The following is a 467,436-nucleotide window of genomic DNA, read 5'->3' as shown; positions in this document are numbered from 1 at the left end:
GTATTTTTATTACTTAAGTAATATATGTTCATAACTGCATAACCAGAACCAAAAGATACCTTAATGGTCAGGTGTGCTGTTGGGCAATTCACTTGTCCTTGTGCCTCTGTGTCACAGGCTTAGGAAAACAACACTTTGATGGAGTACGTGATTTGGTCAAGATAATGAATTATCAGGGAAAAAAAAGATATCCATGATTTGTAAACAGCTGCTCTCCTCTCAGCTCAGACTAGTTTCCATATGCTTTTTCTTTTTGTTTTATTTTTAATTACTCATTTGTAACGTTGTCCTAATCTTTCCTAGCTTTTAACTATTTGAAACTCTTTAATAGTTTCTTTTGAGTTTGTTAGCTCTTCTCCCTGTAGCCCTGAAGAGTCACTGTATTCTGTATGAATGCAGGGCATGATACTACTAACTTAGGAGGCTTTTGTAAATAAAGTTTACATTAACTACAAAAAAAAATAATAATCCATGATACCATCATCCAGAGATAACCTGGGAAACATTTCTAATAAATGCATACTCAAATTTTCATAGCATATAATGTGTATTTTTAAAATGCAGATATGCAATACACGTTTATAATCTTTTATACTCAAACAATAGGGAGAACCTAAGACGGTGGCTAGGAGAGACAGGGAAAAAAAATACCTCTGTGAAAAATACTAGATAGAGGCCAGAAAGTGACCCAGAACACCAGTTCCAGTGATGCACCAGCTAGACAAGTTCTGCTAAAGCCACAGGGACCGTGTACTTGGTGAAATCGGGAGTCTGCATTCTGAAATAAGTGAGTGAGCCTGCTGAATGACTGGCAGCCATGATGCAGTGTGGGGAAACCATGGGTTGGCATTTGGAGGTGGACTAGTCCTTTCTTAAAAAAAAACCCAGAAGTGGCTGCAGATAAAGAAGCAAGAACCACACAGCGAAGTACAGCAGGAAAGGGCTGTGCGAACGCCTCAATATCTGGCATGGAAGATAGCCTTTCGCGCACCCACTGCTAGTTGTCTCAGAGCGAGGAGGGCAGAGGTGAGCCAAAAGGGGAAAAAAGCCATGCCCCTTGCAGCTACCTTCCCAGTGGGAATGCTCCTGCCCGGTGCCGGAGCCACAGCCCAGAGCCGTACCAAGGGACCCAGTGTGACAGGAAGTGTTTCTGGTAACACCGCGCACACACCACAGTATCAGGTGTAGACAATAGACTTTCACACACCCACAGCTAATTGTCCCAGAGCTGGGAAGGTGGAGCTGTGCAAAAAGGGGGAAATTAACACACCCCAGTCAGTCATCTTTACAGCAGGCTGGGAACGCCCCTGCACAGCCCGGCAGCCCAGGGCTTCCCTTGAAGGACAGCGCACACTTGTGACGTAGCACAGCCTTCCCTCAGCAGAGGCCCTAGAAGGACATGGCTGGGAAGAGGAACCCCCCTGGAAATCCCAGGGACCCTATGCCAATACCAAGGACTTGTGGGTCAGCGGCAGAGACAATCTGTGGTGAGACTGAGATGAAGATTTAGACTCTTGCAACAGCCTTAAATCTCCAGGAACACCTGGGAGGTTTGATTATTAAAGCTGCCCTGCCTCCCTAACCACCCAGACACACGCCCCACATTCAGGGCAGACAGCACCAACAACACACACAAACTTGGTACACCAATTGGACCCCAGAAGAACCAGACCCACACACACCACAAAAACAAAGTTGGGGACAACTGACTTGAGGGGAATAGGTGACTTATGGATGCCATCTGCTAGTCAGTTAGAGAAAGTGTATGCCACCAAGCTGTAGATCTGACAAATTAGAGACTCATCCTTGAATAATCCTACATATCCTAAAAGAACCCTATCAAGTAAAGGAAATGCAAGAGCCCAAAACAACAGAAAATTTTAAAGCATATGAAAAAAACAGACAATAAGTATAACCCAAACCCAAACACCCAAATCAAAAGATCAGAGGAAACACAGTACTTGGAGCAATTAATCAAAGAACTAAAGACAAACAATAAGACCATGGCACAGGACATGAAGAAGAGCATGGCACAGGATATAAGAGACATGAAGAAGACCCTAGAAGAGCATAAAGAAGAAATTGCAAGAGTAAATTAAAAAAAGATGATCTTATGGAAATAAAAGAAACTGTTGACCAAATTAAAAAGATTCTGGATACTCATAGTACAAGACTAGAGGAAGCTGAACAATGAATCTGCAACCTTGAGAATCACAGAATGGAAAATGAAAGAACAAAAGAAAGAATGGGGGAAAAAATCAAAATGGATCTCAGGGATATGATAGATAAAATAAAATGTCCAAATATAAGACTCATTGGTGTCCCAGAAGGGGAAGAGAAGGGTAAAGGTCTAGAAAGAGTATTCAAAGAAATTGTTGGGGAAAACTTCCCAAGCCTTCTACCCAATATAAATACACAAAGCATAAATGTCCAGTGAACTCCAAATAGAATAAATCCAAATAAACCCACTCCAAGACACCTTCTGATGAGAATTTCAAATACTGAAGAGAAGGAGCAAGTTCTGAAAGCAGCAAGAGAAAAGCAACTCACCACATGCAAAGGAAACAACATAAGACTAAGAAGTGACTACTCAGCGGCCACCATGGAGGCGAGAAGGCAGTGGCATGACATATTTAAAATCCTGAGAGAGAAAAATTTCCAACCAAGAATACTTTATCCAGCAAAGCTCTCCTTCAAATTTGAGGGAGAGCCTAAATTTTTCACAGACAAACAAATGCTGAGAGATTTTGCTAATAAAAGACCTGCCCTACTTCAGATACTAAAGGAAGCCCTACCTACAGAGAAACAAAGAAAGGAAAGAGAGATATAGAGAAATTTAACATATATAGAACATTACGTCCCAAATCACCAGGATACACATTCTTTTCTAGTGATCATGGAACTTTCTCCAAAATAGTCCATAGGCTGGGACATAAAACAAGCCTCAATAAATTAAAAAAAAAATTGAAACTATTCAAAGCACATTCTCTGACCACAATGGAATACAAATAGAAGTCAATAACCATCAGAGACTTAGAAAATTCACAAACACCTGGAGGTTAAAAATGAGGGGGAGATGAAAACACTCCCAGATAATCAAAAGCTGAGGGACTTCATCAACAGTATATCAGTGCTATAAGAAATGCTAAAGGGAATTGTGCAGGCTGAAAGGAAGGGACACTAAACAATTGACTGAAACCACAAGAATAAATAAAGATTTCCAGTAAAGATCACATGGTAAATATAAATACCAATACTACTGCATTTTTGATTTGTAACTCCACTATTTACTTCCAACAGGATCTAAAATACATAAAGTGTAATGACAAATCAGTGGTTTTGGACTCAGTGTAAAATATGCAATTTTTGACAACAACTACATAAAGGTGGGGGAATGGAGGAGTATAGGAACATAGTTTATGTGTCCTATTGAAGTTAAGTTGGTATCAAAGAAAACAAGATTGTTATAGACTTAAGATGTTAAATTTAAGCTCCACAGTAAACACAAAGAAAGTATCAGAGAATATGATCATAGAGATGAAAAGTAGAGTATGGGTTACAAGAAGTGGGGGAAGGGGCAATGGGGAGTTAATAAGAAATGAGTGTAGGGTTTCTGTTTGGGGTGAAGGGAAATTTCTAGTAATGGATAGTGGGAAGGTGGTGGCATTGCAACATTGTGAATGTGATTAATCCCACTAAATGGAATGCTTGGGAGGGGTTGGAATGGGAAGATTTATGCTGTATATATGTTTCCACAATTGAAAAAAAAGACAGTCTAAATAGATAATGACAATTAAATGCCATAGATGATCCTGGATGAGATCTAAGAATAGAGGAGAAAAGGCTCAAAAGGATACAATTGGGACATAAGAAAAAAATGAAATATAGAATGTAAGCTTTATATCAATGTTAAATTTCTTGAACTTCTTAACTACACTTAATGTGATTACATAAATGAATATTCTTGCTCATAGGAAATGTATACGTGAATTATATTATTTGGTCAAGGATGTGTGCAACTTGCTCTCATATGTTCAGAAGATGGAGCAACAGATGATGGATGATAGGGAGGGAGGGATGGAAAGAAAGAAATGGTAAAGTGACAAAATGTTAAAGTTGGTAGATTGGGGTATCGGTGGAGGGGGTTGGGGTAGGCTGGAGTTCTATGTATGGAGTTTGTATTATTTTTGCAACTGTACTGTAAGTTTGAATTTATTTCAAAATAAAAATTTAAAAAAATATGTATATATATACATACACATTCTGGATGCCAATAAATACAGCTCTTCAAAATTGTTGTTAATGGAAACATAAATATATCTATCATAACTTACTCACCTACCCCTCTAGTACTGGACTTTATACGGTGCTTCATTAAAGAGCCTACAGCCAAATCCTTGCCAACATCCTTAACTATTAGGATTGATTTCAAAAAGTAGACTCATAAGTCAAAGAATATACACATTGTCTTACTGTATTAATCAAGATAATGCAAGGTTGGCAAAGAGATTGATATATAGATCAATGGAACAGAAAAGAAAATCCAGAAATAGAGCTACAAAAATATGTACCACTGATTTTTTACAGGCTGCAAAATCAACTCAAAGGACAACCTTTTCAACAAATAATGCTGGAGCCATAGGCAAAAAAAAAAAAAAAAAGAACCACCACCTCACACCTTCTACAAAAAACTAACTAAAAATGGATTATTCACTTAAATATAAAATATAAAACCAGAAAAGTTTTAAAGGAAAACAGGAGGAATTTTTCAAGAGCCCAAGGCCATCCTCACATGCACAACAGAAGGGTCTCTGCAGCTCTTTCCAGAGCCTGTAGACTGGAGTCAATGAAGGGCTGTTTTCTTTTAGTCATTGGAGTCCATCCTTGGGCTGACACTTCCCTGGGTGGGCACGGTTCTCTCTGACCCAAAGAGGCCATTCAGTTCAGTCTCCCTGGTTCCCAGAGCCTCAGCCCCAGCTTGCCAGAGGTAGCTCAATGCGAAGTAGCAGCAGAAGTGCTGGGGACAGGCCAGGTCCACTCCTGAGCACTTTGTGCACACAGGGCTGGGTCATTTCCCTTTGCCCCTCCATGTCCACTCTCCTCTTCACTGCAGCCCTGGGAGCTGGACTTGAATGGACCTCGTCAGTGGGCTCCTTACCCTCTCACTGCCAGTTGACCTTGGCCAGTGGGAGGCACGGACCTGAGAGGGAGAAGTAACAGAAGAATAAACCTGGGGTGTTTCTTCCCCTGGCATCCTCTCTGCAGGGTCAGTGTGTGTTGGCTGTGCCCCCCACTCCCCCACTGAAGACTACGGCCATTGTCAGGGGCCTCTCTACACAGACACTTGCCCACATTCCCAAAGGTTATCCTTCACTGGCCTCTCAAAAGCATGGGGTGATGGCAATTTCCCACTGCTGCTGATCCCGAGGCCCTGCAGAATTTTTTGTCGATTGCACCTAACCAACTCACGTTTTCAATAGTCTCTTTATTAAACTCTCTGCAAAGTTCTTATTTAGTGTCACATGATTCTGCTTGGGACACGATAGGTAAATAAATTGGTGTCAAAATATGTTCAAAGGGCATTCTGAGATGGGGTTGCTCCACATTTCAGGAGGGCAGATGTCTTCATTTGTTAGGGCTGTTATGACAAGTATCACATGTGTTGCCTCAATGGGAATTTATTGCCTCATGATTTTGAAGGCTAAAAGTCCAAGAGCAAGGTCTCTGCAAGCCATGCCTTCTCCTTGAAGTCTGTAGCATTCTGGTGCTGGCTTGCCACAATCCTGGGGGTTCCTTGGCTTATATCTCTGCCTCCCTCACATGGCTTCTACTTCCCTTGCTCAGTCCTCTGTGTGTCTGTCTACATTTCTTCTTGTTATTAAGCCTCTAGTCATACAAATTAAGGCCTACTCTGATTCAGCTTAGCTCATCTAAACAGGATCTTCAAAGATCCTACTCACAAATCAGACCATATTTTAATTAATATCATCTTCAATGGTCCTGTTTACAGACAGGTTTACAGCCACAGGAACCTGGAGTACAACTTGAACATGTCTTTTGTGGGGGACATGATTCAACCCCCAACAGCTAGTATAACCTTCTTTCCAGAGGAAAATGGAATCTGTGGCAAGTGGTGGCACCACAACTGCCATAATTGTGAGATTGGGTACAGGTGAAGGGCAAGGCATCCGGCAACCAACAGTCTGTGGCACTTACTATGGCAGCAATAGTGATTACGCTTGGGGGTTACTGGCTTGGTTCTGATGACCCCAGATAGCATAGGGGAAGAAGACATTGAAGGCCCTGAAGTCAACTCAGGATTCCAGTGAAAAATCAGAAAGTTTCAATGGCTGCTTTGCCATTGCCTCCTGTTGTTGCAAGAGTCAATGCAGCTGACACTAACAGAGGCTGCCTAATGGGAGCTGGACTTAATGGTGGCTGAACAATGGGCCCCCAAAGATGTCCACATCCTAATCCCAAGAATCTGTCAATGGTACCACCTTGCATGGCAAAGGGTTCTTTGCAGACATAATCAAATTAGGGATTTTAGAGAAAGAGAGTATCTTGGATTGGGGCAGGAGTAGGGTGTCAGGGAAATGTAATCAGGAGGACCAGAGTTGCAGAGAGAAGCAAAGGGAAAAAAGGCTAAGCAATTTGGGATCATGAGCAAAGGAAGACAAGTGGCCTCTAGAAGCTGGAAAAGGCAAGGAAACTCCTCTGGAGTCTCCAGGAGAAATGCAGTCTCAGTGACACTGATTTTAGCCCAGTGAAACTGATTTCAGATTTCTGACCTCCAGAACGGGAAGATAATAAATTCATGTTGTTTTAGCCACTAATTTTAGGGTAATTTGTTAACAGCAACAGGATGCTAGCTGTATTAGTTAGGGTTCTCTAGGGAAACAGAACTAACAAGAGATATTTGTAGATATAAGATTTTATAAAAGTGTCTCACACAACTGTGGGGATGCACAAGTCCAAATTCCATAGGGCAGGCAGTGAACTGGCAACAACGATGAAAGTGTTTGATGAACTCCCCAGGAGAGGCTGGCTAGCTGAAGAAGAAGTGAAGGTTCTCTCTCTTTCTCCCTTAAAAGTCTCCAACTTACTGGATTAAATCCAGCTGACTGAGTTCTCTCATTGTGGAAGAAATGCCTTTCATTGATGTGATCAGTCACAGCTGCAGCCAACTGACTGATGATTTAATAAACCAGCCTTCTGGTTTATTAACCAGCCACAAATGTCCTTGCAGTAACGGTTAGGCCAGTGCTTGCTTGACCAGACACCTCGGCACCATCACCTGGCCAAGTTGACACATGAATCCAACCACCACACTAACACAGTGACGTACAATCAGTGAACTTGAAGTGCCAGGACTTCTCTGGCATACTATAGAGGAAGGAGTTCAAAGGCCTATAGATTGGGAATGTAGAAAACTCTCTCGAATAGCCTGTCACCATGATTTAGCCTTTATTTGATCCATCTAACCTTGAAAAATGAAATGTGGAATGCAGCATTCCATTACAAAAGGGAAATAGTGTACGCAAGAGCCGGCCCAAGTCTGTACAGAAGGCACAATAAAGTACATGAGCAGGAGGCTCAGATTGCCCCAGACTGCTTCACCACCTCTCCTCAAATTCCCACTGATGGCTTCATAGGGTGGTCCCTATTGCCAGTTACAGAGGAGAAAGATCCAGCCTGGCTTATGGATGGAACTTCATTATCTGCCATTACCAGCCCCATTTGCATGGTAATGGGAAATCCTACCAGTGAGGATTTGAGTGGTACATCTTGTTGTCCGCTTCACACCTGAGGTACAGACCTACACTGACTAGGAGGTTATACTAATGGTTAGCCAGATGACTAAGGAATTTGAAAGGGCAATATTGGAAGATTAGCATTTTAGTTTCCTTGACTGCTCAGGCATGTATGCAATGAGTTGGCTTAAACAATGGGAACTTACTGGCTCACGATTTTGAGGCTAGGAAAAGTGCAAATCAAGGAGTCATCAAGACAACACTTTTTTCCCCAAAGGCTGACAGTCTGAGGCTGGCTACCAGAGATCCTTGTCTTGGCTTTTCGGTCACACGGCAATGACATGGCGGCCTCTCCTGGTCTCTAGCTTGTCTTCCAGGCTCTACTGACTTTCAGCTTCTGGCTTCTCCCTTTCTGGCTTTCTCTCTGTGTGTCTGAATTTCATTTTGCTTATAAAGGACTCCAGTTAATGGGATTAAGGCCCATCCTGATTGAGGTAGGCCACACCTTAACTGAAGTGACCTCATCAAAAGGTCCTACTTACCATGGGTTCACTCTCACAGGAATAAATTAAGTTTAAGAACATGTGTGTTTTGGGGGGGTGGGGGAAACATAATTCCAAACCATTACAATTGGCAACAAAAAGATCTTGGGTTTATGGTGATGCCCACTTGGAATGGGCACAGAATATAAAGATATTCACGCCCCACATAATTTTCCACTGAAGAGTAGGTAAGGCTCTCTATGACCAGCTGGACAAGGTGGCCCATCAAGGGGATGTCAATCGGCCTCTTTCCACAGCCACCTTGTGCTCAACAGGAGGACCTTGTACACAATGGCCATGGCAACAAGAGGAGGCTACTTGAGCACTAACAACACGAACCTCCCCACCATCTGCCAAGAGCAGAGGCCAATGCTGAGCTCCTGATGTGGAGGCATTCCCTGCAGAACCAGTTGGCCATATGCTTGCAGGTGGATCGTGCTGGATTCCTTCCCTAGTGTAGAGTGTAGCGATATGTTGTCACAGATGCAGACACATGTACAGGTAGATTTGCCTGCCCCGCCCCACCCGGAGTGCTTCTTCAGCACCACTATTTGTGGACTTAGGGGACACCTTATCCATTACCATGGTATCCCTCACAACAGGAGACAAATCTTACAGCAAAGAAAGAGGAACAATGGACTCACACCCATGGAAGTCACTAGTCTTGCCAATGAACCATCACCCAGAAGCAATTGAATGATTAGAAAGGTGAGATGTCCTGTATTTGAGAAACCAATGAGGAAAAAAGAAAAATATTTCAAACAGCTCTTCTTTTGCAGGCTTTGACTGACACCTCATGGAAAGTTAACTTCTTGCCAACGATTTCACAGACATTGTTTGTATCATCCCCGGAGCAACAGAAGAAAATGAAACCTTTACGTGGCAGCCTAATGGGTGGAGACTTTTTGTGGTTGATGATTTATCTCAGATGATTTCACTGTTTCTGCATCAACACTGGGAACAGCCACAAGCTGTGCTTCTCCAACTACAGACTGATGGTGACATTGCCACACCTTTCCAATACAAAATTATTCACATGGTAACTCCATGTTTTATTTGAAGCAAATTTCAGGTACATTTCCTGAGAGTAGCCATTATTTCCTATGCACACAATTTTACACAGCACATTTGAGGGATGAAAATTCCAACAGAATCAGCAGAGGGGGCTGTGCAGCAGAGGCAGAGGTGGAGAGCCCCCCACCCAGCCACTTCTGCAGGGGAAGGAACTGACTGGAGACCCTTCCCTGCTACATGGGAAGCGGGGAGGGCGTGGGGGTGGCAGGGAAAGAGTTTGCATGGCAGGTTTGGGTTCCTGAGGTCCCATGTTTAGGCTGTTGAGAGTAGGATTTGTAGGAGTATCATGCAGGGCTCCTTCTTCCTTAGCTGGGCCACTACTCTTTGACTGACCAAGCCATTTAGAGAGGAGTGAGAGGCCAGTGGGCCAGACTCAAGGGCCAGTGCACAGCTGGGGCTGACTCAGGAGGGGATGGGCAGGTGTGTTTGGGGGCCTTCACTCAAAGACTTGAAAGGAGGACTTGAGCTTGAAAAAGCTCTCCTCTCTGCCCATGAGCCTCTGGTTTTAGGAGGCAGATTTCTCAGATCATCACTGAAGCCAGTGATAGAAGCCCTGGAACCAAAGGAGTGGTTTCCTAGGAGTGAAGGACAAGTCCTTGGAAAGTTTTGAAATGTGGCACCATCACATTTGTAGAGTGTCATGGAAGAGAAGGTTGTCTGGGACTTAGACAAAAAAGAAAACCTTATCAAGGTCTCAAGTCTCTAAATGTGACAAGTCAAATGTTTGAAAACTGAACTGTGTGGAAACAGAGTCGGAAGGAACCATATGTTAAATTTCTGAACCCTCCTAAAGAGGAGGGAGGAAGAAACCTCAGCTTATTTGTAAAAACTGGGAATGCTACAAATTGAATGTATAGATTCAGTAGCCACATAAGGCAGGGACTTAATATGGGTTGGATTCTCCAGAGGGCAGTTTCTCAGAAATGGAGTTTTAGGTACAGAGTGTTTACTAGGGAGTACTTAGGATCAACCCCTGGGGAAGGGACAGAAAAGAAGCAGGACTGGAGAACTCTGGAGCTACAACCATCTGCTGAGGCACCTTGAGTGTTGGACCTGGGGCAGCCCATCTCTTTATTCATTTCAATACTTATTGTGGACACTTACATCATTTGAGACCTGAAGCTCCTCTCACCCCTATACCCCCAAGATGGTATGATGGGATTGGGGTACAGGCTAAGAGGGGGCAAAAAGCCCCATCTACATCACTACTGGTTCTCAAAGTTATACTTCTATTTTTCTAACCACATAATGTGATAATCACGTCCAGCGCAAGCACACAAGTATGGCTGATGGAGGTCTGACTTGCTAAACTCAGAAGTTAAAAGACAGAGGCATAGCAAGGGCAAGGGGCACCTTGTGTCAATTGTGCCCTCTCTCTCCTTACATGCTATCTCTTTGCAGCTCTCCCCAGTCCATCCCGGCACTTGAGGACAAGGAGCCCTCTGCCCCCTTCGCTGTGCCCCTGAAGAAAGCAAGCACATCTCTACCAACCTGTTTGCTTTTCTTTCAAGTGGTAAATATTACTAATAACTGGTTCAATGCTATCTAGTTCTCTACTTCTGGGGACACACAGGACTATGCTTCCCTGACTCCTTGAAGTTAAGCACATCCAAATACCTGTTCTGGTCAATGAAATAGGAGCAGGAGTGGCAGATGCCATGCCCCCACGGAGGCCTCTGAGTGCCAGAGGATGACTCTCCAAGCTCTCTTTCCCTGCCACATGACTGGGGAAGCTTGGGTTGATATGCAGGGGCCAGAAGATCACAGTAGCCAAGAGGGGAGTGTACTGGATTGAATCTGTTATGTACCCCAGAAAAGATCATGTTCTTGTAATCCATTCTTGTGAGGACAGATCTATTGTGGGTGGGACCTTTTGGTTAGGCTACTTCAATTGAGATGTGACCCAGCTCATCCAAGGCGAGTCTTAATCCTTTCTGTGGTCCTTTGTGAAGAGAATAAAAGACAGTAAAATCCCAGAGAGCAGAGAGAGAAATGCCCAGTGGCATTTGGAGACAGCCATGAAAACCAGAACCAGGAGAGAAGAACAGCAGATGTTGCCACGTGCCTTCCCATGTGACAGAGGAATCCTGGATGATGGCAGCCTTCCCTCAGCAAGTTTTCTTCCTCTTGATGCCTTAATTTGGGCATTTTTGTGGCCTGTAAATTTGTAAGCTAATAAACCTCCTTCGTAAAAGCCAACTTATTTCTGGTATATTGCATTCCGGCAGCTTTAGCAAACTGAAACAGGGAAAAAAGACACCCTGAAGACTCAGTCTGGAATTCCGGTGGATTTTAAGTGAGCAAGAAATAAACCTTCATTCTTTTAAGCCACAATTGTGGGGATGTTTGTTATCGCCACGTGACTAGGTCTCTACTGACTAATACATCACCAGATAGTTGTGCCCCCGACCATACCATCCCAACCCCTTCCATGCTAGAAAAGAATTAGTAAGGGCTCTTTGATTCTTGTTAGCCAATTTATGGAGGATCAAGTCATTTCCATCAAAGGCAGTTAATTCAGATAGAGGCTACAACCACAGAAGCAAGTGCTTCTGGCCTGTACAGGACTTGTCAGTGCGCTTCCCAGCATCCCCAAAGTTAGTCTCATCTCTTCCTTATGGTCTGAGACTTTCAAGGGGGAAAATGCTGCACTTGAAAAATCTCCCCCTTGAAGCTGCCCACAAGCTTCTCCCAGGAGGCTCCCACAGGGAGATCAAAACTATCTGGAGCTCCCAAATCCTGGCACCCCCTCCATAAGCTAATACAATTTAGAAACTTGAGTCATATCCCTTCTCCCACAGCAAGAAGGTAAACTGGCATCTCCCCTTTGCTCAGGATATAACTTATCTTTGAAAAGGCCTAGTCTTAAACATTCACTTTTATTGGTCACCTATTATCAGAAAAGGCTCAGCTTTAAACATCCACACACATGCTTACAACAGCATGGTGAATGTCGGTAGGCTTTAACTGCAATACAGATACAAGTCCTCCAAAAATCAAAATAAACAACCCTTCAAGTCTCCTACCTCAGGACCCATCTTCTCCCCAGGAGAGGAAGCATGGCAAAGGCCTCATTTCACTTTCCAGTTCTAGCTGTTTCCTCTATGTCATTAAATGATAACCTTCCACTTTTATTTTTTAATTATCAATTTCAGAAACCCAACAGTGTAACTTAACTCCCACCATGAAGAAATCAAAAGCCCTTTCTCCTTTACTCTTCCACCATCACAGTTTACTTTATTATTATTTCAGTCTATTGCCAATGGATTTTTTTTTAATTTTGTAGCATTTCTTTCAAGAATTACAACATTATTCTGCTCAATAGTCAAAGTTACAACAGTTATTAACACTCAAGTCTATGTTTAGCCAAATCCAATGTTAACTGATAATCTTTTCTTACCAGGTTTTACATTTTTTATCTCCTAATTTTGATCCAACTTTATGGATTATGTCTGCAGGTAGATTTTTCAAGAAAGGTTTCTGAGTGCAATAATTCCTGAATTTTTATATAGTTAAGAATTTTCTTCCTATTGCTTTTACACTCGAATGGTGTCTCATATGGGTAAAAAGTTCTTGGGTCACATTCTATTTCTTTCACATCTCCATTAATATCCATCCATATGTTCTTGACAAGTAAAAAAGTATTGCTGATTTTTTTTTTTTTTTCATATAGAAGATATGCTTTTTCTACCTGGATCCTTCTGATTTAAAAAAAAAAAAAAAAAGTAATCCTTAAGGTTGATCTGCTTCATCAAGCTATATCTTGGTCTTGATTGTTCTCTACTGATTTTCCTGGTAGAGTAAGCCCTTCAGATGCCCAGATTAAAGTCTTCCTCTATTTCAGACAAATTTTCTTCTATCACTTTTTAAAAGTATCTATTTTTCTTTTCTTTTTTTCTTTTCAGGAACATAACTTACTTTCCACATAGATCCTTTTGTTCTCTTTTCACTTTATATCAGTTCTTTTCCATTGTGATTCTCTGTGATTTCCTCAACCCTCTTCTCTACATTCCTGAATCTGTTGTCAGCAGTAATAATCTACTGTTCCTAGATTATTTCTATTCATTTCTATTCTGCTACCCACTCTTTCCTCAGGTCTTGCAATTTACTTATATCTTTCTGTTATCTCATTAGCTCCATTTTGAACTCGGGCATTCTGTTTTGACCTCTTGTTTCTAGAGTACAAAATTTTTGCCTAAAAATGCATTGTTTCCTAAAATTATTATGCTTCCAAAGTGTATTCTTCATCAGCCTTTACATGATATATACCTCTCCTCCTCCACGTCCTCCCCTTCTCATTCTTCTTTCATAGTGAACTTGTGCTTTATGCTGGCTATTGTCTCATTTTGAGCAGAGGAAGACAAGTCGAGTTCTACCCAAGCCTCTTCTCACTCTTGCTGCTGGGCTCCTCTGTCCAGTAGTGCATATAACCTAAAAGTCTCAGGAGCTCATCTATGGGCACCAAACAAGCTCCCACAACATTAGTCACTGAAATCGTGTCCTCCCAGCCCCCAGTGGAGCAGCCAGAGGGCAGGGGAAGAGCCCAGAAGAGAAATTCAACAGCCAAGAGGTCCACTATGTATGGGCATCCCGAAAGAGGAAGGTCTCCAGGCTGGGTGCCTGGGATCACATAGCAGGTGCACAGGTGCCTGGCCTTGGGGAGGATTTAAGGATTTAAGTCATAAGGCTGAGGTGGTGTTTGCTACCTTGTTTATTATAGTGAAATTGGGTACATTCTGAATGGCCATTAGAGAGGATTAGTTAAATAAATCATGGTACAACCAAACAGTGGAATAACATAGATAACTTAGTCCTATATACAGTGCTATTTGAAATGTGTTAATGATACATAAGTAAAAAACATTTTACATATCATAATGTAGACACTTCTATTTGTTGTATGTCTACATATCTGTATCTATCGACATAAATACATACACATATATATATATGTCAAGATGTACTTATATAGGCATAGTAAAATGTTGAAGCAATCTTAACAAAATGATGTGTCAGGCATGAGGCTAGAGGGGAACTGCGGATTTTTACTTTCCCTGTATTGTTTTAAATTCCCTACACTGGACATATATTATCAGAAAAGAACCACCAGGACATTTCCCTTTTAAAAAGAAAGTAAGGAAAAGATGGTTCTGGTGGCAGAGAAGGACATATCAGAGACGGGAGACAGAGGCAGAGCAGGGCAGAGCAGATTTATCATGGGGCCAGCAAGCCCCAGCCCAGAGTCCCCAGCTGCACAGCCCCTATTGAGGCTGGGCACACACAGTCCTAAGCATCCCTAAAATTGGCCAACCAGAGTCAGGATCTGTGTCCCTTTCCCCTCCTTCTTCCTCTTTGTCACACTTCCCTCTGGCTGGGTGGAGGTGGAGTAGCTGAGAGCAGTTTTGCCATCCAGACAAGAAGCCAAGTGGGAATATATATTGGGCTCAGTGGGACAGTTTATGCAGTTTAAGTCATTTCTGCATATAGTAACTACAGTTACTAACAGCTGAGCCTGTGTAGAGATGGCTTACAGGAAGATGCTGCCTTCCACTAAAGTAGTTACTCAATGTCAACAATTCAACAAGTGTTTAAGATAAATCCCTGCAGAAGACACCCTGAAATTTCCAGAAACCTTATACCACAAATGTGAAAGGCAATTGATAGAGGCTTTCCAACATCTGAAAACAGGCTTAAAAATTTACCTGAATTTACCAATGATTTGTGGAGCTGAATAAACTTTTCTAAAATGTCAGTCATAAAAAATTTCCATCAACTTTACTAGAGGAAAGACTAAATTTTCTATTCTGTCTAGAGAAAATGTTACCAGATTAATCTCGCATGAAGAAGCAGAGTATGCAACCAGATACGTAGGAAAAAAAAATCGGATGTCAGGCAATTATTACTAAAGATACTGCTTTTGTGGCATTTGTCACCTTTAACCGTGCAACGTGTTGGGATTTGCTTTCTCATGCTAAATGAATATTCACTTTCCCGCCTCCTTTTAAATTCGTAATTTGGTGTCGTCTTTCTTCAGGCCCTTCCCACCTCCAGCCGCGCCAGGACCCCAGGCGGGGGCAGGACGGAGTCGACCTGGGGCGGGGGGGGGGGTCGTGGCCGACGGAGGGCCGGGGCCACGGCCGAGCAAGTCGCCAAACATCTCCGAGCCGCAGTTCTCTCGCGTGTCCCCCGGGAGAAAGGATACGTAATTCCCGGGATCCTCGCGCGGGGCTGACCATTAAGACGCCTGGAAGCGGCGGGAAGAGCGACCGAGGCCTCCTCCCGACACCCCTCGCGCGCCCCGGGGCGGGGGCGGGGCCTGGAAACCCGACTGCGGATTGGCTGGGAGAAAGTGGCGTAAACCAGTTTGAAAGGCCCAATCATCTCCCCGCGTCACGGCGCCAGCCAATAGAAAGCCCGAAGGGCGGCTGGGGCGGGAGTGGCTTCTTAGAGCCGCGGGGTCGAAGGGACGCTGGCCTTGGATCTGCGTTGGAGTCGCGGTGGCACCGGCGCGCACCATGGAGGCTGAGGCTCGCGAGGAGGCCGTTCTGGTGGCGAAGCTCCGGGACAGCCGCCGCCGCTTCCAGAGGCGCATGCAGCAGCTCATAGAGAAGGTGCGGCCCGCCGCGGGGAAGGGTGGGGCCCGCGCGGGGTGGGGGGAGTCGGGGCTAAGGTCCGGGTTGTGGGGGGGGTGGGAGGGAGCCGGGGTCGGGGGGCGCCTCGCGACCCCGGGACCTTGACCCCGCGCCCCTTCCTCCCCCGCAGTACAACCGACCCTTCGAGGATGCCCCGCTGGTGCAGATGGCCACGCTGACCTACGAGACACCCCAGGGTACGAGTCTCTCCCTCTTGGAGAGGTGCTGTATAGATTCTGAAATGCCTTCCGGGCCTTCTCGTGAAAGCAAACCGTGTTCACCTAACTTATAGGAGCTAAAGCAAGTAAATGAAGTATTTGCAACAGAATTCCTGAGGATACCTGGCTTCCTCTCGGTTAAGAATGCCGCTGCCTGGGCTGGCGTGCCTGCCCATCCCGCACCCACTAGGCATGTCCGCTTGGGCCAGTTGCCGGGTCTGGCTCTGTCTCAGTGCCTTTATCTGTAAACTGGGAAGAATGATGACAATTACATGAACCCAGTGTGGTGGTGTAAGTTGTGATTCACAATGCTTGTGAATCTCTTAGAACAGTACCTGGTAGTAGTAAACTGTCAATCCACTGTTACTTGTCCTGTTTGACTTGGAGCATTAACTATAGTCATTGAGGTTCTACTACTTGAGGCTTAATGTGAATATAGGGGAAGCAGCCCTTCTGTTTAATGGTTAGTGTTGCAAACTGGTGCAAATCAGTTGGGTCACCTGCTGAGCACAGATTCTTCTTGGTAAATAGCTGAAGAAAGTTCACAGTGGCTGGGGTCAGTTCCTCCCATACAGCCTTACATCGCACTCACTGCCAATTATAATGAAAGCAAATCGCAGCTCAGATTCTGCTGGGCATTAAACAGACAAGCAAAAAAACAGTTCTTCATTCCTGTTTTTTAAATTAAATGAATCTTAGCCCTCTGCCCTTTTGGCTGATCCCACCACACCTTGCATGAGGTTTACGTGAGGCAGAGACAGGTGTTTTTTCTTTTCCAGTCTGCGTCAGGCCATCAGAAATCCAACCACCCAGAGGCAGGACCCGGTGGTGTAGGAATCAGTCATGTAGTGCCGCTCCCAAGTGAGCAGACAACAGGCTGGGCTGTGTACTGGCCAGGAGGAGCCATCTCTGCAGTGCTTTGGCCTTTCCACAGATCTCAAGGACCACCGATTTCACCAGTGAAAGCTCATTTCGGATTCCAATTTGAGCAGTTGAAGCACCTGAACATCTTGAGAGTGGTGCTTCTCCCACTTCAGCATGGAAAAGGTCACCCAGATTGCTTTTTAAAACAGACTCCTGGGCCTCACTGCTGATCCAGAAGAGAGCCCAGGAATCTTAAGCTCCTGGAGTTCCTCGACCTCATGTGGAGAGGTGCTCAATCAGGGGAGGGGCCTTTCTGATTAAACGCTGGCTGACCACCTTATAGTGAATTCCTGGTAAAGGCAACACCATAGGGTCTAGATTGAACCCCACCAATTACACTGAGGACAGCAGGGAGGTAATCACCATACCCATGTAGTGACAGTTTACCATGTGCTTGACACTGTTAAGGGTTTCATGGTTTTGATTGTCAGTGACCCCATGAGGTAGTCTTAGAATCCTTGCCATTTAACAGCAGAGGATACAGGAGAGAGAGGTGAAGTAACTTGTCCCATGTCACTTAGCCAAAGTGGCAAAGCTTCAGTTTGACCCAGAGCCTGTGTGGTCAAGCATCACTGTTCTGGAAAGGCCAGACACTGGAGCAGCGGTCGGGCACAGAGTCACACTGTCCATGTTCACCACCTGGCTCTGCCAGGTAGTAGGTGACCTGGGCCCTATGTGCTTCTCCCTACCTCCATGTCTCCATCATGAACAGGGTATGTGCCTATCACACAGGTCCTTAGGAGTACTAAACAAGTTAGATCTGTTGCTGTCTTGAACTGAATATTAAACAGGGTCTGCCTGGAAAGTGCTTAGAACAGAGTCTGCCACCCAGGAAGCACCGTGCAACCTCTGCTGTAGCGTTATCACTAGCAGCCACCTCCAGCTCTCAACCCAATGATCCCTTCTTAGCTTACATTTCCCTGGGAGCAAATAGAGGTTAAGGTGAGATGAATTATTTGGCCCAGGTTATGCAGGAGCTGGGTTCACCCTGTGCTTAACGCATGCTCTCTGCACTCGTGTGGATTGTCTCAGAACGTGCTTGCTCCGTGGTGGGGTACAGTGATTGCCCTCAAAAGTCCTTCACCTGTCTCTACATAGTATATAGGTTGTCCTCGATATATGTGGATTTGAGGACAGCACCTGGCATGTGTATGTTCCTTGTTTCCATTTAATTTGGGTTGATGTAATTTGATGAGCTGGTGTCTGTCCAGTAGAAGAGGTTTTCCTTAATGACAAATGTTCATCTAATCTTGATTTAAAAAACAAAACAAAACAAAAAACCTTCAGCCACAGAGGATGAACAGGAATATATTAGAAATCTGGCTTGGTTTTAATTGTCTGTCTTTTGCCTGTCCTCTGGTTTTCTTTGAATGCAGGTTTAATAGGAATTCAGCCTTCAGGATGACTAATTCAGGATGGTAATTTCTATTTCTTTTCTTAAGGATTGAGAATTTGGGGTGGAGGATGGATAAAGGAAATGGACACAGCACAAATCCAGGTATTAAATGTCAAGTTTTATTGCCAAAATGCCTTGCTGTGGAGGAGCGCTGGTGTGTCTGGTGGTGGGTGGACTGAGCCTCCCAGTCGGTTTCCTGTTTTTCTCACCTTAAAAACACCTTGCTGCTTGTTTTCAAGGATTTGCTGAAGAGCATTTCTTCTGTTGCTTGTGAAGTGGTTTTAAATCCCTTTTGGCAACTTCTGTTTCCCCTGCCCTGAGCCACAGGGCTCCCTCACAGCTGGATTAATTGGTGTACACTTGTAAAGGCTGAGAGTTCCTGCTGGATAACCCTCTCACCATCCCACGTTTCAGCCACAGCTGAAAAGACCAAATGGAAATCTAGGAAAGAAAAATACCTTTCAGAGGTCCTGAAAGGGAGAAGAAGACAGATTAGGGAGAAGGTTCAGTGTACAGGATCACACCTTTTTTCCTTCTACGTCTGCCTTTCAGAAGACCTAGATTTTTTTTTCCTTACCCTAATTTATCCAACCACATTATGGATGTGAGCTCTTATTTTAATGGGATATGCTGGTACAGTTTATATTCCTTCTGTGAGTCTTTGGGGATGGTTAGTAACTTTGCAAGGATGTGTAGTGCTCTGTGAATCACTGCTTCTCAGACATCACACGCTCACCCGTCCGCAGGTCAGGAGCCTGGACCCAAGAATAAAAACACCAGGGCTCAGGTTACGGAACAGTTATAATCACACACATAATACGTTTTGTCATAGAAATGTTAGAAATACAGATAACTACTTAAAATTATCCTGACTTCTGTCACACAGAGGTTGTCACTAGTGATATTTCAGTGTAATGTGATTCTGTTTCTAATACACATATTTATAAATACATGCATTTGGTTACCGTTTTTTCCACTTAATATATCATGCACACTTCATCTGCTGTGTTATTCAACCACCATTTTCCCTAACTGCTTTCCTGTTGATGGGCATGGAACTATTTGATGCCTTCCTTTATTATAAATCAAGGGTCAGAAAGCTATTTATGTAAAGGTCCAGTTAGTAAATATTTTAGACTTTGTGGGCTCTACCTTCTCTGTCACAACTGTTCAACTCTACCATTTCAGGGGAACACAGCCAGAGACCACGCATAAATGAATGGGCGTGGCTGCGCGCCAGTAAAACTTTATTTACAGAGCCCTTGGAGAAACATCCTGTTCTTATCTCTTCTAGTATCGCTGTCAACCCCTTTCCAGTTAATGCCAAGACATGGGATTAAATCAAAGGAAATGCACTCTTTAATTTATGTGACGTAATAGTGATGCCCACTAATAGACCACATATGGATGGTCCTGGTGGGAAAATGTTTCTAGAGATTTATTTAAGGTTTTTGTTTAAAGTATGGATAGACCCCTACCTGGGGTCTAAAAACTTTCAAGACCAATTCTTGGGACCAGGAAACTGGGCATAGACTTAGATTATGGTTTGGATATCTATAGTCTCACCGAAATTATCGTTGCTGACTGCTCACATCTACCTTCACCTGTTCCCAAACCAATCCCAATGCTACCTCTGTTGCTTGCTGCCCTTGAGGCTGGGGGAGGCGAGAAGAACATGGTGGGTTAGGGGTGCCTACACTCATTTGGTCAGAACAGTTGTTGGGTTCTCTGTATAAGTTGCTGAGAATTGGCTGTTTCATCGTCATTGGCTTAATGTCACACGTTCAGCATGTGCCCTGTTCCGTAAACTCAGCGAAGCCCCACCTGTCTTGTCGTAGGTGATCCAGCCCCACCTTATGTGAGTTTCTCAAGGTGAAGGTGGTGCTGCTCCAGAGGCAGGAGTCAGCTCCCAGCTGGTGCTCATGGGGCGGCCAGGAATTGCCCAGGCATGGAACCCTGAGAGGTGAAGACTCGGGGCCATCCCTGGAGACAGCGGCACCACATTCTCACTCTCCCACTTAATGGCAAGGGTGAAATTGTTCCTAAAATATTGTAGCCAACCTGAGAACCCATTAAGTGGTGTTCACTGGGCTGACAGTGAAGCCTCTGGTGTGGCAGAAGCATGGCCTCCTCGAGGCTGTGGCCTGCTGACCACCCTGCCCTGGGAGCTGCTCGTCAGCCTGGGCTCCGCTGCCTCTCGCAGGTGGGGTCACACTTTCTGTGCTGAAGGACCACGAAGGGGTCATAGGCGTCATGACCCCACAGTGAACGCTGCATCGTTAAGATCAGTATCTCAGAAAGTTCCGGGGAGCCTTGGAGAGTTTCTGGATGCTACTGGATGAGGTAGTGACAATTGTCTTTTCTGGCTTTTTGCCTGCCACGGTCCTTGCTGGACCACAACCAGGCAGCGTGAGGCGCTGAGAGGGCAGAGGCTCTGCCGCCTGAGCCTTTACTTCTTGCCCTGCTCCCTCCCTGAGAAAGCTGTTCCCCGTCCATGGGAACCTCAGCCACCTGATAGGAGCTATTTGGGGCCTTTCAGGACGGTATGTATGAGAAGAGAAGCCTTGTGGAACCTTCCGTTCTCATATGTGAATGAAAGTACTGTAGGTTTATTACTGTACAGTGGCTTTGAAATGTGGTATTAACTGAAAACAAGCGTGTCTTCATTTCTTCATTTTGAGGAATCCCTCGTGGAGCCAGTCGATAGGATGGATGGACCCCTGCAAGCTACAGGTAAAGGTCAGTGAGTGCCCCTCGCACGGTGCAGGGATCCTGGGAGAGTGTGTGTGTCCAAGCACGAGAAGCTGCCTATAAAGTGAGGTCAAAGGGACTGACCACACCCAGGTCTCTGTTACCGCATTGTAACATTTTCATTCTTTAAAAAAGTGCACTTTTTTAAGCTCCCTGGAAAATAGAGAACCATGTCCTGCTCACAGTTGCATGTGTGCTGCTTCACACGTAAATATGTGGTACTCAGATATTTCTTGAATAAAGAACCACCCCCTCCCCTTTAAATTTTGGTTAAAAAAAATTGTCAAGAAATTAATAGGACTTAAGGATTTCCCTTTGAGGTTGGTGGTGTGAACCACCAGCATCTACAGAAAGGCTGCACCTCTGCTGTCCTCCCTTTTCCCCTCCTCACGCTCAGGGAGGGCTCCTTTCCCTCCCCTCAGCTCAGTTTGGTTGCAGACCCCTTCATGCTTGGCGTTTTCAGGAATCAGTCCATCTCCTTTCTTCTATCTTCAGCTCTCCCTCTACCCTGGCTATACCCCGTCAACATTTCAACATGCCCAGGTTTCCCTATGGTGCGTAAAACATAGTTTAAGAACCTCTCTCTCTCCCACAGTCCTTTGTAGCTGCCTCCCTTTGTTCAGCCCCCTCCCTGCAACCAAATTGCCCAAAAGTCACTGGGTGTTTACTGTCTCCAGTCTTATCCCTTGTGTGCTTCTTAGCCAGTTCCGTCTGGCTTTGACCCCCTCTCCCAAGCGCAGCCTTTGGTGAACATCCCCCAGACCCTGTTGCTGAACCCAGCTGGCTTTCTTGGGTTGTTATTCCTTCGTTGCCCATCCGTTTAGCATTTGAAACTTCTTGATGCTCTGGTCTTTGCCTCGGACACAGTTTGCCCTTGGAATTCTCCTTCTCCCTCGCTCTGGTGAGACTCTTCCCTGCAGCCCAGGCCTCCTCTGGGTGTTTTACTGCCCAGCCAGCCTCTCTGCTTGAATACTGCATGTCTGTACCCAGCACATCTAAACAAACCTGCTCTTGATCTCGTTCCCTCCTGCATTAGAGGGTGTGTCTGCAGTGTAAGCCGCAAGTCCACAGTCCTCATGGTCTCAGCACCTCCTCCATCCCTTATATCCAAGACATCACTGTCCTGTTGGCTTTGGTGTCTCTTAAATGCTCTGAAGTGCAACCCGACCTCCACAGCCACCCCTGCTGTCTCCATCAGGTTCCCCTCATCCCATTTCATGCATCACTGCCAGAGCAGCGTGAAACACATACATTTCCTCACATCGCGTGCCTTCCCATTGCTCTTTGGATAAAAGGACAGAGCCTGAAATGCAGCCTACAGGCCTGTGTGATGCCCACTGTCTCTTCACTGCCCCAGGAAGCCTCTCCTGGCCCGACCGGAATTGACCTCCACTGTTACCCAGGCTCTGGATGCTGGGTTCTTGTAGCAATTAAACAGTGGTTTTGTAATTCGTCCCAAGCACCCGTCTCTGCTGCTAGACACTGGCCTTTCTGCAGCTTCCGTCCACTTCTTTGCCTAGCCCCTTCCCTGGCACCTTGCCTGCACCAGGTGTCAGTAATATTTGTTGAGTCAGTAAAGGGAAAACTGATGATTTTCAAAGAATTACAAAGAAGAAAACCTAAAGATGTTTCCATTGAGGGGGGGTGACTGAAATGATGATGTTTACTCGGAGATGTTTATTCACCAATGTGTCCAGATTTTCACTCCATAAATCCTTAGTTCCAGGAATTTCCCAGAATGCTTGAAATAATTGGAAATACTTATTCTAGAGCTGCAAGTAAGGCTGTTTAAATTGAAAAATAAAATGTGAACTTCAGTTCTTCAGTCACGCTAGCCACACTTCAGGTGTTCAGAAGCCATATTTGGCTATTGGCTACCACATGACAGCAAATAGAGAACTTTGATTATCACAGAAAGTTCTCTTGGACAGTGCTGGGCTAGAGTGTCTCAACTTGGAGGATGAGAGATCATTGAAAGAGCTAGAGGTGTCGTAAAATCTGTTTTTCCTTATCTCTCCTAGCATCTTCCTGCTCTTACAGGTTCTCTGGGTTGTAATAATCCCTAACAGCGATTAGTGGTCTGTGTCCTTATTAAAGGGTAGCATGTTTGAAGCAAAGGAGATTTTTATTGGCAATATACTCAACTGATCTGAAAGCTATTCTTGAGAGAAAAATGCAAGTGTTCTTTAAAATTCCAATTGGGATTTCCTTTTTTGCTTTTAGATTTGCAAAGCAGTGATGTTGATGCAACTTTAGACCTGGAAGATCCGGTGGCTGGGGCCATAAAGGTAAGAACTGCCTTCGTCATGGCTGGGTGGAGGCAGGGCTTGGGGGTTCGGGTGCCCATCCTCACCTTGCACCCTCCTTGAAGTCCTCTTCTGAGACTTGCTTTTTGCTCTGCCACCTTTCAGATCTTTGCCCCCATCTCCTTTTACAAATCCATTAAGGTGGTAAGACACTTCGGTAGCGCTTGGCTGGTATCACTACCGCAGTTCAAGCCTACGTAACGAACCTACGTAAATGTTGAAATATTTTCACGCTGACAGAACAGTCACAAAGTTGTGTGGTCAGCAGAAGGCCATTTGCCTTGATTGAGCGTGCAGTATTAAAAGTTACAGTCTAACCTAGGCTTTTCCTCATGGAAACAATGTCCTTAAGACGGGTTCTGTTTCTGGTCAGTCTTGAAAGCCCATTTAGTCACTAGGTCCCATAATTGGTCAGCAGTTGGCAAATTAAACTGTAAGTGCAACTTAAGCGTCTTCCCCAAACTTCCCCAACGGCCCCAGAAACCACTTGCCTCCTTGATGGGGATGGGTTTCACCTTCACTCCCCATTGGGACAGACGAAAACACACAAAACTTCATCCACTGGATCATTTCACCCAGCTCCTCTGGCAGATGCTAGAAGATCTCATGTGTGGCTTTCCTCCAAAACTGCTCTTTCTGCACAGACACTTGTACATGCACCCATGTGTGACTCTGCACATCCTTTTAGTGTCTAAATGGAATAAAAGGTAGTGATCCTAAGGAAGGGAAGAGACTACTTTCTGAAGTGTTATGCAGGGCTTGGCAGTGAAGGCAAAGTAAGTGACTCTAATAGTAAAGAATCGAGGTGTTGACCTTCCCCAACAATGTGCATTTGTGGAACCTCCATGTGCTGTCCCGAATCCCTGACTCAGCCCCACTCAGTTCCAGTGACTGGAAGTTGAGACACTATTTCCAACGTATGGCAGGTGAGGGATAGGAAAGAGACCATTCCTGGCTTCCTAAGTTGGAACACTGTATTTATTTTCTTATAAACATGCTGGTTGGGATTACGCTATTAATTGATTCCTGAACTCAGCTAAGACGATTCAGATTGTTTTAAATTTTTTTTCAGTCCTTGCAGTGTCACCACAAACTTCTCCAGGCTTGTATTATTTGTCTTTTACTTTCTTTTGGATTGTAACCACAGGTAAGTTCCCTAAAGTCATATTGCTGGTCCAGCAGCTGTCAGTGAAAGAGTGACTTTTGAGTGACTTCATTTAAAGATCTGTACGTTAATGCACAGTGCTGCCACATTGTTCCAGAACTGAAGAGATCAGTTGTGTCCATAGCTCTTAAGGCTATTGACTGCTTTCTTTCGGTCAGCCTGCAGTGCCCCAGAGCCCTTCAAGAAGTGAAATAAGAAGGAAATACCTGGCCCAGGTGGATGTGCTGCGAGGAGATGGGAGTTATCTAGAGGTGAGCTGCTTCTCAGTAGCCTTTGTGTATAATTAAGTCTTGAACTAGAGGCTTAAAGCATGTTAAGTAATTCTTTCCAAACTGCTTTATTCAGAGGCCCACAGACTTGGCACTTCTGGATAAACTCCCAGCTGCCCCCAGCACAGTCAGGGGGAGCTCAGAAGGCAGGAGCCATAGTGGGTACACTCCCCTTGCCCGCTGCATCCGGGGCAGCTCACAGAAGTCTGCAGGGCCAGATGTGGGACCTTGGGTGGTGGGAATTTTATGCTACATGATTAGGGAAGAGATAGCTACCCTCTCCTGGGATGGCATGGCTGGGCTCAGCACCAAGAGGCGGTGTGCCTCCTCGGCGCCACGGTTGCATCGTGTGACACGTGATGGCGACTGTGGCAAAGCCGCATAGGCCCCTCTCCCAGTTTCCTGAAGCTTTGCCTGGAAAACAAAGAAACTAAACCATGAGGTTTCACCTAAGGATGCCAGCTCGTTATTTTTCCAGGTCCTGTCAATATCTTTTCAAAACATAAAGGATATTTTAATACCAAATAACTAGGCTGCAGAATAAAGGACAGTTCATCTCAAGAAAAGCAGCAAAAGGACATCTGTATTTCCTTAATGTGCTACTAACCAGTGTAGCCCATGTCTGCAAATCACTGGATTCTTGGATATACTATAGATACTTTTGTCTTTTACCCTGAAACATTCCTCTTGTTTGCTCTGTTGGTCAGAGGAAGACACTGGAATTAGGAGTGGTTCTGTCTCAATGACAGTTTTTCCTTGCCCACCATCTCCTGGCCCCTTGGTGTTGTTGCTCTCAGAGTAACGTTGGGCAAAGAAAAACAAGCAGACTCACAAGGGCATTACTGGCAGAAGTGTGATGATTGGGTCAGAGGTCAGCCCACAGGCCACATGGACAGAGTTCCTGGGTCTCCCTAAGACACATTTTGCCCCATTGCTGCTTGAAGCCCAAACCCGCCACTGCCACTGCAGATGGACACTTGCCACAGCTGCTGTGCAGCGGCAGCCTGGGCTGTGAGATGAAAGCAGTTCCTTCCACCATCCTGTGTGGAGCATCACAGTGTGCGGGGAAAAACCAGCTTAGTGGGCCCCAGAGTCTCAGATCGGGCAGCTGCCTTATATTCCCTGGCTTTGGTTTCAGTGCACGGAAAACAGAAGTGGGGAGGACACCCATTTGACCCTGAGCCCTTCCCTGGCCTCGCCTGCTGAGCCTGCCCTAGGTGAGTGTGACACAGAAGCTGCCTGAACTGTGTCCCTTTTGCCTGTGGGGGCAGCTGCCGCCCCTGGTACAGCACTGCTCACACCACGCACGCCACCATTCACCAGGCATGCTGTCGATCGCTTCACTTCCTCCCCTGATGCCCTATTTGCATCTCCCTCTCCTGATGGTCACAGCATCGATAGTGTGTTCTCATTTGGTCACTTGTACAGTTCAGAACTGCAGCACCGTTTCCCAGCAGCTGTTTTTATCCTTAGACAATATCCCATTAAGGGTACACGTTCAGAGTATTGAGTTCAAAGTTATTTGGATTCTTTTTGCCCTGTCTGTTATCAATTTGATATATAATTAGATTCATTTGTTTCTGTTTATATTTGATTCTAGGATTTTTTTTCCCCATCTTTATTGATTTCATTTTATTGTACAAACATGAAACATTTAACATGGTGCAAAATCAAAGCTGTATAAAGAGGTGGGCATATTCCGAAGTCTTCCCCACCCATCCCTGTAAAGAAACAATTTCATTATTTTCTGTCTTCAAATTTTTTTACAAGTTAGCAGCCTCTAAACAAACACATCAAGGAAGGAAGGCTCCTTTTGGGAAGGGAGGGGGGAAGGTAGAAATTTAATTTTGATGACTAAAACAAAATCTCTGAGAAGAGGCTATTCCCAAATACTTAGGGAATCTTTTGGTTTTGTTTTGTTTTTTTATTGTTTTATAAAACCATTATGATCATTATCCAGTCGTAAGCCCTACGATCTATGCATATGGACGGTTTTGGAGCAGCAGTACCCCTTGACTTTGTGTGTTTTCCTAGCAGGATACCCTGGTTATGTCTCTGAAAAGGGTCTCAGTCGCCCAGTTGAATCAGCTTCGTCTCTCAGAGAGCCTGAGCCTTCCCATCCTTGTTCGGGAGACCTGGCAGTGGTGCCTAGAAACGACAGTCTCTGGTCACCAGGGACCAGTGGCAGCAGCTTCTTGAGCAGCCAGTCCTTGGAGGCTGAGGACCTGTGCGATGTGACAGTCAGTGACCTGTACACAGGCATGCTGCACTCCATGAGCCGGCTGTTGAGTGCAAAGCCGTCGTGCACAATCTCCACCAAAACTTCCATCGTCCAGACCTGGAACTCCAGGTGGAGGCACAAGTGGAAGAGCAGAATGCACAAGACATATTGCAGAGGCAGCAGACAGTCTCAGAGGAGCTCTCAGAAGAGAGGTTTGCCCTGTGCTGAGCCTGCAAAGGAGGTAAAAATACTGAGAGATGCCGGGAACTTACTAAATGCTTCTTCCCCTCAGACAGGCGTAGAAGTAGAGAAAGCACTTCTTGAAGTAAACAAACTGCAGATCCCTAAATCAGATCCAAGTTGGAAGGTGCTTAGAGTGATACCGCAAAAATACTCTTCATCGACTTACTTAGACTTTAGCACAAGGCATCATGATGATCAAGAAAATAGATTGATGACATTGAAATGGTTGATTTCTCCAGTAAAAATTGTTTCCAAACCAAGCACACACCACGGCCACAGAGGGAATCGTTATAGGGAAATTGAAATCAAATTTGATAAACTTCATCAGGAATGTTGCCTAAATCCTGGGAAACAGCCTTCCCTGCCTTACCTCCCCGGCTCCTGGGCCGTGGACATGTACGGGGGTGGATCTGGGGACTCAGAAACCCACAGGCTGAGTATAACTTTCCCAAAAAGGATAAATAAATCTTTAGAAAACCTGGGGAAAAGATCTCTTGGAGGGGATGGGTTCCTACCGAAGAGTAGCTCCAGTTCTCCCCTTTCCAAGACCGATGCAGCCCAGAGCCCCAGCCACCTTGACCTGACGCCTGACAGTCTGTTTCAAGGCAGCAATCCTGGAATATTCAGACAGTTGCTATCACCCAGCAAAACTTTTTCAAATCCAGGGATACAACGCCTAGGCCACGGAAGGAATCGTTACGATGAAATTAAAGAAAATTTTGACAAGCTTCATCAAAAGTACTGTCGGAAATCACCTCAGCAGACGGAGTCTTCATTTACTGGGCAGTTTCTAAATAAAGCAAATGCAGAAATTCAGTGTAAAAAAGGCAACTTCTTAGGAAAATTCAATCTCGAGCTTTGCCTCCAGGGGCCTCCAAAGTTATCACCACTGCATTGGAGCATAAGAAGTCCATTGGGCCCAACTCCAGCTGAGGTTCTTCCATTCACGTGCGTTGCTCCGGCGGGCAGCAGGGACCGCCAGTCGCCTGCAAAGAGACGCAGGTTGTCAGACCCTCTGGTGTGCAGACGGGGGGCCAGTTCCTGGAACCCCTCCGGTGCCGTGGGCGGAGCCATCCCGAGACCAGGGCAGGAGGAGGGTTGCCCTTCACGGCTGGACTGGGAAGAGAAGAAGGTGCGTTTCTGTTTTATTTCAGTGGCTGCTGTGTGAGTGTTATTTTTTTGTTAGCAAGTTCCGTGTCATTTATACATCTGATGAATCCCAACAGGATTTTTATGTGTTAATTTTCCAAGCTTTCACCCAAATTCGTTTCCTTCCTCTGAAATTAGCATTTATATCAGCAGCCCTTTCATGTGTAAGATGCTTTATGGTAGAGTTGAAAACATTCTTCCATGCAGGAAAAGTTACACCCCATTCCCAACTGTGATGCTTTTAGGGAACACACTTAGCATGCTCTATCCATCTTTGTACAACTGGGTTATTTCCAACCTCTTCATCTTACACAAAGAAAATAGCTCTTGTTAGGCAGCAAAACGGGTCTGAAAATAACAGCTCTTCCTCCTGGACACACCGTGGTAGGGACAGCAGAGCTGGCCTGCCCTGCCAGAGGAGCCGTGCATGTTGCTTGTGCTCCGCTGATGATCTTGAATGCTCTCGGCACTGAAGGCCATACCCTTAAACTGAGGTGTTCATCTGTGTGTGCCATTTTATTTCTCCAGACAGGATGGAGAGGTGGTGAGACAAGTAAATGTGAGTTGTTACCTTTTTGCATAGATGTTCCAACATAGCATTTCAGCGTAATCAACAAGCCAGTATTCAGCCAGTGCAGCTGTTTTAACAATGCATATCCTTCATCTGTTGGCTGATAAAATTTGATTGTGAGTTGAGCCTTTCGCTAGTTTCTTTTGAATTTTGTACATTGTAGTTTGGCCATGTGAGGCCTGTGCCTTCTTATGCCACCAATCACAGACTTCATTTAGACAGACCCGTCTGGCATAAATGTCCCATTTCCTTATTGTACCACCACCACCTGTTTGTCTGTGACCCTGTCACAGGGGAAGGTGGATTTCCCTTCCCCTTTGCTCAGTGCCTGTACCTTTATCATGCCTCAGTGCCATGGCTGCCCCTTCCCCATGCTTCGCCCACTGGCTCCTCCCCAGCTTTCAGGCCAACAGGGAAAACATTTCAAAAAGCCTGACAATGCCCTGCCTAGAAATGGGACTCGGTGCTCTGAAAACCAGGAGAGCTCAGGGTGCAGGGGCCCACACTGGCCCTGTTTGTCCACATTCCTGTCTCCATTCCCTTCCCACTGCTCAGAAGGACACTGCTATGGACAGGAGCCTCTACCTGCTGGACCTGGGGCTCCATGCCTGGTGGTGTGCATCTAACAGCAGAAGCCTTTCCCTGGTGTCCGGGTCTCCAGCCGTCTGCCCTCCCTCCTCAGTGGCCACGCACTTTCCCCCTTGGGCACTGGACAACTGGCAGGGTAGCTTTTCAGCTTTGTTCATGTCAGTCTCTGGGGACTGACACCTTGTGGGGACGGCTTTGAGAGTGAGCTGGTCCATTCTGTTTCTCCTGAAAGGTCTCACCTCTCAGGAGAGCCTCGGTTCCCAGTGAAAGGGGCGGCTCACCAAAAGACAAGAGGCTTCTCCCGACTCCTGCCACACCTGAACCCCTTGGTCCCGCTGTCCCTGCTGGTCCAAACCTAAACTTCTTTTCTCAAACAGCCCTCTCCCAGCCTGTCCCTTCTACTGCCATCCACTCCCGCAGACTCTTTTCTGTGTTGTCTACCCCCCGCCCCAGCTCCCCTGTATTTGTTCCCCTTCCCCAGCCTCCTGGCCTCTGGCTGCTCTGGCCCTGTGGCCCTGGAGCACAGCGCCCACCCCAGCCTCCCTCCCAGCCCAGTTCCCGCCATCCCCGCCCTCTTCAGACCAGCGAAGCCACCTCAGGTCTCCTTCCCTGTCGCTTCTGTTACCTGCTCAGCCTAAAGGGCTTTCTCCTCTTAGCTCAGCACATAGAGGGGTCTCAGGTTACAGTGACTGTCCCTCAGGTCCTCAAGGTTGTGTGTCCTGAGCAGTGTCACGGCGCCTGGGGGGCAGGACTGTGGGGAGAGCTCAGCCGCTGCGGAGCTTAGCAAGTCCTGTGGCCACCACAGGGGGCCTTCGTGATTGTGTCTAAACTGTGATAGAAAGGTCTTTAACTGTACTGCATGTTTTTGTTCTTTCCTTGTATAAATTGTAAGTTTCAAGTTCCCACAGTCAGGGCCCGGGTTGGAGAGCTGCGCACTTAGCCACCAGGCTGCGCTGCTGGCCTGGGAGTTGACCGATCTTTTTTCTCTCTTAATTCTCAGGCTGTTGATTTAGTGTGGCGGCATTCCTACTGCAGGCACACTAATGTTTGAGCATGCAGTAAAGTAAATATAAACCAGGCTTTGGGTGGCTGGTATTGGGAGTTCTAGAGGAGTTTTAATGAAATCATTTTCTTTGCCTTATTTTCTAGAGGAAAGAAGAAGCCCTTTTTCAGGATGGAAAAGAAAATGATTTCGTGTTAGAATATTTCAAAGCCAAACATCTATAATCAGGTTATTTTAGAGCATTGTCCCTCTTCCCCTTTGCTCTCTACTTTTTAATTCTCCAGAAAAATGTGAGAACTTGGTTGATTTATCTGTGCTTCAGAGAAAATTTCAGTGAAATTGGTTCCATCAGAGCTGACTCTGAATCCTTGGGTTGAGTCTAGAAGTTATTTGAAGAAAGTGGCTCAGTTAAAATTTTAATATTATCCTTTTTAGGCCTATTTCTCTTGTTTTGAAAATTTAAACATGACCAAAGAATTCTCCCTTCCATTTCCTATTTTGTTAGAGAACATTATTTGCTTATGAAACCTAAGTTTAAGGCCTATATATGAAGATCCTTGAAGAATCTTAGTCTTTTTCATTCAAACTGTGGGGACCTGGTGTTTTCTGTATTAAGAGATAAAAACCAAAACATAATATAATTTTCCATAAAAAGAATTTCCTAACATGTGTGTGTTCTCAGATAAAACGTGTGTGGGCTGTCCCGTGACAGTCCCACACTGCAGGGCCTGTGTGGCACCCCCTGGTTTTTACTGGAGGTATTTGTAATAGGAAATCTGTGACTTTTTATTTTTAAAGGAAATATTTCAGATATTGAGACAACAGTGACAAAGCCCAGGTGCCAGTCATCTAGAGCAAATAGTTAATATTTTCCCGTATTTGTTGTGTATCTTTTATTTTCTTCTGTCCTTGTTTTGGGAAGAGGGATTGGAATAAGAGGTTAGAGATGAGATTACCTTGCATGTATCTCCTTCGTGTTCCCTTCCCAGAGTCAACTGGTTGCCTCCCGGATGTCAGCGTTTCCTTCCCCCCAGGTCTGTACTCTGGGCCCCCCTTACCTGTGACTCAGCGGGGATGGCACACACTGCTTGAAACCGAAAAGCTGGCTCGGGCTCAACCACGGGCACAGTGGCCCCGCAGTTCCTCTAGAACTTGCCCTCGTGCCTGCAGCCTCCTCGGAAGACAGCCCATCCTGCCCTTTCATCAGGAGAACTTTCATCCTTGCCCCACTCAGCTGGTGCGGGCCTTGCCACTTCCTCGTGCCCAGCAGACCTGCCCTGAATTCTCACTGGCCAGGCCAGGAGAAGATGGAGCACTGAGCACTCAATTTTCCATCCTCCCGTGGAGGAAGGTGAGATAGAAGGATGTTGGGATAGGTGTCGTTCAATTTACAGAATCTGCCAATAAAGGACCCTAAACTACTTAGGGTGTGGTCTTTAACTCCCACGTAAATAATGTGGTGCTATGTGTTCTGCAACTTTGTTTCACAAGCATTGTTTGCATTTGGGATTCTCTGTAGACAGTTCACCCTATTGGCCTAATTCCCGTGTTTTGCAATTGTAGTGGAGCTACTTGGAGCACACCCGTGATCCTTGTACACGTTGTGTAAGTGAACCTAGGTGCACACCAGAGGCCAGGGGTGAATTGTTGGACGTTATGGCCAAATTGCTTTCCCAAATGCCTATTCATTTGCACTTCCTCCGGCAATGTAAGAGTTACCATTTCCCGACATTGCTGCTGGCAGGGGGCCGTTGCCCTCTGAGGACTGAGTCGGTGGGTGTGGTGGGTGTGAAACGAGTTGGGCTGCAGTTTGCTCTCTACGGATGACGCGAGGGTGAGCATCACTTCCTGCGTGCGCTGGCCTCTCAAGGGGCCTCCTCAAACAGCCATTGGTTGTTCTTTGCCTGTTTCTTATTGAGCTGGGGATATCCTGGCATCAGTCCAACTTATGAATCCAGCCTTACATAAATTGAAAACAATTCTCCCATCTAGATGATTGGTCATTTAACTTGATGGTATTTTAGTGTTCAGAAGTTACATTTTAGTAATATGGTCAGATCTCCCCTCCCATCAGAATCAGAAATCTCAATTTTTTTTTTTTTTAATTTTTGCTTTTCAAGTTTAGGTCTCTGAACCCTCTGGAAATGTTTTGCATGAGCATGACAGAAAGCAGAGGCCTAATTTTACCAAGGTATAGCTCTTTTCCCATTATGTTTATTGAACGGCACATCCATTCCTGGCTGCATCAGTGGTGGTCAAGCATTTTTATCAGCAAGACTCTTCATCGCTTGGAAGAAAATATAACTTCATTATCTGTTTCATGGTGCCACAAAACTATGTGAAAACCCTTGTTCAGAGAAGCTTTAACATGGGATTGTTTGACTGGACTGCTCAGCAAATTTGGAATGTGGGAAATTCGGAATGTGGGAAAAATTTAGAAGTCCCATATTTAGGAAATCTTTCCCCGCCCCTCCTCACTTCCCCGCTACATGTTTCCTGGACATGGGACTGATCTCTCCTTTTGACCCAGATTTTGTCCCAGGCCTCGCTGGGTTCCCAGCACAGCCGTACAAACGTGGGTTTTGTAAATTAGGGCCTCTGTGGTGAGGGTGGGTTTGGCATAAATATCACCTCTTCTGTGAGACCTGGATTATCTCCCAGCAAAGGGATACTCCTGCTCTGCTGCTATGGCCCATCCGCTCTGGCTGCAACCCTCCTCCTGCCCAAGGTGCCCCAGGATTGGTTGGGTGTGAGCCTGCCTTCCCTTTGGGGTGAGGGCCCGGGGGGAGAAATGGCCCACAGCTCAGCCTTCCCTCTTGGCACAGGGCCTGGCAGTGGAACCCCCCTGCCCCCACCACGCATGTGAAACTGAGCTGCATGTGATTGGGGCTGTCTGGTGTGTGCTCACTTTGGGGAAAAGCAAGAATGAAGTAGCCCTGTATGGGGGTGGGAAGCTTCCCCTTTGCCCCTGGCTGGCACTGGGATGTTGTCACCTTACAGTGGAGTCGCAACTCCAGATGGCAGTGAGATTTAGTGTACGGAAGGAAAGAAGTATACGGTATTGTTTTAGAACAATGCTTTTCTTATAAACTACATTAAAAAATGGTTTGCATTGCTCCGGTAGGATTTGGCACTCTCAGAGGGCAGTTTATGCTTTACTTTTGGACCTTCTAGGAAGTTCCTTCAGGTGAAGCCAAAAGTGAGTGCTGACTACAGTTATCCAAGACTTTGAGAGTCTCCAGGGCTGCTCTCCGGACCCCAGGATCTGAGTCCAGCTGTAGCTCCTGGAGAGCTGAGGGAGCACAAAAAGGAAAGGATCAGGACCCTCCGAGGGTCGAGGCCACACACCTTCAACCCTGTCCCGTGTGTGCTGATTAAGGCCGGGGAAGGCCTGGCATTCGGGAAGGAGCTCACATGTGGCATGGCCTTGTAATCTGCTGGATTTGAAATCAGGAGTGTGAGGGAGCGATCCTCATGTGCGCATCAGAGCTCTGGGAGCTTGTGTTTACTGCTCACAGGGACGGGAAGGGCACCCAGGGCACCTAGTTGCCATGTGCATCTGCTGAAGGCATCAGGGTGGAGGCATTTCCCAAATATTCATGGATCGGGGGAGACATGGAAGCCACAGGGAAGGAAATGGACTCCACCCCATCCACTAGTTGCCTTCCTGGAGAGCCCTCCACAGGGTTCACCACCCTCTGCGTCGTCCTTGCCTCCTCCTCTGTCCCCCACCACGACACAGGGTCAGCTGGCACTTCCCTTGGAGCAGTTTCGCTAAGCTTAGACACACCAAGGGGAGTCTGAGGTGTGGACTTGAAATATAGTCGAATGTCCACTACTTACAGTTCCGTAATGCCGGCAGGTCCAGCTGCTTCAGGTAACATGCCGACATCTGCTTCATGATAATCCCTAAAGGGGCAGCCAGAGAAAGGCTCACCCTGCAAGCCAGATGTGCGGGCAGCCGTTCCTGGTCCCTCCCTGCGGAAGACCTGGCTTCACCTCAGAGAGACCCGCTGGGCCACAGCCGGCAGGGAGAAGCCCGGCTCACAAGCAGGGTGGTGTGAGCTCTGGAGGCAGAAGGCAAATCTGAACGCTCCTCCCTACCTGCCCCCAGGCCACCTCCCCACTCCAGGTCCTGGCTCCCTCGTTGGAGTAAATGACTCAGGTTTGGCCTGAATCGGGAGAAGGCTGGCCACTCACCTGCCAAGTTGCAGGCGGCAATTCGAATCCTTGACAAGTTACTTCTCACATAGGTGATTGTTTCTAGCAAGAAGTCTTGGAGAACAGCAGGCTTTTTCTGAGTCTGCAAAAAGTAAATGACCCTCTCAACCTTGGAGATGAGATCCTGGAAATTACCGTTCTTTAGCTTTCCCATCTGTCTTAACGCAGCTGTCCCGGAAGTCAAGCAGCCTAGCCCAGCCACGGGGTCCAGAGAGGGCAAGTGCCTGTCCCAGCGTCACACAGCACATTAGCAGCTGGGCCACTGGAGGACCTATCGGCCCCTTTTACATTCCCATCTGGTCACAGAGGGGAGATTTCATTTGTCCAGACCCGCAGTGCCCAATACAGCTGCCACTGGCCATGTGTGGCTCTTGGGCACCTGAAATGTGGCTGGGTTTTGAAGGTAGTGCCCTCCAGAAATGTGTGAATGTCACATTATTAATTCTATATATTGATTACACATTGAGATGATATGTTTTTGGATATATTAGGTTAAATAAAATGTGAAAGTTTCACCTGTTTTCACCTGATGTTGCTACTAGACAACTTAAAAATGGATGTGTGGTGTGGAAGGCACTGACACGTCATGTCTGAACAGCCACAGGTTAGCAGTCTGCACCCTGGTGTTCCCGAGCCCAGGCCCCCGCGGCCACACGGCTTCCTCACCAGGATGGAGCACATGGTGTTCTGGAAAGCCGTCATCTCCTCGGCGCTGGCTGCACTCCGCGCACAGGAGCCCTCGAGGGCCTTCCAGCCCCAGAAGTGCAGACACTGAAACATGGTGGCCGTGCATGCCTGGGAGGGACGGAACAGCAAGAGGGGACCCTGGAGGAGCCTCACGTGCCCAGGAGGCCCACGGTGCCCACATGTGGGGTTACAACCCTGCCCGGGGCCTGCCCTCGGGAGCCTGGGGTCTAGGGCCGGCCCCACCTCTTCCCTATCCTCTGTGCCCACCCTGTACCCTGCAGTCCCTGGGCTCCCTGGCAGCCAGGCCACGGGAGGCAGCGAGTGGGTGGGGGCTACTCACGGCCTAGGAGTGGGAGCAACATACACTGTGACCGCCCCCGCACTCCCCGTACCCTCTGCAGCCCCTTTGTCAGGCCTCCCAAGCACCCTTGCTGAGGAGGCCCATCTGTTCCTTCCCAGAAACTCCACTTCACAGGATCATTTGGAGAGAACGAGTGAACGCTGAACTGCTGACAGGGTGGTGAGGATACCACAGAGTGAGGAAGAGGGACCCCTCAGAGAAATGCTTCATGCTCGGGGTCTCTGTCCACGAGGGCCCCGGGTAGTGCCCGTCCCTGTGAGGGCCCCTCAGATGCCCCCCGTGATGAGCCTTTAGCCTCATGGCCATGGCAGCAAGGGGACTTGTCTGGTGGCCCAGAATTGGGAACTAACGCCCAAGTTGAAAATGGGCCACATATACCCCTCCTTTGGAACCAGAAGCATCCCCAGCGCTTACTAGGAGGAGGCAGAACGGTCCCTAATCTCAGCCGCCTCCCCACAAGTCACGAGTTACGTTCCAGCCGGCGGAGGAGGGAGGTGAAGGTCAGTGGCCTTGTAGAGAGCGGGGTGCTGGGGCTGAGAGGTTCCCTCACACACACCTGCCCCCCAGCCAGCTAGTGTCAGCCCAAGAAGGAGGTGCGGGGCTCTCCCTTCCCACCCCAAAGTCACGAGCTGGGGCTTGGAGAGGGGGAGAAATGGTGGGGTCTCGGCCAAACCAGGCACCCCGTGGCCACTCTTAGCAGCCCCTAGCCCAAGCCTTCCTTGCAGGGGGAGATGACAAGCAGGTTTTAAACCGGACTGAGTCATAACACCCAAAGTGACCTGCAAGTTACCACATCTGAGAGCACAGGAGACGGGTGTGGGGCAGAGGCCTTCCACAGGCTGTGGCTGAAGGAGAAGCCACGGGCCCTGTATCTGCCCCCACACACTCTGCCTAAGGAGCTGCTTTGCGGGCCGGCCCTCTCCCTCTGGAATGGCCTGTCCCAGCCTGAGGTGACGGCGTGGGCAGGAAAAGCCCACAGCTAGTTGAGCGGCAAACCCAAAAAGTGTTTTCCTTTCGGGATGGCAGGCCCCGGACTTGGGGACACAAAGAAAAGTGGGTGTCTTACTGCGGCTGCATCAGAACAGGGGTCCTCGCAGTGCAGCAGGAGGGGGACCCAGGCTTTCCTCACTTCCACTTTGAAGAAATGCTTCTTTGCTATCCAGACCACCTTCGCCAGCTTCCCGAAGAGGACGAAGGCTTTTGAACGCAGCAGCTCGCTCTCCTGCGGCCAGGATGAACGAACGAGGCCTGAAATCCAGGAAGCCAGAAGCCCAAGCAAGCCCTGGTCTCCTCGTGGGCCATTTTAAACGCCTCCGCCCCGGTGGCGCCTCCTGAACCGTTCGACCCGTCACCCTCAAGGGGATGGGTGGGACCCAGGCACCGGGACCCTCTTCCCTGGCTGCCGGCTTATGCCAGGTCTGAACCCAGACCCCTGCCTGGCAGAAAGGTGCGGCACCCTGGGGGGGGGGGGGTCACCAAGCACTCCTGGGCTGCAAGGAGGGAAAGGGTCCCAGGAGCACTCAGCTTCCCAGCTAGTGATTCTCTGCAACTTAGAACAAGACTTTATTTATTTACAAGATCCCGTCAGCCAGTCAATATGTCAGTCCCAAGAGGGACCCATGGCTTTCTGCCCCAGAAAACTTCCTTTCTTTCGGGGACAACAAGTGCTCCCTCACTCTTAGGGCAAACGTTCGAAGAGGCTCTGGACTGTACTCACATTGTCGAAGAAAGCCCTGCACCGCTCGGAGATGGGGTTGAAGGAGGACCCCACGTCGCCTTCTCGGAGCTCCGCCAGGATTTTGGTCAGGGCCGCCATGCCCTCGGAGACGACGCTGGTGCTCGTGGACTCCCTGAGGGAGCACAGGCATCTCTCCAGCAAGAGCTTCCGATACCGCTTCACCTGGAGGGGCCGAGCGAGCCTTCAGCCCACCCTGGACTTCAGTGGGCACGGCCCCTCCACGCCATCCAGCTCCCCCGGGCCCTGCAGCTGCCGCGACCCACCCCGCTCAGCAGGAGGGCGTGCCCGGGCTCGGCGCGGCACCTGCTTTGGGGCGCCGAGGGCCATGTTGCCCAGGGCCCGCAGGGACAGCACCCTCACGGCCTCGGCCTCGTGGTCCACGCCCTTGTCCAGCATCAACACCGCTGGCTTCAGCAGCTTCTCCTGGTACAGAATCGGGTTGCTCATCAACTGGAAAGGAGAACTTTCTAGAATTATCCCCAGTGGAAGCCCACCTCTCGGCAACGGGGTGGGACATGGATTCAACCAAGGCAGAGAATGGACTCTGTGTGAGCAGGAAGAGAGGGCTCTGAGCACAGGCCAGCACCCAACCTCCTGGGGCCAACCCTTGGCTCCCCCACCCACCTAGCAAGTCTCTTAACCTCTCAGTGCCTCAGTTTCTTCAACTGTAAAATGGGGATTTAGTAAGTAAATATGTGAAACATGCTAGATGAGTGCAACCGACATCGAAACACTCATTCATTCATCATTCATTACTTCAGTTAACAGAACTGAGCAGCTACTGTATGCAAGAGCCTTGCAGAACCGCAAAAGAAGCACGGCTTTCATTTATCTGGAATGCAGAGAATCGCCATTGGCCTAACTCCCACAATGCAGGGACCTCAGGCCAAGGCGGGCCCGCCTGTCATGTGTGTTGAATTATGGCCCCAGTTTAGATGTGTTCTTGGTCTTGAGCCATATCCCTGTGGGTGTGAGCCCACTGTACAGGACCTTTTCAAGATGTTCTTTTTTAGCTAAGCGTGGCCCACTGAATCAGCGTGGGTCTTCATCCTATTACTGGGGCCTTATAAAGAGTCATGTGGAGGAGCCAGAAGCAGGAAGTCAGAGGGAACCCAGAGGAGAAAGGAGAGGACTTCACCAGGTGACCGGACAGCCAAGAAACCCAAGGATTGCCGACCAACCCCGAGAAGCAGCAGGGCCTCCAGCCTCTGAAACCCTGAGCCAATGATTCCTGTTGTTAAGCCAACCCATTGTGTGGCATTTCTCTTAGCAGCCTGGAAACTAAGACCTAAAGAAAGCTAAACACCAAATTGGTGACTCCAGGGACAGGAGGAAAGAAAGAAGCATGTCCACTGAGTGTCTCCTCTCATCCGGTTCCTTAAACCCCACTAGGTACCGTTGCCCTCACCTCCCAAGTGCTTTCTCTGCTCCTGCCTTGCTCTCCCCCCAGCCCTCCACCGTCACCAACACCAGCTTCCTGCAGCACTGCCATTCATCTACACGTTTACTGAGCATCTATTTAGGGCCAGGCCTAGCAGTGAACAAAACTGATCACATCCTATTTTAAACACCCTTCAGGATAAAGTCCCAGCTGCTTAGTGTGCATTTAAAGATTATTTATAATCTGGCCCTGTCTACTTCAGAAACATTTCAGTAACTTCTTCCTTAAAAGCTGAAACTAAAATTTGTTACAAGTAACACTTAGGTGACATTCAGTGAGTGTGTACCACATGGACAGGCTGTGGGTGCCACCCTTGATGGACATCATCTCTTGTAATCCACACGGAGATCCGACAGAGAAGATGCTGCTACCCTGGGGTTAGCGGGTGCAGGTGCTGAAGCACAGGGAGTTACTAACTTGTCCACAGCTGCCTGGCTGCTGAGCAGAAGAGCTGGGGTATCTCCCCCCACCCCGCTCAGGCCCCCTAGTTCCAACCCCCGGTTCTTGGCCTCTGCTGTACTGCGCTCAACCACTCAACAGAGCTGCCAATCCAGACACATCAAAGGAGACGCGTCCCTGGGCGAGGCAACAGGGAGCCTCTGCTCCCAGCCAGTGCTGAGGGTCTACCCCACAGGCCTGTCACTGGTCTAGCCTGAGAGAGCTCGTGAAGCGTCCCAGGAGGGTGGGCGCCATGCCAGGGCGAGCAGAGAATGGCCCGCTGCTTGTCTCAGTGCAGCCTCCGAGCCGAGGACTGTTCTCGTGTTTCTAAATGGTTGGGAGGAGAATCTAAAGAAGAATCATATTTTGTGCCACATGAAAAGGGTTTGAGATGTAAACATGAGTGTCTGTCACTGAGGTTTCCCTGGACATGGGTACGGCCATCGGTTTACAAATTGTCTGTGGCTGCTGTGACAGAGACCCTGGGGCCAGCAAAATCGAAAATATTTACTCTCTGGCCCGCTTCAGGACACGTTTGCTGACCCCTGCCCCAGGCCGCTGTTTGGGTCCCTTGGCGTGCTGACAGCCTGCAGCCAATAAACATCTCCTAAGAGTTTCCCAGCCAGACCCCTAAGGATCCATAAGGCTACAGCTGCACAAAAGGGAGGTGGGCCCCAGGCGCCCTGACACCCCCCTGGCCTTCCTGCCCGGCAAAGCCCCCATCAACTGCTCAGACCCTTCCAGGCAAGGCCGTCCCCTGCGCCTCGCTCCCAGATAGTCTGGGGGGGCTCCTGTGGGTGTTGGGGGCACTGACCACAGCACACGTGGTTCCTGCTGGATGCAGAGCACAGGCTGTGTCTCAGCAGCATCCCACACCACAGCACCCAGCCATTAATTACCCATGGGATGAATGAATGAAAGAGTGAATGAGTGAATGGACCAAGGAGGAAAGCTCGCCTGCCCCCCTGACTCAGATGCCATCCCTGAAGAGCCTGAGGGTGGCCTCCACCTCCCCCACCCCAGCCCACCCACCACTCGCCACCAAGGCCTCACTTCCACGCAGACAGCCGTGCTGCTGATGCGGCAGCTGAGGATGTCGGAGGCCATGCCGCGGAGCACCAGCTCGGACAGCCGCTGCCTGGAGCCTTCCACGCTCTGCACACACAGCCTGGAGCGGAGAGACGCAGCCGGGTGGCAGAGGCTTCTGGGGGCTGGTTGGGGTTGTCCCAGAAGTCCCTACTTCCCGTCTCCCTTTTACTAAAGGGGACTAGAGTGAGGGCTGCTTGGGAGCGAGCAGAACCAGGAAACGACTCCCTGTCCCAGCCCTGCTCGAGGCCCTTGTGTGGCCGTAGGAGGTGCCCTCCTCCGCCTGGCCTCACGTCCCCTGGTCTGGAGCCAGAAGGGATTGGAGTAAAAGGCCCCCATTGTTCCGCACGCCGCTGCCAGGCCCGCACCTGAACATGGGTCAGTTGGCAATTCCCCCTGAAATGGGACATTCAGCTATGACCTAGACCGTGCCCTTTGCAGGAGGGCCCCTCAGGAAGTGCCACCCCCACCATGGGAGGCGCAGGGACCACCCACCTGGCAAGCAGGCCCACTCCTTCCAGGAAGGTCGAGCTGTTCTCCAAGAGGCCCCACACGCCCTGCTCCTGCAGAGCGCGCACCAGGCCCTCGCTGCTGACCCTCTGGAACAACAGCTGCATGGACTTGATCGTGATCCTGGGAAGAAGGTGGGGCCAGGTGACGCGGCCGGGCCGGGGGTGCAGATGCTGCTCTCGGGGGGTGGGGGTGCAGGTGGATGCCGCCGCACCGTGCTCCGGGCCTCTCTTCTCTTATCTGAGAAATGGTGCCACTGTGCCTGCTGGGCCCAGTTCAAGGGGCTAAGGGGGTGATCAGGTGAGTGGATCTGCAAAGTCTAAAAACCATGGCATGCTAGAAACATGGCGTGAGTAGGACCACTTCCAGATGCTCATACAAGGAAGGGGCCCCTCTCAGAGTCTAGTGGTTTTTGAGCAGCCAATGGGGGCAGGTCCAGCCCAGGCTGCCCACCAGCACCTGTGCCCCCTCCTGCCACCCACCCACCCTCAAGAGCACCTTTGCAGGTTTATCTCCTCGGGCAGGGTCCCTGTATGAACGAGTCTCCACGTCTTCAGGACAGGGGATGAGGCCTCGGGCCCGTGGCTGCCGCTGAGCTGCAGGAGGAGGGTGTAGATGAGGTCTGGGAAGAGGTCCGGGAGCTTGTCATCCTTGTCCATGGTCTCGATGAGAAGGCGGATGGTGCACAGGGTCTGCAGAGAGAAGGAAGAGCCGGCTGTTGGGGCTCCCAGCCCACCACCCAGAGGAGCCCCAGGGCCCCCGCCCCAAGACTCACCATCAGAGGGTCCACCGCGGCCAGGCGCCAGATGTCCGCCTTGGAGGTGGCATTGACCCTGGGGGTGAACCGTGCCTGCAGCCGGCCCATCAGGCCATGGAGCATCGCCCGGGCGAAGGGCAGGTTCTCGGCCACAGCCAGCCACACCTCGGTCAGGTGGCTAACAAAAACATGGCGGACGGACCGTGGGCCCCTGGCCTGGTGCCCCAGCAGGCCAGAGCCCTTTTGACCTCTCGGCGGCCCCGTGAGCAGGGGCCAAACCACAAGGCTGGATGTCAGGGAGGTGGGGTGTCCCCCCAAGGGCTGCACAATGAGAGCCCAGGTCCTGACTCTATACTCGGCCCCCTTGTTCATGCCCTCTGGCCCAGCTCTGCCCCCAGCCCCCAGTACTTCAGGGACAACCACGGCCCCCTCAGAAAGCCCGGCAGTCCCCACCACACTTGGGGCTTGATGACCCTATAGATACATCCAACATTAGTGCCTGGCAGTAAGGCCTGGTTGAGGCAGCTTGCTTATATCACTTAATCCTCCCAATTAATCTTTGAGGAAGATATTTTTATCTCTGTTTTCTAAAGAAGAGGAAACGAAGGCTTGCCCTTTGAAATGACCTCCCATATTCCCACATCCAAGCCCATTCTGAATGGGAATCGGGATGGTAAGGGCCCAGGATGGTGATCTAATGTGCCCCATGTATTGAGAGGAGGCAACCGAAAGTGTCAAGCCTAACAGGATTAAGCTGAGCAGGTGGGGAGGTGAGTTTGGGGGGCTGAGGGTGCCAGGGGTTCTAGTGGTAGGAATCAAATGGGGAGGTGGGCATAATATGCTTGCTTGGGCCAAGTGTAAAGATGCCACAGGGTTATAAGGAAATAAGAAAGCGGGGACCCCTGTCCTCCAACCACAAGCACTACGTGAGCCTGGAAGAGGGCCCTGGGCTCCAGGCAAGAGCACAGCCCAGCAGACACCAAGATCCTGGCCTTGTGAGACCCCGAGCAGAGGAGCCAGCTCAGCCAGGCCCACACTCCTGACCCACAGAGACGGCACAATGATAAATAGGTGCTGCTTTAAACCACTAGGTTTGTGTGATTTGTTACACTGCATAAGTAACTTTTCCAGATTGGGGGGGACTGAGTGAAAGCCAGTGTGGCACAGCCTCAAGGACGCTAGCCCAGGTGGGGCAGCAGTGGCAGGACCACCCGGCACGGGTCTCTGCAGAGCTGTGCCGAGAGCAACTGACCCTCACTGAGTCAAATACTCTGCACTGCTATCCCACTTGGACCTGCTGCAGAGCTGCCTTTCCAGAAAGCAGCTACACTGCGGCAGCTCCATCATGGGGACGTGCCTGCATTTTGTGCCACTCAGACCTGGGGCTCTTCATCTGAGGCCCGTGTCTGGAGACTTTTCTCTGCTCACAGCATCTTAACATGACCTCAGCATCCTCTCTCTCCACTATCAGCCACAAGACTTCTCACTGCTCCTCGGTCTCGGCTGCCCTGGGGGATGACTGCCCACCCGTCTAGGCTCTTGCCCAGGTGAGTTCTGGGGACCAACTCAAACACACTCCCCCAATTGGAGGAGCTCCTGCCCAGCTGCCTGTGTGATGCTGTGACAGATAACCAGAAGCTGGGCACTGTTTGTGGGTAATGCCCTGAAAGAGGGAAGGGATTCTCAGCTTTACTTGAGGCTGCCTAGTGGGCTTTGGGTTTTACCGTTTTGTCAGTTGGGGACTTGGACAAGTTATTTCCCCGCTGAGGGTAATGTTTTGAGAGGAACGGGACAGACTGGCTTCTCCCAGGGAGTGCTGGGCCTGGGAAGCCACATCCCGTGTAAACAAGGGGGTGGCGTGTCCTGGCGAAACCTGAACTCAGAGGGCGTCAGGAGCTCTGGTCTCCAAGTGGAAAGGAAGGGCTGCCGTGGGGAGAGGCACTGGGCTCCAGGGACCCCCCCCAGAGGGGACAACCAGGACAGTTTGAGGCACTGTGGCATCCAGATTTCAGTGTGCTACAAGGAGCTGGGGAAGTCGGGGCTCCGGGTCAGTCTCACTGGAGGCCGAGGGCCTCCGACAGGGGACGGGTTGATGGGGTTGCGACTCTCCTGGGCCAGACGAGGCCCCCTTCAAGGGCCCAATCTTGTGGAATGTGTCCGTGGGGACACCCACCTCTCCATGGGCAGGGGCTGCCTCAGCAGCACCGTGAGCACCGTCTCCTGGTGGTGATGTGCCAGCAGGAGGATGCCCTCGATGAGAAGGCGCCGCACCTCCAGGTTAGCCACCACCTGCAGGTGGGTCAGGACGGCACCCAGGATCTCCGCCACCTGGAGAGGGGGCAGGGGTCACCAGAGGCCAGCCTGGGCACCATCGGCCGCCTGACCACCCCACTGCACACAGCCCTCCTCGGGGACTCCTGGTCCCCCAGACACTGGGGCACCCTCTCTAACTGACCCTCTGGTCTCTTCCTGGAACAAACTCATTTTATTTGTTTTCGGGTGGAAGTGGGGCCCTCTGGGACACAGAACTGTGTGTCTGTGGTCCACTGACCACTGCCCCACCTGGTTACCTTACGAGCTTCCTTCTTGTTCTAGAACTCTACCTCCTTCTCCGCTCTCCGCCCGCAGAGGTCTGGGGGCCTCCACGGCAAGTGCAGGTGGGCCCGTCTGGTCTGGGGCCCCGAGCCTCCCCCACTGTCACCGCAGCTCTGCTACCTTGTCCTCCAGCTCCTTGACCCGCATCCGGAGGAAGGTGCTTATCCAGGTGACGGAGGCCTTGTCATGCTGGAGGTCCACGGCCCCGATGTTCTCACAGAGCTTCTGGATGAGAGAGACCACCTCGTCGCAGTTGAACTCCATGCAAGCTGCCTAGGATGGGAGCAGGCCCATCCTGGGTCAGCAAACCAAGTCCCAAGCCCATCCCGAGCCTGAGGGACACACCCTTCCCCTCCTCTTCAGCCCCAATGCTCCAGGCCATCCTCCCTCCCTCTAAGCACCGCCTCAGGGCCCCGGCCACCTCCCTGGGCCCCCTGCCTGGCCTCAGGCTCTCTAAATCCCCCACTGCTCAGGACACCACTCCTCTACGTGAAAGCCTCCCCAGGGGTCCCCCTGCGGGGTTCATGGCTCCTTAGCCTGATGGCTCAAGGCCTCCAGGTGTGACGCCCACCCACTCATCACCGGCCCCTCCACTCCAACCCCACCGGGGAAGCTTCTCCCCAAGCCTTCCCTGCACCCCACGCCCTCCTGCCCCATCCTGCCAGGTCACCACCCCCTTGCTCCCTGAGGGAGAGAAAGTTCCCAGGACGGCAAAGCTCCCATTGTGTGCCCACAGGCAGAGCGGCCCTTAAATGGCATCTTGGTGGCCTTGAGTCGAACCCAAGGCCTCAGAGGCAGCACCCGGTGGGGAAGACAGGAGGGGCGGCCCTGCACCAGCCAGCCCGCCAGCCCGCGTCACCTTGGCGATGCTGGACGTCGCACAGAAAACGTTCTCCAGGTCCGAGCCCCCCAGGTCCTCCTTGCACCTCGCAAATGCCTTCTCCTTGGAGGCGCCCCAGGGGGAGCAGGTCTGGCTGGCTGTTGGGAGTAAGATTGCAGTCATGAGCAGCAAGGACAGAGGGTGTGGCCATGCGTGGCGGCCCCCCAGCCCGGCGGTCACAGAGCCCTGGCCCCTCTCATGGACCCTCCTGCCTGGCTCTCGGCACCGTGTCCGCACACAGCTCGAACGCCTGCCCTGCTGATGTGCCCCCTGTCGCCAAGCCAGAGACCAGCTCCAAGCGGTCCTCTGAAGGTCATCACAGGCTAGAGCCGGTTCTGGGGTGTCCGTGGGAACTGTGTGCTGACCTCATGCCAGTGGGGACCCCTCAGTGCCCAGCACATCCCCACCAACGAGGAGGCCCTGTCATCCCTCCCTGGCCCAGGGGCCCCCACTCTCGCTCTCTGCCGGTCACCCTGGTTTGTCTGCACACCTGCCTGCAGCATCCGGGGTGTCACGGCCCCTCCCCCCAGGCCTGGGTGTCCCACCGCTCCATACCGTGCAGATCGAGCAGGCTGGAGAGGACCTCGATGGCGGCTATGCGGGTTCTTCTGTGGGGGTCACAGGTGCACGGGACAATGAGGCCGACCAGAGAACCAAACTGCCCCAGCTTCAGGGGGATCTGAGGGCACAGGACACTGCCAAGCTCACATCCCCTGTCCTCTCAACACGCCCAGTGCCTCCCGCGGGCTACAGAGGGTCTGCGAGAGAGGGCGAACCCTGCTCTGGAAACACCTCCTTCTGGACGGGACCCTGATAGCAGATCCCGGGACTCCTTGGCCCGGTCAGGCCTGTGCCCACACCTCGGGTGTCGGGCCCCGTTTCCACCTCCAACGTGCCTTGTTCCTCGACTGAGCTGCAGCTCCACATCTCAGTTTCCTGCTCACGGGCCAGCGACCTTGGCAAGGTACATACCTGCTCCGTCCCTCATTTCCTCACCCATAAAGTAGAGATAATCATGGCACCTCCTCTTTCAGGGAATGTTCAGGTAATTGAATCAGATAACCCAGTGGTGGCCCCTGTACGGTGTCTGGCCTTAAAGTCACTTAGATTTGGAACTGGCCCCTGCCTCATTTCGTTGGTACTCTAGGACTGGGGTCCTGCCCCACTGTAGTGGGGTGAGTGTTGACTCCCCAAAATTCATGAATGTGACCTCATTTGGAAATAGGGTCTTTGAGGGTGTAATGAGTTAACATGAGATCATACTGGATTAGGGTGACACTAAATCCAATGCCTGGTGTCCTTATAGAAGAGACAACACAGGGACACAGACATGCAGAGAGAAGAAGGCACCATGGGAAGACGGAGGCAGAGGCTGGAGGGATGTGTGCCAGGGAGAGATGCTCTCCCAGAGCCATCAGAGGGAGCACAGCCTTCCAGCACCCTGATTCCAGCCTTCCAGCCTTCCAGCCTCCGGAACCGGGAGACAATAGATCTCTGTTGCTTTAAGCCCCCCATTTTGTGGTTGTTGGTTATGGCAGCCCCAGGAAACTAATACACCCACCTGTTTTCAGCTACCCCAAAGCCTGACACCTGCCCTGCACCTCTCAGCCCCATGACACGGATCTTCCCCCCACCAACAGCTGTCCCTGAGGACAAGGCCGTCAGAGTACAGAGCCAGCAGGTGTAGGGAAGGAGGCATCATTAAGCTGTGCCAAACTACTAATCAATAAACACATTCTGTGGCTTCCCAGATTTTCCTGTGTTCATGCTGTCAAGCTTTATATATTTTATAGTTTTGTAGTGATTTATTTTCTCATTCTGAGTAAATATTCACTTTCCTAATCAATGTTGCCTTCCAGATTGTGTGCCCTTTTCCTTAAAGAGGACCCTTTCCACTCTGTGGCTCAGGTTGCACAGATCAGGAACCCACACCTGGGAACCTGCCAAGCCAAGGTCCCTCTCGCTTCCTCCCCACCCCAAGCCTGGAGCTGGCTCATCTCAGGGTCTCCTTTGCCACCCCAAAAGAGGCAGCCTCTTCCCCAGGGACACCTCGTGGGGCAGAACTTGATTTAAACAATGTTCTCTCTTCTTGCCAATGGAGATAGAAATTTCCCCATGCAGCAGGGTGCCCCCAGACTCACACAGACGCCAACACTTTGGACGTAGACTTGCATGAGATGAAGATGGAGGTTCATGGCCTTCTCCCGCTCCCATTCTTTCTCTGACAAGATCCACTTTTCCAGGAGCTGTGTGTAGAGCCCAAGACACAGGAAGGGACATTAAAACCCTGGTACCAGCCCTTCCCTGGCCAGCCTTTGCCCACCTCATCCCTCCCACTCAGAGTCTGACTTTCAATGCTTCCGTATAGTTCTAGACTCTTCTGGTTTCTTCCCAGGACCCACCCACTAAGGGAGACAAAGCTGCGGCAGAGAATGTCCCCGGCATCTTCACCAAGAGGCAATTGGTTGTTGTGTGGGCTTTGCTCCAAATGTAGGCCTACACAGCACAAAGGGCCGGGAGCCCAGTTGGCCCTGCTCTCCAGATCAGTCCAGAGCAAGGAATACTACTGAGGATAAAGAGGTCTGTGTCATCGGGATAGAGGGTCCATTCGTCAAGAAGACACACCACCACTAAATTTCTATGCACCTAATAACAGAGCTTATAATGCACAAAGCAAAAGTGAATAGAACCGAAAGGAGAAATGAACAAATCCACAATTATAGTCAGAGATTTCAACACCTCTCTCTCAAAAATTGATACAACAAGAAGACAGCAGATCATTAAAGGATATAGAAAACATGAACACTGCCAACCAGCTTGATCTAATTGACATTTAGAAACACTCGACTCAACAGCAGCAGAATACTTTTCGAGTGCACATGGGACATTTACCAAGATAGACCATCTCTGGACAACAAAATAAATCTCAATAAATATAAAAGGATTTGAATTCTACTAAGTATGTTCTCAGACCACAAACTTACATCAGAAACTAAAACCAGAAAGATCTCTGGGAAGTCCACAGTATTTGGAAACTTCTAAATGACCCATAGGTCAAGGAAGAAATTAAAAGAGAAATTTAAATATATTTTGAACTGAAGTGAAATAAAATTACAACATAACATACAAAAACTTATGGGGTGCAGCAAAAAAAAAAAAATGTTGGTAGGCTTACACTACTTGATTTCAAGACTTATAATATTACAGTCATAAAGACAGTGTGTCATTGGTATAAAGATAAATACCTCAATGGAGCAGAAAAAAACCAAAGCACACCTGGTAAATTAATCTTGGACAAAGGTGCAAAAGTGCTTCAGTGGAGAAAGGATGGTCTTTTCAACAAATGATGCTGGAATAATTGGACATTCACGTGAAAAAATGAACTTTGATCGATATTTCACATCACATACAAAAATTATCTCAAAATATATCATAAATATATATTTATGTAAAAAATATATATTTATGTAAAACCTGAAACTACGAAACTTCTAGAAGACATAGGAGAAAATCTTTTTGACATTGGCTTAGGTGAAGATTTCTTAGATATGAAACCAAAAGCATGCTCCATAAAAAGAAAAAAAATAAACATCATCAAAATAAAAAACTTCTGCCCTTCAAAAGACACTGTTAAACCAATGCAAAGACAAGGCACAGACTGGGAGAAAATATTTGCAAATCACATATCTGATAAAGGACTTACATCCAGAATATTTAAAATCTCTAAAAGCTCAGTAAGAAAGCAAACAACCCAATTAAGAAAAAAATAATAACTGGCTAGTACTCTTCAAAACTGCCAAGATTATGAAAGATAAAAAAAAAAAAAGGACCTGAGGAACTATCCCAGATTAAAGAAGATAAAAGACACGTGAAAACTAAATGCAATGTATAATCCAGATTGGATCATGGATCAGGGGAAATAGCTATAAAGGACATTATTGAGACAATTTGTGAAATTTGACTCTGGGCCATGGATTAGAAAATACTGTTGTATCTGTGTTATATTTCCTGATTTGATCATTGTACCATTATTATACAAGAGAATGCCCTTGTTCTTGGTGCCTGCAGCTAACTCTGAATGGTTCAAAAAATGGAAGTGCATGGAGAGAGGGAGGGTAGGGAGAAAGGGAGGGAAAGCAAGAGAAAACAAATGTAGCAAAATATTAAAAGTTGGTGAATCTGGAGGCGGGGCAAGATGGCAGACTGGTGAGCTGTATGTTTTAGTTACTCCTCCAGGAAAGTAGGTAAAAAGCCAGGAACTGCGTGGACTGGACACCACAGAGCAATCTGTCTTTGGGCATACTTCATACAACACTCATGAAAACGTGGAACTGCTGAGATCAGCGAAATCTGTAAGTTTTTGCGGCCAGGGGACCCGCGCCCCACCCTGCCAGGCTCAGTCCCGGGGGAGGAGGGGCTGTCAGCTCCAGGAAGGAGAAGGGAGAATTGCAGTGGCTGCTCTTACCGGAAACTCATTCTACTGATTCAAACTCCAACCATAGATAGACTGAGGCCAGACACCAGAGACTCTGAGAGCAGCCAGCCCAGCAGAGAGGAGACAGGCATAGAAAAAAAACAACACGAAAAACTCCAAAATAAAAGCAGAGGATTTTTGGAGTTCTGGTGAACACAGAAAGGGGAAGGGCGGAGATCAGGCCTTGAGGCGCATATGCAAATCCCGAAGCAAGGCTGATCTCTCTGCCCTGGGCACTTTTCCTTAATGGCCCTGGTTGCTTTGTCTATTAGCATTTCAATAACCCATTAGATCTCTGAGGAGGGCCGTTTTTTTTTTTTTTGTTTTTTTTTAAATCCTTTTTGCTTTTTCTAAAACAATTACTCTAAGAAGCTCAATACAGAAAGCTTCAAAGAATTGAAATTTGGGCACGTCAAGTCAAGAGCAGAACTAAGAGAGCTCTGAGACAAAAGGCAATAATCCAGTGGCTGAGAAAATTCACTAAACAACACAACTTCCCAAGAAAAGGGGGGTGTCCGCTCACAGGCACCATCCTGGTGGACAGGAAACACTCCTGCCCATCGCCAGCCCCATAGCCCAGAGCTGCCCCAGACAACCCAGTGTGACGGAAGTGCTTCAAATAACAGGCACACACCACAAAACTGGGCGTGGACATTAGCCTTCCCTGCAACCTCAGCTGAATGTCCCAGAGCTGGGAAGGGGGAGCAGTGTGAATTAACAGAGCCCCATTCAGCCATCATTTGAGCAGACTGGGAGCCTCCCAACACAGCCCAGCAGCCCAGAACTGCCCTGGGGGGACGGCACTCACCTGCGACATAGCACAGTCATCCCTCAACAGAGGACCCGGGGTGCACAGCCTGGAAGAGGGGCCCACTTGCAAGTCTCAGGAGCCATACGCCAATACCAAAGACTTGTGGGTCAGAGGCAGAGACAAACTGTGGCAGGACTGAACTGAAGGATTAGACTATTGCAGTAGCTTTAAAACTCTAGGATCATCAGGGAGATTTGATTGTTAGGGCCACCCCCCCTCCCCGACTGCCCAGAAACACGCCCCACATACAGGGCAGGCAACACCAACTACACACACAAGCTTGGGACACCAATTGGGCCCCACAAGACTCACTCCCCCACTCACCAAAAAGGCTAAGCAGGGGAGATCTGGCTTGTGGAGAACAGGTGGCTCGTGGACGCCACCTACTGGTTAGTTAGAGAAAGTGTACTCCACGAAGCTGTAGATCTGATAAATTAGAGATAAGGACTTCAACTGGGCTACAAACCCTAAAAGAACCCTATCAAGGTCAGCAAATGCCACGAGGCCAAAAACAACAGAAAATTATAAAGCATATGAAAAAACCAGACGATATGGATAACCCAAGCCCAAGGACCCAAATCAAAAGACCAGAAGAGACACACCTAGAGCAGCTACTCAAAGAACTAAAGATGAACAATGAGACCCTAGTACGGGATATGAAGGAAATCAAGAAGACCCTAGAAGAGCATAAAGAAGACATTGCAAGACTAAATAAAAAAATGGATGATCTTATGGAAATTAAAGAAACTGTTGACCAAATTAAAAAGATTCTGGACACTCATAGTACAAGACTAGAGGAAGTTGAACAACGAATCAGTGACCTGGAAGATGACAGAATGGAAAATGAAAACATAAAAGAAAGAATGGGGAAAAAAATTGAAAAACTCGAAATGGACCTCAGGGATATGATAGATAATATGAAACGTCCGAATATAAGACTCATTGGTGTCCCAGAAGGGGAAGAAAAGGGTAAAGGTCTAGGAAGAGTATTCAAAGAAATTGTTGGGGAAAACTTCCCAAATCTTCTAAACAACATAAATACACAAATCATAAATGCTCAGCGAACTCCAAATAGAATAAATCCAAAAAAACCCACTCCGAGACATATACTGATCACACTGTCAAACATAGAAGAGAAGGAGCAAGTTCTGAAAGCAGCAAGAGAAAAGCAATTCACCACATACAAAGGAAACAGCATAAGACTAAGTAGTGACTACTCAGCAGCCACCATGGAGGCGAGAAGGCAGTGGCACGATATATTTAAAATTCTGAGTGAGAGGAATTTCCAGCCAAGAATACTTTATCCAGCAAAGCTCTCCTTCAAATTTGAGGGAGAGCTTAAATTTTTCACAGACAAAGAAATGCTGAGAGAATTTGCTAACAAGAGACCTGCCCTACTGGAGATACTAAAGGGAGCCCTACAGACAGAGAAACAAAGACAGGACAGAGAGACTTGGAGAAAGGTTCAGTACTAAAGAGATTCGGTATGGGTACAATAAAGGATATTAATAGAGAGAGGGAAAAATATGGCAAACATAATCCAAAGGATAAGATGGCCGATTCAAGAAATGCCTTCACGGTTTTAACGTTGAATGTAAATGGATTAAACTCCCCAATTAAAAGATATAGATTCGCAGAATGGATCAAAAAAAATGAACCATCAATATGTTGCATACAAGAGACTCATCTTAGACACAGGGACACAAAGAAACTGAAAGTGAAAGGATGGAAAAAAATATTTCATGCAAGCTACAGCCAAAAGAAAGCAGGTGTAGCAATATTAATCTCAGATAAAATAGACTTCAAATGCAGGGATGTTTTGAGAGACAAAGAAGGCCACTACATACTAATAAAAGGGGAAATTCAGCAAGAAGAAATAACAATCGTAAATGTCTATGCACCCAATCAAGGTGCCACAAAATACATGAGAGAAACATTGGCAAAACTAAAGGAAGCAATTGATGTTTCCACAATAATTGTGGGAGACTTCAACACATCACTCTCTCCTATAGATAGATCAACCAGACAGAAGACCAATAAGGAAATTGAAAACCTAAACAATCTGATAAATGAATTAGATTTAACAGACATCTACAGGACATTACATCCCAAATCACCAGGATACACATACTTTTCTAGTGCTCACGGAACTTTCTCCAGAATAGATCATATGCTGGGACATAAAACAAGCCTCAATAAATTTAAAAAGATTGAAATTATTCAAAGCACATTCTCTGACCACAATGGAATACAATTAGAAGTCAATAACCATCAGAGACTTAGAAAATTCACAAATACCTGGAGGTTAAACAACACACTCCTAAACAATCAGTGGGTTAAAGAAGAAATAGCAAGAGAAATTGCTAAATATATAGAGACGAATGAAAATGAGAACACAACATACCAAAACCTATGGGATGCAGCAAAAGCAGTGCTAAGGGGGAAATTTATAGCACTAAACGCATATATTAAAAAGGAAGAAAGAGCCAAAATCAAAGAACTAATGGATCAACTGAAGAAGCTAGAAAATGAACAGCAAACCAATCCTAAACCAAGTACAAGAATAGAAATAACAAGGATTAAAGCAGAAATAAATGACATAGAGAACAAAAAAACAATAGAAAGGATAAATATCACCAAAAGTTGGTTCTTTGAGAAGATCAACAAGATTGACAAGCCCCTAGCTAGACTGACAAAATCAAAAAGAGAGAAGACCCATATAAACAAAATAATGAATGAAAAAGGTGACATAACTGCAGATCCTGAAGAAATTAAAAAAATTATAAGAGGATATTATGAACAACTGTATGGCAACAAACTGGATAATGTAGAAGAAATGGACAATTTCCTGGAAACATATGAACAACCTAGACTGACCAGAGAAGAAATAGAAGACCTCAACCAACCCATCACAAGCAAAGAGATCCAATCAGTCATCAAAAATCTTCCCACAAATAAATGCCCAGGGCCAGATGGCTTCACAGGGGAATTCTACCAAACTTTCCAGAAAGAACTGACACCAATCTTACTCAAACTCTTTCAAAACATTGAAAAAAATGGAACACTACCTAATTCATTTTATGAAGCTAACATCAATCTAATACCAAAACCAGGCAAAGATGCTACAAAAAAGGAAAACTACCGGCCAATCTCCCTAATGAATATAGATGCAAAAATCCTCAACAAAATACTTGCAAATCGAATCCAAAGACACATTAAAAAAATCATACACCATGACCAAGTGGGGTTCATTCCAGGCATGCAAGGATGGTTCAACATAAGAAAAACAATCAATGTATTACAACACATTAAAAACTCGAAAGGGAAAAATCAATTGATCATCTCAATAGATGCTGAAAAAGCATTTGACAAAATCCAACATCCCTTTTTGATAAAAACACTTCAAAAGGTAGGAATTGAAGGAAACTTCCTCAACATGATAAAGAGCATATATGAAAAACCCACAGCCAGCATAGTACTCAATGGTGAGAGACTGAAAGCCTTCCCTCTAAGATCAGGAACAAGACAAGGATGCCCGCTGTCACCACTGTTATTCAACATTGTGCTGGAAGTGCTAGCCAGGGCAATCCGGCAAGACAAAGAAATAAAAGACATCCAAATTGGAAAAGAAGAAGTAAAACTGTCATTGTTTGCAGATGATATGATCTTATATCTAGAAAACCCTGAGAAATCAACGATACACCTACTAGAGCTAATAAACAAATTTAGCAAAGTAGCGGGATACAAGATTAATGCACATAAGTCAGTAATGTTTCTATATGCTAGAAATGAACAAACTGAAGAGACACTCAAGAAAAAGATACCATTTTCAATAGCAACTAAAAAAATCAAGTACCTAGGAATCAACTTAACCAAAGATGTAAAAGACCTATACAAAGAAAACTACATAACTCTACTAAAAGAAATAGAAGGGGACCTTAAAAGATGGAAAAATATTCCATGTTCATGGATAGGAAGGCTAAATGTCATTAAGATGTCAATTCTACCCAAACTCATCTACAGATTCAATGCAATCCCAATCAAAATTCCAACAACCTACTTTGCAGACTTGGAAAAGCTAGTTATCAAATTTATTTGGAAAGGGAAGATGCCTCGAATTGCTAAAGACACTTTAAAAAAGAAAAACGAAGTGGGAGGACTTACACTCCCTGACTTTGAAGCTTATTATAAAGCCACAGTTGCCAAAACAGCATGGTACTGGCACAAAGATAGACATATAGATCAATGGAATCGAATTGAGAATTCAGAGATAGACCCTCAGATCTATGGCCGACTGATCTTTGATAAGGCCCCCAAAGTCACCGAACTGAGCCATAATGGTCTTTTCAACAAATGGGGCTGGGAGAGTTGGATATCCATATCCAAAAGAATGAAAGAGGACCCCTACCTCACCCCCTACACAAAAATTAACTCAAAATGGACCAAAGATCTCAATATAAAAGAAAGTACCATTAAACTCCTAGAAGATAATGTAGGAAAACATCTTCAAGACCTTGTATTAGGAGGCCACTTCCTAGACTTTACACCCAAAGCACAAGCAACAAAAGAGAAAATAGATAAATGGGAACTCCTCAAGCTTAGAAGTTTCTGCACCTCAAAGGAATTTCTCAAAAAGGTAAAGAGGCAGCCAACTCAATGGGAAAAAATTTTTGGAAACCATGTATCTGACAAAAGACTGATATCTTGCATATACAAAGAAATCCTACAACTCAATGACAATAGTACAGACAGCCCAATTATAAAATGGGCAAAAGATATGAAAAGACAGTTCTCTGAAGAGGAAATACAAATGGCCAAGAAACACATGAAAAAATGTTCAGCTTCACTAGCTATTAGAGAGATGCAAATTAAGACCACAATGAGATACCATCTAACACCGGTTAGAATGGCTGCCATTAAACAAACAGGAAACTACAAATGCTGGAGGGGATGTGGAGAAATTGGAACTCTTATTCATTGTTGGTGGGACTGTATAATGGTTCAGCCACTCTGGAAGTCAGTCTGGCAGTTCCTTAGAAAACTAGAGATAGAGCTACCATTCGATCCAGCGATTGCACTTCTCGGGATATACCCGGAAGATCGGAAAGCAGTGACACGAACAGATATCTGCACGCCAATGTTCATAGCAGCATTATTCACAATTGCCAAGAGATGGAAACAACCCAAATGTCCATCAACAGATGAGTGGATAAATAAAATGTGGTATATACACACGATGGAATACTACGCGGCAGTAAGAAGGAATGATCTGGTGAAACATATGACAACATGGATGAACCTTGAAGACATAATGCTGAGCGAAATAAGCCAGGCACAAAAAGAGAAATATTATATGCTACCACTAATGTGAACTTTGAAAAATGTAAAACAAATGGTTTATAATGTAGAATGTAGGGGAACTAGCAGTAGAGAGCAATTAAGGAAGGGGGAACAATAATCCAAGAAGAACAGATAAGCTATTTAACGTTCTGGGGATGCCCAGAAATGACTATGGTCTGTTAATTTCTGATGGATGTAGTAGGAACAAGTTCACTGAAATGTTGCTATAGTATGTAACTTTCTTGGGGTAAAGTAGGAACATGTTGGAAGTTAAGCAGTTATCTTAGGTTAGTTGTCTTTTTCTTACTCCCTTGCTATGGTCTCTTTGAAATGTTCTTTTATTGTATGTTTGTTTTCTTTTTAACTTTTTTTTTCATACAGTTGATTTGAAAAAAGAAGGGAAAGTTAAAAAAAAAAAAAAAAAGAAAAAAGACAAACAAGGAAAAAAAAAAAAAAAAAAAAAAACGATGTAGTGCCCCCTTGAGGAGCCTGTGGAGAATGCAGGGGTATTCGCCTACCCCACCTCCATGGTTGCTAACATGACCACAGACATAGGGGACTGGTGGTTTGATGGGTTGAGCCCTCTACCATAAGTTTTACCCTTGGGAAGACGGTTGCTGCAAAGGAGAGGCTAGGCCTCCCTGTATTTGTGCCTAAGAGTCTCCTCCTGAATGCCTCTTTGTTGCTCAGATGTGGCCCTCTCTCTCTGGCTAAGCCAACTTGAAAGGTGAAATCACTGCCCTCCCCCCTACGTGGGATCAGACACCCAGGGAAGTGAATCTCCCTGGCAACGTGGAATATGACTCCCGGGGAGGAATGTAGACCCGGCATCGTGGGATGGAGAACATCTTCTTGACCAAAAGGGGGATGTGAAAGGAAATGAAATAAGCTTCAGTGGCAGAGAGATTCCAAAACGAGCCGAGAGATCACTCTGGTGGGCACTCTTACGCACACTTTAGACAACCTTTTTTTAGGTTCTAAAGAATTGGGGTAGCTGGTGGTGGATACCTGAAACTATTAAACTACAACCCAGAACCCATGAATCTCGAAGACAGTTGTATAAAAATGTAGCTTATGAGGGGTGACAGTGGGATTGGGAATGCCATAAGGACCAAACTCCACTTTGTCTAGTTTATGGATGGATGTGTAGAAAAGTAGGGGAAGCAAACAAACAGACAAAGGTACCTAGTGTTCTTTTTTACTTCAATTGCTCTTTTTCACTCTAATTATTAGTCTTGTTATTTTTGTGTGTGTGCTAATGAAGGTGTCAGGGATTGATTTAGGTGATGAATGTACAACTATGTAATGGTACTGTAAACAATCGAAAGTACAATTTGTTTTGTATGACTGCGTGGTATGTGAATATATCTCAATAAAATGATGATTAAAAAAAAAAAAAAAAAAAAAAAAAAAAGTTGGTGAATCTGAGTGAAGGGTAAACAGGAGTTCTTTGTACTCTTTGTGTAACTTGTCAGTAAATTTGAAATTTTATCAAAATACAAAGTCACCACAAAAAAATTTTGTAAAGCACATCCTTCTGTTTCCCACACAGAGTCTGGCCCTCGGACCAGGTTCCTGGGTGTGGAGCCATCCCTGGTCCTCTTCAAGGCAACTCACGTGCACCATCTCCTGCAGCCCCTTGGGGTCCAGCTGCCTCTGCATGAGCCCCTCCATCAGCTGCGCCAGGGTGTTCAGAGCATTTGCATACAGGACCTACAGCCAAGAGACGGGCAGCAGTGACGGGGTGCACGTCCACCCACCCGGACTCTGCGGTGATCACACCAGGGTCGAGAAGTGTGAGATGCTCCAATGATAGCCCACTAACTTCTGCCCAGAGCTGAGTCCTTCACACCCACCTTCTCACATGAACTACAAGACCACCTTTTCAGAGGAACCATTTTACAAAGAAGGAAACTGAACTCCTAGAGTCCATTTCTCCTCACCCCTTATCCAGTTCTGGGACCTTGAGGTAGAGATGGCTAGTTGTTCACACAAGATTTTTCTGCCTGTTCCATAGTGTTGTTGTGAAGCAGCCATCTTGTCAGGGACTACATTTCCCAGCACCCCTTGCATCTAGGTGGGGTCATGTGACTGGGTTCTGGCCAATGGAAGGTGGGCAAAAGGGCTCATAAATCCTCCTTGCTCTTTCTCTCCTCCAGTCTCCAGGCTGGATATCAACACCCGCAATGGCTTTAGGAGCCATGCACTGAGGATGGTGGAGCCTCTGTCAGCCTGGGTTCCGAAATAACTGCATGAGACAGCTCACTCCCTTTGTCAACTAGACCTTAGTTGAGTGAGAAATAAACTTTTACTTTGTTAAACCACTGAGATTTCAGGGTTATTTGTTAGAGCAGCTAACATTGCCTTACACTTACTAAGAGAACCCCCTTTGCTCATTGGTGATTCAGTCAGATGAACTCTGCACGGCCCACTCTAGAAAACTTCCAGGTCCTGACTCAGAAAATGAGGTGGCCCAAAGGGATCTACCTTAATGGACTCGTTGGCCTCTCCTGGAGGCTGAAGAGAAATTACAGAATGTATACTGATATCCATCAGCTCACTGTTTTCCTCCATGGAATAGAAAGGTTTTAGTTTGCTGGGGAAAGAAGCGGGGGGAGAGGAGTGATTGGTGGAGTGTTGAGCTCCTGCTGCCCTGTAGCCCAGAAGGAGGGAGAGACCAGCTTCCTCTACATTCAGATCCAGCCTCCAGCATCCCAGGGACTCTGATTAAGGGGGAGACCCAGAAGTCTATGGCCACTTCTCCTACTTGCATTGCATTACTTTGCTTCAAGCCTATTTGTAAGCACTGCTTGATTAGCTAAGCCCAGCCCACCTTGAAAGATGCCACCTCCAGTGGTGCTTTTCAGTGCCTCTGCTGTGATTTGTTGCTCAAAACATCCCCTCATTGACCAAGGAAAACAACCAGCCTTTCAGGAAGCAGACCCCCATCTTCTTGGCTAGACCATTATCCCAGGGAGTTGCAGTCCAAGACCTCTTCTACAGAGGTGGGGGAGGGCAAAGTTGGTGCACTCTCTTGAAGAGGCTTTGTCCCCACCCTGAGAAGACTCCTGGAGCACAGGCAGGGCCCAGCTCACCTCAGGTGAGAGAGGGTGTCCATCGCCATTGTTCGCACGGGAGATACCAGGTGGTCTGTTGGTTCCGCCTTGATGATCCCCTGCCCAACACAAGCAGGGCAGTGAACTCTCCAGCTGCCCACATGTCCCAGGCAAAGAAAGGAGAGGTGGCCTTTGGCTGACAGTGACCATGATGGGGGCAGGAGCTGACATTAAAGTGCTCCAACATCACTCAACTCTTTTGTTCTTTTTATGATCATTTGGCCTTTGATACCCAGGGGGTGCAAGCAGCCAAATAGGGTGGAAAGAGTGGGGCTCGAGATGGGCCAGGGCTTCACACCTGAGGCCCCTGTAAAATGGGGACCCAGTGGCCTATTCCACAGGGTTCAGTGAAGCTTGTGTGAAACTATGCGATGAGCTCCTGGCCCAGAGTTGATTTCCTTCTCGGCACCTCCTGCTCCCCACACAGCCCACCCCTCTCAGGGACTGTTTCTAATGCAGCTCGAGCAGTTTCCAGAGGGGCTGAGGCATTGGCAGTGACGTGGCATGGAGTGGGGGTCTTTGGAAGAGGACTTTAGCTACCCCCACAAATTCCATCAGCCCCTGTCACCAGTTCTTGCCTTGGAGAAGTTGATATTCTCTAAATTTTACCAAAGTTCTACATGAACTGTAGCCATAACTCCTACCTCCAGGAGACTGCTGCCCCTCGGTCCCTCCCGAGGAGAAACACTGGAGCGAGCTCTGGGCTGGCCTGGTGGACCTTGGCCTACCACCCCTGACCCAGCCGCCTCGAGGCAGCACAAGCCCAAGAGGGCTGGGCTCCTTGGCCTCGGTTTCCAAACCGTTCTCCGGCTGTGAAACCCTTTACCAGATACAAATATGGTGCTCAGAACTCCTACAGTTAGATCAGAGTATAACTGGGACAGGAAGGGGCTTCAGAGACCCCTGCAGCCCCTCACTCATGGGCTCCCTCAGGAACACCGATGGCCTCTGAGCCGGTGAGCAGGACGTCAGACCCTGGCAGGTGAGGAAGCCCGCCCGGCTTACCATGACAATGCCGGTGAGGGTCGTCTTTTGGGCAAATTGAAAGTTCTCCAGGCCCTGGACCCTGCTTAAGGCGGAGGTGACCTGCCCAATGCTCTTCATGAAGGCCATCTTCAGGCAGACGTCCTGCACCCAGGCCCAACAGTGGGGGAGGGAAATGAGAGCAGGTGGTGAGGGAGGCCTGCAGAGCCCGGCTCCTTTCCCCGCTCGGAAGATGGGCTCCAAGTTCCGGTCCCCAAACACTCCTACAAAGCGGGGATGCGGGCCAGACACCGGGCAAGGCCCTGGTGGAGGACACCCCTTCCCGGCCTCCCCGACCTCCCCCGGCCTGGGCCCAAGGGGCAGCCGTGTGGCTCCCTGAGCACCTTCGGTGACCAGGAACAGGAGCTCTGAGCCCCAGGGGCCACCAGAGAGGCAGAACAGCTTATTAAAAATGAAATAAAATTTGCTTTGTTCTCTGTATCTTCTCCTCCTCTCCATTCCAACCAAGCAGCCAGCCCCTTTGCATCTCTTTGAGAGCAACCCCACTTCCAGTCCCTCATGAAAGTTCTGGGCTCAGGGAGGACCAGAGGCCAGGGCCGAGGGACAGGGAGACACCCCCAGGCTGATAAGAGGCGGGGCTCATCCTTGGACTTCTGGGGACCCCTGCTCACCCAGCCCAGCACTCCGGAGAGGGCTGCCCATCCCTCTGCACTGAGGGCCCTGCCACCCCCTGCATTTCACCAAAGCAGCGGAGAACCACAGGGGCCTGGGCGGTGGGTTTCCCAAGCAGTGGGTGTTGCGTAAGACCCCCAGATGCTTCCCAATGGGATGGGGGTGCCTGACAATGACGGAGGCTGGGGGGCCTCCCTGCACGCTGGAGGTGGTCCGTGGTGTCCTGGGGTTACCTGGCAGCTGCTGGAGTAGTGGTGAATGATCTTAGAAGTGATGGGGCTGTCCACGTGGGGAGGGAGCATCTGGGGGTGGCAGTAGGAGGCCACGCAGCTGTACATCACCATGAGGGCACTCTTCACAGCCTCCCGCCTCCAGGGATGGTCCTTCTGCCAGGCCAACGAGATGGGGGAGAAGCACCGGGGAGGGGGTGTCTGCTCAGCTCACCCCCCGCCACCCTGGGAGGAGCAGGGGTGGCCCTAGCTGCCCTCTGGACAGTCTTTGGTCAACACCTTTGAAGGAGCTGTCCATCAGCCCAAGGTGCTCCAAATGACTGCTTTCTGGGTGCCAGAAATGCTCACTCGTTTGTTCATTCATTCATTCCACACGTCTTTATTGAGCATCTACTACACACCAGGCACTGGGCCTACAGTCTGAACAAGACAGACCCAGGCCCCTTCCTGGAGTCTAGTGATGGACACCGAGACCCCCCCATCAGCCTTGAGTGGATGGTTGCTGTTGAGCCCCCTGGACAGAGGCTGCCTTCTGCTCCTCCGTACCTTCACCTGCAGCCACCTGTTAGGGGCCAGGTGCTCTCACCACACAGGGGATCCCGTGGGGCAGATGACCAGAGCCCTGCTCTCCTGGCACCCACACCCTCTAGACAATCCTGAGTGGGAGGCAATGTTGGAGGTGCCAAGCCCACCCTGGATGGGGTACAGGGGTGCCCAGGTCTCAGGTCCTGCTTTCCGGAGAAGCAGGGCCAGAAGTGGGACAGTCTCCATTCTCTCCATCCAAACCATCAGCCCCCAGAGTAAGGATTGGAGGTCAAGGCCAAAGCCTGAGGCACCAGTGACTCCAGAGGGCTTCCCACTGGGGGTGCAGCCTGTTGGACCATCCCCTGTGGCAGGGAGGTGCATCCTCCAGGGGCGGCCCATGGCCCCAATCCTGGCACCCCCCTTGACTAGCTGCGGGCCTGTGTACAAGGTCCAGTCTTCCCCTCTGTACAACGGTAGGCTTTATACACCTCCATTCCTACCCCTCTGATGGAGGCAGCAGTGCTCCTAACACGTGGGAGGCACTGCTGGGTGTCCCCTGAGCAGCGGCTTAGCTCTGAGGGTCTGACTCATGGGTCTGGGTGGGGCCTGGGATTCTGCCTTCCCAGCCAGTGCCCAGAGATGCCCACTCAGCTGGGCTGTGGAGCTTTCTGTGGGTCACGTGGGGCTAGGACTGCCTTGCAGTATCCGGCCTGGAAAGCCCACCTGTTTTCTTTAGGTTACCCCACAGCAAAACCCACTGCACTTTGCCAGGGCAGGCCTCTGGACCTCGGGGGGCTGGGTGACTGGAAACTTGGAGGGGGAGTTTCTTACTGAGATCTAGTAAGAGCTTTAGTTTGCTCTGAGGACATTGCGATAGGAGCCCCCTCCACCCCTACCCCCAGACCTGCCTGTGGAGCGAGGGGGGCCTCACCCGCCAAGCACCCATCTGCCAGGACTGCTCTGACTCCTGGATCCTCTCCTCGAAGTCGTGGAGCACGTTCAGTACCGTCTTCACCTGGCCCCGGGCACACAGGCCGAAGCACAAAATCACACCCTGCAACAGACCCAGCCAAGAGGGTGAGGGCCTTGCACCTAAGGAGCACCTGCTCACCCACAGGCACACACACCCACACACATACACACGTGCACATGCACACACATACACACATGAACACACGTGCCCACGTGCACACATACATATGCATCTGCAAACATGCATGCATTCGCATGCACACGTGCACACACACACAAGCACAGCCCACGGGTGTGCACACACATGCACACACACACAGGCCCATGTCCCCTGAGGATCTGCCCTCACCTCCCGGTCAAAGTCGTTGCTGTAGTCTGTCTTGTAGAGCAGCTCCAGCAGCAACACCTCCACCTTGTCGGCCTCCAGGCCCATGGCCAAGGTGAAGCCCAAGGCCCGGTACAGAAAGCCCTGGAGAGGCACAGGGAAAGAGGGAGCCTCAGGCCTCCCCACTCCTGCCCTCCAGGGGTTTTGCAGCTATGGGGAGTTCGCTGCATATTCCTCCAGAAGTTGTTTCTTTCTTTAATTGCACAGATATCTTTGCATTTGGTTTATTCTTTAAAATAAATGTCAGGTTACTCTGGGGTTTGGACGAGAGCATTACCCATTTTAATATTGGGGCCTATTTCCTCTCCTAAATATCTTGACCCAATTTATACTCCCACCCACAAATCAAAGGGCACCTATTTCCCCACCTAGTCCCCAGGAGGGGGTATTGCCAGTGCGAGGTGGGACATTCTCATTTTAATTTGCATCTCTTAAATTATCAGCCATGTTGATCATCTTTTCATATTTTCACAATTCAGTTTAGTTCTTCAAATTTCTGGCTATGTTCTCTCCCCATTTTCTATTGAGTTATTTCTCCTTTTATTTGTATGCATTTTTGTTTATTCAGAAAAATTACAAGAACAAATACATATTATCTCATTTAATCCTCACAGCAACTCTACAAATAAATGCTATTATTGTATTTAGAGATGAGAGAACTAAGGCATAAGGAGGTGACACACCCAGGAAATGTAGCCAGGATTTAAAATGGAAGCACATGTTCTTAACCATCACTTATCAGAAGCCTCAACTAGTAGATCCTTCTCAGTGATATGTTTTCCCCAACATCTCCATTTCCCTTTTGACTTCATTCATGGTGATTTTGTTTTGTCACTCAGAAAATTTTAGTATTTATATCATAAAGTTTATTTCCCTTTGCTTTTCTTGTCTTTCCTGTTTCTTTTTATGCCATGAAATTCTACTCCAAATTAATATAAAAATATTGAATATATTCTTCAAGTTGTTTCATGGTTTTATGTTGTCACTTACATCTTTGAACAGGAATTTATTTTGATGTCTCTCTCATTGACGTCTAATTGTTTAAAGTTAAATTTCCTATTATTTGTCAGGTTGAGTACTTTTCCTTATGAGTATTAGTCATTGTGTTTCTTCTTCTATTAATTGTCCAAATTTTTGCCTATTGTTTTATTTCTCTGTTTGTCTTTTTCTTATTGATTTGGAGACATTCTTTATATATTGTAGATCATTAGGACTTTCTGCAATGATGGGCATGTTCTATATTTGTGCTATCTGATATGGTAGTCACTAGGCACATGTGACTATCTAAACTTAAGTTAATTAAAATTAAATAAAATTTAAAATTTGGTCCCCTGGTCTTACTAAGCACATTTCAGGTGCTCAATAGCCACATGTCATCAGTAGTTACTCTATTGGACATTGTGGTTCTAAGTAACAATGCTTGGTCTGTGATATATACATATAGACATCAAATATTTCCTCCAAGATGATCATTTGTGTACTTTGTTAATGGGATCTTGACTCGTAGAGAAGTTTTAACATATTTATTTCATCAGATATCAATCTTTTACTTACTGGCTACTGAATTCTATGTCTTGTGTGGGAGAGACTACTAGCTATCCCCCTGTTTACATCTGCCCCTTGTTTTTAGTTTTCCAGCTGCTGAAACAAACACCAGTCGGTTGGCTTAACATCAGGAATCTATCAGCTCAGGATTTCAGAGGCTAGAAGGTTTGCTTCCTCCCGGGCTCTGTATCTGGTGGCTGGCCAGCAATCTCTGGGGATCCTTGGTTTTTCCATCACGGGTGATACACATGGAGATGTCTTCCCCTTTCTTCTCCATGTTCCATTGACTTCTGGCTTCCGGCTGCTCCCCATGGCTTCTGTCTTCATCTGACAATCACTCTGCTCATAAAGGACTCCAGTAATCCAGATTAAAGCCCAACATGATTCAGGTGGGCTGCACCTTAATAGAAGTAACATCTAGAAGAGATCTTATTTACAATGGGCCCACACCCATCAGAATGCAGACCGAGACCAAGACCACATCCAAACTGGGGTACACAATTCAATCCACTACACTCCTTCTTCCATTTAAAACAGAAATTTGGCAATGTATATGGCCACTCAGCAAGAGACTGCATTTTTCAACTTTTCATGTAAGTCAATTGTTATGAAGTTCTTGCCAGTGGGGGATGGATGAGGGGATGTGTCAAGACTCTGGGTCTTTCCCTTCAGATCAGGGCACATAACTTCCTCTCTCATTCCTCTCCCTTCAGGTAGAACATATACTTGGTAGCAATGACATGCTTTCAACCGTGTAGACAAGGGCAGTGTCATGAAGAGCAAAGCCCTCACCCTCACTCAGCCTCCAAGAACGGAGCTGACTGCTTGCTTTGGACAGTCTGCCTTCCTCTGGATTATTACATGAGTGATGAACATTTATGTATCTTGAGACACTGTATTTGAGGGTCTCTTTATCCCAGCACCTTAGTCTATATGCTATTATACTTAAGATTTCCTCCATTAAAATTTATTTAAAAGTTATAAAAATATTCAACTATATTTTCATCTAATACTTCTACACTCTTGGTTTTGATGCTTACTTCTTAATGCACTTGAAATGCATAGCCCATCATCCTGCATGAGTGACTGTTAATCATCTTTCTCCATCAATTTGAAATATAACCATCACCATCTACTAAATTACCATATTTACATGATTTTATTCATAGATTCTGTTCTGTTCACTGATCTATTTCATATTCCAGTCTGACACCACACTCTTTGTTACTACAGCTCCTTACTATGTTTTGAAATCTGGGAGAACAAATCCTTCCTTAATGTGCTTTTTTAAAACTATATTCTTAGCTATTCTCTTACAATTTCTCATCCAGGCAAATCTGTAAATAATCCTGCCAAATTCTATAACAAGTGGTTTGGGGATTTTGACTGGGAGTAAATTGGACTATAGATTAATGTGGAGAAAATTGACATCTTTACAACATTGAGCTGTTCTGTCCAAGAACAAGAGACTGTGTCTATTTTTTCAGGCTCTCTTTTCATTTCCTTTCCCCTCCACCTCATAATTTTGTGTTCTTCACATCAGTTCCACATATTTCATCTACTCAATATTTCATTTGATTACGTATGTTACATTGTATTGCTACTGTGAATGGGTTTTTTTTTCATTATATTTTATTTCTTGTTTTATATATAGGAAGGATAATGATTTTGGAATATTGATTTTGGAAATACTGGCTCTTTCTACTGCGATTTGGAGTCTGAAGGCCACTGGCAGCCAGCGTGGCCCCTCCTAGAGGGCAACATTCCAAGAGATGAGATTGGGATGGTCCCGATGAAGTTCCTTAAGCCCCTGTATCCAATTGCACCTTTTCAAGTTATCTGAGCCAATAAAATCCTGTATGTATTTATTTTGCTTAAGATAGGTGAGATTTTGTAATATGGTTGAATTGTATGCATTTGCTTATTAAATATTATTTACAACTTTCTTTCAAGTGGGCATCTGGCAATAAACTGACATGTGATAAGATATTATACCTGCAAATCTATGCTTTTAGCTATGGAAAATATCTGTACAATATACCTTGCTATTTATTATTTTACATATTCAACTACAAAAGGTATATATGTACAAGCACAATTTTTAGTTGACACCTGTGAAAATCTTTCCTTCAACATCTTTATTTGGTTGTAACTCACATACGCTAAAATTTACCCATTTAGAGTGAACAATTCTATGGTTTTAGTATATTCAGAGTTGTGCAGCCATCATCACAGTCTAACTTTAGAACATTTTTATCACCTATAAAGAAACCCTGTACCCACATGCAGTCATTGCCCACCCCTACCTCATCTCCCAACACACACGGCCCCCCTGGGCACCACTAATTGTGGACATTTCATATAAAAGGAATCACACAATATGTGGTCTTTTGTGACTGACTGCTTCTTTCACTTAGCATAATGCTTTTAAGGCTCATCCATGTGGTAGCACATATCACATTACTTCATTCCTTTTAATGGCTGAATAATATTCCACTGAATGGATATACCACATTTTATCCAATCATTAGGATAAACAACAGCATTTGGATTGTTTCCCTCTTTTGGCTACTATGATTAATGCTGCTATGAACATAAGTTTTCATTTCTTGTTGGATCATATAGTAACTCTATATTTAACATTTTGAGTAACTGCCAAACCGTTTTCCAAAGCTGCACCATTTTACATTCCTGCTACCAATGGATGAGGGTTCCAAATTCTTCACACTCTAGCCAACACTCGTATTATCTGTCTTTTTAATTTCATTATATTATAGCCATCCTAATGTGTTTGAAGTGGTATCTCATTGTGGTTTTGATTTGCATTTCCCTAATGGCTAATGATGTTTAGCATTTTTCTTTTACCTATTTGCCATTTTTGAGTCTTCTTGGAAGAAATGTCTATTATAATCTTTTGCCCATTTTTAAATCAGGGTTGTCTGTTTATTATTGAGTTGTAAGGGTTCTTTATATGTATGAATATAAATCTCTATTGGATAGATGATTTGCAAATATTTTCTCCCATTCTGTGCATTGTCTTTTCACTTTCTTGATGGTACTATTTGCAGCACAAAAGTTTTTAATTTTTGTGTAGTCCAATTTATCTATGTTTAGTTCTGTCACTTGTGCTTTTGGTGTCATAGCTAAAAAAAAAGCGTCACCAAAGCCTATGGGTTTTTTTCTGAGAGTTTTATAGTTTCAGCTCTTACATTTAGGTCTATGATCCATTTTGAGTTGATTTTTGCATATGGTATAAGGAAGGGGTCCAACCTCATTCTTTTGCAGGTAGATATCCAGTTGTCCCAGCACCATTTGTTGAAAAGCCCATGTTCTTTCCTTCACTGAACTGCCTTGGAACTATTTTTGAAAATCAATTGACCATAAATGTGAGGGTTTATTTATGGACTCTCAGTTTGATTCCACTGGTCTATGTCTTTCTATCCTAATGCCAGTACCACACTGTCTTGTTTACTGCTGTGTAATAAGTCTTGAAAATCAAAAGTGTGAGACCTCCAATTTTGTTCTTCTTTTTCAAGATTTCTTGGACTATCCTGGATCCCTTGAATTTCCATATGAATTTTAGGATTTGTCTGACAATTTTTGCAAAAGAGGCAGCTGGATTTTGATAGGGATGGTGTTGGGTCCATAAATCATTTTGAAGATTTAACTATATTAAACTTAACTATATTAAGTCTTTCAATCCATGAACATGGGATGTCTCTCTATATATTTATATTTTCTATAATGTCTTTCAACAACGTTTTATAATTTGAAAAAAACTTTTTATGAGCAAGTATACACATGTGATCATGAACCAATATCTGGACAAGTCAGGAGCAAGCAACTCTATGCAGTGATCTGTCTGGGGAGGGGGCAGGGCGTGCAGCACTGTCTGGTAGGAAGAAAGCTGCTCTAGAATTTGGGAGAACAGCTGGGGAATCCCAGCCTGCCCACTTTGTACCTGGGGGAAAATATTTTTTTTCCCTGAAAGGACTTATCATCTTCACTGTTGAGCTAGAACCCACACCCGCTTTAGCCTTCTGTGGTTCAATGTCATCCTCTCACTTCACACTATTCACCAAAACCAGCTCAGATACCCCAGTCCTGGCCTGCTGGACTCTGACTCTGCTCTGGGATCTCTCAGGTAGGGGCAGGATTGGAAGAAGGGGGAAGCTGGTGACTGGAGGGAGATCCCCAGATTCAGTGGAGCAGGGTTCTTGAAGGAAAACAAAACAAAAATCTCAAAACCTTTGGTCTAAACAGCCCACCTCTCCTCCTGAACCCTGGAGACAAGCCAGAGACCCAGTGGGTCTCAAACACAGCACAATCCTCCCTACTCCACCCTTCCCAGGGGCCCCCACCTTGTCAGAACTCCCCTATGGCTGTGGGGACATACCTTCTCCAGAGAGGGACTGTCAAAGCTCTCAATCTGGTTGTTCAGCTCTTTGCTCAGGCACAGGCTCCAATTGGACCCCCGGGTCTTCTTGAGGGAGTTTCTCAGAAACTGGAGAGGCAGCAAATGTCAGTGGGCAGTGCCAAGGGCCCTAGCCCTGTTCTCATGGGTCTGGGAATGTGGTACGGCCCTAGTTGGTGATTTGCCCTCTCTGGCTCCCCTTCCCCAAACTCTAGATAATTAGATTCATAAAACTCAGATCCAGAGCTAACTCTCTGTGGGTCTGAGAGCCTGGGAAATGGCTGCGTCTTTGGGGGCGGCTGGGGGGGGGTCACCCCTCTGCCACTTTCTCCCACACTTGGTTCTAGGGATGGAAGACCCTCTCACTTCTCCCTGCTGACATACAGCTATGGGCATGCTTGGTGCTCCCTGAGTCTTCTCCAGACAGGAGAACATGACCTTCAGGGGCTCCTAAATGCCTCACATGCCAACCCACCCAATGAGTTCCCACCTGTTCCCCATCTTTCTTCTCAACCCCAGCCTCAGCAGGTGGGATCACTTCTTTACCCGAATCAGCTTGTCCTCCCAGGCCTTCTGATTCCAAGTAAACTCAGTGTGTTCTGCAGAAAGAAGCATGACTTGTGCTGCTTTCTTGTGCTGCCCCTCTCTGAGCCCATCTCCTTAACCTGGCATTCAAAGCTCTCCATTGGATGGGCCTAGTTTATACTGTATTCCCTCCCTACCTTTCCAGTCTGCTTGGCCAATTCCCAGAACCCAAATAGGTTCTGTGAGTGTATCCCTGAGCCTCAACATCTGTTCACATGCATAGAGTAGGAGTTATTCTGGCTGTGCACCCCAGGGTTCCTCACCTTCCAGATACTGGACCAGCAGTGGGATCTCCACCTCCCACATGTCGGCCATGGAGGGTGCGATGCTCTGGCTCAGTGTCCTCAGGAGATTGAGCATGGCTATCCCACGGCCCTCTCCCTTGTAAGGGGATGACATCAGCACCTGGGATGGCACCAAGGCTCAAGTGGGGCCCTGCCCCAGGCTGGGCAGCCATGGGCACCTGGCTCCCTGTCTTGAAGCCTCATTGTTCTCCCTTGCAAAGGGAGGAGTTGGACAACATGGGCGGTTTTCAAACAGAACTCCAATGGTCTCTGGGGACAGAAAGCCGCCCCTGCAGAGGATGCTACCTGGAGCAAAGAGGGATGAGGGGCAAAACTTTGGGCTTCCCACCAATCTCAAGGACTAGAGTCCAAGGTCAAGGTAAGTGTCAGACCATGCTGAGCCTCTGGAGGTGTCCAGGGATGCTTTATGGCTGCTCGGAAGTCTGGGGACAGGTCCTTGCCAGGTCCTTGGCTGACCCTGGGTGTGTTCCCCCTGCTGAATCTCCCCAAGAGTGCAGGTTGGAACCTGGAAAGCTCTATCCTAGAGATAGAACAACCGTGCTCCTTTTGCCTGGCTCCTTCCTCCCTCTGGAAGCTCTGGGGAATTAGTTGCTCCAGGGAAAGGCACAACAGGACAAGCCCATGACCAGGAAGGGAACTTCCCAGTCTGGGCCACTCACCAGGAGCCGGGCCAGCAGCTTCTGCGGTGCAGGCAAGTCCACTGAGGAAATGAGGAGGTGCAATCATGGCTCAGTTGCCCCACCATACCAGGATGGTCCCCATGGCTCTGAGGGAGCTTTACCCTGAAAGGCACTTCCCCACCATGATCCCACTGCCCAGCAGAATGGAGAATGAGTCTGTACAGGGTATTCTCTGTGATGAATACCATTATACTTGACTTTGGTTGACGGTTTGGTGGTGGACCCACAACCTGCCTTGACAATGTTTTGTTTCCCACTATGAACCTTGGCCTCTGTTGAGCCAACAGTAGCTTGACACCCCTCCCCCATCCCTCCTGTCTCCCTTGAGGACTTTGGGAGTCAACAAGCCCCTGAAAAGCAAACACTATGTCTTGAGGCATGGGCAGAGAAGCCATGCCTGCCAGAAGTTGCAGGGGCGTGGGTGCAGCATGCAAGGACTCAGCCTTGGAGGTGGGGCCAAGGAGGAGTAAGAAAGATCCAGGGTAAGGCCTGGCTGGATGGCTGGGGTCAAATTTGGAGAGTAAGCTCAGTCCTTTGCCATTCCTTGGTCCTAGGGGGCTTCCTAAATTGCCACTGTCACCAGCCACATCCATCCAAGAGGTACCCCAGGGCCATGAGAGTAGCCCCCTTGAACCAGTAGTGAGGGGCAGGGGGATAGCAGTATCACCCAGTAGGTGGGCCTGATGTTAACAGGGCTCAATTCAGGTGTACTATAGGGGAGGTGGATGGGAGGCCTGTGGTCCCTCTGTAGTCTTAGTGGGAGTTCTATGGTCTTGGTGGGAGGTCTGTGGTCTTGGTTGGAGGTCTGTGGTCTTGGATGGGAAGTTGTGGTCCCTCTGTGGTCTTGGTGGGAGGTGTGTGGTCTTGGTGAGAGGTCTGTGGTTCCTCTGTAGTCTTGGATGGGAGGTGTGTGGTCTTGGATGGGAAGTCTGTGGTCCCTCTGTGGTCTTAGTGGGAGTTCTGTGGTCTTGGTGGGAGGTCTGTGGTCTTGGTGGGAGGTCTGTGGTCTTGGATGGGAAGTTGTGGTCCCTCTGTGGTCTTAGTGGGAGTTCTGTGGTCTTGGATGGGAGGTGTGTGGTCTTGGTGAGAGGTCTGTGGTTCCTCTGTAGTCTTGGATGGGACGTGTGTGGTCTTGGATGGGAAGTCTGTGGTCCCTCTGTGGTCTTAGTGGGAGTTCTGTGGTCTTGAATGGGAGGTGTGTGGTCTTGGATGGGAGGTGTGTGGTCTTGGATGGAGGTCTGTGGTCCCTCTGTGGTCCTGGAAGGGGGGCCTGTGGTCTTGGATGGGAGCCTGTGGTCCTGGATGGGAGTTCCTTGGTCTTGGTGGGAGGACTATGGTCCCTTTGTGGTCTTGCTGGGGAGTCCATGGTCACTTTAGCTGGCTCAGAGGTCATGCCTAGACAGAGGCTGAGCCAAGACCCCTACCTGGTGGCATGTGGGCTGGGGATATGGGCTGGGGGTTTAGGGACACAAGAGCTGAGCTACCAGGAGGAAGTTTGCAGGATGTTAGCACCTCCTTAGATATGACAACTGTGTTCCTTTTCTCCAGCTTTGAGACTCAGGGATGCTTTCTAGAGAAGGGGAAGGGGAGATGGGCGTGAGGGGGGCAGGGAACACCCCGAGGGATGGAGAGTGCCCACAAGCTGGTGCAGAGGAACTGCCCACCATGTCTGCTCTTGCCAGTCAGGCTGGGCCCCCCATCATTGCCGTGGAGCTGGCGCTCTGCCAGGTTGGTCAGGCTGATGCAGATGGGGGTCAAGGCCTCCATGTAGTCTGTCTCCATGATGTAGCACAGGAGTCTCACCCAAAACTCCTGCGATGGAAATAAGGGGAGGGCCTGTGATTAGCTGGGGCATCCATGGCTGCCCAAAAGAGCTGTCAGGCCCTACCCAGTGTCTGCCCCACTCCCACTTCCCCTGAGCTGTCCTTGACCCAATGGTAGCCTTAGCATGAACTGGCCCTACTGTCAACCCCAGTCTTTGTCAAGAGTATCTAAGTAGCACTGACCCTGATATGTCAGGAGACAGCTTCTGCTAGTTCCTGTCATGTCTAGTTTGTACTCTGCCCAACCCCTCTGCCCTACCACCCTCATACCAACCCCACACTCATTGGGTCCTCCTTGTCCAGGGTCCTTTCTTAGACTCCAAGTCTTCTCCAGGTGCACAAAGGGCTGCTGACCTAGCCATGCTTGCTGATGAGTTTGGAGCAGTGTCTCTAGCCCTTCACTTTCAGAGCAAGTCATCTCACTCACCCTACCACTCCCTGGACTCCCAATGGCTCTCCTTGGATGATCACTTCACCACTGAACACCCCCAGCTAATCCAGTCCCCCTCCTCCTCACCCCCATGCTTAGGAGTTTGGGATGAATCTCACGTGCTACCAACCAACAAGTGTACTCACTTGACCCATCCCAGCCCCCAGGACTAGAATCTCCCAGCTTCTGAGTCCAAACAGGGGGGCATCAGGATGAATTGGGAAGAGCGTTTTAATCCTGGCTACACCATTTACCGACCAGGAGGCCTTTAGAAAATTAATGAGACCATCTGAGCCTTAGTCTCTTCATCTATAAAATCAGGAAAACAATAAGAGAACCTATCTAATTGGTTTGTTGGGAGATTCCACATGGTGCACAGCTAATACAGTATCTGCTATATGCAGGTGCTCAATGGACTGTAGCTATTATTATTCTCATTTCTGAGCATCGGCCTATGGCCTCACTTAATGGACAGTTATTCCCTTCTTGACGCTATTTTTGTAAATTTTTCCTATCTTATTGCTATGTCCCATTTTATTACAATTAAAAGTTGAAACACTTGTTTCCCCTATAGCCTTGGGGTTGTATTATTTCTGAAGCCCCCGATGTATGCCTTCTTGGCCTTTACACAGTAGGAACTCATTGAATGTTTCTGGAATTAAACACCTAAAATCATTTCTTTACACCGGCCCTCACCTGCCTGGACTGAAGGTGCTTTAAGGTAATGGACACACTTCAGGCAATAAGTCAATGGATACTTATTGTGGCCTGCTGAGTGTCAGGCACTGCTCTAGCATCTAGGGATGCAGAGATGAAGAATAAGTTCCCATCAAGGGGGCTCTGGAACTGGGTCTTGAAAGACAAGAGCTCAGGAAATTGGAAGAGGAAGTACCCAAGCATTCCAGGCAGTGGGAATGGGAGAAGCCACAGCCTGGAGGTCTGGGCATGCACACACCCTCCCAGAGCAAGGGGCAATGCAGACACGAGCAATGCCCATCGGTTCCTGGTGGGACAGGGGGCGAGGGGCTCACTCACGTTGGTCATCCCACTGACAGAGGAGGTGATGATTCTCACGGTGTCCATGGTGACTTTGTGGACCATCTTCTCCTCCAAGTCCCTCTGATAAAAGCTATCCCGGCGATTTGTCTGGAAGACAGAACCAAGGGGCTGCTGCCTGTGGGCTGGCAGGGCTGGCCACGGTCTTGGGTATGGTCTCCTCACCCCCTTGGTGCTCAGAGCTCTGCATGTCTCTGTTGTGTATTTCCCAGGTTCCTGCCGGTGTGACTGCACACACCTTTACCTGCAGGTTTGCTGGGACTGTGCGCATGCGTCAAGAGTGTGCACCCACATAGGCTCAAGCACAGGTGCACTGAGTGGGGTTCCTTCCTCGAGGCTTTTGGAAACCACTTTCAAAGTCCAACCACTCCGTGCTGTGGGCCACTCACCAGTTTGTAGGTGGATAAAGTCAGCTGCACAGACACATACTTGAGGCCCCAGCCTTTGATCCTGTCCTGGTAGCCAGAAAGAGCCAACTGGCCGATGATGCGGAGAATGGCCATTCTCACCTGGGGACAGGGCAGCGGGCAATGCTGGAGGCCAGGAGTTTCAGCAGCCTACCCCCCATCCTGTAACACAGGGCAGCTAGGAACTGGGGGTACTCTGGGCTGGAAGGGGTCTCAGGGAACCTATCCACCCCCTGGCTCATCCAGGGAGCCCCACTCTGCAGCATCCCACCCTGGAACCGCATTTGAGCCCTTCAGAGACACGGAGCTCCCTCCCCTCTGCAGTGGGCAGCTCTGGTGGGGACCCCCCTGCCTCATAGCCTGGGCTGCCTGGGGCTTGCTGTGTGAGACTTACTACGTGGGGGCGAAGGAGAACAAGCCCATTCTCTCTTCCCTTGCAAGCACTCCTTGCTCTGAAGGCCACGCTGCCTGAATCTCCAGGCCAAATTCCCTGCTCCCTCAGCTTTTTCCTTAAACGCTGTGCAGACCCTCTCCCTCCTGGGCCACCCCCTCCCCAGACAAGCTGTGGCTCCAGCTGGGTGTGGCCACAGTGGAGCTGTGACTACGGTTCTGAGCCTCTTATTTGGGGAGGGGTCTGGATCCCTCAGTGGTTTTTTCAGATAAAGTAAAGAGCTCACAAAAGCCCTCAGCAGCCGAGCAGCCCTTCCTGAAGCTCGATCTGCTTAGCCTCCCCTGGTCCAAAGCGGGGCCTGAGACACCTGACTCGAAAACTCGAGATCCCGGGTGGGAGTGAGGGTCTCAAGAGTGGGAATCACAGCTTTTCAGTGGCCTCCCCCTCCTCTGCCCCCCACTCAGCACTTGAGGGGACACTGGCTTTTCTCTCCAAGGTGTTGGCTCTGGGAGGCCAGCCGGGGCCTTGGCCTGCAGAGAAGCTGCCCTGGCAGGCCCGAGCATCCCTGAGCTCTGCCCCTCCCCGCCTCTGCCCTGGCACCTTAGACCGGGAATCGGACAGCATGTTCTTGACCACCCTGATGGCCAGGTAGATGGCCTTGATGTTCATTCTGGGCTCTGAAAGAGGAAAGCCGACTACAGTCTTGCCCGGCCCTGGGGAGACTGCCCAGGAGCAGCGTGCCACCCAGGACAGCGGGCCCGAGCCGGCCTCAGCCACCGCCTTCTGCAGGGCAATGTCCCGACAGCCCCCCACACCCTGGGGCCCTTCCCTCAGGAGCCCCACAACCAGGCTCTCCCTCGGCACCTCCCGCTCCTCACGGCACCCACAGCTCCCGCAGCTCCCTCCTCACTGGCCCACAGGCCTCTGCTCTGTGTGTGTCTTATCTGAAGAGGCTGTTTTCTCCTTTGGGGGTGGCGGGGTCTCCGCCCAGGAGACTGCAAAGCACAGCTGTGAAGAGCAGGGGCTCTGGTGCCAGGCTGCCTGGTTCAAATCCTGGCCCCACCACATCCCAGCTGTGTGACCCAGGGTGAATTACCCAACCTCTCTGTGCCTCAGTTTCCTCCACTGTAAGGTGTGAGTAATACTACTACTCCCTCGTAAAGCTGTTGTGAATATTAAATGAGCTAACATGAGGGCTAGTCGTAGACCTGGTGACTGCTGCTGCAGTAAAGGAGGAGGAAGACAAAGGAAGGCGGGAAAGAGCCAGGAGAAGGTGCTGGAGAGGGGAGGACGAATTAGAGATAAGTGCTCAGGTGGACACTGTGCTGGGCGCTAGGCGTTGCCAGCAGTCAATTCTGGGTTAGGAATCGGGAAATGAGAGGAAGCAGGGGCAGGTTGTCAGGCAGTAAGGGAATATGTTATAGTCCAGGGTTTTTATCACCAAAAGGGGAATTTTTTTCTGATTGTAAAACTCGGATACATTCATTGCAAAATTAAAATAAAAGATAATCACTATTAATATTTTAGGTGTGTCCTTCTTAACCTGTTTATGCATTTAAATATGTAGATTTCTTTCATATAACTGAGGCCATGATACATACTCTGTTCCATACCATGTTGCTACACTTAATGCAGAGAAGGCAACTTTTCCAGGAAAACATGTAGATCGACTACACCCTTTTTAACAGTCACAGAATATTCCATTAGCAGATATATTAGCATTTATTCTGGAAACTCCCCATAGAAAAACATTTAGGTTGTTTCTATTGTTTGCTCTTATGCACAATGTTATAATGAACTTTCAGGCAATTATCCAATGATTTCCTACGGACAATTGACCAAAAGTTGGATTGCGGAGCCCAAGTGTTGTCCCTAGTCAACAGAGCACCCAGCAGTGTTTCTCAGTTTACGCGCCCATCGAGGATGTACAAGAGGCTGGTTTTCTGTTCTCCTAGCCTGCGGTCAGCAAGGCACAGCCTGCAGACTAAATCCAGTCGGAAGCCTACTTTTGTAAAAACAGTTTTCTTGGACTATGGCACATCCATTTATTTATGTGTTATCTATGGCTCGTTTGCTCTACAATGGCAGAGTTGAATAATTGTGACAAAGACTTTATGACATGCAGAGGCAAATATGTTTTCCCATCTGGTCTTTTTCAGAAAAACGTTTGCCATTCCTTGCCCTAGGCTAACTCTGGCCATTATCTTTACCATCTCTGTCCATTGGATGGGTAGAAAGGATCTCACTGTTGCTTAAATGTGCATTTCCTTGGGTGGGGATTAATGCCAGTTAATGTACAGTTGCTCGGTCTGTGCACTGAACAAAGGCCTCTGCTGAAGGCTGAGTGAGGGCTGTCCAGCTCTTCACACTCTTCACTGTCAGGTACCTGCAGGGCTTCGTGTTGCCCAAAGGAGGCCCTTGCTCAAATCCACACAAAGGTATGAATTGTATGACCTGGTGCCTTGGCCAGGGGCGATGCTTCTCCTCTGATATCGAGCTAGTTTAGCATTTGGGCTTACATTCAGGATTTGCACTAAGGTTAGATCTTGGGACAATGGGATTTTAGGGTTCTGCCTACACATTATAGTTAAACCTTTGATTCAGTGGGGGAGTTATTACTAGGACTCAAGTTTAGAGTTCGAAAGTCAGACACCGATGGAAGCTGGGGCTTAAGGAGAGGGTTGGCGTTGGGGTGGGGTCGCGGTGCTGGTGAGGCCCCAGGGTAGAAAATGTGACGCAACCAAGGACCTTTGCCTCCCTTGGCCCTCCCAGGACAGAGGCCCAGCCAGGGATGAAACGCGCCTCCCCCGTGGTCCCCACCCCTACCTTCCCCGCGGCACTCACCTTCTGCACCCACCACGGCCCTAATCAGGCTCAAGGTGCCCACGCGGACGGCCTCCTTGCTTGTCTCCATCTGGCTGAAGAAGAACTTCATCAGCTCCCTGGGGTAGGAGCGGGCTGCAGGGTGGAAGGGCCGCTTCAGTCACCGAGCCTAGAGCGAGCCCGAGCAGGCAGCCTGGGACCCAGTGCCCAGAGGGGGCCGGGACTCCCCGGAGGCACACGGCAGGGGGTCCCCGGCCGCCGGCGCCTCACCCAGGGCTATGAAGCAGTGCACGATCTCCATCAGGTTCTGGCCACTGTACTGCTGCTGGGCCGGGGCCTTGGCACACACCTGGGGGGTTGGGAGGACGGGATGGGGGTGAGCTCACAGCAGGACAGGGGTGCACGGGCGGAACCGGCAGCCCAGCTTGGCCATGCCACCTCACGCTGTCCGCTGCCCGCTGCCCACCCTGAGAAGGCCAGTGCCCAGCCGAGCTTGCTGGCCTCACCTGGACGTGCAGTTCCGTGAAAATGGTGTGCAGCTGCATTTGGGGGATGGGGGTGCTGGTGGTGACTGACGCTTCCAGGAGCTGCCTCAACACCTGCAGCAGATGGGCACATGCTGGTGGGCGACCTCCCCCCAGCTCAGGGTCAAAGGCTAGACCCTCGCCACTCAGCAGGGTCTGTCAAGCCAATCATAGACGCAGACTCTCTGTCCCACCCTTGTCCTGCTGGATCGGACTCTGCATTTTAACAAGCCCTGGGTGATTCCTGGGCACAGGGAAACCACTGAGCGTGGCCCCCGAGGTCTTTCCCAGCTTTCTCTCCCACTCACCGGGATGGATCCCGTTCTTGAGCCACAACGATCTACAGATCACTCCCTAAACGGGACGCGTTCCTTCCTGCTCCCTGCTCTCAGGCTGAGAGCCAGGCCTTGTTTGTCAGATGCGTGAGCCCTTTGCCATGAACCTTGGCTCGCGTCACGCGTGTTACAGGCCACGACCTCACGTGGAAGGGCAGTGTTCACTTCCCCCAAAACCCACGTGGGGCACAGGCCTTGGGTCTGCCGACACGGTGGCACCGTATCACTAACGCCCCCACCCTCCACCCGAGGACGCCCGCCCCGGACACTCGGGACTCCCACGTCCCCTGCGCCTCCACCTGCGTGACGAAGAGGGCCTCCAGGCTGCCCTGGTACTCCGCCAGCAGCAGGGGGATGTAGTCGTAGACCTGCTCCCGCATGTCGTCGCTGGGCAGGAGGAGGCTCAGCATGGGCCGCAGGGACTTGATGACCCCCAGCTTGACCTGCCACGGGAAACGGGGCCTGTGGATGCGTCCTCCCGGGGACCCCCCAGCAGGGCCCGTGGAACACAAGGCCACATGGCACAAGGGGACCTGGAAGGAGAGTCGGGGCGGCCCCCTGGGGTCCCAGCTCTGCCCCTCCCCAGCCAGGCGACCTTGGGCAAGTGCTCGACCTCCTACATCATGGGTTCGTGGGAAGAGCTCACGTAGGTTGACGCCACTCTCGGAAGCTTCATGGAACCCCCTGGTAGCTCCCCGCATCCACGCGCCTTCAGCCAAATGGCACCCCGAGGCTCGCCACCCCACGCAGCTCGGCACCCACTAGTTCCCGCGCTCTGCCTCTGCGGTCCCCCACTCCCCCGTCTCTCTGGGGTCCGTTTCCTCAGATAGTGGGGATGAGGTGGGACCTCATGGTGTCTCCATTTCCTCCCCCATCCCAGGCTGGACAGCGGGGACCCCACGGGCGCACCTCACCTCGGGGCTGTTGTTCCTCAGCCACACGGTCACAAAGTAGCGGTACATGGGGAACAGCTTCACGGCAAACTGCTCCTCGGTCATCACGGGGTACACGCTGTCCTCCAAATGCTTCAGGTAAAACTGCACCGCCTCGCAGAAGGTCTCCATGGCTGCTGGCCCGGCGGGGGAGGCGGCCGGGCCACGGGGCAGGGAAACAGGACGCAAACTTACCAGCCCACCTCCTCCCGGCTCCCTAACTGGCTGTCCCTGAGCTGGTGGCCCCAACAGGGCTACAAAAATCCCCTCTGTGTGCAGCCACCTCAGGGTCCCTGCTGCTGCTTCTGCATATGTGGGAGGGTGGGAACCCTCCCCCCAGAACACACCCCACAGCGTCCAGGCACGCAGGGGTTGGGGCCCCCCTGTTCAGGGGCCTGAGATGCAAACCTTTACCCTCTTCCCAGGGGGTTACAATGCAGAAGGCAACAAACACACTTTGTCCTATGTGGCAGGGCTTAAATTTAGCCCAAAGAAACATTAAGTGAAAACAGGGGCAAGCTGAGCAGCTTTAAATGCCATCGAAGACCTGCCCAAGTCAAGCCCACCACGGAGGCATTTTTCCCTGGTGCCCCCTCCTGTGGCTCCCCTTCACCCGTCTCTGGTCTGCTCGTGACATGGGTAACTACAGGGTCCCGGCCCCCTCCCCTCTAAGTTCCGGTCTTCCAAAGCCACTCGGCCTCTGGGCCACCAGCCTCCCCCGTGGGCCACTCAGAGGCTGCGGGAAGCAGGAGGTGGAGCAAATGTGCTAGGACTCGAGTGGAGAATTCAGACTGAATTGGAAGGTGTTTGAGAGAGTGAAGACGCCTGCATGACGCGCCTCCTGTCCAGCAGCCCCTCCGCTGCCTCTTACCCCATCTCCCCTCCAGGGCCCTGCGTCGGGCCAGAGCCGCAGGCCCAGGCGGGACACGCACCCCCACAGATCACCTGCCGCATCTTGTCCTCGGTGGCGAGCCTCAGCATCGTCAGGATGGTGGCCAGGGTGATGCCCATGTAGGGGATAAACTCGAACACTGCGGGGGACCCGGGGTCAGCAAGGATGGGGGTCCCTGACAAGCCCTCTGCCCTAACTGGGGAGAGTCAGTGAAAGAGCAGAAAGGGTGAGCCAGAAATGGGCGAAGGGGAAAGGAAGAGAGGAGGAAGAGGGGTGGGCGAAGAGGTAGGGACAGAGGAGAAGGAATGGAAGGAGCAAGAGGAAGGAGAGCGAGGCCAAGCAAGGGATGGGGGCAGCTCTGGGGAAGAGAGAGGGCACGGCCAGGTGTGGGAACAAAGAGGAGCGCCTCAGATGAGCACAGGGCCCCTCCTGTCTCCAGGGACGTGTGCCTGGCTCCTTTCAAGTCCCCGAAGGTTCTTGGATGGAGGTGGGGGGCAGCCAGTGAGAGGGGGACACCAAGCAAAAGCAACAGGCAAGCAGAAGGACAGCAGAGACAGAAGAAAGAAAAGGAGCGTTGAGATGGACGCACTGAGAGCCCTCCAAGCTGGCCCCTCGTCCAGTTGCGCCCCCAGCCCCCCACCCCCGGGGCTGTGCTTCCCTCTCTAGTCAGTCTGTCCCCCGCTCCCGGGTCTTCACCACAGGCAGGCCTGGCCCCTCCCTCGCCCCCGCCCGCCCTCGGCAGCCATCCCCTTTCTGCCTCCCCTCCTCCCATCCCTCCTGTCCAGGCTCCATCCCCAGCACGCGGGGAGCCCCTTCTCTGCCAAGGGCCTCCTCTAGCCTCCTCTTACTGGGCAGAACTGGGTGCAGCTGCCACTCACTCCCTTCCAAACCCCTCTCCTCTCAGGCACCTGGACGCCACCACCCTCAGCGTCCCCCTGGCTCTCTGACGATTCCTCCGGAGCCTTCTCGAATTGGAGCTCCCTGGGGCTGCCCCGGCCCCCTTCTCTTCTCTTCTCTTCTCTCTCTGCTCTCGCACCCTGGGTCGATGGCTTTGACTGCTCTGGGCCTACACTCCGAGGTCACTGATATGGATGCCGGGACCAGGCTGCCCTCTGAACCCTGCACCCACAAACCAACCGGAGACTGGACCTCCCATGGGATAGCTCACAGGTAATGCGAACTGAAGACGTACACAACCAAATTCTTCAAGTCCCCAAACCCCCTCCCAGTGTTTCCTGTCTCAGAAAACGAACAAACCACACACCCAGCTGTTCAAACCCAAAACCTGGGAGGCATTCTTCACTCGCTGTTCCTCCGCCTCCCATGTGTAACTCATCAGCACAATCTGCTAACTTGAGCTCCACCTGCACCTCATGTCTCCCATCTGTCCTCCTTCCACAGAGCAGCCAGAACGGACTTCCCGGAACCTGAATCTCATCAGGTGTCTCTGAAGCTTCAACTCCTTCAACACAATCCTACTGTCCTCAAAAAACCCCAGAGACTCTTTACTGAGGTCACTAGGCTCGGCCTAACCCTCCAACCTCATTTAAGCTGATTTCTTCCTCACTCTCTAACTCCAGCCACAGTGACCTCAGTTCTTCAGAGAAACCAAACCCACTCCTGCCTCAGAGCCTTTGCACAGCCGTTCTCTCGGTGCGGAGCGAGCACCATCCCGTTCTTCACACAGATCCTTCTTCAGGTCTCAGCTGCAATATCGCTACCTCCCAAGCACTCTACAGAGATGGGGTCCCCTCCCCTATCTTGATCTCAAAGAGCCACCTAGCTATTTCCTTCACGCGCGTCATCTCACATTGTAGTCATCTATTGACTTGTCTTAGGTTTCTTATGAGAGCAGGGACCGTGCGTGTTCTGTTCATTCCTGCAGCCCAGCACCCACCACGGAGTAGGAGCCCAGTGCCTATTTGTGGAATGAAAGAGAGGGAGGGAGGAATCGAGAGGAAATGGGAGCAGAGAGGGAGAGGAGGAGACAAGAGGAGAATGGAGGCAGAAGTGGGGAGAGAGAGTGGGACAGAGGGAGGGAAAGACAGAGGGAGGGAGGGAGATTTGGAAAAGGAGATGGAATCACAGAGAAATGAAGGGCAAGAATTAGAGGCAGAAGCACAGACAGAATCTTAGCAGCTGAGAGAGTCAAAGAGACATTTGGAGATGAAAAGAAGGTAAGAAAAGAAAAAGATGGAAACAGGGGCAGAGACCAAGGGGGGTGCTGGGTCGGCCGGATGGGACCAAAGACCCCTACCATTGCCGTTGGCCAGCTTGGCCAAGGTGATGATGACAAATTCATCGGTGAGGTTGAGGGGCTTGAGGTGGTGCTGCAGTTCATACATGACCAAGCTGAAGTGGTTTCGGGACAGAGCCACCAGGGTGTCACTGGCCACCTCTGCCATCATGTAGCCCTCCACCTGCAGGGGGACAGGAGAGGGGCACATGGTGCCACCATTGGCTGTGGACCTTCACCAAAACCCTCTGACCCCACCCCTGCTCAACCCCCGCTTGGCTACCCTGGACTCAGCCTAATCTTGCCCCGTGAGGTAACTGGAGAGGGCCTTGAGCATCCCCAGCCACGCCCAGCAATGGCCCAGCTCCTGGGCTGGGAGGCGAGGGCCCCAATAGAGCCCAGGGCTCTGCTACCTCCGAGATCTCCCTCATCTCCTTGGAGGCGATGGCAACCAGCCTCTGGACACACTGCTCCTCCAGCTCTCCTTCCTGCTGGATGATCTCCTGGAGGATGTTGTAAATGTTGACTTTGCGCTGGGTGGAAATCTGGGAAACAAGCATGATGGATGGAAAGATCCCCTGTGCACTGGGACCTGGGGATGCGCCCAACCCTGCTGCCAGGACCCCAGGCCCAGTTCAACACAAGTTCACCATCTTCTCCCTCCCACCAGATCCTTCTCCTGTTTACCCTGTCTTGGCGAAAATGACCACCATCCACAAAACCACCCAAATCTCAGATCCAAGGTCCTCCATCTCCAAGGCCTTCTCCGTCCCTCCTCCCATCCCACTCAGCCAACTAACTGGTCCTGTCCACATGGGCTTGCAAATCAGTTCCCCTCCCATTTTCAGTCTGACATAGGCTGCAAGGCACTCATCAAATGGTCACCACACAAGGACTTCTACAAATAAGGCACTGGTCATCTTGAAAGGCCAAGAAGGCAGGTTCACCCTGCCCTGGGCCCTACTAAGGCACATTTGTGGCCAGACAGTTTGCCTCTTTCTCTACTTTGCTTCCCACCTACCATTAGTGCCTTTGAAAATGACCTGTTTTAGGATGTGATTGGACAACTCACTTGTGCAACCAAGGCCATCCCTGGAGACTCATTTTTGAGAACAAGTCTCGTTTAATCAGCCATGACAAGCCATCTGTAAGGAGTGAGGGGTGCCTTTATATGTGGGAAGAGGGTGGAAGGGAGAAGAAAGGCCGATTCTTGGTGGGCCAGCAACCTTCACGAATTTGAGGACCTCAAGAGAGAGGACTTCACCCAGATCTATAGGATCTATGGGTGAAATCTGGTAGAGGGGCTGTTTTTGGCCTTGGTTTCTCAGTCTTTGGACAGCAAATAATAGAAGTTTTTAAAAATGCAATCAGAGATTCCTCATGAAAACTTCTGGACACAAGTTAATTGTGTGGCCTTCATAGCCTTTCAATACTGCAGGCTCAAGGTGGGCATTTCTCAACCTTTTTTGCATTATTGCCCCTTAAGGAGACTTTTCAGACTTCTTTTTTCCCCTAATTACTTCTGCCCATGAAATTTTAATACCACAGATACACTATGTATCTGGGTTTTTTGAGATCAACACACACATACACAGATAGATTCTTTATATGTTAAAAAGCAGGAATTTTTTCATCCCCCAAGAAGTGGTTTTCACCCTTTGAGGGCAACAATGGCCCCACTGAGAACGTGTGCTCTCAATTTCCAGAACAAACGCGAGGAGGCCTATATGCTTAATTAACACACTCCCATAAAGAGCCAGGCCAGTTATAAGACCAGCCTTTTTTTGTAATCAAGATTATGTTTGGAGAATATTTATGGTCACAAGAGAGAAATTGTCAAAGGCTTGGAAACTGGCGACTGCAACTCCCAGTGTCTATCTTGCCAGTGCAGGGCTTGGTGTGAGCAGATCCTCTGGGGATTATCTGCTTCTATAAGGGTGGGCATCTTGGGGTGTCTTTGATTGACCAGGCAATCTTACAGCTCTGTAGAGACAGAAGTTAACTTGTAGACCATGGGTAATGATGCAGATGTTTCCTGTGCATAGAATGAAAATCAGTCCTGTTTACAGCAATGTAAATGAGTTTTGTCTGGTAAAGAATATTAATCTCTATAAGTGAAATTCTCATTTGAACAGATTTTAAAAACTTCCTCATTCCCTCATTAACTAATGAGCAAAATAAAATCATTAACACATGTTAATTAAAAAATTTATCTACTTGTCTATTGCTCGTTTGCTGCCACTGACCACCGATGAAGGCCTGTCATGGAAACTTCTTGCATATGGTCCCTGACTCTAGCAAACATGCCCTGTGGCTGCCATGCATCTTTTTATAAAATAAAGCTTTCTATAAATAAGCTCCTCCACTGCAGAACTGCTTTGCTACCCCCAAAGACCAAGGGCTAGCTGTAAACCCAGCGGTCCTCAAAGTTACACCAGCATCAGCTTCACCTGGGAACTTGTGAGCGATGCTGATTCTCAGGCCCCACCCTGGACCACTGAATCAGAAATTCCCAGGATGGGGCCCAGCAAAGTGTTTTAACAAGTCTTCCAGGTGATTCTGATGCACAGTAAGATGAGGAGAACTGGCACAAATGCCACCTGTCACACCAGGCCTGTGCTACCTCGGGGACATTTTCCATCACTCCCTTCCTCATCCTCTACCCCAGCCCCTCCATGCAACTGACCAGTTTCTGCTCCAGCTGAGCACCCTGCCTGGACACACACTGAGCAACCTCTCTGGTGTGTCTTTGCCCACCAAGCCCCCTGCTTAGCTCTTGCTCAACATCTTCATAAACTCAGCCCGTGGGCCCTCGGACGATGGCTCCCAACCCGCTATGACAGGAGACAGGAGCTTTCAGAACCAGGGAAGCCCCGGGCTCCACCCCCACTAAAGATTCTAATTTAATCTGTCCTCAAGGGATGAGAACCTCACGGTCTTGTCCATCTCTGTAGCCCAGCAGTGGACAGACACACTGACAGCTGAAGGTGGCTGGGATGGCAGCTGGGCTGGCAGCTGGGGTGGGTGTCTCTACCTTTGGCACCTGCAAGCAGCAAATGAGAGCGTTCGTCACTACAGAGGGCTCAGCGCTGCCCTTCTCTGTGATGATCACCGAGGCCAGGGTTTTGCGCATGTCAAGGCCTGCCCTGGCAACGTCTGTCTTTGCCGACTCACTGTCCATGATGTTCAGGAGGTTCGTTACTTGCTGGAAAGTACCTGAAATCAAGATGCCACCAGGTGCAGTGCTGAGATGACTGTTCTGGGAGATGTTCCTTGTGCCCCTGGCTTGCCATACCCTTGCAGAGCCCTACCTACACCTGCAACTAAGAGCTTCCACATCCGTGGCTGTGCAAGGCTCTTCTTCTCCTCTGCACAGATGGGGAAACTGAGGCTCAGGCTGGGACCTCAGTTAGTGGCTGAGAGGGAGCCAGGATGCAGGAATGTGGGGCTTCCTTACCTCTGTCATCTGGTTCTAGGGGCTCCAGTTCCTCTGTTTCCTCTGCCACATCCTCGTTTGAGCCTGTTACTCCTTCTGCCATTTCTTTCTCAAGCTCTTTTGGAATAAACAAGATCTGTAAAATATGTGGTGTGGCCACATCCTAAGGTGACCCCCAGTGATTCCCTCCTTTGTGTAATCCCCTGCCCTTGAGTGTCCTGCTAAATCATGGAGAATGGCACAGGCGATGGATGTCACCGCCAAGATCATGTTGCGTGATGTAAGACTCCCTCAGCAGACTAGAGAGAGATTCTCCTGCTGGCCTCAGCAAAGTCATCAGCTCTGATTAAACTGCCCATGGAGTGGGCCCCATGGCAGGGAGCTGTGGGCGGTCTCTTGGAGCCGAGGGACTCAGTCCTACAACCATGAGGAAGTGAATTCTGCTAACTACTACGTGCACTTGGAAAAGGACCCCAAGCTCCAGAAAGGAATCAGCTGACACTCTGCGGCCTTGGGAGACCCCAAGCAGGGAACCCAGCTACGCCAAGTCCAGACTCCCGACCCACCGAAACTATGAGAGAATAAGTGGGGCTGTTTTAAGCCCCTAATCTGTGGTAATTTGTTAGGCAGTAATAGTTAACTAATACACTTGGTTAAGGAGAGCCCTCAATTGCCCCTTTCTAGAAATGGAAAGTTAATGACTAATGAGAAATCCACCTCAGCAACCCTGACCGCCCCTTTCAAGGTATCCTGTCAAATCAGCAGCTCCTTAAGGGTTGACCAACATGAACACAGACGTCAAGATGGGAGATTAAAAGCCCCCAGTGCTTCCTCCCCTTGCCCAGTTCCTCCTATCCTCAAGGTCCTCCCCTTTCCTCCTGGGAATCCTTCAAAGAGCTATTCCCGGGCCTAAATGCTGACCTTTTCTGCGAATCCTCTTCTGAGTGGAACAAAAAAATACTGCAACAAAAAACTCCGTCCTCAACCTAATAATACACATCAAGGGTCATGTGGACAAAGGCAGGGACAGCTGTCAACAAAGTGAAACCGTCAAGCTCCTCAGTCATCACCCTGAAGAGGAGTGAGTCTCCCGACAGGGTGAGGGGCTCTTTAGCATCACTGCCGTTAGGTCCCAGAGCCTTGGAACTCTGAGCTCCAACTGCCTCCTCGAGTCTCTGTCAAGCCAGGTCTTCAGAGTATGCATGGGGCTGGCATGAAAATGCCACATTACTTTGCCATTAAAATTTCCATTTCCCACACACCTGTGATGATGTGCAGTGGCCTGTTTGGGAAAGGTGGGTGGTGGGCATGGTGGGGTCTCCTGGGGATATAGTCATGTGAGCCCAGGATGGGGTGGGAGGTGGCCAGGTCAGTTGGGTAGGAGTGGGGAGGATGTCAGGGAGGCCCTGGGAGAAGACCCCTCCTCCCAAGGAGTGTTGACTTGCAGGATGGGGACGTGGGTCTCCGCCAGCTGAATACTTAGGAGATAAAAAAAACCTCAAAGACAGGCAGAAGGGCAGGGAGCCTGCCTCCCTGAACTGAAAGTGAGACCCAAAGGATTTCTGTGTTACTGTGGCTGTGAGAGACAGCGAAGATCAATAGTTCAGAAAATGGAATATTAGCCTTTGGGAACATTTCTGTCCATTGAAAGGCAACAGAACAAGACCCAGGGTCAAAAAAGAAAAAAAGACCCAGAACCATCTAGGTCCAAGACTCCTTGGTTAAAACTCTCCTTCAAACTTCCCTCTCCCTGCCAAGTGGGAGGAGTTCCTCAGCCTTGTTTGGATGCTGCTAATACCAGGGAGCTCAGTACCTTTGGTAGTAGCCCATTTCTACTTCATTGAATCCAGGAAGTTGGAAAATGAGCCTCCTCTACATATGAAAACTTCTTCCTTATAAAATACAAGACTCCATGTTATGCCCTTTGGAGCCACATTGGACAATCTGGAACAAAGCCTGTTATTACATACCCTTCTTTCACAGCCACTCTCCTTACTTCCCCCACTCCCCACTGGGCCTTCTTGTCTCTTTTAAAGATTATGCAAGTGACAAGGTTGCAATTTTATTCCACAGTCCCTGACTCTGCCTACTGTGTGTGGCTGGCTAAGCGTGGTACTCCATGTGGCGGTGGACACAGAGGTGGATAAAATACACCTTTGTTGTCTGAAGGTCTTCAGATGCAACACACAAAAGATCATAGACTTAGAACCAGAGATTAATGTATCAGTTAGCAATTACTGTGTAACAGATCATCCCAAATTATGGTGACTTAAAATAACCACATATTATTGTTCACGAATCTATGGGTCAGACAGGTAGTTCTGCTGATCTGGGCCATGTCTGGTTAAGCTTGACTAGACTCACTCTTGCATCTGCAGTCAGCTGGTGGGGTGGCTGAGGGCTAGCTGCTCTAGGAGGGTCTCACACACATGTCCGGCTATTGGCTAGCCATTGGTTGAAGTGGGTAGGGTGACTGGAGCACGTGTTTGTCATCATGCAGCAGGGCTAGCCCAGACTTGTTCTCATAGCATCTGGGCAGGGTTCCATGAAAGCAAGCAAAAACATGAAGGTCTCTTGGAACTGGTACCCATCACCTCTGCCACAGTCCATCAGCCCAGGCAGGTCACGAGGCCAGCGCTGACTCGAGGAGTGGGGAAATAGATTCCACATCTTGATGGGAAGAGCTGCAAGGTCACACTGTGAAGGACGTGGAGACTGGGAGGGTGGGGTCAGGGGCTATTTGTTGATTACACCCCCAGTGTATGTGCAAGCCATGGCAATAAGCGAGACGCCTTGAGACAGGGTGTCTAGAGAGGACAGGTGGACAGTGAGATCGAGGGGAATGAAGAGGATTCTGTGTGGTGTTCCAAAATTAAAATACTTCTGTTTTTTTTTCTGATCATAGCAATAATATTTGACTCACAAGCAATCCATTTGTAAAACCATCACCCTTAAAGACACACACTCTACTGAGCTTCCCACCTCTGCTTCTACGGGAGTTAACTGAAAAAAATTTTTTAAATAAAAATTTTAAAAATTTTAAAGAAAACTTACTGTATTTGTAGAAACCAGTGTGCTTAAAAGCAGGACAGGGCCAAAGCAAAAAGTGGGCAAGGTGGAAAGAGTGTATGGGAGCCGACCGGGGCAGCCTGTATGTAGTAGACACATTTTGGGGTATCTGCCCAGCTCCCAGTGCTCCCTCCATCTCTGAACCATGGGGTCACAGTTATGGGTTTCCGGTGGCCATGTTTTTTGCTCTGTCATGCATCCCTTAACATTCTTCATTGGCCAAAGACTGGGCACTTAATCCAACTGGGCCAATCAGGTTCTTTCTCCCAGGAATTTGGAACTGGGGTAAGAGAAAATCTGGCCAGTCAGTGTGTTGATCTGGGAGCCGGGACGCAGGGACGGCCGGGTGGAGAGAGGAGAGTAGAGCTGATGCCCAGAGCCAGGAGGGACAGGAAGTGGAAAGAGCCCCCACAGTGCCAGCCCCTCGTGTCGCTAGGAAGCCAGGATGTCCCGGGTTAGGTTCTTACTTGTATACAAGAAGTTCTAAAGGCCACAGACACAGATGTGCAAAGAAACTTGAGTGGGTGGGAGGCCACAGCAGCTTGGGGGTCCCTGAGAGAGGTGGGGGCGTCAGGGAGCTGTGGGCAGCGAGGTGTGGAGACAGTCCCTGGGCAGACTGGGAAAGGCCTTGAAGGAGGACGGCCGTCGTCCAAAAGTCACTGCGGAGCCACAAAGATGGGAGGGCACAGCTATGAACAGGCTGCATTCCAGTAGCTGCCCGGCGAAGGAAGGAATGGGGGCAGGGGCAGGGGACCCTCGGAAATCCCAGCTCTCCAGCTGACCCCAGCTCCAAACAGACACCTACAAACTTAAAACCTTGACATATAACAACCAAAAAAGTGTGAACAAAATTGAAGGTAAAAAAAAATGGAGAAAATATCTATAATACATGGCAAAGGCTATTCTCATTAATATAATGAGCACCCTGAACAAACCATCAGGGTAATACAGGGTAATAGAAAAACAGGCAAAGGATATAACCAGGCAATCCAACCCACCCACCCCACCACCCCCCCAAAAAATACAAGCTAAATGAAAGAAGGACTCAAACTTAAGTAATAATAATTATAAAAGCAAATTTAAAATAAGATCCCACTTTCCTAGGTCAAACTGGCAGACTGAGTTTTCAGATAGTGCTTTTACTGAAGCGGGTGTGGGCAGCCGGGCTCTCTCACACACTGGCAGATGCCCCCTGGAGGCCGCTTTGGGAATATCTCGAGCCATTGGCTCCGGGCAGCGAGGCCATCAGAACCCCCAGGAGCCCCTGCTTGTCCCTCTTCCTGCACAAAGCAGAACCTACGGCCGGCTCCTGCCCTCCTTTCCCTGCCGTCTTTCCCAGGCTCCTACAGCCCCTGTGCCTGTCCCTGGGCAGAACTGACAGTCAGGAGTGAGCGCTCAGGTGCACAATGTGCTGTGTCGCAGCGAGCACTGAGGAATCTGAAAATGAAGATGCTGTCCCCTTCTCTCTATGCAGGGATCGGACAGCTGAGGAGCCTTGCTGCTCTCATGCACCACCTGATGCTTCCGGTTCTGATAGTGGCGGACCAGTTAGTCCTTCTGATACAGAAGCATATTTAACAGAACTTTTACCTCAAAATACTCAAGAACAATTTCCAGATGATAGAAAGTGGAAAAGCCTTACTATAATAACTGGGACAGATGATGCATATCTTTCAAGTCCTGTATTAGAAAATTGTAACTGAAGGAGAAGCTAAACAGTTAAAAGCTGTGAGTATTTTCAGGAAAGCAGAAAGCTCTTCTCCCCCATCTAAGATATAGTTAACATGTAACCATCTTGTTCTCCGTGTAAAAAGAAAACGGGATGGGCCTGTAGCTGTTACTTCAATCATAAATAAATCATAAGTAATGTAATAAAGCTGAATACAGTTTTGATCAAATGTATGCTTACCATGATGTAATGGTTAAAGTAATTATAGGATAGAATAAGAAAACTATACTAATAAGTTAAATATATGTAATAGTAATCTCTGTTCTAATTTTTAGTTTTTATGTAAGTAAAAAGTGTTTTATAACACTTTACAAAAGTCATAGTTTAGTGAATAAAAATATTTTCAGTAAAGTTTCGCAGACATTCAAGGTTAAGTTTGAATCTCTGATAACACTGTGAATACCCTCCTCTGATCTTGATTCACTTGTGGGTCACCACCTGTAGTTCATCACCCGTAGTTCAAACATAAAAATAAAATATGACTTAATTGAATGCACCCTGAATCAAAGGCTCTGTAAATACTCTAACTGAAATGGAAGGAGTCTTCTGTTCTCATATCCAGCTGTGTCTGGAAGGGGCAGAAAGCCCCAGGCTTGTTAACCTATCCATTCATTTTTGCATTGTAAACTTGTTCCTTTTACCTTAAGTGCTCCTGTAGTAAATACGTGTTGAATTTAAATTCTTCTCTTGAGTGCTCTTTACTTTTAAACTCTTGTCTGTCCCTATACTCTTATTTGAGGGTGCAGTTACTTGATGAAGCCCCAACCGACTGAATCACGACCTGATCAGGCTCTGGAGATCACAGGTTTCAGGTGAGAGTCGAACCCGTGACAGCTGCTCCTCGGGGGACTGTGTGGGGTGCATTCTCCACCCTGGCTCCCAGACTTTCCCGGCAGGACTGCGCTCCAGCCGCCACCCGATGGTGGGCTTCTTGTCCACCTTCCCTCCCTTTCTCACCTCCCCAGTCTCGGACTCCACCATATTTAATTACATTATCCCAAAGCAATAATCATGAACATGTGCAAAGATTTAGCTACTGGGATAGTCAGGAAGGCCTTATTTGTAAAAGAAACAGAGAAGTTATACCACGGAGGAGCTGTGGTAAGTAAAATGCAGGTACGTCCATGTAACGGAATATTCCTTGGCCACTAAAAGTGAATGAAATGTTATACAAAACCATAGAATGTTCATGATAGAGTCAAGTGAGGAAAGCAGGTTAGAAAGCACTGGATATATTTGGTATATCTGCAATTTCTTATAACTAGATTTATTGGCAAAAGAGTAACAATGGTTATTTCTGGGCAATATGGCCACCGGTGATTTTTATTTTTGTGTGTGCATGTAAGTGTGTACACATGTGTACTTCCATATTTTTCTAATTTTCTTTCATAATCATGTATTATTTTTGTAATTAGAAAATGTAACTTAACAAGTAAAGAAATAAATGCAACATCAATGAAGAAAAGAACACCTAAGGGGCATAATTTATATGGGTTTATTAATATACTTTTAGTTGTGAGCAACTTCATAAAAAATAAACTTGCCAGACACTATCCGTTTGGCATATGAGTATCCTCTCAAATGCATCACCCATCAATTTTGTAGCATCATTCATTTTTCCCAAATCAGAAATCCTACACTGTCTTCAATGGAATCTCTGTCATTTTTCGTTTCAAGTAATAAAGGAATAAACATTTATTTTTTTAAATACGCAACGTGACACCTGCCACATTGTGAGTATGAATTAGGATCACCTGTAACCGGTGAGGAAATCGGTCACAACAATCTATAGAAGCTGGACAATGATGCTAAAACTGTTACCAGTAGTGGTGGCAGCCAGGACCACCTCTGAAACCCATGCTCCCCAACAGAGACCTGGGCCACATATTTTAGCAAGAAAATGGTAGTGCATAATGAGAGAGGAACCCTTTCAACCCTCTCAGAAATTTGTGCGTATTCCAGATTAAATAAGGACACTGCAGGTGGGGAGGGGACAATGTAATACAAATATCCAAATATCTTTACCTGTAGTGACTAGAGATTAGATTATTTTCATTAAAAAATTCTGGGGGCATCTACTTTATGCAAAGTATGTCTATAATAAGAATAAAATGGATTAAATGCTGGCTCTGTTTGCCAGGTTGGAACTGACCAGGGAATGGATTAAAACGCCCCCTTGTTTCCCACCCACTTCTCAATGCGCCTTGGATTTAGGGGTTTTCTTCACCCGCCCTTTTTTTCCGAAGCATTTGCGGAAGCCGAAGAGGAAGCATTTAAAGGCGATGAAGAGGGAGGTCAGCACGATGGCCAGCAGGAAGCCGATCACGTCCAAGGAGTGGTACTGGTACCAGTTGAGGTCGTGGGCTGCGGGGCGCAGGTGTGGGGCCCCCTTATGCCTCATCACGAACTCCACCCAGAACACGGCCAGGTCGAGCGGCTCCATGGGACGGTCCTTGTGGATGCTGGAGAGGTGCATGATGTTCTCCTTGTAGCTGAACACAGAGAAGTCACGTTAACGCCTGGGCCCCCAGCAGATGGCCTCTCCGCAGGCTTGCTTACTGCCAGGAACGCTACCAGGCTCGCCAAATGTGATAGAGGAAGCATGTTTCTATCTTAACCAGAAAAGAATAAATGTTCTTTGTCTCTAAAAAAGTAAATAAATTAAAAATGCTAAATTTAGCATGAGGCTGGGTCTATGCGGCCTGTTAAAGTAAAATGGATTCCTGTTTGTTTTGGACAGTGTAGACAGCTGAATCAGAACATCTGATTCCAAAATGGGTTAGATGCCTCCACTCTTAGTGCAACTGCACTAGAAGAAGGTGGAGAAAGGAGGAGAGGAGAAGGAAAAGAAAAGGTAGACATTGTATTCAGGAATAATTATGATCACTGCTGACTGTAAACAAGTGCCTAATTTTAGTTTAATGTGATAGGTTACGTTTTTAGGTTACAAGGAGTTATCGATACTATGGAACAAAAGATCAAAATTAACAAAATATTAACATTATTATTATCACGAATTATTAACAGGATGTGGACCTCAGAATGCATTTGTCAGCACAGGGAGAGCTGCCGGGTTTTAATTCTATCACCGCGTGAAGAGCAGGGCCCTGGGGCCAGAAGAAGCCAGCTGGCATCGTGGAAAGGGGAACCAGGCAAATCCTCTGGGCACTGACCTGAGCTTACATGGGCTTTTGTTTTTTATGCCCTGGCACCACTCAGAGCAAAGCCAATGCCTCTTTCACACGTTAGCACCTCAAGGACTTGAAGTCGGTCATCGCGTCCCCTCCAGGTCCCCTCACCCGTGCTCGATGTAACCTGCTGTGCTGTGTCTCTGCCCGTGGGAACACACTCCAGGTTTTTCGCATCTGAATTCCTGATTAATGTCTCTTTAAAAAGGAAGCAACTATGCGTGGAGGCTCCTGACGTTCCCTCACTGACACACACACGCACTCACATACATGCAGAGAGCACACATGCATCCTCACGCATACATGCAGGTACACGTATCCACATATGCACAATGTGTGTGTGGGAGTCCTGGGTCCACGGCCTTCCCCAAGTGCCCTGAAGACTGCACACAGCAGCTTGCTTGACCTAGGAGAATTAAGGTTTGACCCCCTCTCCTTGTAAAATCAGGCCTCCGGTGCTAAATGTTATCTACAGCTTGCCTCGGTCCTGGAACTCCCTCCTCCCTGAATCTCCCTGAGGATAGTCTAAAATCCTCCCCTCTTCCCTGCTGACTACAATCGATCCCTCCCTACGTCACAAGACCCTCGCTCCTCTCATACCCGTTTGAATGTCTTTGTCCTAACCCTTATAAACCACTCCCCGGCATCCCCTGCTTTTGCAGAGTAACTTCATGTTGAGCTCTGAACCATTCAGCTCAGCTCCTGAATTCAGGGCAATGTGATGGAATTCCCACCCTGTCAGTAAGCCCCAGAATAAAAGTTCATGTCTCAGAACGTGTCCGGTGCTTTCTTTTGCCCTTCAGCTGCAAAAGCCCTCTTGGGCTGTGACAGCATGCAAGCACTCATACACATGCATACACACATGCACACGCGTGTGCACATGCCTACGTATGCAGTGTGCATGCACACTGACATACATGCACGCACATACGCAGGCATACAGATGTGTGCACGCTCACGTGTACATAAACACGCACACCATCAACTGTAGGATAGAATCCCACCACCGGCTATGACTTCTCCCCCATAGGTTTTGATCAGCCTATTACCAGTAAACTTAACGTTCATACACTAAATTTCATTCCTAATTTGATCTGGTGGCTTTTGTCTTTTGAAGAATTGTTTTCAGGGCCACAATGGAACAAATTCACCTTTGCTTTTATTATTAGACTTTGTCTGTGATATGTATACAGCCCCTGTACAAAATCTCTCACAGGTTTCAGTGCTGGGAAAACTGTACTTCTAAGCAGCTGGCTTGTTTTTATCTTATGGACACTACGCTTCTTGTAATTGACTATTTCTCTCCTTGCTTTAACCACTAAGGGCCTCTAATGTAGAATCTGTAACCCATTTATAGAAATGTATGGGAACTTATAATTCAGAAATCTGTTATGGCAATATTATTTTATTTTTTTCCTAAACTGAAGTTTTAAATCTTCCAGGGAGAATGAATTTTAAAATAACTTCTCTGATAATTTATGTAGTAATTAAAGAATTCTTTTATAAAGTGAATAATAATAAACCACAAATTATCTTACTTATAAATCTGGTATTTCATGTTTTTGTTTTTGTTTTTGTTTTTGTTTTTTACCTTTGAATATTTACTGTGAATGTTATGGCCAAATACAGGTAGTATTCCTCTACACCTTCTCTCTACTTATTTATTTATTTTTGTACTTTCTCTCTTCTTACCTTTTGTCATTGATGACTGCTTTTAGGGCATTTGCTAAATCTTCAGATGTCATATCAAGGACGTCCAGGGTCACTCCAGCTCCCCGAGTCTCCATGCGCTTTGCATTGTCCATCTGATCGCCAAACAAAGGCATCATCACCATCGGAACGCCGTTGCATATTGCTTCATAAATGCCGTGAGAGCCAGCATGTGTGATAAAGGCACGAGTCTTCGGGTGACCTGAGAAGCAAAGCAGAGAGAGACAACTGTGGTCAGCTTACCGAGGATGTCTGTCTGACATCCTCTAAGTTTGAATTCATCCTCTAAGTACCGTAAGGTGAATTGTTAAATAAGCCTATTGCCAGTCCCACAACTCAGGTCTGTTTCCTCAAGGACCTGAGAGCCATCTCTCTGAAATGTTATTATCAAGGAAGGTAACAACTTATCACTCAATTTCCTGGGAGAAAATGGGCCTAATTTCAGCTATTACCTGTGTGGTGGTTTGAAACTATCTGTAACCTAGAAAACATGTTCTTAAATTTAATCCATTCCTGTGGGTGTGAACCCCTCGTAGGTAGGCCCCTTTGATGAGGTTACTTCAGTTAAGGTGTGGCCCACCTCAATCAGATGGGTCTTAATCCTATTACTGGAGGCCTTTATAAATGGAATGAAGCAAGAAGGGAGAGACCAGGAGACTCCGCAATGTGCCTTGCCATGTGACAAGCTAAGGACAAGAGAGCACCAGCAGTCAGCTTCAGAATGCCACAGCCTTCGGGGAGAAAGCATCGCCTCGATGATGTCTTCATTTGGACATTTTCCCAGACTCAAAACCATGAGCAAATAAATTCCCATTGTTTAACCCGACCCATTTCATGGTATTTACTTAAGCAGCCTGGGAAATGAAATCAACCTGACTCCAAATTGTAGAACCTAGTTCCAGTTGTAAAGATATGAAAAAATTAGCAATTTTATTTTGAAAACATGAATACAATAGGTTGTATCCACTTAGCTATATAAAAGAGCAAGATTTCTTTCTTCGCAATCTCTTCAGTGGATTGCCTGAGATGCGTTATATTTTGGGTTCATGCTTATTCAATAATAAAATTATTTTCTTTCTCTTCTACCTTTGTGGAGAGATTTCTGGGTTGGGAGCTGAGAGACTGAATATACAAATAGACCACTATCAGCAGTAACCAGACCAGGAAACTAGACCACAATCGCTGTAAAAATCAACCCAAAATAGCCAGGACTCGATCAACTGACGGTTTCCCTAATGTTTGCTCCCACTTCCAAATAGGACTAACTGGAGAGAGCTAAATATGCTCCCCTAACCAATCACATAGGAGGCTCCAGCTTCTCATTAGCCCACCTCCAGCCTCCCCATGCCAATAGCTCCAGCCAGGGCACACCTGAAGTCTTCTGTTTGTTCCACCATAAAGCTTTCCCACTCCCCTGCCTGCCTTTGAATCTCGGCCAAAAGCAAGTGACGGTGGCCGATTCCTTGTTGTAGCAAGCTCTGAACAAGCAGCTTTTGTGGATTTCATTTATTTCCATACCATGGTTTAACCTACCCATCAAATCCTCCCAAACTCACCAAGCAGATCATTTTGGGGCATCCACTTGACAAGTTTTGTATTCTCCCTAAGATTTGATGGTGGAGTTCCTGTATACCGCCAGATAACCTATTGCAGAGACAAAAAGAACAGAGTTTTAAATATATATATATACTATGATTTTAAAAACAAAACCTGTTTGAGTAGCTAGGAAGCGGGGTCCTCTAAATGAACATCAACTTGGCAGCGGTGGGAGAAGCAGTGACTAGGAAAGCCTCTGGGTGGTAACTTTCTGTTTCCTATTCTGGGGGCTTGATTCCCAGGGTGTGTTCACTTTGTGAAAATTCGTCAAGCTGAGCACTTAGGATTTTTGTACTTTTCTGCACTTCAAGGAAAAGTTTACTTGGTAAGATAAGGGGATATAGAACTATAAAGACGGGAATATTAGAAACAAACCTAGCATCCTAAGCAATAGCATTTTGGAGAAATTTCCCTATTTAATATGAAGAAACGGTATTCCTTTTCAGTTTATTTTTAAAATAAATTCTCTTTAGTACACTCTGAGTCTCTTAGGAAATGAAACTTTCTGGTAAAGTGGATCATTATTTTTTAACAGAGTGTTTGAGAATTGAGTTACAAAAAGGAATTTTGGATTAAGAATTGCGTCGTGGCAGGGAAAACCTAAATCTAAAGTTCCAAATAATAGAATTAATATAAACACTGAAGTCTGGGGTTGGAATTCTTATCAAGATAGACATAAAGGAGACATCTAGAATCTTCTTACTGTCTGAGGTATTCTGCCCAAAGCATCAGCAATGTCCATCGCTTTCTTCTCTGGAATGTCCGAGACCATGGATCCCAAAGAGAAAACCACAATCCCATGTTCTCCAGAAGCGTTAACGTAGGCTTCGAATTCCTAGAACCACAGGAGAGATTTCCATTTATTTTTTACTTATATTCTTTGGTGATTAAAATAAGTATATTAAACTCTGCATCAGGTATCTTCCTCTTAAGAACGTGATTAAAGGTATATGTATATACAAATAATGTTATGTTATTATACATTACATATATAATATACATCAAATGAATATTTTAGAGGCAACAACTATTAATGCTTTGTTTTGTAGCATTTCCTTCTCCCTTCCTCGCTTCCAAAGGAGGAAGGCCTCTTTTCTATTGGGTTATCCCTTCTGTTCTCGTTTGAGATGCAGGATCCAGGTAATGGGCTAATTTTCCAAGGCGGAAGCAGTCTGAGGTAAGATGAGATCTACTTTCCCAGGACTATAAGCAGCTGGGAAGGTCCTGGGGAGAAAGCAGTCTTTCAGGAAGGGGACTGAAGGAGGGAGAGAAGACAGTGAGCAAAGAGGAAGCCTCCAAAGGGGCGCACAAGGAGGCAGCGCATGGAGGAAGCGTATGGAGGTAACACATAGAGGAAGCACACAGAGGAAGCACATAGCGGAAACACAAGGAGGCAGCGCATGGAGGAAGCATATGGAGGTAACACATAGAGGAAGCACACAGAGGAAGCACATAGCAGAAACATGTGGAGGAAGCACATAGCGGAAACACATGGAGGCAGTGCATGGAGGGAAGTTCATGCAGGTGAATGAGATCACTAGAGAGAGGGAAAGACTTTTAGCAGTTTCTGGGAAAGGAAAATTGGGGGGAGAGGAATTCTGTCCAAAGAGAACATTCAGGAAGCTTTCTGTGGGAGGCATTCCATAAAACTTTTGCACTGCCCCGTTAAGAAAATCTACAGGAAAGATCTGTATTACTTTTCCAGGCTTTTGGAATCCAAGATGTCACTTCTAATCCAGTGACAGATGTAAAGGATGATAGAAAACTAGCACTGCTATTACTTTAAGTAAGACCGTTCCTTTTATGTTAGAAGAAGGAATAGAGAATGTTAAGTATTGGGCTCACAGCAAACCTCAAATAGCAAAGACAACCTTTACCAACTCATTGCTTTCCCCTGCAGCCTGTAGCAGGGTCTTCTGTCTGCACAGTAGATAATAAATTTTGGATGATTAACAGTAATATTCATGGTAACTCCATACGGAAACTTAGCCAGTCAACCTTGTATTTTTCGACCTTCCCCGTTGCAGAGTTTGTGAAAGTGTGGTAAGCCAACTTTTCTACCTTAGCAAGAAGAATATATTGAAATGTATTTGAATCTTTCTTTGCTGACTCCATGATGTAGTGTAAAAAGCAAAATAATCCTCCCTGAGTGTGAATGATACAAAGCACCCCACTGTGTGCATCACAGCCTGGGCTATGAAAGGAGGAAGCTGAAGATGAGGCCAGGAGACTTTTTTCTGAAGAATCTTCTGGGCCAGATGACCCAGGGAACAAGGAATAAAGAACAGAGAAGGGGGTGTGACAATGCCTCTACAGATTGCACCTGTTTTCCTGCTGCATGCAAAAAACAGCATCGCTGGCAGGAGATGGGAGAGCTGTCTGCAGAAGTGATTCAAAGTCCTTCCTAGTGCTAATAATAATGCCATTAAGTCTTTTTTTTTTTTTTTAATCAAGGAGTGATTGTTTTCAAGTGAGTTTTGGTATATGTGAACTATGAACTATGATTGATTTGCTAGTTAATAATGAATGTTACAATGACTAGAAAATGAGCAATTTGTGGTTGTGGTTGTATGAAGCAGGAGGATGGGATTTTAGAAAGTGTTTGCCTGCTGGAGGTGAGAAACTGATAGCAGGGATTCTCAATTCTTAAATAGAGATTATAGATTATGACCTATCAAAAGCCTCTCCCTAAAGTAATAAGGAATAGGCTTTAGAGATGTAAATCAAGCAAACAAAAGCTCTGAAGTGAGGCAATAAGAAGATGATCCAATCAGAACAGCAGCTTTAGCTACAGTGTTGAAACAGGGGGAACCTGGAGATAAGGAGGGTTGGTGCATCCCCCGGAATCCGATAAGGGGAAGCCACCAGATTCAACTCTCAGCAAGAATATTAGCTCAACTTGATCTGTCCCCAGGCTTCTAAGCCAACTCCAAAGTACTTCCATCTTGAGGAAACACGTAATGTGCACACACACACACACATGCTCACTCACACTCGCACACACACACAGTGGTAATTCCACTCAGAGGAAACAGAGCAAGGCGTGAGGATGGCAATTCCTCCCCAACTCAGGACCTCAATGATCTAATTAACACCCCCACCCCCACCGCCGAGTGCTAAATCGTTCCATGCATTTCCAAAGGATGCTGCGGGCACTGACGATGTTGCAAGATGTGGTAAGATTTGCCCAGAACCGGCGCAAGACGGTCACCCCAGATGTGAGTGAGAGGACACCCCCAACCAGGCTGAGCATGCAGGATTTTAACAGTGACCTCTACCAAGCTCGGTTCTGAGCATGACCTCTCAAGGCCAAATACTGACCAGCCCTCCCTGGGAGCGACCACATGCCTAGTTCACCCTCGCCAGCCAGAGGCCCTATCTGAGTCCTTTAGCTCATGGTGGCTGAGTCTTGGCCTTTTCCATCGAGCACATCTGAAAAATCAGGGAGCACACGTCGTCCTCCCAGCCACCACACTATGGATTTTGGCTGTGGCAAAAACATTCTGAGGCTCTGCCTTTCTAGGATCTGCATGACATCCCTCTCCTTCACCCCCTTTCTCTTACCCAGGGAGAGAGAACACATCTCCAAGCTCTTTTTACTGAGTCATGATATACCTCCTACCTAAATTTCCTTCATAAAAGCCACCATTAAATGCCACCTTCTCAGGAAAGGGTCAAGTCTAATTTCACCTCCGCAAGGCTAATTGTACACCTGCCCATATCCACCCAGCCACCAGCAGGACATGATCATCACGAAATCGAACCACGGGTCCATAAACATCCAAAGTTAAACAGCAGGGTTTGGCTAAAGTTTAAATGCCACGAAAGCTAATACACAGATTAGAGCAGGGCAAACTCCAGAGATCACGTTATTGGGACAGATTTTATGGGGTTCCATAAGGGTGAAGGCCATCCCTCACTTGGCAAAACCATCCCTAAAGCTCCACCCGAATGGCCAAAAGGGTGAAGCAATTTCTTAACTGAGAATATCTTCAATCCTCCCACTGTATTCACTTCCAAAAAGAATGAGACCCCTAAAGTGCTTTCACTTCCCCACTCCGATGAGACTAACCCACCCAAGACGAGACATTTAAAAGACTTCCTAAGTTTTGCTGAGAGTTTAGCATTTTTCATTCCAGGCTTTTATTGGTTTTCTCCTTCCCAGTGACTTTTGCTTTTCAAGAATCCCTATTTAATGCTTAAATGATCAGTTTCCAGTCACTTTATCATTATCTACTAAGATTTATCTATAACTATTGCGTGCTTCACTGCTCCCCACTTTTTCTTCTCCTCACCATCTTTCCCAAGTCTTGGAGGCTCTGTCCACCCATCTTTGGTCTGGTTATTTTCTTCAGATGAAATGTGTGGTTATCATCTCTGAATCTCTACATATTCGCAAAAAAAAATGGTCTCACTCTGAGAGGGAAATAGCATCTCAGATTCTTGAGTTTCATTCCGTTTCTGTCAAAATTTTCTATCATTTTTTGGCTTTCAGCCTTGCCAATGATGTCCAATGCCAGGCCGATTGGGTTTACTTTGTAAGCAAAGTCTCTATGGACTTTCTTTACGGATTTTACCTTTAGTCTTGAAGTTCCAGACTTCGGTGAGGTCATGAAAGTTTCTGCCATATATCATCAGAGAGAGAGACAGAGAGAGAGAGATCTGTTCTGTGATTCAGTGATTTATTCCAATGTACGGAATTGATCATTATTCAGGGAAATTTTTTTCTGCTATCGGTTAATTATCGCCTCTTCCCCATATGTTCCTTTTTGCCCTTCTGAAATCCCTATTATTCACATATTATATCTTCAAACTCTGTTCTCCAATCCTTTTATCTCTTTCCTTATGATTTTCTCTGTTTAATTTTTTTGTAAGTTGCCAGTTATTTCTTTTACTCGATTTCTTAGACCATTAATTCAGGTCCAAACTGTAAACCATTATCTCCTTCAATTAACCCACAGATACATTTACTCATGCATGATTTTTTGTTTCAGAAAGTCCCTTTTTGTTGCTATACTCGAATCTTTTTGTTTTGTTCTATTGACATCTGTTTTTTCTTGTTTCCTTAGAAGTCCCTAATTCTCCCTTATTCTTATTCCATGTTCTGGGGCTCAGGCCCAGTTGCTGGGGTAGCTTCTCCAGAGGCAAAGCCATGAGTAAAGCAAGGCAAGTGGTCTGTCTCTGGCCACGTGGGTCTGGGGTGGGAATAGCCAGCTGCTGTCCTGGCTATCCACGTTCGATGTGTACCTCATCCCCCTGACACCAGCACAGCCTCACACATCTCCTAAAGTCCGGAGGGTGCAGGCCAGGATCGGGCTTCCTGGAGTCTTGAAGGAAAGCTACAACAAGATTTTCCTAGGGGCCAGGGCAGAGAGTGGGGGTGATGGTGCTCCTTGGAGAAACAGCTTATTGCTCCCAGGGATCCCAGGGATGGAACACAGGTGCCTGGGCCACTCTGCCCTGAAGCTGCCCACATGTGAAGCTTTATAGCCTTGGCTCCTGGGAAATCCCAAGAGCAAGGCCCTCTCTGGTGCCTAATTTTTAAATTAAGTGAAAACAGGCATCTAGGAATCTGACTGGGTTAGAAATACCACCTCCACCTTGTTTAAGAAAAGAAAGAAAAAGGAAGTTTGAAGACAAAGGAATTCTAAAAGCATAATAGTACAATGTAGGCAAAAATAATGCAAGAAATTTTTAAAAATAGTGATTTAACATTAAAAGCTTGGAATTTTGGATTTAAAACATTAAACTAGCAAAAGAGGACTAACAGCAGGCACAACTGACAAAGACATTGTCACACCTAAACCTGTTCTCACCAAACAAGTCAGCGACCAATATGTAGAGTGAAAACTCCCATCAGTAAATTTAGCAATACAATGCACCACTTACTTTCACAGATTTGGGAGGGGGAGGGCAGGGGGGGGAGCAGAAAACATATGATAAAGTTGATAAAGTTCAGCAATCTCTCCTGTCAAACAGCCCAAGGAAAAGAGGGCTATCACTCAAATAAGTAAAGGCTATTTGCCAAAAAAAAAAAAAAAAAAAAAAAAAGAGGCAAACAATGCTCAATGATGAAAAGAAATCAATTTATATTTAAATCAGGGGCACAGTAGGAATCCTTGATATTGCCCAAATTATTCGACTGGTTTTAGGGATTCTAGTGAATTCAGTGAGCCCGATCATTGGTATGGAATTTGAAACAGAAGAAACAAATTTCCTTTATCAACAAATGAAAATGCTGCAAGCAGTTTTAAATAACCAGGAGCATGGACCCCTTGGTGAGATGAGTGCACAGTAAGTAGATAAGCAGCTAGAAGAGAAATGAATGCAACAAAAGACTGTAGAGCACTCAAGAAAAAAATAAATAAGAAAGGACAGAAGAAATGAGAAGAAAACTACAGAATATTTTATCTTTGCTAAGGCAATGTTTGCAGCAGCAAAAAATGAAGCAAAAAGAAAAACCCTGGCATAAAAATTGAATGCCCTCCATAGGGAGTTAAATGCCTGACTGAATAACTGTGGTATATAAGTACCTGGAATATTATGTAGCTGCTAAAAAAGAATAAGTCAGATAAAAGCTTTAGATCTGGGGTGGTATCAGGGACATAAGTGAGCGACAAGGATCCATCAGTATCCTATTTTGTAAAACAACAACAAAAATTCTATGTAGGTATGTAGGTTTGTATGTCATTGTGGGAGTATAAAGAACTGTTAGGATTACTACCTCCCTGGTAACTAGTCCTGTAAACACCCTTTTGTTTTCATTCATCTGTTTAACACGTATTTGTTGAGTGCCTGCTAGATGCACAGAGCCCCTGGGGTGGGGGGGTTCCCCACGGGAGTGGGGTGGAGATAGCAACCCCGACACTGATTTGTCACTCGTGTTCTTTCTGCCACCCAAAGTCTCTCCTTGTCATAATTATTTAAAATATGAATCACTTTGGAGACATTCTGGAAACTAAGATTCAGTTCTCTGGGGGTGACCACAGGCCCGCAGGAAGAGCCAGACTCAGCTCCTGGAAAGCACCTGGCCTGCCAACCTTTGACGAGGACACGAGTATGCCCACTGAAATGTCACCTCCTCCTAGAGGCTGCCCCTAACCCTACTTTGGAAGGAGCATGTCCTGCCATTCTCGAGCACTCCCCTGAGACTTAGAAGGACATGTGACTCCCATGTCAAATTCTTGAGGGAGGGGGGAACATTTCAGGGAATGAGACGAACGACCTTCTGCTGGATGCTGGAAACCGACTGTCAGTTATTAGAAGAGAAGGGACCACAGGAGTCATCTTCCTATCACAGTATCTAGAAACTGGAGCTTCAGCTGGGAGCATAGGGGTGCTCTCCTGCCCGGGTCTATAGAGCTCAAAGAACTATTTAATCAGTCTTGACTCTTCTGTACCTGACCCAGGAGTGGGCACACAATGCATATTTTGTTTTCTGCCCAATGCAGCGAACGCAGCACTCTAGACGCTGGCATTTAACACCTGTTGCATCGAATTGGTTACTATCCACTGGAGCATACTAAATAAAACCCCCAAAGTATACTTTCCTAAAGTCAAACGCAACACAATCACCCAGAGGATGATGCTAAACGGGGAATATAAATTACAAGTCAGACCTAAGACATTTTCAAGACAGACATGAACAAAATAGGGCATTCTAAATGACCTCAGCACGCTCACCCAGCCCATATCTGAGACATGGTCATCAATCCAGAAGTTCCTGCAAGAATGAAGGCATGTGGAGCCTCCACTCAGATACCTACCTGGGATAGCGGTTTTCTATGAGCGCATTGGACCCCACCAATAAAAACCATATTGGGCATCAAGGGCCTGGGGTAATCCCTGACAAAGTCTGCTCTGAACAGCCAGACAGATGCATAGCTCATCAGGTCCTGGACTGTCACATCTCTCTGAAGGAACTCCGAAGCCAAGGTGGCATAAGGAGAATAAACTGGACGGCACAGAAGGAACTCTGTGGAGGCAATCAGCATGTTTTTCACTCGCTGCATAAAAGTCATGTGATCTGAGTTCAGCGACATAGACCTGGGCACATAGGATGGGGGGCCGGGGCACTGGGTGCCCTCAAAGTGCAAGCCGCACGGCATCGTGTACAAGAAGTACACGGCAGGCAGACCCAGGTACTGCGCAACGATGGGACCACAAGGGAGGAAAGGGTCCACCAGCACAGCATCAAAGCCACTGTCCCCCAGATAGGCCATGAGCTCCTGGTTGTGCAATAACTGGGAGCAGGAAGAAAAAAGCAGAGCTGAGTTCTGTTGCACTCTCCTGTACATTTCAACCACACGCTGCAAAAAACCATCATTCTTGAAGACATAATGCCCAAGACTGGCAAAAATCTCTTCCAAGTCCTCCCTTCGGTATGGCACAGGGTACCTCTTCAAGGTGAAGAATGCTCCTTCTTTAATGTGCATAGTCGCATCAGGGGCTACCACCAGGACTTCGTGTCCCCTCTGCTGCAGCTCCTGGATGACCCCGAGCATGCTGAGCCAGTGGCTGCCATCCGTTGGGACCACCAACAGCTTCCCGCCCTGGGACACAGTGGGGCCGAGCGCACACAGCAGCAGGGCCAGGACAAGGGGACGTGGACCTTGGGCCATGGCTTCTCAGCATTTGCTGCTGACAGCTGCTTTGCCAGTGGTGCCACCTCTCCCACTATATGTTGTAAGAACCATCCCCACCCCTAGTTAATGTTTGCTTGTGTCACTTGACAATGGCCCTGGGTGGGGTAAAGATAGCAGGAAGTTTACATTTAGAGATTAAAGAGAGTGCGGCTTTAGGGTTACCTGGTTTCTTTTATTTTCTTTCAAATATTTTGAAATACTTTCAAACTTACAGGACAGTTACAAACATAGTACAAACCCCATACAGAGAATGCCAACATATGCAACCGCCCCATACCCAGATCACCAATTTTAACATTTTGCCACATTTTGCCACATCCTACATATCTATCTATCCATCTATCTGTTGGTCTGTCTATCTGTATATGTATATCAATCCATTTTCTGAACACTTGCATGCAAGTCATATACATGATGCTCCTTGAACACCTAATACTGCCAGGCACATTTCCTAAGCAAGGGTATTCACTTACGTAACCACCTTAGATGCAGCTGCGTTCAAGAATTTAGCAATGATTTAATTATAAGCCTATATTTCAATAACAGATGAACACAAAAGAGAATATCAATATAAAGATGGAAAATATGGAAAGGAATAAAACGGAGCTTAAGACCACAGTAACAGAAATTAAAAATTCTCTAGAGGGGTTCAACAGCAGATTGGAGATAGCAGAAGAAAGAACTTGAACATAAGACGAGTGAAAACATCCAGTCTGAGGGGCAGAAAGAAGAAAGAGTAAAGAAAAGTGAACAGAGCCAGAGGACCTGTGGGACACTGTCAAACATTCCAATATGTGCACTGCAGGAGTCCCAGAAGGCGAAGAAAGAAAGGAGCAAAGAGAATATTCAAAGAAATAATAGGTGAAAACTTCCTAAACTTAAAGAGAAACATGGAGGTACATGTGATGGTTTGAAGCTATATGGACCCCAGAAAAGAACATGTTTTTAAAAGCTAATCTATTCCTGTGTGTGAAGACATACTGTGGGTGGGACCTTTTGATTAGGTTACCTCAGTTGAGGAATGACCTAGGGTGGGTCTTAATAAGAGGATATTAACCAAATGAGGACTTGAAGCAGGCAGCTTCTCCACAGAGATGGTAACCAGAAAGAAAATATCAGAGGACGTGAAAACTCAGAGTCAGAAAGTAGAGTACAGGTTATCAGGTTAGAAGGGATGGGGAGTTAATGTGTAATTGGTATCAGGTTTCTGTTTAGGGTGAAGGCAAAGTTGTAGAAATGGATGGAACTGAGCCTACAGTAACATTGTGAATGTGATTAATCCTACAGAATGGTACATTTGGGAGGAGTAGGGATGGGAAGATTTGTGTTGTATATGTATTTCCCCAATTTAAAAAAAAAGAAATTAAAGAGATAATGCCAATTAAATGCAATACATGATACTAGATGGGATCTAGGAATGCAGGAGAAAGGCTCAAATGGACATTATTGGGAATAAGAAAAACTGGAATATAGAATGTAAGCTTTATATCCATGTTAACTTTCTTGACTCGTGTAACCACACTTAAGGTGACTACATGGATGGTTATCCTTGTTCATGGGAAACGTGCATGGAGGTATTAGGTGTCCAAGGAGTAGAATGTGGGCAGCCTACTCTCAAGTGTTCAGAAGGTAGATAAATTAGATAGATAGATGATAGATAGATAGATACATACATAGATAGGCAGATAGGTAGATAGATGATGGGTGGAGAGATAGATATAGAAAAAAAGAAAGAAAGAAAGAAGGAGAGAGAGAGAGAGAGAGAGAGAGAGAGAGAGAAATAAAGAAGGAAAGAAAGGAAGAAAGAAAGAGAAAGAAAGGAAGAGAAAGAGAAAGAGAAAGAGAAAGAAAGAAAAGAAAGAAAAAGAAAAAGAAAGAAAGAAAGAAAGAAAAAGAAAGGAAGGTAGGAAGGAAGGAAGGAAGGAAGGAAGGAAGAAAGAAAGAAAGAAAGAAAGAAAGAAAGAAAGAAAGAAAGAAAGAAAGAAAGAAAGAAAGAAAGAAAAAGAAAAGGAGAGAGGTAGAGGGAGGGAGGGAGATGCGAGGAAGGATGTTGGATGAATAGATGAAATGGTGCAGCCAGGGCCGCAAAATTTTGCAGCTGGTGGTTCTGGGGGTAAGTTGGAGTTCTCTGCAAATGCTTTGTATTATTTTTGCTACTGTCCTGTAAGTTTGAAATTATTTCAAAATAAAAAGTTTTTTAAAAAGGATGTGAAAATTAAAAGGGGGAGTCAAATGATACTCCTCTTCTTTCTCCCAACTTCTGCAACACCCTCCCCCTAACACAAAGAAATTATAAAATAAATACTCAATAAACTAAACCCACATCACAGAATGGACTAGGGGCCATTTATCAACAAGTTAATAAAGAACAACCTCTGAAAATAATGCAATGGTGCCACAAAGAAAACAATAACTTTACTCTGGTATGAAATGGTAACCCCTCTTCATTTGTATATTTGTGACAACTTGGTCAGGAGTAGATAAATCAGATGACTCCCCAACCCAGCTTCCATGGTCCTGTTTCAGAGCCTCAGCCCTTCCCCTCATCCTCTTTCTGTCTCTTCTCATCCACAGCCTCAGTGGGTCCCTGCCCTGCCCCATTCCACCAACACCTCAGAAAGCTCAGCCAACAATTTCCTATGCCTAATACAAACTCCTCAGCCTTGCCCTCCAGACTCCAGGGGCATGGACCCAGCTCACCTCTCCAAGCGCTTTCCTCCTCCCTGGCCCTTCTGCTGGGACCTCTCCCACTGCCCTTTATCCTACAGCCATTCTGAGTTACTTGCCCCTTCCCAGACATGCTTTGTACTTTTGCACTTTGCTTTCTTCTCACCAGGCTCCACTCCTGAGCAGCTCCCTGCTCCTGTTCATTGAGTGCTCACCAAGTGTCAAATGCAGGGCTTCATCACCCTTCTCGCCAGGTGACATGAGGTCAGCAATTTGTTTGGACAAAGTAACACCCCTACCCTTTGGATCTACTAAACCTCTATGGTGAATTCTAGAAAGTTCATTGGTTAATCATTTTCCTCTTGGAACTAAGTGACCTTTATTGGTGTTGCCTCATAGGAGGTGTCAGTCATGTTCTGAGTCCCTTACCTTGTCCCTGTCCTGTGGGTTGTCCATGCACAGACTTCTATATCCTAAGGTGGCCACTCCATGTGTCAGAGCCAATCTATCAGTGACAGAGAACTTTATGACCCTGTGTCTGCATCAACTCTTTCCTGAGTTTCCAGCTCCCTGGCCTCCCTTACAGATTTTGCATCTGCCACCCCTCATCATCCTGTATGCCAATCCCTTAAAATAAAAATTTTTATATGCATGTACATATATCCTGTTGGTTCTGTTTCTCAGGAGAATCCTGACTGATACAAACAAACAGTAAGTGAACACTCCACAAATAGGAAACCAAAAGAGCGAAGCAAACTAAGTAAGTTAAATTGTACTTATCACACTCATCCAACTCCTAGGGGGAAAAGACACCTTGGGAAGTTCTGACGACCAAGCTGAAGGCAAAGGGGAGGGGTAAGGAAAACAATAGTTACAATTTGTATTTAGTAACCATGTCCTTCTGCCCAAAATCGTGCTGCACACTTTACAAACATATTGTGCCTGATCCCCTAGAATTATCCTGTAAAGGCTGATACTATTGTTTACATTTTACAAATGAAGACACTGAGGCTCAGAAAAGCAAAGTGATTTGCCAGTGTCCTGTATTTAGTGAGTGGCAGCGCTGAGACCCAGGCCCCGGGTGACGGCCCTTAGAGGCCCTACTCTTAGCCATAGCTCCCCACTGTCTCTAGCAGAACCTGGATGATGGAATGTGAGGCTGTGATTGAAACGCACAACCCATCAGAAGTCAGAAGTAAAGTTGTAACCCCACAGTCATTACTCAGCAGAAACAAATGGAGAGATTGCTGATGGCAGGATTATGCGGCCAAGTAGAAAGTGTCACTCAGTAGACATGACTGAGCATCTCTCTTTTCTTTTAGAACCCATTTCCCTTCTGTAGAATCCCAGGATGAAAGTTCAATTTCCAACATTCTGACCCAGGGACATCACTGGCCACTCATACTTGGGGACGTGCTGGGAGGCTCATACACAAACTGCTGCCTTTAAAGCTGCGTGCTCCTGTGGGACACATTAACAGGGACTCTCATTCTGGTTCTTAGAGTAGGTACTTGGAATCCCTTCTTCCTGGACCTCCACCCTTTCTCAACAGACCTCCAGGTCTTGTATGTGCTTGTATAGGGGAGCCTACGCACACATGTGCACACGCACACACACACACACACACACACACACACACACACACACACACACACACACCCTAAAGCTCCTCCCTCCCCCAGTCACTCTTCATTCTCTGGGACATAGATTCTGGGGTGAATGAAAAAAGATGTTGCAATGCTTTTGCTCTTTGTTATGCACTTATCTGCAATTCTGAAAATCATAGGGCAACCCTTCCAAAGTCTGAACGTCAGGAGAGTTCATCTGTAGATACACAGGGCGCAGAGAGCGTAAACCCACAGTGTCACCACTTTGATGACTTTATGACTTTCCTGCATCCTGCAGAGCCTCAGAACTTTTGGAGGCTGCTGTATACTTGGATGGTTGGGGGCCACACTCTGCCCGTGAAGCAGGAGTGCTGCTTAGTAGTCTGAAGAGCAGGCAATCCACATACACTGTCAACAGCTATGACCCAGGACCACTGCTCAGTGAGCCAATGGAACTTACATCCTGGAACCTAATACACCTGACACTTAAAATCCACCATCAATTCCCTCATTCACCAATGTTCATTGAAAGTGCGGGCCCTACTACTGTGTGCCAGGCACTATGCCAAGAGCTGGGGCTTGAAAGCCAGTTAGAAATGCAAGTGTGAGGAGCTGTCCAGTGGGCAGAGACAAATTCACAAAGAGGAAATGTGCTCTAGTTGGGGAAGCACAGGTGGCCAAGGAAACAGCTGTGTGGTTTTGCTTTGGGGACTACTGAAGACTAGGGTGTCTGTGAGAGCATTCCTAGGTGCACATTAGGGAGGTGCTTTCTTTTTTTCGCTGAGGACAGTAGTTAATACCCACTGTGATGGTTGGGTTCATGTGTCAACTTGGCCAGGTGATGGTACCCAGGTGTCGGATCAGAAAGCACTGACCTAACTGTTACTGCAAGAACATTTGTGGCTTTTAATAAACCAGAAGGCTGGTTTATTAAATCATCAGTCAATTGGCTGCTTCTGTGACTGATTATATCGATGTAGGGAGTGTCTTCCACAATGAAAGCATGTAATCAGCTGGATTTAATCCAATAAGTTGAAGACTTAAGCGAGATAGATAGAGGACCTCCACTCCTTTGGCTAACCAGCAAAGCATTTCCTGAGGAGTTCATGGAAGTTGTCAGTTCGTTTTCTGAGGAGTTCATCGAACACATTCATCAAAGTTGCCAGTTTGCTGCACGAGATGTTCATCAAATATCTTCATTGGAGTTGCCAGTTTGCTGCCTGCCCTGCAGAATTTGGACTCATGCATACCCACAGTTACATGAGACACTTTTATAAAATTTCATATTTATAGATATCCCTTGTTGATTCTGTTTCCCTCGAGAACCCTAACTAATACACCCACCATGCCACTTCATTCAGGTTGGAGCTGCTTGTTACTCAGCTAAAGCTAAAACAGAGGCATAGATTGCCCGCTGGAATCAAAGCTGTCTTCCTTGAATCTCTGCGGCATTTTGCTTCCACTTTTACCAAGTCCTCATTTTATTCTACCTTGCATCCTAGCTAGCAATTTGCATAACTTTGCTTCTAGACTGTAAGGCTGTAAGGGAAGGGCTTCAGCTTTGGAATGCCTGATCGCTCAACTGTCAGTCCCATTGCTTTGTAGACAGTAGGCGCTCAGTAGCCAGTTCTGCATGGATGTGATTTCTCACCTCCCTTTGCTCTCGGCCCCATGTCCAAGCAAGTGCTAAATCAGATGATTCTCAGCCCCAGCTGTCGTGGTCCTCTTTCAGAGCCTCAGCCTCTCTGCCCATCCTCTCTCTGTCTCTTCTCATCCCTAGCATCAGTGGCCCCCCACCCCACCCCATTCCACCACCACCTCCGAAACCTCAGTCAACAATTTCCAATGGCCTAAAATAAAATTCAAACTCCACAGCCTTGCCCTCCAGACTCCAGGAGCATGGACCCCAGCTCACCTGTCCAAGCTCTTATCTCCTCCCCAGCCCTTCTGGTGGGACTCCTCCCTCTTCCCTTTATCCTCCAGCCATTCTGGGACACCTGCCCTTCCTCAAACATGCTTTGTACTTTTGCAGTTTGCTTTGTTCACACCAAGCTCAACTCCTGAGCAGCTCCCTGATCCTGTTCACTGAGTGCTCACCAAGTGTCAAACTCAGGGCTTCATGACCCTTCTCACCAGGTGACATGAGGTCAGCAATTTTTTCAGATGAGATAACACCCCTTCCCTTTGGATCTTCTAACCCTCTATGGCTAATGTTAGAAAGTTCATTGGTTAATCATTTTCCTCTTGGAATGAAGTGACCCTTTTGTTGTTGCATCACAGTTTATCAAACAAAGCAAAGGATATAGTGTCAAGGAGCAAAATTAGGAGGAAGTGGAGAGAAAATTCAAACAAGTGGTTGAGATGTTGGCTATCTTATCAGATGCCAAGAAATGCCAAAAATAAAACCATGGTCATGATATGGCAATTTTAGTGGAAATAATCACTCATATCTCAAGATTAACCCCAGCACTATAAATATGGCCATAGATTTTAATGATTTGATATGCTTCATCCTGGGGTTTCAAGAATTTTTCAGGGGAATTTTACAAAGTCAAAAGTATTTCCATAATAATGTTGTTATTTGAGTTTTTCACTCTCATTGTCTCATAAGTATACAGAAAAGTTTTCCTGAGGCTACATGGCATGTGATATAGCAATCCATTGAATGCAGAAGGAGGTATGAGAATCCAACTCTTACTATTAAGTCAGATACTAAACAGGTTTTTACAAAACATGAAAAACAGAGACGGAAGAAGATGGCAGCATAGAGAGGAGTGGAAGTTAGTTAGTCCCCCCAGAGCAACTAATAAGCAACCAGGAACAACTAGTAAATGATCTGTAATAACTGCTGGGGGACAAGCATGATTGTCTACACACGGTGCACCAACCTGGTTTGGGAGGAATGCCTGAGATCGCAGTGTGGAATCTCTGAGTAGAAACTGCAGACCCTAGCTGAGAGCCCCCTTCCCGATGGCAGCCTGAATGGCAAAGTCTCGCTATGATAGAGAGCAGCACTCTCTGAACAAACAAATATGCCTCAGTTCAGCTCCAACTGGGGTTTTAATTGGCAAATGTGGACTGATCAATGCAAGCCGCAAATCCACAACAAGCAGACAGAGGCTTTTAGTGACAACTGACCTTGAAGACCCAGGGGTCTTCTCTGTCTCGGGAGGAGGAGCCCAGGGAACCGGGTGCTATCTCTGGCCAACGGGTGAAACTTGGGGCCATAGACTGCCTCTGAAAGGGGGCTTTCTCTCCCTTTTTCTCTCTCTCAACTTGATCAGCTCAGTGGAGAAAGCCTCAGCCATTTTCAGCCCCAGCACTCTGCAGTGGAGAAAGCCTCACCATTTTTAGGTCTCAATGCTCTGACCCAGACAAGGATGGAGATAGCAGAGTCAGAGAGATAAAGAACCTATTTGTATGCAAATGAAAACTCCCCAGGGGGCATATCTTCCCTAAGAGGAAGAAGGTGGTGCCCAGATCTACTACCCACCATCCATTCAGAACCAGACCCCAGAGCCTGGCGGAAAACAGCCAGGGGCATACCTCCTTACACCAGTCAGGAGTGACAGGCTGACAGGTGCCACCTGCTGGGCAGAAAAGCACAGTGGCTTGAGGCTTCACATGGTGTGTAAATCCTCTAAGACACACCCTCAGGGAAACCGGATACTGAATATTTCTTCCTTCTGGGACCTGAGCCTGTTCTGGTCTGAGAAAACCTGATTGGGGTAACCAAGGAAACCAGATGCCTAGACAACAGAAAAATACAACCCACACTAAGAAAAACAAAGTTATGGCCCAGTCAAAAGAACAAACTTACACTTCAACTGAGATACAGGAATTAAAACAACTAATGCTAAATCAATTCAAAAAGTTCAGGGAAGATAAGGCAAAAGAGATGAAGGCTATAAAGAAAACACTGGGCATACATAAGGTAGAAATCAAAAGTTCGAAAAAAACAACTGGCAGAATCAATGGAAATGAAAGGCACAACACAAGAGACAAAAGATACAATGGAGACATACAACATCAGATCTCAAGAGGTAGAAGAAAACACTCAGAAACTGGAGAACAAGATACCTGAAAGCTTACACACAAAGGAACAGATAGGGAAAAGAATGGAAAAATATGAGCAACATCTCAGGGAATTGAATGACAACATGAAACACAAAATTGTACTTGTCATGGGTGTCCCAGAAGGAGAAAAGAAGGGAAAAGGGGCAGAAGCAATAATAGAGGAAATAATTAATGAAAATTTCCCATCTCTTATGAAAGAAATAAAATTATAGATCCAAGAATTGCAGCACACCCAAACAGAATAGATCTGAATAGGCCTACACCAAGACACTTAATAATCAGATTATCCAACATCAAAGGCATAGAGAATCCTGAAAGCAGCAAGAGAAAATCAATCCATCACATACAAAGGAAGCTTGATAAGACTATGTGTGGATTTCTCAGCAGAAACCATGGAGGCAAGAAGGAAGTAGTTTGATATATTTAAGATACTGAAAGAAAAACACCACCAACCAAGAATCCTATATGCAGCAAAACTGTCCCTCAAATATGAGGGAGAGCTTAAAATACTCTCTGACAAACAGACAATGACAGACTTTGTGAACAGGATACCTTCTGTACAGGAAATACTAAAGGGAGCACTACAGACAGATAGGGAAAGACAGGAGTGAGAGGTTTGGAACACAATTTTGGGTGATGGTGGCACAGCGATATAAGTACACTGAGCAAAGATAACTATGAATATGGTTGAAAGAGAAGGTTAGGAGCATGTGGAACACCAGAAGGAAAGAGGAAAGGTAAAGACTTGGAATGTATAACTCAGTGACACCTAGAGTATTCAACAATTGTGATAAAATGTACAAATATGTTTTTTCATGAGGGAGAACAAATGAATGTCAGCCTTGCATGGTGTTAAAAATAGGGAAGTATTGGGGAAAAATACAATCAATGTAAACTAGAGACTATAATTAACAGAAACATTGTATTGTGCTTCCTTTAATGTAACAAAGGCAATATACTAAGGCTAAATGCATATAAGAGGGGGCATAAGGGAAGGGTATGGGACTCTCAGCATTGGTAGTGAAGTCTGACTATTCTACTTTAGTTTAATGTTATCTTTCCTTTTGTTGCTTCCTAGCTGTCATGTTTTTTTTTCCTCTTTCTTTTTTCTTTTTCTTTTTTCTCTACCTTCTTTGACTCTTCCTCCTGCTTTGTGGAAGAAATGGAGATGTCCTCATACAGATAGTGGTGAGGGTGGTGAATATATAAATATGTGACTATACAGGGAACCATCAATTGTTTACTTAGGATGGAATGTATGGTGTGTGAACAAAACCGTCTTTAAAAAAATGGGTTGATGAAGAAATCTTGAGGGCACTCTATTGAGTGAAATAAGTCAGACACATAAGGACAAATATTGCAGGGTCTCACTGATATGAATTAATTATAACATGTAAACTCACAGACATGAAATATAAGTTACCAAGATATAGAACGAGGCTAAAGAACGGGAAGCAGTTGCTTATTATGACCAGAATGTTCAACTACGTTGAACTTAAATGTTTGGAAATGAACAGAGGTGACAGTAGCACATTGTGAGAATAACTGATAGTGCTGAATGGTGTGTGAACGGGGTGGAAAGGGGAAGCTCAGAGTCACATGTCACCAGAAGGAAAGCTGGAGGTTAAAAGACAGGAATGTATAAAACAGTGAACCTTGTGGTGGGCAAGGTCCGTGATTAACTGTACAAATATTAGAACAAATGTATGACACTGTAACTAGAAGTTAATAATAGAGGGGCATATAGGGAAAAAATAAACCTATTGCAAACTATATACTACAGTTAGCAGTATTTTAACATTCTTCCATCAACAGTAACGAATGTACTATACCAATACTATGAGTCAACAATTGGGGGGGGGGGTTGTGTAAGGATAAGGGAGGATTTGAGTTTCCCTTTTTTGTCTTTCTTTTCTGGAGTAATGAAAATGTTCTAAAAATTGAAAAAAAATTAATTGTGGTGATGGATACACAACTGTATAATGGTACCAGGGGCAACTGATTGTACACTTTGGATCTTTGGATAATAGTATGGTATGTGAATAATCGCAATAAAAAAATGCAAACAAACAAGTAAAACATGTTTTGTTTTGAAAAATATAGTAGTTTTTTTCACAAAAATATGATTTATGTTAGCATGTAATGACTTACTGTTATTACTAAATTGATTCTTAATGAAGTTGTATACGATAAGTATTAATAGCTATAACCAACAGAAACAAAAGCAAATGGGTCCTGAGGCCAAAATTTTAACCGCTGTCCCAGACAAATGATACAACTGTCCTCTCCTTGAGTCCTGGCGCAGCTTAAACACTCCCCTAACCCTCCCCCTGTCCCAGGACGCTGGGAAAAGCCTGACGTAAAACCTACTTTAAACAAAAAACACACATTTTCTAAGAGAGCCAGCACCCTCTCTGTCTCAGAGCTCCTCTCTCTCCTCCTTTCGGAAACCACAGACCTCCTCACGCTGATGGGATGGGCGGAGCCAGATGAGGTGGGTGGGGCCGACCTGCGCAGGGCCTGAATGACGTCACAGAGATGCAGTAGACCAGCCCTGGGAGCACTGCATTCTGGGACGCGGCGCTAAAGTGGCCTCGGCCAATGAGGTGTGGCGACGTCACAAGGGGCGCCCCTCCTCAGCAGCCCAGGCACGCCGCACAGTCTGGCGGTGGTCGTCGTGCCGGAGGCCTCAGGGCCGCGAGAGCCGGAAGGAGGCTCCTCTGGGCTGCCGTCCCCAGGCTGTGCCGCTGCGGTCCATCATGGTGGACTACTACGAGGTGCTGGGCGTGCCCCGGCAGGCCTCGGCCGAGGCCATCAAGAAGGCGTACCGCAAGCTGGCGCTCAGGTGGCACCCGGACAAAAATCCTGAGAACGAGGAGGAAGCGGAGAAGAGATTCAAACAAGTGGCCGAGGCTTATGAGGTGTTGTCGGACGCCAAGAAACGGGACGTCTATGACAGATACGGTGAAGCAGGAGTCAGTGGCGGCGGCTGCAGCGGGCCCTTCGAGGACCGCTTCGAATACGTCTTCACCTTCCGCGACCCGGCCGAAGTCTTCAGGGAGTTTTTCGGTGGCAGGGACCCATTTTCGTTTGACTTCTTCAGAGACCCGCTGGAAAACATATTTGGGGGTCGGAAGAGTACCCAGGGAAGCAGAAGTAGAGGATCCGCACCCCTTTTCTCTACCTTCACTGAATTTCCAGCTTTTGGGAGTGGATTTTCTTCCTTTGATACAGGATTTTCTTCATTTGGTTCCATGGACAACGGGAGCCTTTCTTCCTTCTCCAAGTCCTGTGGTAGTGGTGGGTTGGGCAACTTCAAATCCATGTCGACTTCCATCAAAATAGTTAACGGCAAGAAAATCACCACCAAGAGAGTCATTGAGAATGGCCAAGAAAGAGTGGAAGTGGAAGAAGATGGAAAATTCAAGTCCCTGATGATAAATGGCAAGGAGCAGTTGCAGTTGTAGTTCCAGTTCACATTTGACTTAAGGCTCATTTTGAAGAATAACTGGACATTTTTTTGGATATTGGGAGTGATCTCTACTTTCAGAACAAGTGTACTCAAGAATTTATAAACCGTTCTTGCAAGTGCCTGTTTGTTGTTACTGTTGGGACCACGTGAATAGGACCTCTGTTAGTCTTTAAAACTGTTGTAAATATCTGTAGGCACTTTGCTATTTATTAAACTTAATCTCGAGGCAGCCCATGATAATTTACTAGAACGAAAAGTTCACCACAGCAGCCTGTACCTTGCCGTCCCATTTTGTTTGAAATGTGAGCCACATTGTCTGCTGTGAAGTTAGCATTGTCAAGTTGAATGGCTTTACTTCAATTTTTTGATACTTTATAGTGAGAAATAAGAATATGTTGGTGACAATACTTCTGGTTTAAAGGAGATTTTTAGTTGCACACACATGCTGGTGACTTAGAGTTGACTTGTTCAATGTTAAGCCAAATTTTTTTAAAAAGATAACCCTGGCAAAGTGGGTATATTAGTTTCCTAAAGCTGCTGTAGCAAATTACCACAAACTTGGTGCCTTAAAACAACGCACATTTATTCTTTTAAAATTCTGGAGGTCAGATGTCTGAAGTTCATTTCACTAAGTTGAAATCTAGGTATTTGTAGGGCCACATTCCCTTGCTTGCAATTTCCAGCTTCTAGAGCTGTGTTCCACCCAAATAAGCCAAGATAATCATCCCATTTCAAGATCTTAGCCACATCTGCAAAGTCCCTTTTGCTATAAGGTAACATTTACAGGTTCCAGGTTGCAAGTATTTGGGGGAGGGGGGGGGGTGATTAGCCTACCACAGTGGATCTTTGTCATTTGCCTAAAATATGGAAATGAGTCAACTCTATGGTATTTGGTGCAACCATTCAAGAAAAACCTGAGATTGGGCATCTATCAGTACCAAAGAGGTGGGGATAGAGCTTAAAGATACACTGTAACACCAAGAAAAAAAAATAATATTGAAGGCCTGCGAAAGAATTCAGTATGAAAGAAACCTCCTGAAGACTTGAGGGCAGAAGGAGAGTGTATGTACATTACAGAAAACAGAAATTTTAGAAAATGTGTTTAGGGGTGAAAATACCCAAACTATGAAACTGGAAAAAGGGAACAGTAGGGATGAAAAAACTAAGATGAAGGCAGAAATGAAAATTGAACAGATTTAGTACTTATTAACAGCCTTTCAGGTCAGAAACTTGGGCACAGGCACCCTTTTAATAAATAATTCAACAAAACGACCTGTCATTTTGAATGACAGGAGTGCACTGAACTTAGTGCCTCTCAGTAATTCAGATTTCCCCAGGTTTCACCTTTCAAACTACCTTCTTCCATCCCCATTGCACACCTTTCACTTTGGATTTGGCTCTTCGGTCAGCAATCACACATTTGTTACCAATCTCTCCACACCCAAAGTCCGAGATCTACACCACCTGTTGCCACTGATTGCAACTCTCAAGGCCATAGCCCAGGATACTGTTTGAGATGAGGAAAATGGGGCAAAATAGTTAAGTGAATTCCTCATAGTTACTTGGTTGGTTAGTGGCATTGTTAAGACTGTACTCAGGTCTTTACTTAAGCAATAAGAAAGCAATAGTAGTGGTGACTCAAAACTTAATGCAAATCAGATTGCTAGCCTATACCCAACTTGGTTCTACAACTATGGTTGAATCTGGAAATGTGACAAAAGCATTTCCATAAGGCTACACAAAACAGTCCTACTGCCATGCATGGGATATATCCCAAATTAAGTTCGCATTCGAAAGCCAGGTTTAAAATGTGTTTCACCAGCAAAATTGATTGGGTAAGGCACCCTACACAAATCTGAGAGAGTAGTGTTCTGTTAGCACAGTTTATGCCCCCAGAGAAAACCATTTTGGGTATAACTGCCTTGGTACAGTCCATTACAAAGTGACCCGGTGTCCCATCTTCAGTGGTCATCTCTAAGGAAAGGCTTGCAATAAGGCGTAAGAACAAAAAGGCAACAGAACAAAAAATGCAGCATGTTCTTTATCTTTTGCAGAAAGTTCCTGTGTTCTGAATGCATTAACAAACTACAAAAATATGAGATTGGGTTTGGACATCTCATGGAATGACATGTAGGGAAATATGCGGCGGTAGAGTGGAAGAATTCAGTCACCACTGTCCAACAGGGGCACATAGAATCTGTTAAAATTGCATAAAATTAATAGTCAAAAAGGTACCTAGGCAGTTGCTTCTTGTATGCTAACTGTACAAGAAGTATGAGAATAAAACAGACTATCAGAGCTTTTCAAGTACGAGCCCACTGATTTGCCAGGCCATGGGTTGAGGAATGGTGTGAGGGTTTTTGAAGTGGTTGGAGGGAGGGAGCATGGTTTCATGGTAGTTAAGCTAATTAAGAGTTGAAGTTTATCACGAGTATCACTCTGGATAGGACATTTGCATCTACACAGTTGGTTAAAAATAAGTCTCATTGTTAATTGGTTAGGAAAGAGTCCTCATTTGGGTCCAGCAAGGGTCTAGCATACCAGAGTCACTCAAAGATTATGTATCTGTCATAGCTCTGGCTGTTCAACTTGAGGTTAAACAGAGCATTCAGTTTTGATAGGTCCTAAATTAGTGCTAATGTAAATGGAAAGTTTTCCGTTTATGGAAGTCTAAAGCATTTTATTCAGAGAACTTTCAAAATTGAAAATATCTTCTAAAATAACTTGGCTCAAAAAAAAAACAAAACAAAACACTGCTATCGGCCTTATGAAAGGGTCTCAGTCGTCTTTCAGTGTGAAAAAGTCATTTCTTCTGGTGCAAAGATGACCACCTCGAGTCCTCTGCGGTAGTTTCCCTCTGTGGAATGCTAGCACCTTCCCACAGAACACAACAGGTAGAAAGAGGTGTGTTCCTGGCACACCTGAAGGACCGGGAGACCTGTGGTCATCTTGGCAGAATCCAAAAAGGTGAACCCAGCTCCCAGCTGAAGCTCATCTCAGACAATGAAAATCATTTACAAGAGGATATGCTCTCTTCAAATAACCATTGTCAGGAATTAAATCATGTCCTTCACGAGAGATCGTTTCTCCCAGGAGAGATATATTCAAGTCTTAATCCAAGTTCCTGTGGGTGTAAACCCATTTGTAAATAGGACCTTAGAAAATATTATAAGTCAAGGTGTGGCTAAATTGAATTAGGGGGTCTTAATCCATAAGACTGGAGTCCTTAAAAAGAGGAAATTGGGATGCTGTCAGTCAGAAGCAGTAGAAACCAGAAGTCAGAAGTCAGAAAGGAGAGATCACCATGTGACAGAGGCAGCCATTGCCAGAACACGGCTGACCAGGCGAGAAAGCGAGGTAGGCTGACATCTTGATTTTGGACTTTAGCTTAGAGACAATAAGTGCTTGTTGTTTAAACACCAACTTATTGTGCAGTACTTGACAGCAGCTCTCGCAACTTAAGACAACCATTTAAGGATAAATCAGTCTTTTTCACCCCTTGTCCCACTGTTCTGTTTTGAAACAGGGAGAAAGACTTTCCCTGCTTTGGGAAATCATTCAGCTGACTATAAGAACTAACTAATTCTAGAAACTTTCTCATCCATCTTTCTCAGTAATGCTTATTCATTTCACTTCCTTTCCTCCCACTCTCTTTTGAATCTTGTCAATATAACTTCCTTCACCACCAGCCTAGTGTGACTAAGCTCTGAGAAGTTGTCAGTGGCCTCATTAGTGAACACAGTAGCCTATTCTCCACTTTTATCCCATTCAGCCCAATTTTGGACTATTTAGTATCTTCTAAAACCCTTTCCTCCTACTTATGTGCAACTTGTAGTAACCCAAACAGAAATCCAGGTTCACAAGCTCCTTATTGTATTTTTTCCACTCAAGGGAAGAGAATATTTATGTAAAGCCAGTGAGTGTCCTTTATTTGCGGTATCTATATTTGACAAAATTCAGAGAAATACTTTACCTTGGGAATTTATGAAAACAAAATTATTTGTTGAAAATGATTATAGTCATATTGGGGAGGGAGGCAGTAACTAACTCGAAACAAGCAAAGAATGAATTTTTTTAAAATGTACATTAGAAGCAATAAAGAGCACAATTGGTAATGCAGAAAATACAATCAGTGACATAGATCTGCTCTCACAGAATGTGGGGGCAGGGGGTATGAATGGAGAAGATAAGAAAGTTGAGGAGGAAGATGATTGTGATGGAGCCTGGAGAATAGAAATCTATTTATGACAGGTGTTCACAAAGAATAACTCAAAACAAGAAGTTCAATGACATAACAGAGGAAAATCTCCAAGCTTACAATAAAACCTGGGTTTAACTTTAGCCTTAGTATGTATGCTAAGCAGAATAGTAGCTCCACGTCTTCATCCCCAGGACCTAGGAATATGTTATATTACATGACAAAAAGGGACTTTGTGGATATGATTACATGAAAGATCTTGAAATAGAATATCCTGGATTATCTGGGTGGAGCCAATGGAATCACAAAGGCCCTTATAAATGAAAGAGGGAGGCAGAAGGGTCCGAGATTTGAGGAGGCCTCACTGCAGGCTTTGAACAAGGAGGAAGGTTCCATGACTCAAGGAAAGTGCACAGCCTCCAGGAGCTGGAAAGGGCAAGGAAACACATTATCCCTAGAGCCTCCCAAAGAAAGAGGGCCCTGCCCCTGATTTTAGGCCAGTGAGACACATTTCAGACTTCAGGCTTCCAGACAATAAATTTGTAAGATAATAAATTTGTGTTGTTTTAAACTGCTAAGTTTCTGGTAATCTGTTACAACAGACTTGGGAATCTAAGACACTGTGTTTGGGGAAAGGTCGTGCAAAAAGATCAATCCCTAGAATGTAAGAATAAAACCAGGAGAAAAAGTAAGCTACTTCTGAAGGAACCAAAGTGAGACTAGCTTTAGGATTTCTCCTGCACACTAGAAACTGCAGGTGATAACAGGGAGGTTAATGAATCTGCACCCAAACAAGTTGGCGCTCAGTGTGGAGGAAGGGACATTCTCAGGTATATAATGACTTCCTAAATTAAAATGTATTATATCCCAGGAAAAATACTTGAAGTTATTATTAATTTAGTACAAAGATGAATGAATAATAAAATTAAAAAGCAAACCACGCATCTGGGTGGAAGAAATGCTTGGCATTTTGTTTTCATCCCAAAGCCCAGAACTGTGTGTTTGATTGGAAGCACCAGGGTGGAAGCACCTACATGGAAACAGAAAGGTGCCATGATTCAAAAAATATCAAGGGAAAAGAAAACAATAAAAAGAATGAGCTTACACCAAATGGAAGGAGTAAAATCAAGCATATACATTATGCGAACAGACCAAAGTCTTTTGTTAAAAGAGACTGGCAGATTGGAATTGCTTAAAAATGTGCTCTTCACAAGTAAACTTGTAAAAGCATGGGTACTTTTTAAAGCAAATAAAGAGACAAGGAATACAAAATAAGAGAAGAAATACTGATATCATATAAGGTGGATGTTAAGGAATATTATTTAATGATAAAAGCAAACTTTATTAAGAAAAAATAAGAATCATAAATCCATGTGCATCAATCTAGTGTGTGTATACATATATATATATACTAACAGTAACTATATATATGTATATATATTAAAGCAACAATTATTAAAACTCCAAAAGCTGACCAAAATTTATTCAGAAGGGGATATTTTATGATATCATTTTTGGAATTGGACAGATGCAGAAGACATTTTTTAAAATATAAAATTTGATTTATGCAACCAACAAAGTCAATGTTATACCTATATATAGAGAGCCTTATAAGAAATACATTTTAGATATATCCATAGAATATTTAAAAATAATTGATCATATGATGTCCAGTATACTAGCCACTAACTAGATGCAACTATTGAGCACTTGAATTCTGCTTCATTCACATGGAGATATGCTATAAGTATAAAATATATGCTAGATTTCCCAATAACAGTGATAGTTCATTCAGTGGATTAAGAAACCAAATCCAGTCCTCAAGAATTCAAGCAACAAACCCAAATACTGGAGGCTAATGTAAGATGCCTCTGAAATTACTAGTAAAGCAGTAGTTTCCACCACAGAAACTTGGGGTGGGGTGGGAGGGGCTCAGTGCTGTGCTCAACCTTCTTGACAAACCCTTTGCCTATTAGACTCATTTCTCTTCATCGCTGACCCCACCTCCACTGGGTTCTTAGGCCCGTGGTGTGATCTGCTGACCCCTACCACCATTCTTTGATGATTTCAGTGTCCCAAGTAGAAGACCCATTTGACATGCAACTTTCATGATGCCTTCCCAAATTCAGAACATCCCCACATTCTACTCCAAGGACAAACTCCAGGTCAGGGAGCATCCTGTCAGAAAGGCTCAGAAAAGTTGGACTGGCTTCTTTCTCTGATCATGAACCCCAATCTTCCCTCTCTGGCATTGTCTCACTTCCACTCAACTTATTCAACCTCTTGAAACTTCTACTTCCTTTGACTGGTTAGGTGCCCTTGTAATCACATCTCCATCCCTTCTAAGACAGGACCTCTGAAAACTTTCCTGGCAACAAATGCAATTTGCTAGTTATTTTTTCCTTCTACTGAACAACTGGCAAGCAGAAACCCGCAGATAGATCAGTACCCCAGGTGGATCAGCTTTTCTGCTCCTACACTGTAGAAATAATCGCACAACCAACGGAGGCTCTTTGTTGAGCCATACTGTTGCTTCTGTGACATATTAGGGACCCTCATCCCTGCGTTGCCTTCCTCTCAGTGACCATTCCAACTTAACCACCTCAATATTTATCTCCCTAACATTTGTTAGAGGGAGAATGAGAAGTAGGAATCTTTAGAAAGATTGAGAGATAAGTAAGCACTTGAAAGAAAGTTTTTAAAAACCAAGCTCCCCGTAGAACCCTGATTGGGTGATGGCACCCATACAGACCTGAGACAGAGGCTTCCTGTGGGCACAGTTTATGCCCCCAATGAAGACCATGTTGGGCATGATGGGCCTGGGATAGTCCATCACAAAGTCTCCTCGGAACAGCCACACGGACGCGTAGCTGAGAACATCCACCAGGGACATCTCTCTCTGCAGGATCTCAGAGGCAAGGCTTGCGTAGGGAGACAAAGTAATATCGCAAATGTATTTCAGGGTCAGAGGGTAGAGCATGTTCTTGACCCGCTGCAGGAAAGTCATGTGGTCTGAATTTTTTGTTAATAACCTAGGAATATATGAGGAAGGGTTTGGACACTGTGTGCCCTCAAAATCCCAGTCACATGGAAGGTAACGTAAAAAATACACAGCAGGAACAGACAGGTACTCAGCCAGCAAGGACCCACAGGGGTAAATGGGGTCCGTTAGAACCACATCAAATGAGCTGGCATTCAGGGACCTGATCAGCTCCTTGTTATGCAGTAGCTCTGCACAAGACTTTTCAAAGAGCACAGACACTTTTTTCAATATTGCTATACTTCCAAGAAACATCTTCAGAAAGTGTGTCTGTTCAAAAACCATTTCCTTCTGGTCCACAAAGAGCTGATCATATTCTTCTTGGGTGTAGGCAGTGGCATAGGTTCTCAGGGTGAAAAAGTCAGCTTCTTTCATGTGCATGCTCACTTCTGGAGCAAGGACGACAGCCTGGTGGCCTCTGGCGCTGAGCTCCTGCACGACCTTCCGCATGCTGAGCCAGTGGCTGCCTTCTACGGGCACCACCAGCACCTTCCCACCTTCAGCCCCGGGCCCAATGCCCAGGAAAAGCAGCGGCCCCAGGAGCACCCACTGGGAAAACTGGAAGCCCATCGTCATCTCCACAGGATCCCAACACGGCTGACTGTCCACACAAGCTGTGCCCTCTACCTTAATTTCTTCACCAAATCTTATCACTGAGCCATTGAGCAAGATGGAGTGTGATTGGAAGACAGAATGCCCTCCTTAAGTTAATCATTGCAGAATAACTCTCTCCCTGTCTTTCCACCCACTGGGCGCTCCCTTCAGTCTGCACACAGGGTGTCATTGGTATTCCCTCTATGATAAACTCCCCTGACCCCGCTACCCTCTCATGGCCACGTCCTTGTCCACTCTCTTATGTTTCATCCAATTGCCCAAACAAGTGTGTTGACACTGGTTTCCTTTCCTCACCTCCCACTTCTCCTGTTTACCGCCATCTCTCAGGTGAGCTCTGAGTGGGTCACTGATGCCATGCCGTGTACTCAGCCAGAAACTCTGCTGGCCATGACACCATCTCACCACTCTTGCAACCCTTTCCTCCTGAAGTGGGGTCCCCTTCCCTTACATCTGAAAAGCAACAGTGTTGTGTAAATGGCATTAGGCCATGAGGAGGGGGGAGTGAGGCTGGGCCTGTACCAGTTAAAGGAAGCAAAACTTTACTGTCTAGGGGAGGCAAAGCTGCGGTTGCACACATCAGCCAAGCGTAACTCTTTTAATAATAACTGCTCCAGCTCCAAGTGAAACTTTTTGTGAAATTGTTTTCTGTGATCAAGAGCTAAACTGCCAACTCTGCTTCTGTTAGAACAGCTTGCTTGCTTGCGTTTCTAGGATACAGTTTCTGCCTATATAAGGCACCAGCGCACACAGGTGGGCGCTGCTTGCTGAACTCCCTGCGTGGAGTGAGAGACAACAGCCGCCTGCTAGCTGGCTAATAAAAGACTCTTTAAATTCTGTTTGGCTGTCTCGTACTTTAACTCGCGGGCACCGTAACATTTGGAGGCCCCAGCGAGATATCTCAGCATTTGCTGAGGGTCATAGGTCGAGACAAAGGTCTGACTACCGGCCCTCCCCCAGGGGGCGCGCGCTGAGAGACCTTCCTCAGCCCCGGCGGAGAACCGAGTGGTCAAGCCTCGAAATTCAAAAATCCGCCTCTGGAGCCGTCTGGACGTGGGCCCACAATGGTAAGAGATCTCTAATCTGGTCTGGTGGGGTACCCCTTTAGGGTCTTTAGGAGGGCTGGACGCAGCCATAACTCCGAGACCCGGCCTCGGACCACGACGGTGGCCGGTGGCATCAGGTTCAGGTTTTGGTTAGTCTCTGTTTTGTGTTTTGTTGTTAGTGTCTTTGTTCTGTTCTGTTTCTGTTTTGTCAACTGTCAATCCCGCAGTGGGTCAGTGTCTGTCTGCTTTTGCTTGCTCTCCGTTGCAGTGTTTCTTAAAAAATTTCCAGGACATCCAGCAACAAGCTGCAGGGTTGGGAGCCACTGTTAACCCAGGAACTCTCCGGACCCTTTACAAATTCAAATGGCCAACCTTTCCAGATTCTAATTGCCCCCCCCCCCCCCCCCCCCCCCCCCCCCGAGGGCACTCTAAATTTGCTAATTACCTTTCAGGTTCGAAGAGTCATTTACGGGAGTGCAAGACACCTGGATCAGATTCCCTATATTGAAACCTGGATCGGCATCCTCACTGACCGCCCCAAATGGCTTAATCAGTTTTCTGCATATTGCTGTCCACAGGCTCCAGGAGGGCTGGGGTGGGGGTGAACAGGCCCTTTGTCTGCAGGCAGCGGCGCGTGGCTACAGACTCGGGTGTTGCCTTCCTGCTGCCGGGCCAGGTGGGCAAGCCTATCCCCATGATTTGAGCTCTGGGAAACAAGCACTGAAGTGGTGAGCAGGTGCCAGGACCTGCCTCTGGCCAGGGCACAAGCTTTCCCCTGTGAAACAGGCCATCAGTGAATTATTTGTCGATGATCAGCAGTCTCCAGCTGGACACTGACTGGAGAGAGCAGAGACGGGTCCCTAAGTATGCGTGCCAGGGAGTGGTCCCCAACATCCTTTGTTTTTGGTATTTCTGTTCCATCATGGGTCACAGGACATCTGTCTGCTTGTACATCCAGGGGTGTCCAGGAGCCAGTGTGTTCCCAGATCCTGGAGACATGCCAGCCCCCTGGGAGGTGGTGTTGACTGCTGGCTTGGTGCTTAAAGAGTGGCTCATCTTTTCTTAGTGACACCACTTGCTTTTCGTCTTGCAGCCTCTGACCTCAGAGAATCCTGAGTCACTATTGGGGAGTGTCGGCCAGAGCCCCACTGAACAGCATATTTGGGCATCAGAAACAGCCACATGGAAAGGCCGAGGTTGGGGTGGGGGGAGGTTAGTGAAGACAAGTGGCTTCTCTGCATTCAGCCAGGAGGTGGGAGTGGGAGGTAAGCCTCACGCTCGTCCCTGTGACTGAGCTGTGCTGGAGCTGACCCGCCAGGTGACAGCTGTCCCGCTGGAGCCCACCTGTCTATGTCTGAGGCACCATAATGGTACAAGTACTGCATGTCCTCACGGGAACCCTGCTGGGGGCCAGAGGCCACTTCCCTGGGCAGGGGGCGAGGCAGGCCACCTGAGGGCAGGGAGGCGCAGGCTGCCACTTGGCTCCCTGGGACTAAAATTGTTCAACACCTAAACCATCCAAAAAGCAAGATGTGCTCATTCTAAAGGGCCACCCAATAGGCCCCCAGTCCTCGACCCCCCACAAGATAGTCCCCCCTTATCATGGCCCCCACCTTATTCCATAGAACCCTCTGCCCCTAGCACGGGGCCCTTTCCGGAAATAGTTCAGGTTCCCCCCCTACCCTAAGTTCAGGAGGACCCCTTGTTCCCACTCCGAAGTTTGTAAATATCTTTTAATACTCATTTTTAAAGTGGTTTTATATTCCAGAAGTTCATGGTATATCATTTAATGCAAAAATGAAACCATTTTACTTCAATGTTATTAAAAAGGTTTGTTTTATTAGGAAGTAAATGTGTTGTTGCAGTGTTTTGTGGCCTGTTTAAAGGCTTTTGTTTAGCAAAGTGAATGTAAAATACAGTAAAATGTTAAGTTGCCATCTACTTTATAAAATCCATCAACTTGGAATTTTTTTACTCTATCAAGGAAGTGAAATGTGCAATAAATAGTAAGTATGCAGTCATGTTTTTATGTCATGTTTAGAAATCCATAAAATTGCTCTTCCATGGTTCTTAAATGACATAAAGTAATTGTGCAATATTACTAATGGTGAACCTAGCAAGCTGCATTCAAATTCAAATATGTTGGAATAAGTAATCCAACAAAATTCTATTTGAATCAGATCCTCATCCCTTGACTTTGTGTGAAAGGAGTACTCTCCTTCCAGTGAAGGATTATCACAGAGGTTCATTAAATAAAACTCTGACCCAGTGTTCTTACTGTATTTTACATGTGCCCCCCCCCCCCTCCAAACTCCCGGCGCCGCGGCCCACCTGAAGCCAGGCCTGAGGCGCCATGCCCCTCGGGGAGAGACTCAGTCCTTTATTCGTTCAGGCCCCTAATGCTGGGGCCCGGCTGCTCTACCTCACCGGGCTGGGCAGGGGTCCCTGCTGCTAACCCCCTCCTCAAGGAGGGACCCAGAATTTAGTTTCTGGTCTCTCCATCCAACCCTGCTCCAGCTAAAACTTTTGGTATTTATTCTGAACAAAAACCCAGACAATATACTTTATATATTTATTGAGCACCTACTGTTTTAGGTGCTGGGAATACAAGAGGGTCAAAACCCCCAAGGACTAATCTTTTTGTTAGAGTCCATTTTCTTTACCCATCAGCCCACATGGGACAACTGTCAACAACTTCTGCAAAGCCTTTTCACGTCAGAAGAGGAAGAGAATCCGTGCCCAGGGATGGAAACTAGTCGTGGGGCCAGACAATCTACCTACCACAGAAGCAGACTGCCTTGAAACTGTTTTTCTTTTCACCCGACCCCGGTGGGACCCTAACACTAATCAAGGTAAGGAGGCTCTCAAACGGTACCACCAGACTCTAATGGGGGCTCTCCGTGCAGCAGCGTGGAGGCCTACAAATATGTCCAAAGTAACTAAGGTAATTCAGAGGACCAGAGTCCCCTGCCGCTTTTCTAGAGCGCCTCCAGGAAGCTTACCGGTTATATACCCCTGTAGATCCGAAGGCACCAGAAAACAGGTGAGCAATTAATATTGCTTTTGTCACCCAGTCAGCCCCAAAAATAAGGAAAAAGTTACAAAAATTAGAAGGCTTTGAAGGAAAAGTACTAAGCGAGTTGGTGGGGGGTTGCTCAACAAGTCTTCAATAATAAGAAAAGTTCCAAAAACTTAAACAAAAATGGCAAAGGTCCTACTTGCCATAAGTGTAAACCAGGCGTGGAATAAAAACCAAGAAAGAAACCAGAAATTCAAAGAAAAGTCGGGAGGAGGTAATAGACTGTCCAGTGAAAAAAGAAGGACGAAGAGGGCCCCCTCTAGGCCAAAACCAATGTGTGTTCTGTAAGGAGGAGGGAGCCTTTCAGACTCTAAAAAAGGCCATGCACTCAGGCCCCAGCCTTAGCACTCCCAAAAAGCCGTTCTAGCTGCATGTAGCCAAGGCACAAAGGGCAGCAAAAGGAGTGTTAACACAGTGCTTGGGGCCATGAAGATGGGTCGGGTCGTAGCCTATCTTTCAAAGCGCCTCAATCCGGTTGCGGCAGGCTGGCCTAACTGTCTACACAGGCAGCCGGTATGCGTTTGCCACCGCACATGTGCATGAAACCATCTACCAAGAACGTGATCTCCTAACCTCTAAAAAAATGCCCGAAGCCAAGAAAAATGCTTTTGCCAACCAGACGGCCAAAAAGCAGCCCTAAAACCAGTGGGGCCTCTTCAAGTTTTGCCCCTCCTACCACCCCGGGTACTAAAAACTACCCTAATATTCAGCTACTCCAGAATCCTCCTACCAAAAGCACTGGAAAAAGACTTAATTTTCCAAATGCATCAAAGTACACACTTGGAAAGGAAAAATTAGCTAAACTGCTAAAAACTGACTTTTACATACCTAAGCTTTTTCAGGTACCAAAGAAGGTAAGCAAAAAATGTCACGTCTGCACTCAAGTCAACTTAAGTCATGTAAGTACCCCTGCTGCCCCCGGTCACCGCCTAAGAAGTCAACTCCCAGGAGAGCAATGGGAAATAAACTTCACGGAACTGCCTCCTGGACCAGGGGAATACAAGCACTTACTTGTGCTGGTGGACACCTTCTCAGAATGGGTTAAAACCTACCCAACTCGGTCAAAGTCAGCTCAGGTAGTAGCTAAAAAAGTATTAGCCGAAATTATCCCTCGGTTTAGCCTACCGATAGCCATGGGGTCTGACAATAGTCCGGCTTTTATAGCCCAAATTACTCAAAATTTGGCAAGAGCATTAGAAATTGAATGAAAGTTACATTGCATTTACAAACCGCAAAGCTCAGAGCAGGTAGAAAGAATGAATCGGATGCTTAAAGACACCCTCACCAAACTAAAAATAGAGACTGGCGGAAACTGGGTGAGCCTCCTTCCGTTTGCCTTGTTCAAAGCTAAATGCACTCCTTATGTAAAAGGTATTACCCCATATAAAGCCATGTTCAGCAGGCCACCCCCAGTTCTCCCCCAAATAGGGGAGGAACAGCTCGCCCTTTTAACTAACTCTAAACTTCTCAAGTCCTTACAGGCCTTGCAGTATAACTCCAGAAACAACCACTGCACCATCTGCGCCCACCACCTGAAACCTAACACTGCGAGAACAGGAACCCCTACGGTTGACTCTTTGGAATAAGCTAGAACTTACCGAAAGCGGTCAATACGTACCTAGGTGGGGGACGTGCAAAATTGCAAGGCTTTAGCTGTAAAAACCTAAACTTGGAACAGGGACTATAAGATAATCAGCACTATATCTGTCCACAAGAAAGTACCTCAGCAGCATGTGGGAAAAAAAATAATTATTTCTGTTACAATTAGGGCTGTAAAACTATAGCCCCATAAAAAAATGTAAACCGTCTGTTAAGGGTCACAGAAAATAAAAGACCAAAAGCTCCTACTAAAAATTGCACCTGTATGTATCAAGACTTTAGGTAACTTTCAAAGACAAAAAAACTTGTTTCCAGTCCCCTCAATTCCCCCTATCTACTTCTCCTTATGCTAATTCTTGTGCCTCTATATCCTCAGAAGAAACAATGATTTGATTCTCCCTAAAAACCAGTGGGGAATGAAGTGGGGTCCCCTTCCCTTACATCTGAAAAGCAACAGTGTTGTGTAAATGGCATTAGGCCATGGGGAGGGGGGAGTGAGGCTGGGCCTGTACCAGTTAAAGGAAGCAAAACTTTACTGTCTAGGGGAGGCAAAGCTGCGGTTGCACGCATCAGCCAAGCGTAACTCTTTTAATAATAACTGCTCCAGGTCGAAGTGAAACTTTTTGTAACCCTTTTATAATCAATAGCTGCTCCAGCTCCAAGTGAAACTTTTTGTGAAATTGTTTTCTGTGATCAAGAGCTAAACTGCCAACTCTGCTTCTGTTAGAATAGCTTGCTTGCTTGCGTTTCTAGGATACAGTTTCTGCCTATATAAGGCACCAGCGCACACAGGTGGGCGCTGCTTGCTGAACTCCCTGCGTGGAGTGAGAGACAACAGCCGCCTGCTAGCTGGCTAATAAAAGGCTCTTTAAATTCTGTTTGGCTGTCTCGTACTTTAACTCGCGGGCACCGTAACACTCCCAGCCTGGTAAAAATCTATTGCAATTATTTAAGAAAGCTTATTGTGCCAGTTTGGATATATTATGTCCCCCAGAAAAAGCCATGATGTTTTAATCCAGTCTCCTTGGATATTTGGATTAGGTTTGTTTCCATGGAGATGTTACCCACCCAACTGTGAGTGACACCTTTGGTTAGGGTTTTACCTCTGACTGAATGTCTCCATGGAGGTGTGGACCCACCCATTCAGTGTGGGCCTCCATTAATTCACTGGAGTCTTATAAAGGGGCTCACAAACAGAAGAACCTCAGAGCTACAGCTTAGAGAAACATTTTGAAGATGGCCATTGGAAGCTGATGCAGACATTTTAGAGAATGCCATTTTTAAATGCAACCTGGGAACAAGCAGATGCCAGCCACGTGCCTTCCCAGCTAACAGAGGTTTTCTGGATGCCAATAGCCTGTCGACGCATTACCTTGGACACTTTATGGCCTTAAGACTGTAACTATGTAACCAAATAAACCCCCTTTATAAAAGCCAATTCATTTCTAGTGTTTTGCAGAATGGCAGCATTATCAAACCAGAACACCTATCAAGAAAAGCTTAACCTTAAAATTTAACAGAGCCACATGGCAAAGCACAAAATACAAAGCCATTTTTATGATACATGTCATTGCTATTGATGAGATAAGATACTACTTATACTTCAAATGAGAAGAATATACAAAGCAAAATGAGAAGATCTGTAATGAGTTTTATTTGGTGTGCCGGTTTGAATGTATTATGTCCCCCAGAAAAAGTCATGTTCTTTGATGTAGTCTTGTGGGGCAGACGTTTTGGTGCTGATTAGATTTGCTTGGAATGTGCCCCACCCAGCTGTGGGTGGTGACTCTGGTGGGATACTCCCATGAAGGCATGGCCCCACCCATTCAGGGTGGGCCTTGATCAGTGGAGCCATATAAATGAGCTGACTCAAAGAGAAGGAACTCAGTGCAGCTGTGAGTGATGTTTTGAAGAGGAGCTGCAGACAAGAGGGACACTTTGAGGAAAGCACAGGAGCTGCAGATGAGAGACAGTTTAAAGATGGCTGTTGAAAGCAGACTCTTGCTCTGGAGAAGCTGAGAGAGGACAAATATCCCAGTGCAACTAAGAGTGACATTTTTGAGGAACTGCAGCCTAGAGAGGAACGTCCTGGAGAAGGCCATTTTGAAACCAGAACTTTGGAGCAGACGCCAGCCACGTGCCTTCCCAGCTAACAGAGGTTTTCCAGACACCATTGGCCATCCTCCAGTGAAGGTACCTGATTGCTGATGTGTTACCTTGGACACTTTATGGCCTTAAGACTGTAACTGTGTGACCAAATAAACCCCCTTTTGTAAAAACCAATCCATCTCTGGTGTTTTGCATTCCAGCAGCATTAGCAAACTAGAACATTTGGTCAAACTAGAGAGAATAAAAATAGGAAATGGTGCCTCTATTCCTTATTATTCTTCTCCTGCATCCAGCAGTGCACCTGCTGGTAATTGAATGGTGAATGGATTATTATGAAATCTAAAATAGCAGCTGCACAAGTGCTAATGCAATGGAACAGATGTTAGGTATACTTGGTGATGTTTATTCTCAATTTTCACTCTTGATGCTTTAGTAAATTATTGTTAATTTCTTCACTGAATTTCTGAAGAATCTCTGGTTTAAGATTCAAAAGTATGCAAATTATTAAAGTGTTAGAATGCTATGCAACCTTTTTAAAAATCCAAGCACATATTTAATAAAGAAAATGACTCATAATTTACTAATTGAACATTCTGAAAATTGAATATTAGCTACCATACCTCAACCATCAAAAACCTTTGAAACCAGTGTGATTTTTCTTTTAAAAATTTGGCCTTGATACATTGTTGGCAGGAGGCACACTGCATGAGTTGCATTTGGTGGGGGGACAATAAAACTTTTTAAACCTTTGTTTATAAAACACAAATAAAAAATAAAACCCTCTTCCTACCATGAATGGGTAGCATACAGGAAAAATATGGCCTTGCTAGGACAGAAAGGGGCATCTTGGGGGCCTGAGCCCTGGGAGATGGTCCCCCTACTCTCTCTGTGCCTTTCACACTCTCCTGCACTTTCCTCCTGAGCCCATATTTCCAGCTCACACCTGCTCCTGGTCCTCACCCCTGTGGAGGCCTAATAATGTCGCCAAAGCTGTCCCAGTCCTAACCCCAAATCCAGTGAATATGTTACTTACAGGGCAAAGGAGATGAAGGCTGCCCATCGCCTGACCTTAAAGAGGGAGATTTTCCTGGATTATCCCGAGGATCCCAGTGTAATCACAAGGCCCTTGTAGGGAAGGAGGGAGGCAGGAGGGTCCCAGTGAGAGAGAATCAGTGTGAAGACAGAAACAGGGATGGGAGTGATGAGGCCTTAGGAGGGACCCAGACGACCCCTAGAACCTGAATCCCCCTGGAGCCTCCAGGAGGGCCGCAGCCCATCCACAGGGCGCTGTTTAGCCTCCTGAGATTCACCTGGTCTTCTGAACGCCAGAACTGTAAGCTAACAAACCTGTGGTGTTTCAAGCACTAAGTGTGTGGTAACTGGCAGCAGCAGCAACAGTAAATGAACAAAACATCCGTCATGTCCGCTGGCTGCTGGAGGTCACCCCGTGTCCCCAGACACCTCGGATTCCACACGTCCAGAACTGAGCTCACTTCCCACCACCATCCACCACCTCCAAGCAGAGGAACAATGATGGACTCTGAAGATGGCAGACATGAGCTCTGTTCCTTATTGCCCACGCCAAGATAAAGAAAGCCACAAAGCCTCTCTGCGCATCAGTTTCCCCTTCTCTCCTGGAAAATGCTTTCTCATCCATAGTAATTCACCTTAAATGTAGCTACCTCTGAAAACAAATTTGGAGGTTCACACTTCACAATTTCAAAATTTACTACAAAGAAACAGGCATCAAAACAGTGTTGTACTGGCCTAAAAACAGACCCATACCCCAATAGGATACAAATGATGGTCAGAAATAAACCCACACATTTATGTCCAACTGAATTTTGACAAGAGTACCAAGTCTGATCAATGAGGAAAGAATAAGCTCTTCAATAAATGTGCTGGGTATTCACATGCAAAAGAAAGATATCTCACCCCTCACATTTACAAAATTTAACCCTAAATGGGTCAAGGATCTAAACATTGGAGGTAAAGCCGTGACACCCTAGAAGAAAACATGGGGTGAAATCTTCATAACCTAGAATTTAAAGTGATTTCTTTGATTTGACACCAAAGCATGAGCAACAAAGCAAAATTCTACAAACAGGCTTCATGAAAATCAAAAGCTTTTGTGTACCCAAAGGATATTATCCAGAAAGCAAAAAGACAACCTACAGAATGGGAGAAAATAATTGCTAATGATATATCTGATAAGAGTTTAATATCCAGAATATTCACCAAACACCTAAAATTCAACCAAAAAATGACAACCCAGTAAAAAATGATCCAAGGATTTGAATAGACATTTCTCCATAAAAGATATGCAAATGGCCAGTAAGCAAAAAACAATGCTCAACATCATTAATCATCAGAGAGATGCAAAACAATACCATAATGAGCTAGTACTTTACACCCACTAGGATGGTTATTAGTAGGGAAAAAGCAAAGTAAAGAAAAAGGATCACAAGGATGTAGACAAATTGGAACCCTTATACATTGTAGGTGTGAGTGTAAAATGGTGCAACCACTGTGGAAATCAATTGGACAGTTCCTTAGACAGATGAATGTAGAAGTCCCCTATGATCCAGCAATCCCACATTATGGCATACATCCAAAAGAACTGAAAGCAGATGGTGAAACAGACGTTTGTACAGTAATGTTCATAGCAGCATTATTCACAATAGTGAAAAAGTGGAAGCAACCCAAGTATCCGTCAACAAATGACTGGTCAAATGAAGTGTGGTCCATGCATACAACAAGGTTTACTACTCAGCCATAAAAAGAAACAAAGTTCAAACACATGCTACATCATGCGTGACTCGTGAAAACATCATGTTGAGTGAAATAAGCCAGACACAAAAGAACAAATATTGAATAATCTCACTTATATTAAATACCTAGAACTAGAAAATTCATAGGTACAGATAGTATATTACAGGTTATCAGGGCCAGGGTGTGAAAATTTACTACAAAGAAACAGGAATCAAAACAATGTGGTACTAGCATAAAGATAGACCCATAACCAAAATTTACTACCTAGAATGGGGAGTTCTTGCTTAAGACACGCAGAGTGAGAAATGTGGGTAAAATATGGTGGTGAGGGTAGAACAATATTTTGAATGTAATCAATACCACTGAATTGTACACATGAAAATGGTTAAAATGGGAAATTTAGAGTTGTGTATATAAAAGTTTTAAAAAGTGGCTTCCTCTATGATGCTGTCCCTGCCTCCCTCATTATTTCCCTATCCAGGCCCATGAACTGTAAATTGAAATAGAAAAAAAAAAGAAAGGAAAGAACCTAAATGCCCATTACTGACAAATAGTGACTAATTGTTTTGCAGCCATCTGTGTGTATATTGGTTTTGCTACAAGAATCTTGGATGCAGAGGCTATGGCTTATACACGTTGACTCCTTCAGTACCAAGCACAGAAATCAAAGTAGAAATCAACAATTATTTGGCAAATGAATGGGAATCCATAAATTACTAACAGGCTCTGGAGTAAGCAACTCTTCAGCCGCACTGCGCGCACCCCTCCCTGTGGAGCGGCCACAGCTGGGCCCCTGTCTGCAGAGCGGCGCCCGCACACCTGAGCGCCCCACGCGGGTCCTCCCGGCGCCCCCTGCTGGACGGCTTCGTGGCTCCCGCAGAGGAAGCCCATTCCCAGCCCCGGGGCAGGAGGCCCTGTGAACCGGTTCAGATTGGACAGCTGAGCCCAGGGATTTTTAGTTTTTTCTTTTTAGATGACCAGGAAGTTTATTGAAGGGCACAAGTTGGGCGAGAGCAGCGCTGGCAAAGCCTTCTTGAGTGCAGGACCTGCTACTTGTCCTGACGCCATGTTTGGTAAAGTGTTTGACCCCCCAACCATCGGGTTGAGGTGCTTCTTTCTCAGACAACACGTCTTCCTATTTATCAGCATTGAACTTGATAAAGCCCCACTTCTTGGAGATGGTGGATTTTCTGGTGGCCTGGGAACTTCAACTTGGCCCTGCAACACGCATCAATCACATGCTCCTTGTTTTGAAACTTGGTGCAGATGGACATGATGACTTGGCCTGTGGGGACCCTAGCTACCTTAACCTGGGGCTTTCTAAAGGCGCCTCACATCCTTTCTGGAACCTAGATCGGGGCAGCATGGGGTGAGACCTGACCATCAACAAATAAGAACCATCTACAAGGTCTCTTAGGGCAAGACATATAGGAGTCTGCTGTCTGGAAAGCATGGTGTTTTAACATAATTTATATTTGATTTCTTAAGGGGACAGATGGGAAAGAGAATACAAGGTATTCAGTTTGTAACAATCCCCACCGCTCCCTTTTGTCCACCCTCTTGTCCTTTTTTTAATCTGTGATATTATCTGCCCTCTGAGTTTGGTCTGGCCTACATCTGCTAACTATAAGCCTTGCTCTCCATCAACACCAACATACTCATACTCCGACTTTTTATTCCTTTGCACACAAGTCTCCTGTTCTGTCTTGGAGGATGCCTCTCCTTGCCTCCTTTTTTCAGTGGAGTATCCCCTGAAACCTTGCCCATGAGCAGAATCAATTGCTCCCCTTGTTCCCACAGCTGTGACAACACCATCAGTTATAACTGACTACCCCAGTGTCTGGATTGTGCTTCATCTACCTCCTGGTCCAATTCCTGGTAGGTATCTGCACCCAGTAAGTGCTCAGTAAATGCTTGCTACATGAATGGCTTCCCTGTAAACATTATTCAAAACATTACCTAAGCAGGCTGGGTCTGCAGCATGGATTAGAGCAGCCAGGGTAGGAAAGAAACATTTCCTAATTTTTGCTTATTAGCCCCATTGTTTTGCTTCTAACATGAGTATAGAATGTGCTAATATAAAAGTTATGTGCAATTATAAAGATGATTTGCCTTTGGTTTCACTAATACACACACACACACAGCACACACAAATTAGAAAGCATTAAATCTAAATTTTAGCTCTGTTTCCCAGCTTCTGATGATCTAAAATGCTCTGTCATCTGGAGCCTTTACCCATCCTCAGAGAAGTGATAACTGGGTGTGGCCAGCAGAATAATGGTTCCCCCAAAAATGTCCGCATCCTGATCCCAGGAACCTGTGAATATGCTGTTACATGGCCAAAAGGAATTAAGGGGGGAATGGAATTAAGTTTGCTCATCAGCAGAACTGAAGATGGGGAGTTTATCCTGGATTATCCTGGAGGGTCCAACATAATCACAAGGGAACGAGGGGTCAGGAGAGTCAGTGTCAGAGTGATGCAGCATGAAAGGCACCATCAACCATTGCTGGTTTGAAGATGGAAGAAGGGGCCACAAGCCAGGAAATGTGGACAGCCTCCAGAGACTGGAAAAAGCAAGGAAACAGATCCCCACCCCAAGAGCCTGAAGAAAGGACCACAATCCTGCTGAGATCTTGATTTTAGCCCGGTGAGACCCATTTCAGAATTCTGACCTACACAACTATAAGATAAAAACTCTATTGTTTTACATCACTAAGTTTATGGTAATTTAACACAGCAGCTAAAAACATGATGATCATCATCATCTTCATCATCCACATTAAAGCAGTGTGGGAAACTCTGCTTAATCCAAACCTAACCAATTTCAACATTTAATTCATGTACAAGACCTGGTGATGGACAATGACTAACATCCGGGAGCTCCTTTGTGCAAACACAGACCTGGAAGGAAGCTGGCTGCATATACAGAATGTCTCATGTGAGTCCCCTTTGCTTTCTGCCCGCTAGGCATTTGTCCAACATGAAAATTTTGAACTGTTTCAAAATGGCTACACAATACTGTTTTGCTCTTCCCCATTCACTGCTTAAGTCAACTTTTGGGACACCAAAGGGCAGGTGAGGTGGGCAGAACTGATGGGTGACATCTGGTGGGGAAAAGGGAATATGCAGTTCAGGCAGAACAGACAAAAGGATGTACAGTGGAAAAGGAGACCATAAGATTTTTGATACTCCCACAGTAAATTTCTTCCCATTGTCTAGGAATTTGTGGCTAAAAATAGAAGCAAGTGTACAGGGATAGTAAGGGCCGAGGGTTTCATCCTGATATCCTGGTATCCTGCATTTTGCAGAATAACCTTAAGAAATACTTCAAAAAATTGATTTTTCAACAATAGCAAAAACTGAGAACATATAATACAATTACCAAAGAATAAAACTTTCCTGAGCTGATAAAAATCAGAATCTGCTATAGAAAGAGTTACATATTCCAGGAAACATTAATGGAAAAAGACAAATACCATAATATTTTTTTCGTGTCTTGGCAAAATCAATTTACAAGTTTAAGTTTTAAAAAAAAGTAACTACATGTATCATAACAGAAAACAAATACCTAAAAGGGAAGAAAACAGAGAAACTTAGAATATAAGAGGTGTATAAACCCCCAATCAATTTCTTTAAGTGTTCCCAGATCATCCTTCATTGTCTTGAAGACATTCTCAATTAGTGCTTGTCATATTTTCTTAAAAGAAACTTAGAAACAGACACAGAGAGATCTTTAAGATATTAGATTTATAAGATAATTTGGTAATGAAAAATCTGAAATCTAAAGAGAAAACACCTTTAATTGTAAACTAATTCCCTGTGTGAACAATTCATTTCCTGGTCCATCCCAATGACTTTCCATCTCACAGACTCTAATGTACATGCAGCACAAGCACAGAACATGTGAGCTAGGCTGCAATTACTTGGCGCATCTCATACCCTTGTCCATACTCATTAGTTCGGAGAAGGGCAGGTGACTTAATCAGAGACAATAAGACAGAGGATTTTACTAAGAATCCTGGGGAAAGAATTCAGGTTGGAGCCTCTGCTACCTGGGTGTCATGAGCCTGAGGACAATGTCATTGCCAAGAAAACAGATAAATGAAGATGAAATATTTGTCCTGATAACCCGGTTTGATCCCTGTGGCAAGTCACACCTCAGCAGATACACCCTGAGATTTATCCAGCATGTCAGCCAATAAAGTTGCTTGCAACAGAGTCTAGCAATAAATTCACTTAGTCAAGAGTATGATGTGACTCTCCAATGGGTTAATGTGATTATAGATTATATTAATTCTGTTAAATGAGTGAAGTCAAGCCCGGCTCTACTGTTCACTGGGACAAGAGTCCCAAGACTATTCACTGGAGAAAGAATTCTGGGACAGCTGCATATATACATACAAAGGAATGAAGCTGAACCCCTTCCTCACACATACAGAAAAATTAACTCAAAATTAATCAATGACCAAATATAAGAGCCAAAACCATAAAACTCTTAGAAGAAAACTGAGGTGTAAACTGTTGCAACCCTGGGTTATGCAAAGTCTTTTTAGATAGGACACCAAAAGCAAAAGCAACAAAAGAAGACATAAATAAATTGTAGTTCATCAAAATTGAAAGCTATTATGCTTCAAAGATACCATCAAGACTTTGAAAGGAAATATATATGTTTTTAGATGCTAGTGTATTAGAATAGCTGGAAGAGATTACTGGAAATAATTTTGAAATAACATTCTTTCAAATTTGCTCTATAACTACTTATTAAATTATACTTTGAAAGTTATCATCTTTCTGTATATATGTTATATTTCACAATAAGGAAATAACAAAAATTGTGGAACTGTAACCCATATTCTCTGAACTTTGCTCTCTAACTGCTTTTTAAATTGTACTTTGAAAGTTATCATTGTTCTGTATAAATATTATATTTCACAATTAAAAATGTAAAAAAAGAACACACACACAAGATACTACATCAGAACAGACAGGAAAGCAATAATAAAACTTTTTTTTAAAAAGGAAAATAACAAATGTTAATAAGAGTGTGGATAAATTGTAACCCTCATTCATTACTGATGGGAGTGTAAAATGGTACAGCTACTACAGCAAGCAGTTTGGCAGTTCTTCAAAAATTTAAACATTGATTTACACATGACCCAGCAATTCTACACCCAAAGAATTGAAAACAGGTATTCAAACACACGCTTGCATACAAGAATGTTCATAGCAGCAGTAATCACAATAGCTAAAAGGTGGAAATACTCAAATGTCCATCAATTGATAAATAGAAAGCAAAATGGGGTCTATTCATACAATGGAATATTCTTCAGCCTTAAAAAGGAACTTCCGACACGTGCAACAACATGGATGAACCATGAGAACGTTGTGCTGAGCAAAAGAAGCCAGACACCAAAGACCACATGTCGTAGGATTCCATTCACATGAAATATCCAGGACAGGCAAATCCACAGAAACAGAAAGCATAGAGACTGTTGCCAGGGGCTGGGTGGAGGGAGAATGGGCAACAACAGCCTAAAGTGTAGAGGGTTTCCATTTGGGGTGATGAAAATGTCCTGGTCCAGATATGGTGATGGGGCACAACATTGCGAAAGCACTCGAGTCCACGGAAGTGCACACTTTAAATTGGTTAAAATGGTAAATTTATAGCATGTGTATTTTACCGCAATAAAATAGTGTAGGCTCTTTAGAAAACATTGAGAAGTCCCTCAAAAATAAACAAAAAGATCAATCCCTAGAATTTAAGAATAAAACAAGGAGAAAAAAGAATGCTACTTCAGAAGGAACCAAAATGAGACTAGCTTTAGGATTTCTCCTGCACACTAGAAAATACCAAGTGACAACAGGAAAGTTAATAAATCTGTACCCAAACAAGCTGGCACTGAGTGTGGAGTAAGGGACATTTTTAAGTATATAACGACTTCCTAAATTATTAATTTATTATATCCCAGGAAAAATACTTGAAGATATAATCAACCTAATGCAAAGATGAAAAAAAAAAAAAAAGTACCATGATGGAACCCTGAAAATAAAAAAGAGATAATGTAAAATATCTCATTAATAATTTCATGCTGGATACATGCTGAAATGATAATATTGTATATAGTTGTATAAATAAAATATATTATTAATATTAATTTTATATGTTTTTATTTATATTTTTGAATACATGCCTACATATATGACTTGCATTACATTTTCATGGACAATTCTGTACTAAACCACAAAGAAGTCCTCTTAGGAAATTATCGAAAGCACTGACTTCACAGAAAACAATTCTTTAATTCTAATCCAAAATAATTAGGAAAAAAATAAGGGAAAGTTAAAAAATCTTAATTGTACATAAATTAAGAAACAGCTCATATATAGCCATTAAATAAAATTGAAAATCCAAAACAGAAATTAAAATTCTCTTAAGAAAAATGAAAGGAGAAAAATTTATATGAAAACCTAAGGGACATAGAAAAAGTTTTATTTCTAGCTTCAACTCTATACTGCTTCATATCAAGGATGAGACAATTAATTTTAAAAATAAGCTGAAATTAATGAAATAGAATGAAAAAAGAGCAGGAAAAAATAAGCCAGTCTAAAAGCTGTTTCTTTGAGGAAACCAATAAAGTAATCCAATCTGTCATAAGGATTTAGATTAAGGAACAAAGATAGGAAGCAAACATATAAAAGACTTGGACTCTGATCTTTCATCTTAGAGAAAAATAACTAAAGCTACTTAAAGGAGTCAAGTCTATAGGTTATCCAAACCAAATTTGTAAGGGTAACAATATCTCAAAATAAAAAAAAGAATTTAATAGAACAAAAATCATAGTATTGTACCTATCATGTATAATACATAATGATGATTTACAAATAAATGAACTTTTATGCACCAAATAAACTGGCATCGATAGATCTAAAGGAAAGGCAGAAATAAGGGTAGACATTTTCATAAATACACTTGTATTTGGAGAGCTTAACCCATGAATACAAGTCTACAAGAGATGCAAATGTCAAGAAGAGGAATATAGCTGCTGAGATTGAGTTGTTGAGGCTGCCAAGGGTGAAGCAGATCCAAGACCACAAGGATCATGGATTCCGAAGGTTAAGTGGGGAAGACAGCCAGTCTCCAGATGACACACCTTGTCCACCTGGGCAGTATGTAAATTATGGCAATGATAATGCTGATAGATAATATTTATTGGGTGATTTATTTATTGGGGTTGATTGTGATCAAGGTCATTCAGCTAGAACAATGGCAGTGGAGATTTGTACCAATGCAGTTAACTCCAGAGAACATATTCACATCAACAAATTAAAAGAAAATAACAACAATTATTTCCAATGCTTCTCTACACTTCAGCAGTTTTACAAATCCAGTAGACGCATATATATTTATAATTTACAAAACACATCAATGGGGGGTGAAATCAAGTAAAAATAGGTAACTAGAAATTTGATTAAAAATAAGAATGAAGATCAGAGTCCTTTATACTAACAAATTCAGGAATAAAAGGAAGTACAGAGCAAGAAAATGGCAACTATAAAAGATCTACCATCATATGAGTTATATAAATTAAGTGAATAGGACATAAATGGGCTCATTTTCCTATAAAAGTAATAGCTCACTGGATAAAGAAACCACATCTACTCCCCAAGAATTCAAGCAAACAAATCCAAATACTGAGGGTTAACATAAGATGCCTCTGAAACTATGGGTAAAGCAGTAGTTTCCACCACGGAAACTTGGGGTGAAGCGAAAGGGGTTCAGTGCTGTGGTCAACCTTCCTGACAAACCCTTCATGTATTAGACTCATTTCTCTTCATCACTGACCCAATGTTCACTGGGTTCTTAAGCCCATGGTGTGATCTCGCTGACCCCTACCATCATCCTTTGATGATTTCAGTGTCCCAAATAGAAGACCCATTTGACACACAACTTTCATGATGCCTTCCAAACATCCCCACACTCTACTTCAGGGACCAACTTTAGGTCAGGGACCATTCTGTCAGAAAAGCTCGAAAAAGTTGGCCTTACTTCTTTCTCTATCATGAACCCCAGTCTTCCCTCTCTAGGATTGTCCCACTTCCATTCAACTTAGTCAAACTCTTTGAAACTTCTACTTCCTTTGACTGGTTAGGTGCCCTTGTAATCACATCTCCTTCCCTTCCAAGACAGGACCTCTAAACGTTTCCTGGCAACAAATGCATTTTGCTAGTTCCTTTATCCTTCTGTTGAACACCTACCTGCAAGCAAAAATCACCAGATGGATCAACTCCTCCAGATGGTTCAGTTTTCTGCTCCTACACAGCAGAAGAAAATTGCACAACCATGAAGGCAGTGCCTCTACCAATGGACGTCCTTGGTTGAGCCACACCGTTGCCACTCTGACATATTAGGGACCCTAACCCCTGCCTCTTCTTCCTCTCAGTGACCATTCCACCTTAACCACACTGCTGGAGACACTTCAATATTTATCTCACCAACGACTGTTAGAGGGAGAATGAGAAGTAGGAATCTTTTAGAAAGATTGGGAGATAAGTAAGCACTTGAAAGAAAGTTCATAAAAAAACAAGCTCCACCTGGAACCCTGATTAGGTAATGGCACCCATACAGACCTGAGACAGAGGCTTCCTGTGGGCACAGTTTATGCCCCCAATGAAGACCATGTTGGGCATGATGGGCCTGGGATAGTCCATCACAAAGTCTCCTCGGAACAGCCACACAGACGCATAGCTGAGAACATCCACCAGGGACATCTCTCTCTGCAGGATCTCAGAGGCAAGCCTTGCGTAGGGAGACAAAGAAATATCACAAGCGTATTTCAGGGTCAGAGGGTAGAGCATATTCTTGACCCGCTGCAGGAAAGTCATGTGGTCTGAATTCCTTGTTAACATCCTAGGAATATATGAGGAAGGGTTTGGACACTGTGTGCCCTCAAAATCCCAGTCACATGGAAGGAAACGCAAAAAATACACAGCAGGAACAGACAGGTACTCAGCCAGCAAGGACCCACAGGGGTAAATGGGGTCCGTTAGAACCACATCAAATGAGCTGGCATTCAGGGACCTGATCAGCTCCTTGTTATGCAGTAGCTCTGCACAAGACTTTTCAAAGAGCATAGATGTATTTTTCACCATTGCTATACTTTTAAAAAATATCTTCAGAAAATGCATTTCTTCAAAAACCATCTGAGTATGGTCCATCATGAGCTGATCATATTCTTCTTGGGTATAGGCAGTGGCATAGGTTCTCAGGGTGAAAAAGTCAGCTTCTTTCACGTGCAAGCTCACTTCTGGAGCAAGGATGACAGCCTGGTGGCCTCTGGCGCTGAGCTCCTGCACGACCTTCCGCATGCTGAGCCAGTGGCTGCCTTCCATGGGCACCACCAGCACCTTCCCGCCCTCGGCCCCAGGCCTGATGCCCAGGAAAAGCAGTGGCCCCAGTAGAACCCACAGGGAAAACTGGAGACCCGTCACCATCTCCGCAGAATCCAAACGCGGCTGACTCCGCACACAAGCCGTGCCCTGTACCTTAATTTTCTTCACCTAATCTTATCACTGAGCCACTGTGCCAGATGGAGTGTGATTGGAAGACAGAATGCCCTCCTTAAGTTAATCATTGCAGAATAACTCTCTCCCTTGTCTTCCATCCACTGGCACACCCTTCTGTCTACACAGGGTGAGACCGTGACTTCCCTCTTCAATAAATTCCCCTGACACCGCTAGCCTCTTAGGGCCATGTACTTGTCCACTCTCTTATATTTCATGCAATTTCCCAACAAGTGTGTGGACACTGGTTTCCTTTCCTCGCCTCCCACTTCTCCTGCAAACTACCGTCTCTCAGTTGGAAACTGAACTCTGATGGGGTCACTGTTGGTACATCCCCAACTGGAAACTCTCTGCTGGCCATGACACCATCTCACCACTCTTGCAACCCTTTCCTCCCTGCCTCTTAAAAATCTATTACAATTATTTAAGAAAGCCAATCAAGAGAAGCTTAACCTTAAAAGTGAACAGAGCCACACAGCAAAGCACAAAATACAAAGCTGTTTTTATGATGTCATTGCTTTTGATGAGAAAATATAATATTTATCTATACTTTAAATGAGAAGAATATATAAAGGGAAATGAGAATATCTGTAATTGAATTTTACTTGGTCAAACTAGAGAGAATAAAAATAGGAAATGCTGCTGTTATTAATTATTCTTCTCCTTCATAACAGTGCACCCTCTAGGAATTGAACAGTGCGAGAGTCATTAGGACATCTAAAAGAGTAGCTGCACAAGTGTTAATGCAATGAAACAGATTTCAGGTATACCTGGCGATGTTTAATCTCAACTTCAACTCTGATGCTTTAGACGCATTAGTAGGTTGTCAATTCTTCACTGAATTAATTGTTTAGATGTCAGAGGTGTGCAAATTATTTAGGAGTTTTAAAGCTTATGAGGCTTTTTTAAAAATCCAAGGGCATATTTAATAACGAAAACAACTAATAATTTACTAACATAGCACTCTGGAAATTGAAGGTCATTTCCCAACTCTGAATCATCAATAACCTTTCAAAACAGTGTAATATTTGTTTCAAAAATTTGGCCTTGATTTACTGTTGGGGAGAGGGGCACTGCCTGGGTTGTGGTTGGTGGTGGGGACAATTAAAGTTTTTAAGCCTTATTTATAAAATAAAATAAAAAAACAAAACCCTCATCCTCCCATTAATAGGTAGCATACAGGAAACATATGGCCTGCCTAGGACAGCTTTCTCTAAATGGGGAGGGGGCGTCTGACCCCATTAGTTTTCCTCTCCAGTATCCCTCCTACTAGTCAGGGAAGACTGTTGGAAGTGCTTTCAAATACGGATGTATCTGGAGGGAACTCGAACTCAAGATTGAATGAGGACAAAACAAGGACAGGGTGAGGCTTCCACATCCGCCCCATGGAATAAAAGTCCCAGTTACCTGGAGCCTAAACGTGCAGAGTAACCCTTAGCAGCCACCGGGGTCTGCTCCCCACGGGTCGGGGGCGCCGGCACTGGCCTGGCCTCCGGCCCTGTCCCCTTCGGGGCCTTTCTGACACGCTGCAGTTTATGCTCAGACTTTGCCCCAATGTCACGTCCTGGCCCAGGTCCTGGTGAGGCCCCTGCTCCCTCCCGAAGGCCACGGAAGGCCCTTGGGGCGCAGGGCGGGCACGGCCGGGTGTGCGCTTCTGCGGGAGGATTTCCGGGCTCGGCCGGACCCGGGGAGTCCACACCGGCGCTGTGTGTGCAGAGGTGGCGGCCTGCAGGGGCGAGGGCCGCGGGGACACAGCAGGAAGGAGAGGCGGGAAGTGGGGGCGGCCCCCGGGGGCCCCGCAGCCCGGGGAGAAGCGGAGCCCAGGGAGGCGGCGCGGAGGGCGGGAAGAGGCGGAGTGTGCCCGGGAGCGCGGAGGGGCTCGGGGAGCTGGGAGGAGAGAGGACACCGGGAAGGAGTCCTCAGCCGGGGGTGAGCCATACCCCCACACCCTTTAAATGTCCGCGCCTAGCACGCGCCCTTCACCAGGTGCAAGCATTCCTGTGCCTTGAAAAAGGCTCTCCCCTGCCCTAAACTAAGGCAGCAGCGTTTTGATTCAGACGTTGTTGTCATCTGACTTCCACACTCCTATCTGGACTCGAAGGACCAGGGAGAAGCAGGTGGGGGTGGCGCTGGGGTGGGGGTTTGTGGGTTGTGGGCGGGGCTCCCGGGGGACACGTCCAGGCAGCAGCCTCGCGGGTCTGGGGGAGGGGAGGGGTCGGGGCTGCCCGGATTCACTGGGCTCCTCAGACTCGTGGTGGTGGGAGACGAGGGGTGGCTGAGGTCACCCCAGAAACATCAGGGGACAGAAAGGGGCATCTCGGGGGCCTGAGCCCTGGGAGATGGTCCCCCTGCTCTCTCTGTGCCTTCCACACTCTCCTGCACTTCCCGTCTGAGCCCACATTTCCAGCTCACACCTGCTCCTGGTCCTCACACCTGTGGGAGGACGAATAATGTCAGGCCAAAGTCCACGTCCTATCCCCAAATCCAGTGAATATGCTACTTACAAGGCAAAGAGGATGAAGGCTGCCCATCAGCTGACCTTAAAAAGGGAGACTTTCCTGGATTATCCCGGGGGACCCAGTGTAATCACGAGACCCTCATAGGGAAGGAGGGAGGCAGGAGGGTCCCAGTGAGAGAGAATTGGTGTGAAGATGGAAACAGGGATGGGAGTGATGAGGCCTCAGGAGGGAACCAGACGACCCCTAGAACCTGAATCCCCCTGGAGCCTCCAGGAGGGCACGCGGCCCATCCACAGGGCGCTGTTTAGCCTCCTGAGAGTCACCTGGTCTTCTGAACGCCAGAACTGTAAGTTAACAAACCTGTGGTGTTTTAAGCACTAAGTGTGTGGTAACTGGCAGCAGCAGCAAGAATAAAAGAACAACCCCCCCCCCCCCGTCATGTCCGCTGACTGCTGGAGGTCACCTGGTGTCCCCAGACACCTCAGATTCCACATGTCCAGAATGGAGCTCACTTCCCACCATCATCCACCACCTCCAAGCAGAGGAAAATGATGGACTTTGAAAGTGGACGGACATGAGCTCTTTTCCTTATTGCCCACGCCAAGCTAAGGAAAGCCACAAAGCTTCTCTAAAGCATTAGATTCCCCTTCTCTCCTGGAAAATGCTTTCTCATCCGTAGTAATTCAACTTAAATGTAGCTACCACTGAAAACAAAGTTGAAGGTCTCACACTTCCTGATTTCAAATTTTATGACAATGAAACAGGAATCAAAACAGAGTGGTACTGGCATAAAGACAAGCCCATAACCCATAGGAATAGAATTGACAGAAGTAAACCCACACATTTTCGGCCATCAGATTTTTGACAAGAGTATCAAGTCCGATCAATGAGGAAAAAATAGTCTCTTCAAAAATGTGCTGGGAAAACTGAGTATTCACTTGCAAAAGAAAGTTACCTCACCTATCACCATATACAAAAGTTAACTCTAAATGGCACAGGATCTAAACACTGGAGGTAAAACCATAACACTCTAGAAGAAAACAGTTGGAAATCTTCATAATCTAGTATTTAGAGTGATTTGTTAGATATGAAACTAAAGCATGAACAACAAAGAAAAATTAGACAAAACCGACTTCATGAAAATGGAAAGCTTTTCTGCACCAAAGGGTATTATCTGGAAAGGAAAAAGGCAACCTACAGAATGGGAGAGAATAATTGCTAATCATATACCTGATAAGACTTTAATATTCAGATTATTTACCAAACAGCTAAGAGTCAACCAGAAAATACAAATTACCCAATAAAAAAATGGCCAAGGATTTGAATAGACATTTCTCTGATGAAGTTACGCAAATGGCCAATAAGCACAAAAAGATGCTCAACATCATTGGTCATCAGGGAAATGCAAGTTCCTTCTGTTATGTCAGCTCATTTTTATGGCTCCACTGATCAACTCAGTGCAGGGAAGAAGAAAAGAAAAGCAAAGACCAAGCATTGCAAGGATGTAGACGAACTGGAACCCTTACACATTGTAGGTGTAATTGTAAAATGGTGCAACCACTGTGGAAATCAATTGGACAGTTCCTCAGAAAGATGAGTGTAGTAGTACCGCAGGACCCAACGATCCCACATCATGGTGCATCCAAAGGAACTGAAAGCAGATGATGAAACAGACATTTGGACAATAATGTTCGTAGCAGCATTATTCACAATGCTGAAAAAGTGGAAGCAACCCAGGTGTCCTTCAACAGATAAATGGTCAAATGGAATGTGGGCCATCCATTCCATGTGGATATTAAAATTCTGCCATAAAAAGGAACAAAGTTCTAATACATGCTACATTATGGATGACTCATGAAAACATCCTGTTGAGTGAAATAAGCCAAACACAAAAGAACAAATATTGTATAATCTCACTTATATAAAATACCTAGAACTCTAAAATTCGTAGATACAGATAGCAGATTACAGGTTACCAGGCCCAGGGGGTGAAAAGAATTGGGAGTTATTGCTTAAGGGATGCAGAGTGAAAGTTTGGGTAAAAGATGGTTGTGATGGTAGCACAATATTGTGAATGTAATAAATACCACCAAATTGTACACTTGAAAATGGTTAAAATGGGGAATTTAGAGTTGTGTATATAAATTTTTAAAAAAATGGCTTCCACTATGATGCTGTCCCTACTTCCTTCATTAGTTACCTATCCGGACACATGCACTGTAAACTGAAATAGAAAAAAAGAAAAGAAAGAGAAAGAAAAAGGAAATAACCTAAATTGCCTCTTACAGGCAATTAGCAACTAATGGTTTCGCAGTTTATCTATTGGTTTTACCCACAGGATTAAGCCCAGGCTATGGTTTATACAAGTTGACTCCGTCAGCACCAAGCACAGAAATCAAAGTAGAAATCAACAGATATTTGGCAAATGAATGGGAATCCATAAATTACTAACAGGCTCTGGAGTAAGCAACTCTTCAGCCGCACTGCGCGCACCCCTCCCTGTGGAGCAGCCACAGCTGGGCCCCTGTCTGCAGAGCGGCGCCCGCACACCTGAGCGCCCCACGCGGGTCCTCGCGGCGCCCCCTGCTGGACGGCTTCGTGGCTCCCGCAGAGGAAGCCCATTCCCAGCCCCGGGGCAGGAGGCTGTGCACGGGTTCAGATTGGACAGCTGAGCCCAGGGATTTTTAGTTTTTTCTTTTTAGATGACCAGGAAGTTTATTGAAGGGCACAAGTTGGGCGAGGGCAGTGCTGGCAAAGCCTTCTTGAGTGCAGGACCTGCTACCTGCCATGTTTGGTAAAGTGTTTGACCCCCCAACCATCGGGTTGAGGTGCTTCTTTCTCAGCCAACACGTCTTCGTATTTATCAGCATTGAACTTGATAAAGCCCCACTTCTTGGAGATGTGGATTTTCTGGCAGCTGGGGAACTTGAACTTGGCTCAGACCAGTGCATCAATCATGTGCTCCTTGTTTTGAAGCTGGGTGTGGATGGACATGACGACTTGGCCTGTGGGGACCCTGGCTACTGTACCCTGGGGCTTTCCAAAGGCACCTCACATCCTTTCTGGAGCCTAGATTGGGGGCGGCATGGGGTCAGACCTGACCATCAACAAATAAGAGCCATCTACAAGGTCCCTTAAGGCAAACCATATCAGCAGTAGGCTTCATGCACTTCCATGGAGACTGCTGTCTGCAGAGCCCCACGGTTTAAAATAATTTAAATTTGATTTCTTAAGGGGAGGGATGGGAAAGAGAATGTAAGGTGTTTGGTTTGCCACAGTACCCACCACTCCCTCTTGTCCACCGTCTCCTCCATTTTTAATCTTTGACAGTATCTGCCTTCTGAGTTTGAAACCCCTGGCCTACATCTGCTAGCTACAAACCTTGCTCTCTGTCAACACCAAAGTATTCCGTCTCTGACTTTTTATTCCTTTGCACACAGTTCCCCTGTTCTGTCTTGGAGGATGACTATCCTTGCCTCCTTCCTTCACCTGGCTAAGCCCTGGTAAGCCTGCCAGGCTCAGTTCATTGGTCTACACTTCTGTGGAGTCTCCTCGATACCTTGCCCACGAGCAGAATCACTTGGTCCCACTGTTCCCACAGCCATGTCCACACCGTCTGTTATAACAGATTAAACCAATGTCTGGATTGTGTCTCCATCTCCCTCAGGGGAGTGATTTAGTCTTATTAACTTTGTGTCACCACTTCCTGGTAGGTATCTGCAACAGTAGTTGCTCAATAAATGTTTGCCACATGAATGACTCCCCTGTCAAAGTTATTCAAAACATTACCTGAGCAGGCTGGGTCCACAGCATAGATTAGAGCAGTTAGGGTAGGTGAGAAAGGTTTCCTAATTTTTTACTTATTAGCCCATTTGTTTTGTTTCTAATAGTGGTATAAAGGTATGCTAATATAAAGATAATGTGCAAGTATTAAGGTGATTTGCATTTGGTTTCAAATATAAAGACACACAAATCAGAAAGTATTTAAATCTGAATTGTACTATTTTCCAGCTTCTGATGATCCAAAATGCTCTGTTACCTTGAGCTCTAACCCATCCTCAGAGCAGCGATACTGGGTGTGGCCGGCAGAGTAATGGGCCCCCAAAGAAGTTCACATCCCACTCCCGGGAACCTGTGAATATGCCATGTTATGTGGCAAAGGGAATGAAGGAGGTGAATGGAATTACATTTGCTCTTCAGCAGACCTGGAGATGGGGAGACTATCCTGCATTATCCAGGTGTGCCTGAAACAATCACAAGGGAAAGAGGGGGCAGGAAAGTCAGTGTCAGAATGATGCAGCATGAAAAAGACACCACCAACCATTGATGGCTTTTAAGACGGTGGAAGGGGCTACAAGCCAGGGAATGCAGGCAGCCTCAAGAGGCTGGAAAACACATGGAAACAGATCATCAAGAAAGGACCAGATCCTCCTGACATCTTGATTTTAGCCCAGTGAGACCATTTCTGAACTATACATCTGTAAAATCATCACTCTGTTCTTTTACATCACTGATACAACAGCCATAGGAAACTGATACATTGGATCCTCATGAGGAGACAAGAATTTTCTGTAGCCCTTTTAAAATCATCCAAGCTGGGCCCTACCAGTTTGAATGTCATCATTTTTTCAACAAGTAAGGTGCTCGGTGCATGCAGCACTAGGTGCTGGTTTGAGAAGACAGTGGGTTTACTGATTGTTAATGCTGTAGAAACCATCATCTGCAAAAGGGATTGATGGGAAGGCTACAGCTTGAACATCACACCACCTGGTTTTCTTGAGATGTCCAAGCACAGTGCCTGGAATGGTTCCTGGCACATAGACCTTGGCATATTGAACTGCACCACAAATGTTAGCTGTCATCATCATCATCATCATCATCATCCACAATAAAGCAGTGTGGGAATCTCTGCTTAATCCAAATCCAACCAACAGTTGATTCATGTACAAGACCTTGTGATGGATAATGGCTAACACCCGGGAGGGTCCTTTGTGCAAACACAAACCTGGAAGGAAGCTGGCTGCATATAAAGAATGACTCAAGTGAGACTCCTCTGCTTGCTACCTGCAAGGCATTTGTCCAATGTGAGAATTTTGAACCGTTTCAAAATGGCCACTCAATGCTCTGTTTTGCTCTTTCCCATTCACTGCTTCAATCAAATTTCTTTTCTTTTCGTTTCTTTTCTCTTTCTTTCTTTGTCTTTCTTTCTTTCTTTTTCTTTCTTTTGTTCTTTCAATACAAACACCATTTTATTTATGTTAAATTATCAAAATTCCTAAAGAAATAAGAATATAGATAGTGACAATACCTCTGATGAAAGTGTAAATTGGAGCACATTTCTGGAAACAACTTGACTATAGGCATCAGGAGCTTAGGAAAAATGTTCAAATCATGTGAAAAGTTTCCAGTAGCAGAGCACAACTGTTCATCTATCCCTGATGGAAGAACAATCATGATCTTCAATTTCCAGGGGGATTCCATTAGGATTGACAGGGGAATAAAGTAGCACTTAGCTCCTCAGAGTAGCAGAATCCAGGAATTAATTTGTGAGAAGGAAGTGGCAACTAGATCATCTACACCACACTTTCCAAGCTGTTCTTTCTCCTCCTCAAAAACAATCCCTAGAAAATAATCAGATCTGCACCGATTCATATGTAAAGACTTTGATTGCATTGTACTTAATAATAGGAAGGAGTTAAAAAAAAATAACAGTGTGCAGTAGCAGGAACAAAGTTCCATCCATAATAATACATACTAAGAATCATTTAAAATATGTTTAAAAAAATTTTAGTACACTTTTTTTCGTGAACTTTAACATATATACATAGCTGTGGTAACTTTCAAAGTGTGATTTAACAGGTAGTTAGAGAGGAAATTTCAAAGACTATCATGGGTCACAGTTCCACAACTTCAACTATTTCCATTATTGTAAAATATAACATACATAAAGGAAGGTGTTAACTTTATGTATGTATACATACATACAGGTACGTATAGTTCAACAAGCAGTTATATAGGTAATTTCAAAAATTGTTATGGGTTGCAGTTTCACAGTCTCAGTTCTTTCCATATTATGCAATATAGGGTATACACAGAAAGGTGAAGACTTTCAAAGCACAATTCAATGAGTAGCTATAGAGCAAATTTCAAAGGATGATATAGTTGCAGTTCCACCATGCCACTTACCTCCTTCCAAATATTCTGACACACCAGCATCTAAATATTTATCTATGAAATTTCAGTGTTCATTTCCCTTTGTTAAATCATATTTTGTTTGTTGCTACCCCTTCCTCTCACTTAATCTCTTTCTCCATCTTCAGGGGTGTCTAGGCAGTGACCACTCTAACTTGCTCACACTGCTTCAATCAAATTTCTAGATACCAAAGGGCAGGTGAGGTGGGCAGAACTGATGGGGAAATCAGGTGGGGAAAAGGGAACAAGCAGTTCAAGCGGAAAAGACGAGGAAAGGAAGTGCAGTGGAAAATGAGAACGTAAGCATGTTTCATACTCCCACAGTAATATTTTCCCATTGTCTAGGAATTTGTGGCTAAAAAGAGAAGAAAGTGGACAGGAGCAACAGCATTGCTCTAAGGGGTGGTAGGGGCTGTCGGTTCCATCCTGGTATCCTACATTTTGCAGGAGAACCTTAGGAAATACATTTAAAAAAATCGATGTTTTTTAGTAGCAAAATTGAGAAGAAATAATATAATTACCAAAGAATAAATGTTTCCTGAGTTGATAAAGATCAGAATCTACTATAGATAGGCTTACATATTCCAAGTATCATTAATGGAAAAAGACCCATACTTAATAATACTCTTTTCCTACCTTGGGAAAATTGTTGAGTTACAAGTTTAAGTTTTTAAAAAGTACCAACACGTATCACAACAGAAAAAATATATATCTAAAGGGAACAAAAGACAGAGACTTAAAATATTAAAGGAGTATAAGCCCCCAATCAGTTGCTTTAAGGGTTCCCAGATCATCCTCCACTGTCTTGAAGACATTCTGAATTAGTGCCCCTCATATTTGCTTACAGGAAACTTAGAAACAGACGCAGAGAAACCTTTAAGATATTAACTTTATAAGATACATTGGTAATGAAAAATCTAAAGAGGAAACACCTTCAAATGTAAACTAATCCCAGTGTGAACAATTCATTTCCTGGCCCATCCCAGTGACTTTCCCTCTCCCAGACTCTCATATGTACATGTGGGGACAGAACATGTGACCCAGCTCTTGACCACTTGGCACATCTCATGCCCTTGTCTGTACTCATTAGTTCAGAGATGGGCAGGTGACTTAGTCAGAGACAATAAAACAGAGGATTCTGCTAAGAATCCTGGGAAAAGAATTCAGGCTGGAGCCTCTGCTCCTGAGTGTCATAACCTGAGGATGATGTCATTGCCTAGAAAGCAGATAAATGAAGATGAAGTATCTGTCCTGATGACATGGTTTGATCCCTGTAGCAAGTCACACCTCACCAGATACACTCTGAGATTTACCCAGCACGTCAGCCAATGAAGTTGCATGCAACGGAGTCTAGCAATAAATTCATTTAGTCAAGAGTATAATGGGGCTGTTCAAAGGGCTAATGTGATCATATATTATATCATCACTATTAAATGAAGGAAGTCAAACCTAGCTCTATTGTTCACTGGTTCAAGAGTCCCAGGACATTACACTGGAGAAAGAATTCTGGGACAGCTGCATATACACATTCAAAGGAATGAAGTTGAACCCCTTCCTCACACCTACACAAAAATTAACTCAAAATGGATCAATGACAAAATATAAGAGCTAAAACTGTAAAATTCTTAGAAGAAAACTGAGGTGTAAATTGTTGTGACTCTGGATTAGGCAAAGTCTTTTTAGATATGACACCAAAAGCAGAAGAAACAAAAGAAGACATTGATAAATTGTACTTCATCAAAATTAAATGTTTTTACATTTCAAATGAAGCCATCAAGAATGTGAAAATCAAACCCCTAGAATGGGAGAAAAACATATATCAGATATCTGATAAGGGTTTAATATCCAGATATATAAAGAACTGTTAAAACTCAAAAACAAAAACAAAAACAAAAAGACAGACAACCCAATTAAAAACTTGGGAATGGTTTTGAATACATATTGCTCCAAAGAAGATCTACAAATGGCCAATGAGTACGTGAAAAGATGCTCAATGTCATAACTTATTAGGGAAATGCAAATCAAAATCACAATAAGATACTAGTTTACAACAGCCAGGATAGCTATAATAAAATATTTTTTTTAATGATGGAAATAACAAATGTTGGTAAGAACATGGATATTTCGGGACCCTCCTTCATTGTTAGTGGGCATGTAAAATGGTACAGACTCTGTAGGAAACAGATTGGCAGTTCTTCAATAAGTTGAACATTGAATTACACATGACCGAGCAATTCTACTCCTAGGTATTTACCCAAAAGGATTGAAAGCAGGTATTCAAACATAAACTTGTACACACGAATGTCTGTAGCAGCAGTATTCACAATAGCTACAAGCTGGAAATACCCCCAAATGTCCATAACTGATGAATGGAAAACAAAATGTGGTCTATCCATACAATGGAAGAGTCTTTAGCCATAAAAAAGGGTGCAGTTCTAACACATTCTACAACATGATGAACCATGGAAACATTATGGTGAACAAAAGAAGCCAGAAAGAAGAGATCACCATGTGACAGAGGCATCCATCACCAGAACACTACTGACCAGGCAACAAAAGTGAAGTGGGCCGACATCTTGATTTTAGAGTTCTAGCTTGGAGACAGTAAGTGCTTGTTTTTAAACCAACATATTGTGCAGTATTTGACAAAGCAGCTCTGGCAAATTATGGCAAACATTAAATGATAAATCAGTATTTTCACCTCTGGTCCCACTGTTCTGTACTGAAACAGGGAGAGAGACCTTCCCTGCTGTGGGGAATCATTCACCTGACTCTCTAAGAACTACCCAATTCCACCTTCTCATCCAACTTTCTCAGTAAATGCTCATTCTTTCACTTCCTCTCCTCCCACTCTCTTTTGAATCCTTCACATTCAGTCTAGTGTGACTATTCTCTGAGAAGTTGTCAATGGCCTCATACTGAACACAATAGCATATTCTCCACTTTATCCCATTCAGCTGAATTTTGGACTATTTAGTGCCCTCTAAAACCTTCACCACCTACTGATGTGCAACTTGTAGTGCACCCAAACAGAAGTCCAGTTTCACCCGCTCCTTCTTTTTTTTCTTTCTACTCAGAGGATGAGAATATTAATGTAACACCAGTGAGAGTACTGAATTTGTGATATCTATATTTGACAAAATCCAGAGAAATTCTTTACCTTGGGAACATATGAAAACAAAATTATTTGTTGAAAATTATTTTAGTCATATCTCTGGGGGCAGCAGCTAACTTGAAACAAGCAAAAAAATGAATTTTTAAAAAATGTACATTAAGCAATAAAGAGCACAACTGGTAATGCAGAAAATAAAATCAGTGACATAGCTCTTCTGTCCCAGAATGCAGGGGCTGAGGGATGGAGAAGATAAGAAAGTTGAGGAGGAAGATGATAGTGATGGAGCCTGGAGAATAGAAATCTATGGATGACAGGTGTTCACAAAGAATAAATCAGAACAAAATTTCAATGACTTAACAGAGGGAAATCTCCAAGCTTTCAATAACATGGGTTTAACTTAGGCTTACTGTGTATGCTAAGTGGAATAATATCTCCACATCTTGATCCCCTGAACATGTCATTATGTTATATTTCATGTCAAAAAGGACTTTGCAGATATGATTACATGAAGGATCTTGAAATCAAATATCTGGGTGGAGCCAATGTAATAACAAAGGCCCTTATAAATGAAAGAGGGAGGCAGAAGAGTCTGAGATTTGAGGAGGCCTCACTGCAGGCTTTGAACAAGGAGGAAGGTTCCATGAGTCAAGGAAAGTGCACAGCCTCTAGGAGCTGGAAAGGGCAAGGAAACACATTATCCGTAGAGCCTCCTGAAGAAAGAGGGCCCTGCCCCTTGATTTGAGGCCAGTGAGACACATTTCAGACTTCAGGCTTCCAGACAGTAAATTTGTAAGATAATAAATTTGTGTTGTTTTAAACTGCTAAGTTTCTGGTAATCTGTTACAACAGCCTTGGGAAACTAAGACACTGTGTTTGGGGCAAGGTCATGCAAAAAGATCAATCCCTAGAATGTAAGAATAAAACAAGGAGAAACAAGTATGCTACTTCTGTAGGAACCAAAGTGAGACTAGCTTTAGGATTTCTCCTCCACACTAGAAAATGCAGGTGATAACAGGGAAGTTAATAAATCTGTATCCAAACAAGTTGGCGCTCAGTGTGGAATAAGGGACATTCTCAGATATATAATGACTTCCTAAATTAAAATGTATTATATTCCAGGAAAAATACTTGATGATATAATCAACTCAATACAAAGATGAATAAAAAATAAAACAAAAAAGCAAACCAAGTGTGCCAGTTTGAATGTATTATGTCCCCCAAATGCCATTAACTTTGATTTACTCTTGTGTGGGCAGATGTTATCAGTGTTGATTAGATTTCTTTAAGTGTTTCTTTGAAGATGTGCCCCACCCAGCTGTGGGTGATGACTCTGATTGGATAATTTCCATGGAGGTGTTGCTCCACCCATTCAGGGTGGGTCTAAGTTGAGTCACTGGAGCCATATAAATGAGCTGACGGACAGAAGGAACTCAGTGCAGCTGCAGCTGAGAGTGACACCTTGAAGAGGAGGTACAGCCAAGAGGGACACTTTGAAGAACACACTGGAACTGACAGAGGAGCTTCAGCTTACAGAGACATTTTGGAGATGGCCTTTGAAAACTGACTTTTGCCCCGGAGAAGCTAAGAGAGGACAAATGCCCCAAGAGCAACTAAGAGTGACATTTCGGAGAGAAGCAAAGCCTGGACAGGAATGTCCTGGGAGAAAGTCATTTTGAAACCAGAACTCTGGAGCAGACGCCAGCCACATGCGTTCCCAGCTAACAGAGGTTTTCCGGACACTATTGGCCATCCTCTAGTAAAGGTACCCGATTGCTGATGCGTTACCTTGGATACTTTATGGCCTTAAGACTGTAACTGTGTAACCAAATAAACCCCCTTTTATGAAAGCCAATCCATTTCTGGTATTTTGCATTGCAGCAGCATTAGCAAACTAGAACACCAAGCATCTGGGAGAAAGAAACGCTTGGCATTTTATTTTCATACCAAAGCAAAGAACTGTGTGTTTGGAAGAACCGGGAAAGTTAAGATCACCTGTATGAAAACAGAAAGGTGCCATAATTTCAAAATTATCAAGGAAAAAGAAAACAGTAAAAAGAATGAGCTTACACCAAATGGAAGGAGTAAAATCAAGCAAATACATGGTGTGAATGGACCAAATTCTTATGTTAAAAGAAACTGTCAGATTGGAGTAGGTTTTTTTGGTTTGTTTGTTTGTTTTTTAATATGCTCTTCACAAGTAAACTTGTAAAAGCATGGCTTTCTTTTCAATGTAAGGAGACAAGGAATTAAAAAATAACAAGTGTAGCAATATTGATGTCATATAAAGTGGATGGTAAGAGATATTAGTTAATAATAAATGCCAACTTCTTGAAAAAATAGAATCATAAATCATAGATATTTTTAAAGAGGAAAAATTGATTTATGCAATCAACAAAGTCAATATTACAACTATATATAAAACCTTACAAAAATACACATTTTTAGGTATCCATGGAACCTTTACAAATATTGATTATACAGTGTCCAATATACAAGCCACTAGCTCCATATGACTATAGGGCACTTGAATCGTGTTTAGTCCACATTGAAATATGCTACAGGTATAAAATATATACTAATATACTACATTTGGAAGACTTAGTAAGAAAAAAAGAGATGTAAAGTATCTCATTAATAATTTTATACTGAATACATGCTGAAAAGATAATATTTTATATATTTGGATAAATACAATATATTATTAACATGAATTTTATATGTTTTTTTAGTTTTTTAAAAATATGCCTACTAATAAATTGTTAATTACATATGTGACTTGCATATTTCCTTGGACAATTCTATACGAGGTCACAAAGAAGACCTGTTAAGAAATTATCAAAAGCAGTGATTTCATACAAAAAATTAACTAATTGGAATACAAAGTAATTAGGAAAAAATAAGAGAATGTTCAAAAGTTTAACTATATGTAGACTAAGAAATAGCTCTTGAGAGCCATTAAATAAAGCTGAAGATCAAAAACTGAAATTAAAATTCTATTAAGAAAAATGAAAGAGAAATTTATATCAAAACCTAAGGGACATAGAAAAGTTTTATTTATAGCCTTCAACATTATAATGCAACATCTCAACTATGAAATAATTAACTTAAAAAATGAGCCAAAATTAACAAAATAGAATTTAAAAAAAGCAGAAAAAATAAACAAATCTAAAAGCCATTTATTTGAGAACACCAACAAAATAATTCAGTCTATCATGGCCTTTACATTAAACAAGAAAGATAGGAAGGAAACATATAAAAGACTTAGACTTTGATCTTTCATCTAAGGGGAAAATAACAAAAGTTACTTAAAGGAGTCAAATCTGTGTGTTATCCAAACCAAATAAGTAAGGGTTAACAATCTCACAAAATTAAAAAAAAAAGAAAAAAAAAACCATAATATTGTACCTATCACGTATAATATATGGGATTTACAAATAAATGAACTTTTTTAAGCAGAAAATTAATTGGTACCACCATATCTAACGGAAAAACAAAAATACAGACAGACATTTTCATGGATACACTTGTATTTCAAGAGTTTAACCTACAAATGCAAGTCTATAAGAGATAAAATCATCAAGATAAAAAAGAAAATAATTGCTGAGATTGAGTTGGGTTGAGACTGCCAAGGGTCACGGTAGGTCTAAGACCACAAGGATCATGGACCCTAAAGGTTAAGTGAGGCAGACATCCAGTCTCCAGATAATACACCTTGTCCACCTGGCAATATTTAAATTGCAGCATTAATAATGCTGATAGATAATATTTATTGGGTGATTTCCTTATTGGGGGAAGATTATGATCAAGGTCATCCAGCTAGAACAATGGCAGGGAAGACTTTGAACCAATGCAGTTAAGTCCAGAGAACATATTCACATAAACAAACTAAAAGAAAACAGCAGCCATTCATTTTAAATGTCTCTATACTTTTAGGCAGTTTTGCACATGTAGTAGATGCAAATATATTTGTAATTTACAACACATCAACAAAGGGGGCAAAATCAAGTAAGAAAAGATAACTTGTGATTTGATCAAAAAGAAGAATGAAGATTAGAGTCCTTTATAATAATACATTCATGAATGACCGGTAGTACAGAGTAAGAACACGACAACTATAAAAAGATGTACCATGATAGGAGTTATATAAATTAAGTGAATAGGACATAAATGAGCTGATTGCCCTACAAAAGTGATAATTTGCTTAGTGGACTAAGAAACCAAATCCAGACCCCAAGAATACAAGCAAACAAACCCAAATACTGAGGGTTAATGGAAGAAGCCTCTGAACTTATTGATAAAGCAGCAGTTTCCACCACAGAAACGGGTTTAAGCGAAAAGTGTTCAGTGCTGTGTTCAACATTCCTGACAAACCCTTCACCTATAATTAGAACTCATGTCTCTTTGTCGCTGACCCCACCTTCAGTGGGTTCTTAGGCCCATGGTGTGATCTGCTGACCCCTACCACCATCCTTGGATGATTTAAGTGTCCCAAGTAGAAGACCCACTTGACATGCAACTTCCATGATGCCTTCCCAAATCTAGAACATCCCCACATTCTACTCCAAGGACAAATTCCAGGTCAGGGAACATGCTGTCAGAAAAGCTCAGAAAAGTTGGACTTACTTCTTTCTCTGATCATGAACCCCAGTCTACCCTCTGACATTGTCTCACTTCTGCTTAACTACACAACCTCTTTCAAACTTCTAATTCCCATGACTGTGTAGATGCCCTTGTAATCACATCTACATCTACTCCAAGACAAAACCTCTGAAACGATTCCTGGCAACAAACACAATTTCCTAGTTTCTTTATCCTTCTGCTGAGCACCAGCAAGCAAAAATCCCAGATGGATCAGCTTTTCTGCCCCTACACAGCATAAGAAATTGCACAATGAAGGCAGTGCCTCTACCAACGGATGCTCTTGGTTGAGCCACACCGTGGCTTCTGTGACATATTACGGACCCTCACCCCTGCCTCGCTCTCCTCTCAGTGACCATTGCAACTTAACACCACTACTGCAGACACTTCATTTATCTCCACAAAGATAATGAGGCAGAATGAGAGAGAATGAGAGGTAGGCATCTTTAGAAAGATTGGTAGACATGTAAGCACTGGAAAGAAAGTTTTTGAAAAACGAGCTCCATCTGGAACCCATACAGACCTGAGACAGAGGCTTCCTGTGGGCACAGTTTATGCCCCCAATGAAGACCATGTTGGGCATGATGGGCCTGGGATAGTCCATCACAAAGTCTCCTCGGAACAGCCACACGGAGGCGTAGCTGAAAACGTCCAACAGGGACATCTCTCTCCGCAGGATCTCAGAGGCAAGTCTTGGGTAGGGAGAGAAAGAAACATCGCAAATGTATTTCATGGACAGAGGGTAGAGCATGTTCTTGACCCGCTGCAGGAAAGTCATGTGGTCTGAATTCCTGGTTAACATCCTAGGAACATACGAGGAAGGGTTTGGACACTGTGTGCCCTCAAAATCCCAGGCACATGGAATGAAACGCAAAAAATACACAGCAGGAACAGACAGGTACTCAGCCAGCAAGGACCCACAAGGATAAACAGGGTCCGTTAGAACCACATCAAATGAGCTGGCATTCAGGGACCTGATCAGCTCCTTGCTATGCAGTAGCTCTGCACAAGACTTTTCAAAGAGCATAGACCCTTTTTTCAGCATTGCTATACTTCTAAAATATATCTTCAGAAAATGCATTTCTTCAAAAGCCATCTGAAAATAGTCCATCATGAGCTGATCATATTCTTCTTGGGTGTATGGAGTGGCATAGGTTCTCAGGGTGAAAAAGTCAGCTTCTTTCATGTGCATGCTCACTTCTGGAGCAAGGACGACAGCCTGGTGGCCTCTGGCGCTGAGCTCCTGCACGACCTTCCGCATGCTGAGCCAGTGGCTGCCTTCCATGGGCACCACCAGCACCTTCCCGCCCTCGGCCCCGGGCCTGATGCCCAGGAAAAGCAGCAGCCCCAGGAGAACCCACAGGGAAAACTGGAATCCTGTCGCCATCTCCACAGGATCCCAACACGGCTGACTCTGCACCCAAGCTGTGCCCTCTACCTCATTTCTTCAGTGAATCTTATCACCCAACCATTGAGGAAATGGAGTGTGATTGGAAGACAGAATGCCCTCCTTAAGTTAATCATTGCAGAATGACTCTCTCCCTTGTCTTCCACCCACTGGGCACGCACTTCAGTCTGCACACAGGGCAACACCAGTGCTCCCTCTGCAATAAACTCCCCTGACCTCGCTACCCGCTCAGGGCCATGTCCTCGTCCACTCTCTTGTGTTTCATCCAATTGCCCAAACAAGTGTGAGGACACTGGGTTCCTTTCCTCACTTCCCACATCCTCTGAACAATGGTCTCTCAGGTGGAAACTCAACCCTAAGGGGTCACTGGTGCCGTGTCCCCAACCAGAAATTCTCAGCTGGCTGCGACACCATCTCACCACTCTTGCAACCCTTTCCTCCCGGCCCCTTAAGAATCTATTGCAATTATTTAAGAAAGCCTATTAAGAAGAGCGCAACCTTGAAAGTTGAACATAGCCACAGTGCAAAGCACAGTATAGAAAGCTTTTTTTTATGACATCTGTCATTGATATTGATGAAATAATATAATACTTATTTATACTTCAGACAAGAAGAATTTATAAAGTGAAATTAGAAGATCTGTACTTGAATTTTACTTGGTCAAACTAGAGAGAATAAAAATAGGGAACAGTGCCAATATTCTTCTCCTTCTTCCAACAGAGCACCTGCTGGGAATTGAATGGTGAGTGAATCGTTATGACACCTAAAATAGTGGCTGCACAGGTGCTGATGCAATGGAACAGATGTCAGTTACATCTGGAGATGTTTAATCTCAATTTTCAATCTGATGCATTAGTCAGTTCCTGTTAATTTCTTCATGGAATTTCTGAAGAAGTTCTGGTTTAGGGTTCAGAGTGTGCAAATTATTTAGGTGTTAGAATGCTATGAGACCTTTTTAAAAATTCAAGCACATATTTAATAAAGAATATGACTATTAATTTACTAAGCCAACATTCTGCAAATTGAAGATCAGTTCCCTAAATTTAAACCATCAATAATCTTTCAAACCAGAATGATTTTTATTTTAAGAATTTGGCCTTGGTTTTTGTGGTTTTTTGTTTGTTTTCTTTTAGGACTAGATAGTGTAAGGATGGAGGGAGGACAATAAAAGCCTCTAAGCCTTTATTCATAAAATGAACAAAAAATGTAAAAAAACCCTTTCCTCCCTGAATGGGTAGCATGCAGGAAAAATATGACCTTGCAGGGACAGCTTTCTCTAAATGGGGAGTGGGCGTCTGACCCCATTAGTTTTCCTCTCCAGTATCCCTCCTACTGGTCAGGGAAGACTGTTGGAAGCGCTGTCAAAGACGGATATATCTGGAGGGAACCCGAACTCCAGATTGAATGAGGACGAAACAAGGACAGGGTGAGGCTTCCACATCCACCCCATGGAATAAAAGTCCCAGCTACCTGGAGCCTAAACGTGCAGAGTAACCCTTAGCAGCCACCGGGGTCTGCTCCCCACGGGTCGGGGGCGCCGGCACTGGCCTGGCCTCTGGCCCTGTCCCCTTCGGGGCCTTTCTGACACGCTGCAGTTTATGCTCAGACTTTGCCCCAATGTCACGTCCTGGCCCAGGTCCTGGTGAGGCCCCTGCTCCCTCCCGAAGGCCACGGAAGGCCCTTGGGGCGCAGGGCGGGCACGGCCGGGTGTGCGCTTCTGCGGGAGGATTTCCGGGCTCGGCCGGACCCGGGGAGTCCACACCGGCGCTGTGTGTGCAGAGGTGGCGGCCTGCAGGGGCGAGGGCTGCGGGGACACAGCAGGAAGGACAGGCGGGAAGTGGGGGCGGCCCCCGGGGGCCCCGCAGCCCGGGGAGAAGCGGAGCCCAGGGAGGCGGCGCGGAGGGCGGGAAGAGGCGGAGTGTGCCCGGGAGCGCGGAGGGGCTCGGGGAGCTGGGAGGAGAGAGGACACCGGGAAGGAGTCCTCAGCCGGGGGTGAGCCATACCCCCACACCCTTTAAATGTCCGCGCCTAGCACGCGCCCTTCTGATGACGGGGGCGAGCATTCCCGTCGTGTGAAAAGGACCCCCCCACCCCCGCCCTGAACTAAGGCAGCCGCGTTTTGATCCAGATGCTAGTGTCATCTGATTTCCACTCGCGGGTCTGGACTCGGAGGCCCCGGGGAAGCAGATTTCCGGCTGGGACCCTGGGAGGAGAGCGGTGCCTTCCCTGAGGGACGCACTCGGGGAAGCAGGTGGGGGTGAGGGTGGAGGGTGGGGGGTGAGGAAGGGGTGGGGGGGGCGCGATCCTGGCGCCCGCGGGGCTCCCGGGGGACACGTCCAGGCAGCAGCCTCGCGGGTCTGGGCCAGGGGAGGGGTCGGGGCTGCCCGGATTCACTGGGCTCCTCACACACGTGGTGGTGGAAGACGAGGGGTGGCTGAGGTCACCCCAGAAACATCAGGAGACAGAAAGGGGCATCTCGGGGGCCTGAGCCCTGGGAGATGGTCCCCCTGCTCTCTCTGTGCCTTCCACACTCTTCCTGCACTTCCCGTCTGAGCCCATATTTCCAGCTCACACCTGCTCCTGGTCCTCACCCCTGTGGAGGCCAAATAACGTCCGGCCAAAGCTGTCCACGTCCTAACCCCAAACCCAGTGAATATGTTACTTCCAGGGCAAAGGGGATGAAGGCTGCCCATCAGCTGACCTTAAAGAGGGAGATTTTCCTGGATTATCCCAAGGATCTCAGTGTAATCACGAGGCCCTCATAGGGAAGGAGGGAGGCAGGAGGGTCCGAGTGAGAGAGAATCGGTGTGAAGACTGAAACAGGGATGGGAGTGATGAGGCCTCAGGAGGGAAACAGACGACCCCTAGAACCTGAATCCCCCCAGAGCCTCCAGGAGGGCACGCGGCCCATCCACATTTGTTCAGCCTCTGAGATTCACCTGGTCTTCTGAACTGTAAGTTAACTAACCTGTGATGTTTTAGCACTAAGCATGTGGTAACTGACAGCAGCAGCAACAGGAAATGAACAAAACACCCATCATGTCCACTGACCGCTGGAGGTCACCTGGTGTCCTAGATACCTCGGATTCCACACGTGCAGAACTGAGCTCACTTCCCACCATCATGAACCACCTCCAAGCAGAGGAACAACAATGGACTTTGAAGGACGTTGAGTGCGGGATACTGATTACGTGCTTCAACCTGGCGGGCCTAGGCCGGGGGACCGGATCCACCCCTGGGGAGGGTAGTGGGTACGGGTGACAGCGCCCTCCACAGCCCCCCGGGCCTGAGAAGGTGAGGCCGGAGGCAGGCCCCAATTCCTCACCCAAAACCAACCGTTGGAGGAAGCTTGCCGGGTAAGACCGCCTCCCTCGTCTAACCACTCAACCCCTCCGTTACAATGCAACGTCCCCTACTGCCAGTGCGCATGCACCAATCATTGTGCAACACCCAACAACCAACCTCCGCGCCCTCTCAGAACCAATCCAAGCCTTTAACCTCTACAGCTACCCCGCCCTCTAGACCGCCCGTTATAAGCTTGTACTCTCCCCTAATAAACTCTCTTGGTTTCTTCACCCTAAAAAGAACCGTGTCCCGCCTGTTCCTTTCTCGCCGCCCTCCATACTTTGCACGCCCCCGCTGGGGACCTGGCCAAGTCCCCCGCCTCGCCCTCGCCTCCGGGAAAGAGCCCCCGCCGCCGGTACCCTCCGAGCAATCCCGAGAGCCTAGGATTTAGCCACCGGCCGCCACCCACCCACCCAGACGAGTCAACTGCGACCGCAGTTGAGGTCTGTTCCTTATTGCCCACGCCAAGCTAAGGAAAGCCACAAAGCCTCTCTGAGCATCAGTTTCCCTTCTCCCGTGGAAAATGCTTTCTCATCCATAATAATTCACCTTAAATGTAGCTACCTCTGAAAACAAAGTTGGAGGTCTCACACTTACCAATTTCAAATTTTATTACAATGAAACAGGAATCAAACCAGAGTGGTACTGGCATAAAGACAAGCCCATAACCCATAGGAATAGAATTGACAGTCAGATATAAGCTCCCGCATTTATGGCCATCAGATTTTTGACAAGAGTACTAAGTCTGATCAATGAGGAATGAATAGGTTCTTCAAAAATGTGCTGGGAAAACTGGGTATTCACTTGCAAAAGGAAGATACCTCACCTCTCACCAGATACCAAAGTTAACTCTAAATGCGACAAGGATCTAAACACTGGAGGTAAAATCATAACACTCTAGAAGAAAACATAATGGAAAATGTTCATAATCTAGTATTTAGAGTGATTTGTTAGATATGACACCAAAGCATGAGCAACAAAGAAAATTAGACAAAACAGACTTCATGAAAATGAAAAGCTTTTGTGCACCAAAGGATGTTATCCAGAAAGCAAAAAGACAACCTACAGAATGGGAGAGGATAATTGCTAATCATATACCTGATAAGACTTTAATATTCAGATTATTTACCAAACAGCTAAGAGTCAACCAGAAAATACAAATTACCCAATTAAAAAATGGCCAAGGATTTGAATAGACATTTCTCTGATGAAGTTATGCAAATGGCCAATAAGCACAAAAAGATGCTCAACATCATTGGTCATCAGGGAAATGCAAACCAATACCAAAATGAGATGGTACTTCACACCCACTAGGATGGTTATTAGAAGGGAAGAAAAACGAAAAAGTAACAAACAAGCATTGCAAGGATGTAGACAAATTGGAGCCCTCATACATTGTAGGTGTGATTGTAAAATGGTGCAACCACTGTGGAAATCAATTGGACAGTTCTTCAGAAAGATAGTCCCACATGACCTGGCAATCTCATTTCTTGGTATACATTCAAAAGAAATGAAAGTAGGTGGTGAAACAGACATTTGTAAAATAATGTTCATAGCAGCATTATTCACAATAGTGAAAAAGTGGAATCAACCCAAGTGTCCTTCAACAGATGAATGGTCAAATGAAATGTGTTCCATTCCTACAAGAAATATTATTCAGCCATAAAAAGGAACAAAGTTCTGACAATTGCTATATCATGGATGAACTGTGAAAATATGCTGAGTGAAATACACGAAACATAAAAAGACAAATATTGTATAATCTCACTTACATTAAATACCTAGACCTAGAAAATTCATAGATACTGATAGTACATTACAGGTTACCAGGGCTGGGGAGGGGTGGGGGTGGGAAATGGGGAGTTACAGCATAAGGCTGCAGAGTGAAAGGATGGTGGTGATGGTAGCACAGTGTTGTGAATGTAATCAATACCACTGAATTGTACATGAAAATGGTTACAATGGAAAATTTAGAGTTGTGTATATAAAAGTTTTAAAAAGTGGCTTCCTCTATGATGCTGTCCCTGCCTCCCTCATTATTTCCCTATCCAGGCCCATGAACTGTAAATTGAAATAGAAAAAAAAAAGAAAGGAAAGAACCTAAATGCCCATTACTGACAAATAGTGACTAATTGTTTTGCAGCCATCTGTGTGTATATTGGTTTTGCTACAAGAATCTTGGATGCAGAGGCTATGGCTTATACACGTTGACTCCTTCAGTACCAAGCACAGAAATCAAAGTAGAAATCAACAATTATTTGGCAAATGAATGGGAATCCATAAATTACTAACAGGCTGTGGAGTAAGCAACTCTTCAGCCGCACTGCGCGCACCCCTCCCTGTGGAGCGGCCACAGCTGGGCCCCTGTCTGCAGAGCGGCGCCCGCACACCTGAGCGCCCCACGCGGGTCCTCGCCGCGCCCCCTGCTGGACGGCTTCGTGGCTCCCGCAGAGGAAGCCCATTCCCAGCCCCGGGGCAGGAGGCCCTGTGAACCGGTTCAGATTGGACAGCTGAGCCCAGGGATTTTTAGTTTTTTGTTTTTAGATGACCAGGAAGTTTATTGAAGGGCACAAGTTGGGCGAGAGCAGCGCTGGCAAAGCCTTCTTGAGTGCAGGACCTGCTAAATGCCCAGAGGCCTAGATTGGTAATGTGTTTGAGCCAACAACCATCGGGTTGAGGTGCTTCTTTCTCAACCAACACATCTTCAAATTTATCAACATTGAACTTAGTAAAGCCCCACTTCTTGGAGATGTGGATTTTCTGGCAGCTGGGGAACTTGAACTTGGCTCAGACCAGTGCATCAATCATGTGCTCCTTGTTTTGAAGCTGGGTGTGGATGGACATGACGACTTGGCCTGTGGGGACCCTGGCTACTGTACCCTGGGGCTTTCCAAAGGCACCTCACATCCTTTCTGGAGCCTAGATTGTGGATGGCACGGGGTCAGGCCTGACCATCAACAAATAAGGACCATCTACAAGGTCCCTTAGGGCAACCCATATGAGCAATAGGCTTCATACACTTCCATGGAGATTCTGTCTGCAGAGCCCCACAGTTTAAAAATAATTTAAATTTGATTTCTTAAGGGGAGGGATGGGAAAGAGAATGTAAGGTGTTTGGTTTGCCACAGTACCCACCACTCCCTCTTGTCCACCGTCTCCTCCATTTTTAATCTTTGATAGTATCTGCCTTCTGAGTTTGAAACCCCTGGCCTACATCTGCTAGCTACAAACTTCACTCTCCATCAACACCAAAGTATTCCTTCTCCAACTTTTTATTCCTTTGCACACAGTTCCCCTGTTCTGTCTTGGAGGATGACTATCCTTGCCTCCTTCCTTCACCTGGCTAAGCCCTGGTAAGCCTGCCAGGCTCGGTTCATTGGTCTACACTTCTGTGGAGTCTCCTCGATACCTTGCCCACGAGCAGAATCACTTGGTCCCACTGTTCCCACAGCCATGTCCACACCGTCTGTTATAACAGATTAAACCAATGTCTGGATTGTGTCTCCATCTCCCTCAGGAGAGTGATTTAGTCTTACTAACTTTGTGTCACCACTTCCTGGTAGGTATCTGCAACAGTAGTTGCTCAATAAATGTTTGCCACATGAATGACTCCCCTGTCAAAGTTATTCAAAACATTACCTGAGCAGGCTGGGTCCACAGCATAGATTAGAGCAGTTAGGGTAGGTGAGAAAGGTTTCCTAATTTTTTACTTATTAGCCCATTTGTTTTGTTTCTAATAGTGGTATAAAGGTATGCTAATATAAAGATAATGTGCAAGTATTAAGGTGATTTCATTTGGTTTCAAATATAAAGACACACAAATCAGAAAGTATTTAAATCTGAATTCTACTGTTTCCCAGCCTCTGATGATCCAAAATGCTCTGTTACCTTGAGCCCTAACCCATCCTCAGAGCAGCGATACTGGGTGTGGCTGGCAGAGTAATGGGCCCCCAAAGAAGTTCACATCCCACTCTCGGAAACCTGTGAATATGCCATGTTATGTGGCAAAGGGAATGAAGGAGGTGAATGGAATTACATTTGCTCTTCAGCAGACCTGGAGATGGGGAGACTATCCTGCATTATCCAGGTGTGCCTGAAACAATCACAAGGGAAAGAGGGGGCAGGAAAGTCAGTGTCAGAATGATGCAGCATGAAAAAGACACCACCAACCATTGATGGCTTTTAAGACGGTGGAAGGGGCTACAAGCCAGGGAATGCAGGCAGCCACAAGAGGCTGGAAAACACATGGAAACAGATCATCAAGAAAGGACCAGATCCTCCTGACATCTTGATTTTAGTCCAGTGAGACCATTTCTGAACTATACAACTGTAAAATAATCACTCTGTTCTTTTACATCACTGATACAACAGCCATAGGAAACTGACACATTGGATCACCACGAGGAGACAAGAATTTTCTGTAGCCCTTTTAAAATCATCCAAGCTGGGCCCTACCAGTTTGAATGTCATCATTTTTTCAACAAGTAAGGTGCTTGGTGCATGCAGCACTAGGTGCTGGTTTGAGAAGAAAGTGGGTTTACTGATTGTTAATGCTGTAGAAACCATCATCTGCAAAAGAGATTGATGGGAAGGCTACAGCTTGAACACCACACCACCTGATTTTCTTCAGATGTCCAAGCACAGTGCCTGGAATGGTTCCTGGCATATAGACCTTGGCATATAGAACTGCACCACAAGTGTTAGCTGTCATCATCATCATCATCATCATCATCATCCACAATAAAGCAGTGTGGGAATCTTTGCTTAATCCAAACCCAACCACTTTCAACAGTTAATTCATGTACAAGACCTTGTGATGGATAATGACTAACACCCGGGAGGGTCCTTTGTGCAAACACAAACCTGGAAGGAAGCTGGCTGCATATAAAGAATGACTCAAGTGAGACTCTTTTGCTTGCTACCTGCAAGGCATTTGTCCAATATGAGAATTTTGAACCGTTTCAAAATGGCCACTCAATGCTCTGTTTTCCTCTTTCCCATTCACTGCTTCAATCAAATTTCTTTTTTCTTTCTTTCTCTTTCTTTCTTTCTTTCTTACTTTCTTTTTTCTTTTTTGTTCTTTCGTTCTTTCAATACAAACACCATTTTATTTATGTTAAATTATCAAAATTCCTAAAGAAATAAGAATATCCATAGGTAGTGACAATACCTCTGATGAAAGTGTAAATTGGAGCACATTTCTGGAAACAACTTGACTACAGGCATCAGGAGCTTAAAAAATGTTCAAATCATGCAAAAAGTTTCCAGTAGGAGAGCACAACTGTTTGTCTATCCCTGATGGAAGAACAATCATGATCTTCAATTTCCAGGGGGATTCCATTAGGATTGACAGGGGAATAAAGTAGCACTTAGCTCCTCAGAGTAGCAGAATCTGGGAAATAATTTGTGAGAAGGAAGTGGCAACTAGATCATCTACACCACACTTTCCAAGCTGTTCTTTCTCCTCCTCAAAAACAATCCCTAGAAAATAATCAGATCTGCACCAACTGATTCATATGTAAAGACTTTGATTGCATTGTACTTAATAATAGGAAGGAGTTAAAAAAAAAAAAAAAAGTGTGCAGTAGCAGGAACAAAGTTCCATCCATAATAATACATACTAAGAATCATTTAAAATATGTTTAAAAAAATTTTAGTACACTTTTTATCGTGAACTTTAACATATATACATAGCTGTGGTAACTTTCAAAGTGTGATTTAACAAGTAGTTAGAGAGGAAAATTCAAAGAATGTCATGGGTCACAATTCTACAACTTCAACTATTTCCATTATTGTAAAATATAACATACATACAGGAAGGTGTTAACTTTCTGTGTGTATAGGTACATACAGGTACATATAGCTCAACAAGCAGTTATATAGGTAATTTCAAAAATTGTTATGGGTTGCAGTTTCACAGTCTCAGTTCTTTCCGTATTATGCAATGTAGGGTATATACAGAAAGGTGAGGACTTTCAAAGCACAATTCAATGAGTAGCTATAGAGCAAATTTCAAAGGATGATATAGTTGCAGTTCCACCATGCCACTTACCTCCTTCCAAATATTCTGACACACCAGCATCTAAATATATATCTATGAAATTTCAGTGTTCATTTCCCTTTGTTAAATCATATTTTGTTTGTTGCTACCCCTTCCTCTCACTTAATCTCTTTCTCCATCTTCAGTGGTTTCTAGGCAGTGACAACTCTAACTTGCTCACACTGCTTCAAACAAATTTCTAGACACCAAAGGGCTGGTGAGTTGGGCACAACTGGTGGGGAAATCAGGTGGGGAAAGGGAATAAGCAGTTCAGGCAGAAGAGACAAGGAAAGGAAGTGCAGTGGAAAATGAGAACATAAGCATGTTTGATACTCCCACACTAATATTTTCCCATTGTCTAGAAATTTGTGGCTAAAAAGAGAAGAAAGCAGACAGGAGCAACAGCATTGCTCTAAGGGGTGGTAGGGGCCGTGGGTTCCATCCTGGTATCTGCATTTTGCAGGAGAACCTTAGGAAATACATTAAAAAAAATCGATGTTTTTTAATAGCAAAATTGAGAAAAAATAATACAATTACCAAAGAATAAAACTTTCCTGAGCTGATAAAGATCAGAATCTACTATAGAAAGGCTTACATATTCCAAGTATCATTAATGGAAAAAGACCCATAATTAATAATACTCTTTTCCTATCTTGGGAAAATTGTTGAGTTACAAGTTTAAGTTTTTAAAAAGTACCGACATGTATCACAACAGAAAAAATATATATATAAAGGGAACAAAAGACAGAGACTTAAAATATAAAAGGAGTATAAGCCCCTAATCAATTGCTTTAAGGGTTCCCAGATCATCCTCCATTGTCTTGAAAACATTCTGAATTAGTGCCCCTCATATTTGCTTACAGGAAACTTAGAAACAAACACAGAGAAATCTTTAAGATAGTAAGTTGATACGATACATTGGTAATGAAAAATCTAAAGAGAAAACACCTTCAATGGTAAACTAATCCCAGGATGAACAATTCATTTCCTGGCCCATCCCAGTGACCTTCCCTCTCCCAGACTCTCATATGTATGTGCGGGGACAGAACATGTGACCCAGCTCTCGACCACTTGGCACATCTCAGGCCCTCGGCCATATCATTAATTCAGAGATGGGCATGTGACTTAATCAGAGACAGTAAGATAGAGGATTTTCCTAAGAATCCTGGGAAAAGAATTCAGGCTGGAGTCTCTGCCCCTGAGTGTCATAATCTGAGGATGATGTCATTGCCTAGAAAGCAGATAAATGAAGATGAAGTATCTGTCCTGATGACATGGTTTGATCCCTGTAGCAAGTCACACCTCACCAGATATACCCTGAGATTTACCCAGCACGTCAGCCAATAAAGTTGCACGCAACAGAGTCTAGCAATCAATTCACTTAGTCAAGAGTATAATGGGGCTGTCCAAAGGGCTAATGTGATTACATATTATATCATCACTATTAAATGAAGGAAGTCAAGTGTAGCTCTATTGTTCACTGGTTCAAGAGTCCCAGGACATTACACTGGAGAAAGAATTCTGGGACAACTGCATATACACATTCAAAGGAATGAAGTTGAACCCCTTCCTCACACCTACACAAAAATTAACTCAAAATGGATCAATGACAAAATATAAGAGCTAAAACTGTAAAATTCTTAGAAGGAAACTGAGGTGTAAATTGTTGTGACTCTAGATTAGGCAAAGTATTTTTAGATATGACAACAAAAGCAAAAGTAAAAGAAGACATTGATAAATCATACTTCATCCAAATTAAATGTTTTTATGTTTCAAATGAAGCCATCAAGAATGTGAAAATCAAACCCCTAGAATGGGAGAAAAATATATATCAGATATCTGATAAGGGTTTAATATCCAGATATATGAAGAACTGTTAAAACTCAAAAACAAAAACAAAAACGAAAAGACAGACAACCCAGTTAAAAACTTGGGAATGGTTTTGAATAGATATTGCTCCAAAGAAGATCTACAAATGGCCAATGAGTACATGAAAAGATGCTCAATGTCATTACTTATTAGGGAAATGCAAATCAAAATCACAATAAGATACTAGTTTACAACAGCCAGGATAGCTATAATAAAATATTTTTTTAAAAGATGGAAATAACAAATGTTGGTAAGAACATGGATATTTCGGGACCCTCATTCATTGTCAGTGGGAACATAAAATGGTACAGACGCTGTAGGAAACAGATTGGCAGTTCTTCAATAAGTTGAACATTGAATTACACATGACCGAGCAATTCTACTACCAGGTATATACAAAAAAGAATTGAAAACAGGTATTCAAATGCAAACTTGTATACACAAATGTCTGTAGCAGCAGTATTCACAATAACAAAAGAAGCCAGAAGGAAGAGATCACCATGTGACAGAGGCATCCATCACCAGAACACTGCTGACCAGGCAACAAAAGTGAAGTGGGCCGACATCTTGATTTTAGAGTTCTAGCTTGGAGACAGTAAGTGCTTGTGGTTTGCACCAATGTATTGTGCAGTATTTGACACAGCAGCTCTGGCAAATTAAGGCAAACATTAAATGATAAATCAGTATTTTCACCTCTGGTCCTACTGTTCTGTACTGAAACAGGGAGAGAGACCTTCCCTGCTGTGGGGAATCATTCACCTGACTCTCTAAGAACTACCTAATTCCACCTTCTCATCCAACTTTCTCAGTAAATGCTCATTCATGTCACTTCCTCTCCTCCCACTCTCTTTTGAATCCTTCACCTCCAATCTAGTGTGATTAAATTATGAGAAGTTGTCAGCGGCCTCATACTGAACACAATAGCCTATTCTCCATTTTTATCCCCTTCAGCTGAATTTTGAACTACTGAGTGCCCTCTAAATTCTGCCTACTAAAGTGCAACTTGTAGTGCACCCAAACAGAAATCCCACTTCACATGATCCTTATTTGTTTTTTTTCCACTCGGGATGAGAATATTAATGCAACACCAGTGAGAGTCCTTCATTAGCGATATCTATATTCCACAAAATTTAGAGAAATTCTTGACCTTGGGAATGTATGAAAACAAAATTATTTGTTGAAAATTATTTTAGTCATATCTCTGGGGGCAGTAGCTAACTTGAAACAAGCAAAAAATGAATTTTTTAAAAATGTACATTAAGCTATAAAGAGCACAATTGGTAATCCAGAAAATAAAACCAGTGACATAGCTCTTCTGTCTCAGAATGCAGGGGCTGAGGGATGGAGAAGATAAGAAAGTTGAGGAGGAAGATGATAGTGATGGAGCCTGGAGAATAGAAATCTATGGATGACAGGTGTTCACAAAGAATAAATCAGAACAAAATTTCAATGACTTAACAGAGGGAAATCTCCAAGCTTTCAATAACATGGGCTTAACTTAGGTTTACTGTATATGGTGAGTAGAATAATATCTCCACATCTTGATTCCTGAACATGTCATTATCTCATATTACATGTCAAAAGGACTTTGCAGATATGATTACATGAAGGATCATGAAATACAGTGTCTGGGTGGGACCAATGTAACCACAAAGGCCCTTATAAATGAAAGAGGGACCCAGAAGAGTCCAAGATTTGAGGAGGCCTCACTGCTGGCTTTGAACAAGGAGGAAAGTTTCATGACTCAAGGAAAGTGGACAGCCTCTAGGAGCTGGAAAGGGCAAGAAAACACATATCCCTAGAGCCTCCCAAAGAAAGAGGGTGCTGCCCCTTGATTTGAGGCCAGTGAGACACATTTCAGACTTCAGGCTTCCAGAAAATAAATTGGTATTGTTTTAAACTGCTAAGTTTGTTGTAATCTGTTACAACAACCTTGGGCTACTAAGACACTGTGTTTGGGGCAAGGTCATGCAAAAAGATCAATCTCTAGAATGTAAGAATAAAACCAGGAGGAAAAAGTAAGCTACTTCTGAAGGAACCAAAGTGAGACTAGCTTTAGATTTCTCCTGCACACTAGAAACTGCAGGTGGTAACAGGGAGGTTAATGAATCTGCACCCAAACAAGTTGGCGCTCAGTGTGGAGGAAGGGACATTCTCAGGTATACAATGACTTCCTAAATTAAAATGTATTACATCCCAGGAAAAATACTTGAAGATATTATTAATTTAGTACAAAGATGAATGAATAATAAAATTAAAAAGCAAACCACGCATCTGGGTGGAAGAAATGTTTGGCATTTTGTTTTCATCCCAAAGCAAAGAACTGTGCGTTTGATTGGAAGCACCAGGAAAGTCAAGGTCACCTATATGGAAACAGAAAGGTACCAAGATTCAAAAATTATCACGAAAAAGAAAACAGTAAAAAGAATGAGCTTACACCAAATGGAAGGAGTAAAATCAAGGATATACATGGTGTGAATGGACCAAATTCTCATGTTAAAAGAAACTGTCAGATTGGAGTAGCTTGTTTGTTTTGTTTTGTTTTTTTATTATGCTCTTCACAAGTAAACTTGTAAAAGCGTAGCTTTCTTCTCAATGTAAGGAGACAAGGAATTCAAAAATAAAAAGTGTAGCAATATTGATGTCATATAAGGTAGATGGTAAGAGATATTAGTTAATGATAAATGCCAACTTCTGGAAAAAATATAAGAATCATAAATCATAGATATTTTTAAAGAGGAAAAATTGACTTATGCAATCAACAAAGTCAATATTACAACTATATATATTAACCCTTACAAAAATATACATTTTTAGCTGTATCCATGGACACTTTACAAATATTGATTATATAGTGTCCAATATACAAGCCACTAGCTCCATATGACTATAGGGCACTTGAATTGTGCTTAGTCCACATTGAAATATGCTACAGGTATAAAATACATACTACATTTGGAAGACTTAGTGAAAAAAAAAAGAGATGTACAGTATCTCAATAATTTTATACTGAATACATGCTGAAAAGATAATATTTTATAAATTTCAATAAAAACAATATATTATTAACATGAATTTTAAATGTTTTTTAGTTTTTTTAAAAATATGCCTACTAATAAATTGTTAATTACATATGTGACTTGCATATTTCCTTGGAGAATTCTATACAAGGTCACAAAGAAGACCTGTTAAGAAATTATCAAAAGCAGTGATTTCATACAAAAAATTAACTAACTGGAATACAAAATAATTAGGAAAAAGTAAGGGAAAGTTCAAAAGTTTAACTATAGGTAAACTAAGAAATAGCTCTTGAGAGCCATTAAATAAAACTGAAGATCAAAAACTGAAATTAAAATTCTATTAAGAAAAACAAAAGAGAAATTTATATCAAAACCTAAAGGACATAGAAAAGTTTTATTTATAGCCTTCAACATTATAATGCATCATCTCAAACAATGAAAAAATTAATTTTAAAAATAAGCCAAAATTAACAAAATAGAATTTAAAAACAGCAGAAAAAATAAACAAATCTAAAAGCTATTTCTTTGGGAACACCAACAAAATAATTCAATCTATCATGGGCCTTTGCGTTAAGGAAGAAAGATAGGAAGCAAACATATAAAAGACTTAGACTCTGAGAGGAAAATAACACAAGTTACTTAAAGGAGTCAAATCTGTGTGTTATGCAAACCAAATAAGTAAGGGTAACAATATCATAAAATTAAAAAAAAAAAAAAGAAAAGAAAAAAGAGAAAGATCTTAACAGGAAGAAAATCATAATATTGTACCTATCATGCATAATACATTAGATTTACAAATAAATGAACTTTTTGAAGCAGCAAATTAATTGGCATCACCATATCTAAGGGAAAAACAAAAATACAGACAGACATTTTCATAGATACACTTGTATTTGGAGACTTTAACCCACAAATGCAAGTCTACAAGAGATAAAAGCATCAAGATAAAAAAGAAAATCACTGCTGAGATTGAGTTGTTGAGACTGCCAAGGGTCAAGGTAGATCCAAGACCCTAAGGATCATGGACCCTAAAGATTAAGTGAGGCAGACATCCAGTCTCCAAACAATATACCTTGTCCACCTGGCAACATTTAAATTGCAGCATTAATAATGCTGATAGATAATATTTATTGGGTGATTTCTTTATTGGGGGAAGATTATGATCAAGGTCATCTAGCTAGAACAATGGCAGGGAAGACTTTGAACCAATGCAGTTAACTCCAGAGAACATATTCACATAAACAAACTAAAAGAAAATAGCAGCAGTTCATTTTAAATGTCTCTATACTCTTAGGCAGTTTTGCACATCTAGTAGATGCAAATGTATTTATAATTGACAACACGTCAACAAAGGGGGCAAAATCAAGTAAGAAAAGATAACTTGTGATTTGATCAAAAAGAAGAATGAAGATTGGAGTCCTTTATAATAATACATTCATGAATAAAAGGAAGTACAGAGTAAGAACACGACAACTATAAAATGATCTACCATGATAGGAGTTATATAAATTAAGTGAATAGGACATAAATGGGCTGATTTCCCTATAAAAGTGATAATTTGCTCAGTGGACTAAGAAACCAAATTCAGTCCCCAAGATTACAAGCAAACAAACCCAAATACTGAAGGTTAATGTAAGAAGCCTCTGAACTTATTGATAAAGCAGCAGTTTCCACCACAGAAAGTTGGGTTTAAGCGAAAGAGGTTCAGCAGTGCGGTAAACCTTCCTGACAAACTCTTCACCTATTAGACTCATGTCTCTTTGTCACTGACCCCACCTTCACTGGGTTCTTAGGCACATGGTGTTATCTCACTGACCCCTACCATCATCCTTGGATGATTTCAGTGTCCCAAGTAGAAGACCCATTTAACATGCAACTTTCATGATGCCTTCCCAAATTTAGAACATCCCCACATTCTACTCCAAGGAAAAACTCCAGGTCAGGGAACATCCTGTCAGAAAAGCTGGAAATAGTTGGACTTACTTCTTTCTCTGATCATTAACCCCAGTCTTTCCTCTCTGGCATGGTCTCACTTCCACTCAACTTATTCAGCCTCCTTGAAACTTCTACTTCCTTTGACTGGGTAGGTCCCCTTATAGTCACATCTCCATCCCCTCCAAGACAGGACCTCTAAAACCTTTCATGGCAACAAATGCAATTTGCTACTTCTTTTATCCTTCTACTGAATAGCTGCAAGCAAAAATCCCCAGATAGGTAAGTTCCCCAGATGGATCAGCTTTTCTGCTCCCACATAGCAAAAGTAATCGCACAACCAGGAAGGCAGTGCCTCTACCAATGGACACTCTTCTTTGAGCCACACTGTTCCTTCTCTGACATATTAGGGGCCCTCACCCCTGCCTCACCTTCCTCTCAGTGACCATTCCAACTTAACCCCACTACTGGAGACACTTCAATATTTACCTCCCCAAATATTGTTAGAGGGAGAATGAGAGAGAGGAATCCTTTAGAAAGATTGGGAGATAAGTAAGCACTTGAAAGAAAGTTTTTAAAAAACAACCTCCACCTGGAACCCTGATTAGGTAATGGCACCCATACAGACCTGAGACAGAGGCTTCCTGTGGGCACAGTTTATGCCCCCAATGAAGAGCATGTTGGGCATGATGGGCCTGGGATAGTCCATCACAAAGTCTCCTCGGAACAGCTACATGGAGGCGTAGCTGAAAATATCCACCAGGGACATCTCTCTCTGCAGGATCTCAGAGACAAGGCTTGCGTAGGGAGAGAAAGAAACATCACAAATGTATTTCAGGGTCAGAGGGTAGAGCATGTTCTTGACCCGCTGTAGGAAGGCATGTGGTTGAATTCCTTGTTAACATCCTAGGAATATATGAGGAAGGGTTTGGACACTGTGTGCCCATAAAATCCCAGGCACATGGAATGAGGTGCAAAAAATGAGCTGTCCTTCAGGGACCTGATCACTCCTTGTTATGCAGTAGCTCTGTATAAGACTTATGAAAGAGCATAGATGCATTTTTCAAAATTGCTATACTTTTAAAACGTATCTCACTCTGGCCCACCATGAGCTGATCATATTCTTCTTGGGTATAGGAAGGGGCATAGGTTCTCAGGGTGAAAAAAGTCAGCTTCTTTCACGTGCAAGCTCACTTCTGGAGCAAGGACGACAGCCTGGTGGCCTCTGGTGCTGAGCTCCTGCACGACCTTCCGCATGCTGAGCCAGTGGCTGCCTTCTATGGGCACCAACAAAACCTTCCTGCCCTCAGTCCCGGGCCCAATGCCCAGGAAAAGCAGCGGTCCCGGGAGCACCCACAGGGAAAATTGGAGGCTCATCGCCATCTCCACAGAATCCTAATGCTGCTGACTCTGCACACAAGCCGTGCCCTTTACCTTAATTTTCTTCACCTAATCTTATCACTAAGCCATTGAGCAAGATGGAGCATGATTGGAAGACAGAATGCCCTCCTTAAGTTAATCATTGCAGAATAACTCTCTCCCTACCTTTCACCCACTGGGCACACCCTTTTGTCTGCACACAGAGTGACACTTTATTCCCTCTTCAATAAACTCCCCTGATCCTACTATCCTCTCAGGGCCATATCCTCATCTATTCTCTTGTGTTTCATCCAATTGTCCAAACAAGTAAGTGTGTCTGCACTGCTTTCCTTTCTTCAACTTCCTTCTCCTGTGAACCACCATCTTCTCAGTGACTGCTTATCTTGGATAGAATATTTTTTATGTGAGATTAGGAACAACCTACTTAATAAGTCAAGCCCTCGATCTTGAGGCTTGCTGTTGTTAAACAGAGGCTAAGCATACCTATAATTATGCCCAAGAGGCACCTCCAGAGAAACTCTTTTGTTGCTCAGATGTGGCCTTTCTCTCTTTAGGCCCAACTCTGCAAATAAGTTCATTAACCTCCCCCATTTCGTGGGACATGACTCCCATGGGAGTGACACTCCCTGATGATATGTGACACAACTCCCAGGATTGAGCCTGGCCCTGACATCAAGGGATTGAAAATGCCTACTTGACCAAAAGGGGGAAAAGAAAGGTAACAAAATAAGGCTACAGTGGCGAAGAGATTTCAAATAGCGTCTAGAGGCTATCCTGGAGGTTACTCTTATTCAGGCTCCAGCTAGATATCCCAAATGGCCACAGTATGCCATGCCCCAACCAATAGTAGTCTCAAAATACCTAGGTCCCTATCTGAGACTCTACAAAAGCTTCACTCACTAGGTTCATTTTTCAGAATCTTAAATCCTACAGCATGTTCCTAAGCCAGATAAATACCAAAATCCAGAGGCAAGAGCCTCTTCAAAAACATCAACCAGATGCAGCTCCATTTCCCATAACATCGACACCCATTTTCAATATGAACAAGTTAGGGTGGTCACTGCCTAGACATCCCTGAAGATCCAGAAAGTGAGTAAATGAGAGGAAGGAATAATAACAGAAAAGATAGGAGTCAACAAAAGATTATGAATACTGAATATTTATATAAATATATTTTTTTAGATGTTAGGGTATTAGAATAGCTCGAAGGAAATAATGGAAATGGTGGAACTGTAACCCACACATTCTTTGAAACTTGCTCTATACCTATTCATTAAATTGTACTTTGAAAGTTATCACCTTTCTGTACATATGTTGTATTTCACAATAAGGAAATAACTGAAATTGTGGAACTGTAACCCATAACATTCTTTGAAATTTGCTCTCTAACTACTGGTTAAATTGTACTTTGATAGTTATCACTGTTCTGTATACATGTTATATTTCACAATGAAAAATGTAAACACATACACATACAATAACATACTACATCACAAGAGCCAGGATAGCAAAAATAATTTTTTTTAAAAAAGGCAAATAACAAATGTTAATAAGAATGTAGATAAATTGTAACCCTCATTCATTGCTGGTGGGAGTGTAAAATGGTACAGTCACTGCAGGAAACAGATTAGCAGTTCTTCAATAAGTTAAACATTGAATTACACGTGACCCAACCATCCTACTCCTAGGTATACCTCCAAAAGGATTGAAAACAGGTATTCAGACACACACACACATTTGTATACATGAATGTTCATAGCAGCAGGAATCACACTAGCTAAAAGGTAGAAACACCCAAATGTCCATCAACTGATGAATGGAAAACAAAATGTAGTCTATCCATACAATGGAATATTCTTCAGCTGTGAAAAGGGATGAAGTTCCGACACATGCTACAACATGGATGAACCATGAAAACATTGTGCTGAGTGAAAGAAGCCAGATACCAAAGACCACATGTCGTAGGATTCCGTTACATGAATAGGCAAGTCCATAGTAACAGAAAGCAGAATAATTGTTGCCAGGGGCTGGATGGAAGGAGAATGGAGAGTGACTGCCTGAACGGTTGAGGGTTTCCATTTGGGGTGATGAAAATGTCCCGATCTAGATATGATGAGGGGCACAACATTGTGAAAGCACTCGATTCCACTGAATTGCAGGCTTTAAAATGGTTAAAACAGAAAATTTTATGTTATGTGTATTTTACCACAATAAAATAAAATGGTGTACCCTCTTTGGAAAACACTCTGAAAGTCCCTCAAAAAGTAAACATGTACTTATCATGCAGTCCAGCAATTTTGCTTTGTATTGGTTTAAAGTTGTATGTGTCCCAGAGAAACATGTTCTTGAATCTGATCCAATGGGTGTGAAACCACTGTAAGACCTTTTGATAGGACTATTTCAGTTAACGATGACCCACCTGCATCAGAATGGGACTTCATCTTCTTACTGGAGTCCTTTGTAAACAGAATGAATACGGGGAGAGAGAGAAAAACGAGTAAGCAAGAAGCTGAAATCAGTGGAAACTGGAAAGAAGGGAGAGACCAGCAGATACTGTCATGTGCCTTGCTATGTGGCAGAGGAGCCAAGTATCACGCAGCTGGTCTTCGGGAAGAAAGCATCTCCTTCATGACGCCTTCATTTGGACGGTGTCCCAGACTCTAACTGTAAGTCAATAAATTCCCATTATTTAAGCCAAACCCATTTCCCAGCATTGCTCTGAGCCACCTAGGAAACTAAAACATGCTCCCCAGTATATACCCAAGAGAATTGGAAACATATGTCCTCACGAAAAATTTATGCCAATATTCATAGCAGCATTATGCAAAATAGCCAAAAGTGGAAAAAAAAATCAAATGTCAATCAGATAAGGAACAGTTACATAAAATGTGGTATATCCATAGAATAGAATATTATTCACCAATAAAATGTAAGGCTACAACAAATATGAATTTTTAAACATGATGCTAAGCCAAGGAAGTCAAACATTTGCAAATTGGATCTATGAAAATATCAGGGTGAATCTTAATAGGTATGGCTGCAGGCCTTCAAAAGAGGAAATTGTGATGCAGTCAGACAGAAGCAGTACAAGCCCCAGTCAGAAGCCAGAAAGGAGAGATCACCATGTGACAGAGGCAGCCATCACCAGAACACGGCTGACCGGGCGAGAAAGTGAGGCAGGCTGAAATCTTGATTTTGGACGTCTAGCTTAGAAACAATAAATGCAAGTTGTTTAAATCAAACTATTGTGCACTATTTTCATGGAAGCTCTGGCAAATTAAATCACCCGTTATGGGATAAATCAGTCTTTTTCACCCAGGGTCCCACTCTTCTGTATCCAAACAGGGAGAGAGACCTTCCCTGCTATGGGGAATCATTCACCTGACTCTCTAAGAACTACCCAATTCCACCTTCTCATCCAACTTTCTCAGTAAATGCTCATTCATGTCACTTCCTCTCCTCCCACTCTCTTTTGAATCCTGTCAATGTAACTTCCTTCACCTCCACCCTAGTGTGACTACACCCTGACAAGTTGTCAGTGGCCTCATTACTGAACACAGTAGCCTATTCTCCACTTTTTCCCATTCAGCAGAATTTTGGACTATTCAGTACCTTCCAAAACCCTTTCCTCCTACTGATGTGCGACTTGTAGTGCACCCAAACAGAAATCCAGCTTCACATGCTCCTTATTGTATTTTTTCAACTCAAGGGATGAAAATATTTATGTGAAGCCAGTGAGAGTCCTTCATTCGTGGTACCTATATTTGATAAAATTCAGACAAATACCTTACCTTGGGAATGTATGAAAACAAAATTATTTGTTGAAAATGATTATAGTGATATTGGGGGACAGGGGAGGCAGTAACTAACTCGAAACAAGCAAAAAATAATTTTTTAAAAAATGTACTTTAGAAGCAATAAAGAGCACAATTGGTAATGCAGAAAATAAAATCGATGACATAGATATGCTCTCCCAGAATATGGGGGCAGGGAGGGGATAGAAAAGAATAAAAAGTTGAGGATTAAGATGATACTTGTGGAGCCTAGTGAATAGAAATCTATGTATGTCAGGTGTTCACAAAGAATAAATCAGAACAAGAAGTTCAATAACTTAATAAAGGAAAATCTTCAGTTTTCAATAAGACACAGGTTTAACTTTAGACTTACTGTGTATGGTGGGCAGAATAATAGCTCCATATCTTCATCCCCAGAAGCTGAGAATATGTTATATTACATGACATTACATGACAAAAGGATATCATTACATGATTACATGAAGGATCTTGAAATTGAATGTCCTGGATTATCTGGGTGGAGCCAATGTGATCACAAAGGCCCTTATAAATGAAAGAGGAAGGTAGAAGATTCCAAGATTTGAGGAGTCCATACTGCTGGCTTTGAACAAGGAGGAAGGTTCCATGAGTCAAGGAAAGTGGACAGCCTCTAGGAGCTGGAAAGGGCAAGGAAACAGATTATCCCTAGAGCCTCTCGAAGAAAGAGGGCCCTGCTCCTGATTTTAGGCCAGTGAGACACATTTCAGACTTCAGACTTCCAGACAATAAATTTGTAAGATAATAAAGTGTTGTTTTAAACTGCTAAATTTGTGATAATCTGTTACAACAGCCTTGGGAAACTAAGCCACTGTGTTTGGGGCAAGGTCATGCAAAAAGATCAATCTCTAGAATGTAAGAATAAAACAAGGAGAAAAAGTTTGCTACTTCTGAAGGAACCAAAGTGAGACTAGCTTTAGGATTTCTCCTGCACACTAGAAACCGCAGGTGGTAACAGGGAGGTTAATGAATCTGCACCCAAACAAGTTGGCGCTCAGTGTGGAGGAAGGGACATTCTCAGGTATATAACGACTTCCTAAATTAAAATGTATTACATCCCAGGAAAAATACTTGAAGATATTATTAATTTAGTACAAAGATGAATAAATAATAAAATTTAAAAGAAAACCACGCATCTGTGTGGAAGAAACACTTGGCATTTTGTTGTCACACCAAAGCCCAGAACTGTGTGCTTGATTGGAAGCACCAGGAAAGATAAGGTCACCTATATGGAAACAGAAAGGTGCCACAATTCCAAAATTAACAAGGAAAAAGAAAATAATAAAAAGAATAAGCTTACACAAAATGAAAGGAGTAAAATCAAGCATATACATTATGTGAACAGACCAAATCCTTTTGTTAAAAAAGACTACCAGACTGGAGATTTTTTACAATGTGCTCTTCACAAGTAAACTTGTAAAAGCATGGGCTTCTTTTTAAGGTAAGTAAAGAGACAAGTAATCCAAAAATATAACCAGTAGCAATACTGCTATTATATAAGGTAGATGGTAAGGGATATTGTTTAATGATAAAAACAATATTTATGAATAAAATACAAGAATCATAAACCTATGTGCACCAAACAATCTAGCAGATCAGAGGTAGATAGACACAAATAAAAAATTATTAAACTTCAAAACCTGACCAAAATACAGTTAGAAGGGGATATTTTAAGATATAACAACTGTAAAGACTTAGTAGACATTTTTTAAAACAGGAAAACCGATTTAAGCAATCAATAGTCAATATTATAGCTACACATAGACACTTAAAAGTAGACACATTTTTAGATGTATTCATGGAAACTTTACAAATACTGATCACATGGTGTCCAATATATAAGCCACTAGCTACATGTGACTATTCAGCACTTGAATTGTGCTTAGTCTAGGTTGAGATATAAGTGTAAAATATATGCCACATTTGGAAGACATTGTATGAAAAAAAGAGAATGTAAAACATCTCCTTAATAATTTTATACTACTACATGCTGAAATGATATTTTATATTTGATAAATAAAACGTATTACTAATATTATTATATATATTTTAATTTACTTTTTAAAAAACATGCCTACTAAAAAATTTTAAATTACATATGACTTGCATCACATTTCCATGGACAATTCCATACTAAACCACAAAGAAGACCTGTTAAGAAATTATCAAAAGCAGTGACTTCACACAAAAAATTTCTCTGATTGTAATACAAAATAATTAGGAAAAAAATAAGGGAAAGCTAAAAAGTCTTAACTATACATAAACTATGAAACAGCTCATAGATAGACATTAAATAAAATTGAAAATCCAAAATAGAAATTAAAATTCTAAGAAAAATTTATACCAAAACCTAAGGAACATAGAAAAATTTTTATTTATAGCCTTCAATACTATAATGCATGATCTCAAGGATGAGTTAAAACTTTTTGAAAATCAGCTGAAAGTAATGAAATACAATTAAAAAGAGCAGGAATATATAAGCCAATCTAAAAGCTGTTTCTTTGAGAAGATCAGCAGAATAATTCAATCTGTCATAAGCCTTTAGATTAAGGAAGAAAGATAGGAAGAAAACATATAGAAGACTTGGACTCTATTCTTTCATCTTAGAGAAAAATAACTAAAGCTACTTAAAGGAGTCAAATCTATGGGCTATCCAAACCAAATAAGTAAGGGTAACAACACCTCAAAATAAAAAAAAAGAATTTAATCGGAGAAAAATCATAATATTGTACCTCTCATGTATAATACATGATGATGATTTACAAATAAATGAACTTTTATGCACCAAATAAACTGGCATCAATAGGTCTAAGGAAGGGCACAAATACAGGCAGACATTTGCATGCATTACTTGTATCTGGAGAGCTTAACCCACAAACACATTTCTACCAGAAATGCAAATGTCAAGAAGAGGAATATAACTGCTGAGATTAAGCTGCTGAGACTGCCAAGGGTGAAGCAGATCCAAGACCACAAGGATCATGAACCCTGAAGGTTAAGTGGGGAAGACAGCCAGTCTCCAGATGACACACCTTGTGCACCTGGGCAATATTTAAATTGTGGCAATAATAATGGTGTTACATAAATTTACTGGGGGATTTATTTATTGGTGGTTGATTATGATCAAAGTCATTCAGCTAGAACAATGGCAGTGGAGTTTTGTACCAATGCAGTTAACTCCAGAGAACATATTCATAAAAACAAACTAAAAGAAAACAGCAACATTATTTCCAATGCCTCTCTACTTTTTCAGCAGATATACAAATCAAATAGATGCATATATATTTATAATTTACAAAACACATCAATGGGGGCAAAATTAAGTAAAAATACGTAACTAGAAATTTGATTAAAATTAAGAATGAAGATTAGAGTCCCTTATAATAATACATTCAGGAATAAAAGAAGTACAGAGTAAGAACATGACAACTATAAAAGCTCTACCATCATAGGAGTTATATAAATTAAATGAATAGGATATAAATGGGCTGATTTTCCTATAAAAGTGATAGTTAGCTCACTGGATAAAGAAACCAAATCTACTCCCCCAAGAATTCAAGCAAACAAATCCAAATACTGAGGGTTAATGTAAGATGCTCCGAAATTATGGGTAAAGCAGTAGTTTCCACCATGAAAACTTGGGGTGAAGCGAAAGGGGTTCAGTGCTGTGGTCAACCTTCCTGACAAACCCTTCGCCTATTAGACTCATGTCTCTTCATCACTGACCCCACCTTCAGTGGGTTCTCAGGCCCGTGGTGTGATCTGCTGTCCCCTACCACCATCCTTGGATGATTTCAGTGTTCAAGTAGAAGACTCACTTGACACACAACTTCCATGTTGCCTTCCCAAGCCTGGAACATCCCACATTCTACTCCAGGGACCAACTCCAGGTCAAGGACCATCCTGACAGAAAAGCTCAGAAAAGCTGGACTTTCTTTCTCTGATCATGAACCCCAGTCTTCCCTCTCTGGCATTGTCTCATGTCTGCTTAACTTACACAAACTCTGAAACTTCTACTTCCTTTGACTGTGTAGGTGCCCTTGTAATCACATCTCCATCCATTCCAAGACAGAACCTCTAAAACCATTCCTGGCAATGTAGACCCGGCATCGTGGGATGGAGAACATCTTCTTGACCAAAAGGGGGATGTGAAAGGAAATGAAATAAGCTTCAGTGGCAGAGAGATTCCAAAACGAGCCGAGAGATCACTCTGCTGGGCACTCTTACGCACACTTTAGACAACCTTTTTTAGGTTCTAAAGAATTGGGGTAGCTGGTGGTGGATACCTGAAACTATTAAACTACAACCCAGAACCCATGAATCTCGAAGACAGTTGTATAAAAATGTAGCTTATGAGGGGTGACAGTGGGATTGGGAATGCCATAAGGACCAAACTCCACTTTGTCTAGTTTATGGATCGATGTGTAGAAAAGTAGGGGAAGCAAACAAACAGACAAAGGTACCTAGTGTTCTTTTTTACTTCAATTGCTCTTTTTCACTCTAATTATTATTCTTGTTATTTTTGTGTGTGTGCTAATGAAGGTGTCAGGGATTGATTTAGGTGATGAATGTACAACTATGTAATGGTACTGTAAACAATCGAAAGTACAATTTGTTTTGTATGACTGCGTGGTATGTGAATATATCTCAATAAAATGATGATTAAAAAAAAAAAAATAAAAAAAAAAAATAAAACCATTCCTGGCAACAAACACAATTTGCTAGTTCCCTTATCCTTCTACTGAGCACCAGCAAGCAAAAATCCCCAGATGGATCAGCTTCTCTGCTCCTACACAGCAGAAGAAATGGCACAACCATGAAGGTAGTGCCTCTATCAATGGACGCTCTTGGTTGAGCCACACCATTGCTTCTCTGACTTATTCGGGACCCTCACCCCTGCCTTGTCTTCCTCTCAGTGACCATTCCAACCTAACACCACTACTGGAGACACTTCAATACTTAACTCCCCAAAGATTGTTAGAGGGAGAATGAGAAGTAGGAATCTTTAGAAAGATTGGTAGGCATGTAAGCACTTGAAGGAAAGTTTTTAAAACATGGTGTCCACCTGGAACCCTGATTGGGTAACAGCACCCATACAGACCTGAGACAGAGGCTTCCTGTGGGCACAGTTTATGCCCCCAATGAAGACCATGTTGGGCATGATGGGCCTGGGATAGTCCATCACAAAGTCTCCTCGGAACAGCCACACGGAGGCATAGCTGAGAACATCCGCTAGGGACATCTCTCTCTGCAGGATCTCAGAGGCAAGGCTTGCGTAGGGAGACAAAGAATAATCGCAAATGTATTTCAGGGTCAGAGGGTAGAGCATGTTCTTGACCCGCTGCAGGAAAGTCATGTGGTCTGAATTCCTGGTTAACATCCTAGGAATATACGAGGAAGGGTTTGGACACTGTGTGCCCACAAAATCCAGGTCACATGGAATGAAACGCAAAAAATACACAGCAGGAATGGACAGGTACTCAGCCAGCAAGGACCCACAGGGGTAAATGGGGTCCGTTAGAACCACATCAAATGAGCTGGCATTCAGGGACCTGATCAGCTCCTTGTTATGCAGCAGCTCTGCACAAGACTTTTCAAACAACATAGCCACATTTTTCAGCATCGCTATACTTTCAAAAAATATCTTCAGAAAATGCATTTTTTCAAAACCCTTGTAACTCTGGCCCAATACGAGCTGATCATATTCTTCTTGGGTGTAGGAAATGGCAAAGGTTTTCAGGGTGAAAAAGTCAGCTTCTTTCACGTGCAAGCTCAATTCTGGTGCAAGGACAACAGCCTGGTAGCCTCTGGCGCTGAGCTCCTGCACGACCTTCCGCATGCTGAGCCAGTGGCTGCCTTCCATGGGCACCACCAGCACCTTCCCGCCCTCGGCCCCAGGCCTGATGCCCAGGGAAAGCAGCAGCCCCAGGAGAACCCACAGGGAAAACTGGAGGCCCGTCGCCATGTCCACAGGATCCCAACACAGCTGACTCTGCACCCAGCTGTGCCCTCTACCTCATTTCTTCAGTCAATCTTATCACCAAACCGTTGAGCAAATGGAGTGTGATTGGAAGACAGAATGCCCTCCTTAAGTTAATCATTGCAGAATAACTCTCTCCCTTGTCTTCCACCCACGGGGCACGCACTTCAGTCTGCACACAGGGCAACACCACTGTTCCCTCTGCAATAAACTCCCCTGACCCCGCTACCCTCTCAGGGCCATGTCCTCGTCCACTCTCTTGTGTTTCATCCAATTGCCCAAACAAGTGTGAGGACACTGGGTTCCTTTCCTCACCTCCCACATCCTCTGAACAATGGTCTCTCAGGTGGAAACTGAGCTCTAAGGGGTCACTGGTGCCGTGTCCCCAACCAGAAATTCTCAGCTGGCCGTGACACCATCTCACCACTCTTGCAACCCTTTCCTCCCTGCCTCTTAAGAATCTACTGCAATTATTTAAGAAAGCCTATTAAGAAGAGCACAACCTTTAAAGCTGAACAGAGCCACACGGCAAAGGACAATATACAAACCTGTTTTATGACACATCATTGATATTGATGAGATAATATAATATTTATACTTCAAATGAGAAGAATATATAAAGTGAAACTAGAAGATCTGTACTTGATTTTACTTGGTCAAACTAGAGAGAATAAAAATAGGCAACAGTGCCAATATTCTTCTCCTTCATCCAACAGAGCACCTGCTGGGAATTGAATGGTGAGTGAATCGTTATGACACCTAAAATAGTGGCTGCACAGGTGCTGATGCAATGGAACAGATGTCAGGTTGTATCTGGAGATGTTTAATCTCAATTTCCAATCTGGTGCCTTACTAAGTTCCTGTTAATTTCTTGATGGAATTTCTGAAGAAGTTCTGGTTTAGGGTTCAGAAGTGTGCAAATTATTTAGGTGTTAGAATGTTATAAGACCTTTTTAAAAATCCAAGCACACAAAAGAATATGACTAATAATTTACTAAGCCAACATTCTGCAAATTGAAGATCAGTTCCCTACATTTGAACGAAAACAAGGACAGGGTGAGGCTTCCACATCCGCCCCATGGAATAAAAGTCCCAGTTACCTGCAGCCTAAACGTGCAGAGTAACCCTTAGCAGCCACCGGGGTCTGCTCCCCACGGGTCGGGGGCGCCGGCACTGGCCTGGCCTCTGGCCCTGTCCCCTTCGGGGCCTTTCTGACACGCTGCAGTTTATGCTCAGACTTTGCCCCAATGTCATGTCCTGGCTCAGGTCCTGGTGAGGCCCCTGCTCCCTCCCGAAGGCCACGGAAGGCCCTTGGGGCGCAGGGCGGGCACGGCCGGGTGTGCGCTTCTGCGGGAGGATTTACGGGCTCGGCCGGACCCGGGGAGTCCACACCGGCGCTGTGTGTGCAGAGGTGACGGCCTGCAGGGGCGAGGGCTGCGGGGACACAGCAGGAAGGAGAGGCGGGAAGTGGGGGCGGCCCCCAGGGGCCTCGCAGCCCGGGGAGAAGCGGAGCCCAGGGAGGCGGCGCGGAGGGCGGGAAGAGGCGGAGTGTGCCCGGGAGCGCGGAGGGGCTCGGGGAGCTGGGAGGAGAGAGGACACCGGGAAGGAGTCCTCAGCCGGGGGAGAGCCATACCCCCACACCCTTTAAATGTCCGCGCCTAGCACGCGCCCTTCTGATGACGGGGGCGAGCATTCCCGTCGTGTGAAAAGGGCCCCCCCACCCCCGCCCTGAACTAAGGCAGCCGCGTTTTGATTCAGACGTTGTTGTCATCTGACTTCCACACTCCTATCTGGACTTAAAGGACCAGGGAGAAGCAGGTGGGGGTGAGGGTGGAGGGTGGGGGGGTGAGGAAGGGGTGGGGGTGCGCGATCCTGGCGCCCGCGGGTCTCCCGGGGGACACGTCCAGGCAGCAGCCTCGCGGGTCTGGGGCAGGGGAGGGGTCGGGGCTGCCCGGGTAATAATTTGCTGAGTGGACTAAGAAATCAAATCCAGTCCCCAAGAACACAAGCAAACAAACCCAAATACTGAGGGTTAATGTAAGAAGCCTCTGAACTTATTGGTAAAGCAGCAGTTTCCACCACGGAAAATTGAGTTTAAGCAAAAGGGGTTCAGTGGTGTGCTCAACCTTCCTGACAAACCCTTCACCTACAATTAGATTCATGTCTCTTCATCGCTGACCCCACCTTCACTGGGTTCTTAGGCCCATGGTGTGATCTGCTGACCCCTATCACCATCCTTGGATGATTTCAGTGTCCCAAGTAGAAGACGCACTTGACATGCAACTTTCATGATGCCTTCCCAAATCTAGAACATCCCCACATTCTACTCCAAGGACAAATTCCAGGTCAGGGAACATGCTGTCAGAAAAGCTCAGAAAAGTTGACTTACTTCTTTCTCTGATCATGAACTCCAGTCTTGCCTCTCTGGCATTGTCTCACTTCTGCTTAACTTACACAACCTCTTTCAAACTTCTAATTCTCATGACTGTGTAGGTGCCCTTGTAATCACATATCCATCCATTCCAAGACAGAACCTTTAAAACCATTCCTGGCAACAAACACAATTTCCTAGTTTCTTTGTCCTTCTACTGAGCACCAGCAAGCAAAAATCCCAGATGGATCAGCTTCTCTGCTCCTACACAGCAGAAGAAATGGCACAACCATGAATGCAGTGCCTCTATCAATGGACGCTCTTGGTTGAGCCACACCGTGGCTTCTCTGACTTATTCGGGACCCTCACCCCTGCCCTGTCTTCCTCTCAGTGACCATTCCAACATAACGCCACTACTGGAGACACTTCAATACTTAACTCCCCAAAGATTGTTAGAGGGAGAATGAGAAGTAGGAATCTTTAGAAAGATTGGTAGACATGTAAGCACTTGAAGGAAAGTTTTTAAAACATGGTGTCCACCTGGAACCCTGATTGGGTAACAGCACCCATACAGACCTGAGACAGAGGCTTCCTGTGGGCACAGTTTATGCCCCCAATGAAGACCATGTTGGGCATGATGGGCCTGGGATAGTCCATCACAAAGTCTCCTCGGAACAGCCACACGGACGCGTAGCTGAAAACATCCGCTAGGTACATCTCTCTCTGCAGGATCTCAGAGGCAAGGCTTGCGTAGAGAGAGAAAGTAATATCACAAGCGTATTTCAGGGTCAGAGGGTAGAGCATATTCTTGACCCGCTGCAGGAAAGTCATGTGGTCTGAATTCCTGGTTAACATCCTAGGAATATACGAGGAAGGGTTTGGACACTGTGTGCCCACAAAATCCCAGTCACATGGAATGCTACGCAAAAAATACACAGCAGGAACAGACAGGTACTCAGCCAGTAAGGACCCACAGGGGTAAACGGGGTCTGTTAGAACCACATCAAATGAGCTGGCATTCAGGGACCTGATCAGCTCTTTGTTATGCAGCAGCTCTGCACAAGACTTTTCGAAGAGCATAGACACTTTTTTCAGCATTGCTATACTTTTAAAATATATCTTCAGAAAATGCATTTCTTCAAAAACCATCTTAGCATGGTCCATCATGAGCTGATCATATTCTTCTTGGGTGTAGGCACTGGCATAGGTTGTCAGGGTGAAAAAGTCAGCTTCTTTCACGTGCAAGCTCACTTCTGGAGCAAGGACGACAGCCTGGTGGCCTCTGGTGCTGAGCTCCTGCACGATCTTCCGCATGCTGAGCCAGTGGCTGCCTTCCATGGGCACCACCAGCACCTTCCCACCCTCAGCCCCGGGCCTGATGCCCAGGGAAAGCAGCGGCCCCAGTAGAACCCACAGGGAAAACTGGAATCCTTTCGCCATCTCCGCAGAATCCCAACGCAGGTGACTCTGCACCCAGGCTGTGCTCTCTACCTAATTTCTGCACTGAATCTTATCACCCAACTATTGAGCAAGTGGAGTGTGATTGGAAGACAGAATGCCCTCCTTAAGTTAATCATTGCAGAATGACTCTCTCCCTTGTCTTCCACCCACGGGGCACGCACTTCAGTCTACACACAGGGCAACACCAGTGTTCCCTGTGCAATAAACTCCCCTGACCCTGCTACCCGCTCAGGGCCATGTCCTCGTCCACTCTCTTGTGTTTCATCCAATTGCCCAAACAAGTGTGAGGACACCGGGTTCCTTTCCTCACCTCCCACATCCTCTGAACAATGGTCTCTCAGGTGGAAACTGAGCTCTAAGGGGTCACTGGTGCCGTGTCCCCAACCAGAAATTCTCAGCTGGCCGTGACAGCATCTCACCAGTCTTGCAACCCTTTCCTCCCTGCCTCTTAAGAATCTACTGCAATTATTTAAGAAAGCCTATTAAGAAGAGCGCAAACTTGAAAGTTGAACAGAACCACAGTGCAAAGCACAATATACAAAGCTGTTTTTTATGACACATGTCATTGATAGTGATGGGATAATATAATATTTATACTTCAAATGAGAAGATTTATAAAGTGAAATTAGAAGATCTGTACTTGAATTTTACTTGGTCAAACTAGAGAGAATAAAAATAGGGAACAGTGCCAATATTCTTCTCCTTCATCCAACAGAGCACCTGCTGGGAATTGAATGGTGAGTGAATCGTTATGACACCTAAAATAGTGGCTGCACAGGTGCTGATGCAATGGAACAGATATCAGTTACATCTGGAGATGTTTAATCTCAATTTCCAATATGGTACCTTAGTAAGTTCCTGTTAATTTCTTCATGGAATTTCTGAAGAAGTTCTGGTTTAGGGTTCAGAAGTGTGCAAGGTATTTAAGTGTTAGAATGCTATGAGGCCTTTCTAAAAATCCAAGCACATATTTAATAAAGAATATGACTAATAATTTACTAAGACTACGTTCTGGAAATTGAAGATCAGTTCCCTACATTTGAACGAAAACAAGGACAGGGTGAGGCTTCCACATCCGCCCCATGGAATAAAAGTCCCAGCTACCTGGAGCCTAAACGTGCAGAGTAACCCTTAGCAGCCACCGGGGTCTGCTCCCCACGGGTCGGGGGCGCCGGCACTGGCCTGGCCTCCGGCCCTGTCCCCTTCGGGGCCTTTCTGACACGCTGCAGTTTATGCTCAGACTTTGCCCCAATGTCACGTCCTGGCCCAGGTCCTGGTGAGGCCCCTGCTCCCTCCCGAAGGCCACGGAAGGCCCTTGGGGCGCAGGGCGGGCACGGCCGGGTGTGCGCTTCTGCAGGAGGATTTCCGGGCTCGGCCGGACCCGGGGAGTCCACACCGGCGCTGTGTGTGCAGAGGCGGCGGCCTGCAGGGGCGAGGGCTGCGGGGACACAGCAGGAAGGAGAGGCGGGAAGTGGGGGCGGCCCCCAGGGGCCCCGCAGCCCGGGGAGAAGCGGAGCCCAGGGAGGCGGCGCGGAGGGCGGGAAGAGGCGGAGTGTGCCCGGGAGCGCGGAGGGGCTCGGGGAGCTGGGAGGAGAGAGGACACCGGGAAGGAGTCCTCAGCCGGGGGTGAGACACACCCCCACACCCTTTAAATGTCCGCGCCTAGCACGCGCCCTTCTGATGACGGGGGCGAGCATTCCCGTCGTGTGAAAAGGGCCCCCCCACCCCCCGCCCTGAACTAAGGCAGCCGCGTTTTGATCCAGATGCTAGTGTCATCTGATTTCCACTCGCGGGTCTGGACTCGGAGGCCCCGGGGAAGCAGATTTCCAGCTGGGACCCTGGGAGGAGAGCGGTGCCTTCCCTGAGGGACGCACTCGGGGAAGCAGGTGGGGGTGAGGGTGGAGGGTGGGGGGTGAGGAAGGGGTGGGGGGGCGCGATCCTGGCGCCCGCGGGGCTCCCGGGGGACACGTCCAGGCAGCAGCCTCGCGGGTCTGGGGCAGGGGAGGGGTCGGGGCTGCCCGGATTCACTGGGCTCCTCACACACGTGGTGGTGGGAGATGAGGGGTGGCTGAGGTCACCCCAGAAACATCAGGAGACAGAAAGGGGCATCTCGGGGGCCTGAGCCCTGGGGGATGGTCCCCCTGCTCTCTCTGTGTCTTCCACACTCTCCTGCACTTTCCTCCTGAGCCCATATTTCCAGCTCACACCTGCTCCTGGTCCTCACCCCTGTGGAGGCCAAATAACGTCCGGCCAAAGCTGTCCACGTCCTAACCCCAAACCCAGTGAATATGTTACTTCCAGGGCAAAGGGGATGAAGGCTGCCCATCAGCTGACCTTAAAGAGGGAGATTTTCCTGGATTATCTGGAGGGACCCAGTGTAAATACAAGGGCCTATCAGGGAAGGACAGAGGAAGGAGGGTCCCAGTGAGAGTATCGGTGTGAAGACGGAAACAGGGATGGGAGTGATGAGGCCTCAGGAGGGAACCAGACGACCCCTAAAACCTGAATCCCCCTGGAGCCTCCAGGAGGGCCACGGCCCATTCACAGGGCGATGTTTAGCCTCCTGAGATTCACCTGGTCTTCTGAACACCAGAACTGTAAGTTAACAAACCTGTGGTTTTTTTTTTTTTTTTTTTTTTTTTTTGTGTGTGTGTTTATATAATTCATTTCTTCACCGTGTTAACATTGTTTCACATTCCTCGTATTAAAAGGTTGCCTTTAAGAACTGGACACTTGTCAGTGAAAGAATGTCGATTTCTTTAGTTATTCTTGTTGTATTTCCCTTCACAGCAGGGATGTTGTCTTAGGTATTCACTGGAACATTACCACAATCTTTAAATTCACCTGCTCGTAGTACAAATATGTCGCCTAGGGACCTGGTCCGCACCTCAACAATTAGCCACTCATGACCTATAGACCAAGCAAAATGTTAATGGCAGTAAGAATGTGAGAAATATAGAAAGGAAGAAACAAGACAGAGTGTTAGGTCTCATGTGAAACATTCCGTTTTCTTCAGGTGTATTTATTCTCTTTCCCGTGAATATACATCAATTCTTTCCTTCACCTGTATAAATTAGAAAACTGCTGAACCATCTTTAAAAACTATTCCCCAAATTCTGTTTTATTCAGAGATTCTTCCTGCTGATATTGACTTTAGGAGCTTGAGGTGAGATAGGCCGATAATTATTTTGCCCGCACTGCGGTTATTTTTTTTTTTTTTTTTTTTTTTAATCATCATTTTATTGAGATATATTCACATACCACGCAGTCATACAAAACAAATTGTACTTTCGATTGTTTACAGTACCATTACATAGTTGTACATTCATCACCTAAATCAATCCCTGACACCTTCATTAGCACACACACAAAAATAACAAGAATAATAATTAGAGTGAAAAAGAGCAATTGAAGTAAAAAAGAACACTAGGTCCCTTTGTCTGTTTGTTTGCTTCCCCTACTTTTCTACACATCGATCCATAAACTAGACAAAGTGGAGTTTGGTCCTTATGGCTTTCCCAATCCCATTGTCACCCCTCATAAGCTACATTTTTATACAACTGTCTTTGAGATTCATGGGTTCTGGGTTGTAGTTTAATAGTTTCAGGTATCCACCACCAGCTACCCCAATTCTTTAGAACCTAAAAAAGGTTGTCTAAAGTGTGCGTAAGAGTGCCCACCAGAGTGATCTCTCGGCTCGTTTTGGAATCTCTCTGCCACTGAAGCTTATTTCATTTCCTTTCACATCCCCCTTTTGGTCAAGAAGATGTTCTCCATCCCACGATGCCGGGTCTACATTCCTCCCCGGGAGTCATATTCCACGTTGCCAGGGAGATTCACTTCCCTGGGTGTCTGATCCCACGTAGGGGGAAGGGCAGTGATTTCACCTTTCAAGTTGGCTTAGCCAGAGAGAGAGGGCCACATCTGAGCAACAAAGAGGCATTCAGGAGGAGACTCTTAGGCCCAAATACAGGGAGGCCTAGCCTCTCCTTTGCAGCAACCGTCTTCCCAAGGGTAAAACTTATGGTAGAGGGCTCAACCCATCAAACCACCAGTCCCCTATGTCTGTGGTCATGTTAGCAACCATGGAGGTGGGGTAGGCGAATACCCCTGCATTCTCCACAGGCTCCTCAAGGGGGCACTACATCTTTTTTTTTTTTTTTTCTTGTTTGTCTTTTTTCTTTTTTTTTTTTTTTTTAACTTTCCCTTCTTTTTTCAAATCAACTGTATGAAAAAAAAAGTTAAAAAGAAAACAAACATACAATAAAAGAACATTTCAAAGAGACCATAGCAAGGGAGTAAGAAAAAGACAACTAACCTAAGATAACTGCTTAACTTCCAACATGTTCCTACTTTACCCCAAGAAAGTTACATACTATAGCAACATTTCAGTGAACTTGTTCCTACTACATCCATCAGAAATTAACAGACCATAGTCATTTCTGGGCATCCCCAGAACGTTAAATAGCTTATCTGTTCTTCTTGGATTATTGTTCCCCCTTCCTTAATTGCTCTCTACTGCTAGTTCCCCTACATTCTACATTATAAACCATTTGTTTTACATTTTTCAAAGTTCACATTAGTGGTAGCATATAATATTTCTCTTTTTGTGCCTGGCTTATTTCGCTCAGCATTATGTCTTCAAGGTTCATCCATGTTGTCATATGTTTCACCAGATCGTTCCTTCTTACTGCCGCGTAGTATTCCATCGTGTGTATATACCACATTTTATTTATCCACTCATCTGTTGATGGACATTTGGGTTGTTTCCATCTCTTGGCAATTGTGAATAATGCTGCTATGAACATTGGCGTGCAGATATCTGTTCGTGTCACTGCTTTCCGATCTTCCGGGTATATCCCGAGAAGTGCAATCGCTGGATCGAATGGTAGCTCTATCTCTAGTTTTCTAAGGAACTGCCAGACTGACTTCCAGAGTGGCTGAACCATTATACAGTCCCACCAACAATGAATAAGAGTTCCAATTTCTCCACATCCCCTCCAGCATTTGTAGTTTCCTGTTTGTTTAATGGCAGCCATTCTAACCGGTGTTAGATGGTATCTCATTGTGGTCTTAATTTGCATCTCTCTAATAGCTAGTGAAGCTGAACATTTTTTCATGTGTTTCTTGGCCATTTGTATTTCCTCTTCAGAGAACTGTCTTTTCATATCTTTTGCCCATTTTATAATTGGGCTGTCTGTACTATTGTCATTGAGTTGTAGGATTTCTTTGTATATGCAAGATATCAGTCTTTTGTCAGATACATGGTTTCCAAAAATTTTTTCCCATTGAGTTGGCTGCCTCTTTACCTTTTTGAGAAATTCCTTTGAGGTGCAGAAACTTCTAAGCTTGAGGAGTTCCCATTTATCTATTTTCTCTTTTGTTGCTTGTGCTTTGGGTGTAAAGTCTAGGAAGTGGCCTCCTAATACAAGGTCTTGAAGATGTTTTCCTACATTATCTTCTAGGAGTTTTATGGTACTTTCTTTTATATTGAGATCTTTGGTCCATTTTGAGTTAATTTTTGTGTAGGGGGTGAGGTAGGGGTCCTCTTTCATTCTTTTGGATATGGATATCCAACTCTCCCAGCCCCATTTGTTGAAAAGACCATTATGGCTCAGTTCGGTGACTTTGGGGGCCTTATCAAAGATCAGTCGGCCATAGATCTGAGGGTCTATCTCTGAATTCTCAATTCGATTCCATTGATCTATATGTCTATCTTTGTGCCAGTACCATGCTGTTTTGGCAACTGTGGCTTTATAATAAGCTTCAAAGTCAGGGAGTGTAAGTCCTCCCACTTCGTTTTTCTTTTTTAAAGTGTCTTTAGCAATTCGAGGCATCTTCCCTTTCCAAATAAATTTGATAACTAGCTTTTCCAAGTCTGCAAAGTAGGTTGTTGGAATTTTGATTGGGATTGCATTGAATCTGTAGATGAGTTTGGGTAGAATTGACATCTTAATGACATTTAGCCTTCCTATCCATGAACATGGAATATTTTTCCATCTTTTAAGGTCCCCTTCTATTTCTTTTAGTAGAGTTATGTAGTTTTCTTTGTATAGGTCTTTTACATCTTTGGTTAAGTTTATTCCTAGGTACTTGATTTTTTTAGTTGCTATTGAAAATGGTATCTTTTTCTTGAGTGTCTCTTCAGTTTGTTCATTTCTAGCATATAGAAACATTACTGACTTATCTGCATTAATCTTGTATCCCGCTACTTTGCTAAATTTGTTTATTAGCTCTAGTAGGTGTATCGTTGATTTCTCAGGGTTTTCTAGATATAAGATCATATCATCTGCAAACAATGACAGTTTTACTTCTTCTTTTCCAATTTGGATGCCTTTTATTTCTTTGTCTTGCCGGATTGCCCTGGCTAGCACTTCCAGCACAATGTTGAATAACAGTGGTGACAGCGGGCATCCTTGTCTTGTTCCTGATCTTAGAGGGAAGGCTTTCAGTCTCTCACCATTGAGTACTATGCTGGCTGTGGGTTTTTCATATATGCTCTTTATCATGTTGAGGAAGTTTCCTTCAATTCCTACCTTTTGAAGTGTTTTTATCAAAAACGGATGTTGGATTTTGTCAAATGCTTTTTCAGCATCTATTGAGATGATCAATTGATTTTTCCCTTTCGAGTTTTTAATGTGTTGTAATACATTGATTGTTTTTCTTATGTTGAACCATCCTTGCATGCCTGGAATGAACCCCACTTGGTCATGGTGTATGATTTTTTTAATGTGTCTTTGGATTCGATTTGCAAGTATTTTGTTGAGGATTTTTGCATCTATATTCATTAGGGAGATTGGCCGGTAGTTTTCCTTTTTTGTAGCATCTTTGCCTGGTTTTGGTATTAGATTGATGTTAGCTTCATAAAATGAGTTAGGTAGTGTTCCATTTTTTTCAATGTTTTGAAAGAGTTTGAGTAAGATTGGTGTCAGTTCTTTCTGGAAAGTTTGGTAGAATTCCCCTGTGAAGCCATCTGGCCCTGGGCATTTATTTGTGGGAAGATTTTTGATGACTGATTGGATCTCTTTGCTTGTGATGGGTTGGTTGAGGTCTTCTATTTCTTCTCTGGTCAGTCTAGGTTGTTCATATGTTTCCAGGAAATTGTCCATTTCTTCTACATTATCCAGTTTGTTGCCATACAGTTGTTCATAATATCCTCTTATAATTTTTTTAATTTCTTCAGGATCTGCAGTTATGTCACCTTTTTCATTCATTATTTTGTTTATATGGGTCTTCTCTCTTTTTGATTTTGTCAGTCTAGCTAGGGGCTTGTCAATCTTGTTGATCTTCTCAAAGAACCAACTTTTGGTGATATTTATCCTTTCTATTGTTTTTTTGTTCTCTATGTCATTTATTTCTGCTTTAATCCTTGTTATTTCTTTTCTTGTACTTGGTTTAGGATTGGTTTGCTGTTCATTTTCTAGCTTCTTCAGTTGATCCATTAGTTCTTTGATTTTGGCTCTTTCTTCCTTTTTAATATATGCATTTAGTGCTATAAATTTCCCCCTTAGCACTGCTTTTGCTGCATCCCATAGGTTTTGGTATGTTGTGTTCTCATTTTCATTCGTCTCTATATATTTAGCAATTTCTCTTGCTATTTCTTCTTTAACCCACTGATTGTTTAGGAGTGTGTTGTTTAACCTCCAGGTATTTGTGAATTTTCCAAGTCTCTGATGGTTATTGACTTCTAATTGTATTCCATTGTGGTCAGAGAATGTGCTTTGAATAATTTCAATCTTTTTAAATTTATTGAGGCTTGTTTTATGTCCCAGCATATGATCTATTCTGGAGAAAGTTCCGTGAGCACTAGAAAAGTATGTGTATCCTGTTGATTTGGGATGTAATGTCCTGTAGATGTCTGTTAAATCTAATTCATTTATCAGATTGTTTAGGTTTTCAATTTCCTTATTGGTCTTCTGTCTGGTTGATCTATCTATAGGAGAGAGTGATGTGTTGAAGTCTCCCACAATTATTGTGGAAACATCAATTGCTTCCTTTAGTTTTGCCAATGTTTCTCTCATGTATTTTGTGGCACCTTGATTGGGTGCATAGACATTTACGATTGTTATTTCTTCTTGCTGAATTGCCCCTTTTATTAGTATGTAGTGGCCTTCTTTGTCTCTCAAAACATCCCTGCATTTGAAGTCTATTTTATCTGAGATTAATATTGCTACACCTGCTTTCTTTTGGCTGTAGCTTGCATGAAATATTTTTTTCCATCCTTTCACTTTCAGTTTCTTTGTGTCCCTGTGTCTAAGATGAGTCTCTTGTATGCAACATATTGATGGTTCATTTTTTTTGATCCATTCTGCGAATCTATATCTTTTAATTGGGGAGTTTAATCCATTTACATTCAACGTTAAAACCGTGAAGGCATTTCTTGAATCGGCCATCTTATCCTTTGGATTATGTTTGCCATATTTTTCCCTCTCTCTATTAATATCCTTTATTGTACCCATACCGAATCTCTTTAGTACTGAACCTTTCTCCAAGTCTCTCTGTCCTGTCTTTGTTTCTCTGTCTGTAGGGCTCCCTTTAGTATCTCCAGTAGGGCAGGTCTCTTGTTAGCAAATTCTCTCAGCATTTCTTTGTCTGTGAAAAATTTAAGCTCTCCCTCAAATTTGAAGGAGAGCTTTGCTGGATAAAGTATTCTTGGCTGGAAATTCCTCTCACTCAGAATTTTAAATATATCGTGCCACTGCCTTCTCGCCTCCATGGTGGCTGCTGAGTAGTCACTACTTAGTCTTATGCTGTTTCCTTTGTATGTGGTGAATTGCTTTTCTCTTGCTGCTTTCAGAACTTGCTCCTTCTCTTCTATGTTTGACAGTGTGATCAGTATATGTCTCGGAGTGGGTTTTTTTGGATTTATTCTATTTGGAGTTCGCTGAGCATTTATGATTTGTGTATTTATGTTGTTTAGAAGATTTGGGAAGTTTTCCCCAACAATTTCTTTGAATACTCTTCCTAGACCTTTACCCTTTTCTTCCCCTTCTGGGACACCAATGAGTCTTATATTCGGACGTTTCATATTATCTATCATATCCCTGAGGTCCATTTCGAGTTTTTCAATTTTTTTCCCCATTCTTTCTTTTATGTTTTCATTTTCCATTCTGTCATCTTCCAGGTCACTGATTCGTTGTTCAACTTCCTCTAGTCTTGTACTATGAGTGTCCAGAATCTTTTTAATTTGGTCAACAGTTTCTTTAATTTCCATAAGATCATCCATTTTTTATTTAGTCTTGCAATGTCTTCTTTATGCTCTTCTAGGGTCTTCTTGATTTCCTTCATATCCCGTACTAGGGTCTCATTGTTCATCTTTAGTTCTTTGAGTAGCTGCTCTAGGTGTGTCTCTTCTGGTCTTTTGATTTGGGTGCTTGGGCTTGGGTTATCCATATCGTCTGGTTTTTTCATATGCTTTATAATTTTCTGTTGTTTTTGGCCTCGTGGCATTTGCTGACCTTGATAGGGTTCTTTTAGGGTTTGTAGACCAGTTGAAGTCCTTATCTCTAATTTATCAGATCTACAGCTTCGTGGAGTACACTTTCTCTAACTAACCAGCAGGTGGCGTCCACGAGCCACCTGTTCTCCACAAGCCAGATCTCCCCTGCTTAGCCTTTTTGGTGAGTGGGGGAGTGAGTCTTGTGGGGCCCAATTGGTGTCCCAAGCTTGCGTGTGTAGTTGGTGTTGCCTGCCCTGTATGTGGGGCGTGTTTCTGGGCAGTCAGGGAGGGGGGGTGGCCCCTAACAATCAAATCTCCCTGATGATCCTAGAGTTTTAAAGCTACTGCAATAGTCTAATCCTTCAGTTCAGTCCTGCCACAGTTTGTCTCTGCCACTGACCCACAAGTCTTTGGTATTGGCGTATGGCTCCTGAGACTTGCAAGTGGGCCCCTCTTCCAGGCTGTGCACCCCGGGTCCTCTGTTGAGGGATGACTGTGCTATGTCACAGGTGAGTGCCGTCCCCCCAGGGCAGTTCTGGGCTGCTGGGCTGTGTTGGGAGGCTCCCAGTCTGCTCAAATGATGGCTGAATGGGGCTCTGTTAATTCACACTGCTCCCCCTTCCCAGCTCTGGGACATTCAGCTGAGGTTGCAGGGAAGGCTAATGTCCACGCCCAGTTTTGTGGTGTGTGCCTGTTATTTGAAGCACTTCCGTCACACTGGGTTGTCTGGGGCAGCTCTGGGCTATGGGGCTGGCGATGGGCAGGAGTGTTTCCTGTCCACCAGGATGGTGGCTGTGAGCGGACACCCCCCTTTTCTTGGGAAGCTGTGTTGTTTAGTGAATTTTCTCAGCCACTGGATTATTGCCTTTTGTCTCAGAGCTCTCTTAGTTCTGCTCTTGACTTGACGTGCCCAAATTTCAATTCTTTGAAGCTTTCTGTATTGAGCTTCTTAGAGTAATTGTTTTAGAAAAAGCAAAAAGGATTTAAAAAAAAAAAAAAAAAAAAAAAAACGGCCCTCCTCAGAGATCTAATGGGTTATTGAAATGCTAATAGACAAAGCAACCAGGGCCATTAAGGAAAGGTGCCCAGGGCAGAGAGATCAGCCTTGCTTCAGGATTTGCATATGCGCCTCAAGGCCTGATCTCCGCCCTTCCCCTTTCTGTGTTCACCAGAACTCCAAAAATCCTCTGCTTTTATTTTGGAGTTTTTCGTGTTGTTTTTTTTTCTATGCCTGTCTCCTCTCTGCTGGGCTGGCTGCTCTCAGAGTCTCTGGTGTCTGGCCTCAGTCTATCTATGGTTGGAGTTTGAATCAGTAGAATGAGTTTCCGATAAGAGCAGCCACTGCAATTCTCCCTTCTCCTTCCTGGAGCTGACAGCCCCTCCTCCCCCGGGACTGAGCCTGGCAGGGAGGGGCGCGGGTCCCCTGGCCGCAAAAACTTACAGATTTCGCTGATCTCAGCAGTTCCACGTTTTCATGAGTGTTGTATGAAGTATGCCCAAAGACAGATTGCTCTGTGGTGTCCAGTCCACGCAGTTCCTGGCTTTTTACCTACTTTCCTGGAGGAGTAACTAAAACATACAGCTCACCAGTCTGCCATCTTGCCCCGCCTCCACCTGTGGTGTTTTAAGCACTAAGTGTGTGGCAACTGGCAGCAGCAGCAACAGTAAAAGAACAAAACACCCATCACGTCTGCTGACCGCTAGAGGTCACCCGGTGTCCCCAGACACCTCGGATTCCACACGTCCAGAACTGAGCTCACTTCCCACCACCATCCACCACCTCCAAGCAGAGGCACAACGATGGACTTGGACGGTGGACGGACGTGAGCTCTGTTCCTTATTGCCCACACCAAGCTAAGGAAAGTCACAAAGCCTCTCTGAGCATCAGTTTCCCCTCCTCTCCTGAAAAATGCTTTCTCATCCCTAAAGGTTCACCTTAAAAGTAGCTTTCTATGAAAACAAACTTGGTGGCCACACACTTCACAATTTCAAAATTTACTGCAAAGAAACAGGAATCAAAACAGTGTGGTACTGGCCCAAAGACAGACTGATAACCCAGTGGAATACAACTGACAGTCAGAAAGAAACCTACACATTTATGGTCAACTGATTTTTGACAAGAGTAAAAAGTCTGATCAATGAGGAAAGAATAGGCTCTTCAACAAATGTGCTGGGAAAACTGGGCATTTGCATGCAAAAGAAAGATACCTCACTTCTCACCATATACAAAAGTTAACTCCACTTGGGTCAAGGATCTAATCATTGGAGTAAGCCGTAAGACCCTGGGAGAAAACATAAGGGGAAATCTTCATAAACTAGGATAAAGTGATTTCTTTGATATGACACCAAAGCATGAGCAAAACAGATTTCATAAAAATGAAAAGCTTTTGTGCACCAAAGGATATTATCCAGAAAGCAGAAAAAACAACCTACAGAATGGGAGAGAATAATTGCGAGACATATATCTGATGAGAGTTTAATATCCAGAATATTTACCAAACACCTAAAAGTCAACCACAAAGTGACAAATAACACATTACAAAATGATCCAAGGATTTGCATAGACATTTCTCTGAAGAAGTTATGCAAATGGCCAATAAGCACAAAAAAGATGCTCAACATCATTGGTCATCAGGGAAATGAGAAACAATACCACAATGAGATAGTACTTCACACCCACTAGAATGGTTGTTAGAAGGGAAGAAAAACAGAAGAGTAACAAACAAGCATTGCAAGGATGTAGACAAATTGGAACCCTCATACGTTGCAGCTGTGATTGTAAAATGGTGCAACCACTGTGGAAACTAATTGGACGGCTCCTCAGAAAGATAAATGTAGAAGTCGTGTATGACCTGGCAATCCCATTTCTTGGTATACATCCAAAAGAACTGAAAGCAGGTGGTGAAACAGACATTTGTACAATAATGTTCATAGCAGCGTTATTCACGACAGTGAAAAAGTGGAAGCAACCCAGGTGTCCTTCAACAGATGAATGGTCAAATGGAATGTGGTCCATCCATACAAGGAATATTATTTAGCCATAAAAAGGAACAAAGTTCTGACAAATGCTACATCATGGATGAACAATAAAAATATGCAGAGTGAAATACACAGAAAGACAAATATTGAATAATCTCACTTATATGAAATACCTGGAAGTAGAAAATTCATAGATACAGATAGTACATTGCAGGTTACCAGGACTGGGGGGCGAGGGGAATTGGGAGTTATTGCTTAAGGGATGCAGAGGCAAATTTTCGGTAAAGGATGGTGGTGATGGTAGCACAATATGGTGAATGTAATCAACACCACTGAATTGTACATGTGAAAATGGTTAAAATGGGAAATTTAGAGTTGTGTATATAAAAGTTTTAAAATGTGGCTTCCTCTACAATGCTGTACCTGCCTCCCTCATAATTCCCCTATCCAGGTCCATGCACTGTAAACTGAAATAGGAAAAAAAAAAAAAAGAAATAACCTAAATGCCCATTACTGACAATTAGTAAATAATTGTTTTGCAGCCATTTGTTTGTATATTGGTTTTCCCAACAAGATTCTTGAAAGCAGAAGCTGTGGTTTATACATGTTGACTCCTTCAGCACCAAGCACACAAATGAAAGTAGAAATCAACAGATATTTGGCAAATGAATGGGAATCCATAAACTACTAATAGGCTCTGGAGTAAGTAACTCTTCAGCCGCACTGCGCGCACCCCTCCCTGTGGAGCGGCCACAGCTGGGCCCCTGTCTGCAGAGCGGCGCCCGCACACCTGAGCGCCCCACGCGGGTCCTCCCGGCGCCCCCTGCTGGACGGCTTCGTGGCTCCCGCAGAGGAAGCCCATTCCCAGCCCCGGGGCAGGAGGCCCTGGGAACCGGTTCAGATTGGACAGCTGAGCCCAGGCTTTTTTAGTTTTTTAGTATTTTGGTTTTAGATGACCAGGAAATTTATTGAAGGACACAAGTTGGGCAAGGGCGGTGCTGGCAAAGCCTTCTTGAGTGCAGGACCTGCTACTTGTCCAGAGGCCATGTTTGGTAAAGTGTTTGACCCCATAACCATCGGGTTGAGGTGCTTCTTTCTGAGCCAACATGTCTTCAAATTTATTAGCAATGAACTTGGTAAAGCCCCACTTCTTGGAGATGCTGGATTTTCTGGTGGCCCAGGAACTTGAACTTGGCTCTGAACAGTGCATCAATTACATGCTCCTTGTTTCGAAACTTGGTGCAGATGGGCATGATGGTAACCTGGGGCTTTACAAAGCCACCTCGCATACCTTTCTGGAGCCCAGATTGGGGGCTGTATGGGGTCAGACCTGACCATCAACAATTAAGAGCCATCTACAAGGTCCCTTAAGGCAAACCATATGAGCAATAGGCTTCATGCACTTCCATGGAGACTGCTGTCTGCAGCGCCCCATGGTTTAAAAATAATTTAAATTTGATTTCTTAAGGGGAGAGATGGGAAAGAGAATGTAAGGTGTTTGGTTTGCCACAATACCCACCAATCCCTATTGTCCATTGTCCTCCATTTTTAACCTTTGATAGTATCTGCCTTCTGAGTTTGAAACCCCTGGCCTATATCTGCTAGCTACAAACCTTGCTCTCTGTCAACACCAAAGTACTCCTTCTCTAACTTTTTATTCCTTTGCACACTCTTCTCAGTGTTCTCTCCTGGAGGATGACTATCCTTGCCTCCTTCATGCACCTGACTAAGCCCTGTAAGCCTGCTGGGCTCAGCTCAGGGGTCCCCACATCTGTGGAGTCTCCCCTGATACCTTGCCCATGAGCAGAATCACTTGGTCTCATGGTTCCCACAGCGATGTCCACACCGTCTGTTATAACACATTAAACCGATGTGTGGATTGTCTCCATCTCCCTCAGGGGAGGGACTTAGTCTTATTAACTTTGTTTCACCAATTCCTGGTAGGTATCTGCAACCAGTAGCTGCTCAATAAATATTTGCCACGTGAATGGCTCCCCTGTCAACATATTATTCAAAACATTACCTGAGCAGGCTGGGTCCACAGCATGGATTAGAGCAGTTAGGGTAAGTGAGAAATGTTTCCTAATTTTTTACATCATTTGTTTTGTTTTCAAAATTAGTATAAAGATATGTTAATATAAAGAAAATGTGCAAGTATTAAGATGATTTGCATTCAGTTTCAATTATAAAGACACAAAAATTAGAAAGCATTTAAATGTAAATTGTACTGTTTCCCAGCTTCTGATGATCCAAAATGGTCTGTTGCCTTGAGCTCTAAGCCATCCTCAGAGGAGCAATACTGGGTATGGCCAGCACAGTAAGGGGCCCCCAAAAGAGTTCATGTCCAGGTCCCAGGCACCTGTGAAAATGCCACGTTATGTGTCAAAGGGAATTAAGGGGGTAAGTGGAATTAAGGTTGCTCATCAGCAGACCTGGAGATGGGGTGACTATCCTGCATTATCCAGATGGGCCTAAAATAATCACAGGAGAAAGAGGGGGCAGGAGAGTGAGTGTTGGAATGATGCAGCATGAAAAAGGTGCCACCAACCATTGCTGACTTTTAAGATGGTGGAAGGAGCTACAAGCCAGGGAATGCAGGCAGCCTCAAGACACTGGAAAAGACATGGAAACAGATCCTCAAGAAAGGACCAGATCCTGCTGACATCTTGATTTCACTCCAGTGAGACTATTTCTGAGCTACACAACTGTAAAATAATAACTGTGTCGTTTGACATCACTAAGCTTATGGTGATTTGATACAGCAGTCATAGGAAACTGATACAATGGATCATCACAAGGAGACAAGAAGTTTCTATAGCTCTTTTTAAATCATCCAAACTGGGCTCTACCAGTTTGAATGTCATCATTTTTTCAACAAGTAAGGTGCTTGGTGCATGCAGTACTAGGGGCTCATGTGAGAAGTAAGTGGGTTTACTGATTTTTAATGCTGTAGAAACCATCATCTGCAAAATGGATTGATGGGAAGGCTACAGCTTGAACATCACACCACCTGGTTTTCTTGAGATGTCGAAAGCACAGTGCTTGGAACAGTTCCAGGCACATAGACCTTGGCATATAGAACTGCACCACAAATGCTAGCTGTTGCTGTTGTCGTCATCATCATCATCATCATCATCACCTAACCAATTTCAACATTTAATCACATATAAGAACTTGTGGTGGAAAATGACTAACACCCGGGAGGGTCCTTTGTGCAAACACAAAACGGAAAGAAGCTGGATGCATATAAAGAATGACTCATGTGAGACTCCTTTGCTTGTTACCTGCAAAGCATTAGTCCAACATGAGAATATTGAACTGTTTCAAAATGGCCGCTCAATGCTATGTTTTGTCCTTTCCCAGTCACTGCTTCAAGCAAATTTCTTTCTTTCTTTTCTTTCTCTTTCTTTCTTTCTTTCTTTCTTCCTTCCTTTCTTTCTTTCTTTTTGGGAATACAAACACCATTTTATTTATGTTACATTATCAAAATTCCTAAAGAAATTAGGATATCCAATGGTAATGATAATAACTCTGCTGGAAGTATAAACTGGAGCACATTTCTGGAAACAACTTGACTAAAGGCACCAGGAGCTTAGGAAAAATGTTCAAATCATGCATAAAGTTTCCAGTAGGAGAGCACAACTGTTTGTCTATCCCTGATGGAACAACAATCATGCTCTTCACTTGCCAGAGGATTCCATTAGGATTAACAAGGGAATAAATAAAGTAGCACTTAGCTCCTGAGACTAGCAGAAACCAGGAAATAATTTGTGAGAAGGAAGTTGCAAATAGATCATCCACACAACACTTTCCAAGCTGTTCTTTCTCCTCCTCAAAATCAATCCCTAGAAAATAATCAGATCTGCACCAACTGATTCATATGTAAAGACTTTGATTGCATTGTAATTTATAATAGGAAAGAGTTAAAAGATAACAGTGTGCAGTGGCAGGGACAAAGTTCCATCCATAATGATACATACTAAGAATCTTTTAAAATACATTTTAAAAACATTTTAGTACACTGTTTACTGGGAACTTTAACATAGATACATAACTATGGTGACTTTCAAAGTGTGATTTAACAAGTAGTTAGAGAATAAATTTCAAAGTATATCATCGGTCACAGTTCCAGAACTTCAACTATTTCCATTATTGTAAAATATAACATACATACAGGAAGGTGTTAACTTTCTGTATGTATAGGTACATATAGGTACATGTCGTTAACAAGCAGTTATACAGGTAATTTCAAAAATTGTTATGGGTTGCAGTTTCACAGTCTCAGTTCTTTCCTTATTATGCAATATAGGGTACATACGGAAAGGTGAGCAAATTTCAAAGGATGATATAGGTTACAGTTCCACCATGTCATTTACCTCCTTCCAGCTATTCCAACACCCCAGCATCTAAAACTATATATATTTATATGAAGTTTCAGTATTCATAGACCTTTGTTAAATCGTATCTTGTTTGTTGCTGCCCCTTCCTCTCACTTAATCTCTTTCTCCATCTTCAGGGTGTCTAGGCAGTGAGCGCCCTAACTTGCTCACACTGCTTCAATCAAATTTCTAGACACCAAGGGCAGGTGAGGTGGCAGAACTGGAGGGGAAATCAGGTGGGGAAAAGGGAACAAGCAGTTCAGGCAGAAGAGATGAGGAAAGGAAGTGCAGTGGAAAATGAGAACATAAGCATGTTTGATACTCCCACAGTCAATTTTTTCCCATTCTCTTGGAATTTGTGACTAAAAAGAGAAGCAAGTGGACAGGAGCGACAGCATTACCCTAAGGGGTGGTAGGTGCCAAGGGTTTCATCGCGGTATCCACAGGAGAACCTTCAGAAATGCCTCAAAAAAAATAATTTTTTAAAATAGCAAAAATTGAGAAGAAATAATACAATTATCAAAGAATAAAAGTTTCCTGAGCTGATAAAGATCAGAATCTACTACAGATAGGCTTACATATTCCAAGTATCATTAATGGAAAAAGACCTATACTTAATAAAACTCTTTTCCTATCTTGGGAACATTGTTGAGTTACAAGTTTAAGTTTTTAAAAAGTACCGACATATATCACAACAGAAAAAATATATACCTAAAGGGAACAAAAGACAGAGACTTAAAATATTAAAGGAGTATAAGCCCCCAATCAGTTGCTTTAAGGGTTCCCAGATCATCCTCCACTGTCTTGAAGACATTCTGAATTAGTGCCCCTCATATTTGCTTACAAGAAAGTAAGAAACAGACACAGAGAAATCTTTAAGATATTAAATTTATAGGATACATTGGTAATGAAAAATCTAAAGAGAAATCACCTTCAATTGTAAACTAATTCCAGTGTGAACAATTCATTTCCTGGCCCATCCCAGCGACCTTCCCTCTCCCAGACTCTCATATGTACATGTGGGGACAGAACATGTGACCCAGCTCTCGACCACTTGGCACATCTCATGCCCTTGTCTGTACTCATTAGTTCAGAGATGGGCAGGTGACTTAGTCAGAGACAATAAGACAGAGTATTCTACTAAGAATCCTGGGAAAAGAATTCAGGCTGGAGCCTCTGCTCCTGAGTGTCATAACCTGAGGACAATGTCATTGCCAAGAAAGGAGATAAATGAAGATAAAGTATCTGTCCTGATGACATGGTTTGATCCCTGTAGCAAGTCACACCTCACCAGATATACCCTGAGATTTACCCAGCACGTCAGCCAATAAAGTTGCATGCAACAGAGTCTAGCAATAAATTCACTTAGTCAAGAGTATAATGGGGCTGTCCAAAGGGCTAATGTGATTATATATTATATCATCACTATTAAATGAAGGAAGTCAAACCTACCTCTATTGTTCATTGGTTCAAGAGTCCCAAGATATTACACTGGAGAAGGAATTCTGGGACAACTACATAGATACAATAAAAGGAATGAAGTTGAATCCCTTCCTCACACCTATACAAAAATTAACTCAAAATGGATCAACGACAAAATATAAGAGCTAAAACTGTAAAATTCTTAGAAGAAAACTGAGGTGTAAAATGTTGTGACTCTGGGTTAGGCAAAGTATTTTTAGATATGACACCAAAAGCAGAAGAAACAAAAGAAGACATTGATAAATTGTACTTCATCAAAATTAAATGTTTCTGTGTTCCAACTGAAGCCATCAAGAATGTGAAAATCAAACCCCTAGAATGGGAGAAAAATATATATCAGATATCTGATAAGGGTTTAATATCCAGATATATAAAGAACTGTTTAAACTCAAAAACAAAAACAAAAACACAGACAACCCAATTAAAAACTTGGGAATGGTTTTGAATAGATATTGCTCCAAAGAAGATCTACAAATGGCCAATGAGTACATGAAAAGATGCTCAATGTCATTACTAATTAGGGAAATGCAAATCAAAATCACAATAAGATACTAGTTTACAACAGCCAGGATAGCTATAATAAAATATTTTTTTTAATGATGGAAATAACAAATGTCAGTAAGAACATGGATATTTCGAAACCTCATTCATTGTTAGTGGGAACATAAAATGGTACAGACGCTGTAGGAAACAGATTGGCAGTTCTTCAATAAGTTGAACATTGAATTATGCAGGACCCAGCAATTCTACTACTAGGTATATACGAAAAAGAATTGAAAACAGGTATTCAAAGGCAAACTTGTATACACGAATGTCGGTAGCAGCAGTATTCACAATAGCTAAAAGGTGGAAATACTCTGAAATGTCCATCAGCTGAAAACAAAATGTGGTCTATCCATACAATGGAAGAGTCTTCAGCCATAAAAAGGGATGCAGTTCCGACACATGCTACAGCATGATGAACCATGGAAACATTATGCTGAACAAAAGAAGCCAGAAAAACAGATCACCGTGTGACAGAGGCATCCATCACCAGAACACTGCTGACCAGGCAACAAAAGTGAAGTGGGCCGACATCTTGATTTTAGACTTCTAGCTTAGAGACAGTAAGTGCTTGTTTTTAAACCAGTGTATTGTGCAGTATTTGACACAGCAGCTCTGGCAAATTAAGGCAAACATTAAACGATAAATCAGTATTTTCACCTCTGGTCCCACTCTTCTGTACTGAAACAGGGAGAGAGACCTTCCCTGCTGTGGGGAATCATTCACCTGACTCTCTAAGAACTACCCAATTCCACCTTCTCATCCAACTTTCTCAGTAAATGCTCATTCTTTCACTTCCTCTCCTCCCACTCTCTTCTGAATCCTTCACCTCCAGTCTTGTGTGACTAAACTCTGAGAAGTTGTCAATGGCCTCATACTGAACACAATAGCCTATTCTCTACTTTTATCCCATTCAGCTGAATTTTGGACTATTTAGTGCCCTCTAAAACCCTCTCCTCCTACTGATGTGCAACTTGTAGTGCACGCAAACAGAATTCCAGCCTCACCCGCTCCTTATTTGTTTTTTTCCACTCAGGGGATGAGAATATTAATGTAATGCCAGTGAGAGTCCTTCATTTGTGATATCTATATTTCACAATCCAGAGAAATTCTTTACCTTGGAAATGTATGAAAACAAAATTATTTGTTGAAAAATATTTTAGTCATATCTCTGGGGGCAGTAGCTAACTTGAAACAAGCAAAAAATGAATTTTTTTAAAATGTACATTTAGCAATAAAGAACACAATTGATAATGCAGAAAATCAAATCAGTGACATAGCTCTTCTGTCCCAGAATGCAGGGGGTGAGGGATGGAGTAAATAAGAAAGTTAAGGAGGAAGATGATACTGATGGAGCCTGGAGAAGAGCAATCTATGGATGACAGGTGTTCACAAAGAATAAATCAGAACAAAATATCAATGACTTAACAGAGGGAAATCTCCAAGCTTTCAATAACATGGGTTTAACTTAGGCTTACTGTGTATGCTAAGTAGAATAATATCGCCACATCTTAATCCCCTGAACATGTCATTATGTTATATTACATGTCAAAAAGGACTTTGCAGATATGATTACATGAAGGACCTTGAAATAGAATATCTGGGTGGAGCCAATGGAATCACAAAGGCCCTTATAAATGAAAGAGGGAGGCAGAAGGGTCCGAGATTTGAGGAGGCCTCACTGCAGGCTTTGAACAAGGAGGAAGGTTCCATGAGTCAAGGAAAGTGGACAGCCTCCAGGAGCTGGAAAGGGCAAGGAAACAGATTATCCCTAGAGCCTCCCAAAGAAAGAGGGCCCTGCCCCTGATTTTAGGCCAGTGAGACCCATTTCAGACTTCAGACTTCCAGACAATAAATTTGTAAGATAATAAATTTGTGTTGTTTTAAACTGCTAAGTTTGTGGTAATCTGTTACAACAGCCTTAGGAATCTAAGACACTGTGTTTGGGGCAAGGTCATGCAAAAAGATCAATCCCTAGAATGTAAGAATAAAACCAGGAGAAAAAAGTAAGCTACTTCTGAAGGAACCAAAGTGAGACTAGCTTTAGGATTTCTCCTGCACACTAGAAAATGCAGGTGATAACAGGGAGGTTAATAAATCTGCACCCAAACAAGTTGGTGCTCAGTGTGGAGTAAGGGACATTCTCAGGTGTATAATGACTTCCTAAATTATAATTTATTATATTCCAGGAAAAATACTTGAAGATATAATCAACTCAATACAAAGATGAATAAAAAATAAAATAAAAAACAAACCAAGCATCTGGGTAGAAGAAATGCTTGGTATTTTGTTTCCATACCAAATCAGAGAACTGTGTGTTTGATTGGAAGAACCAGGAAAGTTAAGGTCACCTATACGGAAACAGAAAGGTGCCATAATTTCAAAAATATCAAGGAAAAAGAAAATTATAAAAAGAATGAGCTTACACTAAAAGGAAAGAGTAAAATCAAGCATATACATGGTGTGAATGGACCAAATTCTCATGTTAAAAGAAACTGTCAGATTGGAGTAGTTTTTTTTTTTTTTTTTCAATAAGCTCTTCACAGGTCAACTTGTAAAAGCATGTCTTTCTTTTCAATGTAAGGAGACAAGGAATTCAAAAATAAAAAGTGTAGCAATATTGATGTCATATAAGGTGGGTGGTAAGAGATATTATTTAATAAATGCCAACTTCTTGAAAAAATAGAATCATAAATCATAGATTTTTTAAAGAGGAAAAATTGATTTATGCAATCAACAAAGTCAATATTACAACTATATATAAAACCGTACAAAAATATACATTTTTAGATGTATCCATGGAACCTTTACAAGTATTGATTATACAGTGTCCAATATACAAGCCACTAGCTCCATATGACTACAGGGTACTTGAATTGTGCTTAGTCCACATTGAAATATGCTACAGGTATAAAATATATACTAACATACTACATTTGGAAGACTTAGTAAGAAAAAAAGAGATGTAAATTATCTCATTAATAATTTTATACTGAATACATGCTGAAAAGATAATATTTTATATATTCGGATAAATACAATATATTATTAACATGTATTTTATATCTTTTTTTAGTTTTTTAAGAATATGCCTGCTAATAAATTGCTAATTACACACGCAACTTGCATATTTCCTTGGACAATTCTATACGAGGTCACAAAGAATATCTGTTAAGAAATTAGCAAAAGCAGTGGTTTCATACAAAAAATTACCTAGTTGGAATACAATTGGAAAAAATAAGAGAATGTTCAAAATTTTAACTATATGTTAACTAAGAAATAGCTCTTGAGAACCACTAAATAAAACTGAAGATCAAAAACTGAAATTAAAATTCTATTAAGAAAAATGAAAGGAGAGAAATTTATAACAAAACCTAAGGGACATAGAAAAGTTTTATTTATAGCCTTCAACATTATAATGCATCATCTCAACAACGAAATAATTAATTTAAAAATAAGCCAAAATTAACAAAATAGAATTTAAAAACAGCAGAAAAAATAAACAAATCTACAAGCCATTTCTTTGAGAAGACCAACAAAATAATTCAATCTATCATGGGCCTTTACATTAAAGAAGAAAGATAGGAAACAAATGTATAAAAGACTTAGACTTTGATCTTTCATCTAAGAGGAAAATAACAAAAGTTACTTAAAGGAATCAAATCTGTGTGTTATCCAAACCAAATAAGTAAAAGTAACAATATCACAAAAATTAAAAAAAAGAGAACTTAAAAAAATCATAATATTGTACCTATCATGTATAATACATGTGATCTACAAACAAATGAACTTTTTTAAGCAGCAAATTAATTGGCATCACCATATCCAATGAAAAAATAACAACACAGACAGACGTTTTCATAAATACACCTGAATTTGGAGAGTTTAACCCACAAGTCTACAAGACATAAAAGCTTCAAGATAAAAAAGAAAATAACTGCTGCAATTGAGTTGGGTTGAGACTGCCAAGGGTCAAGGTAGATCCGAGACCACAAGGATCATGGATCCTAAAGGTTAAGTGACGCAGACATCCAGTCTCCATATAACACACCTTGTCCACCTGGCAATATTTAAATTGTAGAATTAATAAGGTTGATAGATAATATTTATTGGGTGATTTCCTTATTGGGGGAAGATTACGATCAAGGTCATCCAGCTAGAACAATGGCAGGGAAGACTTTGAACCAATGCACTTAACTCCAGAGAACACATTCACATAAACAAACTAAAAGAAAATAGCAGCAGTTCATTTTAAATGTTCTATACTTTTAGGCAGTTTCGCACATCTAGGAGATGCAAATATATTTGTAATTTACAACACATCAACAAAGGGGGCAAAATCAAGTAAGAATAGATACCTTGTGATTTGATCAAAAAGAAGAATGAAGATTAGAGTCCTTTATAATAATACATTCATGAATAAAAGGTAGTACAGAGTAAGAACACAACAACCATAAAAAGATCTACCATGATAGGAGTTATATAAATTAAGTGAATAGGACATAAAGGGGCTGATTTCCCTATAAAAGTGATAATTTCCTCAGTGGACTAAGACACCAAATCCAGTCCCCAAGAATACAAGCAAACAAACCCAAATACTGAGGGTTAATGTAAGAAGCCTCTAAACTTATTGGTAAAGCGGCAGTTTCCACCACGGAAAATTGAGTTTAAGCAAAAGGGGTTCAGTGGTGTGCTCAACCTTCCTGACAAACCCCACACCTATTAGACTCGTTTCTCTTTGTTGCTGACCCCACGTTCACTGGGTTCTTAGGCCTATGGTGTGATCTGCTGACCCCTACCATCATCGTTGGATGATTTCAGTGTCCCGAGTAGAAGACCCACTTGACATGCAACTTTCATGATGCCTTCCCAAATCTCGAACATCCCCACATTCTACTCCAAGAACAAACTCCAGCTCAGGGAACAGCCTGTCTGAAAAGCTCAGAAAAGTTGGACTTACTTCTTTCTCTGATCATGAACCCCAGTCTTGCCTCTCTGGCATTGTCTCACTTCTGCTTAACTTACACAACCTCTTTGAAACTTCTAATTCTCATGACTGTGTAGGTGCCCTTGTAATCACATGTCCATCCATTCCAAGACAGAAACTTTAGAACCATTCCTGGCAACAAACACAATTTCCTAGTTTCTTTATCCTTCTACTGAGCACCAGCAAGCAAAAATCCCAGATGGATCAGCTTTTCTGCCCCTACACAGCAGAAGAAATTGCACAATGAAGGCAGTGCCTCTACCAACGGACGCTCTTGGTTGAGCCACACCGTGGCTTCTGTGACACATTATGGACCCTCACCCCTGCCTCACTTTCCTCTCAGTGACCATTCCAACTTAACCCACTACTGCAGACACTTCATTTATCTCCACAAAGAAAATGAGGGAGAATGAGGGAGAATGAGAGGTAGGCATCTTTAGAAAGATTCTTAGACATGTAAGTACTGGAAAGAAAGTTTTTGAAAAACGAGCTCCATCTGGAACCCATACAGACCTGAGACAGAGGCTTCCTGTGGGCACAGTTTATGCCCCCAATGAAGACCATGTTGGGCATGATGGGCCTGGGATAGTCCATCACAAAGTCTCCTCGGAACAGCCACATGGACGCGTAGCTGAAAATATCCACCAGGGACATCTCTCTCTGCAGGATCTCAGAGGCAAGGCTTGCGTAGGGAGACAAAGTAATATCGCAAATGTATTTCAGGGTCAGAGGGTAGAGCATATTCTTGACCCGCTGCAGGAAAGTCATGTGGTCTGAATTCCTGGTTAACATCCTAGGAATATATGAGGAAGGGTTTGGACACTGTGTGCCCTCAAAATCCCAGGCACATGGAATGAAACGCAAAAAATACACAGCAGGAACAGACAGGTACTCAGCCAGCAAGGACCCACAGGGGTAAACGGGGTCTGTTAGAACCACATCAAATGAGCTGGCATTCAGCGACCTGATCAGCTCCTTGTTATGCAGCAGCTCTGCACAAGACTTTTCAAAGAGCATAGACACTTTTTTCAGCATTGCTATACTTTTAAAATATATCTTCAGAAAATGCATTTCTTCAAAAACCATCTGAGTATGGCCCATCATGAGCTGATCATATTCTTCTTGGGTGTAGGCACTGGCATAGGTTCTCAGGGTGAAAAAGTCAGCTCATTTCATGTACGTGCTCACTTCTGGAGCAAGGACGACAGCCTGGTGGCCTCTGGCGCTGAGCTCCTGCACGACCTTCCGCATGCTGAGCCAGTGGCTGCCTTCCATGGGCACCACCAGCACCTTCCCGCCCTCGGCCCCAGGTATGATGCCCAGGAAAAGCAGCAGTCCCAGGAGAACCCACAGGGAAAACTTGAGGCCCGTCGCCATGTCCACAGGATCCCAACACGGCTGACTCTGCACCCAAGCTGTGCCCTCTACCTCATTTCTTCAGTCAATCTTATCACCCAACCATTGAGCAAATGGAGTGTGATTGGAAGACAGAATGCCCTCCTTAAGTTAATCATTGCAGAATGACTCTCTCCCTATCTTCTTCCCACTGGGCACACTCTTGCACACCCTTTTGACTGAACACCAGGCAACGCTGATCTTCCCTCTTCAAGAAACTCCCCTGACCCCGCTACCCTCCCAGGCCATGTCCTCGTCCACACTCGTGTGTTTCATCCAATTGCCCAAACAAGTGTGTGGACACTGGTTTCCTTTCCTCACCTCCCACTTCTCCTGTCAACTACTGTCTCTCATCACAGACTGATGAGCTCTGATGGTGCGTCCCGAACCGGAAACTCTCTGCAGGCCATGACACCATCTCACCACTCTTGCAACCCTTTCCTCCCTGCCTTGTAAAAAGGTATTACAAAATTATTTAAGGAAGCCTATCAAGAAAAGATTAACCTTAAAAGTTGAACAGAGCAACACTGCAAAGCACAACATACAAAGCTGTTCTTATGACACGTCATTGCTATTTATGAGAAAATAACTACTTATTTATATTTCCAATGAGAAGAATATTTAAAAGCAAACGAGAAGATCTGTAATTAAATTTTACTTGGTCAAACTATAGAGAATAAAAATTGGAAATGGTGACGCTGTTAATTATTATTATTCTCCTTCATCCAACAGAGCACCTGCTGGGAATTGAATGGTGAGTGAATCATTATGACATCTAAAATAATGGCTGCATAAGTGCTAATGCAATGGCACAGATGTCAGGTATACTTGGAGATGTTTAATCTCAATTTCCACTCTGATGCATTAATAAGTTTTTGTTAATTTCTTCACTGAATTTCTGAACAATTTCTGGTTTAGGATTCAAAACATGTTAAAAACGCTATGAGATCTTTTTAAAAATCCAAGCACGTATTTAATAAAGAAAATGACTACTAATTTACTAATCCAACATTCTGGAAATTGAAGATCAGTACCCTACATTTGAACCATCAATATCCTCTCAAACCAGAAAGATTTTTGTTTTTTCTGTGTGTTTTGTTTGTTTGTTTGTTTTGTTTTTGGTATTGTTATGCTTTTTCTTTTAGTACTGGATGGGCTACAGGTGGTGGGGGACAATAAAAGTTTTTACATGTTAATTTATAAAATAAAATAAAAAAACAAAACCCTCATCCTCCCACGAATGGGTAGCATGCAGGAAAAATATGACCCTGCAGGGACAGCTTTCTCTAAATGGGGAGTGGGCGTCTGACCCCATTAGTTTTCCTCTCCAGTATCCCTCCTACTGGTCAGGGAAGACTGTTGGAAGCGCTGTCAAAGACGGATATATCTGGAGGGAACTCGAACTCCACATTGAATGAGGACGAAACAAGGACAGGGTGAGGCTTCCACATCCGCCCCATGGAATAAAAGTCCCAGTTACCTGGAGCCTAAACGTGCAGAGTAACCCTTAGCAGCCACCGGGGTCTGCTCCCCACGGGTCGGGGGCGCCGGCACTGGCCTGGCCTCTGGCCCTGTCCCCTTCGGGGCCTTTCTGACACGCTGCAGTTTATGCTCAGACTTTGCCCCAATGTCACGTCCTGGCCCAGGTCCTGGTGAGGCCCCTGCTCCCTCCCGAAGGCCACGGAAGGCCCTTGGGGCGCAGGGCGGGCACGGCCGGGTGTGCGCTTCTGCGGGAGGATTTCCGGGCTCGGCCGGACCCGGGGAGTCCACACCGGCGCTGTGTGTGCAGAGGCGGCGGCCTGCAGGGGCGAGGGCTGCGGGGACACAGCAGGAAGGAGAGGCGGGAAGTGGGGGCGGCCCCCAGGGGCCCCGCAGCCCGGGGAGAAGCGGAGCCCAGGGAGGTGGCGCGGAGAGCGGGAAGAGGCGGAGTGTGCCCGGGAGCGCGGAGGGGCTCGGGGAGCTGGGAGGAGAGAGGACACCGGGAAGGAGTCCTCAGCCGGGGGTGAGACACACCCCCACACCCTTTAAATGTCCGCGCCTAGCACGCGCCCTTCACCAGGTGCAAGCATTCCTGTGACTTGAAAAAGGCTCTCCCCTGCCCTAAATTAAGGCAGCAGCGTTTTGATTCCGACGTTGTTGTCATCTGACTTCCACACTCCTATCTGGACTTAAAGGACCAGGGAGAAGCAGGTGGGGGTGAGGGTGGAGGGTGGGGGGTGAGGAAGGGGTGGGGGGGCGCGATCCTGGCGCCCGCGGGTCTCCCGGGGGACACGTCCAGGCAGCAGCCTCGCGGGTCTGGGGCAGGGGAGGGGTCGGGGCTGCCCGGATTCACTGGGCTCCTCACACACCTGGTGGTGGGAGACGAGGGGTGGCTGAGGTCACCCCAGAAACATCAGGAGACAGAAAGGGGAATCTCGGGGGCCTGAGCCCTGGGAGATGGTCCCTCTGCTCTCTCTGTGCCTTCCACACTCTCCTGCACTTCCCGTCTGAGCCCGTATTTCCAGCTCACACCTGCTCCTGGTCCTCACTCCTGCGGAGGCCTAATAATGTCAGGCAAAGCTGTCCGAGTCCTAACCCCAAACCCAGTGAATATGTTACTTCCAGGACAAAGGGGATGAAGGCTGCCCATCAGCTGACCTTAAAGAGGGAGATTTTCCTGGATTATCCAGAGGGACCCAGTGTAATGAGACCCTCATAGGGAAGGAGGGAGGCAGGAGGGTCCCAGTGAGAGAGAATCAGTGCAAAGATCAAAAAAGGGATTGCAGTAATGCAGCCTCAAGAGGGAACCAGACGACCCCTAGAACCTGAATCCCCCTGGAACCTCCAGGAGGGCCGCAGCCCATCCACAGGGTGATGTTTAGCCTCCTGAGATTCACCTGGTCTTCTGAATGCCAGAACTGTAAGTTAACAAACCTGTGGTGTTTTAAGCACTAAGCGTGTGGTAACTGGTAGCAGCAGCAACAGGAAATGAACAAAACACCCGTCACGTCCGCTCACCGCTGGAGGTCACCTGGTGTCCCCAGACACCTCGGATTCCACACAGGCAGAACTGAGCTCACTTCCCACCACCGTCCACCACCTCCAAGCAGAGAACAATGATGGGCTTTGAAGGTGGACAGACGTGAGCTCTGTTCCTTATTGCCCACACCAAGCTAAGGAAAGCCACAAAGCCTCCCTGAGCATCAGTTTCCCTTCTCCCGTGGAAAATGCTTTCTCATCCATAGTAATTCAACTCAAATGTACCTACCTCTGAAAACAAAGTTGAAGGTCTCACACTTCCCGATTTCAAATTTTATGACAATGAAACAGGAATCAAAACAGAGTGGTACTGGTATAAAGACAAGCCCATAACCCATAGGAATAGAATTGACAGTCAGAAATAAACCCACACATTTTAGGCCATCAGATTTTTGACAAGAGTATCAAGTCTGATCAATGAGGAAAAAATAGTCCTTTCAAAAATGTGCTGGGAAAACTGGGTATTCACTTGCAAAAGAAAGTTACTTCACCTATCACCATATACAAAAGTTAACTCTAAATGCGACAGGATCTAAACATTGGAGGTAAAACCATGACACTCTAGAAGAAGACATAGTTGGAAATCTTCATAATCTAGTATTTAGAGTGATTTGTTAGATATGACACCTAAGCATGAGCAACAAAGAAAAATTAGACAAAACAGACTTCATGAAAATGAAAAGCTTTTGTGCACCAAAGGATATTATCCAGAAAGCAAAAAGACAACCTACAGAATGGGAGAGAATAATTGCTAATCATATACCTGATAAGACTTTAATATTCAGATTATTTACCAAACAGCTAAGAGTCAACCAGAAAATACAAATTACCCAATTAAAAAATGGCCAAGGATTTGAATAGACATTTCTCCAAAGGAGATATATAAATAGCCAATAAGCACAAAAAAGATGCTCAACATCATTGGTCATCAGGGAAATGCAAAACAATATCATAATAAGATAGTGCTTCATACCCAGTAGGATGGTTATTAGTAGGAAAAAAGAAAAGGAAAGCAAAGACCAAGCATTGCAAAGATGTAGACAAACTGGAATTCTTATACATTGTAGGTGTAATTGTAAAATGGTGCAACCACTGTGGAAATCAACTGGACAGTTCCTCAGAAAGATGAGTGTAGTAGTACCGCAGGACCCAACAATCCCACATCATGGTGCATCCAAAGGAACTGAAAGCAGTTGCTGAAACAGACATTTGTACTATAATTTTCATAGCAGCCTTATTCACAATGCTGAAAAAGTGGAAGCAACCCAGGTGTCCTTCAACAGATAAATGGTCAAATGGAATGTGGGCCATCCATTCCACGTGGATATTATTCTGCCATAAAAAGGAACAAAGTTCTAGTACATGCTACATCATGGATGACTCGTGAAAACATCCTGTTGAGTGAAATAAGCCAAACACAAAAGAACAAATATTGTATAATCTTCACTTATTTAAAATACCTACAACTATAAAATTCATAGATACAGATAGTAGATTACAGGTTACCAGGCCCAGGCAGTGAGGAGAATTGGGAGTTATTGCTTAAGGGATGCAGAGTGAAAGTTTGGGTAAAAGATGGTGGTGATGGTAGCACATTGTTGTGAATGTATTAAATACCACCGAACTGTACACTTGAAAATGGTTAAAATGGGAAATTTAGAGTTGGGTATATAAAATTTTTAAAAAGTGGTTTCCACTATGATGCTGTCCCTGCTTCCCTCATTATTTATTTTTCTATTTCAGCTTATACATGTGCTGTAAGCTGAAATAGAAAAAACTAGAAATAGAAAAAAATAGAAAAAACTAGAAAAAAAGAAAAGCAAGACAAAGAAAACGGAAATAACCTAAATTGCCCCTTACAGGCAATTAGCAACTAATGGTTTTGCAGCGTATCTATTGGTTTTCCCCACAAGATTAAGCCAAAGCTGTGGTTTATACAAGTTGACTCCTTCAGCACCAGGCACAGAAATCAAAGTAGAAATCAACAAATATTTGGCAAATGAATGGGAATCCATAAATTACTAACAGGCTCTGGAGTAAGCAACTCTTCAGCCGCACTGCGCGCACCCCTCCCTGTGGAGCGGCCACAGCTGGGCCCCTGTCTGCAGAGCGGCGCCCGCACACCTGAGCGCCCCACGCGGGTCCTCGCGGCGCCCCCTGCTGGACGGCTTCGTGGCTCCCGCAGAGGAAGCCCATTCCCAGCCCCGGGGCAGGAGGCCCTGTGCACGGGTTCAGATTGGACAGCTGAGCCCAGGGATTTTTAGTTTTTTCTTTTTAGATGACCAGGAAGTTTATTGAAGGGCACAAGTTGGGCGAGAGCAGCGCTGGCAAAGCCTTCTTGAGTGCAGGACCTGCTACCTGCCATGTTTGGTAAAGTGTTTGACCCCCCAACCATCAGGTTGAGGTGCTTCTTTCTCAGCCAACACGTCTTCAAATTTATCAACATTGAACTTAGTAAAGCCCCACTTCTTGGAGATGTGGATTTTCTGGCAGCTGGGGAACTTGAACTTGGCTCAGACCAGTGCATCAATCATGTGCTCCTTGTTTTGAAGCTGGGTGTGGATGGACATGACGACTTGGCCTGTGGGGACCCTGGCTACTGTACCCTGGGGCTTTCCAAAGGCACCTCACATACTTTTCTGGAGCCTAGATAGGTGGCGGCATGGGGTCAGACCTGACCATCAACAAATAAGGACCATCTACAAGGTCCCTTAGGGCAACCCGTATGAGCAATAGGCTTCATGCACTTCCATGGAGACTGCTGTCTGCAGAGCCCCACGGTTTAAAATAATTTAAATTTGATTTCTTAAGGGGAGAGATGGGAAAGAGAATGTAAGGTGATTGGTTTGCCACAGTACCCACCACTCCCTATTGTCCACTGTCTCCTCCATTTTTAATCTTTGATAGTATCTGCCTTCTGAGTTTGAAACCCTTAGCCTACATCTAATAGCTATAAACCTCGCTCTCCATCAACACCAAACTACTCCTGTGACTTTTTATTCCTCTGCACACTCTTCTCAGTGTTCTCTCCTGGAGGATGACTATCCTTGCCTCCTTCCTGCACCTGACTAAGCCCTGTAAGCCTGCCGGGCTCACCTCAAGGGTCCCCACATCTGTGGAGTCTCCCCTGATACCTTGCCCATGAGCAGAATCACTTGGTCCCACTGTTCCCACAGCCATGTCCACACCGTCTGTTATAACACATTAAACCAATGTCTGGATTGTGTCTCCATCTCCCTCAGGAGAGTGATTTAGTCTTACTAACTTTGTGTCACCACTTCCTGGTAGGTATCTGCAACAGTAGTTGGTAAATAAATGTTTGCCACATGAATGACTCCCCTGTCAAAGTTATTCAAAACATTACCTGAGCAGGCTGGGTCCACAGCATGGATTAGAGCAGTTAGGGTAGGAGAGAAATGTTTCCTAATTTTTTACTTATTAGCCCATTTGTTATGCTTCTAATATTAGTATAAAGATATGGTAATATAAAGATAATGTGCAAGTATTAAGATGATTTGCATTCAGTTTCAATTATAAAGACACAGAAATTAGAAAGCATTTAAATCTAAATTTTTCTGTTTTGCAGCTTCTGATGATCCAAAATGCTCTGTTGCCTTGAGCTCTAAGCCATCATCAGAGGAGTGATACTGGATGTGGCTGGCAGAGTAATGGGCCCCTGAAGAAGTCCACGTCCCCATCCTGGGAACCTGTGAATATGCCATGTTACATGTCAAAGGGAATTAAGGGGGTAAATGGAATTAAGTTTGCTTATCAGCAGACCTGGAGACTATTCTGCATAATCCAGGTGCACCTAAAATAATCAGTAGGGAAAGGGGGAGCAGGAGAGCCAGTGTCAGAATGATGCAGCGTGAAAAAGATGCCACCAACAACTGCTGGCTTTTAAGATGGCGGAAGCATCTACAAGCCAGGGAATGTAGGCAGCTTCAAGAAGCTGGAAAAGACATAGAAACAGATCATCAAGAAAGGACCAGATCCTGCTGACATTTTGATTTTAGCCCAGTGAGACCATTTCTGAGCTACACAACTGTAAAATAATAACTGTTGTTTTACACCAGTAAGCTTATGGCAATTTGATATAGCAGTCATAGGAAACTGATACATTGGATTACTACAAGGAGACATGAAGTTTCTATAGCTCTTTTAGTATCATCCAAACTGGGCTCTACCAGTTTGAATGCCATCATTTTTTCAACAAATAAGGTGCTTGGTGCATGCAGCACTAGGTGCTGGTTTGAGAAGTAAGTGGTTTTACTGATTTTTAGTGCTGTAGAAACCATCATCTGCAAAAGGGATTGATGGGAAGTCTACAGCTTGAACATCACACCACCTGGTTTTCTTGAGATGTCCAAAGCACAGTGCTTGGAACAGATCCTGGCAATATAGACCTTGGCATACAGAACTGCACCACAAATGTTAGCTGCTGCTATCATTGTCGTCATCATCATCATCATCATCATCATCATCATCATCATCCACAGTAAAGCTGTGTGGGAAACTCTGCTTAATCCAAAACTAACCAATTTCAACATTTAATTCATGTGCAAGACCTTGTGATGGATAATGACTAACACCCGGGAGGGTGCTTTGTGCAAACACAAACCTGGAAAGAAACTGGCTGCATATAAAGAATGAGTCATGTGAGACTCCTTTGCTTGTTACCTGCAAGGCATTTGTCCAACATGAGAATTTTGAACCATTTCAAAATGGCCACTCAGTGCTATGTTTTGCTCTTCCCAATTCACTGCTTCAATCAAAATTTTCTCTTTTTTTTTTTGAAAATACAAAAACCATTTTATTTATGTTAAAGTATCAAAATTCCTAAAGAAATAAGAATATCCAGTGACAGTGACAATAACTCTGATGGAAGTGTAAATTGGAGCACATTTCTGGAAACAACTTGACTACAGGCATCAGGAGTTTGGAAAAATGTTGAAGTCATGCATAAAGTTTCCAGTAGGAGAGCACAACTATTCTTCTATCCCTGATGGAAGAACAGTCATGATCTTCAATTTCCAGGGGGACTCCATTAGGATTGATAAGGCAATAAAGTAGCAGTTAGCTCCACAGACCAGCAAAATCGAAGAAATAATTTGTGAGAAGGAAGTTGCAACTAGATCATCTATACCACACTTTCCAAGCTGTCCTATCTCCAACTCTAAATCAATCCCTAGAAAATAACTGGATCTGCACCAACAGATTCATGCGTAAAGGCTTTGATTGCATTGTAATTTATAATAGGAAAGAATTAAACAAATAACAGTGTGCAGTGGCAGGAATAAAGTTCCATTCTTAATACATATTAAGTATCTTTTCAAATACATTTTTTTTTAATTTTAATACAGTTTTTATTGTGAACTTTAACATATATACATAACAGTAGTAACTTTCAAAGTATGATTTAACAAGTAGCTAGGAAATTTCAAAGAATATCATGGGTCACAGTTCCACAACTTCAACTATCTCCATTATTGTAAAATATAACATCATACAGGAAGGTGTTAACTTTCTGTATGTATAGGTAATATAGGTACATATAGCTCAACAAGCAGTTATATAGGTAATTTCAAAAATTGTTACAGGTTGCAGTTTCACAGTTTCAGTTCTTTCCTTATTGTACAATATAGGGTACATACAGAAAGGTGAAGACCTTCACAGCACAATTCAACGAGTAGCTATAGAGCAAATTTCAAAGGATGATATAGGTTACAGTTCCACCATGTCATTTACCTCCTTTCCAATATTCTGACATGCCAGCATCTAAATATATATGTTTATATTTAGAAATTTCGGAATTCATACACCTTTGTTAAATCATATCTTGTTTGTTGCTGCCCCTTCCTCTCACTTACTCTCTTTCTCCATCTTCAGGGGTGTCTAGGCAGTGACCACCCTAACTTGCTCACACTGCTTCAGACAAATTTCTAGACACCAAGGGCAGGTGGGGTGGGCAGAACTGGTGGGGAAATCAGGTGGGGAAAAGGGAATAAGCAGTTCAGGCAAAATAGAAAAGAAAAGGAAGTGCAGTGGAAAATGAGAACATAAGCATGTTTGATACTCCCACAGTAATTTTTTCCCATTCTCTTGGAATTTGTGACTAAAAAGAGAAGCAAGTGGACAGGAGCGACTGCCCTGCTCTAAGGGGTGGTAGGGGCCATGCGTTCCATCCTGGTATCCAGCATTTTGCAGAGAACCTTAGGAAATACCTCAAAAATTGATTCTTTAAAATAGCAAAAATTGAGAAAAAATAATACAATTACCAAAGAATAAAACTTTCCTGAGCTGATAAAGATCAAAATCTACTATAGACAGGCTTACATATTCCAAGCATCATTAATGGAAAAAGACCCATACTTATTAATACTCTTCCTATCTTGGAAAAATTGTTCAGTTACAAGTTTAAGTTTTTAAAAAGTAACAACATGTATCACAATAGAAAAAATATATATATAAAGGGAACAAAAGACAGAGCCTTAAAATATAAAAGGAGTATAAACCCCCAATCAGTTGCTTTAAGGGTTCCCAGATCACCCATCATTGTCTTGAAGACATTCTGAATTAGTGCTCCTCATATTTCCTTACAAGAAACTTAGGCACAGAGAAATCTTTAAGATATTAAATTGATAAGATACATTGGTAATGAAAAATCTAAAGAGAATACCTTCAATTGTAAACTAATCCCAGTGTGAACAATTCATTTCCTGGCCCATCCCAGCAACCTTCCCTCTCCCAGACTCTCATATGTATGCGCGGGATCAGAACATGTGACCCAGCTCTCAATTGCTTGGCACATCTCATGCCCTTGGCCACATCATTAGTTCAGAGATGGCATGTGACTTAATCAGAGACAATAAGACAGAGGATTTTCCTAAGAATCCTGGGAAAAGAAATCAGGCTGGATTCTCTGCTCCTGAGTGTCATAACCTGAGGCCGATGTCATTGCCAAGAAAGCAGATAAAAGAAGATGAAATATTTGTCCTGATGACCTGGTTTGATCCCTGTAGCAAGTCACACCTCACCAGATATTCCCTGAGATTTACCCAGCATGTAAGCCAATAAAGTTGCATGCAACAAAGTCTAGCAATAAATTCATTTAGTCAAGAGTATAATGGGGCTGTCCAAAGAGCTAATGTGATTATAGATTATATCACCACTATTAAATGAGGGAAGTCAAGTGTAGCTCTATTGTTCACTGGTTCAAGAGTCCCAGGACATTACACTGGAGAAGGAATTCTGGGACAACTGCATAGATACAATCAAAGGAATGAAGTTGAATCCCTTCCTCACACGTATACAAAAATTAACTCAAAATGGATCAATGACAAAATATAAGAGCTAAAACTGTAAAATTCTTAGAAGAAAAGTGAGGTGTAAATTGTTTGACTCTGGGTTAGGCAAAGTCTTTTTAGATATGACACCAAAAGCAGAAGAAACAAAAGAAGACATTGATAAATTGCATTTCATCAAAATTAAATGTTTTTATGTTTCAAATGAAGCCATCAAGAATGTGAAAATCAAACCCCTAGAATGGGAGAAAAATATATATCAGATATCTGATAAGGGTTTAATATCCAGATATATAAAGAACTGTTAAAAACAAAAACAAAAACATAAAGACAGACAACCCAATTAAAAACTGGGAATGATTTGGATAGATAATGCTCCAAAGAAGATCTACAAATGGCCAATGAGTACATGAAAAGATGCTCAATGTCATTACTTATTAGGGAAATGCAAATCAAAATCACAATAAGATACTAGTTTACAACAGCCAGGATAGCTATAATAAAATATTTTTTTAATGATGGAAATAACAAATGTTAGTAAGAACATGGATATTTCGAAACCTCATTCATTGTTAGTGGGAATTTAAAATGGTACAGACTCTGTAGGAAACAGATTGGCAGTTCTTCAATAAGTTGAACATTAAATTACACATGACCGAGCAATTCTACTACCAGGTATATATAAAAAAGTATTGAGAACAGGTATTCAAGTGCAAACTTGTATACAAGAATGTCGGTAGCAGCAGTATTCACAATAGCTAAAAGGTGGAAACACCCCAAAATAGCTATCAACTGAAAACAAAATGTGTCTATCCATACAATGGAATAGGTTTCAGCCATAAAAAGGGATGCAGTTCTGACACATGCTACAACATGATGAACCATGAAAACATTATGGTGAACAAAAGAAGCCAGAAAAACAGATCACCGTGTGACAGAGGCATCCATCACCAGAACACTGCTGACCAGGCAACAAAAGTGAAGTGGGCCGACATCTTGATTTTAGACTTCTAGCTTAGAGACAGTAAGTGCTTGTTTTTAAACCAATGTATTGTGCAGTATTTGACACAGCAGCTCTGGCAAATTAAGGCAAACATTAAATAATAAATCAGTATTTTCACCTCTGGTCCCACTGTTCTGTATTGAAACAGGGACAGAGACCTTCCCTGCTGTGGGGAATCATTCACCTGACTCTCTAAGAACTACCCAATTCCACCTTCTCATCCAACTTTCTCAGTAAATGCTCATTCTTTCACTTCCTCTCCTCCCACTCTCTTCTGAATCCTTCACTTCCAGTCTTGTGTGACTGAACTCTGAGAAGTTGTCAACAGCCTCATACTGACACAATAGCCTATTCTCTACTTTTATCCCATTCAGCTGAATTTTGGAGTCTTTAGTGCCCTCTAAAACCCTCTCCCCCTACTGAGGTGAAACTTATAGTGCACCCAAACAGAAATCAGCTTCACATGCTCCTTATTTGTTTGTTTTCCACTCGGGATGAAATATTAATGTAACGCCAGTGAGAGTCCTTCATTTGTGATATCTATATTTGACAAAATTCAGAGAAATTCTTTACCTTGGGAATGTATAAAAACAAAATTGTTGAAAATTCTTTTAGTTATATCTCTGGGGGCAGTAGCTAACTTGAAACAAGCAAAAAATGAATTTTTTAAAAATTTACATTAAGCAATAAAGAGCACAATTGGTAATGCAGAAAATAAAATCAGTGACATAGCTCTTCTTTCCCAGAATGCAGGGGGTGAAAGACGAGAAAATAAGAAAGTTGAAGAGGAAGATGATAGTGATGGAGGCTGAAAGAAGAGAAATCTATGGATCACAGGTGTTCACAAAGAATAAATCAGAACAAAATTTCAATGACTTAACAGAGGGAAATCTCCAAGCTTTCAATAACATGGGTTTAACTTAGGCTTACTGTGTATGCTAAGTAGAACAATATCTCCTCATCTTAATCCCTTGAACATGTCATTATGTTATATTACATGTCAAAAAGGACTTTGCAGATATGGTTACATGAAGAATCTTGAAATAGAATATCTGGGTGGAGCCAATGGAATCACAGAGGCCCTTATAAATGAAAGAGGGAGGCAGAAGGGTCCGAGATTTGAGGAGGCCTCACTGCAGGCTTTGAACAAGGAGGAAGGTTCCATGAGTCAAGGAAAGTGCACAGCCTCTAGGAGCTGGAAAGGGCAAGGAAACACATTATCCCTAGAGCCTCCTGAAGAAAGAGGGCCCTGCCCCTGATTTTAGGCCAGTGAGACACATTTCAGACTTCAGGCTTCCAGACAATAAATTTGTAAGATAATAAATTTGTGTTGTTTTAAACTGCTAAGTTTGTGGTAATCTGTTACAACAGCCTTGGGAATCTAAGACACTGTGTTTGGGGCAAGGTCGTGCAAAAAGATCAATCTCTAGAATATAAGAATAAAACCAGGAGAAAAAAGTAAGCTACTTCTGAAGGAACCAAAGTGAGACTAGCTTTAGGATTTCTCCTGCACACTAGAAACTGCAGGTGGTAACAGGGAGGTTAATGAATCTGCACCCAAACAAGTTGGTGCTCAGTGTGGAGTAAGGGACATTCTCAGGTGTATAATGACTTCCTAACTTATAATTTATTATATTCCAGGAAAAATACTTGAAGATATAATCAACTCAATACAAAGATGAATAAAAAATAAAATAAAAAACAAACCACGCATCTGGGTGGAAGAAATGTTTGGCATTTTGTTTCCATCCCAAATCAGAGAACTGTGTGCTTTATTGGAAGAACCAGGAAAGTTAAGGTCACCTATATGGAAACAGAAAGGTGCCACAATTCAAAAATTATCACGGAAAAAGAAAATAGTAAAAGGAATGAGCTTACACCAAATGAAAGGACTAAAATCAAGCATATACGTGGTGTTGAATGGCCAAATTTTCATGTTAAAAGAAAGTGTCAGATTGGAGTAGTTTCTTTTTAGTTTGTTTTTTTTTAATATGCTCTTCACAAGTCAACTTGTAAAAGTATGGCTTGCTTTTCAATGTAAGGAGACAAGGAATTCAAAAATAACAAATGTAGCAATATTGATGTCATATAAGGTGGATGGTAAGGGATATTAGTTAATGATAAATGCCAACTTCTTCAAAAAATAGAAGAATCATAAATCATAGATATTTTTAAAGAGGAAAAATTGATTTATGCAATCAACAAAGTCAATATTACAACTATATATAAATCCTTACAAAAATACATATTTTTAGATGTATCCATGGAACCTTTACAAATATTGATTATATGGTGCCCAATATACAAGCCACTAGCTCCGTATGACTATAGGGCACTTGAATTGTGCTAGTCCACATTGAAATATGCTACAGATATAAAATATATACTATATTTGGAAGACTTAGTAAGAAAAAAAGAGATGTAAAGTATCTCATTAATAATTTCATACTGAATACATGCTGAAAAGATAATATTTTATAGATTTTGATAAATACAATATATTAACATGAATTTTATATGTTTTTTAGTTTTTTAAAAATATGCCTACTAATAAATTGTTAATTACATACATGACTTGCATATTTCCTTGGACAATTCTATACGAAGTCACAAAGAATACCTGTTAAGATACTATCAACAGCAGTGATTTCATACAAAAAATTACCTAACTGGAATACAAAATAATTAGGAAAAAATAAGGGAATGTTCTAAAGTTTAACTATATGTGAACTAAGGAATAGCTTCTGAGAGCCATTAAATAAAACTAAAGATCAAAAACTGAAATTAAAATTCTATTAAGAAAAATGAAAGAGAAATTTATATCAAAACCTAAGGGACATAGAAAAGTTTTATTTATAGCCTTCAACATTATAATGCATCATCTCAACAATGGAATAATTAATTTAAAAAATAAGCCCAAACTAACCAACTAGAATTTAAAAAGAGCAGAAAAAAATAAACAAATCTAAAAGCCATTTCTTTGAGAATACCAACAAAATCATCCAATCTATCATGGGCCTTTACATTAAGGAAGAAAGATAAGAAGCAAACATATAAAAGACTTAGACTTTGATCTTTCATCTTAGAGGAAAATAACAAAAGTTGCTTACAGGAGTCAAATCTGTGTGTTATCCAAACCAAATAAGTAACAGTAACAATATCACAGAATGAAAAAAAAAAAAAAAAAGAAAAAAACAGAACTTAACAGGAAAAAAATCATAACATTGCACCTATCACGTATAATATATGGGATTTAGAAATAGATGAACTTTTTTTAAGCAGCAAATCAATTGGCATCACCATATCATGGGAAAAACAAAAATACAGACATTTTCATAGATACACTTGTATTTGGAGAGTTTAAACCACAAATGCAAGTCTACAAGGGATACAAGCATCAAGATAAAAAAGAAAATAACTGCTGAGATTGAGTTGTTGAGACTGCCAAGGGTCAAGGTAGATCCAAGACCACAAGGATCATGGACCCTAAAGGTTAAGTGAGGCAGACATCCAGTCTCCATATAACACACCCTGTCCACCAGACAATATTTAAATTGTAGCATTAATAATGCTGATAGATAATATTTATTGGGTGATTTCTTTATTGGGGGAAGATTATGATCAAGGTCATCCAGCTAGAACAATGGCAGGGAAGACTTTGAACCAATGCAGTTAACTCCAGAGAACACATTCACATAAACAAACTAAAAGAAAATGGCAGCAGATAATTTTAAATGTCTCTATACTTTTAGGCAGTTTTGCACATCTAGTAGATGCAAATATATTTATAATTTACAACATGTCAACAAAGGGGCAAAATCAAGTAAGAATAAATACCTTGTGATTTGATCAAAAAGAAAAATGAAGATTAGAGTCCTTTATAATAATACATTCATGAATAAAAGGAAGAACAGTGTAAGAACATGACAACTATAAAAAGATCTACCATGATAGGAGTTATATAAATTAAGTGAATAGGACATAAATGGGCTGATTTTCCCATAGAAGTGATAATTTGCTCAGTGGACTAAGAAACCAAATCCAGTCCCCAAGAATACAAGCAAACAAACCCAAATACTGAGGGTTAATGTAAGAAGCCTCTGAACTTATTGGTAAAGCAGCAGTTTCCACCGCAGAAACTTGGGTTTAAGCGAAAGGGGTTCCGTGGTGTGGTCAACATTCCTGACAAACCCTTCACCTATTATTAGACTCATGTCTCTTTGTCACTGACCCCACCTTCAATGGGTTCTTAGGCCCATGGTGTGATCTGCTGACCCCTACCACCATCCTTGGATGATTTCAGTGTCCGAAGTAGAAGACCCACTTGACATGCAACTTTCATGATGCCTTCCCAAATCTAGAACATCCCATATTCTACTCCAAGGACAAACTGCAGGTCAGGGAACATGCTGTCAGAAAAGCTCAGAAAAGTTGGACTTACTTCTTTCTCTGATCATGAACCCCAGTCTTCCTTCTGGCACTGTCTCACTTCTGCTGAACTTACACAACCTCTTTGAAACTTCTAATTCCCGTGACTGCGTAGGTGCCCTTGTAATCACATGTCCATCCATTCCAAGACAGAACCTTTAAAACCATTCCTGGCAACAAACACAATTTCCTAGTTTCTTTATCCTTCTACTGAGCACCAGCAAGCAAAAATCCCAGATGGATCAGCTTCTCTGCTCCTACACAGCAGAAGAAATGGCACAGCCATGAAGGCAGTGCCTCTACCAATGGATGCTCTTGGTGGAGCCACACCGTGGCTTCTGTGACACATTATGGACCCTCACCCCTGCCTCACTTTCCTCTCACTGACCATTCCAACTTAACGCCACTACTGCAGACACTTCATTTATCTCCACAAAGAAAATGAGGGAGAATGAGAGAGAATGAGAGGTAGGCATCTTTAGAAAGATTCTTAGACATGTAAGCACTGGAAAGAAAGTTTTTGAAAAACGAGCTCCATCTGGAACCCATACAGACCTGAGACAGAGGCTTCCTGTGGGCACAGTTTATGCCCCCAATGAAGACCATGTTGGGCATGATGGGCCTGGGATAGTCCATCACAAAGTCTCCTCGGAACAGCCACACGGACGCGTAGCTGAGAACATCCACCAGGGACATCTCTCTCTGCAGGATCTCAGAGGCAAGGCTTGCGTAGGGGGACAAAGAATAATCGCAAATGTATTTCAGGGTCAGAGGGTAGAGTATATTCTTGACTCGCTGCAGGAAAGTCATGTGGTCCGAATTCCTGGTTAACATCCTAGGAATATATGAGGAAGGGTTTGGACTCTGTGTGCCCTCAAAATCCCAGTCACATGGAAGGAAACGCAAAAAATACACAGCAGGAACAGACAGGTACTCAGCCAGCAAGGACCCACAGGGGTAAATGGGGTCTGTTAGAACCACATCAAATGAGCTGGCATTCAGGGACCTGATCAGCTCTTTGTTATGCAGCAGCTCTGCACAAGACTTTTCAAAGAACATAGACACTCTTTTTGTCATTGTTATAGTTTTAAAATATATCTTCAGAAAATGCATTTCTTCAAAAAACATCTCAGGGTGGCCCATCATAAACTGATGATATTCTTCTTGGGTGTAGGCAGTGGCATAGGTTCTCAGAGTGAAAAAGTCAGCTCCTTTCATGTACACACTCACATCTGGAGCAAGGACGACAGCCTGGTGGCCTCTGGCGCTGAGCTCCTGCACGACCTTCCGCATGCTGAGCCAGTGGCTGCCTTCCATGGGCACCACCAGCACCTTCCCACCCTCGGCCCCGGGCCTGATGCTAAAGAAAAGCAGCAGTCCAAGGAGAACCCACAGGGAAAACTGGAATCCTGTCGCCATCTCTGCAGAATCCCAACGCAGGTGACTCTGCACCCAGGCTGTGCTCTCTACCTCATTTCTTCAGTGAATCTTATCACCAAACCATTGAGCAAATGGAGTGTGATTGGAAGACAGAATGCCCTCCTTAAGTTAATCATTGCAGAAGAACTCTCTCCCTTCTCTTCCACCCACTGGACACTCCCTTCAGTCTGCACACAGGGCAACACCAATGTTCCTTCTTCAATAAACTCCCCTGACCCCGCTACCCTCTCAGGGCCATGTCCTTGTGTACTCCTTTGTGTTTCATCCAATTGCCCAAACAAGTGTGAGGACACTGGGTTCCTTTCCTCACCTCCCACATCCTCTGAACAATGGTCTCTCAGGTGGAAACTGAGCTCTAAGGGGTCACTGGTGCCGTGTCCCCAACCAGAAATTCTCAGCTGGCCGTGACACCATCTCACCACTCTTGCAACCCTTTCCTCCCTGCCTCTTCAGAATCTATTGCAATTATTTAAGAAAGACTATTAAGAAGAGCACAACCTTGAGAGTTGAATAGAGACACACTGCAAAGCACTATATACAAAGCTGTTTTATGACACGTCACTGATATTGATGAGATAATATAATATTTATACTTCAAACGAGAAGAATTTATAAAGTGAAATTACAAGATCTGTACTTGAATTTTACTTGGTCAAACTAGAGAGAATAAAAATTTGGCCTTGGTTTTTGTGGGTTTTTTTTGTTTATTTGTTTTGTTTTGTGTTGTTTAAGTACTGGATAGTGTAGGGATGGAGGGGGGACAAAAAAAGTCAAAAAGCCTTTATTCATAAAGTAAATTAAAAATGTAAATAAAACCCTTTCCTCCCATGAATGGGTAGCATGCAGGAAAAATATGACCTTGCAGGGACAGCTTTCTCTAAATGGGGAGGGGGCGTCTGACCCCATTAGTTTTCCTCTCCAGTATCCCTCCTACTGGTCAGGAAAGACTCTGTTGGAATTGCTTTCAAATAAGGCTATATCTGGAGGGAACTGGAACTCAAGATTGAATGAAGTCAAAACAAGGACAGGGTGAGGCTTCCACATCCGCCCCATGGAATAAAAGTCCCAGCTACCTGGAGCCTAAACGTGCAGAGTAACCCTTAGCAGCCACCGGGGTCTGCTCCCCACGGGTCGGGGGCGCCGGCACTGGCCTGGCCTCTGGCCCTGTCCCCTTCGGAGCCTTTCTGACACGCTGCAGTTTATGCTCAGACTTTGCCCCAATGTCACGTCCTGGCCCAGGTCCTGGTGAGGCCCCTGCTCCCTCCCGAAGGCCACGGAAGGCCCTTGGGGCGCAGGGCGGGCACGGCCGGGTGTGCGCTTCTGCGGGAGGATTTCCGGGCTCGGCCGGACCCGGGGAGTCCACACCGGCGCTGTGTGTGCAGAGGCGGCGGCCTGCAGGGGCGAGGGCTGCGGGGACACAGCAGGAAGGAGAGGCGGGAAGTGGGGGCGGCCCCCGGGGGCCCCGCAGCCCGGGGAGAAGCGGAGCCCAGGGAGGCGGCGCGGAGGGCGGGAAGAGGCGGAGTGTGCCCGGGAGCGCGGAGGGGCTCGGGGAGCTGGGAGGAGAGAGGACACCGGGAAGGAGTCCTCAGCCGGGGGTGAGCCATACCCCCACACCCTTTAAATGTCCGCGCCTAGCACGCGCCCTTCTGATGACGGGGGCGAGCATTCCCGTCGTGTGAAAAGGGCCCCCCTACCCCCCGCCCTGAACTAAGGCAGCCGCGTTTGATTCAGATGCTAGTGTCATCCGATTTCCACACGCGGGTCTGGACTCGGAGGCCCCGGGGAAGCAGATTTCCGGCTGGGACCCTGGGAGGAGAGCGGTGCCTTCCCTGAGGGACGCACTCGGGGAAGCAGGTGGGGGTGAGGGTGGAGGGTGGGGGGTGAGGAAGGGGTGGGGGGGGCGCGATCCTGGCGCCCGCGGGGCTCCCGGGGGACACGTCCAGGCAGCAGCCTCGCGGGTCTGGGGCAGGGGAGGGGTCGGGGCTGCCCGGATTCACTGGGCTCCTCAGACACGTGGTGGTGGAAGACGAGGGGTGGCTGAGGTCACCCCAGAAACATCAGGGGACAGAAAGGGGCATCTCGGGGGCCTGAGCCCTGGGAGATGGTCCCTCTGCTCTCTCTGTGCCTTCCACACTCTCCTGCACTTCCCGTCTGAGCCCATATTTCCAGCTCACACCTGCTCCTGGTCCTCACACCTGTGGAGGCTGAATAATGTCAGGCAAAGCTGTCCCAGTCCTAACCCCAAACCCAGTGAATATGTTACTTCCAGGGCAAAGGGAATGAAGGCTGCACATTAGATGATTTAAAGAGGGAGATTTTCCTAGTTTATCTGGAGGGACCCAGTGTAAATACAACGGCCTATCAGGGAAGGAGGGAGGAAGGAGGGTCCCAGTGAGAGAGAATCAGTGCAAAGATTGAAACAGGGATGGCAGTAACGCAGACTCAAGAGGGAACCAGACGACCCCTAGAACCTGAATCCCCCTGGCGCCTCCAGGAGGGCACGCGGCCCATCCACAGGGCGACGTTGAGCCTCCTGAGATTCATCTGGTCTTCTGAACGCCAGAACTGTAAGGCAACAAACCTGTGGTGTTTTAAGCACTAAGCGTGTGGTAACTGGCAGCAGCAGCAACAGGAAATGAACAAAACACCCGTCACGTCCTCTGACCGCTGGAGGTCACCCGGTGTCTCAGACACCTCGGATTCCACACATGGAGAACTGAGCTCACTTCCCACCACCATCCACCACCTCCAAGCAGAGGAACAACGATGGACTTGGATGGTGAACAGACATGAGCTCTGTTCCTTATTGCCCACGCCAAGCTAAGGAAAGCCACAAAGCCTCTCTGAGCATCAGTTTCCCCTTCTCTCCTGAAAAATGCTTTCTCATCCCTAAAGGTTCACCTTAAAAGTAGCTTTCTATGAAAACAAACTTGGTGGCCACACACTTCACAATTTCAAAATTTACTGCAAAGGAACAGGAATCAAAACAGTGTGGTACTGGCCTAAAGACAGACCTACACGTTTAATGGTCAACTGATTTTTGACAAGAGTACCAAGTCTGATTACTGAGGAAAGAATAGGCTCTTCAACAAATGTGCTGTGGAAACTGGGCATTTGCATGCAAAAGAAAGATACATCACCTCTCACCATATACAAAAGTTAACTCTACATGGGTCAAGGATCTGAACACTGGAGTAAGCCATAAGACTCTGGGAGAAAACATAAGGGGAAATCTTCATAACCTAGGATAAAGTGATTTCTTTGATATGACACCAAAGCATGAGCAAAACAGACTTCATGAAGATGAAAAGCTTTTGTGCACCAAAGGATATTCTCCAGAAAGCAAGAAGACAACCTACAGAATGGTAGAGAATAATTGCTAGTCACATATCTGATAAGTGTTTAATATCCAGAATATTTACCAAACACCTAAAAGTCAACCAAAAATGACAAAGAACACATTACAAAATGATCCAAGGATTTGCATAGACATTTCTCTGAAGAACTTATGCAAATGGCCAATAAACACAAAAAAGATGCTCAACATCTTTGGTCATCAGGGAAATGAGAAACAATACCACAATGAGATAGTACTTCACACCTACTAGGATGGTTACTAGAAGGGAAGAAAAACAGAAGAGTAAAAAACAAGCATTGCAAGGATGTAGACAAATTGGAACCCTCATACATTGTAGGTGTGATTGTAAAATGGTGCCACCACTGTGGAAATTAATTGGACAGTTCCTCAGAAAGATAAATGTAGAAGTACCACATGACCCAACAATCCCACATCATGGTACATGCAAAGGAACTGAAAGCAGGTGGTGAAACAGACATTTGGACAATAATGTTCATAGCAGCGTTATTCACGATAGTGAAAAAGCGGAAGCACCCAGGTGTCCTCCAACAGATGAATGGTCAAATGGAATGCGGCCCATCCATACAAGGAATATTATACAGCCATAAAAAGGAACAAAGTTCTGACAAATGCTACATCATGGATGAACCACGAAAATATGCAGAGTGAAATACACCAGACACAGAAAGACAAATACTGAATAATCTCACTTATATGAAATACCTGGAAGTAGAAAATTCATAGATACAGATAGTATATTGCAGGTTACCAAGGCCAGGGCATGAGGGGAATGGGGAGTTATTTTTTAAGGGATGCAGAGGCAAATTTTCAGTAAAGGATGGTGGTGATGGTAGCACAATTTGTGAATGTAATCAAGACACTGAATTGTACATGTGAAAATGGTTAAAATGGGAAATTTAGAGTTGTGTATATAAAATACTTAAAATGTGGCTTCCTCTATAATGCTGTACCTGCCTCCCTCATAATTTCCCTATCCAGGTCCATGCACTGTAAACTGAAATAGGAAAAAAAAAAGGAAATAACCTAAATGCCCATTACTGGCAATTAGTGACTATTGGTTTTTAGCCATTTGTCTGTCAATTGGTTTTCCCCAATTAAGCCGAGGCTATGGTTTACACATGTTGACTCCTTCAGCACGAAGCATAGAAATCAAAGTAGAAATCAACAATTATTTAGCAAATGAATGGGAATCCATAAATTACTAACAGGCTCTGGAGTAAGTAACTCTTCAGCCGCACTGCTCGCACCCCTCCCTGTGGAGCAGCCACAGCTGGGCCCCTGTCTGCAGAGCAGCGCCCGCACACCTGAGCGCCCCACGCGGGTCCTCCCGGCGCCCCCTGCTGGACGGCTTCGTGGCTCCCGCAGAGGAAGCCCATTCCCAGCCCCGGGGCAGGAGGCCCTGTGCACGGGTTCAGATTGGACAGCTGAGCAGAGGGATTTTTAGTAAGTACTTTATGGATGGATGTAAGTTGGGCGAGGGCAGTGCTGGCAAAGCCTTCATGAGTACAGGGACTGTCAGTTTCCGAGGGGCCATTGTTGAGGATGTATTTGACCCCACAATCATCTGGTTGAGGTGCATCCCTCTCAGCCAATATGTCTTCAAACTTATGAGCATTGAACTTGGTAAAGCGCCACTTCTTGGAGATGTGGATTTTCTGGCAGCCGGGGAACTTGAACTTGGCCCTGCACCATGCATCAATCACGTGCTCCTTGTTTTGAAACTTGGTGCAGATGGACATGATGGCTTGGCCTGTGTGGACTCTGGCTACTATACCCTGGGGCTTTCCAAAGGCACCTCACGTCCTTTCTGGAGCCAAGATTCGGGGTGGCATGGTGTCAGACCTGACCATCAACAAATAAGTGTCATCTTCAAGGTCCCTTAGGGCAACCCATATGAGCAATAGGCTTCATGCACTACCAAGGAGGCTGCTGTCTGCAGAGCCTGGTGTTTTAAAACAATTTAAATTTGACTTCTTAAGGGGAGGGATGGGAAAGAGAATGTAAGGTATTCCATTGCCACAGTATCCACCACTCCCTATTGTCTACCCTCTCCTCCATTTTTAATCTTCAATAGTATCTGCCTTCTGAGTTTGAAACCCCTGGCCTACATCTGCTAGCTACAAACCGCACTGTCCATCAACACCAAAGTACTCATACTTGGACTTTTTATTCCTTTGCACACAGTTCCCCTGTTCTGTCTTGGGGGATGACTATAGTTGCCTCCTTTCTTCACCTGGCTAAGCCCTGGTAAGCCTGCTGGGTTCGGCTCAGGGGTCCCCACTGCTCTGGAGCATCCCTTGAAGTCTTGCCCATGAGAAGAATCAGTTGCTCCCCCTGTTCCCACAGCTGTGTTCGCACTGTCATAACTGACCACCACAATGCCTGGATTGTGCCTCCGTCTCCCTCCCAGTCCCTCACAGGAAGGAATTAGTCTTATTTATTATTTGTATCATCAATTCCTGGTAGGTATCTGCACCCAGTAGGTGCTCAATAAATGCTTGCTATATGAATGGCTTCCCTATAAACATTATTCAAAACATTACCTAAACAGGCTGGGTCCACAGCCTGGATTCGAGCAGTTAGGGTAGGAGAAAATTGTTTCCCAACTTTTTACTTATTAGTCCCATTGTTTTGCTTCTCATATTAGTATAAAGATATGCTAATATAAAGATAATATGCAAGTATAAAGATGACACAAATTAGAAAGCATTTAAATCTAAATTTTAGCTCTGTTTCCCAGCTTCTGATGATCCAAAATGCTCTGTTACCTTTAACCCTTACGCATCCTCAGAGCAGTGATAACTGGGTGAGGCAGGCAGAGTAATGGGCCCCCAAAGAAGTCCATGTCCCAATCCTGGGAACCTGTGAATATAATGTGTTATGTGGTGAAGGGAATTAAGTTTGCTCATAAGCAGGCCTGGAGATGGGGAGACTATCCTGCATTATCCAGGTGTGCCTAAAATATTCACAAGGGAAAGAGGGGGCAGGAGAGTCAGTGTCGGAATGATGCAGCATGAAAAAGGTGCCACCAACCATTGCTGGCTTTTAAGATGGTGGAAGGGGCCAAAAGCCAGGGAATGCAGGCAGCCTCAAGAGGCTGGGAAAGACATGGAAACAGATCCTCAAGAAAGGACCAGATCCTGCTGACATCTTGATTTTAGCCCAGTAAGACTATTTCTGAGCTACACAACTGTAAACTAATAACTCTGTTGTTTGACATCACTAAGCTTATGGTTATTGGATACAACAGCCATAGGAAACTGATACACTAGATCATCAAAAGGAGATGAGAAGTTTCTATAGCTCTTTTTAAATCATCCAAACTGGACCCAACCAGTTTGAATGTCATCATTTTTTCAACAAATAAGTTGCTAGGTGCATGCAGCACTGGGTGCTGGTTTGAGAAGTAATTACTGATTTGTAATGCTGTAGAAACCATCATTCTGCAAAAGGGATTGATGGGAAGGTTACAGCTTGAATATCACACCACCTGGTTTTCTTGAGATGTCCAAAGCACAGTGCTTGGAACAGATCCTGGCATATAGACCTTGGCATACAGAACTGCACCACAAATGTTAGCTGCTGCTGTGCTCATCATCATCATCGTCATCATCATCATCATCATTGTCATCCACAATAAAGCAGTGCAGGAAACTCTCCTTAATCCAAACCTAACCAATTTCAACATTTAAATCATGTACAAGACCTTGTGATGGACAATGACTATCACCTGGGAGGCTCCTTTTTGCAAACACAAACCAAGATGAAGCTAGCTGCATGTAAGAATGACTCATGTGAGACCCCTATGCTTTCATCCCGCTAGGCATTTGTCCAACGTGAAAATCTTGAACTGTTTCAAAACGGACACTCAATGTCATGTTTCACTCTTCCCCATTCAGAGCTCCAATCAAATTTCTGGACACCAAGGGCAGGTGAGGTGGGCAGAACTGGTGGGGAAATCAGGTGGGGAAAAGGGAATAAGCAGTTCAGGCAGAATAGAAAAGAAAAGGAAGTGCAGTGGAAAATGAGAACATAAGGATGTTTGATACTCTCACAGTAACTTTTTAACCGTTGTCTAGGAATTTGTGGCTAAAAAGAGAAGCAAGTGGAGAGGAGCGACTGCACTGCTCTAAGCGGCGGTAGGGGCTGTGGGTTCCATCCTGGTACCCTGCATTTTGCAGGAGAACCTTAGATAATACATTTAAAAAATCGATGTTTTTTAATAGCAAAAACTGAGAAGAAATAATACAATTACTGAAGAATAAAACTTTCCTGAGCTGATAAAGATCAGAATCGACTATAGAAAGGCTTACATATTCCATGACACATTAAGGGAAAAAGACCCATAACTAATAATATTCTTTTCATATCTTGGCAAAATTGCTGAGTTACAAGTTTAAGTTTTAAAAATGTACCAACATGTATCACAACAGAAAAAAAAAATCTAAAATGGAACAAAAGACAGAGACTTAAAATGCAAAAGGTATATAAGTCCTAATCAATTGCTTTAAGGGTTCCCAAATCACCCTTCAATGTTTTGAAGATATTCTGAATTAATGCCCCTCATATTTACTTAAAAGAAATTTAGAAACAGACACAGAGAAATCTTTAAGATAGTAAATTTATATGATACATTGGTAATGAAAAATCTAAGGAGAAAACACCTTGAATTGTAAACTAATTCCCAGTGTGAACAATTCATTTCCTGACCCATCCCAGCGACCTTCCCTCTCCTAGACTCTCATATGTACATGTGGGGACAGAACATGTGACCCAGCTCTCGACCACTTGGCACATCTCATGCCCTTGTCTGTACTCATTAGTTCAGAGATGGGCATGTGACTTAGTCAGAGACAATAAGACAGAGGATTCTACTAAGAATCCTGGAAAAAGAATTCAGACTAGATCCTCTGCTGCCTGGGTGTCATGAGCCTGAGGACAATGTCATCGCCAAGAAAGCAGATAAATGAAGATGAAATATCTGTCCTAATGACATGGTTTGATCCCTGTGGCAAGTCACACCTCAGCAGATACACCCTGAGATTTATCCATCATGTCAGCCAATGAAGCTGTATGCAAAAGAAAGCCTTGCAATAAATTCACTTATTCAAGGGTATGATGGGGCTGTCCAAAGGTCTAATGTGATTATAGATTATATCAATTCTATTAAATGAGTGAAATCAAGCCCAGCTCTATTGTTCACTGGGACAAGAGTCCCAAGAAAATTCACTGGAGAAAGAATTCTGGGACTACTGCATATATACATACAAAGAATGGAGTTGAACCCCCTCCTCACACCTACACAAAAATTAACTCAAAATGTATCAATGACCAAATATAAGAGCAAAAACTATGAAGTTCTTAGAAGAAAACTGAGGTGTAAATTGTTGTGACCCTGGGTTAGGTAAAGTCTTTTTAGATATGACACCAAAAGCAGAAGAAACAAAAGAAGACATTGGTAAATTGTACTTCCTCAAAATTAAATGTTTTTATGCTTCAAAGGATACCATCAAGAATATGAAAAGAAATCCCCTAGAATGGAAGAAAAATATATATCATATATCTGATGATGGTTTAATATCCAGTTATATAAAGGATTCTTACATCTCAACAACCAAAAGACAACACAATGAAACACTTGGGAATGATTTTGAGTAGACATTGCTCCAAAGAAGATCTACAAATGACCAATGAGTACATAAAAAGATGCTCAGTGCCATTACTTATTAAGGAAATGTAAATCAAAACCACAATAAAATACTACCTCACAATAGCCAGGAGAGCTATAAAAAATATTTTAAAATGGAGAATAACAAATGTTAGCAAGAACATGGATAATTGGGAACCCTCATTGTTGGTGGGAGTGTAAAATTGTACAGCCAATGTAGGAAACAGATTGGCAGTTCTTCAATAAGTTGAACATTGACTTACACATGACCCAGCAATTCTACTCCTAGGTATTTACCCAAAAGGATTGAAATCAGGTATTCAGACAGAATTGTGTATCCATGAATGTCTGTTGCAGCAGCATTCACAATAGCTAAAAGCTGGAGACACCCAAATGTTCATCAAGTAATCAATGGAAAACAAAATGTGGTCTATCCATAGAATGGAATTTTCTTCATCTGTAAATAGGGATGAAGTTCCGACACAGGCTTCGACATGATGAACCATGAAAACATGCTGAGCGAAAGAAGCCAAACACCCAAGACCACATATTGTATGATTCCGTTTACATAAATTATCCAGAATAGACAAATCCATGTAACGGAAAGGAGAATAATTGCTGCCAGGGGCCGGGCATTGGGAGAATGGGGAGTGACTGCATAAAGGGTAGAGGGTTTCCATTTGTGGTGATGAAAATGTCCCGTACTAGGTATGGTGATGGCAAACAACATTGTGAAAGCACTTGATGCCACCAAATTGCACACTTTACAGTGGTTAAAATGGTAAAATTTATGTTATGTGTATTTTCCCACAATAAAATAAAACAGTGCAGCCTCTTTGGAAAATAGTCTGGAAGTCCCTCAAAAAATAAACATGTAGTTATCATACATTCCAGCACTTTTGCTATGTAGTGCTTTGAAGCTAATGTACCCCAGAGAAAAAATGTTCTTAAATCTAATCCAGTGGGTGTGAATCCATTGTAAGTAGGACCTTTTCAGAGGACTCTTTCAGTTAAGGCGTGACCACTTGAATCATGATGGAACTTAATCTTATTACTGGAGACCTTTATAAATGGAATGAATATGGGGGAGAGAGAAAGGCAAGGGGGCAAGAAGCCAAAAGCAGTGGAACCTGGAAGAGAAGGGAGAGAACAGAAGATACCTTCATGTGCCTTGCCATGTAGCAGAGGAGCCAAATATGGTGGCAGCTGGTCTTCAGAAGGAAAGCAACCCCTTGAAGATGACTTCATTTGGACAGTGTCCCAGATGGTAACCATTATTTAAGCCGACCTATTTCATGGCATTGCTTTGAGAAGCATAGGAAACTAAAACACACTCCTAGGTCCATACCCAAGTAAATTGGAAACATATGTCCACACAAAATAATTAGGCCAATGTTAATAGCAGCATTATGCAAAATAGCCAAAAGTGGAAAAAAACACAAATATCGGCTAATGAGCACTTACATAAAATGTGGTATATCTATAAAATAGAATATTATTTGCCAAGAAATTGCTGGTCTACAACATCATGTATGAACCTTTAAAACATGATGCTAACTCAAGAAAGTCAGGCATTTGCAAACAGGACCTCTGAAGACATCAGGATGAGTCTTCATATGTTTGACTGGAAGACTTATAAAGAGAGGAAAATAGGATGCAGTCACCCAGAAGAAGTAGAAGCCAGAAGTCAGAAGCGAGAAAGGAGAGATCACCATGTGACAGAGGCAGCCATCACCAGAACACGGCTGACCGGGCGAGAAAGCAAGTTAGGCCAATATGTTGATTTTGGACGTCTAGCTTAGAAACAATAAATGCTACTTGTTTAAATCAAACTATTGTGCGGTATTTGTCATGGCAGCTTTGGAAAATTAAGTCACCCATTAAAGGATAAATCAGTACTTTCACCCCGGGTCCCACTCTTCTCTATCCAAACAGGGAGAGAGACCTTCCCTGCTGTGGGGAATCATTCACCTGACTCTCTAAGAACTACCCAATTCCACCTTCTCATCCAACTTTCTCAGTAAATGCTCATTCATGTCACTTCCTCTCCTCCCACTCTTTTGAATCCTGTCAATGTAACTTCCTTCACCCCCACTCTAGTTTGACTACACCCTGAGACTTTGTTAGTGGTTTCATTACTGAACACAGTAGCCTATTCTCCACTTTTATCCCATTCAGTCAAATTTTGGACTATTTAGTATCTTCTAAAACCCTTTCCTCCTCCTTATGTGCAACTTGTAGTACACCCAAACAGAAATCCAGCTTCGCAAGCTCTTTATTGTATTTTTTCAACTCAAGGGATGAAAATATTTATGTGAAGCCAGTGAGAGTCCTTCATTTGTGGTATCTATATTTGATAAAATTCAGACAAATACCTTACCTTGGGAACTTATGAAAACAAAACTATTTGTTGAAAATGATTATAGTGATATTGGGGGACAGGGGAGGCAGTAACTAACTTGAAACAAGCAAAAATTAAAATTTTTTTAAAATGTACATTAGAAGCAATAAACGGTACAATTGGTAATGAAGAAAATAAAATCGGTGACATAGATATGCTCTCCCAGAACGTGGGGGCAGGGAGGGGATAGAAAAGAATAAAAAGTTGAGGAGGAAGATGATAATTATGGAGGCTAGAGAATAAAAATCTATATATGGCAGGTGTTCACAAAGAATAAATCAGAACAAGAAGTTCAATGACTTAGAGGAAAATCTTCAGTTTTCAATAAGACACAGGTTTAACTTTAGACTTACTGTGTATGGTGAGCAGAATAATAGCTCCATATCTTCATCCTCGGAACCTGAGAATATGTTCTATTACATGATGAAAGGGACTTTGCAGATGTGATTACGTGAAGGATCTTGAAATCGAATATCCTGGATTATCTGGGTGGAGCCAACGTGATCACAAAGGCCCTCATAAATGAAAGAGGAAGGCAGAAGATTCCGAGATTTGAGGTGGCCTCAGTGCTGGCTTTGAGCAAGGAGGAAGAAGGCCATGAGTCAAGGAAAGTGGACAGCCTCTAGGAGCTGGAAAGGGCAAGGAAATAGATTTTCCTAGAGCCTCCTGAAGAAAGGAAACCGTACCCATTGATTTTAGCCCAGTGAGACACATTTGAGACTTCAGACAATAAATTTGTAAATAATAAATTTGTGTTGTTTTAAACTGCTAAGTTTGTGGTAATCTGTTACAATAGCCTTGGGCAACTAAGACACTGTGTTTGGGACAAGGTCATGGAAAAGATCAATCTCTAGAATGTAAGAATAAAACAAGGAGAAACAAGTATGCTACTTCTGAAGGATCCGACGTGAGACTAGCTTTAGGATTTCTCCTGCACACTAGAAAATGCAAGTGATAACAGGGAAGTTAATAAATCTGTACTCAAACAAGTTGGTGCTCAGTGTAGGGTAAGGGACACTCTCAGGTATATAATGACTTCCTAAATTGAAATTTATTATATCCCAGGAAAAATACTTGAAGATATTATTAATTTAGTACAAAGATGAATGAATAATAAAATTAAAAAAGCAAACCAAGCATCTGGGTGGAAGAAACGCTTGGCATTTTGTTTTCATACCAAAGCACAGAATTGTGTGTTTTATTGGAAGAACCAGGAAAAGTAAGGTCACGTAAATGGAAAAGAAAGGTGTCATACTTCCAGAATTAACAAGGAAAAACAAAACAACAAAAAGAATAAGCTTATACAAAATGAAAGGAGTAAAATCAAGCATATACATTGTGTGAACAGACCAAATCCTTTTGTTCAAACAGACCATCAGATTGGAGACTTTTTACAATGTGCTCTTCCCAAGTAAACTTGTAAAAGCATGGGCTTCTTTTTAAGGTAAAGTAAAGAGACAAGTAATCCAAAAATAACAAGAGTAGCAATACTGATATCATACAAGGTAGATGGTAAGGGACATTGTTTAATGATGAGAGCAATATTTATGAATAAAATACAGGAATCATAAACCTATGTGCACCAAACAATCTAGCAGATCAGAGAGATAGACAGATACAAAGCAAAAATAATTAAACCTCAATACCTGACCAAAATTCAGTTAGAAGGGGATATTTTAAGATATAACAATTGTGCAGACTCAGTAGACATTTTTTAAAACAGGAAAACTGATTTATGAAAACAATAGTCACTATTACAGGTACATACAGACACTTAAAAGTAGATACATTTTTAGATGTATTCATGGAAGCTTTGCAAATACTGATCACATGGTGTCCAATATACAAGCCACTAGTTACGTATGACTATTGAGCACTTGAATTGTGCTTAGTCCAGGTTGAGATATACGTGTAAAATATATACCAGATTTGGAAGACATATATGAAAAAAAGAGAATGTCAAACATCTCCTTAATAATTTTATACTACTACATGCTGAAATGATAATATTTTATATATTTGATAAATAAAATATATCATTAATATTAATTATATATTTTTTATTTACTTTTTAAAAAACATGCCTACTAGAAAATGTTAAATTGCATATGACTCGCATCACATTTCCATGGTCAATTCTGTAATAAACCACAAAGAAGACCTGTTAGAAAGTTATCAAAAGCAATGACTTCACACTAAAAAATTCTCTGATTGTAATAAGAAATAATTAGGAAAAAAATAAGGGAAAGTTAAAAAGTCTTAATTATACATAAATTAAGAAACAGCTCGTAGATAGCCATCAAATAAAATTGAAAATCCAAAATAGAAATTAAAATTCACTTAAGAAAAATAAAGAGAAATTTATACCAAAACCTAAAGGACACAGAAAAAGTTTTATTTATAGCCTTCAATCCTATAATGCTTCATCTCAAGGATAAGGTAAAACTTTTTAAAAATAAGCTGAAAGTAATGCATAAAAAAGAGCAGGAATAAATAAGCCAATCTACAAGAGGTTTCTTTGAGAAGACCAGTAAAGTAATTCAAGCTGTCATAAGCCTTTAGATTAAGGAAGAAAGATAAGAAGAAAACGTATAAAAGATTTGGACTCTGATCTTTCATCTTAGAGAAAAATAACTAAAGCTACTTAAAGGAGTCAAATCTATGGGTTATCCAAACCAAATAATTAAGGGTAACAATATCTTAAAATAAAAACGAGAATTTAGTAGGACAAAAATCATAGTATTGTAACTCATGTATAATACATGATGATGATTTACAAATAAATGAAATGTTATGCACCAAATAATCAGATATCAATAGGTCTAAAGGAAAGGCAGAAATAAGGGCAGACATTTTCATAAAAACACTTGTATTTGGAGAGCTTAACCCACGAATACAAGTCTACAAGAGAAGCAAATGTCAAGAAGAGGAATATAGCTGCTGAGATTGAGCTGCTGAGACTGCCAAGGGTGAAGCAGATCCAAGACCACAAGGATCATGGATCCCGAAGGTTAAGTTGGGAAGACAGCCAGTCTCCAGATGACACACCTTGTCCACCTGGGCAATATTTAAATTGTGTCAATGAAAATGGTGTTAGAGAAATTTACTGTGTGATTTGTTTATTGGTGGTTGATTTTGATCAAGGTCATCCAGCTAGAACAATAGCCGTGGAGATTTGTACCAATACAGTTAACTCCAGAGAACATACTCACATAAACAAACTAAAAGAAAATAGCAACATTATTTCCAATGCCTCTCTACTTTTGAGCAGTTTTACAAATCCAGTAGATGCATATATATCTATAATTTACAAAACACATCAATGGGGGCAAAATCAAGTAAAAATAGGTAACTAGAAATTTGATTAAAAATAAAAATGAAGATTAGAGTCCTTTATAATAATACATTCAGAAATAAAAGGAAGTACAGAGTAAGAACACAACAACTATAAAAGATCTACCATCATAGGAGTTATATAAATTAAGTGAATAAGACATAAACGGGCTGATTTCCCTATAAAAGTGATAGCTCACTGGGTAAAGAAACCAAATCTACTCGCCAAGAATTCAAGCAAACAAATCCAAATACTGAGGGTTAATGTAAGATGCCTCCGAAATTATGGGTAAAGCAGTAGTTTCCACCATGGAAACTTGGGGTGAAGCGAAAGTGGTTCAGTGCTGTGGTCAACCTTCCTGACAAACCCTTCGCCTATTAGACTCATTTCTCTTCATCACTGACCCCACCTTCAGTGGGTTCTTAGGCCCGTGGTGTGATCTGCTGACCCCTACCATCATCCTTGGATGATTTCAGTGTTCAAGTAGAAGACTCACTTGACACACAGCTTCCATGATGCCTTCCCAAGCCTGGAACTTCCCCACATTCTACTCCAGGGACAAACTCCAGGTCAGGGAACATGCTGTCAGAAAAGCTCAGAAAAGCTGGACTTTCTTTCTCTGATCATGAACCCCAGTCTTCCCTCTCTGGCATTGTCTCACGTCTGCTTAACTTACACAAACTCTGAAACTTCTACTTCCTTTGACTGCGTAGGTGCCCTTGTAATCACATCTCCATCCATTCCAAGACAGAACCTCTAAAACCATTCCTGGCAACAAACACAATTTGCTAGTTCCTTTATCCTTCTACTGAGTACCAGGAAGCAAAAATCTCCAGATGGATCAGCTTCTGTGCTCCTACACAGCAGAAGAAATGGCACAACCATGAAGGCAGTGCTCTTATCAATGGACGCTCTTGGTTGAGCCACACCATGGCTTCTCTGACATAGTAGGGACCCTCACCCCTGCCTTGTCTTCCTCTCAGTGACCATTCCAACCTAACGCCACTATTGGAGACACTTCAGTACTTATCTCCCCAAAGACTGTTAGAGGGAGAATGAGAAGTAGGAATCTTTAGAAAGATTGATAGACATGTAAGCACTTGAAAGAAAGTTTTTGAAAAACAAGCTCCACCTGGAACCCTGGCACCCATACAGACCTGAGACAGAGGCTTCCTGTGGGCACAGTTTATGCCTCCAATGAAGACCATGTTGGGCATGATGGGACTGGGATAGTCCATCACAAAGTCTCCTCGGAAGAGCCACACGGAAGCGTAGCTGAAAACATCCACCAGGGACGTCTCTCTCTGCAGGATCTCAGAGGCAAGTCTTTCGTAGGGAGACAAAGAATAATCGCAAATGTATTTCAGGGTCAGAGGGTAGAGCATGTTCTTGACCCGCTGCAGGAAAGTCATGTGGTCTGAATTCCTGGTTAACATCCTAGGAATATACGAGGAAGGGTTTGGACACTGTGTGCCCTCCAAATCCCAGTCACATGGAATGCGACGCAAAAAATACACAGCAGGAACAGACAGGTACTCAGCCAGCAAGGACCCACAGGGGTAAATGGGGTCTGTTAGAACCACATCAAATGAGCTGGCATTCAGGGACCTGATCAGCTCCTTGTTATGCAGTAGCCCCGCACAAGACTTTTCAAAGAGCAATGACACTTGTTTCACTATTGCTATAGTTTTAAAATATATCTTCAGAAAATGCATTTCTTCAAAAACCATCTGACTCTGGCCCAACATGAGCTGATCATACTCTTCTTGAGTGTACGGAGTGGCATAGGTTCTCAGGGTGAAAAAGTCAGCTCCTTTCATGTGCATGCTCACTTCTGGAGCAAGGACGACAGCCTGGTGGCCTCTGGCGCTGAGCTCCTGCACGACCTTCCGCATGCTGAGCCAGTGGCTGCCTTCCATGGGCACCACCAGCACCTTCCCGCCCTCGGCCCCAGGTCTGATGCCCAGGAAAAGCAGCAGCACTGGGAGCACCCACAGGGAAAACTGGAGGCCCGTCGCCATCTCCACAGGATCCCAACACGGCTGACTCTGCACCCAGCTGTGCCCTCTACCTCATTTCTTCAGTGAATCTTATCACCAAACCGTTGAGCAAATGGAGTGTGATTGGAAGACAGAATGCCCTCCTTAAGTTAATCATTGCAGAATAACTGTCTCCCTTGTCTTCCACCCACTGGGCACGCCCTTCAGTCTGCACACAGGGCAACACCACTGTTCCCTCTGCAATAAACTCCCCTGACCCTGCTCCCCTCTCAGGGCCATGTCCTCGTTCACTCTCTTGTGGACACTGGGTTCCTTTCCTCACCTCCCACATCCTCTGAACAATGGTCTCTCAGGTGGAAACTGAGCTCTAAGGGGTCACTGGTGCCGTGTCCCCAACCAGAAATTCTCAGCTGGCCGTGACACCATCTCACCACTCTTGCAACCCTTTCCTCTCTGCCTCTTAAGAATCTATTGCAATTATTTAAGAAAGCCTATTAAGAAGAGCACAACCTTTAAAGTTGAACAGAGCCACACTGCAAAGCACAATATACAAAGCTCTTTTATGACAGCTCATTGATATTGATAAGATAATATAATACTTATTTATACATCAAAAGAGAAGAATTTATAAAGTGAAATTAGAAGATCTGTACTTGAATTTTACTTGGTCAAACTAGAGAGAATAAAAATAGGGAACAGTGCCAACATTCTTCTCCTTCATCCAACAGAGCACCTGCTGGGAATTGAATGGTGAGTGAATCGTTATGACACCTAAAATAGTGGCTGCACAGGTGCTGATGCAATGGAACAGATGTCAGTTACATCTGGAGATGTTTAATCTCAATTTCCAATCTGGTGCCTTAGTAAGTTCCTGTTAATTTCTTCATGGAATTTCTGAAGAAGTTCTGGTTTAGGGTTCAGAAGTGTGCAAGGTATTTAAGTGTTAGAATGCTATGAGGCCTTTCTAAAAATCCAAGCACATATTTAATAAAGAATATTACTAATAATTTACTAAGCCAACATTCTGGAAATTGAAGATCAGTTCCCTACATTTGAACCATCAATAACCTCTCAAACAAGAATGATTTTTGTTTAAGAATTTGGCCTTGGTTTTTGTGGTTTTTCATTTGTTTGTTTGTTTGTTTTCTTTTAGGACTGGATAGTGTAGGGGTGGAGGGGGAACAATAAAAGTCTCTAAGCCTTTATTCATAAAATAAATTAAAAATGTAAATAAAACCCTTTCCTCCCATGAATGGGTAGCATGCAGGAAAAATATGACCCTGCAGAGACAGCTTTCTCTAAATGGGGAGGGGGCATCTGATCCCATTAGTTTTCCTCTCCAGTATCCCTCCTAATGGTCAGGGAAGACTCTGTTGGAATGGCTTTCAAATACGGATATACCTGGAGAGAACTCGAACTCAAGATTGAATGAAGACAAAACAAGGACAGGGTGAGGCTTCCACATCCGCCCCATGGAATAAAAGTCCCAGCTACCTGGAGCCTAAACGTGCAGAGTAACCCTTAGCAGCCACCGGGGTCTGCTCCCCACGGGTCGGGGGCGCCGGCACTGGCCTGGCCTCTGGCCCTGTCCCCTTCGGGGCCTTTCTGACACGCTGCAGTTTATGCTCAGACTTTGCCCCAATGTCACGTCCTGGCCCAGGTCCTGGTGAGGCCCCTGCTCCCTCCCGAAGGCCACGGAAGGCCCTTGGGGCGCAGGGCGGGCACGGCCGGGTGTGCGCTTCTGCGGGAGGATTTCCGGGCTCGGCCGGACCCGGGGAGTCCACACCGGCGCTGTGTGTGCAGAGGTGGCGGCCTGCAGGGGCGAGGGCTGCGGGGACACAGCAGGAAGGAGAGGCGGGAAGTGGGGGCGGCCCCCGGGGGCCCCGCAGCCCGGGGAGAAGCGGAGCCCAGGGAGGCGGCGCGGAGGGCGGGAAGAGGCGGAGTGTGCCCGGGAGCGCGGAGGGGCTCGGGGAGCTGGGAGGAGAGAGGACACCGGGAAGGAGTCCTCAGCCGGGGGTGAGCCATACCCCCACACCCTTTAAATGTCCGCGCCTAGCACGCGCCCTTCACCAGGTGCAAGCATTCCTGTGCCTTGAAAAAGGCTCTCCCCTGCCCTAAACTAAGGCAGCCGCGTTTTGATTCAGATGCTAGTGTCATCCGATTTCCACACGCGGGTCTGGACTCGGAGGCCCCGGGGAAGCAGATTTCCGGCTGGGATCCTGGGAGGAGAGCGGTGCCTTCCCTGAGGGACGCACTCGGGGAAGCAGGTGGGGGTGAGGGTGGAGGGTGGGGGGTGAGGAAGGGGTGGGGGGGCGCGATCCTGGCGCCCGCGGGGCTCCCGGGGGACACGTCCAGGCAGCAGCCTCGCGGGTCTGGGCCAGGGGAGGGGTCGGGGCTGCGCGGATTCACTGGGCTCCTCAGACTCGTGGTGGTGGAAGACGAGGGGTGGCTGAGGTCACCCCAGAAACATCAGGAGACAGAAAGGGGCATCTCGGGGGCCTGAGCCCTGGGAGATGGTCCCCCTGCTCTCTCTGTGCCTTCCACACTCTCCTGCACTTCCCGTCTGAGCCCGTATTTCCAGCTCACACCTGCTCCTGGTCCTCACCCCTGTGGAGGCTGAAAAATAACGTCACGCCAAAGCTGTCCACGTCCTAACCCCAAAGCCAGTGAATATGTTCCTTCCAGGGCAAAGGGGATGAAGGCTGCCCGTTAGATGATTTAAAGAGGGAGATTTTCCTGGATTATCCGGAGGGACCCAGTGTAATCACAACGCCATTATAGGGAAGGAGGGAGGCAGGAGGGTCCCAGTGAGACAGAATCCGTGTGAAGACGGAAACAGGGATGGGAGTGATGAGGCCTCAGGAGGGAACCAGACGACCCCTAGAACCTGAATCCCCCTGGAGCCTCCAGGAGGGCCACGGCCCATTCACAGGGTGATGTTTAGCCTCCTGAGATTCACCTGGCCTTCTGAACACCAGAACTGTAAGCTAACAAACCTGTGGTGTTTTAAGCACTAAGTGTGTGGCAACTGGCAGCAGCAGCAACAGTAAAAGAACAAAACACCCATCACGTCTGCTGACCGCTAGAGGTCACCCGGTGTCCCCAGACACCTCGGATTCCACACATCCAGAACTGAGCTCACTTCCCACCACCATCCACCACCTCCAAGCAGAGGCACAACGATGGACTTGGACGGTGGACAGACGTGAGCTCTGTTCCTTATTGCCCACACCAAGCTAAGGAAAGCCACAAAGCCTCTCTGAGCATCAGTTTCTCCTCCTCTCCTGAAAAATGCTTTCTCATCCCTAAAGGTTCACCTTAAAAGTAGCTTTCTATGAAAACAAACTTGGTAGCCACACACTTCACAATTTCAAAATTTACTGCAAAGAAACAGGAATCAAAACAGTGTGGTACTGGCCCAAAGACAGACTGATAACCCAGTGGAATAGAACTGACAGTCAGAAAGAAACCTACACATTTATGGTCAACTGATTTTTGACAAGAGTAAAAAGTCTGATCAATGAGGAAAGAATAGGCTCTTCAACAAATGTGCTGGGAAAACTGGGCATTTGCATGCAAAAGAAAGATACCTCACTTCTCACCATATACAAAAGTTAACTCCACTTGGGTCAAGGATCTAATCATTGGAGTAAGCCGTAAGACTCTGGGAGAAAACATAAGGAGAAATCTTCATAAACTAGGATAAAGTGATTTCTTTGATATGACACCAAAGCATGAGCAAAACAGATTTCATAAAAATGAAAAGCTTTTGTGCACCAAAGGATATTATCCAGAAAGCAAAAAAAACAACCTACAGAATGGGAGAGAATAATTGCAAGTCATATATCTGATGAGAGTTTAATATCCAGAATATTTACCAAACACCTAAAAGTCAACCACAAAGTGACAAATAACACATTACAAAATGATCCAAGGATTTGCATAGACATTTCTCTGAAGAAGTTATGCAAATGGCCAATAAGCACAAAAAAGATGCTCAACATCATTGGTCATCAGGGAAATGAGAAACAATACCACAATGTGATAGTACTTCACACCCACTAGAATGGTTGTTAGAAGGGAAGAAAAACAGAAGAGTAACAAACAAGCATTGCAAGGATGTAGACAAATTGGAACCCTCATTTGTTGTAGCTGTGATTGTAAAATGGTGCAACCACTGTGGAAACTAATTGGACGGCTCCTCAGAAAGATAAATGTAGAAGTCATGTATGACCTGGCAATCCCATTTCTTGGTATACATCCAAAAGAACTGAAAGCAGGTGGTGAAACAGACATTTGTACAATAATGTTCATAGCAGCATTATTCACGATAGTGAAAAAGTGGAAGCAACCTAGGTGTCCTTCAACAGATGAATGGTCAAATGGAATGTGGTCCATCCATACAAGGAATATTATTTAGCCATAAATAGGAACAAAGTTCTAACAAATGCTACATCATGGATGAACAATGAAAATATGCAGAGTGAAATAAACAGAAAGACAAATATTGAATAATCTCACTTATATGAAATACCTGGAAGTAGAAAATTCATAGATACAGATAGTACATTGCAGGTTACCAGCACTGGGGGGCGAGGGGAATTGGGAGTTATTGCTTAAGGGATGCAGAGGCAAATTTTCGGTAAAGGATGGTGGTGATGGTAGCACAATATGGTGAATGTAATCAATACCACTGAATTGTACATGTGAAAATGGTTAAAATGGGAAATTTAGAGTTGTGTATATAAAAGTTTTAAAATGTGGCTTCCTCTACAATGCTGTACCTGCCTCCCTCATAATTCCCCTATCCAGGTCCATGCACTGTAAACTGAAATAGGATTAAAAAAAAAGGAAATAACCTAAATGCCCATTACTGACAATTAGTAAATAATTGTTTTGCAGCCATATGTTTGTATATTGGTTTTCCCAACACGATTCTTGGAAGCAGAAGCTGTGGTTTATACATGTTCACTCCTTCAGCACCAAGCACAGAAATCAAAGTAGAAATCAACAAATATTTAGCAAATGAATGGGAATCCATAAATTACTAACAGGCTCTGGAGTAAGCAACTCTTCAGCCGCACTGCGCGCACCCCTCCCTGTGGAGCGGCCACAGCTGGGCCCCTGTCTGCAGAGCGGCGCCCGCACACCTGAGCGCCCCACGCGGGTCCTCGCGGCGCCCCCTGCTGGACGGCTTCGTGGCTCCCGCAGAGGAAGCCCATTCCCAGCCCCGGGGCAGGAGGCCCTGTGAACCGGTTCAGATTGGACAGCTGAGCCCAGGGATTTTTAGTTTTTTGTTTTTAGATGACCAGGAAATTTATTGAAGGGCACAAGTTGGGCGAGGGCAGCGCTGGCAAAGCCTTCTTGAGTGCAGGACCTGCTAATTGCCCAGAGGCCTAGATTGGTAATGTGTTTGAGCCAACAACCATCGGGTTGAGGTGCTTCTTTCTCAACCAACACATCTTCAAATTTATCAACATTGAACTTAGTAAAGCCCCACTTCTTGGAGATGTGGATTTTCTGGCAGCTGGGGAACTTGAACTTGGCTCAGACCAGTGCATCAATCATGTGCTCCTTGTTTTGAAGCTGGGTGTGGATGGACATGACGACTTGGCCTGTGGGGACCCTGGCTACCGTACCCTGGGGCTTTCCAAAGACACCTCACATCATTTCTGGAGCCTAGATTGTGGATGGCACAGGGTCAGGCCTGACCATCAACAAATAAGGACCATCTACAAGGTCCCTTAGGGCAACCCATATGAGCAATAGGCTTCATACACTTCCATGGAGATTCTGTCTGCAGAGCCCCACAGTTTAAAAATAATTTAAATTTGATTTCTTAAAGGGAGAGATGGGAAAGAGAATGTAAGGTGTTTGGTTTGCCACAATACCCACCAATCCCTATTGTCCATTGTCCTCCATTTTTAACCTTTGATAGTATCTGCATTCTGAGTTTGAAACCCCTGGCCTATATCTGCTAGCTACAAACCTTGCTCTCTGTCAACACCAAAGTACTCCTTCTCTAACTTTTTATTCCTTTGCACACTCTTCTCAGTGTTCTCTCCGGGAGGATGACTATCCTTGCCTCCTTCCTGCACCTAAGCCCCGTAAGCCTGCTGGGCTCACCTCAGGGGTCCCCACATCTGTGGAGTCTCCCCTGATACCTTGCCCATGAGCAGAATCACTTGATCTCATGGTTCCCACAGCCATGTCCACACCATCTGTTATAACACATTAAACCGATGTCTGGATTGTGTCTCCATCTCCCTTAGGGGAGGGACTTAGTCTTATTAACTTTGTTTCACCAATTCCTGGTAGGTATCTGTAGCCAGTAGTTGCTCAATAAATACTTACCACGTGAATGGCTCCCCTGTCAACATTATTCAAAACATTACCTGAGCAGGCTGGGTCCACAGCATGGATTAGAGCAGTTAGGGTAGGTGAGAAATGTTTCCTAATTTTTTACGCCATTTGTTTTGTTTTCAAAATTAGTATAAAGATATGTTAATATAAAGAAAATGTGCAAGTATTAAGATGATTTGCATTCAGGTTCAATTATAAAGACACAAAAATTAGAAAGCATTTAAATGTAAATTGTACTCTTTCCCAGCTTCTGATGATCCAAAATGCTCTGTTGCCTTGAGCTCTAAGCCATCCTCAGAGGAGCAATACTGGGTATGGCCAGCACAGTAAGGGGCCCCCAAAAGAGTTCACATCCAGGTCCCAGGCACCTGTGAATATGCCATGTTACGTGTCAAAGGGAATTAAGGGGGTAAGTGGAATTAAGTTTGCTCATCAGCAGACCTGGAGATGGGGAGACTATCCTGCATTATCCAGATGGGCCTAAAATAATCACAAGGGAAAGAGGGGGCAGGAGAGTCAGTGTTGGAATGATGCCGCATGAAAAAGGTGCCAACAACCATTGCTGACTTTTAAGATGGTGGAAGGGGCTACAAGCCAGGGAATGTAGGCAGTCTCAAGACGCTGGAAAAGACATGGAAACAGATCCTCAAGAAAGGACCAGATCCTGCTGACATCTTGATTTCATTCCAGTGAGACTATTTCTGAGCTACACAACTGTAAAATAATAACTGTGTTGTTTGACATCACTAAGCTTATGGTGATTTGATACAGCAGCCATAGGATACAATGGATCATCACAAGGAGACAAGAAGTTTCTATAGCTCTTTTTAAATCATCCAAACTGGGCTCTACCAGTTTGAATGTCATCATTTTTTCAACAAGTAAGGTGCTTGATGCATGCAGTACTAGGTGCTCATGTGAGAAGTAAGTGGGTTTACTGATTTTTAATGCTGTAGAAACCATCATCTGCAAAAGGGATTAATGGGAACTCTACAGCTTGAACATCACACCACCTGGTTTTCTTGAGATGTCCAAAGGACAGTGCTTGGAACAGTTCCAGGCATATAGACGTTAGCATATAGAACTGCACCACAAATGCTAGCTGTTGCTGTTGTCGTCATCATCATCATCATCATCACCTAACCAATTGCAACATTTAATCACATATAAGAACTTGTGATGGAAAATGACTAACACCCGGGAGGGTCCTTTGTGCAACACAAACTGGAAAGAAGCTGGATGCATATAAAGAATGACTCATGTGAGACTCCTTTCCTTGTTACCTGCAAAGCATTTGTCCAACGTGAGAATACTGAACTGTTTCAAAATGGCCGCTCAATGCCATGTTTTGTCCTTTCCCATTCACTGCTTCAATCAAATTTCTTTCTTTCTTTTTTCCTTTCTTTCTTTCTTTCTTCCTTTCTTTCTTTCTTTCTTTTTGAGAATACAAACACCATTTTATTTATGTTACATTATCAAAATTCCTAAAGAAATTAGGATATCCAATGGTAATGACAATAACTCTGATGGAAGTGTAAATTGGAGCACACTTCTGGAAACAACTTGACTACAGGCACCAGGAGCTTATGGATAAATCATGCATAAAGTTTCCAGTAGGAGAGCACAACTATTTGTCTATCCCTGATGGAACAAAAATCATCCTCTACACTTGCCAGGGGATTCCATTAGGATTAACAAGGGAATAAATAAAGTAGCACTTAGCTCCTGAGACTAGCAGAAACCAGGAAATAATCTGTGGGAAGGAAGTTGCAAATAGATCATCCACACAACACTTTCCAAGCTGTTCTTTCTCCTCCTCAAAATCAATCCCTAGAAAATAATCAGATCTGCACCAACTGATTCATATGTAAAGACTTTGATTGCATTGTAATTTATAATAGGGAAGAGTTAAAAAATAATAGTGTGCAATGGCAGGGACAAAGTTCCATCCATAATAATACATATTAAGAATCTTTTAAAATACATTTTAAAAACATTTTAGTACACTCTTTATTGTGAACTTTAACATATATACATAACTATGGTGACTTTCAAAGTGTGATTTAACAAGTAGTTAGAGAATAAATTTCAAAGTATATCATGGGTCACAGTTCCAGAACTTCAACTATTTCCATTATTGTAAAATATAACATACATACAGGAAGGTGTTAACTTTCTGTATGTATAGGTACATTTAGGTACATATAGCTCAACAAGCAGTTATATAGGTAATTTCAAAAATTGTTATGGGTTGCAGTTTCACAGTCTCAGTTCTTTCCTTATTATGCAATATAGGGTACATACAGAAAGGTGAGCAAATTTCAAAAGATGATACAGGTTACAGTTCCACCATGTCATTTACCTCCTTCCAGCTATTCCAACACCCCAGCATCTAAAACTATATATATATATTTATATGAAGTTTCAGTATTCATAGACCTTTGTTAAATCGTATCTTGTTTGTTGCTGCCCCTTCCTCTCACTTAATCACTTTCTCCATCTTCAGGGGTGTCTAGGCAGTGAGCACCCTAACTTGCTCACACTGCTTCAATCAAATTTCTGGACACCAAGGGCAGGTGAAGTGGGCAGAACTGGAGGGGAAATCAGGTGGGGAAAAGGGAACAAGCAGTTCAGGCAGAAGAGATGAGGAAAGGAAGTGCAGTGGAAAATGAGAACATAAGCATGTTTGATACTCCCGCAGTCAATTTTTCCCATTGTCTAGGAATTTGTGGCTAAAAAAGAGAAGCAAGTGTACAGCAGTGATGGCATTGCTCTAAGGGGTGGTAGGTGCCATGGGTTTCATCCCGGTATCCGCAGGAGAACCTTCAGAAATGCCTAAAAAAAATGATTTTTTAAAATAGCAAAAATTGAGAAGAAATAATACAATTATCAAAGAATAAAAGTTTCCTGAGCTGACAAAGATCAGAATCTACTATACATAGGCTTACATATTCCAAGTATCATTAATGGAAAAAGACCTATACTTAATAATACTCTTTTCCTATCTTGGGAAAATTGTTGAGTTACAAATTTAAGTTTTTAAAAAGTACCGACATGTATCACAACAGAAAAATTATATACCTAAAGGAAACAAAAGGCAGAGACTTAAAATATTAAAGGAGTATAAGCCCCTAATCAGTTGCTTTAAGGGTTCCCAGATCATCCTCCACTGTCTTGAAGACATTCTGAATTAGTGCCCCTCATATTTGCTTACAAGAAAGTAAGAAACAGACACAGAGAAATCTTTAAGATACTAAATTGATAAGATACATTGGTAATGAAAACTCTAAAGAGAAAACATCGTCAATTGTAAACTAATCCCAGTGTGAACAATTCATTTCCTGGCCCATCCCAGCGACCTTCCCTCTCCCAGACTCTCATGTATATGCGCGGGATCAGAACATGTGACCCAGCTCTCAATTGCTTGGCACATCTCAGGCCCTTGGCCATATCACTAATTCAGAGATGGGCATGTCACTTAATCAGAGACAGTAAGATAGAGGATTTTCCTAAGAATCCTGGGAAAAGAATTCAGGCTGGAGCCTCTGCTCCTGAGTGTCATAACCTGAGGATGATGTCATTGCCAAGAAAGCAGATAAATGAAGATGAAGTATCTGTCCTGATGACATGGTTTGATCCCCGTAGCACGTCACAGCTCACCAGATATACCCTGAGATTTACCCAGCACGTCAGCCAATAAAGTTGCGTGCAACAGAGTCTAGCAATAACTTCACTTAGTCAAAGAGTATAATGGGGCTGTCCAAAGGGCTAATGTGATTATATATTATATCGTCACTATTAAATGAAGGAAGTCAAACCTAGCTCTACTGTTCACTGGTTCGAGAGTCCCAAGATATTACACTGGAGAAAGAATTCTGGGTCAGCTGCATATACACATTCAAAGTAATGAAGTTGAATGCCTTCCTCACACATATACAAAAATTAACTCAAAATGAATCAATGACAAAATATAAGAGCTAAAACTGTAAAATTCTTAGAAGAAAACTGAGGTGTAAATTGTTGTGACTCTGGGTTAGGCAAAGTATTTTTAGATATGACACCAAAAGCAGAAGAAACAAAAGAAGACATTGATAAATTGTACTTCATCAAAATTAAATGTTTCTGTGTTTCAAATAAAGCCATCAAGGATGTGAAAATCAAGCCCCTAGAATGGGAGAAAAATATATATCAGATATCTGATAAGGGTTTAGTATCCAGATATACAAAGAACTGTTTAAACTCAAAAACAAAAACAAAAAGACAGACAACCCAATTAAAAACTTGGGAATAGTTTTGAATAGATATTGCTCCAAAGAAGATCTACAAATGGCCAATGAGTACGTGAAAAGATGCTCAATGTCATTACTTATTAGGGAAATGCAAATCAAAATCACAATAAGATACTAGTTTACAACAGCCAGGATAGCTATAATAAAATATTTTTTTAATGATGGAGATAACAAAAGTCGGTAAGAACATGGATACTTTGAAACCTCATTCATTGTTAGTGGGAATATAAAATGGTACAGACGCTGTAGGAAACAGATTGGCAGTTCTTCAATAAGTTGAACATTGAATTATGCAGGACCCAGCAATTCTACTACTAGGTATATACGAAAAAGAATTGAAAACAGGTATTCAAAGGCAAACTTGTATACACGAATGTCAGTAGCAGCAGTATTCACAATAGCTAAAAGGTGGAAACACCCCGAAATGTCCGTCAGCTGAAGAATGGAAAACAAAATGTGGTCTATCCATACAATGGAAGAGTCTTCAGCCATAAAAAGGGATGCAGTTCTGACACATGCTACAACATGATGAACCACAAAAACATTATATTGAACAAAAGAAGCCAGAAAAAGAGATCACCATGTGACAGAGGCATCCATCACCAGAACACTGCTGACCAGGCAACAAAAGTGAAGTGGGCCGACATCTTGATTTTAGAGTTCTAGCTTGGAGACAGTAAGTGCTTGTTTTTAAACCAGTGTATTGTACAGTATTTGACACAGCAGCTCTGGCAAATGATGGCAAACATTAAATGATAAATCAGTATTTTCACCTCTGGTCCCACTGTTCTGTATTGAAACAGGGACAGAGACCTTCCCTGCTGTGGGGAATCATTCACCTGACTCTCTAAGAACTACCCAATTCCACCTTCTCATCCAACTTTCTCAATAAATGCTCATTCTTTCACTTCCTCTCCTCCCACTCTCTTCTGAATCCTTCACATTCAGTCTAGTGTGACTAAACTCTGAGAAGTTGTCAACAGCCTCATACTGAACACAATAGCCTATTCTCTACTTTGATCCCATGCAGCTGAATTTTGGACTATTTAGTGCCCTCTAAAACCCTCTCCTCCTACTGATGTGCAACTTGTAGTGCACCCAAACAGAATTCCAGCTTCACCCACTCCTTATTTGTTTTTTTACACTCAGGGGACGACAATATTAATGTAATGCCAGTGAGAGTCCTTCATTTGTGATATCTATATTTCACAATCCAGAGAAATTCTTTACCTTGGAAATGTATGGAAACAAAATTATTTGTTGAAAAATATTTTAGTCATATCTCTGGGGGCAGTAGCTATCTTGAAACAAGTAAAAAAAATAATTTTTTAAAAACATACATTTAGCAATAAAGAACACAATTGATAATGCAGAAAATCAAATCAGTGACATAGCTCTTCTGTCCCAGAATGCAGGGGGTGAGGGATGGAGTAAATAAGAAAGTTAAGGAGGAAGATGATACTGATGGAGCCTGGAGAAGAGCAATCTATGGATGACAGGTGTTCACAAAGAATAAATCAGAACAAAATATCAATGACTTAACAGAGGGAAATCTCCAAGCTTTCAATAACATGGGTTTAACTTAGGCTTACTGTGTATGCTAAGTAGAATAATATCGCCACATCTTAATCCCCTGAACATGTCATTATGTTATATTACATGTCAAAAAGGACTCTGCAGATATGATTACATGAAGGACCTTGAAATAGAATATCTGGGTGGAGCCAACAGAATCACAAAGGCCCTTATAAATGAAAGAGGGAGGCAGAAGGGTCCGAGATTTGAGGAGGCCTCACTGCAGGCTTTGAACAAGGAGGAAGGTTCCATGAGTCAAGGAAAGTGGACAGCCTCTAGGAGCTGGAAAGGGCAAGGAAACACATTATCCCTAGAGCCTCCTGAAGAAAGAGGGCCCTGCCCCTGATTTTAGGCCAGTGAGACACATTTCAGACTTCAGGCTTCCAGACAGTAAATTTGTAAGATAATAAATTTGTGTTGTTTTAAACTGCTAAGTTTCTGGTAATCTGTTACAACAGCCTTGGGAAACTAAGATACTGTGTTTGGGGCAAGGTCATGCAAAAAGATCAATCCCTAGAATGTAAGAATAAAACCAAGGGAAAAAAGTAAGCTACTTCTGAAGGAACCAAAGTGAGACTAGCTTTAGGATTTCTCCTGCACACTAGAAACTGCAGGTGACAACAGGGAGGTTAATGAATCTGCACCCAAACAAGTTGGTGCTCAGTGTGGAGTAAAGAACATTCTCAGGTATATAATGACTTCCTAACTTATAATTTATTATATTCCAGGAAAAATACTTGAAGATATAATCAACTCAATACAAAGATGAATAAAAAATAAAATAAAAAACAAACCAAGCATCTGGGTGGAAGAAACGCTTGGTATTTTGTTTCCATCCCAAATCAGAGAGCTGTGTGCTTGATTGGCAGAACCAGGAAAGTCAAGGTCACCTATACGGAAACAGAAAGGTGCCACAATTCAAAAATATCAAGGAAAAAGAAAATTGTAAAAAGAATGAGCTTACACTAAAAGGAAAGAGTAAAATCAAGCATATACATGGTGTGAATGGACCAAATTCTCATGTTAAAAGAAACTGTCAGATTGGAGTAGTTTTTGTTTTTTTTTAATAAGCTCTTCACAAGTCAACTTGTAAAAGCATGTCTTTCTTTTCAATGTAAGGAGACAAGGAATTAAAAAATAACAAGTGTAGCAATATTGATGTCATATAAGGTGGGTGGTAAGAGATATTATTTAATAAATGCCAACTTCTTGAAAAAATAGAATCATAAATCATAGATATTTTTAAAGAGGAAAAATTGATTTATGCAATCAACAAAGTCAATATTACAACTATATATAAAACCATACAAAAATATACATTTTTAGATGTATCCATGGAACCTTTACAAATATTGATTATGCAATGTCCAATATACAAGCCACTAGCTCCATATGACTATAGGGCACTTGAATCGTGCTTAGTCCACATTGAAATATGCTACAGGTATAAAATATATACTAATATACTACATTTGGAAGACTTAGTAAGAAAAAAAGAGATGTAAAGTATCTCATTAATAATTTTATACTGAATACATGCTTAGAAGATAATATTTTATATATTCGGATAAATACAATATATTATTAACATGTATTTTATATCTTTTAGTTTTTTAAAAATATGCCTACTAATAAATTGCTAATTACACATGCAACTTGCATATTTCCTTGGACAATTCTATACGAGGTCACAAAGAATACCTGTTAAGAAATTATCAAAAGCAGTGATTTCATACAAAAAATTACCTAGTTGGAATACAATTGGAAAAACTAAGAGAATGTTCAAAATTTTAACTATATGTAAACTAAGAAATAGCTCTTGAGAGCCACTAAATAAAACTGAAGATCAAAAACTGAAATTAAAATTCTGTTAAGAAAAATAAAAGGAGAGAAATTTATATCAAAACCTAAGGGACATAGAAAAGTTTTATTTATAGCCTTCAACATTGTAATGCATCATCTCAACAACAAAATAATTAATTTAAAAATAAGCCAAAATTAACAAAATAGAATTTTAAAACAGCAGAAAAAATAAACAAATCTACAAGCCATTTCTTTGAGAAGACCAACAAAATAATTCAATCTATCATGGGCCTTTACATTAAAGAAGAAAGATAAGAAGCAAATGTATAAAAGACTTAAACTTTGATCTTTAATCTAAGAGGAAAATAACAAAAGTTACTTAAAGGAATCAAATCTGTGTGTTATCCAAACCAAATAAGTAAAAGTACCAATATCACAAAAATTAAAAAAAAGAACTTAAAACAATCATAATATTGTACCTATCATGTATAATACATGTGATTTACAAATAAATGAACTTTTTTAAGCAGCAAATTAATTGGCATCACCATATCCAAGGAAAAAACAAAAACACAGACAGACGTTTTCATAAATGCACCTGTATTTGGAGACTTTAACCCACAAGTCTACAAGACATAAAAGCTTCAAGATAAAAAAGAAAATAACTGCTGAGATTAAGTTGGGTTGAGACTGCCAAGGGTCAAGGTAGATCCGAGACCACAAGGATCATGGACCCTAAAGGTTAAGTGAGGCAGACACCCGGTCTCCATATAACACACCTTATCCACCTGGCAATATTTAAATTGTAGAATTAATAAGGTTGATAGATAATATTGATTGGGTGATTTCCTTATTGGGGGAAGATTACGATCAAGGTCATCCAGCTAGAACAATGGCAGGGAAGACTTTGAACCAATGCACTTAACTCCAGAAAACACATTCACATAAACAAACTAAAAGAAAACAGCAGCAGTTCATTTTAAATGTTCTATACTTTTAGGCAGTTTCACACATCTAGTAGATGCAAATATATTTGTAATCTACAACACATCAACAAAGGGGGCAAAATCAAGTAAGAATACAAATCTTGTGATTTGATCAAAACTAGAATGAAGATTAGAGTCCTTTATAATAATACTTTCATGAATAAAAGGTAGTACAGAGTAAGAACACAACAACCATAAAAAGATCTACCATGATAGGAGTTATATAAATTAAGTGAATAGGACGTAAATGGGCTGATTTCCCTATAAAAGTGATAATTTGCTCAGTGGAATAAGATACCAAATACAGTCCCCAAGAACACAAGCAAACAAACACAAATACCGAGGGTTAATGTAAGAAGCCTCTGAACTTATTGGTAAAGCAGCAGTTTCCACCACGGAAAATTGAGTTTAAGCGAAAGGGGTTCAGTGGTGTGCTCAACCTTCCTGACAAACCCTTCACCTATTAGACTCATGTCTCTTTGTCGCTGACCCCACCTTCACTGGGTTCTCAGGCCCATGGTGTGATCTGCTGACCCCTACCACCATCCTTGGATGATTTCAGTGTCCCGAGTAGAAGACCCACTTGACATGCAACTTTCATGACGCCTTCCCAAATCTGGAACATCCCCACATTCTACTCCAAGGACAAACTCCAGGTCAGGGAACATCCTGTCAGAAAAGCTCAGAAAAGTTGGACTTACTTCTTTCTCTGATCATGAACCCCAGTCTTCCCTCTGACATTGTCTCACTTCTGCTTAACTTACACAACCTCTTTGAAACTTCTAATTCTCATGACTGTGTAGGTGCCCTTGTAATCACATGTCCATCCATTCCAAGACAGAACCTTTAAAACCATTCCTGGCAACAAACACAATTTCCTAGTTTCTTTATCCTTCTACTGAGCACCAGCAAGCAAAAATCCCAGATGGATCAGCTTTTCTGCCCCTACACAGCATAAGAAATTGCACAATGAAGGCAGTGTCTCTACCAACAGACGCTCTTGGTTGAGCCACACCGTGGCTTCTGTGACACATTATGGACCCTCACCCCTGCCTCACTTTCCTCTCAGTGACCATTCCAACTTAACCCACTACTGCAGACACTTCATTTATCTCCACAAAGATAATGAGGGAGAATGAGAGAGAATGAGAGGTAGGCATCTTTAGAAAGATGCTTAGAAATGTAAGCACTTGAAAGAAAGTTTTTGAAAAACGAGCTGCATCTGAAACTCATACAGACCTGAGACAGAGGCTTCCTGTGGGCACAGTTTATGCCCCCAATGAAGACCATGTTGGGCATGATGGGCCTGGGATAGTCCATCACAAAGTCTCCTCGGAACAGCCACACGGATGCGTAGCTGAAAATATCCACCAGGGACATCTCTCTCTGCAGGATCTCAGAGGCAAGTCTTGTGTAAGGAGACAAAGAAATATCGCAAACATATTTCAGGGTCAAAGGGTAGAGCATATTCTTGACCCGCTGCAGGAAAGTCATGTGGTCTGAATTCCTGGTTAACATCCTAGGAATATACGAGGAAGGGTTTGGACATTGTGTGCCCTCAAAATCCCAGGCACATGGAATGAAACGCAAAAAATACACAGCAGGAACAGACAGGTACTCAGCCAGCAAGGACCCACAGGGGTAAATGGGGTCTGTTAGAACCACATCAAATGAGCTGGCATTCAGGGACCTGATCAGCTCCTTGTTATGCAGCAGCTCTGCACAAGACTTTTGAAGGAGCATAAACCCTGTTTTCAGCATTGCTATACTTTTAAAATATATCTTCAGAAAATGCATTTCTTCAAAAACCATCTGAGTATGGCCCATCATGAGCTGATCATAATCTTCTTGGGTGTATGGAGTGGCATAGGTTCTCAGGGTGAAAAAGTCAGCTTCTTTCATGTGCATGCTCACTTCTGGAGCAAGGACAACAGCCTGGTGGCCTCTGGCCCTGAGCTCCTGCACGACCTTCCGCATGCTGAGCCAATGGCTGCCTTCCATGGGCACCACCAGCACCTTCCCGCTCTCGGCCCCGGGTCTGATGCCCAGGCAAAGCAGCAGCCCCGGAAGAACCCACAGGGAAAACTTGAGGCCCGTCGCCATGTCCACAGGATCCCAACACGGCTGACTCTGCAACCCAAGCCGGGTCCTCTACCTAATTTCTTCACTGAATCTTATCACCAAACCATTGAGCAAATGGAGTGTGATTGGAAGACAGAATGCCCTCCTTAAGTTAATCATTGCAGAATGACTCTCTCCCTATCTTCTTCCCACTGGGCACACTCTTGCACACCCTTTTGACTGAACACCAGGCAACGCTGATCTTCCCTCTTCAAGAAACTCCCCTGACCCTGCTAACCTTCCAGGGCCATGTCCTCGTCCACACTCATGTGTTTCATCCAATTGCCCAAACAAGTGTGTGGACACTGGTTTCCTTTCCTCACCTCCCACTTCTCCTGTCAACTACCGTCTCTCAGGTGGAAACTGAGCTCTCAGGTGGAAACTGAGCTCTGATGGTGTGTCCCGAAACAGAAACTCTCTGCAGGCCGTGACACCATCTCACCACTCTTGCAACCCTTTCCTCCCTGCCTTGTAAAAAGGTATTACAAAATTATTTAAGGAAGCCTATCAAGAAAAGATTAACCTTAAAAGTTGAACAGAGCAACACTGCAAAGCACAACATACAAAGCTGTTCTTATGACACATCACTGCTATTTATGAGAAAATATACTACTTATTTATACTTCCAATGAGAAGAATATTTAAAAGGAAATGAGAAGATCTGTAATTGAATTTTACTTGGTCAAACTATAGAGAATAAAAATTGGAAATGGTGACGCTGTTAATTATTATTCTTCTCCTTCATCCAACAGAGCACCTGCTGGGAATTGAATGGTGAGTGAATCATTACGACATTTAAAATAATGGCTGCACAAGTGCTAATGCAATGGAATGGATGTAAGGTATACTTGGAGATGTTTAATCTCAATTTGCACTCTGATGCATTAGTAAGTTTTTGTTAATTTCTTCACTGAATTTCTGAACAATTTCTGGTTTAGGATTCAAAATGTGTTAAAAACACTATGAGATCTTTTTAAAAATCCAAGCACATATTTAATAAAGAAAATGACTACTAATTTACTAATCCAACATTCTGGAAATTGAAGATCAGTACCCTACATTTGAACCATCAATATCCTCTCAAACCAGAAAGATTTTTGTTTTTTGTGTGTGTTTTTTTGTTTGTTTGTTTTGTTTTTGGTATTGTTTTGCTTTTTCTTTTAGTACTGGATGGGCTACAGGTGGTAGGGGACTATAAAAGTTTTTACGTTTATTTATAAAATAAAATAAAAAAACAAAACCCTCATCCTCCCACGAATGGGTAGCATGCAGGAAAAATATGACCCTGCAGGGACAGCTTTCTCTAAATGGGGAGGGGCATCTGACCCCATTAGTTTTCCTCTCCAGTATCCCTCCTACTAGTCAGGGAAGACTGTTGGAAGTGCTTTCAAATACGGATATATCTGGAGGGAACTCGAACTCAAGATTGAATGAGGACAAAACAAGGACAGGGTGAGGCTTCCACATCCGCCCTATGGAATAAAAGTCCCAGTTACCTGGAGCCTAAACGTGCAGAGTAACCCTTAGCAGCCACCGGGGTCTGCTCCCCACGGGTCGGGGGCGCCGGCACTGGCCTGGCCTCTGGCCCTGTCCCCTTCGGGGCCTTTCTGACACGCTGCAGTTTATGCTCAGACTTTGCCCCAATGTCACGTCCTGGCCCAGGTCCTGGTGAGGCCCCTGCTCCCTCCCGAAGGCCACGGAAGGCCCTTGGGGCGCAGGGCGGGCACGGCCGGGTGTGCGCTTCTGCGGGAGGATTTCCGGGCTCGGCCGGACCCGGGGAGTCCACACCGGCGCTGTGTGTGCAGAGGTGGCGGCCTGCAGGGGCGAGGGCTGCGGGGACACAGCAGGAAGGAGAGGCGGGAAGTGGGGGCGGCCCCCGGGGGCCCCGCAGCCCGGGGAGAAGCGGAGCCCAGGGAGGCGGCGCGGAGGGCGGGAAGAGGCGGAGTGTGCCCGGGAGCGCGGAGGGGCTCGGGGAGCCGGGAGGAGAGAGGACACCGGGAAGGAGTCCTCAGCCGGGGGTGAGCCATACCCCCACACCCTTTAAATGTCCGCGCCTAGCACGCGCCCTTCACCAGGTGCAAGCATTCCTGTGACTGGAAAAAGGCTCTCCCCTGCCCTAAATTAAGGCAGCAGCGTTTTGATTCAGACGTTGTTGTCATCTGACTTCCACACTCCTATCTGGACTCGAAGGACCAGGGAGAAGCAGGTGGGGGTGAGGGTGGAGGGGTGGGGGGTGAGGAAGGGGTGGGGGTGCGCGATCCTGGCGCCCGCGGGGCTCCCGGGGGACACGTCCAGGCAGCATCCTCGCGGGTCTGGGGCAGGGGAGGGGTCGGTGCTGCTCAGATTGACTTGGGTCCTCAGACTCGTGGTGGTGGGAGACGAGGGGTGGCTGAGGTCACCCCAGAAACATCAGGAGACAGAAAGGGGCATCTCGGGGGCCTGAGCCCTGGGAGATGGTCCCCCTGCTCTCTCTGTGCCTTCCAGACTCCCCTGCACTTCCCGTCTGAGCCCATATTTCCAGCTCACACCTGCTCCTGGTCCTCACCCCTGTGGAGGCTGAATAATGTCGCCAAAGCTGTCCACGTCCTAACCCCAAACCCAGTGAATATGTTACTTACAGGGCAAAGGGGATGAAGGCTGCCCATCGCCTGACCTTAAAGAGGAAGATTTTCCTGGATCATCGGAGGGACCCAGTTTAATCACGAGGCCCTTTTAGGGAAGGAGGGAGGCAGGAGGGTCCCAGTGAGAGAGAATTGGAAACAGGGATGGGAGTCATGAGGCCTCAGGAGGGAACCAGACGACCCCTAGAACCTGAATCCCCCTGGAGCCTCCAGGAGGGCACGGCCCATCCACAGGGCGATGTTCAGCCTCTTGAGATTCACCTGGTCTTCTGAACGCCAGAAATGTAAGCTAACAAACCTGTGGTGTTTTAAGCACTAACGTGTGTAGCAACTGGCAGCAGCAGCAACAGTAAATGAACAAAACACCCGTCACGTCCGCTGACCACTGGAGGTCACCTGGTGTCCCCAGACACCTCGGATTCCACACGTGCAGAACTGAGCTCACTTCCCACCACCAACCACCACCTCCAAGCAGAGGAACGACGATGGACTTTGAAGGTGGACGGACATGAGCTCTGTTCCTTATTGTCCACACCAAGCTAAGGAAAGCCACAAAGCCTCTCTGAGCATCAGTTTCCCCTTCTCTCCTGGAAAAGGCTTTCTCATCTCTAAAGAGTCACCTTAAAAGTAGCTTCCTATGAAGACAAAGTTGGAGGTCTCACACTTCATTGTTTTGTATTTACCGCAAAGAAACAGGATTCAAAACAGAACCACCGGAATCAAAACAGTGTCTATGGCATTAAGACAGATGCACACCCAGTGGTATAGAACTGAGAGTCAGAAATAAACTCACACATTTATGGCCAACTGAATTTTGACAAGAGGATCAAGTCTGATCAATGAGGAAAGAGTAGGCTCTTCAAAAATGTACTGGGAAAACTGAGCATTTACATGCCATAAAATGATACCTCTCCTCTCACAATATACAAAAGTTAACTCTAAATGGGACAAGGATCTCAAAATTAGTGGTAAAAATATAAGTCTCTTAGAAGAAAACATAGGGGGAACTCTTCATAACCTAGGATTTAATGTGATTTCTTAGATATGACACCACAAGTATAAGCAACAAAGAAATATTAGACAAAATAGACTTCATGAAAATGAAAAGCTTTTGTGCACCAAAGGATATTATCAAGAAAGTGAAAAGACAACCTATGGAATGGGAGAGAATAATTGCTTATCATATATCTAATAAGAATTTAATTTCCAGGTTATTTAGAAAACAGGTAAAAGTCAACAACAAAGTGAGGAATAACCCAATTTAAAAAAATGGGCAAAGGACTTGAATAGACATTTCTCTGAAGGAGATATAGAAAGGGACATAAGAACACAAAAGGTGCTAAACATCATTGGTCATCAGGGAAATGCAAACCAAAACCACAATGAGATAGCATTTCATACCCACTAGGATGGCCATTAGTTTAAAAAAAAAGAAAGAAAGAAATGAACAAGCATTGAGAGAATACAGACAAACTGGAACACTTTTACATTGTAGGTATGATTGTAAAATGGTGCAACCACTGTGGAAATCAACTGGACAGATTCTCAGAAAGTTGAACATAAAAGTACCTTATGACCTGGCAATCCCATTTCTTGGTATACATCCAAAAGAACTGAAAGCAGGTGCTTGAACAGATGTTTGTACAACAATGTTCATAGCAGCATTATTCACAATAGTGAAAAAGTGGAAGCAACCCAGGTGTCCTTCAACAGATGAATGGACAAATATAAATGTGGTCTATCCATACCAGGAATGTAATTCAGCCATAAAAAGGAACAAAGTTCTGATGCATGCTACAACATGGATGAATCTTGAAGACATCATGGTGAGTGTAATAAGCCAGACACAAAAGGACAAATATTGTATAATTTTACCTTTATTAAATACCTAGAACTATAAAAGTTATAGATACAGATAGTTGATTACAGGTTATCAGGGCTTGGGGGTGAGGGGAATGGGGAGTTATTACTGAAGGGATACAGAGTCAAAAGTTTCGGTAAAGGATGGTTGTGATGGTAGCACAATACTGTGAATGTAATAAATACCACTGAATTATACACTTGAAAATGGTTAAAATGGGAAATTTATAGTTGTGTATATAAATTTTTTAAAAAGTGCCTTCCACTATGATGCTGTCCCTGCCTCCTTCATTAGTTACCTATCCGGACACATGCGCTGTAAACTGAAATAGAAAAAAAGAAAAGAAAGAGAAAGAAAAAGGAAATAACCTAAATTACCCCTTACAGGCAATTAGCAACTAATGGTTTTGCAGCGTATCTATTGGTTTTCCCCACAAGATTAAGCCAAAGCTATGGTTTATACATGTTCACTCCTTCAGCACCAAGCACAGAAATCAAAGTAGAAATCAACAGATATTTGGCAAATGAATGGGAATCCATAAATTACTAACAGGCTCTGGAGTAAGCAACTCTTCAGCCGCACTGCGCGCACCCCTCCCTGTGGAGCGGCCACAGCTGGGCCCCTGTCTGCAGAGCGGCGCCCGCACACCTGAGCGCCCCACGCGGGTCCTCCCGGCGCCCCCTGCTGGACGGCTTCGTGGCTCCCGCAGAGGAAGCCCATCCACAGCCCCCGGGCAGGAGGCCCCCTGAATGGGTTCAGTTTGGGTTTTTTAGGGCTTGTTTTTGTTTTTGTTTTTTAGACGGCCAGGAAGTAGTTTATTGGTGTTTGCAAGTTGGTCAAGGGCAGTGCTTGCAAAGCTGTCACTGAATTTGGTAAAGCCCCACTTCTTGCAGATGAGGCTATCTGGCGGCTGTGGAAGTTAAACTTGGCCCTGTGTAGAGATTCGATCAAATGCTCCTTGTTTTGAAGCTTGGTGCAGATGGAAATGATGGCTTGACCTGTGTGGTCTCTGACTACTGTACCTTGGGGCTTTCCAAAGCCACCTCACATACCTTTCTGGAGCCTAGATTGGGGGCGGCATGGGGTCAGGCCTGACAATCAACAAATAAGGACCATCTACAAGGTCCCTTAGGGCAAACCATATGAGCAACAGGCTGTGTACCCTACCAAGGAGGCTGCTGTCTGCAGAGCCCTGAGTTTTAAAAATAGTTTAAATTTGATGTCTTAAGGGGAGGGATGAGAAGTGGGATGTAAGGTGTTTGGTATGTCACTGTCCCCACCACTCCCTGTTGTACATCCTCCCCTCCTTTTTTTAATCATTGGTATTGTCTGCCTTCTGAGTTTGAAATCTGTGGCCTACATCTGCTAGCTACAAACCTCGCTCTCCATCAACTCCAAAATACTCATTCTCTGACTTTTTATTCCTTTACACACTGTTCACAGTCTTTTCTCTTGCCTCCTTTCTTCACTTGGCAAAGTCCCGATAAGCCTGCTAGGCTCAGCTCAGTGGTCCCCACTTCTGTGAAGTATCCCCTGATACTGTGCCCATGAGTAGAATCAATTGTTCCCGTTTTTCCCACAGTCATGTCCACACTGTCTGTTATAACTGACTTTTAACTGAATACACCAATGTCTGAATTGTGCCTCCATCTCCCTCCTGATGGGAGGGATTTGGTCTTATGTGTCTTGGTATCACCAATTCCTAGTAGGTATGTGTACCCAGTAGGTGCTCAATAAATGCTTCCTACATGAGTACCACACCTATCAACTTTATTCAAAACATTACCTAAGCAGACTGGATACACAGCATGGATTTGAGCAGCTAGGGTAGGAAAGAATTGTTCCCCAATATTTTACTTATTAGCCCATTTGTTTTGCTTCTCATATAAGAGTAAGATATGGTTATATAAAGATAATGTGCAAGTATAATGATGACTTCATTTGGTTTCAATAATAAACACACACTCACAAACTAGAAAGCATTTATATCTAAATTTTAACTCTGTTTCCCAGCTTCTGATGATACAAACTGCTCTGTGGCCTGGCACCGTTACCCATCCTCAGAGCAGAAATAACTGGGTGTGGCCAACAGAATAATGGACCACAAAAGATGTTCACATCCTAATCCCTAGAAACTGTGAATATGCTATGTTACGTGACAAAGGGGAATTAAGGGGGGTGGGGAGCGATCATCAGGAAACCTGGAGATGGGGAGATTTATCCTCGATTATCCAGGTGGGCCCAACATAATCACAAGGGAAATAGGGGGCAGGAGAGTCAGTGTCAGAGTGATGCAGCATGAAAAGGACTCCACCAACCTTTGCTGGCTTTGAAGACAGAGGAAGGGACAACAAGCCAGGGAATGCAAGAAGCCTCTAGAAGCTGGGAAAGGCAAGGAAATAGATTCACCCCTAGAGCCCACAATCCTGCTGATACCTTGATTTTAGCCCAGTGAAACCAATTTTGGAATCTGACCTCCACAACTGTAAGATAATAACTCTATTGTTTTATGTCACTAAGCATATGGTAATTTGATACAGCAGCCGTAGGAAATTGATACATGAGGTATCTCAAGGAGACAAAAAGATTCTGAAGCTCTTTTTGAATTATCTAAACTGGGTCTGATTGGTTTGATTGTCATCATTTATTGAACAAGTAAGGTGCTGGGTGCAGGCAGCAGTTGGTGGTGGTTTGTGAAGTAAGTGGGTTCACTGATATTTAACACTCTCAAAGCTACCATCTGCAAAAGGGATTGATGGGAAGACTGCAGCTTAAACATGGCACCACCTGGTATTCTTGAAATATTCAAAGCACAGTGCTTAGAGCAGTACCTGGAATATAGACCTTGGCATATGGACCTGCTGCTGTTGGCATCATCATCCTCATCATCCACAATAAAGGCGTGTGGGAAACTCTGCTTAATCCAAACCTAACCACTTTCAACATTTGATTCATGTACAAGACCTGGTGATGAACGATTAACACACGGGAGGCACCTTTGTGCAAACACAGATCTGGAAGGAAGCTGGCCGCTCACAGAATGACTCAGGTGAGACCCCTTTGCTTTCTACCCGCCAAGCATTTGTCTATCATGAGAATGTTGAACCGTTTAAAAAGGGACACTCAGTGCTATGCTTCACTCTTCCCCATTCACTGCCTCAATCAAATTTCTAGATACCAAAGGGCAGGCAAGGTGGACAGAACTGGTGGGGGAAATCAGATGGGGGAAAGAGAATAAGCAGGTTGGGCAGAATAGTCAAGAAAAGGGAGTACAGTGGAAAAGAACATACATTTGAGAGCATTTTTTAATATCCCATGTGATTTTTTCCTGTTGTCTAGGAATTTATGGCTAAAAAGAGAAGCAAATGGACAGGAGTGACAGCATTGCTCTAAGGGGTGGTAGGGGCCGTGGGTTCCATCCTGGTATCCTGCATTTTGCAGGAAAACCTTAAGATATACCTCAAAAAAAAGATTTTTTAAACGGCAAAAATTGAAAGGAAATAATACAATTACCAAAGAAAATGTTCCTGAAATGATAAAGATCAAAATCTACTATACAAAGACTTACATAATCCATGAAACATTAATGGAAAAAGACCCATGCTAATATTCTTCTCATGTCTTGGCAAAATTGTTGAGTTACAAGTTTAAGTAAAAAAAAAAAATACCTACATGTATCACAACAGAAAATAATACGTGAAAGGGAACAAAAGACAGAAACTTAAAATATAAAAGGTATATAAGCCCCCAATCAACTGTTTTAAGGGTTCCCAGATCATCCTTCAATGTCTTGAAGACATTCCGAATTACTGCCCATCGTATTTGCTTAGAAGTAACTTAGAAACAGACACAGAGAAGCCTTTAATATATTAGATTTATAAGATAAATTGGTAATGAAAAATGTGAAATCTAAAGAGAAAACCCCTTTAATTGTAAAATAATTCTTGGTGTGAACAATTCATTTCCTGGCACATCCCAGCGATTTTCCTTCTCCCAGACTCTCATAAGTATGCAAAGCCTGGGGACATAATACGTGACCTAGTCCCAACCACCTGGCACATCTATGTGCCCTTGGCCATAGTCATTAGTTGAGAGATGGGCATGTGACTTAATCAGAGACAATAGGACAGAAGATTTTCCAAAGAATCCTGGGAAAAGAATTCAAGCTGGAGCCTCTGCTGCCTGGGTATGAGCCTGAGGATGAAAACATAAATGAAGATGAAATATCTGTCCTGATGACGTGGTTTGATCCCTATAACAAGCCACACCTAACCAGATATACCCTGAAATCTATCCAGCATGTAAGACAATAAAGTTGCATGCAACAGAGTCTAGCAATAAATTCACTTAGTCAAGAGTATATTTCTGTCCAAAGGGCTAATGTGATTATAGATTATATCAATTCTATTAAATGAAGGAAGTCAAGCCCAATTCTATTGCTCACTGGGACAAGAGTCCCAAGACAATTCACTGGAGAAAGAATTCTGGGACAACTGCATATATACATACAAAGGAATGAAGTTGAACCCCCTCCTCACACCTACACAAAAATTAACTCTAAATGGATCAGTGACCAAATATAAGAGCTAAAGCTATAAAACTCTTAGAAGAAAACTGAGGTATAAATTTTTGTGACCCTGAGTTATGCAAAGTCTTTTTAGATATGACACCAAAAGCAGAAGCAACAAAAGAAGACATAGGTAAATTGTACTTCATCAAAATTTTAAATGTTTATGCTTCGAGGGATACCATCAAGAATGTGAAAAAGAAAACCCATAGAATGGGAGAAAAATATATATCATATATCTGATAAGGGTTTAATATCCAGATATATAAAGAATTCTTACAACCCAGGTAAAAACTGGAAAAAGGACTTAAAGAGACATTGCTCCAAAGAAGATATGCAAATGGCCAACAAGTACCTGGAAAAGATACTCAGTGTCATTAGTTATTAGGGAAATGCAAATCAAAATCACAGTAAGGTACTACTTCACAATAGCCAGGAGAGCAGTAATAAAATAAAAACAGAAAATAAGAAATGTTAGTAAGAATGTGGATAAATTGTAACCCTCATTCATTGCTGGTGGGAGTATAAAATGGTACACACTGTAGGAAACAGTTCAGCAGGTCTTCAACAAGTTAAACATTGAATTATACATGACAAAGCAATTCTACTCATAGGTATACACCCAAAAGAATTGAAAACATGAATTCAAACTCAAACTTGTATACAACAATGTTCATAGCAGCAGTATTCACAGTGACTAAAGGACATCCCAAATGTCCATCAACTGATGAATGGAAAACAAAATGTGGTCTATCTATACAATGGAATATACTTTAGCCATGAAAAATGATGAAGTTCTGACACATGCCACAACATGGATGAACCACGAAAACATTGCGCTGAGCAAAAAAAGCCAGACACCAAAGACCACATGTTGTAGGATTCTGTTTATATGAAATAAGCAGGACAGGCAAATCCACAGAAACAGAAAGCAGAGAGATTGTTGCCAGGGGCTGGGTGGAGGGAGAATGGGGAGTGACAGCCTAAAGTGTACAGGGTTTCATTTGCGGTGATGAAAATGTCCTGATCTAGATATGGTGATGGGGGACAACATTGTGAAAGCACTCAAGTCCACCGAAGTGCACACTTTAAAATGGTGAAAATGGTAAAGTTTATATTATGTGTATTTTACTACAATGAAATAAAATGGTGTCGCCTCTTTGGAAAACAGGCTGGAAGTCCCTCAAAAAATAGACATGTAGTTACATAAAGTCCAGCAATTTTTCCCAGTGGTGGTTTGAAACTCTGTGTACCACAGAAAAACGTGTTCTCAAAGCTAATCCATTCCTCTAGGGTAAACCCATTTTAAGTAGGATATTTAATGAGGTTATTTCAGTTAAGGTGAGACCCACCTCATTCGGGATGGGACTTCATCCTATTAATGGAGTCCTTTAAAAGAACACAGAGAAAGAGAGAGAAAGCCACCTGAGCAAGAAGCTGAAATCAGAGAAATCTGGAAGAGAAGGGAGAGACCAGCAGGTGCCACCATGTCCCTTGCCATGTGGCAGAGGAGCCAAGCTTCGGTGGCCGCTGGTCTTTGGGAAGAAAGCATTGAGAATAAATTCTAACCAAAGCGAATAAATTCCCATTGTTTAAAAGGACCCATTTCATGTTATTTCTTTGAGTAGCCTAAGAAACTAAAGCACACTCCTAGGTAGATGCCCAAGAGAACACGGAGCATACGTCCATACAAAACCTTTATGCCAATGTTCATAGTAGCATTACGCATTAATAGCCAAAAAGTGGGAAAAAAGCAAATGTCCATCACATAATGAGGAGACGCATAAAAGGTGGTATATCCAAAGAATAAAATCTTATTCAGCAATAAAATGTAGTGCTATGGTATGTATGAATTTTTAAAACAGGATGTTAACTCAAGAAAGCCAGTCATATATTGTATGATTCCATTTCTATGAAATGTCCACAATAGGCAAATCCATAGGGACAGAAAGTAGATTAGTGTTTGGCAGGAGCTGGAAGAAGGAGGGAATGGGGGATGATTGTCAAAAGGTACGGAGTTTCTTTTGCGGGTGATTGGAAATGTTTTAAAATTGATAGTGGTGATGGTTGCACAACTCTATGAATATGCTAAAAACCATTGAATTGTAAACTTTAAATGAGTGAATTGTATAGTATGTGAATTGAATCTCAATAAAGCTGTTTTTTTAAAAATGTCATGTATGATTCTCTAGATTTATCAAAATTATTTTTAAAAATCAAGTTTCTAGATTTTTGGATACTTGCGTCAAAAAAGTTTTTTGTTTTATTTTAACCCTGACTCCTTCTAAAATTTAGCCACTCGTTAGAAAATTACTCATTCACAGAAACACTGATGCCAAGATGGCTGGTAATCTCACAGGTGAACAGTCATAAAGATAAATACAGAGTTTTGAAACAGAAGCAAATATTGGAGGCATTGCCTCACCTCATGTGTTTTCAAAAGTGCCTAGAAAGAGTGACTCAGCATTTTGAGGTCCTGTTCCCCTGCCTTACCCCAAGTTCAGCCCTCAGCTCAGTGAATGAGTGTTGAGGGTTCAGCCTGGACCAGAGAGCCCTAGGAAGATGAGATGATCTCAGAGGGTGGGCAAAGCCTCCCTGCTGCCCCCACACCCCCCAGCACAGCGCCCTGCTGGGGACACATCCTGATATTTCAAATTTGTTCAAGTCAGCATTTCTCATTTCTCAACTTCAGCACTGCTGACGCTTGGCCCCGATAATTCCTTGTGGGGGGTGAATGGGATGAGGTCTGACCTGTGCCTGCCCTCCACCCACCAGGTAACAGTAGCACCCCCAGTGCGGAAGCCAAAATATCTCCAGACATTGTGCCCTGAAGGGACAAAATTGTTCCTGATTGGGAACCACAGACCTAGAAGATTCTGGAACATCTGAACAGGAAATGGGAACAGAAGGACTATCCCTGAGGAATTGGGTTCCAGTTTTCTGGAAAGGTGTTCCCCAAAGAATGGTGCAAGAAAACCATGGTGTTCTCATCACCTCCCAGGGAGAAAGTTCCAGCCTCTATTGAGCTGGGCCCCAAGGAAGAGAGGGGCAGAGACAGAGTTTCCCTGACGGGCTACCAGGCACTTTCATGTGCTGTACATTTGTTCATTGCCCCCATGTGAGGTGGTAGAGCCAGCGGTGTCAGCCCATTTTACAGATGAGGAAGCTGAGGTCTAAGACCTCCTGGCCACAAGAGGGCCGGTCAGATCCACCAAGCCCTCACCCAGCCTCCTATGTTCCCTGCATGTGCTGCTCTTTTCCAGGTCTTGTGAAATGCAGAAAGAGTCCACGGCCCAAACACGTGAACCTGGTGTGGGCTCTCATCTGCCCCTGCCCGGGACTGCAGCCCGTGGCCTGGCACGGTTCACTCCACTTGCCCGGAAGCCACGCTTTGCTCACCCAAGTGACAGGGGTTGAATTAAATCATGTCTGTGGGGCCTCCCTCCTTTTATTCTACCCTAAAATAACCAGGTCACACGTGTGTTGCATTTGCAGTTTTCCAAGTTCTCTCATGAACTTAATCTTAGCTGACTGCCATCTTTCCTGAATGTTCCCATTTTGTAGTTGGAGAAATGAACACTCAGAAGTGAGCGACATGTCCAGGCCGCTCAGCCACAGCTGGATTCAAATCCAGTTCTTCTAGCTCTTACCCCCAGCTCTTAGCCACCTAAGATAATGGAGGCCAGGGGGGGATCCTGGAGCAGGAAGAGGGGGATAAAGTAGACCCTTGGCTGCTAATTGTCATTCCATTCCCTCTAACCGAGAAAGTTAGTGGAAAGAAGGTGGTCACTCAGGGGCTGTGAGCTCCAGCAGGTGTGTACAGCCTGATAGGGGGAGCAGAAGCCTGTCCTTTCAAACGCCCTGGGGAGTGCTTTGGTTAAAGTCTCCTGACATCTGAGGTGTCTATTTCTTGCCTCCATGTTCCCTGAACCAGCCCAGTTGTGCTCAGCAGCCCCTGCTCTTTGTGATGGTTTGAAGCTGAATGGACCCCAGAAAAGATCGTGTTCTTAAAGCTAATCCATTCCTGTGGGTGTAGACCTATGTGGGTGGGACCTTTTGATTAGGTTATCAGTTGAGGCATGCCCCAGGCGGATGTGAATCCCATTAGTGGAGTCCTTTATAAGAGATGAAATTCAGAGATACACATAGAGAAGCTGACAGTGACGGAAGACAGAAATGGGACAGAGAAGTTCAGAGAGAAAAAACAGGAAAGCTGAGTAATGACACACAGAAAACACAGAAGCAAAGGGGAAGCCACTGAAGCCAGAAGCTGGAAGCAAGAACCCGGGAGAAAGGGAGAGACCAACAGACATCACCAGGAGCCCAGGCCACATGACAGAGCAGCTGAGGATCACCGGTAGCCAGTCTTTGGGGAGAAGGTATGGTCCTGTTGATGCCTGGATTTGGACATTTTCACAGCCTCAGAGCTGTAAACTTCTAATGTAACAAATCCCCATTGCAAAAGCCAACCCATTTCTGGTATATTGCATTTTGTCAGCTTTACTAAACTTAAAACACTCTCCGATCAGCTACGGCCAACTTTCCAACTTGTTAACAAAGAACTTAGAAGATGTTGAGGAAGGAGGGTAGGGGTCTTTCCGACCTATCTGAGGTTCTCTCTCTGATTAAAAAAAATGCCCTGAAAATAATTCTGGCATGAAAGTTGGTCTGAATGCTTTCAAATGAGTAAATATTTTTATAAAAAAAAACAAAAAAATGTTGTATTTCTATTTTTCAGGGTAACTCTGAGCCTCATCCTCCATATGTGAGGAGAGCATTTGAAATTACTTGCCTTATCTCAGGGGTCTGCACACTTTCTACATAAAGGACCAGAGACTAAAATGTTGGCTTTGCAGGCCAGGTATGTTTCTGCCACATTTTCTCTGGTTTTGTTTGTTTCTGTGTTTTAACAGCTCTTTACAAATGTAAAAATCATTCTTAGCTCTGGGCCACACAAAACAGACCTCTGGCTGGGTTTGGACCACAGGCTATAGTTTGCTGACCCGTGGCTTCCAGTCAAGGGAAAAAGCATGGGACAAAGTTGGGAGAAAGGATTCGTCCCAGCTCTGGATCCTCTGTCTCCCTGAGAGGAAAGTAGAAGATAGGACTAGAACCTTTCCAAGGCTTGTTCCATGATTCTGTGACTCTCACCACACTCCCTTGCTAAACACTTCTCCTTCTGCTACCCCACATCAGCCCTGTCTTCTTCCAAATGCCTCTGCATCATCTAAGCCTTAGATCTCACAAAAGCTCCCATGATAAATTGAAGTGTATCCCCCTAAAAGGTATGTTCATGTCCTAACCACAAGTCCCACAAGTGTGATTCTACTGGAAAGAAGGTTTTCGAAGGTATTATTCATTAAGACGAGGCCAAACTGGATTAAGACAGTTCCTAATCCAATACAAGTAGTGTCCTTATAACCGGAGGAAATTTAGACGCAGTCAGAAGGAGACAAACAGAAAGAGAAGATGTGGAGGCAGAGGTTGAGTTATGCCTCAACTCAAATAATGCCATGGATTCCCAGCAAGTCACCTCCAGAAATCTAGAGCCATCAGATGGAGCACGGCCTCGGTGACATCTTCATTTGGACTTCCAGCCTCCACAACTGTGAGGCAATAAATTTGTATTGTTTGTAGTACTTTGTTACACCAGCCCTAGGGAACTAAGATACCCCTTCACCCCAAGAATGGTATGTGCTTTCCACCTCCACTGGAAGGTATGTTTCTTTAGGAGACCTCTTCAGATGGCAGTTGACAGAAGGAGCCAATTGAGTGAGGTAAGATAGAGCATATAAGAATCATTTTTACTCACTTATTAAGAAAAGAACAACAACAATTAAAAAAAGCCACCAACCTGAGTTAGGTTTCCTCTCTCCTTGCAGTTTATTCCTCCAACGAATATCATGTTGGGCATGAGTGGCCGGGGATACTCCAACACAAAGTCGTACCTTAGCAGCCAAAGGGAGCCCTTCCGATACAGGGTGGGTAGGTGCACGTCTCTCTGGAGGAGATTCGACGCGAGGTTTTGGTACTTTGTGTACAGAAGTTGAAATAAGGGGGTCTCCAAGAAATTCACGAGGAAGTTGACCACCCGTTGGGGAAAGGTCATGTGGTCTGAGAACCGAGTGTAGCACCTGGGGATGTAGGACACGGGATTGGGGCTTCTGCTGATCGCGTGCTCCAGGGCACACGGGAAACCCCTGAAGAGGTACACGGAGGGCAGGTCCAGGTACTCGGCCAGGATGACGCCACAGGGTAAGGCCGGGTCTGTGAGGAGGACGTCAAACTTGCTCTCCCTGAGGAACCTCAGGGTGTCGGAGTCCTTCAGGAGGCTCTCACAGTTGACAAAGTACATGTCCAGGAGAATCATGTTATTCTTGTACTCAGCTGGAAGGGGGTCGGGGAAAGACTTGGGGGCACAATGATTGTTTCCAAAGGAGCGGTAACGGTTCTTCATCTCTTCCTGACCGTATGGCACTGGGTGAATTTTTCTTGTGTAGTATTTGGATTCTTTCAGCAGCAAATTAACTTCCGGTACTAGCACCACCACCTCGTGCCCCTTCTCACCCAGACGCTCACTTACTTCCTTCAGACTGAGCCAGTGGCTTCCATCCTGAGGGACAACCAGCATCTTCTCTGCTCCCACCACACCCCAAAGTGCTAGGAGGAAAACCCCTGCAGAGACTCTATGCAGGGCCTGAAGAGGCGAGGCCATGCTGGAGCCAGTATAAGTGAAAGTGCTCCAGATCAGTAGTTACCACTCCCTAAACCACAGGGATCCTGGCTCTTTTCCCTAAACTAACTTGGACTCTTCACATACCCTTCCAAACACTTACTTGTTCTGAATTTTGCCCTTTGCAATAAAGGGAACTAGATTAATATTTAACCATTTCTCAGCACAGCAGCTACCAAAGCTCCTTATCAGCTCTCACCTGAGTTTCTGGGGTTACTTTTCTTTGAGTCCCCAGCAAGCTGCCTCTGCCTCTCCAAAACCACAGAGTAAGAGTTATTGGACAGCTGGGAGAGACCCCTGGAGATGTGCTGCTGTGCTGGGTCCCGAGTGTTGCCATTCTGCATTATCGATGACATCCTGGGATGAGCAGCTGCTCACGCTTAGCAACTTTCTCACCGACCATTCTCAGAGTGGCAAGGTAGAGTCAGCTTAGCAGATGACAGAGTCAAGATTCAACACTACACCAGAGAGCCACCCACTCTAAATTCTGGTCAGTTCAGAGAGGGCTGGATGCAAAGGGGGTCTGAGGGATGCCGAGCTGGCACAGGAGGCGTCGGTTACAACCCCCCACCCCTCACCTCTCTTCTTCAGCCACTGGTCTTGCAGGGCTTTCTGTTAGTGGCAGTGGCATTGAATCCTAATAGACATACCCTCTAGGTCCTCGATTTCCACGTTCAGAGCAGTTAAGCACACAAGACCTGGGGTCCGGCTGCTCCTTCCAAGCTGAGTGAGTTAACTGTTCTCTGTCTGAATTTCCTCATCTGTAAAATGGGGTTGCGTTGGTACCTGCCCCCAAGATTGTGTGAGACCCGCTGAGTTACTCTGCCTGAGTGCGGAGGACAGGCTCTGGCTCTGATGGGGGGGGGGCAGGTTCCATGTGTTCTGGACCCAGTGGCACTTGGGTGGTAAAAAGGAGTTCCTGAACGCAGTGTTGTTAAAGAGCCGGCCCTGCCCCATGAAAGCTGGAAGTGTAGGTAAAGGAAAAGGGTGCAGAGGAGGAGGCTGAAAAAATAATAGAAGATAATGTAGAAAGGTAGATGGAGGGAGAGCAGCAGGATTTTGAGGGCATTCACTGTGGGTAGTGATCAACCAGCCAGTGGGGGAAATAAGAAGAAGCTGGCACCTGACATTGCTTTACATTTTTGCAAGTCCCTGTAATGTCTGCTTTAATAGAAACACTCGACTCCCCCTTCCACTTTGGCTTTCTGTCTGTTGTGATATCACTCATCATGTGGCCACTGGAAACCTCCAATATACACTCATGAGAGGATGAGAATGGAAAAGGTAAATAATGCTGAACCTTACTATGAAAATAATTAGACCATGCAGACCCCAGGGTTTCTTTTCTTTTCTTTTTTTTTTTTTAACTTTAATCCCTCCCTTTTATTATCTTTTAGTTCAGCTTATGCAACAATTTGTAATTTTGAAAGAATTTGAGTTTTGTGAACAAAAGACATTATCGTTTATAAAACAATTAAAGAAAAATAAGTTGCTGAAGGAGTAGCATTTAGTGAATTAAATAATACACACTTTCCAATAGATATACATTTATACATAAAATGAACTGAAAAAGAAACTGCTTGTTGTAGGACATTACAAAGAAGATTTACTTACAGCAATCAATTAGTAGAAAAGCATAAAAGAAAGTTTCTACATGATCCCACCAGAGGTTTCCATGATCTTAAGAAAACTAAATTTTTTAGAGGTTAAGGCTATTAAGTTTACAGAATGACAAACAACAGAACATTTTATGTCAAGGTGTTTTTTAAGGGAAAAAGTATGTTTTCTATTCATGGCATAACTTTTAATTTTTTCCAGTGTAACCAAACCAAACTCCAGAACCCAGTGACATCCAAAACTTGAACTTCCTCTATTTCTGGATTTAAAAAATGCGTTCACAAATCAATTGTGCAATTTGATCACACTTTTTCACTTCAGACTTTTCTTTGCCAAAATTAAATAGCACAACACCAACATTTCCTCTATGGTCTTCATCTATGACACCGGCTCCTACATCTATGAAGTGTTTTGTGGCCAAGCCAGAACGTGGACCTCCTCTTCCATAACATCCAGAAGGAAGGGCCATATGAATGCCTGTTTCACAAGGGCTTTCTCCTTGGGTGGTCCTGTATAATCACAGGCACTGTAAGGTCAAAGTGGGCGTGGACCCTCTCTCGGGTCGTGGGCACTGGGAGAGCCGGGCAAAGTGGGTACGCACGCCCCCTCCTCCCAAACCTGGCACCTTGCTGGGGAGATGACTGGGTCTCTTGGGCAGCCCGCCCATGCCCATAACTTCGTAGACACTTGGGTTTCTAAACCAGACTTTGAGAATCACTCCGCTAATCAGAGGTTGGCAACTGTTTTCTGTAAACACTCAGATAGTAAGTATTTTAGGCTTTGCAGGCCTTAGGGCTTTGTGACAATGACCCAGGTCTGCCATTGTAGCAGGGAAGCAACCAGATATGGTACCCACCAATGGGCTTGGCTGTGTCCCAACAAAACTTCATTTACAAAACCAAGCGGACAGCTGCATTTGGCCCAAGGGCTGTAGTGTTGTGAGCCCTGTAACAGATGATGATAAAAAACAAAATGTCACCTTGTCCCCAGACGTCCTGCTCCCTGTCTCCCATCCAGGTTCTGGTCAGTGTCATCCCAAGGAGACTCTTCCTGATCCACCCATGATCACCTCACCTCCTTATTTTCCTTCCTCACATTCACCAGCATCTAACCTGTTGTTACTACTATGTGACTTCCCCAACCAGAACAGCAGCACCTGCAGGACAGGGCAATATCTAGTCTCTAGGGTTCATCAGCCTCTAGAACAACACCCGTCACACAGTTGGCTCTTTATAAATGTCTGCTGAATGTATGAAGCAAGGTTGGCTTGCCTGTACGTTTTACTCCCACATACACTTTCTTTTTTCATTCCCATTTCAAGTTGTGATGATTCATGCATGAGATAGGAACGTTTAAAGGGCCACGTGTTCTTATTTGAGATAAAGCTGGTCCATGATACTATTCCATGCAATTTGTACATTGCCTTTAGAAAATTAAAATGGGAGAATTTCAAGTCCAGCCAGCGCGTGGTCAGAGCCCTGAACTAGGCTCCGCCTCCAGCCCCGCCCCTCACCACTTGGGGTGGGGGACACCCACCTCCTGAGCATCTGGTTTCTCAACCGAGACCCAGGAGGGAGGGTCATGCCCACTCGTCGCACTGCGGGGGGAGGTCCCAGAAGATGGTGGATGTGGGAACCAGGCTGTCCCAGTGAGAGGAGGATCCTGGAAGTTCTGAACGGACTTGCCCAGAGCTAGTCACGCACAGCTGAACTGTCACGCGAGGCCCAGCCCCAACCCAGTCGCGCAGGAGGCATGCAGAGGCCAGGGGAAGACAGGAAGCCTGCGGAACTGGGGTTCAGTTCCACCCCAGCACGGGACTCGCCCCAGGATTGCAGCCAACATGCAAACACATCGTTCAAGGTTGTGGGAAGACTCTGCTCAGCCCAGGCCCGGGCGGCTCCCCAGGGGCTCCTCCCCAGGAGGGCGGCGCCAGCAAGGACTTCTGCTTACAAGGGTCAAAGAGAGGAGGGGAGAGCAGCTAGACAGCAACAAGACCCCAGCCCGGTCGCAGGGGGAGCACGGGGCGGTGCCACCCCTCAGGGGCCGGGAGGGGAGGAGGGGCTCTGAGGACAGGGCGGGGAGACAGCATGGCTAAGCCAGGCCTAGGAGGCAGGAGAACAAGAGGGGCTTCACACCCGGATCATTCCTGCTGGTTCCCCACTTGGATGAGTACCCCCCACTCAGATGAGGACCGTGGCCTGGGCCCTGCCAGCAAAGCCCTGCCCTGGTCTTTGTGTAGCTAAACATGAGGCCAGAAAGGAACCCAGGGCTCAGCTGGGGTCAGTGCTTGTTCCCACAGGTCCAAAGGAACATAAATCAGAGGTGGGAGAAGAAGGAAAGGGGAAATGCCACTTTGCCTCATATGGCCAGAGAGATGCCCTGCAAACTAAGAGGGACTTAGGTCACATTTCTCTTTCTCATTTCCAAGTTGTTGGTACTCTGTTTCTAAGTGTGTGTGTGTGTGTATGTGTGTGTGTGTCTCTGTGTGTGTGATTCTACCTGGACAAAAGGATGATGAAGCTGGCATGTCCACTAGTTCACATGATGGGGGCCACCCTGGAGGGCCTGCAAGGCCTGAAGTTAAGGCTCAGTGTCATGTGTCCCTTGGTCAAGTCTAATTGTCCACTGAAGGAACAGGCAGTGAAGGGAAGCATGGCCACCCGGCCCCACATCTCAGCTGGGCACCTGGCCAACTGTAGGGGCTGTGCCTACAACTCCCCAGGGAGGCTCACAGCTATGCAGGTGGGGGCCCAGGAGCCCAGGAGCAGCGGGAAGGAGCACAGGCCACTCAATAGCGATGACAGACAGATCACTCAGAAGACCCATAACATAGGACTTCCACATACTTGCAGTTATGAGGGTAAGGAGACCCTCGAACACGGCAGGGAGGGAGAGGGGAAAGCACATGCCAGAGCTCCTGCATTAAAGACCCTGTGGTATTCTGCTCTGTGCTGTACCTGAGGATCTTCTCTGTTTGGTACACTCTTCCCAAGATCACTCCTACTCATCCTGCAAAGCCCCTGTTGTCAGCTCTCTTTGGCCCTTTCTCTCAAAGAGTGCAGCACGAACTGTGGCTGATCAATGTCTGCCTCCCCACAGACCTGCAAGCTTTGGGTGTACAGAGCCATGTCCACCAGCACGTTCCCAAGCACACGGAAGGCTCTCAAGAGATATTTGTTGGATGAACGACTTTTTATACTAAATAAGGAAAAAAGAGTTAACTGTGTGTTAGCAGGAGCCAAAAGTTGGAAACCAACCAAATGTCCATCGTCCAATGAATGGAAAACAAAGTGTGGTCTATCCATACAATGGAATATTCTTTAGCCGTAAAAAAGGATGAAGTTCCGACACATGCTACAACATGGATGAACCATGAAAACACTGTGCTGAGCAAAAGCAGTCAGACACTAAGACCACAGATTTTAGGATTCCATTTATATGAAATATCCAGGATAGGCAAATCCAAAGTAACAGGAAGGAGAGTGATTGTTGCCAGGGGTTGGGCGGAGGGTAAATGGGGAGTGGCAGCCTAAAGGGTAGAGGCTTTCCATTTGGGGTGATGAAAACATCCTGAACCAGACAATGGTGCTGGTGTACACCATTGTGAAAGCAATCGATGCCACTGAATTGCACACTTTAGTGTGGTTTTACCACAATAAAATACAATGTTGTAGCCACTTTAGAAAACAGTCCAGAAGTGCCTTAAAAAATACACATATAGTTATCATATGGTCCCGCAATTTTGCCCTGTGGTGATTTGATGCTCTGTGTACCCTAGAAAAACATGTTCTTAAACCTAATCCATTCCTGTGGGTGTGACCCATTGTAAGTAGGGCAATAACTGAGGTTATTTCAGTTAAGGTGAGACACGCCTCGTTCATGATGGGACATCATCCTATTACTGGAGTCTTTTATAAAAGGACACTGAGAGAGACAGAAAGCCAAGAGAGCAAGAAGCTGAAATCAACAGAACCTGGAAGAGAAGGAAGAGAGCAGCAGATCCTGCCATGTGTCTTGCCATGTGACAGAGAAGCCAAGGTTCACTGGCTGCTTATCTTTGGGAAGAAAGCATTGCTTTGATGATGCCTTCATTTGGAGAGCTTAACTTCTCATTATTTAAACTGACCCATTTCATATTGTTGCTTTGTGTAGCCTAGGAAACTAAAGCATGCTCCTAGGTAGATGCCTAAGAGAATGGGAGACATATGGCCACACAAAAACTTTATGCCAATGTTTACAACAGCAAAATAGCCTAAAAATGGAGGAAAAAATATCTGTCACATGATAAGTAGGGGTATATCCACAGAACAGAATCTTATTTGGCAATTAAAAGCATTGCTACAACATGTATGAACTTTTAAAACATGATGTTACATCAAGAAAGCAAGACATATAGATTTCAGGTCATATGTCTTTGAAATCAAACTAGAAGATTGTCATGTAGGAGTTTTTAAAATGACTTTAAGTTTGACAATGTTGTGTGATTAGCACCATGAACCCATGCTAAGAATTTTTTAAGGCTTTTATATTTCTAGCTGTTTTACTAAATGTAAGACTTGATTTTAGATGTCACATAGAAGACATGAGAGTTTTAAAATTATGTTGCTATTTGTTAAAAACAATTAACTGTGATGCATGATGCAGAACATTTTGTACATGCAAAACTGTTGAAAGGCCATAAAGAAATGTGTGCTCTGGGCTTTGATCTGACTTCCTGTGAGTATAGAATTCAAGAAATCACTGGTATTCAAGGTGACACGATAGTACTAAACATTTTCCATTAAAGTCTTTCATTTTACAAATAACCTAGGGGAAATTAAAGTTGCTTTCTATCATTTAAAAAAAAATAAGGGAAAGACCTACAACTTCTCTAATTAAAAAAAGAAAAGTTAGGGAGAGAGTAAGACATTTCCAGATAAACAAAAGCTGAGGTAGTTCATTGCTACTAGACTGGCCCTGCAAGAAATGATAAAAGGAGTTCTGCAGGTTGAATGAAAGGACACTAGACAATAGATCAAAGTCATATGAAGAAATAAATATCTCCAGCAAACATAAGATGTGGGGATATATAAACACGAGTAATACTGTACCTTTAGTTTGTAACTACAATTTTTATCTCCTACAGGATCTAAAAGGCAAACAAATAAAAAGCAATTTTAAAGCAAGATTTAGGATTAACTGTGTATAAATATGTACATAAAGGTGGGAAAATAGGTCCAGGAACATAGGAACATTATGTATTCTATTGAAGTCAAGTTGGTGTCAAACCAAAGAAGATTGATATAGATTTAGGATGTTAAATTTAAGCTCTATGACAACCACAAAGAAAATACTGGAGAATATGTAAACTCATACAGAGAGAAAGTAGAGGACAGGCTACTAGGGGTGAGTGCAGGGAAATGAGTCATAAATGCATATTGGGTGTAGGGTTTCTGTTTGGGGTGATGGGAAAGTTCCAGTAATGGGTGGATGGTGAGGATAGCACAACATTATGCAAGTGATTAATCCCACTGAATGGTTGAGATGGGAAATTTCATATTGTATACGTTTCCACATTTAAAAAAAAAAAAAGTTACAAAAGAAGCAATGACAATTAACTGCGATGCACGATCATGGATGGGATCTAATAATAGAAGAGAAACTGCCCAAAAGGACATTACTGGGACATGCGAAAAAAACTGCAAAATAAACTGTATGATTTACGTCAATGCTAAATGTCCTGAATTTGATAACTCTACTTAAAATGATTATATAAGTGAATATCCTTGTTCTTAGGAAATGTACATGAAGCATTTTGCTTTCAAGGAGCATGATATGTACAACCTACTCTCAAATGTTCAGAAAATGGATTAGAGATATAGATAGATAAATAGATGATGGTTAGATATAGAAGATAGATGATGGAGGGATAGATAGATAGTAGATAGATGATAGGGAGAATGGTAGGGTAAATGCAACAAATGTTAAAATTTATGGATCTGGGTATCTGGGCAGGGGTGAGGGTATGCTGGAGTTCTCTGTATGGGGTTTGTATTTGTGTTATCTTTGCAACTGTTCTATATGTTCGAAATTATTAAAAAAATAAAAAGTTTTAAAAAATCATGGCAAAACTCAAGGATACAGAATAAAGTGTTCTCAGGATGCTAAGATTACTGTAAATATGAAAGATGAAAATTGAATAAAAGCAAGCCTAAGAAAAAAAAAAAAAAAAGAAAGAAAGCAAGGCATATATAGTATGATTGCATTTCTATGAAATATCCAGAATAGGCAAATCTATAGGGACAAAAGCAGCCTTAAGGCGGGGCAAGATGGCAGCATAGAGAGGTGTGGAATTAAATTAGACCCACGGAGCAACTAATAAACAACCAGGAACAACTGGTAAATAATCTGTAACAAACGCTGGGGGACAACCGTGACAGTCCACACATTGTGCACCGGCCTGGAATGTGTGGAATGGCTGAGATCGCAGCATAAAAGCTGCAAGTAAAAGCTGCAGAACCGTGTTGGGAGCCCCCTCTACTGACAGCAGGCTGAATTGCAAGACCTCACTGTGGGAGAAAGCAGGATTCTGGGAGCAAGTGAATATAGCTTAGTCCAGCTCCAGCTGGGGTTTTAGTTAACAAATGTGGACTGCTGAATACAAGCTACAAACATAGACAAACCACTAACAAGCAGCAAAGTACCCTGAGGTCACTCCCAGTGGAAAGGAGGTGGAGCTGACAGAAAAAAAATTAAATTAAAAAAAAATACAGAGGCTTTTGAGACAGCTGAACTTAGAGAGCCAGAAAACTCCTGTGTCCCAGGAATGGGAGCCCAGAAGACCAGATGCTATCTCTGGCTGACAAGAACAACTGGGGAGCCATGGACTGACTCTGAAAAGGGTTTTTTTCCCTTTTTCTCTCTCGTAATCTGAGTGGCTCAGTGGAGAAAGCACCAGCCATTTAAGTTTGCAGCACTCTGAACTAGACAGGGGTGCAGGTAACAGAGTCAAAGAGACAAAGGAGCTATTCAAATGTAGCAGATAACTCCCGAGGGGGTGTATCTTCCTGAAGAGGAAGGAGGTGGGCCCCAGCTCTAGTGCCTACCCTCCCTTCAGAACTCAGACTCCAGGGCCTGGGGGAAACCATTGAAACAGAAACAACTTAAGCTGAAAATTAAAGGGACCACACCTCTTCACACCAGTGGGGAGTGACAGGCTGACAGGTGCCAGCTGCTAAACAGGTCAGGAAAAGCACAGCAGCTAGAGATCTCACAGGAAAAGTCTGTCAATCTTCCAAGACACACCCTCAGAGAAATCTGATACTGAATATAGACCTGGTCTGAGAAAATCTGACTGGGGTAATCAAGCAAACCAGATGCCTACACAACAAAAAACTACAAATCACACTAGGAAAAATGAAGATATGGGCCAAAGGAACAAACTTACACCTCAATTGAGATACAGTTGAGATATTGTCTCACTTTAATGAAACAATCAAGTAAAGATTTTCAAACAAATATGCTAAATCAATTCAAAAACCAAGTCAATGGATTTAGAGAACATATGGCAAAAGAGAGAAAGGATATAAAGAAAACACTGGGTGAACATAAAGTAGAAGTCAAAAGTTTGAATAAATAACTGGCAGAATCTGTGGAAATGAAAGGCACAACACAAGAGATAAAAAACACAATAGAGATATACAACAACAGATTTCAAGAGGAAGAAGAAAACATTCAGGAACTGGAAAACAAGAAAACTGAAATCCTACACTCAAAAGAACGGATAGGAAAAAGAATGGAAAAATGTGAGCAATGTCTCAGGGAACTGAATGGCAACATGAACCACATAAACATACATGACATGGGTGTCCCAGAAGAAGAGAAGGGAAAAGGGGCATAAACAATAATAGAGGAAATAATGAAATTTTTCCATCTCTTATGAAAGATATAAAATTACAGATTCAAGAAGTACAGCATAGTCCAAACAGAATAGATCTGAATAGACCTACACTAAGACACGTAATAATCAGATTATCAAATGTCATAGACAGAGAGAATACTGAAAACGGCAAGAGAAAAGCAATCCATCACATACAAGGGAAGACTGATAAGACTACGTGTGATTTCTCAGTAGAAACCATGGAGGCAAGAAGGAAGTGGTGTGATATCTTTAAGATACTGAAAGAGAAAAACAGCCAGCAGAGAATCCTATATCTGGCAAAACTGTCCTTCAAAAATGAGGGAGAGTTTAAAATGTTCTCTGACAAACAGACAATGAGAGAGTTTGTGAACAAGATACCTGCACTACAGGAAATACTAAAGGGAGCACTGCAGACAGATATGAAAACAGGAGTGAGAGGATTGGAACACAATTTGGGGAGATGGTAGCACAACAATGTAAGTACACTGAACAAAGATGACTACGAGTATGGTTGAAAGAGGAAGGTTAGGGGCATGTGGGACACCAGAAGGAAAGAGGGAAAATAAAGACTGGGACTGTATACATCAGTGAAACCTGGAGTGCTCAACAACTGTGATAAAATATGCAAATATGTTTTTACATGAGGGAGAACAAATGAATGTCAACCTTGCAAGATGTTAAAAATGGGGTGGTATTGGGGAAAAAATGCAATCAATGCTATCTGGAGACTGTAGTTGGCAGAAACATTGTACTCGGGCTCCTTTGATGTGGCAGGGGCAATGTACCAAAGCTGGATGCCTGTGAAAGGGGGATATAAGGGAGGGGTGGGGATTCTTGGCATTGGTGATGTTGTCTGACTCTTTTATTATACTGTATTTTAATCCTATCCTTTGTTGCTTTTTAACGGTCATCTTTTTTTCATTCTTGTTCTTTTTCTTTTGTCTCTCTACCATCCTTGACTCTTCCTCTTTCTTTGTTGGAAAAATGGAAATGTCCTCATATAGACAGTGGTGTTGGTGGTGAATGCATAAATATGTGATTATGCTGGGAACCATTCACTGTTTACTTAGGATGGAATGTATGGTGTGTGAACAAAACAATCTTTAAAAAAAAATGGGTGGATGAAGAAATCTTGAGGGCATTAGGTTGAGTGAAATAAGTCAGACACAAAAGGTCAAACATTGTGTGGTCTCACTGATAGGAACTAATTATAATATGTAAACTCATAGCCATGAAATATAAGTTACCAGGATATAGAATGAAGCTAAAGAATGGAGAGCAGTTGCTTATTATGAGCAGAATGTTCAACTAGGTTGAATCTAAGTGTTTGGAAGTGGAGAGAGGTGACTGCAGCATATTACTGTGACAACAACTAACAGTGTTTAATGGCGTGTGAATGTGGTGGAAAGGGGAAGCAGAGGAGAACTGGCTTGTGGAGAACAGGTGGCTCGTGGACGCCACCTGCTGGTTAGCTAGAGAAAGTGTACTCTACAAAGCTGTAGATCTGATAAATTAGAGATAAGGACTTCAATTGGTCTACAAATCCTAAAAGAACCCTACCAAGTTCAGCAAATGCCAAGAGGCCAAAAACAACAGAAAATTATAAAGCATATGAAAAAACCAGACGATATGGATAACCCAAGCCCAAGCACCCAAATCAAAAGATCAGAAGAGACACAGCCCCTAGAGCAGCTACTCAAAGAACTAAAGATGAACAATGAGACCATAGTATGGGATACAAAGGAGATCAAGAAGACCCTAGAAGAGCATAAAGAAGACATTGCAAGACTAAATAAAAAAATGGATGATCTTATGGAAGTTAAAGAAACTGGTGACCAAATTAAAAAGATTCTGGACACTCATAGTACAAGACTAGAGGAAGTTGAACAACGAATCAGTGACCTGGAAGATGACAGAATGGAAAATGAAAGCATAAAAGAAAGAATGGGGAAAAAAATTGAAAAAATCGAAATGGACCTCAGGGATATGATAGATAATATGAAACGTCTGAAAATAAGACTCATTGGTGTTCCAGAAGGGGAAGAAAAGGGTAAAGGTCTAGGAAAAGTATTCAAAGAAATTGTTGGGGAAAACTTCCCAAATCTTCTAAACAACATAAATACACAAATCATAAATGCCAAGTGAACTCCAAATAGAATAAATCCAAATAAACCCACTCCGAGACATATTCTGATCACACTGTCAAACACAGAAGAGAAGGAGGAAGTTCTGAAAGCAGCAAGAGAAAAGCAATTCACCACATACAAAGGAAACAGCATAAGGCTAAGTAGTGACTACTCAGCAGCCACCGTGGAGGCGAGAAGGCAGTGGCACGATATATTTAAAATTCTGAGTGAGAAAAATTTCCAACCAAGAATACTTTATCCAGCAAAGCTCTCCTTCAAATTTGAGGGAGAGCTTAAATTTTTCACAGACAAACAAATGCTGAGAGAATTTGCTAACAAGAGACCTGCCCTACTAGAGATCCCAAAGGGAGCCCTACAGACAGAGAAACAAAGACAGGACAGAGAGACTTGGAGAAAGGTTCAGTACTAAAGAGATTCGGTATGGGTACAATAAAGGATATTAATAGAGAGAGGGGAAAAATATGGCAAACATAAACCAAAGGATAAGATGGCTGATTCAAGAAATGCCTTCACGGTTATAACGTTGAATGTAAATGGATTAAACTCCCCAATTAAAAGATATAGATTCGCAGAATGGATCAAAAAAAATGAACCATCAATATGTTGCATACAAGAGACTCATCTTAGACACAGGGACACAAAGAAACTGAAAGTGAAAGGATGGAAAAAAATATTTCATGCAAGCTACAGCCAAAAGAAAGCAGGTGTAGCAATATTAATCTCAGATAAAATAGACTTTAAATGCAGGGATGTTTTGAGAGACAAACAAGGCCACTATATACTAATAAAAGGGGCAATTCAACAAGAAGAAATAACAATCGTAAATGTCTATGCACCCAATCAAGGTGCCACAAAATACATGAGAGAAACACTGGCAAAACTAAAGGAAGCAATTGATGTTTCCACAATAATTGTGGGAGACTTCAACACATCACTCTCTCCTATAGACAGATCAACCAGACAGAAGACCAATAAGGAAATTGAAAACCTAAACAATCTGATAAATGAATTAGATTTAACAGACATATACAGGACACTACATCCCAAATCACCAGGATACACATACTTTTCTAGTGCTCATGGAACTTTCTCCAGAATAGATCATATGCTGGGACATAAAACAAGCCTCAATAAATTTAAAAAGATTGAAATTATTCAAAGCACATTCTCTGACCACAATGGAATACAATTAGAAGTCAATAACCATCAGAGACTTAGAAAATTCACAAATACCTGGAGGTTAAACAACACACTCCTAAACAATCAGTGGGTTAAAGAAGAAATAGCAAGAGAAATTGCTAAATATATAGAGACGAATGAAAATGAGAACACAACATACCAAAACCTATGGGATGCAGCAAAAGCAGTGCTAAGGGGGAAATTTATAGCACTAAACGCATATATTAAAAAGTAATAAAGAGCCAAAATCAAAGAACTAATGGATCAACTGAAGAAGCTAGAAAATGAACAGCAAACCAATCCTAAACCAAGTAGAAGAAAAGAAATAACAAGGATTAAAGCAGAAATAAATGACATAGAGAACAAAAAAACAATAGAGAGGATAAATATCACCAAAAGCTGGTTCTTTGAGAAGATCAACAAGATTAACAAGCCCCTAGCTAGACTGACAAAATCAAAAAGAGAGAAGACCCATATAAACAAAATAATGAATGAAAAAGGTGACATAACTGCAGATCCTGAAGAAATTAAAAAAATTATAAGAGGATACTATGAACAACTGTATGGCAACAAACTGGATAATGTAGAGGAAATGGACAATTTCCTGGAAACATATGAACAACCTAGACTGACCAGAGAAGAAATAGAAGACCTCAACCAACCCATCACAAGCAAAGAGATCCAATCAGTCATCAAAAATCTTCCCACAAATAAATGCCCAGGGCCAGATGGCTTCACAGGGGAATTCTACCAAACTTTCCAGAAAGAACTGACACCAATCTTACTCAAACTCTTTCAAAACATTGAAGAAAATGGAACACTACCTAACTCATTTTATGAAGCTAACATCAATCTAATACCCAAACCAGGCAAAGATGCTACAAAAAAGGAAAACTACTGGCCAATCTCCCTCATGAATATAGATGCAAAAATCCTCAACAAAATACTTGCAAATCAAATCCAAAGACACATTAAAAAAATCATACACCATGACCAAGTGGGGTTCATTCCAGGCATGCAAGGATCGTTCAACATAAGAAAATCAATCAATGTATAACAACACATAAACAAGTCAAAAGGGAAAAATCAACTGATCATCTCAATAGATGCTGAAAAAGCATTTGACAAAATCCAACATCCGTTTTTGATAAAAACACTTCAAAAGGTAGGAATTGAAGGAAACTTCCTCAACATGAAAAGAGCATATATGAAAAACCCACAGCCAGTATAGTACTCAATGGTGAGAGACTGAAAGCCTTTCCTCTAAGATCAGGAACAAGACAAGGATGCCCGCTGTCACCACTATTATTCAACATTGTGCTGGAAGTGCTAGCCAGGGCAATCCGGCAAGACAAAGAAATAAAAGGCATCCAAATTGGAAAAGAAGAAGTAAAACTGTCATTGTTTGCAGATGATATGATCTTATATCTAGAAAACCCTGAGAAATCGACGATACACCTACTAGAGCTAATAAACAAATTTAGCAAAGTAGCGGGATACAAGATTAATGCACATAAGTCAGTAATGTTTCTATATGCTAGAAATGAACAAACTGAAGAGACACTCAAGAAAAAGATACCATTTTCAATAGCAACTAAAAAAATCAAGTACCTAGGAATAAACTTAACCAAAGATGTAAAAGACCTATACAAAGAAAACTACATAACTCTACTAAAAGAAATAGAAGGGGACCTTAAAAGATGGAAAAATATTCCATGTTCATGGATAGGAAGGCTAAATGTCATTAAGATGTCAATTCTACCCAAACTCATCTACAGATTCAATGCAATCCCAATCAAAATTCCAACAACCTACTTTGCAGACCTGGAAGAGCTAGTTATCAAATTTATTTGGAAAGGGAAGATGCCTCGAATTGCTAAAGACACTCTAAAAAAGAAAAACGAAATGGGAGGACTTACACTCCCTGACTTTGAAGCTTATTATAAAGCCACAGTTGCCAAAACAGCATGGTACTGGCATAAAGATAGACATATAGATCGATGGAATCGAATTGAGAATTCAGAGATAGACCCTCAGATCTATGGCCGACTGATCTTTGATAAGGCCCCCAAAGTCACTGAACTGAGTCATAATGGTCTTTTCAACAAATGGGGCTGGGAGAATTGGATATCCATATCCAAAAGAATGAAAGAGGACCCCTACCTCACACCCTACACAAAAATTAACTCAAAATGGACCAAAGATCTCAATATAAAAGAAAGTACCATAAAACTCCTAGAAGATAATGTAGGAAAACACCTTCAAGACCTTGTATTAGGCGGCCACTTCCTAGACTTTACACCCAAAGCACAAGCAACAAAAGAAAAAATAGATAAATGGGAACTCCTCAAGCTTAGAAGTTTCTGCACCTCAAAGGAATTTCTCAAAAAGATAGAGGCAGCCAACTCAATGGGAAAAAATTTTTGGAAACCATGTATCTGACAAAAGACTGATATCTTGCATATATAAAGAAATCCTACAACTCAATGACAATAGTACAGACAGCCCAATTATAAAATGGGCAAAAGATCTGAAAAGACAGTTCTTTGAAGAGGAAATACAAATGGCCAAGAAACACATGAAAAAATGTTCAGCTTCACTAGCTATTAGAGAGATGCAAATTAAGACCACAATGAGATACCATCTAACACCGATTAGAATGGCTACCATTAAACAAACAGGAAACTACAAATGCTGGAGGGGATGTGGAGAAATTGGAACTCTTATTCATTGTTGGTGGGACTGTATAATGGTTCAGCCACTCTGGAAGTCAGTCTGGCAGTTCCTTAGAAAACTAGATATAGAGTTACCATTCGATCCAGCGATTGCACTTCTCGGTATATACCCGGAAGGTCGGAAAGCAGTGACACGAACAGATATCTGCACGCCAATGTTCATAGCAGCATTATTCACAATTGCCAAGAGATGGAAACAACCCAAATGTCCTTCAACAGATAAGTGGATAAATAAAATGTGGTATATACACACGATGGAATACTACACGGCCGTAAGAAGGAACGACCTCGTGAAACATATGACAACATGGATGAACCTTGAAGACATAATGCTGAGCGAAATAAGCCAGGCACAAAAAGAGAAATATTATATGCTACCACTAATGTGAACTTTGAAAAATGTAAAACAAATGGTTTATAATGTAGAATGTAGGGGAACTAGCAATAGAGAGCAATTAAGGAAGGGGGAACAATAATCCAAGAAGAACAGATAAGCTATTTAACGTTCTGGGGATGCCCAGGAATGACTATGGTCTGTTAATTTCTGATGGATATAGTAGGAACAAGTTCACAGAAATGTTGCTATATTAGGTAACTTTCTTGGGGTAAAGTAGGAACATGTTGGAAGTTAAGCAGTTATCTTAGGTTAGTTGTCGTTTTCTTACTCCCTTGTTATGGTCTCTTTGAAATGTTCTTTTATTGTTTGTTTTCTTTTTAACTTTTTTTTCATAAAAAAAAGAAGGGAAAGTTAAAAAAAAAAAAAAAGATGTAGTGCCCCCTTGAGGAGCCTGTGGAGAATGCAGGGGTATTCGCCTACCCCACCTCAATGGTTGCTAACATGACCACAGGCATAGGGGACTGGTGGTTTGATGGGTTGAGCCCTCTACCACAGGTTTTACCCTTGGGAAGACGGTTGCTGCAAAGGAGAGGCTAGGCCTCCCTATAATTGTGCCTAAGAGCCTCCTCCCGAATGCCTCTTTGTTGCTCAGATGTGGCCCTGTCTCTCTAGCTAAGCCAACTTGAAAGGTGAAATCACTGCCCTCCCCCCTACATGGGATCAGACACCCAGGGGAGTGAATCTCCCTGGCAACGTGGAATATGACTCCCGGGGAGGAATGTAGACCCGGCATCGTGGGACGGAGAACATCTTCTTGACCAAAAGGGGGATGTGAAAGGAAATGAAATAAGCTTCAGTAGCAGAGAGATTCCAAAAGGAGCCGAGAGGTCACTCTGGTGGGCACTCTTACACACAATTTAGACAACCCTTTTTAGGTTCTAAAGAATTGGGGTAGCTGGTGGTGGATACCTGAAACTATCAAACTACAACCCAGAACCCATGAACCTGGAAGACAGTTGTATAAAAATGTAGCTTATGAGGGGTGACAATGGGATTGGGAAAGCCATAAGGACCACACTCCCCTTTGTCTAGTTTATGGATGGATGAGTAGAAAAATGGGGGAAACAAACAAACAAACAGACAAAGGTACCCAGTGTTCTTTTTTACTTCAATTGCTCTTTTTCACTCTAATTATTATTCTTGTTATTTTTGTGTGTGTGCTAATGAAGGTGTCAGGGATTGATTTAGGTGATGAATGTACAACTATGTAATGGTACTGTGAACAATCGAAAGTGCGATTTGTTTTGTATGACTGCATGGTATGTGAATATATCTCAATAAAATGAAGATTAAAAAAATTGATTATGGTGATAGCTGCACCTATGAATACTCTAAAAACCATTGAATCGTAAAGTTTAAATGAGTGAATTGTTTGGTATATGAATTAAATCTCAATAAAGCTGTTTTAAAAAAAATCCCATGTACTATCATTCCCCTAGACTTATCAACATTATTTTTAAAAACCAAGTTTCTAGATTTTTGAATATATATATAAAAATATATATATACACGTATATATATTAACCCTGACTCCCTCTAAAATTTAGCTAATTGTAGAAAATTACACATTCACAGAAACACTGATGCCAAGATGGCTGGTAATCTCACAGGTGAACAGTCATAAAGATAAATACAGAGTTTTGAAACAGAAGCAAATAACTGGAGGCATTGCCTCACCTCATATGTTTTCAAAAGTGCCTAGAAAGAGTGACTCAGCATTTTGAGGTCCTGTTCCCCTGCCTTACCCCAAGTTCAGCCCTCAGCTCAGTGAATGAGTGTTGAGGGTTCAGCCTTGACCAGAGAGCCCTAGGAAGACGAGATGATCTCAGAGGGTGGGCAAAGCCTCCCTGCTGCCCCCACACCCCCCAGCACAGCGCCCTGCTGGGGACACATCCTGATATTTTGAATTTGTGGAAATCAGTGTTATCTCATTTCTCAACTTCAGCACTGCTGACGCTTGGACCCCGATAATTCCTTGTGGGGGGTGAATGGGATGAGGTCTGACCTGTGCCTGCCCTTCACCCACCAGGTAACAGTAGCACCCCCAGTGTGGAAGCCAAAATATCTCCAGACATTGTGCCCTGAAGGGACAAAATTGTTCCTGATTGGGAACCACAGACCTAGAAGATTCTGGAACATCTGAACAGGAAATGGGAACAGAAGGACTATCCCTGAGGAATTGGGTTCCAGTTTTCTGAAAGGTGTTCCCCAAAGAATGGTGCAAGAAAACCATGGTGTTCTCATCACCTCCCAGGGAGAAAGTTCCAGCCTCTATTGAGCTGGGCCCCAAGGAAGAGAGGGGCAGAGACAGAGTTTCCCTGATTCGCTACAAGGCACTTTCATGTGCTGTACATTTGTTCATTGCCCCCATGTGAGGTGGTAGAGCCAGCGGTGTCAGCCCATTTTACAGATGAGGAAGCTGAGGTCTAAGACCTCCTGGCCACAAGAGGGCTGGTCAGATCCACCAAGCCCTCACCCAGCCTCCTATGTTCCCTGCATGTGCTGCTCTTTTCCAGGTCTTGTGAAATGCGGAGAGAGTCCACGGCCCAAACACGTGAACCTGGTGTGGGCTCTCATCTGCCCCTGCCCGGGACTGCAGCCCGTGGCCTGGCACGGTTCATTCCACTTGCCCAGAAGCCACGCTTTGCTCACCCAAGTGACAGGGGTTGAATTAAATCATGTCTGTGGGGCCTCCCTCCTTTTATTCCAACCTAAAATAACCAGGTCACACATGTGTTGCATTTGCAGTTTTCCAAGTTCTCTCATGAACTTAATCTTAGCTGACTGCCACCTTTCCTGAATGTTCCCATTTCATAGTTGGAGAAATGAACACTCAGAAGTGAGCGACATGTCCAGGCCACTCAGCCACAGCTGGATTCAAATCCAGTTCTTCTAGCTCTTACCCTCAGCTCTTAGCCGCCTAAGATAATGGAGGCCAGGGGGGGATCCTGGAGCAGGCAGAGGAGAAAGTGGACCATTGGCTGCCTGATTGTCATTCCATTCCCTCTAACACAGAAAATTAGTGGAAAGAAGGTGGTCACTCAAGGGCTGTGAGCTCCAGCAAGTGTGTACAGCCTGATAGGGGGAGCAGAAGCCTGTCCTTTCAGAAGCACTGGGGAGCACTTTGCTTAAAGTCTCCTGACATCTGAGGTGTCTATTCCTTGCCCTCAAGCTCCCTGAACCAGCCCAGCAGCCCCTGCCTCTTTGTGATGGTTTGATGCTGAATAGAACCCAGAAAAGATCATGTTCTTAAAGCTAATCCATTCCTGTGGGTGTAGACCTATGTGGGTGGGACCTTTTGATTAGGTTATCAGTTGAGGCATGCCCAGGCGGATGTGAATCCCATTAGTGGAGTCCTTTATAAGAGATGAAATTCAGAGATGCACATAGAGAAGCTGACAGTGACAGAAGACAGAAAAGGGACAGAGAAGTTCAGAGAGAAAAAACAAGGAAGCTGAGTAATGTCACACAGAAAACACAGAAGTAAAAGGGAAGCCACTGAAGCCAGAAGCTGGAAGCAAGAATCTGGGAGAAAGGGAGAGACCAACAGACATCACCAGGAGCCCAGGCCACATGACAGAGCAGCTGAGGATCGCCGGTAGCCAGTCTTTGGGGAGAAGGTATGGTTCTGTTGATGCCTGGATTTGGACATTTTCATAGCCTCAGAGCTGTAAACTTCTAATGCAACAAATCCCCATTGTAAAAGCCAACCCATTTCTGGTATATTGCATTTTGTCAGCTTTACTAAACTAAAACACTCTCCAATTAACTATGGCCAACTGTCCAACTTGTTAACAAAGAACTTAGAAGATGTTGTGGAAGGAGGGTAGGGGTCCTTCCAACATATCTGAGGCTTTCTCTCTGATTAAAAAAATGCCCTGAAAATAATTCTGGCATGAAAGTTGGTCTGAAGGCTTTCAAATGAAAAAAATATTTTTATTTAAAAAAAAAAACAAAAAATGTTGTATTTCTATTTTCCAGGGTAACTCTGGGCCTCATCCTCCATATGTGAGGAGAGCATCTGAAAATGCTTGCCTTAGCTCAGGGGTCTGCACACTTTCTACATAAAGGACCAGAGAGTAAAATGTAGGCTTTGCAGGCCAGGTATGTTTCTGCCACATTTTCTCTGGTTTTGTTTGTTTCTGTGTTTTAACAGCTCTTTACAAATGTAAAAATCATTCTTAGCTCTGGGCCATACAAAACAGGCCTCTGGCTGGGTTTGGACCACAGGCTGTAGTTTGCTGACCCGTGGCTTCCAGTCAAGGGAAAAAGCATGGGACAAAGTTGGGAGAATGGATTTGTCCCAGCTCTGGGTCCCCTGTCTCCCTGAAATGAAAATGGAAGATTGGACTAGAACCTTTCCAAGGCTCACTGCATGATGCTTTGACTCTCCCCACACCCCCTCACTAAACACTTCTCCTTCTGCTACCCCGCATAAGCCCTGTCTTCATCCAAATGCCTCTGCATCACCTCAGCCTTAGATCTCACACAAGCCCCCATTATAACTTGAAGTGCATCCCCCTAAGAGATATGTTCATGTTCTAACCACAAGTCCCACAAGTGTGATCCTACTGGAAAGAAGGTTTTTGAAGATATTATTTGTTAAGACAAGGCCAAACTGGATTAAGACAGTTCCTAATCCAATACAAGTAGTATCCTTATAACAGGAAGAAATTTAGACACAATCAGAAGGAGACAAACAGAAAGAGAAGATGTGGAGGCAGAGGTTGAGTTATGCCTCAACTCAAATAATGCCATGGATTCCCAGCAAGTCACCTCCAGAAATCTAGGGCCATCAGATGGAGCATGGCCTTGCTGACATCTTAATTTGGACTTCTAGCCTCCACAACTGTGAGGCAACATATTTGTATTGTTTGTAGTATTTTGTTACACCAGCCCTAGGGAACTAAGATGCCCCTTCACCCCAAGAATGGCATGTGCTTTCCACCTCCATTGGAAGGTATGTGTCTTTAGGAGACCTCTCAGATGGCAGTTGACAGGAGGAGCCAATTGAGTGAGGGAGGACAGAGCATATAAGAATCATTTTTACTCACTTATTAAGAAAAGCACAACAACAACAATAAAAAAAACCACCAACCTGAGTTAGGTTTCCTCTCTCCTTGCAGTTTGCTCCTCCAACGAATATCATGTTGGGCATGAGTGGCCGGGGATACTCCAACACAAAGTCGTACCTTAGCAGCCAAAGGGAGCCCTTCCGATACAGGGTGGGTAGGTGCACGTCTCTCTGGAGGAGATTCGATGCGAGGTTTTGGTACTTTGTGTACAGAAGTTGAAATAAGGGGGTCTCCAAGAAATTCACGAGGAAGTTGACCACCCGTTGGGGAAAGGTCATGTGGTCTGAGAACTGAGTGTAGCACCTGGGGATGTAGGACACGGGGTTGGGGCTTCTGCTGATCGCGTGCTCCAGGGCACACGGGAAACCCCTGAAGAGGTACACGGAGGGCAGGTCCAGGTACTCGGCCAGGATGACGCCACAGGGTAAGGCCGGGTCTGTGAGGAGGACGTCAAACTTGCTCTCCCTGAGGAACCTCAGGGTGTCGGAGTCCTTCAGGAGGCTCTCACAGTTGACGAAGTACATGTCCAGGACAACCATGCAATTCTTGTACTCAGCTGGAAGGGGGTCGGGGAAAGACTTGGGGGCAAAATGACTGTTTCCAAAGGTGCGAAAACGGTTCTTCAGCTCTTCCTGGGCATATGGCACTGGGTAAATTTTTCTTGTGTAGTATTTGGATTCTTTCAACAGCAAATTAACTTCCGGTACTAGCACCACCACCTCGTGCCCCTTCTCACCCAGACGCTCACTCACCTCCTTCAAAATGAGCCAGTGGCTTCCATCCTGAGGGACAACCAGCATCTTCTCTGCTCCCACCACACCCCAAAGTGCTAGGAGGAAAACCCCTGCAGAGACTCTATGCAGGGCCTCAAGAGGGGAGGCCATACTGGAGCGAGTAGAAGTGATAGTGCTCCGGATCAGTAGTTTCCACTCCCTAAACCACAGGGATCCTGGCTCTTTTCCCTAAACTAACTTGGACTCTTTACATACCCTTCCAAACACTTACTTGTTTTGAATTTTGCCCTTTGCAATAAAGGGAGCTAGATTAATATTTAACCATTTTCAGCACAGCAGCTAACTTGGGCTAACAAAGCCCCTTATCAGCTCTCACCTGAGTTTCTGGGATTACTTTTCTTTGAGTTCCCAGCAAGCTGCATCTCCCTCTCCAAAGAGACAGAGTAAGAGTTATTGGACAGCTGGAAGAGACCCCTGGAGTTCTGCTGTCGTGCTGGGTCCCGAGTGTTGCCATTCTGCATTATCGATGACATCCTGGGATGAGCAGCTGCTCCCGCTTAGCAACTTTCTCACCGACCATTCTCAGAGTGGCAAGGTAGAGTCAGCTTAGCAGATGACAGAGTCAAGATTCACAACTACATCAGAGAGCCACCCACTCTAAATTCTGGTCAGCTCAGAGAGGGCTGGATGCAAAGGGGGGCCGAGGGATGCCGAGCTGGCACAGGAGGCGTCGGTTACAACCCCCCACCCCTCACCTCTCTTCTTCAGCCACTGGTCTTGCAGGGCTTTCTGTTAGTGGCAGTGGTATTGAATCCTAATGGACATACCCTCTAGGTCCTCGATTTCCACGTTCAGAGCAGTTAAGCACACAAGACCTGGGGTCCGGCTGCCCCTTCCAAGCTGAGTGAGTTAACTGTTCTCTGTCTGAATTTCCTCATCTGTAAAATGGGGTTGCGTTGGTACCTGCCCCCAGGATTGTGTGAGACCCGCTGAGTTACTCTGCCTGAGTGCGGAGGACAGGCTCTGGCTCTGATGGGGGGGGGGGCAGGTTCCATGTGTTCTGGACCCAGTGGCACTTGGGTGGTAAAAAGGAGTTCCTGAACGCAGTGTTGTTAAAGAGCTGGCCCTGCCCCGTGAAAGCTGGAAGTGTAGGTAAAGGAAAAGGGTGCAGAGGAGGAGGCTGAAAAAATAAAAGAAGATAATGTAGAAACGTAAATGGAGGGAGAGCAGCAGGATTTTGAGGGCATTCACTGTGGGTAGTGATCAGCCAGCCAGTGGGGGAAATAAGAAGAAGCTGGCACCTGACATTGCTTTACATTTTTGCAAGTCTCTGTAATGTCTGCTTTAATAGAAACACTCGACTCCCCCTTCCACTTTGGCTTTCTGTCTGTTGTGATATCACTCATCATGTGGCCACTGGAAACCTCCAATATACACTCATGAGAGAATGAGAATAGAAAAGGTAAATAATACTGAACCTTACTATGAAAATAGTTAGACCATGCAGACCCCAGGGTTTCTTTTCTTCTTTTCATTTTTTTTTTAACTTTAATCCCTCCTTTTTATTATCTTTTAGTTCAGCTTATGCAATAATTTGTAATTTTGAAAGAATTTGAGTTTTGTGAACAAAAGACATTGTTTATCATTTATAAAACAAAGCAAAATAAGTTGCTGAAGGATAGCATTTAGTGAATTAAATAATATACACTTTCCAATAGATATACATTTATACATAAAATGAACTGAAAAAGAAACTGCTTGTTTTAGGGCACTACAAAGCAGATTTACATACAACAATCAATTAGTAGAAAAACACAAAAGAAAGTTTCTACGTGATCCCACCAGAGGTTTCCATGATCTTAAGAATACTAAATTTTTTAGAGGTTTACAGAAGGAGAAACAACAAAACATTTTATGTCAAGGTGTTTTTTAAGGGAAAAAGTATGTTTTCTATTCGTGGCATAACTTTTAATTTTTTCCAGTGTAACCAAACCAAACTCCAGAACCCAGTGACATCCAAAACTTGAACTTCCTCTATTTCTGGATTTAAAAAATGCATTCACAAATCAATTGTGCAATTTGATCACCCTTTTTCACTTCAGACTTTTCTTTGCCAAAATTAAATAGCACAACACCAACATTTCCTCTATGGTCTTCATCTATGACACCGGCTCCTACATCTATGAAGTGTTTTGTGGCCAAGCCAGAACGTGGACCTCCTCTTCCATAACATCCAGAAGGAAGGGCCATATGAATGCCTGTTTCACAAGGGCTTTCTCCTTGGGTGGTCCTGTATAATCACAGGCACTGTAAGGTCAAAGTGGGCGTGGACCCTCTCTCGGGTCGTGAGCACTGGGAGAGCCGGGCAAAGTGGGTACGCACGCCCCCTCCTGCACAGAACCAGCGTGCTCACTGAGGGAGATGGTGGGGTCTCTGGGGCGGTGCCACCCGTGCCCATAACTTCCCAGATTCTCAGGTTTCTAAATCAAACTTTGAGAATCACTCTGCTAATCAGGGGTCGGCAACTGTTTTCTGTAAACACTCAGATAGTAAGTATTTTAGGCTTTGCAGGCCTTAGGGCTCTGTGACAATGACCCAGGTCTGTCATTGTAGCAGGGAAGCAACCAGATATGGTACCCACCAAATGGGCTTGGCTGTGTCCCAATAAAACTTCATTTACAAAACCAAGCGGACAGCTGGATTTGGCCCAAGGGCTGTAGTGTTGTGAGCCCTGTAACAGATGATGATAAAGGACAAAATGTCAACTCGTCCCCAGACATCCTGCTCCCTGTCTCCCATCCAGGTTCTGCTCAGTGTCATCCCAAGGAGACTTTTCCTGATCCACCCATGATCACCTCACCCCCTTATTTTCCTTCCTCACATTCACCAGCATCTAACCTGTTGTTACTACTATGTGACTTCCCCAACCAGAACAGCAGCACCTGCAGGACAGGGCAATATCTAGTCTCTAGAGTTCATCAGCCTCTAGAACAACACCTGAAACACAGTTGGCTCTTTATAAATGTCTGCTGAATGAAAAAGGCAAAGTTTGGCTTCCCTCTATGTTTTACTCCCACATACACTTTCTTTTTTCATTCCCATTTCAAGTTGTGATGATTCATGCATGAGATAGGAACGTTTAAAGGGCCATGTGTGTTTTTTTTTTTGAGATAAAAATTACATACTATTCATATGCAATTTGTACATTGCCTTTAGAAAATTAAAATGGGAGAATTTCAAGTCCAGCCAGCGCGTGGTCAGAGCCCTGAACTAGGCTCCGCCTCCAGCCCCGCCCCTCACCACTTGGGGTGGGGGACACCCACCTCCTGAGCATCTGGTTTCTCAACCGAGACCCAGGAGGTAGGGTCATGCCCACTCGTCGCACTGCGGGGGGAGGTCCCAGAAGATGGTGGATGTGGGAACCAGGCTGTCCCAGTGAGAGGAGGATCCTGGAAGTTCTGAACGGACTTGCCCAGAGCTAGTCACGCACAGCTGAACTGTCACGCGAGGCCCAGCCCCAACCCAGTCGCGCAGGAGGCATGCAGAGGCCAGGGGAAGACAGGAAGCCTGAGGAACTGGGGTTCAGTTCCACCCCAGCACGGGACTCGCCCCAGGATTGCAGCCAACATGCAAACACATCGTTCAAGTTTGTGGGAAGACTCTGCTCAGCCCAGGCCGGGGCGGCTCCCCAGGGGCTCCTCCCCAGGAGGGCGGCGCCAGCAGGGACTTCTGCTTACAAGGGTCAGAGAGAGGAGGGGGGAGCAGCTAGACAGCAACAAGACCCCAGCCCGGTTGCAGGGGGAGCACGGGGCGGTGCCACCCCTCAGGGGCCGGGAGGGGAGGAGGGGCTCTGAGGACAGGGCCTGGGAGCATGGCTGAGCCAGCCTGCAGAGGAAGGAGAACAAGAGGGGCTTCACACCCAGATTATTCCTGCTGGTCCCCCACTTGGATGAGGACCCCCACTCGGATGAGGACCGTGACCTGGGCCCTGCCAGCAAAGCCCTGCCCTGGTCTTTGTGTAGCTAAACATGAGGCCAGAAAGGAACCCAGGGCTCAGCTGGGGTCTGTGCTTGTTCCCACAGGTCCAAAGGGACATAAATCAGAAGTAGAAGAAGGAAAGGGGAAATGCCACTTTGCCTCATATTGCCAGAGAGATGCCCTGCAAACTAAGAGGGACTTAGAACACTTTTCTCTTTCTCATTTCCAAGTTGATGGTACTCTAAGTGTGTGTGTGTATGTGCATGTGTGTGTGTGTGTGTGTGTGATTCTACCTGGACAAAAGGATGGTGAAGCTGGCATGTCTACTAGTTCACATGATAGGGGCCACCCTGGAGGGCCTGCAAGGCTTGAAGTTAAGGCTCAGTGTCATGTGTCCCTTGGTCAAGTCTAATTGTCCACTGAAGGAACAGGCAGTGAAGGGAAGCATGGCCGCCCGGCCCCACATCTCAGCTGGGCACCTGGCCCACTGTAGGGGCTGTGCCTACAACTCCCCAGGGAGGCTCACAGCTATGCAGGTGGGGGCCCAGGAGCCCAGGAGCAGTGGGAAGGAGCACAGGCCACTCAATAGCGATGACAGACAGATCACTCAGAAGACCCATAACATAGGACTTCCACATACTTGCAGTTATGAGGGTAAGGAGACCCTCGAACACGGCAGGGAGGGAGAGGGGAAAGCACATGCCAGAGCTCCTGCATTAAAGACCCTGTGGTATTCTGCTCTGTGCTGTACCTGAGGATCTTCTCTGTTTGGTACACTCATCCCAAGATCACTCCTACTCATCCTGCAAAGCCCCTGTTGTCAGCTCTCTTTGGCCCTTTCTTTCAAAGAGTGCAGCACGAACTGTGGTTGATCAATGTCTGCCTCCCCACAGACCTGCAAGCTTTGCATGTACAGAGCCATGTCCACCAGCACGTTCCCAAGCACATGGAAGGCTCTCAAGAGATATTTGTTGGATGAACGACTTTTTATACTAAATAAGGAAAAAAGAGTTAACTGTGTGTTAGCAGAAGCCAAAAGTTGGAAACCAACCAAATGTCCATCGTCCAATGAATGGAAAACAAAGTGTGGTCTATCCATACAATGGAATATTCTTTAGCCGTAAAAAAGGATGAAGTTCCGACACATGCTACAACATGGATGAACCATGAAAACACTGTGCTGAGCAAAAGCAGTCAGACACTAAGACCACAGACTGTAGGATTCCATTTATATGAAATATCCAGGACAGGCAAATCCAAAGTAACAGGAAGGAGAGTGATTGTTGCCAGGGGTTGTGCGGAGGGTGAATGGGGAGTAGCAGCCTAAAGGGTAGAGGGTTTCCATTTGGGGTGATGAAAACATCCTGAACCAGACAATGGTGCTGGTGTACACCATTGTGAAAGCACTCGATGCCACTGAATTGTACACTTTAGTGTGGTTTTACCACAATAAAATATAATGGTGTAGCCACTTTAGAAAACAGTCCAGAAGTGCCTTAAAAAATACACATATAGTTATCATATGGTCCAGCAATTTTGCCCTGTGGTGGTATGATGCTCTGTGTAACCTAGAAAAACATGTTCTTAAACCTAATCCATTCCTGTGGGTGTGACCCTTTGTAAGTAGGACAATAATTGAGGTTATTTCAGTTAAGGTGAGACACGCCTCGTTCATGATGGGACATCATCCTATTACTGGAATCTTTTATAAAAGGATACTGAGAGAGACAGAAAGTCAAGAGAGCAAGAAGCTGAAATCAACAGAACCTGGAAGAGAAGGAAGAGAGCAGCAGATGCTGCCATGTGTCTTGCCATGTGACAGAGAAGCCAAGGTTCACTGGCTGCTTGTCTTTGGGAAGAAAGCATTGCTTTGATGATGCCTTCATCTGGAGAGTTTAACTTCTCATTGTGTAAGCCGACCCATTTCATATTGTTGCTTTGCGTAGCCTAGGAAACTGAAGCTTGCTCCTAGGTAGATGCCTAAGAGAATGGGAGACATATAGCCACACAAAAACTTTATGCCAATGTTTATAACAGCAAAATAGCCTAAAAATGGAGGAAAAAATGTCTGTCACATGATAAGTAGGGGTATATCCACAGAACAGAATCTTATTTGGCAATAAAAAGCATTGCTACAACATGTATGAACTTTTAAAACATGATGTTACATCAAGAAAGCGAGGCATATATTGTATGATTGCATTTCTATGAAATATCCAGAATAGGCAAATCTACAGAGACAAAAGTAACCTTAAGGAGGGGCAAGATGGCAGCACAGAGAGGTGTGGAATTAAGTTAGACCCATGGAGCAACTAATCAACAACCAGGAACAACTGGTAAATAATCTGGAACAAACGCTGGGGGACAACCGTGACTGTCCACACATTGTGCACCAGCCTGGAATGTGTGGAATGGCTGAGATCGCAGCATAAAAGCCGCAAGTAAAAGTTTCAGAACCGTGTTGGGATCCCCCTCTCCCGACAGCAGGCAGAATTGCAAGACCTCACTGTGGGAGAAAGCAGGATCTGGGAGCAAGCGAGTATAGCTCAGCCCAGCTCCAACTGGGGTTTTAGTTAACAAATGTGGACTGCTGAATACAAGCTACAAACATAGACAAACCACTAACAAGCAGCAAAGTACTCTGAGGTCACTCCCAGTGCAAAGGAGGTGGAGCTGATGGGAAAAAAACTAAGTTTAAAAAAAAAAATACAGAGACTTTTGAGACAGCTGAACTTAGAGAGCCAGAAAACTCCTGTGTCCCAGGAATGGGAGCCCAGAAGACCAGATGCTATCTCTGGCTGACAAGCACAACTGGGGAGCCATGGACTGACTCTGAAAAGGGTTTTTTTCCCCCTTTTTCTCTCTCTCAATCTGAGTGGCTCAGTGGAGAAAGCACCAGCCATTTAAGTTTGCAGCACTCTGAACTACACAGGGGGGAAGGTAACAGAGTCAAAGAGACAAAGGAGCTATTCAAATGTAGAAGATAACTCCCTAGGGGGTGTATCTTCCTGAAGAGGAAGGAGGTGGGTCCCAGCTCTAGTGCCTTCCCTCCCTTCAGAACTCAGACTCCAGGGCCTGGGGGAAACCATTGAAACAGAAACAACTTAAGCTGAAAATTAAAGGGACCACACCTCTTCACACCAGTGGGGAGTGACAGACTGACAGGTGCCATCTGCTGAGCAGGTCAGGAAAAGCACAGCAGCTAGAGATCTCACAGGAAAAGTCTGTCAATCTTCCAAGACACACCCTCAGAGAAACCTGATACTGAATATAGACCTGGTCTGGGAAAATCTGACTGGGGTAATCAAGGAAACCAGATGCCTAGACAACAAAAAACTACAAATCACACTAGGAAAAATGAAGATATGGGCCAAAGGAACAAACTTACACCTCAATTGAGATACAGTTGAGATATTGTTTCACTTTAATGAAACAGTCAAGTAAAGATTTTCAAATAAATATGCTAAATCAATTCAAAAACCAAGTCAATGAATTTAGGGAAGATATGGCAAAAGAGAGGAAGGATATAAAGAAACACTGGGTGAACATAAAGTACAAGTCAAAAGTTTGAATAAATAACTGGCAGAATCTGTGGAAATGAAAGGCACAACAGAAGAGATAAAAAAACAATAGAGACATACAACAACAGATTTCAAGAGGAAGAAGAAAACATTCAGGAACGGGAAAACAAGGAACCTGAAATCCTACACTCAAAAGAACAGATAGGAAAAAGAATGGAAAAATGTGAGCAATGTCTAAGAGAATTGAATGGCAACATGAAGCACATGAATATACATGACATGGGTGTCCCAGAAGAAGAGAAGGGAAAAGGGGCAGAAACAATAATACAGAAAATAATCAAAATTTTCCCATCTCTTATGGAAGATATAAAATTACAGATTCAAGAAGTACAGCGTAGTCCAAACAGAATAGATCTGAATAGACCTACACTAAGACACTTAATAATCAGATTATCAAATGTCAAAGACAGAGAGAATCCTGAAAACAGCAAGAGAAAAGCGATCCATCACATACAAGGGAAGACTGATAAGACTACGTGTGATTTCTCAGTAGAAACCATGGAGGCAAGAAGGAAGTGGTGTGATATCTTTAAGATACTGAAAGAAAAAAACAGCCAGCCAAGAATCCTATATCTGGCAAAACTGTCCTTCAAAAATGAGGGAGAGTTTAAAATGTTCTCTGACAACCAGACAATGAGAGAGTCTGTGAACAAGATACCTGCACTACAGGAAATACTAAAGGGAGCACTGCAGACAGATATGAAAACAGGAGTGAGAGAATTAGAACATAATTTTGGATGATGGTAGCACAACAATGTAAGTACACTGAACAAAGATGACTACAAGTATGGTTGAAAGAGGAAGGTTAGGGGCATGTGGGACACCACAAGGAAAGAGGGAAAATAAAGACTGGGACTGTATACGTCAGTGAAACCTGGAGTGCTCAACAACTGTGAGAAAATATGCAAATATGTTTTTACATGAGGGAGAACAAATGAATGTCAACCTTGCAAGATGTTAAAAATGGGGTGGTATTGGGGAAAAAAATGCAATCAATGCTATCTGGAGACTGTAGTTGGCAGAAACATTGTACTATGCCTCCTTGATGTGGCAGGGGCAATGTACCAAAGCTGGATGCCTGTGAAAGGCGGATATAAGGGAGGGGTGGGGATTCTTGGCATTGGTGATGTTGTCTGACTATTTTATTACACTTTATTTTAATTCTATCTTTTGTTGCTCTTTAACGGTCATCTTTTTTCTTTCTTTTCTTTTTCTTTTGTCTCTCTACCATCTTTAACTCTTCCTCTTTCTTTGTGGAAAAAATGGAAATGTCCTCATATAGATAGTGGTGTTGGTGGTGAATGCATAAATATGTGATTATGCTGGGAACCATTCACTGTTTACTTAGGATGGAATGTATGGTGTGTGAACAAAACAATCTTTAAAAAAATGGGTTGATGGAGAAATCTCAAGGGCATTATGTTGAGTGAAAGAAGTCAGACACAAAAGGGCAAATATTGTGTGGTCTTACTGATATGAACTAATTATAATATGTAAACTCATAGACATGAAATATAAGTTACCAGGATATAGAATGAGGCTAAAGAATGGGGAACGGATGCTTATTTTGAGCAGAATGTTCAACTAGGGTGAACTTAAATGTATCAAAATGGACAGAAGTGAGGGTAGCATGTTGTGAGAATAACTAACAGTGCTGAATATCTGTGAATGTAGAAGAAAGGGTAAGCTTAGAGTCACATATGTCACCAGAAGGAAAGTTGGAGGTTAAAAGATGGGAATATATAAAACAGTGAATCTTGTGGTGGGCAATGTCCGTGATTAACTATACAAATAATAGAAATTTCTTTCATGAGCTAGAACAAATGTATGACACTATAACTAGAAGTTAATAATAGAGGGGAATACAGGGAAAATTTTCCCTGTTGCAAACTATGTACTACAGTTAGTAGTATTTTAACATTCTTTCATCAACGGTAACAAATTTGCTATATCAGTACTATGAGCCAATAATGGAGAGGGAGTGGTTAGGGGTAGGGGAGGAATTGAGTTTTCTTTTTTATTTTTATTTCTTTTCTGGAGTAATAAAAATGTTCTAAAAATTGAAAAAAAATTAATAGTGGTCATGAATGCACAACTATATAATGGTATCATGAACAACTGATTTACACTTTGGATGATTGTGTGGTATTTGAACATTTTCAATAAAATTGAAATAAAAAAAGTTCAGGGACAGACAATAGTTTAAAAGCAAAGGAGCGGCGGGACTCGGGCAAGATGGCGGCATAGAGAGGAGTGGAAGCTAAGTAGTCCCCCTGGAACAACTATAAAAAACAAACGAGACCATCCACTCATCATACACCAACCTGAATTGGGAGGAATGCCCAAGAACACAGCATAAAATCTGTAAGTAAAACCTGCGGAACCAAGTCGTGAGATGCCCTCCCCCATAGCCCGAGCTGCAAAGCCTCGTGGTGCCAGAGAGAAGCTCTCTCCCAGCAAGCGAATATAGCTCAGCTGAGCTCCAACTGGGGTTTTAAGTAGTGAGTGTGAACTGCTCACTACAGATACGCATCCCAAAAAACAGACAGAGGCTTTGGGTGACGACTGACCTGGGAGAGCCGGAGGGTCGCCTTGACTGGGTCTGAAGGGGACCATCTGTTTCTTTTTTGGCTCAGTGGAGAAAGCCCCAGTCATATTCAGTTTCCAGGGATGTGACTCTGGGAAGGGTGGAGACAGCACAAGCAGAGAGCGAGACCATTGAAATGCTAATGACCTCCACCTGGGGGTCTGTCTGTCTTCTCTAGGAGGAAAGGGGTGGGGCCCTTTCCATGCAGAACCAGACCCCAGAGCCTGGGGGAACATGGCCATACCTCCTCACACCAGTCAAGAATTATAGGCTAACAGGCGTCACCTGCTGGGCAGAAAAGCACAGTGACCTGAGGCATCAAAGGGTGGATCAATTTTCTAAGACACACCCACAGGGAAACCAGATACTGAATATTTCTTCCCTCTGGGACCTGAGCCTGTTCTGGTCTGGGAAAACCTGATTTGGATAACCAAGGAAACCATGCCTAGACAACAGAAAATTACAACCTACACTAAGAAAAACAAAGTTATGGCCCAGTCAAAGGAACAAATGTACACTTCAACTGAGATACAGGAATTTAAACAACTAATGCTAAATCAATTCAAAAAGTTTAGAGAAGATATTGCAAAAGAGATAGAGGCTGTAAAGGAAGCACTGGGCATGTATACGGCAGAAATCAAAAGTTCAAAAAAACAACTAGTAGAATCTACGGAAATGAAAGGCACAACACAAGAGATGAAAGACACAATGCAAACATACAACAGCAGATCTCAAGAGGCAGAAGAAAACACTCAGGAACTGGAGAACAAAACACCTGAAAGCCTACACACAAAGGAACAGATGGAGAAAAGAATGAAAAAATATGAGTAACGTCTCCGGGAACTCAAGGATGAAACAAAGTACAATAATGTACGTATCATTGGTGTCCCAGAAGGAGAAGAGAAGGGAAAGGGGGCAGAAGCAATCATAGAGGAAATAATTAATGAAAATTTCCCATCTCTTATGAAAGACATAAAATTACAGATCCAAGAGCGCAGCGTACTCCAAACAGAAGAGATATGAATAGGCCTACGCCAAGACACTTAATAATCAGATTATCAAATGTCAAAGACAAAGAGAGAATCCTGAAAGCAGCAAGAGAAAAGCGATCCATTACATGCAAAGGAAGCTTAATAAGACTATGTGCGGATCTCTCAGCAGAAACCATGGAGGCAAGAAGGAAGTGGTGTGATATATTTAAGATGCTGAAAGAGAAAAACAGCCAACCAAGAATCCTACATCCAGCAAAGCTGTCCTTCAAATATGAGGGAGATCTCAAAATATTTTCTGACAAACAGACAATGAGAGACTTTGTGAACAAGACACCTGTCCTACAGGAAATACTAAAGGGAGCACTACAGGGTGATAGAAGACAGGAGTGCATGGTTTGGAACACAATTTTGGGAGATGGTAGCACAACAATGTAAGTACACTGAAGAAAGGTAGCTATGAATATGGTTGAGAGAGGAAGGTGGGGGGCATGTGAGACACCACAAGAAAGGAGGAAAGATAACGACTGGGACTGTGTAACTTGGTGAAATCTAGAGTATTCAACAATTGTGATAAAATGTACAAATGTGTTCTTTTACAAGGGAGAACAAGCAAATGTCAACCTTGCAAGGTGTTAAAAATGGGGAGGCATTGGGGGAGGGATGCAATCAGCATGAACTAGAGACTGTAACTAATAGAATCATTGTATTATGCTTCCTTTAATGTAACAAAGGTGATATACCAAGGTGAATGCAGATAAGAGGGGGGGATAGGAAAGGCATGTTAGACACTTGACATTGGTGGTATTGTCTGATTCTTTATTCTACTTTGATTTAAGGTTATTTTTCCTTTTGCTGCTTCCTAGCTGTCATTTTTTTTTCCTCTTTCTTTTGCCTCTCTACCTTCTTTGACTCTCCCTCCTGCCTTGTGGAAGAAATGTAGATGCTCTTATATAGATAGTGGTGAAGGTGGTGAACACATAAATGTATGACCATGCAGAAAACCATCGATTATTTACTTAGGATGGAATGTATGGTGAGTGAACAAAACCATATTAAAAAAAAATGGGTTGATGACAAAACCTCGAGGGCAATATACTGAGTGAAATAAGCCAGACACATTAGGACAATTATTGCAGGGTCTCACTGATAGGAACTAATTACAATATGTAAACTCATAGACATGAAATATAAGGTACCAAGATATAGGACGAGGCTTAAGAATGGGGAGTGGTTGCTTAGCATGAGCTGAACGTTCAATTAGGGTGAACTTAATGTTTGGAAATGAACAGGGGTGTTGGTAGCAAGATGTGAGAATAACTAACAGTGCCAAATGGTGTGTGAATGAGGTGGAAAGGGGAAGCTCAGAGTCATATATGTCACCAGAAGGAAAGTTGGAGGTCAAAAGATGGAAATATATAAAACTGAATCCTATGGTGGGCAATGTCCATGATCAACTGTACAAATACTAGAAATCACTTCCATGAACCAGAACAAATGTATGACAATACAATTAGAAGTTAATAATAGAGGGGCATATAGGGAAGAAATGTATACCTATTACAAACTATATACTACAGTTAGTAGTATTTCAACATTTTCTCATAAACAGTAACAAATGTACTATATCAATACTACGAGTCAACAATTGAGGGGGGTTGGTTAGGGATAGGGGAGAATTAGAGTTTCCTTTTCTTTTTTTCTTTTTTCATCTTTCACTTTATTTCTTGTCTGGAGTAATGAAAAGTTTCTAAAAATTGAACAAAAATTAAGTGTGATGGATGCACAGCTGTATGAGGGTACCCAGGGGCAAGTGATTGTACACTTTGGATCTTTGGATAATTGTATGGTATCTGAACAATCTCAATAAAAATAAAAAATAAAAAAATAAAAAATAAAAAAAAGCAAAGGAGCACTTGATAAGAATTCACCTTTAACACATTTTTGCTAAAGGGGCACTTAAGGAAAAGGAACAAGTTTACAATGTAAAAATTAATTGAGGCATTACCAAGCCTGGGAGCCCCCACTCCTCCAGATGCAACTGGACATGAGTTCAGAGCGATCCCGCTGGTTTGAGTTACAGAAAATTTATAGCATCTTGATTTAGAGTAACTTTAATTAAGTCATATTTTATTTTTACATTAAATGATGCTGCATGAACATGAATGTCTCACGAAGTGAAGCATCTCAGCCTGAGTGGTTCATGATCAAATGAAGGTATCCACGTTACCAGAGACTTAGCCTTGAATGTCTATAAAACTCTACTGGTAATATTTTTACTAATTAAACTATGATTTCTATAGGAGCAATGTAATATACTTTTATTTGTATAAAAATTAGAAAAGAGATTATTATTACTTGTCTCTAACTTGTTAATATATTTTTTTTTCATTTTATGCTATTGATTAGTTTAGCCATTACATCATATTGATAAACGTACATTTGATTAGGACTGTTTTTAATCTTGCTATATTATTTAAGACTTCTCTATGATTAAAGTAACAGCTGCAGCCCCATCCTGTTTTCACAGTGGACTACATGATTACATATTATATATATCTAAGACGATTGAGAGGGCCTTTCTGCTCGCTTGAAAATATTCATTTTTTTAACTGTTTAGCTTCTCCTTCAGTGTAATTCTCTAATATGGAACTTGAAGGGTATGAAACATCTGTCCCAGTTATTATAGTAAGGACTTCCCACTTTTTATCTTTTGGAAAATGTACTTGAGTGTTTTTAGGTAAAGGTTCTGTTAAATATGTTTCTGTATCAGAAGGAGTAACTGGTTCTTTATTATTAGAACAGAAAGTAGGAGAGTAGCATGGAGACAAGGAGTCAGCATCCTCATCGTTAGATTCCTCAGCACAGATACTATGCCATGAGAAAACTCAGACTGGTGTCCTCAGATGACCTCCAAGACCCCAGGCAAATCCAATAGGAGAAGTCCATCAAGAAAGAAAATCTGGTAGAAAACCTGCCCGTAACATATATAGGCAAATCTATGCCTGGCCAACCAAACCACTCCAATGCCCACCTCCCATCCATATAAAATCTCCCTTACCCTCAAGTTAGGGAGACAGATTTCAGCTTTGCCTCCTGCCTCCTTGCTGGTCAACCTCACAATAAAGCCCTTTCTTTTCTCAAAATCTCGATGTCATAGAATTAGCTCCTGTGCACGAGGGGCAGCAAGCCCTTGCTCAGTGAAAGACACATGAAGCATCATTACACTCTTCCCTCTACTTCTCTTTTTCAATCATACTATTTTATTGTAGAATATAACATATATACATAGAAGTGATAACTTTCCATGTGCAATTTAACAAGTAGTTAGAGAGTAAATTTCAAAGAATATTATGGGTTACACTTCCACAGTTTCAGTACTTTCCTTACCCTCTACTTTTCTGTATGTTAGATATTCTCCAGAATAAAAAATGTGTTTTGTTTAAAAACAACAACAACAACAACTACAACAAAAAATCAATTATTGTTTGACAGGAGCTGGAGGCAGGAGGGAATGGGGAGTGACTGCCAAAGGGTACAGAGTTCCTTTTGGGGATGATTGGAAAACATTTTAAAATTGATTAGGGTGATAGTTGCACCTATGAATACTCTAAAAACCATTGAATTGTAAACTTTAAATGAGTGAATTGTTTGGTATATGAATTAAATCTCAATAAAGCTGTTTTAAAAAAATCCCATGTACTATCATTCCCCGAGACTTATCAATAGTATTTTTAAAAACCAAGTTTCTAGATTTTTGAATATATATATATATATTAATCCTGACTCCCTCTAAAATTTAGCTAATTGTAGAAAATTACTCATTCACAGAAACACTGATGTCAAGATGGCTGGTAATCTCACATGTGAACAGTCATAAAGATAAATACAGAGTTTTGAAACAGAAGCAAATATTGGAGGCATTGCCTCACCTCATGTGTTTTCAAAAGTGCCTAGAAAGAGTGACTCAGCATTTTGAGGTCCTGTTCCCCTGCCTTACCCCAAGTTCAGCCCTCAGCTCAGTGAATGAGTGTTGAGGGTTCAGCCTGGACCAGAGAGCCCTAGGAAGACGAGATGATCTCAGAGGGTGGGCAAAGCCTCCCTGCTGCCCCCACACCCCCCAGCACAGCGCCCTGCTGGGGACACATCCTGATATTTCAAATTTGTTCAAGTCAGCATTTCTCATTTCTCAACTTCAGCACTGCTGACGCTTGGGCCCCGATAATTCCTTGTGGGGGGTGAATGGGATGAGGTCTGACCTGTGCCTGCCCTCCACCCACCAGGTAACAGTAGCACCCCCAAAGCTGAAACCAAAATATCTCCAGACATTGTGACCTGAAGGGACAAAATTGTCCCTTATTGGGAACCACAGACCTAGAAGATTCTGGAACATCTGAACAGGAAATGGGAACAGAAGGACTATCCCTGAGGAATTGGGTTCCAGTTTTCTGGAAAGGTGTTCCCCAAAGAATGGTGCAAGAAACCCATGGTGTTCTCATCACCTCCCAGAGAGAAAGTTCCAGCCTCTATTGAGCTGGGCCCCAAGGAAGAGAGGGGCAGAGACAGAGTTTCCCTGACGGGCTACAAGTCACTTTCATGTGCTGTACATTTGTTCATTGCCCCCATGTGAGGTGGTAAAGCCAGCGGTGTCAGCCCATTTTACAGATGAGGAAGCTGAGGTCTAAGACCTCCTGGCCACAAGAGGGCCGGTCAGATCCACCAAGCCCTCACCCAGCCTCCTATGTTCCCTGCATGTGCTGCTCTTTTCCAGGTCTTGTGAAATGCGGAAAGAGTCCGCGGCCCAAACACGTGAACCTGGTGTGGGCTCTCATCTGCCCCTGCCCGGGACTGCAGCCCGTGGCCTGGCACGGTTCACTCCACTTGCCCAGAAGCCACGCTTTGCTCACCCAAGTGACAGGGGTTGAATTAAATCATGTCTGTGGGGCCTCCCTCCTTTTATTCCACCCTAAAATAACCAGGTCACACTTCTGTTGAGTTTGTAGTTTTCCAAGTTCTCTCATGAACTTAATCTTAGCTGACTGCCATCTTTCCTGAATGTTCCCATTTCGTAGTTGGAGAAACGAACACTCAGAAGTGAACGACATGTCCAGGCCACTCAGCCACAGCTGGATTCAAATCCAGTTCTTCTAGCTTTTACCCCCAGCTCTTAGCTGACTAAGATAATAGAGGCCAGGAGGGGATCCTGGAGCCAGCAGGGCAGGAGAAAGTGGACCGTCGGCTGCCTGATTCTCATTCCATTGCCTCTAACAGAGAAGGTTAGCAGAATGAAGGTGGTCACTCAGGGGCTATGAGCTCCAGCAGGTGCGTAGAACCTGATAGAGGGAGCAGAAGCCTGTCCTTTCAGAAGCACTGGGGAGTACTTTGGTTAAAGTCTCCTGACATCTGAGGTGTCTATTTCTTGACCTCACACTCCGTGAACCAGCCCAATTGTGCTCAGTAGCCCCTGCCTCTTTGTGATGATTGACACTGAATGGACCCCAGAAAAGATCATGTTCTTAAAGCTAATCCATTCCTGTGGGTGTAGATCTATGTGGCTGGGATCTTTTGATTAGATTATCAGTTGAGGTATGGCCCAGGTGGATCTTAATCACCTTACTGGAGTCCTTTATAAGAGATGAAATTCAGAGAAGCACACAGAGAAGCTGAGAGTGACAGAAGATAGAAAAGGAACAGAGAAGTTCAGAGAGAAAAAACAGGAAAGCTGAGTAATGACACACAGAAAACAAAGAAGCAAAAGGGAAGCCACTAAGCCACAAGCTGGAAGCAAGAACCCGGGAGAAAGGGAGAGACCAACAGACATCACCAGGAGCCAGGCCACATGACAGAGCAGCTGAGGATCACTGGTAGCCAGTCTTTGGAGAGAAGGTATGGTCCTGTTGATGCCTGGATTTGGACATTTCCATAGCTGCAGAGCTGTAGACCTCTAATTTAAAACATGCTCATTGTAAAAGCCAACCCATTTCTGGTATATTGCATTTTGTCAGCTTTAGTAAACTAAAACACTCTCCAATTAGCTACAGCCAGCTGACCAACTTGTTAACAAAGAACTTAAAAGATGTTGAGGAAGGAGGGTAGGGGTCCTTCTGACCTATTTGAGGCTTTCTCTCTGATAAAAAATATACTGAAAATAATTCTGGCTTAAAAGTTATGGGGTGATCTGCAGAATGTCAAACAAGTAAATATTTTTATTAAAAAATTGTTTTATTTTATTTTTCAGAGTAACTCTGGGCCTCGTCCTCCTATGTCAGGAGAGCATCTGAAAATGTTTGCCTTAGCTCAGAGGTCTGTACACTTTCTCCATAAAGGACCAGAGAGTAAAATGTAGGCTTTGCAGGCCAGGTATGTTTCTGCCACATTCTCTGGTTTTGTTTGTTTCTTTGTTTTAACAGCACTTTACAAGTGTAAAAACCATTCTTAGCTCTGGACCGTACAAAACAGGCCTCTGGCTGGGTTTGGACCACAGGCTGTACTTTACTCACCATGGTTTCCAGTCTAGGGAAAAAGCATTGGAGAAAGTTGAGAAAATGGATTCGTCCCAGCTCTAGATTCCCTCTCCCTGAGAGGAAAGTGGAAAACTTGGAATAGAACCTTTCGAAGATTCATTCTCTGATTGTGTAACTCTCCCCAGACCTCCTCACTAAACACATCTCCTTCTGCTGCCCCACATCAGCCCTGTCTTCATCCAAATGTCTCTGTGTCACCTCAGTCTCAGGTCTCACAAAAGTGCCCATGATAACTTGAAGTGTGTCCCCCAAAAAGGTATGTTCAAGTCCTAACCTTCAGTCCCACAAGTGTGATCCTTGGAAACAACATTTTTGAAGATATTATTCATTAAGACGAGGCCAAACTGGATTAAGACGGACCCTAATCCAATACAAGTAGTATCCTTATAACTGGAGGAAATTTAGATACAGTCAGAAGGAGACAAACAGAAAGAGAAGATGTGGAGGCAGAGGTTGAGTTATGCCTCAATTCAAATAATGCCATGGATTCCCAGCAAGTCACCTCCAGAAATCTAGAACCATCAGATGGAGCACGGCCTCGGTGACATCTTAATTTGGACTTTCAGCCTCTACAACTGTGAGGCAATAAATTTCTGTTGTTTGTAGTACTTTGTTACACCAGCCCTAGGGAACTAAGATGCCCCTTCACCCCAGGAATGGCATGTGCTTTCCAACATCATTGGAAAGTATGTTTATTTAGACCTCCCGGATGGCAGTCGGCAGGAGGAGCCAATTGAGTGAGGGAAGACAGAGCATATAAGAATTATTTTTACTCACTTATTAGGAAAAGAACAAAAACAACAACAAAAAAGCCACCAACCTGAGTTAGGTTTCCTCTCTCTTTGCAGTTTATTCCTCCAACGAATATCATGTTGGGCATGAGTGGCCGGGGATACTCCAACACAAAGTCGTACCTTAGCAGCCAAAGGGAGCCCTTCCGATACAGGGTGGGTAGGTGCACGTCTGTCTGGAGGAGATTCGACGCGAGGTTTTGGTACTTTGTGTACAGAAGTTGAAATAAGGGGGTCTCCAAGAAATTCACGAGGAAGTTGACCACCCGTTGGGGAAAGGTCATGTGGTCTGAGAACCGAGTGTAGCACCTGGGGATGTAGGACACGGGATTGGGGCTTCTGCTGATCGCGTGCTCCAGGGCACACGGGAAACCCCTGAAGAGGTACACGGAGGGCAGGTCCAGGTACTTGGCCAGGATGACGCCACAGGGTAAGGCTGGGTCTGTGAGGAGGACGTCAAACTTGCTCTCCCTGAGGAACCTCAGGGTGTCGGAGTCCTTCAGGAGGCTCTCACAGTTGACGAAGTACATGTCCAGGAGAATCATGTTATTCTTGTACTCAGCTGGAAGGGGGTCGGGGAAAGACTTGGGGGCAAAATGATTGTTTCCAAAGGAGTGGTAACGGTTCTTCATCTCTTCCTGACCGTATGGCACTGGGTGAATTTTTCTTGTGTAGTATTTGGATTCTTTCAGCAGCAAATTAACTTCCGGTACTAGCACCACCACCTCGTGCCCCTTCTCACCCAGACGCTCACTTACTTCCTTCAGACTGAGCCAGTGGCTTCCATCCTGAGGGACAACCAGCATCTTCTCTGCTCCCACCACACCCCAAAGTGCTAGGAAGAAAACCCCTGCAGAGACTCTATGCAGGGCCTGAAGAGGCGAGGCCATGCTGGAGCCAGTATAAGTGAAAGTGCTCCAGATCAGTAGTTACCACTCCCTAAACCACAGGGATCCTGGCTCTTTGCCCTGAACTAACTTGTCATCTTCACACACCCTGCAAGAAACATTTCCTTGTTCTGAATTTTGCCCTTTGCAATGAAGGGACCTGGATTAATATTTAACCATTTCTCAGCACAGCAACTAACTTGGGCTAACAAAGCCCCTTATCAGCTCTCACCTGAGTTTCTAGGGTTACTTTTCTCTGAGTCCCCAGCAAGCTGCATCTCCCTCTCCAAAGAGGCAGAGTAAGAGTTATTGGACAGCTGGAAGAGACCCCTGGAGTTCTGCTGTCGTGCTGGGTCCCGAGTGTTGCCATTCTGCATTATCGATGACATCCTGGGATGAGCAGCTGCTCCCGCTTAGCAACTTTCTCACCGACCATTCTCAGAGTGGCAAGGTAGAGTCAGCTTAGCAGATGACAGAGTCAAGATTCACAATTACACCAGAGAGCCACCCACTCTAAATTCTGGTCAGCTCAGAGAGGGCTGGATGCAAAGGGGGGCCGAGGGATGCCGAGCTGGCACAGGAGGCGTCGGTTACAACCCCCCACCCCTCACCTCTCTTCTTCAGCCACTGGTCTTGCAGGGCTTTCTGTTAGTGGCAGTGGCATTGAATCCTAACAGACATACCCTCTAGGTCCTCGATTTCCACGTTCAGAGCAGTTAAGCACACAAGACCTGGGGTCCGGCTGCCCCTTCCAAGCTCAGTGAGTTAACTGTTCTCTGTCTGAATTTCCTCATCTGTAAAATGGAGTTGCGTTGGTACCTGCCCCCAGGATTGTGTGAGACCCGCTGAGTTACTGTGCCTGAGTGTGGAGGACAGGCTCTGGCTCTGATGGAGGGGGGCAGGTTCCATGTGTTCTGGACCCAGTGGCACTTGGGTGGTAAAAAGGAGTTCCTGAACGCAGTGTTGTTAAAGAGCCGGCCCTGCCCCGTGAAAGCTGGAAGTGTAGGTAAAGGAAAAGGGTGCAGAGGAGGAGGCTGAAAAAATAAAACAAGATAATGTAGAAATGTAGATGGAGGGAGAGCAGCAGGATTTTGAGGGCATTCACTGTGGGTAGTGATCAGCCAGCCAGTGGGGGAAACAAGAAGTTGGCACCTGACATTGCTTTACATTTTTGCAAGTCCCTGTAATGTCTGCTTTAATAGAAACACTCGACTCCCCCTTCCACTTTGGCTTTCTGTCTGTTGTGATATCACTCATCATGTGACCACTGGAAACCTCCAATATACACTCATGAGAGGATGAGAACAGAAAAGGTAAATAATGCTGAAACTTAGTATGAAAATAGTTAGACCATGCAGACCCCAGGGTTTCTTTTCTTTTCTTTTTTTTTTTTTTAATTTTAATCCCTCCTTTTTATTATCTTTTAGTTCAGCTTATGCAATAATTTGTAATTTTGAAAGAATTTGAGTTTTGTGAACAAAAGACATTGTTTATCATTTATAAAACAAAGCAAAATAAGTTGCTGAAGGATAACACTTAGTGAATTAAATAATACACACTTTCCAATAGATATATATTTGCACATAAAATGAACTGAAGAAGAAACTGCTTGTTTTAGGGCACTACAAAGCAGATTTACATACAACAATCAATTAGTAGAAAAACACAAAAGAAAGTTTCCACGTGATCCCACCAGAGGTTTCCATGATCTTAAGAAAACTAAATTTTTTAGAGGTTAAGGCTATTAAGTTTACAGAAGCACAAACACCAAACCATTTTAAGTCAAAGTGTTTTTTAAGGGAAAAAAGTATGTTTTCTATTCTTGGCATAACTTTTAATTTTTTCCAATGGAACCAAAACCTCCTGAACCCCATTCAGTGACATCCAAACTTAAACTTCCACTATTTCTGGATAAAAAATGCGTTCACAAATCAATTGTGCAATTTGGTCACCCTTTTTTGCTTCAAACTTTTCTTTGCCAAAATTAAATAGCACAACACCAACATTTCCTCTATGGTCTTCATCTATGACACCAGCTCCTACATCTATGAAGTGTTTTGCAGCTAAGCCAGAACGTGGACCTCCTCTTCCATAACATCCAGAAGGGGAGGATACCTGGATGTCTGTTTTCACAAGGGCTTTCTCCTTAGCTGGTCCTGTATAATCACAGGCACTGTAAAGTCGTACTGGGTGCGGACCCTGGGTCGGGTTGTGGGCGCTGGGAGAGCTGGGCAAAGTGGGAACGTGCGCCCCCTCCTCCCACACCCGGAGTGCTCACTGGGGAGATGGTGGGGTCTCTGGGGTGGCGCCGCCCGAGCCCATAACTTCCTGGACACTTGGGTTTCTAAACCAGGGGATCGGCAAATGTTTTCTGTAAAGGCCCAGATAGTAAATATTTTAAGCTTTGCAGGCCTTAGGGCTCTGTGACAATGACCCAGGTGCCGTTGTAGCAGGGAAGCAACCAGACATAGCACCCACCAAATGGGCTGGCTGTGTCCTTGTAAAACTTCATTTACAAAAACAAGCAGACAGCTGGATTTGGCCCAAGGGCTGTAGTTTTGTGCCCTGTAACAGATGATGATAAAGGACAAAATGTCAACTCGTCCCCAGACGTCCTGCTCCCTGTCTCCCATCCAGGTTCTGGTCAGTGTCATCCCAAGGAGACTCTTCCTGATCCACCCATGATCACCTCACCCCCTTATTTTCCTTCCTCACATTCACCAGCATCTAACCTGTTGTTACTACTATGTGACTTCCCCAACCAGAACAGCAGCACCTGCAGGACAGGGCAATATCTATTCTCTAGGGCTCATCAGCCTCTAGAACAACACCTGCCACACAGTTGGCCCTTTATAAATGTCTGCTGAATGAAAAAGGCAAGGTTTGGCTTGCCTCTATGTTTTACTCCCACATACACTTTCTTTTTTCATTCCCATTTCAAGTTGTGATGATTCATGCATGAGATAGGAACGTTTAAAGGGCCATGTGTTGTTTTTTTTTTGAGATAAAAATGGCATACTATTCATATGCAATTTGTACATTGCCTTTAGAAAATTAAAATGGGAGAATTTCAAGTCTAGCCAGCACGTGGTCAGAGCCCTGAACTAGGCTCCGCCTCCAGCCCCGCCCCTCACCACTTGGGGTGGGGGACACCCACCTCCTGAGCATCTGGTTTCTCAACGGAGACCCAGGAGGGAGGGTCATGCCCACTCGTCGCACTGCGGGGGGGAGGTCCCAGAAGATGGTGGATGTGGGAACCAGGTTGTCCCAGTGAGAGGAGGATCCTGGAAGTTCTGAACGGACTTGCCCAGAGCTAGTCACGCACAGCTGAACTGTCACGCGAGGCCCAGCCCCAACCCAGTCACGCAGGAGGCATGCAGAGGCCAGGGGAAGACAGGAAGCCTGAGGAACTGGGGTTCAGTTCCACCCCAGCACGGGACTCGCCCCAGGATTGCAGCCAACATGCAAACACATCGTTCAAGGTTGTGGGAAGACTCTGCTCAGCCCAGGCCCGGGCGGCTCCCCAGGGGCTCCTCCCCAGGAGGGCGGCGCCAGCAGGGACTTCTGCTTACAAGGGTCAGAGAGAGGAGGGGGGAGCAGCTAGACAGCAACAAGACCCCAGCCCGGTTGCAGGGGGAGCGCGGGGCGGTGCCACCCCTCAGGGGCCGGGAGGGGAGGAGGGGCTCTGAGGACAGGGCCTGGGAGCATGGCTGAGCCAGCCTGAGGGGGAAGGAGAACAAGAGGGGCTTCACACCCGGGATTCCTCCTGCTGACCCTCACTCGGATGAAGACCCCCACTTCGATGAGGACTGTGACCTGGGCCCTGCCCTGGTCTTTGTGTGGCTAAACAAGAGGCCAGGATGGAACCCAAGGCTTGGTTAAAGTCTGTGCTTGTTCCCACGAGTCCAAAGGGACATAAATCAGAGGCAGGAGAAGGAAAGGGGAAATGCCACTTTGCCTAATATGGCCAGAGAGATGCCCTGCAAACTAAGAGGAACTTAGAACACATCTCTCTTTTTTGTTACTAAGTTGATGGTACTCTCTTTCTAAGTGTGTGTGCGTGTGTGTGTGTGCGTGTGTGTGTGTGTGATTCTACCTGGACCAAAGGACTAAGAACCTGGCATGTCTACCAGTCACATGATGGGGGCCACCCTGGAGGGCCAGCCCACCCCACATGTTGCTGCAGGATTGGGGTACCCTTGGTGAGGTGTGAGGCCTAAAGTTAAGGCTCAGTGTCATGTGTCCCTTGGTCAAGTCTAATTGTCCATGGAAGGAAGAGGCAGTGAAGGGAAGTATGGCCGCCTGGCCCTACATCTCAGCTGGGCATCTGCCCCACTGTAGGGGCTGTGCCTACGACTTCCCAGGGAGGCTCCAGGCTATGCATGTGGGGGCCCAGGAGCCCAGAAGCAGCAGGAAGGGCACCTGCCACTCGATAGCGATGACAGACAGATCACTCAGAAGACCCATAACATAGGACTTCCACATATTTGCAGTTATGAGGGTAAGGAGACCCTTGAACATGGCAGGGAGGGAAAGGGGAAAGCACATGCCGGGGCTCCTGCATTAAAGACCCTGTGGTATTCTGCTCTGTGCTGTACCTGAGGATCTTCTCTGTTTGATACACTCATCCCAAGATCACTCCCACTCATCCTGCAAAGCCCCTGTTGTCAGCTCTCTTTGGCCCTTTACTTTCTTTCAAAGAGTGCAGCACGAACTGCAGCTGATCAATGTCTGCCTCCCCACAGACCTGCAAGCTTCAGGTGTGCAGAGCCATGTCCACCAGTACGTTACCAAGCACACGGAAGGCTCTCAAGAGATATTTGTTGGATGAAGGACTTTTTATACTGAATAAGGAAAAAAGAGTCAACTGTGTATTAAGCAGCAGCCAAGAGTTGGAAACCATCCAAATATCCATCGCCCAATGAATGGAAAACAAAATGTGGTCTATCCATACAATGGAATATTCTTCAGCAGTAAAAAAGGATGAAGTTCCGACACATGCTACAACATGGATGAACCATGAAAACATTGTGCTGAGCAAACGCAGTCAGACACTGATAGTGGCATAGAGAGGAGTGGAATTTAATGAGTCCCCTGGATCAACTACTGAACAACCAGGAACAACTAGTAAATAATTTAGAATAACTGCCAGGAGACAACTGTGACTGTCCACACATCGTACACCAACCTGGATTGGGAGGAATGCATTTGACCGCAGTGTGGAATCTGTAAGTAAAAACTGCAACCGTGCCGAGAGCCCCTCCCCCATGGCAGGCTTTGCTGCAAAACCTCGCAGTGGTAGAAATTAGCAGCACTCTCCAAGCAGAATGAGCGAATATAGCTCAGCTGAGCCCCAACTGGGGTTTGAATTAACAAATGTGGACTGCTGATTACAAGCTACAAATCCCCAACAAGCAGGCAGAGGCTTTGAGCGATGACTGACCTTTAAAAAAAACAGAATACTCATCTGTCCTGTGAGGGGGAGCCCAGGAGACTGGTTGTTACCTCTGGCTGATGAGTGAATCTGGGGGAGCTGTGTTCTGGCTCTAATAGGGGGCCTTTCTGTCCCTTTTTCTCTCTCTCAACCTTGAGTGACTCAGTAGAGAGGCCTCAGTAATTTTTCAGTTCCCAGTGCTCTGACCCAGACAGGAGAAGAGATAACAGGGTCAGAGAGATCACAATTCAAATGCAGATGAAAACTACAGAGGGGGATTTTCTTCTCTAAGAGTAAGGAGATGGGACCAGCTTTCCCTTCAGAACCAGACCCCAGAGCCTCCGGGAAAATAAGCATAACAGAAACTAAACGGGCCACACCTTCTTACACCAGTCAGGAGCAACAGGCTGACAGGCGCCACCTGCTGGGCAGGTTAGGAAAAGCACAGCAACTGGAGATCTCACAGGAAATTTTGTCATTCCTCTAAGATACCCCCTGAATATAGCCCCATTCTGAAACCTGAACCCATTCTGGTCTGGGAAAATCTGGCTGGGGTAACCAAGGAAACCAGATACCTAGACAACAGAAAACTACAATCTCTACTAGGAAAAAGCAAAGATATGGCCCAGTCAAAGGAACAAAGGTGCACCTGAATCAAGATTCAGTTGGTATATGGTTTCACTTTAAAGAAACAATCAATTAAAGATTTTCAAAGAAATATGCTAAATGAAATCAAAAACCAAATCAACAAGTTCAGGGAAGATATAACAAAAGAGATAAAGGCTCTAAAGAAAACACTGGGTGAACGTAAGGTAGAAATCGAAAGTTTGAAAAAACAACTGGCGAAATCTATGGAAATGAAAGGCACAACACAAGACATGAGAAAAACAATGGAGACATACAACAGCAGATCTCAAGAGGTGGAAGAAAACACTCAGGAACTGCAGAACAAGACACCTGAAATCCTACACACAAAAGAATACATAGGGAAAAGAATGGAAAAATATGAGCAACATCTCAGGGAATTGAAAGACAGCATGAAATGCACTAATGTACATGTCATGGGTGTCCCAGAAAGAGAAGAGAAGGGAAAAGGGTCAGAAGCAATCATAGAGGAAATAATCAATGAAAATTTTCCATCTCTTATGAAAGACATAAAATTACGGATCCAAGAAGCGCAGCGTACCACAAACAGAATAGATCTGAATAGGCCTATGCCAAGACACTTAATAATCAGATTATCAAATGTCAAAGACAGAGAGAGAATCCTGAAAGCAGCAAGAGAAAAGCAATCCATCACATACAAAGGAAGCCTGATAAAACTATGTGTGGATCTCCCAGCAGAAACCATGGAGGCAAGAAGGAAGTGGTGTGATATATTTAAGGTACTGAAAGAGAAAAACTGCCAACCAAGAATCCTATATCCAGCAAATCTGTCCTTCAAATATGAAGGAGAGTTCAAAATATTCTCTGACAAACAGACAATGAGAGGCTTTGTAAACAAGACATCTGCCCTACAGGATATACTAAAGGGAGCACTACAGACTGATAGGAGAAGACAGGAGTGAGAGGTTTGGCACACAATTTGGGTGATGGTAGCACAGCAATGTAAGTACACTGAACAAAGATGACTGTGAGTATGGTTGAAAGAGGAAGGTTAGGAGCATGTGGGACACCAGAAGGAAAGAGGAAAGATAAAGACTGGGACTGTATAATTTAGTGAAACCTAGAGTGCTCAACAATTGTGATAAAATTAAGAACATGTTTTTGCATGAGGGAGAACAAATGAATGTCATCCTTGCAAGGTGTTAAAAATAGGGTGGTATTGGGGAAAAATACATCAATGCAAACTAGAGACTATAGTTAACAGAAACTTTGTATTATGCTTTCTTTAATGTAACAAAGGCAATCTACCAAAGCTAAATGCCTATGAGAGGGTAACATAAGGAAAGGGTATGGGACTCTTGGCATTGGTGATGTTGTCTGACTCTTATTTCTACTCTAGTTTAGTTCTATCTTTCCTTTCATTGCTTTTTAGCTGTCATGTTTGTTTTCTTTCTTTCTTTTCCTTTTATCTCTCTACCTTCTTTGACTCTTCCTCCTTCTTTGTGGAAGAAATAGAGATGTCCTTATACAGATAGTGGTGATGGTGGTAAATACATAAATATGTAATTATACAGGGAACATCGATTGTTTACTTAGGATGGAAAGTATGCTGGGTGAACAAAACCATCTTTAAAAAGAAAACCCGTTGATGAAGAAACCTTGAGGGCACTACATTGAGTGAAATAACTCAGACACATAAGGATAAATATTGCAGGGTCTCACTGATATGAACTAATTATAATATGAAAACACATAGACATAAAATATAAGTTAACAGGATATAGAACAAGACTAAAGAATGGGGAGCAGTTGCTTATCATGAGCAGAATGTTCAACTAGGTTGAATCTAAGTGTTTGGAAGTGGACAGAGGTGACGGTAACATGTTATTGTGAGAATAACTAACAGTGCTGAATGGTGTGTGAATGTGGTGGAAAGGGTACGCTCGGAGTCACGTATGGCATCAGAAGGAAAGTTGGAGGTTAAAAGATGGGAATGTATAACAGCGAATCTTGTTGTGGATAATGTCCATAATTAACTGGAAAAATTAGAAACTCTTTCATGAACTAGAACAAATGTATGACACTATAACTAAAAGCTAATAATAGAGGGGTATATACAGAAAAAAATATACCTATTGCAAATGATGTACTACAGTTAACAGTATTTTAACATTCGTTCATCAACAGTAACAAATATGCTATGCCAGTACTATGAGCCAATAATGGAGAGGGGGTGGTTAGGGGTAGGGGAGGAATTGAGTTTTCCTTTTTGTCTTTATTTCTTTTCTGGAGTAATGAAAATGTTCTAAAAATTGGAAAAAAAAATAATTGTGATGGATGCACAGCTGTATGATGGTACCATGGGCAACTGATTGTGCACTTTGGATCTTTGGATAATTGTATGGTATGTGAACAATCTCAATAAAATCAAGACAGCTGGATTTGGCCCAAGGGCTGTAGTGTTGTGAGCCCTGTAACAGATCATGATAAAAAACAAAATGTCACCTTGTCCCCAGACGTCCTGCTCCCTGTCTCCCATCCAGGTTCTGGTCAGTGTCATCCCAAGGAGACTCTTCCTGATCCACCCATGATCACCTCACCCCCTTATTTTCCTTCCTCACATTCACCAGCATCTAACCTGTTGTTACTACTATGTGACTTCCCCAACCAGAACAGCAGCACCTGCAGGACAGGGCAATATCTAGTCTCTAGGGTTCATCAGCCTCTAGAACAACACCCGTCACACAGTTGGCTCTTTATAAATGTCTGCTGAATGTATGAAGCAAGGTTGGCTTGCCTGTACGTTTTACTCCCACATACACTTTCTTTTTTCATTCCCATTTCAAGTTGTGATGATTCATGCATGAGATAGGAACGTTTAAAGGGCCACGTGTTCTTATTTGAGATAAAGCTGGTCCATGATACTATTCCATGCAATTTGTACATTGCCTTTAGAAAATTAAAATGGGAGAATTTCAAGTCCAGCCAGCACGTGGTCAGAGCCCTGAACTAGGCTCCACCTCCAGCCCCGCCCCTCACCACTTGGGGTGGGGGACACCCACCTCCTGAGTATCTGGTTTCTCAACCGAGACCCAGGAGGGAGGGTCATGCCCACTCGTCTACTGCGGGGGGAGGTCCCAGAAGATGGTGGATGTGGGAACCAGGCTGTCCCAGTGAGAGGAGGATCCTGGAAGTTCTGAACGGACTTGCCCAGAGCTAGTCACGCACAGCTGAACTGTCACGCGAGGCCCAGCCCCAACCCAGTCGCGCAGGAGGCATGCAGAGGCCAGGGGAAGACAAGAAGCCTGAGGAACTGGGGTTCAGCTCCACCCCAGCACGGGACTCGCCCCAGGATTGCAGCCAACACGCAAACACATCGTTCAAGGTTGTGGGAAGACTCTGCTCAGCCCAGGCCCGGGCGGCTCCCCGGGGGCTCCTCCCCAGGAGGGCGGCGCCAGCAGGGACTTCTGCTTACAAGGGTCAGAGAGAGGAGGGGGGAGCAGCTAGACAGCAACAAGACCCCAGCCCGGTCGCAGGGGGAGCACGGGGCGGTGCCACCCCTCAGGGGCCAGGAGGGGAGGAGGGGCTCTGAGGACAGGGCCTGGGAGCATGGCTGAGCCAGCCTGCAGAGGAAGGAGAACAAGAGGGGCTTCACACCCGGGATTCCTCCTGCTGGTCCCCCACTTGGATGAGGACCGTGGCCTGGGTTCTGCTAGCATAGCCCTGTTCTGGTCTTTGTGTAGCTAAACAAGAGGCAGAAAGGAACCCAGGGCTTGGCTGGGGTCAGTGCTTGTTCCCATGGGTACAAAGGGACATAAATCAGAGGCAGGAGAAGAAGGAAAGGGGAAATGCCACTTTGCCTAATATGGCCAGAGAGATGCCCTGCAAACTAAGAGGGACTTAGAACACATTTCTCTTTCTCCTTACTAAGCTGATGGTACTCTGTTCCTAAGTGTTTGTGTGTGTGTGTGTGTACATGTGTGTACATGTGTGCACATGTGTTTGTGTGTATGTGGTTCTATTCTGGACAAAAGGACTAGGAACCTGGCATGGCTACCAGTAACATGATGGGGAGATCCTAAAGGGGACCCACCCTGGAGGTCTGGCCTGTCCCACACGTCACTTTGGGACTTGGGGTATCCTCAGTGTGGTGCGAGGCCTAAAGTTAAGGTTCAGTATCATGTGTCCCTTGACATCTGGTGAACCAGGAGGGCCTCCGGTGTCCTAACTGCTAGTTCCCCTCCCCCTCTGTCTCCACAGAGAAGTTCCCCCCGCCAAACTCCTTCTTTTCAAAGAGACCAGGCACCAGGTCTGCTATCCCCAAGAAGCAGGCTTCAGTCCCCTGCCAGCCCACAGAATTATTCAGACAAGCCAATGACATCCCACCATCACCTGATGAAGGGACAAACAAAATGCGGTCTAACCAAACCATGGAATATTCTTCTGCCATAACAAGAAATGAGGTACTGATACATGCTTGAAAATATTATGTGCTAAGTGAAAGAAGCTAGTCACAAAAGATCACCTATAATTCCATTTGTATGAAATGTCCAGGATAGGTGAATCCATAGAGGCAGAAAGTAGATCAATGGTTTCAGGGGCTGGGGGCAGGGAGGAAGTGGGGAGTGACTGCTTAACGAGTAGGGGGTTTCCATTCGGGATGATGAAAATGTTCTGGAACCAGATAGTGGTGACAGGTGTACCACCTTGTGAGTGTACTACAAAGCATAGAATTGTATGCTTTTAAAGGTGTATTTATGATACCTGAATTATATATTAATTTTTAAAATAAAGGATATCTGGGTTTGAATCCTGGATCCTCTGCTTACCAATGGCATAACCTTGGGCAAAACGCTCAACCTCTCTGTGCCTCAGTTGCATCATCTGCAGGGCGAGGTCAACATCAGTGCCTATCTAGGATAGCACCTGGCACATGACAAGCATTTGACACACATTTGCTTAAATTTTAACATTTCTGCCCAGCCTGTCCCACAAGTGTCTTTCTACACCTAGTGGAAACGTCCACATCTGTAGATGGAGAAGTCTAACATGAAGCCAGTGCCCTTCTTTCTTGGAAAACAACCTTCTGAGGCCAAAACACACTACGCCAACTGTGTTTTCATTCATTTAGTAAATGTGCTCCCAGCACCAGGCTGGGAACCGGAGGTACGGCAATGGAAAGCAAATGTGGTTCCTGCCCTTATAGAGTTTATGGAGGTGAAGCAAATTTATTAATTACCATTGTCATAACTGCTTAAAAAAGAAAAGAGGGGCGGATCCCAGGCATCATGAGAGCCAATAATTGGCGTGTGTGACCTTTGACCTTATCTGGGGATCATGGAAAGTTTCCAGGAAGTTCCATTTACATCAAAATTGAAAGGACAGGTGAATTATTTAGCTCAGCTGTGAAAAAGTATTTCAGGGAGACAAACAGCAGGTATGAGGACCCTCAGGTATAATGGAAAATGTTGGTTTGAGAAATTGGAAGCTGGCAGTGTGTCTGGAACATAAAGAGGTAAAAGGGATGAGGTTGGAGGTAGGCAGGGGCTAGATCACACACAGCTTTGTATTCTGCATTAAGGACTTAGTACACCTGATCCATACCTAAAAACTTGGGCTAAAGCTTGTTCTATCTGCCCCATGCTTTGTCATGCTGGTCCCAGTTCCATCAGGACTGCTGGGAAGTCAAGGAAGGCATGCGTCAATGATACTACATTCTCAGATCAATCTTAGTTCCACTAAAAACAGATATGGGGTGTCTCCTGTGTGATGCAACACAAAGCAGTTAGCACAATGTCCCTAAAGTGGTCTTGTCAAAAAGGCTGACCCTGAATCCATCAGACCTACACCAACTTCCAGTTTATAGGGACAAGTTGAACACCACCACATCAGACAACCTAGTTCTACAGCTAGTCATGGCATATTAAAAAGAGAGAAACCATTAGAGATTAACAGAGGATTAGAAGAAATAGTAGAATATGGGAAACATGCTTGTATCTTGATTCAAAACAACCAACAGTTAAAAGATATTTTTTTGCTCTCTTTTTTAATTGCAGTAAAATAGGCATAACAAAAAATTCACCATTTTAATGTGTACAAGTCAGCAGTACCTTCACGATGTTATACAACCATCATTACTATCTAGTTCCAGAATGTTTCCACTACCTCAAAAGGAAACCCCACACCCATTAAATAGTCACTCTCCATTTCCCTTGCCCCCACATCCTGTCAACCACTCATTTGCTTTCTGTCTTTGTGGATTTGCATATTCTGGACATTTCATAAAAATGCAATCATACAGTATGTAGCCTTTTGTGTCTGGCCTCTTTGGCTTAGCATAATGTTTTCAAGGTTCAACCACGTTGTCCTTTAATTATCAATAACCAGTTCAAAATAGAAATGGGGAAAATGCCCTGTTCACAATGGTTTGAAAAATAATAAAATGCCCATGAATAAATTTAAATAAGAAAAATGAAAGACTTCCAAAATTGTTAAATTTTACTGTCAGTTTCTGAGACTGAATAAAGAGAAATACCATTATGCATGATATTTCTATAAATCTACAACTTCTCAAATTAAAAAAAGAGAGAGATACTATATTCCTGGATGGGGGACTTAGTGAAAGGATGTCAACTTTTCTCAAGTTAATAAAAACATGTCATGTAATACTAACAAATTCCTAATTATTTGTTTTTATTTTCTGGAACTAGACAAAACAATTTCAACTTTTTTGAAGGAGAATTATGTGAACTGCCAAGAACATTTAGAAAAAAGAGCAATGAGTATGGGACTTGCCTTACCAGATATTAAAACTTACTACAAAGCCACTCTATTCAAAACAGTATGGTCCTGGTACAAGAATAGATAAATAGAGTAGTGGAACACAACCAAGAGTTCAGAAGCAGATACAAATAAATATGGAAATGTAAACTATGATAAAAATGCATTTCAAGTCAATGGGCGAATAATGGATTTTTAATTAAATGGTGTTGGAACAATTAATTATCCACTTTTAAAAAAATAAAGTTGGATTCTTACGTAATTGTGCAGATTAAAGTTCTCATGGTAAAAAAAATAAAATGATTGATACTGGAAGAATTAAAGCATTGAAACAAAAATAGAGAAAATGTTTATGTAGGTTTGGACAGATGCCAAAAAGTATAAAATACAGACCATTAAGGAGAAAGTTGGCCAATTTGATTACCCAAAAATGAAAATTACATGTGATGAGAGATACCAAAAGATGAAGAATCAGCCAAGAAAAAACTTCTAGCAGCACATAGAAAATGCTAATGCTTAAAAGGCTTAAGCCAGTTAGTTGTAAAAAGACACACAGCCTGAGAAAAAATTATTAAAGAATGTGACCACATAATGCATGGAAAAGGAAATACACACAACCAAGATATCTACAAAAATAGGAAATGAAAATTGAAAGTGCTTTGGAGAATTTTTGCTCATAAAATTGCACAAAATTTAAGATAGACATTATCTAGAGCTGGAGAGGATATAGGAAAAACTAGACCTGTCAAACATCATTAATCAAATCATGAGGTTGCTCCAGATTTTGAAAGCATTTTCTCAGGTTTATGGAGGTGTAATAGATATATACCATTTGACCCAGTGACCCTGCACCTAGCACTCTAAACTACTGAAATAACAGCCAGATATGGAAATAAACGAATATAAAGAAAGGATTTAAATTTGTTTGATACAGTCTTGTTTACAAGAGGAAAAAGTGGAAGACCAAACACCTATCAGCACTGACTGACTGAGTAAACTGTGATGCATCTCAAGGAAAGAATTCTGTGCAACAATTCAAAAGGAGGCAATAATTCAGTCCACTTGGAGCGTAAAGATGTCTGTGATTTATTGGCAAGTGAAAGTGCAAAGTGTTCAGCCTGATCCTAGATTTTTTATTTGAATAAAATGGGTGTGAAATTTACATTATAAATGCAGATATAAATATATATATGAAATAATTTCCAAAAAATTGGAAAAAGATACGAGCATTTTCATATGTGGGGGGCTGGCATAGGATTAGCAAGAAGAGAAATTTCACTTCTGACTGTATTTTTCAGTATTTTTCAAATCAAAGCATTAAAAAACACAGCCTGGAAAGTCATCAGTTATACACCCATACATATCAGAGAGGACCACTTTACGAAATTTATGAAACCACAGTTAAATGAATTGGCACAAAATAATTCATTAAACCAGAAGGAGATTACAAATGTGATGAGTGTAAATGACAAATCACAGTTCAGGTAAGGAGTTCTATTTTATTTTTATTATTTGTTTCTGCATTTTTATGTCCTAAGCCAGTTTTTTTTAAAATGCTGAAGGAGAGGTTGCTCACCTTTGTCAATGGCTTTCCTGGGAGGCAGTTGATTCCGCCAATGAAGACCATGTTGGGCATCACAGGTTTGGGGTATTCTAAAACGAAGTCGTTTCGTAACAACCAAATCGAGACTGGGCTGTGGAGATCATAGGCCGTGACAGGTGTCTGGAGAACCTCAGAGGCAATTTCTAAAGCATATTTGAAAAAACGGTGGCAAAATAAATGCTCCATCAAGAGAGCGATGTAGTTCCATACTCTGTCCTTGAAAGTCATGACATCTGGGAACCTCGAGAGACCTCGGGGAACATAAGAAGTAGGACTAGGGCACTGTGTTCCTTCTTCAAAGTAATGACAAAATGATCCCCTGCTGAAGACCACGGATGGGAGTGAAAAATACTTGGCAATGATGAAGCCACACATATCAAAAGGATCCAGAAACACGGCATCAAAAGCACTGTCTTTTAAGTATTCTACCAATTTTGTGTCATTAAACAAACTCCTGCAGTGTGAAAATATGTATTTAAAAACATCACTGAGTGGATTCATGAAGAAAGAAAATCCACCTGATTCCCGAGTTTTCCAATGAGAGTTGGAGAAAATCATGAACTCGCGATTCAAATCCTCCAGCGTGTAAGAAGTTGGGTAAGTCTTGACTGTACAGTTGAGTGATGTGTGCAGGTGCCAACTCACCTCTGGTACAAGCAGGACCACCTCGTGTCCTCTGTGGTGGAGCTTCTCCACCACTGAACGCATGGTGAACCAGTGGCTCCCATCCATGGGGACCACCAGCAGCTTACCGGCCTCGGCAAAGCCAGATGCTAGCAGGAGACACACACACAGAGGAAGAGGACTGGCAAAAATTGCAGGAGCCATTGTGTTAGCTGTCGCCCAGAGCAACCTGGCTGCTCCAGTTCTAAGCTGTCAGCGGAAGAAATGCAGCCTCAAAACCTGCCCCAGGAGAGGGTGTGTCTTCACACGCTCATAAAGAGAATTACACCCATTGCCAATGATTTACTCATAAGAACAATCACAAATGAGAAGTATTCGCTGAGACATCTCATTTTTTCAAGTAAGAACACGTTTTGCTCCTTGCTCTGGCCAGAGGTCACACATGGCACTGCAATGTAGGTGTAGAAAGGAATGACTATGCCAATCTTACTTAGTAAGTAAAAACATTGGAATAAAGCTCATAGTTTCAGAATTTGTCCCAAAGCTTTCTGGCAGTGGAATTGTTCATAAAGCATCTCTGAAATGCACAGGTGTTACAAAAGCTCTGAGGCCCCTGAAATGCTAAAATAAGATTGAAGACCCCGTAGGCCATTCAGGGATTCAGTGGAATGTGACTGTCATCTTTTTAAATCACTTTCCCCAGATAGGTCACATGAGGGGTGGCCGATGCCTACCAGAAGCACCTGCTAAGACTCTTCTCCCTGTCCTCTGTGCTTCCACATTCCCCATTTAGACCTCTGCTACTCAGGGGTAAAAAACCCAATATTGTCTTGATGTCAATTCTACACAATCCCAACCAAAATCCCAGCAGGCTTTTTTTTTTTTTTTTTTTTATTCATTACATTTTTATTGTAATGTAAAAAACTGGAAACAACCCAAATGTCCATCAGCAGGTGAATGGATGAACATACTGTGATCTTTCCAACTGATGGAACGCGTCTCGGCAGTAAAAAGGAATGAACTATGGACACATTCATAACAGGGTGACTCTCAGAATAATGTTGCTGAATAAAATAAGCCAGACACACAAAAAAAGCCCATACTGTTTAATTCCATCTAAATCTAGATGATAATTCTAGAAAACACAAACTAAACCATCATAGGACTTGCCCTTCGGAAGATGTTACTGCAAGGGAGAGACTAGGCCTGTCTATAATTGTGCCTAAGCGGCTCCTCCCAGGTGCCTCTTTGTTGCTCAGATGTGGCCCTCTCTCTCCAGCTAAGCCAACTTGAAAGGTGAAATCACTGCCCTCTCCCCTACGTGGGATCTGACTCCCAGGGGTGTAAATCTCCCTGGCAACATGGGATATGACTCCTGGGGAGGAATCTGGACCCACCATTGTGGGATGGAGAATGTCTTCTTGACCAAAAGGGGGATGTGAAATGAAATGAAATAAGTTTCAGTGGCTGAGAGATTCCAAAAGAAGCCAAGAAGTCACTCTAGTGGGCACTCTTATGCACAATATAGACAACCCTTTTTAGGGTCTAATGTATCGGAATAGCTAGCGGTGAATACATGAAACTATCAAACTACAACCCAGAACCCTTGAATCTTGAAGACTGTTGTATAAAAATGTAGCGGATGAGGGGTGACGATGTTATTGGGAAAGCCACGCTTTGTCCAGTGTATGGATGGATGAGTAGAAAAACGGGGGCAAAAAAAAAAAAAAAAAAAACAGTGTTCTTTTTTTTACTTTAATTGTTCTTTTTCACTTTAATTTTTATTCTTATTACTTTTGTATGTGTGGTAATGAAAATGTTCAAAAATTAATTTTGGTGATGGATGCACAACTATATGATGGTACTGTGAACAACTGAGTGTAAGCTTTGTATGACTGCATGGTATGTGAATATATCTCAATAAAACTGAATTATTAAAAAAGAAAAAAGCAGATCAGTGGTTGCTTGGGGAGGAGGGAGTGGGGAGGAAAATGTGATGGAGAGGGGCAGGATGGGAGGATTCCAAAGGGGTCACAAGGAAACTTTGGGAGGTGATCAGTTATCTTGACAATGGTCATGGTTTCACTGGTGTTGACCTACGTCAAAATCTATCAAATTGTAAACTGCACATAGGTGCACTTTACTGTCTGCCAGCTTACATCACTGAAGCTGTGAATTAAACACTGTTAATTAATCAATAGCTGTACAAGTTTCATTTGATTCTAGTATTCCAGAATATTGTCTTGTCCTTCCCACTTCGGCAACCACTGGCCCACACCATGTAAAGATTGCATAGATGGGTTGTGGAGGCTGGTGCAAGGTGAACAGGTGGTTGAAGTCAGTGGCTTTCAAAGTATTTGGGCCAGGAGTCAGAGTAATAATTTACATATGCCATCACAACTCAGTGCACCAACATGTATCCATATATCCAGAGTGTCCTCAAAACAACCATTAGCTGACTCTGATCTTTTCTATCCAATCCAATTCTATTCTGTTTTATTTCTTTACATTTGTTTCTCCTCTCAATGCTGATTTCAACCCCCTGAGCAGATTTCATAACCCAAGAATAAAATATGACCTTCATTTAAAAATTACTGATTTAAAGCACTGGATGGAGATTGCATAACAAATAGATAAAGAAATATAGCATCGATGAGGAAACAAATAAAAAATATCAAATAAAACACAATTTTTGCAGTCCAGGGTCCTGGTTTATTTTTGTCGTTGTTGTTGTTTATTTATTTATTTATTTATTTATTTATTTATTTATTTATTTTATTTTTTAATCTCCAACCAACCATTTGGGGCAGGTATCCTGGCATAGTTGCAAAAATAACCATGAACCTCAAAAGAGCCTCAAAGAATTAAGACTCAGCTCAGACCTGACTAATTCTAGGAAATGGTGCCCTGACCATTTGATATGAGTTGGTAATGAGGGAGCCTGTATCCTACAGAACAAACAGGCAGACATGAAAGATATGAGAGTCAGAGGGGGACACCTGCCCTGGATCTAAGAGAAGAAGAGTCATAGCCAGTGAGGTAATCCAACAGATGGGTGACAAAGCGAGTGAACTACAAAAATACCTGTCCTGAACTTGTGTGTGTACGGAAAAAAAAAAAAAATCGCTGTTGCTTCACTTCTGCCCTCCAATTAGAGACAACAATATCTCTTGTGACCCACCCTAACCAGAAACACACAGGGAAGGAAATTCTGGGAAACAAAATTTATCCTCACCCAGTTGACAATCAGAAAGCCACCAAACAACCTATCAAGTCTTTCCCTATCTCCTAAATGGATCTGTTCCCTTTTCTCTACTTCCTCTGACACCACTCTATCCTAAAGCACCGTCATCTTTTGCCTGGATTCCAGGAATAGCCTCCCAACCAGTCTTTCTACTTTCTCTCCTGCCATGCACTCATCAGCCAGAAGGATTTTTTTCAAGCGTAAATCACCATGCCATCTCTTGCTTAACACTATCTAATGTCTTCCCATCGCACTTAGGAAATACCCCAACTCCTTTCCTTCACCAAAAGGCCCTGTGTGATTCTAGCTCCCACCTACCTCTCTAACTTATCTCCCACCTGTTCCCTCCACTCAGCCACATGGGCCTCCTTCCTGGAATATGCTGCCCATTCCTTTCCCACCTTGGAATCTTTGAATCTGCTGGTGCCTCTGCTTGGAGTGGTCTTTCCTTGATTCTTCTCATTCCTTTTCACTCATTAGCTCTCCTCCAAGAAGTCTACGCTGAAGCCAACATCAGAAATGGCTTCCTCTCCCATCCTTGCTATTTATTCCATGATTTCCCTCAAATCACATATCCCGATTTATAGTTATCATCTAGCTTCTTTGTTAGTTCCCCCACTAAAAAGTAAGCTGCACACACCAACTTTGTCAGCCACATTCAATATTGTATCTCCAGCATCTAGACCTGTGCCTGCCACTTAGTAGATGCCTGTTATATATTTATTGAATGAATGAATGGACAAATAAAGAGCAGCTCATCCCTCTCTCCCAGAGCACTGCTGAAACCTCGGTCTGGGTCACTGTCTCATCTGTCTCCTGTCCAGCTCTTTTTCTTTGATGGAGCTGCTTCTGCACCCCCCGCCCATGTGTCTGGCTTCTCACTGTCCCACGCCATGATCAGCCCCTGGCAGTAACCAGGGCTCCGGCACTCATTTCAGGGACACTTCAGTCTCCTTGCCAACAGCTGTTGCATTTTTAACACATAGACTTTACCTGCTTTACTTCTCTTGCCCTAGCTCTTATTACTAGTTGAAATCCTCCACAAATGTAAATCTGCAAGAACAACTGTTCCTGACACTGCAGATACACTTCCTCTGAATGCCCAGCCTTTGGAGTTGGGGGGGGGGGGGCATTAAGATCCAGGAATGCTGTGATGAGAAGGGTTTTATGGACTCCTCTGAAATTTAACAAAAAAATAATATTCTGGGGAGTCTCTCCCCATTACTCTGAAGTGGCCCTCTTTAAATAGCATCCACATCTGGAGGTTAAAACTTCCTACCAGCTGCCACACTGGGTTTTTGCTGTTTAACTTATTTATTATAGGTTGCGCATGCAAGGAAAGAATATCACACCATGATACTTACCTCACTGCATTTTTTATGCTTTTTTAAAAAATTAATAGACTATTTTTAGAGCAGTTTTAGGTTTACAAAAATTCAAAGAGCAAATATAGAGAGTTCCCATTTTCCCCTCTCTCCGGCATGCAACTTCCTCTATTATTAACCTCATGCATTAGTGAGGGACATTTATTGCCGTTAATGAACCAATATCAATACCATATCATTAACTAAAGTCCATAGTTTACATTAGGTCTATGGCTTTTGACAAATGCATAATGTCATGTATCTACCATTACAGTGTCATACGGGATAGTATCAGTGCCCTAAAAATGCCCCATGGTCCAACTATTCACCCCTCCCTCACTGGCTCTGAACCCCAGGCAACCATTGATTCATTCATTGTCTTTTTTTAATCTCTCTCTTCTTCACTCACTTTGAGCTTCTCAAGGTAGTGCTTGTGTCCCAGTTAAGAATTGAATTCAGCTACAAGCAACAAAGGCCCCACTAAAGAGTGGCTTAAATTACAGGATACTTTTTCTTTTGCAGGAAAGAAGTTGAGAGGCAGAGTCCAGGGCCAGTGTGGTGGTTCTCTGATGTCTTCAGATATCTAGGATCCTTCTGTCTCTATGGTGAGATCTGCCTCCTTGTCCTCTTACTGGCTGCCAGAGCTCCAGTCATCACATCTACATCTCAGGTGGAAAAGAAGGAGCGGCAAAGGGCAAAATGACCAGCAGCTCCTTTTAAAAAACTTTCCCAGAAGCCCCACCCAATAGCTTCTGCTTAATGACACCTACCTAACACGGGGGGGGGGGGTTGTTTAATTAATTCAACCAAGTATGCTCATGTATATCAAAGTACTTACAATAGTTCCTGCCCCCCCAGTCGGCATTAGGTGTTAGCCCTCATTATTATTTATAGGCTAGAGCTGTGTCCCATGGCCACCCCAAGCTGAAAGGGAGCTTCATCCCCTATAAATTCGGGTGGTCTGTTAAGAAGGAGAGATGGCAGATTGCGTGGGCAGACAGCAGTGCCTGCTACAGTCTCTGCCTCAGTCATTGCCAAATAAATGAGAGATGCTGAAAACATATTTGTAGAAAGAAAGAGGAAGAGGAGAGAGGAGAGCAGGGAGGAAAAGATGAAGGATGACAGGCTTGCACGCAGTTTGCTTGACTTTAGAGAGGTCGGATAGAATCAGGGGGTAAGAGCCCAGGCCCTGAAGCCAGACCGCCAGAGTTCAAATCTGGATCACTTGCTGTGTAACCAGGGAAAAAATCTTTCATGTGCCAGTACCTTGTTTTCTTCATCTCTAAAATGGGAATGATGCCAGTTCCCACCTCATGGGATTGTTATGAGAATTAAGTGAGATAGTGCTTGGAAAGCCTCTACATCTGCCTAGAACACAGCAAATGCTCACAACTTGTTTTTAATGCTTTAATTAAACCAACTAGCCTAATTAACAAAGATCAACACTCTTTTAAATTCAATTAATTTAATTAATATGATTAATAATCATTCTTGTGTGGCATCTCACATGGTGGGACTACTTGGGTGAAACCATCATGGGTCCAGAGTCTGGCCAACAGCTTTATAGGTTCCAATCCAATTTTTGGTGGAGCAAATGAAATGGAGAATTAAAAAATTCATTGTACATTACAAAGCCATATATTGGTATTATTAAGGATAATGCAATGGGTATTTGTTAGTGTCAACTGGTGCAGGGGCTGTAAGAGCAAATAAAGCACGACCCTTGACTTGTGTTCAACAAAGTGAACCCAGCCAACAAGTGATCAGATCTGACTATGCCAGAGACGTGCTACAAGAGATGCACACATTATCCTGAAGGCCTACAGAAAGAAAAGATCATATCTTATTTCGAGAGACCTGGGATATTTTTATGGATGAGCTCAAGTTTGAGATGGGCTTTTGTGCTGAAGAGGACTGAAGGGAGGATGTGGAAGAAGAGACAGCCCTTGCAGAGGGGACAACATGAACAAAATCACAGAGGCAAGGAGGTAAATGGCACATTTGGAACTACTTTGGTTGGACAACTGGTAAGAAATATGTTACAAAAAGAGTGTTGGGACTATGTTATGGCAGAGTAAAGATGCAAAAATGAGTTTCTGCCAGCCACTGGGGAATCACTGAAGTTTCTTTGGCAAAGAAGTGTGAGCCCTGAGTGCAGCTTGGATGTATCTTGTGGGGATATGCAAGGCGAGTTGGATAAAATGGGAGTCCATTTAAAAGACTGTTGCCTTGATGCAGCTGTGACAATGAGCATCTGATGGGAGGAGAGGGAGCCAGAGAAATGGAAGAAGTGTTATCTAGGCAATACTTTTAATTAGAACTGGTGGACTCACAGACAGAAGGTAAAGTTTCAAAAACAGGTCCAAGACTTTGATTCTTGGTAAGGGAAGGCCATTCATTCATTGAACAAGTATTTATTAAGATACTGCTATGAGCCAGGCTCTGTTGACGTTGCTGGGGATACAGCTGTGAACAGAACAAAGTGGTATCCTTCAGGAACTTACTTTTCAGGGGTCGTTCATGTTCAAGGAAGGGAAGTTTTCAGAATTCCCACTATTAGGACAAGAGTGGATGAAGCACATCAGACAAAGGAAATGCAGTGAAAAGGGAAGAAAGAGAAGCAGCAGAATAGAATGCCAGGGAAACCAGGGAGGAGAGTCGGGAAGGAGGAGGCTGCTAATGGGATAACATTGCAGTCAAGACTGACTAGAACTGAGAACAGGCTATTCCCATGGTCATTTCCTAGTGTGGACCCTTTGCCTCCTAGCTGGTCCCCTGCATTCAGTCCTTTCTCTGTCAACACTTCCTGAACATTCCAGCCACACGACTCTTCCTCAAATGTTCCAAATAAAATTCCTCAGGTTGGCATCCCCTTTGACCCCTGCCCTTCCAACTTTATCTATCACAATTGCTGTTCTTCGTGTCTCCATCATTCATCCTTGGATGGATGCTGGAGATACCAGAAGCTGAGCCCAAATAGGCTATTGAAATAGTCCACTGAAGGTGTGAAAGTGGACAAGAGGGGATAATTTTGGGATATTTTGAATGTACTAATACATATGCTACTTACAGTTGGAGGAGTCAAACAAAATAAGCATCGAGGAGTGTTTTCGTTTGCTTAAAGCTGCCAAAATGCAATATACCAGAAAATGTGTTGGCTTTTAACAATGGGTTAAGTTACAAGTTACAATTCTAAGGCCGTGAAAATGTCCAAATTAAGGCATCAACAAGAGGATACCTTCTCTAAAAGAAAGCCTTCTGGCAACTAGGGTTCCTCTGTCACATGGGAAGGCACATGGCAATGTCAACTGGTCCTTCTCTCCCGGGTTCTGGTTTCAACAGCTCTCTCTCAGTTCCTGTGGGTCCTTCGTGCTTCTCTGGGCATTTCGCTCTCTGCTCTTGCTCTCTGTGTTTCTGCCTTTTATCTTCTCATAATGGACTCCAGTAAAGGATTAAGACCCACCTTGAATTGGGTGCATCACATCCCAATTGAAACAACCTAACCTAAAGATCCCACCTACAATAGCTCTTGCACCCTCAAGAATGAATTAAAAGAACATGGACTTGAGACCAAGGGAAGAGATATCTATTTCGTACAGGTTCTAAATTTTCTAAACAGTACAACTCTACAGTCGATTTGTTCAAACACCACAATTGCATGGAACTTTGAATAGGAAGTGAGATACGGTATGTTAATAAAGGCTGGAGTGAAATAGTGACACATCCCAGAGTAATTTGGGCAGATAATAAAAAATATATTTACAGCCTCCCCCTCCCCAGCCCCGAGGATCTGGGGGAAGGTGCGGATGTGTTGGAAATCCTCACCTGGACTGGTGTTGATGTTGTCATAAACAATGGGACTGGCGGTTTGATGTGTTGAGCCCTCGAGCATGGGACTTGCCCTTATGAAGCTCGTTACTGCAAAGGAGAGGCTAAACTTGCATATAATTGTGCCTAAGAGTCTCCCCCTGAGTACCTCTTTGTTGCTCAGATGTGGCCCTCTCTCTCTCTAACTGAGCCATCTCCACAGGTGAACTTGCTGCCCTCCCCACTATGCGGGACCCGACTCCCAGGGTTGTAAATCTCCCTGGCAATGCAGAATATGACTCCCGGGGATGAATGTGGACCCAGCATCGTGGGACTGAGAGTGTCTTCTTGACCAAAAGGGGGATGCAAAATGAGACGAAATAGTTTCAGTGGCTGAGAGATTTCGAATGGAGTCGAGAGGTCACTCTGGTGGACATTCTTATGCACTATATAGATAACACCTCTTAGGTTTTAATGTATTGGAATAGCTAGAAGTAAATACCTGAAACTACCAAACTCCAACTAGCAGTCTGGACTCCTGAAGACAATTATATAATAATGTAGATTACAAGGGGTGACAGTGTGATTATGAAGACCTTGTGGATCACACCCCCTTTATCCAGTGTCTGGATGAGTAGAAAAATGGGGATAAAAACTAAAGGACAAATGGGGTGGGATAGGGGGATGATTTGGGTTTTCTTTTTTCACTTTTATTTTTTATTCTTGTTCTGGTTCTTTCTGATGTAAGGAAAATGTTCAGAGATAGATTGTGGTGATGAACGCATAACTATGTTATCATACTGTGGACAGTGGATTGTATACCATGGATGACTGTATGGTGTGTGAATGTATTTCAATAAAACTGAATTTCATAAAGAAAAAAAAAAAAAAAAGAACACGGACTTTTCTGGGATACGGAACACCGCCGAACTACCACAAGGAGGTTATGAAGGTTGAAGGGAATGTGGGGCATTTTCAACAGGGTTTTTACTGGGCATTCACTTTGAAAATGACTTTGAGGACATTTCCTCTGTGTCCTCAAAGACAAGGAAAACACTGCATTCCAAACTTGACACAACTGTTTCCTACGTTTAGACACTTCGGGAATTGGCCGTGGTAAAAGACAGGGGCTCTTTGTATACCATACTGCAGCTGGTATAGATTGTGAAGAATAAATAAACACACGCCTAATAACGTGAACCCATGAGGGCCGGCGGGCATAGCGGACTAGCCAACCTACCACACGACAGAAAAGCAAGCGCTGCGCTCCCACACCCGCGCCCAAACTCTCCGGACCAAAGAACTACATTGCCCATCAGGCCGCGCGCTGTGAGCCGGCGTTCCCGCGGGGCTTTCTGGGACGCGTAGTCCACGCGTCCCATAAATCTCGCTCGCTCCCGGCCACAGGAGACCCGCCCTCGCCAACATGGTGGCTTTTGACTGGGGCGTGTTCGTTTTCTCCGAGTATTTCCTAGGGCGGGGGTCTGGGCTTTAGGCAGTAAGTGGGGCCGGCGGCCGGGGATCCCGGGAGGGCCGTGGGAGGCGTAGGGACTGCGTTGGCGGTACAGCCTGAGGTGGGCGAGGCGAGACGCAGCTCGGGCCTGCCCGGGGACGCGGCGCATTCCTGGCGTCGGGTCCGCGGTACCTGGCCGCGGGGGCCTCTGCCTCGTCGCGCTCCCGAGCCCCGCAGTGTCCTGGAGGGCGGAAGGACCCTGGCTTCGGCCATGGATGGGGGGACAGGAATCGGGACCGCGAGCTCGAAGTCAGACTTCCGAATTCCATTTTTGCTTTTCTTCTAAGGAACGGGCTGAAAAGGAAAATCACTGCATTCCAGAGCCCTGGACTGGGCGCTTGTCAGTCCTCGTCTACAAGTAACCTTTTACCACATCCGAGTAAGACCTTGAGCAGGTCACCTGGGTCCCCAAGGATGATGTGTGGATCACGGGATACATATTGGAGGACTTTTAGGGTCGATAATTTTAAAGGCTTTCTTCCCGGAGACCCTACCCTGGCTCTCCAGCATTGGTGCCGAGTACTAAACTGCTATACATATAAAAAAAAGATTTATTTAATTCATTTAAATGCCATAATCTAGTACACAGTATTGAGGGGTGTGAGAAGCAGATCTTATAGTAAGTGATTGATGGTCCCAAGATTCCTTCAATTCTCAAAATCTAGGATTGGCTTTGCTAACCTGTTAGTGGACTAGGTGTAAGGAGTTTTTTGTTTTGTTTTGTTTTTGGTATTTTTTTTTTAGCGATGTGGATATGCCTTTTTAAAGGCACCTATAATTTAGTGTGGACCAATCGCTTTCCTTCATTATGTCATTTGAAATGACCTTGTATGATAAATGGTTTCTCACTTTACATAAAAGAAAATAGGTTAAATGACTTGCCCAATTTCACACAGGTAGTTAGGAGCCGGACAGGGATTAACAACAACAGAAAATCGTGTCTTACTGTCTCCAAAGCCCAAACTGCTAAGGAAAGACTCAAAATAGATACCCCTAAGTTTAAGGTAGGGAAGTTTGGGGACAATTTGTTTTAGAAATTATAAAACATGCCTTTTTAAAATTTTTTTTTTAAGGATAGTATTTAGTTTCACAATGTTTGGGAACCTATTTGAAGAGGATTATTCCAGTGTGTCAAATAGTCAGTATGGAAAAGACAAGAAATTAAAGACTAAAGCTTTGGAGCCGCCTGCTCCTAGAGAATTCACCAATTTAAGTGGAATCAGAAATCAAGGTGGAACCTGTTACCTTAATTCTCTTCTTCAGACTCTTCATTTCACACCTGAATTCAGAGGTACGGTATAGTACATGCATTTGGTTAGTAATATGTACAGTCATCTTTACATGTAATTAATTATGCAACATCACACTTAGACAAAGTATCTTAAAGGTATATTCCACAGTATGCATTTATTGTTAGAAATGCAAGACAAACTTTGGTAAGTCTCTTTGCAGAGAAATGTGAAGCTTAAAGTATCTTTTATATGTTCTGTGTGATCACAGTAAAATTTAGAAATAAGAGCAAAAACTAAGCCAATATATTTCTTTTAGAATTACTGTAATTTAAAGTACAACGTAAAAACAAGTCTTTCTTGATGCCAGCCTTTATTATTGTTCCACTATTTATGTATTTTTTTAAAACTTCTCTAATGTAACAACCACTTAAGTCCCTGTTGCCCAAACAATTATATCCTGCCTTTTGAGGAGGGGTTATCATGTTATTTATACAGGTCCACAGTTGTTTATCTGCAATTCTGAAATCTAGGAGGTCCTGACAATCTGATCTGACCTGAACTAGTTTGGCCTCACAAGCTGACCTGATGTGAGGCTATTTTTAGTCTTTATCTCACTTGGGTGAATACTCATACATTTGTTAAAGGAATACTAATCTCCGATTAATGGATACTGTCTGTTGCAGACCCTGCTGGGCATGTAATGTAATATATGTAACCCTACATAATACCTTTCTAAAATTTGGGAATTCTGAATTCCAAAGCGCCAAGGATTTTATCAGCTGAGGTTGCAGGGAAGGCTAATGTCCACACCCAGTTTTGTGGTGTGTGCCTGTTATTTGAAGCGCTTCCGTCCCACTGGGTTGTCTGGGGCAGGTCTGGGCTATGGGGCTGGTGACGGGCAGGAGTGTTTCCTGTCCACCAGGATGATGGCTGTGAGCAGACACCCCCCTTTTCTTGGGAAGTTGTGGTGTTTAGTGAATTTTCTCAGCCACTGGATTATTGCCTTTTGTCTCGGAGCTCTCTTAGTTCTGCTCTTGTCTTGACCTGCCCAAATTGCGAGTCTTTGAAGATTTCTGTATTGGGCTTCTTAGAGTAATTGTTTTAGAAAAAGAAAAAAGGATTAAAAAAAAAGGGCCCTCCTCAGAGATCTAATGGGTTATTGAAATGCTAAGAGACAAAGCAATTAGGGCCATTAAGGAAAGGTCCACAGGGCAGAGAGATCAGCTTTTCTTCGGGATTTGCATATGAGCCTCAGGGCCTGAGCTCTGCCCTTCCCCTTTCTATGTTCACCAGAACTCCAAAAATCCTCTTCTTTTATTTTGGAGTTTTTTGTGTTGTTTTTTTCTATGCCTGTCTCCTCTCTGCTGGGCTGGCTGCTCTCAGATTCTCTGGTGTCTGGTCACAGTCTATCTATGGTTGGAGTTTGGATCAGTAGAATGAGTTTCTGATAAGGGCTGCCACTGCAGTTCTCCCTTCTCCTTCCTGGAGCTGACAGCCCCTCCTCCCATGGGACTGAGCCTGGCAGGGAGGGGTGCGGGTCCCCAGGCCACAAAAACTTACAGATTTCGCTGATCTCAGCAGTTCCACGTTTTCATGGGTGTTGTATGAAGTATGCCCAAAGTCAGATTGCTCTGTGGTGTCCAGTCCACGCAGTTCCTGGCTTTCTACCTACTTTCCTGGAGGAGTAACTAAAACATACAGCTCACCAGTCTGCCATCTTGCCCCGCCGCCCAAGGATTTTAGATAAGGGATTGTGTGCAAGGAACAGAAACCTACTCAAATTAACTCAATTAAAAAGGAGATTTATTGTAAGAATCTAGGAGAATCTCCCGGAAATCAGCTACAGGAAACCAGCCCAGGCCATCTTCCAAAGGAAATTGCCAGCCAGGCACATGGTTTAACATCTTAGTGTGGTTTGTTTCTTCCTCTTAAGGCATAGTGTGAATCCTAATGCTGGGATGATGGGGAGGTTTAATTTGGAAGGGGTAAGGACTGACAGAGAACTGGAGAACAATTTTGGAGCTTTTTGGAATAGTGGTTTAAGGAGCAGTGCCAGTAGATTGGGTTCCATTGTACTCCCAGTGCAGTGTAACTGAGAGTAGGGAGAGATGATTGTAAACGAACTTGTACGGTTTTGTGTTCCCATTCTGTTTAGGTTTATAATTCCCATTTTTCCCCCCAGCACCAAGAGGAAAATAATATACATTATAACAAATGACTCACTAGAGCAGTGGTTTACATTTGGAAGATAATTGCTGCTCCATCTGTTCTCTCCCTGGAGTATATCAGAGTTTTTCAGTAGGAGTTCCTGTCTAGTTTGGAACAAAACTCCCAAAAGATTCAGATATGCCCCATTGGGTGGAGTACTTAGATCTTGGGTGAAAATTTTCTTGAGACTGGCACCAAGTTGCCAACTTATTTTTCCAAGTAAGTTGACTACCATCTGCTATTACCATTTGTTTTCACACCAAAAAAAGGAAGGGCATTGTCACAGAGTAAGAGATAGCCCTTTCCATAAAAGAATGGTTTGCAGCCTTGCATGGGTTGTGTAAAGGCACATGTGTGTCACTATGTTTTCCTAATATTCCTCATGTGGCTTTTGGGACCCACTGCCGTAGGAAGCCATCTAAGATTTCTGATATTACTGTTTTAAGTTTTATGTACATAACCTAAAGATTATTTTCATTTTTTAGATCTTCCGTACTGAAACGTTGTTAGCATGGCACTTTATTTTCTTAGTGGTTAAAAATAATCTTGTAAGAAAGTCAAATGTGTAGATTAATGGTATTAATAATTCCATGATCATATTTCTGAATCTTGAACTGATTTTATTTAATGGTAAGTTGGGCTTTGTAAAACAATTTTCTAAAATGAAATAATGTCTTTTACATCTCTGATTCTGCTTTTTTATTTAGAAGCTTTATTTTCTCTTGGTCCAGAAGAGCTTGGTTCTTTGGAAGATAAGGAAAAAGTGGATGCAAAGGTATTAAATCTGATTTACAGGAGGTTTTGGGGAGTATCAAGGATGTATTTTTATGGAAGGGATTAAGTTCTGTATTCATAGAAAATGATCATTTTAAAAATTACCAAATATGCTTTTCATTTTTGGAAAACAAATTGACCGTACCCTATTAGCAATGAAATTTTCCTTTCAAATGTAATGCTGCTGCTGCTTTGTAAACATATGTCCTGCCCCACTGTGTTTGTTCTTTCTTCTGGTGAAGGAGATATTTACAAATCATTCACACTAGCCTACCAGAAAAACTTATTTAGTGCACTTATTTGCAGTGAACAACAAATAAACCGGTATTGGTATTCTGGAAATAAATTGAGTATGGAATTGGTTTATTGTCTTGCATGCTGCTGCGGTGAAATTTTATTTAAAATGCCTATCTAATTATGGTCTTCCTCTGCTTAAAAATCATTCACGAGTTCCTTATCATTTTTGGGATAACATCTATACTTTTTGATAGAAATCTTTCATGACCTAGCTCAGTTCTTCTCAAACCACCTATGTGGCAAAGGACCAATGTGTGTGTGTGTGTGTGTGTGTGTGTGTGTGTTCTCTATCTTTTGCAGATTATTATTGTTGTAAAATATAATAAAAATGCTGTGGCAATGTCAAATTGCCATGAAGTTTCTAAATGCTTATTCTCATTCTGGGACTTACTTCATAGTCCGGTCCTCGAACCACATCAAACGTGACTCTGAGTGGTACTGCTCAGCCTGCCCCCTGTGCCACTTCTCCAGCCTGCTTTATGCCCTCAGCTCTCTCCAAACCCAGTAAGCAGGAGTGGGTTTGGAGTGGGCAGAAGGAAAGTGAGGCAGGGTGCAACCAGCCTACTAAGTGTCAGAACTTCAAAATGAGGTATTTGTCACTAGAAAATTCTTCCCTGAGGAGTATATGTGTATCTGAGATATTTTAGAGAGAGAATGAACTATTAGAGGTTTAAATTATTGTCTGTAATCATTTGGGTGGTTTATTAAAGCTACTTGAGTTTTAGTATTGATCTGAACTATGCCATGGTAAAAAAAAATTCCAGATAACTAAAACTTTTTGGATTGAATTAGAATTTTCAAAGAAAAACTGAATCACAATTAGTTCACCCTCTATAATAGAATATTTATATAAACTTCTTCCAGAGTGAACTCAGACTAATAGGAGATATGAGGTAACTAGTATGCAGTTCTTTTTCAAGAGTCCTAATCAACATTTATAAGGCTTAATTTAGGTTTCTTCTTCTTCAGGTTCGAATCATACCTTTACAGCTGCAACGGTTGTTTGCTCAGCTTCTGCTGTTAGATCAGGAGGCTGCTTCCACAACAGACCTCACTGACAGTTTTGGGTGGACCAGCAATGAGGTACGAAGGTCAGCTTCTTTAAGGAGAAGCTACTAGCAAAAAAGGAAGGAGCAAACACCAATTTAATGTGTTATTTATCTGATTTCCTTTACTTTTGTTTTAGGATCCAAAGATACTGTTTAATTGTTCTCACATTAAAAAATTACAAGCCAAAATGTATTTTTCGATAATTGCTGTGTGTAGGACTTTATGAGAAGCTGTGATTTTTGGAGTGGAAAGAAGGTTGAGGGTACAGAAGTACAAGAGCTCATTTTTATAATTTTTGCCCTGAAAATCTTTATAGTCTATTTGAGATAAACATATTACATGGAAATTACTTACCATTTATATAGCAGACTGCTAATCAGCCTTTTAGTCTTTTACTAGCAATAATGGATAAATGAAGTGACAAGTATTTTTTAAAAATTCGGACTTTATGAGGTGCTTTTGTGTTTGAATCTGGGCATTCTAATATGAGCATTTGCTTTAAGCAAAACAGTGGACCCATTCTCAGCAGATCTTTTCATTTTTCCTGTTCTTTCTTCTGACTGTCTTCAGTGTGTGGCCATTCTCTTATTTTTTTGTATAAGATATACTCTATATACAAATAATAAACATTTGTCAACAATGAGTAAAGGTGTTCATTTTCAGTATCAATGAGCTGTTAGCTATACAAAATCAAACAAAGCCAGGTGTACTGCATTTTATGGAATACGTGTATTCCTGCAAAGACAGGTTTAGAGACCATCACAGAATATAGAGAGGCAATGATTAGAGCAATGCTATGTTGCTTCACCAATAAACTCTGAGCTGTGATCTCCTAACCTGGAACATTCCTTATCTACGTGATACCCTGTGGTTAAGGAGATAGGGCATGGGCTTGAAGAAAAACAGGGTAATAGCACATTCCCTAGTGTGTGCTGAATTTCTGGTGTAGGGCAGGTACTTGGAGTTAATTCCTTTTTCCTTCCTTTTTTTTTTTTTTTAAAGTAACCACTTCATTGAAATGTAATTCACTTATCATAAAATTCACTCCTTTGAAGTGTATAATTCAGTGGTTTTTAGTATTTTCATAGAATGACACAGCCTTTACCACAATCAACTTTAGAACATTTTACTACCCCAAAAGGGAACTCCATATCCAGTAGCAGTTACTCCCCAGTCCCATCTCTCCCAGCCCTTGGAAACCACAAATCTACTTTCTTTCTCTATGGGTTTTCTTTCCTGGACATGTTACTTAAATGGAATCATTCAATATGTGATATTTTGTGACTGACTTCTTTCATTTAACATAATGTTTTCATGGTTCGTCTGTGTTGTAGCATGTGTCAGAACTTCATCTCTTTGATAGCTGAATAATATTCCATTGTGTGATTAGACCACATTTTTTTTAACCCATCATTAGATGATGGATTTCCCTTTGTTTTTGTTAGAGCTTCCACTAAGTTGCTGGTTTTATATTTATTAAAACTGTGAAAACCTTTATTATTATTTTTTTTTCTAAGTAAAATCTTGCAGGAAACATTTAGGAAAGGAGTTGCAGTGGTAGAAGAGGGTCTCTGAGGTAACTTTGCCCAACTTAGTGTTGTTCAGAAATAGTGCTTAAAAGCTGCAAGTTTTCCATGGTGTAAGAGCCAGTGATACTGGACAAATCTCATACGCTAGAAGAAAAAGATCCTAAGTCCCACATCTTGCTCGTTTTCATCCACCTTATCTGCTTCTTTTCACACAAAACTTATTTTCAAAATTGTCTTCTCTCATTGCTTCTACTTTAACATCTTCTATTTGTTCCTCTAGCTCCTCTCTACCTTTCTTGTCAAAGTCATTAATGATATCTGCGTTGCCAAGTCCAGGAGACACTTCTCTGTTCTCAACTTCTTGGGCTCTGGGCAGCATTTACCACCCCCTCCTAAAGCACCATCCCTTCTTGGTTCACATGACCTCCCACTCCCCTGGTTCTCTCCAGCTGCTCTTCCTCATGCTCCTTTGCTGGTTCTTCATCCTCTTCTCCACTTCAAATTTTGACATATAAAAATTTTGACATTTGATTTATAAAATATTCTTATGTACTAGTTCATTCTGATCACACACAGCTACATGACTCATATAGCAGATTAAGGCAACTTCCATCAGGAATTTTCTTCAGTAGCACTGTGTTTCTTTTCTTTCTGTTGCTCTATACTTCCAAGCAGTAAATTCTAATTCTTTTAAAATGTTGATAATTCAGACTGTTCACCGACTGTTGTGATTCACGTGCAGTTTCTCTGTGTAGACACTGCCCACTGTGGGAGACTGGTCTGTGCCTGTTGGGTTCCTTTTTCTCTCCTTTCCGGGGCATTGCCATGTGTATAGTTTCCCACAAGTATAAATGCACTTTCTCACTATAAAGCAAGTTGTTATATATACATATTAGTCATGTATTTGCGTAGTATAAATAAAAATAGGTGGTGATCTCAAGTATTATACTCTCAGCTGGTTTTGAAAAGTCATTATATCTGATCAAGGCTCACCTTTGGATTGCTTGACAAATCTTGTGTTTTGTTAAGTAATAGTATTTTTAAAATCTGTTTTTAAAAATTGGAAACACAAAACTACATTTAAAAGTTGCCTGTCTTACAGGAAATGAGACAACATGATGTGCAAGAACTGAATCGAATTCTCTTCAGTGCTTTGGAAACTTCTTTAGTTGGGACCTCTGGCCATGACCTCATTAATCGTCTGTATCACGGAACCATTGTTAACCAGATTGTTTGTAGAGAATGTGGGAACATCAGTGAAAAGCAGGTGAATATGCAAGAGTGTTTTAGTAATAAGTTATATCACAAATTAGAATTCGTGGAATTAAATCTATAATAATACCACGTGAGGATTAAAGTATTTATTGCTAGTAATACTTCTATTATTATTTTTTACTCTCGCTCCACCTGTCATCAGTTTATAATTCAGAGTTGTTCATGTAAACTGAAAGAAGCAAATATCTCATATCTGTACTTTAATCTTTTATTCAATACTTTAATGTTTGGAAAATAAGATATGAGGTGGATGTACAAATAAAAGACTAGCCTCATGAGAGAAGCCAATATCATCATGATTGAGTGGTTGGAATATTATAAAGAAAATTAATTAGAGAAGTAACAGAAATAGAGAATACAGAGGAATGTTTAAATTGGCAAACATTTATAATTAAATAGTGTAGTTTATTGCCTTCAGAAATTTCATTTGTATGTATATGCTTATATGAGCTATTATAATTGTTTTAACCAGTGTAACCTCCAGTTCTTTGTAACAGTACAGATTGCCCATTTGATCTTATTGGGATTAGAAATCGGAAATTTGCTCATGTGAATTTTAATAATCTCTGCACTACAAATTTTATACACCAGATGGGGTCATTACCAAGCAGCCATTGATTAATATAAATGTCCTTGTGTTATGGCAAGAGTTATAGAAAGTTTCTGTATTTGACTGTATGAATAAAATATTAATTAAATGCCATTGTCCAAATGTTGCATTAATTGCTTTTTTGGAATATATGTGTGTATGTGTATGGACTTTTTTTTTTTTTTTTAAAGAAAGATTTGGGTATAAAAATACTTTTGAGTCCTTATTACCTGGGCTAATAGAAGCTTTGGTCAGCCTAATTTGGAACTAGTTAAGATGTTATGTGTCTTAGAATTACTATATGATTGACTTACTATGAATTATTGTATGATTGACCTAACTGTAATGTAATTCACAAAGTGATTTCAAGACATAATGTATATGAAGACATTATAAATTATAGACATTAACTTTTCGCATACATCTAATCTATATATATGTTATTTTTATTAAGATTTCCACCGTGAACTAGCTAGTGCCTTACTAATTTACAGTTCCCATAAACTCTTAAAATAATTGCTATCGCACATACACGAAACTGTAAATATGATTTAAGCTTGTCAGTAGTAATAGTGTGTATTACTAGAAATATATTGTAATTCAAATGTAGTTATAATAGAACTGATAGATTCTCTTTTTGCAAAATATCCTCCTCTTAATTTTCATAGAAGTACCTTTTTATCCTGGCTCAAAGTAATTTTTTTCCTGGAACTTTCTCAATAGCTGAAACCAATCCTAGTGTGAGAAGACGAAAAATGGAGTTTACATTAGAAAATTCAACCTTGCCCTTACTCTTGCATTCTAGTCTAGAGATGAAATTAATACTGATAAGCCTTGTACATCTACACTTCCTAATTGAGATATGTGTTCAATAGTCCGTTTTATTTCCTGATAAGTTTTATTATATTACAGTAAACTGATAAACTTGTTTCTTTAAGAATTTTTCTGATCTATTTTAAGCTAAATCATAGTTTGATTTAGAAAGAATGATAATTTAGTGTAGTGAATTTCACAGTGTTTGATTGGGAGACCTACATCTTCATATCTAAGTGTGTAAGAAAAATAGTATCTGATAATTCCCAATATATCTGCGAGTTGTAAACTCCTGTAAAATTGTTTGTTTTTTCAATATTATATTCATATATATTTCAGGAAGACTTCTTAGATCTAACAGTAGCGGTCAAAAATGTATCAGGTTTGGAAGATGCACTCTGGAACATGTATGTAGAAGAGGAAGTTTTTGACTATGACAACTTATACCACTGTGGAACTTGTGACAGGCTGGTTAAAGCATCAAAGGTAAAGATAGATACTCTGCCTTTTTCCAGGCTGCCCACTTAGTAGCAGAAAGATCTTTCATTGAAATCAACTTGTACAAAAAAGTCTGGAGCATATACTTGAAGCTCTTAACAATGATTAACAGAATTGAAAAGACATTTATATTTTATGTGTCTGTATTTTAATTATTTTATTTTATTTTATTTTAAATTGGAGAAGTTGTAGGTTTACAGAAAAAGCATGCAGAAAATACGGAGTTCCCATATACCCTGCCTATGCTTAACACTATGCATTAATGTGGTACATTTGTTAAAATTGATGAAAGGATATTACTATAATAATATAATTATACTATTAACTATAGTCCATGGTTTACATTAGGGTTCATTGTGTTGTAAAATCCTATGTTGTTTTTTTAAAATTTTTAATTTAGTAATGTATATACAACCTAAAATTTCCCCCTTTAATCAATTCAAATATATATTTCAGTGCTGTTAATTATGTTCACAATGTTGTGCTACCATTACCGCCATCCATTACCAACACATTCCCATCATTCCAAATAGAAACTGTACAATTTAAGCATTAACTCCCCATTTCCTACCCCACCCTCCCCTAGTAACCTATATTCTAGTGTCTGACTCTATGAGTTTGCTTATTCTAACTATTTTCTATCAGTGAGATCATAATGATATTTTTCCATTTAAATCTGGCTTGTTTCATTCAAGATGATGTTCAGGTTTCATCCACGTTGTCACGTGTATCAGCACTTCATTCCTTTTTATGGCTGAATGATAATTTCATCATGTATATGTACCACATTTTGTTTATCCTTTCATCAGTTCACAGACACTTGGGTGGCTTTGGCAATTGTGAATAATGCCACTGTGAACATTGATGTGCAAATATCTGAGTCCCTGCTTTCAGTTCTTTTGAATGTATACCTAGAAGTGGGATTGACATGTCATATAGTATTTCTATACTTATCTTTCTGAGGAATCACCAAATTGGTTCCCACAGTGCACCATTTTACATTCCCATCAACAATTAATGAGTGTTCCTGTTTCTCCACATCCTCTCCAACACTTGTAATTTTCTATTTTTTAAATAATAGCCATTATAGGGGTGTGAAATGGTAACTCATTGGGGTTTTGATTTCATCTGCTTTTTTTGCCATTTGTATGTTTTCTTTGGAGAAATATCTTCTTAGGTCTTTTGCCAGTTTTTAAATTGGGTTTTTTGTCTTTTTGTTGTTGAGTTGTAGGATTTCTTTTTATATTCTGGATATTAAACTCTTATTGGATATGTAGTTTCCAAATATTATTTCTCATTCTGTGAGTTTACTTTTCTGATAAAGTTCTTTGATGAATAAAAGTTTTTCATTTTTATAAGGTTCCATTAATCTGGTTTTTCTATGTTGCTTGTGCTTTGGGTGTAAAGTCTAAGAAACCATTGCCTAACACAATTCCTATATTCTAGGTATTTGATAGTTCTAGCTCTTATATTTAGATCTGTGATCCATTTTGAGTTGATCTTTGTATTTTGTGAGGTGGGGGGGGGCCTCCTCCTTTTTTGCAAATGGAGATCCAGCTTTCCTAGCATAATTTGTTGAAGAGACTATTTCCCAATTGAGTAGACTTGGCACCTTTATCAAAAATCAGTTGACCATAAATGCAAGGGTTGATTTCTGAGCTCTCAATAAGTCTATATGTTTGTCCTTTTGCCAGTACCATGCTGTTTGGATTACTGTGGCTTTCTAATGAATTTTAAGATCAGGAAATGTAGTCCTCCAACTTTGTTCTTCTTTTTTCAAGATGGCTTTAGCTATTCGGGGCCCCTCACCCTTCCATGTAAATTTGATGATTGGCTTTTCCATTTCTGCAAAGAAGGTTGTTGGAATTTTGAAGAGGTTGCATTGATCAATAAACTGCTTTGGGTAGGATTGGCATCTTAATGATATTTGGTCTTCCAATCCATGAACATGGAACGTCCTTCCATTTATTTGGGTCTTCTTTGAATTCTTTTAGCAATGTTTTATAGTTTTCTGTGTATTAGTCCTTTATACCAGTCCTCGTCAGAAGTATCTTCAAAGTCCATATTTCCACTAACAGTCTCTTCAAAGCAGTTTAGGCCTTTTCTATCAAGCTCCTCACAGTTCTTCCAGAATCTTCCCCTTATCTGTTTAAAAAGCCGTTCCAATATGTTTGGTATTTGCAAACTCAGCAGCACCAGCACCCCACTTCTCTGGTACCAAAATCTGTTCTAGTTTGCTAATGCTGCTGGAATGCAAACCAGAAATGGATTGGCTTTTATAAAAGGGGGTTTATTTGGTTACACAGTTACAGTCTTAAGGCCATAAAGTGTCCAAGGTAACACATCAGCAATCGGGTACCTTCACTGGAGGATGGCCAATGGTGTCCGGAAAACCTCTTTTAGCTGGGAAGGCATGTGGCTGGCATCTGCTCCAAAGTTCTGGTTTCAAAATGGCTTTCTCCCAGGACATTCCTCTGTAGGCTGCAGTTCCTCAAAAATGTCACTCTTTGTTGCACTTGGGATATTTGTCCTCTCTTAGCTTCTCTGGAGCAAGAGTCTGCTTTCAACAGCTGTCTTCAAAATGTCTCTCATCTGCAGCTCCTGTGCTTTCTTCAAAGTGTCCCTCTTGGCTGTAGCAGCTTGCTCCTTCTGTCTGATCTTATATAGTGCTCCAGTAATTTAATTCAGACCCACCCTGAATGGGCGGGCCAACACCTCCATGGATGTTATCCAGTCAGAGTCATCAGCCACAGTTGGGTGGGTCTCATCTCCGTGGAAACACTCAAAGAATTACCATCTAATTAACACTGATAGGTCTGCCCACACAGGAATACATCAAAGATAATGGTGTTTGGGGGGACATAATACATTCAAACTGGCACAAAACCCTTGGTTTATTTTATTCTTAGCTATGTGATTCTTTTAGTTGCTATTGTGAGTGGGATTTTTTTCTTGATTTCTTCTTCCAATTGTTCATTGCTGTGTATAGAAACCCTACTGATTTTGGAGTGTTAATCTTGTACCACGCCACTTTGTTGAATTCATTTATTAGCTCTAGGAGCTTTCTTGTGTATTCTTCAGGATTTTCTGTGTATAGGATCATATCATCTGCAAATAGGGAAAGTTTTACTTCTTCCTTTCCAATTTGAATGGCTTTTATTTCTTTTTATTGTCTAATTGCTCTGGCTAGAACTTCTAGTACAATATTGAATAACAGTGGTGACAGTGGACATCCTTGTCTTCTTCCTGATCTTAGAGGGAAAACTTTCAGTCTTTCACCATTAAGTAGGATTTAGCTGTGGGCTTTTCATTTATGCCCTTTATCATGTTGAGGAAGTTTCCCTCTATTTCTAATGTTCTAAGTGTTTTTATCAAGAAGAGATGCTGGATTTTGTCAAATGCTTTTTCGGCATCAATGGAGATGAGCATGTTTTTTTCCCTTCATTCTGTCAATGTGGTGTATTACATTAAGTGATTTTCTTATGTTGAACCACCATTGCATACCAGGGATGAATCTAAGCTGATCATGGTATACAGTTCTTTTAATATGTTAGATTCAGTTTGCTGGTAATTTGTTGAGGATTTTTGCATCTATACTCATTAGAGTTATTGGTCTGCAGTTGTCTTTTCTTATGGTATCTCTATGGTATCTTTATCTGGCTTTAGTATTAGGGTGATTTTGGCCTCATAGAATGAATTAGGGAGTGTTCCATCCGGTTCAATTTTTGCAAGAGTTTGAGCAGAATTGGTGTTATGTCTTCTGGAAATGTTTGGTAGAATTCCCCTGTGAAGCCATCTGGTCCTGAGTTTTTCTTTATTGGAAGGTTTTCGATTACTGATTCAATCTCTTTACTAGTAATTGGTGTGTTGAGATCTTTTTCTGCTTTAGTCAGTGTAGGTAGTTTGTATGTTTCTAAGAATTTGTCCATTTCGTCTAGGTTATCTAATTTATTGGTGTACAGTTATTCGTAGTATCCTCTTATAGTCCTTTTTATTTCAGTAGGCCAGTAGTAATGTCCCCCTTTTCATTTATGATTTTAGTATTTGTGTCTTCTTTTTTCTTTCTCAGTCTAGCTAATGGTTTGTCAATTTTATTGATCTTTTCAGAGGACCAAATTTTGATTTTGTTTATTCTCTGTATTGCTTTTTTTTTTTTTTTTTTTTTTCCTATTTCATTCACCTCCACTCTTGCTTGCTTTGGGTTTAGTTTGTTCTTTCTTTTTCTAGTTATTCCAATTTTGAGGTTAAGTCTCGTATTCAAAGTCTTTCCTCTTTTTTAATGTAAGCATTTAAAGCTATAAATTTTCCTAGCTATAAATTTTCCTCTCAGCACTGCGTTTGCTGCATCCCATAAGTTTCAGTATGTTTTATTTTCATTTTCATTCACCTCAAGATATTTCCTAATTTGACTTCTGATTTCCTCTTTAACCCATTGGTTGTTTAAGAGTATGTTGTTTACTTTCCACATATGTGTGAATTTTCCATTTCTCCCTCTGTTACTGATTTATAGCCTCAATCTGTTGTGGTCAGAGAATATACATTGTATGATATCAATATTTTTGAACTTATTGGAACTTGTTTTGTTACATGATTTATCCTAGAGAATGATCCATGCGTACTGAGAAGAATGTATATTCTGTATCTAACGAGTGCACTATTTTATATATTTCTGTTAGGTCTAGTTGATTTAGAGTACCATTGAAGTCTTGTACTTCCTTATTGATCTTTTTACTATATTTCTATCCATTATTGAGAGTTTTTTATCAAAGTCTCCTATTATTGATATAGAACTGTTAGTTTCTCCCTTCAAATCTGTCAATATTTGCTTTATATATTTTGGGGCTCTGCTGTTAGGTTCATGTATATTTATAATTGTTACATCTTACTGTTGAATTGTCCCCTTTATCAATATATAATGACCATCTTTGTCGTTCATAACTGTTTTTGACTTAAAACCTATTTTATCTGATTTTAGTATAGCCATTTTGGTTACTGCTTGTGTTTTTTTCCTTCCTTTCTCCCGCAGCCTACTTGAATCTTAGAAAAAAAGCCATGATCAGTGATCAGCCATGCCCACCCCTGTTCATGGGGAATAGAATTTTTATGTCCCCTTCTGTCACCAGTCAGCCAGAGGTTAGATCCCTTGGCAGCCTGCTGTGAGAGTGGGGGTGAGTGCCAGCGGGCGCTAGTAGCCGCTGCGTGCAGAGAGCAGTTAACTGTTCTTAACGTACTTTATCGTTGTCTTCCACCTGCTTTTCCCTGGAAGCTGTACAGTATTCTTCTGGCCTCCAGAGTTTCAAATTAGTTGTTTCAGACAGTTCCTGCCTGTTTAATAGTTGTTTTGGTGGAAGGACTGAGTCCTGGAGCTCTCTACTCTGTCATCTTCCCACAGTCCTCTCTTCATTGATTTCTTTGGGCAGTGTTTTGTGGTTTTCTGAGCACAAGGCTTTTACGTCCTTGGTTAGATTTATTCCTAGATATTTAATTCTTTTAGTTGTTATTATAAACGAATTTTTTTTCTTGATTTCTTCAGATTGTTCATGAGTAGTATATAGAAATACTACTGCTTTTTTGCTTGTTGACCTTGTATTCTGCCACTTTACTGAATTTGTTTATTAGTTCTGGTAGCTTTGTTGTGAAGTTTTCAGGATTTTCTGTATATAGGATCTTGTCATCTAAAAATAGGTAAACTTTCACTCCTTATTTTCCAATTTAGACGCCTTTTATTTCTTTCTTTTGCCTGATTGCTTTGGCTAGAAATTACAGTACAATGTTGAATAACAGTGGCAACAGTGGGCATCCTTGTCTTGTGAAAGTTTTCAGTCTTTCACCATTGAGTATAATGTTAGCTGGGATTTTTCATTTATGCTCATTATCATGTTGAGGATGTTTCCTTCTGTTCCTAGTTTTCTAAGTGTTTTTATCAAGAAGGGATGCTGGATTTTGTCAGATGACTTTTTTGCATCAATTGAGATAATCATGTAGGTTTTTTTCCCTCATTCTGTTAATGTGGTGTATTACATTAATTGATTTTTGTAAGTTGAACCACCATTGCATACCTGGGATAAATCCCACTTGATCATGGTGTCTGATGCTTTTAATGTGCTGTTGGATTCAGCCAGCCCAAGACCACCAGTGTCTGAGCTCAGTCCCTCAGACTTCCACCCAGTAGATTAGCCCTGACATACTTGTACCCTAGTATGTGTCCAGGGACCACTCTACTCCCATGGAACAGGGCCAGGGACTCACAGTGGAAGCACCAGGAATGGGGTGGGGTTGGGGGGGTCAGCGGGAGCATGAGGGGCTTCTTTTATGGCTTTTGAAGCTGTGTTTTCTTGATTCAGCACTTGCCCTTTACTGCAGCCCTTTAACTGTTTTCCATAGTTTTGAGGAAGAGTGTTGTTTTTAAGATTTCCCTGCCGCTTTTGCCTTAGGGGTTTGCAACAATGGCTGCACTCGGAGCCAACCCACCATGATCTGAAATAGCTGATCAAAATCGTTGATCAGTGATCATACTACACACCCGTGGAGTTTGGAGGACTAGGTCTTTATGTCCCACCCTGGCACCAGGAGGCTGCACCAGGAGTCGGGGTTGAAGTCCCCATTGCTGTCTGCCATGAGGATGGGGGTTGGGGGATGGGGGATGGGGAGAGGTAGCTGTTGCAGGGAGGGTATTTATCAGAATTTACCAGCCTCTTCTTCCAGCTCTTCCTTAAATGCTGCACAGTGTTCCACTAGACTCTGGAGTTTCAAAATAGTTGATTCAGACAGTTCTTGACAGTTCAATAGCTTTTTGTTTGAGAGAATGATTCCTGGAGCTTTCTGCTATGCCATCTTCCCCCAATCCTGTATTCTAATGTTTTACAATAAAGAATTGTGTAAGGATTTCCACCCAATAATTCTTTCTTCTTCACTTGTCTCCCAGGAAATGTCTATTTGTACCTCAGGATTTCTTATATACACTTCTCCTTTTTTGGATAAACTCTTAAGCTTGTTCTGAGTAAGGCTGGCATCTGAATAACTCATTTGGAGAACAGAGTTTAGGAAAGTGTTTTTGTGGAGACTTTTTCTGTTCCCTTATCTACTAGAAGTTGCTGATTTATATTCCCTTTTCAGCATTCCTTCACAATTCTATGTGATTTCTCACTGTTGAATTTCAAGTATTTTTTGCACAAGTTCCAACAAAACCATTGTTTTCAAGTATTTTTTTTTGCACAAGTTCCGTCAAAACCATTACCAGTGCTAATAAACTGCTGAGTAGTAATAATTCATTAACATTAATTTAACAATGATTATTACAGATAATTTACAAGTGTGTGTGTATGTTTAAAATTACTAATGCCATTTTGCATTTATCTGGCTCAGCTATGCTATCTCTAACCCTCTTTGGCCTTCTTTCTCAGCTCCCGTGGAACCAACCCTACTACCGTCCTTATTAGCTGCAGTAAGAACTCTTTCAGTGCTGGTGGATGATACGATAGGCTAGTCATAAACTTCATAAACTTAGTCTCAATTCAGGCAATGGTTATTGAGCACTGTTCTAAAGAACTACCACAGAAGATACAACTTTATAGTTATTCTATTATGACAAAGAGATAACACTGTTTTTACAACCCACAGTCACTGTATTTTTCCAATAAACAAAATGATTTAGATCTAGATAACACATGATGTTGATTTTGAATCCTGGAAATTGTAAGTGAAAATGTAATATAAATAATAAATCCTAAGCCTATAGTTTTCACAATAGGATTTAAAACCAGGGGGAATTTTGTCCTGTATAGTATACTTTTCTATCCAGCCTTTGTCTCTTTATGAAAGAGGACAAAGAGAGATTTATAATTTGCTTATTTATTTTATATTTTACTTTTGGTGTTACGATTGCAAGTGAATAAACAAATAAACATGAACTTGAGGCTGGCAAAGTCTTAGGAACATTCTTACACATTATTGACTTGGTTTTTGGTTAAACTTGCATATTACTAAAACAAGAACTCTGCTAAACAAAAGCAGTTCTTTTACCTTTTATTTAATCATTGGTTTAATTCTTTTTCAGTGGAAAGTTTTTGATATTGATACTTTAAAAAATTTCGTTCTATCCTAGTGGCATTGGATTTATTGCATTCTAAATTTAGGGTTTAGTTGTACTGCCCTGTAGAAATGCAGACTTTCCTCATCCACATAATAGTTGATTACTTGTTTTTTTTTTTTAGATACATTTTTAGAACTTGTTTGTAAGACTACTGTGTTATATTGATGTTTTTTCTTTTAACTTTTCCCCCATTAGATTTATGAAATTGTTATTTTAAATATATTTTTAAAGATGTTAGATATATTTGATTATGGATACTTTTAAATGGAGGGAGGATTTTTTTCCTCCTTACAGACAGACCATTAATTCACAGGGGTTGGGGAAAGCTGATGGATGGTTTTTGTTTTTTTTTTTTTTTTACTTTATTTGTGGTAACATATATAGCATAAAATTTCCCGTTTTAACCCCTTTCAGGTATACAATTCAGTGGTACTAATTACGTTCATGATGCTCTACTACCATCACCACTATTCATTACCAAAACTTTTCCGTCACTTCATGGATGATTCTTAAATAAAAAGAGGATGAATTTAGTGTTTTATTTTAAAGTAAGGAATTATAACAAACAAAAAAAACTTCGTATCTGCTTTTTAAAACAGTGATTATAAAACTCTAATCCTTTTGGGAGTTAGAGCCATTTGGAAACTAATGAAAGCAATGGATCTTCTCTCCAGAAAAATGTATTTTATGTAAAAATTTTTATATAATGTCATGTGTTCATATCCTTTGAAACAGGTCCCTGGGCCCAGATTAAGAACTCTGGTACCTTAGTGCATGAAAAGAACAATGTTTTTGCTAGGAAAAGTGGTGGCACCATGGGGGAAGAGGAAAGGCTAGAAATTGGGAAGAAATAGGCACTGTTAGAAAGAGTAGAGCGCCCAGTTATAATACTCTCATCTAAAAGCATTTTAGCATATGAACACTGAAGACGTAAAACTGGGTTGTAAATTTTTAGTTGCTGGCATAAATGAGTCATGTCACCTTTGGTCCCATAAAATAGATGAGTTATATGAAGAGCTATATTGAATACAAGGTAATGAGTTAATGCATTTTAAGGAAATATTTCTCTTAAAACTGTGTCACAGATTTCATTTTCATACCTTAAGAAACATTATGTATTTTTTTGTATATAACCCTGGTTTTTTAAAAACTTTTAAAAATTTTCTTTTAACAGTTGGCCAAATTACGTAAGCTGCCTCCCTTTCTTACTGTTTCATTATTAAGATTTAATTTTGATTTTATGAAGTGTGAACGGTACAAGGAAACTAGCTGTTATACATTCCCTCTCCGGATCAATCTCAGGCCTTTTTGTGAACAGGTTTGAACTATTTTATTTTGAAATTCTTTCCCCTCCCAAGATTGAATCTTTTGTTGACGTAATTTTCAGTTGGTTTATTGCAGAATTTCTCAACCTTGGCACTATTAATATTTTGGGTCAGATAATTATTTGTTGTGTGGGGGGCTGTTCTATGCATTGTAGGATGTTTAACAGCATTTCTAGCCTCTATCTGCTAGATGCCATTAGCATCCACTGTCCCCACTGTGGCAACCAAAAATGTCTCCAGACGTTGCTAAGATGTCTCTTGGTGGGAGAGAGAGCAAAATCACCCCTAGTTGAGAACTTCTGGTTATTGCAGTACTTTTGGATTTCCAAAATATGGATTTGTTCTCAGTTCTCTTTATTAAACTGTCCTTGATAAAGCCTTGAACTGAAATTTTAAAGACAAAATTAGAAATGACTGCATTTAGAAAAATTCCATTAATTACTACTTTGCTATTTGTATTTAGCTTATTTTACATGTAATAATAAATTACACATCTAGAAGGTAATGTGCAAATGAAGCTTCACTAATCTAGAATTTGTATTCCTTAAGACATTGGAAAGAAAAATTAATTACATGATCAACCTACTTTATAAGTCATTTTCAAGTATTTTCTATATAATTGCTGTACATCTCAAGATTAGGGTCTTGACACTGAAGTATTATTACAAAAGCACTCATATTAATTAAAATGAACATTTATTAGCTAGCTGTTGAATTTGTATGTATAGAAGTAATCTTTTGTTTGTAAAGATTCTTAAATCTAAACTCTTCACAAGTGGGTCTTATTCTATTTCAAGACTAATTACTGTGCTCTTTTATTTTTGTTTCATCATGCTAATTGCCATTCAGATTCCGATGTTCTTTTGTCCTTGAGCCTGTTATTGGCATACACAAAATAAACAATTTTTCCGTAGTTAATATACTTGCCCTTACCCCCCATTTACTGACTGAAATGTTTTTGTCCTTTTATAAAAGATAGTTTGTCACATGATTTTAGCATACTTTTAATAGCAAACCTGAAATAAGTAAAAAATTGAGCACTTATCTAGGAAATTCACATTAATTTTACTTTTTGATTTTTGTATTAATGGAAAAAAAAGTCATCTTTGCATCTTTCCATCTTTTTGTTTCTTGCTTGAATCAGACATTTAAATAAATGTTGTCCACATAAAAGTACAATTTTTAAAGCAAATAGTTCCTCAAATAATTGTCATTCCCTAAAACAGCATCCATATGTACATTTTATCATTACATGTGAACACTGATTGAAGCTAGATAGAGTAATCAAAATCAAAGCCAAAGCTGGAAGAGAACTTATTTCATGTATTTCAAACCCCTCAAATGCAAAAACTAAGGCTTCCTTTTTGTCCTGCTTCAGGGATTTAGCTAAATATCTTTAAAGTATCTCTTACTTTAAATTTGATTTTTAAAAAAAACCAATATAGAAGTTTATCTGTTGGGTCACTTATCTTTATAGAACATTTATTAGTAAATCATAGAGATAATCATAGAATTAGTAAAGCAGGAAAGAACCTCTTCATTATGCTAAACTGCCTCTAAACAAAACCAGCTAGTGTTCATAATTGCTAAGTTCCTATTGTATGCAAAGGACTAAAGTGTCAGGAGTGGTGATACATAAAAATAATCTATCTATTATGTATAATAAATATATAATACGTAATATAAATATATAGTTTATTATATATGTTATATAAATAATGGATAAATAATAGAAATGACTCTCGTTTTGGGGTACTAGCAATCTAGTTGGAAGATAGGACAAATTCAGCAGCTAAAGAGCACATTTAAAGCAACATAATAGGTATAAGTCTAATACAGATATGTTTTTCACTTTCTAAAAATGTCTGCAACAGAATCACTGCTAGGGTATTGTGTTTTGTTTTCACATTATCTGACATAAATTTGGCCAAAATACATAAAAATAACGTCTTTTTCAGATACGTGTTTTCATGCTTAAAAGGCAGAATTTGATTGGTGTAGTGTGATTGGTATTAGGGCAATAATAATTTTCAACCTAAGAATTAAGAATTTTAAAATTTAAAGACAACTAGTAAAATATAAAGCTGGTTATTTATATTCATCTTCGTTTACCCTTAAGTAACAATGGTGAATAGTGAACTCTCTTAAGAATTTCAATAGTTGAAATTCTTCTTTTCCTTTTGTTGTATATCTTACCATTTTTTGTAAACTATATCAATCTTTATGTTCTTTTTCCTGTAGAGTGAGTCGGATGACTCGGAATATATATATGATCTCTTCTCAGTTATTATACACAAAGGTGGCTGCTATGGAGGACATTATCATGTATATATTAAAGATGTCGATCATTTGGGAAATTGGCAATTTCAAGTAAGTATAGGAATTAGTTCAGAAATAATTTCGCAGTTTCTGTTGACATTACTTTGATGAGAATAATCTTTTGCCATTTATTATATGTTCACTCTGTAGGAAACTTTGATAGGCACTGAAAGTTAATACAGATATAAATTTTACATTTCTATTTCTAATTTTACATTTACAAGAAAATTACTAAATAGTACAAACACCTCCTGTATGCACTTCAGTTAGATTCTCCAATTGTTAACATTTCCCCACATCTGTGCATGTGTGCATTCTGTGTGTGTCTGACAGTGTGTTAGAGACATACACACACGCATTATTGGCATTATCATTTTTAGTGCTTGTGCTGGTTTAAATCTGTTTTGTACCCCATAAAAGACTATGTTCTTTTAATCCACTCTTGTGGGGGCAGACCTGTTGTGGGTGGGATCTTTTGATTAAGTTATTTCCATGGAGATGTGACCCACCCAGTTGTGGGTGGGGCCTTTTGATTAGATTATTTCCATGGAGATGTGACCCTGCCCATTCAAGGTGGGTCTTAATTAGTTTACTGGCATCCTCTATGAGACACTTTGAAGAGAGCTCAGAGATGCTTAGAAAACACCCAGAGACATTTTGGAGACAGCCATTGGAAGAACCAGGAGAGAAGCTAAGAGATGAAATCCAGAGTTTTCCCCAGAGAATCTCAGAGTGGACCCCCAGACACTTAGAGAGAAACGCCTTGGGAGAAACAAGCAAGGACACACAGGAGCTGAGAGAGAGAAGCTAAGATGAAGCCCAAGACATTGGAGAAAGCCACTGAAACCAGAAGCTAAACCTGGGAGAGAAGGTTCAGCACAGTCAGCCATGTACCTTCCCATGTGACAGAGGAACCCTGGATGCCATCGGCCTTTCTTCAGAGAAGGTATCTACCTCTTGATGCCTTAATTTGGACATTTTCACATGACCTTAGAACTGTAAATCTGTGAACTAATAAATTCCCACTTTAAAAGCCAATCCATTTCTGGTATATTACATTTCATCAGCTTTAGCAAACCAGAACAGTGCTGAACTATCTGAAATAATGTTGAAGACATCAATCCATCAATCCCCTTTACCCCTAAATACTTTAATGTTGTATCTCCTGAGAACAAGGATACTCTTACATTAAGCATAGATCAAAATCAGGAATTTTAACATTGATATAATACTATTCTCTAATATATAGTTAATATTCACATTTTACCAGTTGTTCCATCTGCATCCTTTTTGGCAATTTTTTTCCCAGTCCAGTATCTAGTCCAAGATGATGTGTTGTATTTAGTTAGTATATTTATTAAGTCTCCTTTAATCTAGAACAGTTCCTCAGGTTTTGTTTGTCTTTCATGTCACTGACCCCAAGATGATAATGATTTTTCTTCCATATTGTCTTCTTAAGGTTTTATATTTTTACCTTTTACATTTTAAAACTTCATTATTTCTGGAATGGTTTCTTGTGGCTGGTGTGTGTGATGGTTAAATTCATGTGTCAACTTGGCTAGTTGTGGTGTCCAGTTGTTTGGTGAAGCAAGCACTGGCCTGATTGTTACTATGAGAGTGTATTTCATGGATTTAAACTGTTAGTCAGTTGATTGCGTCTATGGCTGATTACATCTATAAGCAACAAAGGAAGAGTGCTCTCAATAGTGAGACAAGTCTCATCCAATCAGTTGAAGACCTGATAGGGGAACTGATGATTTCAGCAGTCAGAAAGAAGAATTTCTCTCTCTATTTTAGCCAGCCAGCATCTCCTGGGGAATTCATTGAAACCTTCATTGGTGTTCCCAACTTGCAGCCTGCTCTATGGAATTTGGACTTGCCAATCTCCACAGTCATGTGAGCCAATTCTTATAATAAATCTCATAGTATTTACATGAATACATATACACACATACACACACACACATATATATACAGACATAAACCTGACTAAAACAGTGTGAGATAGCATCCAGTTGTCCATTACCATTTACTGAGTAATCCATTCTTCTTCCACCAATCTGCAGTGCCACTTGTAAGTCTGTTTTTCAGCTCTCTATTCTATTCCATTGTTTTAATTCTATTCCTGGGCAAATACCACATTCTGTAGCCTTATTTTAGTAAGTCATGATATCTGGTAGGACAAGTCTCCCCACGTGTTGTTACTGTTCAGGAGTGTGTGCCTGTCTTGGCTTTTGATGCTTTAATATGTATATTTTTAGAATCAGCTGGCCAGTTTTCACACATACAGTAGTGGGGTTTTGTGTCTTCATATGTGAACATGATACATGTTTTCATTTTTTAGAGCTTCTTTTATGTCTTATATAAAAAAGGTTTTATAATTTTCTCAAAAAAGAACTTATAGAACTTACAGAGAGAAAGCACTGAGTCTAGTTCCTATTCTTCTAAATGCGAAAAATGATAATATATTACAAAGCAGCCCCCAAACCCTCAGCCAGTTTTCTGAAAGGTAGTTAAAACAAAGTAAAATGTCTCTATATATGTCGTACACCATTACGTTAGGGAGTGAAATGCTTAAAACCATGGCTTCTTGACCATCAGATGGTTGACATTGTTGCTAATGAATTGTTGCTCCTCATGTGGCCACGTGGACTCTCTTGGCACCAACAGCATCCAAGAGGCACGTTCCCTTTGTTGGTGCTCAGCTTGCTTTTCAAAACCTCTGTGTTTTGATGTTCTATCACTTGTGTTTGTGATGTATTGATACATATATATATGTTCTATAAAGTCTGGATATTAAAAAAGTCAAACTGTGTTCTACCAGGGAGGTGTTCTGTGGGGGTATGCTTATACCTTGTTGTTGTTTTTTTTTTCTTAATTTTAAAATTTTTAAACTCTTCATGGCTTGTGTTTTGAAATGTAGTTATTTTTAGTATATTGATTTTATAACTAATGATCTTGCTAAACCCTCCTGTGTTGTAGACATCTGTGGAAAAAGGCAGCTTTTGTTTCACCCTTTCCAATCCTTTCCCATCCGTTTCTTTTTTTAATTTTACTTATATGGACAAATTAGTAGTTCTGAGTTGAGAAGCCATAGCTAGACAAGCATCACTCTCAAATGCTTATGCCCATCTGCCAAGACAACAGCTGTTGGGTGTGTTCCCAATCTGATGAAGTGAATGCTTTTTATTCTCTTCTCACTTAACTCAGCCCACAGTATTTCCCTCCATGTTTATCTGAGCTGATCCTTACCATATTACCTTCCTGCAGACTGCTTTCTTGCACTTTCAGTTTCCTGTAGTAGGGAATTATTTTGTGGACTAACCATTCTCTCTTTCAGATGAAGTTGAAGCCTTTCATTAGATTCTGATAGAAGCTCATGAATGTGTCTGATAAATGTTTATGGTGTTAATTTATTTTTTTTTCTTTGCCATGCCCACTGCAGTTCTTGTTTTTTACCTCCCAATTGTGCCTCTATTTGTTGTATTCATTTTTCAATATTGTCTTGGCTCTCTTCAGCCTTAAAAACTGCTTCCGCCCTCTGTGCCAGGTCAGCTTCCACCTCAGGGAGTGTCTCTGCTTTCCTCAATATTTGCTGCAGCATTTACTCTGCCAGTTTCAGATTTCAAGCCTTTTTCTAGCTGGCAGTATTTATCTTCAGTCTTTTGATGCATAAAGATTTTATTTGCAATTTCATGTTTTTTGTTAAGATTGTGCACAGATGTAACTTCACATTCTGAGGTGGGGTAGCGTGTTTCAAGAATGATGACTCTCTCTGCCATGTCTTCCTGTTGAGTGTGGTTTCTTAGACATCTCTTTGCAATTTTGTGTTCATTTCTTCACTGGACATTCCTTTGCAATTTTGTATTCATTTGTTAAAAAATTGATGAGCTCTTTTCTAGCTGTTTTGGTTTGCTAAAACAGACAAAATGCAATATACAAGAAATGGGTTGGCTTTTACAATGGGAATTTATTAACTTATAATTTACCGTTCTTAGGCTGTGAAAATGTCCCAACTCTCAAGGCATCAACAGACGATCAATACCTGGACTCTGAAGACAGGCTGCTGGCATCTGGGACACCTCTGTCACATGGAAAGGCAAATGGCCCATTATCTGCAGGTCCTTCTCTCTCCCAGGTTTTGTTGCTTTCAGCTTCTGGCTTCAGTGGCTTCGTCTGTTTCCTGTGGGTCCTTCCTTAGCTTCTCTAGGGTTTTTCTCTGTGAGCTTCTCTTTGTTTCATCTCCTAGCTTCTGTATGTATTTTATCCTCTTTATAAAGGACTCTAGCAAAAGGATGAAGACCTACCCTGAATGAGGTGGGTCACATCTCTATTGAGATAACTTAATCAAAAGGTCCCACCTACAATACGTCTACACTCACAGGAATGGATTAAAAGTACATGGCCATGCAATGAGGTGAATATATCCTGTAGACAGCATTTTGAGTGAAGTACTCCAGAAACAAAGGCAAACACTATAATGCCTCACCAGTATGGACTAACTACAATGTGTAAACTCAGAATTGAATCTTAGAACACCGCCTAACAGGGAAACGATTATTGTAATGGTCCCTAGATTGTAAGCTCTTAAAGCAGTCAAATCTATTCCTGAATTGTAATGGCTGTCTCCAGACTCTGAGATGCTGATCTCTTTGTGTATAACCTGGTTGGTCTGTGGAGCGTTGGGTATCTGTGTGACACCTGAAACTCAGAGCTAGAGCTTGGCAGATATGAATGTCAGTATTAGTGCATACAGCAAATGTTTAAAAAAAAAAAAAACAAAACTTAAAAAGAGCCCAGACTTCAATTAGAGATATGAATGAAGCTATCTGGTTAAGATAGGGCAAATCAGGCCAAAGGGTAAAAGTTGAAAATGACTGTGTGTTAAAACTTCAACTTCCATGTGAGACCAAGGGAAGAGATGTTTATCTGGTGTAGGATCTATATTTTCTAACTACAATGTGCAGGCAGTTTGTTCAAACACCACAATTAAATGGAACTTTGAATAGGAAGTGAGATATGGTAGGTTTGTATAGGTTAGAGTGAAATAGCAACATATTCTGAAGTAATTTGGACGGAGAGTAAAAATATATGTGCAGGGCCCCCCTGAGGAGCTGGGGGAAGTGTTGGACTTCTTGACCTGGATTGTTGCTGATGTTCTCACAAACGTTGAGAACTGACTGCTTGATATGCTGAGCCCTCTGTCTTGGGGCTTGCCCTTATGAAGCTTGTTGCTGCAAAGGAGAGGCTAAACTTACTTATAGTTGTGCCTAAGAGTCTCCCCCTGAGTGCCTCTTTGTTGCTCGGATGTGGCCCTCTCTCTAACTAAGCCACTGTCACCGCAATCTATTTATCACCCCAATCTGTTTTTGAACATTTTCCTTACACCAGAAAGAATAAGAAAAAAAATAAAAGTAAAAAAGAACACCCAAATCATCCCTAACTGCCCTCCCCGCTACGTGGGACCTGACTCCCAGGGGTGTAAATCTCCCTGGCAACGCAGGATATGACTCCCGGGGATGAATCTGGACCCGGCATTGTGGGATTGAGAACATCTTCTTGACCAAACGGGGGATACGAAATGAAACAAAATAAAGCTTCAGTGGCTGAGAGATTTCACATGGAGTCGAGAGGTCACTCTGGTGGACATTCTTACACACTATATAGATAATACTTTTTAGGTTTTATTGTATTGGAATAGCTAGAAGTAAATAACTGAAACTATCGAACTCCAACCCAGTAGCCTTGACTCTTGAAGATGATTGTATAACAATGTAGTTTACAAGGGTTGATAGTGTGACTGTGAAAACCTTGTGGATCACACTCCCTTTATCCAGTGTATGGATGGATGAGTAGAAAAATGGGGATAAAAACTAAATGAAAAACGGTTGGATGGGGGGATGATTTGGATGTTCTTTTTTGCTTTTATTTTTTTTTCTTATTCTTTCTGGTGTAAGGAAAATGTTCAAAAATAGATTGGGGTGATAAATGCATAACTGTATGATGGTACTGTGAACAGCTGATTGTATACCATAGATGATCGTATGGTATGTGAATATACCTCAATAAAACTGAATTTAATTTAAAAAAAGAGCATGGCCTTTTCTGGGGTACATAACAGGTTCAAACTACTACACTAGCCATATAAAAATCTTTAACCAGCTTTGTTTTGTGACTTGAGAGGGCAAGCAGGCATTCTTTTCATTTGGCTTTGCTGTCTGAACTGCTTATCTATGATATCTTGGAACTCGAACTCTAGCAAGGTCTTCCTTGTGGCTTAAAGAACAATCAAAAGATTGTTTTCCATTTTTGCTGAGTATATTTTCTTTTCCATGGCTTCTGTCAAGCATTCCACCGTTAATTTTTATTTCATCTGACTGTTCTTTAAGAATCACTGGCTTGTCATTGAGAGTTTTTATTGTTCAAATAATGATTTTAGTGCTTTAAGAATTTCAGCTTCAGTAGATACACCTACTGGACACTGCTTGTTTCTTTCCCTCCATTACCCTGAGTGATCTCTTGAACCTAGAGTCAAAAGATTCCAAATATTTTAGTAATAACCAGATATTGTACTCTTTGCCTATGGTTAAACAAATTCTTTTTCACTTTCAAGGAGCTGTTTCCTGCATATATTGAGTCTTTAGTAGGTGCTTCTGTAAGGAATATCTCTTGTGACCAATCTCATGGAATTTTCCTTAGGTTGAAGCCAACATTTAAGCCTCTCTTAGCACATCTAGAAGATGATCCCTTTCTTTTAGAGTGGAGGACATTAACTATTCAAAATGTTGCATCTGCCTGTAAAGAAGATTCTATTTCCTTTTGCTTCATGAATGCTTGGTATCACTTGGAATATTGTCTTACACAGTTGAGGAAGGAGGGTAAAGAAGGCTGTGCAGCTACTAGTTGGCAGCCCTGTGCCAGTGTCCAGTGCCGGACACTGGCAGAATGGAACAGGACTGAGACCAGCTGCATCACTTCCAACAACTTGTCCAACTGGACATGTGGGCTTGAGTGCCATCACTGGAATGCCAGCCTGCCATTCCCCCTCTATCTTGGTTAGAGTCTCTTCTTAGCCATAAATTTATTTTAAAATATTAAATACATTTATTTTATTATTCTGTGTCTGATAATTGTGGTATCTAAAGACTCTGTGGGTCTGATTTGGCTATTTCCTGATTCTATTTCCATGTGGTCTTGTGGAAGTAGACTGTTTTTAAGAACATAATTTATGGGAGTACTTTGATGCCTGATTTCAAAGTGCCTTTGTCCTATAAAGATTTGGATCTGTTTCTACCAAATGCCTAAGGTCACTACCAACCCTTAACAACTTTAAAATAAAATCTTAAGTTGATGGTTTTGGAGCCATACAGCTAGTGTGAATTTGGACCACAAACCCACATGAGGACCACTGTGATTAGAGATGATTAGAAGAAATGTTTGCTTCCTTCATTCAGTGTCAAAGTTAAGGCAAGCCAGTTCCTTATTGTCCTTTATGGTAGGGTGGATGGTTTTCTAGGTCATGCTTATTTTGAAGGTGTAACTCTTTGAGGTTTCCAGCTTTACTCTTGGGTCTATCATTCAGCTCTCACTTTGGGAGGTGTTAGGCTTTATCTCCTATCCTCCATCCTGTATGAGCATCAAAATTGAAGGCTTACTTATTGGCAAGGTTGGGCAGCTGGAGGCCTCAACTCTGGATTTCCTTCCTGGATTCTCATTTCACTTTTTGTCTTCTGAGGATTTTCCTGATTCTGTCTCAGACTATGTTTTAAAAGATATTTTTTTTTTGTTCATTTTGTCTTGTTTTTTGTTTGTTTGTTTGTTTGTTTATGTAACTGTAGCCATCATTTTTGGTCTTTTTGCAACAGGAGGGAGGGTTGTCTCTGGTCTGTCATTGTTTATTCCACAATTTCTTGATTGTTTATTTTTGTATTAATTATTAAGGTCTCTGTATTTATGGTTTTAAGCCACTTTAAAACACTTTTGTAAGATGGCTGTGTATGAAAAAAATGAGCAAAAAATAGCTTACCAGGGGAATTTTGACATGTTTCCAAATCATTTCATAGAATGATATAGAGACTTGAATGATCAGGAAATAGGAGGTAGTGTTTAAGCTGAGCCTGCAAAGATGGCCTAATGAAATGAATGAAAACATGTTGGAAGAAGACTAGAAAATATTCAGAGCTGAATGATAATGAAAACACAGCATATCAAAATTTATAGGATGCAGCTAAAGTGGTGATTAGAAGAAAAACGTGGGAACCCACTTTATGAACTTGGCTTGATGCTTTACTATCTCACAAGGCTCAGAGAGATGGAGTCATTTGTCCAGGTCACTCATCCATAGCTGGAATTCACAGACAGGTCTGCCTGATTCCAAAGCATGTACATATTATTACAGTGTTTTTGCCAGTGCTTCTCCATCCTGAAACCTTCATGGCACAGACATTCCTATTTTGCTGATTACATTTTAAGAAACAAGTGATAAAACTTGTTTTACACCCTAGGAGAAAAAAAGTAAGCCAGATGTGAATATGGAAGATCTCCAAAATGAAGAAGAGATTGAGGATCCACTAATGATTCTAAAAGCAATCTTATTACAGGTAGAGTGTATATACATGTACAGTATTTGTACCATTGTCAGCACTTTGATATTTATTCTTCGCACCCTGTTTTCTTTGTATTTATATCCATATATTGGGACTGAGTACTGTTTTCTTGGTTATTATTGTTTTAAAATAGAACTGGGATTTACTGTACATACAGTTTTGTAATTTACTATTTTACCATATCCTTTAATGTTTTTAGGACCTCAAGTTATGATCCCTTTTACATTCTTGATAATACCTCAAGTATATGACTTTTAATATTTGCTTAATACCCTATTGTAAATATGTTAAATTTCTTTTCATTTGTTCATTCATTCTTGATAAATGATTTTTCATACTGCCTACTAGGGATTTGGAGTGAGTCTTTTAACTATATTGAACTATAGTTATATCTTAACCCCCTTTTAAACTTGTTTATACTTTAAAAGATTTGGGGAAGGCTATTAATCTTTTTTTTCCCTTCATTTAAATATTTCTTCTAAAAATCCCACATAATATCAGAAAGTTGCCAAAACTTACAGTACTCTTTGGCTGTTGCTCTTTAAATTGTTTACACTTTGGCACATGAAAAGTAGCAAAATTCAGTTTTTCTAAACTGAAGTTTAATCCACTTTTTAAGAAAACTTTATTTTGAAAAAATTATGGTTAATCCACTTACGTGGTTGCTGTTATAGGCTCACTTAATTAGATGTAATCCTGTTGGTCCCTGTGCAATTATTTCTCATCAGATTTTATTAAATAACTTTGTGTTTCTTTCATAAGGAGGAGCATAATCTGATCGCTGTTGACCAGCTGGGCCAGAAGCTTTTGAAAAAGATGGGAACATCTTGGAACAAGAAGTACAGAAAAGAGTATGGACCACTGCGAAAGGTAACATGTGGAGACCTTATAGTAAGTCCTATTCCCAGGAAATTATTATATTATGATCCCAGCAACACAAATTCTTCTGCAGAAGTGTATTTAAAATGGGTTCAAATGGGTCCCACCCTTATCAAGAGGGTGGAGTGAGACACTTCAGAGCTCTGTCCCCCACAGAATCTTTGAACAACCAGCAAGAACTGGCAGAAACATCTTTCTCAGGGCTCCAGAAAATAGTTAAAGGACTGCAGTAACAGGGTGAGCACTGAATCAAGAATAAAAGCTTCTTAAAATTGGTAGGAAAAAATTAATAAATAAAAAATTTAAAAAGTGATAGGATCTTGTGGTGCTCTGTATGGCTCCTCCTCTACCCCTCACCCACTTGGCACAGAGGCAACCCACACTCCAGTGCAGATCCCTGGTCCTGGGTCCAGAGGGAGCAGAGTTACCCTTGTGTACATGCTGAGAGCATGTGTATCTGGCCCAGTGTATCTAGTGGTGGTCTGAGAAACGTCCTCTCCCAGAACCTGCCCTACATGTAAAAGGCAGCTCAGAGAGCTCTCAAGTTGTGCTGCCTGGGGTATGCGATTGCTGACTATAGGACATACTGTGCAATGCCCAGGACCGTGAGGAAACTTTCCTAGGGAAGAGGGGACATTTGTAACCATGTAAATAGTATTCCTAGATCCCCCACCCCACATACCCTAGACAAGATGCATATACAGAAAGGACCAGGTAGGCCCCTATGCTTTTCCTGTATCTGTTCTCATACAGCCCATTGCATGGATAAATTCTGAAGGAGGGTCCTTGCACAAGCCAATTTACAAATACTGGGAAGGTGCTTTGTGTTTTCCCTTTTTTTGTTAGCTCTTGGCATTCAAGAAAAACTTAACTCATAACGCTAGGAACAGGCACTGTACAGAGTCTAAATTTCAGCAGTAACGTGAAAATCTCAAAATGTCCAGGCTTCAACAAAAGGTTACAAAACATGCAAACAGGAAGTGGTGGACCAGGTAAAGGAGAAGACTAAAGCATTAGAAACCATCAATGAGGAGGATCAGACCTGGGACATACTGGACAAAGGCTTTTAAAAATTTGTTTCAAATATCCTCAAAAAACTAAAGGAAACAGTGTATGGATGGATGAGTAGAAAAATGGGGACAAAAACTAAATGAAAAATAGTGGGACAGGGGGATGGAATGATTTGGGTGTTGTTTTGTACTTTCATTTTTTATTCTTATTTTCATTCTTTTTGGGGTAAGGAAAATTTCAAAAATTGGGGTCATGGATGCATAACTATATGATGGTACTGAGAACGGTTGATTGTATACCATAGATGATTGTATGGTATATGAATATATCTCAATAAAAGTGAATTAAAAAAAAAAGGAAAACATGGACAAAAAAATGAAAGAAAATCAGGAGAATGATAGATAAACACAAAGAGAATATCAGTAAAGAGACAGAAATCATGACAATGAATCAAACAGCTAAAGACCTCAGTAACAGAAATTAAATTCCTTAGGCGAGTTCAACAGCAGATTGGAGCTGGCATAAGAAAGCAGTGAACTTGAAGATAAGATAAATGAAATTATTCAGTCTCAGGAGCAGAAAGAAGAAAGAATGAAGAAAAGTGAACAGAGGCTGAGGAACCTGTGGGTGACATCATCAAGGTTACCAAAATACACATTTTGGAATTTCCAGAAGGAAAACAGAGAAAGGACCAGAGAATATTGGAAGAAATAATGGCTGAAAACCCCAAATTTAACCAAACACATGAATATGCACATCCAAGCAAGTAACTCAAAGGAACTCCAAATAGGATAACCCCAGATAGACCAACCCTGCAGTATATTATAATCAGACTGTTGAAGGCCAGAGATCAAGAGAATCCTGAAAGGCCACAAGAGAGAAGCAGTGCATCGTGTACAAGGGAACCTCAGTAAGATGAAATACCAGTTTCTCGTCAGAAACCATGGAGGCAGTAAGGCACTGGGATGACATATTTAAAGTCCTCTAAGGAAAACATTGCCAGCCAAGAATTGTATATCTGGCAAAACTGTCTTTCAGAAGTGAAGGAGAAAGAACACCTGGGAGTGATGTCATCAACATGGCAACATAAGGCATCCCCCGAGAAAACCTCCCCAGACAGTCAAGGAATATAAGGAAAAATTCCACTTGCTTAGAACTCTGGAGGATGGTGAATTGAAAAAAGAGAAAAACATTAGATAGGAAACTTCCATCCTGGACCGACTGGTCCTCTTTCCCACCCCTTGGTCCATCAAAAAAGCTCGGGGTTCTCTAGAGGCAGCAGCCTGGGTCCCTCCCACCAGGAGTTAAATCCCTATGCATATTCAGGCACAGACACCCAAGTCTGCAGAGATCGAGGACGGAACATAAGCCACTGAGGAGTGCTGCATAGAAAAGGGCCTCCAGAGTGGGGGGGAGTCGTGGCAGAACAGCAGCAGCCAAGTGGTACACTCGTCATTACCATCAGTGGTACTCCCTAAACACAAAACAGACTTTCCTGGAGTGACTCGCCTTTCTGGATTGACCCCATCTAGCTCCTTGGGGTGGGGTAACCTAATGGGAAAAAAACCCGAAAATCTTCACAAAGGAAAAAACGTGGGTAGAGGGGTTAAACTTAACTGCTATAAAACTGGAGACTCTCAGTGTAAGGGAAATGGGGCACTGAGTGAGGGAAAGAATTTAAACAAATCGTAGGAGCTGGGGAGAAAATTCTACACAAAAACAAACAACAGATCAAGAATACCAGAAAAGGCATGGAAGAGAGGAAGCTTTCTCCTAAAGGTGAAATGGTTACACAAAAAATGCATTCTTAAAAATCATACCACATATCCAGGGCAAGAATTAGAAGAGCTGAGAAAATCTGATCAGTTACATTTGGGCTATTCTAAAGGTCCAGAATAAGTTGGACCAAGTGTCAAAGAAAAAGCCTTAACACAAGGCCAATCAAAAATAAAACCCTAGACAAGAGGGAGAAACTGACCTTCAGAGTTAACTCATCAAGATAATGCCTAGAAATCTGCAAAAAAATTACAAATCGTGCTAAGAAACAGAAAGATATGGCTAAAATTAAAAATTCAGAGGAGACACGGAATTTGGAACAGCTAATCAAAGAAGTTCAAACAAATCTAAATAAATTCAAGGAGATGAAGGAAAATATGCATAAAGAGAGGATATTAAGAAGACAATGTGTGAGCATAAAGAAGAGTTTGCAAGTATAAAAAGAAACATGATGGCGATGAAAGGCACAATAATAGACTCGAGTGAAGCTGGAAATTTTTTTTTGTAGGAAGGTTTTTAAAATTATAGTTTTAATATCTTTGATGTCGGGCTGTTTAGATTTTCTATAACTTCTTTTATTATTGTGGAAAATTGTATTGTTAAGGAATATGCTCCTTTTATCTATGTTTTCAAATTTATTGGCATAAAGTAGTCCAAAAATATTCCATCTTTCCTTTTAATGTTTGCAGGACCTGAAGTTATGTTCTCCTTTTCATTCCTGATATTAATAATTTGTGTTTTTTAGCTTTTTTTCCCCATAAGTCTTGCTAGAAAGTTATCAAGTGTATTACACTTTTCCAAAAACCAACTTTTGACTTGGTTGATTTTCTCTATTGTTATCTGTTTTCTATTTCATTCATTTCTGTTCCTAATGTTATTTCCTTCCTTCCCCTGCTTTTTGGAGATTCTAATTTGGGCATCATTTTCTAGCTTCTTGGGTTGCTGTCTCAGTTGTTGGGTTTTAAACCTTCTCTCTGATCCATGTTTTTAAGCTATAAATTTCTCTCTAAACACTGATTTAGCTGCAGCTCAAAAAGACATGTTATGTTTTCATTATCATTCAATTCAAAAAATTTGTTACTTCCCTTGTGATTCTTTTTCTGACCCATGGGATTTTTGGAAGTACACTGCTTAATTCTAGTTAAATTTTACATTTGTAAATTGATATCTAGTTAATTCCATTATGCTTTAAGAACATATTCTATATGATTTAAATTATTTTGAATGTATTGAGATTTGTTTTATGACTCAGCATATGATCTATCTTGCTGAATGTTTTATGTTCACTGGAAAAGTTCTTTTCTGCAGTTGTTGGGTATAGTTTTTTATATGTTAATTGGGTGAAGATGTTTAATAGTGTTGTTTATTTCTTCTCTGTCCTTACTGATTTTTTTGTCTGCTTGTTCTGTCAGTTACTGAGAGAAGAGTTTTTAAATGTCCAACTATAATTGTGATTTCATCCCTTCCTCTTTTAATTTTGACCATTTTATTTCATGTGCCCCGAAGCTATGTTATTAGATGCTTTCATATTTAGGATTGTTATGGCCTCCTGGCATATGAAATGCTCTTCATCTCTGCTAATGTTCCTTGTCTTGAAGTCTGCCTTGCTTACCTTAATGTAGCTATACAAGCTTTCTTATGCAAGTGTGTCTCTTGCAAACAGTATGAAGAAGGTTTTTGTTTACTCTGGAAAGTGGTGGTTTTTAAGGAATTTCTTCTTTGATCTGACATGTCAAATTTGATGGCATAAAGTTCAAAATATCCCACATTATCCTTTTAATGTCTGTAGGACCTAAAGTATGTCCCCTTTTTCCTTCCTGATATTGATATTTTCTGTTTTTTAGCTTTCTTTTTCACCAGTTTTGCTGCTAGGGGCTTTTGAAGTTTATTAAATATTTCACAAAACCAACTTAGGCTTTTGTTGATTTTCTCTTCTGTTCATCCTTTTTCTATCAGATGATAGAGAGTTTGACAATCTCTTCCTCTTAATTAGAATGTTCAATACATTTACATTTAATCTAACACTTGATATGTTTGGGTTTGAGTCTACCATCTTGATATTTATTTTCTATTTGACTTCTCTGTTCTTTGTTCCTTTGTTCTTTTCTCACCTTCCTTTGGATTAATCAAGTATTTTTGGTATCCTATTTTTAGCTCCTCTGTTGGCTTCTTAGCTATACCTCTTTGTTTAATTTTGTTAGAGGTTTTTGTAGGGATGACTAATATAAATTAATGCTATAAATTATCAGTTAATAATATGCAATTATTTCCCTACAGTAGTATATAATTCCATTTCTGTATCCCCATCCCTTTCTACTATTTTTCTTATTTTTTACTATTACATATGTTGTAAATTCCACCATATGTTGTGTTCTGACTTCCATTGTTTTGGATGAGAAGTAAGCTTTTTTTTTAAAAAAAATTTTCTTCTTGATTGTAATGTGTCCTTTTTTTTTTCTCTCTCCCTAGCTGCTTTTGAGATTTTTCTTTTTATCTTTGGTTTTCATCAGTTTTACTCTAGTATTTCTAGATACAGTGTTCTTTGCGTTTATTTGCTTTGTGTTTGCTGAGTTATTTGTATCTGTGGTTTGATGTCTTTCTTCAATTTTTGAAAAATTATCTTTTCAGTTTTTTTTTCTTCCCCATTATCTCCGTCTTCTCTTTCTAGGACTCCATTTACATGTATGTTAAACCATTTGATAGATCTTAGATGTTCTCATTTTTTGTCTTCTTCTTCAGTTTAGATAGTTTCCTTTAATTTGTCTTCAAGTTCAGTGACTCTTTCTTCTTCTCTTGCTAGTCTTCTGTTATGTGCAACCAATGAACTGTTGGTTTCAGACAGTTTATTTTTCAGCTGCGTAATTTCCATTTAGTTCTTATTTAGAATGTCCACTTCTTGGCTGAAATTCCCCAGCTGTTCACCCATTCTGTCCATTTTTTCTATAAATTCTGTAATATTTATAGTAACTGTTTGCTAATATAACATCATGATTATCTATCTGGGTCTGTTTCTGTTGACTCTTTTTTTCTGTTATGAACTGGGTGTTTCATCTCTTGATTATGGATCACATTACCCTGTTTCTTTGCATGTTATATAATCATATTGTATACTGGACTTTGTGGATGGTAAATTCTGGAGATGCTAGATTATGCTATTTTTATCTAAAGAATTTTGCATTGTGTTCTAACAAGCTGTTAAATTACCTTTGAATCACCTCCGTCCTGTGGAAGCTTCATTTTGGGCTGCATTAAGGTGGGTCTATTGCAATTTTCCTTTAGTACACGATAATAGCTATTAGTGCCGGGGTATGGTCCTTTCTCTTAAGAAAGGAGTTGGAAAACTATAGCCATGGGTTAAATATGGCCTGCTGCCTGTTTTTGCACATCCCTGAGATAAGAATGGTCTTGGCATTTTCAAATGGTTACTTTTTTAAAGGTTATGGAAGTACCTACATAATGTTCTCAATTTTACCTTTGGCCCACAAAGCCTAAAATATTTACTATCTGGCCCATTAAGAAAATATTTGCCAACCCCTGTCCTATGGCATGGCCCTTCTAGGATTTCAGTGAACAGCCTGGTGTTTACCATAACCATCTAATTGGCAAGACAACCATAACCCTCTAAGTGGCAAGACATGAACTCCATGCTCTTTCTACCCAGCAGCAGGCAGGGTAGAAATCTCTGCTCATCTCTTGAGCTCCCAGCTATTGCTTCCTTCTGGGTTCCTTGGAATCTTGGGCTGTGCATGCACCATTTATGAGTCAGCTAACAATTTGATGGGGATTTGATAAAGATTTGGGACTCTTTCCACTTTAGCTTCCTCCTTTATGGGATTTTCTCTTTCACTTGCTAGCCTCTCTGGCATTCTCAAATTCTATGTTCTCAGCCCCAAAGACTCCTGCTTTCTGTTTAAATTCTTTCCCCATGCACTGCCACAAACTGAGAAGTGGTGGATTAATGTACAGTTCACCAGTTTGTTTCTTTTCTTTCAAGGATCATGTCCCCTCTACTTTATGCCTCCTTTTGTTTACTTTCCAAACAGTTGTTTTTATTATTTTGTCCTGAGTTTATAATTTTACCAATTGATAAAAGCAATCTGCCATGACCTGAATCAGAATTTCATTGAAATTTGAGGCTTAAAAGAGTTCATCCTCATCTATCAAACAACAACAACAAAAAAAAAATTGGCTATACAGAAAGTTCATTACTCAGAGTTTCAATTTGTCGATATTTTATTATACTAAAACAAATTGCCCTCAAAACTAATTTATCTCCTGCTCTCTTATAAAATGTTAATAACATTGTCTTTGGACCCCATGCTCTAAGCCCTCATATTTCTATAAAAAATAATACTTTTGATTAGAGACCTGACATTATCACAAATTAATTTCTTTTCAAGAAAGATGAGAAAAATCACCTTTCCGTATTGATTGATGGGGAAAGCAAATGTTACAAATTTACTCCGTAAAGTAAATTTGTGCTGAGGGAGAAAGGCAGTATGCAAGGCAGCATAGATATTAGGGGGTGACAAGAAGAAGAATAGAGGGTGGGGAGAGAGATGTTTTTCTTCCAATCCTTTACAAGAACTTGAGTAACAGTCTCTGAGGTTGTGACTTAAACCCCTTTGTGCTTTGATTTCCTGAGCTAGCCTGTCAGCTTCCAGGACACAACATTCAATTTAGCTAATGTTAAAATATTAATTTAGGTTTATAATTATTACTTTATCCCAACAGCGTCTGTCTGGATCACTGGTTTTCAGATTATCCTATATAGTGTACTGTGTGGTTGCCTTCATTTTTAGTTTCTTCATTTAGATTTCTTTTAATCATTTCAAATGTATTCTGCCTGATCTGTGCCAATAAAATACTTTCTAAAAATAGTGTTATTGCACTAAAACTAAGATGCTTTTTAGATGGTGGTATGGCCACTTTCTTCCCTGATATAATTATTAGACTTTGTATAACAGAGCAGTCTGATTTTTATTAAATCTTTTATTATGGCCCAAATGGATTTTTCCTCCTAGCTGGCCAGACCTAAAATAAAGGTGAAGTTAAAATATCTAATCAAGAAAGAAAGTAAACATTTTTTTTATCATGTCATTGTTTTAAAAATGTTTATTAAGCCAGTTTTTGTTTTTTGTTTGTTTTTGTATAGTTCTTACAACTCCATTCGCAGGTATTTCTACTCAGTTCAGATGAAAGTACAGTTAGTCTATTGAAGAACTGTTCTCTCCAGCCCAAGTTGGATTTCCAAAGGAATGATAAACAGATTTTCAAGACACTTACTTCAGAAGCCCCAGGATTAAATGATAGTACCTCCTGTCCACACTGGTTTGATATTAATGATTCCAAAGTGCAGCCAATAAAGGAAAAGGATATTGAACAGCAGTTTCAGGGGAAAGAAAGTGCCTACATGCTGTTTTATCGGAAATCCCAGTTACAGAGACCCTCTGAAGGTATGGAAAGAAAAATTTCCTATTGGTGTAAGTTAATGACTTTAGAAGACAAACAGCTGATGGTATTTGAATCTTTAGCCTTTTTAAGACTGTCTCTTCTTAGAACATTATAAAATGTTTTAAAGCTAACGATAAGAAATATATTGTGCCAAGTAAAATTCAATCTGTCATTTTATAAAGATCATATATTTGTATTTAATTTTATCCGCTGTGATACTATGAGGTCAGAAATACGTTTACTCTTCTACATAGAGTTAGATTTTCAAAATTGTATTTTCTTGGATCAAATAATATTTTCCCTTTGTATTGGCAAACTTGAATGTGATTGCCTGATGATGCTCGGGTTTAGCTCTTATCATTCGGCCATGCGTTTTTCTTTGAGTTGTAAGTGACCTTGATCTTATTTTCAAATCTTCCCGTTTATTTTCCTTTCTTCTTTCTTTTCCCCTAAGGTAACGTGCTCTCTGAACAACTGAAATATCTTTGAAGCACTCTTTGTTGAACCTTCTAGGAGAATGAATATTGTGGAGATTAACTGTTGAAACTCATTAACAATAATAAAATGTTCTAATGTAAATAAGTCAGGTAGACTTGATTACTTCCCAGAGTCCAAGCAAAGTAAAAAATTCTAACTATAAAAACTCTTTGAGACATACTATACTTATACATGAGGACACTGTTCTTAGAGAATAAGAATAATGATCATTTTCAGAAAGAATAAGAATAAAGCTTGTGAATCAAAGGAAATGAAATCTCTGCATCTGGGACAGTTGTATAACTATTCTGTTAACCAGGAAGTGCTTTGCATTTCTCTGGGGTAAAAAAAGAAGATATGATAATTGTTTTGATAAAAATACTGTAGAACAGAATTCACATTTATAGAAATACATAAACAGGAAAAGAATGTCTTCAGATACAGTATTTTTTTCACTGAATTGAATTTTAGTATAATTGGAAAATGTATTGAATGACGTTTGTCACTTAAGAATTTACTAAAGATCCAGCTAAAATCTTGATGAACTTGTTTTTTGTTGAGGGAGGAAGGGTGTATAGGGTGAAGGGACAGAACTTGACAAAATGATTCTAAAATTCACCTAGAGAGAAAAATTAATGAAACTAAAGAAGGAACTATGAGGGAAAATTTGCTCTGTCACTAAAGTCATATTTTTAGAGCTATAGCAATTAAAATCAGTCTAGTGTTAATGCAAAGAAGTGGACAGATCATTGAAATAGAGCAATAAGCCCAGAAATTTATCTAAGTATATTTTAAATTTTAATCCGTAAGAAAGTATCTTTTTAGATAAATAGGGGAAAAGTGAATTATTCAATAAATATACCTGGGAAGTTTGTTAGCGGCTAAGAAAATGAGGTATTTTCCCCTGTGATACCAATCACTTAAATGAAATTCACTTAAAAGAAACCTTAAAATGAATAAAATATAGATATTTGATTTATATTTGGTCTATATCTTAAATATAGATATCTGATCTTAAGGTGGAGACTTTTCTAAGCTTAAAAGCGAAGAAAGAAAAAATTAAGGAAGTGATATAAACTTTAAAATTAAAAGGCAAATGACAAGCTAGTGGAAAACATTATAAAATACGTCACAAATTTATCTCCCCTATGTATAGAGTACACTTAGATATATTCCTTTGTACTTAGTAGTAAATAGGGCCAAGGGTATAAGTAGGCAATTTGCAAAGGAAGAAATAGAAACTGCTACTGCAAAAAAATTTTTTTCAACATAACCCATAATCAAAGAAACATGAATTGAACCAGCAATGAAATACTGTCTTTTTTCCTACCAAATCAAGTATTTCTTTTAATCTGGCTCTTAGCTATTGACACTTCCAGCCCTATTGGTAAGTATATAAAGTACTGTGACCAATTTGGTTCTATGTATTTTCAAAAATCTTAAAAATATCACACCCTTTCAACCAGTAGTTCTACTTCTACAAATTTGTCTTGAGGAAGTAATCAACACGTGCACAGATATTTATGTTCAAAGATATTTGTTGCCCCATTACTTTATTATGATAAGTCATTGGAAACCTCTTAAATGTCCAACAGAAAGAGATTGGTTAGATTAATTATTCTACTTATAAAATGAACTACTGTGTAATCATTTATTTAAGGCTTTGAAAAAATTCTCATAACATATGAAATGAAAAAGCAAGCTACGAATTGGTTAGATATGATCCCAGTTATTTTTAAAAAGGGTGAGTGTGTGTGTGTGTGTGTACACAGGTACATTATGCAGGTTTTAAAAAAAGACCAGAAATATATATATCAAATTTTAGCAGAAGATACCCCTGGGGCATGGGATTACAGGTAATAATTGTTAATTTACACTTTAAAAAAAATTTCCATAATTTTTACAATGACCAATTACTATGTTTATAATCAGGAAGAAAACCATGGGTCTTCTTTTTTAAAAGTGCATATAAAGAGAGAAAAAGAGTTCTTCTAACTTGGCTTAAAGAACTACTAGCTTTCATTTGTTCTAACTTTTTCATTTTTCAGATGGGAAAACTGAGTTCCAGAGAAAATTAGTATTCACCCAGCTAGTTATTAGCAGCTCTCCTAGCTCCCAGCATGGTCCTTGCTAGTTTCCCATGCTGCCGGTTCAGCAACTGAATTTCTTTTAGTCGGCACAAATTAATGAAGTTTTTTGTTCACAGCTCGAGGTAATCCAAGATATGGGGTTCCTTGCCATTTGTTGAATGAAATGGATGCAGCCAACATTGAACTGCAAACAAAAAGGTAATTTAAAATTACTGAAATTATTTAGAGTTGTAATGGTTTTTCTAGAGAATGAAGATCTAATTTAAGCCTTAAGCATAAATAATGAAAATTAAAAAGGGAAAAAAGTCAACTAGCTAATGCCACAGTTTTGTGGCTGAATTTGTATAAGAAGTGTAGGTTTTACTTTGGCATTACCCTGATCCATGAGAGTGACCTAAATGATGGCATATATAAAGGCTATTGCTAAGTAGGAATTTAGACCAGAGAAATCAGTGAACACGTAACTGTGCTAAATGAATTGTCTCTGGGCATGGCCAGGTTATTCCTGTGGGTCCAGAGAGAGCCTGTCATTAAAATCACCCATTGTTATGACTCCCGGGGAGGAATGTAGACCCGGCATCGTGGGATGGAGAACATCTTCTTGACCAAAAGGGGGATGTGAAAGGAAATGAAATAAGCTTCAGTGGCAGAGAGATTCCAAAACGAGCCGAGAGATCACTCTGGTGGGCACTCTTACGCACACTTTAGACAACCTTTTTTAGGTTCTAAAGAATTGGGGTAGCTGGTGGTGGATACCTGAAACTATTAAACTACAACCCAGAACCCATGAATCTCGAAGACAGTTGTATAAAAATGTAGCTTATGAGGGGTGACAATGGGATTGGGAAAGCCATAAGGACCAAACTCCACTTTGTCTAGTTTATGGATGGATGTGTAGAAAAGTAGGGGAAGGAAACAAACAGACAAAGGTACCCAGTGTTCTTTTTTACTTCAATTGCTCTTTTTCACTCTAATTATTATTCTTGTTATTTTTGTGTGTGTGCTAATGAAGGTGTCAGGGATTGATTTAGGTGATGAATGTACAACTATGTAATGGTACTGTAAACAATCGAAAGTACAATTTGTTTTGTATGACTGCGTGGTATGTGAATATATCTCAATAAAATGATGATTTAAAAAAAAAAAAAAAAATCACCCATTGTATTTCAGTAGTTGTGGAGCACTGGAATATAACGACAGAAGACCAGAGATGGGTAGGTTTTCAAAAGGAGGGAAATGGGATTCTGCAAACTGGCAGGTTTTCAAAAGGAAGAAAATGGGATTCTACCACCTATTGACCTTAATGTTAATCTTGGGCAAAAACTTATAATGGATTTTTAAAGGGATCGTTTGTGAAAACTTGATCTCGACCATCTCTTTTTGGGACCTAACCTTTTACCCTGAAAAATTGGTTCTTTATTTGCTCTCTGACAGGTCACTAGGGCACTTGTCAGGAAAAGGCAAGGTTTTCAAGGATGTGCCCATGATCTCCTTATGCACCCAGCTGCCTGAAAATGTGGCAGCGCTCTGTTCAGCATTTTAATCATTGACTTGGAGCTGGGGAAAAAATAGGTATATTGAACTGCAAACCAAGATCAAAGGAAATACCAACAATAACAAAAGTAAACTAAAAAGATAAAAACTTACCAGGGCAAAATATCTAAAGTGACAAAAATAACTTGCGTGATTGGTACGGAGTAGCAATTGGTATTAAAACAATAAAACAACCTAAAAACTTCAAAGTCAGCCGCCCTTACTTAGCTAATGTGATTTGCAGAAAAGCTGCTTCTGCACATTAATAGACTCGTAACCAGAGTACCTGCATCATGGTGATAGCTTCATTCCAACTCAGAGTACAGTGTTTGGCACTGGGCTTCGAGGCAGCTGAGTGGATGCAGGGGAGAGCAGCTAGTCTGCTGCTGCTGCCGCCGCTGGGGACATTTAACTGGAGAACTATACCGAGTAGGATCGTGATAGTGACCCCAAGTATTTTATGGAAGAATCCATGGAGTCCAGTGGAAGTCAGGATGAGACTGGAATTTGTAAATCTGGCACACGATTTTATGAGCAGGTTTCTAGCATGTTTGTTCATAGCTATAAAATAATCTCAGGATTGAAAGATTTTAAGACCCAGTATTTGTTGGTAGTAATGTGGTAACGTTGTCCAGTCTACTTTAAAACAGATTTTCCTTGGGATTCACAGTGGCAGTTTGAGCTGAATTTTAGCTTTATTGAGAAACCAAAAAGGGTGCTAATTACTTAGGTAATTATTTTTTATTATAAATCAAAGCTTTTTTAGTTTGACATGAAATACAGTATCTGATAGTATTTATCTATTTTTTATGCTTCTTTAAAGGGCAGAATGTGATTCTGCAAACAATAATTTTGAATTTCATCTCCACCTGGGTCCTCATTATCATTTCTTCAACGGGGCTCTGCACCCACTAGTCTCTCAAACAGAAAGCATGTGGGATTTAACCTTTGATAAAAGAAAAACTCTAGGAGATCTTCGACAATCACTATTTCAGGTAATTTAGCCTTATTTCCTCTTAGATATTAGGGTCCATCTCAAGCTGGATTCTCCTATTCATCCTGTTTAAGATACAGCGATTTCTTTTTCAAAGCTGCTTTGAAAATCTTGCAACTGCCACTTCTGTAGAGTGACTTCCCCCTTGTAATTGTAAGCCTTTGTGCTTTTCTACACAGGCAAGACTCACATAGTTCTTACAAGTAGTTTTCAGGTAGTGAATCAAGCCTGGTACTTTTATTTTGAGGGGAGGAAGGGTATAATGTCATATCTCTTTTGGAAAATAAAATTATTTTGAAAAGAAGTGAAAAAAATAAAGATGAGGATGTTGCCTAAAACCAAGAACTGCTAAACAAATAAAAGTAATTTTTCTATCTTTTAATATAGAATAACATTTATTAATAAATAAGTGAAGGAAAATATTTGCTAGTCTGAAGTGAAAACAGACATTTTATTGTGATTATCTCTGAATAATTTATCCAACTGTGTTTTAATGATAATAATGATAGTAATAGTGCTCTTTTATTTTACTTAACAATGATATTATGTAAATTATATTGTTTGTTTCTTTAACCTCATGAGGTTAAAGCAAACTCCATTTTGAAGGTGAAGAAATGGTGGTTTAGAGAGCTCCAGTTCTCACCATGGTCAGACATCTGGTTAGTGTAGAACAGATACTCCAGCCCTGGGCACCCCCCTCTTGATCTAGTGTTCTTTCCTCTTCACTTCATTTCTCCCCACATATTCCCTGATCAAAGAAATGGGAAATAGAAAATGTAAGGGTTTTTTTTCCCCAGAAATACTTGAACTTTCTGAAAAGTTGTATCTCTTACAAAAATTAACTTTGTTTTGATTTTCCCCTTGTGCTAAGAAAAGCAATTAAAAAAAATTTAGTTGATTTGAATATTTAAATGCTGGGTTGGTATCAGCATTTCTAAAATTATATTTGTGAACTTTTGCATTGAAAATTCATTTCTTTGTCAATGCTGGTAGTGTTGATATAGGTAGACTTGGGTGAAATTTCAAGTGAAAGACCGTATTCACCTTCATAAGTTCTAGATTCACTCCAGTCTGTGCTTTTTATTGTTATAAGTGTGTATCTCAAATAACTCTTTTCTTAGAAGTGAGCCACTGGCAAGAGACTATGAAATTGACACAGTAAGCTAATCACTTGGAAATAGGAAATTATCTTTCTAAAAGAAATGTTTTTTAGTATTGTAGAGAAAGACTAGATATGAATGACCTTTATGGGTGATATTATTTCAGTAAGGTCACCACTGAAACTTAAAGAACATGCTCCCAGGAATCAGCTGTATAAACCAGTAATGCCTCTCATTTTGGATTTATAACGAGACAATCCTTTCAAGTAACTAGAATTTTTATGTTTGTTAGAGTCAGTGCTGAGTAAACAAATAATTTTCTCTCTTTCAGTGGTACAGGGTTCCCTTTTCACTAGGCTTCCATAATAAAGTAGTTTTCATGTATATTGAATAGAATTGTGTATGTCAGAATTCTTCCATCAGTAATGGTTGAGATTAGCCATCTTTGGATTTGACTAGTTTAACAATGAGGGATGTCTTATTTCCACATTTTTGGTGTTGGATGGGGAGGGGAGTATTTGTTGCTTGCTCCCTTTGTTATCTTCTGTTTGGGAATTGGCAGAGTGCTACTCTTATTTAACCTGAAAATGTGATATATATGTGTAACTTTTAATTGTTCTCTCTTCTTTCATTACTCTTCTTTAGCTCTTAGAATTTTGGGAAGGAGACATGGTTCTTAGTGTTGCAAAGCTAGTACCAGCAGGACTTCATATCTACCAGACACTTGACAGTAAGAGAAATATTAAAACACAGCAACTCATTTTATAGATTTATATTTGTGTGGGGCTTATTTGTGATTATCTACTCTTCGCCAGCCTTTCCTCCTACCTAATTACTTTCTTGGCTATGTATGTAGATAATCACATTGTAGTGTTTTCAAAAAGAAGTAATGTATCCAATTTATAATATATCCAATTTATATAACATGTAAAATTTTTCTAACATGGAGACATTTTAGTTTTCTGAAGTTAAGACTATCCCTTTACTTGAAGACTGGGTTTTCTAGCAAAATGGTTTGAAAACATTTGAACCTTATTTACATCTTAAGTTTTTGTCCAATTCTGTTTCAGATTTTGTAGCAGCTCATAGAAAATTCAAGTGTTTAAAAGTACTAACCTCTTTTAAATAACACTAAAAACAGTAACATTTTTGTAACACTAACGTTTTTTCAGACTTCTCTGTGCCAGATAGGGTGATGATATTTTATGTGAATTTTCACAAAATTCTTTAATTTTCACAAAATTCTTGTATCCCCATTTCATAAATGAGAACACCAAAGCTTAGAGAATTGAAGTAATTTACCCAAGGACATGCAACTAATTAGTGGTGGAGTTAGGGTTCAAAACCAGACCTTTTAATCCCAAAGCTTTACTCCTGTTCACGCTGTTATTTACCTCAAGTATGGTTGACCTTTTTTCTTTTTTCAATTCTTTATTGTTGCAACAGATATATGACATAAAATTTGCCATTTTAATCGTTTTAAGTGTACAATTCAGTGGCATTAATTACATTTACAATGTACCATCACCACCAAAACCAAAACTTTTTCATCTTGGTTGACCTTTATTTTAACTCTTATTTTCTGCTATCATCCTCACAAAAACGATGTAACAACATGGAAAAATGCTTATATAAAATGAAAAAAAACCACCTAAAGAGGGTAATTGGAAAGAATAAAGATAAAAAATAAAAATATAAAATAGTATCAACATAATAAAACAATTACTGCTCTTTTCTTAATTTTCTTTAATGAAAATGATTTTTCAAACAAATATTTAAGGTCTCAGCTCTTTAGTTAAATTGTTTTTGATGATCATGATGAATGTTTTGACTTGATAATCTCATCTTTCTAGGAGATGAACTGACACTGTGTGAAATTGAAGTTGCTGATGGGGAAGACATCTTTGTATGGAATGGGGTGGAGGTAAAGCATGTTGAAGAAATGTTCTTGATAATTTTGAATTTCTTTTTTTAGTCATTAATGAAAATCTATCCAGCATAGTGAAGGCAATTAGAAAACTGCCAAAATATTCAATAAATTTTAGGTACAATCAGTATTAGTTGTAAGTTAAAGAAATATTTGAGTACCTACATTATGCTTGCCTTGTGGGTCAGATACTAGATACAAAGGTGCATAAGTCAGCTCAGGTCCTTTGGGCATTGGTAGTGTACTTACATTACAGTGAGTGCTATAGCAGGTTATGTGCCTAGTGCTTGTGGGAGTTCAGAAAGGAGTGACTAGCCATCCTGAATTGGATAATGGAGGTGACTTGGAGGAAGAGAGTGATTTTTCTAAGTCAGGAGGGGGGCCAGTGAACTATCCTTGGGCTTTCTCGTGTTTCCAGGGCTTCATTACCACCATTGATGATTCCTAAGTATCTATTTCTACTCCAGATTTCTCTCCTAAAAAAGTGTATTATACTACTTTTTGGATATTCTCAGCAGGTTATTACACAGGTATCTCAAGTGAGACATGTCCACAAGTGATTTGATCATCAGCCTCCATGTACTCACCCCACTCCACTTCCCAAAAATTAACAAACAAATAAAAACCTGTACCTCTTCCTTGTCTCTGAACAGTGTCACCATCCAGTTGTCCAAGGCCCTGTTCCTGGGAGTCATCTTTGACTTTCTCTTCTCCTTCACCCTAATAGTTATTGAAAGTGGTCAGTTCCTTGCCTTCTTGATTTTTCAAATCCATGTTCATGTCTTCATCTCCACAGCTTTGACTTAGTTCAAACTGTCATCTTTCCTAAGTAGATAACCTCAGGTACTTCCCTGTGTCATTATAGTATTTCTTAATAAACATTCTAAAAACTCAAAATAAAAAGCATAATCTGATTCTGTCACTATTTTGCCCAAAAAGCCAATATCTTCTCCTAGATCTAACTTCCTTGGCATGGTCCCTTTATTACCTGTTCACACTTATTCTTTCCATCCTTTGTGTCCTACACTCCAGCCATCCCCATCTCTGGTCAGTTCCCAGAAGATACCACGTGCTCTCTCTCTCCTGGCTCGGAGAACATTCTGCTTCTGCTCTGTGGACTGTCCTCCTTCCACCCACCCACCCCTGTCTCTTTCCCACCTTTTACTCCCTCTTTCCCCACCTCAAGTTGGCTAAAATCTGATTACTTTTCAGTATCCATTATAAAATTATCTCTCCTAGGAAGTTCAGATTAGATGCCCTTTCTTACTTCGTCACTCTGTCAGGATACTATTTACCCTGGTGTGTCCATGTACTTGTTTTCTCCCCTAGTAAACTATGAGCTCATAAGGGACAGGTACAGTATTTTAGTCTTCTTTATATGCCTGGCACCTTGTTCAGTCCCTCACGTATAATCACTCAGTAAATGTTTGGATTAAAGAAGGGGGTAAGAACATAAGAAGATGTGGTATATTTTGAAAACCAAGTATAATTTGTTGTGACTAAAGCATAAGATGATTAGCAGAAAATAGTGGGAAATAAGATGGTTTGTAAAGATTATCATTTCCTAAATGCATCATGTGTTCCTCTCTGCCTGTGATGCTACTGCCCCTTCCCACTAACCCTATCATCCTTAAAGACCCACTTGAATGTTGCCTTCTCTTTGAAATGCTCTTTAACTCGTCTAGGCAAAGCAAGCAACTTTTTCCTTTAACTTTCTTGGTACTTGGAAGTTACCGCTACTCTCACATTTATCATGTTGTAAGTTTTTTGTATTTGTGCCTTATCTTATTAGATTTCAATTCTGAGCTATTTGAAGGCAGCAATGATCCTGCTTATATTTCTATCCCTGGCACTTAGCACATTGCCTGGTATATAGTAGGGATTTCCCGAACACTTACAGAACTGGTAGGTGCAGGGTGATAGTGCTGTGCCAGAAATATTAGTCTGTTGGAGTTATTGAGTACCTGTTACATAAATGACAATAGACCAGGTGCAGCAAGGATAGAGAGATGGGAACCCTGCTCTAAAGGAACTTAACATTAAAATGGACCAGCCAGTTGTTCTTCTGGTACTTAACAGACATGCAATTTTTAGACTTGAAAAGAAAAAAATGAAGATTGTTCTACAAGAGTAGTCATTATGTTGACTTAATTTTGGCAAATATAAACCATACTAATGGTTATCTTGATATATTTTTGTAGGTTGGTGGAGTCCGGATTCAAACTGGTATTGACTGCGAACCTTTGCTTTTAAATGTTCTTTATCTGGCAACAAGCAGTGAAGGAAAAGAGTGTCAGCAGTTGGTAGAATCTCCATATGTCTTTCCCTCTAATGCAGAAGTAGGCAGTATATTCTCAGCCTTCACAGTCCCCATAGGTAGCATCTTAATAAAGAATGCTGAATCCACAGGGGACGGGGGCTGGACTGCTGTTCCCAAGGAAGACATGAAGAAGACGTTCAGAGAACAGGGCCTCCAAAATGGAAGCTTAATTTTAATTCAGAAACCTAATGATGATGAAAGGTAACTCACTAAAAGGGGAGAGAGAATTTTTTTAAGTAATATTATGGTCCATGTGTCAGAACTCTTTTTAATGATAAAAATTAAATGTTTCTTCTTATTTCTAGACATTGTATTCTAAATATTATAAATAGGAATGTTGTAGATTAAGGCAATTTGGAGAAAAAAAATGATGTTGTAAAGTGATTTTTTTGCTAAACGGCGTGACTATTATAGGTATTCCTGGCTCTAGAGACTAGATATAGTCTAGGTTAATTGACTTAAAAGTGGAATCCTATAAATGAGTACTGATTAGGACCCATTATAAAGCTGAAGGCAGATTCTCACAAAGAAAATTGCTGAGATTTTTCATGTGGAGGGTATTAAGAGCATAGGTAACTTGTGTATGAATACTTTGTTACAAGATTCCCATAAGACATTTCAGTTTTTCCTTTTTAATCCTTTTTATGACTTGAGATCCTCCCAGCTGCCCAAGTGGGGCTTGAGAATGACAGCTTTGAATCCTTTAAGTCCCATTTGGGGCCAGAATTGCCACCTCTCTTTGCCTCTGTTGTCCATGGCTGTGATGGTACATTTCAGTAGTCAATGTGTCATATACTGTCACCCCCAAATTGCCATCTATTGAAGACTTTAGATTATGAACAGTGAATCAGCTCCCTACCTTATGAGTTCTGCGAGTACACTTAGATTACGGGATCTCTGTACTATTTCTAGAGTCTATGACAGAGAGTAGAGCACTTGTGAATCGCATTTATTTTGTATTTCATTTTTCACCATTACGCTATTGGACCTGTGTTTTCCAGCTATTAATTTCCCTATCTTGTTTATTTAATAAGAGAGTTTATTCTACATTCCTCTATAAAAAGTGATACATATTTATTAGGACTTGGAAAATACAGAATTGAAGACAGAACTGAGACCAAAAACAATATCCCTCTAACCAAGCAGCATCAGCTACTGTTAGCATCTTAGTGGCTTTCCTTTTTTCTGAGCTGAAATTACTGTTTTGATTTTGTTTTTTTTGTTTGTTTGTTTGTTTTGTTTTTCTGTTTTTTCTTTTGAAACATAGTAATGATTATTTTATAGATAGTTGTATCCTGGCCCCCCGCCCCCCATGATTGTAGAATCTTCATAAACCACATGTTTAATGGCTGCATCATCATCCGTGTCAATACCTAACTCTGCCCCCTGTGTGAGGCAATATAATGTACTGGTTAAGAGCAAGGACTTTGGAGCCAGCCAGGTTGGTCTCCTAGCTTTGCTGCTTGCTTGCTGACTGCGTGACCTTGGGCAAGTTACTTCATTTCTCTGGGCTCAGTTTCTTTTACTGTAAAATAGGGATAGAATTAGTAGTGACTTCATAGAGTTGTAAGGATTGAACGAGTTAACTACTTAGAAAGTGTTTGCACATAGTAAGTGCTAAATGTTTTGGCTAGAATTGTTGTCCTCATCCAGTTTTTCGCTTTTTTAAGATAGTCTTCAAAGAACTTCTTTGTGCTTAAAAAGTTGTATTTAGGATTGCTAATTTAAGGTGGAAACCCAGAGAAGGAATAACTGAAATAAAGAGGAGAATATGTTTTAGGGCTCTGATACACACTCCCAAAGAGGGCTTCTGCTAGCCAATTCAGTACCTTTGTGTAAATTGTAAAGAGGTCACCCCTTTGTTAAGACCCTTTACTACTATCTGTAGGAAAATCTTAGTAGTAGTAGTATAATTTTATTAGTTCAAGACACTCTACTGCCATCAGCTATTCTAAAGTAAAAATGATGATAAAAATACAAATATACAATATGTTTGATGTGAGTGATATCCCCTTAGGTGTGGCATTTTTGTGTGGCGGTTCTGTACATGGCTATCCTATTGCCAAACTAAATCCAAATGTTGTGGGGTGGAGTCTTGGCATAGGTACACTTCTAAAGCTCCCCTGGTGTTTCCAATGTGCAGGCAGGGCTGAGGACTACTGATACAGAAGGTAAAAACTGCTTCTTCACTTTACAACAGTTATCTTTGAAAATGTAGCAACAAATTATTTCTGTAAGTCAAAGAATAGTTGGAGTCAAAAATATAGACACCATAGAACACTGCCTAACACCCCCTAAAAAGAAAACCAACTTTCATAAAGACAACTCAGTAAAACTTGGTCACTGTTATTTAGTTAAATGAAGGACATCTGGAGAGTTTTGGAAGTAGTGCCTAAGGAAACATACTGATTTTCTTATCCTTTTTGATCCATGAAAGTGTTGTGTAAAGAAACATTTTTTAAATGTCTTTTTACCTACAGTTTGTTGACTAAACAAGAGAAATGGATCACTAGTATGAATGAGATCAACTGGCTCCAAGTTAAAAATTTATGCCAACTAGAATCCGAAGAAAAGCAAGTAAAAATATCAGCAACAATTAACACAGTGAGTAGATTATAAAGTTTGGTTGATATTTTTCAATAAAATTTTATTTAGAAAGCAATACCTTAGTCATTCAGATCAGTAGACTTCTGAATCTTAAAGAAATCAACATTTATGATTGCCATTTGACTATGGCTTCTTTACCTATATTAGCCCTTAGCATATTTCAAGAAAAAAATGTGCCTTTGTTTTTTCTCCAAAGCCTAGAATTAGAATGTGAAAGTTACCTGTTAATTAATCAATGAAATCTTCTGGTTTTGATAAATATAAAATCCTTTTTCAGAGTTCTTTTTTGTATTTTTTAAACCAGGTATGTGAATGTTTTGGTTTTGTTTTATGTTGCTGTGTGGCTTTTTGTTGTTGTTGTTTTAGTTTATCTTAAATTGCTCTACATTATAGTTTGTGCTCTCTGTAAAGCCAACTACTCTTAAGAGGGATTCCTTCAATTTTCCACTGAAGACTATGATACTGGTTTCCTTAAACACTATCTCAGGAAACTTCTTTTTATAAATATATAGTCCCAGTTTATTAAATATTTTTTCTGTAACTAGTTAAAAGAAACTTATTGAAATGTTGTTTTCTTTTATGTAAGTATTGTAATTTCTTATGGTGCATGCGTATTTGTTGATACAGCAGAGGGGAAAGTATTTGGTCATGTACTAAAACTCAGGAGACCCACCACCCTGACCTTGAGTGGGAATTTGCTGGGAAGCCCTTTATCACTTCAGTCTCTGTTTCTTCCTTGGCAAAATGGGGCTCCTGAGGGAAGGTTAGAGTAGATGATCCCTGACATCAGTTTTATACCTAAATTTCCAAGATTTTATGCCCTAGAGGCAATTAGCCTAACATAAATTTTTTTTAAGAAGAGTAAGCAATCTAAAGTAAAATAATTTAAATAGAAATTATACACAGTTCCCTTGGGGTGTTATCATACATTTTTATATTATTTATGGCTATTGGCCCCAAATTCATCATTCTTAATATAAAGAAATGGAATTGCCTGCATTTTCTTTTGTTTGCTCTCAGAAAGGTTAGTGTTTTGTCAACTTTTTGCCTCTCAAGCTAGAATTGTTTCTGTAACATTCTGTTCCCATCAATATCAATCTGGTAAAAACTTAACTATTATGGTCCTTTCTTAGTTTTTGCTGATGATCTTCTAGTAGAGAGAAAATGAATTTCAGTGATGGAAAACTTTTTTTTTTTCCAAATAGGCAAACAGTACAAGTATCAGGTACTTAATATTCCAGATAATCTCTATGTGCACTCACTGACATTGTTCATTTTCCTCTCCTCCCATTGTTTTCAACTTATACACAGTCATTAGTTTATTTCTCTATTTTAGGTGGTGTTTGATATTCGAATTAAAGCCATAAAGGAATTAAAATTAATGAAGGAACTAGGTAATCATTTATGTTTGCTTTTTGGTTTGGGGGTTTAATTTAGTTTTATTTGATTTTAAATTGAAAAAAAACATGAAAGAGTACAAAAAATAATTTAGGGAAAACTCATTCACCTACCACCCAAAATGGACAAATGTTAACGTTTTGTCATGTGTTTTTGTTTGGAACATTACAAATTAAGTTAAAGTTCTCTCTGTTCTCTTCAGACCTGTTCTTTTTCTTCCCCAAATGCAACCAGCATCTGATTTGGGTGTGTATCTAGTCCATGAATTCATGTTATATATATTATATTCACATTTATATATATATGTGTATATTATATTTTTTACATTTACATAAATTCTGTCATACTGAATATAACATTCTGTAAACTCAGTGTTCATTCAGCATTAGGTTTTCTTTAACAGCTTTATTGATACATAAATTAAATACCATAAAATTCACCCATTTTAAGTGTGGAGTGATATTTAGTCAATGTACACAATCTAGTTTTAGAACGTTTTCATCGCCCCAAAAAGATCCCTCAGGCCAATTTGCAGTTGCTCCCTATTCTCAGTCCCCTGGCAAGCACTAATCTACTTTCTGTGCTGTACACTTAACTTTTTGTAGACATTTTATATAAATGGAATCATAAAGTATACAGACTTTTGTGTCTGGCTTCGTTTACTTAGCTTACCATTTTTGAGGTTCGTCTGTGTTTTAGTATGCTCTACATTATAGTTTGTTCCCTCTTATTGCTCAATAGTATCCCATTGTATGAATATGTCACCTTTTGTATTGCCATGCGCCACTTGATGGACATTTGGATTATTTCCAGTTTTGGCTTTTATGAATAATGCTGCTATGAACATTTGCTATATAAATCTTTGTGTGGACATATGTTTTCACTTATCTTTGGTAGAAATACAAGATTAGAATTGCTGAGTCATGGCAAATTTATGTTATTAAATAACTTTATAAGAAACTGACTTACTGTTTTCCAAAATGGCCGAACCAATGATGTTTCACAGTTGCAGTTTCTCCACATCCTTGCCAGTATTTATGATTAACTATCTTTTTTGTTTTAGCCGTTCTAAAGGGTGTGAAGTGGTATCTCATTGAGGTTATAATTTGCATGTTTTGTAATGACTAATGATGGCAAGCATCTATTCATGTGCTTGTTGGCCATTTGTATATCTTTTTTGGTAAAATGTTCAGATATTTTGCCCATTGTTTCAGTTTGCTAAGCTACTTAAAGCAGATAACATGAAATGTTTTGGCTTTAACAAGGGGAGTTTATTGGCTTACAAGTTTACAATTTTTAGGCTGAGAAAAATGTCCTAATCAAAGCCTCAGTAGGCGATGCTTTCTTCCTGAAGACTGGCTGCCAGCAATCCTTTACTCCTCTGCCACATGACAAGGACATGGTGGCATCTGCTGGTCTCTCCCTCCTCTTCCACTATTCGTTGATTTCAGCTTCTTGCTTCTGTGGCTTCTTCTGTCTGAATTCATCCTTTTTATAAAGGACTCCAGTAAGAAGATTTAAAACCCACCCTGGGCCATGCCTTAACTACAGTAACTTCATGAAAACTTAACTTACAATTAGGTTTTCACTCACAGGAATGGATTAGCTTTAACAACATGATTTTCTGGGGTACATACAGTTCCAAACCACAACATTTTTTGGTTTGGTTGTCATTTTATTAAGTTGTAAGAGTAATTATGGATATAATCCTTTATCAGATACATGATTTGCAAATATTTTCTCTCAGTCTATGGGTTGTCTTTTCATTTTCTTATTGGTGTTTTTTTTTTAGGCACAAAATTTTTCATTTTTTGGTGAAGTCTAATTTATCAAAAAAGAAAAAACCATACACACACTCTTTAATGAATTGTGCTTTTGATGTTATATCTAGAAATCTTTGCCAAATCCAAAGTGACAAAGGTTTTCACCTGTATTTTCTTCTAAAATTTTTGTAGTTTTAGCTCTCACATTTATGTATAGAATCCATGTTGACTTAATATTTGTGTGTGGTGTGAGGTCTGGATTGATCATTTTGCATGTGGCTAGCCAGTTGACCCAGGGCCATTTATTGAAAACACTATCCTTTCTGCATAAAGTTGTCTTGGAACTTTTGTCAAAAATCAGTTCACCACAAATACAAGTTATTTGTGGACTCTGAATTTTGTTACTTTGATCTGTATGTCTGCTTTTAATGCCAGTTCTGCGTTTTGGTTACTACAGTTTTATGGTACATTTTGAAATTATGGTGTGTAATTCCTCCAACTGTTTTCTTTTTTCAAAATTATTTTGGCTCTTCCAGTTCCTCTGCATTTCCATTTAAATTTTAGAATCACCTTGTCAATTTCTCTTTTTAAAAAAGCCTGCTGAGATTTTGATAGGAGGGGTTAGATCAAATCTTCCAATCCATGAACATAAAATGTCTCTCCATTTATTTTTTTTTTCATTTTTATTGAGATTGTTCAGATACCATACAATTATCCAGAGATCCAAAGTGTACAATCACTTGCCCCTGGGTACCCTCATACAGCTGTGCATCCATCACACTTAATTTTTGTTCTATTTTTAGAAACTTTTCATTACTCCAGACAAGAAATAAAGTGAAAGATGAAAAAAGAAAAAAAAGAAAAGGAAACTCTAATCCTCCCCTATCCCTAACCAACCCCCCTCAATTGTTGACTCGTAGTATTGATATAGTATATTTGTTACTGTTTATGAAAAAATGTTGAAATACTACTAACTGTAGTATATAGTTTGTAATAGGTATATAGTTCTTCCCTATATGCCCCTCTATTATTAACTTCTTACTGTATTGCCATACATTTGTTCTGGTTCATGGAAGCGATTTCTAGTATTTGTACAGTTGCTCATGGACATTGCCCACCATAGGATTCAGTTTTATACATTCCCATCTTTTGACGTCCAACTTTCCTTCTGGTGACATATATGACTCTGAGCTTCCCCTTTCCACCTCATTCACACACCATTCGGCGCTGTTAGTTATTCTCACATCTTGCTACCAACACCCCTGTTCATTTCCAAACATTTAAGTTCATCCTAATTGAACGTTCTGCTCATACTAAGCAACCACTCCCCATTCTTAAGCCTCGTCCTATATCTTGGTACCTTATATTTCATGTCTATGAGTTTACATATTATAATTAGCTCCTATCAGTGAGACCCTGCAATAATTGTCCTAATGTGTCTGGCTTATTTCACTCAGTATATTGCCCTCGAGGTTTTCTCATCAACCCATTTTTTTTTCATATGGTTTTGTTCACTCACCATACATTCCATCCCAAGTAAATAATCGTTGGTTTTCTGCATGATCATACATTTATGTGTTCACCACCTTCACCACTATCTGTATAAGAGCATCTACATTTCTTCCACAAGGCAGGAGGGAGAGTTAAAGAAGGTAGAGAGGCAAAAGAAAGAGGAAAAAAAAATGACAGCTAGGAAGCAGCAAAAGGAAAAATAACCTTAAATCAAAGTAGACTAAAGAATCAGAAAATACCACCAATGTCAAGTGTCTAACATGCCTCCCCTAACCCCTCCTCTTATCTGCATTCACCTTGGTATATCACCTTTGTTACATTAAAGGAAGCATAATACAATGATTCTATTAGTTACAGTCTCTAGTTTATGTTGATTGCATCCCTCTCCCAATGCCTCCCCATTTTTAACACCTTGCAAGGTTGACATTTGCTTGTTCTCCCTCGTAAAAGAACATATTTGTACATTTTATCACAATTGTTGAATACTCTAGATTTCACCAAGTTACACAGTCCCAGTCGTTATCTTTCCTCCTTTCTTGTGGTGTCTCACATGCTCCCCACCTTCCTCTCTCAACCGTATTCATAGTTACCTTTGTTCAGTGTACTTACATTGTTGTGCTACCATCTCCCAAAATTGTGTTCCAAACCACGCACTCCTGTCTTCTATCACTTGTAGTGCTCCCTTTAGTATTTCCTGTAGGACAGGTGTCTTGTTCACAAAGTCTCTCGTCTGTTTGTCAGAAAATATTTTGAGCTCTCCCTCATATTTGAAGGGCAGCTTTGCTGGATACAGGATTCTTGGTTGGTGGTTTTTCTCTTTCAGTATCTTAAATATATCACACCACTTCCTTCTTGCCTCCATGGTTTCTGCTGAGAGATCCGCACATAGTCTTATTAAGCTTCCTTTGTATGTAATGGATCGCTTTTCTCGTGCTGCTTTCAGGATTCTCTCTTTGTCTTTGACATTTGATAATCTGATTATTAAGTGTCTTGGCGTAGGCCTGTTCATATCTCTTCTGTTTGGAGTACGCTGCGCTTCTTGGATCTGTAATTTTGTTTTTCATAAGAGATGGGGAATTTTCATTTATTATTTCCTCTATTACTGCTTCTGCCCCCTTTCCCTTCTCTTCTCCTTCTGGGACACCAATGATACATACATTATTGTACTTTGTTTCATCCTTGAGTTCCCGGAGACGTTGCTCATATTTTTTCATTCTTTTCTCCATCTGCTCCTTTGCGTGTAGGCTTTCAGGTGTTTTGTTCTCCAGTTCCTGAGTGTTTTCTTCTGCCTCTTGAGATCTGCTGTTGTATGTTTGCATTGTGTCTTTCATCTCTTGTGTTGTGCCTTTCATTTCCGTAGATTCTACTAGTTGTTTTTTTGAACTTTTGATTTCTGCCGTATACATGCCCAGTGCTTCCTTTACAGCCTCTATCTCTTTTGCAATATCTTCTCTAAACTTTTTGAATTGATTTAGCATTAGTTGTTTAAATTCCTGTATCTCAGTTGAAGTGTACGTTTGTTCCTTTGACTGGGCCATAACTGTTTTTCTTAGTGTAGGTTGTAATTTTCTGTTGTCTAGGCATGGTTTCCTTGGTTATCCAAATCAGGTTTTCCCAGACCAGAACAGGCTCAGGTCCCAGAGGGAAGAAATATTCAGTATCTGGTTTCCCTGCGGGGTGTGTCTTAGAAAATTGCTCCACCCTTTGATACCTCGGGTCACTGTGCTTTTCTGCCCAGCAAGTGATGCCTGTTAGCCTATAATTCTTGACTGGTGTGAGGAGGTATGGCCGTGTTCCCCCAGGCTCTGGGGTCTGGTTCTGCATGGAAAGGGCCCCACCCCTTTCCTCCTAGAGAAGACAGACCCCCCAGGTGGAGGTCATTAGCATTTCAGTGGTCTCTCTCTCTGCTTGTGCTGTCTCCAGCTTTCCCCAAGTCACAGCCCTGGAAACTGAAAATGACTGGGGCTTTCTCCACTGAGCCGAAAAAGAAACAGATAGTCCCCTTCAGACCCAGTCCAAGGCGACCCTCCGGCTCTCCCAGGTCAGTCGTCACCCAAAGCCTCTGTCTGTTTTTTGGGGCTGCGTACCTGTAGTGAGCAGTTCACACTCGCTACTTAAAACCCCAGTTGGAGCTCAGCTGAGCTATATTCGCTTGCTGGGAGAGAGCTTCTCTCTGGCACCACGAGGCTTTGCAGCTCGGGCTATGGGGGAGGGGGTCTCACGACTTGGTTCCGCAGGTTTTACTTACAGATTTTATGCTGTGTTCTCAGGCATTCCTCCCAATTCAGGTTGGTGTATGATGAGTGGATGGTCTTGTTTGTCCCCTTGCAGTTATTCTGGATTATTTACTAGTTGTTTCTGGTTTTTTGTAGTTGTTCCGGGGGACTACTTAGGTTCCACTCCTCTCTATGCCGCCATCTTGCCCCTCTCCATTTATTTTGATCTTTAATTTCTCTTTGCAGTGTTTTGTAGTTTTTTAATGCAGAGTCTTGCACTTTTTTTTGTTCAGTTTATTCCTCAGTATTTAATTCTTTTTTATTTATTCTGAATGGAATTGTTTTCTTCTTGTCTATTTCGGTTTCTTCATTACTCGTATATAGAAGTACAATTGATCTCGTATTCTTTGACCTTGTTGATGAACTCACTTATTAGTTTTCGTTGCTTGTGTGTGTGTGTATTCCATAGGGTTTTCAACATGCAGGATCATTTCGTGTGTGAATAAAGACAGTTTTACTTCTGCCTTTCCAATCTGGATGCCTTTTTTTTTTTGGCATTGGCTAGAATCTCCAGTACAGTGTTGATTGGTGAGAACAGATATCCATACCTGTTCCCAGTCTTAGAAGGAAAACATTTAGTCTTTATCATTAAGAGTGATGTTAACTGGAGGTTTTTGTGGATGCCCTTTATCAGGTTGAGGAAGTTCCTTTCTATTCTTAGTTTGTTGAGCAAGTGTTTATCATAAATAGATGTTGGATTTTACCCCATCCTTTTTTGTCATCTATCAAGATGATCATTATTCTACTAATATGATGTATTATACTAGTTGATTTTCATTTGTTAAGCCAACCTTGGTCATGGCATATAAACCTTTTTACATGTTGTTGGATTTGGTTTGCTAAGATTTTGTTGAAGATACTTGCTTCTCTAAGATACTTGCTTCTCTATTTGTGAGGGATATTGATAAGTGGTTTTCTTTTCTCGAAATGTCTCTAATCTATATCAGAATAATATTGGCCTCATAAAATAAGTTGGGAAGTGTTCCCTCCTCCTTTATGTTTCTGGGAGAGTTTGTGAAGGATTGATATTATTTCTTCTTTAAACATTTAGTAAAATTCACCAATGAAGCCACTAGTCAAGGCCTCTGGGTTTTGCTTTGTGGGAAGAATTTTAATTAGTAATTTAATTTCTTTACTTGTTATAGCTCTATTCAAATTTTCTATTTCTTCATGAGACATGGTAATTTGTGTCTTTTTGGGACTTTGTCTATTTCATCCAAGTCAGAGGCTCTCAACCTAAAATGGTTTTGTCCCCCAGCGGACTTTTAGCAAAGCCTGGAGACACTGTTATCCCAGATGAGGAGCCCAGGGATGTATTAAATATCCTACAAGGCAGAAGAAAGCCCCATGACAAAGTCTGTGGATATAGGGAGAGGTCAAAAATTGAAATCATTATCTAGATATAGCCCAGTTGCTCTCTAAAGTGATTGTACCAGCATACCTGCCTGCCAGTAGTATTGTATTATCCTTTTATCCACATCTTTGCCAATACTTTATCAGACCTCTTATTATTATTTTTTTTTAACTAATCTTTTGGGGGAAGGTTTAGAGTAATTTACACTGAAATCAAGCTGTTAGGACTTACAAAATCCTTGTTTGAGTTAATGTTTTTTTTGTTGTTGTTTTTACTTTATTAAGTTTTTAAAAAAATTTCAAACAAAACAAAGGAATAAGAAAAACAAATATCCTAAAATAACTACATTGCTTCCATTATGCTCCATCCATACCCCAAGAAAATGAACAAACCATAGTCATTCCTGAGCATTCTCATATCATTAAGATTACCCTCAATATCTTTCCTGTTCATATTAGATTATTGTTCCCCCTTCACTAGTTGCTATGTCTAGGTCCCTTTATTCTACAATATGAGATACTTGTTTTATGTTTTTCACAGAGTTCACATTAGAGGTATCTTACAATGTCTCTCCTTTTGTATCTGACTTATTTCACTCAACATCATGTCCTCAAGATTCATCCATGTTGTCATAAGCTTCGCAACCTCGTTCTTTCTCACTGCTCATAGTATTCCATCGTATGTATGTTAACTGGAGGTTTTTGTGGATGCCCTTTATCAGGTTAGTGTGCAAATATCTGTTTGTGTCACTGCTTTCATGTCCTCTGGGTAAATACTGACAAGTGAAATTGCTGGATCATAGGGTAACTCAATACCTAGTTTTCTGATGAACCGCCAAACTGTCTTCCAGAGTGCCTGAACCATTTATACAGTCCCACCAGCAGTGAATAAGAGTTCCAATTTCTCCACATTCTCTCTAGCACTTGTAGTTTTGTGTTTGCTTAATGGCAGCCATTCTTATTGGTGTCAGATGATATCTCATTGTGGTCTTGATTTGCATCTCCCTAATAATTAGCAAAGATGAACATTTTTTGTGTGTGTTTTTAGCCATTTATATTTCTTCTTCAGAGAAATGTATTTTCATATCTTTTGCCCATTTTATAATTGGGCTATTTGTACTAATGTCATTGAGTTATAAGATTTCTTTATATATACAAGATATCAGTCTCTTATCAGATAGTTTCCAAATATTTTCTTCCATTGAGTTGGCTGTCTCTTTACCTTTTTGACAAACTCCTTTGAGGTACAGAAGCTTCTAATTCTGAGGCGTTCCCATTTATCTATTTTTTCTTTCGTTGCTTATGCTTTAGGTGTAAGGTCTAAGATGTGACCTCCAATACTAGGTCTTGAAGATGTTTCCCTACATTATCTTCTAAGAGTTTTATGGTGGAATCTCTTATATTGAGATCTTTGATCCATGCTGAATTAAATTTTGTATAGGGTGTGAGGAAGGGGTCCTCTTTCATTCTTTTAGATGTAGATATCCAGTTCTCCCAGCCCCATTTATTGAAGAGGCTGTTATGTCCCAATTCAGTAGATTTGGGAGCCTTATCAAAAATCAGTCGACCTTAGATCTGGGGGGTCTGTTTATGAATTCTCAATTCGATTCCATTGATCGGTGTATCTATCTTTGTGCCAATACCATGCTGTTTTGACTACTGTGGCTTTGTAACAGGCTTCAAAATCAGGTGGTTTTTCTTTTTTAGAATATTTTTAGCAATTTGAGGCATCTTTCCCTTCCAAATAAATTTGATGGCTAATTTTTCCAGGTCTGCAGTTAATGAGTTAATGTTAATAAGTTCATGAGGATTTGAGGTGTCACATTAGCATAACTTGGAGATTATGAAAATGTAATTCATAAAACTCAGCTTTATACTCACTGTAACTATTAATCTGGTGACAAGTTTGTTTGTTTGTTTTAACTCAGGGGAAACAGTTTCATATTGCTGCAGATTGATTCTGTGGTTTTTATTTTAAGGGTTTATACTGTAAGTTCTTCCAAAACATAGTTTTGATATTATACTTTGTAGACCCTATAAATACTTAGATTATTTTGAGGGTTTTTGATCATTATTTTGCCCTGGTGAAATTTGAAAGGTGTTGGACTTCCTGATTTCTGTCCATTTTACATTTGAAAAATCAACAGCTTTGAAATGAAACTTGTATTTAACAAACTAGCTCTACCATTTTCTGTCTGTTTTCTATGTATCTTTTCTGTCTGTGACAAGTTACTTAACCTTTATGAGTCTTGATTCTTGATCTGTAAAATAAAAATACCTAATTCATATGGTTGTTTTAAAAATTAAGTGAGACAATGTATGTAAAATAGTTACCAAATACATAGTATTGTCAGGACATATAGTTGAAACTCAGTAAAAGTTCCTTTACCTTAAAAACAGGAAATCTTAGTCTCTTACTAACTGTATACATGGAATTGATAGGGCATTTTAAAATATGATTTTTTAGGATGCTTGATTCCAACAACAATGAAGTACTTGGGAATGGACTTACTTTCCCCCTGTAAACAACTAGAAAACTAGACAGAATATATAAAACATTCTTTTCAAACATTGGACAACAGGCAATGTGGGACAGCAATCGCTATGAGAAGGGAAACAAACTAGATGAGTCCTGTGAGCACCCTGGCTTTCTGCCTGGAGATATTTCCTGGACCTTGATGCAGTGCAGAGTATCCCAAGCAGAGCACAGTGATCTCACTGAATTGAGAAGACAGGGATTGCAGTTCAAGAGCCTGAGGGGCTGGAATTTGCAAGTAGAGTAACCAGAGAAGGGGAAGCTATGCAAAGAAACAGCTTTATAAATCTTTAGAGCGGTCCACTGGCATCTGCTGCAGATTACTGTGCCATGCATGTACAGGGTTAAACTCCACAGGAACAGGCCAAAACCACCTGGGAAGCTGTAAAAAGTAAATTCCAAGAACTCACACTGGGCGGAAAGACATTTGTGTATCACTCAGCCAAAGAAGAAAGTCTTGTTGAAGCACCCAGGGCATTCAGTGGAAGACCCAGGAGCACTAAATTAGTCTTAGAGTAAAGGCTGCTCTAAACCTACCCTATCATAGCTTTAAAAAACAAGCCTCAAAAGAATCAAAGCAACCCTCAAATAACTGCCTGTTAGAACAAAATATTTGAAGGAAAACAACAAAATTCATCACCCAACAATTTCAAATTCATGGTGTCCAGACCTAATTAAAAGCTACTAAACGTGAGGAATCATGAAAGTGTGATCTATAACCAGGAGAAAAACCAGCCAATAGAAATAGACCCAGAAATAACATAAATAGGGAAATTAAAGGAAAAAGACTTGAAAGGAGCTATTATAAATATATACTCAATAATTCAGAGGAGAACAGGAATACTGTGTTTTGAAATTGAAGATTTATTTTTTTAATTATTGAATCTTAAGAGATTTTAAAAATACAATATCTAAAATAAAATTTAGTTACTGACTTTACGTAAGAGTAGATCTTGCTGAAGAAAAAGATCAGCAACATTGAAGACATAAAAGTGAGGGCTATCTAAACTGAAACACTTTTTAAAAAGTAATGGAAATAATACCAGATTTTCTACCTTAAGTGTAATTGGTATTCCAGAAAAGAGTGTGGTGGGAGTAGAAAAATGTAACAAATATTTAAGGAAATAGTGTTCTCAATTTTTTCAAATTTGACAAAAACTATTCACCCCTAGGCCCAAGAAGCTCAGTGAACCCTAAAGATGAACACAAGGAAAACAATATCAAGATTCGATAAAGAGAGAAAGCAATGACAGAGAAGATACTAAAAGCAGTCAGAGAAAACAAAGACAGTAATATTCAAGGGGTTAAAAAAAGACAAAAACAGAGTGACCAAGGATGACTAGACGACGACTGTGCAAAATAGAAGATAAAAGAATGATATCTTCAGTGTGATGAGGGAAAAAAAATGCTGTCAACCTAGAATGCTGCATGCAGTAAAAAAAAGTCCTTCAAAATTGGAAGGCAAAATAAAGACAATTTTTTTGGGGGGGAGGGTAAAATCTGAGAGAGTTTGTCATCATCAGACTTGCACTACAAGAAACATTAAAAGACGTTCTTAAGGCAGAGGGAAAATGTCTCGATGGAAACTTGGATCTATAAATATGAATGAAGAATACCAAAAATGATGAATATTTGGGAAAATAATTGACTTTTTTTCTCATTTTAAAATATTTTAAAAGATAATTGACTGTTTAAAGAAAAAATAATAGAATACATTGGAAATTATAATGTGTGGAAGTAAAATGTCTGACAAAAATTGCACAAAAGTTAGGGCAAAGGAGTATATTATACAGGAAGTAGTATAATATTTGGAGATAGATTGGCATAGTATCTACTATAGAGTAACTATTAAAAAATAAAAGAGGTTTAACTAATAAGGCAATAGTGGGGATAAGATAAAAAACTAAAATATATTCAGTTCATCCAGAAGAAGGCAGGAAAAGACAAAAAGAACAAACAATAGACAGGACAAATAAGTAGTTGATTTAAACCAAGTCATATTGATAATTACATTATAAATAGTCTAAATACTCCAGTTGAAAGACAGAAATTGTCAGACTGAGTGAAAAAGAAAGACCCAACTATATGCTATCTACAAGAAACCCACTTTAAATATAAAGACATAAATAGTTAAATTGTAAAAACGTGGAAAAAAAGTCATATTGCCACCATTGATCCTAAGAAAGCTAGAGTAGCTATAGTAATGTCAGGCTAGACTAAGTTCAAAACAAGGACTGTTACTATGGATAAAGAGAGATTTCATAATGTTAAAGGGATCAGTTCATCAAAAAGACATAATCTTAAATATGTCTACAGAAACAAAGGGAGAAATAAACAAATCCACAGTTATAACTGGGGATTTTAATGCTTCTCTCTCATTAATAGTCCAAGTAGAAAATCAGCAAGGACAAAGAAGACTTGAACAATACTATTAACCAACTTAATATAATTGACATTATAGAATATTTTACCCAGTGATGGCCAATACACTTTTTTTTTTCTGAGTGCAAAGAGAACAAGCACCAAAATAGACCATTTGCGGGGCCATCAAACCAATCTCAACTAATTTAAAATAGTTCTCATTAACAGAAAGCTATCTGGAAAAATCCTCAAATATTTGGAAATTAGCCAGCACACTTAAAAGTAACTCACAGGTTGAAGACAAAATTATCCCAAGGGGAATTAGGAAGTATTATGAACTGAGTGAAAGTGAAAACAAACCCTAGCAAAATTTTGTGGAAGGGAGATAAACAGGGAAATTTATAGCCTAAGAGTTTTTATTAGAAAATAAGCACTGTCTAAAACCTATGATGTATGTTGCTACCTGAAGAAGTTAGAAAGAGAAAAGCAAATTAAATCCAGAGTAAGCAGAAGGAAGAAAATAATAAACCTAAGAGCAGAAATCAATAAAACAGAAAATGGACAAATAGTAGATAGAGTAAATAATGTCAAAAGTTTTTTTTTTTAAGATAAGTAAAGCTGTACAAATTTCTTGAAACACAAAGTATTAAACCAGACTTTATAAGTAGAAAACCTGAATACTCCTGTGTCTTTAAAAGGCATTAAATTCTTAATTTAAAAAAACTTCACAAAGAAAAGTCCAGACTCACATGGCTTCAATGATGAATTCCATCAAACATTTAAGAAAGAAATAATACTAATCCTGTACAAACTCTTTCAGAAAGAGAAGGGAACACTTTCTACCTCGTTTTTTGAGACCAGCATTATCCTGATACCAAACCAAATAAAGTCATGACAAGATAAGAAAACTACAGGCAAGTGTAGCTCATGAATGTAGATGCAAAATTCTTTAAAAAAAGTATTAGCAAATCTTGTCTAGGAATGTATAGAAAAGATAATTGAGTCTCTTCAGGTGCAGCTTATCCCAGGAGTGTAATGTTGGATTAGTATTAGAAAATCAGTTGGTGTCATTCACCATATTAGCAGAACCAAGGAGAAAAATGATATGGTCATCTCAATGATTGCAGAAAAAGCATTAGATAAAATTCAACACCCATTTATATTAAATTTCTCAGAAAACAATGAATAAAAGGGAATTTCGTTAACCTGATAAAATATCTATTAAAGAAAAGAAACTTCCAGGGAACATGATACTTTATGGGAACAAGGCAAAGATTTCAACTCATATCACTTCTTTTCAGCATCATACTGCATTTCTTTTCAATGAATGAAGTAAAAGGCATACAGATTAGAAAGGAAGAGGTAAAAACAGTCTTTTTTTGGAGTGACATGATATAAACAGAAAATCCTAGCAATTCTGTAAGAAAAACTATTAGAATTAATAAGTGACTTTAACAAGGACACAAAATCAGTATACCAAAGAAAAGTTATTTCTGTCTACTAACAAAAAATGGAAATTAAGAAAACATTTATAATGTTTTATATGAAAACATTTAATATATGTTTTATATTACAACTTATAACATTTTAAAAAATCATTAGCTACCTAAGGATAAATTCAACTATGTGCAGGACTTCGCACATAAAAAACTTTGTTGTGAGAAATGAAAGAACACCTAAATAAGTGGAGTGACTGATATACATGCTTATGTTATCAGAAGCCTCAATATTAAGAAGATAATTCTCCCCCAGTTTTTCTGTAGATTCAATGCAGTCTCACTCAAAATCTTAACATTTCTTAATAGACATTGACAAGCTTATTCTAAAATTTATGTGGATATGCAAAGAATGGAGAATAGCCATAAAATGTTGGAAGAAAAAAAAAGAACAAAGTTGGTAGGCTTATGTCTAATTTTTGATTTACTCAAAAAGTGTAGTGATCAAGACCATGTGTATTGGTATAAGAGTAGACGTAAGAGCAGAGTTTGGCAGACTACAGCACACACCCTGTTCTTGTACAGCCAGTGAGCTAAGGATATTTTTTCTGTTTCTAAAGCATTGTTTAAAAAAGAATATGCAACAGAGATAGTTGGTGACTCATGAAGTATAAAATTTTTACAGTGAAACTAAGAGAATCCAGAAATAGGTACACACATATATTGTCAAGTGACCTTTCAACAAAGGTGTCAGATTCATTGGGGATTTAATGGAGAGAGTGTGTGTATTTTCAACAGACAGTGCTGGCGCAATTGGATATCCACATGTGCAAAAATGAACCTCAAGCTTTTTTTCACATCATAGACCTACATGTTAAAACCTAGAACTATAAAATTGCTGAAGAAAATGAAGGAGAAAATCTTTGTTACTTTATCATAAGCACAGATTTTTTGATGGAACACAAAGAAAACACAAGCCATGAAAGAAAAAACTAATAAATTGGACGCATTAAAATATAAAACTGCTGCGCTTTGAAAGGCATTTAAAAAGGCAAGCCCACAGACTGAGGGAAAATATTCATAAACACACATTTGACCATGGAGTGGCATCCAGAATATAATTTTTAAAACTTGCAACCTAATAAGACAAGCAATTTAAACCAATTTGGGAAGATTGAATAGATACCTTACAAAAGCTGACCTACAGTAAGCGCAGGGAAGGATGCTCGGTGTCATTAGCCTCAGAGAAATTCAGACTGTAACTGTTACGGCATTCCACTATGTACACCGGAGAATGGTTAAAATTTAGAATCCTAACAAAACCAAATGTGGGGAAAGATGTGGAATTGGAACTCCCATATATTGCTGGTGGGAATATAGTTGGTGCAGCCACTTTGGGATAGAGTTTGCTTGTTTCTTATAAAGTTAAACATAAACACTTTCCAATTTTACTCCTAGATATTTACCCAAGAGAAATTTGAATGTATATCCATACAAAGACTTGTACATGAATGTCCATAGTCAAATACTGGAAACATTCAAATGTCCATGGCATACCATACAAACTGTAGTATATCTGTACAGTGGACTACTGTTCACCAGTAAAATGCAATGAACTGCCACATGCAAAATATGGATGAAAAATGCCAAGTAAAAGAAATCAGATAAAAGAGAATACATTCTGTTTGTTTACATTTATATGAAATCTAGAAAAAGCAAATCTGTAGTGACAGAAGGCAAATCAGTGGGGTGAGGGATTGACTGCAAAGCGGAACAAGGGAATTGGAGGGGCATGGTGGAATTTGTCTATATCTCAATTTGCTGGTGTTTATAAATTTCTCAAATTTGGTGACGTGTATACTTGAAATCAATGCATTTTATTTTTAGTAAATTATACCTCAGTACTGTTGATTAATAATATATGGTTTATTCAAATGAATGGCTCCTTCTTCGCATCATGACTCTGAGTTTCTCAGTGTACAAAGCTCTCTCCTACCCCAGAGACTTCTTAGAGCTGTGCTCTCTCTTTGAACTCTCTTGCCCTCAAGCTTTATCTACTAATTCCAGTCATTCATTTGGTCTCAGCTGAAATGTTACCTTTCCTTTCATTGCTGCCGCACCATTTCAGTTAATTCCACCATACGCCTGTCCATTCTTTCCTGGCACTCCCTGCAGTAACTTCCCAGGTTGTGTGGATAACAATGCCTCCCTGTTAGGCGAGGCTCTTTTTGCTTACTGCTGTGTGTCCCCAGCTTCTGGCACAGGGCCTGGCACGTAGAAGATACACAATAAGTATTTGTTGATTGAAAGTTAAAAAAAATTCAGGAGGCAGTATTTAAAATTCAGTTGTCAATTTTTATTAGAATTATATGCTAGCTTCACATTGTTATAATACAAGAAACTGAACTCAGGAATCTCGGAAAGAGCTTCTGAAATGGTTTAATAAAGTCAGAGCTTCTAAGGCCCATGCCATTTTTGACCACTCAGAACCTGCTCCCTCCCCTCAAGTCCTCTTTGTGAAAATTCTGTTTGAACTAGAAACCTGGCATGTTCCTTCCCACAAACAAGAATCTTTGTATTCTCAAAAATAGGGTACACTGACCCTGATCTATTTCATAAAGATAAAAATCACCTAACATTTAAAATTTAGGCCATCTTCGCTTTCTGTATTTCAGTTAGCATGGTTTAATTAAATAGCAATCAATCCCCCAATAATATGGTTCAAATTTCAACTACCGTGGTGTATTTACTGTAATTGTATCAAGTACATTTCACTGTTAGCTCTGTAGTCCACAAATCACTATGTACATAATACATGCACATTGTGATCAGCAGCCAGTCACATCACTTCCTTTAAAGTTTGTTGGTGACTGATCACTACGTGTCTTGTTCATCTCCCTGCACAGACGGCAGTGTGTAATTGTATTGCCTCCAAGTGATAAACACACGGGACATTTTACAAAAATGGTTAGTTGGTAGAGGTAATTTGCAGCTAAGAAACAAAAATACATGGAGGTATAAAAGAAGTAGCCAACCGTGGGAATATTGCTGCCATTCAAGAGCCTCTAAATATGCAGCTGGAGCGACGTAGATGAAGCAAGTGGTTGTGACGGAAAGGATGAAGATGTCCCAAAGGAAGTGATGCCAGCAAAAAACTTCACATTAAAGGGACTCTCAGAGATGTTTCATGATACTGAAAGCGCTAAAGTTAAAATGTGGAAAGTTTATCCGAACTTAGGAGTCTGACAAGTTGCCAAGGCATGGAAAAGATGCTCGCTCTGCACTGTCAGTTACAGTGAGAAGAAAGCAAGCCCTCCTTAAAACTACCCTAGATACATTTTTACAAAGAACAAAAACACTTTAATTCTCAGTGTTTCTAATATTTTAAGTTAGTTTAAATATTAATTCTACTATTTTTCATTTTCCTGTACATGTATAATCAACAGTAAAAGAGTTTTTAATGTTTTGCCAAAAATGATTAAGGGTGATAGAATAATTGTAACATTGCTGTGCACAGTTTTAGCTTGCACGGACATTTTTATAGTCCTGTACTGTTGTGCAAAGCTAAGACTACCTGTCCTGTGGTTTTGGTTGCTTGCTTTGGGTTTTTAAGCTTATTGTAGCTTCCTGCTAATTAACACAGTAGAGTGTCTCTCTTTCATTTTCTTTGTTCAATGTACTAACCAGTTTCTTTTCTTATAGCTGAGAACAGCTGTTTGAGACCTATTAATAGAAATGGGAAACTTCTTTGTCCAGGTATGTCTTTTTAGTAGCCGTTCAAAGCTGGCCCATACTCTTACCACCGCTCTCTCCTGACACTTTACTTTAAACAGTGGTTCCCAGTACCTAATGTTCTTAAATTACCTTTTAGAGATTGATCTATAGGCTATATTGTTGCCCAGGTTTCTTCTTCATTGAAATTACAAAAACCTCGGTCTAAAACATATATTTCTGTTTTCCAAATGAAACACCTGTCTTTCTGATAATCAGATCCTCATTTTAGTCATGGTTTTGATCTGGTTATCTTCCTAGCCTGATTTTAAAGTTTTTCATTTGTTTTGTTAATTTTACTGTGATACCCCATGGAATGTAGTGTTTGGCCCTCACCTCCGTAATATGCCCTTCCCTCTGACTTAAGTTTACTCCTGGCTGATCCTCACTACTGAGGGCAAGCTTCAGCAAGGAATAAGTACATCAGTCTTGGAATTTTTCTCAATTCTGAATGTCTGACTTTTAATCCATGTAAACAACAACTCTTTGAGGAAGACATTTTTATTAAATATGAATTTTCTGCCTCTTGTTTCTTAGCACTGTTGTACAGATAAGAATTCTGTATTGTAGAATGTGGCGATTGAAAATGAAACATAACCATTAGACATCTAATTCTTTTGCTTCATGCTCAACCCATATTTTTTTTCTTTCTTGGCATTCTTGATTTCAAAGAAAGACTGCTTTCAGTATACTGTTTTGCTCAGAGAGGTAGGATTAATAGCATTCATTCATCATGTTATAAAAATTCTTTATAGTGCCAGACAAGTATACTTTGAAGGAAGCAGAATTGAAGATGGGGAGTTCACTGGGACTGTGTCTTGGAAAAGCACCAACTTCTACTCAGGTAAAATAGTGCTGCCTGTCTGAACAAAATCAACCCATCCATAATCAGACTTCCTTAATTTCATAATTAATATTTAACTGCTGAAGTAATATTGCTTTTCTCTAAAGGTTTTTTGAAGGTTTCATTTTGAGAATATATCCATATAGTTCTCTTTGTTTACATGAAAAAGATTATATCAAAGCCTATTCATAAGGTTCTTTTTCTTTGAAAATTTTGTGATCAGGGGGATCTTGAAGGTTCAGTGGCCACCACTTTCAACCACCGTATTTTATAAATTCTAAGGCGTGCCTTTTTTTGTTTTATTTTCATTTTTTTCTTCTTGTACTTTTATAGCTTCCTTTTATTTAAATATTTGATCCATCTCAATTTTATTTTGATGTAAGACAATAACCAGATTTTTTCTTAGTTGTTCCAATACCGTTTTCTGAATAACTCATCTGTTTCCTTCTGATTTCCCCATATAAACCAAACATACCCTGCTTTGCTACAGTAAGGCTTAGCTGTACAGCAAAACAACACACACACACACACACACACACACACACACACACACTGTACAGAGGGATGAGATAGGACTTGGATTTAAAATGTAGCTTTTTTAGGATCAAGAGCTCTTTTTCCTCATCTTCTTCCTTATATCTTCAGTAAGCTAGGGACCATGTGGAATGAAAACACTTCATTTCAAGTTTAGAGTTGGGAGAGAACTTTGTGGGTGAGGTAGTCCTGTGGGCCTCTTAGAAGAAGAATCAGGTTTAGGCTAGGAAGGGGCAGAGAGAAGTATGAAGAGACTGGGTGAAGGTGTGGAGGTGCAATTGCAGGTGTTGAAAGGCCACAGAAAAGATCACAGCAGCTAGAGCCATGTGCTTGGGTAGGAAGGTAGCTGGCAGGAAGGTGGGGGTGGGTGGGTATTAGGTAGTAGGAAGTTTTCATATTTTGCCACGGAGTCAGGTTTTATCCCACAGATAATGGTGAGCCTTGAGGTAAAGAGGGGATATTGAGTGTGTGGGGGGTTGGGGGAGGAGGGGACGGCACACCCTGTATTTTAGAAAGATGAATCTGGTAGATTTATAGGGTATATGGGAACAGGGAAGACTGGAGGCAAAGAGGCCAATCAGGAAACTCATGGCCAAGGGAGTGGTGGCAAAGGAGGGCTGAATGAGCCAGACACTGCAGGGAGCTAGGGCTTGGTGACTAGATGGGGTGAAGGGAGAGGACAACAGGAGGTAATGCTGCAGCTCCCAACTGAGAAACAGGAAAGTCAGTGGCATCTTGCAGTTATGCCTGGCACTGTTTTTTCTTTCTTAGTAGTACATAAAATAATGAGACTAACAATCAGTGGTATTTTAGCTTCAATAAAATGCAGTAGATTGACTTTGAACTTTATTACTCCCTGCAATGATAGAATATTCTCTGTACAGCCTTCCTTTTCCTTGTCTTTATCAGTATTCCTTTTTTTTTCTAAAATATCATTAGACTGATGTTTGCTGGAAGCCCTATCTATTTAATAAACTTTTATTACAGTCCAAAAGTCATAATGATATCCTTACTGTTAGTACTCTTTATCAAGGCAATCTAGACTTATATCAAGTTGCCCATGGTTCCTGGCTCCACTTCATTAGTTTCCCAGCTACTCTCCCCTTTAATTTGCTTTTTCCTTGACCTCTAACAAGTAGTAGTGCATGATAAGCCGACAGAAGGAAAAGCATGACAAGTGAGGTTGGGTTAGAAAGGAAAAGTAGGGTTACATGGTACCCAAGACGAGTTCAGATTTGTATTTTTCCTTGGGATCTTGCGAATTACAGTATATGGGTTTCTTAGACAGAAAATAGAATTGTAAACAAGTGGCTAAGAGAAAAAAACAGAGTTAATACTCCCTGTGAATGGTAATTGCAAAATCCTGTGGGGAGTGACTAAGGCAGAGATGGACATCATAGAAGAAAGAGTATCTGTGCAATGTATACCTTAGTAGCAACAACACTGATGAGGAAAGTTTTTCAGTGCACAGTGTTTTTTCTAAGTAAAGATAATTATTTAAATTGTGACATTAAATTGCTCAACATAGTCTTATTTTACATAATTTGAAATGTTTACTAAACTCTCATGGACCCTGGGTTTTACTTTTTAAATTTATATTTATGATATTGTAAGATTCGGGTTAAATTGCATTCTGTTTCTGTCTTGATCTCAGCTGTTCCTGTTTTTCACTGTGGGGAGTGATGTTCAACCTGGGACAGAGATGGAGATCATAGTAGAAGAAACAGTATCTGTGAGAGATGTGAGTAATTTTACTTTTTGTTTTCAGGGACGGTTGGTGTTTGATATGGGGGCAGCCTATATTAGAATTTTGAGATCCTAAGACCAGGGTTAACAATATTCTTTAAATAATTCTGTGTACTCACTAATGGAGTAGTTTTGGGAGCTTGAAAATTGGTGAATGTTCTGGTTTGCTAGTGCTGCCATTATGCAAAATACCAAAAATGGGTTGGCTTTTATTAAGAGGATTTATTAGGTTACAAATTTACAGTTCTGTGGCCATAAATGTGTCCAAACTAAGGCATCAACAAGAGGATACCTTCACTGAGGAAAGGCCAATGGCAACCGGAACACCTCTGTCAGCTGGGAAGGCATGTGGCTGGCATCTGCTGGTCCTTTGCTCCTGGATTGCATTTCAAAATGGCTTTCTCCAGAATGTCTCTGGAACTCCGTTAACTTCTCCAGGGCAGACTCTAGGCTTCATCTCTTAGCTTAGCATCCCCAGACATCTGTCAGCATCTCCAAGTATCTCTAAGCATCAGCAAGCATCTGACTTAGACTTAGACTTAGACTTAGAGAGTTTTTTAACAAACAGAGCTTTCCTGGTAGGCTCTGCAGCACGTTTACACATCCAAGAGGCCTGTTGAAATAAAGGCAGCCTTGTAGATAACTCCATGGGGTAAGAGATATCCCTGGAGCATGTTATTTGTCCAGAGAATTCAAAGCTTTCATGAAGATTCTGCTCCATTCCAAAGCTCTGCAGTGTTCTCCCCAAACTCCAAATGCTGAAGCGCATTTCTTCAAAATCCTTGCTCATATTAGAATTTGATGACGATGTATATTTGACACAACCCAGTGCTGTTTTTTGGTTCAGATCTAAGATTGTTCTAAATAATATATATAAAATATTAATGTGTAAAAAAACAAAATCAACACAGTTAAATAAAAACCCTGTGCTTCTGAATTTGAATTAGAAGAGTCAGAATTTTAAAAAGATTTTTCTAACTCTGTCCACTGAAACAGCTTAGAAACAGTGACCAAACTGGTAGCAGCAAGCACTCGTAGCACCTGGATTGCCAGATTGCATTCACTAAATACCATTTCCTACTAGAAGGAACCAGGACTTCTTGGAGTAGTGGCTGATTTTGTGATTAGGTCAGGAAATGTATTGAATGAGCCTGGACCATCTTGAAATAGAAAACAGTAAAACAAAGACTACAGGGATCATCAAAAAGACTTGGCGCTCTGGTCAGAGATGAGAGTTTGCATAGCAAATGAGAATAAGAATTAAAATTGAAACACATGAAATGCATGAATTCATAATGATTGTAAAAAAAAAATTCATTGGTTACCTATGGTGGATGCTAAAGAACATGAAGTGAAAGAATCTCAGGCATTTTGTCCTGTTTGTCCTTTGCAAACTGTGCCTCAAGGTAACCAAAGAGAAGTGAAAACTTTTGTTGTTTTTTTTTTTCCTTTACAGATATATTTTAGCTAATAAGTGAAGGAGGAATTTTAGAATATCACAGTTTTTTCAGCTTATAATGAATTAATGAAGCTAGTCAATGATCTTCAAAGTCTGCTGAAAAGCTCCCCAAAATTGACACTCAGTCTTAGAGAAGTTCGTAACAATACCCATGACATTCTTACACTTCCCTGTCCCCAGATTGGACCTGAGTCTGATCAAGCCTCCAGATCCAACTACCAGTGTTTAAGAAATGTAGGGGACAGAAAGAAAAATTTGTTAAATGCTCCATGAAATGCAGTCAGCAAAATCCCGAATGTAGAAAATTCTTCAGCAAATAATTTGTGGGGAGTGGGGGCAACCTAAAGACACTTAAGAGAAAAAACAACCAATTGCAATATATGGACCTTACTTGGACCTTGATTCAAACCAAAAGAAGATTAAATAATTATTTAAGAGAAAGAAGGGAAATTTGAACATTGAATATATGTTGCTATTAAGGCATTCTTAATTTTTTTAAAGGTCATAATCATTTTGGTGTTATGTTTTTAAAAAGATTGCTTATCTTTCAGAGATGCATACTAAATATTTACAATGATTTGATATTCAGGATCGGCTTCAGAATACTCTGGGGGGGGGGGGGGCCTGTGGGTGGGAATGTTAACCCACAAGACTGGCCATGGTAATAACTGTGACTGGGTGGAGGGTACTGGCGGGTTTGTTTTACTATACTCGGCATGCATTTGAAATTTTCCATGGTAAAACATGATACGAATAAACATCATTTTTACCTTTTGTTGCATGCTATAAATATTTTCCCAGTTTTTTCATCTGCCTTTTTACTTTATGTATTTTTCTTCTTAGTGTGTGTGTGTTTTTTGTTTTCTTTTTTTTGGGGGGGGGGGGGTGCGGGATTCAGAGAAAGAAACCACAACATTTTCAGAGGAGCAGTGTATGTCTTTCTGTTCCCCTTGAACCCCTTGTGCCCTGCCACTCCACTGAAACAGCTCACGTCAGGGTCCTCAGTGACCGCCTCCATGCCGCTGATCCAGGGAGCAGGATCTCAGTCTTATCCTATGGCAGCAGCAGCATTTAACCTGGTTGACCACTCTGTTCTTGTGAAACACTTTTTGCATTTGGGTTCCAGACAGATCAAGGTCTTCAGGTTTTCCTTCCACCTCCCTGGCCTACCCCTCCTCAGTTTGCTCTTCCTCTCTCCTCCCCACCTCTTGAGCATGCCACTGCTGCTCATTCTTAGCCTGGACCTCCTCCCCAGATCTCCAGGTTACATATCCAGCTTGTTTGTCTAATTTATAGCAGAACCCTCATCTTTTCCCTCCGATTGTACCCCCACTCAACATTTTTCTCTTCTTCATTAATGTGGTTCCATTTTTCTACTTGCTCAAGCGAAAAACCTTGGCATCATCCTTGATTCTTCTCTTTCTTAGTTCACATCCTGATTTTTTAGGAAATCCATTTGGTTCTACCATCAAAATGTATGTAGGATCTGACCACATCTCAGCCCTTCCACTGTTTTTACTCTGGTCACACTCATCGCAATCTCATCTGGATTATCCCAGCAGCTTCCTTCTTGATCTGCCTGCCTCCAACCTTGCATCCCCCAGGGACTATTCTTACAGTAGACTGATCCTTTAAAATGGAAGTCAGATCAGTCATTCCTAAATTCACAACCCACCAGTGGGTTCCCATCTCAGAGTAAGAGCCAAAGTCCTAGATGACCTTGTAAGGCCCTATGTGGTCTGACCTCCAGTATCTTTTTTTTTTTTTTTTTAACCTCCTACTACTCCCCCACTTGCTCACTCAACTCCAGCCACAACAGCCTCCCTGCTGACCCTCAGCAAGGCCTTTACACTGGCTATTTCCCCTACCTAGAGCACAGATGATGTGACTGCTCAGTTGTTTCTTATTTGTGTTTCTTAAATAGTGAAAGCCTTGAAGAGAGCAGTTTTATTTGATTACCACTTTGGTCCATTCCCAATGTTTTAAAGTACTGTTTTCTCACTGTCATTTTATAAACATGCTATTATTGTATTTTAAAGTCTTTTTAAATTTTACTTTTAGTCGTATAACTAATCATGGATTTATTCTCACTGTTAAACTTCAGAGGGATTAAAAATCCCCTTTGGCCACCACCGTATTCCAGTCCCTTCCCCAGATGTCTCTTTTGTCACTGCATGTAATAACCTTATCCACATCGTGGGGTGGGCAACCGTCCAGATCCCTGCCGTGTGGTACCAACATATGCATGTGATGATGTAAGAAATAAAGAGCTTGATTTGTTAATATGGTTTCTTTTCAGTACAGATGGGATCACACTGTATATACTGTACTAGAACTTTAAGTTTTCACTTAAAATATTTTAAAAAAGATCTGTATGTATAAATCTTTTCTTCTTTTAATTGCTTTCAGACCTTTCATAGTTTCTGTAAACATGCTAATGGATGTTTTAGTGGTTTGCCATTTTTCTCTCTTACAAACATTGCAGCAGTAACCATCCTTATCTTTGCCTCCTTTTGCTCTGGTGTAGTCTAAATTAAATTTTCTTTATTCTTTGCCCAATATTTATTTTAGGAATGTTTTTCCCTCAAGAAGTTAGAAGTTTTAATTATTATTTTTGTTTTTTAAAACTTTTGTTAACAGTGCCTTGTTTATCATATTGTGCCATGAGATTATAGCTTACACAATTCTTTCCTCCAGACTTTATATATGATCAGTTGTGTTTTGAAGGTGCTAAGTAAAGTCTAATCTTTTTTTATAGGATTCAGAGTTTAATTCGTATCTGTGAAATAAGCCTATTTGAGAGTCTCTGGTTAGAACCACATTATCAGTCCTCATAAGAAAGGCACCTGCAAAGCTGAAAGTGGAGGAACAAAACTTTGAACGGTAGTTCCTGGGTTGCAAGTGGAACTATTTTTTTCCTCTGCTGAATTGGCCCTGCCTGTATCTTAGGGAGGAGCGCTAACTTAAAACAGTATCTCATCTTAACTATGTATGTCTTTATTCGAGAATTGTTAAATATAGTAAGTCTTAAATAGGCCCAGGTCCCAAAATTGGTGTTTCTCACAGTACTATAATTCAGCAACAGAAAACTAACATTGAACATATTTTTATTTTCACAGTGTTTAAAGATAATGCTAGAAAAATCTGGCCTACCAGGTAAGTTTTATACCATGATGATATAATCTTATCCACATCTTTGACTTATAATAAATTATCTATAAGCATTATGAAAACTTTTAAAACTTTTTTTCTCCAGGGTTAGCAGTTACACTTTACATTTCTGAATGTACATGAGGAATTCTCCTGTTTCTTGTTTAAGCTAAAAGAAAACTAGTGGTAGGTTAGTGCTGAGTAAAGAGAACCTATGTAAGAACCAGCAAAGGTACAAAAGTGATAAGCCAAGATTTGTAATTCAGGTCTTTCACTGACTTCTTTTTTTTTCAAATCTTGTTGCTTCATAATTTTAGTGCATTTGTGTCTCATGTCAGTATTTTTGTGGTATAGATTGAGGAATGTGATATGAATGAAAAAAGTAAATCCAGGGTCTCTTAAAGTAGCAGGCTGGGTAGAATCATGTCAGTGAACTTTATGAGATATCATCCTCTCATTGTAGTGCTTTGCTGTTCTCAAAACTGCATTAAATAGAAGCCTGGGGCTACGTTATCTTGAAGGGAAGTTAACATGTTCTGGGTGCAAGGCCCTTTTCTAGGAGCTTCACACACATCATCTCTTTTCATCTCGACAACAGTCCTGTCACACAGGAATCATCATCCATTCCCATTTTGCAGATGAAGAAACAGGCTGAGAGATTAAATGGCTTACCCAAATTCAGACAAGTGACTAGGTCTCTGAACCATGCTGTGCTATGAAGTGATGATGTTCACTTTAAATTTATTGGTGGTTTCTTTAATATAATTAATTTTATTAGATAAGTTGTAGGTTTACAGAAAAATCATGTGAAAATACAGTTTCCATATAGTCCCCCCCCATTATGAACACTTTGCATTAGTGTGGTACTTTTGTTACAGTTGATGAAAGAGTAGTATTATAATTGTACTGTTAACGATAGCCCATGGTTTATAATGGGGTTCACTGTTTGTGTTGAATAGTCCTATCTAAAGTACAGTACAATCTAAAATTTCCCCTTTTAACCTCATTCTAATATGTAATTCAGTGGAGTTAATTACATTCACAATGTTGTGCTACAATCATCATCATCCATTTCCAAAACTTTTTCATCACCCGAAAAGGAAATTTTGTATTAATTAAGCATGAACTCCCCATTCCCTACCCCACCCTGGCCCCTGGTAACCTGGATTCTAGTTTCTGACTCTATGAAATTGCCTATTCTAATTATTTCATATCGAGAAATAATACAATATTTAAACTTTTGTGTCTGGCTTGTTTCTGTAACGTGATGTCTTAAAGTTATATACTGGTATACTGATGTGTGATGGATATATATGTGTATAGGTAAGTAACAAAGATATAAAGTAAATATTGTATAATAGTAGTAAGCATTGTTTTTATTTCACAATATACAGTTATTTTTTTTTTAATCTTCATTTTATTGAGATATATTCACATACCACGCAGTCATACAAAACAAATCATACTTTGTATTGTTCACAGTACCATTACATAGTTGTACATTCATCACCCAAATCAATCCCTGACACCTTCATTAGCACACACACAAGAATAACAAGAATAATAATTAGAGTGAAAAAGAGCAATTGAAGTAAAAAAGAACACTGGGTACCTTTGTCTGTTTGTTTCCTTCCCCTATTTTTCTACTCATCCATCCATAAACTAGACAAACTGGAGTGTGGTCCTTATGGCTTTCCCAATCCCATTGTCATCCCTCATAAGCTACATTTTTATACAACTGTCTTCAAGATTCATGGGTTCTGGGTTGTAGTTTGATAGTTTCAGGTATCCACCACCAGCTACCCCAATTCTTTAGAACCTAAAAAGGTTGTCTAAATTGTGCCTAAGAGTGCCCACCAGAGTGACCTCTCGGCTCCTTTTGGAATCTCTCTGCTACTGAAGCTTATTTCATTTCCTTTCACATCCACCTTTTGGTCAAGAAGATGTTCTCCGTCCCACAATGCCAGGTCTACATTCCTCCCCGAGAGTCATATTCCACGTTGCCAGGGAGATTCACTCCCCTGGGTGTCTGATCCCACGTAGGGGGGAGGGCAGTGATTTCACCTTTCAAGTTGGCTTAGCTAGAGAGAGAGGGCCACATCTGAGCAACAAAGAGGCATTCGGGAGGAGGCTCTTAGGCACAATTATAGGGAGGCCTAGCCTCTCCTTTGCAGCAACCGTCTTCCCAAGGGTAAAACCTATGGTAGAGGGCTCAACCCATCAAACCACCAGTCCCCTATGTCTGTGGTCATGTTAGCAACCATCGAGGTGGGGTAGGCCAATACCCCTGCATTCTCCACAGGCTCCTCAAGGGGGCATTACATCTTTTTTTCCTTGTTTTTCTTTTTTTTTTTAACTTTCCCTTCTTTTTTAAATCAACTGTATGAAAAAAAAGTTAAAAAGAAAACAAACATACAATAAAAGAACATTTCAAAGAGACCATAACAAGGGAGTAAGAAAAAGACAACTAACCTGAGATAACTGCTTAACTTCCAACATGTTCCTACTTTACCCCAGGAAAGTTACCTAATATAGCAACATTTCTGTGAACTTGTTCCTACTATATCCATCAGAAATTAACAGGCCATAGTCATTCCTGGGCATCCCCAGAACGTTAAATAGCTTATCTGTTCTTCTTGGATTATTGTTCCCCCTTCCTTAATTGCTCTCTATTGCTAGTTCCCCTACATTCTACATTATGAACCATTTGTTTTACATTTTTCAAAGTTCACATTAGTGGTAGCATATAATATTTCTCTTTTTGTGCCTGGCTTATTTCGCTCAGCATTATGTCTTCAAGGTTCATCCATGTTGTCATATGTTTCACGAGATCGTTCCTTCTTACAGCCGCGTAGTATTGCATCGTGTGTATATACCACATTTTATTTATCCACTCATCTGTTGAAGGACATTTGGGTTGTTTCCATCTCTTGGCAATTGTGAATAATGCTGCTATGAACATTGGCGTGCAGATAATCTGTTCGTGTCACTGCTTTCCGATCTTCCGGGTATATACCGAGAAGTGCAATCGCTGGATCGAATGGTAACTGTATATCTAGTTTTCTAAGGAACTGCCAGACTGATTTCCAGAGTTGCTGAACCATTATACAGTCCCACCAACAATGAGTAAGAGTTCCAATTTCTCCACATCTCCTCCAGCATTTGTAGTTTCCTGTTTGTTTACTGGCAGCCATTCTAATCGGTGTTAGATGGTATCTCATTGTGGTCTTAATTTGCATCTCTCTAATAGCTAGTGAAGCTGAACATTTTTTCATGTGTTTCTTGGCCATTTGTATTTCCTCTTCAGAGAACTGTCTTTTCATATCTTTTGCCCATTTTATAATTGGGCTGTCTGTACTATTGTCATTGAGTTGTAGGATTTCTTTATATATGCAAGATATCAGTCTTTTGTCAGATACATAGTTTCCAAAAATTTTTTCCCATTGACTTGGCTGCCTCTTTACCTTTTTGAGAAATTCTTTTGAGGTGCAGAAACTTCTAAGCTTGAGGAGTTCCCATTTATCTATTTTTTCTTTTGTTGCTTGTGCTTTGGCTGTAAAGTCTAGGAAGTGGCCGCCTAATACAAGGTCTTGAAGATGTTTTCCTACATTATCTTCTAGGAGTTTTATGGTACTTTCTTTTATATTGAGATCTTTAGTCCATTTTGAGTTAATTTTTGTGTAGGGGGTGAGATAGGGGTCCTCTTTCATTCTTTTGGATATGGATATCCAACTCTCCCAGCCCCATTTGTTGAAAAGACCATTATGACTCAGTTCAGTGACTTTGGGGGCCTTATCAAAGATCAGTCGGCCATAGATCTGAGGGTCTATCTCTGAATTCTCAATTCGATTCCATTGATCTATATGTCTATCTTTGTGCCAGTACCATGCTGTTTTGGCAACTGTGGCTTTATAATAAGCTTCAAAGTCAGGGAGTGTAAGTCCTCCCACTTCGTTTTTCTTTTTTAGAGTGTCTTTAGCAATTCGAGGCATCTTCCCTTTCCAAATAAATTTTTTTTTTTTTCCTAAGATAACTGCTTTACTTCCAACCTGTTCCTACTTTACCCCAAGAAAGTTACATAATATAGCAACACTTCTGTGAACTTGCTCCTACTATATCCATCAGAAATTAACAGACCATAGTCATTCCTGGGCATCCCCAGAATGTTAAATAGCCTATCTGTTCTTCTTGGATTACTGTTCCCCCTTCCTCAGTTGCTCTCTATTGCTAGTTCCCCTACATTTGACATTATAAACCATTCGTTTTACATTTTTCAAAGTTCACATTAGTGGTAGCATATAATATTTCTCTTTCTGTGCCTGGCTTATTTCGTTCAGCATTATGTCTTCAAGGTTCATCCATGTTGTCATATGTTTCACAACATCGTTCCTTCTTACTGCCGTGTAGTATTCCATCGTGTGTATATACCACATTTTATTTATCCACTCATCTGTTGAAGGACATTTGGGTTGTTTCCATATCTTGGCAATTGTGAATAATGCTGCTATGAACATTGGCGTGCAGATATCTGTTCGTGTCACTGCTTTCCAGTCTTCCGGGTATATACCGAGAAGTGCAATCTCTGGATCGAATGTTAACTCTATTTCTAGTTTTCTAAGGAACTGCCAGACTGACTTCCAGAGTGGCTGAACCATTATACAGTCCCACCAACAATGAATAAGAGTTCCAATTTCTCCACATCCCCTCCAGCATTTGTAGTTTCCTGTTTGTTTAACGGCAGCCACCCTAATAGGTGTTAGATGGTATCTCATTGTGGTCTTAATTTGCATCTCTCTAATAGCTAGTGAAGCTGAACATTTTTTCATGTGTTTCCTGGCCATCTGTATTTCCTCTTCAGAGAACTGTCTTCATATCCTTTGCCCATTTTATAATTGGGCTGTCTGTACTATTGTCATTGAGTTGTAGGATTTCTTTATATATGCAAGATATCAGTCTTTTGTCAGATACATGGTTTCCAAAAATTTTTCCCATTGAGCTGGCTGCCTCTTTACCTTTTTGAGAAATTCCTTTCAGGTGCAGAAACTTCTAAGCTTGAGGAGTTCCCATTTATCTATTTTTTCTTTTGTTGCTTGTGCTTTGGGTGTAAAGTCTAGGAAGTGGCCGCCTAATACAAGGTCTTAAAGATGTTTTCCTACATTATCTTCTAGGAGTTTTATGGTACTTTCTTTTATATTGAGATCTTTCGTCCATTTTGAGTTAATTTTTGTGTAGGGGGTGAGGTAGGGGTCCTCTTTCATTCTTTTGGAGATGGATATCCAACTCTCCCAGCCCCATTTGTTGAAAAGACCGTTATGACCCAGTTCAGTGACTTTGGGGGCCTTATCAAAGATCAGTCAGCCATAGATCTGAGGGTCTATCTCTGAATTCTCAATTCGATTCCATTGATCTATATGTCTATCTTTGTGCCAGTACCATGCTGTTTTGACAACTGTGGCTTTATAATAAGCTTCAAAGTCAGGGAGTGTAAGTCCTCCCACTTCGCTTTTCTTTTTTAGAGTGTCTTTAGCAATTCGAGGCATCTTCCCTTTCCAAATAAATTTGATAACTAGCTTTTCCAAGTCTGCAAAGTAGGTTGTTGGAATTTTGATTGGGATTGCATTGAATCTGTAGATGAGTGTGGGTAGGATTGACATCTTAATGACATTTAGCCTTCCTATCCATGAACATGGAATATTTTTCCATCTTTTAAGGTCCCCTTCTATTTCTTTTAGTAGAGTTACGTAGTTTTCTTTGTATAGGTCTTTTACATCTTTGGTTAAGTTTATTCCTAGGTACTTGATTTTTTTAGTTGCTATTGAAAATGGTATCCTTTTCTTGAGTGTCTCTTCAGTTTGTTCATTTCTAGCATATAGAAACATTACTGACTTATGTGAATTAATCTTGTATCCCACTACTTTGCTAAATTTGTTTATTAGCTCTAGTAGCTGTATCGTCGATTTCTCAGGGTTTTCCAGATATAAGATCATATCATCTGCAAACAATGACAGTTTTACTTCTTCTTTTCCAATTTGGATGCCTTTTATTTCCTTGTCTTGCCGGATTGCCCTGGCTAGCACTTCCAGCACAATGTTGAATAACAGTGGTGACAGCGGGCATCCTTGTCTTGTTCCTGATCTTAGAGGGAAGGCTTTCAGTCTCTCACCATTGAGTACTATGCTGGCTGTGGGTTTTTCATATATGCTCTTTATCATGTTGAGGAAGTTTCCTTCAATTCCTACCTTTTGAAGTGTTTTTATCAAAAACGGATGTTGGATTTTGTCAAATGCTTTTTCAGCATCTATTGAGATGATCAATTGATTTTTCCCTTTTGACTTGTTAATGTGTTGTAATACATTGATTGGTTTTCTTATGTTGAACCATCCTTGCATGCCTGGAATGAACCCCACTTGGTCATGGTGTATGATTTTTTTAATGTGTCTTTGGATTCGATTTGCAAGTATTTTGTTGAGGATTTCTGCATCTATATTCATTAGGGAGATTGGCCGGTAGTTTTCCTTTTTTGTAGCATCTTTGCCTGGTTTGGGTGTTAGATTGATGTTAGCTTCATAAAATGAGTTAGGTAGTGTTCCATTTTCTTCAGTGTTTGAAAGAGTTTGAGTAAGATTGGTGTCAGTTCTTTCTGGAAAGTTTGGTAGAATTCCCCTGTGAAGCCATCTGGCCCTGGGCATTTATTTGTGGGAAGATTTTTGATGACTGATTGGATCTCTTTGCTTGTGATCGGTTGGTTGAGGTCTTCTGTTTCTTCTCTGGTCAGTCTAGGTTGTTCATATGTTTCCAGGAAATTGTCCATTTCCTCTGCATTATCCAGTTTGTTGCCATACAGTTGTTCATAATATCCTCTTATAATTTTTTTAATTTCTTCAGGATCTGCAGTTATGTCACCTTTTTCATTCATTATTTTGTTTATATGGGTCTTCTCTCTTTTTGATTTTGTGAGTCTAGCGAGGGGCTTTTCAATCTTGTTGATCTTCTCAAAGAACCAGCTTTTGGTGATATTTATCCTCTCTATTGTTTTTTTGTTCTCTATGTCATTTATTTCTGCTTTAATCCTTGTTATTTCTTTTCTTCTACTTGGTTTAGGATTGGTTTGCTGTTCATTTTCTAGCGTCTTCAGTTGATCCATTAGTTCTTTGATTTTGGCTCTTTCTTCCTTTTTAATATATGCATTTAGTGCTATAAATTTCCCCCTTAGCACTGCTTTTGCTGCATCCCATAGGTTTTGGTATGTTGTGTTCTCATTTTCATTCGTCTCTGTATATTTAGCAATTTCTCTTGCTATTTCTTCGTTAACCCACTGATTGTTTAGGGGTGTGTTGTTTAACCTCCAGGTATTTGTGAATTTTCTAAGTCTCTGATGGTTATTGACTTCTAATTGTATTCCATTGTGGTCAGAGAATGTGCTTTGAATAATTTCTATCTTTTTAAATTTATTGAGCCTTGTTTTATGTCCCAGCATATGATCTATTCTGGAGAAAGTTCCATGAGCACTAGAAAAGTATGTGTATCCTGGTGATTTGGGATGTAATGTCCTGTATATGTCTGTTAAATCTAATTCATTTATCAGATTGTTTAGGTTTTCAATTTCCTTATTGGTCTTCTGTCTGGTTGATCTATCTATAGGAGAGAGTGATGTGTTGAAGTCTCCCACAATTATTGTGGAAACATCAATTGCTTCCTTTAGTTTTGCCAGTGTTTCACTCATGTATTTTGTGGCACCTTGATTGGATGCATAGACATTTACGATTGTTATTTCTTCTTGCTGAATTGCCCCTTTTATTAGTATGTAGTGGCCTTCTTTGTCTCTCAAAACATCCCTGCATTTGAAGTCTATTTTATCTGAGATTAATATTGCTACACCTGCTTTCTTTTGGCTGTAGCTTGCATGAAATATTTTTCTCCATCCTTTCACTTTCAGTTTCTTTGTGTCTGTGTGTCTAAGATGAGTCTCTTTTATGCAACATATTGATGGTTCATTTTTTTTGATCCATTCTGCGAATCTGTATCTTTTAATTGGGGAGTTTAATCTATTTACATTCAACGTTATAACCGTGAAGGCATTTCTTGAATCAGCCATCTTATCCTTTGGTTTATGTTTGTCATATTTTTCCCCTCTCTCTATTAATATCCTTTATTGTACCCATACCAAATCTCTTTAGTACTGAACTTTTCTCCAAGTCTCTCTGTCCTTTCTTTGTTTCTCTGTCTGTAGGGCTCCCTTTAGTATCTCCAGTAGGGCAGGTCTCTTGTTAGCAAATTCTCTCAGCATTTGTTTGTCTGTGAAAAATTTAAGCTCTCCCTCAAATTTGAAGGAGAGCTTTGCTGGATAAAATATTCTTGGCTGGAAATTTTTCTCACTCAGAATTTTAAATATATCGTGCCACTGCCTTCTCGCCTCCATGGTGGCTGCTGAGTAGTCACTACTTAGTCTTATGCTGTTTCCTTTGTATGTGGTGAATTGCTTTTCTCTTGCTGCTTTCAGAACTTGCTCCTTCTCTTCCGTGTTTGACAGTGTGATCAGAATATGTCTCGGAGTGGGTTTATTTGGATTTATTCTATTTGGAGTTCGCCGACCATTTATGATTTGTGTATTTATGTTGTTTAGAAGATTTGGGAAGTTTTCCCCAACAATTTCTTTGAATACTCTTCCTAGACCTTTACCCTTTTCTTCCCCTTCGGGAGCACCAATGAGTCTTATATTTGGACATTTCATATTATCTATCATATCCCTGAGGTCCATTTCGAGTTTTTCAATTTTTTTCCCCATTCTTTCTTTTATGCTTTTATTTTCCATTCTGTCATCTTCCAGGTCACTGATTCGTTGTTCAACTTCCTCTAGTCTTGTACTATGAGTGTCCAGAATCTTTTTAATTTGGTCAACAGTTTCTTTAATTTCCATAAGATCATCCATTTTTTTATTTAGTCTTGCAATGTCTTCTTTATGCTCTTCTAGGGTCTTCTTGATCTCCTTTGTATCCCTTACTATGGTCTCATTGTTCATCTTTAGTTCTTTGAGTAGCTGCTCTTGGTGCTGTGTCTCTTCTGATCTTTTGACTTGGGTGCTTGGGCTTGGGTTATCCATATCGTCTGGTTTTTTCATATGCCTTATAATTTTCTGTTGTTTTTGGCCTCTTGACATTTGCTGAACTTGATAAGGTTCTTTTAGGATTTGTAGACCAATTGAAGTCCTTATCTCTAATTTGTCAGATCTACAGCTTCGTGGAGTACACTTTCTCTAACTAACCAGCAGGTGGCGTCCAGGAGCCACCTGTTCTCTACAAGCTAGTTCTCCCCTCCTTAGCCTTTTTGGTGAGTAGGGGAGTGAGTCTTGTGGGGTCCAATTGGTGTACCAAGCTTGCGTGTGTAGTTGGTGTTGCCTGCCCTGTATATGGGGTGTGTTTCTGGGCAGTCAGGGAGGGGGGGTGGCTCTAACAATCAAATCTCCCTGGTGATCCTAGAGTTTTAAAGCTGCTGCAATAGTCTAATCCTTCAGTTCAGTCCTGCCACAGTTTGTCTCTGCCACTGATCCACAAGTCCTTGGTATTGGCGTATGGCTCCTGAGACTTGCAAGTGGGCCCCTCTTCCAGGCTGTGCACCCCGGGTCCTCTGTTGAGGGATGACTGTGCTATGTCACAGGTGAGTGCCATCCCCCCAGGGCTGTTCTGGGCTGCTGGGCTGTGTAGGGAGGCTCCCAGTCTGCTGAAATGATGACTGAATGGGGCTTTGTTAATTTACACTGCTCCACCTTCCCAACTCTGGGACAATCAGCTGAGGTTGCAGGGAAGGCTAATGTCCACGCCCAGTTTTGTGGTGTGTGCCTGTTATTTGAAGCACTTCCGTCACACTCGGTTGTCTGGGGCAGCTCTCGGCTATGGGGCTGGCGATGGGCAGGAGTGTTTCCTGTCCACCAGGATGATGGCTGTGAGCGGACACCCCCCTTTTCTTGGGAAGTTGTGGTGTTTAGTGAATTTTCTCAGCCACTGGATTATTGCCTTTTGTCTCAGAGCTCTCTTAGTTCTGCTCTTGTCTTGACCTGCCCAAATTGCAAGTCTTTGAAGTTTTCTGTATTGGGCTTCTTAGAGTAATTGTTTTAGAAAAAGAAAAAAGGATTAAAAAAAAGGGCCCTCCTCAGAGATCTAATGGGCTATTGAAATGCTAAGAGACAAAGCAATTAGGGCCATTAAGGAAAGGTCCACAGGGCAGAGAGATCAGCTTTTCTTCGGGATTTGCATATGAGTCTCAGGGCCTGAGCTCTGCCCTTCCCCTTTCTATGTTCACCAGAACTCCAAAAATCCTCCGCTTTTATTTTGGAGTTTTTTGTGCTGTTTTGTTCTATGTCTGTCTCCTCTGTGCTGAGCTGGCTGCTCTCAGATTCTCTGGTGTCTGGTCTCAGTCTGTCTATGGTTGGAGTTTGGATCAGTAGAATGAGTTTCCGATAAGGGCTGCCACTGCAGTTCTCCCTTCTCCTTCCCGGAGCTGACAGCCCCTCCTCCCACGGGACTGAGCCTGGCAGGGAGGGGTGCGGGTCCCCTGGCCACAAAAACTTACAGATTACGCTGATCTCAGCAGTTCCACGTTTTCATGAGTGTTGTATGAAGTATGCCCAAAGTTAGATTGCTCTGTGGTGTCCAGTCCACGCAGTTCCTGGCTTTCTACCTACTTTCCTGGAGGAGTAGCTAAAACATACAGCTCAGCAGTCCGCCATCTTGCCCCGCCTCCCACAATATACAGTTCTTAATGGAAGAAAGAGCAAATTAACCAAACTGGAGGAACAACTAATTTTTTCATGTCACTCATGCTCTGGAAGAGATAATTTACTTAAAAGATTAATGATTAGCAGACCAAGCCCCTTTTGATATTCATTTATCCAGAGGTCATTCCTGACAAGCTTTTAAAATACATTCTTCTGAATTATCTTTTTCATCCTTATTTTGATTCCTTCATAGGAGACACGTGGCATTTACGAAAAATGGACTGGAGCTATGAAGCTGGGGAGCCTTTATGTGAAGAAGTAAGATGATTTCTATACATTTGATCTTTAAAAATGATTGAACTTATTTTGCATTTTCATATACCAAATACGTCTACTCCATTTGTGAATAAATACTAGAGAAAGCTTTGATTACTATTTTTTAGGATACAAAAACCTGTAATGGATCTACTTTCACTTTGTTCTTACTCTAGTTTTTGATAGAGTCAGAGGTCAAGTCTCAGCTATGTGGAAACTGTTTCTAACATCTATGATAAATCCCCTTTCCAGGAAAGAGAATAGTCCTTAGGAGTAGTGGTTTTTCATTATGAGGCAGAGAACTTCAGAGAACAAAAGACATTTGAACTAATGAAAGCATTTGAAGATATATTCTGAATTTTTGAAACCTGAATGTTTTAATCTCAGAATTTCCCTGTAAGTTACCAACCATTTGCTTGGGCTCTGGTCCAAACTACATCTCTAGGTCTTGCCCGACTCTTGGGATATAGCCTTTGGACCAGTCTTATCGCAAGATAGTTACAATCCTGTTCATCTTCTCTTTGCTGATCAGATAGCATCAAACCCCTCAGTCCAAACCCATGCCCTCCTGAAGGAGACCTGACATGAAGCTTTATGAGAAACTTACATAGGCCTGGTCAGCTGCCCTTTTCCCCAGTCTATCTGCCTTTCTGTTCAGTAACAACATCAACAGAAGGTGGACTTAAGCAGGTGTCCTGAGGCCTTCCACTGGAACACTCGCCGCTCTGTAGCAGTCAATAGGGCACTATAAAGAGGCCCATCTTGGGTCTTGGCCAAGAGTTTAGGTACCCGGATTAGGAAGTGGACCTCAAAGAATCTTCGCGACATACTGTTTAGATGTCAAGAGTGTATTTATTCACACTAAAATATGGTTTACAGTCCTTACCGTTCGTCCTTCATATTTCATCTCAGTTCAAGCTTTCTCTCCCCCCCCCCACCCCCTACCCCTGCTTTGGCTTTTTACTTAAATTACTACAATCCCTGGCTGCCCTGAACCCAGTGGTCCTCGCTTGAATATATCACATTACTGTAGCAGCCAGATGCAGCTTTAAAAGCCCTGCCTCAAAGTTTTTCTGAGTGACTCCTTTTTTCAAAGCTGCTGAAGACTCCTTTATTGTTAAGTCAAATCCCTTTGCCCTGTGCCCCCATCCTTCCTAAAACTCTTTAAATGGCACTTCCCATTCCAGCCAGTCTAGTTTCTCAGCTCTTCACCAGGACAAGTTATAGTTACTCTCATCCTTGACTTTGCCCTTGTTCTTTATGTGACAAATTCCTTCTCTTCTCTTGATACATAGCTTTCCAAATCCAGCCCATGTTTTTAGGCCTAACTAAAATTTCACCTTCAATAAGTCAGTCTCACATCATTTCTTACTGCTTCCATCTCCCTTTCCTCCAAACTTTTATACGCCCACAGTTTAATACATAATGACATCCTGGTTTTATACTCTTAGCTGATTTCCTGTTTCTTCAAAATCTGCTTTATTTATTCATTTATTTATTTTTGGAAAAGGTAATAGAGGCACAGGGTAAAAAAAAATCCACTGGTCTGTTTGTTCCTTTCAGAAGTCATAAGTGACCAAAAAGAATTTCTATATTCCCAGGATGCAACACTGAAAGAGCTTATGATATGTTCTGGAGATACTTTGGTTTTAATTGAAGGGAAACTTCCCACTTCGGTAAGATTTTGCTTCTGAATAGACATTTTGTAAGTAACAGTTACTGTTTTATAATTACAAAGGTGATGTATTCTCATTGTGGGAGAACAGGGAAATGCAGTCATATAGAGAAGAGAAAACTTACTCAAGATCCTGTCGACCAGCTACCATATTTTACATTTTTATGTGTTTCCTACCTATAAATATTTTTAAAACAAATTGAAATCAGTTGTGCATAAAATATTATTTCCTACTTTTTGTATTTAACATTTTAACCTGATCACAAAATTCAGAAACAATCCTTATAACCAAGGTATGATTTACCAGTTTAATTCACTTATGTCCCTACTGTTGGAAAATTAGCTTGTTTCTGATTTTTTGTTCTTATAAATAGTAACAAATACAAATCCTTTTTATGATAGATTTCTAAAAATGCAATTACTAAGTTATAAGGTATGATATTTTTAAAGATTTGTTGCTGCTATCTATGCCAAATTATTTTCTCAAAGTTAAACCAAATTTACACTCCGTATACACTCAGCAGTAGATAGGAGGCTTTATTCCACTGCTCTTTCCTAAACACTGCGTATTACTATTTTTGAGCTATTATTTATTAGGTTGTTTTTTTAAATGTAAAGACAAAAGCAAAAATGGCCCCAAATTCCATCACTCAGATAACCGTTTGCTCATGATTAGAAAATTAACAAAGCACAGAAGGGCTATAAAATGAAAAATAAAACTCACTCCCACATCTTTCTCCCCAGAGAGAACCACTGTTAACTTTTTTCTTATATATCCTTCCAAGAAGAAACCTAGGCCTATTTGTATACTGAATGTAGATATGTGCATATGATTTTTAAAGATGACGTGAAAGAGGTCATATTCTCTATTCTGTTTCACCTCAAGTTTGTTTTTGTTTCACTTACTGTCTCTCAGGGATCTCCTCATATCAGTTCATATAGACTTTTTTTTTCCATAACTTTGTAGAATTCTATTGTATTTGATACTGTGATCTTTAATTTTTGAATAGGTAATACTCATAGTACTAAATTCAAAGTGTATAAAAAGCTGTCCTGTAGAATGTAAGACTTCCTCCCCTCCTTGTCCCAAGCTACCCAGTGTCTTCTCCCCATGGGCAGCCAGTTTCCTCCAGATCCTTCCAGAGGTATATACTGTTTAGTGCACATGCACAAATATGTATGTGTATATACATGTACATATCTTTTAACTTTTTTTAATAGGCTAGACACCTTGTTCTGTACAGAGCTTGTTTTTTTTATTATGTCCATATATATGCTTAATAGTACATATAAAGCTACCTCATTCTATTTAATGGCTACGTAATATTCCAGAGATACCATAATTTATTTAACCAGTCTCTTTTCAAAGAATATTTAGTTTGTTTACAGTCTTTTATTGGTACAAGTAACACTGCAAAATACATCACCTGTCATTTTGCATGCATGCCAGTATATATCGATAGGATAAATGCCTAGAACTAAAATTGCTAGGTCCCAAGTCATGGCATCACATCATGTAGTCAGTTTTCTAGAGGGGCCTTCAGCTTGTTTCATGGTTTTTGCTAACGTAAATCATCGATAGTGAATATCTTTGCAGCTACAGCCTGATATGCATGTGCTAATATATCAGTGGGTAGATTCCTGACTGTGGCATGGCTGCCTCAGAACCTTTGAGCATTTCAGATTTCGACAGATAGTGCCAAATTACCATCCCAAGACATTGCAGCAGTTTACACCTGCCACCAATTTATGAGAGATAAAGTTTACTAACATTTTCACCAACATAGTCAAAAACTAGAAAGTCTAATAATATTCTATCTGGTAGGTGAAAAAAATGGTATTTTGTTCTTCTGATTTACATTTAATCATTTAATTGAATGGAGGTTCAGTTTTTGTTCATTTTTACCACTGTGATAAACAGAAAAAATTCTCACTTTAATCTGCAAATTTTGTAATATATACTTAAAATATTTTGCATGTTTTTTTCACCTTCTCAGCCTCTGTTGTTGGAAATTGAACAATGGAACATCTCTATTCCCTTAATCTATTAAAGTTCTTTACTAACTTTTTTTTTTTTTTAAAAGTGGGGAAGAACCAGCCGAATTAGTGAAAAACTGAGTTATAAGATGTGTTTAAGGAAATGGGTTTATTTCATGAAGTTTGTATATAGGAATTCAACTTAGATCAACAGGTTGTTGCTTCTTTATAAAGTTCCATTAAGAACTTTAATAAATGATGACTGCTTATAATTGGTACATTATACTAATGGCGCTCTTATTTATATAGTGAAATATTGTGAATATATTTATATTGTTTGGTTAAATATTTTATCATTTTGTTTGTACTTTTCATTTACTGTATCTTCTAAGATACTTTCAGGCTGACTAAAAGAAACATTTCAGACAGTCATCTAAAAGTCTGATATTTATTATTTTAAATTTTTGATTTTAAAAACAAGTATAATAAATGAAAAATTAATAAGTCCTAAAAGAAAAAATAATTTGAAAATTCAAGAAATATGTTATGAAGACATTTCTCTCCATGCACATGGAAGTGGAGGTTCACTTATTCTTTGTATATCACAGCAATTAGAAATGCTCCATTCTTCAGGGTTTCCTAAAGGTGCCCATCTGGTGGTATCAGCTGCGGGTTCCCTCAGGACACTGGAAGAGTCATCTGGACCAGATGAGCTGTGCCGCTTCTCCAGGCAGGGTCCAGAGAGCACCTTCCACCCAAGGTGAGAAGAAAGTCAAAGGATGGCTTCTGCTCAGAGAGTCCCCTGACATGCTTATTTCACAAAATGTAAGGTGGAAAATCAGAACCTATTTATTCCACGATCATTCCATGATACCACCATCCTATTTTTATTATAGTGCCTGATAACCTCTACAAAGCACTGTATATAACATTATCTTTATTAGTATATCAACAAATTATACTTTTTCCAAGAACTGTTTGTATTATCTCTCAAGAGCCTCATGACAGGAGGAGTAGAGGCCCCATTTATTATACTTTCCCAGGATATCGAGGCTTAAATCGGTGCTCGTGACTTCACTGCAGCCCACAGGGCAGTGAGCTGGGCTGGAGTCCACATCCTCCATGTTTCCTGGTCATTTGACCTCACATCACACCAGAACCCCTAGAACCTGCTTCAGGTACATTCCACCTTACTTCACTGACTCCTGAGAAGAAACACGTAGTCACAAACGTAATGTTTTATTCTAAGTTGCTTCTCCACAGACAAAACACAGCATACACATTGTGATGTGCAAGAAATCACTAGAAGTGAGTTTGGGTCACCTTTGTAAAAGTGAATTTCCATTTCAGTATAACAAAAGCACAAATGAATTTCTTTTTGTAACTGAAGAGAACATATTTTTGGTAGGGCCAACTTTTTTTTCTTTTTAGCATGCTTTACTTAATTATTTAGCTTGTTTGGTATCGTGAAGTATATCATATACTTTTTGTTATACTTTATTTATCAAAAAGTTAAAAAAAAATTTAAACAAAACGAATAAGAAAAACAAATAAATGAAAATAACTACATTGCTTTCAAAATGTTCCTTCCATATTCCAAGAAAATTAACAAACCATAGTCATTCCTGAACATTCCCGTGTCGTTAAGATTACTCTCAATATCTTATCTGTTCTTACTAGATTATCGTTCTCCCTTCACTAGTTACTATCTCTAGGTCCTCTGCATTATACAATATAAAACATTTATTTTACATTTTTCACAGAGTTCACATTAGTGGTAACATACAATATCTCTCTTTTTATGTTGGGCTTATTTCACTCAGCATTGTGTCTTCAAGGTTCATCCATGTTGTCGTGTTTCACAACCTCGTTCCTTCTTATTGCCGTGTAGTAGTCCATCATGTGTATATACTTGAAGGACATTTGGATTGTTTCCATCTCTTGGCAATTGTGAATAATGCTGCTATGAACATAGGTGTGCAAATACCTGTTCGTGTCACTGATCTCAGATCTTCTGGGTATATACCGAGAAGTGAAATTGCTGGATCGTAGGGTAACTTGATACCTAGTTTTCTAAGAAACTGCCAGACTGTCCTCTAGAGTGGCTATACCATAATACAGTCCCACCAGCAGTGAATAAGAGTTCCACTTTCTCCACATCATCTCCAGCATTTGTAGTTTCCTGTTTGTTTAATGGCAGCCATTCTAATTGGTGTGAAATGATATCTCATTGTAGTCTTAATTTGCATCTCCCTAATAGCTAGTGGAGAGGTACATTTTTTCATGTGTTTTTTAGCCATTTGTATTTCTTCTTCAGAGAAATTTCTTTTCGTATCTTTTGCCCATTTTATAATTGGGTTGTTTGTATATTGTCATTGGAGTTGTAAGATTTCTTCATATATGCAGGCTATCAGTCTTTCATCAGATACATGGTTTCCAAATATTTTTTTCCATTGAGTTGGCTGCCTCTTCACCTTTTTGACAGATTCCTTTGAAGTACTATTACTAGGTCTCGAAGATGTTTCCCTATATTATCTTCTAAATGTTTTATTGTACTGTCTCTTATACTGAGGTCTTTGATCCACTTTGAGTTAATTTCTGTGTAGGGTGTGAAGTAGGGGTCCTCTTTCATTCTTTTGGATATGGATATCCAGTTCTCCCAGCCCCATTTGTTGAAGAGACTGTTATGTCCCTGATCAGTGGGCTTGGGGGCCTTATCAAAGATCAGTTGATCATAGTTCTGGGGGTCTATTTCCAAATTCTCAATTAGATTCCATTGATCAATATATCTGTCTTGAAAATACCATGCTGTTTTGAATACCGTGGCTTTATAGTAAGCTTCAAAGTCAGGAAGTGTAAGATCTCCCACTTTGTATTTCTTTTTTCGAATGTTTTTAGCAGTTCAAGGCATCTTTCCCTTCCAAATAAATTTGATAACTAGCTTTTCCAAGTCTGCAAAGTGGGTTGTTGGAATTTTGATTGGAATTGCATTGAATCTCTAGATCAGTTTGGGTAGAATTGACATCTTAACGACATTTAGCCTTCCTATCCATGAACATGGAATATTTTCCCATCTTTTTAGGTCCCCACTTTTTCTTTTAGTAAAGTTAAGTAGTTTTCGAGGTATAGGTCTTTTACATCTTTGGTTAAGTTTGTTCCTAGGTTCTTGATTTTTTTAGTTGCAATTGAGAATGGAATCTTTTTCTTGAGTGTCTCTTCAGTTAGGTAGTCTCTAGTATATAGCAATATTATTGACTTATGTGCATTAATCTTGTATCCCGCTACTTTGCTAAATTTGTTTATTAGCTCAAGTAGCTGTGTCATCAATTTCTCTGGGTTTTCCAAATATAAGATCATATCATCTGCAAATAATGACAGATTTACTTCTTCCTTTCTAATTTGGCTGCCTTTTATTTCTGTCTTGCCGGATTGCTCTGGCTAGCACTTCTAGCACAATGTTGAATAATACTGGTGATAATGGCATCCTAGTCACATTCCCGATCTTAGAGGGAAGGCTTTCAGTCTCTCTCCATTGAGTACTATGCTGACTATGGGTTTTTCATATATGCCCTTTATCATATTGGTGAAGTTTCCTTCAATTCCTACCTTTTAAAGTATTTTTATCAAAAACAGATGCTGGATTTTGTTGAATGCTTTTTCAGCATCTATTGGGATGATCATATGATTTTTCCCTTGTGATTTGTTAATGTTATATTACATTGATTTTCTTATGTTGAACCATCCTTGCATGCCTGGAATGAACCCCACTTGGTCATGGTGTATGATTTTTTTAATGTGTCTTTGGATTCGATTTGCAAGTGTTTTCTTGAGAATTTTTGCTTCTGTATTCATGAGGGAGATTGACTTGTAGTTTTCCTTTCTTGTAGCATCTTTACTTGGTTTTGGTATTACAGTGATGTTGGCTTCATACAATGAGTTGGGTAGTGTTCCATTTTCTTCAGTTTTTTGAAAGAGTTTAAGATTGGTGTCAGTTCTTGTGATGGTTGGGTTCATGTGTCAACTTGGCTAGGTGGCCTAGCTGTCTGGTCAAGTGGGCACTGGCCTGACGATTGCTGTTTTGCTGTGAGGCTATTTGAGGCTGGTTAATAAACCATCGGACTGGTTTGTCGGATCATCAGTCAATTGACGGCAGCTGACTGATGACTCATCAAGGGGCGTGCTTCCACAGTGAGAGAATGAAATTGGCTGGATTTGGTCCGGGTGATCAGTTGGAGGCTTATAAGCCGGATGGTTAGAGAAACCTTCACTTCTTCTTCAGCTGCTCAGTGAAGCTTTTCCTGGGGAGCTCGTCGAAGTTGCCAGTTCGTTTCCTGAGGAGTTCGTCAAAGTTGTCGGTTCGTTTCCTGAGGAGTTCGTCAAAGTTGCCGGTTCGTTTCCTGAGTTCGTCAGAGTTGTCGGTTCATTTCCCGAGGAGTTTGTCGGATGTCTTCCTTGGAGTTGACAGCTTGTTGATGGCTCTGCAGAATTTGGACTTGTGCACTCCCGCAGTTGCGTGAGTCACTTTTACAATTTGATAATAAGAGACATCTCTCATTGATTCTGTTTCCAAGGAGAACCCTAACTAATACAGTTCTTTTTGGAAAGTTTGGTAGAATTCTCATGTGAAGCCCTCTGGACCTGGGCTTTTATTTGTAGGAAGCTTTTTGATGACTAGATCTCTTTGCTTGTGATTGGTTTGTTGAGGTCTTCTGTTTCTTCTTTGGTCAGTCTAAGTTATTCATGTGTTTCCAGGAAATTGTCCATTTCCTCTAAATTATCTAGTTTGTTGGCATACAGTTGTTCATAGTATCCTCTTATGATTTTTTAAAATTTCTTCAGGATCTGCAGTAATGTCCCCTCTTTCATTTATTTTGTTTATTTGGGTCTTCTCTCTTTGATTTTGTCAGTCTAGTTAAGAGCTTGTCAATCTTGTTGATCTTCTCGAACCAACTTTTGGTTTTATTTATTCCTTTTTTTTTTTTTTTTTGTTCTCTATGTCATTTATTTCTGCTTTCATCTATGTTATTTGTTTTCTTCTACTTGGTTTAGGATTATTTTGCTGTTCGTTTTCTAGCTTCTTCAGTTGTTCCATTAGTTCTTTGGTTTTAGCTTTGCTCCTTTTTAATGTATGCATTTAGAGCTATAAATTTCCCCCTCAATACTGCCTTTACTGCATCTCCTAAGTTTTGATATGTTGTGTTCTTGTTTTCATTTGTGTCTAGATATTTAGCATTTTCTCTTGCAATTTCATCTTTAACCCACTGATTGTTTAGGAGTGTGTTGTTTAACGTCTAGATATTTGTGAATGTTCTAGATCTTTGATGGTTATTAACTTCTAGTTGTATTCCATTGTGATCAGAGAATGTGCTATGAATAATTTCAGCCTTTTAAAATTTATTGAGGCTTGTTTTATGCCCCAGCATGTCATCTATCCTGGAGAAAGTTCCATGAACACTAGAGAAGAATGTATCCTTGTGATTTGGGAAGTAATGTTCTATATATGTCTGTTAATTCAAATTCATTTATCAGATTGTTTACGTTTTCGGTTTTCTTATTGGTCTTCTCTCTAGTTGATCTATCTATAGGCGAGAGTGATGTATTGAAGTCACCCACAATTACTGTGGAAACATCTATTGCTTCCTTCAGTTTTATCAATGTTTGTCTCATGTACTTTTGTGCACCTTGTTTGGGTACATAGAGATTTATGATTGTTATTTCTTCTTGTTGAATTTTCCCTTTTATTAGTACATAGTGACCTTCTTTGTCTCTCTTATGACATCCTTGCATTTAAAGTCTATTTTATCTGAGATTAATATTGCTACTTCTGCTTTCTTTAGGTTGTAGCTTGCATAGAATATTTTTTTCCATCATTTCACTTTAAGTTTCTTTGTGCTTCTGGGTTAAGATGCGTGTCTTGTAAGCAACATATTGCTGGTTCATATTTTTAAATCCATTCTGCCAATCTGTATCTTTTAATTGGGGAGTTTAATCCATTCATATTCAGTGTTATTACTGTGAAGGCAGTTCTTGAATCAGCCACCATATCCTTTGGTTTTTATATATCAGATGTATATTTTCCTCTCTGTTTATTTCCTTTAAGTTACCCTTACTAACCTCTTCAGTTCTGTGCTCTTCTCCAGACCTCTCTCTCCTTTTTTTTTTTCCTCAGCAAGTAGAGCTCCCTTTAGTATTTCTTGTAGGGCAGGTCTCTTGTTAGCAAATTCTCTCAGCATTTTTTTGTGAAAATTTTAAGCACTCCCTCAAATTTGAAGGAGAACTTTGCTGGATAAAGAATTCTTGGTTGGCAATTTTTCTCTTTCAGAATTTTAAATATGTCATACCACTGCCTTCTTGCCTCCATGGTGGCCGCTGAGTAGTCACTACTTTGTCTTTTATTGTTTCCCTTGTATGTGCTGAATTGCTTCTCTCTTGCTGCTTTTAGAACTTTCTCCTTCTGTTCAGCATTTGACAGTCTGATCAGAATATGTCTCAGAGTGGGTTTATTTGGATTTATTCTATTTGGGGTTCATTGGGCATCTATGATCTGTGTATTTATGTCATTTAGAACAGTTGGGAAATTTTCCCCAACAATGTCTTCGAATACTCTTCCTAGCCCTTTACCCTTCTCTTCCCCTTCTGGAACACCAATGATTTATATTTGTGTGCTTCATGTTGTCCATCATTTCCCTGAGCTATACCTCAAATCTAATGATTTTTTTCACCATTTGTTCTTTTTGTGGTTTCACTTTCCATTGTGCTGTCTTCGAGTTCGCTAATTCTTTCCTCTACCTCTTCAAATCTGGTCTTATGTGATGCAAGAATCTTTTTAATTTGATAAACAGAATCTTTTATTTCCATAAGTTCCGCTATTTTTTCATTTACTCTTTCAGATTCTTCTTTATGCTCTTATAGGGTCATCTTCATATCCTTTATATCCTGAGCCATGATATTGATGATTGTGAGTACTTCTTTAACTAATTGCTACAAATTCTGTGTCTCCTCTGGCTTTTTAACTTGGGCATTTGGATTATCCATACCTTCTGGTTTCTTCATATCCATTATAATTTTCTGTTACTTTTGACCTTTTGCAATATGTTTATCTTGGTGGGGTTCTTTTAGGATATGTAGGCTTATTTGAACACTTACTGATAATTTGAGCTTCAGCTTGATGGAGTGCACTTTCCCTGAGCTACCAGCAGATAGCTCTCCTGACCACCTCTAACCCTCAAGCCAGTTCTCCCCAACTTTGTCTTTGCACTAAGTGGGGGTCCAAACTATGTGGAAGCCCTATCAGTGCACCAATTTTCCACGTGCAGTGGGGACCAGCAGCCCGGTGGGTTGGGGGCGTGCCCTATGCAGTTTGACAGGGAGACCACTTCAGGACACAGTGATCCCAGCCTTCCCCAGGGCTGCATGTGGCATACCCTAGGGCTACAGACTGCGGGTTTCCCCATCCAGTTCAGATGCCCCCAGTCCCTCTGCGGGGTGCTCATGGGACCCTGGGATTGAGGGAGGGTTCCTGGCACTTCCTTGTGCAACGTGAAATGTTTAAGAAGCACCGTACTATCCTTGGACTGAAATGGCATAAAGTTTTTTCTTGGTTGGATTATATTTGTTTATGTTCACTAAATCTGAAATTGTTTTGGTGATAGAATAATTACATATAGAATTGGATACAAATTTTAAAAATGTTTTTGATCAGTATGTTTCTCCATGAAAGTAAAAGCAAGGTTTATTTTATGGTAGTATTTCTAGATCATAATATATGGGAAATATGTTTCATTCTTTAGAATTTCCTAAAAGTATGTTTTGGGTAGTGCCAGGGTGTGGTGTCCTTAAGGCATGAGAAGAACCAACCATTCATGAAAAGAGCTTTTTTCACTTAATTTCTTATAATCTATATAGAATTTCTTATTACATATTAGCAGAATGTGTAACAGTAAAAACAAAGATGTTTTTAAAGTAAAAGTGATTGGAAATATTCCAAGTTATGAATTTAGTTACCAGTTCTTATATCCAGAGTTTTATAGGAGAGCATTTTGTTTTCCCTTTTTTTAAACAAGGAAAAGTCTTTGTTATTGCCAAAGAGTCCTTTCCCAGTGACTTTCTCCCAGACACTGACTGGCACCCCCATACCAGGCACGGAGGGAGGAGCAATGGCGATGGCCCACCCCTCTTGAAAGTCAAATGCTTTGGAGGAGATAAATATTAAAAAACAAAAATCACACCTACACACAGGAAAACAGACTAACAAAAGAGTAACACGTTTGGATATTATAAGAGAGAAAAACAAGGAGGTAATATAAGGGAGTGGGGTGACCTACTTGAGATAGACTGGTCAGCAGAATCCTCTTTGAAGAAGGAAAGAGTATTCTAGGTAGACAGAACAAGTGTAAAGCTCTTCAAACCCTTGATAGTGAGGAAAACATAAAACGCTACAAAAAACCTGCTCCTTGACTGCTAATTTATCAGACTGCTTCCTCACCTCGGATGTCATGAGGGAGCAAATTCCAGGCACTGATATTTGGACTCCCATTGAATGGACTTTCAATAAACCTACTTAGGATATCAGAACATGGTATGCACTTCAGAAGCAGGTAATGACTGAGTTGAAGGCTTCTTTCAGACATGCGGCTCTGTCTCTCTGAAGGTGCACCTGGCAACCTGCACAAGGAAGCTGCCCTCCACTACCTGGGGGACGTCGAAATCTCAGAAGACGCCACCTTGGTGGATCTGAAGGTTCAGGTCAGAATTCTCCCCACAGACTACGTTAGTGATGACACAGCCTTTTCCAGTGAAATATTAACATCTTCTATTTCCTTTTCCCTCGATTACAGTTTGTTCTGTTATGGCATTTCTTAAATGCCATGTTCAGTGGTAAGTACCCAACAGGCCACACAAGCACATGATTCAGACAGCTCCCTGGCATTGTTTCTGCCGGCCGCCCTTGTGGCTTTTACATGTTCCTCCCTGGACAGGCATGCTGTGCTTTCATTTGAATCTGTCCTCAGCAATGTGCAGCTTATGTTCATGTTGAGTTTTTAGGGAAACAGGGTTTACTGAAACATTTGTAAAGCATTCACTTTAACCCTTTATTTACATTGTTTTTGTATCATTGTGATCCATATGTTAAATGTTGCCAGTTAAAAGTTATCGATTTCCTAGGTCAGAATATCAGTTTTGATGTTAGGGTGTTAAACCAGATATTATATTTAGTTTTCTTGTTTGTTAACATTCATAGACAAAGGAGTGTTTTGTCCAAATGGAAAGACCTGATTAAGTACAATGTAAAATGTTTAAGAAGCATCATACCATCCTTGGACTGAAATGAATATCCCTTTTTCCTCTTAAGGGGAAAGAAGTGGGGATATATAATATGAATCAGTCACTGATATTTGACTTTTCCTGTGTGTCCTCAATGTATGAAATAACCATCCTTAAAAAAAAAAGCAAATGGTCTTATTCTCATGAGAACAAGTGGGAGGACACTTTTTTCTTATATTAGGTTGAAAGACACAAAATTGCTGTTTTTTGGCAAAAAAAAAAAAAAAAAAAAAAAAAAGGATGGATATTGGCTATTTTAGATGATTCGACCTAAGTATAAATAGATGATGCCTAAGGGTATCTACCCTACAGAATTAGAATATATCCATTTGGGCATAACAGTTGGATCCAAAGATGTATTTCACAATCAAAATTATTTCATTAGCAGAGCAAACATTGTTCAAGAATTGTATGAGCACTGATGCTTTTTTTTTTTAGAGTAGCCCCTGTTCTCGTGAATTATACTCACATAGAAATTAATTTTGAAGATTCATTTTTAAAATGTAGTGATTAAAAAGGAGCTTTGGCCCAGATTTAAAAGTAGAAAATCCACTTACCTCTCAACCTGATTTCAATGGAGAGGAATACAGAAATTGCTCAGGATTAATTTCATTTTGAGAGATAATCCTATGTTTTTTTTTTATAGGTTCTATCATCATTCAAGATTCTGTTTGCCTCCAGTGTCATTGTGTAGTACTTCATTTTCTTTCCTAAAGCAGTATGTTAGTTAAGAATGCTTTCTTAAGTTATTGGAGAAATGTCTGTTTCTTTTTCTAGGCCATGACCTTGCCCTCTTTCTCGGAGTTCGTCGTCCCGTCCCCGTCCTTCCTCAGAGCCTGGGCCCTGGAGAGCAGGCGCCCGGGCAGGCTCTTACGGGCCCCGCAGCAGCAGCTCAGGTAGGCTGGGCTTCCCGCCGCCAGTGCTGGGTGACGAGGAACCAGGTATTTGAATCAGGTGACAGCACAAAGCCCCATTCCTGGGAATGCTACGCTTGTGAGTGAGAGAACTCTTTTAATCGCAGATTAAACCCTGGAACAACTTTGGTTTCCCATCTTAAGTATAACTGTAGTTCAGTCTATTTTTCTATGTTGCAGAGACTGAATGAAATTTTTAAATGTTCTTATACAGTGTTTAGAAAATATTTTGCTTAAGAAGAAAGCTTAACATTGGCAAAAGAAATTTTTTAAAATTAAATGTCACTCAATATTTTTTTCCTTTATTATCAGGGAATATAAACTGGGAAGGAGAACTGAGGTCTGTTTAGAGCCCCTTCACAAAGAGGAAAGTCTGGGGTAAGACATCCTACTGCACACAAAGTCTTCATGGTGGGCAGCTAGCCCCTTGAAAACTTCAACTTAATCTGTAGGAGAGGATGCTCTTTACTCCTGAGGAGTCTGGCAACTTAAAACAGATTATGTTCTGGAAATATTTTTCCCATGAAAATGGTAAATGAGAGCTAATCTTCCAGCCTAAACCCAGATGCACACGGAACCCACAGTGACCTTGGAGTGTGGGATGCTCCTCCTGGCGCCTCCAGACATTCTGTCATCAGACGCATTTCTGACAGCGCCTGGTAACTCTTCCCTCAGCTTCTGTTTCCATCCTCATGTCACCTGGCTCCTTATATATTTGTAATATGTTAGTATCTGTCTCTGGCGACTAGACTGTGAGCTCTGTGAGAGAAAGTACTTTGTTTATTTGTTCCTGCTCTGTCCCCCAAACCTAGAATAGTACCTAGCACAGAGGCAGTTGGTAGTTTCATATTGAATAAAAGCATACCCGAAAGTTGTCCACAATCCAACCATCCTGTTCCTTTTTTCACTAGGGGAAAATCTTATAGGACCTTTTTGTAAATATCACCAAATATTAAAGTTCCTTCTACCCAATATGATGTGACTATCATTCTTGTTGTCAGCCTGTTTGTTGTAACTCCACTAGTGCTCCTTACCATGTCTCACCTTCATTTAATCCCACTGATTTTATAAGAGTGCATTCTTAACACAAGTTTTATTCCTAGAAGGTGTGAACATTTTAAACCTCTTAAAATATATTGTTAGGTTCCTTTCCAGATAAGTCGTACCAATTTATGTTCACACAAGTTGTGTTTAAGAGTATTTATTTCACTTCAAGCTCAGATCATTGAATATTTTCATTAAGTGTTTGCTAAATGGAAAAATGAAAATGGATTACTTTGTTCTCATTCTTTCAAAGGCTTATAACCCATTTGTGTCTCTGCATGTGTAAAGAGTTTCACATATTTTGCCTGTTTTTCAAAAAGGGGTCTTAGAAGAAACTTACTTGTGGAAGCTCTTCCTGTAATGATGATATCGCCCCTTTGTCCAACATATTGTCAGCAGTGTCCTTTGAAGAACACGCCGTGCACTCACCCTTCCCATCGGCTTTTCTGTCCTGGGCTGACCTCCATGCTCGCTCGCTGTCCTTGCACAGCCTCAGTGAGGACTCCTAGCCCTTCGTCTCCTCTGAGACCCTTCCAGGCTCAGGCCTCAGGGCTCAGCTCCAGGGACCTCAGCTTCCTTCACGGACCCAGCAACACCTTCTCCTGCAGAGATTTCTTTCGCACCTGTAGCTGCAGCTGTCATCACTGTCTACCTTTGTATCTCTAGCCTTCTCTTCCCAACTCTGAGCCCTTGGTTTCTTCTCCCTGGCCACCCCATAGAAAGTCAGGTTTATGGCACCTAAAATCAAGTACATAATTGTCATCTTCCTTAAACCAGCTTTTCTCCTGCCGGCTTTACAGCTTCTGGTTCTGAAACCACACTTCCCAGGGAGTCATTGTGGCTTAAAACCTCAGTCAGGTTTGACTTCTTTTATCTTCTCATTCACTGTAATACAGGCCCTGCCAAGACCCCTTTGAGGCTGCCTCCAGGTCCCCTCCTTCCGTTCCCCTGTGGCTCCACCTGCATTCTGGATGCTACTGTGGCCTCTAAGCAGAATCTTCACTTCCATTCTTCCTCATCTTTGAAGGAAATCTAAGGAGAGAATAAGGGTTCCCCACTAACATTCCATATTTAGAGAAAATCTCTCCTTTTGAAAACCAGAAAAGTCGGAGGGGAAGTTTAGCCTGTCACTCCCAACAGTTAAATCATGTGTTTTTCATTTTGTGTGTCTTAAGTCTAACACTGGATGGGTCTTCTGTTGCAGCCCCAAGGACTTGCTGCTGAGGACCCAGCTGCGCATCCCCGGCGAGAGGGCGTACTCCCTGTCCGTGGACCTGGTGTGGGACACCGCCAAAGGCTGCACCGCGGCCTCCCTGCGCCACAGAGTTGCTGATTTCTATTCTCTTCCTGTGGAGAAAATTGAAATTGCCAAATACTTTCCTGAAAAGTTCGAGTGGCTTCCGATCTCTAGCTGGGTGAAGTCTTGCGGCTTTCTGAGAGGCTGGGCAGAAGGAAGCTCTGCCTCTCCTGGATACGTGCTGTTCTTTCCATAGCAATGAGTTTACTGAAACTAAAACTGTAGAAAAGTACACCATACTGTTAATTACAATTTTTCACAGTAATAGGGAATTAATTTAGTAAGAATTGGAGGTTGAGTTTTATTTATTTAAGATGTTTGACTTTCCTATAGAACCAGCAAATTAGCAAGAGGAAAAAGAAGAAAAAGCAAGATAATTTGCAGGGAGCACCTTATTACTTGAAAGATGGAGACACTATTGGTATAAAGGTAAATTGTTTAACAGCAAATCTACCACTTTGACAAAATGCCAACCTCAGATAATTTCATGGAGGAGTTAATCACATTTTCAGGGCACAGTTAATCCCTATTTCATCAAATTATTTCAGAAAACAGAAAAAAGTAGGGAAAGGCAGACAGTTCATTGTATGAGGCTGGTAAAACCTTGATTCCGAAACTGTCAAGGACAGGGAAAGAAGAAAAATTGAGCTCAATTTCACCTATGACCATAAATGCAAAATTCTAATACAGTACTATTGAATCAAATCCAGCAGTGTGTTTTTAGAAATATCACTGTGTGACAACAAAGTAGGTTTATCCAAGAAATATAACAGTGACTCAATGTCAAAAATACATTACGTAACACTGTATTACCAGATTAAAGAAGGAAAATCATACAAATAACAGATGCAGGAAAAACATAGAATTTAATACTAAAAATTCTGTGTTCATTCATGATTTAAAGAAAGAACTTAGAGCAAACTAGGAATAGAAAGGAACATCCTTAACCTAAGTTTACCTGTAGAACACACTTAATGATAAAACTTCAAAAGCATTTTCATTAGTCAGACCCAAAATAAGGATTCCCTTAATCACTTCTGTTCAATGTTTTCAATGCTGCACTAAACAGCACAGCCAAAAACATGACTCTGCCCACTGTCAAAAAAAGTTAATAAATATAGGTCAAAGAAATTTCAAAAGAAAAATATAACAAAGGAAATTTAAGAGATACTATAGATAAACTATTAAATCTGCTAAGAGAGTTCAACAAGGTACAAGATCAACACACTAAAAACTACAAGGAATCTTGGAAGATACCCAAGAAAAGATTTGCAAGACCTTCCTGGAGAAAATTATAAAAATACCATTGAGAATACTAAAGAAAGCTCCAATAGCAACAGAACCATGTCATGTCTCATAATAGTGAAGATATTGGTTCTTCCAAAATCTATAAATTCAGAATAATAGCAGTGAAAAACCAAATTGATTACTTTCAATAGAATAAATTCATATGGAAGGCAGAGGGCCAGAGAGATGAGACGTTTTTAAAGAAGAGCCAAGGTCAGGAGGCCTTGCCTCACCAAATGTTAGGACCATTTATGCCGCCGTGGTGGCAAACGGTGCCGTCCTGGGGCAGGAGTAGACAGACAGGCCAGTGGAGGGGAGGGAGCCCTGAAACGGAAAGAACTGAGGCAGCAGTCAACTCAGTATGAACTGTTCAGTGTAACCGTGCTGGGCAAATTATCCATATAGAGAAAATTACAATTTTGATTTCATTTCCCTATTTTATATATAAGCTTCAGGCCCCATAAAACCTGTATCCACCTCTGCTCACACCATACACAACAGCCAGTTTCAGTTGAAGACTTAAATATGAGAAGCAGTATTTTTCAGTCATAAGAAAAGCTTTATGACTTCTGGTTAAAAAGGATTTCTTGAAAGCAGAAACAAAAAAGTACTAACCATAAAGAAAAGATGGATAAATTTGACTACATTAAAAGTAAAAACTTTTCATCAAAGGAAACCATAAAAAGATAAGCCACAAATAGAAGGTATATGCAGCAATGTAACTAAAAGAGGAGGATTATCCAGAATGTGTAAAGTACTTCTACAAATCAGTTACCCAAAAAGTAACCCAAGATAACAGACATGAACAAAGGTTGTCAGCACACAAAAAAGATAGTCCCCTTCTCTATAAGCAGGGAACCGTGGAGTAAAACAATGAGCCACCATTTCTGGCTAGAATATCAGAACCAAAAGGAGTGTAAGTCGGTACAAGTACTCAGGAAAGCAATGTTCAGTAAAATTAAAAATGGCCGTACACTAGAACCAAGTAATTCCACTCCAAGATAACATACCCTGTATGAGGAGACATACAAAAATGTTCATTGAAGCCCTATCTGTAGTAGCATAAATTGGAAAGAACTTAAATGACATTCAGAAAGGGGACAGATAAATTTAAAACAAAATCTATGGATACAGTGAACTAGTACACAGCAGTTAGAGGGAATAGGCCAGAGCTACCCATGTCCACACGAGTGTGCATCAAATATATAATGTTGACATAGCCAGTCACAGGATGCTGTGTACATGCAGAGTGATCGTTTATGTAACTATAACCCCCTGCAAATGCTAAACAGTGACCGAGGACAGATAAAGATGGGAACAGCAGTGGCCCTGAATTCAGCTAGTGGTCACCCCTGGGTGGGGGGATCCACAGAATCTGTTTTTTTTCCTTTAAAAATGAAGAAAGTATGGTAAAAGGTCAGTACCCTTAGTGGCTGGCACATATGAGGAAGCATTTTCTTCTAGGCCAAGCACCTTGAGCAAGTGTTCTCTGTACTGCTAGCTCCCCAATGCTCTGAAGTAGGCGCCGCTGGAAATGGGGCGGCGGGAAGTGGGGTCTCCTGCTCGGGGCCGTGGAGCTCGGCTGCCGTAGGTTTGGCTCACTCTTGGTGGAGGGCAAAGGCCAGAGGGCTGAAAATTAATTTTTCCTTACATGCAGCTCTTCCTGCTCCTTGCTGCATTTGTTTTCATCAAGCCCCAGAATGTGTTTTGTTTGGTTTTTCTCAGTTATTAATCTAGCTTATGTAAATTTGAATTATCCCTTTTGTCAATTTAGATAATTTTGAAACATCTTGTGAATGTAGGCTTAAAAGATGTCTGAAAACATTGCTCATCCGTTATTTTGAAATGCAGAATCTGCTGCTTGAAGATGATGATGATTTCAGTACAATCAGAGATGATATTGGAAAAGAAAAACAGAAACAGCTTGCTCTGGGAAAAAAGAAAAGGTAAATTCCAATTCTCACTTCTGTGCCAGGGACAGATTTCATTGACACCTCCAGGAGGCCCGCTGACACTTCCTTCCTCTTGCTGGAAAACTATTAAGATTAAGGCTTCAGGCTTGGAGCTCATGTTTTGAAAAAGAAGTATAGCATGAGTGCCTTCTCTGCTGACCACCTTTTCACAGCTCCCTCTGTGCTTCCCCAGAGCTCGGTGGGACCTGGAGAGAGACTGAGGGGAGAGCAGGGGCGCAGCCCCTCCGGCCTCAGGAGCTTTGGGGCTCATCTGCACTTCCTCGGAACCCTCTCCCCAGCTGCACAGCCCCTCCCAGCTTGGACCGACATGGCGACGTGGCCGAGAGCTGGGGCCAGGTCCAAAGCTTGCTTCTTGTTCTTCTTTCCCCTCCGCCCTCCCCCGGCTGCACCTTCCCGGCCTCTCCTTTCCCCTCCCAGACTGCCCACATTCCTCTCGGGCTCCCTTTCTCAAATGGCGGCATCCTCCCTGCTCTTCCTCTTACTACCTGCTCTCCCAAGTCGTTTCATCCATGAGTGAACGCACTTCTTCCTCTGCTACTGCTCAGTCCTGGCCTCCGGGCCGACGGTCCCTCCTGGGATCTCTCCTGGCAGGTGCCTGGGCCTCATTTATGACCTTCCCCCAGCTCCACCTGCCTCTGCAGGGAGTCGCGCCCTCCTGGCTTCTAACATTGCCTCCATGGAGGTCCCCTGCCAGCTTCTAGGCTGGCCGAGCAGTGCTGTCCCCACCCTATTCTCCTCTCCCTGCATTTACTTTTCTTTCTCCACCACTGCTCCATGAGCCACAGGAGGGCAAGAAACAGGTCTTCCTCATCTCCATTCCCTGCTGGGTGCCTCGCAAGGGCCTGGAAAACAAGGGAGCAAGGGCCCACAACTCTGATCACTTCAGGGTGTTTCCTACCTCCACGTCACATGTACAAAATTATAATTACATACAGCAGAGAGTGCATCTAGAATAAAACACTGCTTTTCCCCCCATACTTAAATCTAGTGAAACCATTGGGTTCTGACTTCTTACCACATCTTTTCTCCCTGAGCCGTGGCTGTCACCAGGCTGCCTTTAGTTGTCCCAGCAGCTCCACTGCCATCTGCCTTTGTGGGAGCTGCAGCAGTTTTCCATTTTGTGTTGCTGCTGCTGCCACTGAAAAGCTGATCCTAAGCCTCTTGTCCCCTCTGCAGAATATTAGAATGGCTGATGGATTCATAAGCTCCATGACACAACTGCTTGCTGTATTGCTTTCCATTTATTTTCTTTTTTTGGAGTGTTAATAGAGTCACGTGGCTCAAATGTCAGAATCCACTAAATGTTCACTGTCCAGCCTCTTCAACCCCATCCACCAGCCCCAAAGCCCCTCACCAGATGCTGCCAGCACCAGGACCACCTGTGTCCTCTCACTGGTTCCTTAGCAGGCAAGAGCAGGTGAACATGCTGCTCCGTGGGGTTCTTGCCATCCCTCGTTTTCCCCTGGGCATCTGTTGTGGGTTGCCCCCTCTTGTGCAGTGGGAGCCGAGTGTCCTGTGTGGGGAGACCGTCACGTATGCAGCATACACCCAACTCACCAACATTTAGGATGTTTCCAGCCTTCTGCTACCCCATGAGGCATTGCAGTGGATAACCATGTATGTGCAGGGCACATTTCTGCATGTGCAATTGCTGGGTCAAAGGCTCTGGCCGACTAATTTGGAAGCCCACCTGCAAAGCAACGAGAAAGAGACCAGCAGTTTACTAACTATATAGGTAAAATGTAGGAACACACAGTTCACAGAAAAAGAAATCGAAATTGCTCACCAACATATAAACAGATTTCACCAAGTTCACAAACAAGCAGCGCACACCCACTGAAAGATGTACCGACAATACGTGGCAGCCTTATTCATAATAGCCAAGATCTGGCAATAATTGCAGTAGAATGGCCGTGTAAATTGTGGAATCTTCACTCAGCCCTTGTGAAAAAGAAAAACCTGCTCACAGCTGCGGGGCTGAGTCACACCAGCGTTAAGTTGAGATGAAGCCAGACACAGAGGGCCTGGGGAAAAGCAGGGAGCGCGAGGCCGTGCCAGGGAGCAGGACGGTGGCCGTGTTGAGACGGGCCCTGACAGGGCAGAAGCTCCTGGGGGGCAGTAAATGGTCTGCATCCCGAGCCATGTAGTGGTGACACAAGTGTGCACATTCGTGCAAATGCATGGAGTTGGACATTTAAGATCTGTGTACTTTATGAATGTCCCAAATCAATTTTTAAAGGAAAGGAAAATTAAGAAAAATCTATGCTGTAAAACATGTTTCCCCAGCAGATTGGAAAAGACCCTGGGTCTGGGTGCGCTGTGGGGGCAGGGTGTGGGGACCCAGCATCCTCGGGGTTGGTGGGAAGGTCAGCCAGGCTTCTCTGACCGGACGGTTTGGAAGTATCTGTCCAATTGCAAACACGTCTCTGTGCTCTAACTTGACCCCCAAACTGGAATGAACCTGGGAGCGACCCCCCTCCCCACCAAGCCCGATGAACCCCTGAAATGCTCACCGTGCCTGTGAGGCAGTGACACCTCCCTCTGTGTCTCCTCAGCCGAGAAGCCCTCCGTGTGCACGATGGTGATGTTTCCTCCTGCACGGACACGCTGGCCCAGCCCCGCGGACCAGAAGCATCTCTCTCCATCCACGTGGGGAGTTTCCGGTAGCGCTGGCACAGCCCAGGCTTCAAGGGCGCGGGGCCCGGCCTCACATGAGGAGCACCTCGGTGCCCTGGCCTGCCAGGGGCCATGCTTGGCCGTGGGTCTCTACCAGCCTGCAGCCCTGCACTTCTCATAAAGTGAACCAGTCAGTTCCCTGAAGGGAAGTTTTTACTGGTGTTTGTGGATTGACCAGTTGTTGCCTTGTGTAGACATGGATTCTAAAGCCTCTGCTTTCTTACAAGTAAAGAAATGTTTCCCCCGAGGCTGGGCAAGTGCACTTTATCAAGAAGATATGCAACAGACCCAAACTCAGTGGCGTCCTGGGCACATCGTGCCGTGTCTTACATGTGCCAGTAGATGGCCACCTGCCTGCAAACAAACGCTTTACCCAGCTGCCTTTGCTGTAGGAGCAGTCACGACTTTTGCATTAACTACAGTTGTGCATAAAATGGCATATTGCTACAATCTGACAAATCTGTTGTTTGAAACACATATTCAGTCATTTCTCTCTTTTCTTATACTGTTTAGATGGGTTTTTAGTCATCTGTATTAAACGTTCCAACACACACGGACGGGCCTGCGAAGCGTATGCTGTGAACTAAAGGGTGGTCCATGTTTACTGGACTTCGTCTTCCCCCACATCGCTCTGGCCCTCACATCTCGTGTCTCCCTCTGTACTGTGTTAAAACTGATTTTCACCCTCTTTCCTGAGTGAGGAGCCAGGTGGGAATGCTTGAAAGTTAAATCTCCTCTGCCGGAGAGAGGAAGCCTTGGGCGAGGCTGAGGCAGGAGCCCCTCGGCAGCTCCCATGTGCCAGGCCGACCTCATCTCCACGTGACCCACAGATGCCTCGGCTCCTCCCTACTGGGTCCCTGGGAGGGTGGCTTCAGCTCGGGCAAGCCCGTCATCTGTTGGGTTCAGGTTGTCCTGGGTGGGCCAAGTAGCTTCTATTTTTGAGTAGCTTCTATTAAAACAGGTGAGACAAAGAACATATAAACTGAGATTTATTTTCCTTTTAATTCACCATGGCTAACTAGTACATACAAAGGATTGAATTAGAATCCATTGATTTAGGATGCTAGGGTGACTGGCTTTCTCAGGCTATAACTTAGTCTAAAGCAGAATTCCCAAGAAGATGTGATCAATTCTTAACCTTCTTACCTCAAATGAGGTGTTACAGAGACTCTCTGGCTAAGTGTGTTTATAGTCTTGCTATAACAGTTTCTTCTCAGCATTTCTACCGCTAATGCTAAAGTAGAGCTTAAATGTTGGGAAATGGAAAGAAAACGAGCATGGAACAGAGCGGCCACTGACTGAGGAAACAGCTGAATGGTAAATAGTTCTCTCTCCCATCGGGGCTTGAAACTAAGTGGAATGACTGCTTCTCCTTCCTCATCCTCCTCAACACTGTCAAGACCCGTGTTGAAGGACATTTTCATCTCTGTTGCATATTTGTGACAGATTGTTGTTGAAAATTATGTATTAAGCCATATTGAAGCAATTGCCCTGTAAGAAACTGAACTTTGACTAGTGAGCTGCTTTTCAGGGTCTCAAACACTGAATTGTCTCTAAAAGGCCTGCACATGCCAGGCAGACGCCGTCACGGTGGCTCCTGCGTGTTTTGGAGGAAACCCTGACCTCCAGCTCACGTGGCGCTTGGCTGGGACTCCAGCTGGCGGCCCAGCCCTGTGGTGTCCCTTTACTTTCACTGACACATCTGTGAGCACGGCCCTTCATTTCATCTTAAAGTGAGCGAGTGATACTGTAACAACCAAACACTTTGCTTTTAAGAAGTCAGAGGCCTTGCTGTTTCTAGAGCATAGACGGATGTACCTTCCCAAGCTGCCAGGAGCTAGTGTCCTGCACTGGGTGCCAGGGCTCCTGGGTGGGCAGACTTTTTTTTTCTTTTTTAATTTGAGGACAGAGTGGATAGAAGATTTTTGTTAAGATTTTGTTAACATGAAACATTTTAAAAGTTGTCATCTTTAGTTTCTATTTTATGCTGATTGTGTTATGTTCTACTTTAAGAGAAAAAGTCTTTTTTCCCCAAGCATACTTCAGATGCTAAATAAACATGGTTTATATTTAGAAATACTGTATCAGTACTATTTTAGAAATAACAGAAGTATGTTTTGGTTTTAAAGAAATTCAGACTCATGGGAAAAAAATCTGTTGGGAGATTGGAAGCGTCTGGTGCTCATTTTTCCTTCTAGGGAAATAGGACGCGCAGCTTGGTTGTTGCGGAAAACATTTATTCAACTATGACACGTTTCTGGCAAAAAACTTGGTGGGGAGGGAGGCAGGAATTCCCTGATAATCCAGAATTGTGGCTTCATAGACCCTGGTTTCCCTTTTGGACAGACTTGGCTTAGAAGGACCAGTTATTTCGGCCTCTTGAAGACGAGGCACCAGCAGCTCGGCTCTCGTCCGTTCTCTTCTTGACCGGACACCCGCCCAAGCATGGCTGCGAGGCAGGGTCAGGGGTCGCAG

The 467,436-nt window shown here is 42.4% G+C and overlaps 12 protein-coding genes, 1 long non-coding RNA gene and 9 pseudogenes across 34 annotated transcripts; 4 read left to right on the top strand and 18 right to left on the bottom strand.

Annotated features, from left to right (window-relative positions):
- Positions 1 to 15,833: 15,833 nt before the first annotated feature.
- On the top strand, positions 15,834 to 32,246 carry LOC119544279 (Holliday junction recognition protein). Of its 5 annotated transcripts, none has more exons than XM_037849625.1 (10): positions 15,834 to 15,981; positions 16,133 to 16,199; positions 18,587 to 18,642; positions 21,222 to 21,273; positions 23,515 to 23,579; positions 24,921 to 25,013; positions 26,170 to 26,248; positions 27,066 to 28,659; positions 30,953 to 31,034; positions 31,796 to 32,246. In XM_037849625.1, the coding sequence occupies exons 1-9, from the start codon at positions 15,886 to 15,888 to the stop codon at positions 31,002 to 31,004; spliced, it is 2,154 nt and encodes a 717-aa protein (XP_037705553.1). In that variant the 5' UTR covers positions 15,834 to 15,885; the 3' UTR covers positions 31,005 to 31,034; positions 31,796 to 32,246. The 5 variants fall into 5 exon arrangements, with proteins under 5 accessions (XP_037705553.1, XP_037705551.1, XP_037705552.1 ...); XM_037849623.1 differs by having other exon boundaries at positions 21,222 to 21,279; positions 27,069 to 28,659; XM_037849624.1 differs by having other exon boundaries at positions 21,222 to 21,279; positions 27,066 to 28,627.
- Positions 18,645 to 79,688, bottom strand: MROH2A (maestro heat like repeat family member 2A). 5 transcript variants are annotated; one of them, XR_005218807.1, is made up of 37 exons: positions 79,262 to 79,688; positions 78,647 to 78,790; positions 77,995 to 78,087; positions 77,759 to 77,837; positions 77,510 to 77,623; positions 75,266 to 75,342; positions 74,257 to 74,376; positions 73,847 to 73,957; positions 72,223 to 72,370; positions 70,538 to 70,578; positions 69,837 to 69,978; positions 69,535 to 69,587; positions 68,971 to 69,078; positions 62,994 to 63,113; positions 62,604 to 62,726; positions 61,151 to 61,303; positions 60,267 to 60,389; positions 59,241 to 59,320; positions 58,633 to 58,741; positions 57,763 to 57,858; positions 47,662 to 47,766; positions 46,076 to 46,199; positions 45,500 to 45,618; positions 44,761 to 44,913; positions 44,219 to 44,373; positions 42,064 to 42,223; positions 41,787 to 41,980; positions 41,274 to 41,411; positions 40,746 to 40,860; positions 38,117 to 38,263; positions 37,793 to 37,975; positions 37,142 to 37,297; positions 35,694 to 35,822; positions 35,007 to 35,109; positions 34,650 to 34,715; positions 19,118 to 19,295; positions 18,645 to 19,010 (listed from the first exon to the last, which is right to left on the bottom strand). XR_005218807.1 is itself a non-coding variant. In XM_037849618.1 (36 exons), exons 1-36 carry the CDS (start codon positions 79,409 to 79,411, stop codon positions 33,977 to 33,979), a joined length of 4,353 nt encoding a protein of 1,450 aa, XP_037705546.1. In that variant the 5' UTR covers positions 79,412 to 79,688; the 3' UTR covers positions 32,578 to 33,976. The 5 variants fall into 5 exon arrangements, 4 of the variants coding, with proteins under 4 accessions (XP_037705546.1, XP_037705548.1, XP_037705547.1 ...); XM_037849618.1 differs by lacking the exons at positions 18,645 to 19,010; positions 19,118 to 19,295 and adding an exon at positions 32,578 to 34,098; XM_037849620.1 differs by lacking the exons at positions 18,645 to 19,010; positions 19,118 to 19,295 and adding an exon at positions 32,578 to 33,093.
- A 12,425-nt stretch (positions 79,689 to 92,113) lies between these two features.
- On the bottom strand, positions 92,114 to 327,906 carry LOC119544040 (UDP-glucuronosyltransferase 1-6-like). Of its 4 annotated transcripts, none has more exons than XM_037849065.1 (5): positions 327,022 to 327,906; positions 97,839 to 97,970; positions 97,096 to 97,183; positions 95,522 to 95,741; positions 92,114 to 93,133 (listed from the first exon to the last, which is right to left on the bottom strand). In XM_037849065.1, exons 1-5 carry the CDS (start codon positions 327,880 to 327,882, stop codon positions 92,836 to 92,838), a joined length of 1,599 nt encoding a protein of 532 aa, XP_037704993.1. In that variant the 5' UTR covers positions 327,883 to 327,906; the 3' UTR covers positions 92,114 to 92,835. The 4 variants fall into 4 exon arrangements, with proteins under 4 accessions (XP_037704993.1, XP_037704992.1, XP_037704991.1 ...); XM_037849064.1 differs by lacking the exon at positions 327,022 to 327,906 and adding an exon at positions 285,880 to 286,862; XM_037849063.1 differs by lacking the exon at positions 327,022 to 327,906 and adding an exon at positions 124,554 to 125,453.
- DNAJB3 (DnaJ heat shock protein family (Hsp40) member B3) lies at positions 116,891 to 117,598 on the top strand. Its single transcript, XM_037849992.1, has one exon. The coding sequence runs from the start codon at positions 116,891 to 116,893 to the stop codon at positions 117,596 to 117,598; it is 708 nt and encodes a 235-aa protein (XP_037705920.1).
- Positions 144,615 to 163,952, bottom strand: LOC119544044 (UDP-glucuronosyltransferase 1A3-like). The gene is made up of 2 exons (XM_037849072.1): positions 162,548 to 163,952; positions 144,615 to 144,687 (listed from the first exon to the last, which is right to left on the bottom strand). The coding sequence occupies exons 1-2, from the start codon at positions 163,409 to 163,411 to the stop codon at positions 144,664 to 144,666; spliced, it is 888 nt and encodes a 295-aa protein (XP_037705000.1). The 5' UTR covers positions 163,412 to 163,952; the 3' UTR covers positions 144,615 to 144,663.
- LOC119544048 (UDP-glucuronosyltransferase 1A3-like) lies at positions 144,651 to 145,624 on the bottom strand. Its single transcript, XM_037849076.1, has one exon. The coding sequence runs from the start codon at positions 145,549 to 145,551 to the stop codon at positions 144,664 to 144,666; it is 888 nt and encodes a 295-aa protein (XP_037705004.1). The 5' UTR covers positions 145,552 to 145,624; the 3' UTR covers positions 144,651 to 144,663.
- On the bottom strand, positions 151,196 to 151,318 carry LOC119545025 (annotated as a pseudogene).
- LOC119545022 lies at positions 169,744 to 169,870 on the bottom strand (annotated as a pseudogene).
- Positions 179,956 to 181,787, bottom strand: LOC119544049 (annotated as a pseudogene).
- Positions 189,556 to 192,459, bottom strand: LOC119544047 (UDP-glucuronosyltransferase 1A3-like). Its single transcript, XM_037849075.1, has one exon. It carries the CDS (start codon positions 190,811 to 190,813, stop codon positions 189,896 to 189,898), a length of 918 nt encoding a protein of 305 aa, XP_037705003.1. The 5' UTR covers positions 190,814 to 192,459; the 3' UTR covers positions 189,556 to 189,895.
- Positions 192,821 to 220,059, bottom strand: LOC119544046 (annotated as a pseudogene).
- LOC119545024 lies at positions 208,428 to 208,551 on the bottom strand (annotated as a pseudogene).
- On the bottom strand, positions 225,576 to 225,698 carry LOC119545021 (annotated as a pseudogene).
- On the bottom strand, positions 235,212 to 237,493 carry LOC119544045 (UDP-glucuronosyltransferase 1A3-like). Its single transcript, XM_037849073.1, has one exon. The coding sequence runs from the start codon at positions 237,034 to 237,036 to the stop codon at positions 236,038 to 236,040; it is 999 nt and encodes a 332-aa protein (XP_037705001.1). The 5' UTR covers positions 237,037 to 237,493; the 3' UTR covers positions 235,212 to 236,037.
- Positions 242,298 to 242,395, bottom strand: LOC119545018 (annotated as a pseudogene).
- On the bottom strand, positions 251,837 to 253,878 carry LOC119544042 (UDP-glucuronosyltransferase 1-2-like). The gene has a single exon (XM_037849071.1). It carries the CDS (start codon positions 253,858 to 253,860, stop codon positions 252,859 to 252,861), a length of 1,002 nt encoding a protein of 333 aa, XP_037704999.1. The 5' UTR covers positions 253,861 to 253,878; the 3' UTR covers positions 251,837 to 252,858.
- Positions 259,566 to 259,688, bottom strand: LOC119545023 (annotated as a pseudogene).
- Positions 262,630 to 308,867, bottom strand: LOC119544041 (UDP-glucuronosyltransferase 1-6-like). Of its 4 annotated transcripts, none has more exons than XM_037849070.1 (3): positions 307,832 to 308,820; positions 266,861 to 266,956; positions 262,630 to 263,037 (listed from the first exon to the last, which is right to left on the bottom strand). In XM_037849070.1, exons 1-2 carry the CDS (start codon positions 308,690 to 308,692, stop codon positions 266,909 to 266,911), a joined length of 909 nt encoding a protein of 302 aa, XP_037704998.1. In that variant the 5' UTR covers positions 308,693 to 308,820; the 3' UTR covers positions 262,630 to 263,037; positions 266,861 to 266,908. The 4 variants fall into 4 exon arrangements, with proteins under 4 accessions (XP_037704998.1, XP_037704997.1, XP_037704996.1 ...); XM_037849069.1 differs by lacking the exon at positions 307,832 to 308,820 and adding an exon at positions 270,095 to 271,576; XM_037849068.1 differs by lacking the exon at positions 262,630 to 263,037 and adding an exon at positions 289,232 to 289,320 and having other exon boundaries at positions 266,921 to 266,956.
- LOC119545020 lies at positions 276,569 to 276,696 on the bottom strand (annotated as a pseudogene).
- On the top strand, positions 284,078 to 288,718 carry LOC119544050. Its single transcript, XR_005218738.1, has 4 exons — positions 284,078 to 284,404; positions 284,764 to 284,886; positions 287,932 to 288,042; positions 288,577 to 288,718. It is a non-coding gene; the product is annotated as an uncharacterized LOC119544050 (long non-coding RNA).
- A 14,273-nt stretch (positions 327,907 to 342,179) lies between the features above and the next one.
- On the bottom strand, positions 342,180 to 343,130 carry LOC119543861 (UDP-glucuronosyltransferase 1A10-like). Its single transcript, XM_037848684.1, has one exon. It carries the CDS (start codon positions 343,128 to 343,130, stop codon positions 342,180 to 342,182), a length of 951 nt encoding a protein of 316 aa, XP_037704612.1.
- Positions 343,131 to 352,738: 9,608 nt separating this feature from the next.
- USP40 (ubiquitin specific peptidase 40) lies at positions 352,739 to 467,038 on the top strand. Of its 8 annotated transcripts, XM_037848881.1 has the most exons (33): positions 352,739 to 352,839; positions 353,142 to 353,233; positions 353,928 to 354,145; positions 357,002 to 357,069; positions 358,335 to 358,448; positions 361,047 to 361,211; positions 362,961 to 363,107; positions 372,386 to 372,529; positions 374,778 to 374,906; positions 383,360 to 383,455; positions 384,224 to 384,331; positions 392,283 to 392,583; positions 395,265 to 395,346; positions 397,505 to 397,676; positions 399,421 to 399,505; positions 400,629 to 400,699; positions 402,904 to 403,223; positions 405,503 to 405,626; positions 406,966 to 407,023; positions 423,967 to 424,020; positions 424,791 to 424,879; positions 427,068 to 427,154; positions 431,738 to 431,774; positions 442,733 to 442,797; positions 444,396 to 444,470; positions 447,080 to 447,206; positions 455,097 to 455,191; positions 456,548 to 456,666; positions 456,997 to 457,062; positions 458,933 to 459,143; positions 459,359 to 459,454; positions 462,164 to 462,258; positions 464,841 to 467,038. In XM_037848881.1, exons 3-33 carry the CDS (start codon positions 353,947 to 353,949, stop codon positions 464,950 to 464,952), a joined length of 3,711 nt encoding a protein of 1,236 aa, XP_037704809.1. In that variant the 5' UTR covers positions 352,739 to 352,839; positions 353,142 to 353,233; positions 353,928 to 353,946; the 3' UTR covers positions 464,953 to 467,038. The 8 variants fall into 8 exon arrangements, 6 of the variants coding, with proteins under 6 accessions (XP_037704809.1, XP_037704810.1, XP_037704811.1 ...); XM_037848882.1 differs by lacking the exon at positions 353,142 to 353,233; XR_005218712.1 differs by lacking the exons at positions 459,359 to 459,454; positions 462,164 to 462,258; positions 464,841 to 467,038 and having other exon boundaries at positions 447,055 to 447,206; positions 458,933 to 459,003.
- The last annotated feature ends 398 nt before the right edge of the window (positions 467,039 to 467,436 follow it).

This window comes from Choloepus didactylus, chromosome 9 (assembly GCF_015220235.1).
Source record: "Choloepus didactylus isolate mChoDid1 chromosome 9, mChoDid1.pri, whole genome shotgun sequence".
Taxonomy (NCBI): Eukaryota; Metazoa; Chordata; class Mammalia; order Pilosa; family Megalonychidae; genus Choloepus; species Choloepus didactylus.
The sequence above is the reverse complement of the archived record's forward strand: the minus strand, read 5'-3'. Positions and strand labels throughout refer to the sequence as shown.

Bases quoted from the DNA above. Each gene is read 5' to 3' on its own strand.
- USP40 (XM_037848882.1), top strand. From the start codon at position 353,947: ATGTTTGGGAACCTATTTGAAGAGGATTATTCCAGTGTGTCAAATAGT. The intron at 400,700-402,903 runs GTAAAGCATGTT...ATATTTTTGTAG, and splicing joins TTGTATGGAATGGGGTGGAG to GTTGGTGGAGTCCGGATTCA. The intron at 431,775-442,732 runs GTAAGTTTTATA...ATTCCTTCATAG, and splicing joins AGAAAAATCTGGCCTACCAG to GAGACACGTGGCATTTACGA.
- LOC119544040 (XM_037849063.1), bottom strand. From the start codon at position 125,417: ATGACGATGGGCTTCCAGTTTTCCCAGTGGGTGCTCCTGGGGCCGCTG. The intron at 97,971-124,553 runs GTCTGTATGGGT...CTGTGGTTCTAG, and splicing joins ACAGGAAGCCTCTGTCTCAG to GAATTCGAAGCCTACGTTAA. The intron at 93,134-95,521 runs GTAAGAAGAGAG...CTCTGTGTTCAG, and splicing joins GCAGTCATCAATGACAAAAG to CTACAAGGAGAACATCATGC.
- LOC119544279 (XM_037849622.1), top strand. From the start codon at position 15,886: ATGGAGGCTGAGGCTCGCGAGGAGGCCGTTCTGGTGGCGAAGCTCCGG. The intron at 16,200-18,586 runs GTACGAGTCTCT...TCTTTTCTTAAG, and splicing joins GACCTACGAGACACCCCAGG to GATTGAGAATTTGGGGTGGA. The intron at 28,660-30,952 runs GTGAGTGTTATT...CTTATTTTCTAG, and splicing joins TTTATTTCAGTGGCTGCTGT to AGGAAAGAAGAAGCCCTTTT.
- LOC119544048 (XM_037849076.1), bottom strand. From the start codon at position 145,551: ATGGTGACGGGTCTCCAGTTTTCCCTGTGGGTTCTACTGGGGCCACTG.
- LOC119544044 (XM_037849072.1), bottom strand. From the start codon at position 163,411: ATGGCGACAGGATTCCAGTTTTCCCTGTGGGTTCTCCTGGGGCTGCTG. The intron at 144,688-162,547 runs GTCTGTATGGGT...CCTCTGTCTCAG, and splicing joins ACAGGAAGCCTCTGTCTCAG to GTCTGTATGGGTGCCATTAC.
- DNAJB3 (XM_037849992.1), top strand. From the start codon at position 116,891: ATGGTGGACTACTACGAGGTGCTGGGCGTGCCCCGGCAGGCCTCGGCC.
- LOC119544047 (XM_037849075.1), bottom strand. From the start codon at position 190,813: ATGGCGACGGGCCTCCAGTTTTCCCTGTGGGTTCTCCTGGGGCTGCTG.
- MROH2A (XM_037849618.1), bottom strand. From the start codon at position 79,411: ATGGAGACCTTCTGCGAGGCGGTGCAGTTTTACCTGAAGCATTTGGAG. The intron at 78,791-79,261 runs GTGAGGTGCGCC...TTCCCGTGGCAG, and splicing joins TGAGGAACAACAGCCCCGAG to GTCAAGCTGGGGGTCATCAA. The intron at 74,377-75,265 runs GTGCCAGGGCAG...CCCTGTCCCCAG, and splicing joins TGTCCGATTCCCGGTCTAAG to GTGAGAATGGCCATTCTCCG.
- LOC119544041 (XM_037849067.1), bottom strand. From the start codon at position 308,692: ATGGCCTCCCCTCTTGAGGCCCTGCATAGAGTCTCTGCAGGGGTTTTC. The intron at 289,321-307,831 runs GTTGGTGGTTTT...CATCTGTTACAG, and splicing joins AGAGAGGAAACCTAACTCAG to GGCTCACAACACTACAGCCC. The intron at 288,885-289,231 runs GTGGGTACCATA...GTGATTATACAG, and splicing joins GGACACAGCCAAGCCCATTG to GACCACCCAAGGAGAAAGCC.
- LOC119543861 (XM_037848684.1), bottom strand. From the start codon at position 343,130: ATGGCTCCTGCAATTTTTGCCAGTCCTCTTCCTCTGTGTGTGTGTCTC.
- LOC119544042 (XM_037849071.1), bottom strand. From the start codon at position 253,860: ATGGCGACGGGCCTCCAGTTTTCCCTGTGGGTGCTCCCAGTGCTGCTG.
- LOC119544045 (XM_037849073.1), bottom strand. From the start codon at position 237,036: ATGGCGACAGGATTCCAGTTTTCCCTGTGGGTTCTCCTTGGACTGCTG.